Raw genomic sequence first — 575,274 nt, forward strand, 5'->3', positions numbered from 1 at the left:
CAGGCAGCTGAAAATAGCCTTTTGGTTTCTTTGGGGACCCACAGAGTATTGGGAAATAAGTTCTTGGTTGATCTTCCAGGTATCCACCCATCTATCTGGCTAATTTCTGTTGTTACTGATTGCTACTATAATTTGCACGAGTTGAATTTATATAAATTTACTGATTTCTTTTAACGTGCTGGAATGTGATCTCTGTGGGTAATATTCCATGCGCACTTGAGTAGGATGCGTGTTCTCTGTCAAGCTGGTTAATAGTGTTGTGCATTTTAGGTTTTCTTTGTCCTCCTGTTCCATCCACTTGTTTGGTGACACGGTTGAAGTTGTGTTGTTAGGTTTATAGATGCTTGAGATTATAAAAGGGGTATTATCTCCAGGGGTATTCTTTGCTCTGAAATCTCCTTTGTCTAATATTAACTTAGCTACTCTGGCTATCTCCCAGTGGGTGTCAACATCCATGTATCTCCCATCCTTTAACACTTGCATCATCATCTTTACAGTGAGTTTCTTACAGGCAGCGTATAGTTGAATCTTATATTTTTATCCTAACTGGGCACACTGACCCATTTACATAGCTAGTGCCAGCCTGTTGGTGGGAGAGCAAGGTCCTCAGGTTTGCTTCCAGGGCCCAGGGGTCCCAGAACTGGTATCAGATTGCTAGTGGCTGGTCCGCAGGCTGCGGGGCTGTGGTTTTCTCTTGGCCAGTGGATGAGGCGCGTCCTGAAGCTCGAGTGGGTCTGCTGCCTGTGTGCTGGTGTGTGGGGCCAAGCCCTGGGGGTCTGAAGGCACCTTGTCTTAGGTGAGTGGGTGCCCGGTTAGATGTCTGGTCAGAGATGTGCCTGCAGGTTGCTGGGCCAGCGGGAGAATTCCAAACTGGTGTTCACCAGCACACCCAGGATAGAACAAGCTCCCGGAAATGGATGCACCAGGGTCTGTCCCCAGGATGCCTCCTGCCTCTTTCTTTGGGAACTCTGCAAGAGCAGTAGGTAGGTCTGTCTGCCCCAGGCTCCTTTGCAATTAACTGCTTCTGCCCTGGGTCCCAGAGTGTGTGCAACGGTGTGAGCGTCCTCTCGGGTGCAGTCTCTACTTCCCACGGCTCTCTGTGACTCCTGGAAGTAAACTGGACTTGTCTTCCTGGTGCAAGACCCCAGGGCTGGGGCACAGCGTGGGGTTAGGACCCCGCATTGTAATCACTCTCCTGTCTGTGGGTCACACGCCTGGGGGATGGGACTGGACTAGGCGGCGACTCCGTCCTACCTGTGTTGTTGTGTGGACAGAGAGGGTCTTTTCTGATGATAGGTTCTGGTCTTTTTCATCAATGGTTTTCCTGCAAATAGTTGTGATTTTGGTGTGCCCATGAGAGGAGGCAAGCTTAGGGTCTTTGTGCTTCGCCATCCTGACCACTCACTCTCCTCTTAGCTGCTCCAAGATGTCATAGGGGCTGGGCTTGGTTTTCAAGACTTTGGTGAGGCCACACAGGCACAATCCGGGCTCAGGAGGACCCGTTTATATCTAATCAAATTATATTTAATGTGATTATTGATTCTGACCTTTGAAGTAATTGTTCAGTGTGTGTGTATACACGTATTATCCTGTAACACGTTTCAAATTTGGTGCTTCAACATAAAAATTCCCCGAGATTATCTCCTGAGATGCACTTTTAGTGAAAAAACTTTTATATTTGGATATGTATGGTATATACAGATGATTCCTAAATTCATACCTCTGAGATATATCTTCTGAAATCCTGATCTATTTTAACAACTCTACCTGGGTGTTTCACAGGCAACTTGGAGGCTGAAGGTATGTGAATCTGAATACTTACAACTCACATGGTTCAAGCTAAGAAACAAACACCCCTGAGGTTACTTAGGGCTGGGACCTACCTCACTTACTGGTCCATCAGCCAAACCTCAGTGAGCTTCTTACCACGTATCACACACACAGAGCAAAGGCTCCAATATGAGACGAAAAAAGGAGCAGACAAAGAATCCCAGGGTGAATACTCAAAAGGATCCTTTAATGTAAATGTGGACAGTACCATATTCATTAAAATAATTTATAATATTAACTGCCTCTTAAATATAATCTTATAAATGAATGCCTTCTGAAGTTAAAAGTAATGTGGATTCAGTATATTTAAAATTATTCAGAACACGGTAGTAGAAATTTAAAAATTAACCATCACCTATGAAATCTAAGAAGGGAAATCACGACAAGTTCCTGATCAAATAAATCTGAGCAGACACATCAATCTCCTGGGCTTTATCCTTCTACACAAACCTGACTCTCGAGTTAACACTGCATTCTGGTTTCCTACCATAAGGAGGAAATTCCTTAACAGTAGTCCAGAAATGACTTCAGCCTCTTGGGGAAGCATACTTCTTCAGCTTCGTGGTGAGAATAAGCACGACAGTCACTGTTCCGTCCACCTTAAGATTCCAAATGCCACTGCTGTGAGGGGGAGCCATCACAGATCGCCATGGCAACAGAGCCTTTGCGACTCAGCGGATCGACTGCTCGAAGGCACTGGCCCACTGATACCTGGTACAGCCTGTTATTCCTCTGAAAATAAAGCGGAGAAAAACCACCACCAATTACTTGTGTTAAAAAAACTTACTGCCAGCATATGGTAAAGAGGAAGCAAAAATCTCGACGGGATGTGGAACAGAAGATGACTTGTGGGCTGCTGCACACTCAGAACCACCATCTGCAAGCTAGACCATGACCCCTCACGCCTCCCGTCACCATCAGGCAAGTTCCTCACCCCAAAGGTCCACTGCTGGGATCCTCCAGACCCGTGGCACTTCATGAGCCGTGGGGGGTCAGAGGAGCGAGTTTCTGACATATCCAGACAAAGGAGATTATTTAAGACTAACTCATGTTCTTCATTATAAATCCAAACCTAAGGAAGAAAAAAAAAATGTTAAAACCTCAAATTTTCCTTTAGGTTCTGAAATTCAGATTGCACGACCCTTCGCACATTTCCTGTGGGAGTGGACTGACTGAAGATCCCAGCGTTCTACACTGCTTCAACTCTCGGTCTGCGTAAGGACTGCGGGAGCCCAGCGCGGCTGCTGGGTTGCCCTGTGTACACGAAGACTCAGGGCTTTTATTACGAGGTCCACATTCCTCATCACATCAGCCTAGAATGTTATACTCGAATCCCGGGGCCCGGTTTCACTGATGATCTTTATGGTCTCAGTTTTTTAAGGCAAAACAAAGGCCTGGATGTGGCTGAAGTGGATAAGTGCAATGAGTACTTTTTCTCCAACATGCAGCATCGGTAAATCTAAAAGGAAAACATTTTCTCCTACCCTCTGAGTATCGCTGCTTTTTCACATGGGTCCAAGACGTGTGTGCTGAGTCTGTTACCGTGGGGAGAGGGCCCCCCATCACTGCTGCTACGATAGAACATCGCCTATGTTGTCTGACAAAGGAGCCACCGGCCCACGTGTGGCTGATGAGAACTGGAAATGGACGGTTAAAATGTTCAGTTTAAATTTCAACAGCCACACGTGGCTAGGGTGTTTAGTACAATTCTGTGCAGTCCCAGCATAGTATGGACAGGAGAATCACTCCACCTCCTCAAACGTCCTAACGTTTCTCTGGAATGAATTTCAGTCATCTCATCCTCACTACAATTCACTTCCCCGTCCACAATACGGACAGCTCTCGCACCCAGATGTGGCACAAAGTCTTTTTCAACCGTGTTTTCCAGTATGTTGACATCTTAGTGTGCATGGACTCTAGAAATACGCTGTTATGAAACTGCATGCTTTGAAATCTATCCAAAAGAGGTCCAAGTGTTCTTTTCATTCCTGAACGACCCCGTCCGCCACTCAGAGTCACCGAAAGGACACACACAGTGTGAGAATAAATTATGTGAATGACAGGAATTGACATTTTGTTGTGGTTCTCTCTGAACTACTAAAAATGAGGAAAACTCAGTTCCACAGAAAACTTGAAAGGTGTACTTCCTTTGCCATTTCTAATAAATCCATATGGCTTTCAATTTATATACTTCAAATTCATTCTGTGTAACTGAGAAGAATGCTCTAAACAAAACAAAATACTACAGGAGACAACAAATTAATGATCTCTAAAATCATTCCCAATCTAAACAATTGAAGTTCAGCAAGCAGTGTTTGAGAAAGTTCGACAGCCCCATGTAAATCAAAGAAGTTACACCATACGCAAAAATACTCAAAATGGCTAAAAGACTTAAAATGTAAGACATGACACCATACAACTCCTAGAAGAGAACATAGGCAAAACACTCTGACATTTTAATTGTACCGGTGTTTTCTTAGGTCAGCCTTCCAAAGTAAAAGAAAGAAAAGCAAACATAAACAAATGGGACCTACCCAAACCTACAAAGTCTACACAGCAAAGGAAACCATAAGCGAAATGAAACGACAGCCTACGTATGGGCTGGGAGAAGACACTCACAGATAATGCAGCCAATGACTTAATTTCCAAAATACAAAAATAGTTAATACGACTTAACAGCAGCAACAAACCACCCAATCAAAAAATGGGCAGAAGACTAAAGAAGACATACAGATGGCCAACAGGCACAGGAGAAGGTACTCAACACTGCTCATTATTAGAAAAAACCACAAATCAAAACTACAGTGAGCTACCACCACACAATGGTCAGAAAGGCCATCATTAAAAGCGTACAAACACCGTGCTGGAGAGGGTGTGGAGAAAAGGGAATGCTCCTGTATTGCTGATGGGAAAGTAAACTGGTGCAGCAACAGAATGGAGGGTCCTCAAAAAACTAACCATAGAGTCGCCACATGCCCCAGCAGTCCCACTCCTGGGCACATATTTGGACAAAACTAATTCAAACAGAGCCGTGCACCCCTATGCTCAGAGCAGCACTGTTCACAGGTAGCCAAGACATGGAGCAACCCAAATGTCCATCAAGAGATGGACGGATAAGGATGACGTGGATATAATAGGATACTACTACTCAGCCTTAAGAATGAAATAAGGCCATTTGCAGCAACGTGGACGGACCTAGAGGTTATCCTACTAAGTGAAGGCAGGCAGAGAAAACTACCGGACAGTGTCACTATATGTAGAATCTATCTACGGCACTCATGAACGTGTCTGTGAAGCAGAAACAGACCCACAGAGGACACACGTGTTGCCAGGCGGGGAGGGGAATGGACTGAGACTTTGGGATTAACAGATGCAAGCTATTAAGATACAACATGGTCCTACCGTACAGCTCGGGGAACTCTATTCAACATCCTGTGATAACCATAATGGAGAAGAGTGTGAAGACATATGTATAATATGTATGTATTCCACTTTCCTGGGTGGAAATTAACATCATAAATCAACTATGCCTCATTAAAATAAAAACAAACCCAAAACGACAGAAGGAAAGTCAGAGTAAAACCTTGATGTCTGTTCCCCCCGCCCCACCCTCAAGAGTGACCGCAGGCACTCCCCTGAAGGACCCCGCCAAGGGCATCACGCACCTGGTTTGGGTCGCTGTAGTCACACGCCTTCAGCACTACGAGGCCCCCCTTCTCACTCGGGCGGCCCTGGGCCACCAGACACTTGTTGGTCTGAAGGTGATAGAGCTGGAAAAGAAGAGACTGCTCCTAACAACGTGGTACGTATGGATGAACAGAGAGGAAACATGAAAATACTATTTCAAAGGTACGGATTTGCAAGGTCCTAAAAAGAGAAGCATTTTTTATTACTGAATTCTGGCTTCAGTACATAGGATCATCACAACAGAGACTTCAAGGTTGTAGGCAATTTTAACAACAGACGCAGGTGGTGTCAAGTAGAAATTCCACCTAAAGATACAAGATTGCTCATCTGTTCCAGGGGAGGAAGGAAATCAAATTTACCATCTCTGCACTAAAGACAACACTGGGTGAACAGAAACAAGAAGTGGAAACAGCCAGTACCTGGTTCAGTCAACACACACACCTGAGTGCAGATAAATACAGACTGTAAGCGCCACAGGAACTGCAAAGATTTACATCAGAGAGCGTCTCGTCCAGGCAAAGTGGTCAGTGCTTGCTTGCTTAGTTGCTCAGCCGTGTTCAACTCTTTGCGACCCCATGGACTGTAGCCCACCAGGCTCCTCTGTCCATGGGATTCTCCAGACAAGAATACCGGAGTGGGTTGCCATGCCCTTCTCCAGGGGATCTTCCTGACCCAGGGATTGAACCAGGGTCCTCCCGCATTGCAGGCGGATTCTTTACCGGCTGAGCTAGCAGGGAAGCCCTAAGTGATCAGTTTGAAGGTTAAATGTGATTACATACGCAAGGCAGTAACAACAGGGATTTCAATTATATGGTATGCACCCATTTTTACTTAAAGGGAAAGTACATGGTAATAAACATCTCAATGACTTTTATAAGGTAGAGAACAAAAGAGGAGAAAGCTCCAGGCTTCATTCCAGCCACTGAAGAGCTGCTGCCACTGAAAGAGCCAGGACACGGGGCGTGCGGTCTGCCGTCGCGCCACACCGGAACCCGAGCCACCAGTTCTCCCTTCCCGTCCGCAGCGGCCCCATTTCCCCTTTCAGGTTCCTTTCTGGGCTCTGCCAGATGCATTTTACACTCACGTACAATGTCTTTGTGTCTTCACATTTATAACCTCTTGGAAGCTAGCCCATAGCTTAGAGAATGTGCTGTGTTTTCTCTAAAACTGGCAGGTAAGGGATCTTAATATAAACAACAAAGATACTAAATATACCTGAATAGAGGAAATTCTCTTAAAAAATACGTAATGAAAAGCAAGCTAAGGCCTATCCTTAAATATTCTATGAAGTATACAATGTTGTTTATTTTTTTAGACAACATTTACTGAAACACTGGGATAGAATCACTTTCTTACCCTTCCGCGCTGCAGGACTTTGGGGCGTTTTGGCCCCCTGTTGATAAAAATGGGTTGCTGGGGTTTGACATTGGGCCCAGATATCTGCATCTCCGGGTAAATGTTATCCAAATACCATTTAAATGATTTACAATCCAGCTTCTTCCTCAATTCAACACGCTCACTGATGTTTCCATAATTTCTGGTTCTCAGATCAGGTCTTAAGGAAAAATACTGCTCCTGAATTTAAAAAAAAAAAAAAAAAAAGTAAGTGAACGGGTTTTTTGGTCACCTCAGTAAAGTCATTAGAGAGGAAGCGGAGAGGAAGCAGGGGCTGAGGAGGAACCCGAGCAGCAGCAGAGGAGGAGCCTGGCTCTGCAGGAGTCACAAGAGCTCAGAGAGGGGAGCCGGGCGTCCTCCGACACTGGCTCATTACCTCTCACAGACGAGACACTTGGCAAAGTTAAAAAGGAGTCAGAATAAAAAAACTGAGTGAAAGCCTGGGTAGAGAAAGGAGACCAGGAGAAAAGCAGCCGGCGCCCCGTCCCCAGGTGAGCGGCTCGTCTGCAGCCTCTCGAGGCCGGGCCTCACCTTGTACTCATCCAGCCACACGTGCGCCAGCCGCAGGGAGTTGTGCGTCATGGTGTCCTGGCCCTCGGGGGACCCATACGGCCGCCTTTTCCGGAAAATGTGTCCAACTCTAGAGCAAGGGATGATGAACAGCTTACCCCCACACATCCAGATCTGGTCGGAAGCAGAACACGTGTTAATAGTGCCCACAGCACTGCGGGGTCAGCACACGGCTTTCATGAGATTAACCTCTGTTACAGGTGTCTGAGACCCTGCAAGGGGTCTTAGCAGAATAAAGTCAAAGCCGTATTTTAAAATTATCTGTCTTTATTAATAAAAAGAAACAAAACCCTAAAACACTGTGACATTCTTTTACTCTCCTGCGTCTAAAACTGTCTTCCCAGACATGATGTTTTGACAGAACAAGGAAGCTGAACTTCAGGACTTAGGGATGAAGAATGCTAATCAGTCCTCTAAGCTCAGTTTCACACGTACTTTCTCATAAAATACACATATTTTTAGAAAAATATTATTTTATAAAAAATACAGAGTGAGAGTCAGAAGATCTTAGTTCTGGTCTAAATTTTGCCCTTGACTGAGTCACTTTAGTTATTTTAATTTTTATGAGATTCAGTTACCTTATCTACAAAGACTAATAATATCTGTTACAGCTCTCAAATTGTAAAGATTATGTAAGAAAAACTGGGATCAATACATTTGCAAAGATACAAAACGACATACACAAGGTATTACAGTATCTGAACGGGGATCCCATGACATACCAGGAGATGGGAACGAGAGCGAGAAATCCGCACTCTGTCCCTTGCCCTCTTTCCACCTTTTCCAAAGCTTGTGTCCTAACCACTAGCACAGCTCCCTGAGCCACAGATCCCACCCACGACCGTCATCTTTCCAGCCTCAGCAATGAGTGAAGAGATTGTGAAAGGTGAATTTCTTCTGTAGGTTGGAGAAATCTGTGTATACAAAGAATTCAGTAGTCTATGCAGGGGGCAAATATAATTTATCATATCATCTGGGCTACTCCTGAAAGTAAAGGGGAGCTATTAATAAAACTTCTCCAGGAGACAGGTGTAAACAAGGGTGACCTCGAGCAGTCAGGAAAATGTGATGACCAGAACCGTATACATATCCTCGGTCATCAAATAAGATAAATGGACAAAGGAAAAACAAAACTCTAGAGTCAATGCTCACAAAGACCTCTAAATTTATACCACCTATCACTTTAAAATTCTTGTAAAATAAATATAAGGCTTCTCAGAGGCTTTTGCTATTTTGAATGGTATTATCTATATCATAAATTATGGTGAAATAGAGAATTTACAGAAAATATGGGATCACAGATGAAAATTACATTTCACTGCACAGTTAATTAACATACAAAAAAAAATTTACCCGAAATGATATTTCTAAATTTTCTCCTCCCCAGATATCCATGCCACTGTCATACTGTCCAAGTTCATTGAAATAGTTTCTGTTCATGGCAAACAATCCTCCAGCCATTGTAGGTGACCTAGAAAGGGAAGACAGTTACTGTACCAATTCTATAGTCAATTATCTACTTGTTTTTTCAAAAAATGCGGTACAGTTTTAGAACATTACTAATAAAAAGTCATGTCACCAACTCAATGAACTTGAGTTTGAGCAAGCTCCCGGAGAAGGTGAAGACAGGGAAGCCTGGTGGGGTGCAGTCAATGGGGTCACAAAGAGTCAGCCATAACTGAGTGACTGAACAACAGCAACAATAAAAACTAGATGAACTATTCTGAAATGTTTAATTTATGAGGGAATGAGCTGCACTGCCTCGTCAAGTTTTCTAGATCGTGATAGCTGGCAAGTAAAGGCTACTTTTCTAAGCATCACAAATCCTTTCTTTTTTTTCTTATGACTATGGTTGACAGGAATCCACCTGAACTGTTTAACTTCTGTTGACAGGCCCAGAGCCCCTGGGATAAAAACTGGGCTCCAGGGCCCGACAAGGAGAGACCCGACAAACGCCACACTTTGACCTGGACGCAAATGTGGTAGGCCAGTGGTGCGCAAGCCGACGCTTCACTAAGTGTGGAGACATTTTCAGCTGTCACAGCTCAGGGGGAGGGGTGCTGCTAAATACCCTGAGATGCACTAGAGAGCCCCCCATCCCTGCCCCCCCACCTCCAGAAAGAACCATCTGGCTCTGAAGGTCAATCCTGCCACAGCAGAGAAACCCTGTTGGTGAGAACCTGATGCAGACTGGCTCCCACAGAGACTCCAGCCTGGATTTCAGTCTCACTTCCTGGAACTGTGCACCAGGAGTCATGGGGTCTAGTCCTGAGCTGCTTCTCAGAGAGACGCAATATTCTCTGTAGGAGAAGACGCTGCCCGTGTATGAATGTGTTTCTATCATTTTTCATATACAATGTATGCCATTAGAAATAAACAAGCAAACTAACAAATAACCAGGCAATCAAGAAGATAAATCACACGAAAGTAAAAAAGAGAAACGATCTAAAACAGAAACACAGGGGCAGGGGTTTCAGACAACAGAGTTCTATCAGGCAGAGACTAACAACTGCTCAGTATGTTCAAGCATAAAAGACAAGACTGAGAATTTGGCAGATAATTAGATGCTATCAATAAACCAAATTTATGCATATCTGAAAAACACTCTGACAATGACAGGAAAAAAATGTAAGCAGCCGATGAAAAGATATTGCCTTCAAAAGAAACAAAAATAAGACAGTTGTTGACATCTCACCAGAAACAGTAAAAGCCAGAAAGTTCTTGAACAATACCTTCAAAGCCCTAAGAATGCATCTGCCAATCTAGAACTGAATATCAAGTAGAATTATTTTGCAAAATAATGATGAAACAAAGACATCTTCAGAAAAGGAGGAGTAATCGCACCTGAAGTTTCAGCAAAAACAGACACAAAATGTGTCCTTGGGTCAGAATGGAAACAGACCCTAGGGGGGAGCTTGCAGACGCAGAAAGGATAAGAGGGGACTATACAGCTAAACCTGAATGAGTAACGCCTGCACAAAAAGTGGCCTGTGGGGTTAAACACACACACCCATATTCAACACAATCTGAGGTGGGTAACTGGGGTAGGAGGAACATTGTGAGATCCTTGCTCTGTCTGGAGAAAGTACCAGTTTATATTACACTTTGATAAGTCATGGATGAAGGTTATATTCTCTAATTACCCACTAAGAACAGAACATGAGAATGTATATAATGTCTAATAATGGGTGGCCGTTGGGAACAGAATAATAAATCGGAATTCAGACCAAAAGGGCAAAGAGAAAAGAATACAGAACAATTCTAAACTGTCATGCATCTATTAACATGGCCTCAAAATATATGAAGAAAATATATAAAGAACTACCAGGAGAAACAAACACACAACTGTAGTGGGAAATTAATCCACCATTTTAAACAACTGATAAAACATAAATTTTTTAAAAAGAGAGTATTTTTACAACACAATAAACTTGACCCAACAGATGCTGAATCCCATCTTGACAACTGCAGAAAATACAGATTCTGACCACAGTGTAAGCTAGGATTAAATAACAACTACAAAATTTCTATATGCCTGTAAAATAATAAATGTACTGCCAAATAAAGTACAGGTCAGAAAAAACACAACAAGGAAGACATTTTTAAATAAATGACAATCTAAAATGATATGTATGTCACAATTTGTGGGATGCAGCTAAGGCTATGATTAGAAGAAAACTTACCATCTTTAAATATATATATATATATATAAAAGAAAAGAAAAAAGGCTAAAAATTTTAAAAATTTAAACATACAACTCAAGAAGTTAGCAACCTCGTGTATTCAGAGTGAAAGAGCTTATCCTTATCATTCAGAGAAGGGTGTCACATGATGCTGTCAAAAGTCAGAACAAAAAACAATGTTTTTTTTTTTTAAGTATCAAAAAGAACCAATACAGAAACAAAATAACCACACTGCAACAGGAAGAGAGAAGGAGTACCTGGAGTGATGTAAAATGAACTGCCTCTTCCTTTTCCCAGCAGAGCAGGTCTGAAGTTGGTGTGATGTTGGAAAGAGGATTACACATACTACCGTTTACAGTTCAGGAAGTAAACAGAAGACCAGGAAATAAAACCAGGGGAAAGGACTGAGAGTGGGGCAGGGGTAGACGTGGTCACTTCTCATCCTGAATTGTTCTATACTGTGATATGTTACTGTGAATACATGTTTTCGATTAAAAATGATATCAAAAATGAAACAAACACACCCATGAAGATGATGAAGAAACTGACCATTGCACTAAAACAAAGACTGAGAATACGGAGGACAGTCTGAGGATCCTCCTCGCCCTGGCGAAGGCGCCTAAAGTGGAGTTGGCACTTGCCTGCCTCCAGCCCCAGAACGGGAGGGCGCAGACGGGCAGCGTCCCCATGGGCAGCCCTGCTCTCCCGAGAGGCGCTCGTTACCGGACTCGAGAGGCGCTCGTTACCGGACTCCCACCTGCAGGGCCGGGAGCAGAGGTGGGCAGAGCACCACAATGAACGCCCTGGCAAGAAGAAGGGCTGCCAGCCTGTAAAGACACAAGACCTGGGGGTGTCTCCATGGACTTCCCAGAAAACTGCCACAAAGTCTAAGAGCAGAAGACACCCCACCCTGCCAGGAACTCAGGTCAGCAACCTGAGCTGGCCGGGGTTCCATCAGCCTCCCCTCCAAGTCGGCTTCGGATGAAAGGAAGCTGGCAAATACCCAAAGGCCAGCTGAGGTGCCAGCAGCATTCCAGTGGGAGGTGTGGGGAAAGTGTTCTCGACTACAAGTGAAGACAGGCATGCCTATGACTGGGCAGCTTCACTCCTGCAAACCAGAAGCCATGAAGAAGGATGCTGACAACAGCTTTGACAAAATTCAATACCCATTTATGATAAAAATTCTCCAGAAAGTAGGCACAGAAGGAACCTACCACAACATGATAAAGGCATAGCAAACATTCTTCTCAATGGCGAAAAACTGAAAGTATTTAAGATCAGGTACAGGACAAGGCGCCACTGCCGCCACTACTATTCAACAGCGTTCTGGAAGTCCTAGCCACGGCAATCAGAGAAGAAAAGGAAATAAAAGGAATCCAGATTGGAAAAGAATAAAATTCTCAGTTTGCAGACGACATGATACTACACATAGAAAACTCTAAAGGTTCCACCAGAAAATTATTAAAGCTAATCAATGAATATAGTAAAGTCACAGGATACAAAATTAATACACAGAAATCCCTGCATTCTTACACACTAACAATGAAAAATCAGAGAAGTTAAAGAAACAATCCCATTCACCACTGCAACAAAAAGAATAAAACAGCTAGGAATAAACCTACTTAAAGAGACAAGTATATATAGTTTTCTGTATACAGTTTAATACAAGTTTAAACTATATACAAGTACATCGTTTTCTGTATACAGAAAACTATAAGACACTGATGAAAGAAACCAAAGACAACAAAGAGCTGAAGAAATATACCATGTTCTTGGATTAGAAGAATCAATGTTGTGAAAATGACTATACTACCCAAAGCAATCTACAGATTCAATGCAATTTCTATCAAACTACCAATGGCATTTGTCACAGAACTATTAATAATAGAACAAAAAATTTCACAATTTGTATGGAAACACAAAAGACCCCAAACAGCCAAAGCAATCTTGAGGGAAACACAGATCTGGAGGAATCAACCTTCCTGACTTCAGACTACACTACAAAGCTACAGTCACCAAGACAGTATGGTATCCGCACAAAAACAAATATAGCTTAATGGAACAAGACAGAAAGCTCAGAAATAAACCCACGCACCTATGGGCACCTTCTCTTTGACAGAGGAGGCAAGAACAATGAAGAAAAGATAGCCTCTTCAATAAGTGGTGCTGGGAAAACTGGACAGCTACATGTAAAAGAATGAAACCAGAACACTTCTAACACCATACACAAAAATAAACTAAAAATGAATTAAAGGCTTAAATGTAAAGTGAAAGTGAAGTTGCTCAGTCATGTCTGACTCTTTGGGACCCCATGGACTACAGCCTACCAGGCTCCTCCATCCTTGGGATTTTCCAGGCAAGAATACTGGAGGGGGTTGTCACTGAAGCCAGAAACTATAAAGCTCTTAGAGGAAAACATGTGCAGTACAGCTTTGACATAAATGGTAACAAGATCCTCTTTGACCCACCTCCTAGAGTAATGGAAACAAAAACCAACAAATGGGGTCTAGTTAAACTCAAAAGCTTTTTCATGAAGTCTAAGAGCAGGGAAAACTGGACTAAAGTACCCTGTTTAGGCATACATCGGTGGTGAAACTACAGGAGAGCAAGGAAACGATGAGGGTCCAGGTAGTGACGCCTCTGAGGACCAGGCCAGGGGCTGTGGCCAGGAGAGGTACAGAGGCCGTGTGGGCGCTATTTCTTGACCCGGGCAGAGTTTCACAGGTGTTCAGATTACAATCATTTACTAAATTGTAGGCATATATATATACACACACACAGATGTGTACTTTTTTACATATGCTATTTTTCACAATAAAAAACTTCTTTAAAGAACAAACCCAAGAACTTAAAAAAGTATAAATACAGATAAACATGAGATTGACATGAGAAATTTAGAACAAAACAAAAATAAAGAGAAATAACATATAGGAGCAGATTTATAATATTCAAGAATATGGATGAAAACTGAAAATAATTCACATACTATGACTTTGTGTGGTGCGTCCCTTGTAGCTCAGTTGGTAAAGCCTCTGCCTGCAACTCAGGAGACCTGCCTTCGATTCTTGGGTCGGGAAGATCCCCTGGAGAGGGAAATGGCACCCACTCCAGTATCCTTGCCTGGAGAATCCCATGGACAGAGGAGCCTGGCGGGTACAGTCCATGGGGTCACAGAGTCAGACACGACTGAGGGACTAAACCACTACCGTGGCTTTGTGCACTACTGGTGGGAATCCATCCTAAAATCCTAACTGTAGTTATGTACTAAATGTTCTTCACAGCACCACTCACACTAGCAAAGAACTGGAGATGTGTTATGACCAACGCAGTAACCACGGGCTCTGATAAAAACAACACAACACGGGGGCCTCCAGGCTGTCCGACACAATTATCCCAGGATACTGTTGACTTCTGCCTTTCTCACTGAGATATAAATCCTGAGAGCATGGACAATTTCTATCCATAAATCTTTCCTTAGGTCTTGGCAGAGTACATTAAATTCAGCAAGCACTAAAAAGTCCTTCATGGACAAACAAGCCAACACTTGTGCTTTCTGCAAAGCTTTGAGCGTGTTTTCTCTTCGGGGAACTTTCCCGACAGAGAGGAGAAAGCTTACTTTATGGGTGCAGTCGCTCCCTCCGGTCCCCCGAGCTCGGAGAGCGGGACAAGGTCCCACTTGAAGTGCAGCCCCCAGTTGAAGCCGCCCCGCACCACCGGGGATGAGCTGTAGGCCAGCGTGTCGGCGCTGATGATGTCGATCACTGGGCACACGACCGTCTGCCGGTCCTCGCGGATGGCGGCCAGCAATGGCTGCAGCCACAGCACGTTCACCTCGCAGTGGCTGTCCAGGAACACCAGGACTTCTCCTGCGGGGAAGCCACAGAGGCCCGAGGTCAGCGCCGCTCACGAGGCAAGAGGCCCCCGGCTCCAGAGAGAACACCTGTGCAGGTGAGCAAGCTGACCGCCACCCCTCCAGCCCCAGCTAGCAAATTGGTCCTGGGAGCCCGTCAGCCGGGAAATCCTGCTTCAAGGGTGCTGCCACGACTGAAGAACATACACAGACCATAAAAGCAAGTCTTGAAAACAGTTACAGTTACAAACAATCCATATTCTCCTCAGTAAAAAACCAAAAAAAAAAAAAAAAGACTCTGAGGCTCACCGGAGCCATCCAGTTCTCTGACAGCCAGGTGTGGAGCAGTGCAACAGGAGTGGTCAGCTGTGTCTGTTTTTATTACAATTATTGTAATGGATATATTTGTGAATTTACTATGTGACACGTCCCTGTCTCAGCAAACCGAGGCTAGAGAACACAGCTCACTTTCACTGGTGACTCATAAACGTGCCCCATTACCAATTATTTCGACAACACAGGATTCTCAGGAGTGAGGGCCATGTGGCCGGCTCATCACGTTGCCACATGGCTCCCCGCTCCCGTGAATCCACCACTCGACAGCCATGTGACCATCTCGCCCTCCATTTCCCACATTTCCTTTCCAATTCCCTCAGTCTCATGGGCCAGAGGACACACTTTCCTTCTCGTCAGTAAAATAAAAATTGTGAAGATTTTCTCATGCATTTTTAACTCTGCTTGATAAACGTGAGCAGGAGTGAGGGTTTCTTTGATAACTTAATGGTTACTCCTGAACACCTGAGCAACTTAGAATCTTGTCATCAGACAGCATTATTATTATTCCAAAGCTTTATCTATGAAATAAATGTACTGATATAGATTTTACACAGACTTCATAAAGCAACCAATGCATCCTATTTCAATTAACAACAGCAGAACCTCCAGCAAGAAAGTCCTCCAGAGTGACAGGGACTTGGCCGTGTCCTTCAGCGCCTGTGAACGACCTTCACAAGGTCACCAGATGTCATTTAATACAGAAAAGCAAATTGTTCAATCTCTTATCAAGGTTCCTTTGAGGGGAAAATTACTAATAGCTTTTCTTAATTCAAAAAATATTACTTTTTCTATAAAAGTCAGTTTAACTAAATGAAGGAAGATAATACATGGTCACGCTGAACCTGAGACCGATTTCCCCAAAACTTTTTTTTTTGACAGATCCCAAACTATACTTGAACAAGGACCAACACGACATAAAGAAAAAAACCAGATGCCGACTGCTGCCTGAAAAAGCTTGCAGTAACAACGCACTGGGAAAGCACAGTGTTCTGTGACACGATCTCGCCGTCCCCCACAAACACCCCAGTTTCCTATCTCGTGCCTTCTGTAAGTCAAAACAGCCAAGTCAGAGAGTCTTTATTTGACTAGAACTCTACAGAAGACAAATCACAAGCCCTGAATTCAACCTGCATGTGACTGTGGACTGGACGGAGGGGAGCTCCGTCTCATTCGTTGTTAACTGCTTCTGTTCACTGCAGGTGAAGACAGAGGAGGGAAGAAGGAAGACAGTACAAATGAAGTCACAAACGAACCCCGCAAACGAGACAGGGGGTGTACAGGAGGGGTGGCGGCGGACAGCAGCGCGAAGCCCACCGTGAGCCCCGGTAACCAGTCATCGGAGGAGGGCAGTGTGTGGGAAGGCAGATTTTCTCACTATGAGGGTATGCCCCACCAAAGTTTCAGAATTCCAAAGTCATCTTCATGATTTTTTTTTTGGGGGGGGCCATATTTCCAGGTACTACATGAAATATTAGACACTTAATATTTTTAAAGAGATTCATTTAATTAAATAAATGTATTTTAAAAAGGAAAAGCTTTTATTCAGATCGTAAATGAAAATCACTGGCACCAACCTTCCATAGAGATAAACAGAAATCTGAACCGATATGATACAGCTGAAGAGAAACAGAAGCAGACCAGTGAGGACTCTAGAGCTCGCCTTCCTGGGGCCTGGGCTTTGGGACAACGGGGCTCCATTAGGGAAAGGCCTTACCCAAACTGCACAAGCCTCATCTCTCCTGCTGCCAGTGCCCACTGAGACTCTACTCGCCACAGACAAATGAGGAATCAGGAGGGCAGGAGAAGAGAGCTCTCATCACTCAAGAGCCAACGGGAAGTTCTACCTGTTGCGTGGGCTGCTCCAATCATTCTTCCTCGAATCAAGCCCTCGCGCTTTGGATTTCTTATCACTTTGATTTTTCCAGGGAGGTATTTTTGGATGTATTCATCTAGTTCTCCTTTCAAATCATCTGAAATTGAAGATCGTTCAAACCACATGAGACGCGTGCACAGGTATTTTAGACACTCTAGAGCTGTACCTGGTGCTTGCAACAACAAGCATTCAAGTAAGTATTACAGAATCTGCCGCTTTATTTTAGAAGGAGAGCATAGCTTATCCTGAAAGGAAGAAAAAGGAAGAAAATGAGGGATCAGAGTTGGAATACTAGCCTAAAGGAGTAGTTACTTAACTTACAGACTTTTTGTATTTCCATAGCAACTAACTCAACAATTTGCATAAAGAATGTTTAAAATGAGTATTTTGAGTGTATGAATGTTCAGCTGACTACATACAAATCAGACTTAAAGAAGAAACTGATATGTAAATGCCTTTTTTCAAAGTAATTTAAGTCCTACTCCATTTCAGAATAGTTGAGAAATAACTTCTTTGCCCTACCAAGAATTATATAATAGCAGCAGTAAATACATTGTTATACTAATTTATAATTTAGCATCTTCCATGGGCACTATTTTTTTTATAAATTCTAGCTCATTTACCTTTAAATTTCATAACTTCAGACATCATACAAGATCTAATAAGTAATTCTTTCCATAGTTAGCATATAAACCATTGTAACTGATCATGAGTTTTCTCTTTTAGAAAAAAATATCCACAGAATGAAAAACAAATCACAGGCTGACATGAAAAAATAAATTCAACACCATAAATTTTAGAATTATATTACTTAGCCAATCTTCTACTTGGTCCAGATGCAAATTCTTAGGTTTTTTAATCATTTATTTTTTAATTAATTTTTCCGTTTCTCCTATGAGGTTTCAACGTTTACCAAGGTTTGAGAATTTTACTCTTGTTGATCTGAACATACATTTACTCATTTTGTATACTTAAGTATACTGGCATACCAGTTCTGTTGTTGATACATAAGGAATGCTTAATAAAGACTCAAGTTGTGAAAAGACATGTAACTGGCATATAATTTATCAGTGTATCTCTGCAGCTTACTGTTAATGAAAAGAGCAGAAAGCTTGAATGGTAGTGGTTTCATCACTCAGTTATGTCCAGTTCTCTTGCATTCCCATAGACTGTAGCTCACCAGGCTCCTCTGTCTGTGGGATTTTCCAGGCAACAATACTGAAGTGGGCTGCCATTCCCTTCTCCAGAGGATCTTCCTGACCCAGGGATAGAACCTGAGTCTCCTGCACCAGCAGGTGGATTCCCTGGGTCTAATTTCAACTCTACCAGGTAACATCTTGAGCAAATTACTATTTCCTCCTCTGTAAAATGGGAATATCACCTCTCACAAGGTTGAGGACTGCCCTCCATCCTGCTGTGTACATGAAATCACTCTTAGGAAGAGTCTATGCTGAATTAAAGAAAGGTAAGAAGCATATTAAAAAGCACAGACATTACTTTGCCAACAAAGGTCCGTCTAGTCAAGGCTGTGGTTTTTCCTGTGGTCATGTATGGATGTAAAAGTTGGACTCTGAAGAAAGCTGAGCGCTGAAGAATTGATGCTTTTGAACTGTGGTGCTGGAGAAGACTCTTGAGAGTCCCTTAGACTACAAGGAGATCCAACCAGTCCATTCTAAAGGAGATCAGTCCTGGGTGTTCTTTGGAAGGAATGATGCTGAAACTCCAATACTTTGGCCACCTCATGCAAAGGGTTGACTCATTGGAAAAGACTCTGATGCTGGGAGGGATTGGGGGCAGAAACAGAAGGGGATGACAGAGGATGAGATGGCTGGATGGCATCACTGACTCAATGGACGTGAGTCTGAGTGAACTCCGGGAGTTGGTGATGGACAGGGAGGCCTGGTGTGCTGCAATTCATGGGGTCGCAAAGAGTCGGACACGACTGAGCGACTGAACTGAAGTGAAAGACGTATGTACTAAAGCCTAAAGTACCAGTGTTCAGAGACCATCTAAGAGCCATCACAACGCCATCCACTTTATCTGGAGGCAGCTGATGTGACAGACTGACAAGATAAACCTAAGCCAAAGCGTTTTGCCAAGTTAAAGCTAATCCTAAAAGGTCACATACTGTGTGATTCTGTTTATGTAACAACCCAATGACAATACCATAGAGATGGAAACAAAATCACAGAGATGAGGGCTGCCAGGAATTAAGGATGTGTGGGCAGAAAGGTGCGTGTGAATACAGAGTGGTAGCAGGTAGGAGATCTTTGGGGTGATGGAGTAGTCCTATCTGTACCGTGATTACAGTGGTGGTTACAGAAATATACTCACGGGATAAAATGGCAAATAACTGTACACACACGTGGTATCAATGTTAAATTCTGGCTTTCAATACTGTGTTATTATGTAACCAATGGCGGAAACGGGGTGAAAGGGCACACAGGACTTCTTTGTAACTCACTGCAAATCTGTGATTATTTCAAAATAAAATTATTATTTTAAAAAGGTAAGCCAAGGGGAAAATTTCAAGAGCCTAATTTGGGTAGCATAGTTTGAAAACAGATTACACAGATAATGCAGTTTCTCCAAAACTACGCTACAATCAGGCGTGTAATTGTGGTTGGCTCTGCTGCAGCTGCATGCACGAGGGTCCTCCTATCTTTCAGGGACTGAATGGCCAGTGGTCATTACTATAGTGAACCAAAGCAGAGATCCCACACTGCCAGTTACAGTATTCCTCACCAAAGTCACTGTCATCGTCCACGAGGATAATTTCATGAAGAAGCCGGGCTGGCGTGCGGTCCAGGACGCTGTGCACCGTCCGGAGCAAGGCAGACAAAGCTTCATTGTAGAAACAAATAACAACGCTAGCAACTGGCAGATCCGCTGGGTAAGACTTGTCTTTACATCTGTAAAGACGAATATGAGAAAATGCTGACATTTCAAAAAGCTTGAATGTTTTAGGTTATCATTCACTAAACATTAACTGCTCCCTTGTTGAGCCTCTTCTTTACATCATTAACAATTTTTATTAAAAAGTGGTAAGGAATTAATGTGCTTTCTTATTCAAGCATTTTATAATTGTTAATAATTTCTCCCTCCGTTTCCTGCTACTCTGCTTATTTTTAAGTCAATTCAAGTTTTTAAAACTTGAATTTTTTCTTCTTTGGTACAGAGGTTACACAAAGATGTGTTTTTACTGAAATCACTGCAAGTTTTTAATGCAGCAATCAACAGCTGATGTTCAGTTTCTTCTCAATGAAGTTTCAAAAGTAAATATGAATATCTGTATTTGAAAATTTTAATTTTTGCTCAATCATATAAAAAGATTTGAGTAAACTATGACATATATCAGGATAATGGACGAGCTTCCATGTAAGCAACTCTTTGATTTTAAAAAAGGTTAGGTGGCTTTAAGTGACCACAAGGAAAAAAAAAAACCGCTGACTTAAAAAATAAAATCAGGAATTCCATGTTCTTCTGCACAGCATACAATGCCTTACAACGTCTGGGCCCTGCCTACTTTCAGCCTCTTGCCATTCTTTCACTACAGGCAAACAGAACTGTTTCGGTCCCTTTGACAAACGGTATATCTCCTGCCTCAGCCTGTTCCCATACAGGGGACAACCTTGCTGTACCGCACTGTTCAGTCCCTCTCTCTGACGCTTCCCTGGTCACTCTGGGGTGGGGGCCCTGTCTCACCCGTTCCTATCAGAGCCTTCATTCTTGTGCTACTGTAATTACTCACTTCCTTATCAACCTCCCCTGACAGGCACTAAGCCCTGGGAACCGAGGGGCTATGTCTTATTTTATTTCCAGAGCCTAACAGAGTGTCCAGCAAACAGTCGGTGCTGAAACAGATCTGTAGAGTGAATGACTGATTGACTGTATGAAAGAAAAGCCTTTGAAAAAACAAAAAGAATGAAAACAGAAAAGTGAGATCACGAGTAGAATTCTTCACTGATGTGAATTCCTTTTTGTTATGAATCCAATAAACAAACATTTAAAATAAACATATACTCAGAAGGTTACTTAATTATATGCAATTAGTATTTCATATTTTTCATATTTTACATTTCAAAAGAAACCCAGCAAGCTCTAGAACCCTATTAGTACAATCTCAGACCATGTGGCTTCAAGCATAATAAGAGTGGAAATAAATCTGTCTTAAATTTTCTAGTGTCATGAATGACGAAGCCTAATTGCAGATTATTAACAGGACAGGGGAGCCTGGTGGGCTGCCATCTATGGGGTCACACAGAGTTGGACATGACTGAAGGGACTTAGCAGCAGCAGCAGCAGCAACACCACCCCCATGACTTATCATACCGCACTAAAAGCACTGTGTTATTAAAATGGCGAGCAGAAACTAAGAAGGAGCGTACGCTGCATTCCTCGTATCTGGCACGTCTCTGTGGTAGCCCAAGCGGTTACTGATAAGCATATTGAAGGCATGTTTCTGATAGCCCAAGTCTCTCAACTCCTGATCACGTTCATTAAAAATCATACCTGCAAAAGAATGAAGTCACAGTCAGTGAATTAAATCTGGAAATGAATGCTACAATTCCTGTTATGATCTCAAGAAAATCTTGGGGATCTCCCTAGTGGTACAGTGGATGAGAACCCGCCTGCCAATGCAGGCGACACGGGTTCAACCCCTGGTCCAGGAAGATCCCACATGCCACGGAGCAACTAAGCCTGTGCACCAAAGCACTGAGCGTGCACTCTAGAGCTCGTGAGCCCCAACTACTGAGCACACGAGCTGCAAGTACAGAAGCCCAGGTGCCCAGGCCGGTGCTCCGCAACAAGAGAAGCCATCGCAATGAGACGCCCACTCACTGCTCGCCACAACTCAAGAAAGCCCAAGCAAAGCAACAGTGCAGCCAAAAAAAGTAAATGAAGAACAAAACTTAAAGAAAATCTTGGCTTTAACTTCTTATAAATAGGTTAATAGCCATGTTTCTCAAACCTAGTTTGTCTCCATTTTCAAAAAACTGTGTCAAGGTTTAAGTCAAACTTTCCTCAAAAAAGCAAGTGTACTTTAACCATAAATTATGGCTCATTAGCCATAATTTAAGAATAGTTTCAAGAAAAAAAAAAACAACTTACCTATGACCAAGAAAAAAAGAGACTTAATGATGATTTATACCATAAAAACAACAGATTACAGAACCCCATATGGATCTCAACAGGCCCCAATTAACTGGGCAAGAGGTTTTTTTGGTTCTGTTTTCTAGAAAAAAATTTTTACCCCAAGTTTTTATATGGACTCTTCCCCTAGAAAATTGACTATTGATAACCCTTTCTGTAAAATGTCTCCAGTTCCAGACTTTAATCAACTTCACAGTCAAGAAGGTCCACCACAGAGCTAATCAAAATCACTATAATTTAACACCTTTGCTCTCACACTGTCGGAAATCTTACCTTTACCTAGAATAGTAAGCTTCCTTTTGCTTTCTCTTTCCCACATCAAACATTTAGCCTCTGCTCACAGAATGACTCCCCTATAATAGCATTTCCTGAAGTCGAGTCATGGAAAACTAATCCCACTGGACATTCAATTCAGTTCAGTCACTCAATCGTGTCCGGCTCTTTGTGACCCCATGAATCGCAGCACGCCAGGCCTCCCTGTCCATCACCAACTCCCAGAGTTCACCCACAGTCACATCCATCGAGTCAGTGATGCCATCCAGCCATCTCATCCTCTGTTGTCCCCTTCTCCTCCTGCCCCCAATCCCTCCCAGCATCAGAGTCTTTTCCAATGAGTCAACTCTTCGAATGAGGTGGCCAAAGTATTGGAGTTTCAGCTTCAGCATCATTCCTTCCAAAGAACACCCAGGACTGATCTCCTTTAGAATGGACTGGATGGATCTTCTTGCAGTCCACGGGAATCTCAAGAGCCTTCTCCAACACCAAAGTCCAAAGGCATCAATTCTTGGTGGTCAGCTTTCTTCACAGTCCCAATCTCACATCCATACATGACTACTGGAAAAACCATAGCCTTGACTAGACAGACCTTCGTTGGCAAAGTAATGTCTCTGCTTTTCAATATGCCATCTAGGTTGGTCATAACTTTTCTTCCACGAAGTAAGCATCTTTTAATTTCATGGCTGCAATCACCATCTGCAGTGATTTTGAAGCCCCCCAAAATAAAGTCTGACACTGTTTCCCCATCTATTTCCCATGAAGTGATGGGACCAGATGCCATGATCTTCGTTTTCTGAATGTTGAGCTTTAAGCCAACTTTTTCACTCTCCTCTTTCACTTTCATCAAGAGGCTTTTTAGTGCCTCTTCACTTTCTGCCGTAAGGGTGGTGTCATCTGCCTGTCTAAGGTTATTGATATTTCTCCCGGCAATCTTGATTCCAGCTTGTGTTTCTTCCAGCCCAGCGTTTCTCATGATGTACTCTGCACAGAAGTTAAATAAGCAAGGTGACAATATACAGCCTTGACATACTCCTTTTCCTATTTGGAACCAGTCTGTTATTCCATGTCCAGTTCTAACCATTGCTTCCTGACCTGCATATAGGTTTCTCAAGAGGCAGGTCAGGTGGTCTGGTATTCCATCTCTTTCAGAATTTTCCACAGTTTATTGGGATCCACACAGTCAAACGCTTTGGCATAGTCAATAAAGCAGAAATAGATGTTTTTCTGGAACTCTCTCACTTTTTTGATGATCCAGTGGATGTTGGCAATTTGATCTCTGGTTCCTCTGCCTTTTCTAAAACCAGCTTGAACATCTGGAAGTTCACAGTTCACATATTGCTGAAGCCTGGCTTGGAGAATTTTGAGCATTACTTTACTAGTAGAGGTTAAAATGAAGAAAAAGATTTCATGGCCAAACACTCAGGAAAACATGGATTTTAAAAGTCAAGAACGGGCGTTCCCTGGCGGTCCAGGGGTTAGGACTGAGCACTTTCACTGCCACTTTTTTTTTTTTTTAATGGGCAAATAGTAACAGAAAAAAATTAAAGTTGAGTAAACTTTTGTTCTTAAGAATGCTGATTGTTTTACAGATACACAGGTGTGAAGGGATGAAATACAGAATGCAGTGTTTTCCCAATTTATTATTTGATTTATCCCGAAGATTTTTTCTAAGGGTTTTATGGTCTTTGATCCATTCTGAGTTAATATAATACAATATGAGATAAGGGTTCAACTTCATTCCTTTGCATGGGGATATCTAATTGGCCCAGCGCCGTTTGCTGAAAAGACCATCCTTTCAACATTAGCTGCTCTTAGCATCCCTTTCTGAAAACCAACTGACCACACGTTACTTGTTCTTAGGCGTTACCATAGATGCTACTTGACCACAGATGTCGGAGGGTATATTTTTGGATTCTCAGTCTATCCTGCGATGTACGTATCTTTCCTTATGCCAGTATCACACTGTTAGGAAGTTTTGGAAGAGAAGTATGTGTTCTCCAACTTTGTTCTTTTTCAAGACTTCAGAGCACCCTGCAATTCCTTATCAACTTTTGACTCGGCTACTCCATCTTTTCAACAAAGGCCATTGGGATTTTGATAAGGCTTACATTCAGTGTGAGTTGCTTTGGGTGGCACTGACATTTTAACAGTACTCAGCATTCCATCCATGAACCTAGGACGTCTTTCTATTTATTTAGGTCTATTTTTATTTCTTTCTGTTGTGCTCTGAAGCACAATTGATGTACAAATCTTATACCTCCTTGGTATATTTACTCTTAAGTACTTCTTTCTGATTCCACTGTAAATGAGATTGTTCTCTTAATTTTACTTTTGGACTATTCATCACTAATGTCCAGAAATACAACTGGCTTGTGTGTGTGGATCTTATACCCTGCGACTTTGCTGAATTCATTTATTAGCTCTAATTGTTTTGTGATCTTTAGGATCTTTTATAAAGAATTTAGTTTCTGATGGGTAATTTGAGTTTGTCACTTCAAATATCTACAATTCTCTCACTACTACATTCAAAGGCAAAGTCCATTAAAAATGGCAAACCCAATGTTACAACTTTATAAAAATTTTATAAAAATTACTATAAACAAAAAGTTAGAAAAATTTCCATTAATGCTTTTAAAAAGGTCCCAATGGCTGTTTGAAAATGAATAGAAGGTATATTTTATGAAAAATAAAGTAAAAGCTTCCTTTTCCTCATATAATTTTCAATACTTTTGACCTCCTGTATAAGGAAATGATTAAATTCTAGAAACTGATGAAATCTGTTTTTACATTTCCTTTATATTCTGTGGATCTTTCAATCTCTCAGAATCTCTCACTATATGCTTTTACTCTTAAATTACTTATTATTTGATTCTTCAATGAAGATCAATGTTCTTAAGTTTTAAAGACAACCAAAATGGCTCATATATCCCTTAAAATAAAATTTGCTGAAACCAGAACTCTAGAACTGCAGTGTTCAGTCTTGCTTCCAAACTGAACAGACTGTAATTTTTGAAGAATAAAAAAACTCCTATATTTAATAAATATATTCCAGCGACTCAATAATTTTACTTGTAAGTAAAAATCTTTTTAGATATAAGTAGTCCCAAGGCAATGGCACCCCACTCCAGTACTCTGGCCTGGAAAATCCCATGGACGGAGGAGCCTGGTGGGCTGGAGTCCGTGGGGTCGCTAAGAGTCGGACACAACTGAGCGACTTCACTTTCACTTTTGACTTTCATGCATTGGAGAAGGAAATGGCAACCCACTCCAGTGTTCTTGCCTGGAGAATCCCAGGGGCGGGGGAGCCTGGTGGGCTGCCATCTGTGGGGTCGCACAGAGTCAGCCAAGACTGAACTAACTTAGCAGGAGCAGTCTCAGTTTATTTCTAAACCCAATGGTTTATGTCCTGTCTTAACTCTGCCTTTCAAAATATGTTAAAATAGTCACTTTTCAACCATTGCTTTCCCTTATTAAATAATGCTAGCAATTAAAATCTTCCCCCATAGGTTCCATTTTCTTTCCAACCACTTAATTTTTCTTCCTTTCTGCCCTCTCCCACCTCCCTCCAATTTTGGACCTCATAGTTTCTCCGAAGTCTTCATAAAATATTGAAGTCAGAACTGAACAAAACAGAATATAACTCCTTACTTTGTCTGCAAAAATCACAGGACCCCAGCTAGTTCATGAACAAAACACATCAGTACAGAAAAAAGTCACATGTCTAGTCCTCTGAACAATACGTGATTTAAAGAATATTTGCACTTCCAACGATGAAATATTTCGACACGTTGCTAGCAAATATCAGGTACACTTACCCAATTCAGAAGAGAATTTCACGTTGCCTCTTTCTGGATCTTCAACATGATTATCTATCATATCATCAATTTTGTTTGCTTTGAACTGTGATTCTAGACTTGGACCTCGAGTGAAACGGGGATAAAATTTTTTGGGGAATGGTCCGTGGGGCCCAGACCCCTTGATGGGCACATTCTTAAGTGGCTGAGTCACTTCACTGAAGTTGAAATAAATAAAAAGCAAAAGCGTCCAGGCTGCAGATGTAAAAAGGCATCCATAACAGAAATACCGAACTGTGACACTTCCCATTATAGACCTAGCATTGCTGAAGGGCCATTTTCAGTTTCCTAAAAGAGAAGGATAAATACGTTAGGTACTTTAAGACACTGAAAAAATTAAATACCAATTTAATACTCACTGTTTCCCAAACTACCAAGTAACACTTGTGAACAATTTACTTAGGACCCCATGTGCGTCATTAACAGAAAGTCAAATGTAAGAAGATACAGGGATAGCACTGAATAAAAAAATAAAGGAATTCCACAACTGAAACCACAGGCCCACTGCGTTAGTACTGAGAAACCAGCAGCAGCCGCAGAGCTGACGTGCTCATCCGCCCAGGTTAATGGATACCTGCTTCTTCACCTTTGATCTGGACCACGTTCACTCTGCTCATATTTTTGAGGTTCTAACTTTTCATAAGTAAAACCTAAGTACTACACAAGTCATGACAGCACATCTAAGGTCCCTTCTAATTGTAAAATTATTAGACTACATCTTTTAACCCAAGAATATTAAAATCTGTTATTATAAATAAGCAACTTTTAAAAAGTTTTACCCTCCAATCAAAGATTAAACCTGCCCTAATGCCCACTCTAGATTCAATAGTTTCATTTCAAATTTATAACTGAAAGAGTTCAAATAATCCCATTTTCCCTCTCCTTATGATGTCTTATAAACAATAGGGCACTGAACAGCAATGTTTTCCTAAGCTTCTTGTAATATCAGGTCTTCATGGAGGCTTCACACAGCCCCCTCAGGAATTGTCTGTAGAGAGCCCACTGCACATATAAAATCGTTTCACTGAACGTGAGAGCAGAGAAACACTATTTAAGTCATGTACAAACAAGAAATCTACAAAGCAATACTACTTATACATTACTAACTTCTATAGTATAAAATAATTTTTTCAAAAATTATCATGCCCCCCCAAACCAGGACAAAGCAAATCAGCATCAGTAAGCTCCAATTCAAAAATTAAGCTGTTTTGTACAATGTTATGCCATAAGCCCGAAAGACAGCAAATGGTTCAATTTCTTAACTATCTGCCAACCAAAAACTATTAGTTCTTTCACCACATGTCAATTCAAAAGCTTAAAAAACAAAACACCAGTACCCAAACAATCAAAAACATCCCACAACAGTAACACCAATGGGAAATGACCACCGCACAAAAGGAAAGTCAGACACCAATCAAAGTGCTGTCAGGTCAGCTGCAGCACTGTTGAGTTAAGACAGGCACAGAAAAAGATCCACTTTATTTGGAAGTGGAAGAAAACTTTCTCTAAGCAAAATGAATGGAGCCATTAAGACAAAGGATTAAAGTTACAAATTTGTAACTTTGCAACAAAATGTTGCAGACAATACTGAGTAGAAACATTTAGGTGAAACATTCAGTTCAGTTAGTCAGTCAGTCACTCAGCCCTGTCTGACTCTTGACTCTGACCCCATAGACTGCAGCACACCAGACCTCCCCGTCCATCACCAACACCCAGAGCTTGCTCAAACTCATGTGCATCGAGTCAGTGATGCCACCCGACCATCTCATCCTGTCATCCCCTTCTCCTCCTGCCCTCTATCTTTCCCAGCATCAGGGTCTTTTCCAATGAGTCAGTTTTTCACATCAGGTAGCTAAAGTATTGGAGTTTCAGCTTCAGTATCAGTCCTTCCAGTGAATATTCAGGACTGATTTCCTTCAGGATGGACTGGTTGGATCTCCTTGCAGTCCAAGGGACTCGCGAGAGTTTTCTCCAACACCACAGTTCAAAAGCATCTATTCTTCGGGCTCAGCTTTCTTTGTAGTTCAACTCTCACATCCATATATGACTACTGGAAAAACCATAGCTTGACTAGACAGCCCTTTGTTGGCAAAGTAATGTCTCTGCTTTTTAATATTCTAGGTTCGTCACAGTGAGAGAGTCAATTCCTAGGCAGGTTGATAAGAAGTCCAGGATCCCCAAGGAGGAGAAGAGGGTCTGGTGCTCTGGAAGTAGAGAGAGGTGTCTAGAATTCTCGAGGAGGAGGAAAAGACAAATGTGTTTTCTCTCTCTCTCTCTCTCCATTCCTTAGTCACAGTCACAGAAAACTAAAAAGAAACTTTTTTTCTTTAAGCCTAGAACTGATGATTACACAACAAACAACTGTATTAGGGATTATATAAAAACAATGTATCCTGCTTGAAGACAGTTTCTCCTTCCTGAAGACCTTCTGGCTAATCCTGTTATCTTAAAATGTAAATTGTGGGTCTAGTAAGATCTTTACAATCTTGAGACATTCTTATTGTAATAACTAATTAAAACAGTATATAACTCCCTTGCTAAGACTAGGGAGGTGGGCACTCTCCATCCCCTTCTGAGGTCTCTGTCAGAACCTTTCTCTGTCCCTTTTCGTACTTTAATAAAACTGCTACACAAAAGCGCTTGAGTGATCAAGCCTGGTCCTGAAACTAAATCTTCTTTGGAGATCAAGAATCTGACACCGTTCACCATAAGCTAGAAATAGCTTTTCTTCCAAGGAGCAAGCATCTTTTAATTTCATGGCTGCAGTCACCATCTGCAGTGATTTTGGAGCCCCCAAAAATAAAGTCTGTCACTGTTTCCCCATCTATTTGCCATGAAGTGATGGGATCGGATGCCATGATCTTCGTTTGCTGAAGTTCAGTTTTAAGCCAACTTTTTCACTCTCCTCTCACTTTCATAGAGGATCTCTAGTTCTTTGTTTTCTGCTCCACACATCTGAGCTTATCGGTATTTCTCCCAGCAATCTTGATTCCAGCTTGTGCATCATCCAGCTCAACATTTCACATGATGTACTTGCATATATGTTAAATAAGCAGGGTGACAATATACAATCTTGACGTACTCCTTTTCCAATCTGGAACCAGTCCATTGTTCCATGTTCGATTCTAACTGTTGCTTCTTGACCTGCACACAGATTTCTCAGGAGGCCGGTAAGATGGTCTGGTGGTATTCTCATCTCTTGAAGAATTTTCCACAGTTTGTTGTGATCCACACAGTCAAATGCTTTGGCATAGTTAATAAAGCAAAAGTAGCTATTTTTCTGGAACTCTCTTGCTTTTTCTATGATCCAACAGATGTTGGCAATTTGATCTCTGGTTCCTCTGCCTTTTCTAAATCCAGCTTGAACATCTGAAAGTTCTCAGTTCACATACTCTTAAAGCCTCGCTTAGAGAATTTTGAGCATTACTTTGCTAGCCTGTGAGATGAGTGCAACTGTGTGGTAGTTTGAGCATTCTTTGCCATTGCCTTTCTTTGGGACTGGAATGAAAATGGACTTTTTTAAAAAATATAAATTTATTTTAATTAGAGGCTAATTACTCTACAATATTGTATTGGTTTTGCCATATATCAACATGAATCCGCCATGGGTGTACATGTGTTCCCCATCCTGAGCACCCCCCCAACCTCCCTCCCCATCCCATCCCTCTGGGTCATCCCAGTGCACCAGCCCCGAGCATCCTGTATCATGCATCAAACCTGGACTGGTGATTCGTTTCACATATGATATTATACATGTGAAAACTGACTTTTTCCAGTCCTGTGAACACAGTTGAGTTTTCCAAATTTGCTGACATACTGAGTGCAGCACTTTCACAGCATCATCTTTTAGGATCTGAAATAGCCCAGCTGGAATTTCATCACCTCCACTAGCTTTGTTCCTAGTGATGTTTCCTAAGTCCCACTTGACTTTGCATTCCAGGATGTCTGGCTCTGGGTGAGTGATCAGATCATCATAGTTATCTGGGTTATGAAGATCTTTTTTGTACAGTTCTTCTGTGTATTCCTGCCACCTCTTAATATCTTCTGCTTGTGTTAGGTCCATACCATTTCTGTCCTTTATTGTGCCCATCTTTGTACGAAATATTCCCTTGGTATCTCTAATTTTCTTGAACAGATCTCCAGTCTTTCCCATTCTATTGTTTTCCTCTATTTCTTTGCACTGATCACTAAGGAAGGCTTTCTTATCTCTCCTTGCTGTTCTCTGGAACTCTGCATTCAGATGGGTATATCTTTCCTTTTCTCCTTTGCCTTCAGCTTCTCTTCTTTTCTCAGCTATTTGTAAGGCCTCCTCAGACAACCATTTTGACTTTTTGCATTTCTTTTTCTTGGGGATGGTCTTACCACTACCTCCTGGACAATGTCACGAACCTCCGTCCACAGTTCTTCAGTGAAACATTAGATTTTAACTAAAACAGGCATTATAACTTCCTAAAATATTTGCTTGGAGGTAGGGAAAAAACAAGCAAATAATAACAAAAACAAAAGCACTAATTCTTCAAAAGGCCATGAAATTCTTTAGTTTAAGACTTAACCTCATGGGGCTTCCCTGGTGGTCCAACGGCTAAGAATCAGCGTGTCACTGCAGGGGACGTTGGTTCGATCCCTGGTCCAGAAACTAAGATCCCACATGCCGTGGAGCAACTAAGCCCATGTACGACAACTACCCACATGCCTTAGAGCCTATACTCTGCAACAAGAGAAGTCACTGCAGCCACAAAGAGCCTGTGTGCCCCAACAAAGACCCAGCGCAGCCAAAACATAAATAGAAATAAAAAGACTACCTGTACAGGCTGCTCTGATTCCATAAAGAACTGTGAGTAAGAAGCCAATCTCTTCTTCAACTGTGTAAGGAGATTTATATTTAGATTCTTTTCCTCAAACCACTCCAGGCCTTCCCACTTCAACAGTGGCCTCCCTGACAGGGAACACAGAAGGGAGCCACGCACAAGGGACCAGGAGAGGAAGCCAGCCAACATTTCCAATCACAGAGAAGCCAGAGTGGGCTAATCAAGAGCTCTGCCATTAAGCAGCTCAGGACAACAGGGGAAGGTTAGGGTTCAACAAATGTTAACTTTTTCTTCATTAGGTCTAATTTTAAAATATAATATGAAAGGTATCTGTGACCATCTGTTCCTTACAATGACCTGAAAGTCCCTATGTAATAGTCCGACTGTTATCTCCCACTATTTTCCTCCTCATTCGTTTTCATCCTAGACACAGTCTCCTTATGGGTCACTAAAAGTGTAAGGGATTATGCATGGGTTCTTCCCTCTGCCTAGAATACTTTTCATCCCAGCCCAGGTGGTGCGAGTGGTAAAGAACCCACTTGCCAATGCAGGAGATGTAAGAGACACGTGTTCAATCCCTGGGTTGGGAAGATCTCCTGGAGGAGGGCTGGGCAACCCACTCCAGTATTCTTGCCTAGAGAATCCCATGGACAGAGGAGCCTGGAGGGCTATAGTCCACAGGGTCACAGTCAGACACGATGAGCGACTTAGCACACAGCTTCACCTCTACTGAATCTTTGCTCAACTATTACCTTAACAAAGTTCTGTCTAGAGAAGCAGGTTCAAAACTGCAACTCAACCACCAAACACTAGCACTTCCCATCCTCCCTACTCCATACAACTTACCACCTTCTTACATATATTGATTTCTTATTCATTATGTTAATTATTGTCTGTCTGCTCCCTGTTAGAACGTATGCTTCATCAGAGCAAGAGTTTTTTGTCTGTTCTGTTTCTTGCAGTATCCCCCAAGCTTATAACAAAAGCTAGCACACAGCAAACACTTAATAAATATTTGTTGAAATTAATTAAAAATTTTCTGGAGAAGATTCTTGAGAGTCCCCATTGGACATCAAGGAGATCAAACCAGTCAATCCTAAAGGAAATCAATTCTTAATATTCATTGGAAGGACTGATGCTGAAACTCCAATACTTTGGCCACCTGATGTGAAGAGCTAACTCATTGGAAAAGACCCTGATGCTGGGAAAGACTGAAGGCAAGAGGAGAAGGAGGCGACAAAGGATGAGATGATTAGATGGCATCAACGACTCAATGGACATGAGTCTGAACAAACTCTGAGAGATACTGAAGGACAGGGAAGCCTGGCGTGCTGCACTCCATGGGGTTGCAAAGAGTCGGACACAACTTAGTGACTGAACAACAAATGAAAAAATTACTGTAATGTGGTTATCGTGTGCTTGCAAAATGCTGGGATTTCCAAACAAATATACTATTCTGTTTGAGCCAAGCAGTACCTTAATGCTATGCATGGAGATCTTATTTCAACCTTATTTCAACAACAGTATGGGCTTCCCAGGTGGCTCAGAGGTGAAGAATCCTCCTGCCAATGCAGGTTCAATCCTTGGATGGAGAAGATCCCCTGGAGTGGAAATGGCAACCCGCTCCAGTGTTCTTGCCTGGAAAATCCCATGGACAGAGGAGCCTGGTGGGCTACAGTCCAGGGGGTCGCAGTCAGACACGACTGAGCAACTGAGCATGACAACTAGGCAGGACAGTAGCCATATTTATTATTGGAAATGGTTTCAAACCGCCCCCCCAGACTCTCATTGTCCAATTTCACAAATTAAATAAAGCTCTCTGCTATAAAAAGAGGGGCTACTTTCCACTTTGTCCACTGCACGATTTTCGGCTTCCTCTTGGCTGCCAGCACCTAAGGGCAAAATGAAAAAAGTTTTTTCTTCACCCATAAGGTTTGACCCACTCCATCAAGATTTTTCACACAATACCCCCAGCTCACCCTCTCCACAAGAGCACATCAAGATTCCTTGGTCTAAACTACAAAATGTATTAACTCTCAACAATTTTATGGGTAAATAGAATATTTTTCAAGCTATATTATGGTAACTTTTTACAGAAATTTTTTATGTAGTGAATCGTTATTAAATCGTTACTAAATTGAGGAACCTATAAAAATGAGAGGAACTGACAAAACCTGGTCATTTTTTAAAAATATAATTAATTCAAAATCTTCAGAAGCAAAAAATTTCAGGAGTCTTTTAAACAGGTCAAGAAGTTAACACCCAAATATAAAGAAAGTGGAAACCAATCAGATGCCTGTTATAAATAAAATAACAAGTCCTTAACTGCTTAAGAAATTAAAACATTCAAACAAAAATCAAAAGGCTGAAAACTGAATCTATGCTAACAAATAATGAATTCAGCATCTACATGATAAAAAGGTTTTTGCTTCATACTATCTGCCATTCCTTCTATATAGCCATGGCCTCAATATCCGAGGCTTGAAAGCTGTTAAAAGGAGGGTCAAAACAAACATTTAAGGTTAGTTAATGCAAAACAACTAGTGACCAAATACTTTCAATCATAAACTTGAATAGTTAATAAAGCAAAAACTTCAGCAGTTAGATACCAAGGTAATATATTCTTCAAAATGTAAATGAATAAAAGGCTATGCTGAGCTTAGTCGCCCAATCGTGTCCAACTCTTGCAAACCCGTGGACTGTATCCCGCCAGGCTCCTCTGTCCGTGAGGATTCTCCAGGCAAGAATACTGGAGTGGGCTGCCATGCCCATGCCATGCCATGCCAGGGAAGATCCCCTCCAGGGGATCTTCCCCACACAGGGATCAAACCCAGGTCTCCCGCAACGCAGACAGATTCTTTACCATTTGAGCCACCAGGGAAGCCCAGATAAAGGGCCGACCACCTGTTTACGTGAATTTTCAGTAGACAAGACGGTGTGGTTTCACGTTTCCTCTAGCCACAGTCTGGGAGCTGCCAGGGAACAGGTGGCTGGCTAGTAAGCTGAGAGTCGGTTTTGCCAGGGTGGTACAGAGGAAGAAGAACAGGGAAAGGTATATGCAGTGTGCTGATCAGAATGACAGGTCACAGATTTAAGCCAGACAAGGAGAGCTGAGAGGCTCAGGAAGAATGAAGCAGGATGAAAAAATGTGGACAGGCCAATGGGCCCTGGTGTAGCTGAATGGCCGTTGGAGTTATGTTACCAGAGAGAGTGATCTGGAAAGATGCATGTTGTGGTGGAAAATGAGAGGCTAACGCTCAGATTCTGGAGAGGTACAGTGAATCAGAGAAGAATCCTTTCCAGACACACAAACTGGAGATACCCCAGTGAACAATTTGCCTACAGTATAAGCAACCCCCTGAAGACACAAGCATTTCCACCTTTTCAAACTCATTATGGTTAGCACAGCATCTGTGGTGAACAGTTAAGGTGTATTCATGTTCCAAAAGAAGTTAGAGGACATTGTTTAGGTTGTGCGCAATGAGAAGAGTGTAATAACGTAAGCAGAGCTAAACAGTTTACATAGACAGTCTCATTAGATGTTGTCACCATTTTATTTTTTTACTGAACTGTAACCGGGGTATTTTTATACCTTACAAAGTGATCACCACGCTAAGTTCAGTGATCATCTGTCACCACAAAGTTATTACGTCATCACTGACTAATATTTCTTCTGCTGTGCATAACTGGAAGTTTATACCTCTTAATCTCCTTATCTGTTCCATGCACCCCCACCCTCCTCCCCTCTGGCAATTACCAGCTTGTGTTCTGTATCCAGGAGTCTTTTCTCTTTTGCTATCATTGTTTTCTTTCTTAGATCCATATGAGTGACTTATTTCACTAACAGTGAAATATAATACCTTCTAGATCCATCCCTGTTGTCACAAATGGCACAATTTAAGATGATACTAAAATCATTCCACTAATTTTCCAGTCATAGCCTATTAAATGTACTGAACAATCTAACATTTTTCTTCTGAAAATCATTAAATAATTCTAGAGAAAAGGCTAACACTGGAATCATGTAAGAGTTTTATATGCCAGACACCACTCAAGGTGCTAGGGATTGATACTTTAAGTTTTGCTATTATGCTAAAAAAAAAAATCAGAAAATAATAGGTTGGTGCAAAAGTACTTGTGATTTTGCACTGCTGAACTCTGCTGCTTGATATTGGAATACAGCCTTAAATAAATATGGTTATGTTATTATCGCTTTGTTTTTTTGCTAATGACATTACTTGCTGTTTATTTTATATATTTATTTTAGAGTAGGAAAATGATGTTAGACAAAAAACAAATTCAAGTGATTTTCTAACTTGAATTCAAAATGGGTTGTAAAGCAGCCGAGAGAACATGCAACATCAACAATGCATTTGGCCCAGGAACTGCTAATGAACGTACAGTGCAGTGGTGGTGGTTCAAGCAGTTTTGCAAAGGAGACGAGAGCCTGGAAGGTGAGGAGCACGGTGGCCGGCCATCTGAAGTTGACAGCGACCAACTGAGGATCATCAAAGCTGACCCTCTTAAAACTACACGAGAAGCTGCCAAAGAATTCAATGTTGACCATTCTACAGTCATTTGGCACCCCACTCCAGTACTCTTGCCTGGAGGATCCCATGGACAGAGGAGCCTGGTAGGCTGCAGTCCACGAGGTCTCTAAGAGTCGGACACGACTAAGTGATTTCATTTTCACTTTCGCTTTCATGCATTGGAGAAGGAAATGGCAACCCACTCCAGTGTTCTTGCCTGGAGAATCCCAGGGACGGGGGAGCCTGGTGGGCTGCCGTCTCTGGGGTTGCACAGAGTCGGACACGACTGAAGCGACTTAGCAGCAGCAGCAAAGGTGACAAAGATCAATACACATGAGCTGACAGCAAATTAAAAACTGTCATTTTGAAGTGTCGTCTTTTCTTATGCTATACAACAACAAACCATTTCTCGAATGGATTGTGACATGAGATAAAAAGTGGAACTTCTATGACAATCGGCAATGACCAACTCAGTGGTTGGATCAAGAAGCTCCAAAGCACTTCCCAAAGCCAAACTTGCACCAAAAAAAGGTCATGGTCACTGTCTGGTGGTCTGCTGCCCGTCTGGTCCACTACAGCTTTTTGAATCCCAGTGAAACCATTACATCTGAGAAGCATGCTCAGCAAATTGATGAGAGGCACTGAAAGCTGCAAGGCCCGCAGCCGGCACCGGTCAACAGAAAGGGCCCAATTATTCTCCATGATGACGCGCGACTGTGTGTCGCACAACCAATGCCTCAAAATTTGAACAAATTGGGCTACGAAGTTTTGCCTCATTGTCATATTCACCTGATCTCTCACCAATGGACTACAACTTCCTCAAGCCCCAGGACAACTTTTTTCAAGGAAAACCCTTCCACAACCAGCAGGAGGCAGAGAATGCTTTCCAAGGGTTTGCTGAATCTCAAAGCATGGATTTTTACACTACAAGAATAAACCTACTTCTCGTTGGCAAAAATGTGATTGTGATGGTTCATATTTTGATTAATAAAGACATGTTTGAGCCTAGTTATAATTATTTAAAATTCATGGTCCGAAACCGCAATTATGTTTGGCCCAAAACATGCGCTGAGAAGCTGGAGCTGGGGTACTGAATTAAGAATGCTGAATGGGGAGGCCCAAGCCAACCACGTGGAGGCCGCATGGAGCTCCTCTCAGCATCCCGGCTCTCACTATGGAGAAGTGAAACCCACCGGGTTGTGTGACTGAAGGCACTTTTTCAGTATACCCTCACAAAGGATGGAGGCTCAGGTGTCAACTACAATTGGGCACTTGCCATCTCATGTGACAAGGATTAAATCATGTGCTGCTGCAGCTGCTGGTTTTCAGCACCCTCTGAAAGGAGCTCAGGGTGGAAAGTAGGAAAGGAGGCATGCTGTGCTAGGGGAAAAACTAGCAGGACAGGCCTTCAGATAGTTAAGACATTTTCAGGAGCTGCTTTTATGAGCCAGATCCTTGTATCTCCTCATATCTAGAAAAGCACTCAAATTCCTCATGGTGACACGGTCTCGTGACTAGCAGAAAGCTTCACCTGACTAGCAGAAACCCTCTGGAAAAATATGTGCTCGATTGCATGCATGCCCCCATCACTAAAATCACACATCTCCTGTCCTTCCCCGCTGCCTCTCTGGCGCAGTGTCTCAGAGCTGTCTGAGGTGCTGTCTCCCAGGCTGCAGTCCTCATTTTGCCCCAGATAAAACTTAACTCGCAACTCTTGCATTGTGCTTTTAAGTTGACATATGAGACATATTATTACTTATGGATCCCAGAATCAGTGGGGCGGGGGGTGGGGCAGGGACACAGGACAACAGCCCAGGGGAAGGGCGTTTCTCTGTCTGAGGACATCAGCAGGAAAGAGGGCAGGGTAGCAGGCGCCTCTGACTGACTGGGGTGGTCGTGAGTTTCTGCAGGCTTAACGCTAAGCGGCTATTTTAAACGATGCCCTGGGAAAAGCAAAGTGGCGAAGTGCGAGCATCCTGACCAGGAGTTATTATCATGTAAAAGGCCCAGACAGCAACTCAGAAAAACAAAGTTGTTTTCCCCAAAAGTTGTCTTTCTCATCAAAATGTAGATGAACAAGAAGTTAAAAATTAAAAAAACCCTGAAGTCTATCAATGTTTTGCTGCAAATTCTACCAGTTATTTTTAATCTTCCTACCCTAGTCACAAAACATTATAGTGCTATTTGTAATTAATGAAAAATAAATGTAATAGATTCAAGTTAGTAGCACTATGGATAATATTCTACTTTTCTTCATTTAAAAAGAAATATAAAAGAGTATGTATTTCTTTAATAATAAAGGTAAAATTTTTCTTAGGAAAAAACTTCCTAATTTAAAAACAAGAACCAATTTGGAGAGGATTAAATATTTAAAGGCTTCACATGAAATATACGGGCTTTTAACTTCAGAAGCAAAGAGATTTTAGCATCCTTAAGGGAAAAAATATTTTAAATCCATTAATTTGTCAAAAATTTGACAATAAAATTTGGACACTGAACAAATATTCTAGAAGGATTTGAAAAATTACGTTTTCTCTATTAAATCATTATCTAGTCTGAAATTAGCATGCCTCTTTCAACAGCCACCTTTTTTTACTACAAGACTAATGAGACAATTCTATTTAATCAAACAGGACAGCCCTCACTTTCCTTCAGTACCAAATAATTATCATCATATTCATCTCTAAATGTTAAGTATTTACCTTTCAGTAGTTTCCAGCTGTTTTCTCATCAGTATATATTCCAAAGGGTCAAACAGTAAACATTTTGTCGCTTTTTCCATGAAAGAGAGTCATATTTTGCCTCAGCTAGAGTCAGTACTGATTTATAACAGTGCCTTTCCTACATACCCTGTAAAATTACCAAGTGATGACAACACAAAAATACACACTATTCTTTCCCATTCCTTATCTACTCTGAAGGCTAGAAAGAAATGTATTTCATAATTACAATTATTGAACTAGGAAAGGTTCAGAGCAAATTCCAGACATCACAAGCTCTCTGGGAATAATCCTTTGATCTTTTGATATTTATGAATGTCCTCTCTATAAGAAAATCAAGGAGCATAAACACACCTAAGTGTCTATATATGATATCTCAAATGCAGAGGAAAACCACATGGTAATGTTGATTGGATGGAGACAAAAGCAAATTTAAACACTAAAGAAAACCAAAAGGATAGAAAATATGACAAATTACTTAAACTTACCAAGTTTAGGACACCTGCTTTGTCAGTGAATAAGGGCTGATAGAAGCTAACAAGGCTAACTATTGTTCTTTAATACTCTCTCCCATCAAATGCTCCAGTAAGGAGCAGCTCTCCCTAGGTAAGACCTACGGTAGACAGGAAGAAGAAAGTGACCACAGGCTCAAAAGGGCCTGCACAACCAACATTTACTTCATGGAATCATTACTCTCAAGGTCTTTCTAACTCTGTATTCTAGTATACATACTAAAGCTTCTTTATTACAACGGTCATACTTTACCTCATTTCTGACCCCATGGATCTGATCAAGATTGCCAGGCATCCTCAAGAAATGCCCTGACTGCAGCTGACATTTGATCTTTTCTTCAGTCCCAGCAGAAACAGCCCATATCTTGTCAACACAGGGATTTAAACTCAAATGTAGTCAGAAGCCAAGCAGATTATGAAGAGGAAAGAGAGAAAATAAGCGTGGTTCTACGTGTCAGGGCACGTCCCCCAGCTAAAGCAATTCAAATTTAAAACTCCAAAAGGTGCTGACCAGCCTCCAGATTGCAACATTTTTTTTTTTTTGGCTGCATGAAATGGCTTGTGGGATCACTTCCCAGACCAGAGCCTGAACCCAGGCCATGACAGTGAAAGCACCAAGTCCTAACCACAAGACCATGCAGGGTACGCCCCAGACTGCAACTTCTCATGGGGATGCATCAAATGAACAGTGCATAAACACAACCCCCAAAACCACAAAAACTATTACTGCTTGTTCCCTTTCTGCCCATAAGAAGGAAGATTAAGTCAAAAGTATATCAGATAAAGATGAAATGAATGAATAAGAAAAAAAATAGTTGTCAGAAATAAGTGTTCTGAGATACCCAAACACACAGAATACCTACAAGCACACATCCATCCATGGTCAGCACAACCTCTGCAGCCGCTGTGCCCCAGGGCCCAAAGACGCAAGTGCAGCTGCCAATCCCTAAACCATGGCTACCGACGGTTTTACTCTGCAAGCGTGTCGAGTCTCTAGTGGTGTACAGCGCTGACAGAGCGGTTTATGTACATTAGTCAAGTGTGCAAAGACGAACAAAAAACAGAACAGAAAATATTCCAGGGTGTAAGACAGACAGGAAGAGAACAATGAGTCTTATCTTTCCCCCTCTTCCTTTTAGAGAAATTAAGTAACTTGCTTTAAGGATACACAGCTAGTAAGGGGAGAAACTAGATTTGAATCCCAGTGACCTTATGTCCTTCATTACTTTGTAACCATCTGGTAAATAAGAAACAGTGAATCTCAATTTGCCATTCCTTAAAAAAAAAAAAAATAGAAGTCATCCAGTGATTTTCTTTTTTTAACATAAATTTACATTTCCCACAAGAGTCAAGGTATCAGTAACTCTCCTCCCAAACAAGATGTTCGTTCACCTCTCTGGATTTCTATCATCTCCTAAAATTGGAACCCAGTAATTCTTTACTATTTTTAAATTCTCAGGCTTTTCAGGAGCATCAACTATCTTGAGTGAAGCTACCCAGACTGCCATTACCAGAAGCACAAGGCCAGGGTTATGTTCTAAACTGTCGCCTTTTGTATTTGAAAGGGAACAGGCTAGGCACTGCTAAAAAGAGACATGAGAAAACCATACTGTGACGGAATATTGGGTTTTTTTCAGACACTCATTTCTGAATGCATTCTACCACCTCAGGAGGCTTAAAAAGCAAACAAATCTACTTGGCAAACAGCCAGTTTCACTCCTAGCTGCTCCTGTTGACTCAGGCCGCAGGAAATCATACAGCAGACAGAGTCACCTGCACATCCTCTGGAGCCTCACCATCCTGCGCAGGGCTGACAGCCAAGCGCCAGCACCGCATCTCCAGCCTCTGCAGTCCACCTGCCCACTTGCGGGGCAGGCCCACACTCTGGGGAAATGGGCCCTCCCAAGCGGCGGCCCTCACAGTGGGCTGCTAGAAGCAGCCAGCCCCCTCACAGCCAGAGAAACTGCTACCCGCATTCTCCACTGGCCCCGGTTCCCAGCATGACTAGGCTCTCACTGCCCACAGCGGCAACTGGCTGGAAAACATGCCCCTTACTGTCTGGCTCTCCTACCCTCACTTCCTCATTCCCCCGCTGGTGTGTCCCGGATTACTCACTATGTGGATCTGAACTTTTACCTCAGGATTTGCTTCAGGGGGCTTCCCAGGTGGTGGTAGTGGTTTAGCCTCTTAAGTCGTGTCCAACTCTTGTGATCCCGTGGACTGTAGCCCGTCAGGCTCCTCTGTCCATGGGATTCTCCAGGCAAGAATACTGGAGTGGGTGGCCACTCCCTTCTCCAGGGGATCTTCCCAGCCCAAGGATCAAACAAGTCTCTTGCACTGAGAAGATGGAGCACCGCAACCAAGAGTAGCCCCTACTCACCACTACTAGAGAAAGCCAGAGCAAAAGCAGTGAAGACCCAGCACAGCAAACAACTAAATAAAATTATTTAAGAAGTTCTTCTTAACAGCTGCAAGATATTTTTCCGACTAGCAAAAAAAAAAAAAAAAAAAAATTCAAAGTGATAAGCTTTTCCGAGGAAATCAAAAGCTCAAAGGCAATGTAGCTTGAAATAACTGTTAATTAGCAGGAAACTATGAAGAATCGAATGCAGCCAACATAAGCAACTCTCAGGTACAACACTGCAGTCCTGAACCTATGCATCTGGTTCACTCAAGATGGTAACAAGTCATAAAATCTAAGTTAAAAAGCATGCTTTCAGCTCCTATATGAAAAGGGCTTAGAAGCCACCTCTTCTATCTGTACAAAAATAAACCAAACATCAATGACTTTTGAACCCATCAGAGAACAAAGGTTACAGGACAAACTACCGCTGAAAACCTGGAGACACACAGCTGAGATCTGCTTACCTGGAGCAGAAGCTGCACCATAAACTGGCCTGAAAGGGAGAGACTAGGAGAATCAGTCTGGAGCAGGGAGGGGCCACACCTCTGAGGGCTTTACCCCTAGGGATCCCACCACAGTGTGTGTGCAGACCCCAGACTGATCCCCACGTGACTAAGGCAGGGGAGGAGAAGAATAATCACTTCAGAGAGTCTTCTTCCTAACACAGGCATATCCTCCAGGGGGAAAAGACACCAGAGCTTTCTCTAGATTAAGAAAGACATTCCTCCAGCCCCTCCTAGCCCTCCAGTCAAACCTGAGGGGGAAAAGCGTTAGTCATTCAGTTCAGTTGCTCAGTTGTGTCCTACTCTGCAACCCCATGAATCGCAGCACTCCAGGCCTCCCTGTCCATCACCAACTCCCGGAGTTCACTCAGACTCACGTCCATTGAGTCAGTGATGCCATCCAGCCATCTCATCCTCTGTCGTCCCCTTCTCCTCCTGCCCCCAATCCCTCCCAGCGTCAGAGTCTTTTCCAATGAATCAACTCTTCGCATGAGGTGGCCAAAGTATTGGAGTTTCAGCCTCAGCATCAGTCCTTCCAATGAAAACCCAGGACTGGTCTCCTTTAGGATGGACTGGCTGGATCTCCTTGCAGTCCAAGGGACTCTCAAGAGTCTTCTCCAACACCACAGTTCAAAAGCATCAATTCTTCGGTGCTCAGCTTTCTTCACAGTCCAACTCTCACATCCATACATGGCTACTGGAAAAACCACAGCTTTGACTAGATGGACCTTTGTTTTGCAAAGTAATATCTCTGTATGCTCTCTAGGTTGGTCGTAACTTCCTCCCAAGGAGTAAGTGTCTTTTAATTTCATGGCTGCAATCACCATCTGCAGTGATTTTGGAGCCCAGAAAAATAAAGTCTGACACTGTTTCCACTGTTTCCCCATCTATTTCCCACGAAGTGATGGGACCAGATGCCATGATCTTCGTTTTCTGAATGTTGAGCTTTAAGCCAACTTTTTCACTCTCCTCTTTCACTTTCATCAAGAGGCTCTTTAGTTCCTCTTCACTTTCTGCCATAAGGGTGGTGTCATCTGCATATCTGAGGTTATTGATATTTCTCCCAGCAATCTTGATTCCAGCTTGTGCTTCTTCCAGCCCAGCGTTTCTCATGATGTACTCTGCATAGAAGTTAAATAAGCAGGGTGACAATATACAGCCTTGACGTACTCCTTTTCCTATTTGGAACCAGTCTGTTGTTCCATGTCCAGTTCTAACTGTTGCTTCCTGACCTGCATATAGGTTTCTCAAGAGGCAGGTCAGGTGGTCTGGTATTCCCATCTCTTGAATTTTCCACAGTTTATTGTGATCCACACAGTCAAAGGCTTAGGCATAGTCAATAAAGCAGAAATAGATGTTTTTCTGGAACTCTCTTGCTTTTTCCATGATCCAGCGGATGTTGGCAATTTGATCTCTGGTTCCTCTGCCTTTTCTAAAACCAGCTTGAACATCTGGAAGTTCACTGTTCATGTATTGCTGAAGCCTGGCTTGGAGAATTTTGAGCATTACTTTACTAGCGTGTGAGATGAGTGCAATTGTGTGGTAGTTTGAGCATTCTTTGGCATTGCCTTTCTTTGGGATTGGAATGAAAACTGCCCTTTTCCAGTCCTGTGGCCACTGCTGAGTTTTCCAAATTTGCTGGCATATTGAGTGCAGCAATTTCACAGCATCATCTTTCAGCATTTGAAATAGCTTAACTGGAATTCCATCACCTCCACTAGCTTTGTTCGTAGTGATGTTTTCTAAGGCTCACTTGACTTAACATTTCAGGATGTCTGGCTCTAGGTGAGTGATCACACCATCGTGATTATCTGGGTGGTAAAGATCTTTTTGTACCATTCTTCTGTGTATTCTTGCCACCTCTTCTTAATATCTTCTGCTTCTGTTAGGTCCATACCATTTCTGTCCTTTATTGAGCCCATCTTTGCATGAAACGTTCCCTTGATATCTCTAATTTTCTTGAAGAGATCTCTAGTCTTTCCCATTCTGTTGTTTTCCTCTATTTCTTTGCATTGATTGCTGAGGAAGGCTTTATCTCTCCCTTCTATTCAGTCCTGTCCAATTCTTTGTGACCCCATGGACTGTAGCCCACCAGGCTCCTTTGTCCATGGGATTCTCCAGGCCAGAACACCAGAGTGGACTGCATTTCCTTTAAAAGGGGATCTTCCTGACCTAGGGATCAATCCTAGGTCTCCTGCATTGCAGGCAGATTCTTAAGCATCTGAGCCACCACGGGAAAAAGTAATCAACAAAGGTGAAGGCTTCTATAAAACAGACTGGAAACCGCAGCTAGGAAAGGGAGTGGGTTGCAGGGAGGAATAAAGCTACAGCAATGGAGAACACTTGTGAAGGTCACAGACACAGGCTGAGATTTAACTGGAAGATTACAGAATTCTTACCCTTCCTCACACTTCAGCATACCACCAGCAGGGCTCCAAATAGAATACCGGTGTGTTACAACTGATGCAGGTTTCCCAGGCGGCACTCTGCCAATGCAGGTAGACGTAAGAGACACGGGTTTGGTCCCTGGGTCAGGCAGATCCCCTGGAGGGGGGCAAGGCAACCCACTCCAGTATTCTTGCCTGGAGAATCCAACAGACAGAGGAGCCTAGTGGGATACAGTCCATGGCGTTGCAAAAGTAGGACATGATTAAAGTGACTCGGCACTCAGAGCTGGGGACTCTCTCTGGGGAACAGTACTTACCCCAACAGGGCACTAGAAGCATCCAAAGCCTCTGGAACCTGAGACTACTGCAGACATTACACACTGCCAACCTCTGTTAGTTCCTATTACCTGACACGAGATAATAGCCTTTCAACAACAACAACAAAATGCAAAGCTCAATAAAAGAGAAAATAGTCACCAAGACAAAGCAATCATTAGAACCAGAATTAGATGGCAGATTTGGGGACTGGCAAACAAGGAATTTAAAATATCTGTCATTAACATGTTAAGGGCTCTAATGGAAAAAGACAACATGCAAGAACAGGAGGATGATGGGAACAGTAAGAAAGAATCAAAAGGACATGCTAAAAACCAACAGCACTGCCAAAGCTATGAGGAACGCCTTCCGTGGGTGCTTCAGAGACTCCACATAGCCAGAGAAAGAAGCAGTGAGCTGGAATACAGGTCAACAGACACTCTGCAAACTTAAACGCAAAGAGAAAAAAAGAATGAAATAAACAGAATATCCAAAAACTGTGGGGCAATTTCAAAGTATAACACATACACGTTACTGGAATATCAGAAGGAAAAAAGGAAGCAGAAAAAATATTTGAAATAATAATGGCCAAGAACTTTCCAAAATTAACAACAGACCCTAGGAAGCTGAGAGTACAACCAAACACATTAAGTACCCTAAAAAAAAAAAACACCTCACTTAGGTATATCACATTCAGACAATCAAAAGACAAATACAAAATCTTGAAAGAAACTACAGGGAGGGAAGAACATTTTATCTACAGAGAAAAGAGAATTACAGTGGACTTCTCATCATGCAAGCAAGAGCAGAGTAAAATATTTAAAGTATGAAACCCCATTACCACCTCAGAATTCTATATTCATTGATATTATTATTCAAAATGAAGGAGAAATAAAGGCTTTTTCATTAAAAAAAAAAAAATAAAACAAACTGACAAACTCATCACAAGCAGCCCTGTCCTGCAAAAAAAATGGAAAAAAAAACCTTCAAGCAGAAAAAAAATGATACACGTCAGAAACCTGGATCTACATAAAGAAAATAAGAACATCAGAGAAGGGATAAATACACTGAAAATAAAATCCTTTACTTTTCTTATCCTTATCTGACCTAAAAGACAACCAGAACAAGAGCAGAACAAAATAACAGAACAAGGGCATTCCCACTGGCTCAGCAGTAAAGAGTCTGCCTGCAATGCAGGAGACACGGGTTCAATTCCTGGGTCAGGAAGATCCCCTGGAGGAGGAAATGGCAACCCACTCCAATATTCTTGCCTGGGAAATCCCAAGGACAGAGGAGCATGGTGGGCTACAGTCCATGGGGGTTGCAAAAACAGTCGGACACGACTTAACGACTAAACCACCACATAGCAACTGGGTGATCACAGCACTCTGGTAAGTGAGTGACAACAAGGTCACGGGGTGGGTGGGAGAAACCTATACACACACCAAGCAATATTATCATTGTTGTTTAGTTGCTAACTCGTGTCTGACTCTTTTATGATCCCGTGGAGTGTAGTCCACCAGGCTCCTCTGTCCATTGGATTTTCCAGGCACGAACACTGGAGCATGTTGCCATTTCCTCCTCCAGGGGATCTTCTCAACCCAGGAATCAAAACCTTCCTGTGTTGGCAGGAAGATTCTTCACCACTGAGACACCAGAATTACGTTACTTTAAGGCAGATTCAGGGATTAGTTTAAAATGTATATTGTAATCTCTAGGGAAATCACCAAAAAAAATTTTTTAAGAACTATAATGATATGCTATGTGGTAGGCAGAATCAGATCAGATCAGATCAGTCACTCAGTCGTGTCCGGCTCTTTTCGACCCCATGAATTACAGCACGCCAGGCCTCCCTGTCCATCACCAACTCCCAGAGTTCACTCAGACTCACATCCATCGAGTCAGTGATGCCACCCAGCCATCTTCTCCTCTGTCGTCCCCTTCTCCTCCTGCCCCCAATCCCTCCCAGCATCAGAGTCTTTTCCAATGAGTCAACCCTTCACATGAGGTGGCCAAAGTACTGGAGTTTCAGCTTTAGCATCATTCCTTCCAAAGAAATCCCAGGGCTGATCTCCTTCAGAATGGACTGGTTGGATCTCCTTGCAGTCCAAGGGACTCTCAAGAGTCTTCTCCAACACCACAGTTCAAAAGCATCAATTCTTTGGCGCTCAGCCTTCTTCAGTCCAACTCTCACATCCATACGTGACCACAGGAAAAACCATAGCCTTGACTAGATGAACCTTTGTTGGCAAAGTAATGTCTCTGCTTTTGAATATGCTATCTAGGTTGGTCATAACTTTCCTTCCAAGGAGTAAGCGTCTTTTAATTTCATGGCTGCAGTCACCATCTGCAGTGATTTTGGAGCCCAGAAAAATAAAGTCTGATACTGTTTCCACTGTTTCCCCATCTATTTCCCATGAAGTGATGGGACCAAATGCCATGATCTTCATTTTCTGAATGTTGAGCTTTAAGCCAACTTTTCACTCTCCACTTTCATCAAGAGGCTTTTGAGTTCCTCTTCACTTTCTGCCATAAGGGTGGTGTCATCTGCATATCTGAGGTTATTGATATTTCTCCCGGCAATCTTGATTCCAGCTTGTGTTTCTTCCAGTCCAGCGTTTCTCATGATGTACTCTGCATATAAGTTAAATAAGCAGGGTGACAATATACAGCCTTGACGAACTCCTTTTCCTATTTGGAACCAGTCTGTTGTTCCATGTCCAGTTCTAACTGTTGCTTCCTGACCTGCATACAAATTTCTCAAAAGGCAGATCAGGTGGTCTGGTATTCCCATCTCTTTCAGAATAATGGTAGGCAGAATAATTGTCCCCAAATATGGTTTTTCCAGTAATCGTGTATGGATGTGAGTTGGACCATAAAGAGGCTGAGAGACGAAGAACTGATGCTTTAGAACTGTGGTGTTGGAGAAGACTGTGGACAGGAGATCAAACCAGTCAATCCTAAAGGAAATCAACCCTGAATATTCATTGAAACAACTGTTGCTGAAGCTGAAGCTCCAATATTTTGGCCACCTGATGTGAAGAGCCGACTCACTGGAAAAGACCCTGATGCTGGGAAAGATTGAGGGCAGGAGAAGGGGGCAACAAAGGATGAGATGGTTGGATGGCATCACTGACTCGATGGACATGAGTTTGAGCAAGCTCCAGGAGATAGGAAAGCCTGGCGCGCTGCAGTCCACGGGGCCACAAAAAGTCAGGACTTAGTAACTAACAAGAACAACAAAAAGTAAAGGATGGAAAGCCATGCTAACAGTAACCAAAAGAAAGCTAAAGTAACCACATTAACTTCAGACAGAGCAGATTTCATTGGATAATTAGGGATTAAGGGGGTCATTATATGATAATAAAGAGGTCAATTCTCCAGGAAGACATAACAATCTTGAACCTGTGTATATCTAACAAGGAATCAAAACACTTGAAGCAAAACCTGAGGAAAAAAGTTAAAGACTTCAACAACACTGGCATTAACAACAGATCGAGTAGACAGAAAAATCAGTGAGGAAACAGATGCCCTGAGCAGCACTATAAATCAACTTGATCTAATTGACATTAATAGACAACAGCTGAATACACAGTCTTTTCCAGCCCACAATTCACCAATGTAGATCATATTCTGGGCCATAAAACACACTTGAACTGATTTAAAAGAATAGAAATCATACAAAGTATATCCTTGGATGAAGTGGAATTAAACTAGAAATCAGAAACAGAAAGGCAAAAATCCCCTCCCCCACACCCCCAGATATCTGGAAATTATAGTCTCAAGAGAAATTTTAAACATATTTTGCACTTAATTAAAATGAAAATACAACTTATCAAAATTTGTGGGATACAGCAAAAGAAGTGCTTAGAGGAACAGTTATAGCATCCAAATGGATTAGAGTTCAAGATACCAGTATGTACACGTCTTTAGCTTAACATATATTAGCTTTAGATAGACTGTTACACATATATGCCCATATGTTTAGGTCTGTCGTTCAGTCGTGTCCAACTCTTTGCGACCCCATAGACCGCAGCACGCCAGGCCTCCCTGTCCATCACAAACTCCCACAGTTTACGCAAACTCATGTCCATTGAGTCAGTGAAGCCATCCAACCATCTCATCCTCTGTCATCCCCTTCTCCTCCTGCTTTCAATCTTTCCCAGCATCAGGGTCTTTTCAAATGAGTCAGTTCTTTGCATCAGGTGGCCAAAGTTTTAGTTTCAGCTTCAACATCAGTCCTTCCAATGAATATTCCGGACTGATTTCCTTTAGGATGGACTTGGGTATGGCATAAGCCCTCTTGAAGGACGTCGCCATTAACCCCACGAACCTTGTGCACCAGGACCCAGGAGAAAGGAGCAGTGACCCCACAAGAGACTGACCCAGACTTGTCCATGAGTGTCCAGGAGCCTCCAGTGGAGGCGTGGGTCGGTAGTGGCCTGCTGCAGGGTTGGGGGCAGTGAGTGCAGCAGTGCATGTATGGGATCTTTTGAAGGAGGTCGCCATTATCTTCATTACCTCCACCATAGTTTCAGTTCAGTTGCTCAGTTGTGTCCGGCTCTTTGAGACCCCATGAATCGCAGCCCACCAGGCCTCCCTGTCCATCACCAACTCCCAGAGTTTACCCAAACTCATGTTCCCTGGTAGCTCAGACAGTAAAGCATCTGCCTACAATGTGGGAGACCTGGGTTCAATCCCTGGGTCGGGAAGGTCTCCTGAAGAAGGAAATGGCAACCCACTCCAGGATTCTTGCCTGGAAAATCCCATGGACAGAGGAGCCTGGTAGGCTACAGTCTGTGGGGTTGCAAAGAGTCAGACACAATTGAGCAACTTCACTTTTTTTCACAAGTCCACCATAGTTTGGCCCCAGGTAAATAGCAGGGAGGGAACACAGCTCCAACCATCAACAGAAAATTGGATTAAAGATTTACTGAGCATGGCCCCACCCATCAGAACAAGACCCAGTCCCCCTCAGTCAGTCTCTCCCACAGGAAGCTTCCATCAGCCTCTTATCCTTCTCCATCAGAGGGCAGACAAACTAAAAACCACAGTCCCAGAAAACTAACCAATCTGATCACACTGACCACAGCCTTGTCTAACTCAATGAAACCGTGAGCCATGCCGTGTAGGGCCACCCAAGATGGACGGGTCATGGTGGAGAGTTCTGACAAAATGTGGCCCACTGGAGAAGGGAATGGCAAACCACTTCAGTATTCTTGCCTTGAGAACCCTATGAACAGTCCATATATGTACGCATACATTTTCTTGCTTATCAGCTGAGAAGGTCTAGAAGAATAACACTCCCGTGACAACAAGCATACCTAGTGCCCAATTCTTGGTTTCTAACAGAATTCTCCAATAAAAAGAACCAAGGCTCCTTGAAGAAATGACTGACTCTTGAACTGGGAAAGGAAATATGTAAGATGAGCCTGAAGTACCTTGTAGTGCCATAAAGAAAATGACACACAAAAAACCCCAGGAAAAAAGAAATCCCAGAATGATGGGGATGTGTTAAAGGAAGAGATGGAACGAAATGAAAGAGCTTACAAAGGCCGTACCTAAAACAATTTAAGCAACAAAAGTGGTACTGCATTATAACCCAAAGTAAAGATAACTATCCATGAGTCTACAACGACGAAGATAACATTAAAAACTAATCATTAATAACTTACGTACAATCACTTTTCTTAATGTCTGAAATTTTGCAAGGTAAAACTTTTATATGTCTTTATACATATATACGTAAGTGTGTATTGACATATATACATATATATCTTACCCAACAACCAAATGCTCCTTTGACTCTGTATGTAGGTTGGTTTCCAGGGGTTATAATGTGCTTACGTGATTAAGTCCTCAACTAATTCTTGTCCATGGAATCGCAGGACACAGATTCTAGTAGTCTGTCCTTACGGGTTGTGTAATTGTATATATTAACTGTTTTCTCCTCACTTCTGCTTCCTCTTCATTATTTAACACAAGATTCATCGGAGATCAACTTTACAAACTAGCCTGGAGAACACAGAATGTCCACATGGAAATGCCTGTTGCAAGCTATGTACAGACACAGAGTATCAGAAGGGTGAACTGCCCCACTGAAGTTGGGCTCCTGGCTCCAAGTCCACTCTCTACACTCCAGTGGGTCTCAGCCAGAGTCCGAGATATTTGGCAATGTCTGGGGAAACTCAGCACCACCGGAGTCTTTTGGTGATGTCTGGAAATGTTTTTGGTTGCCATGACCAGGGATCCTGCTAACACCTGGTAGGGAGAGGCCAGGGATGCTGCTAAATCCCCTACAATGCACAGAACAGCCCCCAACAATGAAGAATTATCTGGCTCAAAATGTCAACAGTGCCAAGTTTGAGAAACTCTGTTCTGTAACACTGGGGCTGGGACTCGACATGTAACATTTTTCGAACCCTTGAACAACAAGGCAGGTAGACATGCCAGCCTTCCAGGCCATTGGAAAACCCACCTATATGGTAGGCCCTCCGTATCTTCAGCACCTCTGTACTGCAGGGTCCAACCAGTTGCAGCTTTTGCTGTACTGCAGTATTTACTGTTGAAAAAAATCTGCAAATTAACGGACCTGTGCATGCAGTTCACATCTGCACTGTTCAAGGGTCAGCTATACTGATAAATGAAACAACTTGGATGAACAGGGAAACACATATGAAAAAGTCTTCAGTCTTAATAATTACTGCTGCTGCTGCTAAGTCGCGTCCGACTCTGTGCAACCCCATAGACGGCAGCCCACCAGGCTCCCCCGTCCCTGGGATTCTCCAGGCAAGAACACTGGAGTGGGTTGCCATTTCCTTCTCCAGTGCATGAAAGTGAAAAGTGAAAGTGAAGTCGCTCAGTCGTGTCCAACTCCTAGCAACCCCATGGACTGCAGCCCACCAGGCTCCTCTGTTCATGGGATTTTCCAGGCAAGAGTGCTAGAGTGGGGTGCCAGTGCCTTCTCCGTAATAATTACAGACAGGCAAATAAAAATAAGATACTATTCTCCAGCTCTTGAAAAGTTAAAGTGTTAGTTGCTTAGTGGTGCCCGATTCTTTGTGACCCCATGGGCCCGCCAGCTTCCTCTATCCATGTAATTCTCCAGGCAAGAATACTGGAGTGTGTTGCCATTCCATCTTCTCCAGATTTTTCCCACCCAGAGATCCAACTTTCGGTCTCCTACACTGCAGGCAGAATTTTCACCGTCTGAGCCACCAGGAAAGCCCTTAAAAACCTTTATATCCTTTGGCCAATAATCCCACTTTCTCTAAGAATAAAAATCCTAAAGAAATAATAAATCGGGTGAAAAACTAGGTATTTCCTAAAGCAAACTCCAAAAAATGCTACAACACAGATATAAACCACAGTATAAAGAAACAAGTACAAAGGACAAATTAAATTTGTATATTAAAAAAAAAAAAAAAACTTACAGGAAATGCCTTATAGAACTTAAGATTTAAGTTTGACTTTAAAGATTAAGATTTCAATGGCCCAAAAGCTAAAATATCTCAAGCAGAAAACTGAAGTCTAAAGAAACTGCAACATGTGTTTGTTTTCCGTTTTTCAAACAGAATAGTAAGTAGGATGGTTGGTTACAAGGAATACACACATCTGGTTAAGGTTAGTGGAATTGATTAATTCTATGAGGACAGGCTGGGGCTATGACCCTGAGGGTGAGAATTAACTCATTCTACAAGCAAAAGGAAGCTAACTAGGGTTTTTAAGCAAATGCACCTTAGGAAGAAAGTCCTAGGAACAATGTATAAAATGATTTGAGACAGAGGGAAATAAAATCAAGAACCAGGGAGCCAGTTAGGAAAAAAAAAGAGGCATTCATGGTTTGCAATGGAGCTGTGAAAGTGAGTGGCAAGGAGAATCAGAGGCAGAACTGCCCGCACTTGTCAGCTTGACCACATATGGGACCCTGAGGGAGAAAGGAGGAATAAAAACAACACTCAGTTAAGTCTTAGTGACAGTGAGGAGCACTTCCAAACGCAGGGTGTGCGGGTTCAATCCCTGGTCGGGAACTAAGGTTCCACATGCCTCATGGCCAAAAACCCAAAACAGAGAACAATACTGTAACAAATTCAGTAAGACTTTTAAAATGGAGGGGAAGGGTTCTTTAAAAATAAAACAAAAACAAGTCAAAACACACACAGATTTACCATATGACCTAGCAATTCCACGCCAAGGTATGTATATCCCAAAGAATCAAAAACGGAGACTCATACAGACACATGTAAACACATGTTCACAGCAGCGTTATTCACCTTGGGCAAAAAATGGCAGTAAACCTAGTGTCCATCAGTGGATAAACAAATGGTTATATAACCGCTCTGACGTATGTAGGTATGCATCCAGCCATACAAAGGAACGAAGTCTGAGATACATTACAGCGCGGATGAACCTTGAAAATTCACGTGAAATAAGCTGAACAGGGCAAATATTGTATGATTTCAATTTTGTGAGGCATCTAGAACAAATAAATTCAGAGACAGAAGGGACTGCGGGGAGGGGAAGAGGGGAGTTACTGGCCTTTGTGTTTAAAAAACTTTTGGAAATAGTGGTTATGGTGACACAATATTGTGAATGTACTTAGTACCCGAGTTGTATACTTTAAAAACGGTTAGAACAATGAACTTCAAGTTATGTGTACTTTACCACAATAACAAAAGACTAAAAAAGAAAAGTGAAGATAGAATTCAATTTGCAAAGTAACAGCACAGGAACTGTCCAGAGAAGGCAGGAAAAGCGTGGACTATTTCATGACGTTTAACTTGAAAACCTCAGCTGATATATACTGAGGGTAGAGAGGTTTTCTGGTTTCGATTTTTTCTCAAGGCAGAGTAGAACTTAACATATGGTATTTATCTAGGTAACAGCAAAGAACTGAAAGGAGTTAAAGGGGCGGGGGGAGGGGGGGAGGTCTGGCTTGTTATTTCGGGGGACGAAGCTACCACCACAATATTTTATTGGTATTTTATTGGTGCACGGCAGCGTGAGAAGCATTTCAAAGTTATAATTTCATCTTAAATTTGGAAAACCAACCAACCGATTCCATTCCTAACACAGAGTAAAAAGGCACGCAGGACGAAATATCTTCGATGAGAAAAATACACGAAGCTCTTCCATCACGAGCGTATTCAAATTCCTTAAAAGGTGAAATCAACCCGAAATGGAGGAGGGTGGGGGCTCGATATTTCTGTATTTAAAACACACGTATGTTAACAGCCTGGGCAACTGTGCAAAGAACCCAATTTCTTCAACAAGTGCACTTCAAAAAAAGGGAAAAGGCAAACTTCAGATGCTCACCCACCGAATGCCCTGCGAGGACCCGGTCAAAGCCTGAGTGGCACAACCCAACCATGAAGAAAGCAAAACTGTGTTTTTCTTCAAAAATCTTTCAAGGAACGGCTGCACACTGCCCGAATACTGTGGAAACCGAGGGCTAGGTCCCAGGGGTGCACTGCTCGAGGCGCTCCGGTGTCTAGACGTTTGCAATTCCCCGCAGTCGTTTCTGGGGCACCGCGTTTTCCCAGGCGCGCCGGCTGGGCCGGGGGTGGCTCCTCGCGCCGCCCGCCGCCCCCACAGGGCCCGGAGTCTCCTCAGGCCACCCCGGCTGCACGCCGGGTCTGCGGCCCCAGACCCCGCGGAGGCAGGCGGCGGCTGAGGCGGAGGAAGCCGCCGGCGCTCGCCCCCTCGGGGCAGCCGGGGCCGCGGCCGCTCGCCTGAGGCGCTGAGGAGACGGACGGAGGCCGCGCGGGCTCACACGCCGCCGGGCAGCCGCTACTCACCCCGACGCCGTAAGCGCAGCACCCCGGCCTCTCGGGACTCGGGCTGGGACATCCTCCCTCCCGCCGCGGCCCGGCTCCGAGCCGCATTCGCCGCCGCAGCGGGCGGAGCCGCCTGGCAGGAAACGTAGCCCCGGGCACACAGGGGCTTCCCTCCCCGCCGCCCCCACCACGGGCTCAACCCGTGCCCGCCCCGCAGCCTCGGCCGGAGCGCGCGCCCGCGAGCGCCACGTGACCAGCGGGCCGCGGCCCCCGCGCTGACGTCACCGCCCGCTGCGGGCGCGCCGCGGCCCCGCCCCTGCTGGTGAGCTGGGCGGGGTCAATCCTGCGGGCTGCGGGTCCTTTGCTCTTGTATACATGGGCTTATTAAGGACAGATGTCTTAAACATAATAAAAGACGTGCGGTCCCAGTTATGATGGGTTAAAAATGTCAAGGCTGGGCAGAAGCTTGGGTTAAAATATTAGGAGCTGGTGACGAGAGTGGAAAAGTAGAGCACACCAGCAAGGCACATGGGGAGGCGGGCGGGGAGCTTTCTAGAAATGCTGAATCCAGCCACAGAGCGGTGAGCCAAGGGTATTGCAGTCCTCAAGCCCTCACATTGCTGTGAGGCCTGCCGCAGCCCCCAGCCACCTCGCCACCCCCAAACTGTGCACTCCCCCTGTGGGAAGGAATAGGATTCTGGCTCTGGTTTTGGCCAGGCTGTATATTGGAGGAATGATCTCAATAAGCCCAGACTCTTGCCTCTTCCTGTGCATAGAAAAGCACTAAATTCCTTTCCTTGCAATATCTGATTTTCTTTTAAGCTCCCACTGTCCGACCTTTGTTGCAGAAATTCTTATCTATCCTGGCTCCTCCCTTACCTCTTCAGAGCAGTCCCTCAGAGCTATCTGAGAGACTGCATTCCAGGCTTAAATCCTTGGTTTTGTCCACTGAATAAACCGTAATACTCAACGTGTAGGTTATGCATTTTTTTTGTTATTCAACAGGCCCCACGCCAGACCATCTTAGTAATTAAAATATGCATTTTACCTAGATCTCCAGATGATTTATGTATAAAAAGTTTGAGATCAGTGTCCCAGGGTACAGTCATTGCAGGAGACCTGCCAGTGCTCCACCCCAACTCTTGATGGTATTTAAATATTTGTCCTTCTGATGGGTCTGGAGCAGATCTGTTTCTAGCTTTTACTTCAGATGGGTTCATCCTGTCCCATCAAATTAACGTGCAACCATACCATTCCAGAAGTTGAAGTTTTCATTAACTTCAACTGGTGGTGGTTTTGTCATTAAGTCATGTCCGACTCTTGTGAGCCCATGGACTGTAGCCCACGGCAGGCTCCTTTGTCAGTGGGATTCTCCACGCAAGAATACTGCAGTGGTTTGCCATTTCCTTCTCCAGGGGATCTTCCCAACCCAGGAATCAAACCCAAGTCTCGTGCATTGCAGGCAGATTCTTTACCAACTGAGCTACAGGGAAGCTCCAATTTTTTACCATTAGAATGACATGAAAATACTTTTTACAGTACGGCATTTAAACCCAGGGTCTTTGAGGCTAGGTGAATTAAGCTAGTATATGGGCTGTGTTCATTTGTCCATAGATATAGTTGCCAGAGGAAATACAGGAGGCCTAAAATTTAAATTTCAGTTAAAAGAAAACAATTCATTGGTATATCCCAAGGAATACATGGGACATACTTATACTATTATTATTGTTTATCCAAAATTCAAATTCACCTGGGCATCCTGTACTTTTTTTTCTTTTTTTGCTGTACAGCATGTATCTTAGGTCCCTGACCAGGAAATGAACCCTTGTACCCCTCACAGTGGGAGCTCAGAGTTTTACCCACTGGACCATTGGGGAAGTCCCTGTCTTGTACTTTTATTTGCTAAATCTGGCAATGCTAACCCTGGAGAAGTTCTAACATTAGTTTTCTGGTTTATGAAATGGCAATAACAACAGGAACTATTTAATATGTTAAGTTGTGTGGATGAGATGAGATAATCTATGCAGAGTGCTTACCAAGGGGCATGAAACATAGTGAGCGCTCAGTAAGTGGTGGCTCTTTTTTTATTTCGTGTCTGTGTGTCTTAGATAAATTCCTGGAAGTATGCTTTTCTTACAGAATTCTCTGGCTAATTTAAGGCTTAGGGAACAGCTACCCACTCCAGTATTCTGGCCTGGAGAATTCCATGGACAGAGGAGCCTGGCAGGCTACAGTCCACGGGGTCACAGAAAGTCAGACACGACTGAGCGACTCTCACTGAGCTTTTGGTCATACCCAAAACAGTTCCGTGACAAGCACTGTGCAGGTGAGCAGATTCTTCTCAACTAGCTCCAGAATACGAATCAAATTTTAAAATTTCTATACAAAAACCCAAATTGCCACCTACGGGCAAGTATGGATTTCCTTTCAATCACACCAAACACTAGGATGTCAATTCTGATTCGTTTTCTCTTCCAGAGTCAGCTGAAATAATATTGAAGAGGAAACTGTTTAGGCAACCTTCTGCATCATTTCTAAGACTCATTCATGTTATCTAGTACCTGAACTAAATTGCATTAAAAAACTGAGACAATGTTAGGCCCATGGCTCTAAGAAAAAGAACAATTCCCCCCCCTTCCCTTGGTTCAATGTTGGTATTTAGAACAGCTTTATTTATGCTTACGAAACAAGAATATTCTCTGAATGTATACTACAATTCTCTTTTTGCCTTTGGCTACATAACTTTTATTTTGTATATTACCCTAACTTTAATAGATTCATCAATTTATTACAATTGATTTTTTATTACTTTCTAGAAGCAGCTAAGGTATAAATATGTGCCAAGAATATAATAATAATGTGGCTATTACTTTGTTCTGCCAGATTGACTTGTAAAAGCTCAATCAAGTTACCCTAACCACCTGTAACAAACGTGTGCTGTGTGGGCTCAGCACCCCATGGATTGTGGCCCCCAAGGCTCCTCTGCCCATAGAATTTTCCAGGCAAGAATTCTGGAGTGGGTTGCCATCACCTACCCAGGGGATCTTCCTGACCCAGGGATTGAGCCTGCACCTCCTGCATCGGCAGGTGGATTCCTTACCACTAGCACCACCCGGGAAGCCCTGTACATATGGGCACAAGTCCCCATCTCTTTCTAGCATAGATTTTATAGAGTATTTTGCCAAACACCATGGATTTAAAGACATTATAAACTGGTTCTTTTTTTTTTTTTTTTACAGTGAATATATTATTTTAAAGAACATAAGCTCAACGAAAAGACAGATGTTTACCTGCTCCATTGTCCGCTGTGTCCCAGCACCTAGACGCACACCTGGCCTGAGCTGACATTCAGTTGTTGATAGAATGAGCTTAAATAAATGAGTTGTTTCCTGCTATATAAAACTATATTTTCTCCAGCAGAAGCTATGTTTAGTGATTCTAAGTCTCCTCCTTTCTACTCCTTTCAGTGTGTTCCTTCCCTCATTTTCTCATTCTCTTTGTTTTTGAATTAAATATATTTTCACTTTTCTAGCTGCATTCACCATGATGAATGCCACCGCCATCCCCCTGGCCTGACAGAAGTACTTTAAGACACCGGGGAGTGTGTCCACCCGGGATAGATATGGAAGCTCGTTACTTCTTCCCCAATCCCAGCTAAACAATTCTCAAGTCACGTCAAACACAGATTATCAACAAGGCGTGCAGGCCAAGAAGTGTCAGGAGAGCTGTAGGCCAGAGCCGTAGGAGGGAACAGGCAGGAAAAAGGCAAAATCAGAAGCAAGGAAGAGGAAATGTCTCTGATTAACTGAAAGGCTGACAGGAACAAATGGGGAGGCTAGGCTGGAGAGCTGGGTCATCCAGGCAAGTGGCTGGACATTAAAAACTCAGGAAACCAGTCAAGCAAGGCATCAGGGTCAGAAGCTGCACCAGCAGGGAGAAAGGAGCTCAATACAGTTGAGCCAAAGTTAGTATGGACCAACCAAGGCTCTCTGAGAATGTCTTTCTGGGGAGGTCACTGGCCCCGGTCACCTATCTGCGGTAGGAATTGAGTTGACCAAGAGTGGAGCAATCCTTATGGCCTACCAGGGTGCAGTAGGCTTGGCAAATGCGCTGTGTTCAGTCTTGTCCAGCTCTTTGTGGCCCCATGGACTGTAGGCCCCCAGGCTCTTCTGTCCATGGAATTTTCCAGGCAAGAATAATGGAGTGGGTTGCCATTTCCTACGATCTGCCCTACCCAGGGACAGAACCTGCGTCTCTTGAGTCTCCTGCATTGGCAGGTGGGTTCTTTACCAGTAGTATCACCTGGGGCTTGGCAAATAATTAGAAATAATACACTGTATCTCAATCAATTTTGATAGCCTAAACTCTGACAACATGCATTTCCAATGTTCAAGGTCTTGCTGCCCCATAAATTTAGGGGCAGAAGAGAAACAAAGTACCCAGAGCCATCATTAAAGGAAGGAAAAAAGGCAATTCTGGTGTCAACCATTCTGGTTGTATTTATTATTGTATTTCACATAATTTCATAATGGTCCAAACTTGTCCCTTCTCTATGTTGAAGGACTAGGGGACTTTTTAACCCTTTATTAATGGAAACAACTGGTGTTCCTTTCATGAGATTGCCTTAGATGCCTCCAATTCTGGGAAGATAGTATCCAAATACCACTGAAATGACTTGCAACCCAATCGTTTCCTTAACTCAACACGCTCACTAATGTTTCCATAGGCAGCAGACTTCAGAGCGGGTCTTCGTAGAAAAAACTGTCCCTAAATAGAAAGAGTCATTTCATGAAACCAAACAAATCTTTGTTCATCAAGTCATGATATTTAACAGAGCAGTGTCTAATTTCATCATCTAACAGAGCAGTATATATTTTCATCATTTGAACTAAAACAAAACAATCAACAATAAACCTTTTCCTCTGTGTGGGGAGGGCAGACACACACACGAGACCTGGGACTCCCTCAGCCCAGCTGGTCACAGGGTGTGCTGTGACCACTGTGATGAAAGCAGCGTAGAGGGACGAGGAAGTCTAGGTCCTGCTTCTCAAGAGCCCAGAATCATAGCTACCTGTGGTGGTGTTCCCCCTTTCTCCTGATCTTCCCAAACCCCTCGCTCCCCAGTCCGCATCAACACTTCCATGGTTCCAGAAACAGAGGGTGGTGCAGTGGCTAAGGGAACCCTGACTCTGGAGGAGGGCATCCTGGCTTCAGTCTCTCCCTCTGCCACAGTGTAGGTGACAATGTAGACACCAAAGGACAGTTTGGACATTCATCAAGATTTAAGCAGGCACTAATTCATGGCCCATGAGTCCGTGTTTTCAGATTTATTCAAGATATATCTCTACAAATGTGCTAAAAGACATGGGAAAAGGATGTTCATTTCAGCAGAGTTGCTGCTGCTGCTAAGTTGCTTCAGTCGTGTCCAACTCTGTGCGACCCCATAGATGGCAGCCCACCAGGCTCCCCCGTCCCTGGGATTCTCCAGGCAAGAACACTGGAGTGGGTTGCCATTTCCTTCTCCAATGCATGAAAGTGAAAAGTGAAAGTGAAGTCGCTCAGTCGTGTCCAACTCCCAGCAACCCCATGGACTGCAGCCTACCAGGCTCCTCCACCCATGGGATTTTCCAGGCCAGAGTACTGGAGTGGGGTGCCATTGCCTTCTCCTCAGCAGAGTTAAGGAATAACAAAAAGCTGAGATGACCAGAATGTTATCTATGGGGGCTATTTATTAATGGGATCAATTTTAGGAAATCTATTCAAAGGAGATGTTTAAAAGAATGACATGTTTATATGTTCTGATTTTAAGACTTTGAAAGTATGTTTTTAAATTATATAAATAAATGGGAAATTCTAAAACAAAATACTGATGCTCAAATCTAGTTATGTAAAAGAAAAGGATATACACTCCTGTGTACATGCACATAACAGAAACTAGAGAGTAAGTTAGTGACGACTTCCGAGGGGTAGAACTATGGGCTTCAGAAGCTTTTCACTTCATACTTTTCAATACTGTAAGACTTTTAAAAATGCAGATGCTTCACCTTTTTAAAAATAATTTTTAAATATCAGGAAATACAATAAGCATACAAAAGAAGCACATAAAATATACATGTGCACCTTAATGAATTATCAAAAAAATCAACCTGAATAAACTTGGCTAGGTCAAGAAATAGAACAAAACCGGTACCTCAGAAGCCACTTGCCTTTTCCTTCATGCTCATAATGCTTCCTCATAAGTGTGAAGTGCTATCCTGATTATGTGTTCATTTCTTTGCCTTTCTTTCAAATGATATGGTCTGATATTATGTTTTTAACTTTATAGAAATGGAAAAATACAGTATGTATGCTATTGTGTTTGGCTTCTTTGGTTCACCATCTTGAAGATTTACCTATACTGCTGTGTATGTATCTGAAGTTGGTTAATTTTCATTGCTGCCTAGAAGTATATCGATTAAACATCATATTTACCCGATTCCATTCCCGTCCCAATAAGCATTTGGGTTGTATTCAGTTCTGGCTGACACAATCAATGCTGTTTATAAACATTCCTGTTCATCTGTTCTGGCGCACAGAAGCACCCATTCTGTAGTGTCTACATAGGATGGACTTGCTAGATCATGGGATATTCATTGTCTTTTATTATTTTACTCAATAGTGCCAAACTGTTGCCCAAAACGAGTTTGTAACGATTAACACTCCCACCCACGGTGTCTGAGACTGCCTATGCTTGCCCACACATGATCCTGTCAGGCTTCAAAAGTGTTTCGCCCCTCTGGGTGGCTATGTAAAAAATATCTCATTGAGGTTTTAATCCATATTTCCCTGCTTACTAAAGAATGTGAAGTATTATTACTTTTATAATTTAAAATAATAAAGAAATATTAGTTCAAGGCCAGGACATATACTACCACAGACAGTCTCCCATATTTCTACCCATGCATCTGCAATGAGGTCTTGTGGCTACTGTCCACATCAGCTTGAACTTTCAAACTGAAACGAAGCTGCATCTATATGCTCTCTATATGCACATTCTAAAGGTCCTGGCAAGAGGCTGAAAGCATGGGGAGAAGCACGCATGAAGGGGCCTGGCTTTAACGTAAAAACCTTTGACCAGGAAGGAAAAGAGGTAGCAAAGACCCTCGTGTGTGGTGCTTCAGCCGCATCGCTTGGGACTTGGTAGCAAGTCGAGGAAGAGAATCTAAAAACGTATGCATGGGAATGGGGACAGAGAGGCGTCTGCTGCAGAGGGGCAATCTTGGAAGTGGAAAATAAACCTGGGGAAGAAAAAAAGACTTCGTGTGTTGGTCGATTTACTTCTGAGAAACCTGAGTTTCCCTAGAGATTAAAACAATGAGTAAGGTGCAAGTGTAGTGGGTTAGAAGGAACTAATCAAGAATAGGGTCTGAAAATGAGCGTGTGAGGAACTGAAAGGGCACATCTGTGCTGAGTTGCTTCAGTTGTGTCTGACTCTTTGCAATCCTATGGACCGTCGCCCCCCAGGCTCCTCTGTCCGTGGGATTCTCCAGGCAAGCATACTGGAGTGGGTGGCCATGCCCTCCTCCAGGGGATCTTCCCGACCTGAGATGGAACCCATGTCTCTTCTGTCTACCTGCATTGGCAGGCGGGTTCTTTACCACTAGCACCTCCTGGACCCGAATTTAAGGAAAAGCACAAAATTTGGTATCTGGAAGGCAGTAGAAGGCTTCTTCAGAGCTAGTCCCTCTCTGTTCTCTGACTCATCTTCCCAAACCAGGGATGTATCTTTCACCTTGTATTCATCTAGCCAAGTGTGTACCAGTCTGAGATTGTTATATTCCACGACTTTCATAATTTCAAAGCGGTTTGTCACGTGTTGCCTATTGATGTGTCCAACTCGAGAGCAGGGGATTACATAGAGCTGGCCTCCACACATCCAGATCTATAGACATAAGGAAAACAGAAAACACATTAATGATTAGTGTGTTTGCTAACAGGCAACTGCTGAATTAAAATAGAAACAACAACAGCCATCATTGTCTTATTTCATTTAATCCTCACAGCAACCTTATACTGTGATCATCCCCATTTTACAAATGAAGAAACTAATACATACATTAGTCAAGAAGTTTGCCCAGTAATATAGTTGCAGAGCACAAATTTCAAACTCAAATCTGGCCCCAGAGTCGTGGCTCTGAATACTAAGTGGCCCTGCCTTGCTCTGATGCTGTTCATACGCAGACTGACAAGATACTTTGTCTTAGAATATTCTCAAACAACACGTGGAAAGTAACATTTTCTGAGACTATTAAGTACTGCTGGCTGTTAGGTTCAGTCGCTCAGTCGTGTCCAACTCTTTGCAACCCAATGGACTGCAGCCTACCAGGCTCCTCTGTCCATGGGATTCTCCAGGCAAGAATAGTGGATTGGGTTGGCTGTTAGTAGGTAACAAAAGAAACATTGATCATGGGTGACTTCGGTTATTCCTCTTTTTTTGTACTTAAAGCACTTTATAATGCTTATTTTTAATAACATTTTTTTACTACACAAAAAAATATGACCATAGGAAAAACAAGTGTAAAAAAGCAAATAGGTAAAAAGTCACTTTTTAAAGACTTTATCAGTCAATACTAATTTAAATTGTTGTTTAGTTGCTAAGTTGTGTCCAACTCATTTGACACTCCATAAACTGTAGCCCACCAGGCTCGTCTGTTCATGGGACTTACGAGGCAAGAATACTGGAGTGGGTTGCCATTTCCTTCTCTAGGGGATCTTCCCGACCCAGGGATTGAACTCACGTCTTCTGTATTGGTAAGGGGAATTCTTTACCACTGAGCCACCAGGGAAACCACCTCATAATCCAAGTGTGTATGTGTATATACATAGATACACAACAGTAAGACAACTTGCTTTTTTAATGTAATGTTTTGCAAAGTTATTTTTAAAGTCTTGTATTACTTGGAATAATACAAGAATATTAGAATGTTGGTAGTTTTAAATTTTTTGATTATTATAGATAATACCACAAAGAATGTGCTTGTAATATAAACCTCACATAGAGTATACTTGCACAACTCTTCTGTTTAATTCAGTGACTCTTACATGGTTCCGAGATCACCAGCATCAGCATCAGTAGGGGACTCACAACTGTAAATCCCTGGGCCTACCCAGACCTACTGACCCATAAATGCTGGGTCTGGGGGCCCAGTATTTCTGTACTTTAGTCAGTCGTTAAGGTGATTCTGATGCATTCTAACGTGTGAGAACCACTGTTCTAATTAATCAAGGTCATCCATCCAAGTTTTAGAGATGTTTTCTTAGGAAATCCACCTAATCATTTAAAATAAGACTCACTGAAAACAATACTCTTAAGTGTTTTGGTGAAAATATCAGATAGTCAGAAAGGATCATGTTAAAGAAAAGGAAAAAGCAGAACTTCTGACATGAGACCTAATGACTGGTACAACAAACTCCTAGGGTTCTTTAGAAATATCCAGAAATATCCAACCAGTCCATCCTAAAGGAGATCAGTCCTGGGTGTTCATTGGAAGGACTGATGTTGAAGCTTCTGAAACTCCAATACTTTGGCCACCTCATGCGAAGAATTGACTCATTGGAAAAGACCCTGATGCTGGGAAAGATTGAAGGCAGGAGGAGAAGGGGACAACAGAGGATGAAATGGTTGGATGGCATCACCAACTCAACGGACAGGGGTTTGGGTGAACTCTGAGAGTTGGTGATGGACAGGGAGGCCTGGTATGCTGCGGTTCATGGGGTCACAAAGAGTTGGACGTGACTGAGCGACTGAACTGAACTGATCCCCATAAAATGTCTACAAAAATGCACATTGACTGCCTTCTCCAGAATGCACGCCCCAGTGTCTTCACCTGGCTCACTCAGTTGGTAGAGCATGAGACTCTTAAGTGAATCACAAAGTGATTTCCCTGATGGGCCAATGGTTGAGAATCCAGCTTGCAGTTGGGGGATGACACGTGTTCAATCCCTGGTCAGGGAATTAAGATCCCACATGCCGTGGGGTAATTAAGCCCACACACCCACACCAAAACTACTGAGTCTGCTCATCACAGAGAGGATCCTACATGCCACAACTGAGACTCAATGCAACCAAATAAATAAAATTTTTAAAAAATAATAGAATAAAATGAATGGCACAGTAGAAAATCCCTTAGACCAGAAGTCCAAAGATTTAGGTTCTTTTATCATCTTTGCTACATGCTGTTGATCAGACATATCCTCTTTGAATCTCTTTTTCACCTGCAGTTGAGAGCTAAATAGTTGATCATTTAAGCTACTGCTTGGGGGTGGTGTTATGCAGCAAAAGCTAACTGATACCAGTCGCCTGCAATGTTTTCATCTCTTTTTCAAGAGATCTTAAGGAAATTTGGAAAATCAGTAATATCCATTTAATAATTAGGATGGATACAGAAGTATTTATTATTGTTGGTACAGTCTTACATGTGTGAAATGTTTCTTACCAAAAAAGAAATCTGGCTATGAGCATAGAATAGAAAACAAAAGCCAAGTAACCAAAGCGATCAAGGGGGAGTGAAAGTCAAACATATATTAAAAGACTTTCTCAAAAAATCAAATTAAGGATGCAATTGCAATTTAGCCCCATTTTCATAGGACCCATACAGTTGCTCTTTTCCTCTTGATTCATTGTCAAAGGGACACGATCCATCTGGAAATGCCTGTAGTTCTGCTCACTGTCCACGTAGGAGATGGTCAGCTTTCTTTCTCGGATACACTGCTAGAAGTAGTCTGTCCAGCTCCCAGTATTACCATTATTATTGAAGGAGGAAGAGGATGGTGAGGAGGGAGAATATCCCATCAAGAGTTACAATAGTGGGACTGCTCTGGTGGTCCAGTGGCTAAGACTCCACGCTCCCAAAGCAGGGTGTCTGAGTTCAATCCCTGGTCCAGGAACTAGCCCCCACATGCCACAACTCAGAGTTCACAAGCCACAGCTAAAGATCCCACGTGCTGCAATTAAGACCCAGTGCAGCCAAACAGATAGATTAACAATAAAAAAGTCCATAAAAATAGAGTTAGTATAGTTTAACACTTCAGAGTCCAAACTCTGAGGCCACTCTGTGTGGTTCAAATCCCCCATGAGCCGTGTGACTTGGGGCAAGTTACTGAAGTTACTCAATCCATTTGTGTCTCAGTTTCCTCATCTGTAAAACGAGGAAAACAACAGAACCGGCCTTACTACTGAGCCTGCGCACTTCAGAGCCCGCCTGCCACAACCAGAGAGCCCGCGTGACAAAACTAGAGAGTCTAGGCACCCAGAAAGATCGGGCACTGGAAAGAGAGATTCCATGGAAAGCAACAGAGGCCCTGCATGCAGCAACTAAGATCCAACACAGCCAAATAAGTAAATTAAAAAAAAAATACCTGCCTCATGGGCTTGTTATGAACATCAGATAATCTGACACTTGTAAAGTGCTTAGGGTTTGTGTTTTGTAAAATGAGAGTGTCTCTGCTGTAGTGAAGTGTGGTAGATTGTAAGCATGGCCACACACGCTTTTCATTCCTACCTGCCCATCTAACTGCTATGTAACTCTCTACTCCAATCATCAAGAAATGAGGTTTATTTCTCCATCTCTTGAAACTGGCCTTGGCCTTGTGACTTGCTTTGGCCAACAGGACATTAACAAAGGTGATGCTTGAAAAGTGTGTGCAGCACTTTGGGATCTGCTGCTCTTGGGAACCTTGTGACCACTTCACAGTGAATGAACCTCTCGAGCCTGCCTAACCACGAGGGACAAACAGTCTGGTCATCTCCACTGCCCCAACACTGGACACTGGCCAATGTCCAGACATGTAAATGAGGCCATCCCATGCTAGCCAGCACCAGCTGACCCTCTAGATGAACACAGATGTGTAAGCAGCACCAGTAAAATTAACCCTCTTGGCTGTGACCGAAAGAACCACTTTAGCAACACAACAAATTTTGAGGAGTAACAATTGTTTATTGTTTCAAACCACTGTATTTTTGGGACAGTTTGGTACACAGCAAAAACTAACTGATACACTAAGGAAGTAAATGGGACCTCTTATCCCCTTAGCTGTGCTCATTCCAGAAACTTGGTGTGATTGATGAAAATACTGTTCTGCAAACCTTGTCTCACTCTCCACCCTTCACCAAGGGGCAGAGTATATTGCTCTGACACACTGACTTTGGGCTTGTCCATTTGACATGCTTTGGCCCGTGGAACGTGAGCAGACACAGTGCCCCTGGAGACTTTAGACAGGCTGTGTGGTTTCCCTTGACTTTTGCCTTCCTACTGTCAACATAAGAACATGCCCAGAGTTGCCAGTAGAATGACCAGCAAAGCTGAGCAGACTCAGAGACCAGCCCCACCAGTGTAAATGCCCAGGCAGAGCCATGCTGGCCGACCCACAGACATCTCAAAGAAGAAAGTAGATGCTTCTTGTTCTGAATTGCCTGGTTTTGAGCTGGTCTGTAACAAGCATCATCATAGCATTAGCTGGCTGGTAACTGGGCTGTCCTTGACATCCCTTTCTCTCAGCACCCACCTAGCTGGTCAGCATACCTATGGGACATTCTTATGATGGTAATGTGTAGGCAACTGGTCACAGAAGCTTATGACTCAGGAGAAGGAACTGGGAAGGGGCAAGAATTGGTATCACTTGCATTCGTTAGTCATGCCAATGTGATCTGGATAAGGTTATGGAGCAGCAGGTGGAGCAAGCAGAGAGGGACTTGGGGAAACCCCTACAGGGTGGAAATTCTGAGCAGATGGGCCAAGAAAAGTAACTGATCTGAGTGGGGCCTGGGTGCTGAGCAGCTTGCCTAATCCTCATGGTATAGATCCTGGAGAACCTGCTTCAGCCCTTCTCTAGCACAAACCCAACGCTTGTGGCTTGCTCTCAAACTACAACCTCCCCGGGCTGCAGCAACTGTGGCCGAATCTGAGCTGGTGTCCAGGTCTAAGAGCCCCGTCTGGAGGTGAGGTGGGTGGTTCTCCAGGTGTACAGCAGGACCCTGGGCCCTGAAGCAGTGTCCTGACCCTTTGGGGTTCAGCGGGCTAGAGCGCTGGGGCAGGGCACAGGCTGTCTGCTCTCTCAGGGAACCAGAGGTACCGATCTGGAGCCTGATTCTGAGACTTATTCCGAGGTTAGAATTGAAGCTGTAGCTCTGAGGGCACAAGCGAATCATCACTTCCCACAAGCAATGGTAGCACTGAGCTTGGGGCAACTAAAGCAAGGTCAGGGCATCGGAGGCATCCAGTATATGGCCAGCCTTATTGAGAAGCCTGGGCTTCTCTGGCTCAGATGGCAAAACGTCTGCCTGCAATGCGGGAGACCTGGGTTTAATCCCTGAGTTGGGAAGATCCCCTGGAGAAGGAAATGGCAATCCACTCCAGTACTCTTGCCTGGAAAATCCCATGGACAGAGGCACCTGGTAGGCTACAGTCCATGGGGTCGCAAAGAGTCGGACATGACTGAGTGACTTCACATTCATTCATTAGCGAGAAGTGACTTAGAAACTGGGTAAACAGGAGCTGGGGGGCTGAGGGGGCGGGCCTCAAGACCTGAAGTTGAATAGATCATACAAGTCAGGAAGGGACAGGTTTGGAGCACACTGCTTGTGAGTTCTGTGAATTTGCCAAGTTATACTACCTCTCTGTGCCTCGGTTTATCCATTAAACAGGAGACAGTGTGGGTACCCACCTCCCAGATTTATTGTCAGGATGAAGTGAGCTAGTATCTGTAATATTTCAGAGTGGTGCATGTCACACATGATAACAACTGGAAAACGATATACATTTGTATCTTCACATCTCACCTTACATGCCACTTCTGCAGGGAAGTCACTGAAGACACACCCCTCCCCCAAGACAAGGCCAGGTTCCCCTTCTATATGAACTCACAGTACTCTGTATTTCTCCTTCACCGCAGTGATCAGAAATACAACTAAATAACTAATCATCTCACTCTATCCCAAAGAAAACGGAAGCTTTATGCTGTTCGAAACCACTTCCGCATTAAGGGCTGCTGTACTTTAGCACCCAGCACAGTGCTTGGCACATAACCGTTTCTCAGTAAATATTGTTGAATGAGTGAGTGAGTGAATGAATGAAAGGGGATTGTGTCTTCTGAATACCCAGCACAGCCTGGGTATGTGGCACGGCCTGATGCAAGAGCTACTCCTTAGATAATGGGTGTGTTGAACCTTGAACTTCACTTGAACTCTCAGGAGAGTCCGAAACTGAGATGACTCTCTTTCGTTTAGTCCGAAGCTAAAGTGGGACGTGGGTTTTAGCACCACAGAGGTGTCAGTTACAGCCACGGGAAGCTGATGCAGGTTCATTAAGAAAAGGATCAACCAGAGGATGGCACAGACACTGGCCAAGGAGAAGAGACATGCTGCTACAGATCCTGGTGTCCCTGGCTTGCCTTTTGACCCCTTTGGATCCCTTTTGTTTCTGGGTCATGAGGGGGAAGCCTGAGATGCGGAGAAGGCTGGCGTGGTGGGCTGCAGGTGGCTGGCTCAGTGCATTTGGCTGGCTCAGTGGAGAGGTTCTTTCCTAGCAGACAGGGAAACATTGCACTAGTTTAACAATAGGTGCGGCCTCACAGGTGCAAAAAATGGCTCCATATGAGCCCTGAGCCCTGAAGAGCACGTGGGGTGAGGAGCAAGTGTTGTCAAGAAAAGTCTTGGGAACAGCCATGTTTGAGAGATACACAGAAGAATAAATTCCTGGGAAGGAGATCGAGCACAGTGGAGCAACGCAAGGGGATTTTGCGTTGAACACAGCTCAATGCCTTTTTCTTGGATTTTGCTCTAAAAATCCAAGAACACTTCTGAAAAAGACTGGTCACTAGAGGTAATCTGTCTGCCATTGCAGGGGCTTCCCAGGTGGCGCTGGTGGTAAAGAGCCTGCCCGCCAATGCAGGAGACATAAGAGACGCAGGTTCGATCTCTGGGTTGGGAGGATCCCCTGAAGGAGGCCATGGCAACCCACTCCAGTATTCTTGCCTGGAGAATCTCATGGACAGAAGAGCCTGGCAGGCTACAGTCCATGGGGTCGCAAAGAGTTGGACACGACTGAAATTGACTTAGCACACACGCCAATGCAGGAGACACAAGAAATGCAGGTTCAGTCGCTGGGTCAGGAAGATCTCCTGGAGGAGGAAAATGGTAACCCACTCCAGTATCAGTTCAGTTCAGTTCAGTCGCTCAGTCGTCTCCGACTCTTCGCGACCCCATAAATCACAGCACGCCAGGCCTCCCTGTCCATCACCAACTCCCGGAGTTCACTCAGACTCACGTCCATCGAGTCAGTGATGCCATCCAGCAATCTCATCCTCTGTCGTCCCCTTCTCCTCCTGCCCCCAATCCCTCCCAGCATCAGAGTCTTTTCCAGTGAGTCAACTCTTCGCACGAGGTGGCCAAAGTACTGGAGTTTCAGCTTTAGCATCATTCCCTCCAAAGAAATCCCAGGGCCGATCTCCCTCAGAATGGACTGGTTGGATCTCCTTGCAGTCTAAGGGACTCTCAAGAGTCTTTTCCAACACCACAGTTCAAAAGCATCAATTCTTCGGCACTCAGCTTTCTTCACAGTCCAACTTTCACATCCATACATGACCACTGGAAAAACCATAGCCTTGACTAGATGCACCTTTGTTGGCAAAGTAATGTCTCTGCTTTTGAATATGCTATCTAGGTTGGTCATAACTTTCCTTCCAAGGAGTAAGCGTCTTTTAATTTCATGGCTGCACTCCAGTATACTTGCCTGAAAAATTCCATGGACAAAAAGAGGCTGGTGGGCGACAGTCCATGGAGTCGCAAAGGGTCAGACACGGCTGAGCACACACATACTGCATCAAATACTACAGTAGCCCCAAGCACACGGAAGACCAAAAGCCGTCCACTGTGGACACGGATATGGAACTGGTGACAGCCCTGGAAATGACGTCAGAGGGAAGATGCTGAGGGCCTCCGGACAGTGATTCACTGCAATGAGTGAGAAATGAAGTGCATGCAGATGTATCTAATCCTTCCTTAGGAAAAATCAGGTTACTTGGGCAGAGGGGGCCACCAGTGTCAAGAGAGTGCCTAGCTATTTATTGATTTACATATTTGTTTATGAAAAGTGAGACCCAAGCATACTTGAAACAGATGAAAGCACCATTAGGAATGAAGTTGCTGACAATATTGAAGCAAAAATCTTGAGTGAACTTGGGTAATAAGTTAGCTGTTATTTGCTGTCTGGAGGGAAGGTAAAGCCAAGGCAAGGAATATACTCAGTTTTCAAAGATGCATCATTCACAAAATCGATTCAATTCCAAGACACAAGGATGTGCTTATTAAGTTACTAGGTCCTGAAAAGGGGGGATTTTTCATATGCTTCATTCTCAGAGCCCAAGGTAATAAAATGAGTAATAATCAACCAAGGAATAAAAAGTACCAAAGGCATTGAGGGTCACAAAAATAATGCCTGGATGAGAGTGGAACAAATGAGTAGGAAAAAAAGCAATGAAAATAAATTTACAAGATACTGCTAAATAGGGGCTTAGAGGAAGAATACATTGCTCTAAATATCCCTATAGTCAAAATAAGGTATCTGAAGCATTAGAAAAGATGTCCGGGCTTTAATTTTAAAAAATATAGAAAGTAGCCAGCCAGAAAAGAAGAGGGAGATAAAAATCTAAAGCAGAAAAAAAAATTGGAAAAACACAAAAAGCAGATCTGATAAACATCTAAGTACATGCTGAGAGAAACACAATTCAAAGTATTATCTCTGCAAGTGATCTCAGAGAATATAAAGGGTGGCTGACAAAATTAAAGTAAGAACAACATGGCCATCACTTATGTATCAGCTCCTATAACTATCTTAAGGGCTTTCCCCCAATGGCTCGGCAGGTAAAGAATTCGCCTGCAATGCAAAAGATGCAGGAGACTTGGTTTGATCCTGTGTTGGGAAGATCCCCTGGAGAAGGAAATGGGAACCCGCTCCAGTATTCTTGCCTGGAGAATCCCATGGACAGAGGAGCCTGGAGGGCTACAGTCCATGGGGGTCACAAGAATTGGACATGACTGAGCGACTAACACACACACACTTCTAAGGAAGCTAAAGCTCAGAGAGGATAGGAATTTTCTCATAAAGGAAGCAGTTTTCTCTACATCTGACTGTCTCTGTTAGAAAAGACACAAAGCAGAGAAAAGTGAGGGAAAAAATGTGAAGGGCAATGATGATGAGCTGACAGCCCACATTTTTAGGCACAGTTCAAAGTGATCATTATAAAAATCTATTAGAATTCAGTCAAATGCAAAAAATGAATGATAAACGTTTGAATTGTCATACCTTAGTGTCTTCTTCAGACTCTCCAGGCATATCTACTTTGTACCTTATTCTCCACCCCAATTATTTCATTAAATCTTTTTTTTTTTTTTGGTCATGCCATGCACCTTGCAGGATCTTAGTTCCCTGAGCAGGGATTGAACCCAGTCCTTTGGAAGGGAAAGCACAGAGTCCTAACCACTGGACCACCAGGGAATCCCCACATTAAATTGTTATACAGTTCTGAGAATGTAATTTTTATTTATTCCTATTTAACAGGTGTGGGCTTCCCTGGTGGCTCAGTGGTAAAGAATCTGTCTGCCGATGCAGGAGACACGGGTTCAATTCCTGGGTTGGGAAGATCCCTGGAGAAGAAAATGGTAACCCATTCTAGTATTCTTGCCTGGGAAATTCCATGGACAGAGGAGCCTTGTGGGCTACAGTCCATGGGATTGCAAAGAGTTGGATGTGACTTAGCAACTAAATAACAGTTTAACAGATGAGAAAATCTAGAACTGGAAAAGTGAATGACCTGCTTCTAAGACACTTCTAAGTGTCTTACAGCAAGTGAGGGTTAGGGCTGGGACTCACCCTGATGTCTAGTGTTCTTATATCATAGAATTTTTTTTTAAGTTAAATCTATTATTTCTATTGGTATAATTTGTACACCACCAGAAATTCACCCTTCTGAAATATATAACTCAGTGATCTTCAGTATTTTCACAAGGTTGCACAATCCTCGCCACCATCGAGTTCCGGGACATTTCACCACCCCAAATAGAAACCTGGTCCCCGTCAGCAGTCACTCTCCTCCCCCCACCCCTGGCAACCGCTAACTCACATTCTGTTCCTGTGGATGTGCTTAGTCTGGACATTTCATATGAATGGACTCATAAATACATGGTCATTTGCATCTGGGGCTTCCCTGAGAACTCAGCTGGTAAAGAATACACCTACAATGTAGGAGACCTGGGTTCAATCCCTGGATTGGGAAGATCCCCTGGAAGAGGGAAAGATTACCCACTCCATGGACCTGGAGAATTCCATGGACCGTATAGCCCCTGGGGTCACAAAGAGTCGGACACGACTGAGCGACTTTCACTCACTCACCGCATGTGCATCTGGCTTCTTCCACTTAGCAAAATGTCTTCAAGTTTCATCCATGCTATAGCAGGTATGCCAAGATTTAAGAGTCAGGAGACAACTTAGACATCTTCTACCAAGTCCTCTTATTTTACAGATAGAGAAACAGAGGCCTGACTCAGCCCACATATTTAGTGACACCCAAGTCCTCTCCCTCCTAATCCTGTGTTTTTTTCTACCATGCTACAACTACCAAGAGATTCCATAAAGAGATGAAAAATATCATATTAATTTAACATGTCTGATGTTAGTAAAAACATAGGTAAGAAAACCCGATATTTTATGAAAGGCTTTCCATTTCTGTAAGTGAAATTCTCTCAGTTGTGTCTGACTCTTTTAGACCCCATGGACTATACAATCCAAGGGATTCTCCAGGCCAGAATACTGGAGTGGGTAGCCATTCCCTTCTCCAGGGGATCTTCCCAGCTCAGGGATCGAACCCGGGTCTCCTGCATTGCAGGCGGATTCTTTACCAGCTGAGCCACTAGGGAAGCCCATTTCTGTAAGGAATCCCATAAATCAATGACTTGATGTGACACCTGAATAGCACCTGATGCTCATGTAGGGAAACGGCATAGCTGCCACAGCATGTTATGTGACTTAAAGTTAGATTTTACTTTCTATGTATAAAGGTAAATATTGAAACATAAGGTTGGAATTACCCTTAGTGAAAGTTCCAAGTTTTCTCCTCCCCACAGATTCATGCCCTTGTCGTACTGTCCAATTTCATTAAAATAATGCCTATTTATAGCAAAAATTCCTCCAGCCATTGCAGGTGACCTACAAAGGACACACAGATATTAGATTAATTCCCTATGTGCAGGCGTTATGGATTCTGGCCAAAGTTATATTGAATATAGTGATAACAGTTAAAAACTAGGAAACACCCATGTTAGCTTCAAAATTATCTTCTGATACTTTGAAGTATGTACTCATTTCATTCTAATGACAGCCCGTGATGTTATTCCCCAGACTTACAGAGACAGAAATAAGGTTCAGAGAGGTTACGTAACTCATAGAAGATCACACAACTCTAGCTAAATTAAAATAGAGGCAAAGATGAAGGACTTGCCAGGCTATATGGTGTTCGAAAATTGACTTATATAGTTTGTGAAACAAAGAGAATAACATTAAAGGAGAAGTGAGCCTGCAATCAAAGTTATTAGAAAATGTGGGAAGTGATCTGGAGAAAGTCTCTTGAGAAACAGCCTCATAAATGTAGCTAGAAGCCCTAACAATGAGGTCATTCTCACATTTAGAAATTATTTTCCAAGACTAATATCCAAGGAAAATGACCTTCTTCTCAACCTATAAAATTATAGACAGAAGCCCTTGGATAAATATTTTATATATGAATTTGGCAGACATTGACTTTTTCTGGGCTATCCACAGTGCTAGCATTCTGATCATTGATCAACATGCAACTCATTCCTGAGAATCATGTCTACATTTTAAAGTTGGACAGCTGAAATCCAAGGGATGCAAACCATGTGGTATTCTGCACTGGGATGAGATGCTCAGTTCAGTTCAGTTCAGTCGCTGTCATGTCTGACTCTGTGTGACTTCATGAACCGCAGCACGCCATGCCTCCCTGTCCATCACCAACCCCCACAGTCCACCCAAACCCATGTCCATCGAGTCGATGATGCCATCCAACCATCTCATCCTCTGTCGTCCCCTTCTCCTCCTGCCCTCAATCTTTCCCAGCATCAGGGTCTTTTTCAATGAGTCAGCTCTCTGCATCAGGTGGCCAATGTATTGGAGTTTCAGCTTCAACATCAGTCCCTCCATTGAACGCCCAGGACTGATCCCCTTTAGGATGGACTGGTTGGATCTCCTTGCAGTCCAAGGGACTCTCAAGAGTCTTCTCCAACACCACAGTTCAAAAGCATCAATTCTTCGGCGCTCAGCCTTCTTTATAGTCTAACTCTCACATCCATACATGACTACTGGAAAAATCATAGCCTTGACTAGATGGACCTCTGTTGGCAAAGTAAAGTCTCTGGTTTTTAATATGCTGTCTGCTGCTGCTGCTAAGTCGCTTCAGTCATGTCCGACTCTGTGCGACCCCATAGATGGCAGCCCACCAGGCTCCCCCGTCCCTGGGATTCTCCAGGCAAGAACACTGGAGTGGGTTGCCATTTCCTTCTCCAATGCATGAAAGTGAAAAGTGAAAGTGAACTCGCTCAGTCATGTCCAACTCCCAGCGACCCCATGGACTGCAGCCTACCAGGCTCCTCCACCCATGGGATTTTCCAGGCAAGAGTACTGGAGTGGGGTGCCATTGCCTTCTCCAATATGCTGTCTAGGTTGGTCATAACTTTTCTCCCAAGGAGCAAGCGTCTTTTAATTTCATGGCTGCAATCAACAACCACAGTGATTTTGGAGCCCAGAAAAATAAAATCAGCCATTGTTTCCACTGTTTCCCCATCTATTTGCCATGAAGTGATGGGAACAGACGACATGATCTTAGTTTTCTGAACGTTGAGCTTTAAGCCAATTTTTTCACTCTCCTCTTTCACTTTCATCAAGAGGCTTTTTAGTTCCTCTTCACTTTCTGCCATAAGGATGGTGTCATCTGCATATCTGAGGTTACTGATATTTCTCCCAGCAATCTTGATTCCAGCTTGTGCTTCTTCCAGCCCAGTGTTTCTCATGATGTACTCTGCATAAAAGTTAAATAAGCAGGGTGACAATATACAGCCTTGACGTACTCCTTTTCCTATTTGGAACCAGTCTGTTGTTCCATGTCCAGTTTTAACTGTTGCTTCCTGACCTGCATATACGTTTCTCAAGAGGCAGGTCAGGTGATCTGGTATTCCCATCTCTTTCAGAATTTTCCACTGTTTATTGTGATCCACACAGTCAAAGGCTTTAGCATAGTCAATACAGCAGAAATAGATGTTTTTCTGGAACTCTCTTGCTTTTTCCATGATCCAGCGGATGTTGGCAATTTGATCTCTGGTTCCTCTGCCTTTTCTAAAACCAGCTTAAACATCTGCAAGTTCACGGTTCACATATTGCTGAAGTCTGGCTTGGAGAATTTTGAGCATTACTTTACTAGCGTGTGAGATGAGTGCAATTGTGTGGTAGTCTGAGCATTCTTTGGCATTGCCTTTCTTTGGGATTGGAATGAAAACTGACCTTTTCCAGTCCTGTGGCCACTGCTGAGTTTTCCAAATTTGCTGGCATATTGAGTGCAGCACTTTCACAGCATCACCTTTTAGGATTTGAAATAGCTCAACTGGAATTCCATCACCTCCTTTCAATTAAAGAAACAAAACCTACCACATTCTATTATTACAGACTTTTAGAAACAAGATACACAATGAAATATTTCTCTTCATTAAGCTTGAGAAATCAAAGTAATAATCTCTGCAGGCTTCCCCCTGCTCCCAGTACCTCTGTGCTATTTTTCCATTACCAGCAGAATTCTCACCGGATAGGTGTAGTGGGTCCTTCTGGTCCCTCTATCTCATAAGAGAGAACATAATCCCATTTAAATTCCAGACGCCAGTTGAAAGCTCCCCTCACTATAGGAGAAGGCTGGTATTCCAGGGTCATGTAATCAATGACGTCTATCAGAGGACACACCACCATTTTGGGGTCCTTGGCAATGGCATTCAGCAAGGGCTCCAGCCAGACTTTATTCACCTCACAGTGGCTATCCAGAAACACTAGAACGTCCCCTGGGGAGGCAAAAACAGGCGCGTGTTAGCCCATGTGTAGAAAACACCCAACAACACAGATCAAGCTTCAGTGGAACAAGTATTTATCCAACACTTACTATGAAAGTAACAGTGAAGTTGCTCAGTTGTGTCCGACTCTTTGCGACCCCATGAACTGTAGCCCACCAGGTTCCTCCGTCCATGGGATTTCCCAGGCAAGAATACTGGAGTGGGTTGCCATTTCCCTCTCCAGGGGATCTTCCCAACCCAGGGATTGAACCCGGGTCTCCCGTACTGTAGGCAGACACTTTACCGTCTGAGCCACCAGGGAGGTTTGGCTACTAAGGTGCTTTCCGTTTCCCTGGGAGGAGGCAAGAAACATATATTTGATACTGTATCAAATATGCAGGACAGTGTGTGCCATAGGTATTCAGAAGGAGCTGGTGACTGTGGGTTAGAACTGCAATCCCTAACCTTTTTTGGAACCAGGGATCAGTTTTGTGGATTTGGGGAAGACAATGTTCCCATAGACCAAGGGTGGGGTGAGGACGGTTTCAGGACGATTCTCATAAGGAACATACAACCTGGATGCCTCGAATGCACAGTTAACAGTTCGTGCTTCTGTTAGAATCCAATGCGGCCACTGATCTGACAGGAGAAGCCCAGCGATGGGGTGCAGTTGCAATGCAGAGGAAGCTTCGCTCACTTGCCCACCTCCTGCCATGCAGCCCTGCTCCTAACAGGCTATGGACCGCTACCTGTCCCTGGCCCAGGGGTTCGGAACCCCTGATCTGTTTGCTCTCTCACCCAAACACATTGCCTGTGCAAACCCTGCCATCAGAAGAGAGACTAACACAGATGCAAATGTCCTTGGTTCCGCAGCCCTTCTTCCGCCCTTTTGATTCCCTGGTGAGAAGCCAACATCAGTTCATTTCTCTTCCCCCAGGATGTTTCAAGTTTTGCCGTACGGATGTCTGAGGATGCGCTGAGCCCCCCAACACAGGAAATAATTCATATCAAGTTCCTCTCACCAGGCTTTAGCAAGCAGCTTTATCCAAAAATCCTAATTCTGACAACGTGACTGAAGGTAGCTGAGTTCTCTTCAGTTCAGTTCAGTTCAGTTCAGTTGCTCAGTTGTGTCCCACTCTTTGTGACCCCATGAATCGCAGCACGCCAGGCCTCCCTGTCCATCACCAACTCCCGGAGTTCACTCAGACTCACGTCCATCGAGTCAGTGATGCCATCCAGCAATCTCATCCTCTGTCGTCCCCTTCTCCTCCTGCCCCCAATCCCTCCCAGCATCAGAGTCTTTTCCAATGAGTCAGCTCTTCGCATGAGGTGGCCAGAGTACTGGAGTTTCAGCTTTAGCATCATTCCTTCCAAAGAACACCCAGGGCTGATCTCCTTTAGAATGGACCGGTTGGATCTCCTTGCAGTCCAAGGGACTCTCAAGAGTCTTCTCCAACACCACAGTTCAAAAGCATCAATTCTTCGGCACTCAGCTTTCTTTTAGTCCAACTCTTACATCCATACATGACTACTGGAAAAACCATAGCCTTGACTAGACAGACCTTTGTTGGCAAAGTAATGTCTCTGCTTTTGAATATGCTGTCTAGGTTGGTCATAACTTTCCTTCCAAGGAGTAAGTGTCTTTTAATTTCATGGCTGCAATCACCATCTGCAGTGATTTTGGAGCCCCCCAAAATAAAGTCTGATACTGTTTCCACTGTTTCCCCATCTATTTGCCATGAAGTGATGGGACCAGAAGCCATGATCTTTGCTTTCTGAACGTTGAGCTTTAAGCCAACTTTTTCACTCTCCTCTTTCACTTTCATCAAGAGGCTTTTGAGTTCCTCTTCACTTTCTGCCATAAGGATGGTGTCATCTGCATATCTGAGATTATTGATATTTCTCCTGGCAATCTTGATTCCAGCTTGTGCTTCTTCCAGCCCAGCGTTTCTCATGATGTACTCTGCATAGAAGTTAAATAAGCAGGGTGACAATATGCAGCCTTGACATACTCCTTTTTCCTATTTGGAATCAGTCTGTTGTTCCATGTCCAGTTTTAACTTTCGCTTCCTGACCTGCATATACGTTTCTCAAGAGGCAGGTCAGGTGGTCTGGTATTCTCATCTCTTTCAGAATTTTCCGCAGTTTATTGTGATCCACACAGTCAAAGGCTTAGGCATAGTCAATAAAGCAGAAATAGATGTTTTTCTGGAACTCTCTTGCTTTTTCCATGATCCAGCGGATGTTGGCAATTTGATCTCTGGTTCCTCTGCCTTTTCTAAAACCAGCTTAAACATCTGCAAGTTCACGGTTCACATATTGATGAAGCCTGGCTTGGAGAATTTTGAGCATTCCTTTACTAGCGTGTGAGATGAGTGCAATTGTGCGGTAGTTTGAGCATTCTTTGGCATTGCCTTTCTTTGGGATTGGAATGAAAACTGACCTTTTCCAGTCCTGTGGCCACTGCTGAGTTTTCTAAATTTTCTGGCATATTGAGTGAGCACTTTCACAGCATCATCTTTCAGGATTTGAAATAGCTCAACTGGAATTCCATCACCTCCACTAGCTTTGTTGGTAGTGATGCTTTCTAAGGCCCACTTAACTTCACATTCCTTACTGCTTGTCAGATATGTATTTCGAAATTTCTTTATGGTACTGTGTCAGACCTGGAAGAGGGCATGGCAATCCACTCCAGTATTCTTGTCTGGAGAATCCACATGGACAGAGGAGCCTGGTGGGTACAGTCCATGGGGTCACAAAGAGTCGGGCATGACTGAGCCACTGAGCACGCTGTATCAGACAACTCACTTTGGAATATAATATCTGTTGTCTTCATGCCTCGATCAAAACTGAGCTATAAGGAGCCCCATTTTTAAACATACATAGATTTTTTTCAGTCAACACTTTGTATTTTTCATTAAAATAGCTTCTATGACATTACATCACACAAAAATTTTAAAAATCATGTCAGCTAATTTGACAGGTGAAAAATATCATCTGGTTCTCCAAAGAAGATATACAAATAGCCAACAAGCACATGAAAAGATGCTCGACATCATTCATCTTTAAGGAAACACAAGTTAAAACAGTGAGGTACCACTTCATACCACTTCACATCTATCAGAGTTGAAGCAAAAAAGAAAAAATACTAACTGTTGAGAGGATATGGGAAAATCGGAACTCTCATACATTGCTGTGTGGTGTGTGGTAAGTCACTTCAGTCGTGTCCAACTCTCTGCGACCCTACGGACCATAGCCCACCAGGCTCCTCTGTCCATGGGATTCTCCAGGCAAGAATACTGGAGTGGGTCACCAGGTCCCCCTCCAGGGGATCTTCCTGACCCAGGGATCAAACCTGCACCTCGTACGTCTCCGGTATCAGCAGGTGGGCTCTCTACCACTAATGCCACCTGGGAAGCCAAAATGGCCCACCTGCTGTGGGAAATAGTTGGGCAGCTCCTCAAAAAGTTAGACAGAGTTACCACATGGCCCAGAAATTCCACTCATTGGCACATTTTAAGAAGAATTCAGGGGACTTCCCTGGCAGTCCAATGGTTAAGACTCCACGCTTCCAATGCAAGGGGCACAGGTTTGACTCTTGGTTGAGGAACTGAGATCCCGCATGCTTTGAGAACAACAAAAATTAAAAAATTTAAAAGAATTCAAACGTACCCGTGTATATGCGTATCTATAGCAGTACTCCTTATATTATCCCAAAGATGGAAATAGCCCAAATGTCCACCAACAGATGAGTGGAGAAACAAACTGCATATACACACACAATGGAATATCATCCAGCCATAAAACACAAAGTGCTGGTACATGTACCTGAATCTCAAAAGCATTATGCTGGTGAAGAGCCAGACGTAACAGGTCTGATTTCATCTCTATGAAATATCCAGAATAAGTAAATCCAGAGACAGATGAAGACTGGTGGTTGCCAGGGGCTGGGAGAAGTGGAAATAAGAAAATTTCCCAGTTTATGGGTGTGCGCTTTTCTCTTGGGGTGATGAAAATATTTTCGAACTAGAGGGGGTGGTGCTTGTACAACACAGTGACTCTGCTAAATGCCATATGCCCAGATTAAGCTAACTTCTCCTTAGGATCTAAAATCACTGAAGGGCCGGAACTTCCCCAGCGGCTCAGTGGCAAAGAATCCAATGTAGGAGACACAGGTTCGATCTCTGGTCTGGGAAGACCCCACGTGCCGCGGGGCAACTAAGCCCGGGAGCCGTAACTATTGAGCCTGTGCTCTAGAGCCCTCAAGTTGAAAAGACTGAAGCCGAAAACTCCCGCACTCACGTGCTGCAACTTCTGAAGCCTCCACTCCCGGAGCCTGTGCTCGCAACAAGAGAAGCCACAGCAGTGAGAAGCCCGCACACTGCAACTGGAGTGTAGCCCCCGCTGACCACAACTAGAGAAAAGCCCATGTGCAGAAACAAAGACCCAACACAGCCAAAAATAAACACATTAAAAAAAACAAACACTGAAGGACACTAGTTCAACGGACCTGATAAAGGGTCTTTCCCATCCTTCTTCCTTAAAATATATATCTGGGGAATGTTCAAAACTGAATTGCCTGCTGAGGTTAAAAGTCAGGAGAAATATTCTTCATCTTGCCTGAGTGGAAGCTTCCTTTCTGCTCTCCTGTAGCAACCTTTGTCATTGTTGTCCAGTCGCTCAGGTGTGCCGACGCTTTGGGACCCCATGGACTGCAGCACACCAGGCTTGCCTGTCCTTCCCCAACTCCCTGAGTTTGCTCAGTTTGTCCAGTCGCTCAGGTGTGCCGACTCTTTGGGACCCCGTGGACTGCAGCACACCAGGCTTGCCTGTCCTTCCCCAACTCCCCGAGTTTGCTCAGTTCACGTCCATTGAGTTGATGATGCCATCCAACCATCTCATCCTCTGTTGCCCCCTACTCCTCATGCCCTCAATCTTTCCCAGCATAACCTATTTACACAACTTCTCTAGGGATTGTGTTTTGCAAACAAATGCTGTATCAATCTCTCTCAATATTTTCAGTCTCTTTCTCCCCTTGCTTCATTTTATTTTCTGCTTTTCTTTAGTGTCAACATTTTTACATTTAAACATTAGTTTGTTGTTCATTTGCTAAGTCATGACTGACTCTTTGTGACCCTGTGGACTGCAGCATGCCAGGCTTCCCTGTCCTTCACTATTTAATCATAGCTCATTATATCTATTTTAAACATTCTCGATTTGGTCTCTAAAGCAATTATTTTTAAGGTATTAAATATTTTAATTTTTATTAATAAAATTATTGTACAATAATATTTTATTTCAATTTATTGTATTATGTTATTGCTATCTCTCTTAATTTTTTTGTTTTGGGATTGATGTTTGATAATGTGGTGTGCAAAATCTAGTTATGGGGGAGTTTACAGAGAATCTCTTTGTGCTTAAGTGTATGATCAACTTTTATAAAATACCCAAGCTTTTCTACTTCATGCACATCATAAATCTGTTAAACATTTGGATTTTGTGAAAAAAATTCAAGTGACTCTGCTATTTGAATTTCTCATTTTTGTTTGTTTGCTATTTCCATGACCATTCACTGCCATGGAAATCAGAATTTGAGGGTTTGCGTCCTGAATTGTGTGACCTGGAGCAGATCTCTAGTCTTTTGGGGACATTAGTTTCTTTAACTAGAAGATAAGGATTGTGAGTTCTAAAATCTGAGAGACTTCTCACCATGAATGGTCTGTATTTTCATTAGTTTTCCCTGTATTTCTCCTACTTTTATTTTACATATTTTATCATTTTGAAGCATATAATTAAATATCTATTTTTTAAATTTAATTTTATTTCTTAACTTTACAATATTGTATTGGTTTTGCCATATATCGAAATGAATCCACCACAGGTATACATGTGTTCCCCATCCTGAACCCTCCTCCCTCCTCCCTCCCCATACCATCCCTCTGGGTCGTCCCATTGCACCAGCCCTAATTTCTTATTTATTTGTACTACTCACTGTCTGGGCTTCCCAGGTGGCGCTAAGTGATAAAGAACCCGCCTGCCAATGCAGGAGATGTAAGAGATGAAGGTTCGATCCGTGGGTTGGGAAGATCCCCTGGCGGAGGGCATGGCAACCCACCCCAGTATTCTTGCCTGGAGAATTTCACAGAGAGGGGAGCCTGGCGGGCTACAGTCCATGGGGTCACAAAGAGTGGGACGTGACTAAAGCGACTTAGCATGCACTCACGTAATCACCTGCTAATAAGCATTTGTTTAATACTTAATGCTTAAAAAAGAGTGCTCATAATGACTTCATTCAATCATTGCAACAACCACATTAGTTATATATTTTTGTTCTCATACCATGGATTAGGAAGCTGGGGTTCTGAGAAGTGACTTGCCCAAGATCCTGTAACCGGTAATTGGCACATACCAAATTGGAAATGAAGGCTCTGTTTCAAAACTCAGTGCTTTTTGTTCTGTCAACCATCACCTCCCTTGGATTTTTGTGGTGGAAAGTCAGACGCTGCCCTCGGTGCCACATAAGTAAACATATTAACAGGTTCTGGGAATTAGGACGACTTCCTTGGGGAAGGGCATTACTCTGTCTCCCACGTGAGACAACGAATCGTCTCTTGTTCTGTGTGACAGCCATGTAGCACCACAAGTTCTCAATGGCGTGTTCAATTTTGCTAACCTGCTGCCTTTAGGGTGGCAGTTGAAATCTACACCTCATCTCTGCCCGCTTGGCCACTTGATGACCATCCAGGCCAATTCAGTGGAAGATACTCTATTCTCACCCCCTGATTGCCTTGCATTTATTCCCCCAAACTTCCTGTTCTGGTGTGGACTACCCTTTTACTCTTTCCACAGTTCCCTTATTTAAAGTAAATTCTTGGACTTCCTTAGTGGTCCAGAAAGAACCTGCCTCTCAGTGCAGGGGATGTGGGTTCATCCCTGGTCCTGGAAGATTCCACATATCACTGGGCAACTTTAGGGAAAGAGGAAATTAGCCAAGATGGAGGTGGTCAGGCTCTCTCGCCCCATGCCTCTGGCTCTCCCCACATTTTGTAAATGCGTGGTTTCGTAACAGTTGACATCACTTGTAGCACTGTGCATGTGCCTCATGATGTACCTGCTTGGCCACGGGCCATTTCTGCTCTGTAAGCTCCACCTGAAAGGCCTCTGAGGCTGCATTAAGGCTGTGTTTGCTGGGGCAACCATGAGAGAACACAGCGTGTCTGCTGCTGCAGCTGCTGTGCCAATCGGGAGAGAATAAACGTGTCTGCAGTTGCTACGGCTCCTTGAGTTTCCTTCCAGCTTCCTTTCTCGCACCTTGCCTACCCTGGCTTCAGCGGACAGTGTGCACCGTGAGATTCAGCAAGACAACAACTAAGCCCCTGGGCTGCAACTATGAGCCCGCAGGTCCCGACACCCTAGAGCCTGTGCCCCACGAGAAGAGAAGCCACTGAAATGAGAAGCCCACACCTCACAACTAGAGAACAGCCCCTGCTCGCCGTGACTAGAGAAAAACCCACGCACAGCAATGAGAACCCAGCACAGCCAAAAAGAAATAAAACGCTTTTAAAAACTAAAATCCTTAAAAAAAATTAAATTTCCCTACACTAAAATCTCCTGCAGACCTCCTTGCCTGATGTAACCCTGACTTTCCCGAGAAGATGCTGTTTCTCAGAGAAAGTCCCTCCTTTTCCTCCCTGACCACAAGAATCCTCGGGTTCAGGACAACACCAACGTTTCCTAGCTGCTATGGCTGCTTCCAAACCATAACATTTCTGCTCCCACGCAAAAACGTCCCCTTTCCTTTCAATTCAGGCCATCTAATTAGAGCTTCTCTTTCTCAATTTTTCTCCACTTTGCAAAACTCTAGCATTCGAATTCTTCCTGATAGAGTTAAATCCACCCAGCACTGGTCATTTTCCCTCCTGCCAAGGACACAGCTCAGGCTCATCACAGCTGTCTCAGTTTGAGGGCAACTTCGGTCATCACATAGGCAGCATCACCCACAAGGGCGAGTGGACAGGCAGCCATAAATATTACCAAGAAAACTCCATCAGAGGCAGGAAGATAGAGAAGAACAGGACCGCGCTGTTTTGTACGGGGTGATTTCGAATGGCCTCTCTGATAATGTGACACTGAACCAGAGACCTGAACAAAGTGAAGTAACAGGTCACGCAGGGGACTGGAGGAGGAACATTCTAGGTGGGAAAATCACATGCAAAGAAAGGCTCTGAGATAGTACAGCTGGCATGTTTGAGGAGCAGCAAGAAGGTCAGTAACACGAAGGGAGAGCGAGGGGGAGGTGAGTGATGAGGGCAGAGCTTCCCTGGTGGTCCAGGGGTTGAGAGTCTGCCTGCCAATGCAGGGGACACAGGTTCAAACCCTGGTCTGGGAGTATTGCACCTGCCATGGAGCAAGTAAGTCTGTGGGCCGCAGCTAGAGAAGCCCATGGGCCTAGAGCCCGTGCTCTGCAACACGAGAAGCCACTGCGACGAGAAGCCTGCCAACAGCCACTAACGAGTACCCCCGCTCACCACGACTAGCGAAAGCCCAGCGACAACGAAGACCCGTGCAGCCAAAAATAAATGAATGAACGTGAAAAACTGCAACGTAAAAAGCAAACTTTTTTTAAAATGTAGAATATCATCGGGATCATAGAGTAAGAACTTCTCAAACAAGACACAAAAATCATAAAGAAAAATATTGATGAATCTGACTATTTCATTATTAAGTTAAAGCTAGCGACCATGACTTTTTAAATGAATTTCACTTCTCTCTTCTTTTCTACTTTTCCTGTTAGGTGGTGCCATGTGGCACGTAGGATCTTAGTTCCCCCACCAGGGATGGAACCCATGCTCTCAGCGAGCTCAGTCTTAACCAGGGGGCCACGAGGGAAGTCCCAAAGCTATTGGCCCTTAAAATAAACCTCCAAAATGTACAACAGCTCCTATGCAGTCAAAGTTTCTTTCTACTCATTTAGCTCTACCCTCGTCAGCCAGAACAGAACCCTCCGGTGTGGAGGGGAATAAACCAACTTCCTGCGAGCCTTGGTCAGGAAATGTGGCTGAAACGTAGTCACGGGCCATTCTTACCGAAAGGAAGGCAAGAAAGTCCAGCGTGGCTCTGTGCCCAGCAAGAGGAAGTGGATTTTTTGGTAAACTTCTGTTCAACTTCCCTGGTAGCTCAGATTATAAAAAGTCTTCCTACAATGCGGGAGACCCTGGTTCGATCCCTGGGTCGGGAAGAGTCCCTGGAGAAGGAAATGGCAACCCACTCCAGTATTCTTGCCCAGAAAATTCTATGGATGGATGGAGGAGCCTGGCGGGCTTGGCGGGCTACAGTCCATGAGGTCGCAAAGAGTCGGACACAACTGAGTGACTAACACTTCTGTTCAACGCAAGACATCATCAACAAAGATGGGAAGACCAACCACAGACTGGGGAATGATATTCTCAGTGTATATAACACAGGATTCATATCATAAAGGCACCTTCGAATCAATAACAAAAGGACAAACAACCCAATCAAAAAACTGACAAAGGATATGAACAGACCAAATTCACAGAAAAATCTATAAACAATCTACAAAAATATGAAAAAATACCCCATGTTGCTATTAGTCAAGGAAATGCCAAGAAAATAAAGGATACAGCTCTTTGACCAAAATTTTGTCAAAGACTAGAATGACTGGTCTTCCCTGGTGGCTCAAATGGTAAAGAATCCGCCTGCAGTGAGGGAGACCTGGGTTCGATCCGTGGGTCGGGAAGCTTCTCTGGAGGAGGGCAACCCACACCAGTATTCTTGCCTGGAGAATCCCCATGGACAGAGGAGCCTGGTGAGTTACGGTCCGTGGGATCACAGAGAGTCGAACACAACTGAAGGACTAAGTGCAGCAGAGAACGACTGGTAATAAATAACCAGTGTCAGCAAGGCTCCAGGGAGAGGGCCCTCTTATACCCTGTGATGGAACTATTAATTGGTGTCATCTGTTTTAGGACAATTTGGTAGCATCCACCAAAATTTAAAATAAGAATTCCCTTTTGCCCAGCAATTCCACTTTTAAGAAATTATCCCACAGGTACAAATATTCATTTCCACAAGGGTGTAAGTACAAAAACTGCCAGTGCAACTTTTTTTTCCAGTAATTGTAAAAAGTAAAAATCAGGAAATGACAAACGGCTGAACAAGTTATGGCAATCCATTATGAAATCCATATGGAATACCATACAACGCTGCAAACAAAAACGGAGGTAACTGTCGGGCATTGTCACGGGAAAAGTTACAAAACATTAAACTGAAATGAAAAGAGTAAGTCTCAGAATAGAGAAAGTACAATTCCATTTATTTAAAAATCCTTAAATCTATGTGTACATGTGTGTATATACACACAGACATATGTACACACATATGCATATTAATGCATAAAATCAAGGTTCTGAAAAGACACATGCCATTCAGTTTTAGTGGTTTGTATTGAACTTTGGACAAGTAGTATGTACTATCTGGTAGATGGCTTCCCTGGTGGCTCAGACAGTAAAGAATCTGCCTGCAATGCAGGAGACCTGGGTTGATCCCTGGGTCAGGAAGATCCCCTGGAGAAGGAAATGGCAACCACTCCAGTTTTCTTGCCTGGAGAATCCCATGGACAGAGGAGCCTGGCAGGCTACATACAGTCCATTGAGTTGGACAGGACTGAGCAATGTAGTTAGGTAAGAGAATGTCTCAATTGATCAGGCCGAAGTAGAGGAAAAAAAAAAAAGACTTAGATTTTGCTTTTAGATGGCCTTCTACTCAATAAGGAAATAGCCTTGCTAAGGAACGGAGATATTTCCTCAGATTGCCACATGGCCGGATCCTTAAACATCACCCCTCGCCTTTGGTCCTAGGTTAATTTTCTGGGAACAACCCTCTGATTACCCGGGCTTCCAGGAAGCTCGATCATCGGGATTCCCCTCGGGACTCATTCCCTTGCTGGTGTCTCGTGTCTCACAGCTCAGGCGGAGGACGGGGCTGCTGTCCCAAGGGATGCCGGAGGCCAGATGGGATCCCCCTGCACCCAGCAGCTGAGACCTCCCTTCACAAGAAGCTGCCCCAGGAGTTCCCCCAGCTTTGGGATCTTCTGCTGTGTTCACGGAGAAGGCAATGGCACCCCACTCCAGTAATTTTGCCTAGGAAAATCCCATGGACGGAGGAGCCTGGTGGGCTGCAGTCCATGGGGTCGCGAAGAGTCCAACACGACTGAGCGACTTCACTTTCACTTTTCACTTTCATGCATTGGAGAAGGAAATGGCAACCCACTCCAGTGTTCTTGCCTGGAGAATCCCAGGGACGGGGGAGCCTGGTGGTCTGCCATCTATGGGGTCGCACAGAGTCGGACACAACTGATGAGACTTGGCAGCAGCAGCAGCAGCAGCTGCGTTCACACCAAGGCCACGCCCTCCCGGGGGCTCCCAGCCAATCACTGCGCACACTGTGTGGGCCCCCGAGAACCGGGTGAATCCGAACGGCCACAGGGGCCCCACTTAGGGCTCCTCCAGTGCATGGTCTTGGCTCCGGGGCTCCTGACCGGCCCACTCTAGCCCTTTCTGGGAGCCACGCAGCAGACCGAAGGGATTTTGGACTTCCCTCTTTCCTTGCCTCCTTCCGCTGGGGTCAGACCAGAAGCTTCCAGCCCACACTTCGTCCTCTCCCCTTTATCCTTCGCAGACATTTCTCTGTAAGCACTCCTCCCGTGTCATCCGGGCCTCTGCCTCCCAGAGGACCTGGACTGACCCCTTCTTAGCTTCCGAGGTCCCCATGGGGTCTCCGCAGCTACATCACAGCCCCGCTCTCCTTGTAAAGTCTTGCTTTCCTCACCCTTTTACCTGGCTCCCAAGACCACCTGGGGGGCCCCCTGCATGTACAACTCCATCCCAGAGTCTGTACCTGGGGGACGCATCCTGTAATAGGAGGCTGAGCTTATGTCCCCCCCCCCCACCCCCGCCCCCACCACACAAAGGATAACTTCTATTTGTCTTCTATTTGAAATAACAAATTAACATCTTGAAGCAGAATACTTTCAGAGTCAGACTAAGATTTAAGACTCATAAGGCTGAAATACATTCCCAGTCTTCTGTTTATGCTGTGGAGACACGTGAGGATGGTTTCTACATGGGCAGGAAGACCTCTAGGACACAGACATGGGGTCCTGTCTGGAGCAAAACCTTCATACCTGAAGCATGGGATGCTCCAGTCATCCTTGCTCGAATCAGCCCCTCTCTCTTTTTGTTTCTTATTAATTTAATCTTTCCTCGAAAAATTTCCAAGTGATAGTCGAGTTTCTCTTTCAAATCATCTGGAAAAAAGAGTCAACATTTGACAACTGCAAAGTGTATTAACCAGTTTCTCATAATTAAACCAGTTTCTCATAATTTTGATTGATTCTTAAAAACTGCTATTCTGCAGATGTTCCAAACTTAAAAAAGAAATTTTGATTGCATGAACGTGCACAAAATGTGCACAAAACGTGAACAAAAAGAGATTCAGCATTGAAATCAGCTGTAAATATTCTTCTATGTTTCTAGTGAAATACTTACTTTTTTTTTTTTTTAACTTTTTGGCCACGCTTTGTGGCATGTGGACTCTTAATTCCCCGACCAAGGATTAAACCCAGGCCGTCTGCATTGGAAGCACAGAGTCCCAACCACTGCACCACCAGAGAAATCCATGAAATGCCTCTATTTTAATATATCATTATTAAAATTTTAATAGAAAAAGCATAAATTATGGTGCTTTGGAGCATTCTGACTTTATTCATAACAGTTGTGCACCTAACTTGGTACTAACCCCCAGGCCGGTCATCAACCACTCAAGTCTCAGTTTTCTCATCTGTGAGAAGGCAGATCTAACATAGGCCTTGCAGGACTGCAGTGAGAAGAAGAAATACATCACCAAGCACAGAGCCTGACACATAAGTCACTCAATACTCAGAGGTTAATATGATGATGATAAAGGAGGTCCTTTCCTTCTTGGAAGGAAAGCTATGACCCACCTAGACAGTGTATTAGAAAGCAGAGACATCACTTTGCCCACAGTGGTCCAATTATCAAAGCTATGTTTTTTTTTCAGTAGTCATGTATAGATGTGAGAGTTGGTCCATAAAGAAGGCTGAGTGCCAAAAAATTGATGCTTTTGAACTGTGATGTTGGAAGAGTCTTGAGAGTCCCTTGGACTGCAGGGAGATCCAACCAGTCCATCCTAAAGGAAATCAACCTTGAATATTCACTGCAAGGACTGATGCTGAAGCTGCAGCTCCAATACATTGGCCACCTGATGTGAAGAGCCTACTCATTGGAAAAGACCCTGATGCTGGGAAAGATTGAGGGCAAGAGGAGAAGGAGGTGGCAGAGGATGAGATGGTTGGATGGCATCACCAATTGAATGGACGTGAATTTGAGCAAACTCTGGGAGATGGTGGAAGACAGGGGAGCCTGGTGTGCTGCATCCATGGGGTCAAAAAGAGTCGGACATGACTTAGGGACTGAACAACTACAACAAAGGAGGTCAGTCTCTGGTGAGACGGATACAGATGCCTCAGAGGTCAGAGAATCTGGGGGCTGGGGGTCAATAGAGGCAGGTTCACTATAGTCTTGGCAGAAGAATGAAAGAAATCTCTTTCCTTTTCTGTGAAAAGAGTGCCAGGGCCCTGCTCAGAGGCAGATTGCAGGCTGCACAGCTACACTTGCAGGGTAGGTGCAGCATCTCAGATCAGATGTCTGCAAACACCCTCCAACATCCAGGACTCAGAGGAACTCTGTGCGGCAGACGTGGGAGGAAACAGGCCGTTCTGGCAGCGGTCATCGCTGACGTGAAGTGGAGGCTTTGAGTCGTCCGGGAGATGGCCATGCCGCTTGTGTGTGGTCAGGAGGGACCAGGACTGTGAGAAAGGTGGATGGTAGCGGGTCAGCCCTGGACATGCCTCTCATGTAACTCAATGGAGGTGGTTGTCTGGGTTCCTGACCCCTGCCATCCCAAGCTAAGGGACTCCATCACCAGTACGTACTGGTATGAGCCAGAAAAGACCAGCTGTAGTTCAAGAAAATTCTCCTAGAGCCCACAAGAAATCACCGTGGATTAAAAGTGGGGGTGCATCAACCCTGAGCACCATCAGGACACAGGACACCCCATTTCCTGCATTTCCTGTGTTTGAGGTTCTGTGTGGGTCCAGGACTAAGCTCCTTGGTGGGGCAGGTGAAATGACCACCCATCAGGTGGCTGTGGATCCAGGAGAAGAAGTAGAGTATCTGGTCCAACCATCTCTCAGACATCAGTGGTGAGTCCTCTGACGCATAAAGAATATCTGGGCAGATCTCCAGGTGTGTCTCTGAACTGTTGGCATAGTTCTGAAAGGCTGGGGCCCCTGGGGAGTTCCTCAGTCCTCCTGGGACTGCACCTCCATGGCAGGATGTCCATCCTTTGGGTGAGATGTTAGACTTCACAATCCAGCAGAGATCCCCCTGCTGCCTGCTCCTAGCTTTACTGGGGCTTTTTGCCCCACATGTGGCCAGATGTGTTGTTCAGTCAGATGAGGAACCTAGCCATCCTCCCACATCCCCTCCCATGCACAGAAATACACAGTACTGGACTCCTCGGATTTGAGTGGCTCCTACACAGTTCAGTTCAGCTGTTCAGTCGTGTCTGACTCTGCAACCCCATGGACTACAGCACGCCAGGCCTCCCTGTCCATCACCAACTCCCGGAGCTTACTCAAACTCATGTCCATCGAGTCAGTGATGCCATCCAACCATCTCATCCTCCGTCCTCCCCTTCTCCTTCTGCCTTCCATCTTTCCCAGCATCAGGGTCTTTTCAAGTGAGACAGTTCTTCAAATCAGGTGGCCAGAGTACTGGAGTTTCAGCTTCAGCATCATTCCCTCCAAAGAAATCCCAGGGCTGATCTCCTTCAGAATGGACTGGTTGGATCTCCTTGCAGTCCAAGGGACTCTCAAGAGTCTTCTCCAACACCACAGTTCAAAAGCATCAGTTCTTCGGCACTCAGCCTTCTTCACAGTCCAACTCTCACATCCATACATGGCTATTGGAAAACCATAACCTTGACTAGATGGACCTTTGTTGGCAAAGTAATGTCTCTGCTTTTTAATATGCTGTCTAGGTTGGTCATAGCTTTTCTTCCAAGGAGCAAGCATCTTTTAATGTCATGGCTGCAGTCACCATCTGCAGTGATTTTGGAGCCCAAATAAAAATAAAGTCTCTCACTGTTTCCATTGTTTCCCCATCTATTTGCCAGGAAGTGATGGGACTGGATGCCATCTTAGTTTTCTGAATGTTGAGTTTTAAGCCAACTTCTTCACTCTCCTCTTTCAGCAGGGTGACAATATACAATCTTGACATACTCCTTTCCCGATTTGGAACCAGTCTGTTGTTCCATGTCCAGTTCTAACTGTTGCTTCTTGACCTGCATACAGTGCCTGGCCAGTGAGTGAAATTCCTAGGTGGAGCTGGCACTAGCTTGAGTTCCATTCCACTTTTTTTTGGCTGCACTGGTCTTTCTTGCTGTGCACAGGCTTTCTCTCTTGTGGGGAGCAGGGGTCTACTCTTTACTTGCAGTGCATGGGCTTCTCGCTGCGGTGGCTTCTCTTGTTGCAGAGCACGGCCTCTAGGCGTCCAGGTCAGTAGTTGCGGTGCACAGGCCTGGTTGCCCTGCAGCATGTGGGATCTCCCCAGATCAGGGATTCAACCTGTGTCCCCTGCACTGGCAGGTGAATTCTTAACTGCCGAATCACAAAGGAAGTCCCCATTTCACTTTTGAGTTGATGTGTCTCTGTTGCTTCTTGAAGGGTGAACCTCCTCTTCTTTTCTTCCCTTGTCTATTCTTCTTCCTTCTGATTCTCCTCCTCTTTTTTCTGTCCCAGCCCATAGTGGGTCAGATTCACACTAGATTCGGTAAACCTTTAGGTAGTATCCAATATGCATGCATTGCTTCCGTGAGAGATGGACCCCAGAGACCTTATCCTTCATCTGGGTCCTCCCGGCTTGCCTCAGGTTTGGAATTAAGTTGTAAAATAGACAACTGAGTTCAAATGCTAAATGGAGCTCAGAAGATTTTGTTCTAGTGTTCCAGTTCTTTAAAATCAGTGAACATGAAGGAATGAACCCTTAAGTGTAGTCGGTGTGATTAGAATTCTTTCCTGTAAAGCACCTGGATTGTGTCATTACCCTACATTAAGTCTTGGAATCATTCCCCATTTTCTCCAAATAAAATTAAAACAATGCCTTCATGAGGGGCTACTTTTTATATTTCTGGTTTCATGCCCACCCCCTCCCTCCTAAAACTATACTCATACATAATTTACATAGGTCCTTTCCCAGTGATGCAGTGGTAAAGAATCTGCCTGCCAAGGCAGGAGACCCAAGAGACACAGGTTTGATTCCTGGGTGGGGAAGATCTCCTGGAGGAGGAAATGGCAACCCACTCCAGTATTCTTGCCTGGAAAATTCCATGGACAGAGGAGCCTGGCGGGCAACAGTCCATGGGGCAGCAAAGAGAAGGACTTGATTGAGCGCACACAAGCACACACACACACACACACACAACCTACATAAAATAAAAAACTATTCCAAACTCACCATATTTTCTGTTGCCCCTGGGCCATTTTCTCTGCCTAAAATACTTTTTCCTTCCCCTTCATCTATGTAATCCCAACTCATCTCAGTTCAGATGTCACTTTTGAAAAAAATGTTCCTTTCTTGAAGTAGAGTTGATTTACAATGTTGTGTTAATTTCTACGGTACAGAAATTTCTACTGTTAATTTCTACTGTGGTGATTCAGTTATGCATATTCTTTTTCATATTTTTTTCCATTATGGTTTATCGCCAGATGGTGAATATAGTTCCTTGTGCTATACAGTAAAAGCTTGTTGTTGATCCATCCTAGACATCACTTCTTCAACATCATCCATGACCTCTAAAGACCGGCTTGCCCCTGTGTTTATCTGAAGTGCTAGACACCCCATTAGCCCAACCAGAAGGTCAGGGACCAGACTCTCACATCACCATCAGTGCTCCAAAGTGCCTGCCTCGACACCCACCAAAAATGTTTTTTGTATAAAATAACTCAAGTGCCACAGAGATAGCACTGACTTCAAAGACGATTAGAAAGATGGTTAGCATTCTCTCTTACCAAAATCACTCATGTCGTCTACCAAAATAATTTCTTCAAGGATATACTGTTGAGTGAGGGTCATGATGCTGGACAGTGTTCGAAACAAGGCATTAAATTCTTCATTGTGGAAGCAAATGATGATGCTGGCAGTAGGTAGTTTGGCTGGGTACATTTTTTTCTGACACCTGCAGAAAGAGGAAGAAAATGATTTATCTAAAAGCATTAGATGTTTTGAGGACTCATTCACATTTTCCTCTTTATTCCTTTAATTGATGATTATGATGATAAGGTGACAGTACTTTTAAAACCCAAAAATTAAGATACAAAAATTTTTTTAAACATCTTATGTTTTTCTAATATTGTCTAAATTATTCTCCCCTTCTTAATGCCCATCATAATTGCTTTTTCCTGAGACTCTGTTTTGATAAAATTAGTTCTACTTTGAATATAGTATAAACATAAATTATACCTGTATTGTCATTTCTATTATAAAAATGAATTAATAAGCTTATACACATTAAAAGGTTCAAATTAACTTTATTGTCCTATCTTCAAAGAAAATCCATGTGCTATTACTACACTTGTATAGTCTGTTGCAACAAAGAAATGTAATAATGGATATGGTGTAATTAGATTTCTTCCAAGGATCTGGCAAAAAATGTTTTATGATTTTTTTGTGCACTTGAGGGAAATATGGACACTGAATTTTAGTAATATTAATTTTTAGCTATTAAGCATTGTTTGGATTGCTACCTTATTGGGTTGTATTTTGAAATATTTTGGTTGTAAATGACAAATGGAACTAGCTTAAGCTTAAGAAAGAGGTACACTGTAAAGGGAACCCAAATGTCCCACAGGACCTAGTGACAGGCAGGATCCTGGAGCATTCAAGAGCAATTCTGACTAGAGGTTTGAAAGTCACTCAGACATGCTCCGTTTCTGCTCTTGTCTTCTCTTTTAATATTCATTTATTGGGCTCACTGGGTCTTGGCTGTGGCGCGCTCGATCTTCAGTCTTCCTTGCAGCGTGTGGGTTGTGCAGCTGCAGCGTTCAAGCGTGCACACTCTTAGTTGTGACGCGGGGTCTAGTTGCCCAGAGCTGGAGGTCGGGCCCCCTGCACTGGTTTCCCAGAAACAGGTAGGATCAGAAGGCTGACCTTCCAGTAAGATCACTGCCTTGCGCTTGTGTGTGCTCAGTCGCGTCTGACTGTTTGCAACCCCATGGACTGTAGCCCTCCAGGCTCTTCTGTCCAGGGGGGTTTTCAGGAAGAATACTGGAGTGGGATGTCTTCCTACTCCAGGGGATCTTCCTGGCCCAGGGATCAAACCCACATCTCTTGTGTCTCCTGCATTGGCAGGCAGATTCTTTATCACCAGTGCCACCTGGGAAGCCCAAGATCACTGCCTCATCAAAGAGTGAGTAGATGAGAGACAGGAGTCGGGGGGCGAGGGTATAACCCCAAGAATGAGAGAGATGGTGAACTCAGGCTATGGATCACATCTCTAATATTCTATCTAGTCCAAGTTTATCATTTTGAGAAAACTACAAATTGAGCCCCTTCAGAGGAACGAGACAATGATACTGAAGGAGCCTGAACTCACATCATGTGAGTGTAAACCGCTAAGAGAAACCTAATGTGTATGGGTTTCTCCAAAAGCAATTGCTGAATGTTGCTGAGGTCTTTCTATATAGAAAACCTTTCGGGCCTAAATACGTTTCTTTTCAGGGTGAAGGTAATTTGGACAAACGCTTGGTTGTCATGTTTAGCTGATCTTGTGCTTCGCTAACACGATTCCCAATGGTCTAGTTAAAGCAGGACTATTATGGGTTGACTTGTGTCCCCCTACTCCGTATTCACGTATTGGCCTCCTAACCACCAGTACCCCCAGAATACGGCCCAATCTGGAAATGGGGTTGCTGTAATGAGTGAGAGGTCATTCGGGTGCCCTCATCCAGTAAGGCTGGTGTCCTTACAACAAGGGGACCTGAGGATACAGGGTGATGTGAAGAGACACAGGAAGAAAAGGGCCGACTCTAAGCCGAGGAGAGGGGCCTGCACCATCCTCCCCGCAGCCCAGAAGAGAACCAACCCTGCCGACCAAGGTTTCTGACTTCCCAGCCTCCAGAGACCCGTGAGACAACAAATCGCTGTCACTGGAGCGTGCCAGTCTGTGGTAGGTTATTACAGCAGCCCCACCAACCCAGCTGAAGAATGCTGCACGTTAATGTGCAGAAACATTCCTGAGCTTCTTTCCAGATGCATGTTCTGATGAAGTACGTCTGGGCTCGGGCCTGGCATTCAGGGGGGCTGACACGCTTCTAGGGGCTCCCAGTGCTACTGATCCTCAGACCACAGTCTGGGTCGGAAGGGTCTAGCAGACAAATACACAAAATGACAAACCTGTAAGCATGTTAGAAAAAACATCTTGATAGGTGACTGATAAACTATTCTGTAAACAGTTATTAACTTGTCTAAACTGTTAAATTGGAGGAGGCACTGGCACCCCACTCCAGTACTCTTGCCTGGAAAATCCCATGGACGGAGGAGCCTGGTAGGCTGCAGTCCATGGGGTCGCTAAGAGTCAGACACGACTGAGCAACTTCACTCTCACTTCTCACTTTCATGCATTGAAGAAGGAAATGGCAACCCACTCCGTGTTCTTGCCTGGAGAATCCCAGGGACGGGGGAGCCTGGTGGGATGCCGTCTATGGGATCGCACAGAGTTGGACACGACTAAAGCAACTTAGCAGCAGCAGCAGCAGCAAACTGTTAAATTATGGCCATGGTGGGGAGGTGGGGGGGAACTTGACTAAATCCAATCTTATATAAAACCCACTTTTCTAAATAAGTCTTGGATCAAAGAGAAATAAAATGCAAATTATTTAGGAAGAAGTGCTATGACAAACCTAGACAGCGTATTAAAAAAGCAGACATATCACTTTGCCGACAAAGGTCCATCTAGTCAAAGCTATGGTTTTTCCAGTAGTCATGTACAGATGGGAGAGCTGGACCGTAAAGAAGGCTGAGGGCCGAAGAATTGATGCTTTTTAAACTGGTGCTGGAGAGGATTCTTGAGAGTCCCTTGGACTGCAAGGAGATCAAATCAGTCAATCCTAAAGGAAACCAACCCTGAATATTATTAGAAGGATCGATGCTGAAGCTGAGGGTCCAATACTTGGGCCACCTGATGGGAAGAGCTGACTCATTGGAAAAGATGCTGAGAAAGACTGAAGGCAAAAGGAGAAGGGGGCAGCAAAGGGTGAGATGATTAGATAGCGTCACGGACTCAATGGACGTGAATTTGAGCAACTCTGGAGCATAGTGAGGGAAGCCTGGTGTGCTGCAGCCCACGGGGTTGCAAAAAGTTGAACACAACTTAGTGACTGAACAACAATAACAATTTAGAGATTGGTAAACCTGAAAACACAGCATGTTAAAACCTCATGTATAGGGCTTCCCTGGTGACTCAGTGGTGAAGAATCTGCCAGCCGTTGCAGGAGACATGGTTTTGATCCTTGGTCTGGGACAATGCCCATGCTGGGGAGCAACAAAGCCCATGAGCCTCAGCTACAGGGCCTGTGCTCAGAGCCTGCAAGCCGCAACCATGGGAGGCTGAGCACCTAGAGCCCGTGCTCTGCAACAAGAGAAGCCACCACAGTGAGAAGCTCATCCTCCATGACTAGAGAGAAGCCCCTGTCCGCCACAGCCAGGGAAAGCACACGCAGCAACAAAGACCCAGCACAGCCAAATATAAATTTTTAAATAAAGAACTGCTTAAAAAAAACCCTAATGTATATAGCTAAATCCTAATCAGAATAAAATGAATACTTACAAACGTATTATCATCTAAGGAAGAGATGAAATAAACTATTTTAATCTTATAGAAGGGCAAAAAGACCACAAAAATACATCAAAAGAAAGAAGAAACAACCCCATAAAGGCAACTAGAAACTAATGAGTTAGAAGACAAAAAAAGTAAAATTGATAAATCAAAGCAAAAGTTAGTTTTCTGAAAGATGACTAATATATATCCATTTCTACCAAGCTTTTGAAATCGAGAAGAAAAATGTACAAAAATAAGAATGAGAATGAAGGCAAGGTACCAGGAAAGGTGAAAGAGAATTATGAAAACAGGATGTGTGACTTTAAGCCAACAGATTTGAAAGTAGATGAAGTAGATTTTTATTAAAATAGATAGTTCTGAATAGACCCTAGAAATAGAAAGCCTGAGCAGAACAATCAATAACCTTAGAAAAAAACTAAACCGTTTCCATGTCTGACAGCAGAAAATGGAGCAGTGATTCATAATTACCAGACAAGTTCTGTTTCAAAATAAGAAATACACAGTGATATTATTTCAATGATGTTAGAGCATAGAGATATAGACAAAACATACAAATCCATTTTATGGAACTAGTGTAAATTTGATATAAAAATGTGATGACAGTAACTCAAAGAAGAAAAACAAAGCAGAGTTTCTTAAACTTGAGTCTTGCAGAGGCTCAGAAGAAAAAAACTGTCAACCCTCCAGGGCTGATTTCAGTTACCTTAATGTTTCCCAAATATGCATATGCAAACGAAAGTCAATCTTGTGTTTATAAGCTCTTGGAGGTGGTGGTGGTGGTGCGTGCTCAGTCATGTCCGACTCTTTGTTTCCCGTGGACTATAGCCCTCCAGGCTCCTTCGTCCATAGAATTCTCCAGGCAAGTATACTGGAGTAGGTTGCCATTTCCTTCTCCAGGGGATCTTTCTAACCCAGAGATTGAACTTGCATCTCTTGTGTCTCCTTCATTGCAGGTGAATTCTTTACCACTGGCACCACCTGGGGAGCCTCTTATAAGCTCTTACATAACCATAAATAAAACTGTAAAATTTAGTAAAATCACAGCTAAAATTCAGTTAAATTACAATTAAACTAATTTTACTTTCGGGTTGTGTTTTGCTGAAATGAAATCACCACATACAATTACAGGAAAGTTTCTTTAGACAAGTCAGTGCTTGGGTACCAAGTCACTTCATTCATGTCCAACTCTTTGCTGCCACATGGACTGTAGCCCACCAGGCTGCTCTGTTCACAGGATTCTCCAGGCAAGAATCCTGGAGTAGGTTGCCATGCCTTCCTCCAGGGAATCTTCTCGACCCAGGGGTTGAACCCTCATCTCTTCCACCTCCTGCACGGGCAGGTGGGCTCTTTACCACTAGCGCCACCGGGGAAGCCCTGACTAGCCAGTGCTACTATGCATTATATGACTGCTCACATCTCCAAGGACACAAAATTTTAAATTTTTCGCAGAGAAATTGTAGACTTCAACTGATACAAACTAATCTAATTTATACAGGTCAAAACAATTAGACAAAATATTAGCAGATCAAATAAAACAGCGTTTTAGAAAAATAGTATATCCAACCAGTCCATCCTAAAGGAGATCAGTCCTGGGTGTTCATTGAAAGGACTGATGCTGAAGCTGAAACTCCAGTACTTTGGCCACTTCATGCAAAGAGTTGACTCATTGGAAAAGACTCTGATGCTGGGAGGGATTGGGGGCAGGAGGAGAAGGGGATGACAGAGGATGAGATGGCTGGATGGCATCACTGACTCGATGGAAATGAGTTTGGGTGAACTCCAGGAGTTGGTGATGGACAGGGAGGCCTGGCGTGCTGTGATTCATGGGGTCGCAAAGAGTCGGACACGACTGAGTGACTGAACTGAACTGAAGGATAGTTTATTTCAGGAATGTAAGGATGGCTCAACATAAGTTATCAATAATTTGATGGAGGAAAGCCATAGTGATCATGCTAAGAAATTATTTGATAGAATTTAGCAATCATTTCAGAGAAGGCAATGGCACCCCACTCCAGTACTCTTGCCTGGAAAATCCCATGGAAGGAGGAGCCTGGTAGGCTGTAGTCCATGGGGTTGTTAAGAGTCGGACCGACTGAGCAACTTCACTTTCACTTTTCACTTTCATGCATTGGAGAAGGAAATGGCAACCCACTCCAGTGTTCTTGCCTGGAAAATTCCAGGGATGGGGGAGCCTGGTGGGCTGTCGTCTATGGGGTCGCAAGACTGAAGCGACTTAGCAGCAGCAGCAGCAGTCATTTCTGGTTAGAATAAAATCCTAAGTCAAAATAAACCCACTCTCAATTGACATAGCTTTGGCCAGTCATTGAACATGCCAGAAGTGGACTTTGCTACCAACAGAGCAATTCTGTTGCTCCTCCAGAATCCTCTGGCATTATTCTGACGCACCCATGAGAAGAACTGTTATTAAAGAAAGGAAAGGAAAAATGAACGTTAATAAATAAAGGAGAAAATTTCAAGTCAAGGAACAGAAAGAAATGTCTTTAGTGTAATCAAAGGTATTTAGTAGAAGTCAATCACAAACATTAAAAAATTAAATCCTAAAAAAATAATTCCCAACTCATTCTACAAGGCCAACAACACTCTGATGATAAAACCAGACAAGGATATTCAATAGTGCTCTTACAAACACTGATATAAAATTCCAAACAAAATTTTGGAATTTCAGCAAAATCAAATGCCATAATATATAAAAAGGATAAGGCATCATGACCAAGTAGGGGATATCCCATAAATGTAACCTCTGTTTAATGTTAGAAAATCAACATAACTTACCATCTTTACAAGCTAAAGATACACACATCTCAATGCACAGAAAAGGATGTAACAAAATCCAATATCCATCTGATAAAAAACTCTCAACAAACTAGGAATAGAAGAGAATTTCTGCTACCTGAAAAAGAACCTCTATGAGAAGCCTAAAGATAACATCATACTTACTGGTGAAAAACGGAGTGTTAAGATCAAGAACACAGCAAGGTTGTCCAATATCACCCCTTCTATTCAACACTGTACTAGAGATTTTAGCCAGTGTGATAAGTTAAGACAAAGAAAAGCATCCAAATTGAAAAGTAAGAAGTAAAAGTGCAGATGTCATGAACATCTTCGGAGAAAATCCAATGAATAAATTTTTGTGATCCTGTGCTAAGCAGAAACAAATTATAAAAATATTGAACTCCATTAAAACTAAAAACTTTTGTTTTTCAAAAAGCACTAACTATTGAGAGAATGAAAAAACAAACCATGGGCTAAGAGAAAATATTTGTAATTATATATATGATAAAGGTCTTACACCTAAATATATGAAAATTTCCCCAAACTCAATAATAAGAAAAGAAATAATCCAATTTCAAAACAGGAAAAATATTTGAAGTTTAAATTTAAAATGGGCAAAATATAAAGAAGATACACAGATAGCAAGTAAATACATAAATAGATGCACAATATCATTAGATATCAGGAAAATGCAAATTGAACACTGCAGATGGTGACTGCAGCCATGAAATTAAAAGACGCTTACTCCTTGGAAGGAAAGTTATGACCAACCTAGATAGCATATTCAAAAGCAGAGACATTACTTTGCCAACAAAGGTCTGTCTAGTCAAGGCTATGGTTTTTCCAGTGGCCATGTATGGATGTGAGAGTTGGACTAAAAGAAAGTTGAGCACTGAAGAATTGATGCTTTTGAACTGTGGTGTTGGAGAAGACTCTTGAGAGTTCCTTGGACTGCAAGGAGATCCAACCAGTCCATTCTGAAGGAGATCAGCCCTGGGATTTCTTTCGAAGGAATGATGCTAAAGCTGAAACTGCAGTACTTTGGCCACCTCATGCGAAGAGTTGACTCACTGGAAAAGACTCTGATGCTGGAGGGATTGGGGGCAGGAGGAGAAGGGGATGACAGAGGATGAGATGGCTGGATGGCATCAGTGACTCGATGGACGTGAGTCTGAGTGAACTCTGGGAGTTGGTGATGGACAGGGAGGCCTGGCATGCTGTGATTCATGGGGTGGCAAAGAGTCAGATATGACTGAGCGACTGAACTGACTGAATGACTGAGATCCCACTACACAGTCATTCGAACGGCCAAAATTAAAAAGACTGTTCACACCAAGAGTTGGCAAAAAGGTGGAGGAATTGGAAACTCTGTAGATTGCTACAGTAATCAAAACAGTATGGTGCTGGCATAAAAAACCAACACACAGATCAGTGGAACAGAGTGGAAAGTCCGGAAATAAACCCACACATATGGTCGATTAATTTACATTACAATGAGCTCCAATGAGCCAAGAATATAAAATGTGGGAAAAAGTCTCTTCAATAATTGGAAAAACTGAACAGCCACATGCAAAGAAGGAAATTGGATCTCTATCTTATACCATATCCTCAAGTTAATTAGAAATTAATTAAATGAATATAAGACCTAAAACTGTTAATCTCCTAGAAGAAAAGATAGGCAGTAAGCTCTTTGACATCAGTCTTGAATTTTTCTGGATGTGACAGCAAAAGCAAAGGTAACAAAAGCAAAAATAAACAAGTAGGACTATATCAAACCAAAAAGCTTCTGCACAGCAAAGGAAACCTTCAAGAAAACAAAAAGGCAACCTACTGAACAGGAGGAAATACTTGCAAATCATATATCTGATAAGGTGTTAATATCTAACATATGTAAAGAAGTCACACAACTTAATAGTGAAAAAACAAACCAATCGGATTTAAAAATGGGCAGAGGATCGGAAGAGACATTTTTTTTTTTTCCCCAAAGAAGACATATAGATGGGCAACAGGCGCATGAAAAGATGCTGAACATCACAAGCAATCAGGAAAACGTAAATCAAAACCACAGTGACATACCACTTCATACCTGCATGAAAGGCGCTTATCAAACAGCCAAGAAGTAGCAAGTGTTGGCGGGACGTGGAGAAAAGGGAATCCTTGTATGCCATTGGTGGGAATGTAAATTGGTGCAACTACTATAGAAAACCAGTATTGGAAGTTCCTCAAAAGACTAAAAATAGAACTGCCATATGAGCCAGAAATTTCTCTTTTGGGTATTTATCTGAAGAAAACTAAAGCACTAACTCAAAAAGATATAGGCACCCCCCTTGTTCATTACAGGATTATTTACAAGAGCCAAGACATGGAATCAACCTAAGTGTTTATGAGTGGTGAATGGATAAAGAAAATATGATCTATATCTATCTATAAAATTCATCCATTAAAAAGGAGGAAATCTTGCCATTTGCAACAACATGAATGGACCATGTTGTTGAGGGCATTTTGCTAAGTGAAACAAGTAGGAGAAAGGCAAATCCCACATATGCGTAGAATCTAAAACAAAGGAACAAAAAACAGTACCTCTCCCCCAAAAAACAAGTTCATAGGTACAAAGAACAGACTGGTGGTTGCCAGAGGTAGGTGAAGGAGATAAGAAAAGCACAAAATTCCGTTGTAAAATAAATGTCATGGGGATGTAACGTACAACATGGCAACTGTAGCTGAAAACACTGTATCCCGTATTTGAAAGTTACTAGAAAAGAGGATCTTAAAAGTTCTCATCACAAGGAAAAAAAAATTGTATCTATGTATGGTGCTCCTGTGCTGGGCTCAGTCCCTTCAGTCCAGTCTGACTCTTTTCAACTCTGTGGACTGTAGCCCACCAGGCTCCTCTGTCCATGGAATTTTCCAGGCAAGAGTACTGGAGTGGGTTGTCGTGCCTTTCTCCAGGGGATCTTCCTGACCCAGGGATCAAACCAGTGTCTCCTGCATTGCAGGTGGATTCTTTACCACTGAGCCACTGGGGAAGCCCCTGTGTATGGTGATCAGTGTTACTTAGACTTACTGTGATGATCATTTTGCAATATGTACAAATATCAAATCATTATGTTGTATATCTGAAACGAATATGTAATATGTAAAAAAAAAATCAGAGGGAACATACATGACATTCCTGGTATCTGGCACGTTTCTGTAGTGGCCCAAGTTTTTACTGATAATGGAATTAAATCCATATGTTGAATATCCATGAATAACTTCTGGGATTGAATAGTTAAAATTCTCACCTGAAAGAAAAGGTGTTAAGTCACATAAGTATAGGTTTACCACCGTCACGTTGATAAAGGACAATAACAAAGATATCCTGAATTCACTCCTTTTATAACATGTCAGAGTAGTTTTTGTGGAACCTAAACTATGCCCAGATGACAAGGTTAAAATCAAAGGATTCACACACAGCAGAGCAGAGCCCTTAGCAAACCTGAACAATGAGTTACACTCAGTCATTCAGTCTCTCCAGAGAAGTATGTGCTCAGCCTCCTTGGTCACATCATGATTCAAAACTGTCCTGCGAAGCTATATTGACTGAGGGCTTTAGGGAAGGCGAGAGCTTAAGTCCCTCTTCCCAAACTCTGAGAGGATACAACAAGATGACGGAGGACAGCCAACACATCAGTGTGCGGCAGTGTTAGTCCCTCGGTCGAGTCTGACTCTTTGTGACCCCACGGACTGCAGCCCACCAGGCTGCTCTGTCCATGGAATTCTCCAGGCAAGAATACTGGAGTGGGATGCCACTGCCTTCTCCAGGGGATCTTCCTAACACAGGGATTGAACCTGGGTCTCCCCCATTGCACGTAGACTTTACCAACTGAGTCACCAGGAAAGCATTAGTCGTAACAATAAATAAAGTTGGCATAAAGTGAAAGAAAGTGAAGTCACTCAGTCATATCTGACTTTTTGCGACCCCATGGACTGTAGCCCACCAGGCTTCTCCATCCATGGAATTTTCTAGGCAAGAGTACTGGAGTGTGTCACCGTTTCCTTCTCCAAGGGAATTTCCCATTAAAAGATAAAAACTCAAAAAAAAAAAAAAAAAAAAAGATAAAAACTCTTAGATGGTAATAAAAACCAAAATGTAACCATAAAAGATAAGTAAGATGAACTAAAATGGTTAAAAGTGGAAGAATGGTCAAAGAATACAGGAGTCAAAATATTTTTTAAAGTATAGAATTCACTGGAAGGACAACCCAGAAAGTCATTTTATACTTACAATAAGTTACAATAAAGATTTAATAGTCATGAGCTTGTAGACATCAAATAATGCTGCAACAAAATACTTAAAGAAAAAAATTTAAATATATCAATATATACTGCCACAAATAAACAGAAACGGAATTTTTTAAGAACAACTGCGAATCAGAGAAAAAGTCAGAAACTTGAATAATGCAATTAGTTACGTTTTCTTAGTAGATTTATATTGTGCTCTGTTTATGGGAGAATGAACTGTCTTTTCCATTGCCTGAGGAATGTTTTCCAAAACTGATGTAAATTCTATATTGCTTATAAAGCGGGTTCCCATCAAAAAGCAGTAACCCCATTTCTTTTAGGTCCTCTTTCTTACACCTAAAAAAATCCTCGGCATGACACAGCAGATAATTGTGGGGGTTCTCTGAAACATGGAGGTAAGGGGGCAGATTGGCTAGGGGCCTCAGGACCGGGGGAAGGACACAGTGGGCTCCTGATTTCTTTGTTGCCTCCCGTAAGTCCCAGACTTCAGTTCAGTTCAGTTCAGTCGCTCAGTCATGTCTGACTCTTTGCGACCCATGGACTGCAGCACGCCAGACCTCCCTGTCCATCACCATCTCCCGGAGTTTACTCAAATTCATGTCCATTGGGCCGGTGATGCCATCCAACCATCTCATCCTCTGTCGTCCCCTTCTCAGACAGGGTGCTGTCAAAACCTGCAAGTGGAACCACTAATAGGCATAGACAAAAGAAGCTCCCAGATAAGCCTGTTGCACCTAGCCACAGGGCCAGGAAAGCGGACAAACAAAACCACAGAAAACTTTTGGCAACAGCCACTCTAGTCGAACCAGCACCAACGGGAGAACTACAGCGCCCCCTGTGGCTCCCAGCAATACATATGCGTGCACAGTTGCTCAATAGAATCCAACTCTATTCGACCCCATGGACTGCAGCCCGCCAGACTCTTCTGTCCGTGGAATTTCCAGGCAAGAATACTGGAGTGGCTTGCCATTTCCTTCTCCAGGGAATAATACATAATGACCCTAAATAGAAGCATGCCAAAAACCAGCCACAAAATACATGAAACAAAGCCCAATAGAGTTGAAAGTAGAAACAGACAAACCCACAATTATTATAATTGGGGTCTTCAACATCCACTCTTAACAACTGTCAGAACTACCAGCCAGAAACGCAGCAAGGGTACAGAAGAACTGAACAATACAATCAACCAACCGGATCTAATTGAGATTATATATATATGAAGCACTTCACCTAACAATATCAGAATACAATTTTTTTTCAAGTATCCATGGAGCATTCACCAAGATAGACCATATCCTGGATCATAAAACAAACCTTAAAGAAACCTAAAAGAATTGAAATCAGGCTCTCCTCCTCACTAGGGAGTAGTAAATTTTGCTTCTGGAATATGTGCTGTGTTCAGAGATGTCTGACTCTTTGTGACCCCATGGACTGTGGCCCACCAGGCTCCTCTGTCATTGTAATTTTTGAGGCAAGAAGCCTGGAGTGCGTTGCCATTTCCTACTCCAGGGGATCTTCCTGACCCAGGGATTGAACCTGCGTCTTTTGTGTCTCCTGTTTTGGCGGACGAATTCTTTCCCACTGTGCCACTTGGCTTATTGAATAAAAGGCACCTTTTATTTTATAACGCTTCTTGAATAAAACCCTTCGAAAGAGAACAAAAATGTACAGCGTGGCAACTACAGTTAACATACTGTATTATATACTGTATCGTACACTTGAAAGTTGCTAAGAGTTATCATCACACAAAAAATATTTAACTATGTGTGATGATGAATGTTAATGAAATTTATTATGATAACTAAGTTATGACCAACCTAGATAGCATATTAAAAAGCAGAGACATTACTTTGCCAAAAAAAGTCCATCTAGTCAAGGCTATGGTTTTTCCAGTGGTCATGTATGGGTGTGAGAGTTGGACTTTGAAGAAAGCTGAGTGCCGGAGAATTGATGCTTTTGAACTGTGGTGTTGGAGAAGACTCTTGAGAGTCCCTTGGACTGCAAGGAGATCCAACCAGTCCATCCTAAGGGAGATCAGTCCTGGGTGTTCATTGGAAGGATTAATGTTGAAGCTGAAACTCCAATACTTTGGCCACCTGATATGAAGAGCTGACTCATTGGAAAAGACCCTGATGCTGGGAAAGATTGAGGGCAGGAGGAGAAGGGGATGACAGAGGATGCGATGGTTGGATGGCATCATTGACTCGATGCACATGGGTTCGGGTGGACTCCGGGAGCTGGTGATGGACAAGGAGGCCTGGCGTGCTGCAGTTCATGGGGTCGCAAAGAGTCAGACACGACTGAGCGACTGAACTGAACTGAACTGATTTGCAATACATGCGTGCGTATGTGCCTGCTCAGTCCCTTCAGTCCTGTCTAATCTTTGCGACCCTATGGACTGTATGTAGCCCACCAGGCTTCTCTGTCCATGAGAGTCTCCAGGTAAGAATATCGGAGTAGGTTTCATGCCCTCCTCCAGGGGATCTTCCCAACTCAGGGATAGAACCCACCTCTCTTGCATTGCAGGCGGATTTGTTACGGCTAACCCCCTGGGGAAGCTGGTGTAATGTATACATATATAAAATCATTGTTGTACACTTAAAACAAGGTCAATGTTATATACCAATTACATCTCAATTTTAAAAAGAATGAAAAGAGAAGGCACAGACTTGTGCAAAATATTTGCAACTCACGTATTAAAGGATTTGAAACTAGAATATATCTTTTAAGTCTTAGAAATCCCAATCTTTAAAGTCTTAGAAATCAGAAGACTAACATCCCAATTTAAAAATGGACAGGGGCTTCCCTGGTGGTTCAGTGGTAAAGAATCCGCCTGCCAATGCAGGAGACACAGGTTTGATCCCTGATCAGGGAAGATATCACATGCCTGCGAGCAACTAAGCCTAAGTGCCGAAACTACTGAAGTCCTAGCTCCTAGAGCCCGTGCTCTGAGATAAGAGAAGCCCACACACCGCTAGAGAGTGTCCCCCACTCGCCTCAACTAGAGAAAAGCCCACGCAGCAACAAAGACCAGCACAGCCATAAATAAATAAAACGATGGATAGAAGACTTGGAGAAGCACCCTATAAAAGAAGATGTGTGGTCATTAACCACATGAAAAGGTGCTCAAAAATCCTTAGTCATAGGAAAATGCACATTAAGGCTACACTGATACCTACCATTTCTCACCCATCATAATGGCTAAACTCTAAATATCTGACCATGTCTGGTGTTGACCAGTCTGGAGAAGATGGATTCTCCTCCACTGCTGAAGGGGACAGATATTGGCATCCTTACTTTGGAACACAGTTTGTCATTTTCTTTAAAGTTGAGCATTTTGTTGTGGTTCGGTTTCTAAGTCATGTACGACTCTTTGCAACCCCACAGACTGCAGCAGCCAGGCTTCCCTGTCCTTCATTATCTCCCGGAGCTTGCTCAAACTCATGTCCATTGAGTCAATGATGCCATCCAACCATCTCATCCTCTGCCATCCCCTTCTCCTCCTGCCTTCAATCTTTCCCAGCATCAAGGTCTTTTCCAGTGAGTCAGTTCTTTACATCAGGTGGCCAAAGCATTGGAGCTCTACCTTCAGCATCAGTCCTTCCAATGACTATTCAGGACTGATTTCTTTTAGGATTGACTGTTGGATCTCCTTGCCGTCCAAGGGACTCTTAAGAGTCTTCTCCAGCACCACAATTTGAAAGCATCAATTCTTTGGCACCCAGCCTTCTTTATAATCCAACTCTGACATCTGTACATGACTACTGGAAAAAGCATAGCTTTGACTATATGAACCTTTGTTGGCAAAGTGATGTCTCTGCTTTTTAATACACTGTCCAGGTTTGTCATAGTTTTTCTTCCAAGGAACAAGTGTCTTTTAATTTCGTGGCTGTAGTCAACCGTCCACACTGATTTTGGAGTTCAAGAAAACAAAATCTGTCACTGCTTCTACTTTTCCCCTTCTCTTTGCCATGAAGTGATGGGACCAGATGCCATGATCTTAGGTTTTTGACTGTTGAGTTTTAAGCCAGCTTTTTCACTCTCCTCTTTCACCCTCATCAAGAGGCCCTTTAGTCCCTCTTTGCTTTCTGCCATTGGAGTGGTATCATCTGCATATCTGAGGTTGTTGATATTTCTCCTGGCAATCTTGATTCCAGCTATGAGTCATCCAGACCAGCATTTCTCATGATGTACTTTGCATATAAGTTACATAAGTAGGGTGACAATATACAGCCTTGACGTACTCCTTTCACAATTTTGAACCAGTCCATTGTTCCGTGTCCAGTCCTAACTGTTGTTTCTTGACTTGCATACATGTTTCTCAGGAGACAGGTAAGGTAGTCTGATATTCCATCCCTTTAAGAATTTTCCACTGATTCTTGTGATCCATACAGTCAAAGTCTTTAGTGTAGTCAATGAAGCATAAGTTTCTCTGGAATTCCCTTGATTTCTCTATGATCCAATGAATGGCAGGGGTTCAGATCACGCAAGACCTGGAGTTGACTGTGGCTTAGATCATGAGCTCCTTATTGCAAAGTTCAGGCTTAAGTTGAAGAAAGTAGGGAAAACCACTAGGCCATTCAGGTATGATCTAAATCAAATCCCTTGTAATTATAGTGGAAGTGACCGAGTCCAGTGATTAGATATGGTAGAGTGCCTGAAGAACTATGGACTGAGGTTTGTAACACTGTACAGGAGGTATTGACCAAAACCATCCCAAAGAAATGCAAGAAGGCGAAGCAGTTGTCTGAGGAGGCTTTACAAATTTAGCTGAGAAAAGAAGAGAAGTGAAAGGCAAGGGAGACAGGGAAAGATATACCCAACCGAATACAGAGTTCCAGAGAATAGCAAGGAGAGATAAGAAAGTCTTCTTAAGTGAACAATGCAAAGAAATAGAGAACAATAGAATGGGAAAGACTAGAGATCTCTTCTAGAAAATTTGAGATAGCAAGGTAACATTTCATGCAAAGGTGGACACAATAAAGAACAGAAATGGTAAGGACCTAACTGAAGCAGAAGAGATTAAGAAGAGGTGGCAAGAATACACAGAAAAACTATACAAAAAAGGTCTTGAAGATCTGGACAACCACTGTCCTGCGGTCACTCACCAAGAGCCAGACATCCTGAGTGTGAAGTCAAGGGGGCCTCAGGAAGCATCACTACGAACAAAGCTAGTGGAGGTGATAGAATTCCAGTTGAGCTATTTCAAATCCTAAAAGATGATACTGTGAAAGTGCTGCACTCAATTTGTCAGCAAATTTGGAAAACTCAGCAGTGTTCACAGGACTGGAAAAGATCAGTTTTCATTCCAATCCCAAAGAAGGGCAATGCCAAAGAATGTTAAAACTACTGTACAATTGCCCTTACTTCACATGCTAGCAAGGTAATGCTCAAAGTCCTTCAAGCTAGGCTTCAACAGTATGGGAACTGAGAACTTCCAGATGTATAAGCCGGATTTAGAAAAAGTTAAGCATACAGCTTCCATATGAACCATCCATCCTGTACCGAGGTATTTACCTAAGAGAAACAGAATATTTTTATACAAAGACTTATATGTGAATATTCATAGTGGCATTGGAATTCACTCTAGAACAGCTACAAATACACTTCAAACACATGCTATACTTTGCTTAAAGAAAATGAGGAAGATATCCAGGGAGGAGGAAGAATGGGGGTGAAGTTTTTACTGTACCTATTAAAATTTATTTCTTAGAAACACAGAAAGCTATCTGAAGCAAATATAGCAAATTACTTTAAAATTCTCACGTTTATGAGGCAAATACATACAAGCCTGTTTGTGTTATTTTCTCTCGGTGGGTATATATATATATATGAACATATATGAAATACTTCATAATTTAAAATTGCATTGCTCTAAAAAGGACAGTCTCTTCCTCTTCCCAATATTCAATTTATGGTATATTTTCCCCTTACCATGGCTAACAGAGGAAATCAAAATACTTACCTGAACTTAACAACAACTTGGGTTCTGCGGGTTCATCTTCACTAGCCCTTTCCACTCTCACGTTGTAAGCTCTCGGTAAGTGCACTGAGTCAGGTTTGCTTTGCAGTTTTTCTCCAAGGGACCAAATTAATGGATTTCCTTTCTCCTGGATCTTCTCTTGCTTCTTCACATGATTGTAGTGAAGATAAATATTAAAGACGGCTATCCAGATGCCGAATGTCAAGGAGGCACAGAATAAACACTGAATTATAACATTTCTCATTGTAAACCTAGCATTTTTGAAGGTCCGTTTTAATATTTCCTAAACCGGAAGGATTTACGAGAAGCTGTATTAGATATTTTGATGGTTTGGAGATCATCTACTTGGCTTAAATTCAATTTACAGTGTTTTTAAAACAGGATCGTTTTGACACCAGTGCTTATCCCATACTTTGATAAGATAAAGTGTACCCTTAGGAAAAAAACCTCTTAAAACTCCATATTCATAAGATTTCTGCTGGGCTGTAGTTGTGCCATTCAGGATCTTCATGTCGAGTGTGGGCTCTTAGTAACAGCATGTGGGGTCTAGTTCCCTGACCAGGGATCAAACCCAGGCCCCCTGCATTGGGAGTGCAGATCCCCAGGGAAGTCCCCTCATAAGATTTTTTTAAAGTCTAATGTATAACATGCTTATAAAACATACAATATCATTTAAAGTCATCGACCCAAACTCCTGAGATAAAACTAAAGGAAAAAATGTGAAAGAAGGGTGTTTCATCCCTCGCATGCTCAGCCCATGTAGGAGTGATAGCATAGGTCTTTGTTTTAAGAAAGCGGATCTGACACTAGTCAGACTGTTGCTTGCTGTTGCTTAGTCGCGTAGTCTGTGTGACCCCACGGACTGCCACCCACCAGGCCCTCTGTCCATGGGGATTCTCCAGGCAAGGACACTGGAGTGGGTTGCCATGCCCTTCTCCAGGTGATATTCTTGACCCAGGGATTGAACCTGGGTCTCCCACATTGCAGGCAGTTTCTTTACCATCTGAGCCACCAGGGAAGCCCAAGAATATTGGAGTGGATAGCCTATCCCTTCTCCAGGAGATCTTCCCAACCCAGGAATCAAACCAGGGTCTCCTGCATTGTAAGTAGATTCTTTACCAGCTGAGCTACCAGGGAAGCCCCAATCAGACCATTAGAAATGTATTGATAAAAACAAGCAACATCCCAAGGTGGAAAGAAGGTGGGCAAGGAGCAGTGTGGACCCCACTGATGGGACTGTGGAATGCTGCAGCCACTTTAAATCTCGGTCTCAAGTCCACTCCTGGCCACAGGATCAGTAACAAGGGCCAAGCCACATCATAGCTTGGCTGGGAAAGTGCAAGACCCACCCCCAGGGAGGAACATCTGTTCCTGAGATCTTCAGGGCCCAGGCATCACCACCAGTGGAGTCAGGGCCTGTGTCTGGGTGGAGTCCTGAGGATGCTGGGTAAAGGGAGCAGGTGTGTAAAGCTGGATTTGGTAGTTTACTAACACAGGAGCATTCTCCCAGGACAGAGGACCTAACACCCTCACCAAGATCTTGGTCACACTGTAAAGGTTTGCTGATTGAATGAATAATCCCTTTAAAAATGAAATACTTGATTAAGGAAAGAAGTATCAGGATTTCCTTGGTGGTACAGTGGATAAGAATCTGCCTGAGGATGCAGGGGACATGGGTTCAATCCTTGGTCCTGGAATATCCCACATGCCAAGGAGTAACTCAACCTACTAGACACAGCTACTGAGCCCACATGTTGCAAGTACTGAAGCCCATGTGCCTAAAGCCTGTGCTTTGCACCAAGAGAAGCCACCGCAACGAGAAGCTTGGGCAATGCGACTAGAGAAAGCCTACATGCAACCAACAAAGTCCCAGAGCAACCAAATAAGTTAAGTAATTATAAAAAGAAGAAATATCCAATGTGTAAGAGAAGAAGATAACTTCTAATGAGGGAAAATGGGCGGATTAAAGGAACTGGAAAGAGAATGAAGCTGTTTGAACATCATCCTATTAAATGTCATTTTAAGAGACTTCTGTTTTGAGGTTCTCCAAAACCCGAAAGCAATTAGAAACTAGTTAAAGGAGAAAATAGTGAAGGGAGGCCCCCAAATTTAATATACAAAATATACACATGAATTCATGTGATAAAAGTATTACTGAACAATAAATTGATATTCTCTGGAATTCTACCATACTAAGAAAAAATGGGAAAGAACAGATATGTGTATGCGTAACTGAATCACATTGCTGTACACCTGAAGCTAACTGGTGGGCTGCCGTCCATGGGGTCGCACAGAGTCGGACGCGACGGAAGGAGCTTAGCAGCAGCAGCAGCACAGTGTTGTGAATCAGCTGTTTGTTGCTGTTTTGTTGCTCAGTCGTGTCCGACTCTGTGTGACCCCACGGACTGTAGCCCACCAAACTCCTCTGTTCATGGGAGTCTCCAGGCAAGAATACAGGAGTGGGTAGCCATGCCCTTCTCCAGGGGCTCTTCCCAGCCCAGGGACTGAACCCATGTCTCCTGCATTGGCATTTACTGCTGAGCCACCAGGGCTTCCCTATACTCCAATACAAAATGAAAAAATACACATATAAAAAGAACACTTGGGGAAAGTTTTCTTTAGATGTGACCACATAAAAATCGCTCTCCCTCCAGACTTCTTATTTTACTAACATAGATTATCCTACATTAGATTTTCTTAAAGCAGAGGAACACAGACCTCGTCTCCCATCCTCCCCACCTCAGCACCTTCCCCCACACTCCCACAAAACACAGAAAACGTCTCCTACCAAGAGATAGGTCTGTGATTGGCTTTTCAACTCTGCTGTCTCAGAAGGAAATCATGTTCGATTATTTTCTTCACTAAAACTTATGTGCTGGAAAAATACAGAATTAATTTGTTAAAACATATTTCAAAGATAATTTGTATGTATAGCAAGTAAAATTTTAAATACATTAAAAAAAAACCTGAGTTAATGAAAAGAATGCAGTAAAACAGAAAAGAATGCTGCTAAAAATCACTAACACATGCACACATGCACACACACACACCAAGAAACCAAAGCCCTAAACTACATCTGTGTTTATGGTCACTGAGTTTTAAAATGTAAGTCTCTAAGCCAGGAAAACATGACCATGCTTTACGTAATGTCACAACTAATTTTTTTCTGCAAATAATCAGTATTTGTAATCCTTTGCTTTCCTCAGTTCAGTTCAGTCACTCAGTCGTGTCCGACTCTTTGCGACCCCATGAGTCGCAGCATGCCAGGCCTCTCTATCCATCACCAACTCCCGGAGTTCACTCAGACTCACGTCCATCGAGTCAGTGCTGCCATCCAGCCATTTCATCCTCTGTCGTCCCTTTCTCCTCCTGCCCCCAATCCCTCCCAGCATCAGAGTCTTCTCCAATGAGTCAACTCTTCACATGAGGTGGCCAAAGTACTGGAGTTTCAGCTTTAGCATCATTCCTTCCAAAGACGTTATCTCTTTAGCATAGCTTTTATATATATATATTAAAAAAAGCTTTTATATATATATATAAAAACAAAGAACACCCAGGGCTGATCTCTTTTAGAACGGACCGGTTGGATCTCCTTGCAGTCCAAGGGACTCTCAAGTCTTAATAGCGATCTTTGCACAAGATCCTTTCCCTGATGAGGGAAAGATGGAAGGCAGGAGAAGGGGATGACAGAGGACAAGATGGCTGGATGGCATCACTGACTCAGTGGAAATGGGTTTGAGCAAGCTCTGGGAAGTGGTGAAGGACAGGGAAGCCTGGTGATCTGCAGTCCATTGGGTCGCAAAGACTTGGGCTGCATAAGTCCATGAGGTCACAAAGAGTTGGACACAACTGTGACTGAACCCCAATAAAAGGCCTTTTCCAGTGAGTCAGCTCCTCTCATCAAGTGGCCAAAGTATTGGAGCTTCAGCTTCAGCATCAGTCCTTCCAATAAGTATTCAGGGTTGATTTCCTTTAGGATTGATTGGTTCTGATACTAGGAAGAGTTTTTTTTGTTTTTTAATCTATTTTGCTTTTTGAATAAGTAGTACATTCATTTTGTATAAATCTTAAGAAGTACAAAAGGTGTATCTTTGTGATATACAATGCGAACTGGCCCTGATTTTCAAGAACTAAGGTTATTACGATGCCCAGTAAGCCTCTCGGGTGGCATAACCCAGCCTGAAAAATCTGACCTTCTTAATCTTGATCCCCAGAGCCAGCGTCCTATTCAAGATTCAGAGGTTTGATGCACTGCGCTCACTTTTTCTATGTGGAAGGACACCCATTCCGCATCTTCCCACTTTTCAGCATATGGACCCCAGCCACCTACCGCTGAGACAAACACTGGCTGCTATGGAGTCGATGTATTCTCCAAGCTGGGTCATAGGAAGATTTGGGCAGGACTCTATGCTCAATAAATGATCTCAAAGATGGAATTTCCTCCTGAATGGCTGACTCAGTGGCGCCTGGATTCTGAGCAAATTACTTGATTGTGCCGGGTACCCTGCCTGCATGGCGGGGCTCAAAACACAGGCTGCCCCAGGCTGCCTCACAAAGCCCTGTGACATCATACAGGAGCTCACCAGCCCCAGGGGCCCCTGCCTGGGAGCTCCAATCAGTGGGCAGGATCTAGGAATTCCAAAACTGGAAGGGTCTTTCCGGATAGTCTCAGAACCCTCGCTCTTCTGCTGAGGAAATAGGAAAGTCCTTGCTTCAGCCAAGACGAAATACTAGCCTTCTCTAGGGCAAGCCTCATTTTTGGCTTTTCTGAAATAAACTTAAAAAAAATGAAGACGCCTTCAGAACATCTCAAGAGACTTAAAGATGAGCCAAAGAGTTACTTGGCTGCCTTTTTATTTCTTACTCTATTGCTCAACTTTAGACATTAGTACATGAGTTCAGCCAAACACTTGTGAAATTTCTTGTCTCTTAACAAGTCTGGGTAGACCTGACCCTCCCCCGAATTCAGGAGGCTGACTCAGTGTTTTTCCTGGGACCAGACACCTGCTGGTACATGAGAGGAAATAGGTGAGTTGAGATTTTGATACCAATAATGACCTTCAAGCATAACTTGGAATCTCCTTTAGACAGGCTCAAACAAAAGGTCCTTTTATCATAATATTAATATTAAAAAGTAAGCTTTTATTTATAATCGCCCCCAACTGGAAAGGACTCAAATGTCATCAGTACGAGAATGAATAAACTGTGCCTCTCCATATAATGGAATGCACAGCAGCAGTGAAATGACTGAGCCACAGAGCCACAGAAGAGGGAGAATCCCACGTACATAACACGAAGTGATAGGACACAGTGGATGCTAAGTTGCTTAGGTCGTGTCCTACTCTTTGTGACCCTATGGACCGTAGCCCACCAGGCTCCTCTGTCCATGAAATTCTCCAGGCAAGAACACTGGAGTGGGTTGCCATGCCCTCCTCCAGGGGATCTTCCCAACCCAGGACTGAACCCTTGTCTCTTCCATCTCTGGGCTTCCCAGGTGACACGAGAGGTAAAGAACCCACCTGCCAATGCAGGAGACATAAGAGATGAGCGTTTGATCCCTGGGTGGGGAAAATCCCCTGGAGAAGGAGAGGGCAACCCACTCTGGTATTCTTGTGTGGGAAATCACATGGACAGAGGAGGCTGGCGGGCTACAATCCATGGAGTCGCAAAGAGTTGAACATGACTTAGCCACTAAACAACAATAAGTTTTTGCTTAGCCAATGGCCACCCAGCAAGAGGCTACATTCTGACCCTCTCTGGGTCCCCCTGGGACTTTTCCTGGGTGCTGCTTAATCCTGGGAGTGGGTGTGAGTTCCTGGGGTGGACAGTATTCTTTCCTTGACCAGAACATCTATGCCTTTATCTGATTGACATATTCAGCTTACACTTAAGACTTAATTTGAGAAAAAAATTTCTTCATCTAAGAAACCATCTTCAGAGTCAGTGAACAATTATATGATTCTGTTCAGTTTGAAAAATGCTGATATAACGTCTCTGAGCCTGGCTGTCTGATCTCTAAAGGGGATGGGTAATGCTGAAGGCCTACAAAGTGAAGTATTTGGAGGAGGAGGAGGCACATTGTAATTTGAAGAAAATCCACAACAGGGGAACCAGTGAACCATCATGGAGAGTCATGGAAAAACACTGAAGGGACAGTCTTTCCAGGGAAACTTGGTAATGTTCTGACATGAAGTTTGGTTGAGCTATTATCTTGGGGATGATTGCTGTCGGCTTACTGCAAACTAATAGTAACTGCTGGTGGTTCCTTCCTACGAGGTTTGTGAGCTCCAGGAGAGGAGGGACTGTTTCTTGTTTGTCTTTGATTTTTTTTTTTTTCTGGCCACACTGTGGCGCATGTGGGATCTTAGTTTCCAGACCAGGGATTGGACCCACACCCTCACATTGGAAGCTCAGAGTCTTAAACACTGGACCACCAGGGAAGTCACCTCATTTTTGTGTCTTGGACTCTAGCACACAGCTAGGAATTCTGCTGGGAATCCAGAAAACATCAGTGTGATTTGAAGTGGAAGTGAAGGGGCTTCCAGGTGGTGCAGTGGTAGAGAATCTGCGTGCTGATGCAGGAGACGCAGATTTCATCCCAGGGCCAGGAAGATCCCCTGGAGAAGGAAATGGCAACCCACTCTAGTATTCTGGCCTGAGAAATCCCAGGGACAGAGGAGCCTGGCGGGCTACAGTCCATGGGGTCACAAAGACTCACATGACTTAGCGACTGAGCTTGCACACACAGTTTGAAGAGGAAGCCACCCACTTCTACACCTGCAGGGAAAGGATGCTGAAGAATCCAAGGTTTACAGCATTTTAAATCGACTATCGTTTTGTCGAGTCCGACTCTTGCGACCCCCTCCCCCAATCAACTATACTTCAGTTAGAAATAAATTAAAAATTGCTGTACAGCAGAAATTAAAGCAACAGTGTAAATCAACTAGACGTCAGTAAAAATAATTAAAAAAAAAAAGAATCCAAGGTGTGGGGTGGCCCCCTTCTTTCCTGGGTTGGGAGGTGCATCCATCTGAGGAATAGTCAGGGTAAATAACACTGTATGCTTTCCTCACACCCCTCCTTTGAAGCTGGTTTAACTAGGTCTTAAGGACAATCCCCATGGAGGGAACTTTGAGGAGAATATCAGGAGGGTAAGCAGTAGGTAAAAATACTATAATGGAGGGACTTCCCTGCTGGTCCGGTGGCTAAGAGCCTGAGCTCCCAATGCAGGGGTCCCAGCTTCAATCTCTGCTTGGGGAACTAAGTCCCACATGCCGCATCCAAGACTTGGTGAGTTATTAATGCAGCCACATAAATAAATATGTTGTTTTAAAAGTAGTACAGGGACTAGAGGGAGAGGAGAGGCCAAGAGTGTTTTCCCTCCTGACCTTAGTTGCTGACATCATTGTCCACATATCATCTGATCGGATTGTGGGTTGAATTGTGTCCCTGCCTCCCATTCGTATGTTGGAGTCCTAACCCCTTGTATTTCAGAATGTGACTGTTTGGAGACTGGGCCTTGAAAGAGGTGAATAAGGTAAAATGAGGTCTTGTGGGTGGGCCCTAAGAATAAGAGATTAGGACACGGGCACACAGAGAGGTGTCTTCTATCCTTTGACTCCTGCTAAGAAAACAATGCCCTCACCACTGAGCTCTTCATGTGCTATTTTTAAAAAGGGGTTTCTTTTCCACACCACACATTCTGCTTCCTGTCGACTTCCTGTAACACTTGCTAACTTTCACTTCTGGTTTGCTTTGATTGCTCTATTTTGGACATCATTTTCTTCTTAAGTAAACAGTAACGACTCTAATAAAATAGCCCACATATTGTTGTAAAACATATTGTTGTTTAGTAAAAACAAAAGCAAGGAAACACCCTAGCGCTTTTCTCCTTTAATTCAAGTAGATGTCCAATATAAAGCATGTCAGGCTGTGATGGTTTTTGGATTACTTAACTCCCACTCTGACTTAAAAATAAAAGGAGGAAGTTTTATTAGAAATGCACAGAGCCACGTGCCCCAAAGGACTGGGTCAGACCTACACAGCACAGGCAGCTCTGTAGGAGCTCAGAAGCAATTCAGAGCTCCTTTGGGGGCTGGGCAGAGAACAGCTAGAAAACACACTTCCTTTTCCTCTTTTCTTCCACCTGACTTTTGTTTCTGTTTTTCTGTTAGTTCCATGTCTTCCCTGTTGTAAATAGTGCTGCTATGAATATAGGGGTACATGTATACACATATATATTAGTATATTTATATATATAACTGAACCACTTTACTGCACACCTGAAACATTATAAGTCAACTCTACTTCAGTTTTTAAAAAATCCCAGATGGGAATCAACATGCAGAAGAGGGCTACTTGGTACCCTGAATATCTGTATTAAAATCTATGGACTCTGTCAAATTCTAAGACTTTCTGCTTCAAAGGCCACCTTCAAGATAGTGAAAAGACAGCCCACAGAATGGAAGAAATTATTTGCAAAGCGTATATGATCCTTCACACCCATAAGGATGGCCAGTACAAGAAAGACAGATGAGCTAGTTAATTATTAGAAAAATGCAAATCAGAACTGCAAGGAGGTGTCACCTCACACCAGTCAGAATGGACATCATTAAAAAGTCTACAGATACCAAATGCTGGAGAAGGTGTGGGGAGAAAGGAGCCCTCCTGCACTGTTGGTGGGAATGTAAGTTGGTGCTGCCCCTGTGGAAAACAGCATGGAGGTTCCTTAAAAAACTAAAAATAGAGTTACCACATGATCCAGAAGCGCCACTTCTGGGCATATCCAGAAACGATGAAACTCTAGTTCAGAAAGACACATGCATCCCTGCGTTCACAACAGCACTGCTCACAACAGCCAAGACATGGAAGCAGCCTAAGTGTCCATCGACAGATGCGTGGATAAAGAAGATGTGATGCCTATAATTAACACAATGGAGTACTATTCAGGCTTATAAGGGAATGAAATAACGCCATTTGCAGCAACACGGATGGAGTTGGAGATTACCACACCGTGTGAAGTAAGCCAGACGTAAAAGACAAGTACCATACGCTATCACTTAGGTGTGGAACCTAAATGCAACACAAGTGAACTTACCTATGAAACAGAAACACATTCACAGACATAGAGAGTAGATTCGTGGTTGTGTTGTTGTCGTTGTGCAGTCAATAGGTCGCGTCCAGCTGTCTGCAACCCCCTGGACTGCAGCACGCCAGGCTCCTCTGTCCTCCTCTGCCTCCCAGAGTTTGCTCAAACTCATGTTCATTGAGTTAGTGATGGCATCCCACCATCTGCCCTCTGTTGCCCCCTTCTGCCTTCAGTCCCTCCCAGCATCAGGGTCTTTTCCAATGAGTCAGTTCTTCACACAGGTGACCAAAGTGTTGGAGTTTCAGCTTCAGCAAAAATATGTATGGAAGAATCACATACAGATTCAGACTAATGGTTATCTTATTCTCTGTGTGTGTGCAACAAGGGAAATACACAGCCCTCGGCTGTATCTATTTTCTTTTTTAAAATATCTAAAGTAAATATGGGGTAAAATGGTAAGAACTGATAAAGTCGGTGTGTGGGTGCATGAGTATTTTTATATTATATTTATTTTATATTATATAAAATATATTCTATATAATAAGTTTTTTATTTTACATTATATTTATTATTTATTATATTTATTTTAATTATATTTATCTTTATTTTATAAGTTTGCAATATTGTGAAATAAAATTAGTGAAATGTCCTATTCAGCTCTTAGGATTCACAGAAATCGATGATCATCTGTAAGATTCTTCATAGTATCTATTAAAAGTAGTTGGTGTGTTCTGTTTCATAGATGGCCCACAAGAGGGAGACCTAGAACAATTCAGTGACCTGATGCATGTGTGTATGTGTGTATGTGTGTATGTGTGTTAGGCACTCAATTGTGTCCAACTCTTTGAGACCCCATGGACTGTAGTGCACCAGGCTCCTCTGTTCATGGAATTCTCCAGGCAAGAATACTGGAGTGGATAGCCATGCCCTTCTCTAGGAGATCTTTCCAACTCAGAGATCAAACCCAGGTCTCCTGAATAGCAGATTTCTTTACTCTATATTTATTTATTGTCTTTATCTGGTAAAGACATCACTTCGCCTACAAAGGTCCTTATAGTCAAAGCTATGGTTTTTCCAGGAGTCATGCATGGATGTGAGAGCTGGACCATAAAGAAGGCTGAGCCCTGAAGAACTGATACTTTTGAATTGTGGTGCTGGAGAAGACTCTTCAGAATTTCTTGGATTGCAAGGAGCTCAAACCAGTCCATCCTAAAGGAAACCAACCCTGAATAATCATTGGAAGGACTGATACTAAAGGCAAACCTCCAATACTTTGGCCACCTGATGCAGAGTGGACTCACTGAAAAAGACTCTGATGCTGGGAAAGATTGAGGGCAGGAGGAGAAGGGGATGACCAAAGACAAGATGGTTGGATGGCATCACTGACTCAATGGATATGAGTTTGCGCTAACTCTGGGAGACAGTGAAGGACAGGGAAGCCTGGCGTGCTGCAGTCCATGGGGTCATGAAGAGTTCAACATGACTCAGCCATTGAACAACAACAAAGACCAGATGTATCAGTGAATATAATGACAACCGGCACTCAAGGACACGTGGCCAGAACAGAAGAGGGACTGCTGAGGCTCCTGTCTGCTCTCTAAGTCAGGACAGACATGTTCAGAAATCTGCAGAGCACCCACTCATGGTAAAGGAGACACATCATAGGATGCAGGGCTAAACCAAACGGTGTTTTAAAACTGCAATTTAATGAGATGTCTGCAGAGTGAACAGCACACATGGCAGCAAGGGGACAGTGGGTTCACAGAGTGCCAGGGACACGGGGACCCACAGGGGCCTCTGGAGCCTGTGACCGGATGCTTGGGGTCTGTTCCCTGGCACAGAAGAGAAACCAGAAACTGCTGCCGCTTATCCGGTGAACACGGAAAAAGCTGATCTAGCTACTTCTACTGCTGCAGCTAGAAACTACAGCCAGTGATGAGCAGGGCTGTTTGTTGATGTAATTTAAATTCACCATTAGGAGGACCCTTCACAGACTTAGACTGTGTGTGATGATTTGCAGGCTTTTCCATTTATATTTCTGCTATTTATTTTACTCTTTGGAAAAAAATTTTTTTTTAATTTTTTGTCCACGCTGTGCAAGCATGTGGGATCCTAGTTTCCCCACCAGGGATCACACACGTGTCCCTTGCAGTGGAAGCGTGGAGTCTCAGCCACAGGACCGCCAGGGAAGTCCCTTATTTCATTCATCTTTAATCAGGTGCCCAGAGGTTTCAGTAAAAATTGTGGAGGATACATAAATTAAGAATAGTCTCTTCATTGGTGTGTTTGTAAACCATTCCTTCTAGCCATTACAATTTAGTATCTCTTCACCTCTAGCGCTTCCCTGGTGGCTCAGAGGGTAAAGCATCTGCCTGCAATGCAGGAGACCTGGGTTCGATCCCGGGGTCAGGAAGATCCTCTGGAGAAGGAAATGGCAACCCACTCCAGTATTTTTGCCTGGAGAATCCCACGGACGGAGGAGCCTGGTATGCTACAGACCACAGGGTCACAAAGAGTCAGACATGACTGAGCGACTTCACTTTCACTTTCACCTCTGGGAGGGCAGGGACCCCCTAGTTATGTCGACAGCAGTCTTATCTCCAGCAGCAAACCTCATGCCTGCTACATCAGTGGCACTCAAAAGATGTTTGCTAAGTTAATGCTAGAGCCAAGTGTCCATCAACAGATGGATGGAGAAGTAAACTGCAGTCTATACAGAAAAGGAATCTTTTTTCAGACTCTAAAAGGAAGGTATCTCTGTTACCTGCTAGAACACGGATGAACCTTGAAGGCATGAAATAAGTCAGTCACGAAAAGAAAAATACTCTGTAATTCCGCTTCCGTGCGCTAGTAGAGTCATCAAATTCATATAGACAGGAAGAAGAATGGAGGGTGCCCAGGTGATGGTTGGGGGAGGGGAGGAGGAATGGGGAGTTAAGAGTCTACTGGGGGCAGAGTTTCAGTTTAGGGAGAGGAAAAAGTTCTGGAGATGATGGTGGTGATGGCTGCATACCATGATTGTGAATCTGCTTAACACTATGGAACCGTACGACTTCTCTGATGGTGCAGTGGATAAGAATCCACCTGCCAAGGCAGGGGATGTGGGTTTGACCCCTGGTCCGGGAAGATCTCACATATCACAGAGCAACTAAGCCTGTGCCCCACAGCTACTGAGCTTGCACTCTAGAGCCTGAAAGCCACAACGACCAAACCCTCATGCTGCAAACACTAAAGCCCACGTGCCTAGAGCCTGTGCTCTGAAACAAGAGGAGCCACAGCAATGAAAAAGGAACACACACTGCCAGAAAGAGTAGCCCCTGCTCACCCCAACTAGAGAAAGCCCAGCAACAACAAAGACCCGTGCCGCCAAAAATAAATGAATTTTAAAAACCCATAAAACACTATTGAACCATACACTTAAACATGGTTAAAATGGTAAATTTCATCTTATGTATATTTTGAAAGTGAAAGTGTTAGTCACTCAGTCGTCTCAGACTCCTTGCAACCCCATGGATTGTAGCTGACCAGGCTCCTCTGTCCAAGGGATTCTCGAGGCAAGAATTACTGGAGTGGGTTCCCACTGCATTCCCCAGGGGATCTTCCTAACCCAGGGATCAAACCCAAGGTCTCCTGCATTGCAGGCAGATTCTTTCCTGCCTGAGCCACCAGGGAAGCCCCCACGTATATCTTCAGTTCAGTTCAGTCGCTCAGTCGTGTCCGACTCTTTGCAGCCCCATGGACTGCAGCACGCCAGGCCTCCTGTCCATCACCAACTCCTGGAGTTTACTCAAACTCATGTTCATTGAGTCAGTGATGCCATCCAACCATCTCATCTTCTGTCGTCCCTTCTCCTGCCTTCAATCTTTCCCAACATCAGGATCTTTTCAAATGAGTCAGTTCTTCGCATCTGGTGGCCAAAGTATTGGAGTTTTAGCTTCAACGTCAGTCCAATGTATATTTTACCATGAGGAGTGAGGAAAGAAAATTAGTGCAACAGAAAGAACACTGGAGAGAGTGAAACTCCCTCTGTTTAGGTGGTGAGCCTCTGGGATGGTTCTAAACTCGATCAGTGGGTCAGCCTGGCTCCCACGGTGAGATCTGGGGCACGTGGCCTCCTTGCAGGGGCATGGTACTCCCAGGGGGAGGAAGAGATGACCTGGATCTCACCCAGGTCCCAAGCTCAGGAACCTGGGGGGAGGCATGAGAAACTGCCTCGTGAGCAGCACGGTCACAGGTGAGCAGGGTCATAGATGCCACCAAGCAGCCTGAGGGGGAGAGTGGGAAGAACAGAAAGGCCTTTGTGCTGGAAGCCACTGTGCAATAGCTTCCTTCCCGTCAGCCTCCTCCGCCAGGGCACAGAATCATGGTCGCACCCGAGGAAGGATGGGGAAAAAGGAGGAGAGAAGGAAAAGAGAAAGAGAACGCTGGAGGAACAGTGAGCACCTAGCACATCTTCGTCCTCACAGACAGAGGCTGGATTCTGCAACTCACACATCCGTGACTCAGATGTCTCCCTCCTGAGTGAGATCCTGGATCCGAGGACTCAGAACAGAGCACTTCTTCCAAGGAAGATTATCCCAGGGAGAAATCACAGCCCTCCAGAATTCTCAGAAAATAGCTGCCACCGCCCAGTTTCCTAGGAAAGGGCTTGTTATTACACAATCACGTAATAAGTATGATCAGAGAGCTGGATTTTGTCCCACAGGTCAGGCTATCGCCCTGGGAGGTGATAGAAAATATGTCTCTCCTTCGGTCTCTTGGAGAAGGAAATGGCAACCCACTCCAGTATTCTTGCCTAGAGAATCCTGTGGACAGAGGAGCCTGGTGGGCTGCTGTCCATAGGGTTGCAAAGAGTCGGACACGACTGAAGTGACTTAGCATGCATGCATGCATTGGAGAAGGAAATGGCAACCCACTCCGGTATTCTTGCCTGGAGAATCCCGGGGACAGAGGAGCCTGGTGGGCTCCCGTCTATGGCGTTGCACAGAGTCGGACACGACTGAAGCAACTTAGCAGCAGTAGCAGCTTGGTCTCTGCCCCGGGTTCCTGGCACAGACCTTCTGAATCCCGTGAGATTCCCTGGGTGATTCAGTGATTAGGAGTTTGGAATACTCAGCCCCTGCTCCCCCAACCCATTCCCCTGGGAGGGAGACCGGCTGGAAGTGGAGTTAATGATCTATCAGGCCTCTGTGATGATGAAGCCTCCATAAACATCTGCAAAGTGTGGGGTCTGGAGAGCTTCCGGGTTGGGGAATACATGGCATTTCGGTGGGGTTGGCAGCTCTGCAGCCCCATCTATAAACCCGTCCTGTGCACCTCTTCCACCGGGCTGTACCCTTCCAACACAAATTGCTAATCTAGTAAGCAGAATGTTTTTCTGACTTCTGTGAGCCACTCTAGCAAAATAATTGAACTTGAGGTGGGGCGGGTGGGGGGCGGGGGTTATAGAACTCTCCGACGTGTGGCTGATGGGCCAGAAATAAAGCGACGGTCTAGGTGGTTGTCTGAAGTAGCGACGATCCTGTGGGACTGAGCCTTTAACCTGTGGGTTCTGACTTGATCTCCAGGTGGGTAGTGTAAGAATTGAGCTCAGTGGTTTCCGGTTCAAGATGGCGGAATAGAAGGACATGTGCTCATTTCCACCTGCAGGAGCATCAGAGTTGCCGCTTGCTGTTGAACAACCATCGACAGGAGGATGCTGGAACCACCAAAAAAAGACAGTGGAAGTCGCTCAGTCGTGTTTGACCCTTTGCAACCCCATGGACTGTACAGTCCCTGGAATTCTCCAGGCCAGAATACTGGAGTGGGTAGCCTTCCCCTCTCCAGGGGATCTTCCCAACCCAGGGATCAAACCCAGGTCTCCCACATCCAAAGACAAAGATACGCCATGTCCAAAGACAAAGAAGAAGCCGCAGTGAGATGGTAGGAGGGGCACCAATCAGGATAAAATCAAATCTCATACCTGCCAGGAGGGTGACCCACAGACTAGAGAACAAGAATCCCAAAGACGTTCTTGCATTCTTGTGAAAGTTCTGAGCCCCACGTCAGGCTTCCCAGCCTGGGGACCCAACAAAGGGACTGGGAATCCCCAGGGAATCTGGCTTTAAGGGCCAGTGGGATTTGATTATAGGCCTTCCAGAGGACTGGAGAGACAGAGACTCCAGTCTTAGAGGGCACAAACAAAATTTCGCATGCACCAAGACCCAGAGGAGAGGAGCAGGGACCCCACAGGACACTGAACCAAAACTACTCGCTAGTGTGGAAGGCCTCCTGTGGAGGCGGGTTGGCAGGGGCTCACCACAGGGATGGGCTCAGCCTTGGCATAAACCCTCTCTGAGTTTGCCACTGACCCTACCGTAGAGTCCATAGACTTCAGGGCTGGGCTGCCTCAGGCCAAACAACTACTACGGAGGCAGTGCAACCCCATCTATCAGCAGATAATTAGATTAAAGCTTTACTGAGCAACGTCCGGCCCAGAGCAAGACCCAGTTTTTCCCACCACCAGTCCCTCCCATCAGGAAGCTTACACAAGCCTCTTAGCCTCCTCCCTCAGAGGGCAAACAGAAGAAGAAAGAAAAACACAGTCTCAGAGAGGCTAAAACAAAAACTATATTACAGAAAGTTAATCACGGTGAAAAAGCAGGAAGTTGTGTCTCAGATGAAGGGATAAGATAAAACCCCAGAAAAACAACTAAATGAGGTGAAGACAGGCAACCTTCCAGAAAAAGACTTCAGACTAATAACAGTGAAGATGATTCAGGATCTCGGGAAAAGAATGGAGGCAGAGATTGAGAAGACACAAGAAATGTTTACCAAAGACCTAGAAGAACTAAAGGACAAACAAACAGAGATGAATAATACACTAGAAGGAATCAGTGGCACAAGAACTGAGACAAAAATAGATAAATGACCTGGAGGACAGAATGGTGGAAATCAATGCCACCGAAGGGAATACAGAGAAAAGAATGAAAAGAAATGAAGACAGCCTAAGAGACCTCTGGGACAACATTAAACACCCAGCATTCACATTTTCGGGGTACTAGAAGAAGGGAGAGAGAAAGGACCCTGAGAAAATATTTGAAGAGATAATAGCTGAAAATTTCCCAAACATGGGAAAGGAAATAGTCAACCAAGTCCAGGGAGCACAGAGAGTCCCAGGCAGGATAAACCCAAGGAGGAACACACCCAGACAGTAATCAAACTGACAAAAACTAAAGGCAGATAAAATATCAAAAGCAACAAGGGGAAAATGACAAATAATATACCAGGGAACTCCCATCAGGCTATCAGCTGATTTCTCAACAGAAACTCTACAAGCCAGAAGGGAATGGCGTGATATATTTAAAGTGATGAAAGTGAAGAATCTACAACCAAGAATACTCTACCCAGCAAGACTCTCCAGATTTGATGGAGAAATCAGAAGCTTTTCAGACAAGTCAAAGGTAAGAGGATTTAGCACCACCAACAAATGCTTCACGACAAATGCTAAAGGAACTTCTCTAGGCAGGAAACAAGAGAAGGAAAAGACCTACAGAAAATAAACCCAAAACAATTAAGAAAATGGTAATAGGATCATACATATTGATAATTACCTTAAATGTAAATGAATTAAATGCACCAACCGGAAGACAGACAGCTGGTGGATGAAAACATGTCATGTATATGCACTTCCACTTACCCCCCAGATTGTATGCAATTATTTTATATTGTTAGGTTAATCATGTTCCCATTATGGCTTGCAGTTATAATTATCTTTTATTTTTTGTCTGGCTATTGATTGTGAAAACTGATAAATACCTTTTACTATGGTGATTATGTAACTATTACTCAATACCATTGTATTACGATTGGTCAACAGAAAAACAATAGAATTCTATATCACCAAAACTAGGATCTAACAGAAAAACCTGTAATCACTTTTTAAAATCCAGATGCATATCAGAACTATCTTGAAAATTTTTGAAAAATACAAATGCCCAGGTATTGCTTTTTTCTCCAGAGCTCCAGATGTGTTTCTAATGAGCAGTCGTGTTTAAAAACAACTGGACTACATGGTGATCTTTTACTTTTATCTAGTTTGTTTCACTTTTTCTATTTCATATTCAGTGCTCCCATTTCATTTAGTTTATGTTCTCCGATTTCTCCATCTTTTTTTTTTTAATGTTCTTTCTCAAGCCTTTATCAAGTGTAGTAGAAAAGCTTTTGCACATGCACACACATATATTTAATATATATATTTTAGAAAACTTATGAATTTTTGCCTAACTAAAAAAATTATGACATTTTTATTCTACTTGTTTGACTTAGTATGAATAGAATGCCAGATTTCTAATTAAAAAATAGATAATGCAGCAAGCCACAAAGGTTTACTGTATATAGCACAGGGAACCATAATCAATATCTTGTAATACCCTATGCTAGAAAATAATTTCAAAAATAATATATGTATTATTCAAAAATAATATATGTATATATGTGTATTTGTATCAGAATCACCTTGTTGTGTACCTGAAACACTGCAAGTCAATACTTCAACAAAATATATACTTTAAAAAAATAAATTAATTAATTAAAAAACAAAAAGTTGAGCTCAGCCGTAGGCCACTTTGCTGGTGTGACAGAGAACTGCTCAGCGGGACAAGCCTCCCAGCATCTGGGGTCACAAGCACTGTGAGTGTATTCTGAGTGTGGTGGGGCTGTGAGAGCAAAGGAGAGACACAGGAGGCAGGCTGAGGTTTTCTAAAACATGCCCAGAAAGAGGAGGGGGCAGTGTCTGGCCGCCTCTGGAGGATGGGCTTCCTACGGGTGGTCCAGGGTCTTCACCCAAGACAGGAGCAGAAACCAGGAGCAGACTTAGAAAAGAGCAGGCTTCTCCCCTCCCTTAAAGGAACCAGCCTTGAATGGCCAAGTTCTAAAAGAATGGAGAAAACCTGGCCATTCAGGGCTTGTTCTCTCTCTCTGCAGGCAGTTCACAGAAAAGAAAGCACAGACTTTCAACGAAGACAGGCAGTGCGTGTGAATACTGGTTTCACCATTTATTACACAGTCTTGAAAGTGAAAGTCGATCAGTCGTGTCTGACTCTTTGTGACCCCCTGGACTATACAGTCCATGGAATTCTCCAGGCCAGAATACTGGAGTAGGTAGCCTTTCCCTTCTCCAGGGGATCTTCCCAACCCAGGGATTGAACCCAGGTCCTCTGCATTGCAGGCAGATTCTTTACCAACTGAGCTATCAGGGAAGCCAAACATGGTCTTGGGAAAGGTAATTAACCTCGCTAAGACTCAGTTTTCTCCCTTCGTAAAATTAGGATAATATTACTTGGATCATGTGCTGGTTACTCTAAGAATGAAATGAGTACCAGTAGAGTGTTTCATTCACTGACTCAAAATAAGAACCCACAGTCTACTAGGGCCATGATCTGCCTCATAGATGTCAGCTTCTTTTTCCCTTCCTCTAAATTAGGAAGAGAGGAATTTGTTTCATTACCACCATCCTGTAGAAGACATGATAAAAATTTTTTTGCATTTACATTGGTACTCAGATTATTAAGCTTATTTGGAGAAAGATATTTGTATGTATGTGTATATAAACATGTATATATTTATATATCATATTCCATATAATATTTTAATCTGGTTTCTAAAAAGGATTTGCATCTGTTTAAGGAAAAAACAGGGCTTCACAGGGGGCGCTAGTGGTAAAGAACCTGCCTGCCAATGCAGGAGACATAAGAGACACGCATTTGATCCCTGGGTTAGAAGGATCCCCTGGAGAAGGGAATGGCAACCCAATCCAGTATTCTTGCCTGGAGAATCCTATGGACAGAGGAGTCTGGCAGGATACAGTCCATGGGGTTGCAAACAGTCAGAAGCAATTTAGCATACAAGAAAAAAACAAGAGTTGAAAATTGTGCAGTCATTTAAATATTGTTTTCTGCTAGTGGGAGTGCCTATTAGTAAAATGTTTTTGAAATGCATTTTATTATATCAGGAATCTTAAAATCTTTTAATATTTTGACCATTTCTAGAAATATATCTTACATAAGTATCAGAACTTAAATGAAGATTATGTTTTAAAGGCATTTATCACAGCCATTACTCATAAGAGCAAAATCTGGAAAATGTCCACATGTTTAACAATAAAAGGAGAAGGTAAATAATTTAAAATGACATAACATTAAGTGAAAAATCAGGACACAAACTGTGTGCATAGGATGACTGCAACTATGTAATAATATATAGTTACTGCAGTCTGCTCATCCTGTCTCTTTGCGACCCCATGGACTGTACCTGCCAGGCTCCTTTGTCTATGGGATTTCCCAGGCAAGAATACCGGAGTGGGTTGCCATATCCTTCTCCAGGGGATCTTCTTGACCCGGCGATCAAACCCGCATCTCCTGTGTCTCCTGCATTGGCAGATGGGTTCTTTACTACTGAGCCACTGGGGAAGCCTGAATTATAGTTACACATGTGTAGAAAGCCTCTTATCCTCGTCCATCAGAGGGCAGACAGAAGGAAAACCACGGTCACAGAAAACTAACCCAAATGATACAGACTGTGTTACCGAAAGTGGGGTCTGGCTGCTTGCCGCTCAACGGCCAATAAAGAGGCAAGGTTGGTGGAAAGAGAAGCTTGCTTTATTTTAAAAGTTTTAAAAAATTTATTATTTATGCTTATTATTTTTGGCTGCCCTGGGTCTTCGTTGCTATGCATGGACTTGCTCTAACTGCGCTTAGTGCAGGCTTCTCACTGCGGCGGCTTCTCCCGGGGCAGAATGGGCTCTAGGATTCGTGGGCTTCAGTAACTGTGCTGCACGGGTTTAGCAGCCCTGTGGCATGTAGCATCTTCGTGGACCAGGGATCGAACTTGTGTCCTCTGCGTTGGCAGGTGAATTCTTAACCACGGGGCAACCAGGGAAGTTCCAGTTTGCTTTATTTGGGATGCTGGGAACTGGGTCGGGGCAGGGGAAGGGTGCACGCCTGTCCAAAGGCCAACTCCCCCCAGTGACAATCAGGGGGCAAGAGCTTTTATAGGTAGAGGGAGGGGGCTACGGGCAGGAACAGCACAGGCCGCTCTGACAGTCATCTTGAAATTGATCTTTCAAGATGGTGATCTGATCCATGTCATCTTGATCATCTTAAGTACAGTCACACCTTCAGTTCCAGGGGCCGTTTGTTCCCATCTCCTTGAGGCTAATTCTCATGACTCCGTGGTGGCTTCTGTCACAGCTGCTGCTGCTAAGTCACTTCAGTCGTGTCCGACTCTGTGTGACCCCATAGACGGCAGCCCACCAGGCTCCCCCATCCCTGGGATTCTCCAGGCAAGAACATTGGAGTGGGTTGCCATTTTCTTCTCCAATGCATGAAACTGAAAAGTGAAAGTGAAGTCACTCAGTCGTGTCCGACTCTTAGTGACCCCATGGACTGCAGCCCAACAGGTTCCTCCATCCATGGGATTTTCCAGGCAAGAGTACTGGAGTGGGGTGCCATTGCCTTCTCCAATGCATGAAAATGAAAAATGAAAGTGAAGTCACTCAGTCGTGTCCAACTCTTAGCGACCCCATGGACTGCAGCCCACCAGGCTCCTCCATCCATGGGATTTTCCAGGCAAGAGTACTGGAGTGGGGTGCCATTGCCTTCTCCAATGCATGAAAGTGAAAAGTGAAGTCGATCAGTCGTGTCAGACTCTTACCAGGCTCCTCTGTCACAGCTACAGTTTCGTAATTAACTTCTTCCACCTGGTGGGGGTTTCAGTATCTATAAGACAGCTCACAGGACATGGCTCAGAATATTATCTACAGCCCTTGAGGAGGAAATAAAGATCCTTGACTTTGCTTAGTCTCTAAACTATTATTGTTTTGTTCTGTGTGTTTTCCTTTGTTTCTGTATTTCCTCACTTCTCGGATTAGACTTATTCTTTGGCTAAAGTTTTTCCATAGACAAGAGGCAGGCAGGGGGCATGGGCCACGGGGAAGGACCATAGGATTCTGCTCTGTTTCTTTTTTGTCCCCGCCAGATTCACATGTTGAAACTGAGTCTGAAATATTAAACACTATTTGGACACTGCTGTTATTGCTATTTAGCCACTAAGTGGTGTCCAACTCTCTGCAACCCCGTGGACCAAAGCATGCCAGGCTCCTCCATCCTCCACTGTCTCCCCGTGTTTGCTCAGATTCATATCCATTGACTCGGTGATGCTATCTAACCATCCCATCCTCTGCTGCCCCCTTTTCCTTTTGCCTTCAATCTTTCCCAGCATCAGGGTTTATTTTCCCAAGGAGTCAGCTTTACGCATCACATGGCCAAAGTACTGGCACTTCAGCATCAGTCCTTCCAGTGAAGGTCTTTCGGGATGTAGATTCCAATGTCGCTTGGTACTAACTTTGAGAGTCCCTTGGACTGCAAGGAGATCAAACCAGTCCATCCTAAAGGAAATCAACCCTGAATATTCATTGGAAGGACTGATGCTGAAGCTGAAACTCCAATACTTTGGCCACCTGATGCGAAGAGCTGACTCATTTGAAGAGACCCTGATGCTGGGAAAGATTGAAGGCAGGAGGAGAAGGGGATGACAGAGGATGAGATGGTTGGATGGCATCACCGACTTGAAGGACATGAGTTTGAGCAAGCTCCGGGAGTTGGTGATGGACAGGGAAGCCTGGCGTGCTGCAGTCCATGTGGTCGCAAAGAGTCAGACACAACTGAGCGACTGAGTTGAACTTCATCCCCACTGTGATGACATTTGGATGGGGGGGCGTTGGGAGGTGACTAGGTCACAAGGGCAGCGCCTCAGGCATGGGCTCGGAGTCCTTGTAAAGAGACCCCAGAGAACTCCCCCTCCCTCTCTGCCACGTGGAGACACGGCGAGAAGATGGCCATCTGTGAGCCAGGAAGTGGGCTCTCACCACACAGCAGGTCTTCCGGCCCCTCAATCAGGAGCACGAGGCCTCCAGGGCTGGGTGGAGTAGGGGTCTGTTGTTGACAAGCCCCCTCCCCTCATCTCTGCATCTGGTTAGAGGAGCCGAGGGGACTAAGACAAGGGGGCTCTCTTTTCCTCTCACTTCTCGAATGACCCTGGCCAGGCCGGGTCTGGCACCTCCATCGTCTCGTTTGCCCAGACCTGCAGGGTTCACAGGTGGCGCTAGTGGTAAAGGATGTCTGCCAGTGCAGGAAACATAAGAGACACAGGTTCGATCCCTGGGTCAGGAAGATGCCCTGGAGAAGGGCATAGCAACGTACTCCAGAATCCTTGCCTGGAGAAACCCATGGACAGGGGAGCCTGGCAGGCTACAGCCTGGGGGTGCGAAGAGTCAAACACGACTGAAGTGACTTAGCAGGCACACCTGCACGCAGGGTGTGGAAGGATTAACATCGCTGATGGAGGCAGGCGTGCTTTGTGAGGCCAAGGGACAGGCTGAACAGGGCAGAGCCTCCCCCTCAGCCTTCCTGCACAGATAAATCGACGTGCCCCTTCCCAGGGCCCTGCGGAGAAGGACTGCACATCCGACAAGAGAGGTCGCCTTCCCAGTAGCTCAGAGCCTACAGGAAGCTCCCAGCTCCAGGGCACTGGACTTATATAACCACCTCCACCGCCCCGCTCCAGTTGACAACATTTTCAGGCTGTGTGCTTTGTATAAACTATCCAACTCTCAGGGGATTAAAACAACAGCCGGTGTGATTCTGAAGGTTGACTAGACTGGGCTGGGCGTCCTCTTCCACTCGATGTCCATCAAGGCTGTGGCCACCTCAGGGCTGGCCTGCACTGGAGCCTCCAGAGGCTGGTGGGTCACCTGGAGGGTAGGCAGAGCTGGGGTTTGGGGTGGTTCTTCTCCAGGTCTTTGCACATGGCCTCTTCCTGTGGGTTTGCTCATGGCCAACAGATTCTTCCAGGATGGCCCAGAGCATCCCCGAGCTCAAAGGAGGAGGAGGAGGCTCCAGGTCTCCGATGGCCAAGCACTGAGACCGCAGCATCTCTACTTGGAGGTCACAGGAGCCACCCAGGTGTGCAGTGGGCGACGCCACACGGGCACAGAACACAGGAGGGGTGGAGACCCGGGCCCAGGGAGAGGACTGTCGCTTGAGCTCACAGGTGGTGAGAGCTGGTATCTTGGCCAAGATTTGAGATCCAGACTCAGGTCCCCCGCTAACTTCAAACCCACGTTCTCAATGCTGGCTAGGCTGGTCATAACCCAGGACCTAACAGAGGAGGGGCAGGGGCTAAGCCCGGGTCCAGAGAGCTATCGACCCCCACTCCCCCTGCACAAGGGCTCATGGCTGGTGCTGGGTCAGGCTCCACAGCAGATTTTAGTCGTGCACTCAGAGCGGGAGGCCCCCCTGCGTGGGACAGATGGTGAGATTTACATGTAACAGATGAAAACACCAGAGTTGCTGAAGTCTTCCTTGGCTTCCCTTTGTTCAGGGACCGTGGTCTTCAAACCAGCCCAAGGGAGGCCGCGTGAGGCATCCGACATTGAGTCGGAAGACGCGGGATTTGCCAAGCTCTTCCCCGACCAGCTGCTCTAATGGGAGCAAACCACATCCGCCCTCTGAGACTCTGGCCTGGTCCCTGAGAGGAGAGGAGAAAAAAAAAAAAAAGCGCACAGGGTGTTCTGAAGGTTCCACAAGATGATGTGAGCATTAACGGGGACAGACAGCCTGGATCTATCAACAGCACAGAGCTAGGCTTGACCCACCTGAGGAAATCTTATCCCATGACTCGCTGTCATATTGCAAACTTAACCATCAAGTAAGGCAAGGGAAAAATTTGCTCCCAGCTTAAAATTAAGAGCTGGCAGGGCCTCAGAGTTTTTAAGTTGGGTTCAAATCCTCATGTAGCTCAGTGGATAAAGCATCTGCCTGCAATGCAGGAGACCTGGGTTCAATTCCTGGGTTGGGAAGATCCCCTGGAGAAGGGAATGGCAACCCACTCCAGTATTCTTGCCTGGAGAATCCCATGGACAGAGGAGTCTTTCGGGCTACGGTTCGTGGGATCACAAGAATCAGACACGACTTAGCACTATCTTTCTTTCTTTTCAAAGCCTCACTGGTTATATTAGGACATTGAGTAGATGAGTAGAAACCCTGTTCTCTTTCCATTTCCTTCTGTTAACATCTGACTTCTTCAAAGCTAATCTCATTCTCATCTCAAACTGCATTTCAGACTTTCAGAGGGGTGGTCTGTTTCCGTTGGCCCGTCCTCCCGAATCATCGGTTGCCCCCTACTGCCCCAGGCTTGGCTGCACCCCGTCTTCACACAAACCCTGCAACCTCACACATTCTTTCAACGTCCCCTGACCGCCATCTCTGCACCCCACTTCCAAGTCTCAGAAAAAGATGTCTCTACTTTCTGGTTTTATTTTTTCACTGTCCTCACTCTGATTTCAACCCAATCTAATCATGCTTTTGCCCGACAGTTTCACTGAAGAGAGTCTTAAGTCAAGTTGCCCATTATTTCCATGTGTCCAAAGCCAAGCGGTCAGGTGTGTCTCAGCAGCACACGGTCAGCGGGGCTGGTCACCCCTTCGTTCGGTGGAGCAGAGCCCCGCTCCTGGGATTACCCTGCCATGCCCTCCCCCACCCCACTCCCAGGAAGCCCCTTCTCTCCATCCCCAGCATCGAGACTCAAAGCTCTGTGCCCATCAGGTCTCCTGTCTGTCTCCCCCTGTCCCTGGGTAACCGTCCGGGGTTGAACAGCAGAACCTGTAAACGTGGCCTCATTCGGAAACAGGGTCTTTGGAGAAGCCTCAAGGTCAGATGAGGTCACACTGGGGGCGGGTGGCCGGAATCCAGCGATGGGGAGGGAGACGTGTGCACAGACACACACGGAGGATGCCAGCGATGACAGGCCAGAAGCTAGCAGCAAGGCAGCTGCCGGCCAAAGAACGCCCACGACACCAATGACCGACCAGAAGCTAGAAGGCGCCGGGGGACCCTCCTCTACAGCTTACAGCGGAGCAGTGTTTCTGTTGTTCTGAGCCGTGCGGTTTGAGCGGCACTTTGTTGCAGAAGCCACATGCAACCCAAGCAGTAACCCGAGCCAGTCCCACAGCTCCACCCACCATCTCTGCTCTGATGATTCTGAAATATCTAACTCCAGTCCTGACCTGGGATCTGAGTCCTACACAGGATGATCTGACCATCTGCTAGGAGTCACTTCTTAGATGTCAAAAGCACACTGAACTTAACATGGCTAAAAGAGAACTACTGAACGCCCCTCAGCCTGCTCCCTAAGTGTCTCCTCTACCCCACAAATGAAATCCACGCAGTTTCCCGGTCTAAACTCACTAAGTTTTCTCGTTTAACTCCACCATCTTTAATGATAAAACATAAATACAGGTCACCACTGTCACTCAAGTGAATCACTGCACCACCCCTGGGCCCTCCCCCTTCCCTGGACCTTACCCTCCCCTGGGCCCTCATCCCTCCTCTGGAGCATCATTCATCCCCTGGACCAGTTCCTGCATCCCAGCTTCTGCTCTTAGCCTGCACACACAGGGCATCCCATATACAGCTGTGCAGGTGATTGTTGGACAGAGAAAATCAGATTTGGCTGCTCTCAACACCTCAGATTTAAGGCTGATATCACTCTAATCACAGAAAGCAAAGAGGAACTAAAGAGTTTCTTGATCAAAGTGAAAGAGGAGAGTGAAAAGCTGGCTTAAAACTCAACATTCAAAAAACTAAGATCATGACATGCAGTCCAATCACTTCATGGAAAACAGAAGTGGAAAAAGCAGAAGTAGTGACAGATTTTATTTTTCTTGGGCTCCAAAATCAATGTGGATGGTGACTGCGGCCATGAAATTAAAACATGCTTGCTCCTTGGAAGAAAAGCTATGACAAACCTAGATAGATTATTAAAAACCAAAGACATCACTGTCAATAAATATCTGTATAGTCAAAGCTATGGTTTTTCCAGTGGTCATGTATGATGTGAGAGTTGGACCATAAAGAAGGCTGAGCATTGAAGAATGGGTACTTTTGAACTGTGGTGTTGGAGAAGACTCCTGAGAGTCCCTTGGACAACAAGGAGATCAAACCAGACCATCCTAAAGGAAATCAGTCCTGAATATTCATTGGAAGGACTGATGCTGAAGCTGAAGCTCCAATACTTTGTCCACCTGATGTGAAGAGCCAACTCATTGGAAAAGACCCTGATGCTGGGAAAGATTGAAGGTGGGAGGAGAAGGGGATGACAGAGGATGAGATGGTTGGATGGCATCACAGACTCAATGGACATGGATTTGAGCAAATTCTGGGAGATAGTGAAGGACAGGAAAGCCTGGTGTGCTACAGTTCATGGGGTTGCAAAGAGTCGGACACAACTTAGTGACTGAACAACAACCACCCCCTAGACAGGCCTGGGTTCTGCTGGACAGAAGGTCCCCCACATCCGTTTGTTCACTGCTGGGTAAAGTCCGTTTTGAACAGATACTATGGAATCAGACATGCCTTTGAATATACCGCTCCATTTGAAGAACAAGAAGAAAAACTCTGCTAGTACAGTGTTTTCCCGGACTTTGACCTCCAGAAGAAGTGCTTCCTCTAAGAGTCTCCAGAACTAACAACATAAAACCCAGGATGTACAAAGTCAAGGGTGTGAACGCCCTGTCTGGTGGGCAGCACGTGCAGCCCACCCCTTGTCTACAGCATCAACGATGGGGTAGAAAACAAGGGGAACTCTCTCCCACGAATGAACCCTTTCTCCTGGGTCACTGCCCAGTATTTACAGGGCTCTCAATGTGTACACAGTACTTGGTTCTATTTTATTGACGGCAGCAAGGTCCTCAGCAAACACACACACTTAAGATACAAATGTTGAATCAGGAAACCTTGGATTTATTCCCAGGTTTGCTTCTGACTTTTGTGATGTTTATAAAGGTCGTTTGATTTCTCAGTGCACCTAGAGTAAAGCTTGCCCTTGCTTTTCTACATGGAGAGGTTGCAAAACCAAATGGGGCTGTTTGTGAGTTGTCCCAGGCACTTACAATCAGAGGATGTAGTCTCAGTCTCCTGTAAAGCATCACCAAAGATGTCAGTATCGATGAAACCACTTTATAGAAGAGGAAACCATGGCAACCATAATGTGAATTCAGCCTGGAGAGGCCGTGGGGCCTTTCTTTTGTAGTGGTGGAGAAGGCCGGGGCGGTAAATAGGACCCCAGGAGTCCCGTACCCTGCAGTGCAGCTTCAGCTGTCCACACCCACATTTTTGATACAGTCTTGACACATTCCTCTTTCATGACCATGTCCTGCTTGTTTCTGTTTCTGCACGAGTTTCCCTTTGTCCCTTCCTTTTCACTCCACATGGCTACTCTCTTCTCTTTGCTGCATTCCAGGCCTTCTTTTTGTAAAAAAAAAAAAAAAAAAAATTATTTATTTGGTAAGCCAGGTCTTAGTTGCATCACGTGGGATCTTACATTGAGGCTGTAGTTGCGGCATACTAGAGGCACGTGGGATCGCAGTTCCTCCACCAGAGATCAAACTGGCGGTCCCTCAGATTGCAAGGTGGATTCTTAACCACTGGGCCACCAGGGAAGTCCCTCCTGGACTTCTAATGTCTCTGAAACAGGATACATGGAAGCAAGAGGTTCCCTGCCTGTGACCATTGCTTCCGTACATCCCGCCTGATACCACAAAATTAATATTCCCCTAATACTGCCTGTTGAGCTCCTCCTCTGCTCTGAAACCTTCTATGGCTCCCCAGTGCTTCAAGGATAAACTCCACACTCCTGAGGGATGACCGTAACCTGGACATGAACCTGCCTTTTCCACTTGATCCTATTTCTCCATATTCCTACATGTACACACCTGCTCTGCTGTGTTTACCTCTCTCCTCTCTTCTCAGGAGGCCTCCTCAGCTCCACCCAGATGGTATCCATCCAGCCTGTACTTCAAGATCCAGCAACTAACAACCCTTCCAGCCTCTCAAGCACCCAACCCCCTGCGACTCCTCTGAGAGTCAAGTAGGCACCACCTCCTGCTGTGAGCGTGCGTGTTTTCTCCCCAGGAAGATTACGGCTCTTTAAAAGGAGCCGTGGTGCCTCGTATGTCATCAAACCTCACACATGCCTCTTTTGGCATTCTGTGTGCTCAGTTACTCAGTTGTGTCTGACTCTTTGCAACCCCATGGACTGTAGCCCACCAGGCTCCTCTGTCCATGGGGTTTCCCAGGCAAGAATACTGGAGTGGGTTGCCGCTTCCTTCTCCAAGGCATTTTAACAGCTGGGAAATCAGGATGCATCTTACGATCGATATGTGTCACGGACATTTCTTTCTCGACGGTAAGTAAAACAATGGTCTGCCATCCAAGCCACGGTGTCTTGGGTTCCATGCTTCTCTGCATCACCTGTGGCTCCTACACGGGTCCCAGATGGTGATTTTTATGAGTCTCACTGGTTGTCTGATGAGTGGATGTATCAGTAGGTTCAGGTGAGCTGCATAGGCGCAGGTTCTGGACACGTGAGAGCCACACACTGGCTGCTACAAAGCACCTGTGCTTCAAACCAGAGATGCAAATGAGAGCGGAAGGGAGCAGGGATTTGGGGTTGTGGCTGCTATCTCAGCCTCGCACGTTCATTACAGCCCTCGGACCAGGTGTCTGCCGCGGAGGAAGTCACAGGACAGGGACACCCGGGGACTGTGCGAACCAGGCAGGATGACAGATCTGATATGGCTGAGATGCTTCCTGAGAAGCCATGGGCTGGGGCTGGGCCAATACCATGCAGATTCACGTCGGTCCAGGAGGCAGGAGGAGTATGCTGGCAAGACCCGGCACATGAATCCTGAGTGCCGACCAAGCTCCACACCTCAGGGTTGGTTAGCAAAGCTCCAGCCTGGCCAGGCTAATACATGAAAGGCCATTGGGTGAATTCCTGCTGTCATGAAAGGGGACTTAGTGATCAAGGGTTTAGGAGAGACACAGGCTTCAGAAGGAAGGATCCTCTGATGGGGTATGTGTGTTGACCATAGTCTCCACAGAGGGAGGGTGCTCTGCATCCCGCCAGGTGTCCCTGAGCCACCTGATGGAGAGAAGCTGTCCTATTGAAAGAGGGCTTTTATTTACTTTTAACCTGGACTTCTCCAGTGGTGTTAGTGGTAAAGAACTCGCCTACCAATGCTGGAGATGCAAGAGATGCAGGTTCGATCCCTGGGTTGGGAAGGTCCCCTGGGGAAGGGCATGCCAACTCACTTCAGTATTCATGCCTGGGAAATTCTGTGGACAGAAGGGTCTGGTGGGCTACAGTCCATAGGGTCTCAAAGAGTTGGACACAACTGAGGCGACTTTGGACACACAACCTAGACAGCGTACTAAAAAGCAGAGAAATCGCTTTGCTGCCAAAGGTCTTATAGTCAAAGCTATGGTTTTCCCAGTAGTCATCTACAGATGTGAGTTGGACCATAAAGGAAGCTGAGCATCGAAGAATTGATACTTTCGAACTGTGGTGTTGGAGAAGACTCTTGAGAATCCCTTGGACAGGAAGGAAATCAAACCAGACAATCCTAAAGAAATCAACCCTGAATATTCATTGGAAGGACTGATGCTGAAGCTGAGACTCTAGTACTTTGGCCACCTGATGTGAAGAACTGACTCAATAGAAAAGACCCTGATGCTGGGAAAGATTGAAGGCAGGAGGAGAAGGGGACGACAGAGGATGAGATGGCTGGATGGTATCACCGACTCAACGGACTTGAGTTTGACCAAACGGAGGGAATGAAGGACTGGTAAGCCTGGCGTGCTACAATTCACAGGGTTACAGAGTCAGCACTACTTAGTTTCCTGACCAGGGATCGAACCTGCGTCCCCTGCATTGCAAGGCACATTCTTAACCACTGGACCACCAGGGAAGTCTCTTAATGAGGTCTTTAGTAGGTGCTGCCAATGGTAAAAATTCCTTGTGCCATTTCCTTGAACAGTAACAGCTATTATTCATGAAAGTGAAAGTGAAGTCGCTCAGTCGTATCCCACTCTCTGCAGCCTTATGGACTGTAGCCCACCAGGCTCCTCTGTCCATGGGATTTTCCAGGCAAGAATACTGGAGTGGGTTGCCATTTCCTTCTCCAGGGAATCTTCCTACCTCAGGGATTGAACTTGGGTCTCCCACATTTCAGGCAGACTCTTTACCATCTGAGCCACTAGGGAATGTCTCTATTATTCATAGTACTTTATAATTTACAGATTATTTTCACATGCAGTGTTTTCTTTCAAATCTTAAAACAATGCTTTATGTGGCTCAGCTGGTAAAGAATCCGCCTGCAACTAGGGAGGCCTAGGTTTAATCCCTGGGTTGGGAAGATCCCCTAGCGAAGGGAACGGCTACCCACTCCAATATTCTGGCCTAGAGAATTCCATATACCGTACAGTCCACGGAGTTGCAAAGAGTCGGACACGACTGAGCGACTTTCACTTTCACTTTGCAGTATTAGCTTTGGCGTGGGGATCCCTAAATTCCATCCTTCAGCCATCCCCAACCTTCACCCCGAAACTGCCCCAGCAGACTTGGAGCTCAGGATGTCCCTGGCTTCCTGCCTTCCAAGGCCCACAGACCACCAAGGAGACAGACAGCAGGTCCTTACCACACCTAAATAAATAATAAAGCCAGCAGGCTGTCTTGAAAGGCAGGTGTCCCCTGGAACCAGAATGATGATGAGGGAAGCACTGTGATGGCCTGCTTCTGTGGAAGAGAAGGAGGTACCCTGACTGTTCCCAGCTGCAAGTCAGGCGTGCAGTGTTCCATGTGCTAGGACCAGCCAAAGAACAGCTGTGTCTACACCCCGGGTTCCGCCCTACACAGGGACTCATCCTTTGTCCTGCTAAGGAGTGACCCTGCTAATCCCTTCTAGTTAATTCAGTGGGGGAGTTCTAACTGGCTCCTCCTTCCTGCATGCATGCTAAGTTGCTTTAGTCATGTCCAACTCTTTGCCACCCTATGGACTGTAACCTACCAGGCTCCTCTGTCCATGGGATTCTACAGGCAAGAATACTGGAGTGGGTTGCCACGCCCTTCTCCAGGGGATCTTCCCAACCCAAGGATCAAACCCACATCTCTTATATCTCCTGCCTTGGCAGGCGGGTGATGGCTCAATTGGTAAAGAATCTGCCTACAATGCAGCAGACCCGGATTCAATCCCTGGGTCAGGAAGATCCCCCAGAAAAGGGAATGGCAACCCATTCCACTGTTCTTGCCTGGAGAATTCTATAGAGAGAGGAGCCTGGTGAGTTAATTACCGTCCATGGGGTCTCAAAGAGTCAGACACGACTGAGTGACTAACACTAGCTCAGAAAATGCATTTAGAAAGGTACAGAAAACTTTTGAATTGTGTTGGGGAAGACTCTTGAGAGCCCTCTGGACTGCAAGGAGATCAAACCAGTTAATCCTAAAGGAAATCAGTCCTAATATTCATTGGAAGGACTGATGCTGAAGCTGAAGCTCCAATACTTGGGCCAGCTGACACTAAGAGCCAACTCACTGGAAAAGCCCCTGATGCTGGGAAAGATTGAAGGCAGGAGAAGGGGATGACAGAGGATAAGATGGTCGGATGGCATCACTGACTCAGTGGACATGGGTTTGAGCAAGCCCTGGGAGATGGTGAAGGACAGGGAAACCTGGCGTGCTGCAGTCCACGGGGTCACAAAGAGTCAGACACGACTGAGCAACTGAATAACAATAGAAAAGCACAGGTTAATTCCTCCAAATACCTCCCCTCCCTCTAAATTCATGAATAAAAACCCAAAAACTATTAGAGTCTCTAGCAATCGATTAGAAAGGCACCTGATCTGGACTTGGAAGAAGAGATGGAGGAGTAGAAGAGGGATCACAGATCAGGGAGGGGATGGGGAGGGCTTTTGGGGCCAGAGGCGGGGCTGAGCTTTAGTAAGCAGAGGTGAGGAGGCTGGACGGGCAGGGTGGAGCCTCAAGTGCTGGGTGCTTCAGGTAGCGGGAAACCAAGCTAGGTTTTAAAGCTGGGAATTCCTACAGTAAAAGCAGCTTTGTAAACAAAATGTAGTGGGGAAAAATAAGGGCTCTGAAATCAGTTCAGTCACTCAGTCGTGTCCGACTCTTTGCGACCCCATGAATCGCAGCACGCCAGGCTTCCCTGTCCATCACCAACTCCCAGAGTTCACTCAGACTCACATCCATCGAGTCAGTGATGCCATCCAGCCATCTCATCCTCTGTCGTCCCCTTCTCCTCCTGCCCCCAATCCCTCCCAGCATCAGAGTCTTTTTCCAATGAGTCAACTCTTCGCATGAGGTAGCCAAAGTACTGGAGTTTCAGCTTTAGCATCATTCCTTCCAAAGAGATCCCAGGAACCAGGTTCAAATGCTGACTTTCCCACTCGCCAGCTGCGTGACTTAGGGGAAATTGGTTAACCACTCTGGGAATTAGGTTTTCTCGGGTTATAAAATGGAGACCTCGGGGGAGTCCCTGGCAGAGACTTGTCTTTGAATATATAATATTTTGTGTGCAGGTGTGCTAAATCGCTTCAGTTGTGTTCGACTTTCTGTGACCCTAGGGACTACAGCCCGCCAGGGTCCTCTGTCCATGAGATTCTCTAGACAAGAATACTGGAGTGGGTTGCCGTGCCCTCCTCCAGGGGATCTTTCCAACCTAAGGCTGGAACTCACATCTCTAAATCTCCTGCACTGCTAAGGGGTTTCTCTACCACTCGCTTCACCTGGAAGCCTTGAATAACCTGGATCTTCCCCAATTCCCCAGTAACAACAGGCAGAGCAACCCAATAGAAAAAAAAAAAGCTCCCTGCATGGGACTTCCCTGGTGCTCCAGCGGTTAAGACCTCACCTTCCAATGCAGAGGGTGCTGGGGTTCAATCCCTGGTTGGGGAGCGAAGATCCCACATGCTTTCTGGCCAAAAACAACAAAATATAGGACAGAAGCAATATTGTAACAAATTCAATAAAGACTTCAAATATGGTCCACATGAAAAAAAAGTCTTTAAAAACAGCAACAAAAACCCTTTGCCTGACATTCACCAGCTAACAAGATGCCAGAGTGTCTCCATACACTCCACAACACAAGCAGGTGTGACAAGCCATGAGCACCAAGGCCTGCACGGTACTCGCATCCTCGTGGGAGGACGCAGAGCAGCGAGGGGACGCAGAGCAGCGAGAGCACGAAGCAGGGCGACGGGCAGAAGCCGGCGGACCGATCGGCACGTGTGGTTTGGCCCATTGGATCGGTCCCACTCTGTGAACTCCTGAAACCACTCCCCCACCCCCAACCCCCCAGGCTCCCTTCCTGGACGGGAAGAAGGAGAAACAGCTTGGAGTAAAATCAAGACGTAGGCGCACAGGGCCGATAGAAGCGAAGAAGAGAGAACGTTCAGATAACTGAGAGTCAAGCCAATACATGTCCTTAGCAGGCTGCTCATTGAAAACAACAGAAGGATCTCTATTCGGTTTAAAAAAAAAAAAACAAAAACCAGCTATTAGCACTAAGCCTTCTCATAAAAGTTCGGGGAAATGAACTTCGTATAAAAATCCACAGCAGAGAAATACCAAGGTTGAGTCTCATACAAAGATACTGCCTAGAAAAGGAGAGGGGTAGAATAACAGCCATAGAACAACAGCCTGTACAAGGAAAGACGTGCTCACAAAACGGGGCGACGCTGCGAGGCACTCTGTTCGTTTTCTGTTGGTGCAGAACCAACCTCCACACACTGAGCAGCTTAGAACAAACCGGTTTTCTTGCAGTTTCTGAGGGTCAGGGTCCCAAGCACGGGTCAGCTGGTCCCGGGTGAGGGTCTCAGGAGGCTGGAATCGAGGTGTGGGCTGGTGCTGCGGTCTTCTCTGAGGCTTAGGGTCCTTCTCTAATCCCACTGGTTGCTGGGAGGATTCAATTCCTTGTGGTTGTAAAACTAAGACCTCTGGCGGCTAGAGGCCGCCCGCTGGTCACAGCTCCAGGCCCTCTCCACCACGTGGCCGTGTGCCTTCTCAAGGCCAAGAGAGAGAGTCTTTGCCGCTTTGAATCTCTCTCCTGGATTCTCATTTAAATGGTCTCCTGATTAGCCAGGCCCACTCAGGACTCTCTCTTTTGTTTACCTGAGAGCCATCCGATTAGGGATCTTAATTATATCTGATAAACACTCCCACATTTGCCAGGGAATGTAGCCTAATCATGGGGACTGTATCCCTTCCCTATCCCAGGTCCTACCACACTTAGGGGGAAGGGGATCATGGCAAATAGATGGGGAACATGTGGAAGCAGTGACAGACTTTATTTTCTTGGGCTCCAAAATTACTGTGGACAGCCACGAAATTAAAACGTGCTCGCTCCTTGGAAAGAAAGCTATGACCAATGTAGACAGGGTATTAAAAAGAAGAGACATTTTGCTGACAAAGGTTCATCTAGTCAAAACTATGGTTTTTCCAGTAGTCATGTATGGATGTGAGAGTTGGACCATAAAGAAGGCTGAGCACCAAAGAACAGATGTTTTTGAATGGTGGTGTTGGAGAAGAGCCTGTGCTTTGCAATAAGAGGTTACTACAATGAGAGGCCCGGGACCGCAGCTAGACAGCAGCTCCTGCTCGCCGCATCTAGGGAAAGCCCTCACAGCAACGAAGACTCAGAACAGCCAAAAATAAATCAATGAACAAATTTTAATAGAATAAAGAAAAAGGTAAAAAGGTTAGAAACTGTGCCAAATATTGAAGGCAGAAAAAAAGAATATCCAACACATGGCTAACAGGAGTCCCTGAAGAAGCAAAACAAAGCAAGGGGTCAGATCAAATACTAAAAACCGTAATTCAAGAAAACGTTTCTAAAATAAACAGTTAAACCTACGTACTGCAAGAGAATGGGGCTTTCCTGGCGGCTCAGGTAAAGAATCTGCCTGCAATGCAGGAGACCTGGGTTCGATCCCTGGGTTGGGGAGATCCCCTGGAGGAGGGCATGGCAACCCACTCCAGTGTTCTTGCCTGGGGAATCCCGTGGACAGAGAGGCCTGGTGGGCTGCAGTCCATGGGGTCGTACAGAGTCAGATGCGACTGAGCGACTGAGCAGCAGGAACAGCATGAGAGAGAACATCATGCGCCTGAAAATAATGACCCCCACAAATCAACACCACAGCACATCCTGGTGAAATCACAGACTTTCAGGAAAAAGAAAAGATAAACCTGGAGTATCTAGAAGAAAGAGAAAGTGACTTATAAATAATACTGAATTATTGCAAGACTTTTCAGTAGTGATCCTTTATAAAATGATAGTAATATATTTCAAGTATTCAACAAAAATGGCAGCCATGGATATTATACTGAGCAAAAAATACTCTTATGGATAATGAGGACACATTCTTATCAGCATCCAAACTAACAAAGAGTCTCTGCACCACCTGGCAGAGGTGACCACCAAATAAGACACCACACAGTGCCTCCTACCACCTAGAGCAAGCTTACTGTCCATGCGCATTCAGCTCAATTCAGTTCAATTGCTCAGTCGTGTCCGACTCTCTGCGACTGCATAGACTGCAGCACACCAGGCTTCTCTATCACCAATTCCCGGAGTCTACCCAAACTCATGTCCATCGAGTCGATGATGCCATCCAAACATCTCATCCTCTGTCGTCCCCTTCTCCTCCTGCCTTCAATCTTTCCCAGCACCAGGGTCTTTTCCAATGAGTCAGCTCTTCGAATCAGGTGGCCAAAGTATTGGAGTTTCAGCTTCAGCATCAGTCCTTCCAATGAATATTCAGGACTGATCTCCTTTAGGATTGACTGGTTGGATCTCCATGTTGTCCAAGGGACTCTCAAGAGTCTTCTCCAACATCACAGTTCACAGTTCAAAAGCATCGATTCTTCAGCGCTCAGCTTTCTTTATGGGCCAACTCTCACATCCATACATGACCAATGGAAAAACCATAGCCTTGACTAGACGGAAAGGTCAGTGTGCATTATAAAACGTTATTTACAAAGATGGTCTGGTGGCTATGTGCAGCATGGGTTTCTCTCTGCCCTGCTTCCCACATTCCATTTTCCAGGTGTGGGAGCTACGTCAAGCGTGGGCCAAGTCTTGACTTCCCAGCAGGTGAGCGCAGCTGTGGGGGAGCCCTGTATCTGCTCGCTATTCCTCAAGAACAACTGAAAGGTTAGACAGTTCCTGATCCTGCTGAGAACAAACATTTTCCCCAGTGACCTAGTGTCAACTTTGGAACATCACAAATAAGCCTGTTCCCTTCTCCATCACGTAGGTGCCCAGGTAACTGGCAGTTCCTAGATTTTTCTCTATTCACCACCTTGCTTTTGCCAAAGGAAGTGCAGCAACAACCAGACTTTTCAAAATGTGGAACAGGTGGCGAGCGGTGTTGCTAGGCAACAGAAGCCCTGCCTGGTACAACCCTCCTCCTCCCCTTCCCCCTTTCGTCCTGCTACAGACCAGTGCTAATATAACAATGTTCTTAGGTGTTTTCCATCACTGCACTGATTCATTCCCCACCCCAGCCCTGTGAGGTAGGCACTATTACTATCATGAGACCTCAGGAAATCGAGTTAAATGGTCAAGCTAAGATTCGAGCCCAGGCTTGAGAAGTTTCACTCCAAAGCCTGTGTGTTACACTACTATCCGCAGCTGCCCCCAGTCCTGGTACCACTGAGATTCAGGGCTGGGCTTCAGAGAGGTGAAACAGACCAGGCCTCAAGGCCCACTTGAGTCAGAACCCTAAATAACCAGGAAAAAGGAATGCTTTTGCCATCCCAGCTCCAGAAGTCCTCCACAAGGGACTAGGGAACCAAGCCAAGGTCACCACTGGCCTTGTCATTTCCTTTCTCTCTGGGTGTAAATTTGCTGCTGTTGTTTAGTTGCTCAGCTGAATCCAACTCTTTGCGACCCCATGGACTGTAGCCCTCCAGACTCCTCTGCCCATGGGACTTCCCAGGCAAGAATACTGGAGTGGGTTGCCATTTCCTCCTCCAGGGAGGGGGTCTTCCCAACCCAGGGATGGAACCCACTTTTGTAACTGATCCAGTTCCCAAGCTGGGATCTGCAGTGTCTGTTGACAGAGAGAAGGATCTGGAGCCACAGTTTTTAAAGCACTGGACGCGGGCACCCGTGATCTCAGACGAGCAAAGCGCTCGACAATTATCTAAACGCTGGCAGCTCATTCCTCAAAGCTTTCATTGCAGGTTTCCGTGGAGCAGGCCTGAAATACTAGAGACAATTCATGGGAAAGGATGTATTTAAGTTATTTCTGAAAATGGTTTTTTTTTTTTTTAACATAGTATCACCTGTGGTAGCATTTTAGCATCTGGCCTGGGAATACCCCTGAGACAGTCTTTAAAATATTACAGCAAAGCAGAGGACGGTCTGCAGAAGGGGCGGAGACCCTCCGCACAAAGCGTTCTGCATCCTTTAACACAGACCCTCCACACGGCAGATTCAGGCCTATGAAAACGCAGACCCTTCTAGGAGGCAGGAACGCTGCTGTCCCAGAGCTGATAATGACTGTCCAGCGGTTCTTCCGCAGATTAACTTTGATGGAAGAGAAGCATAAGCTGCCGCCAGGGTGTCTGTTTCACCTTCTGAGATCCAGAGCTTTCCTGTCCTCTCCTTCCTCCGCAATCCCATGACCCACGTTGGAAGGAACCGGAGAAGCACTCAGCCAGCGGAAGTCGCTGAATGACAGCGGCGGGTGTAACCTGCCTGACCGCACTGTTCTGTAAATTACATGAATAATCGCCCACTATAGAAAATGTCACAGTCGTCCTCTCTTACCTGATTGTTTGGGGTCTCATGGACCTGCCTGCTTCCTACGGTCCCATTAATGCGCTGTTTTTTTACTAAAACACTGTGTAACTGGGTACCATCCTGTCTGCTAAAGGAAAGTCTCCTCCCCTCATCACACGTTCTGTCCTCCCAAACCACTAATGGCTCTTCTCCTATGCGCACTCTTCTGGAAGAATTTTAAAAGGACGCATCCCAGTGTTTGAAAATCCTGCGAGGGGTGATGAGGTTAGATTCTGCCCACAGCACTCCAGGAGGTGATGGGGGCTTTGCTATCACATGGCGTCTCCCTTTCTACCAAGGGGACCGCCATTCCGTGCGCCTTTGCTTCTTTCTCTATTTTCGGCCATGCGGGGTGTTTGCTGCTGCTCGGGCTTTTCTCGAGTTGTGGCGAGGGATGGGGTGGGGTCGGGGGTTACTCTCTGGTTGTGGTGGTCAGGTTTCTCATCGCGGTGGCTTCTCTTGCTTCAGAGGACGGAGTCTAGGGCACATGGGCTCAGCAGTTTCGGCTCCCGGGCTCCAGAGCGCAGACTCAGCAGTTTCAGCTCCCGGGCTCCAGAGCGCAGACGCCGTAGTTGTGGCTCCCGGGCTCCAGAGCGCAGACGCCGTAGTTGTGGCTCCCGGGCTTAGTTGCTCTGCAGCACGTGGGATCTTCCCGGATCGGGGATGGAACTGGTGTCTCCTGCACTGGCTGGCGGATTCCTGACCACTGAGCCATCAGGGAAGTCCTGTATATTGATTTTTTGCGAACCACGTTTTCCTTCCCTTTAGTTTTCTAAATGGCTTCTTATTACATGAGAAAAGCGTTAAGTCTTGAGTACTTTCCAGCCACTCAGGTCATGGAATCACCTTATTGGTTCTAAGCATTTTCAGTCGATTTTAATTTGTTAATCTAGGTAGGTGATCATATTATCAAACAAATTCGTGTCTCCTTTTCAACATTTATAAATTCTTAGTCTATTTACAATTGATTGAGAATACTTCTCTTGTTTCAATGATTTTGTTAGGGATTTGTCATCATGTTAAGGAAAAACATAATAAAAGGAAAGTGACGCTTGAGGACTCTTTTCCTATCAGTTCAGTTCAGTCGCTTAGTCGTGTTCGACTCTTTGCAACCCCATGAACTACAGCACGCCAGGCCTCCCTGTCCTTCACCAACTCCTGGAGTTTACTTAAACTCATATCCATTGAGTCAGTGATGCCATCCAACCATCTCAATCTCTGTTGTCCCCTTCTCCTCCTGCCTTCAATCTTCCCAGCATCAGGGTCTTTTCCAATGAGTCAGTTATTCACATCAGGTGGCCAAAGTATTGGAGTTTCAGCTTCAGCATCAGTCCTTCTAATGAATATTCTCCAACTCTCGCATCCACACATGACTACTGGAAACACCAAAGCTTTGACTAGACGGACCTTTGTCGGCAAAGTAATGTCTCTGCTTTTTAATATGCTTTTACTACGGAGAAGAATTCTGAACAGTTGTGCAGATGAAGACTCTGTAGCCAGACTTTGGTGTTCAGGTCTCATTGAGCAAGTGGAGCACAGAATGCTGTGTGCTGAGAAGACAAAGCGTGAGTGAGTAAGAACTGACGTTTAAACTTCTAGGAAATTTCAGTCATTATGAAATTTTAGATTATCCCAGGTAACCCAGGACCATTCCAAGGTGGGATTAATGGCGTGCTCCTCAACCACCACTTGCCCAGCAGTCACCCTTGCCCTTCCTCTTCAAGCCCAGCCATGGGGAATGCATTTCCCAGGTTCCCTTGAGCGCTAGTGCCACGCTGGCCTGGCTAACGAAAGCACTGGAGAGGAGCAGAGGCTCCTCCAGAGGCTGGAGGCTAGGGGTGGCCAGAGTCTTTCTCCTCCTCATTCTTGGTCTCCTGGGGTGTCCCTGGAAGAAGCTGGATGGGCTTCTTCTGTCCACTGTCATTGATCCGTCCACCTCTGATGGCTGAGCGACAGTCAGATTGCCCTGGTTTGGGGGGCTTTTGGTAGAACCACCTCAAACCGCTCCCCACTCCTGCCATGGAAGCCCAACCCGAAGGGCGGCAGCAGGCAGGGCGGGCTTCCTGGGCCTTCCGGCCTTCCGGCTGCACAGAGACCATGCTGGGTTTGATGATCTGTATTAAATTCTCTCTGGCTGAAACTGTGCAGCAGGTACTGACCAGGCTGGTCACCCGAGTCCATGTGGTTGCTGAGGGTGCCCCCTCCAGCCCGGGTCCCTGACCTCTGCAGTCGGCTTCCTGAGCACACCTCTCCATTGTCAGTGTGTGAGTGGGCAGCGTCAAGTCCCGATGCCAGGACCGCTCCTTTCCAGATCTACCTGCTTCTCTGCACTAAGAGGACTGGGAAGAGCTCCTGTGAACCCACCCTGCCTCCTCAAGCTCCACACCCGCAGGGCACACGGCCACTGGGCTTTAGACGGGCCTTTCCACGGAGCACCTGGGACAGGGAGAGGCCTGGGCTTTGGAGCGGGCCATGGGCTCTCCTTGCCACAGAACTCTTGTTGATGAATGTGCTGATCACTTAAGTTTTCTTGCCAGCAGCCTGACCACTATGCTGGAAGCAAAGCCAAGTCCAGTTTTAATCTGGTCATCAGTCAATTCTTTTCCATGACCCCTGACATTGCCTCCGTCTTACAGGCCGTTTCCCTTCCACTCTTTTCAGCTGGAGGAAGAATAACCACTACAGCGGTTAAGAGCTTGGTTTTAACTCCAGCTCTGCTGCTGGCTGACTGTGACCTTGGGAAACTGCGTAGTCTCTCTGTACCTCAGTTGTCAGGTACGGATGTGAGAGCTGGACCATGGAGAAGGCAGAGCACCCAAGAACTCATGCTTTTGAACTGTGGTGTTGGAGAAAACTCTTGAGAGTCCCTTGGACTGCAAGGAGAGCAAACCAGTCAATCTTGAGGGAGATGAACCCTGAATATTCACCAGAAGGACTGATGCTGAAGCTGAAGCTCCAATACTTTGGCCACCTGATGCGAAGAGCTGACTCACGGGAAAAGACACTGATGCTGGGAGAGATTGAAAGCAGGAGGAGAAGGGGACGACAGAGGGTGAGATGACTGGATGGCATCACGGAGAGTTTGAGCAAGCTCCGGGAGTTGGTGAAGGACAGGGAGGCCTGGCGTGCTGCAGTTCATGGGGTCACAAAGAGTCAGAAACGACTTGCGACTGAACAACAACAAAGTGGGATTAGCAGCAGCAGTCACTCTTCCCCAGCTTCACATCTCTCTCTGACCCCTCGCCAGCCACCAGGCAAAATCCAGCGCCTTGATGTAGAGCATATGGAGCCCCCCCACCCCGCCCCACTGTCTGCTTCTGTGCCTTACACTTGCACACATCTGACCTTGCTCGGTTCTCAGCACAGATTTGCAAGGCAGTATTACAGCCTCTATTTACAGATAAGGAAAGCAGCTTAAGATGGTTAAGGAACCTGTCCCCCCTACCCCGCCCCTACATGGGAGAAAGAGCTGCGTCAGCTGTTCAGCAGGACCCAGAGTCCTCCCCCCTTGGCCCGCACCCTGAGGTCTCCACATGCTCCAGTCCAAACCAAACTTGCTACTGTTTCCTGAACAGGTTGTATCCGTCCTGCTTCTTTGCCTACATACCGTTCTCTCCGGTGCATTTTGAGAATTATAAGTAAGTGAATTAGGCAAAGCCAAGTGGTGTGGACTTGCAGGAGTAGGGAGAGTAGACCGGAGTAAGTGGACGCCAGGGATGGAGAGAGGAATCCAAGTTGCAGTTCCATTTCTGAGCAGGTGTGGGATTACACACCCCATGCCCTCCTGCTCCTGAAGGGGGCGCTGTGGCTTTCTGCTTGGGAGGCAGACACCAACACTTGTGAGTCGGTATCTCAGGCTGAGGTTGAAAAGGGCTTGTCTGATTGACTTAAGCCAAGCTTAGCCTGGAACGGAGGAGCAGTTTTCATGGCGATGCATAGTTACCACGGCACTGCTGGAGACGGGGGCTTCCCGGGGGGCGCAGTGGTAAAGAGGTAAAGAATCCATCTGCCAATGCACGAGACACAGAAGACAGTTTTGATCTCTGGGTCGGGAAGGTCCCCTGGAGGAGGAAATGGCAACCTGCTCCAGTCTGCTTGCCTGGAGAATCCCACGGACACAGGAGCCTGGCGGGCTGCAGTCCATGGAGTCGCAAAGAGTTGGACACGACTGAGCACGCCCACACTGGAAATGGGAGTAAGCACCCCGACACTGACCGGCCACCTGACCATAGATCTGCACAACCGTTTTTTTTCCCCTACACGACAGTCCCTCCAGGACAGTCCATCCATGAGAAACCCCTTTAGGCTGACCAGAGTCAGAATCCTCAGTGTGTATCTCTCTTCATCTTCTTGGCTGGGGCCAAGGGAAGAAATGGGGAGAGTCGGCCTCCAAAGGTGGCCTATGACAAGGGCCTGAGAACTTACTGCAGCGCCCGGACATCCCAGGGGCCCCCACCCCTGACCCTTGGGCTCGATTTCAAATCCCACTCATGGACGTTTCCGCTTCGCATCCCAACTTCCTGACGTTCCTTCGGGCTTGACTTCTCCCGGTTCTGTCCTCACCCTACCTGAGAGTCGAGCTCTGCAGAAATAGTTGCTAAGGTTTTGCTAGTCTTACAGTGTATCCCAACTATATTATTATTTCTATTAAATTTTACCCTTCTTTCAAGGCTCAGCTCCAGTCTTCATAAAGCATTCCTACAACCAAAATTTAGAAATAATCCTTGTGGAACCTAATCCTGGTATTCCTCTTCCCTTCCTGACCCCCGATAGCTTTCGGTCTGTATCACATTTATTCATTCAACAAACACTTATTGACCATCTAAGTGCCAGTGTCCTTTTCATTATAGGGGACTGGAATACAAAAGTAGGAAGTCAAGAAACACCTGGAGTAACAGGCAAATTTGGCCTTGGAGGACAGAATGAAGCAGGGCAGATGCTAATAGAGTTTTGCCAAGAGAACGCACTGGTCATAGAAAACACCCTCTTCCAACAACACAGGAGAAACCTCTACACGTGGACATCACCAGATGGTCAACACCGAAATCAGATTGATTATATTCTTTGCAGCCAAAGATGGAGAAGCTCTATACAGTTAGCAAAAACAAGACCGGGAGCTGACTATTGCTCAGATCATGAACTCCTTATTGCCAAATTCAGACTGAAATTGAAGAAAGTAGGGAAAACCACTAGACCATTCAGATATGACCTAAATCAAATCCCTTATAATTATACAGTGGAAGTGAGAAATAGATTTAAGGGTCTAGATCTGATAGACGGAGTGCCTGATGAACTATGGACCGAGGTTCTTGACATTGTACAGGAGGCAGGGATCAAGACCATCCCCAAGAAAAAGAAATGCAAAACAGCAAAATGGCTGTCTGTGGAGGCCTTACAAATAGGTGTGAAAAGAAGAGAAGCAAAAAATAGGAGAAAAGGAAAGATATAAGCATCTGAATGCAGAGTTTCAAAGAATAGCAAGGAGAGATAAGAAAGCCTTCCTCAGTGATCAGTGTAAAGAACTAGAGGAAAACAATAGAATGGGAAAGACTAGAGATTTCTTCAAGAAAATTAGAGATACCAAGGGAATATTTCATGCAAAGATGGGCACAATAAAGGATGGAAATGGTATGGACCTAACAGAAGCAGAAGATATTAAGAGGTGGAAAGAATACACAGAAGAACTCTACAAAAAAGATTTTCATGACCCAGATAATCACGATGGTGTGATCACTCACCTAGAGCCAGACATCCTGGAATTTGAAGTCAAGTGGGCCTTAGGAAGCATCACTATGAACAAAGCTAGTGGAGGGGATGGAATTCCAGTTGAGCTATTTCAAATCCTGAAAGATGATGCTGTGAAAGTGCTCACTCAATATGCCAGCAGATTTGGAAAACTCAGCAGTGGCCACAGGACTGGAAAAGGGCAGTTTTCATTCCAATCCCAAAGAAAGGCAATGCCAAAGAATGCTCAAACTACCACACAATTGCACTCATCTCACACCTTAGTAAAGTAATGCTCAAAATTCTCCAAGCCAGGCTTCAGCTATATGTGAACCGTGAACTTCCTGATGTTCAAGCTGGTTTTAGAAAAGGCAGAGGAACCAGAGATCAAATTGCCAACATCTGCTGGATCATGGAAAAAGCAAGAGAGTTCCAGAAAAACATCTATTTCTGCTTTATTGACTATGCCAAAGCCTTTGACTGTGTGGATCACAATAAACTGTGGAAAATTCTGAAAGAGATGGAAATACCAGACCACCTGACCTGCCTCTTGAAAAACCTGTATGCAGGTCAGGAAGCAAAAGTTAGAACTGGATATGGAACAACAGACTGGTTCCAAATAGGAAAAGGAGTACATCAAGGCTGTGTATTGTCACCCTGCTTATTTAACTTCTATGCAGAGTACATCATGAGAAATGCTGGGCTGGATGAAACACAAGCTGGAATCAAGATTGCTGGGAGACATATCAATAACCTCAGACATGCAGATGATACCATCCTTATGGCAGAAAGTGAAGAAGAACTAAAGAGCCTCTTGATGAAAGTGAAAGAGGAGAGTGAAATAGTTGGCTTAAAGCTCAACATTCAGAAAACAAAGATCATGGCATCCAATCCCATCACTTCATGGTAAATAGATGGGGAAACAATGGCTGACTTTTTTGGGGGGGCTCCAAAATCACTGCAGATGGTGACTGCAGCCATTAAATTAAAAGACACTTATTCTTTGGAAGGAAAGTTATGACCAAACTAGACAGCATATTAAAAAACAGAGATATTACTTTGCTAACAAAGGTCCATCTAGTCAAGGCTATGGTTTTTGCAGTAGTGAGAGTTAGACTATAAAGAAAGCTGAGCACCAAAGAATTGATGCTTTTGAACTGTGGTGTTGGAGAAGACTCTTGAGAGTCCCTTGGAGTGCAAAGAGATCCAACCAGTCCATCTTAAAGGAAATCAGTCCTGAGTGTTCATTGGAAGGACTGATGTTGAAGCTGAAACTCCAATACTTTGGCCACCTGATGCGAAGAGCTGACTCATTTGAAAAGACCCTGATGCTGGGAGAGATTGAGGGCAGGAGGAGAAGGGGACAACAGAGGATAAGATGGTTGGATGGCATCACCAACTCAATGGACGTGAGTTTGAGTAAACTCTGGGAGTTGGTGATGGACAGGGAGGCCTGGTGTGCTGCAGTCCATAGGGTTGCAAAGAGTCGGAGACGACTGAGGAACTGAACTGAACTGAAGTGCCAGGCACTGTACTAGGTCCTGGACACGGAACAAGACAGGTGGACATCTGTTTGTATACAATAAACACAATATATATAAGTTATGCAGTGAATTAGGAGGCAACATGTGCCAAGGAGAAAAATAAGCGAAGAAGGTAGATGGGGAGTGTCCAGAAAGGCAATTTATATGTAAAAGCAGTGGTCTGGGAGGCACTCACTGAGTCCCTTGGGGTGGAGAGCTGGAGGAATGGGGAAAGTAGATCACTGGGACCCTGCAGGCAGAGAGCAGCCAGTGCAAAGGCCTGCTGGAGCACAGCTGGGCACGTGGCTGGCTGCACGAGGGCAATGCGTGGACAAGGGGTGGGGGACAAGGCCAGAGAGGAATGGAGGCAGGTCACTGGGGGTCCGTGGGCTTTCACTGAGTGAGATTGGAGCCTTTGGGGGTTTTTGGCAGAGGATCACTCTATTGTTTTGAGACTCGATGACGGGGACCGGGGGTGGAAGCAGAAAGCCGTTACCAGGTGACAGATGATCCACGCTGGAGCAGACTGGCACTGAGGGGGTGGTGTGATGTGGTGGTTCTGGCTGTGCTCTGATGTTAGGGCCACCTGGATTTGATGATGGAATTGGACATGTGTATAGGAAAACCAGGCAAAGACATCTCCGTTTCTGGCTTGAGTAACAGGAAGGCTGGCAGGGCTGTGGTGAGAACGGAGGATGGTGAGAAAGAACAGCTTTGGGAGGGAGAGGAAGGGCAGAGCTTCAGCTCAGGGGAGTGGTCAGTTTGAAACCTACATCTGTGGACACGCAGAGGAGATTCAAGTAGGTATTTGGATCTGCGCATGTGGAGTTTGGAAAGAGGTGTAGATCAGAGGAGTCCACTTGTGACTCACTGGTGAACAGACGAGTTCTAAAGCCACAGGACAGGATGAGTACATGAGGGAGTGAGAGGAGGTCCCAGGACGGAGCCCTGTGCCACCAGGACAAGTACATCAGGAGGAACCGGCAGCGGAGACTGAGGATAAACGGCTGGTTATGTAGAAGGCAAGCCACGGTGTGATGTCAGAGGGGGAAGGAAGAGACAGTCAGTCAGTGCTGCCGGAGCTGAGTACGATTGGGCTGGGGTCCTACGTGGCCCAGCAACGCAGCAGCCCAGCGCTTCAGGGCGGTGTTTTCAGCTCCAAGGACAATTGCAGGAGGGTCTGAAGGAGATCAGACCAGTCCATCCTAAAGGAAATCAGTCCTGAATGTTCATTGGAAGGACTGATGCTGAAGCTGAAGCTCCAATACTTTGGCCACCTGATGTGAAGAACTGACTCATGGAAAAGACCCTGATGCTGGGAAAGATTGAGGGCAGGAGTAGAAGGGGACGACAGAGGATGAGGTGATCGGATGGCATCACTGACTCGAAGGACGTGAGTTTGAGCAAGCTCCGAGAGTTGGTGATGGACAGGGAGGCCTGGCGTGCTGCAGTCCATGCGTTGCAAGAGTTGAACGTGACTGAACTGAACTGAAGAGGAATGTCAGTGGTCAAAGGAGGGACTATAGGGCTAGACAGCTCTTTGGAAGAGCTTGGTTGGAAAGGTGGACGTGTTGGGAAAGAGTAGCTGTTTGTGCGCTGGTCATAATGGTGGGATTGGCAGGGAAAGCTGGCGGGTTGGGTTGCAGGCTTCTGAGAGCTCAGGTTTCCCGATGCCTGGAGGACCCCAGGTCACTGAAGTCAGAACCTTGGGGCTCCTTGTGTTTTTTTTTTTAAAGTTTGGTGATTCCAACCTGTAGCCAAGGTTAAGAACCACTGCACAAGAGAAAGAAACACTGATGGAGCGGGATAGAAAGGGGATCATTATTTGAGTAGAGCAGGGGGCATCTGGTGAAAAGCAGGGAGTGTCTTTCATGGGGCCAGAGGAGAGTGGGCATGGTGTGCCTCTGTGGGTGTCACTGCTGGTGGGGGGCCATGGCGGGAGTTCCCTTCTGATGGGCCCTTTGCTGGAGAAACAGGTGAGAGGTTATTGGAGGAGGCAGGGAGGGGGGCATGCCGGAGGCTTGAGGAGGGTTAGAGAGCTTGAAACGTCACCCAGTGGGGTGGGAGAGAGAAGGCTCTCTGGAAGGGTCCTGTGGCCTCAGGTAGCGCCTGTAAGGGTCTCTTAAGCTTGTGGCTGGTAACTGAAAGTGGGACCACTCAGCCTGGAGACCCTCTTCCTGCAGGGCCACAGTTCTGGGCACCTGCTCTGGGGCCAGCGGTCCTGGTTTGAAGTCATGGCCCTGTCTCTTGGTGCTGTGTGTCCGTAACATCTTAATCTCCCGTCTCCATTTCTTAATAGTGACACTGTTTCCACCGAGGACCCAGGCACCCCGGGCTGAACCCCCTGCTTGCTCCCACGCTGTCTGCTCATGGGCCTTTGCTGCTACCCATGGGCTTGTCCATTCCAGCAGGAACGTGGGTCCTTCCTTCCAGGGCCTTCTCTGATGCATGGGACATAACATATTAGGAGAGAGCTTCACCCTTTATAAAGGGCTGTGACACATACACCCTCCTTCAGGTCTCAGAATAATGCGCCAGGTGGGGCGGACACCCACTGCCCAGGTGAGGAAGCTGAGCAGGCCAGGCCCACCCTGCTGGTGGGGAGGGGGCTCAAATCCAGGACCCGACTTGCCATGAGGAGGGTCGAGGCAGTGAGTCAGCTGACAGAGGAGGCAAGGGTGGGGGCCCTGGGGGTGGCCAGCATCTTCCTCATTGGAAAGGTGTGATGAGAGCAGAGGGCCACTGGGTCCCCCAGTTCTGACACCCCAGGATCCTGTGACAAGGATTATTCTCACACACTCAGCTCACATTTCACAGGTCGGGATGAGTCCTTGGGGCGGCACCACAGAGCCACCGGGCGTCACGAGGCAGAGCTGGTCTCCAGGAGGCCCTGCATCCCCAGCTCTCTCCTCAACCCACTGGATTTCACGGTGTGTCACGAGAACCAATAGTTCTGTGGCCTTGACTGGAGATAAGCCAAGTCTCTTCTTCAGTAAAATGGAAGCTTATGGGCATAAATGCAGCCGCTGCCACGCTCCATGCAAACTGCTTTGATTAGCATTTGAAATAGGTCCCCTGTCCCCTTTTTTGTGAATTAAATTGCATGTGGCAAGGTCTGGAATCTAATTTTTTTTCCCCCCATTGAGAGTTACGAAAGGACTTGGGGAGTTTGAGACTTATTGCTGTTCAATCGCTAAGTAATGTCCAACTCTTTGCAACCCCATGGACTGCAGCACTCCAGGCCTCCCTGTCCCTTACTATCTCCTGGAGTTTACCCAAGTTCATGTCCATTGAATCAGTGATGCCATCCAACCATCTCATCCTCTGTCACCCTCTTCTCCTTCTGCCTTCAGTCTTTTCCAGCATCACGGTCTTTTTCAGTGAGTCGGCTCTTTGCATCAGCTGGCCAAATTATTGGAGCTTCAGCTTCAGCATCAATCCTTCCAAAGAATATTCAGGACTGATTTCCTTTAAGACTGATTGGTGTGATCTCCTTGCAGTCCAAGGGACTCTCAGGAGACTTCTCCAGCACCACAGTTTGAAAGCATCAGTTCTTCAGTGCTCAGAGTTCTTTATGGTCCAACTCTCACATCCACACAAGATTACTGGGAAAACCATAGCTTTGACTACACCGGCCTTTGTCGGCAAAATGACATCTTTGCTTTTTAAAACACTGTTTAGGTTTGTCATACCTTTTCTTCCAAGAAGAAAGCATTTTCTAGTTTGAGACTGGGGTGAGTTTAAATTCTGCTCGAACCCCCAACTGACTGTCTTCTTGTAGCTTTTGCTGGAGTCTGGGTGGTCAGATCATAGACGGTCAAGGCCTTCAGAGAGACACTTAGAACTCTCGACAGAACGTGGCAGAGCTGCTGTCCATCAAGAGCGGGGAGACGGACACAGTTGGGGTGCAGACAGTTCGGTCTGTAAGAGGCCTGCACCCAGGAGGTGTGGCCGCCCCTCCAGGCAGGCCCTGAAGACCTCCTGTTGAGGCCGGCTGTGTGCTGGGCTCGGAGGTTGGAGGTTGACTCCAAAAACAATTCAGTCAGTCTTGAAAAAATAAAACAAGTAAACCTTTCAGCAAACAAGAGGAAGCAGTAGTTGCCTAAAATCTTTGCACGGAGCAAGGTGAGATACACAGGTAAGTCCAACAAGGCTGTTCGTCCTAAATGCTGAGGGGTGTGATATGACACGTAAGAGAGGGTGTGAGCTGAGTGGCTGGGCTGCCACATGTCTCTCTGGGGGCACGATCCAACCCACACAGGTGCTTATGGTCACAGAGCCCATGAGAAGAGCCCACGGTGGCCCAAGACCAGCTGCAGCGTGGGGCTTCCAGCCACCCCACCCACCTCTGCTTAGTCCCCTCCAGACGAGAGGCCCAGGAACCGTGGGGGAGCTGCCCCCCAAGCAGGCGCAGAAAGGTGGGCTGGTGTGGTACAAAGTGGGACGCAGTGGCCATGGAGGTGACACCCAACTCTCCTTCCAAAGGACCTGCTGTAGACGCACTCTTGATGGACATTCCAGATACCACCCCCTTTGGGGTCCGCACTGCATTTGCCCTGAGGTCCCACTTTCCCTGGCTGTCCCCACGCAGTCACAGAAGATGCGGAAGCTGGGAGGGCCTAGAGCTGCCCCTTCCTGCCTCTCAGGTTTTCCTCTGATGGCTGACTTCTGCTTGGAGAACTCCTCATTGGTCTGTAAGAGTTTCCCAGAACTGTGTGGGCTGAGGCTTTTCCTACCCAAGCCTGCCTTCCCCAGCTCTGAGCACAGGTGTCAGACACATACTTGGTCTGAGGCTCTCCCCACCTCAGTGCCTCTATCCATCACTGTATTTCCCCCAAACATCTCCTGCGCATCTAATCCTGTGTTGGCATCTGCATCCCCAAGAATCCCCACCAACACAGACACAGTGGGAAAACAGCAGCCTCTGAAATTGTACAATAAGGGAGGGAGATACACTGAGTAATCCCTGGGATGCTGGTAGTTCCACCTGAAACAGACCCCAGTTTTCATTAAAGAGGGTCACGGAGAACAAAAGCCATGGGCTGATGAGATATGGACAGACTGTGACAGAAATTGCACTTTGACCTGCAGCAGAAATTTCCACTGGATTTATTTATTTATTTGGCTGTGCCACATGACATGCAGGATCTTAGTTCCCTGACCAGGAATTGAACCCTTGCCCCCTGCAGTGGAAGCACAGACTCTTAACCACTGAATGGCCAGGGAAGTTCCCCCACCCCACTGGACTCTTTATGCACCACTTCCACACTAAGGATTTTGCTTGGTACTTTCACAAATATGCTATCATAAATTTATTGACATGGAGACTTTTTGTTCTTTGCACCTCACCAATTGGCATGAAATTATTTTTTAAAAATAGTTTCAAAATATTTTGAGCTGTGGGAAAACCATTAGAACAAATACAGATCTTCCCAATGGACTATTATAAAAACCATTATTTTTGTCTGTTCCCTCACTCTCAAGGAAAGCAGAATAGTGGTAGAATACCAGGAGGGGTGCTTTGTCATGTCACGTGGCTCTGCTGCTGCTAAGTCGCTTCAGTCGTGTCCGACTCTGTGCGACCCCATAGACGGCAGCCCACCAGGCTCCCCCGTCCCTGGGATTCTCCAGGCAAGAACACTGGAGTGGGTTGCCATTTCCTTCTCCAATGCATGAAAGTGAAAAGTGAAAGTGAAAGTGAAGTTGCTCAGTCGTGTCTGACTCTTTGCGACCCCATGGACTGCAGCCTACCAGGCTCCTCCATCCATGGGATTCTCCAGGCAAGAGTACTGGAGTGGGGTGCCGTTACCTTCTAGGACCTGCCATTTTGTGAATCTGAATTTAAAAATAGAGATACTAGAACCCCCCAAAAATGAGGATGTGGTAAGAGTAAACCAGAGGAAAGTGGATTCTTCTGCATCAGATCTGAGTAATTTTCTGAACTAGCAATCTGACCCGGAATATGAGCCCAACAACCTTGTTTTCTCATTACTCAGTCTGTTCCCTAGCCTGGAGGTATCTGGTTACAGTGCCATGGTAGTTTAACCAAAAATAAAGAGAACTGAATTATGCCCGTCAAAGCAAATGCCCAACATATACCTGATGATGCTGAGCTTTAGTTTCTAAATCACTAATTTTTTTCCCTGCTCAGGTAACTTGAAAAATTACTAATGGACATCGATAATCCTAGTCATTAGTATACTTTAATCGGGCTGTCTCCAATTACAAAGGGGGAAAATTTCTCTTCTTATAAAAGATTTTTGGACTCCAATTCCATAAACACCCATCAGAGACACTCATCTGAATCTCCAGACTAACAAGAACACCCAGGGCTTCTGCCTGAGCTGAGCCTCTGACAATGGCCCTGGCAGCCCACGGGCACTGTTGGGGCATTACAACCACCAAGAACTCCATTCCCACAGATACTCAGAACAGGCTTGAGGATACACATGCCAGGGCTTGCAGGCCCTCCAGGGAGATTTCTGGTCATGAGGGCCACCAGGACTCCCCTGACCACAGTGAGGACCATGTCAGGGGTGGCCAAGGGGCAGAGAAGTCAGGCTGTAACTGTTAGATAATGGGTACTAGTAAGAGTTATAAACATTGCTCATATAGCCTTCCTTTTCTTCTCTTCGTCCTTCTTGCCTCTGTTTTCCCCCTCCTTGCCTTGTTCTAGAAAGAATAATCTAGATATTATTATAAAAAAATAATAATAATCTCGTAGATATAAATAATAATCTTGTAAAAAATACAAGATTAACTAAAAGTAAGAAATTTCTTAGTGAGGACTCTCATCTTGCAAGAGACAAAAATCCAGGTCCATCTTAAGAAAAGACACAGGGAGAGGGAGGAGGAGCTGGATTTTGGGACAATGGGGAACAAGGCATTAGTGTTCTCCCCCTCCTGTGGGGATGAGAGAGTGCTATGTCCAACTTCTCAGGCTACTGCCCTTCAGTGGGGTCAGCCCCAGTTAGAATCCCAGGGAAGGGCTCTGATTGGCTGCCTAGGACCACGCCCCCAAGAGAAGGGCTTATGATTGGCTGAGCTGGTAGGCAGAGACCAGAACCCAGAGTTAGAAGGGCAGCCTCTACCAGTGCGGGACGCAAGTCTCCCCAAAGGAGGATAAAGCAATTAATGGACCGCATATGTGCGGGTGGGTTACAGTTTCCATGCTCTGAGCTCTGGCCAGCCGTGAAGACGACTGTCAGTCCCCATGTCCACAAGGAACAAATAAACCAAGGGTTCAGGATAAAGACAACTGTTTCTGGTTTTAAAACCAAACAGGACTTGTATACTGGGGGTCTAAACAGAGGTCTTTTTTATGATTCAAATGATCAGATCCCCAAGTTGGCCAGGTACATGCAGCCCCTGGCCCTCATAGATGTGAGTCCTTGCAGACACAGCTCTGGTTGGAACAGTTCCGAGTAGAAACAGTTCTTCTACCAGGCTCCCCCACCCTCCTTCTTGGAACCTAAACCCCAGATAACTCTCTGTCCCCCTCTTCTTCTGGGCTGCCAGTCCAAAGTCCATGACACCTTCCAAAATCCAGTGCGATCTCTTTTTCATCTTAATAAAAATTCTGCTTTCCACCTGGTCCTTAGACAATATCCCATTTCCAGGCCTCTAACTCACTCCCCTGTCATTCAATCTAAAAGTCATCAGTAATGCTAAGCCCACGTTTGCACCTCCTATGACATAACCTCTCTTCAGCCAGTGTTTGCTGCAGACGTTTTGTACGGAAAATGCAAAGGGGATGAGAGTGGGCACCCCCTACCGCACCTTCTCCCCCTCTGGGAGCAGGAGCTTATGGGCTTTCCACCCACACAGCCAGAATCTGCTCCCTGGGAGACAGTGTGCTCTCCTGCCTGGTAATCCCGAGGGATGGGGCTATTCTCCAAGGACACCCCCCAAAGCCACACACCTTCTGGTGACAGGCAGGCATGGCACCTGCCCTTCTCTTGGCAGGAGAGACCACGTGCGCAGGTGTTTTGTCTCTGGAAGGAGACCAGGTCACTCCTGAGCCATTCTGAAGCAAGTGCAGGAGGACCGTTCTGTGAGAAACAGGAAGGTGGCTCCATGTCCGAGGTGTCAGGCCCCGGGACCCACGGCAACTCTGGAGCAGTGTTTCTGGGAAACGGGCTCTCCTCCAGGGTGGACATCACCTCTGAGTATGGGCCAGATAGACCTCAGATGGCAACAGGACGTGTACCCAGGAAATGATGAACTTTTTGCAATTTTCCAGAGGAATTCAGGGATACAAACAGCATTGACGGTGCCACTGCCATGCGCCTGCTTTGGGGACTGATGCAGGGAAAAGAAGGGAGCTATCTTTAGTTTTTTCTGAGGCTTTACATTTTTATTTAGGAAAAGATTGAGTCTGCAGCTATGATGGTTCAATCTAAGGCATCACTCTTTCAACAGTGGAGTCAATTTAGGCAAAATATTTTTTCTCAACTATGAAAAGCACATTGAAAAGCATTTTGATGATAAGGAAATAAAAATATAAAAATATGAAATACAAATATGTACTTTAAACTGGTCAATCTGCTCTACCATAAGAGAAATAGGATGTTCTTTCCCTTTCCCTCTTGCATCTTCCATGCTAAGTACACTCGCCCAGGCACTTCAAGATAGTCACAAAGTTGACGGAAGACATTCCTTGGTCGGGGGAGGGGGGTGGGGTACTTCCCAGGCGGTGCAAGTGGTAAAGAAGCCACCTGCCAATGCAGAGGACCCAAGAGACACAGTTCAATCCCTGGATTGGGAAGATCCCCGGAGGAGGAAATGGCAGCCGACTCTAGTATTCCCATGGATAGAGGAGCCAGGCAGGCTACAGTCCACGAAAGAGTTGGACACGACTGAGCATCTGAGCACGCACTCCGCCAGGGAGTGTTAGAGACAGGTCTGACTTCTCTCATCGCCCTTCTGTAAAGAGGATTGAAAACGCCAGGAGCCATACAGAACTAATCAATAGAACAAACTACACAAAAAGGGCACAATCCTGAATGAAAAAAGGGCAAGATAAACAAAGCCGAAACACAAACAGACTGGGAAGAAATGTTTGCAACCCACAGTACTGACAAGGGGCTAATTTTTCCCATATATATAAAAAGCTCCTATGAATAGATAAGACAGGCGAAGGGGCAAAGAGTAGAGACAGATAATCACAGAAAGGGAACCGTAAAGGAAATACAACTGCACAGAAAGGTGTTCACCCTCATTCATAACAAGAAAGACACAGAAAAAGTACAGAGACTCTACTGTTCCCTAACAGATTGGAAAATATCAGGGCGAGAAACTACACTGTTTTGGAGAAGGCCTGGGGAGACGGTCCGAGTGCACGCTGCAGGTGGAAATGAAGAGCAGTGAGCCTCTGAGAAGGACCAATTTCCTATCTGTGGACAGACAGGAACCAGGTGTGCACACATGCTTGGCCCCAGCAACCCCCATCTGAGCACGAACCGTCACACCAACTGCCAAACGTGTGAAAAGACGGGTGTGCAAGCATTCCAGCCCCGGAAGCAGCCTACGTGTTCATCAGGAGGGGATGGTTTAAACGCACATAACGTGATAAACCATAATCGCGACAAATACATTTTGTACCGATGCCATGCGGCTGTTCCCAAGGATGGCGCAGGGCTCTGTAAGCAGACAGGCACGGTGCTCCGGACGTGTTCCTGAGTTAGAAGCAGCACAGATCTCTCCCTCCCACTTGTGGGGGGAACGTCTGCAAGAGCCGCCCTGCCACTCCCAAACTTTCCTCTCTCGACATCCCCCACCACCCCCCACATCCAGCTCTCCCTCCGTCCAGCAGTGGCGTCGGTTCCTAGTCCCAAGGAAATTAGAGGCGCTCAGGAAGACGTCCCCCCGCCCCTCCGGTCTCATGGTGGGTTGTCTTCTTGTCAGCACACAGCACCCCTCCTGCCTGCCCCAGCCTTTCACTCCCGACGTTTCTCCTCCTCTTTTCTGCATCCTCGGTTCCCGCCCCCTCCCCACTCCCGACAGTGACAGAGTCGTGACACTGGCAGATGAGCACGTGTGACAGCCCCCTCTTAAGACAGGCCCTCTCCTGACCCCATTCCTCTCTCCCCACCGCCTGTCTCTCTGCTCCCCAGGGAGGGAAGCTCCAGGAAGCCTTCCACTTTGTGCCGTGTCCACTAACTGGTCCCTCTCGAGCCCACTCCACAGGGCTGTGGCCCCGGCCAGCCCGAGCTCTTGTCCAGGCTGCCAGTGGCCTCCGTGTCACCAAATGCCACAGTCATTTTTTTAATTTTCTTAACTTAAAAAAAATTAAGTATGGTTGACTTACAATGTTGTTAGTTTCAGGGGTACAGAAAGTGATTCAGTGATACACAGACATATATCTGGGTTCCCCCATGGAGCGAGTGGTAAAGAATCTGCCTGCCAATGCAGGAGACGTTAAGAGATGCTGGTTTGATCCCTGAGTCAGGAAGATCCCCTGGAGGAGGAAATGGCAACCCTCTCCAAGATTCTTGCCTGGAAAATTCCATAGACAGAGGAGCCTGTCAGGCTACAGTCCACAGGGTCGCAAAGAGTCGGACACCCCTGAAGTGACTTAGCACACACACAGACATGCATCTGTTCTTTTTCAGATTCTTTTCCCACTTAGGTGGTTACAGACTGTTGAGCAGAGCTCCCTGAGCTACACAGGAGGCCCTTGTTGGTGACCTATTTCACGCACAGCGGTGTGTACCCACGGTCATCTTGCATCCCCTTGTCACTCACTGAGCACTGACTGCTCCTCCCCTCCCCAGACGCTCTGTCTGGTGGTCTCTGGATCCACCTCTCCTGGCTGTCTTCCTAATTCTTGACTGCTCCCTCGTGGGCCCTTTGCTGGTTCCTCCGTATCTCCCCAAACCTCTCCCCGGGGAGGGCCACCTGTGCAATCCTCACCCCTTCTCTCTGCTGTCTACACTCTTGCCCAAGTGTCTTTCTGCTTCATGGCTTGAAATGCCAGCCTTTGGTTGATGACTTTTCAATGCCCCTCTCCAGCCAGATGTCGCCCTGGTGTTTTCCCTCTGTTTTTTTTCCCAGGGTTTCCTACATCTCAGATACATTGTAGCTAAAAGCAGACTCTCCACTTCCCAGCCCCTCCTCCCGGGAGATAGGATCTTTCCACTTGCTCAGGCCAAAAACTTCAGAGCCACAGGGCACGCTTTCTCTGCTAGACCTCACATCCAACCTGTCCGCAAATCCTGGGGATTCTGCCTGCAAAAATCTACCCGGAAGCGACGACTCACCACCCTGCCGCTCCCATCCTGGCCTGAGCCATGAATATCTCTGGTCTGAAGGTCAGTGACAGTTCCTCACTGTGCCGCCCAGGTCCCTTCTGCCGCTTGGTACAACACATTCACGTGACGGCTGGGCCGGTCCGTCAAAACTCAGGCTCAGTCTGGTCCTTCTAGTTGGCATCGTCTTGTCTTGGATACAAGTCTCCGAGCACCAGCCCCCCCTGTCCTCTTGCCCACGCTGGCCCCACTGCCCTCCGGAGCCTTCCCAGCATCTTCCACCCCAGCTGCCCACTTCATTCACCCCCACGGCTGCCAGATTTCTGCTCAGGGGTTCAAGGTCAGAGCCGTAGTTGAGGCTGCCAGGTGGCAGCTGGACCTGGTGGAGTGGGAATCACGGAGGACAGACACACTATGCAAGATGCCACCCGAGGCAAAACAGGGGGGAAGACGAAATCCCTGGGGTCCCTCCTTCTACCCTCCAGACTCCTCCACTGCCTCCTACTGGCCGAGTCTGGCCAGATACTGGTTGGCCGAAGATCCAGGGCGTGCCCTTCCTGGAAACACAGAGGCGGGAGAGGGAACCTCTAAAAGCAGAGGCAGTGACCCCTGCCCCCCTCCCCAAAACACACCCCCTGGAAAAGAGCAAGTCTCCAGACAGGCTGCAGCTTCAGAATGAAGGAGCAGTTAAAAGATACAGTGCTCTAGATGCATCGGTTCTTAAACTTGGAAACATAAACCAGAGATTTTGGAACCACGGTTCTGTGCCATGGAGACGTAGGCGCTCCTTGAAGCTCGGCTGGAAAGAGCTGCTCTATCAGCCTCCAACCACAAGAGTCACGGACGACGTGTTGGCCTCAGGGTACAAGCCCCAGTGCCTGGGCAGTGAGACCGCCCGCCCCAACCCTGCACTACGTGCCAGGACCCTGGGTGCCCAGAGAAGCTGGTGCACCCACCTCCACCCGATGCTGGGAAGCCCTGGGCCATGGGTAAATGAGCTACAACCGCAGGAAAAATGTTCTCTCAGGCTGGTCAAAGAACAATGAGCACTATAATTATGCTTTATTTTTTGACCTAGAGGGTAAAGGGCCATAGTGAGTGGGTAGAGGAAAAACAAGCCAGTCCTTTGGCACCAAGATGCTGCTGGGAGTGTGTGTTGCAATGATCTAACAGGAGCTGACGCAAGCCTTTGCTCAGCATGGAGTTTTACTCGGAAAATCGCTCCCTCCCATCCTCTCCCAAGACCTCATGCAACTCTCGGGAGTTATATTTAGGAACATTCTTACAAAATGCTGCTCTGACCCACAGGCACAAGGAGGGCTGTGAAAACCCCTGTGTCCTTGGGAGTCTCCCTGCCGGTCCATCCAGAGCCCTTGGACCAAGCCTCCTGTGGGCTCTGTCTGGGCACCAAAGGGGCACTTACTGATTATGGAATAAAGTGCTAAGGGGCAGGGACAGGGGTACAGGCTGGCAAGGTGGAGCATGGGTTTGCCTCTGGGTGTGGCTGGGCCCTCATAGGAGGAAAACGTCGAAGAACCGGATGATAACCGTGGATCTGCAGTGGGGTTCAGAGGTCAGCAGGTCTGAACACACCTGGAAATCCAGGCTCCAATCTGGTGCACTGTTCCCCAAATGTGACCAAGCCTAAAAAACTGCAAATACATTTGTTCTGGAATCTTGTTGAAAAGCTGTAACTGGCCCTCTCTTTCTTTTTTTAAGTGTACCTTCCAGCATCTTTTCTTTGGCAGTACCACGCGGCATGCGGGATCTTAGTTCGCCATTCAGGGATCGAACCTGTGCCCCCGGCAGTGGGAGCTTGGATTCTTAACCATGGGACCACAAGGGAAGTCCCTGTAACTGGCATTCTGGAGGCCAGGTCTGGGCACCAGCTGCAAGTCACATGAAGCGATGGTACCAGTGGTGCTGGGTGGGCACCAGCTGCAAGTCACATGAAGCGATGGTGCCAGTGGTGCTGGGAAGCGTCCCCCTGTACAAGTTCACGTTCAGATTTGAATCTGCAATATATGAGCTTTGGAGTCAGTCTAATTCCTCAAGTAATTTCATCTGCTTGGGAAATTATTACAATTGATTTGCATTATTTAATCATGTCCGAAGTAGACGGGTGAGTTAGAGGTCAGGAGGTCAGTCGTGAGCCGAAGTCAGATATTAGTGGTAAACTGATGCTTTTGACCTGTGGTGCTGGAGGAGAAGCCTCTAGAGAGTCCCTTGGACAGCAAGCAGGTCCAACCAGTCCATCCTAAAGGAAATCAATCCTGAATATTCATTGGAAGGACTGATGCTGAAGATGAAGCTCCAATACTTTGGCCACCTGATGTGAAGAGTCAACTCATCAGAAAAGATCCTGATGCTGGGAAAGATTGAGGGCAAGAGAAAAAGGAGGCAACAGAGGATGAGATGGTTAGACAGCATCACCGACTCAATGGACATGAACCTGAGCAAATTCCGGGAGACAGTGAAGGATGGGGAGGCTGGCATGCTGCAGTCCATGGGGTCGTAAAGAGTCGGACAGGACTTAGTGACTGAACGACCACAACAAACATTTCTCAGGATTAATCTGTATGCTTATGACATGTTCAAAGCTCAGTACTAAGTTGAGAACCAACGCACACAGATCTTTAGTCAACTTCTTTGGCCCAGGGAACCCAAACCCACTACCCTGATGGGAAGTAATGCCAGGTCACTGGGACAAAAGTCACACAGGAAGCTGTAAAGCTACCCTGATGGGAAGTAATGCCAGATCACTGGGACAAAAGTCACACAGGAAACTGTAAAGCAGCATTGGCAGGACCCAAGATTTCATTCCCAACGAACGCTGTTCATGTGTCGATTACCTACAGTCAAGGTAGGGGGCATAATCGCGGGGGTTACCTATCCGTTTATTCAGCAAACAAACCCTTCCCCCTGCACAGTACTGTATGGGCACACAGACCTTGCTTGTTTATCTGGCTGTGTGCAGGCACAGAGCTGGTCAAGACAGCAGGCAACTCTCCAGAGAAAAGACAGGAACAAGTCTGCCCTTGGGGGACATTGCCACACCATCTAGCTTCACCTTAACCCACTGTACATCTCGGATTCCAGGATTGGCACAGCCTGATGGTCAGAACATTGCTTTACAATATTGCGTTATGGGTGAAGAGCAATCCGGAGCACAGATAACAGAGTGGCTTGATCGGGTCCCCCCCGGAAAATCAAAAGGGACCTGGGAAAGGGCTGTCAGGAGAGGTGCCGTCCCAAGACTGCCCCGTCCGCGGGTCCTGAGCGCCTGCCTCCTCTTCTCCCCGCAGGTGGAGAGTCACAGCTCCATCTGTACCAGGGAGTGCAATCTGCCACAAGGACATCCGATCAGCGGCCGGTTTAAAAGGGAAATAAAAACTGGAATGTGACTCTCGAGTCTGGTTTTCATGATTACATAACACCCGCCCCTCTCGGAATCCCATCAGTGACCAGAGAACTTACAGAGTCCTGATTCCAAACCTTAGGGTTTCACTTTCCCTAGAGTTGCTTTTGCCCAGAATTGAGTCACTGGTGTCCTGGGCTACATAGACTATTTTAACACACAGCTATTCTCCCCACAGCTCTATGTCACAGGCATAGCAGCCGATGCGTGATGCCTAGGTAAGATGCTCAATCACTTGTCCAAGGTCACCCCGAAGGAGGTTCCTCAGTAGTACTCAGCCTTGTGCAAAGCTTTTAAAAAGGAGGGGCCACATTTTAAAATATCTTTTCAGAGGACACAGCAAATTAAGACCAATGGACAGAAGTTAAATGGACAGCTAAGCTAAGCTGACAGCTAGTCTCAGTTTCCCTCAGCTGTAAAATTCTGAGAAGAGTTTTCTTGGGGGATTTTAATAGAAATCATGTAAGATAATTAATATGAACTACCTAATACAATGTCTGCTATGTAATAGGTAATCAGAAAGTCCATTCCTTTCTTCCTCCTGACAGTGGAATGTAGCACCACTGAAAACAGAAATCCATTAAACACAGAAGTCCATCCGTCTACACACCCTCGATCACCAATATCCCCTTCACTATTACATTCCAAGTTTACAGGGCAGTCTTTTTTTTTTTTTTAATGTATTTGGCTGCACCAAATACATAAATATTTGGTGTATTTGGGTCTTAGTTGCAGCATGCAAACTCTTCGCTGGGGCACATGGGATCTAGTTCCCTGACCAAGGATTGAAGCCAGGCCCGCCCTCCCCAACATTGGGAGCGTGGAGTCTTAGCCACTGAACCCCCAGGGAAGTCCCTACAGGGCAAATTTGAAATCCATGAGTACACCACTGACGCTAAGACTTTCTAAGCTGTCAATGCTCTACCAAGATGACTCATCGTTTCCAGAGTCATTTTCATTTACATGGGATATTAATAGACCACATGGAAAAAAAAAAAAAAAGCAAGGGGCGAGAGGGTGGGTAGGGAATAGTTAATCTAGAAAACTAGGCTAAGTGAAATTAAACATCCCGTAAACTCTTTATCCAGCGTTTGTTTTGTGCTGACTTGTACTCTGCGTATTTCACTTCTCAACTAGATTGTCGGTGTCCTCGGGCAGCATTTAAGTGATGTCTGAATGAAATGCCGCCCTGGCTGGGGAAGAGGTGGCACCATCACGGTGGCCAGTGTGATGACCTGGAGCCCTGGGGGTACCTCAAATGTTCAGGGGATGTTAGTCTGGGGAGTCAGTGGTGGTACAGCAATTATACCAATATGTGTGTTAAAACAGCATTAATAATATCCTCTCCCATACATAAAATACCCTAGCAACGGCACCTAATATTGACCAGAGAACCCAGTGAAGTCGCTCAGTCGTATCCAACTCTTTGCAACCCCATGGACTATAGCCTACCAGGCTCCTCCATCCATGGAATTTTCCAGGCAAGAATACTGGAGTGGGTTGCCATTTCCTTCTCCAGGGGATCTTCCCGACCCAGGGATCGAAACCATGTCTCCCGCATTGCAGGCAAACACCTTACCATCTGAGCCACGAGGGAAACCACTAGTGTTAACAGGTGCCACGTATCTGAAACCCTGACTGTGAGTAGCCCAGACAAGTGACGCCCCAGATGGACACACGTTCAAAACTTCAGCTGCCCCTGAGAAGCTCGTAAACCATATGTGGGGAAGGACCAGCGGTCTTCTGTTTGCTTGTCTGTTTTAAATTTTCAGTTCATCATGCAATTCTTCTAAAAAGTTCAGTTAAAAAAGGGACTTCTGCAGATATAGAGAACAGAACTTGTGGGCACAGCAGGAGAAGGAGAGGGGGGAATGCATTGCAAGAGTAGCACTGAGACATATGCATGACCGCACGTGAGATAGACGGCCGCGGGAATTTACTGTGTGAAGCAGGGAGCTCAGACCTGGGGCTTGGTGACAACCTAGAGGGGTGGGACGGGGTGGGAGGGGGGAGGGAGGTTCAAGAGGGAGGGGACATATGTGTACCTATGGCTGATTCATGTTGATGTATAGCAGAAACCAACACAATATTATAAAGCAATTATTCTCCAATGAAAAACAATATATTTAAAGAAGGGATTCCTAGAGCAATAAAATTAACCAAGACATACACAATACAATTGGGACAAAATACACGCCCCCGTTAAATCTTCCATGGGCAATCTCACTCCTTAAGGATGAAACAAGTGCCCTGCTCACAGCCACACCACTCCTCAGTGGCCGGGCTGGGGAGGACTAACTCTTTCTCTTGGGACATGGAAGCTGGTCCCCTGACAGCCCATGGCCCTGGCTAACCTCTGCTTCTCACCCTTGCATCAGTCAAAAGGACAGGACCACACAAAGATGAGGCAAATGAGGCTCTTGCCCTGGGTGTGAAATTTGAGGAGGTGCCCCCAAATCAGTCTTGAAGATAAACAATAATTCAATGTAGTAATTTTTTTAATAGGCAAGGCTATGCTGTGATAACCAATAATTACCAAAATCTCAGTGACCCTATGAACTGTAGCCCACAAGGCCTCTTCTGTCCATGGAATTCTCCAGGTAAGAATACTGGAGTGGATAACCATTCCCTTCTCTAGGGGATATTCCCAACCCAGGGGTCAAACCTGGGTCTCCTGCATTAAAGGCAGATTCTTTACTGTGTGAAACACCAGGAAAGCCTACAACATATCAGTGGTTTAATCCAATTGACTTAAGTTCAATGTAAGTTGGGTTGCCCTCCTCTATCTTACACGGAACATGGCCTCCAAGACCATGGCAGGAGGGAAAAGGGAAATGGGGGAGGCATGCTAACTGTTCACTGCTTGACTCAGAAGTAAGACTACTAATTCCACTTGTATTTCTTTGGCCAGAATTAATTACAGACTCCTACCCTAGCTGCTAGTGCATTAGAAAATGTAGATAATCACATCTATTATGTAGATAATCATAGATATTTGGTGACCACTAAGAGTCTCTCCTTGATTTGGGGGGGAAATTATATCTATGAACTTCATGTTATACCTCCCCCCAAGTCAGAATTTTACATAAAGACAGGATCGTTAACAGTGCTCAGCTGAGCAATACTGGACCCTATGGCAAAAGGTAACATCAGTAATTCTGCCTTTACATAAAATGTTTCTCTTTGGCTCAGCATACATTTGATTGCATTAATTCTGCAAAGGGAGTCATAGGTCAGGGTGTTCAGAAACAGCTGATGTCAGGGTCCTTACAGAGAGGCTGTAGGTTGGGCATGCCACATGCAGCTACTGGCTAAAACAACTGTGCAGCCAGGTGAAGGAGAGAAGGGGCTCCAGGAGGCACCCAAACACAAAGCAACCACTGTGCTCCCTCCATTCTGTGTATGATTGATAGAATTTATAATTGATTATACATTTTCACTGATTGGAAGATGTACGATCAATTTATTAATTGCTTTTCAGAAGGAAAAAACAAAACAAAACAGGTAAGGGACTTTCCGGGTCGTCCAGTGGTTAAGACTCCACCTTGCAATGCGGGTACTTGGGTTTGATCCCTGGTTGGGGAAGTAAGATCCAACATGCTGTGGGAGAACTACTGAGGCCGTGAGCCTCAAGGGGAGAAGCCCACAGGCCGCAACAAAAAAAGATCCTGCCTGCCGAAACTTAGACCTGATTTAGCCCCAAATAAATGAACATATGTTTTAAAAATGACTGGTAAGCTTCTCTGACACCATCAATAAGAAACACCCAGGGACATTCCTGGTGGCAGAGTGGATAAGAACTCATCCCCTGCCAATGCAGGGGACACGGGTTCCATCCCTGGTCTGGGAAGATCGCACATACCCTGAAGCAACTAAGCGGGAGAGCCACAGCTACTGAGCCTACATGCCCAAAGGGGATGCTCTGCAACAAGAGAAGCCACCACAATGAGAAGCCCCTCATACCACAAAGAAGAGTAGCCCCCCTACCCGCAATCTGCCGGAACTACAGAAGTGGGAGTTGGACTATAAAGAAAGCTGAGAGCGGAAGAATTGATGGTTTTGAACTGTGGTGTTGGAGAAGACTCTTGAGAGTCCCTTGGACTGCGAGGAGATCCAACCAGTCCATCCTAAAGGAGATCAGTCCTGAATATTCATTGGAAGGACTGATGCTGAAGATGAAGCTCCAATACTTTGGCCACCTGATATGAAGAACTGACTCATTGGAAAAGACCCTGATGCTGGGAAAGACTGAAGGCAGGAGGAGAAGGGGACAACAGAGGATGAGATGGTTGGATGGCATCACCAACTTAATGGACATGAGTTTGAGTAAGCTCCAGGAGTTGATGATGGACAGGGAAGCCTAGAGTGCTGCAGTCCGTGGGGTCGCAAAGAGTCAGATACGACTGAGCAACTGAACTGAACAGAAAGCCCAGGCAAAGCAACCAAGACCCAGTGCGGCCAAAAATAAAGCAAATAAAACATTAAAAAAAAAAACAAAACCCAGATTGAGAAAAAAAAAAATTAACATGTGGAACAACAACAACAAAAAGGTGGGGGCACTCTTAAAATGTAGGCAATACAGTAAAATGTTTTAAGATTCCCAGGCAGAAAAGTCTACACTCCAACCAAACTCAGAGAGCAAATGAATTTTATTAATGAGTGATGGGGCAAGCCCACGGACTAGCCCAACAGGCTCCTCTGTCCATGGGATTCTTCAGGCAAGAACCCTGGAGTGGGTTGCCATGCCCTCCTCCAGGGGGTCTTCCCGACCCAAGGATTGAACCTGCAGCTCCTGCATTGCAGGTGGGTGTTTTTACCGCTGACCCACCCCGGAAGCCCAGAAATGCTGGGGCATATTTACTCAAATCAACAGACAAAAGTACCTATTCTAATAATCCAGACACAGCCCATTAACCATGACAGGCCTCAGGCAAAATGCTCCGTGTGAGAAATAACAGGGCAGCGTCCTCATTCTGAATGGATCCCAGGAGGGCACTTCCAAGGCTCCCTGACTTCCCTCCTGCCCCTCCTTCTCTCCTTCCAAAACCAGTTCTCAGCAAATGGAGTCATTCGCTTGCCTTGGCTAATTATTACTGTGACAGGGATTAAAATATTAAACTGAAGAGACGGAATTTAAATGACAACTGGAGAGTCACTCTCCGTGGGTCCGGGAGGGCTTTATACCACATCAGGTACGCTGAAGGCCCACCATTGTCTCTTTCTAAACAGTGTTTCCAGCGTTCAGTGGAATAAGGCAGTCATCTCCCTGAGTCTCCGGAAATCCTCCCCGACTCCCAGCCAAGCAGTCCGTCAGAACAAGGTCAAAGCGAGAAACTCCACACCTGATAGCTAAGTGGCTTTTGAACCCAGGTGCGGTTCCCTCCAGTGCATTGCAACCTTCTGTCCAGAAAACTCCCCAGGTGACGCTAGTGGTAAAGAACCCGCTTCCCAGTACCGGAGACACTAAAGACGCGAGTTTGATCCCTGGGTGGGGAAGATCCCCTGGAGAAGGGAAAGGCAACCCACCCACTCCTGTATTCTTGATTGGAATGTCCCATGGACAGAGGAGCCTGGGTGGCTACAGTCCATGAGGTCACAAGGAGTTAGACACGACTGAAACCACTTAGCAGCGGCAGCAGTCCAGAAAGCACGGCTCTGGGACGGGAAGGTCTTCAGCGCCCTCGGTCCACTCTGGACTGGAGAGCCGGGAGGGGAAGGAACCCTCAAGAACGTTTGAACCAGGCACCAGCCGGACTATGGGGGATTTCACACACGCGGAGGAACTCGGACTGGAGAGGGAAGCAGGAAAGACAGGCTGGACGAGGGTGTCTTGCGGCTGGGTGGGCGGCACCGCCTGGGGGGCGTCCCTGAAGCGGGCTCACATTCCTTCCCGGGGGAGACCTCTGCGACCCTCCGCACCTGGACAGGAGGGAAGGCCATCTCCTCACGGCCCCCAGGGCGTCCCCAAAGCGACCTGTGTCCTCACATCACTGATGGCCGGGGAGCAGGAGAGCTGACGTCAGCGTTCAAGGCGCTCGAGTGACTTTGGGGGGCCACCCTGTTCTCAGAGCCGCGAGCAGCAGGGCAGGCGACTCTCTAACGAGGACTCGCCCCACTTCCAGCCGGGGTGGGGGAAGCGTCCGGGTTGCACACCCGGCCGGCGCGGGGTACGCGCGGGGCTGAGACCGAGGCAGCACGTGGGGGCCTCGCCCTGGGTTTCCAGCCCTCGGCCCCCACCATTTCCTCCGCCTTCTTAGCAACCCCGTGTGCCCCGCGGCGCCGGCCTGCGCACTCCGCGCCCGACCCTTACCGCGGGTTCCTGGGTGAATCTGAAACAGCCGGGCGGGGTGGGGGGGTGGTGGCGGTGAAAACTCTCACTCCGCCCGCGACCCCGGGGCTCACCTGCCCGGTGCGATCTCAGCGCGCACGCCGGCGGGCAGGGCCCCGGGGCCGCGGTTTTCCAGACACACGTGCGGGTCAAAGCGCATCCCACCAAAACCCCCGTGCTTCCGCCGCCGCCGGGTCTGCAGGGCACGGGGCGCGTGTGCGTGTGCGTGTTTCAGGGTGCGTGTGGCGGGGGGTCAGACATTTATGACCGACATGGGGGGGGCGGTTTCCTGTCTCGGAGCGGGTCCCGCGCCGCCACGGCCGCAGGGGACCGCAGCCCCCTGGGCGACAGCGCGCGGCGGCGAGGGGAGAGCGCGGCACGCCGTGTACTTCCTGTTCGAGGCGCGCCGCCGTCCACCTCCCCGCGCCACCCGCCTGCGTCTGGGCCAGGCCCGGCCCTTCGCGTAGCCCCCGGCCCCGGCGCCCTGGAGCGGCGGCAGCAGGGGGACGGAGCGGGTGACTGGGCCTCCGCTCCCCGCGAGGCTCCCGCGCGCTCTCCGGCCCGGCGCCAGCAGCCGCGCTCGCCGCCGCGCCTCGGTCCAATTGCGCAGAGTCTCCGCGTTTGCACCTCCTCTTCCCCTCCTCCTCCCTCCCTCGCCCAGAAAGGAGGACGGACCTCGCTCCCGGCTGCGGGCTGGTTTATTCTGCGGCCGAGGCTCACGTTAATACACACAGCGTCTAGTTCTCGCCAGATCTTTCGCTCAGGCGCAGGCAATAGGAGGGCTGCTTCTCAAAGTGTTGAACTGCACCTGCCTGTCCGATTACCTTTGGGAATCAGGGAGTGGCGGGGAGCCGGGAGGGTGGGAAATGTTGCCTCGCCTTGCCAAAGGAAGAAAACTTTGTCACTCGGAGGGAGCACGCCGCCACGCGTAGCCCCGAACCGGGACGGCCTCGGGCTTCGGTTCTGCCTCGGACGATCCCGTAGGAGGAAGCGGACACGTGAACCCGGCGCTCCCGCCGACCGCCACCCCCGGCGGGCCCGAGGTCCCTGCCCCACCTCCCTCCCGCGGAAGTCCCCACGCGGTGTCTTTAGGCGGGAGGGGACAGTAAACAGCGCCCGCGGCCGACGGCAGGGGCCGGGCACGGGGAAGGAGAGGACCGAATTCCAGGAACGGGTCACCCGGAATTAACTTCGGCTTAAAGTTATGGGAAGCGCGGCCATGGACACCAAGAAGAAGAAAGATGTTTGCAGCCCCGGCGGGAGCGGCGGCAAGAAAAACAGCAGCCAGAAGCGGCGTTCGCTGCGGGTGCACATTCCGGTGAGTCCGGCCCCGCGGGGCCTCCCGCTCGCCGCCCCCCGTGGCGCTCCGAACCGGCGCGGAAGCGGTTAACGCGGGCCGCCCAGCCGCCGTGCGCGCCCCTCCTGCCGCTCCGGGGACGGCTGATGGCGCTGGGCCGAGCTGCGCCGCCCGGCCCGGGCTCCGTCTCCCGCCCCGCCCGAGTGCCGCCGGGGCCCGGCGACCCACCGTCTGTGGCGTGGCGGGCTGGGCGTAGCCCGGGATCCCGCCCGGTGCGGGTGCGGGGGGCGGTGCGTAGGCTTGTTTTTGTTGAAGGAGGACCGTGTGGACTGCGCTCCGGGGAGGTGGAGCCGCGCGCCGCGGCTGGGGACGGACGGGAGGGGCGGTGGGTGGGGACAGCAGGGAATGGGGGCGGCAGCTGTGTGTAGCTGCGCCCTCAAACTGACCCCCCAACCCCGCTCCCCAGCACCCTGCTCCTCAGCTTTCCTCGGGTGTCTGTGGGCCCGGGGCGGGAGGCTCCTCTGCAGCCGGCCCCTGGGTCTGACCCTGGGAGCACATTTCAGGCATTTGGGGGCTCCGGATCCCCTAAGGCGTGCAGGGCCCTCGCGAACTTCAGTCCTGGCCACGCCGGCCTCTGGGCCGGACTTTGGCGACATCGATCGGTCTGCAGCTTGACTTTGTCCAGCTGGAGGGCGTGGCGGGCAGGGGTCGTGCGCCCACCCTGCAGTTTGCTTGCCCGTGGCCCCCCGCAGCCTTACTTAGCCACTCCGTGGGTGGGTGGGGGGGGGTTGGTCTGATGCTGAGCCCTACAGCCCTTACCTGCACCCGAAGGAAGCCCCCAGCTGGGTCACACCCCCAGCCTCACTAACCGAGTACACGTGTGTCCAAACACACACGCAAGAGAACTCCGTGGAGAATGTAATTTTGATGATGGGTGACCGGTCTTGGGCACAGATGCCGGTGGTCCCATCCGCCCAGAGCTGCCTCCGACCTCACCGTGTTACAGACACCTCCTGGAAGCTAATCCTTTCTGACAGCCGCCAGCGAGGGGCGGGGGGAGGGGGTGCTGCCTGGCCAAGCATTTTCTGCTGTGAACTCTCTCAGGCATTTAACTAAGATGTTTGTTGACTGCGCTTCCTTCCCAGTCCTCTGTGCAAACACTGGCCAGGAAGGTCAGGTACTGGGGGAGCCCCAGACATCTGATGGGTACTTCAGGGAGCAGCCCCAAGTTGGGACAGGTGGCCAGCCCTCCCTGGCAAGGGAGAGCTCAGGGAGCAGGTGACTGGGCCCGAGCTTGCAGTGTGACCACCAGGGTGGTGACCCAAGCTTGCGGGAATAAGCATACCTTTGACTAAATAAACATCCTATTTGAAAATGAGATAGTCTTGTTTACATTCCTAACGTGAGATATTTTGAGCCATATTTGTAAATGGAAAGTTAGACACCAGTAGGCGAAGCCTCCCTCTGGTAGCTTCACTTGACTGAGCCATTTAACTACTCAGCTTCTCCTGTTTGTCAAACAGATAATAACTCTGCTTTGCCCCCCTTTCAAGTCTGTTGATATAAAAATAAATCATGGGAAAGCTCGTACCAGTGCACACTGTTATATGAATGTATGGCTATTACACTTATATCAGAGCATCTACTTTAAAAGAGAGAGAAAAGAAAATGACACTGCCTAGTGCCCAGGCCGTGCATATCCTATTCAGGGTGATAGGTGAGGCTGGTCTCAAATGGGAACACGTGTGTGGGGCATGCTCCGGAGAGGTGGAGGGCAAAACCCAGAACCTGGAAGAGGACTGAGGTGTGACGGCGGAAAAGCCACGATATAGTTGGAACCCTCTCACCAGCCCTCCTGCTGCTGGTGATGACTTTGGCTGCTTTAGCCATCATTCTTGGCCCGACGCAGCCCTTACAGAAAGTACCGTTCACTCAGTTATTCCACGACACGTGTGCTGCGCTGCTTGATGGTAAGATCCAGGGGGAAAGGAGAGGGCCTCTGTCTCTGCTCTCACAGGGCCTGCATCTGCTGTGTGTTTGGGGCCAGGGGGAACCAAGAGGGTGTTGTCCCTAACCAAGTAGTTATTACCTGTGGGTCCCTGTGCTGGGCTGGGTGAGAGTTACACGCTAGCTGGGAAAATGTGGCATTCAGACAGATGTTTGCAGATGACCCAAGGGTACAGGTTGACCAGTGCAGGCCGTACCTGCTTTCAGAGGGGAGAGAAGGGAGAGATGGCAGGGCATGGACATGTTCAGAGAGACACTGCACCCAGAGGTGGTAGGCAGGACAGAGACGTGTCAGGGGCATGGCGGGGGATCACTGTTGCCAGGGAACCAGCTTGAGCCCCTCTCTGGAGTTGGAGAGTGTGAGGCTGTTTCCAGACCCAGCGAAGGGCCCCTTTTCATGGACGAAAGGGTTTGAGAAATCAGGGTAATCGGAAATACGTCAAGGTTAGGTCAAGAAGAGCCTTGAATCGGCCTTACAAGATTTAGCAAGTAGAAATACTAAGTGCCCAGTTAAATTAGAATTTTAAACAATGAACAACTTCTTAGTATATGAATGTGCCAGGCACCATTTGGGATAAACTTATACTAAAAGAAAGACCGTCCGTTGTTACCCGAAATCCCACTTTAACTGGCCTCCTGTCTCTTCTCTGGGAGTCCTTCCTGGGACTTAGGCCCAGGAATGAGGATGCCCCGCCCCGGAGCCCTTGGGAAGCTGCGGTAGATGCGATGGGTGTCCTTCCTGTTGTGCCCAGAGCCCACCCAGGGTTCCCTGCAGCCTTGCTGGACAGCTCCGCTCCACACCACAGCTGCTCACCGTGTCTCTCTGCTCCTCAAGGAGGCCTCTGGAATAGTGGCAGCTTGCTCAGCCTGAGTAGGCTGGCATGGGAATGCCGGGGTTGGCATTATGCCCTAAAGGGGCAGCCCTCACCAAGGAGGAATGCAGGTGAGGGGAGAGGTTCTACCATGGGTTCTGTGGAGGCCGGTGAGGGTCCCAGCAGGACCCAGCCCCGGTTGCCCAGAGTGGTGGGCCAATCATTCACTCACGCACTCTTTCTGTCTGGCCTGACTTCCTTGCCTCACCTCCCCCCGCTCCCTGGGATAAACTACTGAATCCAAGTCATTGTCTCACTGTTATGAGGGGGAATTTCAAGTCAGAGTCTTCCCTGGTGGCTCAGACGGTAAAGCGTCTGCCTGCAATGCAGGAGACCCAGGTTCTATCCCTGGGTTGGGAAGATCCCCTGGAGAAGGAAATGGTAACCCACTCCAGTACTCTTGCCTGAAAAATTCTACGGACAGAGAAGCCTGGCGGACTATACAGTCCGTGGGGTCACAAAGAGCCGGACGTGACTTCACTTTCACTTTACTTTCACTTCACTTACTTTAAAGTAAGAAGCAATTAAAAGTGATGGCAACAACACTTTTAGGAGTAGAGTTGTGGAGACTGGGCTGGTGTCAAGGGAAGCAATCAAATGCTTGGGTAAAAAACCCAGAGATCAGCATTTAAGAGCTTGAACTATAGTGATGATGAAAGAAAACGGACAGAGGCAAGATGGAAGATGGTCAGCCGTGGTTTCTGATGGATGGCAAGGGATTGAGCTGGCCTTAGGATTGCAGGACGTCTGGTGTCAGGAGGCGGTTCTTGGGGGAAGATTGTGAGTCTGTCACAGCCCAGGTGGCCTTGAGCAGTGGATCAAAGGGCATCACTTCTGCCTCCTCCCCCAACAGCTGGTGGGCATCGGTGCTCATTTCCCAGGACACTCGGGATTCTTAAGAGCAGCTCCTGGAAGATACCCTGGCTCTGGCAGTCCAGTGGAGGGCTCATTTGGTGGCAACCAGTGACGCTCACTGTGATGAAGCCTTCTGGGACCTCTCGTGTCCAAAGCAGCTCATCTTTTTTTCTGAAATGGACACGACTGGACTCAGTCTCCAGCCCCACATCTGATGCATAAACAGAACTATGGCCCAGGATGTTGGGGGAGATAATTGCAAACCTCCATCCTAGGCTCTTTAATCTAGATCTTTCTTTTTAATTTAGTTTACTTTTTAATTTTTTACTTTGTAATTTTTTTTTTTTGGCTGCACTGGGTCTTCGTGGCTGCACTCAGGCTTTCTCTGGTTATGGTCAGTGGGGGCTTCTCTTGTTGGGGAGCACAGACTCTCGGGCGTGCGAGCACAGTTGTTGCAGCTCGTGGGCTCAGTAGTCGTGGCTCCCGGGCTTAGTTGCTCTGAGGCACATGGGTTCTTCCCGGCCCAGGTATTGAACCCGTGTCCCCTGCATCAGCAGGTGGATTCTTAACTACTGGACCACCAAGGAAGTCTTTTAATCTAGATCCTTAACCACCTTTTACCCTGCCCTCCTGCCAGCAGCACAGCACCTGCTGTGCCCTGAGATACCGGAAAAGAGGAATCAACTTTAGGGGATATACTAAGGGCTTAGGTGACAGTGGGTAGTGGAGACCCGCAGTTACTAACTAAAGTTATTCATTAACTGAATTCTACTGAAGGGAGAATGGCCCTTGGGCCTGATGGAGGGTGTTGCCTTGCTTGGTTTCAGGCTCGGGGTGGGTCACCTTTGGGGGACACCCTCTTAGATCTTGTCCGGGGAAAGAGAGGAGGGAGAGGAGAGGAACGCCTGCTTGCAGGCTCCTCTGGGGCTGCCCTAGGCCTTTAAAAGTAGCAGGACAAGCGTACCGTTCAGAGTCGTGGTGTGCTGGCACCTCGCCTGGGTTCTCGTTCCTCCGCCTTCATCCCTAATGGAAGGCAGGAACAGTCATCCAGGTGGTGGGAATGCTTTTAGAAAAGAGCTCATTAGAAGCCTAGCTGTGCCTGGCGACCTGCCAGAACCCTCTGCCTGAGCAGCCATCGCTGGGAGTTAGCATGTGCTTTCCGCCTTTCTGTCCGAGAAAAAGAATGTGCCCTGTTAGCGCATAGCCTTACTGTAAGTGGTGACCGCTGGCTGTCTCTTTGACCATCTTGTGGGACTCTGGGACTGTTCACAAGCCAATGATGGGGCAGGCGGTCGGGGGGCAGGGAGGACTTTGGAGAGAAGGACCCACGTGGGGGCCCGTAGGGACACGGAGGCAGCTGGGGGAGGTCAGCCTTGGTCCAAGGCAGTGGCCCAATACTTACTGCTGCCAGAGTGCCCAGCCCCTGCTTCTCCTGGGAGAGGGGCAGCAGAAATCCTTGTCAGTCCCCGGAGACAGCCTAGAAATAGAGCCAGGAGCAGCTGCCCGGCCTCAGAGGTCATGGAGACCCAGCGTGGCTTGGGCCGGTCGCTGGGGACGTCTTTGCTTGTGATGTCTCCAGAGGGAAGCCTCGCGCTGCCTGAAGCCCAGTGCCCTTCACCCTGTAGATGGGCCTGGGACCAGTAGCCTCCATCCAGCCCGATCCGCTCTGCTGGGCAGGGCTTGAAGGAGGGGGCCCCGCCCGGGACTGGGAGCTACCTTCTGCCCTCTGTAGGACTGCTCACTGCCCACCCCGCCACTGAAACTTGCTGGACTAAAGCCTCAGTGAAGGGAAAGCGGGTGCCATGTGGCAAGGTACGGGTGTGTGTCATCTTTGGCCTTGACCTTGGTCGGCGTGTACCACCTTGAGCAAGATGGGTTAGGGTTTAGGACAGTGTTTGTCAAAGTGCAGCTCACGGACCAGCCTAAGTCGATCCAGCCAGCGTTTGCTTAAAATGTACAATCCTAGGTCTCAGTCCAGAACTGCTGAATCAGCATTTCTAGGGCGTGGGACCTGTGGTTCTTTGTTTCTGAGAAGTTTTCTGGGTGACTCTCAGGCCTCCAGGGATTTAACAAAGAATTGCTTTCCAGCTTCCTCAGTGTGTGGGCTCTGACTCTTGTGTGTGCTCAGTCGTGTCTGACTTTTTTGCGATCCCTTGAACTGTAGCCAGACTCCTCTGTCCGTGGGATTTCCTCGGCAAGAGTCATGGGGTAGCTTGCCATTTTCTTCCCCGGGCGAGTCTTCCTGACCCAGGGGTTGAACCCACATCTCCTGCATCTCCTGCACTCGGCAGGCAGATTCTTTACCACTTGAGCTACCGGGGAAGCCCCCGCCCCCGTGTTACTCTCTCTATCAGTCTGTCCACCGCCCCATCGAAGCATCCATGTGTCTCTCCATCCTCTCTAGCGTCTGCACTCTTCCACCTGCCGTTGAGAAGAGACTCTTGGCTGCTGACGGTAGAAGAAAGGCAGAGTAGTTCTGGCTCCCAGATAAAGATGAGTGTCCAGACAGGCCCCCAGCCTGTGTGACTGGTGGTGGTCCAGCCTCTTCGACCTCACTGCATTGTTTCCTAACTCCGCCCTTCAGGGGCTTGATGCGTTTTGGGCACCCTGAACACAGGCTCTTACAGGGCCCAGAGCGTGATATCGGGACTGGAGGAGGCAGAGGAGCCAATAATGGAGTCCCCGGAACTGTTCTGTGGCTCCGGGGTTTATGAACGAGGCCTGATGTCTCTCTGCAGCTCGCAGGGTATGAGCTGGACTGACTGCGGGGTGGGCTTCATGTAGCACGTTGGCTGAATGCACAGTTAAGCACAGTCCAGCTCTGGGCCTGTGCGGGGGAACAGGGAGGCAGAGAATGGATACAGGGGTACCCTTCCTTGAAGATTCCACCCTACAGACTATGCACGGACCTCCGTGGACCAGCTCACCTAGTGACCTAAGCTGAGCACGAAACACGTGGATTTGCAGAATCACACATCCAGTGACTCACAGGCTGGATTCCCTGTCTCATCTTCTTGTCCCCACTTTACAGCTTGTCCCCAGCTGAGAACAGGGCATCCCCCGTCCCATAGTTGGTGACCCTATTGTCAAGTCTAGCCTCTGCTGCCCTTGGCCCACTCTTTCCTAGCACCTGTCTGTGGAGGGTTCAAGATCCTTGTGTAAACTGGGCTCTGATGTCTCATGGCCTCATGATAAATGCGATCATTGATATCCTGGGTCATTATTGAGCCAGAAGGACATCGCTAGTCCCAAGGTTCCAGCAGCAGCAGCAGCAGCCCCACACGTGTGTTCAGTGCTGTCTTTTCACACATCATAAACTTTATCTGGTTCTCAGCGCTTCACCGGTATCTTTCCCTGCCTGTTTCCTCCTCCAGTAAAAATCTAGCAAAACTGTCTTCTATTACTGATCTGCCCCCAGGGGTTTCCTTTTTGACCCAAGTCTGACTCCAGAAAAACTGGAAACACGTCTTCACTTGCCAAGGGCTTTTCACCTGCTTAGACTTCATTTTCTTTAACTTCAGCACATCAGCTTGTGTCTTCTGAAACCATCCAGACACGTAAATGTGCTCTTCAATGATGCTGTTTCTTTTTTTTTGGTTTTTTGATGTTCATTTATTTGGCCGCCTCGAATCTTTGCTGCGGCATGTGGGATCTCGGTTACAGCAGGCAGGATCTTTTGATGTGGGGCACAGACTCCAGTTGTGGCACGGGGCCTCGGTCACTGTCATCTCTTGGGCTTAGTCGCCCTGAGGCATGTGGGGTCTTCGTTCCCTGACCAGGGATCAGTCGCGCGTCCCCTGAGTTGAAAGGCAGATTCTTAAACCACTCGGCCACTAGAGAGGCCCCAGGTGATGCTGTTTCTTGACTGTTTTTCTTCTACTTTTCCCGTCTTGATATACTCAGCTCACTATTTCACTATTATGGGGTTACTCAGGTCACCCAGCAGGCCACAGACCCTGGAAGAGCTGGGTTAGAATCTGGCCTTCCTTCCCCAATCTCGCCCATCCACTACCCCCACTCTGACCCAGAACAGTGGGTATCATCACACGTGAACGCCTGTGACTCCCACCTCTTTCCAGACGGTGGCCCAGCCTATCTGGACATCCCCGGACAGCAAACCAAATGTCAGCCTGTGGTCAAAGGCTTTAAGATAAGAGACAGACAGTGGCCAATGCAGTGCTGAGCACCCGAGGTGAAGAAGTCCTTCATTTGCTTGGTCAGTCAACTGTGACCTTGCTGTTAGATGGTGGGGGAGCCACGAGAGAGAGAGCCCGGCATCGGAATGGTTAACCCCAGTCTCGCTCATCTCTTTCTTCCTCTGCCTGCTTTGAAAATGATTTGATCCGCATCCTTCCCTTCCTGTTGACAGGAAGCCCTTCTCTGCCAGCTCACGGCTTGTCACACACCCATCAGATATCATCCGGGCTTTGGGGCCTCGTGCCAGAGCCTCTGTGTGTTGATATACTCTGACCTGGCAGCGAAGTCGCTGATGAATGGACGACAAAGACCACTTTGCTCTGGGTCACCCCAGGGGTCCAGCCTTTTTTCCAGGCGGCTGAGGCCAGGTCCTAGCTGTGGGAGCCGTGCAGCCCTGCCCACCTTCTGTGGGGACCCGGCGGGGGCTCAGTGCAGAGCTGGGCAGGTGGCCCTGGGGTCCTCACTGGTGCTGGGGGTGGGGAACAGAAGGAAGGATATGACGGGGCCGGAATTTTAGGATGGGGGGCCAGCTTCTCATTTTGAAGGAAATGGGGAGCTGGGTTGCTGGGAGTGTGTTTACAGCTGGGCACCTGTAGAGCTGGACCTGAGAAACCCGTGAGCCCATTTCTGTCTGTTTCCCAGGTCCCGTGCTAGGTGTGGAGGATACAGAGCTGATGGGATCATGGCTGACTTGTGTCTCCTGGAAGATGCTGTAATCCTAACCTCTGGTAGCGGTGACTGTGACCTGATTTGGAAGTAGGGTCTCTACAAATGGAATGGCCAAGTTAAGCTGAGATCAGTACGACTGGTGTCCTTATAAAAAAGAGGGAAATGTGGATGCAGAGGGGCTTGCCCAGGTGGAGCTAGTGGTCAAAGCAGGAGACATAAGAGACGCAGGTTCGACCCCTGGGTTGGGAAGATCCCCTGGAGGAGGAAATGGCAACCCACTCCAGTATTCTTGCCTGGGATAATCCAATGGACAAGAGGAGCCTGGTGGGCTATGGTCCACGGGGTCGCAGGGATTCGGACATGACTGAAGCGACTTAGCACGTGGATGCAGAGACACAGAAGGAAGATCATGGGAAGACAAGGCAGAGGTTACAGAGATGCTGTCATAAGCCAAGACTCCCTGGGGCTACCAGGGACAGAAGAAGCAAGGGAGAGCCCTCCCCTGGGGTTCCGCAGGAGTGTGGCCCTGCCCACACCTTGATTTCAGGCTCTGGCCTCCAGAATGGAGAGAGAATTTCTGTAGTTTTAAATGCACATTGTTTGGGGATTTCCCTGGCAGTCCAGTGGTTGAGTTTGCCTTCCAGTACGAGGGTGCGGGTTCCATCCCTGGTCGGAGAGGTAAGCTCCCACAAGCCTCATGGCGGAAAAAACCAAAACGTAAAACAAAGAGTATTGTAATAGATTCAGTAAAGACTTAAAAAGTGGTCCACATCCAAAAAAAAAAAACACCTTTTTAAAAAAAGTTAAGTAGGCTTTAAAAAAGACACCCGCCGTTTGCTTGTGGTGCATTATGGGGCCCCAGGACCTCACCCAGCAGGGTCCCTGCCTTCACAGCACTGTTGGGGTCAGTGGTCATTGTGCGGTCATCCCCGGACATTCTTGTCCACAGGAGATTGTGTAATGAGCACCCTGAAGCGCTTTCTTCCTCCTAGCAATTCGGATGGTCCTCGATGGGTAGTTCCATTCGTGATCAATATTACTGACAATCAGATATCCTCTGGGACGATACATTGTCATCAGATTTAGCAATACTGATGGAGCACTTGCTCAGGATGCCAAGGGTGTGCTTGTATATAAGCTGACTCTGTTTATCTCTGAAATAACCCTGTGAAATACTGTAATCATCATTATCAGTGTTGTTATCCTTATCACAGAGAAAGCCGATGAGGCTGTCCACAGCGCCCACCTGTTCTAGTACGACCTGCCAAGAAAGCTGTGTTGTGTTTAACTGGAGTTTTTGACGTCCCTGCTTTGCCCTGCCCCCGCCCCACGTTGATGCCCATGGGTGTTCCAGGTAGCCTGGGGTAGGAGGCAAGACTGCCAGGCAGGACAGACCCCAGCCCCAGGATGGGCACAGGGAAAACGAGAGATCTGGTCTGCCTTCCACGGGTTTGCCCTTGGGGCTGACCAGGTGCTTATATGCTCGCTTTTACAGAAGGACTTTGAAGCCTGTGATTTACCCGTCTCATCTGGAAAATAAATAACCTGTCATGTATAAGTTCATAGATCTTATTTTGTAGTTCTTTTTCATTTTGTTGTTTTAATAAGAACTGAATATTAGGATAAACGGCAAAGCAGGTATCAAGACATTCTGTGCTGGGTGTTCTGTCAGATGGCTGCAGGGCTTCTTGCCGAGTTACCAAACATTTACCAAAAGCCCTCTGTGTGCCAGGCACTGGGCAGGGCTGAGAGTAAAGCTGTAACCAGGACGGGCTCAGCCCCCACCTCACAGGCTCAGTGCCTACATGCAGTGCTCCAGGCACAAGTCCCCACACACGCTCACTTTTGCTACCAAATACCCCAAATCACAGTGGCTTAAAACAACAAACATTTATCCTTCTCAAACATACATAAATATATACATAATAATTAATAATGCATGCAATTATCCTAATCTTATTACTGTATATTTATATACTATATGTTGTACAGATATAATTACATAATGTGAAAAGTGAAAGAATACTGGAGTGGGTAGCCTTTCCCTTCTCCAGGGGATCTCTGCAACCCAGGGATCAAACCCAGGTCTCCCACATTGCAGGTGGATTCTTTACCAGCTGAGGCACCAGGGAAGCCCAAATACATAATTTAATTATAATTATCAATGGACGTGAGTCTGAGTGAACTCTGGGAGATGGTGATGGACAGGGAGGCCTGGCGTGCTGCGATTCATGGGGTCCCAAAGAGTCGGACACGACTGAGTGACTGAACTGAACTGAACTGATTGCACATATCATACATTATAACAGTAACAATTAAATATTACTTTATAACATACTTATTACTATATTAAGATCTTTAAGTATTAGTTGCTCAATCTTGTCCGACTCTTTGTGACCCCCATGGACTGTAACCCGCCAGGCTCCTCTGTCCATGGAATTCTCCAGGCAAGAATCCTGGAGTAGGTTGCCATTTTCTCCTCCAGGGGATCTTCCCGACCCAGGGATTGAACTCAGCTCTCCTGCATGGCAGGCAGATTTTTTTACTGCCTGAGCCACCAGGGAAGCCCAAGATCTTAAACAGGTTGATGTGTAATAGTATTATTGTTTAATAACATATTATTAATTGTACAATTGCCAGATAGTATTAATGATATTCTGTGTCATACATACTACAAAGAGGATTGCAATCTAGGGTCTGCACGTGGCTTGGACACCAGGATCGTATGGAAACTGCTTCATCCCGAGGACAAGTGAGCACTCAGGGACTGTGAGTGAGGGTGAGGAGCTCAGGTCCTCCGGAGGCTGGTATTTGATAGTCGCCTGCCCCTCCCCAACCTGCTTTCATCACTAAGGAGAGGTGAGCCTCGGGGGAGCTGCTTTGCCCTTGGGGAGAGGCCAGTGCCAGGAGAGCGGAGAGGTAGCTTTTCACCACTCTTCTTTGCTCATTAGGTGTATTTTGAGATTTCTGAAATGACCTTGGAGCACAGGTAATAGAATATTCTCAGCTCCAAGACAGAGGGAAATGCCCAGGCGGCAGTGTCCACCTGGGTTAGAGGAGGAGCCGGGCGGGGAGACTACCCTACCAGGCATGGAAGTGGTCCGGAGCCTGCATAGTGACCCCGGAGCAGAGAGGGTGGCAGATCGCTGCTGCGGACCACAGAGGAGGCAGGCCCCAGGGTCCCATGATGGGCTGCGGTGGCAAAGCAGGCAGCAAAACTCGGGTTTTCTCCTGGAGGAATGTCAGGAAGAGAGGAAGCCAGGCAGGTGGGCACTCATGGCACAGGTGAGGGTGGGGGGCGCTTCTAGGAAGCCCGGTCCCAACTGCTTGGCCTGCCTGGAGCTCTGCAGGGGTGTCTGCACCTGGGGGTGGACAGAAAGCGTTTTCAAAGCAGCTCTGTTTTGCGCTGGCTCGAGTCGGGACTGTGGGCAGGGGTGAGCGATCGTAGAGTCCTTTCAGCACAGACCCAGGCTCCAGGCTTGCACTGCCGTCTGCTCTCCTTCTCTGGACATGATGACCTCAGTTTTCAGGGACGGCTCAGAGCATGGAGGGTGGGTGTGTGGGCACTGCATCTATGACCGTAATAAAATATGAAGAACGAGGGAAGAAAGAAAGATAGCACTAACTCGTGTCCGACTCTTGTGATCCCATGAACTGTAGCCTGCCAGGCTCCTCCATCCATGGGATTCTCCAGGCCAGAATACTGGAGTGGGTTGCCGTTTCCTTCTCCAGGGGATCTTCCCAACCCAGGAATTGAACCCAGGTCTCCCGCGTGGCAGGCAGGTGCTTTATCGACTGAGCTATGTGGGAAGCCCCAGAAGAATACGAGTTAAAGTCAAGTGGAGGCTTCCCTGGTGGTCCAGTGGTAAAGAATCCACCTGCCAATGCAGGGGACCACGGGTTCGATCCCTGGTCCGGAAGGATTCCACGTGCCGCAGAGCAACGAAGCCCGTGCACCACAACCACCGAGCCTGTGCTCTAGAGTCCGTGAGCCCCAGCTGCCGACGTCCACGCTCTGGAACTTGTGCTCTGCAGTGAGAAGCCCGTGCGTTGCAGTGAAGAGCAGCCCCCCACTTTCTGCAACTAGAGAAAGCCGGGGCGCCGCAGTGAAAATCCAGCACAGCCAGAAATAAAATAATAAAGCTTTATAAAAGTGAACATAACATTTTAGGTTATGTTCCTTGTTGAATGGTGAGCTACCTCTCAATGATGTCTGTGACCTTCACCTAAAAATTGTTCTCAGCCAGTGTATCTGTGCTGCTTCTCGCTTTGGTCCTTCCATGGCAGGGGAAGGAAAGAAAGCCGATGGGGCAGAGGGAGAAGCTGGACGCTGGAGCAGTCACAGCGGACTTCAGCTGAGCCCCCTGGGATGGGGATGGCCCTTCAGGGTTGTCCAGGATCGGGGCCATGCGGGGCCAGACCCTTGTCTCCTTAGCTGGACCGTGTGCTCCTTTGAGAGCGGCGTGCACCTGCGTCTTTGTCTCCCAGCCCCAAGGAACCACTTCGCACAGGGACACCTCTTCCTTCGTGTTGGTGAAGAGAAACTGCAGACGCCAAACAGCGAAGCCAGAAGGCTGCTGGGAGTGGGTGGTGGGTGCAGATATGAACCGGCAAGCTCCATCTGGGGGTCAGGACATGCCCTGGGGGCTCCCGGAGTCTCTCCCACCTCCCCCCGCCGCTCCGCCCCCAGTGGAGTCGCTGGCCCCAGAGGGTGTGTGCTCCCCTGGGTTGGAATATGACAGCCTCGGAGAAGGTGCTGAGCAGCTGGCCTGCTGGGGTGAACGTGTGTCTGTCCTTATCTCCTTGGGCACGCCGCTGAGGCTCGCCCGGGGATTTTGTGTTTTGATTCCAGAGTGTGTGGAGGGCCTTCGGGGCCCTTTGGGCTTCAGGTGGGGTCGGGGGGCTGGGCTCCCCCAGCTCATCCCCGGGTGGGGTGGGATCCGGGGTCTGCGGTCATGGCCTTGGGTGCCGTGGGCCACTCTCGGGTGAAGTCTGTCGGTGCTTCTGACTGTCACCTCCGCTGTTGCAGGCGTGGGCTGGAACCCACTGCGGGAGCGGGATAGAGCCAGGGGGCGGGGGGCGGGGGTGAGAGGGCTGGAGGTGGGACGGAGGTGGGGGGGCACGGGCAGGGGGTGGAAAAGGGGGAGGAGAGTGGGTTTCTGCAAGTTGTGGTTATGCTCTGTCGCAAAGAAGGAAGGTGAGATGCTTTTTCAGCCTGTTTTTGTTGTGGTTGTTTTTTAAAATTTTTACTGGAGTATGTTGTCTTAGTCCCTCAGTTCACTCGCTCAGTCGTGTCCGACTCTTTGCGACCCTGTGGACTGCAGCAACCAGACCTCCCTGTCCATCACCAACTCCTGGAGTTCACCCAGACTCATATCCATTGAGTTGGTGATGCCATCCAACCACCTCACCCTCTGTCGTCCCCTTCTCCTCCCACCTTCAATCTTTGTCCCTGCTGGATAGCAAAGTGAATCAGCCATACGTATACATATATCCCCTCTGTTTTTGGATTTCCTTCCCATTTAGGTCATCACAGAGCACTGACTGAGTTTCCTGAGCTACACAGTAGGTTCTCATTAGTTACCTATTTTTTATGTCAATTCAGTTCAGTTCAGTCACTCAGTCGTGTCCGACTCTTTGCGACCCCGTGGAGTGCAGCACGCCAGGCCTCCCTGTCCATCACCAACTCCCGGAGTTTACTCATGTCCGTTGAGTCAGTGATGCCATCCAACCATCTCATCCTCTGTTGTCCCCTTCTCCTCCTGCCTTCAATCTTTCCCAGCATCGGGGTCTTTTCCAAGGAGTCAGCTCTTCACATCAGGTGGCCAAAGTACTGGAGTTTCAGCTTCAGCATCAGTCCTTCCAGTGAATTTTTTACGTAGTACTGTGTGTATGTCAATCCCAGTCTCCCAATTCATCCCACCCCCCTTTCCCCTCTTGGTGTCCTTGTGTTTGTTCTCGACGTCTGTGTCTCTATTTCTGCTTTGCAAATAGCCTCCTCGGTCATACAGAGTGAATGAAGTCAGAAAGAGAGAAAAGCAAATATTGTATAGCAATGCATGTACGTGGAACCTAGAAAAACGGTTCAGACGAGCCTGTAGGCCCATGTTTCTGCCTCCTGGTTCCACGGGCCTCTCCTAGAGCCGCTGGACATGCCGGCCTCTGCTCCTCCCTCCCTCTTGAGGCTGGGGTCTTCTCCCAGGCTGTGCATTGGTAGCTCTTCTTTAAGGGGGGGCGAAAGCGTTTGATGGGGGAGATGGAGCCTCCTCAGGGGCTGGCAGGACCCTCCAGGGGCTAGCATCCCGTGATTTTGTGATGCCTGTGGACACTGCAGGTGCCTGACCTCCGACTGTCCCTCCCAGCCCTCAATGCCAGCAGCAGGGCTGGGGCCCACTGTGGGAGGAGTCTGGGCCACGTGACAGACGGGCGTTCCAGCCCCAACCCCGACGTGGACGAGTCCTATAAGCCCAGAGTCCCTTCTACTACACGAGACGGCCGCTGTCTAATTAGGCACGTCACTCACACGTGCTGAACCCTGGACCGAGGCGGGGTGTGCATGTGTTCCTGGCACATCAGCCCACCATCCTCACCTGGAGCCAAGGGGCTCAGACCCCAAGGAGCCCAGAGGGTTGCTTCACCAGGTGGCATCTTTGTCCTGCGATCCTGAGACAGAGTCTGCCAGCGGAAGGCTGGCACCTCTCACAGATCCGCGCAGCAAAAGGTCGACAGTGTGGTCCCTGAACAAGAGGGGTCGTGGGTTTGGGGACGTGGGTCCACTCAGCTGGTTAGTGGCTGAGCCAGCGCAGCAGAGAAGTGCCAAGTGTCACAGACCCTCAGCTTCTGCCTGAGCGAGGCCAGCTCTGGGCTGGCCACCCTTCTGGGCACGAAGCTGGGGTGCCCCCAGGGTCACCCGCTTCCCGTCCCAGGGCCTCGCCCCGTGAGCCCTGCCAGCAGCTCGGGCGAAGATCCAGAGGAGGGCTTGGCTCCACCTTCAAGGTCAAGGTTGCAGTTCATTTCCCCTTGTTTTCTTTTCCTTGTCTCCGAGGGGAGCCAGTGGCTTCACACCCACTCCACACGCAGCCCTTCCTGGCGAGTGGCTGGAGGCCTGGATAGCGGTGGTCTTGGTCTTGCTGGGGGGCCCCCCCTCACCCATGCCCCAGTTCAGCTCAGGGCCAGCTCTGTCCCTGGGTCCCGAGTGAGCGCCCGCTGGTGCCGGGGGGAGTCTGTGCAGTGGTGCAGCAACCCTGCCCCCCCGCAGCGTCCTCCTCACCCTGCTGTAAGCCTCGGGGGTTGGCTTTTCCCGAATCCGTTCCGTGAGAGATGCTGGCCAGTGTCTGGCCCCTCCTCAGAGCACGCCGGTTCCCCGAGCTTTCTGAGGCCTGTTGTTCAATCCCTCAGTTGTGTGCCACTCTTTGCAACCCCATGGACTGCAGCACGCCAGGCTTCCCTGTCCATCACAATCTCCCGGAGCTTGCTCAAACTCACATCCATCGAGTCGGTGATGCCATCCAACCATCTCATCCTCTGTTGTCCCCTTCTCCTCCCACCTTCAATCTTTCCCAGCATCAGGGTCTTTTCTAACAAGTTGGCTCTTTGCATCAGGTGGCCAAAGTATTGGAGCTTCAGCTTCAGCATCAGTCCTTCCAATGAGTATCCAGGGTTGATTTCCTCAGCTTCTGAAAACTCCCCTGGACTGGAGGGGCCCAGCGGGGAGGAGGGCGCTGGATCTGCTGTTTGTGCCCTAGTCTTGCAGGAAGAGGGGTCCTTGAGGGAGACGGAGGCTGGGCTCCTCTTGCACTCCCCCAGGCTCCTCAGGGGGAATTTCTGTTCCATTAGACGTTCCTCAAAGCCCCCAGAGCGTCCCCTACTGCAGACACTCCCTAAACAGCATTCTGGCTTCTATCAACGCACCTTTGGTTTTGCAGGTCAAAGCAAACCCATCTCACCTTTAGAAAACTCTGAAGTTGCAGGACTCCCAGCAGTGTCCGAAAGGAATTACAGCATCGCCTTGCCTCCAGTCTGGGTTGATGTGGTCCAGGAGCACTGAGGAGGCAGGACTTCGATGCCTCTATCTCCCCTTCCCCCCACGCTCACAGGAAAGGAAAGGGAAGAAGAGGAGGGAAGGGCTCATTTAGAATCTCAGAGTTGGGAGAGACGTGGCTTTTTCAGTGTCCCCCGAGGACCACCTGGTCCAGTCCTGAGAAAGTATCATTAAAATACCTAGACTTTGAAATGGCAGGAGGCGCCCAGGCACGCATCCACACAACTGTCACACCATCCGCATCTTTCCTGAAGCTACAAGCATGCGTCAGCTCCAACCGCCTGCTCACCACCTGTCCTGTGTTGGGCTCCTGGGTGAGCGGACTCAGGTGGAGGTGCGCACTGGGAGTGTTGACCACACACAGGGGAGCTTTGGGGTCGACTCCTGGGGAGGGAAGGAGGCAGGGTCAGACAGGGGAGGGCGGAGCCGTCCCTCAGGGTCAGACGGGAGGGCGGAGCCGTCCCTCAGTCCGCACCCACAGCTGGTGCTGGCCGGTCATGCAACCGATGAGGGCGGTGGGCCTTGGGCGAGGCAAACCTTGAAAGTAGCCCTGCCAGCAGCCGGGAACGAGCCCCCCACCCTTGAAGAGGGGCCCCGGAGGAGCACCCAGCACACCAGACACTCCTTGAAACGGCCACGGGGCCACCTGCTACCCTTCGTCTCCTCCATCCCTTCTGGCCCAGGGACGAGAAGCAAAGGTCAGGGTGGTGCTGAAGGTGGAAGAAGGCGCCGTGCCCGCCTCCACGGCCCCATGGAGGTGGCACTGGTCCATGTGACGCTCAAGGTCAGCCTGGACGGGGAAGGAACAGTGGCTCATACAGATAGGCGATGGTCACTGAGTTGGCCTGCCGGGGCGCACGTAGGAGGTGGCTTAGCTGAGCCCCACCTGTGAGGCGATGCTGCTGATGTCCCCATTCTCCAGGTGGGGAAATCTTTGCAGCAGGGACCAGCCTCCCAAGCCCAAGCCATCTGGCACCCGAGTCCCCAGGCTGAACGGCTATGCCCCACAGCCAGCTGACGCCGGGAGCCAAAGCAGGCCCTGAGGACTTGGATGGCAGGGATGGGGGTGTTTACCTCCAGCCTTCTGACAGGCAGATTGTGGACACACAAGTCTGTGGTCTTGAACCTGCAGCAGGTGATGGGGCCACCTTGGCCACAGCTGCCCTGTGATGGGTGGACCCCAGCGTGGAGCTCTGCGGACCTCGGTGGTCTGCAGGGAGCCAGCCATGAGAGAAGAAGGATCCTGAATGTCACCGGCCAAGGGAGATGACTTTTTCCTCCTCTGAGTCCTCCCATGGACGTGGCTGTGACGCCCCTCTGCCCAGGCCAAGCCCTGACTTTCTCACCCTCACAGCCTCTACTTCTGACCTCCCCTCATCCTCAGCATGTGCTCTTTCACAGCCATCATCAGTCTTTGGCTCATTGAGACTTGCTGGGGCTTTGGGGTTTTTTTTTTTTTGCCCCCTGGGGCTTCCCAGGTGGCGCTAGTTATAAAGAGCCTGCCTGCCAGCGCAAGAGACACAAGAGACATAGGTTCGATCCCTGGGTCGGGAAGATCCCCTGGAGGAGGGCATGGCAACCCATTCCAGTATTCTTGCCTGGAGAGTCCCATAGACAGAGGAACCTGGCGGGCTACAGCCCACAGGTTGCAAAGACTCAGACACGACTGAAGCATGTATACACCCATGCAGTGTTTTTTTCCTAATGTTGTTTTCCAAAAATTCTACTGGTTATTGTCTTTGGATCCCCTAAGAGACCACCTTTCACGAAAGCTGAAGAAAGTGGACTGATGCTCAAGACCCTTGGCTGCAAAATTGAGTTTCTCTTGTTTTTTCCCTTTTCCTTGTTTTGTCTCCTCCTCTGCATCTCTTTTTTGCCCCTTGTTTTCTTTGGTCTCCCTGCCTCCTGTCTTTCCTCATCCTTTTGTTTCTTTAGATCTGGATTTCACCAGGCTTGAAAAACCTGCTGCCTGACCTAATTCCCGTCCCTGCGGTCGCTGCCCCAGCCGAGAGGCACCAGCCGCGTCCCTGCGGGGACGCTGTCCCTCGTGTTTCTTGTCCTCAGACCGTTAGGTCACCTTGGGATGGAATCGTGACGTGTACGCTTCCCAGACAGTGTGTGAGGTGCTCAGCGCCATGACAGTCTCAGCCCCATGCTTTGTCATTTAACTCTTCATCTGCTCTGCCTGGTTCCAGTGATTGCACCCATTTCCACAGCTGGGAAGGCTGAGGCTCAGATAGGCTGAGCAACTTGCACCAAAGGATGTTTTGGTGCAAGTGAGGGCAAGGCCAGCGTTTGAAGCAGGCGGGGTTGAATCCCAAATCTATGCTCTTTCTCCTGCAGACTTTTCTTGATCGTGCTCCGAGTCCTTATGGGGTGGAGCAAAGACAGACATGCCCTCCCAGAAGCAGCCTAAAGCTCCGGGAGGCCTGCCGGTCCCCGGCAGATGGACGCACCTGTCCCCCACGCGTGCTCCGAGGACCTGGCCTTGCAACGATGGTGACAAGGAGCTGGGGTTCTGCAACCTCAGTGTCCCACCAGGAACTTCCTGGCGTCCCTGAACCTAAGTCGCTTTATTTGTCAAATAGCACCTGAGGCTGGTGAGAGAGAATTAAATGACCTCAGAGGGCCTGGCGCGTTGCAAACTGGAATGAATCAGTTATTCCGACGTCATCCTCTCCCTCCTCTGGCTGCTGAGACCAGGCCGGGGGGCCAGGCTTGCAGGCCGAGGGGACTGAGCTTTGGGTACAGCTCGCGCCAGGCCCGCCCCACTTGTGGCAGCTGGTTTTCCTTCTTGTGTTATTCCTTTCCTCTGACTGCGTTGCAGCATCCTTTTGGTAGTGAAGGCGGGGTGTGAGTCAGTATCCCTGGAACCTGATACATTCTATTTAAGCAAGCGGACAAGTCTTCTCGGCCCGTCTGCTGGGCGGGGGCGTGGGCTGGGCCTGTTGCTGGTCCCCTTCCTTCTGCCTCCAGCCTCCCTCCCTTGTCCTGCTCCTGCCCTGATGGTGCAGCCCACGCACGCCTGACCGTCCTGCTGTTTCCTCAGCGAGTGCGTCCCCACCGTGGGCAGTGGGTGTGGATGGTGGTGTGTGTGGGTGGTGGGTGTGGACAGTGGTGTGTGTCGATGGTGGTGTGTGTGGGTGGTGGGGTGTGGACAGTGGGGTCTGGACAGATTCTGCTGTGGTTTGGGGGCCGGAAGCCTTGTGGTTTTGCAGAAGAGCCTGGATTGGGAGCAGGACAGTCTTGGTTTGAGTCGCATTCATCCCATATCATGTTTTTGTTTTGACAGAGCAACATGTGGGATTTTAGCTCCCTGACCAGGGATTGAACCTGTGGGGTGTGGACAGTGGGGTGAGGGCAGTGGGTGTGTGGATGGTGGGGTGTGGACGGTGTGTGTAGATGGTGAGATGTGGACGGTGGGGTGTGGATGCTGGGGTGTGGACGCTGGGATGTAGAAGGTGGTGTGTGTAGATGGTGAGGTGTGCACAGTGGGGTGTGGACACTGGGGTGTGGACGGTGAGTGTGTAGATGGTGAGATGTGGACGCTGAGGTGTGGATGCTGGGGTGTGGACGCTGGGATGTAGAAGGTGGTGTGTGTAGATGGTGGGCATGTGGATACCGGGGTGTGGACAGTGAGTGTGTAGATGGTGAGATGTGGACGCTGGGGTGTGGATGCTGGGGTGTGGACGCTGGGATGTAGAAGGTGGTGTGTGTAGATGGTGAGGTGTGCACGGTGGGGTGTGAACCCTGGGGTGTGGACACTGGGGTGTGGATGGTGAGTGTGTAGATGGTGAGATGTGGACGCTGGGGTGTGGACGCTGGGATGTAGAAGGTGGTGTGTGCAGATGGTGGGCATGTGGATACCGGGGTGTGGACAGTGAGTGTGTAGATGGTGGGGTGTGGACGGCGGGTGCCGGGACCCCATGAGGGTGGCGGCCTCCGTCTGGGGGGAGCAGAGTCCTGCGGCCATCACCATCTGACAGAGAGGCCGTGTCCTGCTGGGACCCTGTCCTTTCTTGCTGAGAGCCCTGCGCATTCCCAGGCTCCATTGTCTCCTGGGCTCTTGGTTGCCCCTTGAGGCAGCAGTTTGGGAACCACAGGTGGCAGGACTGGGGGACAGACAGCTCTTTGGCACCAAGAGCAGGACAAAGGGCTCTGGGCACTGGGAGCCGAGAGAGCTCGGCTGTGCAACCTGAGCCAGGGTCCCCTAACCCCCGCGGGTCTCACTCCACCCGGACATCACACATCCAGTCCACGCAGCCCGGGGGCTCACGCGTTGCGGGGTCCACACAGCCCGGGGGCTCACGCGTTGGGGGGGGTCTGGCTTCATCCTCCACTGATCGAGGCTGGATCCCCCCGCCTGACCCTTGCAGGACTGGCACATGGCCCTGCCTCCGCAGGCCCCCAGGAGAGGGTCTGGGGTGGGTGAGGGGCCCAGGCATGGGGGGCAGGCTGCGCTTCGGGCTTCCTGGGTGCTGCTGGTGGAGGTCGGGGACCACCCCCGTCCCAGCCTCACCACCCGGGAGCATGTGTGCTGGGCCTGGGCCTGGCTTCTGCTGTGCTCTGGGGGCTGGCAGCATCGTGGTGTTGTGGGAGAGCCTGGATTGGGAGTGGGACTGTCTCGGTGTGAGTCACACTCGTCCCTTCTCGTGTTTTCCTTTTGACGGAGCCACTTGTGGAGTTTTTAGCTCCCTGAACCGGGATTGAACCTGTGTCCCCTGCAGTGGATGCTCAAAATCTTAACCCCGGGACCCCCGGAGCCTTCCCATCCCCTCTCATTTCTGTGTCCTCTTTCCTCCGTGATAAAAGCAGACGATAACATTAGGTTAAGCTGTAGAAAATAGCCATTCACCCTTCTTTTTTTAACCAAGAAAATGATCATTTTGCAGAAGTCACCCTAACATCTGACTTGTCCACTGTATAAAATTGTTGAAATTTCCATGTGAAAAATGTATCAAAGAACCGTTTTCAAACAGCTGGTTTCAGAACTGAATTCTTTTCTTCGCAAACCCCATCATTTTTATTTTTTTCTCCCTGTTGCTGAAGCAGAGGGTTTCTCTTCCTCTTTCTGCAGCCTGGCCACAGCCTCTTTTTCTCCTTCGCCAAGATGCAGGGTCCCGGGCCCAGTGCATGGCAGGCTGGGGCCCTTGTCGGCCTTGGGATGGTCATCACCTGTTTTTGAGAAGTTGGAGAGAAAAGGTTGTCATGTCCGCATCTTCCGGTGCAAACTCTGCAGGCATGACAGGCCGACTCCGGAGACGCTTGGTGCTTGGGGAGCCCTTGGAGGCAGCCGCTCCCCCGCCTCTGAAAGATGGAATTCAGTCTAGTTCAGAGTTGGAACAAGTGGTCCAGAGCCCCTGCCTTCCGGGGTGGCCCGGCCTCTCTCCTCACATTGCATGCCTCCTGGCCGTGACGGATGCTACGTGGGGTCCTGAGCTGGGGACCGGGGACCAGTCTGGGGTCCTAGCTTCCTGGGCATGGTGGGGCAGGATCTGAGCCGTTTCTCCAATGGCTGATGGCCGAGTGCCTCTCCCACGCCTGTCCCCATTCTCCTACAAGGCAGGAGTGCTTCTAAGGCATCATGGGGGAGGCCTCCGGTCTCCAGATTGGTGTGTGCACTCCTGGGACACAGTCTTGATCCTCAACCTGGCTCCTCGGGACCCCATGCCTCTGTGACCTGCTCCTCAGGGCCCCATGCCATCCCATAGCCTATGATGGAGCGCTCCCCCGCACCCTGGGAGCCGCAGTGGAGGAGGGGGTCCAACCACTGCTACACCCCCAGGGGTTCCAGTCCCTGACCCGTGTCTTTCAGGAGACTCTGCTTAGTCTGACGCGGCCCCTCACAGTCTGCAGGCTTCGTGTGGGTGCCTGGAGTCTGGGCCATCCGTCCACTCCCCTCCTGGGACAGTCCCTTAGAGGGAGGGGAGGTCTAGGAGACCGGTGAGGCCCTTTTCCGTCTGGCCCCACCTGGGGGCGAGTGGGAGGCTCCTCTGAGCTGCCTCGTGGCTGTGCCTGTGGCCTCTCGTCCCGCTGGGGAGAGGGGAGACTGACCCCTGACCTGGGTGGATGCAGAGGGGGGCACGGCCCCAGGTCCCCCCATGTCCACACCCCTGGGGGAGCTGAGGGGTTCAAGGGTAGAGGCCGCAGGATTGGAGTTGCACCTGGTTCGCGGAAGAGAACCAGGCCGAGCGAGACGTTTGGATGTGAGCAGGGTGGGGGGCAACCAGTAAGTGGAGGACTTCTCATCCTTTTTTTCCAGAAGCATCCGCACCTGCTACTGTTTGCCTCGAAGCTCTCTCAGCGTCCACAGCCTGGCACTCCAAGCTGTTTCCTCTAGGGCTCCGCAGGACGCCAAGGGTTAATGGTTAATGGCTTGAGAGAGTGATGATGAAACCAAAAGCCTGTAATTTTTGCTGAACAGGGAAATACGGAAATTTCCATTTGTAGCCGACTCTGGAGAGAAACATAACATCAACTTCAGAAAAAAAAAAAAACAACAACACAACTTGCCCACAGCTGAGCTGTGCGATGGCCCGTCCTGGAGCCGGGCGGGGCGGGACGGGGCGGGAAGCGGCTGTCATTGGCGGAGGCCGCTGCTGGCCAGGGGGGTGGCGAGCGTCTTCCAGAAAAGGGGAAGCCTCTGGGCCAAAGCAGAAGCGACTTGTTTGCCGAGGCTCCGAGCTCACCGACCTCAAACAGTGGTGGGGGAAACGCGTTCTTAGCAAAATGCATGCCCGAGCGCTTTGACTGCAGGAAAAGTCACTCGGGCTCCGGAAAGCTGTGGGCTGGCCTTTCACAGGAAGAGGCACCGTTTATTGTCATCACCAAACCAAACTCTGGCGTTTGCTGGGTTTCTGTTTCTTTGCTTTGCCTGTGTGTGTTTTCAGTATTTTCCGATGAGGCCATTAGAAACCTGTCAGATGACAGTTGTCTCGGGGGGTCGGGGGTGGGGAGATCTCAGACGCAGACGTGCAGGGAAGATAAGGTGTTTGACGGAATGCCTGGCTCTTGTCCCTGGAGGGACCTGAACTGATCTGGTCCTTTCTGGCTTCTTGGGAAGCAGGTGGAGGTCACACCCTTTGGGAGGCTGAGCACCTGGCCTGAGGTTGACCAGCGGTGGCTCCCCGGGGATTTTGTAAGGGTGTCAGTGGCCTCGAGGGGCAGGGTCAGGCCTCACCACACATCCTCCCCGTTCTCAGCACCAAAGAAGACAGTGACTCACCACGCATCCTCCCCGTTCTCAGCACCAAAGAACACAGTGACTCAAATTAATGGTCTCTCTGTGCTTCGCCGGAGAAGGCAGTGGCACCCCACTCCAGTACTCTTGCCTGGAAAATCCCATGCATGGAGGAGCCTGGTAGGCTGCAGTCCATGGGGTCGCTAAGAGTCGAACATGACTGAGCAACTTCACTTTCTCTTTTCACTTTCATGCATTGGAAAAGGAAATGGCAACCCACTCCAGTGTTTTTGCCTGGAGAATCCCAGGGACGGGGGAGCCTGGTGGGCTGCCGTCTGTGGGGTCGCACAGAGTCGGACACGACTGAAGCAACTTAGCAGCAGCAGCAGCTATGCTTCACTGAGCTTCCCTGGTGGCTCCGAGGTAAAGATTCCACCTGCCAATGCAGGAGATATGAGCTCGATCCCGGAGTCAGGACAATCCCCTGGAGGAGGGCATGGCAAGCCAGCCCAGTATTCTGGCCTGGAGAATCCCATGGACCAGAGGAGCCTGGTGGGCTACAGTCGATGGGGGTTAGAGAAGAGTTGAACATGACTGAGCCACTAAACAACCGTGGTGCTTCGCTGGCAGATAACCAGGCGAGGTAGATAGATGGGGCGGGGTGAAGGGGGCTCTTCAGGGTAGGACACAGGATGCTGGGATGGGGGGAAGGAGCACAAGACATCTTAAGGGTCTTGGAATCTGACTACCCAAGTCCAGGCTCAGGAGGCCTCTGCTGGTGCCATACCCGGCAAGACGGTCACTTCCAAGCCTCAGCTTGCTGCCTCCAGGTGGATGGGTATCCACTTTAGGCGATCTGAGCTCAGGACAAGTGACCTTTGGCCCTGGGTTCCTTCCTCCGTTTCCATGATGAAATAATACCGAATTTGCTAATCATGTCTTCACGATTTAAATAAATGGGTGGATCTGGTCCCTTATTCCAGGACAGGCTTTCTGATGGTGACACGGGTTCTCAGCCTCACTGGCACAGCCCCCACCCTCCCCCTCCCCAGGACCTGCCCTGCGCCCTCCAGAGCCTGTGCTCCCAGTGCCGGGTGCCCTGCGGCCCAGCAATGCCCCTCTCTGAAATGGCCACCCTATCCTCTGGGAAACAGTGGGGTGCTGGGGGGTGGGCCTGGAGCAGGTCCCCCAGACCACAACACACTCACAATAGTAGGAATTAGGGGCTGAAGCCCGTGTCCCCCAAGCATGTGCACGTCCTCACTGCCTGTGAACGGGGCCTCATTTGGAAATAGTCGTTGCAGGTGGCATCAGCTGTGATGAGCTGAGCAGAGGGAGCCCTGTTCCAGGATGACTGGCATCCTTACGAGAAGAGGGGAGAGACGCCCATGGAGGGGAGGCCCCGTGAGGATAGAGGCAGAGGCTGGACTGCTGCAGCCACAAGCCAAGGATGCTGGCAAGACGGGAAGCTGGAAGAGGGAAGGAAGGACTGTCCCCCTCCCAGGTTTTCGGGGGGCTCTTTGTTGTTGAGTCATGTCTGACTGTCTGAGACCCCGTGGACTGCAGCCCACCAGGCTCCTCTGTCCCTGGGATTCTCCAGGCAAGAACACTGGAGTGGGTTGCCATTTCCTTCTCCAATGCATGAAAGTGAAAAGTGAAAGTGTTAGTTGCTCAGTCGTGTCCGACTCTTTGTGACCCCGTGGACTGTAGCCCACCAGGCTCCTCTGTCCATGGGATTCTCCAGGCAAGAACGCTGGAGTGTGTCTGCCATTTCCTCCTCCGGCGGATCTTCCTGACCCAGGGAGGGAACCCACGTGTCCTGCGTTGCAGGCGGATTCTTTATCACCGAGCCACCTGTGGGACCTGGGGGTGGCGTATCCCTGCCACACCTTGACTGTGGACTTGCAGCCTCCAGAATGGGAGAGGACACGTTTGTGTCCCTTGGAGCCAACCTGTTTGTGGTGCTTCTCTTGTGCGGCCTCGGGAGGTGACACACCAAGGCTTGCTGTTCTCCGCTTGTCTGGACAGACAGAGGCCAGGAGAAACCGAGGCTCGGGGCCCAGGCCATGGCCTCCCCCACCAGACTTCGAAAATCCTGAGATCACTTGGATTCTTGTGGACGGGATGGGGCGAGTTCACGGAAAACGGTACGTTGCCAAGTGCCCGCACGGCGAGCGCTGGGCAGCCAGGAAGTGTCCCCAGGAAAGCCCATCCCTGCACAGCTCTGCTCCAGGCCTGGGAATGGAGACTAGGAGGTGCGGGGGTGTGCCCTGGCCTGCCCACCCCCTCAACTCAGGTATATCACCCGTCTCCATCACGGATCCCACAGAGCTTCCTAAACAGTAATTAATTGTCACCCAGAACTCCCCCGAAGAAGCCACTGGGAAGAGGGCCCATGGGAGCAGGGAACACGGGCACTGGGCTTGCCTGGACCAGCCGTGTGCAGCCCAAGACCCCTGCCCCGCCTCACCTGCCTGCAGGTGAAGATCAAATGGGATGAGGGGTGCAGGCTGAATTCAGACTGACCCTTAAAGTCATTTCTAGATCTCGTTTTTAGATGAAAAAAAAAAAGAAAAAGGAAGGTGTTTGTCCAAGCTTTTGTCCGGGCAGCCAGCGCGAGGCAGATGTGTCCTCGGCCTCGGCTCCGCAGTGGGGGTGGGAGTCCAGGGCCGAGGCTGCAGCGGGTGGTCAGCACTGGATCGAGGAGAGCAGCCCTGACTGGCCCAGGGTGTGAGTGCTCCCCCTGCAGCCCATCTTCGTCTCTCTGAGATGCTCACCTGCACCTCCTCGTTGCGTGCCCTGGGACCCAGAGGAAGGAAGCGTTGCGTGGGATAGGGTGGGGCTTAAGAACCTTTGAAACAGCATCCGGGTGCCCAGGGACATCCCCGATGGTAAAGCATCTGCCTCGAGTGCGGAGACCCAGATTCTATCCCTGGGTCGGGAAGATCCCCTGGAGAAGGGAATGGCAACCCACTCCAATATTCCTGCCATGGACGGAGGAGCCAGGCGGGCTACAGTCCCTGGGGTCGCAAAGAGTCAGATACGACCTTGCGGCTTGGCTTTCTCTCTCTTTCCCAGTGCCCAGGATGCGGAGAGCCCGGCCAGCCCTCCCAGAGCACTTGGCACTTGGCTGCTGGCGTTGACTGACCTCGTCACTTTGGGAGGAGACGGGGTCTGTGTCGTCTGGGCCCAGGGGTGGGGAAGGGAGGGGGCCGGTGGAGGCAGAGCCTGAGCAGAGCCCCCTCCACGGGGCCAAAGGGGCCGAATAGGACCGGCTCCTCCCCTGCAGAGGCGGGGGGAGCACCCAGAGGCACCGTCCCCGTGAGGATGTGGCTCAGAAACAGGAACAGAGCTGACACGCGGAGGGAAGGTCGCCGAGGACAGACTCACCTAATTCGGGTCTCACCCGGCCGGCCCCTCGCCCCGGCCAGTTAACTCCAGCTGCCCTTGGCCAGAGGGGGAGCCCCAGGGGCTCGGGAGTCCCGTGGATGCCTCGCCAGGAGGAGTGTTCCCGCCAGCCCCAGCTCAGTTGACTGCCCGGTACAGCTGGCGTTCCCTGTAGGATGCTGCTGTGTGCCCAGCGTGACACCAGACACCCCGGGGCCCCAGCTCAGGGCCACAGCCTTCCTGCAAGGTCCCTGCGGTTTCCTTTTCCATAACCATTTCAACCCACTTTTTTCCTCGAAGGCATCCCCGCTGTGGGCACGGGCTGTGTACCCAGCCGTCCCCTCCCCAACCTTTTACCCCCGTGGCCGCCCACTTTTACTGGTATGCGCCTTGGTGATTTTGCTGAGAACAGTTTTGTTTTTCTATTGGAGTATGGTTGATTACTCTTGCCTGGAAAATCCCATGAACAGAGGAGCCTGGTGGGCTGCAGTCCATGGGGTCACTAGGAGTCGGACACAACTGAACGACTTCACTTTCACTTTTCACTTTCATGCATTGGAGAAGGAAATGGCAACCCACTTCAGTGTTCTTGCCTGGAGAATCCCAGGGATGGCGGAGCCTGGTGGGCTGCTGTCTATGGGGTCACACAGAGTCGGACACAACTGAAGTGACTTAGCAGCTTAGCAGCAGCATGGTTGATTTATAATGTCATGAAAGTTCAGGCGTACAGCAAAGGATTCAGTTATACATATATGCATGCTTTTTTAGATTCTCTTCCCATAGAGGTCATTACAGAGCAAGGAGTCAAGTTCCCTGTGCTACACAGTTCGGTTCAGTTCAGTTGCTCAGTTGTGTCTGACTCTTGGCGACCCCATGGACTGCAGCACGCCAGGCCTTCTTGTCCATCACCAACTCCCGGGGCTTACTCAAACTCATGTGTGTCGAGTCAGTGATGCCATCCAGTCATCTCGTCCTCTGTGGTCCTGGTCATCCCCCATCCTGTGCTGCACAGCAGGTCCTCGCTCGTTGTCTGTTGTATATGTAGTACTGTGTATATGTCAGTCCTTATCTCCCAGTTTATTCTTCACACCCCCCTCTTTAACCTGGTAACCATAAATTTTTTTCCCACATCTGTGACTATGTTCCTGTTATGTAAGTCTCTAGGTCCATCCATGGTGTTGCAATGGTATTATTTCATTCTTTTTTACGGCTGAGTAGTATGCTATCATGTATATGTACCACATCTTTTTCCATTTTTTTGTTGATGGACACTTAGGTTGTTTCTGTGTCTTGGTTATTGTGAATAGTGCTGCTATGATCACTGGGGTGCCTGTATCTTTTAAAATTATGGTTTTCTCTGGATATATACCGAGGAGTGGGATTGCTGGATCATACTGAATGCAGTTACACAGACAAAGACAAATGCCGTCTGATACCACTTAGATGTGGAATCTAAAAAAAAATGGTACAAGTGAACTTATTTACAAAACAGAAATAGAATCACAAATGCCAAGAACATTTAAAAAGCAGCTAGGGACTCACATTTGTGTCATTAAAACACAAAGACCCTTGAAAACCAATTGGCTCCAGTTTCCAGCTGTGGGCCTCCGTGGGCCCTCCTCATTCAATGACCAGGCTTCACAGACCAGTCCTGGAAACATTTTAGGAGCAGAGTTGGGAAAAGTGTAAATGTATAAAGTGCATCAGAACATGCTGTTTATTGATACCTGTGGTGATTCTAAGAGTAGGATTTATTTTACAAAGTTAACTAGAAGAATGCTCACTTAGTTACGCGTACACCCCACATGTACATATACAGGCATGTGCACACACATGTTCACACACACGCATATACACACATGTACATATACAGATGTGTACACACACCCGTGCTTCCGTACACGGGTTGAACTGCCACCTCCCTCCAGCATCCTGAGTTACTTACCCTTCAGGGAATGAGAGGCAGCTTTGCAGAAAAGGCGTGTCCAAAACTGCAGCACTTTGCACCTGCACAGTTTTTACCCCTGCCAACACGGGAGACACAAGAGATGCGAGTTCAATCCCTGGATTGGGAAGAGCTCCTGGAGAAGGAAGCGGCAACCCACTCCAGTGTTCATGTCTGGAGAATTCCATGGGGAGAGGAGCCTGGCGGGCTACAGTCTGTGGGGCCACAAAAAGTTGGGCACGACCGAGCACACGCATATACCCAGCAGTAGTCTGTGACCTACATCTGTTTGTAATAGACCCCAAGGCTGGCAGAAATGGAAAACCATCATGGCAAAAACCAATCTGTAAGCGCGGGAGACCCGTGCCCATCAGGGCGGCACCTGACGTCATCTCGTGGGCATCCCTGCCCTGTGCCTGAGCTGGGGGCCTGTCTCCAGAGACCCCGCTGGCCCTCTGACAAGAGGACAGCTCTCCTCTTTGCTCTGGTGGCCACACGCCTGGCTCTTGGGAGGACCTAGCACCAGAGTGAGGGGACAGGGTCCTGATCTGAGATGTCGGGTGCTGCTGGTGGTTTCGAGGAGACAAGCTCAGGGGCCCTGCCACTGGGGCTTTGGAAGGACTCTGACCTCTTAGATGAGTCCTTTTGCCCATCACTGTGTTTTGGTGGGTACCTCCCCTCTGTATCGCCCCCCCGCCACCTTGGTGACTGGTGGATTGGCCCCCTCCTAGAGCTTGGGCCCCACAAAAAGGACAATGAGAAGCTCACGCACTGCCGTGAAAAGGAGCTGCTGCTTGCAGCAACTGAAGAAAGCCCATGCCCAGTAATGAAGACCCAGTGCAGCCAAAAAGAAATCACTGCCTTGCCCAGCTTGTGGGCTTTTAGTTCCCGGACCAGGGATTGAACCCACACCCTCGGCAGTGCAAGCGCAGGGTCTTAACCCCTGGACCACCAGGGACTTCGCCAACAGATAGTTACCGTGGATTTACCTGCTGCCAGGGACACTGTTTTCAGTGCTCTGGCTGTCAGTGAACAAATCTGTCAGAAACCCCTAATTCAGGAGCTCCCATTCTAGTGCAGAAATAGAAATCATCGGCAACAAAAATTCGTGTATTTCAAGCTGTAGACCATGGCCTACAATAGAAATAATAGCAGCAACAACAATAATAACTTATTTAGTGCTTACTTTGCGCCAGGCACTGTGATATTTTCTCTTCTGTCCTATTTCATCTTTAAAAAAGTGGTGGGTTGTGGTCCACTTTAGGTATGATGTAACTTTGTGATCCACTGATAGAGACACCACTGGGCTGGCCTCTGAAAGTCCCTGAACTCTGGCAGCCTCACCTAATTGGAGGGCTTCTCGCTGTCATCCGACCTGCCTCTCTGGCCACAGCCCACGTCTCCTTCAAGTCACAGCTCCTCTCTGATTTCCAGCTATCGATGTCACAGAACAACATGCAAGGGAGCTGGAGAGGTGTTAAGAGATGAGATGTTAACTTTGTGCCATCTCCCCATCTTCCAGAGAAGTAAACTGAGGCCCAGGGGTCACTGGGAGGCTCTTGAGTTGCTGCCTGAACTCCCAGACCTGCTCTTTTCCCCACCGCTCCCATCCCACCCCTGGGCATGTCCATCCTACAGAGTGTAATTCTTCGAGGAGACCTGGGGAAATGGATGGGTTCATTTCTGGGCTCAGTCTTCCCTGACCTCCCTCCTCCTGCACCCCGCCCATCCCCAGCTTTACAGACCCCCAGGTAAGAGTCAGAGGTCCAGGTTCAGGCCTCAGAATCTGAGTTGCTGAGAAGTTTCCTAGTGATCGTGTCCACAGCCAGACGTGGGGTCGAGGCCTCAGGCTGGAGTGCCCCGGTGGTCACTGCCGCCCCTCCGCTGGATCTGCATGGCTACTGTGAGCCTCCCAGGGTCCCTGTCCCCTCCTCGGGACGCCCGGCCCAGCTCTGAGAGCACCCTCGCCTTTGATCCTGGCCTGACAGACAGAGATGTGGCCGGGTGAATTTCCATCTGCTCCTAACCCCGTAGGCTTCCGTCCAGGTGCTTGAATTGGGTCCAGGTCTTCCTGACCTTGACTCCGCTGTCTCCCAGTGAGTTTGTTAGTTTGTTTGGTAATAAGCAGTTTCAAGTTCCAGCGTCAGCTTTCTTGGGAGGCCCCACCCCAGTGTGGCTGGAGACAGGCTGCGTGACCCCAGGTCTGGAAGAAGGAGAACTCTATTCCCTCTCTGTGGATGCACACCAGCGAGATAGCAAACTCTGCCCCAGAAATATTAGTTTTTTGATGACATAATTTAATAAACGTTTGGGGACATGACAACAGGGCCACACAGTTGAAAAACATAGCAACAGCTCAGTCCCCGGATCGCTCAGCCTCTGATGACTTCCAGGCCATGGTCCCTAGGAATAGCAGGCACCCCGATTCTTCTCAGGAACCCCAGAACTCGAGTGAGGGCGCTGCACAGCCTCTGCTGCCACATGGCATCAAGCAGGCATCTGTCTGGAGGACAGCATCCCCCCATGCTCCGGGACATGCAAGTGAGCCAGCGTTCCAGCCAGGGGCGTGGGTCCAGGCGTCCCTCTCTTGGCAGGGGCAGCGTCTCACTTACACCCCTGTTCCCTGGCTGAAGGAATACATAGAGTAGGTGATGCATTTGGTAAACTGCAAAGCAGGGTTAAAACACAAGGCATGAGTAAGGTATGAGGAAACCTTTTGGAACTGCAAGTGCTGTTATTCTTACACATAACGGGCCTGGTGTAGACTTTGCTGAATGAGAAGTGAGAACTATCAGGTTCGTGGACAATCCTCATTCTCTGGGGAAACTGAGGCCCCAAGAGCTAGGGCAGGGGTCATGCCCCGGGCTGCAGATGGGGTGCCTTGGCTGCAAACCAGGGTGAGAACTGCCCCCCTGCCCATGGCTTTCCCAGACCTCCTGCCTCCAGAGGTGTCCTTTGGGTTCTTCTTTATATTCTCTTTCTCGCCTCTGGTCTGGCTCATGCCTGAAAAAAGTCATGACATGTTTGATTCTTTTTAAAAAACCACTGTTTTTCTAGGTAGATTTTGGTCCTGGGAGCGCTGGGTGGGGCTCAAGCACAACCTGTCCCGCTCCTGGGGGTTTAGGGAATGACCTGATTAGTGCGTCTGGCGGCTGTAAGACTACAGACTTGGCGCTCTTAGAACCACTCTCTTTTCTTAGTCACCTTGCCTCCAATTAAGTCAAGTGGGACGTGTCCAGGGACCGTGCCTGCCCAAGACCAGGGAGACAGACAGCCTGCGACTGCTCGGGCCCAGTGCGTGGTGGGGACAGAGGGGGCTGAGCCTGGCAGAGTGGCTGTGCCCAAGTCCAGGGACCCTGGGTGCTGTTTGGCCAAGGAAACCGTGCTGGTCGGGGGTACGGGGTGCCTCGGCCCTGCTGGCCCAGCCCTGGGACTTGGAGGCAGAGCTGGACTCCAGCCTGTCCTATGGGTCTGCCGTCAGCGTGTCACGATCATTGCTTCTAGAACTAGGGGAACGCCTCGGTGGAGAGAGGCAGACAGGTGAAGTTCAGGTTCTAGTGTCTCCTACCCCTCATAACCCGCCACCACTGATTAGCCCAGGCTTTCAGAGTCCATCCCGAATTACCGTCCCATTCGTGCCCTCACCAATGTCTCTCCTGTCTCCACTTTGCCAGGAGATGCACCACCAGTGCATATGAAGTGCTGTTGCGGGGAGGTGGAGGGGAGACCAAGATCTCCGTTCCTGGGGAAGTCTCCCATTGATCAGCTTTACAGCTTTAGCAACCCCTTCCCCAACCCCGCCCCCACACGTCTAGCCCAGAAAAAAAAAAAAAAAAGCCTCTCTGCCCTGTCCCTCAAGGCGGGGGGCTTCTGAAGGCAGGAGGATCGAGGGACGTTAGCTACAAATAGCTTCATACATTCAGTTCAGTTCAGTCGCTCAGTCGTATCCGACTCTTTGCAACCCCATGGACTGCAGCATGCTAGGCCTCCCTGTCTATTACCAACTCCCGGAGTTCACTCAAACTCATACCCATGGAGTTGGTAATGCCATTCAACCATCTCATCTTCTGTTGTCCCCTTCTCTGGCCTTCAATCTTTCCCAGCATCAGGGTCTTTTCAAATGAGTCAGTTCTCATCAGGTGGCCAAAGTATTGGAGTTTCAGCTTCAGCATCAGTCCTTCCAATGAATATTCAGGACTGATTTCCTTTAGGATGGACTGGTTGGATCTCCTTGCAGTCCAAGGGACTCTCAAGAGTCTTCTCCAACACCACAGTTCAAAAGCATCAATTCTTTGGCGCTTAGCTTTCTTCACAGTCCAACTCTCACATCCATACATGATCACTGGAAAAGCCATAGCTTTGACTAGATGGACCTTTGTTGGCCAAGTAATGTCTCTGCTTTTTAATATGCTGTCTAGGTTGGTCATAACTTGTCTTCCAAGGAGCAAGCGTCTTTTAATTTAGTGGCTTCATACATTAGCAGCATCTTAAAGGGAAACGATCAAGGTGTTAGCATTTCCTAGTTCACGGCCGACAGGGTGGAAAAAAGAATAGCATTTAGCTCTTCCCAAAACCCTTCTCAACTCCCCTCTCTCTTCCCTTCTCCCAAATTTGCAGTTGCCCCCCCTTTCCAAAATGGCTCTCGTTGTTAAGAAAAAAAATCATTTGATGCTTTCTGTGTGTGTGAATTCCGCGTGGACTGTTTCCCTGTGGCTGTTATCCATGTCTCCGCGTCAGCCGTGAGCACTGCAGATGCTCTGGGAAGCCGGGCTGTGGGTACCAGCATGTTGGGAGCCCCTTCTGGGTACCATCAGCCCCTCGCTCCCTGAAGCTGCCTTGTTTTCCTCACCTTTTTCTTCCATAATTACATCTTCCTGCCCACTTTGTTCCTTCCCACCATCATCCTTTCCCTAATTGGCTCCCACAAGGAACTGAAGGCCATTTAGAAACATTTGTGATACTGTTTGAAAAAATCCAACTCTCTCCTCAATTAAAAAAGCAATTCACATCTCAGCCCCAGTTGGAAGGGGCTCGGACCCTCCTGGAACTGTGGGAGGGGAGTGGAGACGGCTGACCTGAGGCCTCCTACCAGCCCTTATGGCGTGTCGTCCATCTGTCTTTTTATTGTTGTCGTTCGGTCGCTAAGTCGTGTCCTGCTGTTTGCCACCCCATGGGCCGCAGCACGCCGGGCCTCCCTGTCCATCACCAACTCCCGGAGCCTACTCAAACTCGTGTCCATTGAGTCGGTGATGCCGTCCCACCATCTCCCCCTCTGTCATCGCCTTCTCCTCCTGCCCTCAATCTTTTGCAGCAGTGTTGCAGTGAGTATTGGTATGCATGTGTCTTTTGGAATTTTGGGTTTCTCCAAGTATATACGCCCAGGAGTGGGATTACTGCACCATATGGTAGCTCCGTGTTCAGTTTTTTGAGGAACCTCATACTGTTTTCCGTAGTGGCTGTGCTGATTTACACTGCCACCAACAGTGTAGGGAAGCTTCCCTTTTCTCCACACTCTCTTCAGCATTTATTATTTGCAGAATTTTTGATGATGGTCATTCTGACCAGTGTGCAGTAACACCTCATTGTAGTTTTGATTTGCATTTCTCTAATAATTAGTGCTGTTGAGCATCTTTTCATGTGTTTATTGGCCATCTGTATGTCTTCTTTGGAGACATGTCTGTTTAGGTCTTCCACATATGTTTTGATTGGGTTGTTTGTTTGGGTTGTTTTTTTTTATATTGAACTGCATGAGCTGTTTGTATATTTTGGAGATTAATCTCTTGTCAATTGGTTCATTTGCAAATATTTTCTCTCATTCTGAGGGTTGTCTTTCCATTTTGTTTATTGTTTCATTTTACTGCAAATCTACAGGAATCAAGACAATATGGTACTAGCACAAAAACAGAAATATAGATCAATGGGACAGGATAGAAAGGAGATAAAGCCACAGACCTATGCCCGCATGATCTATGACAAAGGAGGCAAGAATATACAATAGCGAAAAAGTCTCTTCAATAAGTGGTGCTGGGAAAACTGGACAGCTATGTGTAAGAGAATGAAATTAGAACACTCCCCAACACCTACACAAATATAAACTCAAAATGGATTGAAAACCTAACTGTCAGGCCAGATACTATAAAACTCTTAGGGGAAAACACAGGCAGAACATTCTTTGACATAAATTACGACAAGATCTTTTTTGACCCACCGCCTAGAGTAATGAAAATAAAAACAAAAATAAACATAATTAAACATAAAGCTTTTGTGCAGCAAAGGAGATCATATTTATTTTTAAAAGGACTGTTTCACTCCTGGACCAAAAGTCCTATGTAATTATGAGGTATTGTGGCTGCTGCTGTTGCCGACTGAAGAATCTGGAATTAAATCTATTTTAGCTTCTCCTGTTAGAGTCAGGACGGCCTGATCTCAGGATGTACGTGAAGTGCTGTTTTTAACATTTTACAGACAAGACTTGAGCACTCCAACTAGGGCTGCAGATTTAGAACTAAGTTATTATGATATTAAGTGTCTCTCAGGGAAACAAAGAAGCATAAGAAACTTTCTGAGAGCTGCTGTTTGGGGTTAAATTGAACCATCTGGGGTGTTGGAGCCCTAGCCCCCAGCACCTCAGAACTTAGCCTTGTTTGGAAATGTGGTCTTTGCAGATGTGATCAGTCAAGGTGAGGTCACGGTGGAGCAGGGTGGGCCCCTAATCTTATATGAGTGTGTCCTTATAAAAGGGGAGATTTGGATGCCCTCGTGGGTGCTGTGTGAGGATGGAAGCAGAGATGGGGCTGATGCGTCCATAAGCCAAGGACCAGGGAATATTGGAGCGGCCTCCAGAGGCTAGGAGGAGGCCAGGACCAGCTCCTCCCTGAGTCTCAGAAGGAAGTAACCCTGCCAACACCTCAGTCCTGGGTTCCTGCCTTTAGAGCTGGGACAGCTGTGTTTCTGCTGTTAAAAGCCACCATCACAGTCAGTTCTAGAATATTTTGATCTCCCTGCTTAGAAACCCATTATGTATATATATATATGCTATGCTGTGCTATGCTAAGTCGCTTCAGTCGTGTCCAACTCTGTGAGACCCCATAGACAGCAGCTCATCAGGCTCCCCTGTCCCTGGGATTCTCCAGGCAAGAACACTGGAGTGGGTTGCCATTTCCTTCTCCAGTGCATGAAAGTGAAAAGTGAAAGTGAAGTCACTCAGTCGTGTCCGACTCCTAGGGACCCCATGGACTGCAGCCTACAAGGCTCCTCCGTCCGTGGATTTTCCAGGCAAGAGTACTGGAGTGGGGTGCCATTGCCTTCTCTGATATATTATATATATATATATTTGCTCAGTTACTCAGTCGTGTCTGACTCTTTGCCTGGTAGACTGTAGCCCACCAGGCTCCTCTGTCCATGGGATTTCCCAGGCAAGAATATTGGAGTGGGTTGCCATTTCCTCCTGCAGGGGATTTTCCTGACCCAGGGATCAAACCCGCATATCTTGTGTCTCCTGGATTGGCGGGCGGATTCTTTACCACTAGCGCCATGGACAGGCCTCAGGGCCTTTGCACGTGCAGTCTCTCTGCTGGAAAACTCATTCCTGAAGGAATCCACACGATGAAGTAAGGAACAGATCCAGTCTCTGACTGTAAGGGAAGGAAAATCCTCTGCTTGCTGCTTCCACAATCACAGCTTGTCTCCCCGAACACCTTCATTTTGGTTTCCTGTTTCTCCTTTGCTCTCTGCCTGACAAGGGCTGTGGCTGGTCTGTTCATTCAGTGCTTCCTTGAGTGGCTCCAGGGTCCTCAGCTGGATGGGTGGTGTGTGGACCGCTCTTCTCTTGAGCTTGACTGAGCTGTGTGCTGGGGGTGGTTACGGGCGAGCACACACAGAGGACACGGCTTCCACGGTGAGGAGGCACCTGAGCACATAACCCGAGCCCGGGTGCAGGCGTGCTCCAGCGTGCTCGAGTGCGCAGAAACGTGCTTCTGTTTTGGTGTCCCAGGTCCCCTCCGAGGGGCGCAGCGATCTGCGTGGCCCGCAGCAGCGGATGGGAGTGCCTGTCTCTCAGGCCTGCTGACGCTGTGCGGGTGTGCGTCTTCACTTTTGCCAGCCTGGAAGGTGAGAGATGGTCTCAGCGTTGCTGCTGGTGTTGTAGTTTGGTTGGCTTTAGTACACCTTCTCTCTCCCTCTAAAAAAAAGCTTTACTGAGATACAGCAAAAATTCACCCATTTAAAGTGCAAAATTCACAGAGTTGTACAACAGTCAATTCTAGAATATTCTCATCTCCCTCAAGAGAAACCCCTTACCCTTTATCTCTTCTCTGTGTCCCCCTCCCTGCCCCCCACCCCAAGCCCTGAGCAACTGTCTCTGTAGATTTCTCTCTTCTGGACTTTCACGTAAATGGAAGCATAGGACACGTGGTCTCTTGTGACTGGATTCTTTCCCTTACAGTAATGTTTCTGAGGTTCATCCATGTTCTAGTACAGTCGTCCCTCGGTTTCTCTGGGGGGACTAGTTGCAGGACCCCCTTCCAATCCCAGAACTTTTGGATGCTCAAGCCCCTTGTATAAAATGGCTCAGTGGTTGCATCCAACCCATGCTCATCTTCCTGGATACTGGAGATGATACTTATGGTACCTAATACGATGCAAATGCAATGTAAATGAAGATGCAAATTCAGGTTTTGCTTTTTTGGAAATTGAATTTTTTTTCAAATAATTTTGAGCCGCCACTGGTTTGATTTGTGAATGTGTAACTGGTGCGTGGGAGGGCCAACTGTATTTGTCTGTATTGCTTTCCTTTTATGGCTGATCAGTATTCCAGCGTGTGGATGATTGTACATCATTCTGTTTATCCCTCCATCAGTCGAAGGACATTTGAGTTGTTTTCAGCTTTTGGCTATTAGGGATATTGCCGCCGTAAACATTCATATTTAAGTTTCTGTGTTGCTGTTGTTCAGTTGCTCGGTCCTGTCTGACTCTTTGCGACCTGCAGCACTCCAGGCTTCCCTGTCCTTCACCATCTCCTGGAGTTTGCTCAGATTCATCTCCATTGAGTCAGTGATGCCATCCAACCATCTCATCCTCTGTCGTCCCCTTCTCCTCTTGCCCTCAATCTTTCCCAGCATCAGAGTCTTTTCCAGTGAGTCAGCTCTTTGTATAAGGTGGCCAGAGTATTGGAGCTTCAGCTTCAGCATCTGTCCTTCCAGTGAATATTCTCTGTGGCTTACATTTTCATTTCTCTTGGATTTATACCCAGGGATGGAATGGCTGTTCATTTAGTCACTGTGGGCTTACCATCTTATATCCCCACCAGCAGTGTGTGAGAGTTCCAACTTCTCCACATCCTCACAAACACTTGTTAGTGTCTGTCTGTCCATCCTAGTCGGTGAGAAGAGATATCTTATTGTAGCTTTGACTTGCATTCCTCTAATGACTAGTGTTAAGCATCTTGTCATAGGCTATTTAGACATTTGTAAATCTTCCTTGGAGAAATGTCTATTCATATCCTTTGCCTTTTTAAAGTTGGGATGTCTGTTTATTATTGAATTTAAGAGTTCTTCATATATTCAGGATACAAGTCTCTTATCAGATTTATGATTTGCAAATATTTTCTTCCATTCAATAGGGTTGTCTCTTCACTTTTTTAGTGTTTTTTTGTTTTTTTTTTTGAAGCAGGCAAGTTTTTAATTTTGATGAAGTCCTATTCTGTTTTTTCTTTTGTTACCTATACTTTTGGTATCTTATCTAAGAATCCTCAGAACACATCAGAACACCCCAGGTGACTTATATATTGGTAATTTCATATTAATATTTTATTGAAGTTAAAAACCTTGAAGGGAGGGAGAAAGAGATGAGATAAGGCCATTGTCAGATGTAAGTTTCCTAGTTCAGTCCAGCTCAGTTCAGTCGCTCAGTTGTGTCCGACTCTTTGCGACCCCATGAATCACAGCATGACAGGCCTCCCTGTCCATCACCAACTCCCGGAGTTCACTCAAACTCATGTCCATCGAGTCGGTGATGCCATCCAGCCATCTCATCCTCTGTCGTCCCCTTCTCCTCTTGCCCCCAATCCCTCCCAGCATCAGAGTCTTTTCCAATGAGTCAACTCTTTGCATGAGGTGGCAAAGTACTGGAGTTTCAGCTTTTGCATCAGTCCTTCCAATGAACACCCAGGACTGATCTCCTTTAGGATGGACTGGTTGGATCTCCTTGCAGTCCAAGGGACTCTCAAGAGTCTTCTCCAACACCACAGTTCAAAAGCATCAATTCTTCAGCACTCAGCTTTCTTCACAGTCCAACTCTCACATCCATACATGCCCAGAAAAGCCATAGCCTCTGCAGAAGTTCCTGTTTCCCTCATATTTGCTTTCCCATATTTTCTAGCATTGTTTCCTCAGGGAGATGGGCTTTTGGGGGCATTCTTTTTTTTTCCCATACATTAAACTAGATGAGATGGTTGGATGGCATCACCGATTTGATGGACATGAGTTTGAGCAAACTCCGGGAGATAGTGAAGGACAGGGAAGCCCGGTGTGCTGCAGTCCATGGAATGACAGAGAGTCAGATATAACCAAGCGACTGAACACAAACTCATTCTTTCAGCAAGCCTTTGCTTAGCATTTCCCATGTATCAGGATCTGGATTAGATGCATTGAGTATCAGCGCTGCTTTCCGAGACTCCCACCCACACTTGTCTGGGACTTGATGTTCACCCCAGTGCCCGATCGAGACCCCTGAGATACAAGTCTTCCTCACAAAAGCGTGGAGACCCGTGGACACGGAGTTGCACTCATTCCCGGCTCAGGCCTCCTCCTGGGCAGCAGGTGCTGGTGGCTCCTTGTTGAATGCATTGATGACGCCCAGAGCCCTGGGATCCACTGAGATCCCGCCTCTGTTCCAACGTGAGCTTGAATCCTTGGCTCATGTTGACCCGCGTCGTTACACCTGCATTTTCTGGGCAGGATGCCCGGAGAGGGAAGCGGGGTGAGGCAGGTCCATCACATCTGTTGCAGATCTGGAACCCAGTACAGCCCGAGGCACGTCTCAGGAACCCCCGCACTGACCTTGTTTGCCCCGAGGTCCCCAGGAACCCCCTGGACACAGGGCCAAGCAGGGGCTGGCGTGACAGCTGCTCTGGAAGAGGTGACAGCCATCCAGGTTCTACTAAGGCCCTCTCAAGACATTTCTCTTGGAATGTGTGCTCAGAAAAGCTGAGCTATTATCTAGGAACTGGTTTCTTTTCTATGTAAAACGAACAATCTGTAACCCACTGTGGTTTATTTCTCTTGGTCTACAGCAGTGATTCTCAGCCTTGGCTGCTCATTAGACTCACCCATTGCTGTTTAATTGCTAAGTCGTCTTGACTTTTTTCGACCCCACGGACTGTAGCCCTCCAGGCTCCTCTGCTCTGTCCATGGGATTCTCCAGGCAAGAATACTAGAGTGGGTTGCCGTTTCCTTCTCCAGGGGATCTCCAGCATTGCAGGTGGATTCTTTACTGTCTGAGCTACCAGGGAAGTCCCGGGACATTTAAAACTCCCAGGACCCAGCTGCAGTAATTTAAATCCATTAAATTAGAAACTCTGAGAGTGGACATTGGGGTTTTGTTGTTTTTTAATCCCCCAGGTGGCATGCATCTGAGGTTGAGAGCTAGTGGCTACAGGACGTTTGGAACCAAAGGTCCATTTGACTTCAGTTCTCTCCTGCACACCTTCTTTCTCGATTTCTCTGGCTGTAGTTTTCCATCTTGGGTTGTTTCTCATCCTGATGTCTCTTGGCCAGTGGACAAGGAAGGTGGCCTTTGACTGAAATATGGCCTTTCCTGGCTGTGGACTCTGCCAAGATGCACATTTGTGATGTTAGGAAAACACTCTGCTGAATGAATGGATGAGTGAATACAGTAATTAAAAAGTAGGAGACTAAATGGAGTTGCAGTGAGGTTTTATCTCCAAAGTGTCGTTTTATGAAAAGCAGGTTTGATTAGAGGAAGAGGTACATGGAGAAAATGTAAGAAGATTCACGTGATGAAAACCCTCAAGGGGCTTTTAGACGTCCAGTGTATATTCGGGGATGTGACGACTCCTGGTATTTATGTTTAATTTCGTCTTAAAAGTTTTATTTTCACTTATATCAGTTACTTTTCCTTTTTTTAAAAAAAAAACTTTTTTTTTTTGAAGTGCTTGTTCTTTTTTTTAATGTCTTTTTGTAGTGGACCTTTTTTATTTTATCTTTTTGTCTTTACTGGCTTTGTTACAATGTTGTTTCTGTTTTTTGTTTTGGTTTTCTGGCCTGAGGTATGTGTGATCTTAGCTCCCTGATCAGGGATTTAACCTACACCTCCTGTGTGTAAGGTGAAGTCTTAACCCCTGGATTGCTAGGGAAGTCCCTATGTTTTCTTGATAAACACAAATCACTGGCTTTCTTCTTCTTCAGGGATTGTTGTTCAGTCACGTTGGACTCTTTGAGACCCCATGAACTGCAGCATGCCAGGCTTCCCTGTCCTTCATTATCTCATAGAGTTTGCTCAAACTCCTTTCCACTGTCAGTGATACCATCAAACCATCTCATCCTCAGTTGTCCCCTTCTCCTCCTGCCCTGAATCTTTCCCAGCATCAGGGTCTTTTCCAATGAGTCAGTTCTTCACATCAGGTGGCCAAAGTATTGGAGTTTCAGCTTCAGCATCAGTCCTTCCAATGAATATTCAGGACTGATCTCCTTTAGGATGGACTGGTTGGATCTCCTTGCAGTCCAAGGGACCCTCAAGAGTCTTCTCCAACACCACAGTTCAGAAGCGTCAATTCTTCAGTGCTCTGCCTTCTTTATAGTCCAGCTCTCACATTGATACATGACTGCTGGAAAAACCATAGCCTTGACTAGACGGAACTTTGTTGGCAAAGTAATGTCTCTGCTTTTTAATACACTGTCTAGGTTGGTCATAGCTTTTCTTCCAAGGAACAGGTGTCTTTTAATTTCATGGCTGCAGTCACTATCCGCAGTGATTTTGGAGCCTAAGAAAATAAAGTCTGTCACTGTTTCCATTGTTTCCCCATCTATTTGCCATGAAGTGATGGGACCGGATGCTATGATCTTAGTTTTTGGAAAGTTGTTTTAAGCCAGCTTTTTCACTTTCCTCTTTCACCTTCATCAAGAGGCTCTTTACTTCCTCTTTGTTTTCTGCCATAGGGTGGTGTCATTTGTGTATTGAAGGTGATTGATATTTCTCCCGGCAATCCTGATTCCAGCTTGTGCTTCATCCAGCCCGGCATTTCACATGATGTACTCTGCATATAAGTTAAATAAGCAGGGTGACAATATGCAGCCATGATGTACTCCTTTCCCAATTGGGAACCAGTTCATTGTTCCATGTCTGGTTGCTTCCTGATCTGCATCCAGGTTTCTCAGGAGGCAGGTCAGGTGGTCTGGTATTCCCATCTCTTGGAGAATTTTCCACAGTTTGTTGTGATCCACACAGTCAAAGGCTTCAGCCTAGTCAATGAAGCAGAAGTAGATGTTTTTCTGGAATTCTCTTGCTTTTCCGATGGGGCAAATTTTTACATTAGAAAGGAAACAGAAAGAGAGGAAGGGAAAGTGGGAGGGGATTTCCTTAGCTACCAAAGAGCCGGAAATGGAAAGAGGAAATGGGTGAAATGAGTGGATCTGGAATCGGGGAGAGACAGAGAGGAGGGCGTGGATGGTGTGGAGCCGAAGCCTCTCAGGGCGGGGGAGGAAGGCGGAGGGCAGCAGGAGAGGTCACCTGCCTTTCAGGGCGACCAGCCGTCATGATTTGCCCGGGACCGAGGGGTTTCTAGAGACACAGGACTATCTGTTTTAAAACCAGGACAGTTTTGGGCAAACCAAGACTGGTTTGCCGAAACCAAGAGCACCTACTGGTTGCCTGGTTACTCATTTTTGTTTGGTGGCATTGGGGACAGGAAGGGGCAGTGCAGGAAGTGTGATCTGGCTTCTGCTGACACGGATTTGAAGCTCCAGGGTCTGCAGTCCTGGGCATACCTTCACCTAATGCATTGGTTCTCGGGGAGGGACGCACCAGGCAAAACCATAGTGGGGGGCGCGGGGTGTGGAGGAACGGGGCTCTGGAGGAAATCCACAGAGAGCGCGGGGTGGGGGGGGACCGTTCCGAGGCAGCAGGCCGAGGCCTTTATTTGTTTGTTTGTTGTTATTTATATTTTCGGTTTCTGGCTGTGCTGCGTGGCCTGCAGAATCTTAGTTCCCCAACCGGGGATCAAACCCATGCACCCAGCAGTGGAAGCGCAGTCTGAACCACTGGACCACCAGGAAGTCCTAGCTCTTGGGCCTTTTAGACAAAAATTCTGTCTCGAATGTGTTTCCCCCTAGACCAGGCCTTGCCTGAAGGGGGGGCCTCGCTTTTTTGTTTTTGTGTCCTCCTCACCTGTGTGCCTGGAGAAGGCGATGGCACCCCACTCCAGTGTTCTTGTCTGGAAAATCCCATGGATGGAGGAGCCTGGTGGGCTGCAGTCCATGGGGTTGCGAAGAGTCAGACGCAACTGAAGCGACTTAGCAGCAGCAGCAGCACCTGCGTGCCTGGTACACAAGTTTCCAGTGCGTCCTTGTTGAGCTCAGTCCAGCCGAGTGGAGGTCTGACATTGACATTAAGGGTTATGCTGCTGCTGCTGCTGCTGCTAAGTCACTTCAGTGGTGTCTGACTCTGTGGGACCCCAGAGATGGCAGCCCACCAGGCTCCCCCGTCCCTGGGATTCTCCAGGCAAGAACACTGGAGTGGGTTGCCATTCCCTTCTCCAGTGCATGAAAGTGAAAAGTGAAAGTGAAGTCGCTCAGTCGTGTCCGACTCTTCGAGAACCCATGGACTGCAGTCTACCAGGCTCCTCCGTCCGTGGGATTTTCCAGGCAAGAGTACTGGAGCGGGTTCATCGCCTTCTCCGTTAAGGGTTACAAAAGGATTGGTGTAACCTTACTTAGGATATGAGTGAGGGGCTTCCCTGGTGGCTCAGTGGTAAAGAATCTGCCTACCAACGCAGGAGACACAGGTTCAATCCTTGGTCCAGGAAGATCCCACATCCTATTGAGCAACTAAGCCCTGTGTGCCACAGCTACTGAGTCTGTGCTCTGGAGCCTGGGACCCGCAACTGCTGAAGCCCACACGCCCTAGAGTCCACGCTCTGCAACAAGAGAAGCCACCGCAATGGAAACCCTGGTACAACCAGAGAGTAGTCCTTGGAAAAATCCTGAGCAGCCACGAAGGCCCAACACAGCCAAAACTGAGTAATTGTTACAAAGATGTCATTGAGGATACAACAAAGTATTAGCACATAGATAATAGCATGAAACGAATTTGTTGAAGAAAACCAAAGCAGCGTTGCTGTGTTTGGGTTCAGGGCTCACTCTCAGAGGACCCCTCAGTTCAAGCGCATTCAGATAGCACAGCAGGGCCAGCAAGCCACACAAACCACTTGAAAGCACAGTCATTTCTACTGAGGTTTTATAGGGATCGAGAGTAGACGCAGAAAAATAGTGTGTGTTGGCCGAATATCCTGGAGTGACACATGACTCCAGCCCCAGCTGTGAGCAACGGCAGACGTGCGTTTCTCTCCCATCTCTGCATCCAGCATGGGCAGCCGTGGCTTCCAGTTTGTTCTGGGAACCCAGGCGGAAGACGTGGTTCCTCTCTGAGTCCTTGTCGTCAGAGGATGAGGGGCTATCAGAACTCGGGACAGCTCCTGAAGCTTTCCTGGGGAGGGACACGGCCGCATTTCTGGGAAAGGCAAGCCGCATGGCTGGCCTGCTGTCCCTGGTGGGGGCCCCGCAGGGAGGCGGCTGTGATGTTCGCATGGTCCGGTCACAATTTCGAAAACACTGGCCATGCGTTATGAGTTAGCGCTCTCTCCCCTGGGATTCCGGTCTTCTGATGTCACACGCTTGTCTACGATCTATTTCACACACCTGATGTAACGCAACCAGTGTAACCCAAGCACGTGTGTTCCTTCTTAGAATTTGGATGTCGGGATTCAGGTACAATGACACACGGCGGGAAGCCAGCTAGGACACAGTGCAGCCTGTGTCGGGCGTTTTAGGCCTAGCCTGTTAACAAAGCCTCCAGCTCAGAGTTTTCTCAGTCTTAGAATTCTGTGAAGATTCAGGACTGAGGGCCGTTTACTGCACTGCCTGGGAATAACCAGGATCTAGGCGACCGTTGCTTTGATGTTCCTGTTCAGTTGCTCAGTGGCGTCCGACTCTTTGTGACCCCACGGACTGCCGCATGCCGGACTCCTCTGTCCTCCACTATCTCCAGGAGTTTGCGCACGTTCACGTCCGTTGAGTCGGTGATGCCGTCCAACCATCCCATCCTCCGCCTCGCAGTTTGCATTCAGTCAAGTGATTGCCGCTTAGTTTGCATTAAATCAACACTGGATTCCTTCTTACAAGGAAGACTCAGATTTCTGATTTCGTATTTCCTTTCTTGGAGACTTTGTGGCTAGGAGGGCCCCTGGGCAGTCGTCTTCTCCGTGTGCTTGTCTGCCCGTCTGATTCAGCGGTTCTAGAGGGGCCCTGGGCAGCCATGTTTTGAGAAGGCGCCCCTAGGGACCCCGCTGTGCCCTCTGGGGTAGCAGCCGTTAGACCAGTGACTTAGCTGGGGGTGGGCTCCACCTCCCTTCTCGCTCCCACCCACGTGGGCGGGGGTCTCCGGGCTCAACCTGGGGGTGGGGAGGGGGCCGGACCACAGCATCAGGCTGAGGAAGGCTTGAGAACCAGACCGAGGGTGTCATTTCTTCCCAGCCCCCTCCCCAGCCTTTCGTGTTGCTGAGGCATGAAGTTTCTGGGGAGACAAGGCCTGTGATGGTCTGGAGGCTGAGGCTCCGTCGCCTTGGGCTCTGCTTTCCTGTCTACGTGGAGGGGTCTGTGTTCACCATGCACCTGGCACATGGTGGGGGAGGTGATTGCAGACGGAGGCCAGACTGGGCTTCGTGGTTCATGTCACAGAGCCTGCAAGGGCGGCCCCTGCTCCTGGCTGCCCCCCCATCCCCGCAGCACCCACGTGTTGTTTGGGTGTCCACATCCTGGTCACTAAGCCTGATGATGATGTTGGGCCCCCGAAATGTAACCTCCCTCCTCATGAGCAGGGCCATCGGGCGGTAGGGAGACTGCCTTGGGTTCAGGTCTCATGGCAGCTTGCGGTTGGGTCCCCAGCCCCACATCACAGGGAGTGGACGGTGAGCTGCATGGTCAGGACCTCGAGGGTGGTGGTTGGGCTCCTTCCTAGAGAAGGTGGAAGATTAGAAGTCTCTGGAAACGAGAGCAGCTTTAGAAGCTAAGTGTGAGGCAGGAGACAGAAGAATCTGATCAAAGCTGCCATTGTTTGTGCTGTTTAATTCACAGAACCCAGGATTAGGCTACTTCACGTAGAGCCTTCTTCATCAACTACGAGAAAGCGCAGCACTTTGGGGAATTCCGTGAAAGGGTCCCCCTCCAGGACTGACCTGCCCCAGTATCCCCAAGTCCACCTCTGTATAAAATGATGCATGGCCACCCACTTCAGTATTCTTGCCTGTAGAATCCCCATGGGCAGAGGAGCCTGGAGGGCTTCGGTCCACGGGGGTCACAAAGAGTCGGACACAACTGAGCGACTAAGGACTTAGTAAGTGATGATTCGTCTTCAAGGCATGAGAAGTGGATTGATAGTAAAGCCAGCGGTGCCAGGCCCGCACACGTGTGGTCACTGAGTCATCACTTGGCTCTGAGGCTGCAATTGTGTCTTTATAAAGGAAGGGACTCTGGGCCAGGTTAAGTAGGAGGTTAAGTAACTCACTTAAGGTCACAGAACCAGGGAGTGGGGAACAGATCCGAACTCCGATCCTGAGGCCAGTGGGTCCCCACACCTCCCCTCCCCTCTCCACCCCCTCGCCCGTCCATCCCCCTGACCCCGCAGTATAGTGCCACCTGTTTAAATAGCTGAGTTATGGTCTGTTTGAGGAGATAAGGAATTCAGTCAGAAGAGACCACAGGGTGAATGGTTCCGTTTATAAGAAGTGTTCCGGGATTTCCCCGGTGGTCCAGTGGTTAAGACTCTCCGCTCCTGATGCAGAGTGTTCAATCCCTGGTCAGGAAACTGGGTCCTGCATGCTGCAACTGAAAAAAAAAAGAAAAGATACTAAGCACGGCAACAAAGATCCCACATGCCCCAACTAAGACTTGGCACAGCCAGATAAAAAGGAGGGGTGGCACTTAGGTGCCCAGTAATTGACTATTTAAAAAAAAGAAGTGTTCACAAGTGGCAAGTCCACAGATACCCAATGTAGATCTGTGGTTGTCGTGGGCTGGGGGAGGAGAGGAGTATGGGGAGTGACCCCTAGTAGACAAGAGGCTTCTTTTGGGGGTGATGAAAATGCTTTAACATTCATCGTGGTGGTGGTTACACAGGTGTGTCAAGCACTTAAGACCATTTATCGTGCACGTAATTGGGTGAATTGTATGGTGTGTGACTTCTATCTTAATACAGCTGTGAAAAAAAGAAAGAGCAAGTGGGTGAGTGTCCTGGGGCTGCCGTAACAGAGCGTCACAAGCTGGGGCGCTCAGAACTGCAGACATGTATTGCCTCCCAGATCTGGGGTGGGCAGTCTGAAATCAGGGCGTGGGCGGGCCATGCTAGGGACGTCTGTTTCAGTCCTCAGTCCCAGGTTCGTGGCTGGTCGCCTTCCCTTTCTACATGTCTGTGTGCTTTCGTGCTCAGTCACTCAGTCGTGTCCAACTCTTCTGCAACCCCGTGGACTGTAGCCCGCCTGGCTCCTCTGTCCATGGGGATTCTCCAGGCAGGAATACTGGAGTGGGTAGCCATGCCCTCCTCCAGGGGATCTTCCTGATCCAAGGATCGAACCTGCATCTCCTGCAGCTCCTGCGTTGCAGGTGGATTATTTTTTGCTGAGCCACCAAGGAAGCCATTACATGTCTGCATCTGTGTTCAAATCTCCCTTTTATAAGGACACCATCATACTGAACTCAGGTCCACCCTCGTGCCCTTACTTTGATTGCTTCTGTAAAGGCCCTACTTCCTAATAAGGTCCTGGAGGCCAGGGCTCCCACACATCTTTGAGGGGTATGAGACTCACTTCCATATGATACAGTCTGAGAGACTTCTTTTCAGTTCAGTTCAGTTCATTCGATCAGTCATATCCGACTCTTTGTGACCCCATAGACTGCAGCACGCCAGGCCTCCTTGTCCATCACCAGCTCCCGGAGTTTACTCAAACTCAAGTCCATTGAGTCGGGGATGCCATCCAACCATCTCAGCCTCTGTTGTCCCCTTCTACTCCTGCCTTCAGTCTTTCCCAGCATTGGGGTCTTTTCAAATGAGTCATCTCTTCGAATGAGGTGGCCAAAGTACTGGAGTTTCAGCTTCAACATCAGTCCTTACAATGAACCCCCAGGGCTGATCTCCTTTAGAATGGACTGGTTGGATCTCCTTGCAGTCCAAGGGACTCTCAGGAGTTTTCTCCAACACCACAGTTCAAAAGCATCAATTCTTCGGCACTCAGCTTTCTTTATAGTCCAACTCTTATATCCATACGTGACTACTGGAAAAAGCATAGCCTTGACTAGACGGACCTTTGTTGCTTTTTAATATGCTGTCTAGGTTGGTCATAACTTTCCTTCTAAGGAGTAAGCATCTTTTAATTTCATGGCTGCAGTCACCATCTGCAGTGATTTTGGAGCCCCAAAAATAAAGTCAGACACTGTTTCCACTGTTTCTCCATCTATTTGCCCTGAAGTGATGGGACCAGATGCCATGATCTTTGTTTTCTGAATGTTGAACTTTAAATCAACTTTTTCACTCTCCTCATTCACTTTGATCAAGAGGCTCTTTAGTTCTTGTTTACTTTCTGCCGTAAGGGTGGTGTCATCTGACTTCTTTTAAAAGTGTTAAATGTGTTCTAAGTTTCAGCTCAAGTTTTAGTGTTTATTCCATTTTTAGCAAAATTAATTGACAGGGAATCTTTGTAGCCAACAAATCTGGGTACACGAGCCTTCCTGTTCCTACATCTTTCTAGGGACGCCTGCAGGCAGGGGCCCGGGGGTGGGGAGATGTAGGAGAGCAGCATCTGGGTTAAAAGGATGAGGAAGGACATAGGGAGATGAGCCCAGCTTGTCTAAGAGAAGGCGTGCTCAAGAACCACGGTGACAGAGGGTGGCCTAGACGAAAAAAAATGTTTTGTGCCCAAGGTGATTTGGGTCCATTTCAATTAAATCGGGAAGACGGGGGCCTGTTTAGCACCATCCTGGCCTTCCACCACCACCCGAGCAGCCCAGACCATCTGTTCGCCAGTGCCTTTGAGACAGTTTGAGGTCACAGGCTTCCAGAACTGGAGCACCTGCCTGAGTCTAGCCAAGCTCAGCCTGTCAGCCTCTTGACTGTGGATAAGCCAAGTCTGCCTTCTGGCTTCAATGGAAGATCTAGTTTCTGGAGCCTTCCAGAGCCTTGGCAGCGTGTCGGGGACCAAGACGTGTTAGTTGCTCAGTTGTATCCTACTTTTTGCAACCCTATGGACTGTAGCCCGCCAGGGTTCTCTGTCCATGGGGATTCTCCAGGCAAGAATACTGCAGTGGGTTGCCATTTCCTCCTCCAGTCCAGGGACCAAAGAGGGAGCCTGACCAAATGCCAGGACCCTCCAGGGCCTCTGTTCACTTGCTGCTTCTTATCTCTCAGCCTCAACCTTGCTCCTTGCATGAAGTTCTTCTGTTACGACTTTCTTCCAAAGCAGCCACCTCCTTCTGGACACTACTGTGGTGGCCACTGTCTACACTGCACGAGGTACTGCAGCGACCCTCAGTCTGCTTATTCCTCGTCTCCACAACCTTCCTCCCAGCCAGGACTGAAGTCCACGAGGTTGGGGAATCTCATCTTCTACTTGTCTTGGGTCCCAGAAACCCAGCCTGAGGCTGACATGTGTTTGAGGGTCCCCTGGATACTTGTTGTGAGGAGGGGGGGCCTCTGAGAGATGAAGCTAGAGCTGTGGTGGACGGTGGAGACCCCCTGCAGACGGAGGGTCCTTCGCAAGCCCATCCTGTGTGTTTAACTGCAGAGTCAGAGAGGAACACTGGGGCTTCCTTAGCGCCACACTGCTCCCATGAAGGTGAGCACTCTGACCTCCCGGACGGCGGGCCTCCCGTGTCTCAGATCTGAGGAGCTTCCTCCTTGGTCAGCAGTGACCTGGATGAGACATTCAGGTGCAGACTTGCTGTGTTCAGAATCGCGTGGACTCCCCTGGAGGCTCGGGCTTGGGGTGCAGGCGGGAGGAGCCTGCAGGAGCCTGGCAGGGAGAGTCTCTGTGGCCGGCAGGGGTGGAGGCGGGCTCTGAGAAGACCCCGCGAGCCCAAGAGGCCCATGTTGGCTGTGATGGGCAGACGCCTAAGCCTGTGTTGCTGTTTACCCCCCAGTCCATCTGTGCTCTTTTCGCGTGCCTCATCCTTTCTGGCTGCCAGCAGGAATGGCAAATCCTTCCCCGTCTACCCACCTCTGCACCTTGCACACCTGGGCTTGTCTGGACTGAAGTTAGGGGAGAGGCCACTGTGGGGCCGTGTGAACAGACCCAGCGTTCCAGCAGGTGGGGCTGACCTCCTCCTCGGCAGGTGCAGGGGGTCAAAGTCCAGAGCACCCTCGTCCTAGGCCTGGGCCTCTGGGCACGCAGCCACGTGGCCTCGGGCAAGTCACTGCCCAGTGGGAGCATGCGATTTGGAGCTTGCATGCTGTGTGTGTTAGTCTCTCAGTCGTGTCTGACTCTGCAACCCCGTGAACTGTGTCCCACCAGGCTCCTCTGTCCATGGAATTCTCCAGGCAAGCATACTGGAGTGGGTTGCCATGCCCTTCTCCAGGGGATCTTCCTGATCCAGGAATTGAACCTGGGTGTCCTGTTTTGCAGGCAGATTCTTTACCATCTGAGCCACCAGGGAAGCCCAGAGCTCGCACACGTTATTAGTTATTTGACGGTGGTGACTCCGTGATCCGGCAAGTGACATGCTCTAGACACAAGCGCTGTAACACATGTGTGTGTGTGGTCAGTGCATTTCCTTGGAGGAGGAGCTCAAACACCCTGCTCGACATTCACAGCTCAGGGGAGCTTGTGACCTGGAAGCATGTCCCTCTGTGGAGCTCCAGGGGTGAGTCTCTAAAGACCTTCTAGAGTCCAAGACGAGGCTGTGAAAGATGGAGAAACTGTTACCCTTTGGGGTTGGGGTTGCTTTCTTTCTGGTTCCTCTCCATTAAGATCAGGGCACGAGATCCCACTGATTCCAAATGTCTTTGCAGTTCAGGAGTTCTGGAACTGCTGGTTCTACCTGGATGGAGGTATCGAGGGAGTGGCTGAGTGGCAGAAGGCTCTGAGCCAATTTGGCTGCTTAGGAAACACCTGGGGACTTTGATAAATAGTGGAGGTGGATGGGGCCATGTGCTCCCCCAACACCTCCATCCAGCAGCCTCAGTGCTGGGTGATACGTTACAATGAGAGGAAATCTTGGATCCAAGTTTGCTAAACCCTTACGGATGGTTAGGAACAACCCACTGTAGCTCAGAGGCAGTCCTGCTGCCCTTCAGTAGATTCGCTCTGAGCAGAACTCAGAGGTGTCCTTGGGGCGGGACTGGCCGACCTAACGGCAGAGTTCAAGCATCCAAGGCACAGGATGTGGGCATCGTGGCCTCGAGGGCTGCGGTGGGTATGGGGGCGGGGCGGGGCGGGGGGGCTGGCTGGATTCTCTGACAGCTTTTCTCCAGGCTGCTGTGGTCTGTGCTGACCTCCTGAGCCAGTGCTCGCCTTGACACCACTCATTTCACCAGTGAGAAGGAGCCTTAACCCTCCTTGAGCTGATTAATGCATCCTCTGCCATAGATGTCAGCAAAGATGTTCCAGATCCCAAGTGGCCCTCTTCTGCATGTTGATTCCTAATTGGGATATTTTGTTTTATTTTATTTTGAAGTAGAGTTTATTTACAGTGTTTCAGGTGTGCAACAAAGTTGTCGTTGTTCAGTCGCTGAGTCATGTACAACTCTTTGTGACCCCATGGGCTATACTCACCAGGTCCCTCTGTCAGTGGGATTTCCCAGGCAAGAATACTGCAGTGGGTTGCCATTTCTTTCTCCAACAAAGTGATTCAGATATAGACAGATATAGATAGATATATGTATTCTTTTTAAAATTCTTTCCATTATAGGTTATTACGAGATAACAGGATATTACAGTTCCCTGTGCTATACAGTAGGTCCTTCTTGTTCATCTGTTTTATATATAGTAGTTTTTATCTGTTCATCCCAAATTCTCAATTTATCCCTCCTCCTATTCCCCCTTTGGTAACCATTAAGTTTGTGTTCTGTGTCTGTGGGTCTGTTTCTGTTTTGTAAAGAAGTTTATTTGTACTATTTTTTTTTAAGATTCCACCTATAAATGATATATACTTGTCTTTCTCTGTCTGACTTGCTTCATTTAGTAGGATAATCTCGAGGTGCATCCCTTGTAGCTGCAAGTGGCATTATTTCATTCTTTTTATGGCTGAGTAATTCCATTGCATATATATACCGAATCTTCTTTATCCATTCATCTGGCGATGGACATTTGTCTCCATGTCTTGGCTATCGTAAATAGTGCTGCAATGAACATTGGGGTGCATGTATATTTTCGAATCAGAGCTTCATCTTTTCTAGATACACGCCCGGAAGTGGTATCGCTGGATCATATGGTAGCTCTAGTTTTTTGAGAAACTTCCTTACTGTTCTGCATAGTGGCTGTATCAATTGACATTCCCACTAACAGCGTGGGGGGCTTCCCTGGTGGCTGTCGGGAAGATCCCCTGGAGGGGGGCATGGCAACCCACTCCAGTATTCCTGCCTGGAGAATTCCATGGACAGAGGAGCTGGTGGGCTACAGCCCATAGGGTTGCACAGAGTCGGACACGACTGGGTGACTTGGCACAAATGCAAGAGAGTGGAAGAGGCCCTTTCCCCCACCTTCCCCGGCACGTACCATCTGTAGACATTTTGATGATGGTCAGGCTGATTGGTGTGAGGTGGTGCCTCATTGTAGTTTTGACTTGCTTTTCTCAAATGATTAGTGATGTTGAGCATCTTTTCACGTACCTCTTGGCCATCTGTATGTCTTCTTTAGAGAGCTATCTCTTAGGTCTTCGGCTCCTTTTCTGATTGGCCAGCTGGGAAGCCACCAGACTGCCCTAACGTATTGCATAGTTTGTAGATGCGGGAGCACCAGCCGCAAACTGTGTGTAGAAACGGGATTCCAAAGTCAGATGTCACAGCACTCACATCCCTGCTTGATCTAGAACATTTCAGATGTCATTGCCGGTAGATGGCCAAACCAATCCCGAGCTAATTCCATGCCATGCCAGTGGATGGCCAAGCCAACACCAAGCTATCACCATGCCATGCCAGTGGATGCCCTAATGCATTCCAACACCACGCTATGCCAGTGGATGGCCCAGCCAACACCATGCCTTGCCCCTCCTCTGGCCCCCCAGCTCCCGAGTGAAATACAAGTGTGGTTAGTACAGCCAGGAGCCGGGCCCTTGGCTGAGGCTGGACCTTTTTTTCTTTCTAAGCGTTTTGACTGATGGACTGATTTTGGTTGTGCCAGGTCTGTGTTGCTGCACAGGCTTTCTCTGGTTGCAGTCGGGGGGCTGCCCTTCGTGCGGTGCACGGGCCTCTCCTTGCAGTGGCGCCTCCTGTTGCGGAGCACAGGCTCTTAGGCTCAGGCCTTCAGTAGTTGTGGTGCAGGGCCTCGGTTGCCCCGCGGCATGTGGGGTCTTCCTGGAGCAGGGATCGAACCGGTGTCCTCTGCACTGGCTGAGGGCGTGACACGCAGGCCCAGAGCCAGGCAGATCTGGACTCGGGGCTGTGGGTCCCTTTGCTGTTAGGGCAGGGGCTGCCCTCCTGCAGTGGCGCCCGGTCACGGGACTGAGTTTGCATGCAGTGTCTTGAGTTTCAGACTCACGGCCCAAGATGGAGTGGGGCGTGGCAAAGGGCTTGTGTTAGATTACGGGACGCTCAGACTCTAACCCTGGTCTGTCTCGTCAGGGCTGGGTGGGGGCACGCTGACTCGTGTGTGACGTGTGTTTCTAGTCTTCTGTGTCCCTTACACAGTGAGGCGATGCTGTGCCTGGTTTGTGATTCTCCAGCCGCATGCCTTACGTCGCTTGCTTCTCAGTGGTTTCCTAGCAGCACCACGTGGCCCTGTCAGCGCAGCCTGGACGAGACCCCTTTCCCCTTCTTCTGCACCCCTTTCCCCTTCTTCTGCACTCACGTGCCATCTGGGGCTCCTCTTTGCTGCACACTTGCTTTGCGCAGAAACCTTTTTTTTTTCAGTTCAGATTTTTTTGGGGACCAACTCCTCAAAGGGAAATTACCGACTTTGAGAGTGCAAGCCCATTCCACTTATTTTTAATTACACATGTCATAGACCTGTGCCACAGAAACGCCAGAGGATTCAAACGACCAAAAGTAAACAGATCAAAACAGGCTGGGATGTGAACCTGTCGGGACTGAGGGGGAATTACACCAGTCCCTGAGTCCCGGTGTGGCCACTGGTCCGTCTGTAACCTTGGCGTCTCAGCCTCCCTGAACTGCAGTGTCCTTATTCGTACAATAGGTAGTGTTTTACCCAGTTACCTCTTGTTCCGGTTGAGATAGCTAGCCCTTGAGAAATCAGTCCCAGGAGACAGGCCAGGTCAGAACCTACAGATGCCGGTGAAGCCTGTGGGGGCATCGTGAGGCCCCCTGAGGCCCCTGGGTGACAGTTCAGCCCAGCCCACGAGGTCGGAAGGTTGGATGGCTGGTGGGCCTGGCCCAGCACTCTGGAGACCTTGGGTTTGTCTTGTAGGTGATACAGAACTTGTGTTTTGGGGGGGGTTGCTTTCTTTTGGTTTTGGTTTGTCTTTTTGGATCTGGTGAGGGTGCTGAGAGTAAAGTTTGGAAAGAAGTGTTTAGGGAGATTGATTTGGGGGCAGTGAATCGTGGGGTGGGGGGTGGGAGACAGGCAAGAATATTCCGGAGACCAGCAGTGGGGCTGACTACAGTCTTCCTGGGTCTTCTGGCCTTGCTAACACAATCCCCTGGGGCTCCTCCTTCCAGAATGCTGACCTCCACCCTCGCAGGAGAGTAGGTGGAAAACCTCAGAGCCTGAAGAAGTGTGAAGGGTCAGTGGAGATTTTGGAAGCGAGAGTAAACGCAGGTGAAGACGTTGGCCACGTCTGTTTCGGCAACTTGGCGGCAAGAGCAGAGTGGCCAGGGTTCTCCATCTCTAAAGAATATTTCAGGTTCCTGAGACTTGGGCTGGCTGGTGATCAGAACTGCAGAGAGTCACCCGCACCCTGTAAGTTACTCACAGGCGCTTGCCTCCAAACGTTGCAAACCTTTGGACATTTTTGGATGGGGTAGCCCATTTCCCTGCCATCGCCAGCTATTCCAAGCAAAGCTAATTAGGCGTTTTTGCCTCAAGCTTGTTTGTATGCTTTGGAATAAAGCACATAGAAAATAAAACAAGCCCAGCTCACCCAGCGAGGCTAGTTCCAGAACCAGCTGGAGAAAATATTGTGATTGGCTGGGTCTCCAGGGGACCCCTCGTCCCCGTGCCCGGGGAGGGGTAGCCGCAGGGCTGGCTCCGAAGTGACCGAGATCACACCAGCTTTTTGCTAAACTGTGAGTTTACGCTGCCCTCTGGTTCCAGAAAAAAAAAAGTCCCTCCCACCCCAAGCTGATGCTTATTTTTGTCCAAATGCTTGCTCACCAGTTACCCCACCAGCAGCCCTGGGAGACTGTTTTCTCAGAGGAACGGGGCCTGGGCTACGGTTGCGGAGTGTCCATGCTCAGGTCTGAGATGACCTGGATGTCCTTCAGGTGACATCAGTGTGACTGCCACCAGGCAGAAGGCTAGTATACTTGTGATCCCTGGAAACAGGAGCTCCCACGGCACACAGGGGAAGCAAGGGGTGGGTGAGGAGGCAGGAGGAGCCTGGGGAGAATGTGGGCAGGAACCTCCCCAGTGGTTTCTGTGGGAAGGAGCAGGCGGGGCAGGTGAGCAGGCAAAGGGTTGGTGAGTTTGAATCATTTCAGCTCTGGCAGTCGGGACGGGGGGACCTCTGGGTATAGGGGCTGCCCGCTCATTGTCTGGTATCTGGTGAAGGTGAGAGCTGCGGAAGAGGTGAGGGGTGTGGGCTTGGCGTCTCGCTGATTTTGACATGAAAAAGGGGAGCGGTTTGCTGACTCTAGGGATTGGTGGAGCCCTGGGAGGGCCGTTCCCTCCAGGGTCAGCGAGGCCCCGGACGTCAGAGCATCAGAATGACAGGGAAGCAAGTAGACTGGGTTGATACCTGGCAGGGGCCACGTGGCCCGCAGGATGTGGCTTTGCAGCTGGTCTGGTCAGGGCTGGGGCTTTGGGGTTTCCAATGGGAATTCCTCTCACAGGGCCTTTGGAAGGGCCTCCGCTCTAGGTAGGGGAAGGAACATTTGGTTCAGCCTGGAGGTGTTTCATCGACTAAGAGGCTCCCCAGGAACAGAGGGAGAATTCAGCATCCGTCTACGTGCCAGAGAGAAATAAAACTGGCATTGTCCGTATCCCGAGGGCAGGCCCCCGCAGGGGCCCAGGTTCCTGGAGCTATGGTGGTTCCCCCGGACCCCCCTTGAAGGGAGAGGAGAACCCTGCAGGGGCTGCGCTGGGAGCGGACTTGGAGCTCAGGGCCACCGACTGCAGCATCCATCGGCAGTCTGTCCCACCTCCCTCCGTCAGGCTGCCTGTCTTTTTAAAAAATCTGGCTGAGTCTTCCCTCCCGCTCCCTGCACCAGGGTAGTGAGGAGTCGCCTCTCTGCCTGCCCCACCCCCACCCCGCTCCCCACCCTCCATGCGGTGGTCATGACAGTTCGCTGCAGTCCCGTCAATGGGGGGACCTGCCCCACGCCGCCTGTGTCTTGAGCCGCACCGCGGGCTCCAGCCATCACGCCCGCCGCCCGCGCGGCTCCGGGGACTGGGGACACACCCAGCCCGCTCGGTCCCCATCTGTCGCAGATGTGCGTCCAGCGGCACCCTAGAAATCGCCGCCGCTGAGGGGACTGGGGAGCCCCCTTCTCTGTCTGTCTCTCTCGGGGAACCTTGGGAGCCAGCGAGGCGGCAGGATTTTTTTTTTCCTCCGAGCTGGGGGCGCTGTGTCTCCCCCATCGCTTGTCAGCCGGCGCGTCTCCCTGCCGCCGCCGATGAGCGCCCGGGAAGGGGAGATCTCCTGGACGCTCCGGGCTGAGTAAGCAGACCTCCGGAGGAGCCGGCTGTCTGAGTGCGTGCTTGGTCATTGCGGTGCCTGGGTGTGCGGCTTTTGCTCTCTCGTGATGCTTTGTCTACTCTGTATGCAAGACGGATGCTGGATTCTCGCTTTGTTCCTGGGGAGCCTTTTATTCAATTAAACACCTCCAGGCCGAACCAAATGGTCCCTCCCCTACCTGGAGCTGTGTGTTCCCTCCTTACATAACTTTTTCTTGGAGGTTTAGAGAATAACTCGTGAAGGTGGCGTGTGTGTGTGTGTGTCTGTGTGTCTGTGTGTCTGTGTGTGTGTGTCTGTGTGTGTATGTTGCGGGGGGAGGGGGGAGGCAAATTCATCTCTGTTCCTCCTCTGAGTTCGGTCCCTCCTCCCCCACCCACCTGAGTGCGGGCGGAGCGGGGGAGGGGGGGGGGGTCTGCCCCCTCCCCTCACTCCCCTCCCACCCACCTTAAATCTCCCTGGCTGAAATCTCAGCAGGGTCTGACTTCCCTCCCTGCCCTGAGTCATCATTTATTGAATCTGCCCCAAAGGAAAACAGGGTCCGGGATGCTCCGGGACTCATGGTCCCTGGGAGGGCTCTTGACCACAAAACTCGTGTTGGTCGGTCTCCTGCCAGTGGAAGGTGAGCTGTGAAAACTGTACTTGTTGCTTTTAACTTCTGGGAAAGACACTGAAGAAATGGAAAATAGGAGGTGAGGGGGGTGACCAGGAGGGGGAGGAAGAGAGGCTGGACAACGTGCTCACCCTGGTCTGAGCTAGGACTGGTCTGTTCTCTGCGCGAAGAAGGAGGGAGGCTGAGAACCCGAAGCCTGGACTGTTGAGCGAGTCTGGGAGCCACAAGTGGAGCTCTGGGCTGGAAAGGGCTGGGTCAGGAGACACGGCCGGGTGGCTGGGACCTCTGCTCGTACTGAGGTGCACTGCTTCGAGCTCGCCACTGCTGTTTTTGTTTGGGGGTTCCCCCTGCCCCCACCACAAGCCCCTTCCATAAGGCAGGGGCTACACGAGTTACGTGTGATGTCAGTGATGGCTGGTGACTAGAGAGATGGGTGGAGTGGGGTGGGGGGTGAAATAGAAAGAAGCTTGAGCCCTTGCTTCTGCGTTTACAGTCGAGTGGGGAGAAAAGTAGGCATAGGAGATGACTGGCGACTCGGGGGCTCTGGAGAGTCAAGCCCCAGGTCTCGGTCAATTCTGGGTGATGAGAGACAGGGCTGAGGGGTGGTCTGCACGATTGGGAGAGTGACTCGGAAGGTGTCCCCTGGGCCCAGGGGGTGGGTACAGGGGCTGCAGACAGAAGGGTTCGGCCTGGAGGCTTCTGTCCGAGGGCAGGGGAGACCGTGGAACATAAGCGGAGAGGATGCTTAGGTGCTGGTAAGGTGTGACCAGGTGAGAGACTTGCAGAAGCGGAGTGGAGGGATGGCGGGTCAGTGCAGGATGCCTTCTGGGAATGGGAGAGACGTGGGCTCCGTCCAGCCCCTTCACCAGCCTGGGAGGCATCGTAACCCGGACCCTCAGGCCCCCACCCCCCAACCTCTCCAACTGCTTCCTGAGTTTATGTGCAAACTGCCAAGGGCTCCATCAGTCTGAGGGTTGGGGGAGTGCTCTGTTTTTGTTTTCTGTTTTTTACCCAATATCAGGCCTATGAGACAAGTTATCCAGCTCCTTTTTATAGAAGAGGAAAGGAAAGGTTAAAAGATTAAATTCGTGCAGGGAATATCATTGAAAATCTAGGATGTTTAAGGTTCTTAATCTTCTCATCTGAAGTCACAAGGGTGGAACTGGGAAGAGAAACCAGGTATCCTGAGGTTCGACTCTGTCTTTATTGAGGAGTTGGCGGGAGGAGAGGGAGGGGGTCTGGGAGACTGAGGCTGGGTGAGGGGGACCTCATCACAGGCTGTGGGCTCTTCTTCAAGGCTGGTCCCCAGTCTGATATTAAAAGAAACTTTAGGGAGACAACCTTTTGAGTCCTGCACGCCAGGCACTGGCTGTTCTGAGATGAGTAAGGCATGTGGTCGTGACATCATCAGTTCATGGTGCTGGGCAGCCAGGGAGCCCTGGAATGGGGGTGCGAATTTGGGGTTCTCACTTCAGCTCAGCTGTTCTAGTTTTCTGGAGCAAACACACTTTTTAAAATTGAGATATAATGGACACACAACATTATATTAGTTTCAGGCGCAGAGCACAGTGATTCAGTTATTTGTCTGTGATGTGAAGTGATCATCTCGGTAAGTCTGGTTAACATCCATCACCATTCATAGTTGCAAGAAGTTGTTTTTCTTATGGTGAGAAATGTCGAGATGTAGTCTTAGCGACTTTCAGATACGAAGTGCAGTATTACTCGTGTGCAGGCTCCGTTGTTAACTACTGGAATCCTTCCTGGATTTTTCCAGGCCCTCGTTGCTCCCCTTCTAGCGACAGGCCTTCTTCTTCCTTTAATAGTCTTCCAGGCTCTCCTCACACCAGACACTCATCCCCTCCTGGGAAGCCCCTTAACATCCCCTCATACTGCACCCATGGGCTAGTATACATTAATGCCTATACTTTTTGTTTTGTGTTAAGCTGTGTTCATATAGTTCTCCTATAGGTTGGCTTAATTGATAACTCCCTTTAGTCAGCTAGAGATTTTATTAGAAGTATTGTCTCCATCGGTCAGTTCAGTTCAGTTGCTCAGTCGTGTCCGACTCTTTGTGACCCCATGGACCGCAGCACACCAGGCCTCTGTGTCCATCACCAACTCCCTGAGCTCACTCAAACTCATGCCCAGTGAGCTGGTGACTCCATCCATCCATCTCATCCTCTGTCATCCCCTTCTTCTCCAGCCCTCAATCTTTCCCAGCATCAGGCTCTTTTCAAATGAGTTAGTTCTTCACGTCAGGCGGCCAAGGTATTGGAGTTTCAGCATCAGTCCTTCCAATGAATATTCAGGACTGATTTCTGTTAGGATGGACTGGTTGTCTTCATATTACCTCTTAAACTGCTAAGAGCTGTTTACATTTTGGGAAATGTTTATTGACTATGTATTTGGTGAAAGAGATGGGAATACCAGACCACCTGACCTGCCTCTGGAGAAACCTATATGCAAGTCAGGAAGCAAAATTTAGAACTGGACATGGAATAACAGACTGGTTCCAAATAGGAAAAGGAGTACGTCAAGGCTATATATCATCACCCTGCTTACTTAACTTCTATGCAGAGTATATCATGAGACATGCTGGGCTGGAAGAAGCACAAGCTGGAATCAAGATTTCTGGGAGAAATATCAATAACCTCAGATATGCAGATGACACCACCCTTATGGCAGAAAGTGAAGAGGAACTAAAAAGCCTCTTGATGAAAGTGAAAGAGGAGAGTGAAAAAGTTGGCTTAAAGCTCAACATTCAGAAAATGAAGATCATGGCATCTGGTCCCATCACTTCATGGAAATAGATGGGGAAACAGTGGAAACAGTGTCAGACTTTATTTTTTTGGGCTCCAAAATCACTGCAGATGTCACTGATTGTAGCCAGGAAATTAAAAGATACTTACTCCTTGGAAGGAAAGTTATGACCAACCTAGATAGCATATTCAAAAGCAGAGACATTACTTTGCCAACAAAGGTCTGTCTAGTCAAGGCTATGGTTTTTCCAGTGGTCATGTATGGATGTGAGAGTTGGACTGTGAAGAAAGCTGAGCACCGAAGAATTGATGCTTTTGAACTGTGGTGCTGAAGAAGACTCTTGAGAGTCCCTTGGACTGCAAGGAGATCCAAGCAGTCCATCCTAAAGGAGATCAGTCCTGGGTGTTCATTGGAAGGACTGATGCTGAGGCTGAAAACTCCAATACTTTGGCCACCTCATGCGAAGAGTTGACTCATTGGAAAAGACCCTGATGCTGGGAAAGATTGGGGGCAGGAGGAGAAGGGGATGACAGAGGATGAGATGGCTGGATGGCATCACCAACTCGATGCACATGAGTTTGGGTGAACTCCAGGAGTTGGTGATGGACAGGGAGGCCTGGCATACTGCTATTCATGGGGTCTCAAAGAGTCAGATACGACTCAGTGACTGTGCCGGGCACTGTGTTTGACATTTTCATGGATATTCATGATATTAAATCTCATGACAATTTTGGCCTCATTTTACCCATGAGGAAACTGGAGCTCTGTGAACTTGAATCATTTACTGAGGTTGTGTGGCTAGTACGTGGCAAACCAGGGTCAAACTCAGGCCCTCTGACTCCAGAGTTGCCGCTTCCTCCTTCCGGTGCTGTGTGGGCCCTGTCTCCCATTATGGGGCCCTATCTCGGCTCCCATCATGGGCATGACTTAGCAAGAAACTGAGGCAGGACCTACAGGCCAAGGACTTGCTGGAGGAGCCAGCTGCCCCTCCTCCTTCAGCCCTGTGTCTGCCTGGACCGGACTTCTTTCCCATGAGCAACTTAAGGCCCTGCAGCCCTCCAGGACAGGATACTGGAATGGGTTGCCATTTCCTTTTCAAGGGGATCTTCCCCGCCTCTCTTCCCCTTCCACATCTCTTACGTCTCCCGCATTGGCAGGCGGGTGCTTCACCACTCGCCCCATCTGGGAAACCCAGGCAGGTAATAAATGCTCAATAAGCAGCAGGCCCCTCCCTCTAGGTGGCCGTCAGTTGTGGGTGTCCCTCCTGAGCCTGGCAGAACCTCTCCATGAAAGACCTAGAAATGACCTGGTTTTCTGAGTTCTCTGGGTCTTTTCAGCCGGGTTTTTCATCAGGAAATTGAGGCTGGAGGGCTCTGGGTTCTGTTGTGTTCACGCAGTTCCCCCGCGACTCCCGTCCAGCCCCTTCTCCGTCTGTCCTTGGTGACAGGGACGCCCAGGCCCTCCCCCTCCCCGCCTGTCCCATGTGGACAGTTGACGCCCTTGGGTGGGTCATCTGGGTGTCCGTGAGGCTCCCCTGAGGGTCACAGTGGCCTGGTTTTCCTTGACTCTTAATTCCTTCCTTGGGTTCCTTTGGCATCTTTGATCCTAAGATACAGCCCAGTGGGAGGTGGGGAGAAGGCAGGAGAAAAGCAAACCCAGACCTGGCTTTCTGTTCTGATTTTACTCCACGGGCAAGGTGTGTGCTGGCATTTCACTCTCTCGTGTCTGCTTCTCAGGGCGTCTGCCATCTGCCTGTGATCGTGGCTCCAGCTCCTTAGAGCCTTGCTGGGCAGGTCCCAGAAATAAGAGAACAGAGACCCCGGCAGGAGTCTGCAGGCAGCACCTGGAGGGTTAGGGGTCCAGGCCACCCAGGGCCAGGGAATCTTCCTTCTCTTCTGGGCCCAGGGCTCCCAGAACAGGGTCTCACCGGCTTGAGAACCAGACACGGAATCAGGGCAACTCAGCAGACTCGTACCCCACACAGCCTACATCCTTCTGGACAGGCAGCTGCGTTGACTCAGTCATGTTCAGAGTCACATTTTCATGACTGGAAGGAAACTTGGGCCTGGCGCTTATGGGCATTTGGGGTGTTCTGAGACGCCCACTGTGGAAGGAGAAACAGGGTGGGCCGTGCTTGGGGAAGGGTCAAAAAGAAGCAGACGGAACGTTCTCCTGACTGAGGGTGTGGACGTGCATGTGTGCGTGCTAAGTCACTTTAGTCACTGACTCTTTGCGACCCCGTGGACTGTAGCCTGCCAGGCTCCTGTGTCCATGGGATTCTCCAGGCAAGAATACTGGAGTGGGTTGCATGTCCTTCTCCAGGAGATCTTCCCAACCCAGGGATCAAACATGCATCTCCTGCAACTCCTGCCTTGCAGGCTGGTTCTTTACCTCTGAGCCACCGGGGAAGCCTGGGGATGGTGCACGACCCTCCAAATAACTGGGACCAACAAATGGACTCTTCCACGATCCATACTGGGTGTGAGGCCCCCTCAGAAGGAGAAAAGGAGGGCAAACACGAGGGACGATGCAGCAAGGCCAAAGGCTCCCTTCTGCACAGAAGCGGGTCTGGCTGTGGGATGGGTCGGTGTGGCTTGGGCTGGTTGAAGAGGAGGCTCCTTTGCTTTACAGAAACCGTGGGCCTCTGCCAGGTAAATCCTGCCCACCTGTTCTTCTCAAAGATGGGAGACGTGGGAAGACATTTCTAGAAATACTTTCACCAGTAAGGATCAGAAGGGTGATTCCTCCTTATCCAAAAATCAACTATAATTCTTTAACCGCCGTTGCTAGTACCAAACCCTTTCCTGGCTCACTGCCGTTGCTAGTACCAAACCCTTTCCTGGCTCAGTGGAAAAGAATCCACCTGCCAGTGCAGGAGCTGCAGGTTCGATCCCTGGGTAGGGAGGGTCCCTTGGAGAAGGAAATGGCAACCCACTCCAGGATTCTTGCCTGGAGAATCCCATGAACAGAGGAGCCTGGTGGGCTGCAGTCCACGGGGTCACAAAGAATCCGACACGACTTAGTGGCTAAACTACAACACCAACAACATCAAACCCTTTCCTACCCAGCTTTGGCAGGAAACATGTGGTTCTCCAAGGTGAGTTTCTGGCTAATGGAAACTCCTTCCCAAATAGAGCACTTGACCAGCCAGGTGAGCCCTCCTGTGTCAGAGTCAGGGCTGAGCTGGGGAAGGGGGGTTCTGGAGGTGCCCTTGGAGGGGTGTCTGTATTTTACCAGCAAGCAGGACAGATGTGCTTTGATGGCTGGGAAGACGAACATGGGAGGGAAACTTCCAGAACCTGATGCTGGGGAGAAACCCTCCAATGGAGTTTGGGGGCAGGTAGCGGGGCAGGGTGAGGGATAGGAAGCGGACAGGGCAGCCACGGATCCTGGGCAGGGCTGGGCTGACGGCCGAGAGTGCCAGGGGCTTCCTGATACTGCACAGACTTGAGGCTGGGTACAGGCAGGAAGGGGCCGGACAGGGCTGGGGGTGCAGGCGTTTTGAGTGAGCTTTCTGCTTGGGTTCCCCGAGCCCCTTGGCCCCTGGTGGGGCTTGGCCCTTCCTGCAGGCCCTGGCCAGGCATCTCCCCAGCACGCTGCTTGGCGCTCGCTGCAGACATCTGTCACCACCCACTCGCTCTGAGTCATCCACACTTATCTGCTTAAAGCGCAGAGCCTTGAAATGTACTTTCCACGGGGGCCTTCCAACACAGATCCAGGGAAGAAGGAGGGTCCTGGGGAAGAGGGGAGGGACGTGGGTTAGGGCTCCCGAGAGCCCCTCGCTGCTTTCCTTCCGTGGGGTGGTGTCCGGTTGTCCCTCCCGGCCCCACCCAGCCCCTTGTGGTCTCTCTAGCGGCCGCCTGGCAGCCCTTCCTGAAGGACTGGCTCCCCTTCCAGGCTGGCTGCCTGCACAGGGGGTGCTGGGCCCACCTGGGGGGCTGTCAACCCCACTCCCACCCCCGGGAGAGGCTCTGAGGGAGGCTTCAGGGGGCCGGGAAAGGAAGGGGACGACAGCTGCTGCTTGGTCTGTTTTTCCTCCTCACCTCGGCCCATCTTCACTTCCAGACCCCCAGATTTCAGCCAGAGCCCAGAGTGTTTCTCCGAGCATGCCACCCTCCTGCATGGGGTCTCTTGGGGGCTGGCCCCGCCTGCTGAATGGAGGTTCCCCACAGAGTCGTCTGTGCCCTGAAGACCAGCTTTGCAGGAGAGGAATCTGGGTGCATGAATTGGAATCAACCTTTCTCCCTCCTGCTCATTTATCTAAAAAAAAAAAAAGAAGAAGATTCTAGCTATTGCCCAAAGTCCAGCCTGGCAGCAAGTCTAGCTGATCCCTGCCCCTTCCCCCAACTCCCACCCCCATCCGCCTTCTCTAATTTCACTCAGGGAGAAAGATAAGGAAATCACTGTGAAGGTGCCAGAGCACAAACAAACAGAGCAAAAGGCCACAGTATTTTTTCACTGATTCTAGATGCCTGCAGACTCTGGTTAATCCAGGGTCCTGTCCGAGCTACTGGCCATGCCTCCGCTGGATCCTAACTGTCAAAAAACTGGCGGCTAGTGACACCAACCTGACATGGCCCAGGCGCTGACCCCAGAGGTCCTTCTGGGTCTCAGTGACCGACACTCTGACAAAATCTGGAATCCAGTGAGTGGAGATGTAGGTGGAGATAAGCTGGCGGTGGGCTTCGCTCTTCCCCACCTTTAAATAGCCGCGTGTTCTTGGTGCCTGGTGATCCCTACACTTCCTACTTGGCAGGCGGGGAAGGTGTCCTTTACAGAGGAGGAGGGAGTGGGAGTCATGGCCTCAGTCCCAGAGAGCTGCTGAGCACCCCTTCCCCACTCCTAGGGCTCCCCGCTCCAGGGCTCCCCCACTAGCCTCACTCAAGCACTTTTCCTGTCTGTCTGTGTCCATCCCATTCAGATTTCTCTCTTTTATCTCTGAGGCCTTCAGGGTTTTCTGCTGAGATTTGTTGTTGCTGTTCAGTCACTGCGTTGTGTCTGACTCCATGAACTGCAGCACGCCAGGCTCCTTTATCCTCCACTATCTCCCGGAGTTTGCTCAAATTCATGTCCATTGAGTTGATGATGTCATCCAACCATCTCATCCTCTGTTGTCCCCGTCCTCTCTTCCTCTCAATCTTTCCCAGCATCAGGGTCTTTTCCAGTGAATCGGCTCTTCCCATCAGGTGGCCAAAGTGTTGGCGCTTCATTATCAGTCCTTCCAATGAATATCCAGGGTTGATTTCCTTTAGGATTGACAGGTTTGATCTCCTTGGAGTTCAAGGGATTCTCAAGAGTCTTCTCCAACACCACAATTCGAATGCATCAATTCTTTATGCTCAGCCTTCTTTATGGTCCAGCTCTCACATCCATAGGTGACTCCTGACAAACCTAGAGATTAGCTAATCATCCAATAACCTACCAACTCAGAGAAGGGGGTAGTTTAGTGAGTTATCTCTTCCGGTTATTTGAATGCAGCCTGGACCCAGATAAGGGTCAGTTTTCTCTAATTTCACTGTTTGAGATCCACAGTTAGGATCCAGCTGAGGCATGGCCAGCAGCTCAGACAGGACCCTGGATTAAGGCTCAGACGGTAAAGCGTCTGCCTACAATGCGGGAAACCTGGGTTCAATCCCTGGGTTGGGAAGATCTCCTGGAGAAGGGAATGGCAACCCACTCCAGTATTCTTGCCGCCACCCCCCCACCCAAAAAAAAAAAAGTGGCTCAAAGAAATATTTTTTCCCTGGAGAAGGAAATGGCAACCCACTCCAGTACTCTTGCCTGGAGAATCCCATGGAGGAAGGAGCCTGGTAGGCTATAGTCCATGGGGTTGCAAAGAGTCGGACATGACTCAGCGACTTCACTTTCACTTTCCGGGCATTTAGAATTAGTGAAAAATACTCTGGTGCACTGGGACGACACAGAGGGATGGTATGGGGAGGGAGGAGGGAGGAGGGTTCAGGATGGGGAACACATGTATACCTGTGGCAGATTCATTTTGATATATGGCAAAACCAATACAATATTGTAAAGTTAAATAAGATAAAATTAAAAAAACAAAACAAAAACAAACAAAAAAAAATACTCTGGCTTTTTGTTTTCTGGCACTTTCACAATGATCTCCTTATCTTTCTCCCTGAGTGAAATTAGAGAAAACTGATCTTTGAAGCACCAGTTTAGGTTTGGGGCATCTCATGGTTTAGGTTTGGGGATTTACCCTTGAGAGAAATGGGCTCCTGGTGTCCAAGGGCTCTTTCCCCCTAGCTTTGTGTGCAGCTGCTGTGTGTTTGAGCTGAGTTCTGGAAGGTGGAACGCTGGCCTTTCAGGTCCCAGGTAAGGAAAGAAGGGACAGCCGCACCCTCTCTGATTTGTGTAACAAGGTGCTTTGGCACCAGGAGGGCCACTGGAACTGGAGACTTTCTGCTAGAAAATAATGTAACTGGTCTGTAACACAGAGCACAGTGCTTCCTGGAAACTGTACTCCCACTGCTTGGAAAAGCATATTCCGTATTTCAGGCTTGGCAATGTGGACATCTTCCCTGGGTTCTGTTGATTGCTTGTCTTGCTTTTTCTCCCCTGTGGTATAGGGATGGCTGGTGGTTGACCGGGTCACTTTTTGGCCAGCTTTCATGACCTGTGGCTTACATACAGTGAAATTCGCCAACTTTTAAGTATACAACCAGGTTGGGGGGGGGGGTCAGTATGCAGTCACGTGACTGCCGGCGAAATTGTGGTACAGGACACTTCCATCGCCCCTCAAAGGTCCTTCGGGCCCCTCTGCAACCTGCCCCCTCCCACCCCCACCTTGAGGCTGAGGGTCGTTCTGTGTCTTCCCCACGAATGCTTTACCTCTGTTTCCAGCGCCACCTCCGACACAGAGGGGCTACTGAATGGATCTAAATGGATAAACACATCAGTGGCTCTAACATATGTTTAATACCCTCCGTTGAGACTCCTTCTGATTCCTCCGCTTCACCCTCAGTTCTGAAAGACGGTCTAACAGGCTTTTGTTAATAAATAATTTCTGCATTTAGTCATTCCTGATCTCAGCCTTCTGATCAGCATTAGATAATCAGCGTTCCCAGAGCTGATGAAATTCCAGCTAAAGGCAGAGAGACACGCTGTTCTCATGGCTTGTGCCGTCAGGGGCAAGTGTGCAATTCCCTTCCCACTCTTCAGAAGACTGGACGCACTGCAGGAGCATCCGTGGCCGCTTTTTATCAGCTCCCATCCTAGACTGGAAGTCACCGACCTACCTCACCCCCGACCTTCCTTGGTTTGGGGATTTTTTGGTCATAAAGAGGAAGCTAGCACTTGAGCAATTTAGAGGCATACCCAGGGAGCATCCCCAAAGACTGCTTCAGTTTACAGGGACTTTCAGTTTCCCTAATTCGTCACCAAGGGGCCAGAGCCCCTTCGTCATGCCTTGCTGAACGCTCCTTTCTCCTGTAAGTTTGGGATGGATCTTGCCGTTGTAAGGGTGCCATTGAATCTGTCCTTTTCCCATAACCAGAGCTGTGAGAAAGACAATTCCATGGTCTACCCAGTGGGTTCAATGTTAAAACCATTTTGCCCCTAAATATAATAGCATTTACCCATAAAATCAGTCATTCATTTTAGAGTAATAGCTAACAGTTTCCAAGCGATTGTCATGCATCATTATAATCTCTTTATTGTTGTTTTGTTGTTTAGTAGCTCAGTCATGTCGATTCTTTTGTGACCCCATGGACTGCACCCCACCAGGCTCCTCTGTACATCAGATTTTCCAGGCAAGGATACCGGAGTGGGTTGCCGTCTCTCCTCCTGGGGATCTTCCCGACCCAGGAATCAACACCATGTCTCCTGCACTGGCAGGTGGATTCTTCACCACTGCACCACCTGGGGAGCCCCGTAATCCTTTTCTATGTTAATCCAAAGGTATTGTGTTTACCTATTTATGAGTTTGAGTAGGCTCCGGGAGTTGGTGATGGACAGGGAAGCCTGGCGTGCTGCAGTCCGTGGGGTTGCAAAGAGTGAGACACGACCGAGCGAGCGAACTGAAGTGATTTATATGCTAACTCATAATCTCACAGGAACCCCTATGACTCCCATTTTAGAGATTAGAAAACTGAGAAATTAGCTGTTGCATGATTACATAGTTTTCTGGTCATTTATTGCTGTTTCATACACCGCCCTGATTCTTAAGGCTGTGGTCTGTGATCGCCCGGGTCCCGGGGCCGCCTCATCAGCCCAACAGTTCTCCTTTGGGGTTCCTCAAACATTTTCAATACAGTGGCCCCTGGGGCAGAGTTCTCAAGGTTTCTTCACCGCCCCATCTGGTGCCTGGCCGGTTTCACATCCTTTTCTCCACGCTGCCTTTCCGTGTGGCTAGTTCGAACTTCCCCAGAGCACAGTGGTCTCGGCGCAGTGGGACTTATAACACGGCAGCTGGCTTCCCTCAGGGAAGAGTCCAGGGGATCCAGGGATAAGTTTCTTATCCCCTAACTCAGAAGCCTAACCGACCCAAGTTGTTCTTCTGTGCTTCCATGTTGCACCAAAAATTGTGTGTACTTGGTCACTCAGTCGTGTCCGACTCTTGGACCCCATAGACTGTAAGCTGCCAGGCTCCTGTCCATGGGATTCTCCAGGCGAGAATACTGGAGTGGGTAGCCTATCCCTTCTCCAGCGGATCTTCCCAACCCAAGAATCGAAGCGGGGTCTCCTGCTTTGCAGGCAGATCCTTTACCAACTGAGCCACCAGGGAAGCCCCAAATAGATGCGAATAGTACAGGTGCAAATGTAGGTTTCTCAGATGCAACTTTCCACTGATCCAGCGAAAGTTCAGCGACCTGACAGCCTTGGCTGTTGGTGATGAGGCTGTGGGGCAAACAGATGCTGTCCTACACTCCAGTTAGGAGAGCGGAATGGTCCGCACCTAAGGAGGCCCGTGATGGTTTCTGTCAGGAATCAGTGACGCAATACCCTTTGAGCAGCAGTCACGTGAACCTAGAACCATGAAAAACGTACAGTTTCCGTTGCAGCAGCCTGTGACGTCGGCAGGCCCTGGTGAAACTAGCACGTCACGTGCAGACAGACACACCGCAGATGCCAGAAAACCCTGCCTACTGACGTTGAAAGATCCCTAGACAGATACAGTGATGGACAAGTGTGGAGCAGAATATATAATATGCCAGGGAGCCCCTTGCATTAGAAAGGGGGACTGGGTATTTCACTTGCATGAAGAAACCCCAACTGGGTGTGCAGCTGAAAGAGGTCCCTTTGAAGGCATGCTGTGGATGGAGACAAGGGTGGGAGAGCCCAGCTTTCCAAGCCTGTATCACTTTGTTCTGACTCTTCAATCACTGTAAGGAGTTTTTTTAATCTACACACAAAGAATCAGTTGGATGACATTGCTGTTGCCCTCAGGGTGCTCACAACCTTGACAGAGAGAAGGTGTAGCAACAGATGGACAGTGCTTGAGTGGGTCGGTTTTCTTGTTCTTTTTTTTATACTTTTTATCTTGGAGTATAGTTGATAGTATGTACCTTGGAGTATAGTTGCATAATTTCAGGTGTACAACCAAGTGATTCAGTTGTCCAGATACATGTGTCTTTTCTTTTTCAAATTTCTTTTCTCAGTTAGGCTGTTACGTAATATTGAGCCGAGCTCCCTGTGTAGTCCTTGTTGATTATCCATTTTAAATATAGCAATGTGTGCATGTCAGTTGAGTGGACTGATTTTATAATCTTTTTTTTAAAAAATTAATTTTGTTTGTTTACTTATAGCCGTGCTGGGTTTTCGCTGCTGTGGTGGGCACTCTGGTTGTGGCGAGCGGAGACTTTTGTTTCTTCGCTTTCGGCTGTGCTGGGTCTTTGCTGCTGCGGTGGGCACCCTCTGGTTGTGGCGAGCGGGCACTGCCGTCTAGCTGTGGTCTTCTCACTGCGGTGGCTTCTCTTGCTGCAGAGCACGGGCTCTGTGGCATGTGGCCTCAGTAGTTGCAAGTCCCAGGCTCTAGAGCGTAGACTAGGTGGTTGGGGCCCACGGGCTTAACTGCTCTGCGGCACGTGGGATCTTCCGGACCAGGGATCGAACCTGTGTCTCTTGCACTGACAGGCAGATTCTTTACCCCGAGCCACCAGGGAAGCCTGAGTGGGTGCATTTTAAATGCAGTGGGCTGAGGGGTCATTTCCAGTGGAAGGGACCGCCAAGGCCTTGTGAACCTATCAGACCCGCATTCGTTCTAAAGGAGGAAGAGGCGATGACTGGGTGAGAGAAGGCCGGATCAGCCCCAGCTGGACAGCCTGGTGCTGGCCAGCGCCTCTCAAACCCCGGGGTGGAGGAGGCAAGCCAACCCGCTGGCCCTGATGGTGGCTCCCTGAACTCCAGCGTGAGAACCGCTGGCTTACACTTGTATTCCCATCGAAGTATTTTTAATTGCAAATTGTCACCCACCTCCTGTCGTTCCTGCAGGAGCAGCAGGGAGCCTGCAGTCTAGCTGAGGGTCTGCCCGGGGCTCTGCCAAAAGGCCCGTGGTCATTGGTCCCCACTGGGACAGGCTGGAGCGGTCACTTCATCCCACGTCCACGGCTCTGAGTCCTTCCTGAATGCTGGGGGCCAGGTGCCTGGCACACGGCCAGACTCAGGGCCCTGAGCCTGAGGGGATCTCGGGCAGAGAAGATAAATGAGGTGAGGGAAACCTGGAGAAGGAACTGCTAGCTGAGGTCAGGAAGCAGGAGGGCAGGAGGAAGGCGTGCAGACCCACGTCCCCTCTCTCAGGCCAAGCTGGCTGTGGGGTGCTGGCTTCCTGACTGCTACTTTTTAAAGGTGATTTGTGTATAATAACCTTGAAGGGGTCGTGGGCCCGGTTGGAGGTGAGGGAGGGAGAGAGGGGTCCCAGGCCACGTGCAGGCCACAGAGTAACCAGGAGGAAGCGGATGGAAGTCTGGGCGGTGGCCTCGGTGGCCTGGACACCAGGTGAGGAAAATGACACCTGCTTCCCCAGGCCGGAGGGGCCACAGAAGGTTTCAGCCAGCAAGGTACCTGCTCGAGGCTGCTCCTTTCCTGAGGCCAGGCACACAGCAGGAGAGGACCAGCCCACGCGACCTTCTAACTGTGTCTTTTGAACCACGACTGCGTGGAAACCAAGAGGGGACCACACGGAGCCTCTGAAAGCCCCCCTGGCAGCTCTGGGTACCCCTCCCCCAACCTGTGGGACTCCCCCCTCCTTGTGGACCTGCCCAGGGATGGACCAATAGTTTACAGTAGATCGTTGGGAGCATCAGCTCCCCGAAGTCGTCCTGGAAGGTCCGAGTCTACTTACTTTGGGTCCAAAGACCTGGGACGTGAAGACCCGTGTTTTACAAGCAGAGGGAGGCGTCCACAAGAACTTGTAGGTACAAAAGGCAGGGATATGTCCAGAGGCTTCCAGAACCAAGTGACCAAGAGTAAAAATGGAAGGGCTGGTGATGCCCAGAGACACGCAATCCCAAGGTGTCCTCTGGCTTGAGGAACCTGACCCAGAATCTCCCGTGCCTCTCTCAGTGAGAAGTAAAGATCCCAAACCGTCTAGCAGGGGCCAGGGGACAGCCGGATCCCGGCCCCCCAGGTGGCCTGGCGACACATTGCAACACACGAGGACACACCCGGAGAAGGTCTTCCTAAGAGATAGTGGCTTTTAACCCAGTTCCTAGGATGTGGGAAGCAGGCTGTTATTTCCCCCTGCCTTGAAAAAGCAAATCTGCAGACAACCCCTGTGTTCTGTACCTGACTTCCCGCTGTGGAGGCAGCTGATCTAGAAGTTTCTGCTCCTCTGGTGACTTTGGCCTCACACCCAGGATTTTTCTTCCCTCTCCTCCTTACATAACAAGCCCCCACTCTTGAACAGCATGGATTTGTTGGCAGCAGAAACAAGAAACCCCAGCAAATCCCTTGTGTGGCTCCGTGAGCACCGTGGTCTGTATCCTTGAGTCCCCGACCGGGAGCCAGTAGTTACTTAGTGCCCACGGGGTCTCCAGCCCGGGCCTGGGGTTTGTGTCCCCCAGTTCCCACTGCAGACATCCCAAGGCTGCCACCAGCTTCCATCTGGAGCCTGATGGCCAGAGCCCTCGCTCCAGGGTCCACATGGCCGGCTTGGCCTGAGAGAGGGGACGTGGGTCTGCACACCTTCCTCCCGCCCTCCTGCTTCCTGACCTCAGCTAGCAGTTCCTTCTCCAGGTTTCCCTCGCCTCATTTATCTTCTCTGCCCGAGATCCCCTCGGGCTCAGGGCCCCGAGTCTGGCCGTGTGCCAGGCACCTGGCCCCCAGCCTTCAGGAAGGACTCAGAGCCATGGACATGGGATGAAGTGACCGCTCCAGCCTGTCCTAATGGGGGCCGATGACCACGGGCCTCTTGGCAGAGCCCCAGGCAGACCCTCAGCTAGACTGCAGGCTCCCTGCTGCTCCTGCAGGAACGACAGGAGGTGGGTGTTCAAGGCCCAGGGCAGTGTGTGATGGGTTGGCAGGCAGAACTGAGGACATTTCTGCCTGTTTGCTGCTATTAACTTTTTTTTTTATTAATAGACTTTTGGGGGGCAGTTTTAAAGTTACAGAACAATTGAGCGAAAAGTTCAGAGAGCTCTGTGTACCCCTTCCCCTCCCTGCCAGCATCCCCTGTTATTAATATTAGTGGTGCATTTGTTACAATTGATGAGCCTTTGTCAATACACTATTATTAACTGCACTGGAGAAGGGGATGGTCACCCACTCCAATAATCTTGCCTGGAAAAACCCACAGACAGAGGAGCCTGGACGGCTATAGTCCATGGGGTTGCAAAGAGTCGGATACGACTGAGCGCATTAACTGAAAGTCATAGTTCACACTGGGCTCGCTCTTGGTTTTGTACATTTTATGAGTTTTGATGAATCTATAGTGACATGGGTTTCCCTGGGGGTTCAGCTGGTAAAGAATCCGCCTGTAGTGTGGGAGACCTGGATTCGATCTCTGGGTTGGGAAGATCCCCTGGAGAAGGGAACAGCTACCCACTCCAGTATTCTGGCCTGTAGAATCCCATGGACTGTATAGTCCATGGGGTCGCAAAGAGTCGGACATGACTGAGCGACTTGCACTTTCAGGGTTCAGGTGCAAACACGTCCTGTCTCGGAGAAGGAAACTGAAGCCAGCAGTGGGAAGTGCCTTTCCAATCATCACAGCTGGTTGGAACCGAAATCTGTACCCGGGCCTTCCTCAGAGAGGGCATGGGCTCGGTTCAGCTGCTTTTTTAAAAAAAAACAACAACAGGAGCTCAATTAGTAAAAAGGGCCAACAAATACATTTTACAAAAGAGCTAGCTGCTTGGCCATTTTGACTGTCGTCATTAACCTGCCGTGTGTCGGGACTTCCCTGGTTGTCCAGCAGCTCAGCCTCCGAGCTCCCCGAGTAGGGGGCCCAGGTTCGATCCCTGGTCAGGGAACTAGATCCCACATGCTGCCACTAGGAGTCTGTATGCTGCAACTGCAGACCCCACATGCTGCAGTGAAGATCAGAAACCCCGAGTACTGAAGCTAAGAGCTGGTGCAGCCAAATAAATAAATAAGCAACCCCCCCACCAAAACCTGCCTGTTGGCCCAAGGTAGGGTCCTCGAGCGCTCCGTGGCCACCAGGCTCCGAGTGCCCCCAGCACCCACAGTTCCACCTGAGAATGCTGGTTTCCCACATGGGGCAGCAGGGTATATGCCTGGCACGTGCTCGACGGGGCCCTGGTGGGCCCTGCCCCGGAAGGACGGGGAAATGGGCAGATACCCTCTATGGGGCCCACTGGTGTCCATGTACCTGCTGAGCTAGGCTCTGATGCCAGCACCTGGAGCCCTTCTCTGCAGAGCGCCCACCAGCCTTCCGTCGGCAGGAAGACGCCGAAGTTTTGGTGGTTCCTGAAAGTTCCAGGAACAGCTGTTCACCCTGACGGCCGTGGCCACAAGTGAGGAGGGAATCCCAGAAAGTTGTAAATTCACACGAAGCCAACAGTGACAAGGAACAACTTGGGACAAGAGCGTGGTTGCTGGATGCCCAGTTGCCCAGAGAGCTTAAGTTAGAGGAGGAAAGCCGAAAGTGAGAGTGTTAGTGGTTCAGTCCTGTCTGACTCTCTGTGACCCCGCCAGACCTCTCTGTCCATGGGATTCCCAGGGCAAGAACACTGGAGTGGGTGGCCCCTTCTCCAGGGGATCTTCCTGACCCAGGGATCAAACCCAGGTCTCCTGCATTTCAGGCGGATTCCTTACCACCTGAGCCACCTGGGAAGTCAAATCGGAGAATCGACTTGTGTAATAATTATAACCGACACTTACGTGTGTGCAGAACAGCCGAGCCGTGCCAGGGGGCTCTGTCTGCACGGGGACTCTGCAGGACAGCTGATACTGTTTTATGTGATAGGAACACAAACTGGAAGGTGAAAGATGAGCTGGAGAGCATGGTGTGGTAGGGAACTCGGCTCAAAGTTGCGCGACCAGGAGCTGGTTCTGGCTGGGTCGTGACTCTACCCCGTGGCTTTGAGTAACCCACTCAGCGCTTCCTGGACACCTGTTTCCCCACCTGTATTAGAAGGGGCCTGATGGGGAAGATTTGTGACCTTGTCCAACAGCAGTGTCCTATGACTGCATTATTTCCTTGGTTTAGTTTTTTTTTAAGATAGTTTTAGACCCTCAGGAGACCTGGGGGTCTGCAGCAGGCCTGGGTCAGGAGGGTACAGATGCTGACAGATACCACTCTGGAAGGGCTTGGTGGGTGGTTGCCCCCGGGGCTGTAACTGCTTTCTGGGTCTGGGGTAGCCCGAGGGTGCTGAGGTTGGCAGGACCCACGGTGGGTCAGAGCAGCAGTGCCCACTGCTCAAGGCGCCTGGGTAGGGATGGATGGAGCTGGATGAAAGGGGAGGTAGGGAGGCACCTGCCGCCCATGCCCGTCACCAGATGTGGTTCTCTGTCTCTGTGCTTTGTGCATATGTCTGGGCACAGAGTGCAAAGAGAGGCCAGAGGGCTTCAGCCAGGACAGAGGGGACCGGATGGTGCCGTCTTTGTGCACTCTCATGACTTCTAGAAGCACAGGGCTCGGCCACTCTCTGAACTCTGCCCACGCTGCTTCAGAGCCCATGCAGCACATGGCTGTTCAGACATTTTTGGTCCATAGTTCGGTAAGGCGTGTGTTTTATCCACTGTTCATGTGTGCCTATGTATGAATAATTGAAGCAAAAATTTTAACAACAAGATGCACTCTTTATTTTCTTCTAGTTTATATTTTGGTGGCCATATAATCCACTAAATTGATGTCATGATCCACTGATGGGTTGGGACTATTCGTTAGAAAACTGGCTAAATGCTTCTGGAGCGGTCAGTTTGGCTCAGGCTGAAGGTGAGAGTGAACAAATAAAACCACCCTGCTTGTTATTTGTTGGGATTACATTGTTAAGGATGCTTGCTTACGGTTTTTCTCTCTCTCTTTTTTTTTTTTTTTTTTTTGAGTCTCTGGTGTTTGCTGCTTCCCGCGAACTCCTTGTACTTTTCAGTGTATAGCATGGGGTCGTGTGGCAGGTGGGGAGACACAGGTAGTGGAAGAACCCGTGGGCACCCGCAGAGATGATCAGGAAGAATCTTTTGATAAATGGTTTTATAAATATAGACGTTGGATGTTCTCAAGATGCGGAGCGTAAAAACTGTGTGGACTTTGGCCACACTGGGTAGGTGGCTGAGAGCAGAAATTAGGTCTCTAAACCCTGGCTCTTGCGTAAGAGCCCCCTGCATGGGGGAGGATGTGTCTCAGAGCCACCAGCAGCGCTTTGACCTTATAAACACGTTCCGTGAGTTCACAGTGTTATTCTCATCCGAATTTTCCATCTTGGGCTTCCCTGGTGGCTCAGCTGGTAAAGAATCCACCTGCAATGCGGGAGACCTGGGTTCGATCCTGGGTTGGGAAGATCCCCTGGAGAAGGGAAAGGCTACCCACTCCAGTATTCTGGCCTGGAGAATTCCATGGACTGTTTAGTCCAGGGGTTGCAAAGAGTTGGACATGACTGAGTGACTTAAAAAAAAAAAAGGTTGGTCTTGAAGCACAGACCAAAGCTGGGTGATTTTTCTCCCCTGCGGTGCCCACGCTGACCATGGGGTGCAGGCAGGTGGGTGGGAAGGCGGCCGTCGGGGACACAGACCCAGAAGCATCTCCCCTTTCCCTCGTGGTTGCTATTTTCCTTCCTGGAGAAGACTTAAGTTGTGGGGGGCCCGATGACCCAAGTCACCCAACTGGCCTTGCAAGGGGTGGCACCCACAGAGGGTTCAACATTCAAGGCTACCACAGTCTCGGTTGGTGGTTTGGCATTTTAAAGGTAAAGAAACCCTGCCCAGAAACCCAGCACCAATCTTTGCAGATCCTATCTTAAGGTTTGTCCTAGTAAAATCATGGAAATTAGAGTTGAAAACAGCCCTTGAAATTACAGGCCATCTGTCCTCTGACAGGAGGATTCCCAGCTGACTCAGTGGTAAAGAACCTGCCTGCTAGTGCAGGAGACACAGGAGATACGGCTTCCGTCACTGGGTTGGGAAGATCCCCTGGAGCAGGGAATGGCAACCCACTCCAGTATTCTTGCCTAGAGAATCCCATGGACAGAGGAGCCTGGCGGGATCTAGTCCATGGGGTCGCACAGAGTCAGACACGACTGAGTGACTTAGCACATGCACAGTGACTCTGATGCTGGGAACGATCGAGGGAAAAAGGAGGAGGGGACAGCAGAGGATGAGATGGTTGGATGGCATCACCAACTCTGGACATGAGTTTAAGCGAACTCTGGGAGCTAGTGAAGGACAGAGGAGCCTGGGTGCTGCAGTCCATTCGGCTGCAAAGAGTTGGACACGACTTAGTGACTGAACAACAGTAGTGTATCTCTCTCTTAATCCTAAATTCTTGATTTATCCCTCCTCCGCTTTCTCCTTTGGGAACCTTAAGTCTGTTTTCTATGCCTGTGAATCTGCTTTGTAAATAAATTCGTTTGTATCATTGTTTTGATTCCACATGTAAGTGGATATCATACGATATTTGTCTTTGAGTTACTCCCCTTAGTATGATAACCTCTAAGTCCATCTATGTAGCTGCAAACGGCATTATTTCATTGTATGTCTATGTGCCACATCTTCTTTATCCTCTCTGTCGACGGACATTGAGATTGCTTCTGTGTCTGGACAGCTGTGAACAGTGCTGCAGTGAACGCTGGGGCGCATGTATCTTTTTTGTCTTTTCTAGACATGTATCCAAGAGTGGAATTGTTGGATTATATGGTAACTCTGTTTTTCATTTTTTAAGTACCCTCCAGTGTTTTCCAGGGCTTCCCTGATAGCTCGGTGGTAAAGAATCTACCTGCAATGAGGGAGACCCCAGTTCGATTCCTGGGTTGGGAAGATCTGCTGGAGAAGGGATAGGCTACGCACTCCAATCTTCTTGGGCTTCTCTTGTGGCTCAGCTGGTAAAGAATCCACCTGCAATGTGGAAGACCTGGGTTCAATCCCTGGGTTGGGAAGACCCCCTGGAGAAGGGAAAGGCTACCCACTCCAGTGTTGTGGCCTGGAGAATTCCATGGACTGTCTAGTCCATGGGGTCGCAGAGTTGGACGTGACTGAATGACCTTCACCAGTGTTTTCCATAGTGGCTGCACCAACGGTGTCAGAGAGTTCCCTTCTCTCCACACCCTCTCCAGCAGTTACTTGTAGCCTTTCTGCTGACGACCATTCTGAACAGCATGAGGTGGTACATCATCGTATTTTCAGGAAGGACCCTCTGTGGTATCATCCGATTTGGTCTTCACAGCACTACCCGGTGATACAGAAGGCCCTGCAGCCTCGTTTTACAGATTGAAAAATGAAGGCCCTTGGAGGCTAAAATGATTGCTACACACCAGAAGTCACGGGCAAACTGAGGGGAGAGTGGGGGACTCTTGAGCGCTCTGGTCTAGGGCTTCTGAAGCTCCTTGGTGTGGAGAAAAGAGTTTGCTGTCTGCTGCTTTGGAGCTGGGGACAGCGGGGGGCGGGGATGGGGGCAACGCCCTTGAAGTCGCGGGTCAGGCGGCAGATTTCTGCCTTTCTCATGTCTCCGGGCTTCTTTCTTGGGAGAAAGGCCGCTGCTGCTGCTGTTAAGTCGCTTCCATCATGTCCGACTCTCTGCAACCCCATGGACTGTATCCCGCCAGGCTCCTCTGTCCATGGGAGTCTCCAGGCAAGAATACTGGAGTGGGTTGCCATTTCTTCCTCCTCCAGGGGATCTTCCCCACCCAGAGATCAAACCCGTGTCTCCCGCGGCTCCTGCATTGCAGGCAGATTCTTTACCAACAAGCCACCAGGAAGCCCTGCCTGCTGTGGGGCCAAAATACGCTCCCTCCCTCGGCAGGCGTCACGTGGACACAAAGACCCAGGGCAGGGGGGAAGGCCCCAGGCAGCTGCATGAGTCTGTGGGGACCACAGGTGAGGCGAGGAAGGAGAGTGTCTGCAGGAGGGAAAAATCGTGGCTTTCTTTTCTCTTTCACATCAGGAAGTCTCTCAGACTGCAGTTACAAGCCTTGATATCCTCTGTGGAAAATAAAGAGTTCTGGAACTTCTCCCAGAGTCAGGTTTAGGCTTTCCCCTTCATTTGACCTCTGATCTGCCCTTGTTAGGGTTGGGGTTAGGGTTAGATGCTGAAGCTGAAACTTCAATACTTTGGCCACCTGATGCAAAGAACCAACTCATTGGAAAAGACCCTGATGCTGGAAAGATTGAAGGCGGGAGGAGAAGGGGGCGACAGAGGATGAGATGGTTGGATGGCGTCACCGATCTGACGGACATGAGTTTGAGCAAGCTCTGGGAGTTGGTGATGGACAGGGAAGCCTGGAGTGCTGCAGTCCATGGGTCACAAAGAGTTGGACACGACTGAGCGACTGAACTCAGCTACCCTTGTTGCCAGGTTCCAGCGTTTCAGGGTTTGTTCGTTGTTTTCCGATAGTTATGTGACTGTTCCCAGAGGCTGCGTGACCCTGGCTCTGGTCACCACCCCTACATTAGCACCAAGAGATGCCCATTTGGTGGACTGAGGGATGGAGCAAAGTCAGTCCTTATGGAGACGCCTCCCTGGAGCCTTCCACCTGAGGGGCTCACCAAGGCCTTCATCACAGCCCCGACAGCTCGAGTGCAGATGAGGCTAGTGGTGTGAGCACTGCCTCTGTGTGGGTGACAGGGGGTTGGGGGGACAGGCTGGATAGGGGGCGGTGTACGCATGGTTCTGGGGATGCCACTCAAGCTTTCCAGAGTTATGCCGAACTTCCGCTGGGATTCCCCTGCCGTTGGTACTAATGACCCTGATGCTAAAGGTTGACCGACCTGAGAAATCACTTGAGAAACTAGAGAGTTAGTACTCAGGAAGCAGATAGAGTTAGAGAACACATAAAGTTAGAAAGCCAGAGCCTGGTGGGGAGGGGGGTTTGGAGGAGAATAAAAGTGATGGAGGCGTCCAACTCTTTGCGACCCCATGGACTGCAGCCCGCCAGGCTCCTCTGTCCATGGGATTCTCCAGGCCAGAATACTGGAGTGGGTAGCCATTCCCTTCTCCAGGGGATCTTCCCGACCTGGGATTGAATCCGGGTCTCCTGCATTGCAGGCAGACTCTTGACTGTTGAGCCACCCGGCAGTAGGTCCATGTGTATATATGGCTGAGTTCCTTTGCTGTCCACCTGAAATGATCACAACATTGTTAATTGGCTGTACGCCAATATAAAATAAAAAGTTCTAAAAAAAGATTGAAAGCCAGAAATGCATCTGGATCGTAACCCATTCAGCTATGAAGCATTGCTGGGGAAGCAAGGGGCACCCCCTCAATACCCCCCCACACACACCAAGTCTGGGCACCCTGCCCTGAGCTGGGAGGGCAGGGGACAATGTCTGGTAGTTTGAGAAAAGAAGAAAATTATTTTGACGACAAGTCCTGGAAGATGAGAAGCATTTTATTCTCAATGTAGCAGTAGTCCCTTAAAACACTCCTAATCCCGCCAGCTGTTTAGCTCAACAGATAAGAACAGAGCTTCTCAGCGCTAAAGGCATCTTCTGAAATTGTCTCGTTAAACCCTTCATTTGGGAGCTGGAAGACCGGGTTCAGGCGTGCCCAAGATCCCCGGTTCCCCAGATAGTAAACCACAGGACAGGGCTGGAGCCCCCAAGCTCCACCTCTGTGACCAGGTCGTGCTGTTACGTGCCCGAGGGATGTCGGCTTGTCCAGCCCAAACAGCGCCCGGGACCCACTGTCCGCCCGGGTAGCGTCAGATGCAGTGACGCGCTGTGGGTTCAGGTCTGCTCGGCAGGGAAGGAACATGGGACCGTCCTCCATGTGTGCCTTCGCCCGGGAGGAGTCAAACCACTGGAAACTGCGCAGGAATGTTCGGTGATGACCCTGATGTTTCAAACCCCTGGTTGGCCCTCAGGTGCAGGCCGCGGCCCCTGACCTCGGCGGCCTTTCTGTTTGTCCTGTGTGTGCACTTTTACCGGGGCTCTTTCCGGGGGAGCCCAGCTGCAACAACAAAGGAGTTTTGTAAGACAAAGCGTCAGAAATGCTGAAAGGGCAGAACTGCATCTGATCGATAACACACCTGCTGCCAAGGCTCTGAGACATCAGATGGTTGTAAACAGTATGGAGAAGGGTTGGGATAAGTGGCTGGGGGAGTGGGCGAGCTGTAAATGAGACCCCAAACTATACAGAACGGGGTGATTGCATCTGGTGGTGGGACGCTTGATACTTTTCAGTCCTTTGCAACATCAGCATAAATTACTTTTTAAAAATCTGCTGTTGAAGTACACTGGATTTACAATGTTGTGTTAGGTGCATCACTTTAGATTAAGATGTAGTAGACCTTGAAGAGGCAGTATCACACACTGCCTTGGGAGTGAACCATTGAACTGTACCAAGTCTCCTCCATCCTTGCTCCTCCCCTGAGACCTCACTGTGCCAGGGACGTGCACTTTGCCCGGAAGAGCCCTGTGTCTTTGTCACTGAAGAGCCCTGGGTACCTTCTGATACCCAGTAGTTTTTGTCACTGGAGCTGAGTCATCCCAAGAAGATGGGAGGGTGTAGTCGGTAGAGCTCTGAGCTGGGAGCGGGTGGACCTGGTTTATAGAGCCTGTCTGCCATGGTGCCCTTGTCTGCCTTGGGCAAATGGCTTTGCCTTTCTGACCCCTTAATATCTTCATCTGTAGACTGGCGTGAAACCACTTGCCTTTCCTACTTGTCTGGGCTGCTCTGAAGACCATATGAGGCAAAGACTCAAAGTTTTTAAGGACATGAAAACAAATGAAAGCATTAATCGCTCAGTCGTGTCTGACTCTTTTCGACACCATGGACTGTAGCCTGCCAGGCTCCTCTGTCCGTGGTATTTTCCAGGCAGCAATACTGGAGTGGGTTGCCATTTCCTCCTCCAGGAGATCTTCCCGACCCAGGGATCGAACCCAGGGACATACCAATGGCAAATCAATGACAACCCTGCTGCTGAGATCTTTGACTTTTGCCTGAAATTCTGAAGAGTGGCAGAGATGGGAGATTAATAAATAACCTACATTTCAGGTCAGCTCGCATCGTGGGAATTTTCTCAAACCTGCGGCTTTCCTCTTTTGTCCTGTGGCTTCCACGACAGGTGACTTTATCAGCCTGAATCCTGAAAACGCACTTTCCCCAAGGACCCTGCTGGTCCTCTCCAGAGCACGTGGTCAGGGTCTAAAATACGTGTGCAGCCGGGGACCGTCCCCAAGGACAGAGCCGTCGCTTGGTAGCTCAGTGAACTGGCCACCCAGTGCCCAGGGAGGGTCTGAGCACCTGCCGATGGGGAGAAGAAATTCAGAGATGGCCAGGGGCGGCTACAGCAGTGAGACCAGAGCTCCAGTAGGCGTTTAAATGTTTAGAAGCCCTGGGCAAGCTCCCGGCACCTGGCCTTCTGGAACTTCACCCGAGCTAAGCGACCAGGTCCCACTCACGCACCGGCCAGCCGGTTCGTGGTCACAGCTGCAGATTTTCCCACACCAGTCTCCGAGGCGCGCCCTGTTTCCTGGTAAGCTGGGGGAGGTGAGATTAGAATCATGGAATGTGGGGTGAGGGAGCCTTCCAGCAAAGCCCGCCACGGGTGCCAAGAGGCTTAGCTCTGGGGATGCTCGACCGAGTGAAACACCCTGTGTGCTGCTGCAGTTGCTCTGTGAGCCTCTCCTGGGCTCGCTCTGGGGCAGGATGGGTGGTGAGGGGCCCGGCCCGGGGTGGGTTGAGACCCCGTCCTGGCCTCAGCTCTCTCAAGACCATCTTGTCCCAAGTCACTCCACCACCGGGGCCTCGGTCACTGGCACATGACGGTTCCCTGAGGAATAGATGGGCATGTGCCCGCCGGGCGTCTGGGGATGGCCGGGCTGAACGAATGTCCTGGGGTGATGGTTATTGGAAACCGCAGAGGAATGTACTCATTAAAGGGGGAGGTGAGCGCCCACACCGGGTTCCTCTTCCTCCCCCGTGAGCTGTGACCACGAGGCCCACTGCCGGCCGGCCCCTTGGCAGAGGCCGGGCAAGCCCCCATGCGTGCTGCCCAGGCAGGGGGTCCTCCATCCGGGAGGTGATTCAAAGACGCCTGCCCACCCACAGCACAGGGCAAATGCAGGGCACGGAATCGCAAGATGAAAACTTAGCCCTGGCCCTGGACCGGTCCACAGTCCAGTGAGACTGATAAATAACCGTAATACAGCGCCTGTCGTAAGCCGTGTCATAAGGTTCGGGGAGCACAGATGAGAGAAGAATGGATTCTCCCTGAGGGTGGGTCCTGGCCAGGCCAGAGACGGCGGCTGCATTGGGCTTTTCAGGCTAGTAGGAGTTCACCCTGTGAACCAGGATCGGGGCTGGGGACTGAGGGTGGGTGGCCAGGAGGAAAAGGCTTGGAGCTTCAGAGGCGGTTGTCAGCTCCACGCTAGAGGCTGGCTCGGCCCTGCAGGGGCCCAGGTGACACGGGGTCTGTTGTTCCAGGAAGGGGGTTGGCCGTTGAAGGGTGACCTTCAGCTGCCACCTTGGAGGAGTTGAGATGGCACTCCAAACTGTCCATACACACACAGCCTGTTTAAAACACCATAAAGAGCCTGTCTGGGTACCTGATGAAAAGAGACAGGGTATAGAGCGCATCAGAAATCAGGCTGTGGAGGTTGGCAAGTCCCTCCAGGCCTGGATTAGAGGCTGTGGGACCTGGCAAAGGCTCCTGATGGTGAATCATCCGTGGGAAGCCGGTGGCTCCTGCCTGGGCGGAATCACCGTGAAGCCTGCCCTGCACCGCAGACCAGTCGACTCACCTGTGCGGTGGGACCCAGGCTCCCCAGGTGACTCAAACGTGCAGCCTGCTTGAGACACTGAAGTGAACCACCCCAGAGCGGGCTGAGTCTGGAATCTGCCTACGTTATTAGAGACTGCCAGCACGTCACAGGGGACTCGCTGTGGGAGCCATTGGCTTGGCCATAGTGGAGTGGAGGCCCTGCGGCTTTAGGGGAGGGGCCCGCATTACGAGGCCACAGTTTTATGAATCAGTGTTCGAGGTTTGCAGATGGCTTGAAACTAGCTAAGTTGAAAGATTTGTTGAAGAACAAATAGGAAACCCAAAGGAGGGCTGGGCAAAAGGAGGTGCAGACCTGGAGCCCTCAGCAGAGCCTGGGGAGGGTAGGAGGGGTTAAAAAAGCAAGGTGCTGTGCTTAGTTGCTCAGTCATGTCCAACTCTTTGTGACCCCATGGACTGTAGCCCACCAGGCTCCTCTGTCCATAGGATTCTCCAGGTAAGACTACTGGAGTGGGTTGCCATGCCCTCCTCCAGGGGATCTTCCCAATCCAGGGATAAAACCCAGGCCTCCTGCATTGCAGGCAGATTCTTTACTGTCTGAGTCACCAGGGAAGCCCAAGAATACTAGAGTAGGTAGCCTATACCTTCTCCATGGGATCCTCCCAACCCAGGAATCAAACTGGGGTCTCCTGCATTGCAGGCAGATCCTTTACCAGCTGAGCTATCAGGGAAACCCCAAAAGCAAGGGTAGGTCACAGAAAACTACAAAACGTTGCTGAAAGAAATCAGAGAAGATGAATAAATGGAGAGACATCCCATGTACGTTAATTGGTAGACTTAATATTGTTAAGATGTCAGTATTACCCAAAGTCATCTACAGATTCAATGTCATCCCTATCAGAATCCCTGTTTCAGATACAGAAAAGCCATCCTTAAATTTGTATGAACTCTCAAGGGACCCCCAAGAAGCCAGACTATCTTGAGAAAAAGAAAGGAGCAAAATTAGAGGTCTCCCATTTCCTGATCTCAGAACTTATTACAAAGCTACAATCATCAGAACAGTGTGGTACTGGCATAAAGACAGACTGACGGAATAGAATAGAGTCCAGAAGGAAACCCATATGATTTTCAACAAGAGTGCCAAGACCATTGGCTCCCCGGGTGACACAGTGGTAAAGAATCCATCTGCCAATGCAGGAGACACGAGAGATTTGCAGGTTGGATTCCTGGGTCAGGAAGATCCCCTGGAGGAGGAAGTGGCCACCCACTCCAGTATCCTTTGCCTGGAAAACTCCATCAGCAGAGGAGCCTGGATGGCTACAGTCCATGGGGTCAAAAAGAGTCAGACACGACTGAGTACGCATGCAACCACATGCGCGCTAAGACCATTCACTGGAGAAAAAATAATTTTTTCAGTACATGGTGCTGGGAAAATTGGATATCAACATGTGAGATAAAGTTGGGCTCTCACCTTACACTATATCCCAGGGCTGATCTCCTTCAGAATGGACTGGTTGGATCTCCTTTCAGTACAAGGGACTCTGAAGAGTCTTCTCCAACACCACAGTTCAAAAGCATCAATTCTTCGGTGCTCAGCCTTCTTCACAGTCCAACTCTCACATCCATACATGACCACAGGAAAAACCATAGCCGTGACCAGATGAACCTTTGTTGGCAAAGTAATGTCTCTGCTTTTGAATACGCTATCTAGGTTGGTCATAACTTTCCTTCCAAGGACTAAGCGTCTTTTAATTTCATGGCTGTAGTCACCATCTGTAGTGATTTTGGAGCCCAGAAAAATAAAGTCTGACACTGTTTCCACTGTTTCCCCATCTATTTCCCATGAAGTGATGGGACCGGATGCCATGATCTTTGTTTTCTGAATGTTGAGCTTTAAGCCAACTTTTTCACTCTCCACTTTCACTTTCATCAAGAGGCTTTTGAGTTCCTCTTCACTTTCTGCCATAAGGGTGGTGTCATCTGCATATCTGAGGTTATTGATATTTCTCCCGGCAATCTTGATTCCAGCTTGTGTTTCTTCCAGCCCAGCGTTTCTCATGATGTACTCTGCATATAAGTTAAATAAGCAGGGTGACAATATACAGCCTTGACGAACTCCTTTTCCTATTTGGAACCAGTCTGTTGTTCCATGTCCAGTTCTAACTGTTGCTTCCTGACCTGCATACAGATTTCTCAAGAGGCAGATCAGGTGACCATACCTGATGGTCACCATACCAAGAGATGGTATTCCCATCTCTTTCAGAATTTTCCACAGTTTATTGTGATCCACACAGTCAAAGGCTTTGGCATAGTCAATAAAGCAGAAATAGATGTTTTTCTGGAATTCTCTTGCTTTTTCCATGATCCAGCGGATGTTGACAATTTGATCTCTGGTTCCTCTGCCTTTTCTAAAACCAGCTTGAACATCAGGAAGTTCACGGTTCACATATTGCTGAAGCCTGGCTTGGAGAATTTTGAGCATGACTTTACTAGCGTGTGAGATGAGTGCAATTGTGCGGTAGTTTGAGCATTCTTTGGCATTGCCTTTCTTTGGGATTGGAATGGGAAATGCAAATCAAATCCTCATTGAGATACCATCTCACACCCATTAGGACGGCTAAAACAGCGACAACTAAAACAAAGCAGAAAACAGCAAGTGTCCAGTGGGGATGTGGAGAAATTGGCACCCTCGTGCCCTCTTGGTGGGGTATAAAGTGGTGCGGCTGCTATGGAAAAAGCACGGGGGTTCCTCAAGAGTATTACAAATAGAACTACTGTACAGTCCAGCAATTCCACATCTGAATCTATACCCAAAAGAATCGAAAGCAGGGTTGCAGAGATACTTGTACACCTGTTGTGTTTTTGCTAGGGCTGCCGTAACAAAGTGTCACAGACTGCGTGGCTTAAATAGCAGAAATTTATTTTCTCACAATTCTCGAGGCTTAGAAGTCCAAGGTTAAGGTGTTGGCAGGGTGAGTGACTTCTGAGACCTCTCTCACTGGGGCTCATAGATGGCCATTCTGTCTGTGTGTTCATATGGTCTTCTTCTGGGTCTCTCCTAATGGTCTCTTCTTCTATGGACACAATCATATTGGATTGAGGTCTTATGGAGAGCCCACCCGTGTAGCTTCATATTATCATAATTCAAAGACTCTACAAGTTCAGTCACATTCTAGGGTATTCAGTTCAGTTCAGTTGCTCAGTCGTGTCCGTCTTTGCAACCCCATGAATTGCAGCATGCCATGCCCTTTGTGTGGATCACAATAAACTGTGGAAAATTCTGAAAGAGATGGGAATACTAGACCACCTGACCTGCCTCTTGAGAAACCTATATGCAGGTCAGGAAGCAACAATTAGAACTGGACGTGGAACAACAGACTGGTTCCAAATAGGAAAAGAAGTACGTCAAGGCTGTATATTGTCACCCTGCTTATTTAACTTATATGCAGAGTACATCATGAGAAACACTGGGCTGGAAGAAGCACAAGCTGGAATCAAGATTGCCGGGACCACTGGAAAAACCATAGCCTTGACTAGACAGACTTTTGTTGACAAAGTGACATCTCTGCTTTTTAATATGCTGTCTAGTTTGGTCATAACTTTCTTTCCAAGGCGCAAGTGTCTGTTAATTTTATGGCTGGAGTCACAATGGAACATTACTCAGCCTTTAAAAGGAAGGGAATTTTGTCACATGCTACAACATGAATGAAACTGAGAACATGATGTGAAGGGAAATAAGCCAGTAACAAGAAAGACAAATACTGCACGATTCCACTTCTAGGAGGTCCCTAGAGCTGTCACATTTATAGAGACAGAAAGTAGAATGTGGGGGGAAGGGTTGAGGGAGAGGCACAGCTGTCAAATGCCTGTGGAGTTTCACTTTGCAGAAAGGAAAGGGCCCTGGAGGCTGTTTGCACAGCGATGTGAATCTGCTCAAGTCCACTGAGCCGAAATGACTAAGATGGTAAATCTTGTGTTTGGTGTTATTGTTTAGTCGCTAAGTCATGTCCAACTCTGCGACCCCATGGACTGTAGCCCGCCAGGCTCCTCCATCCATGGTATTTTCCAGGCAAGAATACTGGAGTGGTTTGCCATTTCCTTCTCCAGGGGATCTTCCCAGCCCAGGGATCCAACCCACATCTCCCGCACTGGCAGGTGGATTCTTTACTACTGAGCCACGAGGGAAGCCCTCATCTTGTGCTACGTGTATTTTACCACAGTTAACAAGGATAAAAAAAAAAAAAAAAATAGAAGGTTCGGGATGCAGGCAGTTTCTCCTGTTGGAGGGCTGCCCAGGTGGGGTTTCTGCCTCGAGTGGAGGTGTCCACCGGGCAGGAGACAGGAGGAAGGAGGAGATGGTGAGGGTCTCATCATTTCAGACACGATGAGTCTGTGCAATCTACCACCCCCCACCCCCCACCCCCCCCCCCGCCCCCCCGCCTCGCCGCAAGGCCATCTCTCTGGGCCACGGCGGCATCAGGTTTTTCTGAGCACTTTGCCCTAGTGGCCAGCCCCCAACATACAGCCATGTCCTCTTCCCAGGAGGACACACATCCTCGGGCCATGTTCGTGCCAGATGGCGTCCGGCCCATTGGCCACTCACCAAAGCTCCCAGTGGGCTCTCCCTTCCCTCCCCAGCCTTCCTCCTTCACTCTCTCCCTCCTGCCCTGCAGTCCAGGTGCCTTCTTCCTGCTCCTTCCCTGGGGGGCCGAGAGGAAAGGTGGAGAGCAGGCGGGATCCCTGAGAGGGGCCCAGGGCAGGCGTCTCCACTGCCTCCTTCCACCTTCTTGGCCGTCCGCTCCCTCCCTGGTGGCTGGCATTCGAGGACTCAGCAAGGGGCCAGGGATACACTCGGAGACCCACGTGCGGCCCCTGGCACGGCCAGGTGGGCCCCCGAGGGTCCAGGTCACTGACCACGTGCCCTCTTTCCGTCCTAGGACCTGAGTTCCTTTGCCATGCCGCTCCTGGATGGAGACCTGGAGAGTTCAGAAAAGCCTCCGTCTCGTAAGGTAAGGCTCCCTTCCTCCCAGCTTCTCCCAGCTCACCGGAGGTGCCACGGAGGTCGGACTCGCTCAGCTCAGGCCCGAGACAGACTTCTCCTCCCTGTGCCCCTGGCTGCAGCTGAGCCCACCCTCGCCCTCCAGGTTTCACCCCTTTTGCTTCCCTTCCCTCGGGGCTCCTCCCTGGTCCCTGGATGCCCCAGAGCGGGCAGAGGTGATGCTGAAGGGTTCACGTTGAGCTCAGCGCCCCGAGTGCCCGAGATGCTCACGGGCAAAGAGATTGAAAATCAGGGAAAAGCGGGTCGTGGAGCCTGGGTGTCTCTCCCTGCTGCGGATAGGAGTCCCTCCTCCCGCCCCCGCCCCCGCCCCTCAAGTCCTTCTCTCCCTTCCGTCCTCTTTCCTGTCTTTTCGTTTCCTCTCGTTCACCCACCTTCTCCCCTCTCCCACGTGTCCATTTTTCCTGCTCAAGTTCGGTGCAGGGCTGGCAGCCTGAGGCGTGCATGTCCTGGGATGGGTGGAGCGGCCATGGCAGGAACGGGGAGGTCGAGGCAGCCTGCAGTGGGGGTGAGTGCAGGGCGGAGGGCTGGCGGGAGGCCCAGCGGTGGTGCCTTTGCAGGGAGCGCTGCAGGTGGTGTCTTGAGGGCAGAGAGTGGTAGACAGACTTTCCCCCAGTCCTCGGGCTGCCTCACAGCCGGGCTGGGTCCAGTCTGGGTTGCCTGGTGCTCAGCCCGGTGTGTGCAGTGGTGCGTCCGGACCCCCTGCTCTGGGACTGGTGGGGCAGGCCATGAAGGGAAGTGTCCCAGCAGGACAGGTCCTGCATCTCCCAGCTCATCTCTGCATCTTTGTGCCCTGTGAGTGAATCCCGTCTCCTCAGGGAATGGAACACCTTCCATGACTGCCAAGCTGAACGTGGACGGGACCCTGGGTGGCCTCCTCCTCCACGATCTAGGGGCCACGGCTGAGCTCCCCTTTCTGGGAGCTCTGGGCTCAAGAGCCAAGCGCCCAGGCTCCCAAGCATCAGTTGAGACGGGAGTCTGTCCGCTCTCCCAACCAGTCCCTAGTCCTGGTTCCTCTGCCCCCAGAGGGGGCAGCTCTTTGTCACAAAAGACATCTCAGGATACAAGGGCTTCTGATCACCTTGACTCCACACAGCTCTGTTTGCAGCTCCTGGGCCTGCATCGAGAGGAAGGTCAGTGCTTTTGATGTCCCCAGATCATTCAAGAGCACTGCGGTCACTCTGGGTCAGCCAGGGTGGCCGGGGCCTGGGGGAGTCTGTGGAATGCCCAGCAATCTGCCACCCCCCACCCCCCGAACAAGTGACCACGGGTTTTTCCTGTCTGTGCCCCTTGATCCTGAGATGAGAATCCAGGCCCCTCTGTTCATCTTTCCTGGCAGCTTCCCTGAGGTGTGACCTGGGACAGGACCTTCTCTGTGAACCTATCTTCCCGTTGGCAAACCCGGGCTCGTGACAGCACTCACCTCCCTTGTGAGGATGAAATGAGCTCGTCCGTAGAGCAGACACAGATGGGTACCCAGCCCAGGGCAGGTGCTCAAGGGAGGTCTGGGAATGCGGCTGTGACTCAGGACATCCCCCGTCTGGAGCGCTGTGGAGGGGTGCACCCACCTCCTGTTTATCTGAGCCGTGGGGAGCGTTGCACTCAGCCGGGCCCTAGACTCCACTCAGGCACTCCTATCCATCACTGGCCACGCGTACCACCCTTCTGGCTCCTCTGCTGAGAACACCCGCCCCCTTTCTGTCTGGAGTACATGGGGGCTCCGGCTGGGACACCCCACCATCAGCTCACTGGACGCGGCCCTTGCCTGCCAGGCCTGACCTCCCCACCTCCCTGGCCTGAGTCAGACTCCAGGGGAGGGTGTTTCTGGCCTACAGATCCTCCCTTGGAGGTATTGTTTCATTCAGCCCCCCTTTTCTGGCGCCCTTTGCCTGTGACCTCCTTTATCCTCGCCCGTTTCCCACAAGCTCCCAAGAGGCCCCTGCCAGTCAGCTGTCAGTCACCGCCAGGCCAGCCCCGGCCCCCCCCACCCTCTCTTCTCCCCTCCCCTGCGTCCTTGGGACACAGCTGAGACCTGAGAGTTGGGGGGCTGGGCCCTGCCCTGTGGCACCCCCTGCAGCCGTGGACAGAGGTGGGCCTGGCAGCCCTACCCACGGTGCCCTGAGTTCCCATCCGTAGCTCTGAGGAGCCAGAAGGCACTGGGAAGGCTCTGGGCCCTTTGTTCATCCAAACCCAGGGAAACATGCCGTTGCGTTAGCAAAGTACCGTCTTAACTGCATCCTGCTTGAAGGAACGGGCCTTGTCCCTGGGCTCCTACCCCCACCCGCCCTGCAGGAAGCAGACCCAGAGGCCAGCTCTGCGCCCGTCTTCTCGCGGTCATGGCTCGAGACCAGTCTTTACGCTCCCCGTGGACAAGGCTGAGCTGGGGCCACCATTTTTGGCCGTGTTTGGGGGACAGTCTGCTCTCTGGGGCCCCCTCCTCAAGCTGACAGCAGAGGCCTGGTTCCGTCAGCCTGGAATTCTGAGCATAGGATGGAATCCCAGTCTAGAGAATCCTGGGGCTCTGCTTGCCCTTCAGATAGGGTTCAAGCCGGTACCCGGGGCCCTGTGAGACTGACTATTCAGCGGCAGCTGGCTCAGCTTTCCCCCATGAGCTGTCTGTGGTGGCCCAAGTGAGTGGCTGTTTATCTGTCCTCCCAGCTCCACCTCCTCTTTCCCTGGCCCTGGGACGTCTCTGCCCCTTGGCCTGTTCACAGCCCGTGAGCTTTCAGCACCTTCTCTGGTTCGGGGCCCCATGACCCACAGTGTCCCCTTTTGCAGTCTCCTCCCCCTCTGGCTCACTCTCAGGCCAGCCTTGTCTTCCCTGCCATTCTCCATGGCCTCACGGGGACCCTAACCTTCCCCACGTCTGTTCTCTGCGTGGAACGAACATCAGCCTTGCTCAGCCGTTCCTCCTCCCCAGGCCGAGCTCACTGTGCAGCGTGGAGGGGACATCCTCGGGGTTAACATGACTCCCTGCCTCTGTCCTCACACTTGACTTTGACTCCTCTTCTGTTTCACATTGCCAGGCTGCTCCTGGGAGGTATGTGGTGCAAGGGTCAAGGCCGTGGACCTGATGTCCCACCCACCACTGACCAGCTCTGTGGCCTTCACTGTGTCCCCAGTTGGTGCCTTCTCAGAGCTCTGGGGTCAGGGGTCCCCGGGGAGTGATGGTGACTGGCCTCCAGCATGTCAGCCCTAAATTACTGTGCGAGCGCCGTGCTGCAGAGCCTCCGTGGTGTCCCCTCTAAGGAGGCTTAGGCTCTCACATAACACATGGAGTGACTGAGTGAAAGTCACTCAGTCGTGTCCGACTCTTTGTGCCCCCATGGACTGTACAGTCCATGGAATTCTCCAGGCCAGAATCCTGGAGTGGGTAGCTGTTCCCTTCTCCAGGGTATCTTCCCAACCCAGGAATCAAACCCAGGTCTCCTGCATTGCAGGCGGATTCTTTACCAGCTGAGCCACCAGGGAAGCCCAAGAATACTGGAGTAGGCAGCCTATCCCTTCTCCAGCAGATCTTTCCGACCCAGGAATCGAACCCAGGTCCTCTGCACCGCAGGCAGATTCTTTACCAGCTGAGCTATCAGGGAAACCACACCCCACGTGGAGCCTCTCCCTAAACCAGCCCTGCCTCCCTGACTCTCCACACCTAACTGAGGATCTATTGGGGCCAAATTCATGACAATGAGAGCTGAGTGAAGAGGCCGAGGCACGTACCGTGGGCCAGGACCTGAGGCGGGTGCTTGCCGTGCCGGGTACCCGGTCGTCCCGTGGCCCTGCAGGCTGGCCTGCTGCCCCCAGTGGACACACGAGGACGCGGACACTAGATCACTGGCCACTGCTGGAAACCAAGCTGGTGTTCAGCTCCTGTGTCTGTGTCCAGAACCCTTGCTCATACCGTCCTGCTGTGGGGTCACCCACGGTTGTGACCACCCCCAGCTGGTGTCCACAGACACACGCTGCCCACCACTTGGAAAGCTGCTCCGTGTGAATTATCCGTGGGATTCAGAAGAGCTTCGGAATGCCTGAGCCCGTAGGTCAGTGGGTAGTGGCTGAACCCAACACTTGAGAGACATTTGTGCTTCCTGCATCACATGGTTGGAAAAAGAAACCCTTGAACTCAAGCAGTGCTAGAGTTCCATAGTTCTGGTTAAGCTCGGCCTCTGCCTCCAAAGCCCACTGGGCATAAGGATTCTGCACTGCCCCCCATGGCCACACTGGTCCTTTATCGCATGGCAGAGGGTCTCAGGAAGAAGGGGGCGTGTGGTTGAGAGTCCCCACAAGGGCATCCCTTCCTTTAAGGGACCATAAGCCCAGCTGAAGCTCCAGTACTCTGGCCACCTGATGGGAAGAGCCAACTCATTGGAAAAGACCCTGATGCTGGAAAGATTGAGAGCAGGGGGAGAAGGGGATGACAGAGGATGAGATGGATGGCATCACCGACGTGATGGACGTCAGTTTGAGCAAGCTCCAAAAGATGGTGAAGGGAAGGCTGGCATGCTGCAGTTCATGGGGTCGCAGAGAAGCAGACACGGCCTAGCGACTGAACATCAAGCGCAGACAGCATATTAAAAAGCAGAGCCATTACTTTGCCAACACAGGTCCGTCTAGTCAAGGCTATGGTTTTTCCAGTAGTCATGTGTGGATGTTAGAGTTGGACCATAAAGAAAGCTGAGCGCTGAAGAATTGATGCTTTTGAACTGTGGTGTTGGAGAAGACTCTTGAGGGTCCCTTGGACTGCAAGGAGATCCAACCAGTCCATCCTAAAGGAGATCAGTCCTGAATATTCATTGGAAGGACTGATGCTGAAGCTGAAGCACCGATACTTTGGCCACCTGATGCAAAGAACTGACTCATTGGAAAAGACCCTGATGCTGGAAAAGATTGAAGGCAGGAGAAGGGGATGACAGAGGATGAGATGGCTGGATGGTGTCACTGACTCAATGGGCATGACTTTGAGTAAGCTCCGGGAGTTGGAGATGGACAGGGAGGCCTGGTGTGCTGCAGTTCATAGGGTTGCAGAGAAGCCAACTCAACCGAGCTACTGAACATCAAGCCCAGCTCAGGGCGCCCTCTAGTGGTGGAAGGCTCACAGGGTCCCAGGCCGGACAGGCACCCCAGGTGGACAGAGACACAGCTCACTCTCTTACCTCCCTTCTCAGTGCACCCGGGGTCACCTGCCGTGCAGAGACCCGGGTCTCAGCCTGCTGGCCGACTCCCGCCAGGCTTTGTCCTTGCCCCAGCACCCAGTGGACAAGTGGTTTTCCTTTCCTGCTGCTGGGTGGCCCAAGGCCCTCTGGCTCCTGTGTTGCAGGCCTCCCCAGGGGACGGCAGCTGGTCATGTGCAAAGGTGATTCCTGTGGGTCGGGTCTGGTCGGTGCCCCTTCAGACAGCCCTGAGGGGCAGGGCAGGCCCCTCATCCCACCCAAGAGGAGACCCAGGCTTAGGGAGTCTCAGTAACGCCCCCGGTGGTCCAGCCAGGGGCGAGCAGGTCGGGCCCAGGCGCTCAGATGCAAATGAAGTGAAGTGAAGTCACTCAGTTGTGTCCGATTCTTTGCAACCCCATGGACTATACAGTCCATGGAATTCTCCAGGCCAGAATACTGGAGTGGGTAGCCTTTCCCTTCTCCAGGGGATCTTCCCAACCCAGGGACTGAACCCAGGGCTCCCACATTGCTGGTGGATTCTTTACCGGCTGAGCCACTAGGGAAGCCCAAGAATACTGGAGTGGTTAGCCTATACCTTCTCCAGGGGATCTTCCTGACCCAGGAATCAAACTGGGGTCTCCTGCATTGCAGGTGGATTATTTGCCAACTGAGCTATGAAGGAAGCCATTGAGATGCGAATACCGGTTCCTAAACCCACAGCAGGGCACATTAGAAATCCCTCTGGTCTATGAGATGCGTGCATTGGCTTGAAGACGGAGTCAAGCACTTTTTCAAACCATAACTGGTGGCGATTTCAAGTCATGACCCAAGTAAGCCTCAGAGGTTTTCAGCCTCATTAACTTTTTTCCCTAACCTCTGCGGTCACTCCAGTGTGATGAAACCTTCGTCCCTTCCCACACCAGGACCCCAGAATGGAGCCCCGGGCTCCCTGACTCTCAGGTCATGGGGTCTGTGCTCCCTCCCTCCTTTGAGGATGGGCCAGAGAACATTATTGCAGGGCAGTCAGACCTCAAGGACAGATGCATCTTCTTGAGAAGTGAAGGCCAGGAGACGGGGCTGCAGACAGGCCAGAGGGGAAGAGGCCGTGTTCCGAGGCTTTGCAGTTGCTTTGGCTGTCCTCCCTGCCTCCCGGAAGCCCCCTTGCAGAGAGCTGGATGGAGGCCGGGGGCAGGGGATGGTGGGGGGAGTCGGGGTGGTGCAACCCAGCCTGTGGACGGGTTGTCCTTGCGTCCCGTCCTGCACCCTCCGCGCTTCCCCACCCCAACCCCCGCTCAGGGCCGCCCCTTGTCTGTGCCAGAGCCTGGTGGGGCTGTTTCTCAGTCTGGGTGCCATGGACCCCCCAGCTGGGTGGCAGGGGACAGTGGAGGGGGGCAGGTCTGCACAGGCCGCCGTCTGGGCTCCGAGGGACCTCACCTGTCGGTCTGTCTTTCTGTCTGCAGGTGGACAGCCCCTTCGGCTCGGGCAGCCCTTCCAAAGGCTTCTTCACCAGAGGCCCCCAGCCCCGGCCCTCCAGCCCCGTGTCTGCCCCCGTGCGCCCCAAGACCAGCCCCGGCTCCCCCAAAACCGTGTTCCCGTTCTCCTACCAGGAGTCCCCGCCGCGCTCCCCACGCCGCATGAGCTTCAGCGGGATCTTCCGCTCCTCGTCCAAAGACTCCTCCCCCGGCTCCAACCCGTCCACCTCGCCAGGGGGCATCCGCTTCTTCTCTCGCTCCAGAAAAAGTAAGGCACTGATGCTTTGGTTCCAGGTGGGTGCAGGGCTGCAGCGGGAGCCGCTCTCGGCCTTGGGGGACGCCGCCCTGGCCGGTGGCTGTAGCGATGGTGCTGAGTGCCCTCGTCTGGGTCCGTCCCCCAAGAACCAATTGAGCTCCGGAAAAATGGGTTTCCACCGGGGTCCCTTTCTTCCTGCTCTAACCCCCACCCGTCGGGCGTGGTTTGCGGGGGTTAATGCAAACATCGCCATCCGCCGTCCGATAGGGCTGTAAGGACAGCCATGTGGAATGCTGAAAGTCAGGAGTGGTGTGAAGCTAAGATTGGGCCCGTACCCTGCTGTGGTCTGGCCCAGGGTGGACCACAAGCCAGAGGGATTTGAGTCTTTGGGACTCAAATTTGGGACCACATTTGAGGGATTTGAGGCTTACTTGTTTCTGGCACATCCTGACTTTGTTTTGGGTCCTGGGTAGCTGGGGTTCATCTGTTAAGAGAAACAGGGGCAGGAAACGTGTGTTTAAGAGAGAGTTCTTTAGGCTCATGAGAACTTGTGATCTAAGGATAAACTGTTCTCCACTGAGCACTGTTGATCGTAACTAGAAATATTGTGGCAAACCATAAAGTTGTTATTGTTTAGTTGCCAAGTCGCATAAGACTCCTTGTTATCCCCCTGGACTGTAGCCCGCCAGGCTCCTCTGTCCCTGGGATTCTCCAGGCAAGAATATTGGAGTGGGTTGCCATGCCCTCCTCTGGGGGATCATCCTGACCCAGAGACTGAACCCGTGTCTCCTGCATTGGCAGGTGGACTCCTTACCACGGAGCCACCAGGGAAGCCCCAAACCATAAAGCAGATGGTTTATTTTCGCCTCTCCTGTTTCTCAATGCATCTCCCTACTCCTTACGACTCTCTCTGATGACAGAGGAAGTTCCTGTTCAGGAAGACGGTGATTTGGGAATCATGCTTGCCCTTGGGCATCAGGTCTGGAGTGGTTCTCCTTTGTCTCTGGTTGTATTTGCAAAAGGACCTGAGGTCGGAGCTGTACTCTGTCCGCAAGGCCAGCACCAATGCAGTGTTGTCTCTGTGACTTACGAGGAAGGGTCGGGGACTCTTCTTTTGGTGGTTTGGGGTGTTGCTCCTAGCACCCCTCAAGTCGTCCCCGTGATGACTGAACTCACGTGTAAGTGTACAGATGTCCTGTGGCAAGGTGGTCCTCGTGCAGACGACGCGGGCCACATGTGGTTGGGAACTTACCTGTGAAGCCAAAGGGGCAGGTATGTCCCAGCCCTGATGCCCCAGCGCCCCAGACAACAAACCCCATTTCCTCGACAGGGATCCTGACACCCTTAACTACCCCATCACGCACCAGCTCTCAGAGGAGCGCGGTCAGACCAGACCTTCACCAGATGTCCTGTTTCTCTCATTGGGCCTGGGTTGGTTACAACAGAAGGAGGTTGTGTTAATTTCGTGGGGGCAGCCTTGATGAAGTAGCCCAAACCGGGTAGCTTAAACAACAGGAGTTTATTCTCTCATGGCTCCAGAGGCCAGACGCCAGAACCAAGCTCTCAGCAGGGCCGTGGTCCCGCTGAAGTGGGGGAAGAGTCTGCTGCAGGCCTTTCTCGCAGCTCCTGGTGTTGCCGGCAGCCCTTGGTGTTCCCTGGCCCGTGGAGGCAACGCTCGGCATCTGCCTCCATCGCCGTGGGCATGTGGCCCGCTCCCGCCGGGTGTCTGTCCATGTCCACGGGCCTCTTCCCTTCTTCTGAGGACCACAGTTGCTTTGTATGAAGGGCCACCCGACCCCAGGACGACCTCCTCCGAATCCCTTACATCTGCTGTGACCTTGTTTCCACTTAAGTTCCCTTTTTGAGGTTCCTGGAAAAGACATGAATTTGGTGGGTGTAGGGGGTGGGGATACCCGGCAGCTCAGACAGTAAAGAATCCGCCTGCAATGCAGGAGACGTGGGTTCGGTCCCTGGTTTGGGAACATTCCCCTGGAAGAAGAAATGGCAGCCCACTCCAGTATTCTTGGCTGGAGAATCCCATGGACAGAGGAGCCTGGCGGGCTACAGTCCATGGGGTCGCAAAGAGTCGGACACGACTGAGCGACTAAGCACAGCACACACAACCATCCCACCCACTACACCGTGACATCAGAAAAGCCGAGACCTGCAGTTCATGTCACTGGCTTGGGAGTGGAGGACTGGCTTGTGGGCATAGGGTGGTCATCCTGTTAAGACCAGGGTCACTTCTGAAGGCAGAAGGCAGCAGCCAAGATGCAGAGTCTGGGAGGTCTGGGGGAGCCTGCAGGTGGGATATGAGTCCTGGAGGCATGCCCGACCTTTAGCTCCTGGTGCCAGGAGTCCATGCTGCCCATTTCTGGTCAGTGATTTTAGAGGCCATTCAGTGTGCTTGGCTAGAAAACGTGCGTGCCTGGGTGCTAAGTTGCTTCAGTCGTGTCTGATTCTTTGCAACCCCATAGACTGTCACCTGCCAGGCTCCTCCATCCATGGGATTCTCCCAGCAAGAATACTGGAGTGGGTTGGCATTTCCTTCTCCAGGGGATCTTCCCAACCCAGGGATCGAACCCAGGAGTGGCAGGGGCTGCTGGTAAAAAGACGCTCATTGACTAGGTCGGGTGGGGGCTCAGCTTCCTTGGAGAAGCTCTCTGGGCGGGGCAGGTGTTCGGACCAGGGACAGTAGCCCGTGCTGTTGCCCTTGAAGCATGGAGCCCATGTCCTTGACCTTCCCCAGCCGGAAGCCAGCCCTGCGTGAAGGCCTGGTCCGTATGCAGGCAGCGCATGCCCTGCTTCACGGGGTCCTCCCCTCGGGTCCCTGGTCCCCCGGTTTTCCCATCACGCATGGTGTGAGGCTTGCGTGGAGGGTGTACAATCTGTCTACTCTTCCTCCTGCTTGAATCTACACCCACGTCAAGGTGCCTGGACTATACATCGCTCCCACTGCCCTGGAACTGATTTCGTAACCCTGAACTTGAACCCTCGGCCTGTGTGAAGGGTCTTGTTAGCGGCAGCCCATGGAACATGCTGTGAAAAGATGTCGCGGGGACGCTTTGTCACATGAGACCCCTGAGAGAGATTTCCCGTCTTGGTACCAAGAATAGCTGTACTTCTGAGCAACTGGATGGCTTTTGTGTGTCATAGACTGTGATGGTGTAACAACCCCATTTCCTACCTGCATTGTCTGCTGGGAATCTTGGAACCGACTCTGTACCCAGGGTGTTAAGAGAAGCGTTTCTAGCCTGGTTTCTGAATCCATTTTTGGCCCCCCATCCTTTCACTTCCCGCCCCACACCTCACTTTTTTTTTTAAATAAAAACAAAGAAGACAGATTAATGGAAGGAGTTGGGTGTATTTACAGAATTCAAAGAGGAGCTGAATGCTCGCGACTCAGGAAGGGAAGGAGCCAGGCTGGTTCTGGCAGGCTCGGCGGCCAGAATTCACGGAGATGCAGAGAATCCCTAGTCTTCGCGTCTCTCCACCGACCACTCCAAATGCCTCATCCTAGGATATTCTGATCAGCCCAGCTGGGATCTCTGAACCAGTGGGGTCCTGTTGAAGGGGGAGCTGGGAGGCAGGGTCAAGCAGCTAAAGCAGAGTGACCAGGAGCCCGCCCTGGAGGTGGGCGGAAAGTTCCAGGAGGAGAGGCCCAGTTGGCAGCCGGGACGCGCCCACACCACTCTGCATGCACTGCCTGGCCTGTGGGCACACGCAACCTCCCACGTCCATGAAGATGCCCTCATCGAGCTCAGTCCAGTCACCCCACACACGGCGGGCAGCGTCCCCCTGCTTCCCGGTCGTGTCTGAGTGTCACTGCTAAGGATGTGGGTGTGAAGGACCAAGCCCTCCGCCTTGGCCTGATGAGACGGCCGTTTCTCCTCCAGTGCTGTCTGCACCCTGTCCTTCCCATCCTGTGACTTCCGGGGGAAAGTTAAGATTCTCCACATTTAAGAACTGCAGCAGATTTCCTTTGTTCTCTTTCTCTATCGTCTGTTGACCAAAACCTAAAAGCCTGTGTGATGACACAGGATCTAAAGTTGCAGCAGATTCCCCAGGTGACCCTCAAGTGTGGAACATTGTTGTCTGTTATTCGGAGAAAGGGGGAAGATAGAAACCCTGCAGAGCCATTTTCAAAGGGAAAGAAAGGAAAAGGATTCAGACCCATTAAGAGCGAGAGAAGATGGCAGGGGCTTCTCTGGGGGTCCAGTGGCTGGGACTCTGTGGGCCCCATGCAGGGGGCCCGGATTCGATCCCCTGGGCAGGGAGCTAGATCCCACGTGCGGCAACTAAGACCCAGTGTAGTCACACAGGTAACTAAAATATATCTTTTTAAAAAGAGAGAGAGAGGAAATGCAGACAGAGGCTACAGTTCCGAGTGCTCCGTCTGCTGCTGGGACCAGCGAGGACCTCGGTTGGCCGGCGCTCTCTCCCCGGGAGGAGAGCCAGCCCTTTGCTCTGCAAGGACCCTACCCCTTGGAAGGGCTTCTTGAATGCCATGGCTGTAGCCTTCCCCTGGGCTCCTGGCCCAGTGGCATGTTGATCCCAGACTTGTCCTGGGGACTCTGGGGTTTTCATCACGCTCGTCCCAGCCCCACGGTTAACTAGCAGCAAGCCTAATTCCCTTGGAGGATCAGGGTCAGCCACCCCAAGCAAAGCAATAACCCACTTTCGGCCTCTTCCTCTAATAACAGACGACAGCCTGGGACAGAATCCAGCCTGAAACCCTTCTTCATTTTTGTGCGTTAATCACTGAGATACAGGCTCGCCCTTGTTCCCCTCCCCTGTGGCTGTTTGCACTTGGAACAGCAGATTCAAGCTCTTGTCTCTGAACCGCGTGCCCCACAGGGTAGAATATGGTTACATCTCGTCTTCAAGTGAAAGTCGCTCAGTCGTGTCCGACTCTTTTGAACCCATGGGCTATACAGTCCATGGAATTCTCCAGGCCAGAATACTGGAGTGGGTAGCCTTTCCCTTCTCCAGGGAATCTTCCCAGCCCAGGGATCAAACCCAGGTCTCCCACATTGCAGGCTTTAACAGCTGAGCCACCAGGGAAGCCCCACATCTCGTCTAGTTCCCAAGAAGTCTTACATGGCCATGAGGCAGTAGAGGCTTCCAGAAAATAGCAAAACTTATCTCCAAAAGGAAAACAAAGATTTCTCACAACTGGGCTGCGGATGGCCTTGCTCTTGAAGGTGAGGAAAGGGAAATGCGTGTCCATCTGTTTGTGAACCGCAAATAATAAGATGAAAGTTTTTGTTTTTTTTTTTTAAAAGAAAAACAGTCTGGCATGGTGGGCAAGCCAGGACCTCAAGAAGGACTGAATCTCATGTTACTCAACTTTGCTCCCTAATCATTGATAGTAATTATCCTTGTCTACTGGGCTTGTTCTCAGTGCATCATACGTGAGCGCTAGGCTTTGTTCCGACATGTGCATATTTGTTTATTTTACTTATTTGCTTGTTAATACTTCACTGATACATTAGGTGCATCATAAAACACACACCAAAAGCTTAATTGGAGGCTTCGGTGTCCCAGGTGTCAACATTCAGGGTTCACTTCCTGGATGTGCAGACAGGAAAGGCAAGGTTGTCTAGATTGGGCACCGTAGCGGGTTTTCTCGGTTTGCTTTCTCTATCTTCTGTTGGCCAAAACCCAACAGCATTTCCACAGCAGACAGTTCCTCCTAGTTCAACCCGCGGCAAGCACACAGAATCCAGGACAGGGCCTGCAGTGGAGCAGAACACGTCGACAGCCTCAGGCTCCTGGGGGACCAAATGACAAGGCTCCAGGGTGGAACTGGTCATAAACGGGGCACGAAAGGAGGGAACGGCAGAGAAAGGACAGGAGGAAGTTCCAGCCAGGCTGCGGGAAGGAGACAGGAAGCGACTTTCCTGGGCTGCAGTAGAGACGCTGAACTCTGAGAGCAGAGCCGAGGTGAGAAGGGCAGGTGACCCACATGGGGTGACATGGGACAGCCTATGCTGGGGAAGGCTGAAGGCCAAAGGAGGAGCAGGCAGCAGAGGAAGAGACGGTTAGACAGCATCACTAACCAAATGGACATCAGTCTGAGCACGCTCCAGGAGATAGCCAAGGGCAGGGAAGCCTGGTGTACTGCAGTTCATGGGTTGCAGAGAGTTGGACACAACTTTGCAACTAAACAGCAACAACAGGTCAGCATTAAAAAAAAATAATAACTTTAGGTTGACCACAGGACAACTGACAACCCTTACAGGCCTCCATAAAGGGAGTGTGGACAAAACTGATGCTTGGAGAATATTATTAGACCGCTTGTGCAGAGAGTGAGAAGGGCTCGTAAGGAAATGAGGCCACCGTCCCAATCCAAGGTGGCCTGGGACCCAAGCGAGGGACTCAGAGCAGTGGAAGGGATGGTAGGAACAGAGAGGGATGGAAAAAGGACTAATGGTGGGAATCCCCTGGCAGCCCAGTGGTTAAGACTCTGCCTTCCAACGCAGGGCTCGTGGGTTCAGTCCCTCGTCCGAGAGCTAAGATCCCACGTTCCTCATGGCCAAAAAACATAAAATAGGAGCAGCATTGTGACAAATTTAATGAAGACTTAAAAAAAGGAAAATAATTAATCGGGTGTAGAAAGGATGAGGAAGAAAGAGGAAATGAAAGGGTGAAAGAACCCAAACCTTGTGCGTTCTTGCCACTCAGGGCTTGTTTGGTGATGGTAGTTGTCGGTACCGACAATGCGAGATCAGCAGCTCCTTGTCCAGGGCTCCCCAGAGCCTCCTCTTCAGGGCCTATCTCAGCGTGGGGCTGCCGCGCCAAGGAGCCGGAGTGTAGACAGATGCCTGCGTGGGTCAGCACCTCCTGGAGCCTGGCGACGTTCATAACGGCCACGGCCAGCGACAGGAAGTACAATGCGTAGAAGATGATAAGGAAGAAGGCAAGTGACTGCAGGGCCACGGCGTGAGCCCCGGAGCTGGGGTCACGCAGCAAGAACATGAGCGAGAGGGTGGACGCCAGGAACAGGAGGAGTGGAACTGACCATGGGAGAACCACGTGGGGCAGAATGAAGAAAAGAGATGGTCCGTCGCCTGTCAGCCACAGTGTGGTTTCCATGGGAACCCTGGGTGGCAACCATCTGCCTAAGGACCGGAGGCCTCGTGGCAGATAAGATGACCGACGAACCAGACAGGATCGGGGCGCCCAGCAGAAGCCGGGGCACCTTGTTTCAGGAACCCTCTGTTTCACCAGAAGAAGACAGGGTACAAGAAGAGGGTGATCTTGGCACAGTGCAAGACCAAAAGACAGGCAGTCAGCCAGGAGGTGAGGCTGTTGATGAAGCTCCAGGAGATTTTGAAAGAACTTTTGAAAGTAACACTGAAGGAGTTTGAGAGGTTGTTATGGAGGGCCACCCTGTGGAAAAGACCCTGATGCTGGGAAAGATTGAAGGCAGGAGGAGAAGGGGACAACAGAGGATGAGATGGCTGGATGGCATCAGTGACTCGATGGACGTGAGTCTGGGTAAACTCTGGGAGTTGGTGATGGACAAGGAGGCCTGGCGTGCTGCAGTCCTTGGCGTCACAAAGAGTCAGACACGACTGAGCGACTGAACTGAACTGAACTGAACCCCGCACAGAAAGAACCGGGAGGCGGCCAGGCAGGCCATGATTGTGTCGCCTGCGGGCAGCGCCCAGCATCGCACGCGTTCCCTGCTCAGCCCCGTAACTATGAAGCCATCCTGCAGCGTGGGAGCCGGCGACTCCAGGACAAAGCTGACCTTGAAGATGGGCGTAGGGGAGGGCAGCATCTTCTCTAGGCGCTGGGACTCACCCATGGGAGACAGCCTCCCTGGTCAGGCCACGCTGTTGAGACTACAGACCCCGAGGCACTCCCCTGGGATTCAGGCAGACATGCAGCAAACGCCCCCCACCCCCACCGGTCCTCCAGGAGCTGAGAAGGGGACCTCTGTGACTTCCCTGAGCGTACAAACCCCCCAGCTCAATGACACGCTGTGTCTGTTTGCATAACCTCTATTTACCTGCTTTTCATCAGAGCCAGATGTAGAGAAATGTGAAGAAGAGAGACCGTGGAGTGATTGAAAATACCCCTGTGTTGCCCTTTATTTCTCACCACGCTCTTTCTTTCCTAGTGTTAGTCACTCAGTTGTGTCTGACACTTTGCGACCCCATGGACTGTAGCCCACCAGGCTCCTCTGTCCATGGAATTCTCCAAGCAAGAGGACTGTAGTGGGTTGCCATTTCCCTTCTCCAGGGGATCTTCCAGACCCACGGATTGAACCCAGGTGTCCTGGATTGCAGACAGATTCTTTACCATCTGAGCCACCAGAGAAATCCATTTTTTTCCTAACTTTTTTTCTTAAAAGTTCACCAGAGAGGGTGACCGGGCGGGGAGGCAGCCGTGTGTGCGGCAGGGGTGGGCTGGGCGTGGCTGATGGGAAGGAGGACCCGGCCTGACCCCCACCCTGGGGCCCTCGGGTGCCAGCAAGACGGGAAGGGAGGGGGGAACTACTCTGTGTGCAAAGTCTGGACCATCTATGCTTCCTTTCACGGTGAGAAACAGTAATCCCTCCCACTTCTGAAAGTCTTTGAGAATGGCCTTCAGAGCCACGTTTGTTTTTTAATATTCTTGGTGATGGGCCGTCTTTGCCTTTGGAAGATGGATTTCCTTTTTGTAAAGAGATCTTTTGGGGCCAGTAATGTTTGGGGTCAGGAGTTGAGATGAAGCTGCACTGGTAGAAATCCACAAGCGTGCCGTTGGGTAGGGACAGGACACAGGCTCACCGCGCGGCGTGAGGCTGGGGCCCCACCCTCGGCTCAGCTCGCGGCTTTGGCTGCAGCAGCTGCTCCTTCCTTCTCCACCCTGGCTGCTCAACAGCGTCCTTCTGACAAGACTTCACCATCCACACGGTGAGGTCCAGGACAGTTAATGGTTTTCCTGCTTTGACTTCTAGTGGAGAGTGGAGGGTAAGACACTTGGTTGTTGCTGTTCAGTCGCTCAGTCGGGTCCGATTCTTTGCAACTCCGTGGACTGTAGCACGCCGGGCTTCCCTGTCCTTCACCATCTCCCGGAGCTTGCTCAAACTCACGTCCATTGAGTCAGTGATACCATCCAACCGTCTCATCCTCTGTCGTCCCTTTCTCCTCCTGCCTTCAATCTTTCTCAGCAATGGCGTCTTTTCCAATGAGTCGGCTCTTCGCATCAGTGGCCTAGCATTGGAGCTTCAGTTTCAGCATCAGTCTTTTCAATGAGTATTCAGGGTTGATTTCCTTTAGAACTGATTGGTTTGATCTCCTTGCTGTCCAAGTGACTCTCAAGAGTCTTCTTCAACACCACAGTTTGAAAGCATCCATTCTTTGGTGCTCAGTCTTCTTAATGGTCCCTCTCTAATATGACTACTGAAAAAACCATAGCTTTGACTGTACTATGCATGCAAAGTCAGCTGATGAGAACCCACTGTATTACACAGGGTGCTGTGCTCAGTGCTCTGCTGTGACGCAGAGTGGATACACACATATACACGTAGACGTGTGTACAGATGTATACTTGCGGCTGGTTCACTCTGCTGTGTCACAGCAGAAACTAACGCAACACTGTAAAGCAACTAAACTCCAATTAAAAAAAAAACTGATTTCAGACACTGTTAGATGGATTACAAAGACACAGAGTTTCATTTAACCCTTGTAGTAACTGCTGTAGGTTTGTGTCGTCTCAACAAAGATACATTGAGGTCCTAACCCCCAGTATTTCTGATTGTAATCTTACCTGGGAATCAAGTCATTTACCTGGGAATCAGGTCACTTACCTGGAAATCAAGTCACTTACTTGGGAGTCAAGTCACTTACCTGGGAATCAAGTCACTTACTTGAGAATCAAGTTACTTACTTGGGAATCAAGTCACTGCAGGTGTACTTAGCTGAAGTAGAGTCGTACTAGAGTCAGGAAGACAGAGACACACGGGGAGGATGCTGTGTGACAACAGAGGTGGAGACTGGAGTGATGTGTCTCCAAGCCAAGGGCTGCCAGCAGCCACAGAAGCCGGAAGAGCAAGGAAGGCGCAGAGCCCTACGGACACCTCGATTTCTGTCTTCTGGCCTCTGGACTGTGAGGGAACCCTCTTCTGATGACCCGGTTTGGGGCGCTCTGGTGCAGGCAGCCGCAGGAAGCCGACGCAGGGACTGGCCGTGGTCAAGTGATGAGGTTCAGCAGACCAGAGGCCGAGCCCTGTGAATCAAGGCCGGCCCCTGATCTCTGCGTCATGAGACCACCATCCGTGAGGGCGGGGCTGTGGGGCTCAGACGACCCCCACCTTCTCCGGCGGGGAGAGGAGGCTGGACCTGAGGCCATTGCAGCTGCTGCGTCAAGTTCCTGGTGACTTGTGCACAGACCCCTTGGAGATTTTCGAAAGAGCAGTTTGGGTGGTGGGAAAGGGAAGGAAGCTGTGCTAGGAGCTGAGGGTTGAAGACACTGACCTCGTTTCACAGCATTTGGGCCTGAAGGGTAGGCCAGCTCAGGGCACGGTCTCTGTGTTCATCCATAGCCCCCGGAGGGCTCTGGCTCCTCACTGAGGCCGCGTTGGGACCACGTGATGGGGTTTCCATCAGGGGCTGACAGTTCTGGGCAGATGGGAGGTGTTCCATCTGCAGCTGCAGGGCTGGAGGCACAGAAGGTGGAGGTGATGGGGCTGCAGGAGGCAAAAAGCCAGATCTGTGCCCCGGTGTGGGGGAGGGGGCGCACACGGTCAGGCCCACCACCTTGCTTGTGTGAGACTATGACGTGAGCGGGAGAGAAACCCTTCTGAGGTCACACTGCCAAGAACCCCGGGCTCTGATCCTACTGTGGCATCAAGTGAGGCCATCCTGACCCAGGCAGGGGGACGGAAGCAGATGGGTGCTAAGGGCTGGCTTGTTGGCTTCATGACAGGAGAGACCTGGACGCACTTCTAGGCGGAGCAGAGATGCACGGGCCTGTGAGACGGGCCTCCAGGCTGGAGTTGTAGACAATCTGATAATCCAGCGAGGACATGCTGGCTTCCACGTCCCTGGCCTCAGGGTGAACCAACGGGATGTAAGTGGAACCCTGAAAGGGATCAAAGCAAAGGCGCCTCCTCCCTACCCACAAAGAGGGATGTCTGCCGGCTGATTCCCCTCCCCTCTCCCTCGTGGTAAGAGGCCATGGCTTCCAGGGCACCTCGGCTAGGGACCATGGCGGACAGAGAGGACGGCAGGCCACCGGGGGGCAAGGTCACGGAGCTCGGTATTTTAGATAATAGATGTCCTGATAGTTTAATCTCTTTTACGTTGTTTGTTTGTTTCGGTTATGATGTCATTAATGCGCCCTAATGACAGAGGTGGCAGAGGTGACGTTTGTCCGGATGGCAATTAAGGCAAAACTGGAATATTCCAGAATATTCCAGACCCAGGGCTGGCGGGGGATGGGGGCAAATTTGCGCTCAGACAAACCTGAATCCTTCACCACCACCCCCCTCCCCCCCGCCCCGTGCTAAGAGGGGAAACCAGACACATGAGGAGGTGGGGGCTGGGTGGTTTGGGGCAATTTGTGGTGAGGGATGAATACTGCTAAGTGACCACGACTGAGCCAGAGGAGGGGCCAAGTGCAGGTTAGCAAAAAGCCTCATTATCCATGCCAGCACCCTCCCTACCCCACCCACCAGCCTTTTTCCTCCAAAACTCTCCCTTGACCCACTAAATAAGCTAGCAAGCTCATCAGGCCGCCTTTGGGCGACGTCTTAGATCTGAGTTCTGCCTCTGTAAATTCACTTTTTCTAGATTTTCTCTGTACCCTTCCTTCCATGTGGTTTTTTTTTTTAATCGTTTTTTAATGGATACAAATGAACTTCTTTTTGGTTTATTTGTTTATTTATGGCTTCCTGGGTCTTTGCTGCTGCACTGAGGTTTCTCCCTAGCTTTCTGCACTCCCCAGGGGTGGTGTGTGGACGTCTCATTGTGACGCTTCTCCTGTTGCAGAGCACCGGCTCTGCGTGTCGGGGCTTCAGCTTGTGGGCTTGGCTGCCCCGAGGTAGGTGGGAACTTCCCTGACTAGTCCAGCCGGTGTCCCCTGCATTGGCAGGCAGGTTCTTAACCACTGGACCACCAGGGAAGTCCTGCCTTCTTTTTTTTTTTTTCAAGTTTGCCTTTGAAAAGCTTCGATGACTTGAGGCTCTGATGGGGTGGCTGTCCCCGCTCCTGCAGACTCCCCTGGGGGCAGCCGGTCCACCAGGAAGCACAGAGCAGAGGAAGAAAGTCCGCGTTAAATCTCTCCCACATTCGAGACAAGACGGGGTGAATGTGCGTCCGCCTTTCACCTTTCTCTCCTGAATGCTTCTTGAAATCTGATTTCCCACAGAAAAATGGGGCAGGGGGCAGGGGGCAGCTCTGGGTCCCGGGCGCGGCGGGGGGCGGGGCGCGGGGGGGGGGAGACGCGGGCGTGGGGGAGGGGCGGAGGCCTGGGAACAGCCCTGCAGGCCTGCAAAACTCCGGGGCTTTTCCGGCTTTGTGTCCGAGTGACCGCTAGAGGGGGATAGAGCCCCGTGTGTGAACCCAGGGGACGCGGCTGGACCCGCGGTTCCTGCCTGGGTTTCCCCGTGCTTAGTCACCATCGTGTCCGATTCTCTGCGACCCCCGTGGACTGTAGCCCGCCAGGTTCCTCTGTCCATGGGGATTCTCCAGGCAAGAATCCTGGAGTGGGTTTCCATGCCCTCCTCCAGGGGATCTTCCCCACCCAGGGATCAAACCCAGGTCTCCTGCACTGGCAGGTGGATTCTTTATCATCTGAGCCACTCCCAGACAGAAAAAAAAATGGGTGTTACAGAGCAGGAAGCGGATCTCACCACTGACCAGCCTGACCCGGCCTTTTACAGGGGAGCAGTCTCACACTGAATATTCGTTCGGTCCTTATTTGATGAGAGCTTGCTGAGATCCTGGGCACCGGGGACAGTGCACAGGTGAGGGAGACGCTGAGAGAACTGTTGCTCCAAGAGTGAAACATGGGGAGAGGGTCTGGCTCTTTAATGCAGGACCTTCAGGAAAACTGATACGGGGGCATCTGAGCAGAGGCGGGATGGAGCCAGGTGTGGCCGGGCAGGTGCATGAGGCAGGTGTGTGGGGCAGGTGGGGTGGGGACAAGGCGTGCCTGGCCGCGGAGACAGCAGTGGAAGTGCCCAGAAGCTGGGGCGGCCTCCGAGCCTGCAGGGAGCAGGAAGTGTGGCTGGAACCACGTGGGGAGGGACAGGGAGGGCCAGTCAGGATTGGGGGCTGCAGGCCAGCCCAGGACCCCATGGAGTGGTCCAGGGGGCGTCGTGGGGGAATGACTTGCTCCATGGAGGGGTTCATCTGGCTGCTGTGCAGAGAGAAATGGTGGACACAGAGGTGGGGGCCCAGCCGGGGCCGCTGATATAGACCTGGATGTCAATGACCACTTCCTTTGAGACCTCCTCCCACCCGGCCTTCTCCAAAAAGCCTCACCTAACTGTTCTCACCTAGAGCAGTCTGCCAGGCTCTCAGATAAAATTTAAGTTATATCTTAACTTTCCCCATCACCCTGGGGCTCAGACCAACTCTTGGGGAAGGTTCTGGCAAAGGTAGTCCAACCACGATGTGCCTTATGGACGTTCAAGGCTGCGTCCTCTGGGGGTCGCTGGCACGTTTAGCGTGTAAATGAGAAGGGGCTGTAGCATCACAACCAGGGGCAAGGGAGTCCCTGGCGGTCCAGTGGTTAGGGCTTCCCCTGCAGGGACACAGGTTCCCTCCCAGGTCAGGGAGTTAAGATCCCATGTGCTTCCTTGCAGCCAAAAGGAAGTAAAAGTTAATAGTGATTCCAAAAAGCAAAAACAAAACAGATGCGACAGATGCCTTTTTTTGGAAGCATTGGGCTTCCCAGAACCCACGATCGATCGAGCTATGTCAGCTGCTGGGGTGAGACTGGAGCGCTTTTGCTAGCTGCCCCCCTCCCCCTTACTAAGCAAGAAATGGCATCGTGTCCCAGCTGGGCAGCTGTCCGCCCCGAGTGACCACGGCTGGCGGAAGTCGGGCTCGCTGGGCACTGGGACATTTATCTTTGTCCCGTGCTGTGCTGTGCCAAGTCGCTTCAGTCGTGTCCGACTCTTTGTGACCCCGTGGACACACCAGACTCCTCTGTCCATGGAACTCTCCAGGCAAGAATCCTGAAGAGGGTTGCCATGCTCTCCTCCACGGGATCTTCCTGACCCAGGGATCCAAACCTGGGTCTCCTGCACTGGAAGGTGGGTTCTTTATCACTACGCCACCTGGGAAGCCCCGCTAGAAAAAAGATGTTGAAAGTCGCAGACTTGGACAGCCACCTACTCTGATGACCCCGAGGGCTTCTCTCAGTCCCGACTGCAGGGTCCATAGGACAGACAGGCCAAGTGGACCCCAGGACCCAGGGGCTGCTGCAGCCCAGCGGGGAAGCGGGAAGCCCGAGGCATTCAGTGAGGCTGCAGAGCATTGTCACAACCCTGGTCTGAAGCTGCTTTGTTGCGGCCCGCAGTCAGAAATACATTTTATATCGTACCCAGCACAGTCACATGGATGGCTAAAAACCATTTCTCATGAAACAATATTTACCCTGGCCTCTGTGCGCTGTTGTCCACTTGACTCTCGTTGGGTTGGTGGTACCAGCATGTCGTCTCTGACCCACACGGCGGGGTGTCCAAGGGGGCAGGCGTGGGGCTGCGCTTGCACTTTGGGAAATGCCACCCTAGATGGTCATAAACAGCAGGACGGGCGTGGATCGCCTGCCCGCAGAGCGAGGAGTCTGGCTGGGAACTCCGGGGCCCAGAGAACCAGAGGGGTTGGAAGGACACGCTGAGGGCTTTGCCAGAGATGCCAGATGCTGGAGGTTTGAACTTGTTTCTCAGGACCAGCTCACAGCCATGACCCAGGCCGTGTGTACTTCGAACACCCCGAATATATTTACTTTTCTGTTCCTAGTTAAAATATTAACATTCTATTGTGGGTGACCGTGATTCTGGGTTATTTACATCTTGCTTCTTCAAACCCCCGCTCCTGGTGTGTGGGTCTGATCAAAGGATGTAAGGAGAGCTGTTTGAAATGCGAATGAGCTTCCCAGGAGGTTTATTGAACTTGTGAAACTTGTGTCTTTTCTTGCTGCTCTCCGTGTTGGATCACAGACTGCTCTTCTTTTCTCTCCCAGCAACTGGAGTTTATTTTTCAAATAAAAGTCTGTTTTCCCATAAAATGCCAAGAGTTTTGTACTGTGTGTGGAGGAACGAACTTGGGCTTTTAAGCTTTTAGTTTGGAGCCTCCGAGTCTCTGATTCACATGCCAGGGCTCAGGGCCTGCGTGCCCCCTTCTAGAACAGGGTCAGACGTGGGGGATTTCGTTCCTGGTACTTGGGTCTGGACATCAAGGCCTCAGAACTTCCATGCCAACACCAGTCCTCTCTTGGAGAGGCTATTTCGGTGACCAGCAGGTTGGAACTGCTCTATCAACCTGGCTTTGACGACGCCATCAAGTTTTTACTTAAAGAAAGTTGGTTGGAGTAGGACGCTTAAAACTTGTTAACGCAAAACACAGTTCTTCCTGGAGGTTTCTTAATTAAATCCTTTTTAAAAAGGCGTATCATAAATATCCAAAATCACCTCAGATAGTGACTGCAGCCATGAAATTAAGACGCTTACTCCTTGGAAGAAAAGTTATGACCAACCTAGACAGCATATTAAAAAGCAAACACATTACTTTGCCGACAAAAGTCCATCTACTCAAAGCTATGGTTTTTCCAGTGGTCACGTATGGATGTGAGAGTTGAACTATAAAGAAAGCTGAGAGCCAAAGAATTGATGCTTTTGAACTGTGGTGTTGGATAAGACTCTTGAGAGTCTCTTGGACAGCAAGAAGATCTAACTAGTCCATCCTAAAGGAAATCAGTCCTGAATATTCATTGGAAGGACCGATGTTGAAGCTGAAAGTCCAATACTTTGGACACCTGATGCGAAGAACTGACTCATTGGGAAAGACCCTGATCCTAGGAAAGATTGAAGGCTGGAGGAGAAGGGGACGACAGAGAATGAGATGGCTGGATGGTATCACTGACTCAATGGACATGAATTTGGGTAAACTCCAGGAGTTGGTGATGGACAGGGAGGCCTGGCATGCTGCAGTCCACAGGGTCGCAAAGAGTCAGACACGACTGAGTGACTGAACTGAACTCAATTGGTAAACTCTTCCTATAAAAGGGAAGTGAAAGTTGCTCAGTCCTGTCTGACTCTTTGCGACCCCATGGACTGTAGCCCTCTGTCCAAGATCCTCTGTCTATGGAATTCTCCAGGCAAGAATTACTGGAGGGGGTAGCTTTTCCCTTCTCCGGGGGCTCTTCCCCACCCAGGGATCAAATCCAGGTCTCCCACATTGCAGGCGGATTCTTTACCATCTGAGCCACAAGGGAAGCCCCTTGCTATAAAGGCCAGATGGGAAATGTTTTAGGGCGTGTGGATCACCAGGTCTCTGCTGCCATGACTCAGCCACAGACAAAAAGTAAGCTGTGTCCCAGTGAATCCCTATTTGCAGAAGCAGGCGGTCAGCAGGGCTGGCCCCCATTTTAATGGATGGTAGCCATCTCGGTGTCCCCTTTTCGACCCCTCAGTGCCTCCTCTATCTGCTCAAGTGAAAATCTGGTCTTGCTACACCCTCCACACTCTGGCCCTGGGCTGGCTCTGACCGCAGCCTGTACTGCTCCCCTGCCATCCTGCCCGCTGGGTCCTCAGAGGTGCCTGGCTGTCAAGGACCAGCCCCTCAGCCCACTCTGGGCAGCTCTGAGGGTTGTCCTTGCTCCGAGCTTTCTGGGTGGGGGCATCTGGCTGGGTCTCTGTGGCCTCTGCACTTCACCCCGGCCCAGACCTCCTCCTCCTGCTGGGGATGTTGATCCTAAGAGTGTCCCTAAAGCACACCCTGCTGCCGTCCATCTCAGGTGTTGTCCCGCCCTCCGCTCTCGCCCTGATGTCCCACTTGACAGTGGCCATTGGAGGGAAGACAGGGCAGACTGGATGCAGAGATGAAGAGGTACACGGGGCTGGAGACAGGATCCGCGCTCGGGGTGAGGCTGCACGTGAACTGGGAGAGGAGGCAGGCCCCGCGGCCCTGGCCCCGCTGGTCGTTTGCGATCTGGAGTCACACGAGTCCTACCCTGCGCGCGGCTGAGCGAGACCCTCCCTGCCCGGTCGCGGGGTTCAGGACCCCATCCTCGGTCCACCACCCAGGCCGGAGCCCTCTGGATCCGGGCAGCTGCTGAGGTCCGGATCCCGTGGCTCTGCAGACTTCAGAAAAAAAACGTGACTCATCCTGCCTGCCCGCAAAGAAAGGAAAAGTATGTGTGGCATCCGAGTTTCCTGAAAAGTTCAGCCAGCGCATGGCAGAGTTATGTGGCTGGGCACCCTCGTGGTCCCCGGAGAGAGCGCCCTCTGCTGGCCACCACACAGAGAAATGTGGCCCAGCCCGCTTGGGTCAGGCTGCAGGGCGCAGCTATCAATGCTGTCATCTGGGAGAAGCTACGGGGAAAAAACCTCCTTTCCCTCGGCAAACTGTAGAGCTCTCTGGGTCTCTCAGCGCTGCTCCGGTGATGATTCTATACCATGTGACACAATAAAAGGAGATGCCATCAAACCCTGGATTATTTTTTTTTAGATAACATTTCTTTTAAATTTATTTATTTTGGCTGCATCAGGCAGCAGCAAGTTCTTAGTTCCCCAACCAGGGATGGATCCAGTCTTCCTTGCACTGGGAGCATGGAGTCTCAACCACTGGACCACCAGGGAGGTCCCTACATTCTTGCTCTGACTGCTTCTTTTTTTAAAAAAATAAGTCTGTGTATTTATTTTGGGCCATGGTGGGTCTTCCTTGCTGTGAGGGTTTTTTCATTAACTGAGGCAAGCAGGGGCTGCTCGCTGGTTGCGGTGTGCAGGTTTCTCACTGCGGTGGCTTCTCGTGTTGGGGAGCACAGATCGGGGATCAGGGATTGAACCCATGTTCCCTGGTGGCTCAGCTGGTAAAGAATCCACTTGCAGTGCGGGAGACCTGGGTACCCACCCACTCAAGTATTTTGGCCTAGAGAATTCTATGGACCATGCAGTCCCTGGGGTCGCAAAGAGTCGGACCCGACTGAGACTTTCACTTCACTTTCCTTCATTAGCAGGCGAATTCTTTACCACTGAGCCACCAGGGAAGCCCATCTCTGACTATTGCTTAATTTCTCTTTAAAAAATCACGTTTTATTTTGAAAATCTCAAGCTTATATAAAAGTTACAAGAACAGTAGAAAGCGTTCTCCCACCACTTTCATCTAGATGCCCCAGTGTTAACGTTTTGTGACCGCTTTTGCTTATATCCGCTCCCACCTCTCAATAAAATATGTATTTGTGTGTCTGTATGAAATCTGAACCATCAAGAGGAAGCTGCCATCACAGTGTCCCCAGCCCCTAAGTGTTTCATCTCTTAAAAACAGAGACATACTTCCAATTGCAGTTTAATTATCAGAACCAGGAAATTAACATTAATACAACTGTCTTCGCTAAGCTGCAGACTGTATTCTAGGTTCACAGCTTGTCTCGGTGACGTTTTCAGAAGAGGAAGCCCATGTCACACCCTGTGTTTGGGTGTCCCTTCTCCTCCTCGATTTGCTGCCCCCAATCTTTTTTCTTTGTGACATTTTTCAAGACCACACACAGACTGTCCTTCCCTCTGGTTTGTCTGACGTCTTCCCTCTGGTTTGTCTGACGTCTTTCCCTCTGGTTTGTCTGATGTCCTTCACTGTGGTTTATCTGATGTTTCCTCGGGACTCAATTCAGGTTGGCTGGTTGGGCATGAGGCCACATGTCCAGTGTCCTGTGCTGGCCTCACTGTGGGGAGTGTGGGACGTCATGATGATCTCTTCTGGGTGACACTAACCGATCCCTTGGTTAGAGGAGGTGTCTACCCCAGTTAAGAAAGTTATTCCTTTCCCCTTTGTAAGCAGTAAAGATTTCATGGGGACCTGCTTTAGAATTACGTAAATATCTTCTTTCTCATCCAGCTTTCACTTGCTGATTTTAGCATCAGTCATTATTCTGCCTGAATTATTACTGCGGTGGTGGGCGGGGTATTTTCTTACATGGTCGTTAATTCTACGTTGATTGGTTGGAATTCCTACGAAGGAAGAAGTTTTCCTTTTTGCCTTACGTTTGTAGGCACGTATGTGATCACGGGCTCATGTTTTAGTCCACGGGTTTCGGCTTGTCCTTGTCCTGTTCTGATGTTCAGATTGCCCCGCTGGCCGGCAGGGCCCCTTCGGGCTGGCCCCTGTGTCCTGGGCCTGTCCCCAGCAGCACACTCTTGTGGTTCAGCCACGAAGTTGTGTCTGTGCACGCACTTCTTGTTTTCTGATGCAACAAAACTATCCAGCCTCACCAGAACTTTCTCTGCCCCGGTCCTGGAATCAGCCACTTCTCCAGACAGCCCTTGTTATTTTCAGGTGGTCAGTAATATTTAGAAATAAGGGCTGAAGTATGTTCCTTGCAACTGAGCTATCACAGCTTTCTAGGCCTTCTCAGTAGACATGTCGGAAATACGCTTAATTTAGGAGAGTGGTTAGATAAGATAAAAAACGTGCATGCACACGGTAGAGTGTTACATAGCTGTAAAAATACATAAACATGGTATCTTTGAGCTGATATAGCAAGAAACATGAATAGAAGATTCTCAAGAGACATGAAGATGGCCCCTCAACAGCACTTAGACATCAGTAGGAAACCTTTCCCTAAACCCAGGTTGTATTGGGTTGGCCAGAAATTTCCTTAAGGGATGACATTGAGCATCTTTTCACGTACATGTCTTCTTTGGAAAAATGTCGATCATTTTTAACTGGGTTGTCTTTTTGTTACAGGAAAACCTGAATGAGGTTTTTGACCAACCCAATAGAATTTACCAGTATTTTCCTACTGTAGTTGAACTCTTTTGTTCTAGAACTTTTTCATCACGCCAGCAGAAACCTCGTACCAATAACCATTGCTCCACACTCAGCCTCCACTCAGCTCCTGGCCACACTGATCTGCTTTTTGTCTCTATGGATTTGCCTTATCTGGAACTTTGGTTTACATGGAATCATACAAAGTACGGCCTTCTGTGTCTGGCTCCTCTCACTGAGCATATTGTTTTGAAGATTTGTCCATGGTGTAGTGTGTGCCAGAACTTCACTCCTTTTCACGAATAAACTCATGAAACTGAATAACATTCCGTCGTGTGGACAGACCGCGCTCTGTCTGTCCGTTCTCCCACCGGTAGACACCTGGGTGGTTTGCTCCTTTTGGCTACTGTAACCAGTGCTGCTGTGAGCATTCATGCGCGTTTTGTTTAGACACCTGTTTTCAGCTCTTTTGCGTAGATACCTAGGAGTGGAATTTCTGGGCCATTTGATTATCCTGTTTAACGTGGTGAGGAATGATGTAACTTTTTTTGCACTGTGGCCACACCACTTTACATTCTCACCAGCAACGGATGAGGGTTCTCACTTCTCCACATCCCCTCCAACACTTGCTATTTTCCATCTGTTGTTGTTATTAGTACTATTGCCTTCCTAGTCGATCTGAAGTGGCATCTCGTTGTGGTTTTGATTTGCTGTTCTTTAATGACATTGAGTATCTTTTCACGTACATGTCGTCTTTGGGAAAATGTCTTATCGTTTTTAACTGGGTTGTCTTTTTTGTTGTTGAATTGTAGGAGTTCTTTATATATTCTGGATACTAGACACTTATCAGAAATATGATTTGGAGATATTTTCTTCTCTTCTGTGGGTTTTTTCACTCTCTTAATAGTGTCCTTTGATGTGCATAAAAATGTCTTAGTATTTATTTATTTGACTTCCTTGGGTCTTAGTTACGATATGTGGGATCTTTTATTTATTTATTTGACTGCACTGGGTCTTATTTCCGGCACATGGGGTCTTTAGACGCGGCTTGGGCACTCTTAGTTGTGACACATGGGATCTAGTTCCCTGAGCAGGGATGAAACCTAGGCCCCTGCATTGGGATTGTGGAGTCTTAGCCACTGGGCCACCAAGGAAGTCCTGAAAATTTTTTAATTTCGATGACAGCAAGATTTGATGACCAGAATTACTTAGCGTGCTGCTCCGTGGTACCTGGCCCATAGAGACCCTCAGACCTGTTGGCATGAAGAATGGGGAGCAGGGCCCCAGGAGGTGGCTGCCCCTGACTGCGGGTCACTGATTCCAGGAATGAGCCTCTCCAGGGAGGATGAGAGGCCAGGCCGGTGGACGAGGGCATTGTCGCAGGGTCCCTCACCTCATCAAGAAAGGCTGGCTGAGGGTCTGACGGTCCTTAAAGCCTTGAGTGAGGGGAGAGAAAAAACAGCAAGTTCTCTGGAGCATCCGTGTCTGAGTTTCGTCTTCCGACCCTCAGGAAGCTTTCCTGCTTGACCTCAGGGAGTCCGGTTTCCTCCGAGCATTTCTGTTTGGTGGAGAGGGCTGGAAGGCTTCCTTCTCTGCCCACGCCGTCCTCCTCACCCTCTGACCCTGGAGGACCCCCAGCCAGCTCCAGGTCACCTAAAGGCCAGGAGGCTGGGCTCTAGAACGCTGGTGAATGGCAAGTTCTCTTAGGTTGTCCCCAAGGACAGGTTGGGCTAAAACGAGAGCCGATGGCCCGGGAGAGGTGCTGGTTCCAACAGTGTCCCCTCATCTTTGTTTTTTTAAGCATTTGCTAGAACAATTGCCTTAAAAGGTGCTTTGCTGATTTTTTTTTTTTTCTGCTGAAGACACTAATCCGCGTTTGTTCGATTTTGTTGTTTTTCTTTTGTTTTCTCTTCTTGACTTTTTACTTTTCAGTGAAGTAGTTGAATCACATGGTTTACAAAACAATAAAAAAATCAAGGAATGCAAAATGATCCATATGGAAAGGTCCCAGCCCCACTCCTCTAAAACCTCATAAAGGACCTCTTTAAATTATGTCCATCTTCAACTCTTGTACCGTTTACTGGTGGCAAACCTTGCCTGCGGTCTTATCACAATGGGGAATGAATACTGTCTTCCCCACATCTACCTCAATTTCCCTCTGTTCTCCTTTTTTTTTTAATTACTCAATCTTTTCTTTTTATCACCCCCTCAGAAATCTTTTTAGGCATTTTAATCACCCCCTTACAATTTTAATAAAACAGATGTACCACATATTATTTATGTGTTGCATGAAACTATGCTTTATATATGAAAAGAGTCTGTCCCCCCACCACCCCTAAGCCAGTTTTCACCCTCTTAGAGACAATATTGCCCCCAAGGAGAATGATGCCGTCAGCGGGATTTGAGGTGAGAGATGTCAGTGATTATGGTAAGATCTGATTCACTGGGGGTGAGGCCCTTCTGAATCAACAAACGATCTAAATTATAGGATTTTTAAAAATATTTGGTCAACCTCGAGAAATGAACCAGCCACGGAAATGAACTTCCTAGACATCAGAAACGTAAGCCTTTGAGCACCCAAACCTGCATTTTTCAAGTGTTTGGTGCATGAGACACTTTGCAGTTTTCTTATTTGAAAAATACTAAATATCATCTCACTCTTTATTGACGACCTGGGGTCTTGACCAGATTCCCTGGGATGGATGCATCCCACTGCCCCTGAGGTGTGAAGACTGTGTGTGTGTAGACTTATGGACTGAAGGACTTTTTTTGGTAACTTCTGCCGCGTGACACGTGGGATCTCAGTTCCCTGACCGGGGATCGAACCTGCACCCTCTGCGTCGGAAGCGGAGTCTTAACTGCTGGGGTTCCAAGGGAAGACTGAACTTCCGGCCACCCTGCCCCCGGTCCTTCCTTCCACGTTCCCGCTGCATGCTTTGCGGTGGAGTTTTGCCTTGAACAGCACCCAGGCTCTCCCTGATCGAAACTTGCTGCTAAGAAACCGGGGTTCTTTATGCATGTTGTTTGAAACGAGTAAATGATCAGGAGGAAAGTCCCTTGGCTCCCCATTCGAGAAGTGCAGTGCCTTTGGCTCGTGAGTGGGGTTTCTGTGCGAGCACCTCTGACTCAGTTCAGCTGGAAGAGGAAGTGCAGACACGTGGTGCTCCCAGTCCAAGTCCAAGTGCCCCACACTGTGCCCTGTGCAGAGCCCGGGCAGCCAGCCCTGCGCCAGCTGCCGCCGAGCAGAGGTGGCCTCCAAGCCGGGCCCTCCAGGTGACACCCTGTGAGGCACGTGACAGCCCTCTGGGTTGGGTTAAGGTCCTGACAGTGCTGTTTGGTGTTTAAAATGCTCGGGGGCTGACAGGGTGTTTTTCCTACTTTAAAACCCTGTGACATGGGCTCAGGCTGTATTGTGATTTTTTTTTTCTTATGGGAGAAATGAGGGAGAAGAAACAGCGGCTCAGAACTGACGCCGGTAACTGCGTTGCTGTGGTGTCTGACTCAAGTCTCATGAACCTTTCTGTGTATCGTCTCGTTGGGGAATATATGTCACGATTCAGAAGGGACAGCTCAAGGCAAATCTCCACCCAGGCCTCATATTCTAAGCTAGTGGTTTCCAGCTGAAGGAAGTGCCGAAGCAGGAGGGGCTTTCCTACGTGCTCAAGTTGCTTCAGTTCTGTCCGACTCTTTGTGACCCCCTGGACTGTAGCCCGCCAGGCTCCTCTGTCCATGGGATTCTCCAGGCAAGGATACTGAAGTGGGTAGCCCTGCCCTTCTCCAGGGGATCTTCCTGACCCAGAGATCGCACCTGCCTCTCTTGTGTCTCCTGCATTGGCTGAAGACAGATTCTTTACCATGGCCACACTTTTCAAATTTCTCCTGAAAGCCCTGGATTCCAGAAAGTGGAGACAGTGCCTGGTTGCCTGGGAGACGAGGGGCCGGGTGGACCACAGTCTGGCTTTCTGCCGAGCCTGTGAGTTCACTGGTCTTCACCCTTGCACAAGGGTTTTACACATTCCGGTAGCCCTCTGACCTCCCTAAGACATAACTTAGAGGAAGAAGTAAACAGAAAAGCCAGACGCTCGACCTCTAAGACCCTATGGAATCTGGTGTTTGCAAGCCTTGCTCTGTGACCTTGAGTCTGGGGTTCACCCTGGGGCCAATTTGAAAGCTGGAGTCAGAGCAAATCGCATCAGCTCTTGTCTTTGGCGCCATCAGAGCCTTTGGCCTGGCGAGAGACCCCCGGGGGACTACAGGGCCCATGAGAAGGGATTCAGTGAGGCACACACTGGGTCCTTCCGTGGGGCATTAGATTTTAAGATCACCCGGGGATTCCCTACTGTTGGGGTGCTGTACTTTGGCGTGCTAAAAATCACGACTGCCATTGGTGTTTGCTTTTTTCTGTCCTTTTCGGTATTTGTTTAAATCAAGCTACCCCAGATGTCACTGGGCTTAGATGCCACTGGCGTGACTTGAACTATTCCAAGTTGAGGTGGTTTGACTTTGCCAGAAAAATCACCCTCTTGTCGCTCAGAGTTCCGGGAGGAGCCGAGAGGCGTATGTGACGGTGGGCGTGCTGGGCGACACGTGGGCGCCCGAGTTGGGGCGGGGATGGTCGCCCGGGAGCCTCGGCCTCACAAACAGCTCTGGGGACGAGGAAAGGAAGCCCCGGGGAGGTGACACACAGTCTCACTCAGAGTCAAGTGCCGCGGTGACCTTTAGAACTTTCCATGAAATCCGACACGGTATTTTGCAACCAGCCGGAGAGCGCCAGCAACTCTGTGCTCCCAGGCGAGCAGCCCGCCGCTCCGAGGCCCCCCCAGCCCCAAGAGCCTCTTATATAACTGGGGTTTGGTTTGGCCCGCGGCCTCTCAGGGGTCCTGTGCTTTTCAGGTACCACCACGTGACCCGCAAAGCTTCCGAGTGCAGTGGCAGTGGGTCTGTCTGCCTTTCCTTTTCCAACATCGAACCCAGAAGAGGCAGCCCGGCAGGGCGGGGTGGGTGAAGGGGTCCCGAATGCCATGAGATGAAAGACTGAAGTCGCTCACTCACGTCCGACCCCATGGACTATACAGCCCGTGGAATTCTCTAGGCCAGAATACTGGAGTGGTTAGCCTTTCCCTTCTCCAGGGTATCTTCCCAACCCAGGGATCGAACCCAGGTCTCGGGGGAGCAAATCGGCAGGGTGCCAGCCCAGCTGTGCCACTGGTCCCCAGGGGGAATCTTGGGCAAATCGTTTCGCTTCTCTGAACCTCCGCGTGTTTTGCTTCTTAAATCGAGTTGTGAGGGCCGGCCTCCCCGCCTCACGGCGTGGCCGAGGAACACTTTGGGAAGGCCGTGGTCTGCACGGGGTGCACCTGCCTGCCGGCAGCCCACCCCTGCAGGCCTGGACCGGGGCCCAAGGTGAGGGTGTGTCTGGACATGGGGGTGACAAGCAGGACAGGTCTGCACGGGGTCTCAGCCCCCCCACCCCAGCCTCTCATCCAGGCCTCCGGTGACCGTCTCGGTGAACGGAGTAAACAGGCTCCGCCCAGGGGTCGGCTGCTGGCCCGGGAGGCCCGTTCCCACAGCACAGGGGACAGACGCCGAACCAGGAGGCAGCTCTGCCCGGTAAAGGCATCCACCCTGGGCTTCCTGCCGGAGCCCCGGCAGAACTTGTCAACTGGCCGTGTTGACACTGTGGTCGATGCTCAGCATCCTTTGGCCTCTCCACCTGCCCATCCCCAGCATGTGCAGCTGAAGGCCCTGACTACAGAGACAGTGGCCGTGGAGACAGGCCCACTGTCCCCACCCCCATCAGAAAGCCAGGCCGGCCAGGCTCCCCGAGGAGCAGTCCACCCTCCCCTGGATTCCCAGCTGTCACGCAATAATAACAGTAAGGAGAAATGAGAAATGTTCAAGGCCTGAACCTCCCTCGGTGGTGGAGCCTGCTCTGAGTGCTGAGTGGTGTTCTACTCTCCCGGAGTTCACTCAAACTCATGTCCATCGAGTCGGTGATGCCATCCAACCATCTCATCCCTCGTCACCCCCTTCTCCTCCTGCCCCCAATCTTCCCCACCATCAGTGTTATTTCCAATGAGTCAGCTCTTCACATCAGGTGGCCGAAGTATTGGAGCTTCAGCTTCAGCATCAGTCCTTCCAATGAACACCCAGGACTGATCTCCTTTAGGATGGACTAGTTGGATCTCCTTGCTGTCCAAGGGACCCTTAAGAGTCTTGTCCAGCCCCACAGTTTGAAAACTGCCCTCATTACATGGTCCTATTCCAGGCTTCCAGGTATAGCACCAGCCAAGAAAGTGATTTGTATAATATGCTCCAGCAATACATTTTAAACACACTTTTTGGGACTTCCCTGGTGACCCAGTGGTTAAGATCCCACACTTCTGCTGCAGGAAGAGTGGGTTCGGTCCCCAGTCAGGAAACAAAGGTATCCAAGTGCCGCGCGGTGGGGCCAAATGAAATAAACACAGTCCCATCTTGGAAACCACTGGTTCCTTCTTTTTCAGCCCTTCCCTTTAAAAAATCCCCCAAGTGCGGAAAGCATTCCATGAGGATGTGTTCTTGCCGGCTGAATCACGATCGCGTGAAGGGGCTTCACCTCTTGTTCATTTGGGACCATCAGCTGCGGAAACCGTGACAAAGGGGTGTTTGGTCTTCCTGACAGTGGTCACCGCCCACAGCCCTGAGGTCACATGTCCTGAAGGAAGTGTCCTCGTCACTCAACCTGCAACCTGAGTGTCGCCTCATCTCCTGTATCTGCACTCATCTCAGTTGTGCAAAAGTATTGTCCCAAGTTAAGGAATTTCAGGCAAATACGAATCGAACAGGGAGACACAGTGGTAAGAGAGCCGATTGTAAAATGTCTGGGAATTCTGCAAGCCCATCCGTGCCCATCGGTGCCCTGAAATGGACCAAGGCGGGAGGTCTGCACCACAGCAAGTGGCAGACCCTACAGTTCAGTCCTCCCTGCCCCCACCCCACCCCAGCATTTCCCGCACGCCCTGCGTCTCCACCCCTGGAAGTCCAGTGTCGCCACAGCCTTCTCTGCTCTTGGGTGAAGCTGACCCCGGGAAGAGCATTTTGAGTGAGATCAAAGGTACATGTCAGTGAAGTCCAGGTCTCGCCGGGGCCTTGTATCCGTAGTCAAGGTCGTCGTGTCTGGCATCATTTGTTTTGTTATTGTTGTTCAGTCGCTCAGTTGTGTCTGACTCCGTGCGACCCCATGGACTGCAGCACGCCAGGCTTCCCAATCCTTTCTCATCTCCCAGGCTCGTCTTAGAGCTGCATTTAACCCGCTCCCCAGCTCCGTCCATCCAGAGCTCCCCAGGGTCCATCCTGTGGGACAGAGAACTGTTCTGGGCCTCAAACAACTTATTGCTCAATCAGGCCGGTTCTACTGTGTCTTTTCAGAATATTCTGTAGCCATCTCAGTAACAGAACCGTGACCACGAAGGACCCAGGGATTCTTTCCTCCACCCTGCCTGCGCTGCATGTCCTGACTCTCCTCTCCGAAGGCGTCAGACGTTCCTACTGGGCGAATCCAGAGGGGATGGAGCCCAGAGCTGGGCAGCAGCAGTGGGCTCTGGCCCTGCAGAGACTTGCTCAGCTTTATTTTCTTTATTGAGCATAGTTGCTTTGCAATGTTGTTAGTTTCTGCTGCACAGCGAAGCGAATCAGCTCTACGTACATGTGTGTCTTCTCTTTTTCGGATTTCCTTCCCATTTAGGTCACCACAGAGCACTGAGTAGAGTTCCCGGTGCCTACAATAGTTTCTCATTAGTCATCTATTATATGTTGTTGTTGTTCAGTCGCTCAGTCGTGTCCAACTCTGAGACCCCATGGACTGCAGCATGCCAGGCTCCTCTGTCCTTCACCAACTTCCGGAGTTTGCTCAAACTCATGTCCATTGAGTCAGTGATGCCATCCAACCATCTCATCCTCTGCCACCCCTTCTCCTCCTGTCTTCAGTCTTTCCCAGCATCAGGGTCTTTTCCAATGAGTCAGTTCTTTGCATCAGGTGGCCAAAGTACTGGAGCTTCAGCATCAGTCCTCCCAATGAATATTCAGGACTGATTTCCTTTAGGATGGACTGGTGGGATCTCCTTGCTGTCCAAGGGACTCTCAAGAGTCTTCTCCAACAACACGGTTCAAAAGCATCATTTCTTCAGTGCTCAGCTTTCTGTAGTATCGATAGTATATATATGGCAATCACAATCTCCCAATCCATTCCACGCCCCCTTGCCCCCTTGGTACCCATACATTTGTTCTCTATATCTGTGTCTCTATTTCTGCTTTGCAAATAAGTTCATCTCTACCATTTTTCTAGATTCCACATGTATGTGTTAATATACAATATGTGTTTTTCTGACTTCACTCTGTATGAGAGTCTCTGGGTCCATCCCTGTCTCTGCAGACGGCACAGTAAGAGTTATTCAACTTTAAGTAAAATGGTGTTAGTAACCCTTGCCCCATAGGTTTCTGGGAATGATGAAATAAATTCATATTCACCACTCCAACTGACATATGGTAGGCACTCCCCGAACAGTATTTATTATCTTACTAATTAAAATATAATTCTTAGAGGACAGGAATGTCTTTGAATTTTTCGTAGCACTAATCCCCTCCATCAATATCTGTCCTGCTTGTTTGGTAGAGGTTTAATGACTACTTGGTGCGTGAACGGCTGTATAAACTATGAACAGAACCACTGGATGTCCCCATTTCCCACACGAATTTAAACTCATTCTTCCCTTTCAGTCGCTAAACCCTGAAGTGTTTTCATCTTCTACATAGTCTCTCATATAGTAAAAGAATCTTGCATTGCTTTAGACAAAGCCTTTCATTTTTATTTTAATCAAATATGGCTCTTTCTTACCAGCATTCTTGTTTAGCAATCTTTTCTAAGGAAGCTCTGCCTTGTTTCATTTTTATACCAGAAGAACATTTCCATTTTTTTTAATGCCGAATTGATTTTTTAATTTTTCAAAATATTTATTTATTTGTTTGGCTTGACTGGGTCTTACTTAAAATACATGGGATCTTTAGTTGAGGCGTATGGAGTCCAGTTCCCTGACCAGGGGTAGAACCTGGGCCCCCTGCACATGGGATCTTTAGTTGAGGCGTATGGAGTCCAGTTCCCTGACCAGGGGTAGAACCTGGGCCCCCTGCACAGGGAGTGCAGAGTCTCAGCCACTGGACCAGCAGGGAAGTCCCTGAATTGATATTTTTAAAAACAAAGTCGCTCAGTCATGTCCGACTCTTTGAAACCCCATGGACTGTACAGTCCATGGAATTCTCCAGGCCAGAATACTGGAGTGGGTAGCCTTTCCCTTCTCCAGGGGATCTTCCCAACCCGGGGATCGAACCCAGGTCTCCCACTGTATGCAGGCGGATTCTTTACCAGCTAAGCTACCAGGGAAAAGTTAGATTTCCTCTTTTAAAAAGAGAAAATCTAAATATGAAACTCCGAAACCTACCTTCTTAGACTTTTTCAGAGCTTAAGTTTGGGCTACCGTATTTAACACAGATAACAATCCACGAATGCACTGGAGAACCCAAGTGGAGGTGGGTTTTGCGACTTGTTCTGTGACGTGTAGGTTCCTCCACAGGTGCAATGGGGGCCTGGCCTCTCCTCTCTTCTGCAGACCCGCCAGCCCTCAAGGCCAACTCAAGCTCTGCTTTCAAAGCAGGGTCAGGTGATTGCTCCTCTCCATCTATCCTTTTGTGCTGATGACACTGTTCATTCTGGCCACTGGCCATTGAGCACATTTCGCTGTATTATGCAATTAGTATTATAATTTTTCTTTGTCTCTCTGAGTCGTTTTCACATAGCTTGAGGGCAAGACCTATTTCCTCTGTCCCTTCAGTGCGTCCTGCTCAAAGATTTGATCACTGGATCTCCGTCCGTCTCAGCAGAAAGAAAAGGCAGGGCAGAGAGCCATTAGATGTTCAGACTTCTGGAAGGAGATGAATTCCAAGCATGAGCAGATCTCACCTTGGTTTGAGGAGGAAACTGGGACCAGAGACGAGGAGTGACTTTTTCAAGGTCACAAAGCTAATTAGTGGCAGGTCCCTTTAGTCTAGGGAAGGTGTCAGCAAAAGGAATTGAACATTTTCCCGTCTTTTTAAAAGTTTTATTTTTAGTTGCAAAACACATGTACACTAGAAGTTTTTTGTTTTTATTAGATCAGGGGTTTGGCTTAGGGGTCAAGGAAGTTGGAATTCTAACCAATAGTTACAGGACTTGGAGCAAATCCCTTTTGGAGCCTCGGTTTCCCCATCAGTCATGGGAAGGGGTTGGATCACATCTCTAAAGTCCCCTCGGGTTCTGCCATTCTGCAGTTCTTAGCAAGCCCCTGGTTCAAGCTGACATGAGCTCAAGACCCTCCTGGTGAGTCCCTGGGGACCCCGTGTCCCCTCCTCAAAGGCAGTCACTGCTTCTTTCATCTTAGGGAGCCGCGAGCTCAGATTCAGCGACTTCCAGCCCCGGGGACCTGCAGCTTCTTCAGTGAGAAGCAGCCGGAGCTTGCTGACCCCAAGGAGCCCTGGAACACATGAATCAAAATAGTTGTGTGATGTCATGTCAGGATGGGAATGCGCTCTGGCCAACCGGTGCCAGGAATTGTCTGGACCGGGTGGTTTCCTTTTACAGTCTTTTTAAAGGGACCTCTGCAGACCCGCACATGACCGGCCGGCGTTGCCCTCCTCCCATCGCCTAGCTCGTTTTCTTCCCTCCCTTTTTTTTTTTTTTCATTTTCAGGAGGAAAAAGCCCCGAGCGCCTGAGTGTGTGGCTGACCTTAACTATATAAACAGACCTGCCTGGGCTTCCGGGGCAGCTTCTTGCCTACTTAAGGGCAGCGGCTGCTCCGGCTTTGCCGCGGCCCTGGCGGCTGGGTGCAGAGGTGAGGACCACCTGGCCTGTCCAGCAGCTGCTGGCCCCTCAGGCGACCCCTCCAGCTTTGGCTGGGGGACCCCAGGCTGTGGCCGGCACGCGCAGGCGGCATCTCTGAGCTCTCTGGCCCCACGTCTGCCAGCCCATGCGGCGCCCCTCCTGGCCCCCGGCCACCCGGGGCTGACGCTGCCCCCGCGAGTCCTGGCATGCACGCCTGGCCCGGCTCCCGTGGCGCCCCCAGCTCCCCATGAAGCGGTTTGGCAGCCTCAGGGGCAACAGAAAGCGCAAGGACCCAAGCCGGAGCACCGGGAGGCGGCAGTCGGAGCCCCATGGCCTTTGTGGTAGGACCCTTCCCTTTGCCCAGCCCTCTGCTGGTTCCAGGGCCAGTGTGTGTGAGTGTGTGTGTGTGTGTGTGTGCGCGCGCGCGCACGCGTGCAGCCTCCCAGGTGACAGCTGTGTGCAGATACGGCTGTCAGGCAGAGGGGACAGGTGGGGACGTGTGTCCTCACGGACAGTCCTGCCGCCCACTGTCCCGGACGGCCCAGCAGTGCTTTCCCCCAGGCCATTTTCTCTGACTGGCCCTGATGAGGTTGAGTGATCAGTGGGACTGGCGTTCATTTCGGTGAAAGCGAAGCCTGGGGACGAGTAAGAGTGGACCGGGACTGATGTTGACGGCTGTGAAGTACGAGATGTGCGTGTGTAGAGAAAACCAGCGCCGGAGATCACAGAGGATGCCCTTCTCTCATCCCCTTGGCCCCACGGCTGACATCGGGTGGTCAAGGGTTAACGTGGGAGGGAAGGGTTAACGCCTGCCTTGATTTTTGTCCCCGGGGCTGGGGGTGGGGTCGGGGGAGAAGCTCGCTGTGTGATCTCCCTGGCTTCTGGGACCTTCTCGTAGCCTCTCCAGGTACAGGGGGTCGGGACCAGTGTGCTTGTGGGGTGAACCATCTACATTTCAGTATTTCCAGTGACCTGCGGGTTTGAGGGAGGCACCCTGTCTGGCTGGAGTCGGGCAGGTGGATTTCAAAGCAGCCAGGGCTTCCCAGGGGCCTGGCTAAGGCCTGCCCGCTCAAAAGTAGGTGGTGGACTTCCTGAGAATTGGGAGTTTGCCTGCCCTGAAGGCTGCTGCTTGCAGAACATGGGTATTCCTGAACACTCTCCCCTAAGACAGAATAGCAGCCCCCTCACACAGCCCAGTGGTAGCAAAGATGGGGAAGCTGACAGGTGCACTAAATTGTGTTCCTTGGGTAGAAGGCGACATGGAAAGTGGCCAAAAATAATCGTTTTGTGTAGTAAGGAAATTACTTTGGCAAAGCACCTTGGCAGTACGTGGAGACTGGAATATAGGCATGCGTGCGTGTTCAGTCTCTTCAGCTGTGTCCGACTCTGTGACCCCATGGACTGTAGCCCACCAGGCTCCTCTGTCCATGGGCTACTCCAGGCAAGAATGCTGCAGTGGGCTGCCATGCCCTCCTCCAGGGGATCTTCCCAAACCAGGGATCGAAGTCGGGTCTGTCTGCACCTCCTGCATTGCAGGCAGATTCTTTACCGACTGAGCCAACTGGGAAGCCTAGAATATAGGCATGCCTCATTTCATTGCATTTTTCTTTCTTTCTTTTTTTTTTTACAAAGTGAAGCTTTGTGGCTCCCCTGTGTTGTCAGATGATGACTAGCATTATATTTTAGCAGTGGGAATAAGTATTTATATTTATATATAAATATGTTTATATTTACTACATTATTGTATGATCATTACTCATACATGCACTTGGAAACTGCGAAATCCGTGTGGCTCCCTTCACCATTCCGATATTCACTTTATTGCAATGGGTTGGAAACTGAACCTGCAGTATCTCCAAGGCCGTGCCTGTAGTAAGAAAAGAAAAAGGTAAACAGAAAACGTGCCGACATTGCTTGCTACACCCAGTTTAGCCAGTTACTTCCGGAAGCTTCTAATGGACCTTGTGTGCCACTGATAACCCCCAGGAGGATGAGCAAAGGCGACCGCAGCTCTGAAATTCAGGGAGTTTTCAGTCTTGTGAAGGGATTAGCAGTGTCTGACTACACCGTGTGCAAAGGTGAATTGCTGGAGGAGAACAGTGCCTAGCCTGACATGGCAGGGGAGGAGGTGGGGGATGACAGACACCCTGGACTTAATTGTTGTTGTTCAGTCGCTCAGTCGTGTCCGACTCTTTTCGACCCCATGTAGCACGCCAGGCCTCCTTGTCCGTCACCAACTCCCGGAGCTTACTCAAACTCATGTCCATCTAGTCGGTGATGCCATCAAACCATCTCATCCTCTGTCACCCCCTTCTCCTCCTGCCTTCAATCTATCCCAGCATCAGTGTCTTTCCAATGAGTCGGCTCTTCAAATTAGGTGGCCAAAGTACTGGAGCTTCAGCTTCAGGCTTAATTAGACGTGGTTTTAAAAGAAGACTCTTCTTTTAAATAATCAAGTGATAAACATTCATTTACTATAGAGCTAAGTCTAAACCTGTTATTTCACTAAAAGTCTGGTTTTGCTAATGGCATGGGTGGGCCCATTAGCAAAAAAAAAAAAGCCTGTTATTTGCCAGACAGTGGTTTCTCCCTTGTGTTTTAAATCTGTCATCCTGTCTGTTCTGCTTCCGAAATCAAAACTAATATTTGCATGTTGACCAGGCTTTACAAGTGCTCACATGCAAATGCCAGCTCTGATTGCAGGGTCAGGAAAATCAGAGTATCTTCTAGAACTTTCTTCTGGGATTTGGGATATAGCCCATGTATCTAGTTTTCCTTTTGTCAGAGTCCCAGTGTGAGAGCCGTCGAGCAGGGGCAGGCAGCAGGTGCTGGCCCCTCAGTCATGTGTGATGTGGATACATCAGATGAAAAAGAAAAAAAAAAAGAGTGTGTGGACCAAGCATCCTCCCAGCTCCCTCCCAGTTGCCACCTACCCCCTCCCAAGACCAGACTGAACCACTCCTATCTGAAACCATCCCAACTGCCTATCCAGTGACCTCCGGGCTTCTTAGGGACAAGGACCACGTCCCCAAGGAAGCTTTCCATCCATCTTCCAACCCTGACGCCTTGAAGCAGCCCAGGTTCTCACTAGAGACGTGCTGGTTATGGGGCAGATTGACGTGGGGTCCCTCCGCAGCTACTCCTAGCTCTCCAGCAGCACTATTTCTGGACTTTGCTTTCTTTTCATTCCCTTCCAGCCGATCCCTTTCCTCCCTACAGTTATCCTTATGTGGGTGCCCAGTGGTGTCCAACTGCAGCCGACCCCATGGACTGTGTCTGTCCGTGGAATTCTCCAGGCAAGAATCCTGGAGTGGGTTGTCATTTCCTCCCCCAGGGGATTTTCCGGACCCAGGGATTGAACCCATATCTCCAACTCACATTTTCTGTGTCTCAGATTCTTTACCTGCTGAGCCACTGATGAAACCCTGGAGCTTAAGAATTTCAGAGAAGTCTTCTTTCTTCTTTTAAGAAAGCTTCCATGAGGGTTGTGAGGATGTCTGCCTTTCACCCACCCTCCGTCTTCCCACATCAAGTGAACATAGGTGGTCAGCACGATTCTGTGTGTTCTTTGGCCGCTTCTGTGGCGCCGTCAGTCTTTTCTAGGAACCACCACTCACCATAGCCTCTGTTCCATTTCAAGGTGGGGTCGCTCCTCACGCACATGCATCTTCTTTGTTACACACAATTGCACACACAGAGCCACCCCTGTAGCCTCTTTTTCTTCTTCTAATTTTAGCTGTGCGGGGTCTTTGTTGAGGCGCATGGGTTGCTGTGCATGCATGGGCTTAGTTGTCCCGCAACATATGGGATCTTAGTTCTCTGACCGGGGGATCAAACCCATATCCCCTGCATTAGAAGGCAGATTTCTTAACCACTGGACTGCCAGGGAAGTCCCCTCCTAGGCTCTTGAGCAGCCAGAACAACCACAAGAGGGAAATGAAGCCCCAGCAGATCAACAGTTACTTAATCCACGTATGTTTGCCCCTGGCCGGCATGTTTGTTTGGAAGCCTGTGGCTCCGGCTGGAGTTTTAAACACTTCAAGCCTGGTAACAAAATGCCCCAGAAGGTTCTGATTCACGAGAAACGTGCCCCTTTTGGCCCAGAGCTTAGGGCCCGCCCAGCCTCCCACCCCACTACCAAAGCTCAGTAGGCACCTCCCGCTGCAGGTGTCACACTCTGTAGGCAAACACAGCAATGGTTTGGACTTAAGCCTTCTCTTTCGGCCTCTTTGGTCAACAGAGATCCAGAGGATGTGGACAAATAGCATGTAGCAATAGTAATAAAAATGTGAAAGGCAGATTAGGAAAGGATTTTGCTTATCAGTTCAGAAAACTGACTGTAGCAACTTTTGTACCCTCTGTAGTGAGAGGGGAGTGAGTCAACAAAAGCTACCCGGAGCCTTAAGAGGCCCCTTCTGAGGGCCAGCACTAGAGCCAGGAAGCCCCTGGGTGTGTCAGGAGGCTGTGTCCCCACGCGGCTGGGGTCCAGGGGACACTGGAGACCAGAGCCCCCGACAAGTCTTGTTTTCCACTGAGCCACCTCCTCCTGTTAGCCCTCCTCGTGATGAAGGTCCAACCGCTTCTGGAACAAAACTCCAAAGTTCCTCCTGCCCGGGTTCACGCATCACCCCAATGCTGCCTGTCCCAGTCGCTCATCCCCTGTTAATGCCAGTGGAGCCCGCAGCGGGCTGTGCCTCTGCGGGGACCGTGGGTCATCGTCGCCTCAGCAGCGGGCATGGCTGTTGTTCTGACTCCGCCCCCGGTATCCCCCCACCCCGGGACCCTCTGCTCCCTGCCCAGTCCCTTGTTATCTCCGTGCTGCTCTGGGTGCCTGCCTGCCCACCCAGCTTCCGGTGTCCAGACTAGGGTGGACTTGAGAGAGCCCAGTATTCATTCGGTCACTCATTCGAATATATGTATTTAGTTATTCATGATGGAACATTTCCAGCCTCCAGAGAAGGAGGGAAAATGGAGGAACGGTGTCCATTTTCAGGCTCAGTGGTGAGAAGAGCTCTGCCAGTCCTGTGGGCAGAGGAGCCAGGCGGGCTGCAGTCCACGGGGTCGCAAAGAGTTGGGCACGACTAGCAGTGAACACTTCCACTTTCGCTTCACTTTCTGCCAGTGTCTGAGCTGCGCGGTGCCAACAGGGGGGTGCAGACACCAGTGCGCCCTCCCAGGGCAAGCCACTGAGGTGGTTCTTTAAACTGTGGTAAAATAGGGGATGAGATGGTTAGGTAGCATCACCGACTCAATGGACATGAGTTTGAGCCTAACTCCGGGAGATAGTGGAGGACAGAGGAACCTGTCGGGCTACAGTCCCCAGGGTCACAAAGGGTCGGACACAACTTAGCAACCCAACAGCCCAGCAAAACAGATGAAACGTAAGACTTACCACCTTACCCATTATTACCCGTACTCTTCACTGGACTTAAGCTCATTCACACTGTTGAGCAGACCATCGCCACCTGCATGTCCAGAACTTCCCAGCGTCTCCAACCAAACCTCTGTCCCTTTTAACAGCTGGCCACTCTGTCTGCCCCCCTAGGGCTGGCGCTCCCCCAACTTCCCCTCCCTGCCTCTGTCCAGTGACCGCTCCGGGTGCCTCACGAGCGGAATGACACGGTGTTCCTCCCTTGTGTCTGGCTTGTTCGACAGCCGAGCGAGTTTTCCTTTGCGATGCTGGGCCGTGGGGAGCGCTGTGGGGGAAAGGGCAGGACAGGGGGTCGGAGCGGGCAGAAGGAGGCGCCGTGTGGACCCTGAGGCAGGTCCTTCCAGACAGATGGTGGGCCCAGGCCCTGGGGGAGGGTAAGCCTTGGATCCAGGGGCACCGAGGGGCCAGATTGACTGGATGGCAGGAAGCAGGGCAAAGCCCTTAGGCGGGGGCCCAGCAGGAGCGGGACAGAGGCAGGTGAGGGGCGAGGGGGCGTGAGATGAAGCCCCTGGGGGGCTTGAGCCAGCACTGCTGGGCTCTGGGCCTGGGGCCTTGCCCAAGGCCACGGAACGGTAAGGGCAGAGCGGGGGTTATAAGCCTATGTCCCTAGCCCTCCGCAGGTGCAGTGCCCACCCGGAGCGGCTGGCCCTGGGTCCCAGCCTCTCTGCCGAACCTGCGTCCACACAGGAGACCCAGGGAGCCTGCAGCCTGTCTGCAAGGGGGGCGTCGGGGATTCAGACTCCATAACGTCTTGGGGAGGCGTTTGGGATTTGGGATCAGTCAGAGGAGGCTGGCTTACCGCCTCCTGCCCATCCTCCCCACCCCAAACCCAGCTGGGAGGGCTCATCTTCCTTTGCCCAGTTTTCCTCCGTGTGGCCGTCACCACGCTGCGTGGCGGCCCTGGCCCAGCATCCAAGGATGATCGGTTGAAGCAGGGGCCCAGGCGAGGGGCTCCCCGGGGAAATCCTAGTTAAGCACTTCCACCTTCATCTGCCCCAGCGGCCGCCCTGTTTCACCGGCCAGTGGGCCAGTCAGCACCTGATAGGCGGGCATGGAGCGGCGGGGCTGTGCGTGTTCTCACTGCACGCCTGCTTCCCAGCTGTGCCCCTCCCAGGGCTGGAGGTGAGGATGGAGGAGACAGCAGCAACCAGCCTTCACTCTCAGTGCCCCTTCCTTTCCCAGCCCCCAAGGGGGCAGACTAGGAACATTCTAGAAACAAGGCCCGAGTGATGATGGAGACAGTGAAGTGAGGGCTCGCTGGCTGCCTGGAGGAGGCGTGGTTCTGAGGAGTGCTGCTTCTGGGCAGAGAGCCTTGACACCAGACATGGCAAGTCTGTGATTCCAGGACTGAGGGTGTGTGTGAAGACAGTGGGACCTGATCGCAGAGCCTGGTGGAGTGAGTAGAGGAATAAGGGAGAAAGAAGTAAGGTGGGAGGGGGTGGACCTCACAAAGTGACCCCACTCGGTGATGGAGACGCCTTGGGTGGGGCTGGAAAGCCTGGCTGGGGTCAGACGACACCTGCTGCTCTGTCCCCCAGACCCTCCCGCTGGGACCTGGTCCAGGGTAAGTCTAAGGGCCCAGGGGGCTCCGCACCCAAGAGAGCAGCATCTGGGGCTTCCAGCATCCAGAGCAGATTGAGAACCTGGGACATTTAAAGAGACAGTGATTTCTGTCCTCAGCTCATTTGTTGTCGTTCTTCAGTTGCTGAGTCGTGCCTGATTCTTTGCAACCCCAAGGACTGCAGCACACCAGGCTTCCCTGTCCTTCAGTATCTCCTTGGAGTTTGCTCAAACTCATCCCTATTGAATCAGTGATACTGCCCAACAATCTCATCCTCTGTCATCCCCTTCTCTTCCTGCCTTCAATCTTTCTCAGCATCAGGGTCTTTTCCAATGAGTCAGCCCTTCACATCAGGTGGTCAAAGTATTGGAGTTTCAGCTTCAGCATCAGTCCTTCCAGTGAATATTCAGGACTGATTTCCTTTAGGATTGACTGGTTGGATCTCCTTGCAGTCCAAGGGACTCTCAACAGTCTTCTCCAGCACCACAGTTCAAAAGCATCAATTCTTCAGCGCTCAGCTTTCTTTATGGTTCAACTCTCGCATCCATACATGACCACTGGAAAAACCATAGCTTTGACTATATGGACCTTTGTTGGCAAAGTGATGTCTTTGCTTTTTAATATGCTGTCTAGGTTTGTCATAGCTTTCCTTTCAAGGAGCAAGCATCTTTTAATTTCAAGGCTGCAGTCACTGTCTGTAGTGATTTTGGAGCCCAAGAAAATAAAATCTGCCACTGCTTCCACTGTTTTCCTCAATTCTTAGTTTGTCTTTAATGATCGAGAGGAAAACACACGTGGTCCCGGCCCTCTCGAGAACCCGAGCACCAGGATGCCTCTGGGGCCGCTGCTGCCCTTGGCCCTGGACTGCTGGCCTCCACAGGTGTCTCCTGACCGTGGTGGTGGTCAGGACATAATCCCCAGGAGGGAGTGTGTCCCCTCCCAGGGAGGCCCCAGCTCAGACTTGTGTGTGGCCGTGGAGTCTGGGGTGATTGGTGTCCCCAGAGCTGTGCGGGGAGGTGTGGTGTGGTCCTCCAGCAAACGCAGGCTGGAAGCAGGGATGTGGCCCCCGCCTGGGGCTCCGGGGCCAAGGGCACTGCTGAGACAGACACGTGGAGGGCTCAGAGGGCATTTCGGTGGCTCAGATGACTACAAGGCTTTGCCGAGAGAGGTAGCACACACCAGCTAATCCTAGTGACTTCACAGATGCACAGCAGATGAACGATAAAACCGCCAGGGCTCAGCCCCGCCTGCGTTCAGCTGTCCTGCTGCTTTCATGTCCGTAATCCAAATCCCTGGGCTTCGCTGCTTGGCTCAGTGGTGAAGAATCCACCTGCCAGTGCAGGAGGTACTGGTTCGATCCCTGATCCGGGAAGATCCCATGTGCGGCAGAGCAGCTAAGCCCGTGGGCCGCAGCTACTGAGCCTGTGCTCTGGAGCCCGGGAGCCATCACTACTGAAGCCTGAGCGCCCTGGAGCCTCTGCTCGAAAACAAGAGAAGCCACTGCAATGAGAAGCCCAAGCATCAAAGAATAGGCCCCGCTCACCACCACTAAAGAAAAGCCCGAACAGCAGAGAAGACCCGGCACAGACAAAAAGAAAGAAAGAATTTGTTTAAGATTCCAAATGCCCCCAACCCAAGCCCCTGCCTCCTAGAGACGCTCGGCTTTGCGGGGAAACGAGGCTGAGAGAAGGAGGACAGGCCCCTGCCTGCCGAGTTCCGAGCCCCAGGCCTCAGGCCTCGGGTTGGTTGTCTTCCTTCCTCTGCACGCCTACCTGGGAAGTCATTCCAGGGCGCCTGTGCTTCTGCAAGGGCTTCTGAGAAATGCCCTGTTAGTCAGAGTCGAGTGCGTGTTTTCCCTTGCAGCTTTTCTGTTGACAGAAGATTTCGTCTGTGTGGATATGGGGAGTCCTTCTCACGTCTGCCAGTGCAGAGCAAAGAAACACACCTCGCGTAGACAATGGGGAGCTGTATTTTTATTTTTTGTTAATTAACTAGTTTATTTTTGGCTGCTCTGGGTCTTGGTTGCTGCCCACGGGCTTTCTCTAGCTGCGATGAGCAGGGGCCACTCTCTGGTCACGGTGCCGGGCTTCTCACTGCGGTGTCTCTCTTGTTGCAGAGCACAGGCTCCAGGGCGTTGGGCTCAGTAGCTGTGGCAAGTGGGCTCAGTTGCCCCTTGGCATGTGGAATCTTTCCGGATCAGGGATTGAACCCATATCCCCTGCATTGGCAGGCGGATTCTTAACCACTGGACCACCAGAGAAGCCCCAAGATGATGGGGAGTTGTATATTTAAGTGTCGGTTTCATTGTTATTCTGGTGCCGTGACGCTGACAGGTCAGGAGTGGTTGCCACAGAAAGGCTGTTGGTCACTCCCAGTTCCCAAGAGGAAGGGGCACAGCCTCCCCCGACCCATGCCCTGCAGGACCATGCAGGGAAACTCCAGGGTTTCCCTACATGGGGGAAGAAGGAGGGGTAGAGGAAGCCAGGGGAAAGGGTGGGCGGCAGCCTTCATTATGGTTTCCGCGGGAGAGTCAAGGCCAGGCAGAGCAAGCAGGGTTGGGGTGGGCTAGCTGAATCATTTCAGCAGGCGCTGGGGTCTGGGGGCTGTCTGTAGTCTGGGACCTGCCCCTGGGATGATCAGGCAGTGGTAGTGCCTTCTAGAGCATAAGGACCAGCAGCAGGAGGGTGCCTCCCAGTAGGACTGTGGATTGGCTTATTTGCATATGAAAGGCAGGCTCCCTGAAAGGGAGGGGCGGGCTAACCCCGGAGGGGCAGGCCTCCCCAGTCAGCCAGACCCCAGATGCCAGACCATAATGAACACAGAAAATAAGAAAATCTAGTCAATGCAGGATGCTGCTACCCCCATAGTTCTCACTTGTTCTCTTTGCCCATAACCTCGAAGTGTTTCGGACTCCACTGGGGAGCAACCTGCCTGCCCTGAGACCCCAGCCTCCAGCTCGGAGGGGAGGAGGGGCTGGTGTCCCCTCGTCCAGATCACATGGCTCCTAATCTGACACATCCAGCAGCTCAGGCCCCGGAGGAACAGGGTAAGGGCTGTCTGTGCCTGGTGGGTCTCCTCCGGGTCCTCCATCCCATCTTCAGGCCTCAGAAAATGCCCGTGAGTGACTGCAGACCAGCTTACGGGTGCTGCCTATTCCTCCCCACCCCCTCCACCACCACCACACTGGTCATCAGGGCTGGCCCATCAAATGACCACGTGCCCACCCTTAGTGTGGCCAATGGACGCATGGCAAGTGGGTTCTGAACACACACGCTGCCAGGAATGCTCTGTGGTCACTTCCGCGTGGAGTCTGGGAGTCCCTAATCGTGGTCGTGTTTCTGGATGAAAGTGACAGGGAGGTGTGGCCAGGCCGGCACAAGGGTGTGATGGGGACTCAGCATCACCTGTGAGCTCTGGCAGGCCCGGAAGTCGCCCCATGTGGGGGTCGCCCTGGGGCAGAGCTCCGCTCACAATTGGACGCCCCGCCCAGGGTCTGCCCCCTCCCAACCCTTCCTGTGTGTCCTCTCTGCCTGGTTCTGCCCCCACCTGGGCCTCAGACATGAGCATCAGACTCTTGGGGCTCCCACCTCCTGCTCTGTGTCTGTGGCTCTCTCTGATGTTAAGGGTGAATTCACCAAACACGTCTATTAAGCTCCTACCTTGGGGTGTGGGTGTAGCTGCTGGGGACCGTGGGGAACAGGATAGATGCTGAGCAAACATGCGTCCGCAGTAATTAAAGTGCATAGTGAAATATTAAAGAGTAAGCTGAGATGTCAGGAGGATGGATTTCGGTGTTCAGGAAGGCTGCTGTGGATAAGAATAGGCTCTAAAGCGTTAGATTGCACCAGTAGGGAGGGGAGGGGAGGGAAGAGGGGGACAGAAGGGATCCAGGTGGGAGAAGCCGCGTGCAAAGGTCCAGGGCGGGTCTGGCCTGGCACTTGGAGCACCCCAAAGGGGTTCCCAGTGCCCAGGGGGTCTTGGGGGGTCTCCGACACCTGGAAGGCCATCCTCAGCGGGTACCACTCAGCCCAGCATCACTCTCAGACGTTCGGGGAAAGTGGTGGCCGTCACCGCCGGCTGACCGCCCTGCTTCTGACATCCCTGCTGAGCTTAGTGTGGCGGTCGCTGAAGCAGGCCCACCTTTGCAGAATCTACCTGACTGGTGGTGACTGGTTTGTCGGCAGGCCAGGGAAGGGAGCAGATCCACTCCCAGAAAAGCAGGTTTTGTCTCGAACAAGGCGCAACAGACTCTGCAGCAGGGTCCCCCGTGCAGCCCTGGCAACGCCTAACACACCTCTACTTCTTGAGTCTGCCCTCATGGCAGACCTCTCTGGGTCACATGGCTGAGAGGGGCCTTCTGGATCCACGATTATCTTCAGAAGATAAAGGAAAGAGAACCCTACCGATTGTACTTTTCCTGCAGCTTCCCCTCTAGGTCCACAGCCCTGGAGATGTCCTCCTACAATCGTGCCTGGGCTCTCCAGTACCTGCCTTGAGAAAACTCAACCCAGAGCCTGATGAACCTGGCTGGGCTGTTCTCGTTAAACTCCTGGGCCGCAGAGACTGTCTCATTCTCTCTGCTTGTGATCTCTCGGATCATCACCCTCATTCCTGCTCCCTATCTTCCTCAGTCGCAGGACCTCAGTCTCATTTCATGCTCATGCATGTGGCTCAGTAGGGCAGGTGACAGTTATTCAGTGAGCTATATGGGCAAGTGTTGTTTTCATTTAGAAAGACTCTTAAAAAGGGGGAGAACTGGGACTTCCCTGGCTGTCCAATGGTTAAGATTCCTAGCTTCCACTGAAGGGGGCGAAGGTTTGATTCCCTGGTCAGAGAGCTAAGATTTCACATGCTGCAAGGTAGGGCAAAAAAAAAAAAAAGAGGGAGAAGAAGTAAATCCCCTTAGGTTCCTTTTACCTGCCCCCTGCTGTGAATGTAGATGTGAGGGTTGGAGCTCCGCAGCCATCTTGGGTCATAAGGTGACTGCTGAAGATGCAAGGAATGAGGTTAGTGGAAAATAAAGATAGGAGCCTGGGTTAACATTGTGAAGCCGCCATACTAGCTACGGACCACCTGTCTTTCAGACATCTGTTTTATGTGAAAGAAGAATAAACCTCTTTCTGGCTGAAGCCACTGTTATTTTGGGTTTTGCTGTTAAATAAGGACAAACTTAACGAAACTGACACAACTTAAGATGGAACTTGATCCATACCAGGCCTTCAGTAGCTACTTAAGACCAGGCAGGAGATCTGTGTGGGTGTGGCTCCTTCAGACCCAAGACACCGAGGCCCAGGCAGGTGAGGGCTGCCCAGACCGGGAAGAGGACGTGTGTCTAAGGTCATCCCGTGGACCTCTGTCCAGCTCCGTTTCCCCTAGAGCTGTGTGTTCACTGCGCTGCAAGAAGACTGTCTGTAAGGAAACTCTGATATTCTAAACTTAGACTAAAAAAATTAGGCCCGTGGGTGCTTTATACAAATGGGCCATTTCTTTAAATTGCTGTGTCCCTTTCTGTGGACATATTTCATCTTTTAAAATATGACTTCGTTTGAGATGATCCCACTGCAGAGAGAGAGAGATGAGCTATTACATCTATGAAGGTGTAAAGGCAAATTCACATCCAGCTTTTGGGCCACCGTGGTGAGCTTGAGAGTAGCGGTGAAGTCTGGACTCTGTACTAACATGGCTTATTAAAAGAAAATTATTACAGTTAACTATAGACTTAAATATATATATATATATATATTCATTTATGTATTTATTTTTGGCCGTGCTGAATCTTCATTGCTGGTGGGCTTTTCTCTAGTTGTGCTGAGCAGAGGCCACCTCTCGCTGCGGTTGTGGGGGCTTCTCACTGCAGTGGCTCCTCTTGTTGCCGAGCACAGGCTCGCAGGCTTCAGCAATTGCAGCACGCGGCTTCATTACCTGTGGTGCACGGGCTTAGTTGCTCCACACCATGTGGAATCATCCCAGACCAGGGATCGAACCCATGTCCCTTGCATTCGCAAGTAGATTTTTATCCGCTAGGGAAATCCAACCATAAACTTGTTAAAATCAGAATACAGGTGGCATTCCGCACTATACGTTCAGGGTGGACAGCATACACCATGAAATTACCACAGTAAGTTTAATGAACATCCATCATGGCAAACAGATACAAAATAAAAGGGAAAAAAGTTTCTGTGTGATAAAAACTTTTACGATTTCCTCTCTTAACGACTATCATATATAACATCTAGCAGTGTTAATTATCTTTTTAAAAATTTTTTATTTATTTTTTAAATGAAGGATAATTGCTGTACAGAATTTTGTTGTTTTCTGTCAAACCGCAACATGAGTCAGCCATAGGTATACATGTATCCCCTCCCTCTTGAACCTTCCTCCCATCTCCCTCCATATCCCAACTCTCTAAGTTGATACAGAGCCCCTGTTTGAATTTTCTGAAATGAATTATATTTTTCTCATAACTGAAAGTTTATACCTTTGTGACCATCTTCATCCAACTCCCCTCCCTGATTTTCCACCCCCACCTCTGGTAAGCACCACTCTGATCTCTTTTTCTATGAGCTTGTTTGTTGGTTTGGTTTTTTTTTTTTTTAAGTATTTATTTATTTGACAGCCTTGAGTCTTAGTTGAGGCGTGTGGGATCTAGTTCCCTGACCAGGGACTGAACCCAGGCCCCCTGTGCTGGGAGAGTGGAGCCTTGGCCTCTGGGCCACCAGGGAAGTCCTTGATTCTTTGGTTTTGTTGTTGACCAGTCGCTCAGTCACGTCTGACTCTTGGCGACCCCACGGACCTTGGTTGGCAAAGTAACGTCCCTGCTTTTTAATACGCTGTCTAGGTTTGTCATCACTTTTCTTGCAAGGAGCAAAGCGTCTTTTGATTTTGGTTTGGAAGTATAATTGCTTACAGCACTGTGTTAAGCCTGATGTAGAGATTCACCATTTCTGTACGTTTTTAAGTGAACCCCCCAGGCCACCCCGGCCTTGGCCTTCCTTGCACTGCTGTGTCTCTGGGGCTCATCAGTGGATAAGCCAGACACCCACAAGTTAACCCATCTGTTAAGTGTTATTTATTGTACGTATGTCAGGCTGCTCTGAGAACGACGTGAAGATGCCAGAGGAGGCTCAGCGGCTTGCACGTAGGCAGAGGTGAGGGACGCTTTCCTGGAGAGGGGCCCCCAGGACGGGCACTGGGGCTAAACACTCAGGTGCTTGGGTGTGAGTGGCAGTGGGTGTCTGCTCTGGACACTGGTTGGTGGACACCAGGGTGGGGGGTCTTGCCTAGTCAAGGAAACATCTGGAAAGAGAAGATGGGGCCAGACTTTAGAAAAACCTAGAATGCCAGGCTGGAGGGTGAGCTGGGAACAGGGGCCCCTGGGAGGAAGTGTGAGCAAGGGCATCGTGTCAGGGGGTGGGGGGCTCAGGGAAGGGGCTTGTGAGCTGAGACTCCATTGAAGGGAGCTTGTCCCTAGAGTGCACAGCCCTCTGGAGCCTCGGCTGCAGCTCCCCAGGGGCTGCAGGGGTGTCGAGCCCTGAAGCAGCACCCCCCCATGCCCCCATGAGCAGCCCTGTGGCCTCTTGCAGGTGGGTGTCTCCCAGTGCCGGCCGGGTGCATACCCCGGTCGCCCGCCTGGAGAACCAGACCTGAGCAGGGTCTAGGGGAGAGCGGAAGGCCATATGGGAAGTGGCTGCTCTGGCCTGGGGGGCTAGGATGTCCCTGTCTCGAGCTATCTGTGTTGGTGTCCCTTGCTTGGCTGCCTTGACATTCATGTTCAGTCACCCTGTTAGGGCAGGAGGTGGGGCCCAGGGAGAGATGGGCACTTGGCATCTCAGCCTCCTCCAGGCATCATGCCCCTCACGGGGCCTCCCGATGCTGACTGTGTGGGGGGACCACACCCTCCCTGCTCCCCTGCAGGGCCAGCATAGCATTCCCTTCTCCTCCACCCCCCAAGGCTGCCCCCCGCTGCTGGCCGTGACTCCCGGGGGAGACTGAGTCCAGAGTCCCCTCTGTCCTCCCTGCGTCTCATTCCTGGGTGACTCAGCCGCCCACGGAACAGCCGGAGCCGATCTAAAGGGACAATAGAAGTGGCCGAGCCTAGGGGTGGCCTCTGAGCAGCTGTGGAGAGTGGGGGAAGCACCGTGCCTTCAGTCTGGTGCCCGTGGACCGAGCACCCCGGGGTGTGCTGAGCCTGGGGGATTACCCTCCCCTCTGCAATCCTTCGAGGGTCTCCCTTCTGCAGGATCACCCCCAGCGGGGCCCCAGGGGTGGGCGTGCAGCACTTGGGAGTCCACCCGTCCTGATACCTACACTCAAATCCCTCCAGCACCGAGTGCCTTTCACACCGCCTTGTTGATTCTGGACTAACAGTGCAGCTAACTTGTAAAACCTTGTTCATGTAAATTTTGCTACGGGTCTGCCTGCTCAGTCGTGTCCAACTCTTTGCAACCCTGTGGACTGCAGCCTGCCAGGCTCCTCTGTCCGTGAGATTCTCCAGGCAAGAATACTGCAGTGGGTTGCCATGCTTTCCTCCAGGGAATCTTCCCCACACAGGGATTGAACCTGGTCTCTTGCATCTCCTGCGCTGGGAGGCGGATTCTTTACCAGCTACCGCAGACGCTTACAGAATCATGTCCATCGTAGGTGGTGAATTTGCACAGTCTGCACGTACTCGTGTAACCGACGTTCGGACTAAGAGACAGAACATCACCAGCCCCCTAGAAGCTTCTCCCAGGTCCCCGTGGGCACGCCCCACCCCCAGGATGAGCCTTGTCCGGCTTTGACCTTTATGTGATGGGTCTGCACAAGGTTTCTCTGTCTGGCTTCTTTCACCTGAACGCTAACGGTGCGGACCCGCCCACAGTGTGGCTGAAGTGCATTCACTTCCTTGCTGGGTCACTGCTCCGTCCTCTGCGTAGACCACGCCCCCTGCACCCCCACCTGCGGGCGGGCGGGCGGAAGCTTGTCTCCATCCTCTGCGTAGACCACGCCCCCTCCACCCCCACCTGCGGGCGGACGCTGGTCTCCAGTCTGCGGCTCTGATAGTTCCCGCTGCTGCTGTGCCCCTTCTTGTACGTCCTCCCGCCTTTCCGGTGGACACGCAGCAGGTCTGCGGTAGGAGAGCACGCGTACGTGCCGCCTGGTGCACCCAGCCTCCTCTGCCCATCGCCCAGCTCCACACCGAGACAGGTGTTCTTCTCACCTGGTAACTGAGCTGTAGCATCCCCAGGAGGCCCCCCGGGGCCCCCTGAAGGCTAGTTCCCGGCATCCCGCACCCTGATCCGCTCCCCCACCAGCGGAGACTCAGGTCCAGCTTGTTGACTGCAGGGCAGGCCGGGACCCGGTGGATCGGGAGGAGCTGTGGTCTCTGAGGCCCCTTTCTTCCTGGGGCTCAGCGTTGGGGGTTTATGACTGGGAACTGTAGCAGGACCTGGCTTGTAACCACCAGCTGTCGCTATGGCAACTCTTCACTTACACCACTAAAAATAGATCCTCTTCATCCCTGGGATAGAAAAAAAATCAAAGAAAATCGAAGTAGGGGAGGGCCTGTGTGTTCAGCTGCAGGCCCCCAGACAGATTTTGAGGTGCAGCGATGTAGCTCTTGGGGTCTCTTTAACTGCCCACCTAAGAGCAGAAAGGGCTGGGGGTTGGGGAGTGGCAGGTCCACCCTGCTGGGCTTCTCCAGCTGGTGGGGACGTTGGCGTCGCCCCTGCCCTGACCTTGTCTGTCTTCTCCTTTATAGGCTGAACCACAGAAGTTAATCCATAATTATAAAGCCATTTCTCTTGGGCTTTATTCGGTATCTTAATCTTTAATCTCAATTCTTCTATGGGATTGTAAATATTTTTCAGGGTCAAGGACTTAATTAGTAGGGTGGTATGAGAACTTGAAATCCTGTCCTATGAGAAACAGTTGAAAGAACTGGACATGTTGGCACGGGCAGAGGGACCTTGGGAGGAGCGGGTGGGAACAATCTTCAGATGTTTGTCCTAGTGTCGAGGGACTTCCTTGTTCCTCTCATGCCCCAGGAACGCAGAGCTCAGCTCCACAGACGAAGAAATATTTCCCCCCATGAAAAGACGTATCTTTCTTTCCATTGCATTTTTTTAAATCATGAAAGTGAAAGGACAGTTCCAGACGTTTCTGAGTGGGGGAAAGCCGCCGTAATGACGAGCCTGCACAGCACGCAAGTAGCTTTGTGGGTCTCTAAGGCCGAAGAATTGATGCTTTTGAACTGTGGTGTTGGAGGAGACTCTTGAGAGTCCCTTGGACTGCAAGGAGATCCAACCAGTCCATCCTAAAGGAGATCAGTCTTGGGTGTTCATTGGAAGGACTGATGCTAAAGCTGAAACTCCAGTACTTTGGCCACCTCATGTGAAGAGTTGACTCATTGGAAAAGACTCTGATGCTGGGAGGGATTGGGGGCAGGAGGAGAAGGGGACAACAGAGGATGAGATGGCTGGATGGCATCACCGACTTGATGGACGTGAGTCTGAGTGAACTCCGGGAGTTGGTGATGGACAGGGAGGCCTGGCATGCTGCGATGGGGTTGCAAAGAGTCAGACAGGACTGAGCGACTGAACTAACTGAAGGGCGACAGGGCTCTGGGGGTGGAGGGGGTGCTTCTCCGGGCGGGGAGTGCCCAGTGTGGACAGGGTGGGGCCCAAGTCAGCTGCACTCCGTCAGCCTGCTGGGGTGGCTGTCCTCGAAGGGGGCTGTGGACACTCAGGGTGTCGTCCGGGGCTCCCTGCCCTGCACACCGTCAGCGCTCAGCCGCATGCGTCGTTACCGCTGGGAGCGTTCCAGCCGAGGGTGAGATTTCACATGGGATGAGAGGTTTATGGAGACGCTGAGGTCCTAGCTACGCGATTCTGGCGGGAGTAGAGCACAGATGTGGGTGAGAATGAGAGATCAGCTGGAAACGTGGAGTGGTGGTGCAGGCGGTAGCCCCCGTGCACGGGCTGAGGCCAGGCAGGGGCACTCAGGAGCCTGGGCTTGGGCCACTGCTAGGGAGACCACCCCCCAGCTCTGCTCCAGTGGAGCCCTGACTGCCTGGGAGCCACAGACAATGGCAGGCGGTGGTACAGCCACTCCTTTCTCTTCAGTCTTTGATTGTAGTCAAGATAACATAAAATGCACCATCTTAACCATCTGGTTCGGTGGAATTAAGCACTTTCACACTGACATGCGACCATCACCACCATCCATCCAGAACCTTGTCACCTTGCAAAACGGAAACTTTGTCCCCAGTTAAACAACAGCTCCCCGTCTCCTGCCTCATCGCCGTTCTGTTTTCTGTCTTCGTGAATTTGACTGTTCTCGGAACCTCATGTGGGCTTCCCCAGAGGCGCTAATGGTAAAGAATTGGCTTGTGATGCAGGAGACTCAGGACATGGGGTCAGTCCCTGGGTGGGGAAGATCCCCTGGAGGAGGGCATGGCAACCCACTCCGGTATTCTTGCCTGGACAGAGGAGCCTGGCGGGCTGCAGTCCACGGGGTCGCAGAGTCAGACACGGCTGATCAAGCATGAGCTCAGTATCCTCATACGCTGTTTGTACTTTTGTGACTGGTGGAATAGCGTGTATCAGAATGTCCTTCATTTTTTTTACGACTGAGTAGTATTCCGTCGTACATAACTGCTGCGTTCACTGACCCATTCATCTGCTGTGGACGTGGTCTCCCCCCACCTTGATGGCTAGCCCGTCGAGACACTGATGGCCTGTTCCTCTCCCCCCGGACAAGCTCACGTCACGTGTTGGTGGGCCCTCCTGGGGCTGCAAACGGGCCCAGGTCGAGAGGGCCTGTGCCTCCCGTGGTGGGCGATGAGGAGATACTGCTGGGGGCAGCCCCGTGCCGTGTGACCCAGGGACAGTGAGCACCCCCAGAACCCCTCATCTGACGGCACCTAAGGCAGCAGGTTTGGTCCCTTAGGGCTCAAATGGTAAAGAATCTGCCTGCAATGCAGGAGACATTTAACCCAACCCGGGTTCCATCCCTTGGTCGGGAAGATCCCCTGGAGAAGGAAATGGCAACCCACTCCAGTATTCTTGCCTAGTGAATTCCATAAACAGAGGAGCCTGACGGGCTCCAGTCCACGAGGTCGCACAGAGTCAGACATGACTGAGTGGCTAAATTTCACTTTTCACTTTGGCCCCAGCATCACCCTCTGTCCCACTGACCCTCCCAGGGGCTCTGCCTTGTCAGCCTGTGCGGCTTGGCCTCAGCACCCACGCAGGAGTTGGCTTACTACACCGAGCGATGATGGTGGGTGAGCACCGGTTATTCGGGCGAGGAGCTGTGCAGCAGTGGGGAATGCTGGGCCGCGGAGCTGGTTTGAGGGCACAGGGCTCTTAGAAAAGATGGCAGAGAGGGCCCAAGAAGCCGGGAGGACTTCCAAGAGGAGGCAGTGGGCCTTGGAGACCTGCTTGGTGTTGTCACAGGAGAGTGGGAACCAGCTCAGCCTTCTGAGGGGTCTAGAGGGTTTGCTTGGGCCAGGGAGGGGTGGAGTCAACTCTTCCCCAGGACAGAGCTGACGCACCGTGGAAATCCTCAGTCCCGGGCTTAAGAGGAGGAGTGGGAAGACCTCCGAGGCCAGAAAGGCCAACCGTTTATTTGGTTGGATTGGTTGAAGAGTGGTCATTATAGAGGAAGGTCTCCAAAGGCTCGGGGAGATTGAAAAGTTTGCCTAGATTCTCATGTAAGACCTGCTCTCTCTCTCTCTCTCTCTCTCTCTCTCTCTCTCTCACACACACACACACACACACACACACACACACACACAGAGGAGGGTCCAGAGTCACGCCTTTCAGCAGGACCATGACACACGGTTTGTAAGGGAAGGCCCACCGTTTGACACGCTCTTGTGGCCGCTCTCCAGGAGATCAGAGTTTATAGGGGTAACCGCAGCTGCTGCACTGGGAATCCTAAATGCGGTGCTGATCACCGGACCCCGGGCAGCAGGGCCACGTGGCAACACTGAAGCCCCAAAGCAAGGCGGGCGTGGTGACCGTAGCGACAACGGGTCAACTGCAGTGAAAACAGTCCGACTCTAGCAGACCCGTGGCTGGTGATCCTGGCAGTCCTAGAAGTGAGACTGATGGGGGCCTCAATTCTTACTTGAAAATAAGTGACCAGTGAGCTCCAGGTCAAGTGAACAACAGTCTAACTTGAATCATAAAAAACAGAGCATCGTGGCCTCCTAAATTAATCCCAAGGCTAATCTGGTTAATCTGCCAGTTTTAACAGACCCAGAGCCAAAAAGGTAGACTATTGTCCTTTCCCCGGCCTTCCCCGAAGCTGCCTGTGGCTTCTTACAGGGCGAGTGCGTTGGCAAAAAGGTGAGAAGTAGACCATTCAGATGTAAGTGGACATCGACTCTGAGCTGACGCCAACCCCAGGAGACCCAGAGCGCTGCTGTGTCCCACCCGCCCCCAGCAGGAGCTTAGGGGAGGAGGAGGGTCTGGTGACTCCAGCAGAGAATTTCTGCTGCTCCCTCGTGGAGGGTGAAAGCCTTTCCCCTTGGCAGGCCTCAGTTTCCCTGTTTCTGGAGGCGGAGACCTGGGAGAGGTGGGAAGGGAGGGTGTGGGGCTGGGGCTGCTGAAAGCTCAGAAGCAGGAGCTGTTGGAAGGTTCAGAGGCGTTTGGGAAAGTGAGGAATGTTCTGTAATCAGAACCAGTGGCCCGCGTCTATCTAATCAGCGTGGGTGCGTGTTAGCAGCACATCCAGAATAAGAACGTGCCCGTGACGGGCCAGCCCAGGGGCCGTCCTGGTGTTGAGCTGCTGGCTGATGGGGGACCCGAGGTGCCCGCTCTCTGTCCCCGACCCTCGCTGGCATAGAACCCCGAGAGCATCTGTCTGTCCCCACCAGAACCTTGCTGGTTTCAAGAGGACGATGGAATGCCTCCGCCGCTACCCCCCTCCCCCACTTCCTATCTGTCATTCATTTATGAGCCGCCAAGAGGGGCCGCTGGGAGGGAGAGCCTGCAAGTGACTGAAAATAGATGCCCGTCCTGGGCAGGTGTGACGCCCAGGGCAGGAAAGAGACCCTGGTGTTTGGGGGAGGAAAAGACGGGTCCGTGCAGGCAGGAGAAGGAACAGTTTTCAAGCGGTCCTACCACCTTGACGGCCCCGCCAAGCACAGGTCTTTAGGCCCCACCAGCCACAGGTAGGGAGCAGCATTTAGCTTTGCTCAGAGAGGACTCATGCCAAGGACAGTCTCGGGGCACCTGGCCAAGATGCACAGCCTTTGTGCTGTGCCCGCAGGAAACTGAACGTGTTAGTCATTCAGTCGTGTTCGACTTTTTGCAATCCCACGGACTGTAGCCCTCCAGGCTCCTCTGTCCATGGGATTTCCCAGGCAAGAATTCTGGAGTGGGTTGCCATTTCGTACTCCAGGGGATCTTTTGGACCCAGGGATAGAACCCGGATCTTCTGCACTGTGGGTACGTTAATAGATCTCAGAGCAGAAGGAATCTAAAAGGCCTTCATCCCAGCCTCCGGCTTTCTAGTAGGTGCAAGATCAGTGCACCTGGTTTACAAATGAGGCACCTGGAGCTCAGATTATTTGCACAAACACCAAGCAACTACATATGCCGGAATCCCCGGAATAGTTTCAATCTCTAGAAAAATACTGTTTTGTTTAATAACGTATGCAACTGAATACGTGTGCAAGCTTTGTTGTTGTTGTTCAATCGCTGTCACGTCTGACTCTTTGTGACCCTCTGGACTGAAGTACGCCGAACTCCTTTGTCCTCCACTATCTCCCGAAGTTTGCTCAAACTCATGTCCACTGAGTCAATGATGCCATCCAACCATCTCATCCTCTGCTGCCCCCTTCTCCTCCCGCCTTCAATCTTTCCCAGCATCAGGGCCTTTTCCAATGAATCAGCTCCTTGCATCAGGTAGCCAAAGTACTGGAGCTTCAGCATCAGTCCTTCCAATGAATATTCAGGGTTGATTTCCTTTAGAATTGACTGGTTTGATCTCCTTGCTGTCCAAGGGACTGTCAAGAGTCTTCTCCAGCACCACAGTTCGAAAGCATCGATTCTTCGGTACTGAGCCTTATTCAGAAAGCACAAAGGCATATGGTAAAAAAAAAGTAAGCATTCTTCCACCCTGGACCCGGTCCCTCTGCCCAGAGCCAACAGTTGCTTCATGTCCTTCAGAGACAGTCTATGCATTGTTGAGTTTTTGTGTTTTTGTTTCATTTCCACACCTTGGTTTTAACCCCTAGGCAGCTCACACTGGCGGTCCTTCCTGGTGGCCTGTCAGGAGACGCCCTGTTCATTTCCATGATTGTGGGGTGCTCTGCTAGGTCCTAAACTGGTCCTCCATCAACGGAGCCATTCTCAATCCTTTGCACTAAAAAAGCCTCGCCACAGATATCGTCGTAGGTGCTTCTCGTGCACGTGTGTAAACATGGCTGTGATAGAAACTCCTAGGTGTGGGAGTTTCTTCACTGGTGATCCAGTGATTAAGACTCCGAGCTTCCACTGCAAGGGGCTGCAGGTCCGATTCCCTGGTCGGGGAGTCAAGATCTCACATGCTGCCAAAAAGAAAAGAAAGAAATGCCTAGGAGTTTGTTGGGTCAAGAGTGCATGGATTCTTACTGTGAGAGCTCTTGCTGAATCGCCCTGCCTGGAGGTCGTACCGCGTGTGCTCTGTATGCTCTCCTTCTCCCGACATCCTCCACACACGCAGAGATGAGTGCTCCTTGATCTTTGTCGTCGTGGTGGTTTCAGAACTGAGCTATGATAGAGAACCTTGGTGCCGGGACGGGGGCAGATGTGATGCAGGGCCAACCCCTCTCCGGGATCATGAATGTTTCTGGGTGTCACAGCGGAGTTGCCCCTCCCTATCCTGTGACAGCTCCTGGGGCTACTGACGTATTTCCACACGTGTTGCCCCCACAGATCCGCCCAGCACCCTGCCCCCTCCCCCCCACAAAGGAGGTGGTCCGGGGATTCCATGTCTTGACTTTGACCTGAAACACTGCGGTCCTGGAAATACCGTGAGCTGAAGGCAGCACCCCCGGTGTCGAGGGCAGGCACAGGAGGCTGCCCAGGGCCCATCAGCAGTCTGCCACATGCAGGAACCTTTGCTGCTCCACCTGCCATCGTGGGTGGCCTGGGATCTTCCCAAAGGCATGGAAGCCGAGGGCTGCTAGAAAACTCTACAACCCAGCCTCAGGCTCAACCCTCCCCTCCTACCTCCAGCGTTCTTTAACCCAGGCTGCAGGCCTCCACAAATGCCCTACCCTCCTCTGCATGCCTGGGGGTTCAGGGACACCTCCCCAGGCGATGCTGCCTGAGTCCAACCCAGCACCCCACTCTGGGACTTTTCCTGGCCCCTGCTCCCAGAAGCCATGCCCCCCCCAACCCTCTGCGTTCCTCCCGGCCACCTATGGTGCTCCTGAGCAAGGGCTTCCTCTAAAGTGTCCTCCTCACTGGTGTCCTCCTCTGAGCCCCCTACTCACCTGCTGGATCCTTGTCCCCCTCTCTTCAGCCCTGAGGCCCTTGGGTGATTGTTCATGGAGTAAATAAACAAGGGCTCCTTCTGCTCCAGGAAATACGTCCTGCTGTGGATCCCAGGGGGAGAAGCAATGGCACCCCACTCCAGTACTCTTGCCTGGAAAATCCCATGGATGGAGGAGCCTTGTAGGCCACAGTCCATGGGGTCGCTAGAGGTCGGACACGACTGAGCGACTTCACTTTCACTTTTCACTTTCATGCATTGGAGAAGGAAATGGCAACCCACTCCAGTGTTCTTGCCTGGAGAATCCCAGGGACGGGGGAGCCTGTGGGCTGCCGTCTATGGGGTCGCACAGAGTCGGACACGACTGACATGACTTAGCAGCAGCAGTGGATCCCAGGTCCCCGTCCTCCTGCTTGGGCTCAAGGAACTTGGGGGACTCTGGAGATTTGAAAGTTTCTAGTCTGTTCTGTGGAATGTTGGCCCTGCATCAACACCATCCCCTCAGTTTACAGCCTTCATCTCAAGGTCCCCCGAGACCTCGAGCCACTCAGCCCCACCCTGGCCTCCCCGCCACGTGTCCCCACTGGGGAATTGATGCCCACTTCAGTGGTTTTATGTACATGAATCTTCTTTAACTTATGATGGGGTGTGTTCCAATAAACACACCAAAAGTCAAAGTGCCTTTAATACTCCTAACCTACCACACCTCACAGCTTAGCCCAGCTCACCCTACATGTGCTCAGAGCACTCACAGTAGCCCACAGGTGGGCAGAATCCGCTAACACAGAACCTACTTTGTAATGCAGTGTTGAATATCTCGTGAAATGTATTGGGTGCTACCCTGAGAAGGAAAAGCAGAATGGCCCTCTGGGTCCAGAAGGGTCCTCCATGTATCATGGTTTCACCTGTTGACCGAGGGGGCTGACTGGGAGCCGCCCTGCCCAGCGTCACGAGAGAGGATCGGACCACACAGCACTGTCCAGGAAAAGCAAAATTCAGAACTTAAAGTACAGTTTCTACTGTGTGTGCATTGCTTTCACACCATCATGAAATCAAAAAATCATAAATCGAACCAGCGTTCGGTTGGAGATTGTCTGTATTCGTGGCTATGTATCCAGTACTGCAGTCCATTTTAGAACAGTTTTCATCACTGCACAAAGAAAGCTTGGGCGCCTTAGCCAGCACCCCGCCCTGCGGCGCTCAGCACTACAAACCTTACTTCCCATCTCCATGGATTCACCTCTTCTGGGCATTTCGTGTAAAATGGAGCCATTCTCCACATGGCCTCGGCAACTGCCTTCTTTCACGCACTTTTCGCACTTTTTCACTCTTTCCCCAAGGCCAGCCTCTAAGGCAGGCCTGGTCAAGGCTGGGCATAACCAGCCAATGTCCCCTGAACTTAGCTCCCCAGGAGAAGGAGGGGCGCCAGGGAAACCAGAGTTTTCCACAAGAGCAAAGTGAGAAGGTCCGGTCACATCACTTCATGGCAAATAGATGGGGAAACAGTGGAAACAGTGGCAGACTTTATTTTGGGGGGCTTCAGATGGTGACTGCAGCTATGAAATTAAAAGACACTTACTCCTTGGAAGGAAAGTTATGACCAACCTAGACAGCATATTAAAAAGCAGAGACATTACTTTGCCAACGAAGGTCCATCTAGTCAAGGCTATGGTTTTTCCATTAGTCAAGTATGGATGTCAAAGTTGGACTCTAAAGAAAGCTGAGCGCCAAAGAATTGATGCTTTTGAACTGTGGTGTTGGAGAAGACTCTTGAGAGTCCGTTGGACTGCACGGAGATCCAACCAGTCCATCCTAAAGGAAATCAGTCCTGAGTGTTCATTGGAGGGATTGATGCTGAAGCTGAAACTCCAATACTTTGGCCATTTGATGCGAAGAGCTGACTCATTTGAAAGGACCCTGATGCTAGGAAAGATTGAGGGCAGGAGGAGAAGGGGATGACAGAGGATGAGATGGTTGGATGGCATCACTGACTCAATGGACATGAGCTTGGGTAAACTCCGGGAGTTGGTGACGGACAGGGAGGCCTGGTGTGCTGCAGTCCATGGGGTTGCAAAGAGTTGGACACAACTGAGTGACTGAACTGAACTGAAAGTGGGAAGGAGACCTCTCTGCCCTGCTGTCTCAGTCGGGTCTGAGTCCACACTGGTTATACCAGAATCCAGGGATCCAAGAGATAACCAGCTAGTAAAAATAGGTATTCAAAGCCGCTGGTGCTCCAGCCGCTAGGCCTGTCCACAGGAGGCGTGCCAGCAGGGTTTTGTAACATGGGTGATATTAACAGGCAGCATATACAGCGCCAGCTCCCCATCAAGCGCTCCTGCCAGCGCTTGAGGAATTCTGCGAGGGCGACAGGTGGGCACGCGTAGTCAAAGGACGATGCGGGGAGAAAGAGGCAGCCTGAGAGCCGGGCCTTGAAGGGGCAGCAGGACCAGTCGGCAGAGGAGGGGAAGACTTCATGGCCCCGGCGCGTGTGGTGTTTCTGCATGGTTGCCATGGAGACCAGGGAGCCAGGGACCCCAGAAGTACAGCCGGGCCAGACCACATCTATGAGAGCAATTGAAGCAAACACAGTTGCTTGTCAGTGAGTGATGATGGGCCACCGGCCTGTGGCTGGGAATACTTCGCATTCGTCCACCCGTAGACAAACTCAGCTTGTTCTTGGATCTTAGAGGTGTCCGCCCCGCTGTGCCCAGGCCCGCCAGGGCAGATCGCTGCAGATGCCTGCTTCTGGCCACGTGCCCTGGAGTGTGCAGCACGGCGGTAGCACCGCTTCTGCAGGTGGTCTGCCTGGGCCCCTGGACAGGAGGGCGTGCCCTTGGGAGCCAGGTACAATGTCTCCAGCTGCATGGCCACACGACATCACTCTGCTGGCCCCTGGTGCCAGCCCTGGCTTCAGCTGGTGCTCAGTCCTAAATGGGAAGCCTATCCTGAACAAGATGAGAGGGTGGAGCGGGCAGGAAGGGGGCATTTCTGAGCCATGGAGTCGAGGGGGGAGGGGGGCAATCAGAGAGATGCCAGCTGTGCAGGGCAGGGGCTGATTGGGTGTGAGGTGGGGACAGGGCTGAGTCTGGGGCTCCATTCCTGTGCCCAGTGGGGTCGAGGCTGAGGCCTGGGGAGGCAGGAGCCCCAGGCAGGGGACTAGGAGTGGGCGGACACCAAGGAGCCAGGGCCAGGGGCAGCAAGGGCCCTGAATTGTGGGCACACGGGGACACAGCCCCCCTCGGCTGCCACCCATCCAGGACACTGGGCCCTTCCAGATGCTGTGTGGGCTGTTTGTTCTCCAGCTGGTATGTTTCCAATTGTGTCTCTTTAACGATTGGAGCCTGTGCTGAGAACAATAAAAACCCGATACCGCTTCTCTTACTCTGGAAAACAGGGACCGAGAAGATGTGGGGCAGGCTTTTCATTCGGAAGGCAACCTCAGCAAGCAGGGAGGGAGGGGAGCAGGGGGCAGAAAGAAGGAGGGGCTCACAAGAGCATCACTGTGGTCACCCGGTGGGCTTGGAAGATGACCCCGAGGGTATCACCCCCTGCGCTTCAGGGCTGGGCTCAGCTGTGGACTGAACTGCGCTGGTGGCTTCAGGGGGCCCTGTCTGCCTGGGGGACTGTCCACGACAGCTGCCCTGGAGTCACAGGTGGCCCGGCGGGGTACGCCTGCGTGCACACACCCCACCTCACCAGGAGAGGCAGCCTTGGGGGCCCTCTCCGTCTTCTTCAGCCAGTCTCTGCCCCCCTTCTGTCACTGCGGTCCCCTCTGGACCGGGTTCCTGGATCTTTTTTACCAGCGCACATCTTCTAGAGCCGGACCCAGCTTTGCTTTAAAAACGGACACTCTGAATACTTGACTTGAGCGTGTCAGGTCTGTTCTGAGTTATCTGTTTTAGGAAAATTGCTTTCCACAAATTGCAGAAAGAACCCGATTTGTATCACACACACACACACACAAAATTGCAGAAAGAACCCAGTTTGTGTCACACACACACAGTGTGGGCTCACTCTGAAGGCCCGCGGCATCCGTCAGATAGAACCTCCCGCTTTGGGGCTCGGGGCCTGTTAGCGGCAGAAAGCCTCGGTCTGCCCGGCTTGAGCAGCAGCAACGCTTGTCTCGGGACAGGAAGGCCTGGGTGCGGCCGTACTCTTTCTGTGTCCACTTGGTCGGTGGCTACCTTTCCTGGAGGTCACCGGTGCTGCCAGCAGCTGTGTCGCTGACCTGGGAGGAGGGAAAGGAGAAAAAGGGGACTCCCCCACCCCCTACCTGGGCATGAGGCCCGGCCTCAGCCACCCTCACCCTGGACCAGGAGGAGTTGCCAGGCCCTCCCCGACTCCCATTCGGTCAGCCAAGCCGGCCATTCTGGGTGGGTGCTCTGGAGCCCGGAGAGTCAGGGAAGGGTCAGGGGGGTGGGCAGTGGCCCCCACGTGGCCCTCAGGCAGAGCAAGTCCAGCCAGCCAGGGGCACTCTGAGCTGTGGCCCAGGCTGATGCTGTGACCTTCTCCCGGAAGTCATCTCAAGGATGCCAGCTGTGTCACAGGCGAGGTGGAGGGCCCCCAGGAGGCCCGTGAAGCCACCCCCTGCCCCTCCCAGGTGGAGACAATGCGGAGCCCCAGGCCCCCAGAGGGTCTGGTCTCCAGGACACGGGTAATGATGCAGACAGCAGGACCCGTCCCGCAGGCAGAAACCGGCTGGGAAGCGGGGGCCTTGACGTAGTCGAGGAGCAGATGGAATTCAGCATGCCAGGGAGGCCTCGGGTGACCTCTCGGGAAGAATAAAGCAAGGGAGCAGGAGCCGGGGCGGTTCACAGGACTGACCTGGGGGCAAGGGGCAGGGACACAGGATAGCAAAAGCCACAGACGGCTGCCTGGTTCTGAGGAGGCTCTGGGCAGGTGGACGGGAGCTGCTGCATCGAGTCCTGCGTCCCATCCCGTGGGATCAGACCTCCCTCCACACCTCTCATGGCCGCAGAGCAGCCGGCGGGAGCTGCAGGGACTCAGCCTCTGTGTGGAGTGGGGTCCATGGTCCCCAGCAGGAGGCTTGAGCCCTGCATCCTCCCGCCCACGGTGACAGCCTGTAGGGGAAGCTGAGCCCCAGCGGAGCCCTCTCCGGGCTGGGGAACTCTGCCGTCTGGCACTGACTCCTCCCCCGAAGACACCTGTGGGCAGGGGTGATGTTCCAGGCATATCCGTACCCCATTCCCCAAGTTCAAGGCCTTCTGCTTAATAGGCCTTGGGGACTAGTCATCAAGGGGAGGGACCCACGATGTCCCTGTGCCCGGAGACAGCAGGAGTCCCCCATGGACGAGAAACCCCTTGGTCACCCGGTGGGCTGGGAGCTCGGAAGGCGGAGGGGAACAGGGCAGCCCTTTCAGACTCTAGCAGCTGATGCAGAAAAGAGAGAGGACGCGAGTTCTTAAACAGAGGGGCGGAGGGAGGGGGTGCAGGCCCGTGCTCACCTCGGTGGGCGAGAACTGGAGAATCCCCTTGGGACATCAGCTTTGGACTCCGTGCAAGGGGGTCCCGTTGGGCCTGGCGTCAGTTGGCCTTCCTACCAGCCGGCTAGAAATGAGATCTCCCTTGTTGAAATGGACCCCAGGATGTATTAAAGGGTATTGAGGGACTCCTCTGGCCGTCCAGTGATTAAGACGCCACACTTCCAACACGGGGAGGGGGAGTGCATATTTGATCTCTGGCCAGGGAACTAAAATCCCACATGCCATGAGGCTAAAAATAAAATAAGGTGTTGAGTAGCTCACAGAATCCCCAGCATGCAAAGAACAAGGCTAGATCTTCCCAGGAAGTGCCCAGAGTCCAGAGCGGGAACACTGGACTCCCACACAGACCTGAACACAGGTGACCCTCTGCCAGGCCCTGGGCACACCACTGGTGAGGACTGAATTGTGTCCTTCCCCGCTCCCCCCTCCCAGTTCATGTGTTAAAGCCCTAACCTTTAATGGAGCGGTATTTGAAGACAGGGCTTCCCAGGGGGCTCAGTGGTAAAGAATCCGCCTGCTAATGTAGGAGATGGGGTTCAATCCCTGGGTCGGGAAGATTCCCTGGAGAAGAAAATGGCAACCCACTCCAGTACCCTTGCCTGGGAAATCGCATGGATGGAAGAGCCTGGTGGGCTACAGTCCGTGGGGTTACAAAGCGTCAGATACGACTTAGTGTCTCTTGAAGTCACTCAGTCGTGTCCAACTCTTTGTGATCCCATGGACTGTAGCCCACCAGGCTCCTCCGTCCATGGGATTTTCCAGTACTGAAGTGGGTTGCCATTTCCTTCTCCAGGGGATCTTCCTGACCCAGGGATTGAACCCGGGTCTCCCGCATGGTAGGGAGACGCTTTACCATCTGAGCCACCAGGAAAGTCTAAATGACAATGAAATTTGAAGATAAGGCCCTTAGGATATAACGAAGGTTAAATGAGGCCACAGCATAAGAACCTAATCCCATAGGGTTGGTGGCCTTATAACTAGAGGAAGAGAGAGAGATTTCTCTCACCAGAACTTGACTGTGTTGGTACCTGATCTTGGATTCTCCAGTCTCAAGAACTGTGGGAATTAAAGTTCTGGTGTTTCATCCACGCAGTCTGGGGTGTTGTGTGAGAGCAGCTCAAGCAGGCTAAGTCAGCTCCCGGCGTCTCTGGAAGCCAGGGGATCCGGCTCTGCAGCTAGCTCTGTGCTACTGAGCCTGGCCCAGAATGTCCGTCCATCATTCTGGGTCCGCCAGGGGCTGGAGAGGTGAGTCTTTGAGCCCCTTCCATCCATCCTGGAGACCAAGCACGGGGAAGATGTAGCAGATACTGAGTGGGCAAAAGAACTGACAAGCACCCTCCCAGCGTCAGGGCAATGAGTTTGAGCGAGGTCCCCAACAAGGCTGAGACCCAAGGTTGCCCAGAGACATGGTCTCAAGACGGGTGATTGGCTTCGTAGGCTATAAAACCTCAGTCTTCCAGCACACCAACAGATCTATTTCTTGGTTCATAGAAACTATCAAGAGGTAAGGTTTTCTCATCTGTGAGGCAGATAACAGGTACAAATGTGGACCAGCGTGTGTACATCAGCGCTCTGCCAGCTGGGCAACAGGGGGACCCAGTCCCTTAGCTGCAGAGGGATTGCAAGAATGATACAAAACAGGACTGGGGCCTCGCCACCCTCCCCACAGACTGTGCGTGGGAGAGCGTTTGTGCCCTTGGATGAACATTTTCCCTCCATTCTCTTCCCTTGGAGTTTCTCCAAAAACGTTTCTTCTTACTAAATTAGAGTAAGATATTATTTCTGTCTCCCTGCAGGTGATTCAGGTCACTTTGAGTGGAGTTATGGGTGCTCCCAAATTCTTAAGCCATATAATCACAGTCTCTTGGTTAGCGCCCATCGGTGGTTGATTACACCTTCTCTTTATGTTTTTCAAAACTTAACTTTATAAGGGCAACGTCGTTCCTTCTCCTGTTTCCCCAGATTCTTATGGGGCAAGTCACTGCTGCTCTAGCTTACTGCCAACACTTATTTCTAGAAAAGGTTATAGTTGCTAAAGGCGGAGCTACTGCCCTTCCCGCTGCCCGCCCCCAGGTCAGTATGTGCCCTCACCTGCCCCACAGAGGTTCACATCTTTGAATCAGTTGCTTGCCTCAGCTCTACATGTTTTCTGATAGTGTTTAGAAACTTTTCCTTAGGGAAATTAAGACCACTGGCTGATATAATCTTAGGGCTTCCCTGGTAGCTCAGCTGGTAAAGAATCCGCCTGCAATGCAGGAGACCCTGGTTCGCTTCTTGGGTTGGGAAGATCCCCTGGAGAAGGGATAGGCTACCCACTCCAGTATTCTTGGGCTTCCCTGGTGGCTCAGCTGGTAAAGAATCTGCCTGTAATGCCGGAGACCCAGGTTCGATCCCTGGGTCTGGAAGATCCCCTGGAGAAGGCAAAGGCTACCCACTCTAGGATTCTGGCCTGGAGAATATACAGTCCATGGGGTTGCAGAGAGTCAGACATGACTGAGCTTATTAATCCTAAACAAATAAAATAAGTAAATGTTAGTCGCTCAGTCGTGTATGACTCTTTGAGACCCCATGGATTGTATCCCACCAGGCACCTCTGTCCATGGAGCTCTCCAGGCAAGAATACTCAAGCGGGCTGCCATTTCCTTCTCCAGGGGATCTTCCTGACCCCGGGAAGGAACGCCCTTCTCCTGCATTGCCGGCAGATTCTTTACCATCTGAGCACCTGCCTTGCAAAATGAATTTCTGTGGAGCCATACTGCAGGCTTGGTTATGTCTAAGCTTCAGTGTCCACATCGACCCTAATGAGAGCCGTATCCCCCGCCTGCCTTTGTAACTGATATTTGCAGGCCTGGGCTGCATTCAGGTCGTGCTTGGGGGGCTCTGGTGTTTTGAGCTCTGAACTGGTGAGACCAGGATTGGTGAGTTCAGTCCCCATCTGACAAGGGGGGTCTTGCTCTGACCAGCCCCTGCTTCTCTAATGAACACTCTGAGTCACAAACGGGGCTGGAATGACCGGGCATTCTTAGCAGACCAAGGTCTCTATCCGTTGCCTTGGCAAACGTACTCAGTGTGTCCAACAGGAAACACCTTCCGCTTGTATTCCCCTTTGATCTCTGAGTTAAAGGACAAGAGAACCTTGGGTTTGGTGCCACATCTGACCACTGGGGGTTAATATCAACCTGCCTGGGTGCTTTTTGTCTCTGTGTTGGTCAGTGGCCCTAAACAGAATCATATACGGCTCTATGTTCATACCAACAGATGGCTGGGCTCATGGGTTCAGATGAAGCCTCTCTCCTGGAAGCCCTTACAAAATCTCCAGCTTGGTCTCCATTTTTCTTGGGGCTTCGAAACCAGACAGAAGTGAAGGATGTTAATAATAGCATTACGTGTTTAATGAGCATGTACTGCGTGTCAGGCACTTTTCTTACACTATTTTATTTATTCCTCACAACACCACTGTCTTATCTGTTCAGAGGGAGATGTGAGCTGAGAAATAAGAGACTTGTTCAAGTTACCCAGCTGGTGAATGGCAGAGCAAGGACCAAGGCCAGGGTTCTCTCCCCACACTTGGTAAACCCTTCTCTGTCGACAAGCATCCTCTAGGGGATGGATGGGGAAACTACAGATTCTTGGACTTGACCCCCTTCAATGGTGATATATACTTGGTCTGGAGCAGGGTCTGGGAGTTTGCAGTCTTTAAATTTTTTATTTATTTATTTTTAGCCACGCTGGGTCTTGGTTGCTGCGTGGGCTTTTCTCTAGTTGCAGCGAGCGAAGGCTGCTCTCTAGCTTCGGTGCATGGGCTTGCCATTGCGAGGGCGTCTGTTGTTGGGGAGCACGGGCTCTAGCACACACAGGCTTCAGTAGTTGCGGCTTCCAGGCTCTAGAGCACAGGCTCAGTACTTGTGACGCACGGGCTTAGTTGCTCCGAGGCATGTGGGGTCTTCCCGGATCAGGGATTGAACCCGTAGCTCCTGCCTTGGCAGGCAGATTCTTTACCACTGAGCCACCAGAGAAGCCCGGGGGTTTGCATTTTTTGACAAGACTTCTAAGTGATTCCAACGTGGGCTTGAGAGTGACCACACTCGTGTACCATCTTCGTGAGTTGATAGTTGCAGATGGCGGCTGATGGGAAAATGGAACATCAGGACTCATGTGTTTAAATTCTTCCGCACCAAAAGGTAAAAAAACAATACTTCAGTACACACATGCAGGAGACAGGCACTGCGGCCTTTAAAAAAAACTGCTGATTCACAGCCTGGCTTGCAAGCCAGGGGTGCGTCCTGGAGACCAGCATTAAAGGCTCCAGGCTGCCTCGGTGGAGGGATCAGCACAAAAGACAACAAAGTCCACAGTTCCCTCCACTCCCAGGAGAGGGTTAGGGCCTGTAGATTTGCCAGCCAGCCTGTCTGGTTTCTGAACGGTCGAGTTCAGAACTCTTTCTCCACTGACCACCCTCTCCACTCCACCACACTCCCCACCCCCCACCCCAACCCTCTTGAGACTTTTGCATTTGAGTCTTCCTCCTCCGTGTTCAACACTTCTCTTAGCCCGCCTTGATTTAATTATCCAGCCACAGAAAGAAGAAACTGGAAACCTCTTCAGCTCCACAGGAAGTTCCCCCCAAGCAGGGTGAAGAGTGTTTGCAGAGGGTGCACCAAGAGCCAAGCCACCTGCACCCCTTCTCCAAGGCGTGAACACAGGGAGGCCCCATGAATACAACTTGCTTTGGTTGCTTGGAATCTGCTGAAAATACCCTGTACCCAAATGAGTGATGGAACATGTAAATGCAGGCGGAACGAATTTGCAGGGCTAGAGCGTTTTTCTCCTCTGAATCATCAAACTGCACGGAAATCGCCGCAAAAGAGGAAAGATTGAGGAGGAAAACGTTGTCCCATCTGCCATTGGCACTCAGACCCCAGCTAAGCGTGTGGTTGACTCTAGTTTTAAAACTAAACAGTCACTGTAAAGCCCCTGTCTAAGGCTTCCCAGATGGCACTGGTGGTAAAGAACCCGCCTGCCAATTCAGGAGACACAAAAGATGCGGATTCGATCCCTGGGTGGAAAAGATCCCCTGGAGAAGGAAATGGCAACCCACTCCAGTATCCTTGCCTGGAGAATCCCCTTGGACAGAGGAGCCTGGTAGGCTACAGTCCATGGGGTCGTAAAGAGGCAGACATGACAGCGACTCAACACACACACTCAACACTCCCCTTTTGGGGACAGGAGCCTGATTTTCCCCAGGGCTCCTCCTACAGCCGGCAGCCCTAGGAACCATCTCCAGTCAGGCCAGCAGCTGTGGATGAAGCCAGGTCCCAGGTGGCTGGTCCCACCCTGGTCTTCCTAGCTGCCTGTCACCTGAGAGGCAGCCGAGCCCCTGGGTGAGGCTGAACGTCACCCTGGGTGCAGCACCAGGAAGTCTCAAGGCTGCTGCCAGCCCTGGGTCCCTCAGGGAAGGAGGGATCCTGGGGGCAGGGAGCTCCAGGCCCAGCCAGTGGCTCTCACTCCACCAGCACGTGCCCTGTGTCCCAAGTTCAGGGTCACCATCCGGGTGAGGCAAGGAAGAGTCCTCGGATGGGAAGATTTCTAGAATGCAGACGAGAATCCACAGAATCCACAGAATCCACAGTGGCTCTCATGAAAATTGTGTCTGATGTTTTCATCTCCTCTCAGGCACCTCAACAATTAGTCTTCTATTTCTGTTTCAACATTTCTTGTGATGGGTTGTTTGTTCATTTAACAAAGATTTATTAACTGTCTGCAGGTTATTTACCCTCCCTGTGCCTCAGTTTCATCATCTATAAAATGGGTATAAGTAGCTCATCAGTTTGGGGGATTCAGTGAATTGCCTTAAAGTATTTAAATATGTTGCTCCATTGACTGTCAATGCAAATATCTTCTGGAGTGCATATACTAACATGCTCAATAATTACTAACTGGGAAATTTTTTTAATATTTGTATTTATTTATTTATTTGACTGCTTCAGGTCTTACTTGTGGCATGCAGGAGCTAGCTCCTCGACCAGGGATTGAACCCCGGCCTCCTACACTGGGAGCAAGGAGTGTTAGCCACTGAACCGCCAGGGAAATCCCACTAACTGGGAAATGGGTGTGAAAATGCCATTATTATTTTTACTCTCTGGCTTGGGTTCATCCTTCTAGCCTCATGGCTGCTCTTTAGGGCTCCAAGGTAAGCACTTTTCCTCCCAAAAGCCCCTCTGAAATGGAAAGTTCCCCCCACCACACACACACATTCATGGTCACTTGTCCTGGTCCCCAGGGCCCAGAACTGAGTGTCTCTTGCCTACGGGGCTCGGCTCAGAGCAGAGAAGTGCTGTTTGCAGACCTCCTGTGGGGCCCTGGGTTTAAACGGTGCCCGAGACTCTGATGGCTGCCCTGGTGGCTCACGGGGAACTTGAGTTACTGGCATCACTGAGAAGGTCCTATAGATGTGGTTCTGAGCTGTCACTCTTCTGTACTTTTTCTGCACAGTTAAAGTAACTTCTGAAACACAGAAAAAGTAACTTCTGCACAGTTACTTTTTCATGCTCAGTTTCCTGGTAGAATTTCCCATGGTATTCAGACATTTCACCTCTCTTCTGCTCACCGCCAGCATTTCCTGGATAATTTTGATGGTGTTGTTTAGTCACTTAGTCACTGAGTCGTGGCTGAATCTTTTTGCGACCCCATGGACTGTATGTAGCCAGCCGGGCTCCTCTGTCCATGAAATTTCTTAGGCAAGAATGCTGGTGCGTGCATGTAAGTCGCTTCAGTTGTGTCGGACTCTTTGAGATCTTATGGATCATAACCTGCCAGGCTTCTCTGTCCATGGGATTCTCTAGGCATGAATACTGGAGTTGGTTGCCATGCTCTCCTCCAGGGGATCTTCCTGACCCAGGGATCGAACTTGTGTCTCTAACGTCTCCTGCATTGGCAGGCTGGTTCTTTACCGCTGAGCCACCAGGAAAGCCCAATCTTGGTGTAAGAAGAGGGAAATGCATCCAAAGGGAAGAGGGTCTTCTCACCAACTCTGTTCAGAGGCGGAAATGTGACCCCTGTGCTCCCATACCTGGCCTGGGTCCTCGCCCGGCTAACTCAGTACCTTAAAATCTGTCATTGCAAATGTACTCCCCTGCTGAAAAGAGATGATCACAGATTGAAAACATTTATGCCCCTCTGCTGCTGCTGCTGCTAAGTCACTTCAGTCGTGTCTGACTCTGTGCGACTCCATAGACGGCAGCCCACCAGGCTCCCCCGTCCCTGGGATTCTCCAGGCAAGAACACTGGAGTGGGTTGCCATTTCCTTCTCCAATGCATGAAAGTGAAAAGTGAAAGTGAAGTTGCTCAGTCATGTCCGACTCTTAGCGACCCCATGGACTGCGGCCTACCAGGCTCCTCGGTCCATGGGATTTTCCAGGCAAGAGTACTGGAGTGGGGTGCCATTGCCTTCTCCGTTATGCCCCTCAGAAGATAACTCTATTCTCCAGTTTCTATTTGCTCCACTCTCCTTAGTGGCAGACAGGGCTCAGATCGACACAGGAGGACCCAGAAGCTACGGAACGCCTCCCTGAGCGGTTTTGCCAAGGGTGAGCCTGGCTGCCAGCAGTAGAACTCTGAGTACATTAATTAGGCCTCACTGAGCCCCGCTAAAAAAAGCAAGAATAAGAACATTCGTCCTACTTTCCCTTCACAATATTGAATAGTAGTTGGCTCCATGGAGAGCGGAGAGAAAAACAAAACCACTCCAGTTGAGTTTCGAGCCAGGTAGTCCTGGGTCCAGGCCAGCTCTGCCCAGTGACCTTGAGTAAGCAATGCTGTCTCTCCCCACTGTGGTTTCTCAACTTTACAACCCAGGGAGCACCACGCCCACGACAGGCGATGGCCAGGGTCTCGTCCCAGGGCGTGTTCACGGTGCCGTGCCAAGGTCGGAGCTCTGCACATTGCTCCTCCACGCCCTTACCCCACCCTTTCAGGGCGTGATGAGAGTTTCCTGACTTAGTATGCCCCTCCTGGCTCTTGGGGCTTCTCTTGAGCTGGGGCCTGAGCTGCCTGGTACAGGATGTGGGGTCTTCTTATTACTAGATCTCCAGCAAGGGGGTTGAACCCGTGCCCACTGTACTGGGAGCACAGAGTCTTGATTGCTGGCCCCCCGGGGACGTCCTGGCCTTGTCCAGCCTGGCTCCTGGTCAGGGGCTCGGTCCTCTGTGTGCCCTGTGTGCGGGGCGGGGGCGGGGTGCACGGAAACCTCTTCCACAGCCTGACCTGTCCCTTGGGCTCCCATGGGGCCGACTGGCGGGATCGGGTGGGGCGATGGAGGGATGTGCTTGTTCCGGTCACTTCTTAGCATCCCCTTCACTGGGCAGAGAACGGCTGGCCTTGGCGTGTCTACTGCTGCCCGCAGAGGCAGCAGCCCCACCCCACTTCCGCCTCCATCTCCCCGTACCCCTCTGCCTTCCTCACCCCCACTCCGTTCCCCCTCACCACCACGCCCCCTCCTCTGTCCCCCTCCCCCTCCCCATCCCCCTTCCCCTCCTCTGTTCCCCCTACCCTTCCTGCACCTTGGGGATCCTTGGGAAGTTGGCATGTGGGCTGGGGGCGTGAGTGAGTCTCAGAAAGTCACTCAGTGGTTCCACGAAGCAGCGGGGCTTTTCCAGCCACTGGTCTGCAAGAGGGGCCCAGGACACGTGGTGGCCCCAGCACCCCTGCTATACGCCCCCCACCCCGGGCTGCCTGCTGACCACCACCCGGGGTTGGCCCATCAAGGTCGAGTGGACACCACCACCCAGGTTGGCCCATCAAGGTCGAGTGGACACCACCACCCAGGTTGGCCCATCAAGGTCGAGTGGACACGCCGTTACCGCTCGGACAAAGCCCCTCCAGTCTGGGGAGCGTCCGAGAGAGGGGGGCCTGGGTTTCAGGGACAGGACTCTGTTGTTACCCAGCCCATGCTGTGACTCCCACTGAGCGTTCTGGGTGACTGAATGGCCGTGGCCCCTCCCAGAGTGGTTCCCTGTGAGATGGGGTGACTGGGGCCAGGGGCTCCTGGCGGCTGCCGGTGGGGAGGGACCCCTCTGGGCATCCTGGGCAGAGGCTGGGCTGGCCTGACGGCCCCACCCTGCCTAGAGGTGGACACCTAGGGGGTTCACTCAGTGCCTGTCCCTTGCTCTCCCAGCTGAGAGGCCGAGGGAGCCAGTGGCCTCAGGGTCCAGTCTGAGCAGCGGAAGCAATCGCCAGAGCGTAGGTTGGAGGCCGCCCTCGGGGAGCGTGGGTTTGAGCTGCTGTTGCTGCCACAGCTAGCGCCCAGCCCAGACAGGTCCGCATCTTTCTTGTGAATGCATTCCTTGGAAGCAAGTGGGGAAGGCTCCAGCCAATGACATCATGGGCCCACAGTTTGCCTTTCAGGGTGCGTCTTAGCGAAGCACATGGTGGGCTGCTGCACATGCTCTGGCCCCCGTCATCCCCGTGGTGGCTTCCTGGGACTTATCTTCACCGTCCACCACTGACCCTTATGGGACTGATGCTCTGGCCCTTTCAGAACCAGTTTCATGGCCTGGGGAGACTAGCGAAGGGGACGTTTTGAGAATCTCACTGGTTAAAAGCAATGGGCTTCTCAGGTGTCTCAGTGGTAAAGAATCCACCTGCCAGGGCGGGAGATGCAGGAGATGTGGGTTCAGTCCCTGGGTGGGGGAGATCCCCTGGAGAAAGGAATGGCTACCCACTCCAGGATTCTTGCCTGGAGAGTCCCATGGACAGAGGAGCCTGGCGGGCTGCAGTCCAGGGGGTCACAAAGAGTCAGACGCGACTGAGCACGCACACACTGGTCAAAGGCAGGGCGAGGTGGGAGCCTGACTTCTGGTCTAGGGCTGTGAACAGCTTTTCCAGCTCCCTCACCTCCGACTCAGAAGGCTTGGTGTTTCCTTCCGTGCCTGAGGACCAGGAGCAGGAGAAGCCAGGGACTCGGAGCCTGGATGGGGGTGCCAGATGGCATAGGTTGGCTGCGGCTCTGAATACCCCCTGCTTGGACCCTCAGGGAAGCCATGTGATCCCCACCCCCGCCACGCCCTGTTTCCTCATTTCTCAGGGGCCACAAAGCCTCCCTCCAGGGGTGTGGTGAGAGTAAATCAGATTAAATCTGTTTGCAGATCGTCCCAAGCAATGCCTGGTACGAAGAGCCACTGAATACAAAGCTGGGGAGTTATGCTTTCTCGTCAGTGAGTTTTCAAAAGAACTGAAGCTTAGCCTTAGAGGACACCATTCTAACAGCATATTTCTAGAATATGCATCCCTAACCATCCAGGCAGGAAAATCCCCTTCTCACTGTAATAAACCTGTTTTTTTTTTGGCGGGGGGTGGGGCTTACTGGGTCTTTTCTGGGGTTCAGTAGTTGCGGCATGCAGGATTAATTGCCCCATGGCATGTAGGATCTTATTTCAGGGATTGAACCCACATCTCCTGCATTGGTAGGCCGTGTCAACTTAAAACATCATCAAAACCTAAAAACTGAGAGTTATGTTTTATTCAGTGGGAATTTTTAGGACTTCAAGGCCGGGAGATAGCATCTCAAATGACCCTGAGAGAACTGCTCTGAGGAGGCGAGGGGAGGAGTCAGGGTATACAGAAGTTTTGCAGCAAGGGGCTGGTAGTCTGAACTTCAAAAGAGTATTGTTAACTAAAGGAAGTCAGATATCCCGAGTTAAGCAGTTTAGCACTTTGCTATGTGTGGGAAAATGCAAGAGTCTCGGCTCACTGAAATCATCCCTTTCATATGTATATCAGCTATCCTGGGCAGGATCCTCTGTTTTTTTGCATCCTGAACTCCCTTGCAGGTCCCCATAGGGAGTGGCTGCAGCCTGTTGGCTGCTAGATCACTTCCCGAGTGCCCTTAGGGCTCACGAGCTCACATTGGTGGTGGTGGTGGTGGTGGTTTAGTCGCTAAGTCGGGTCCAACTCTTGCGACCCCATGGACAGAGGAGCCTGACCGGCTACAGTCCATGGGATTCTCCAGGCAAGAATCCTGGAGTGGGGTGCCATTTCCTTCTCCGAGCTCACATTGGAGGGCTGCAATTGCTGATGACTGTGGCATCCTTGTTTACTATCCTATCGTGGCAGGAAATAGTCCGTTTCTGTTAAGTGGATTCTCAACCACTGGACCACAGGCAAGCCCCTACAATGAACCTTCTTTTCATGCCTCAGCAGCACCACTGTGAGTGGCCGTGGCCGAGCCTGCTCCTGGCCTGGATCTCCTGCGGGCAGCTCCCCTCCAACCTCCCTGGGCCCCTCCGGTTTCTGCCCCTTGTACACCGCAGCCAGGACACCAGCTGGAACAGGCCAGGAGGCAGCTGGTATCAAGAGCAAACCCACTGCACGGGCCCGAGTATGCAACTGCACCGGGCACTCTGTGGCATCGTAGCCCGCCGTCATGGCTGTGGTTGAGGAAAGGTAGGGAGCCCAGGGTGTGGCTGCCAGGGAGGCTGCTAAGTCACACCCTGTCCCCGGTCCCCTACTGAGGGCCTGGGTCATTCTCAGTGGAGCTTGCTCTGTCGGTGGTGTCCCTGGGGGTCATCAGGAAGGCCAGACTTGGCTTGACCGGGCCTTGGTGGCTGGAAGTTGCCAGTGAGCAGGGGCTCCCATTGCCGGATCCAGACTCGTTCGGGCTGGTTTTCCCTGTGCTGGGGAGCTGCGGTATTCACCGGCGCTGGGTGAATGCTTTGGTATCTCACCTTTCTCCAGGGAAGATGCCGTCTGTTTCTGACCTGCTGACAAGGCGGTTCCTCGGACCTTGTTTCGTCTTTACTCTCATCAGTAGGGCTCAGGAGACCCAGACTGTAGGCGTGAAGTCCTGTCCTCAGTGACAGTGATCTTGGGAATTAGGGAGTGAAGACCTGGGCTTCTCAAGAGGCGCTAGTGGTAAAGAGTCCACTTGCTAATGCAGGAGACATAAGAGACGAAGGTTCGATCCTTGGGTTGGGGAGATCCCCTGGAGAAGGAAATGGCAGCCCACTCCAGCATTCTTGCTTGGAGAATCCCATGGACTGAGGAGCCTGGAGGGCTATAATCCATAGGGTCTCAAAGAGTCGGACATGACTGAAGCAACTTGGCATGCATGCATGTGTCCTGAACCTGGTGTGTGGAAGTATCTAGTGAAGAGGCAATAGGGGAGGCGGTGTGTGATGCCAGCCCAGTCCTGACACCCCTGTGGGCCTGGTGCTGACTTAGAGCATGCCCTAAGGGAGCAGGCAGACCCTCAGCTCTTGCTGTAATTCTAGACCAGCCCCAGAGCCTGGACACCCAGAGCCCAAAATTCACTCGGATCCTTAGAAGCTCCAGGAGAGCCTCAGAAAGCTGATCTTTTGGCCCATTGGACTGTTTTCTCTCTGGGTCGTTGTAAAAATCGACTGCACCGACTCTCACATCTCCTGTCTCTGTGAAGTGCCCGTTTCCCTTCCTGTTGCCCACAGCTGCTCCATTGGCCGGGCACAGCTGCATCCCGTGGCCCCTTACATAACATCAGGAGCTGGCCTGGCGGGCACACGTGCCTGCTAAGTCAGGCTCCCAGATGGGCCGAGCTTAGGGGTCACGGACAACTCCCCCACCCTACCCCCAACCCTCCTGGGCAGAGTGACCCTGCCTCACCGGCGAGAGCATAGCACAGCACGAGAAGGCCGCAGAGCAACCTCTGGTGTGTTCACAAGAGCTCACTGGGTCCCTCTGTGTATCAGCTCAGCAGCCCCTCACCACCTGTCTCCCCAAGGAGTGCCTGCCGCAGACAGCTTGGCCGTGGCAGGAACTGCACCCGCCCTGTGATGGATGGTGCTGGCGGGCGATGCCGCTGTGTTCAGTCTGCTGGATTAATCTTGTGGGGCTCAGTGCTGGACAGCCAACTTTACCGGCAGGATCAACTTTGGATTCTTGTTCCTCTCAGTGTGTGCGTGCATGTGTTTTATGACCAGGGTGAGCAACGAAACAAATGCAGTAATCCTTTGCTTTCTTGGTGTTACTTAAAAGGAAGTGGGCTCTTCTCTTATCAGCGGGAATGGAAAGGGAACCTGCCATGCTCCTCGGACTCTGATACCCGAGCTTGATAACAGAACATTTCATCATCTGTTTCAGACGCCCAGGCCTCTGAGAGTCAGGGCGGCCAAAAGTTCAGCCCGATTGCTTTTACATCTTATCAGAACCTTGAGAAAGTCTCATTCGCCTGCTCGTCATCAGGCGTTTGGCGTTTGGCTGTCAGTTCACTGTGTATCTGACAGGAGATAGTGGCTGATACTCAAAAAAAAAAAGCACTCTCATTTAGCTCAGGGTTTTCTGTTTCCCTGTGACTGAGGCTGCCAGGGGAGGCTTGTTGAGCACTAACTTTGGGGAACATGCTCCACCCGCTGGGTCTGAGGTTTGGGGTTGTCAGACTTGGGTTCAAAAGCTGGTCCCCACCATGTCCCAGCCCTACTTCTGTGCTTTCCTGCCCGCCAACATGTCTCTCTCTCTCTCTCTAGCTCTGTGTCTCTCTTTTCTCTTTCACTCTCTCTACTCCTCTCTCTGTGTCTCTCCTTCTCTCTCTCTCTGTGTCTCTCCTTCTCTCTCTGTCTCTCTCTGTGTCTCTCCTACTCTCTGTGTCTCTCTCTCTCTCTCTCCTTCTCTCTCTGTCTCTTTCTCTCTCTGTCTCTCTCTCTCTCTCTCTGTCTCTCCTTCTCTGTCTTCCTGTCTCTCTCTCTCTCCAAGTCTTGGCACCCTGCATACAGAGGGATAACTTCCTCCCTCGCAGGTGGTGCTGGGCTCCCCCAGGTGCAATGTGTAGCCTAGCACGTTGCAGAAGTTCCACAAACGCTCCAGTGCTAGTCTCCTCCTCATTGCTCTCTGGGGAGATTAATGTGTGTGACTAAAAACCTCAGATAAAGGCAAGCAGAACCCCCAGTGAACGTGGGTGTGTCTTTGGTGAACACGTGTATGCTGTTCAGATGATGTTACTCGTAATCATCCCAACATAGAGACTCCGCAGGTGCCCACAGCAGTCAGGATGATGAAGGTGCTACAGTGAGTTCAGGGATGGAGCATTCTGCAGCCACGCGCGGTGAGTGTGGTGCACGCATTGCACAAACAATGTGAGGAAGAGGAGCCTGGTGTCCAAGAACATAGACACAACAGGCAGGACTCCTGGATGATGTTCGAATCAATATGGGGATCACCTTTCGAGGTGGGTGGTGCCTCTGAGGGGCTCCTGGGAGTCAGTACCATTCTGCACCTTACCTGAGAGCTGCTTCACTTTGTGCCAATTCGTCCAGTCATTTGCTCAAAACTGGTGCATTTTTCTCTATTGTTGCTCAGTCACCAAATCATGTCTGACTCTTTGCAACCCCATGGACTGTAGCGTGCCAGGCTTCCCTGTCCTTCACTGTCTCCCAGAGTTTGCCCAAATTCATGTCCACTGAGTCAGTGATGCCCTCCAGCCATCTCATCCTCTGTCGTCCCCTTCTCCTCCTGCCCTCAATCTTTCCCAGCATCAGAGTCTTTTCCAATGAGTCGGCTCTTTGCATCAGGAGGCCAAGGTATTGGAGCTTCAGCATCAGTCCTTTTCTGTATTAGGCTCCAATAAAGCATTTCTCAAACCACGAGCAGCAAGATGCTGGGGGAGGAGGGACACTATCGAGTTCATTTCATTGATAAAACAGACGGAGGAGAGTGGGGGAGCTGTGGAGACTCGGGGCCCGACCCGGGAGCAGAATTGCTGCTGTCCAGGAAGGAGATGCGAGTGGGGTCGGGGCAATGCTGATTCAGGTAAGTTTCAAACTCACGGGAAGAGCAGGCGGGGGAGCTCTGTGAACAGACTTTCTTGCTGAGGGCAGCTGCAGAGCGTTATCCATGACGGTAGAGAAGAGCCATCTTTTCCCTTCCCCTTCTGTGCCTTTGGGGCCCGCCGGCAAGTGAGTCAGAGAACTCGAAATGGCGTTAAAGCAGGATGAGCGGCTCTCAGCCTCTGACACAGGCTGGAAGGGAGGGTGGAGTGGGCGGGGTCTTTCTGCCTGGTGTTCCATTCCTTCATTTCCCTTTCTCTTTCTCTTTGGGCAAAGTGGTGTGTGCTGCCCTGGAGGGAGAGGTGAGCGGTGCTCGGGACGTGTGAAAGCTCAGAGGCCACGTTGTACCTTTGACAGCTGGGCCTCAACCTTACTCTGTCCCAGTTCTCCAGCTGTAACCTCCAGCTTCTGGCCTTGGGGGGCTCGCCAGCAGCCCTAAACTTGGGTCCCTCCCAGGATACCTCTGGCCTCTGGTCCTCCCCTCCTTGGCATCTTCCTACTCCCCTGGTCACGCCCCTCAGGCCTTCGCATGATCGTTATTAATTCATTCTGCTGTCTTATCCAGGGCTTCTCTGGTGGCTCAGTTGGTAAAGAATCCATCTGCAATGCGGGAGACCTGGATTCGATCCCTGGGTCGGGAAGATCCCCTGAGAAGGGAAAGGCTACCCACTCCAGTCTTGTGGCCTGGAGAATTTCATGGACTGTATAGTCCATGGGATTGCAAAGAGTCAGACATGACTGAGCCACTTTCACTTCACTCACTGTCTTGTCTGTCTGGCTGTGCTGGGTCTCAGTTGCGGCATGCGCACTCTTAGTTGTGGCTTGTGGTCTCTAGTTCCCCAACCCAGGGATCAAACCTGGGCCCTCCCGCACTGGGAGCTCAGAGTCTCAGCCACTGAACCACCAGGGAAGTCCCCCATGCTGCCATCTTATTAGCCAATAATGCGGATATTTTAACTCGGGGTTCTTGGGACTGTGAATGCTCCATCCTAAGGACTACGTTCCTAGCAGGTGATTGATGAACTTGAGCGTTGCCTTTGTCTGGGCCCAGCGTGGATATGGTGTGCCCTTGGCAGGCTTACTTGCAGATGAGGAGAGACATCAAACCTACAGAAGAGATGTTATTAATAGATGGGGGTGACTCCCTCCTTTTTGAAGGACTTTTTGACTTTTCCTGAAAATCGAACCATTGATCTTTGCTTCTGTCTTAAAAAGACATGCAGAGGAACAGCACCGTCCAGTAGAACTGTGTGTGGAGGCGAAAGTGTCCCGCTATCTGTGCTGTCCGGCGTGATAGCCACCAGCCACACGTGGCCAGGGAGCACCAGCAATATGGACGGGGTTGCTGTAACAAGACTGCCAACCGGGCGGCTTAAAGCAACAGACATTTCTCTCTCAGTTCTGGAGGCTGGAAGTCTAAAATCAACGTGTCAGAAGGTGGGCTCCTCCTTGTAGGCTCCGCAGGGGAATCGGTCCCAGGTCCGCCCCCGGCTGCTGGCGTCGTTGCTGCTCCGTGGCTTGTGGCTGCCTCCCTCCTGTCTCTGTCTCCCTCCTCACGTGGCCTTCCCCCCGTGTGTCTGTGTCCAGATTTTCCTCTTGGCTTCCCCGTGGCTCAGACGGTAAAGAATCTGCCTGCGGTGCAAGAGACCGGGGTTCTATCCCTGGGTTAGAAAGATCCCCTGGAGGAGGGCATGGCAACCCACTCCGGTATTCTTGCCTGGAGAATCCCATGGACAGAGGAGCCTGGCGGGCTACATACAGTCCATAGGGTCGCAAAGAGTTGGACACGACTGAGCAACTAAGCACCCAGGCAAGCACTGTGCAGCCAGTGCCCAGTAAATACTTATCATCTCATCAGTTGATTATTTCAAAGCAAGAACACTCTGAAAGGCCCCTTTGCCTTCTCTTAAGTGAAAAGTAAACATCTCCAGCAAGATGGGGAAAGCTCTTTATACCAGTTTCCTTCATGATAAAGGCTGCAAAAGAAATGTTGCTGGCTAGGGAACATTTCTACTCTAGGGAATCAGAGATACCAGGCTCACAGCGGTAACCCTAGCACCTCCCTCTTGCAGGGGGTTGAGACTGTACCCTTGACCGTATCCACCCAGGCCAATCTCCCTCACATCTGTTGGGAGATCAGCCAGCAGCAGCCTTGCCCAAAGGAGGAAGGCAGCCTTTGTGGAGGAGGGGGGCACCCAGGCAGGAACTCTGCCCAGAGATCTTAACTGCTGCTGAGCCCTCGTGACAGCTGTTCATGTGGCTTCTCAGGCATGTCCTACTAACATGAGGGTGAACTTTTTACAGCTGACACCTCAGCCATCAAGGGGGGACAGTTCCACCCGAAGGGGAAAAGGGGATCAAGGTCAGAGGAAAGGGGGTGGCCTCGAACATCCCCAGGGCATTTTGGGGTGCTGCTCAGGGTTGCTGGGAAGGCTGCTGGCTTGCCAATTGTTTCCTTCTAACTGAAACTCTTGTTGCTGTTCAGTCACTCAGTCATGCCCAACTCTTTGTGACCCCATGGACTGCTACACACCAGGCTTCACCATCTCCCAGAGTTTGCTAAAAGTCATGTCCGTTGAGTCAGTGATTCCATCCAACCAAGTCATCCTCTGTCATCCCCTTCTCCTCCCGCCTCCAATCTTTCCCAGTATCAGGGTCTTTTCCAATGAGTCAGCTCTTCGTATCAGGTGGCCAAAGTATTAGAGTTTCAGCTTCAACATCAGTCCTTCCAATGAACACTCAGGACTGATTTCCTATAGGGTGGACTAGTTGGATCTCCTTGCAGTCCAAAGGACTCTCAAGAGTCTTCTCCAGCACCACAGTTCAAAAGCATCAGTTCTTTGGCGCTCAGCCTTCTCTATGGTCCAACTCTCGTATCCGTACATGACTACTGGAAAAACCATAGATTTGACTGTATGGACCTTTGTCAGCAAAGGTGATGTGTCTGCTTTTTAACTGAAACTCTACCAATGACCATTTATTTAAGCTTGGTCGTCATTGCACTGGAGTGACTTTTCACAGGGACATATGCTGCATCTCTGGGTGCCCGGGGACAGGGAGGAGGCCAAGATCCAGATGTCCATAGGCTCTCATCTCAGAGATGAGGGCTCGGGGACAGGAATCTGCTCAGGTTCACCTGGACCCTTTGCACCACCCCAACCCCTCTATTCTGGGGCCCTTGGGCCTTTGTGTGAAGAAGGTAGGGAGGCCAGACAGAGAGCAGGTCCCGTTTGGTGCCATTTCAGTAGCTCTGATGTTCCCATCCATCAGGACTGACAACTGCCTTGGCCTGGTCTACCCCCGGGTCCATTCCTTGCTTTGCTGTGCCCTTGGGGAGTGGTGCTCCCTGGTGGGAGGCATCCCATCCAGATGTTCAGGTGTGATCTGCCCATTTCCCTGATGGATAAACTGAGGCTCAGATTACACGGGAATAGCCCTGTGGGTTACAGAGCTAGAGTGCACGCTGAGGTTCCCGCATAAGGAGTTGAAAGAGGGCAGGGGCCGTGTTTCTCAGCAGGATGTTTGAAGCCCCCAGCACAGGGGACCAGCTGGACTCCAGTGAACACATGCGAACCCACAGAACCACCCACGTAACCCACGCCCCCCGGGGAAGGCATGTCCTCTCTGGGAGTCTCCCAGACGATCCACGCCGGGCCTCTGCCTGATCCTCCACCTGATCCTCCCCAGGAAGTTAGTGGGTGTTTTCTGGAATGGCGTTCTCAGAGTCGGGGGAGGAAAGGGAGGCGGGGGACCCCCAGAGGGGACGGGCTTAGCGAGTGCGGTCACATTGGAGGGAACAGGTTGAGCCATCACATGGGGGGAAGCAGGTGACCAGTGCTCGAATTTACACAACACGGAGTCACCGGACTGTGCCCGGCTGCGGGCTCCGTGCCCCGGGGGACACACCCCCTCCCGCCCTCCCCAGGTTATGTCACCGCAGCCGCCTCCCCGGGTGTCATGTAAATGTCACATTACCCTTGGAAGGGCTGCCCAGATAGCACATCGGAAACTTGGCTGCGGGAACCAAGGGCTGTCTGACGCCGCTCTGGCCTCCCTCCCACTGCCAGCCTGGTGACCCGTTCTGGGTCCTGTGACCACGGCCCTCCCCACCCCACACACATACCCAGAGCCCCGGAGGAAGGGACGGACCTGGCATGGGCTAATAAGACGGACTGATTCTGACCAAGATGGACAGTGGGGACGTCCCCACGGTATCTTTGGGAGCCGCGTGCACGTCACACGCCCCGAATCCCTGTTCCGGGCCCTTGTGTCCCACCTGCAGGGGCGCGTGGAAGCCGGGCTGTTGGTTCCAAGGGCGCTGCTGACTCCACGGAAAAGGGCTGTCAGAGACCCAGGAGGGAAAGCAGGGCAATAGCGACACTGGAGACGGGGGTGGAATTTTAGAGGAAAGCAGTGTGTGGTCTGGACGTGCCCTGGAACATTGTGTGTGTGCTGTGTGCTCAGTCGCATCCGACTCTTTGCGATCACACAAACCGTAGCCCGCCAGGTTCCCCTGTCCATGAGATTCTCCTGGAAGAATCCTGGAGTGGGTTGCCATTTCCTTCTCTGCCCTGGAATATTATTCAGCCTTGAAAAGGAATAAAATTCTGACACCTGCTATGACAAGGAGGGACCTTGAGAGCGTTACACGTGGGAAGAGAAGCCGGCAGAAAAGGACGAAGGCTGGACGATCCCACCTGCACGAGGGCCCAGAGGAGACAGATTCGCAGACCCAGAAAGTGGGCGGTGGCGGGGAGGCTGGGGGGAGGGAAGCAGGAGACAGTGTCTTGCGGGGACAGAGTCTCAGCTTCGGGAGATGAAAAGGTCAGGAGCCTGGGTGGCAATGAGGGTTGTACGACAGGGAGGGTGTTTTAACCCCGCTGAGCTGAACGATTCAAAAGGGTTCGGATGGTAGACTTTCTGTGTTGTGTATTTTACCGCAGTTAAATCGATGTTTTTAGAAAAATTCTGATTACCAGGTTAGCTTTTTCAGAAAGTTCTCCTACCGTACCTGTCAGCTGTCCGTGAGCGTTCACGCATTGGCACTTAGGTTTCTAAACAAAGCAAAACCGCAGTCTCTACAAGCGGAAGACAGAGTAAGGCAGCCCCGACGGGATGGGGACGCGTGGCCCCTCTGCGGGCCTGGAGGGTCTGTGTGGACCGAGCCGGCGAGGGGGCAGCTGGTGGGAGAGACCTGCGTCTGGGAGGAAAGGTATGCATTCTCAATCCCGCAGTAGTGGCTCTGGGCCTGCAGCCACCTGGCAAGGGCACCTCCCCTGGCACCTCTGCTCCGGACCCCTGTGTAGTCCTAGGAGAGCCCCGGCGCCTCCTGCCCTGACCCTGGACTTTCCTGGGAGCTCAGTCCTGCCCGGAGCCCCGTGAAGAGACATGGCTTGCGGGTCTGCGATGCAGCCTTGGATGAGGCTCGTGTCCGCCCCGGGGGCACGGAGTGTAAGGCCTGCCTCTCCTGGCAGCTCTGCGGGTATCTCCTCCCCTTTCTTGGCCTGGCCTTCCCAGTGGCCTGGAGGGCATGGACTGGCTTGCAGGGGTCTCCAGGGCCAAGGCCTGGCTCTTTCCCTGCTCAGCAGTAGTGGCTCTAGCCTGTCTCCTGAGATTACCTTCAGGGCAGAGGGACGGGATTCCAGCTGCTATTTTTAGTTGAGCAGGTCTTGGGCCCCCGGCCAAGGTGGTGCTTCTGTGGGAATGCTTAGGGGTACCCCTCAGAGCCCACCCATGTCCTACAGGGCCCGTGGGGAATGGCCCCATTAGCCCAGGCCACACAGCTGTTGTTGAGTCGCTCAGTCATGTCCGACTCTTTGCGACCCCATGGACTGTAGCCCACCAGGCTCCTCTGTCCATGGGGATTCTCCAGGCAAGAACACTGGAGTGAGTTGCCATTTCCTTCTCCAGGGGATTTTCCCGACCCAGGGATCGAACTGTGTCTCCTGCTTTGGTTGACAGGTTCTTTACCACTGAGTCACGCTCAATTCACGTTCGAGCACTTTTGTGAACCGTCAGGTTTGTTGGCTTGGAGTTTACATACAGTAAAATTCACCCTTTTTAGTGTACACTTCTGTGAGTTTTGTCAAACATATACAATTATATAATCACCACCAACCGTAAAGAGAGGTTCGCCCAATGGTTCAAGTGGTAAAGAATCTGCCTGCAGTGCAGGAGACACAGGAGATGCAGGTTTTATTCCTGGGTCAGGAATATCCTCTGGAGGAGGAAATGGCAATCCACTCCAGTATTCTTGCCTGGGAAATCCCATGGACAGAAGAGCCTGGCGGGCTACAGTCCATGGGGTCGCAAAGAGTCGGACATGACTGAAGCGACTAAGCATAGCCTATTAACAATGTTGTAATCGTTTTAAGTGGACAGCAAAGGGATTCAGCCATACATAATACATGTATCCATTCTCCCCCAAACTTCCCTCCCATCCAGGCTGCCACGTAACATTGAGCAGAGTTCCCTGTGCTATACAGTAGGTCCTTGTTGGTTACCCTTATTAAACACAGGAGTGTGTACATGTCCATCCCAGACTCCCTAACTATCCCTTACCCTCATCCATCCCCCAGCAACATAAGTTCATTATCAAAGTCTTAACAGTATCTTCGTAGAAGCTTTAAGTTTTACATTTTGATGAATCCAATGAATTCATTTGTTCTTATATGGACTGTGCTTCTTGAGCATTTTGTTGAACAAGGCAGGGGTGACACATGAGTCCTGCGAGTATTTATTGAGGAGGGACTATGTGCTGGGTGCCCTGAGCGCTGGGGCTGGACGACCAATAAGACTCACCACCGCTCCCACTTAGTGGAGGAGATGGAATCTGTAAAGCTGTAACTGCAGCATCCTGTAACTGTATAAGGGTCTTCCCTAGTAGCTCAGTTGGTAAAGAATCCCCCTGCAATGCAGGAGACCCCGGTTTGATCCCTGGGTCGGGAAGATCCGCTGGAGAAGAGATAGGCTACCCACTCCAGTATTCTTGGGCTTCCCTGGTGGCTCAGCTGGTAAAGAATCTGCCTGCAGTGCAGGAGACCTCTGCTCTCCATGGCCTCCTCCTTGTCGCGTGTGTCAGAACTGTGGTCCCGCCAGCCTGCAGCAGGTTGGCCTCGATGGACAGGGATGGTATCTCTCAGGGAAAAACAGCGTGGAGAAAGGGGAGCCTGGGGCATCAAAGAGATTGATGGGGCAGGTCCAGCGTGTGGAAGGAGGAACCCGAGAGCCCCCCGGGGTCCGGCTGAACTCGGTAGGGGGCCCCGCACACAGGACTGCCCTCTCCCTGTCTGTAAAACAAGCTCTGACAACGGTGGGTATCGTAGGTCAGATGCAGAAGGTGAGGAATGCTAGGCTCCCCGGAAAAGGCGGCCCCTATCCCAGCTGGCTCTGGTGGGGTTGTTCCCTCTCTTCTACAGAGGAAGTTGAGGAGTGATGCTGTGACCTTGTACTGCAGTCTGAACTCCCAGAGCTGTTCCTGAGCTGCTGTTGTCTGAGGCTCTGGGTTGTCTTTCTTTATCTATGTGTTTTTTTACGTATTTATTTGGCTGTACCAGGTCTTAGTGGCGGCACACGGGACCTTTTAGTTGCGTCACAAGGGATCTTGTTCCCCCACCAGGGATCGAACCCGGGCCCCTTGCATTGGGAGCTCAGAGTCTTAGCCACTGTACCCGCAGGGACACCCCGGGTTGTCTTTAGAAGGACGCAGTCAGGACGTGTGTTTCCATTTGAGATGCCTGGTTTCCTTCTAGCAGCAGCTTTCTTTCCTCGTCTCTTCCTCCTCCATGGAGAGCCCCCCGCCCCCTTAGTTAATCCCTGGGAGGGGAGCGGAGTGGGATGCTCTCCGCCTCTCGCTCCGGGGGGTGCATAAGGAGGGCAGGGAGCTCAGACCAGCTCCATAGACACAGCACAGGTGGCAGAGGCTCGGCCTGGGTGCCTGCCTGGCCCAAGGCCACCCTAGCCTGGCACACCCGCCAGCCAGCCTGAGTGGCACCTCACACTCTGAAGGCCTGGCAGGTGGTGTCACGTGATGTGTTGAGTCAACAGAGTTGCAGGAGAGCTCTGCATGGAGTCCTGTGGCCGCGGCCGCCGCCAGCACCCCGGGGAGGGGAGGGGATGCCCCCACTGGCCGGCAGCCACCTGGCCTGCCAGGCGCCCAGCAGAGGGAGGCCAGAGCCAGCATTACACACCCCCACTAACCCGCTCCGGGCCAGGCCCCCGCCTCCTCCGCCTGCTGTGCTGGGCGAGGTTTTCCAGAAAAGTGGTTTGTGAACTGCTCCCGGGCCCACCGGCCACCCAACAGCTTGGCAGGCCAGTACATTCCGGGTGCGTCGAGGGCTGCACGTCTGGACACGACCACAGGCAACTTGGGGAGGGGACGGGGGCTCGGCGCCCTTCCTAGGCCCCACGGCCCACTCCATACTGAGTCCAGCATGTGGAAGAAGGGATCAGATTCTGGCTAAACAGCCCAGGAACCACCAAAAACGGGGCAGCCAAGCACAGCACGAGGGGCCACGTTCCACGAACTCTGGGCTCCTATAGTCCACGCCAGTGTGGGGGAGCAGGTGCTGGCATCAAGGGTTCTCAGTGGTTCCTACATACAAATTGCAGAAAGTGCAGGAATAACGCAAGGTACAATTTCAGATTTTATAGAGTCTGCCCTGGGAGCTTCCGAGCGGCAGGTTTCCCCATTAGCTGGAATGATAAACAGGTGATGGATGATGGACAATCAGGAATTCCAAGGAGGGGCTGGAGTCAGGGCAGGGAAAACCTTGGGGGGTTGGTGTCCCAGGCGCAGAGAGGGGAGGCCCAGCTTGGGGTCCCTGGTCAGCACAGGATGGGGGGGTGCCTGCAGGCAGAGGCTCTGCTGGTGGAGACCTCTCTTGGAGCGGCTACTTCCGGGGTGGGGCGGGAGGTCTTGCCCCTCCCTGTACAGTAGGGTCGTCCTGGTTCACAGAGCCAATGCCAAGTGTGCCCTCGTACCAGATCCAGCAATTTCCATCCCAGCCAGGTCTTCCTGTACCAGGCATGCTGGCTTTGCCAGGACAATCTGCCTGCACGAGTCTGTTATACACAGGCAACTCTGCGAGGTCAAGGTTACAAAGCCTTGTCTGAACTAACATAGAAATTTGGTCCTGACCTAAGGCCACACCTGAGCAGGACAGGGCCCTAGGAGGGCTCCTGCCCGGAAATATTCTGGCCTCACCTGTGACCAGTGTCACAAAGCCTTGCCCCCACCCCCGGGCACCTTGGCACCAGCTGGCGAGTAGGAAACCCCATGGCCTTCTGCCGAATTAGTGTCCTTCCCTTGCGTGCTCTCGGGAGGTGACAGTCACCAGACCAACCCTCCTCCTCTTCCTCTCCCAAACCTGAATCAGGGCCATCCACTCCGCCCTCCACCCTGTGCAGCCTGTGGGGACGTGTTGGGTGGCAGGGGGTACCCCCATACCCCACCCTCCCACCTCTGAGTCCACACACCTGCCAGGCCCCCCATGGAACCACATTCTCCTTCTTCTCACCCACACAGACAGGCCCCTCCCTGGACACTCATGCTGGTGAGTGGCAGCCTGAACCTCTCACAGCTCGGGGAAGGTGCCCCCTGGGGGTCTGAAGACCCCTGTCAATGACATGCCTGGCCCAGCTTGTGTCCCAGCCCTGGCCCACAGGCCTCCCCATTACCTCCCAGGGCCTGCGTCTCCTCCACTGTAAAAGGAGGTCATGGCATGTGTGTCCACTCAGGTCACCACGGCCATGTCCCCCTGGCCCCGATTCCCCCTGTCGCGTTCGGCGGAATTCATCTGTGTGGTACCGGAGGATGCTGGCTGCTTTTGTGATCCCACAAAGATCGTCATCAGAGGGCACTGGGGTAGCTATTTAACCTTTCTCCTACGTTGTCAAATCCTTAGTAAACTGGTTTTCAGAAACCATCTTATATGGAAACTGGATTGCTATAGAATCGCTCCTTCTTTTTTTTTTACCAGTACGTATTTATTTTGGCCACGCTGGATCTTCGTTGCTCTGCAGGCTTTCTCTAGTTGCAGAGACCTAGGGCTACTCTCTGGTTGCAGAATGTGGGCTTCTCATCTCAGTGGCGTCTCTTGTTGCACAGCACCAGCTCTGGGGTAGTCGGGCTTCAGTGGTTGTGGCTCCTGGGCTCTAGAGCTCAGGCCCAGTAGTTGTAGCTCACGGACTTAGTGGCTCCCCGGCCTGTGGGATCTTCCCACACCAGGGATGGACCCTGTGTCTCCTGCACTGGCAGGCAGATTCTTTCCCACTGAGCCACCAGGGAAGCCCTAGAATGTCTCTCTCTTACAAAGCAGCTGAGGGTTTTTTTTTTTTTTTTTTTTTTCATTTTCCTTCTGGGAGAATTTGAGCTTCAGCATCAAAAGGCACATAGACTCTTATTGCTGTAGTGAAGTTGCTGGGGACGGGCCATGAAGCAGGACACAGGCCTCCAGAGGAGCTTGAAGAGGACACAGCTCCTCTAAAGGCAGACAGATGCCAGAGGTCAGATCACCCTGCTGGGGCCAAGCCAGAATCACCTCTGTGAGTGCCCACGCCCTCCCACCACTGTTTCTGGTTTGTTTTCTTTTGCCAGTTCACCCACGCCAAAAGTCAACACGCCAGAGCCAACCACGTAATAACCAGGTCCAGAATCCTGTCGGGTGTACGAGCCCCTGTGAAACTGCAGCTTCTCCTGCATTCCTTCTAGGAGAATAAGAACCTTAGAAAATGTCCTAAAAGAGGTGGTTTTCTGAAAGAATTTTTCACCTAGTGCTTTATCATCAAAAACAATAAACTGACTCCAGAACACTTGGAGAAGGCAATGGCACCCCACTCCAGTACTCTTGCCTGGAAAATCCCATGGATGGAGGAGCCTGGTGGGCTGCAGTCCATGGGGTCCCTACGAGTCAGACATGGCTGAGCAACTTCACTTTCACTTTTCACTTTGATGCACTGGAGGAGGAAATGGCAACCCACTCCAGTGTTCTTGCCTGGAGAATCCCAGGGACGGGGGAGCCTGGTGGGCTGCCGTCTCTGGGGTTGCACAGAGTCGGACATGACTGAAGTGACTTAGCAGCAGCAGCAGCAGCAGCAGCAGCAGCAGCAGAACGACTTGGGTCTCCAACAGACTTTGAATAATTTCTATTATAAAAGATTATAAAACAGGCTCTTTGCGTCTATAAGCAAAACTTGCAGCCCCAAACCTTATTCCAAATTAATATATGAATTGAGAGGAAGCTCAAGCAGAGCCAAAGCCATCAGGTATAAAGTTATCCAGGCCTATTTCTAGAGAGAGTGTGTTAGTCACTCAGTCGTATCCAACTCTTTGTGATCCCACATACTGTAGTCCGCCAGGCTCCTCTGTCCATGGGATTCTCCAGGGGATCTTCCATACCCAGGGATCGAAGCTGTGTCTTCTGTGTTGCAGGCAGAGTCTTTACCATCTGAGCCACCAGGGAAAAGAGTCTAGAAACTCTGGCTGCACGAGGAGTAATTTCCATCAGAGGTCAGTCAGGGAGCCTGGAATTCAGGAGGAAGAGAGTTTGCTGTCAAGGAAGGGGGCTGTGAGAGAGAGGGCTGAGCCTGCTGCCACATGGCCACCAAGAATGGGAACTAGAGTTACTTTAGAAGTCTCTTATCTGTAAAATGAGGAAGCTGGTTTGAATGATGGTTCAAAACTTGTCTGGCCACCTGAATCACCTGGAGAACTTCAGAAATGCAGGTTCCCAAGCTCCACCTTGGACCGTGGTAAAGAACACGCCTCCCAATGAAGGAGATGCGCGTCAATCCCTGGGTCAGGAAGATCCCCTGGAGAAGGGAATGGCAACCCACTTCAGTTTTCTTGCCTGGAGAATCCCATGAACAAAGAAGCCTGGCGGGTTACAGGCCACGGGGTTGCAGAGAGTCGGACATGACTGAGGGGCTGAACACACAGACTTCACCTCGGACCCCCGCAACAGAATCTTTAGGCTCTGGGATGGGGTAGTCTCCAAGCTGCTGGGTGATCCTGCTCGGTCAGGTTTGAGAACTGTGGGCTGAAACTGTGGCAACTGGCCCGGTGATTCAGACGCCCTGCCCCAGGGTGCTGGGTCAAACTCTGGGGATGGAGACTGAGAACTGCCCAGACAAGGGTTTTGAGAAAAGCCTTCCCATGGGAAAGGGAGACAGAAAGGTATCCAAAGTTCAGTGAGAAAGTTATGGGGACTCTTCACAGGTATTCTGCCTAGAGCCTGAGAACAGGACACTGCCAGACTGGGACAAACCAGGACCACACACATGCTGGGGCTGGGGGCAGGGGGTGCCTAATCCATCCTCCTGAGCAAAGAGAAGCACCTGCTTCTTCTTTTTTTAAATATGTATTTATTTGGCTGCTGCACCAGATCTTAGAGCCTTAGTTACAGCACACAGGATCTTCCATCTTCAGTCTCGGCACGAGGGATCTCTAGTTGTGCTGTGCGAACTCTAGTTGCAGCACGTGGGATCTAGTTCCCTGACCAGGAATGGAACCCGGGCCCCCTCCATTGGCCCCACAGAATCTTAGCCACTGGACCACCAAGGAAGTCCCAAGAGCACCTGCTTCTGCACCGAGGGAGACCCCAGCCCACTGAGGCCAGAGAGTCTGGTTTCCCCTCACGGAGCATTCAAGCCCCAGAAAGTCCAGCTGCCACCGGAAGGGCCATAGCTGATCCGTTGAAGTCAAGAAGGACCGAGGGATCTCCCATCAAGGCTCAGACCTCAGGTTGGCCTGTGCCCAGAAGGCACTGGGGTCTCATGTTTGGGTCCAGGTTTCCTAATGACCCAGCTTCATGCTTTGACACGGAGCTCACACACCTTTGTGTTGCCAGGCTCCCGTGGGTTACCCTGGGAGACCCTCCAGGGACGAGAGAGGTGAGATTGCCTTTCCTTCCAGAGTCCCCACCTTGGGGTATGCCCCCTCCCCTGTAGCTATCCTGCCCTATTGAGTCAGTTGGCGGCTCTGGGCTGTATTTCACCCCTCTGCGCCTCTACCTGGACTGTGACTGCTTGTCTGGGGTGATGCAGGCTTGCCTCCCGGCAGGACCTGGCTCAGGGTGGCCTCTCCCCTCCATCCCCGCCGCATCCTTTCCATGCCTGAGTGGTAGATGCTCGGACTGAGGCTGGTGAGGCCTAGAACAGGACCTGCGGACAAGCTCCAGGGAACTGGCTCTGCTTCTGTGGCTCTTCTGCTTCTGGTGTCTCATGGATGTCAGCCCTGGATGCAGGGAGCACCCTGATGGACATGTGTGCCCTGTACATGAGGACCACTCCCCACAGGGGAGACCGGACCCCGGCGTGTGCTCAGTTTGCTTGTCTTCTTTCTATTACCCTGAGCCTTCTGTCCCCTCTGATGTCCTTATCCATGGCCTAGCTCCTTAGCCACAGGGGTCCCTGCGTCTCCCTGGCCGGGGCTACTGGTTTGACACACACTGTCCGTGTCACCATCCCCCCATGACCCTCATCACCATCCACCACTCGTCCGAAGTCAGGATCAACTGGACTTCCCTGGTGGTCCAGTGGTAAAGAATCTGCCCGCCAGTGCCAGGCACATGGGTTCGATCCCTGGTCCAGGAAGATCCCCATGTTCTAGTTAAGCCCACGAGCCGCAACTCAAGAAGCCACTGCAACAGGAAGCCCATGTGTGCAGCAGAGCAGTCCTGGTTAGCACAACTGAGGAAATGCACACAGCAAGGAAAACCCAGCCCCGCCAACAACAAATAAATACAGGAAAATAGTACTGTGATAACTGAATAAACGTTTTTTTTAATGTCAGAAGAACTAACTTTGTTGTTGTTGTTCCTCATCTCTGTGATGAGTCGTTAGTTATTTTAAAGGCCACATGTTAGCAAACTGCCATGCAGAGTAAATTGAAAATTTGTGCTTCTCACTCCAGGCTCTTGGGACGATGGTCAGCAAGGACATTTAAGATCAGGAAGAAAATGAATTTTTTCATTTTGGTATTATATGTTTCTGAGTATTTCAGACCATATGCATGAAGAAGGTTGGTGCTGCCCTGGGGAAGGGGACACCACATGTCAGGAATGCCCCCCTCTCCCCCACCCTGCCCAGTCTGGCACACCACACAGCCATCTGGTCAACCTGACTATTTTATTTTATTTTTTTTTAACCAAGCAGGGGGTTGGCTAGTGGTGAAACTAGGCCTAGAACTCAAGGCTCCCGAAACCCAGGGCTCTCCTCTGCACCCTTCTGCTGCCCTTGTTCACTTCCTTCCAGCAGCCCGGCTGTTCTCCTCTCTCCCCTCCTCTCCAGGCACGGCTCAGGCCAGCGTGGCCCGGCCCCGTGAAGTCACCAGCTCATGGCTCCCTGGTGTCTGGTGTGGCTGCCAGGCATCGCCTCTGTTCACTCACTGGGCCTATTCACTGGCCCTGGCTGCGGCCCCAGGAGATGCGGGGCCATTGTTCAGTCTCGGAGGTGGTGGCAGTGCTAACAAAGTCCTCGAGGGCCAGGGGAGGGCGGGAGCGCCTTCCCAGAAGAGCAGAACGAGAGAGCCTGTCGGGGCTTCTCAGTTATGTCGCCACAGCCCTGTCCCGTCTGGGCCCCTTCGAAAGCCACCTCAACTGGGGGCAGATCCGGTTCCTTCTCGAGTCAAGCCCTTGCCGGTGTTTCCGTGGGCCTCCCGCCCCTCCAGTCTCCTCTCTGAGCTCCCCCTGCTCTGGGCTTACGGGCACTTGACTCTCAGCGCTCACCACGTGGTGCTGTTGCTGTGCATTTGGGTTGAGTCCTGTTCCATTTCCTCCAACCAGACTGGAAGGTGGGACTCGTCCACTGCACCTGGACCTGCCCAGAGCTGCTGGCTGTTCAGACACCGGCTTCTCCTGGGAGCCTGAGCTTGGCAGTTTATCTTACGATTAAGAAAATAAATAGGTCTGTTTGATGGTAATGGAGGATTTTGTCAGCATCGCCCCATATTCCTCTCTATGAGTGGTGACGCCAATATTCAAAAAAGGGGAAAAATGTTAGGAATATCATTCTTACCCGCTCCCCTCTTCCTTCCATTAGGCAGTTTTCCCCCACTAGTGAAAGTGAGTACAAGTGTTAGTTGCTCAGTTGTGTCCGACTCTTTGTGACCCCGTGGACTGTAGTCCGCCAGGCTCCTCTGTCTGTGGAATTCTCCAGGCAAGAATACTGGAGTGGGTTGCCATTTCCTCCTCCAGGGGATCTTCCCGACCCAGGGATGGCAACCAGGTCTCCTGCATTATAGGCGGATCCTCTACCGTCTGAGCCACCAGGGAAAGGGGCATAAATGTGATCAGAAGACCCCTCTCTTGAAATTCTCTCTGCTCTTTCTGGCTGGCATGGAAGAGAAACCCTCTTTGCAGACGCCCATCCCCACCCCACAAGGCTGTCCCGCTCCCCTCCGACAGCAACCCCACCTTCCCTCCAGGCACTCAAGCTTCCCAAGCTCCCCCTCCTCTTAGCCTGTGAAACCCCACTTTCTGGAAGGGTGATTCATGCACCCAAAGTGTGATTCTAAGTCTTTGTGTTCTTTCTCTGGGTGATTTCCCAGTGTCATTGTGGCTAAATGGGACCTCTGCCATCCACTCACACCAGTGAGTGATTTCTGTAGTCCCCAGTCTCTTCACCTGGGAAGTAGGGTCGTAAACCCGTCCCCTGTCTCTTGGGGATGGGGGGCAAAGGAAGCAAGAGTGTACCCAGCACTTTGTGACGGGTAAGATGGTATTGTAAGACTCTACCCTGAGAGCTGTGTCAGGCTGCAGTGCAGAGAAGGGGCATGTTTTGGGTTCTAGCAGAGTTCTTGTGCTGTGTCCTAAGCCAGACACGTTCCTAACCCACACATCACGTCACCTGTCCCATCCCCTGCGGGTCTGCCTCCCGGCTCTGAAGTCCAGGTATCATCCTGTATCCGCCATAGGACTCAGCTCCTCTGGGAAGGGAGGAGAGCCCGCAGGAAGGCCAGGTGGAAGGTGGACTAACCTCTTGACATTAGAAAGAGCTCCATGAGAGGAGCTTTCTTGAGGGCCACGGAGTTCCCTTCAGTTCCCCCGTTTCCACCTCCGGATGGCAAGTCCGCTATCTCCTCCTCAGCATGGGCGGTTCCACACAGCTGTGTTGAGGGTGCGTCCTCTGAACGTCCCTCTTGTCCTCCGTGGGAACCCGGTCACACTTGTCCCCGTGCTCATGGGACAAGACCCAGGGGACACAGAAGCCGCCATCTAGGCTTTAAGGAGTGCTTTCTAATACCTTACACTTGAGAAGGGAACACGCTGTCTCAAAGAACTAGCCAGGAGTTCCACCAGCTCTGAAAGTCCCCCTGCAGCAGAGGAGGGGGGCTTATCCTGAGGACTGGATAAGCCCAGTCCAGTCTAAGCGGGACAGCATCTCGTGCAGAGAAGGGGAAGTGGGGGGCGTTGGGGGAGCCTGGAGGGAGCAGCCCTGCCCTCCATCCTTTCCGTGGAGAAACCCCATCAGGTCTCCAGCACACACCCCAGAGTGCAGGGAACACCTCAGAGAGACACAGGAAGGTCCTTGCGTCCAGGGGCCCGGGCCAGCGTGGGGAGCAGGGACCATGACACTTCTCACTGGACCACCGTGGCCCTGGGAGTCGGTCCGTTCCCGGCCACTGTGCGGCCATCGCTGCAGCCAGTGAAGGACACGCCACCACCCCTGGGGCCCCAGGGCGTCCACACACAGGGCAGCACAGGGGCTTCCTTCTCCCGGTCGGTCCACCTGGACCCAGCCTCACTCCTGCCGGACTGTGGGTATCACCCACAGTCGGCCCCCTCCTGCCCTGTCTGCCCTGCAGAGCTGCTGGACTCAAATCTCTCCCTCCTCAGGGGCCTCACTCTCCACCCTCCCTTCCCCACTCCCCCAACCCCTCCTCCAAGTGGGCCTTGCTTCTAAAACCTTTGGTGTGAACCTTTTTTCAAAAGAGCCTGGGGTCTTGCTCCTAGGGCCTTTCACGTCATAAGCCTGGAGACCTTCAAGGGCACGGTGACAGCAGTCTACCTCCTCCTTTCCCTGGAGCTCCTCCCTGGTCACCCTGGGGGCTGAGATCTCTGCTTGGTGTGGTGGTTCCTGGGACAACGGGGTCCCTGGAAAAAGACCTGGTTACTCCCAGTGCTCCCATCTAGGAAGTATGGGAGGGAAGGTTCCAGCCCAGCTTGAGCCTTGGCTCCGCCCCCTTCTGTCTCCCTGCCTGTTTGCGGGGTCGGGGGACACTGACCACGCACCTGCCCCCTGTCCGAGCCAGCGCTGGGCGGATGATGAACTGGGGCAGGGAGGAGAAACGTACGCATGCTTCCCAGGTGGCCCGCCTGCCAGGGCAGGAGACACAATTCAGTCCCTGGGTTGGGCAGATCCCCTGGAGGAGGAAATGGCAATCTACTCTCCCATTCTTGTCTGGAGAATCCTATGGACAGAGGAGCCTGGCAGACTGCAGTCCATAGTGTCACAAAGAGTTGGACATGACTGAGCAACTGAGCACGCATGAGAAACTTACCTGTTTTCATCTGGTTTGGTTTGGCGTGAAGCAGCCTGTTGTTCACTGGTAGGCCTGGTACAGACGAGATGGGCTGAGGCTCATAGGACCACAGAGTCAGGAGGGGGGGATGGGATGAATCGGGAGGTGGTCTGGGGGGTGAGGATGGAAGCAGAAGAAGGAACACAGTTGCACAGGGCTGGCAAGCAGAGGAGTCTGGACGGGGTAGAGCAGGTAGGCACAAGCCAGGGTAGGCTTTTGGCTTGTAGGATGATCAGTCTTTGTCAAGGTCAAAGGGAGCAAGAGGGTGGCCCTTGGACCGTGTTTACTGACGTCTTTGGCTTGCATGCCTATTGTATTTTTAAATAATTTAGAAATTGTATTCAGTTACCTATAAATGTGAGAGACCAGACCCAAATCCAGAGTCCGCCTGTCTTGGAAACAAATCAATATCAGGCAGCATTACTGTATTGTTTCCTAGAGCTTCCATAACAAAGTAGCCCAAACTAGGCAGCATGAATCCACAGGGGTTTATTCTCTCATAATTCCACAGGCTGGAAGTCTGAACCAAGGTGTCAGCAGGACCACACCCGCTCTGAGACTCTGAATAGCCTCCCACCTTGCCACCTCTCACTTCCTGTTTCCTTTTTCCAGTATTACTGAGAAATAATTGATGTGCGTCACTGTATATGTTTAAGGCATACAGCATGGTACTTTGAATTGCTCGTATTGTGAAAGGATGATCACAGTGGGTGAGCTAACACCCCTCATCTCTACAGAAACAAGAAAAAGAAATGAAAAAGAAGGACTTTCTCTTTGTGATGAGAGAGCTCTTAGGAGTCGTCTTAACTTTCCTGTGTGTCATACAAGAATGTTAACTACATCGTTTTGTACATTGCATCCCCAGCAGTTAGTTATCTGATCATTGGAAATTTGGACCTTTTGACCAACCACTGCCAGTCTTCTGGCTTCTGATGGTTGCCAGCAGCGCTTGGCATTCCTTGGCTCATAGAGACATCACCCCAGTGTCTGCCTCCGTCATTACACGGCCTTCTCCTCTGTGCCTATCTGTGTCTTCTCCCCTTATAAGGACACTGCACATGCGGTTAAGAGTCCAGCCTGTTTCAGTATAATCTCAGCTCAATTCTGTCTGCAAAGATCTATTTCCAAATAAGGTCACATTCATAGGTACTGGGGGTTCGGACTTTAACTTATCTGTTTGGGGGACTCCATTCAGCCATAACCACGATCTTACAGCATAATCAGGCAGATGTGAGTGACAATCGCCTGCCTGAGACAGGCCTCCAGGATTGCACAAAGCCTGTGGACATGTGCAGCCTCTCACTCTGGGCGGATTCATGTCCGGGTCTCTTGCCAGTTCTTTGTCCTCCACATCCCACCCACTGCTTCCTGGTTCCAGTCCTATCCAAGTCTTCACTCCACAAGGCCCTTCCTTCCCAAAGCCACCCCAGCGATCATCTTCACAGTGATTCTAGCTCTTGCACACTCACAGTGGCAGTTTTCACATCACACATTTTGACAATAATAGCGTGTCTGGTCTGGTCCTTGGTGTAGTTATGTGACTTCTGACCTTCATCTCTGCTGAATATGAACTTCCTTATGTCTTATCCCAAGGACTACGGGATCCACTCCACACACTCTCGACACCATGCTTTAGTCTTGGACTAAATATGAAAATCACATCCGACAAGTGTGTATAAGTCTTATCACCTGACAACTTTTGAACTGTCCCTGTCACAGCAGGGGGGACTCTGCCCACAACTCAGGTTGGGTGGGGCAGGGATTTCTAGACACAACCAGTTCTAAGGGATTAGAAGTAGTTTATGCAAGCTAGTCCCCAACATTCAGAATTGAATCATTTAGATTCCTGCCATGTGAGACTCTCAGCACTTGCAGCTGGGAGCCCTTTTCTCCATGTCAGCAAATCGCTCACACCCTTTGTGGTTCCTCCTCTACCCCAGGCCTCTCTTCCTCTCCGTCGACACCCACCCAAGTGGCCAAGCAGCACACGTTCCCTCTCGAGTCCTACAAGCAAGAGCCTGAGCGACTGGAAAATCGCATCTATGCCTCCTCTTCGCCTCCGGACACAGGCCAGAGGTTCAGCCCGTCCTCCTTCCAGAGTGCAGCCAGGCCTCCCTCAGCATCGCCGACACATCCTTCTCCCTCCAAATCTGTAAGTCTGGGCCTCCTCCTGGGGGCCAGGCCGCCGGGCGTGGGAGGGAGGGCAGAATCTGGATATAGCTGAAGCCAAGGCTGGGCACTCCTGACATCTTGGGTGTATTTTATCATAAATCACAGACTAAGAAAAAAAAGTGGCGAGAGCACAATTGATGATGTTGTTCAGTTGCTAAGTCATGTTTGACTCTTTGTGACCCCATGGGCGGTAGCACACCAGGCTTCCCTGTCCTTCACCATCTGCCGGAGCTTGCTCAGACTTGTCCACTGAGTCATTGATGCCATCCATCCATCTCATCCTCTGTCATCCCCTTCTCCTTCTGCCTTCAGTCTTTCTCAGCATCAGGGTCTTTTCCAGTGAGTTGGCTCTTTGCATGAGGTAACCAAGGTGTTGGAGCTTCAGCTTCAGCATCAGTCCTTCCAATGAACGTTCAGGGTTGATTTCCTTTAGGATGGACTGGTTTGATTTCCTTGCAGTCCAAGGGACTCTCATAAGAGCACAGTAGGCAAGTGGACATCAAATGGACAGTAGCTTCTGGAACATGGCCAGGAAAACTTTTTTGCTGTCTTAGCTTCTTTTTAAAAATCAGTTATTAAAAGCTTTATTTGAATTTGTTGTGATTGGGATAGTAAAGTAAAAAGTCATAGGCAAAGCAAAAAAATACTGTTTTTTTTAATAGAAATTTTATTCTCGCTTTTTAAGATTTAGAGTCTGACATCATTTGACTTGGGAAGCGGTCTTGGAAAGATGAGCCTTTCCAAGCAGAGTGGGTTAGTGAAACGGGTGTCTTTGCATCCTTCAGAGGATCAGAACTAGTGGATATGAATGGAGGAGGATGGCTTAATGCCAGCCCTTACACACTCTGCATTTTAACACCGTGGGCCTGAGTGCGGGGACCAGCATCACCACCTCCGAGTTTGTGTTGGGACCCCAGACGTGCACTATCATTCCTGTGCCCAACACGGGTATAAAAACCACATCCCTGAAGTCTTTGCGTATGGATGTAACTAGTCTAGTCAGTATGGTATTAGTTTCCAGCAGCTGCTGTAACAAAGGGGCACAAACTGGGGGGCTTGAAACAACAGGAAGCCATCATCTCATGTTCTGGAGGCTGGAAGCCTGAGATCAAGGTTTTGGCAGGACCGTGTGCCCAAGGAGGTCTCAGGGGGTGGCGGGGCGGGGCAGAAGCTTCCTTGTCTGCCCAGCTTCCAGGAGCCCCAGCGTTTTCTTGGTTTGTGGCAGCTTTCTTCCAGTCTATGCTTGCATCTTCACTTGCTGTCTTTCCTCGGCTCTGTTTGTGTCCAGATTTTCCTCTTATAAGAATGTCATTCATATTGGATTAGGATCCAACTTGGTGGTTCAGACAGTGAAGAATCCTCCTGCATTGCAGGAGACTTGGGTTCGATTCCTGGGTTGGGAAGGTCCCCCAGAGACAGGAATGCCAACTCACTCCAGTATTCTTGCCTGGAGAACCCCATGTACAGAGGAGCCTGGTGGGCTACAGTCCATGGGGTCTTTGGGCTGTAGCCCAAAGAGTCAGATACAACTGAACAACTAATACTAACTCAGTATGACCGCTTTATACATAGATAGGTATATCCTTGGCCACACCAGCTCTTAGTTTCGGGATGTGGGGTCTAGTTCCCTGACCAGGGATTGAACCCAGGCCACCTGCGTTGGGAGTGTGGAGTCTTAGCCACTGAACCGCTGAACCACCAGGGAAGGCCCTGGATTTTTGTTTTTTAAGATTTATTTATTTTTGGGTGTGCTGGGTCTTTGTGGCTGCACGTGGGCTCTCTCTCGTTGCCGTGAGGAGAGGCTGCTCTTCGTTGCGCTCTGTAGGCTTCTCACTGCGGTGGCTTGTCTTATTGTGGAGTGCGATCTCTAGAGCATGGGTACGGGCTTTAGTTGCCCCGAGGCATGTGGGATCTTCCTGGACCAGGGATTGAACCCGTGTCCTCTGCATCAGCAGGCAGGTTCTTAACCGCTGGACCACCAAAGAAGCCCAACTTTTAAAAAAATAGCTATTTATTTGGCTGCCCCGAGTCTTAGTTGCAGCATATAGAATCTAGTTTCCTGACCAGAAATTGAACCCAGCCCCCCAACATTGGGAGCACAGAGTCCTAGCCACTGGACCACCGGGGAAATCCCAGGACGATTTATAATCTCTTTATAACTTAATTACCTCTGCAAAGACCTGATTTCCAAACAAGGTGGCATTCATGGGTGTTAGTGGTCAGGACCTCACAAAGCTTCTGGGGGGACACCATCTAACCAAGTTAACCAAGTGTTAACTTGCTGCCTTTGGGAAGAAAGAAGATGTGTTAGTCTGGCAGAGAACCTACCGTGAGTCTTCTCCTTGTTTGTCCGATGATTACTTTATTAGATGTAAGCTTAGCAGAGTATTGTTTTAAATGCTGAGGGATAAAATGTAAGGTATTGTCTCTGCCCTCTGGGGCTTACGGTCTTACCGGGAACAGAATAACACTCAGATAAAGCAGTTAAATCAAAGCGGAAGGTAGGTTGGGTGGGGATCAGGCGGGAAACAAATAGTCCACACTGCAGGGGGGTGGGAAGGGGTAAATACTGGTGTCTGATGAGGGTAAGGAAGGATCCTAGACTTGGGTGACTGCGGCGCTCAAGTCAGCAGGAGAGGTGGAGATAGGGCCTTCTGGCGGTAGGGCAGGGTGGCACTGTCTGGGGGTTCCTGGTGATCCGGTGGAGATTAGAGACAGGAAGAACAGGAGGCCCCTGAGCACTCAGGGCCCAGGAGAAAGGTCATCCATGTTCCTGGGTGTGAATGAGAAGAGATCTTGAGGTTTCTGCTGTCCCGGGCATTTAGCGTGGAGACTTGGTCATAGAGATACAAGAACAAATGTGTCCAAAAAAAGGGATCATGAGGTAACTGAAGGTTATCAAAAGCAGGGAGCTGCTACTTCCCTTGGGCTGGAGGGATGCGAGGGGACCCCATCAGGTGGGAGGTGGGACCAGTGTGTCTGCCTGGCAGGAAGGAGCTGGGGCCACAGAGGAGGAGCAGCCACTGGCCTGAGCTGCCGTTGGAGGCAGAGGGATAGGAAGCCTGGCATCTCCGTGGCTTCCTGCCCTCCACCGTGTGCCCAGCCTGCGGAGAGGCCAGCGGGCCCAGAGACCTGAGAGGGAGCCGGCAGGGGACCGGAGACGGGAGCCAAGAAGGGAGTGACCGGCAGAGAGGCCCGGTTGGAGGAAGTCTGTTCAAAGCGTCGGCTTCTTCTCCCGGACCCGGGATGACGGACAGGTCAGCCCAATGGGAGAAGAGACGCTGGTTTGAATCGGACGTGGTTATTTGGGCTTTAGATCATTTGAAGTGATGGTGCAGACGCAGACACGGGGTTTTTCCACGATTTCAGAAGTTCTGTGTGCACACCGAGCCCACAGCCTTTCCCACCTTAAATGGGAGAGCATTCAGAGGACGTTTTAAATCTGCTTTCAGTGTCCCTTCCCCGACCCCTGATTGTGAGTAGACAGTGATATTCTTTTTTTTTTTTTAACCTTTCTTTTTTATTTTTTAAATTATGAAAATATAACACATTTACAGAAAACTTGGTAAATACATAACAAAGTTACATGTATTTCACAATATATTACAATTGTTTGTTAAGTAGATAAATGAAGATGTTTAGTTGCAGTTTCAATATCAAACTCTCAGAAATCAATAGAATGAATGTACAAAGAAGTAGTGGGGCTTCCGAGGTGGCTCAGATGGCAAAGAATCTGTCTGCAGCGCAGGAGACCCGGGTTCAATGCCTGGGTTGAGTAGATCCCCTGGAGAAGGGAATGGCTACCCACCCCAGGATTCTTGCCTGGGAAATCCCATGGACAGAGGAGCCTAGAGAAAGTCGCTCAGTCATATCTGACTCTTTTAGATCCCATGGACTATACAGTCCATGGAATTCTCCAGGCCAGAATCCTGGAGTGGGTAGCCTATCCCTTCTCCAGCGGATCTTCCCGACCCAGGAATCGAACCAGGGTCTCCTGCATTGCAGGCAGATTCTTTACCGACTGAGCTACAAGGGAAGCCCCATATGTTTATTTTACCACATTAAAAAAAAAAAAAAGATCCAGTCAACAGTACAATGTTTATAAAGTTTGAGCTTCAGAAATTCAGGGTGATCACCCGAGATTCCCCACTTATATTTTGAAATGATATGTTTCAAATTGGAAGACAGTGTTCCACTGGCTATGAACATTAAACAGGAGCCTTAATCATGTTTAAGTTTTATCACCCAAGGCCTCCAGGGGCTCCTTCAAACATACTGGTCACAACCCCTGCAGCTGTGTTTGGCCCTGGTCTCTGCTTTCAGCAGCCTTTGGCAGGAGGGCTGGTGATGGATTCGGGTTCATCTGAGTGTTTCTTTATAATTGGATTATGTTGAATGTCCTCATGTGCTAAATTCCTTAAGAACGTGGCTGATTTCATGCATTTGGTTACCGGCGAAATCTTTATAGAGGAATGTGAGTTGCTTAAAGGCTTCTATCTTCTTGAAAGTATTTAGATATAATTTATCTCTGCCTTTTGGAATAAAAAGACACTTACTGTAAACATCGACCATGAAGATCACTTTTATAAACTTTGTTCCCATGAATTTTATTCTAAAATTAGAAAGGGGATGAGGGCAATGAATTCGTCTTTGTAGAAGTACTCATTTTATCGTTTATTTACTCAGCAAATATTTATTAAGCAACTGTTGGGTGACAGACACTGGGCTCGGGAAGGTTGATGGGTTGACAAGTGTGTGAGTGGCTCTCATGAGGCAGAGATGGTATTCTCTTCATCTATTAGCAGCACCTTATGCTTGGGAGGGGTTTGATAAATAGCTCAGCACTCACTGAACAAAGGTTTTCCCTGGTAGCTCAGCTGGTAAAGCATCTGCCTGCAATGCAAGAGACCTGGGTTCGATCCCTGGGTTGGGAAGATGCCCTGGAGAAGGGATAGGCTACCCGCTCCAGTATTCTTGGGCTTCCCTGGTGGCTCAGCTGGTACAGAATCCGCCTGCAATACAAGAGACCTGGGTTCGATCCCTGGGTTGGGAAGATCCCCTGGAGAAGGGGACGGGTATCCACTCCACTATTCTGGCCTGGAGAATTCCATGGACCGAAGAGCCTGGTGGGCTGCAGTCCGTGGGGTCACAAAGAGTTGGACATGATTCAGTGACTTTCACTTTCACTGAACAAAAGGAAGGAGCTTTTATCTATCTGAGGTGATGGTGTTTTTTAGTCTCTCCATCATGTCCAACTTTTTGTGACCCCGTGGACTGTAACCCACCAGGCTCCTCTGTCCATGGGATTTCCCAGGCAGGAATACTAGAGCGGGTTGCCGGTTCCTTCTCCAGGGGATCTTCTTGACCCAGGGATCAAACTCGTGCCTCCTTCATTGCAGGTAAATTCTTTACCACTGAGCCACCTGGGAAGCCCAACTTGGGGAGGGGGGTTCAGTTCAATTCACTTGCTCAGTCGTGTCCGACTCTTTGCGACCCCATGAATTGCAGCACGCCAGGCCTCCCTGTCCATCACCAACTCCCGGAGTTCACTCAGACTCATGTCCATCGAGTCAATGATGCCATCCAGCCCTCTCATCCTCTGTCGTCCCCTTCTCCTCCTGCCCCCAATCCCTCCCAGCATCAGGGTCTTTTCCAGTGAGTCAACTCTTCGCATGAGGTGGCCAAAGACTGCAGTTTCAGCTTTAGCATCATTCCTTCCAAAGAAATCCCAGGGCTGATCTCCTTCAGAATGGACTGGTTGGATCTCCTTGCAGTCCAAGGGACTCTCAAGAGTCTTCTCCAACACCACAGTTCAAAAACATCAATTCTTCGGCGCTCAGCCTTCTTCACAGTCCAACTCTCACATCTATACATGACCACAGGAAAAACCATAGCCTTGATTAGACGGACCTTTGTTGGCAAAGTCATGTCTCTGCTTTTGAATATGCTATCTAGGTTGGTCATAACTTTCCTTCCAAGGAGTAAGCGTCCTTTAATTTCATGGCTGCAGTCACCATCTGCAGTGATTTTGGAGCCCCAAAAAATAAAGTCTGACACTGTTTCCGCTGTTTCCCCATCTATTTCCCATGAAGTGATGGGACCGGATGCCATGATCTTTGTTTCCTGAATGTTGAGTTTTAAGCCAACTTTTTCACTCTCCACTTTCACTTTCATCAAGAAGCTTTTGAGTTCCTCTTCACTTTCTGCCATAAGGGTGGTGTCATCTGCATATCTGAGGTTATTGATATTTCTCCCAGCAATCTTGATTCTAGCTTTTGTTTCTTCCAGTCCAGCGTTTCTCATGATGTACTCTGCATATAAGTTAAATATAGACAGGTAAATAGTTATAAGAGAATTTGATAAAACTGTGCATGGGAGAAAATTCCTAGTCCTGTCTTGGGGAGTGGAAAAGCCAATCCCGGAGGACGGAAGTGGAAACTTTTTTCAGCAGCAGAGAGCAACAATCAACTCTGCATCTTAGGATGATCCCCGTGGTTGGATGTGGAAATGAGACCGGATGTGGGTACAGCAGTTCAGATGAGATGCCGTGTGAAATGATCTGGGCCTGGTGGCAGCTGACGGTGGAAAGAAGGGGAGGGGACTGGTGTTAAAATGTAAAGAGCTATTTAAGAGGTAGGGTTGAAATGGCTTTGGTATGCAGCGACTGATTAGTTGAGGGGACAAAAGAGAAGAGTCAAGGATGACTGCAAAGATCTTGCCTTGGGAAACTGGATGGATGGTGGGTGCATTTTCTGGGATAGGGAACAGAGGAGGAGTCAGGCTGTGTGCAGGTGTGTACGTGTGTATAAGTGCACACACATGTGTGTTAGCTGGTGGTGGTACAACAAGGTGCCCAGGGGATCATTAAATGGAGGTGTCCAAAGTGCCATTGGATATGTGAATCTGGAGCTAGAAATTAAGATTTTTGTTTATTTGTTTTTATTTATTTGTTGGCTGTACCACACAGCTTGCAAGATCTCAGTTCCCCCACTGAGGATTGAACCTGGGCCCTAGCAGTGAAAACCCTAAGCATTAGGCAACCAGGGAACTCCCCTGGAAATTAAGATTTTTTTAATCATCAGAATGTAAATGGTAACCCTCACCATGATAGTAGATGAAATAATCCAGAGAGATGTATCGTAGGTGAGAAGAGAGCCAGAAAAACATGGGTATTTGAAGGACAAAGGAAAAGATTCTGAATTATCTAGAAAACAGGCAGAAAACCAGGCAAATGCAGCATCACGGAAGCACAAGGACTGTGTTTTGTGGAGTATCACGCATTTGGAGGGCATGGTCAGTGACGTTCCTGGCCGTGGGATGTAAGGACTGAGGTCATCTGTAACCTTGGCAGGAGTACTTCCAATGGCAAGGTCAGGAGCAGAAGCCATGTGATGTGGGTGAACGATTAAGAGCTGAAGACGTGGAGGCCTTAGTGTAGAAAACTCTTTCCAGGATCCTGGCTTTGAAGGGGAGGAGATGGGGCTGCAGCTGAAAGAATGAAGGTGATGGTTTGTTCCCATAAAGGGGAATAGATTTAAACACCAACAGGGAAAGAGTTCGTAGGAAGCGAGCAGTTAAAGATAGAAGGAGGGACTTCCCTGGTGGCCCAGTGGTTAAGACTTCCAATGCCGGAGGTATGTGTTCGATTCCTGGTCAGAGAACTAAAATGTCACACACCAAAGCATGGCCAAAAAAAAAAGAAGGGGAAAAGCAAGCATGCCATCTGTGCTTGTAAAGGAAATAGGTGAATTTTCTTAGGAGGTGGGAGCACGTGGTGGGGGTATTTGTCTTGAACTGAAGGAAGAATCGGGAATCCCTGGTGGCTCAGTGGTAAAGAACCCAGCTGCTAGTGCAGGAAGCACAGGTTTGATCCCTGGGCCTGGAAGATCCCCTGGAGGAGGGCATGGCAACCCACTCCAGTATTCTTGCCTGGAAAATCCCATAGACAGAGGAGCCTGGTTGGCCACAGTCCATGAGGTCACAAAGAGTCGAACACGACTTAGCGACTAAATCATCCAGCAAAGGAAGAAACGTCTTTTAGAGGGTTGAAAATTTTATGTGCAGGTGTTAAAGTGATCGGTACTTATCCAATTTTCTTTCTACAGTCACTCCATGCACCCCCTGTTTGCTTCTATGGAATTTCACTCTTGACTTGTGTCTTGAATCAGAGTCCCTAGAAGCAGAGCCCGAGATGGGGCTTCAGGTGCAAGCGTGTTTATTCATTACAGAGAGCTCTCAGAAGAAAAATCTAAGGAGCCGGGAAAGGAAGGAGCAAAGCAAGGGTGTGGCTTCAGATGAGGTTGAGCCTCAGCTGTTCAACAGGGGAGCTCTGCAGTATAAACTGCCCCAGGAGGTGCTCTGCCTCGGGGCGAGGAAGCTGGGCTTTTATATCTTTTTTTTTTAATTTATTTTTATTTATTTGGCTGCTCCAGGTCTTAGTTGTGGAACACAGGATCTTAAGTTGCAGCATATGGGGCCTAGTTCCCTGACCAGGGATTGAACCCAGGCCCTTTGCACTGAGAGTGCGGATTCTTAGCCACTGGACCACGAGGGAAGTCCCTAGGCTCTTATTATCTTTATATGAAATGGTTGCCATCAGCTCTGGGATGCCCTGGGTGAGGAAAATGCACCTGCCAGCTGGGATGGCACTTACAGGGCAGTCCTGTAAGGAGGTTGCAGGTTTGGGCCATTAACAGCAGCCCCCTGCCGCAGCCTGGAGTCCCAGCCCGCCAGTGACAATGGACCCCAGGGCGCCTGCCGCAGCCTGGAGTCTCTGATGCCTCCTCTCCCGCCTGCTCGATTCCCATGGCCAGCAAGGTTGGGTCCTGCGTCAGTCTTCCCACCGCTGCATAACAAACCTCCCCCACACTTAAGACAATAGCCATTGATTTAGCTCACCATTCTGTGGGCCAGCAATTTGGGCCGGGCATTCTTCTGGCCCCGACTGTGCTTACTCACCCATCTGTGGTCATTTAGCAGGTCACTTGGGGACTGGCTGGACCAGAGTGGCCTCGGCCAGAACAGCTTGTGTCTGTTCCATGCGGTCTCCTCCTGCAGTCGGGTAGACTGGGCATGCTGTCATGACCGTGATGGGGCTCCCCACGACAGGGAGGTCTATCCAAGGCTTCTTGAGGCTGAACTCAGAATTGGGGCTCTGTAGCTCCTCCCACCCTGGGGTAGAACCTATGTGCTCTCCCCTTGGGTCTGGGCCTGTGGATTCTTTTGGCCCACAGAACACATCAGAAGTGAGCATCGCATGGCAGGGGCTTGGACACAGGGTGTGGGCCAGTTCTGAAATCTACCTTCTTTCTTATCCCTTGATTCCAGCAACCGGGTCTGCAGGTGAACACGTGACATGCTTGAGTCTAGAGGCTCATGAATCTATATTTAAGGAGTCTAATTTAGATGCTGTACCTCGCTGAGAGTAACTTCCTGTTAAGCAGACTGCTGCAGTTTGTGTTCCTGGAGAAATAGAGACTCTACGGTAGAGATTCCTGTGCAGGATGTTAATCGGGCCGTCCTCTTAGGATCGACACCTGTGGGAGGAAGGAGGGCGGAGGGATGGGCAGAGAGAGAAGCTACGGTGCGGTGCCGTCTCAACACAGTCCTCCCCAGACCTCGGGGAGCACCTCCCAGTGACCCCACGCTGGACCGAAGGAGCCAGCCTTTACACCCTCATCACTGTTCATTAGATGGCAGCTGTCCTGGAAGAGGCTCGACCAGGCAAGGCAGCCCTCTCTAGCCAAGGGCTGTCCTTGCGGAGAGTTGAGGGTCACCCACTGGCAGGTCCCCAGCACCCTGGGGACAATCCTTCACTGTTGGAGGGGGCCAGAGTGGTAGAGCTGCTGCTGCTGCTGCCAAATCACTTCAGTCGTGTCCGACTCCGTGCGACCCCATAGACGGCAGCCCACCAGGCTCCCCCGTCCCTGGGATCCTCCAGGCAAGAACACTGGAGTGGGTTGCCATTTCCTTCTCCAATGCATGAGAGTGAAAAGTCAAAGTGAAGTCGCTCAGTCGTGTCCGACCCTTAGCGACCCCATAGACTACAGCCCACCAGGCTCCTCCATCCATGGGATTCTCCAGGCAAGAGTACTGGAGTGGGGTGCCATTGCCTTCTCCAATGCATGAAAGTGAAAAGTGAAAGTGAAGTCGCTCAGTCGTGTCCGACCCTTAGCGACCCCATGGACTACAGCCCACCAGGCTCCTCCATCCATGGGATTCTCCAGGCAAGAGTACTGGAGTGGGGTGCCACTGCCTTCTCCGGTGGTAGAGTTGACCCTTGAGTAACACAGGTTTGAACTGCTCGGATCCACTGGGTGCAGATTGTTGCTGATAGTAAATCCTGCAGTACTGCCTGACGCGAGGTTGGTCGAATCCTTGGATGCATGACAACAGAAACGGAGGAACCGTGTATAGTGAGAGCTGACAGTAAGTTACACTGGGTTTCCCACCACGTGAAGGCTCAGCACCCCTAACCCTCAACTGTGCATCACAGCCTCTAGTATGTGGACTTATTCTCTATTTTTCCAACTTATTTGTATATTTCTTACATAATTTTATTTATTAGTGGTTGTGCTGGGTGTTCATTGCTGGGCACAGGCCGCCTTCCTGCAGCGAGCAGGGGCTGCTCTTCATTGTGGCGCAGGCTTCTCGCTGCAATGGTCTCCCCTGTTGCAGAGCACAGGCTCACTAACTGTGGCCCACAGGCTCAGCTGTTGCATGGCGTGTGGAATCTTCCTGGACCAGGGATCGAGCCCACGTCCCCTGCCCTGGCAGGTGAATTCCTATCCATTGCACCACTGGGAAGTCCCTATTTTTCCAGTTTATGATACCAAAATTCTGACAGATGAAAATAAGTGCTGTCATCTCTCTCCTTCGGAGAAGGCAATGGCACCCCACTCCAGTACTCTTGCCTGGAAAATCCCAGGGACGGGGGAGCCTGGTGGACTGCCCTCTATGGGGTCACACAGAGTCGGACATGACTGAGACGACTTAGCAGCAGCAGCAGCAACGTATCTCTCCTTATGATATAGTTAGTATGTAACTAAACTGAAGAAAAGGGTTCAGGATGACTGGTTGGGACTGAGTGAAAGAGGTTTCCTTAGGCCCAGAGGAAAAGGGACTAAAGCCTCCAGCTAATAACCATCACCAATATCCCAGCAATAGGAGTGAGCCACCATGGAAGTGGATAGTCCAGCCCTGGCCAGGCCTTCAGATGAGACCACAGCCCCAGCCCGTACCTGCACCAGGACCACCCACTGAGCTGATCTTGAACTCCTGACCCACAGAAACCATCAGACATCACGTATCAGTCTGCTAGGGCTGCCGTAGCAAAATATCACCGACTGGGTGACTTAAACTACAGAAATTTATTTCTCCGGTTCTGGAGGATGGAAGTCCAAGTTCAGGGAAGGTTTGGTTTCTCCTGATGGCTCACCCCTTGGATACAGATGACAGCTGTCTTGCTGGGTCCTCACCTGGCCACTCCTGCATACACGCACATCCCTGGTGTCTCTTCCTTCTTACAGAAACCCCAGTCCTATTGGATCAGGGGCCCACCCTTACAACATCATTTGACCTTAATTCTTTAAAAGTCCTATCTCCAAATAAAAGCCCGTTGAGGGTTAGGGGTTCAACATATGAATTTGGGGAGCAGGGGGAAACAATTCAGTCCATAACAGATGTTAAAATATTATTGTTGTTTTAAGTCACTGAGTTTTGGGGTGATTTGTTATATATCGAAAGATAACTAATACTTATTTGATCATGTTTGTGGGAAGGAAACAACTCAGTAGATTCAGAAAAGATAATAAACTCAGGAACTTTGGGTTCTTTTTAAAAACTGGTCATCTCCCCACAAATTACTCACCAAGGTCCCTTGTTTTTCTAGTATGGCTATTTGGAAAGAAACTGCTAACCAGTTTTCAAGATTGCTATTTGGAATAATTAGCCCCTTTTTAAAAATAGACAGCCCTTTAAACATCTGAAACTATTTCAGATCACTTGGCATCAAGGAGTCAAGATTTTCTATAAACTACTTTGTTTTATATTTCTGTCTGCCATGTAAAATAGCAAGTTATAACCTAATAAGGTCTTGACGTAGACTGTCTGCCCAGGAATGGTAAACTAACGGTTTCATCATCTGTTACTCACAACAGATTAGATAATTTAAAAATAGTTTGAAAAAATTCACATTGGGTCAAGGAGTAGGAGCTGCAGAGAGACATGATTCACGATGGGGCCGGTCATCATGAGAGCTGGAGCTTGGAGAAGTGCTGCCTGTGTGTTGAAGAGGCAGGCAGAGAGCATCTCTCCTCCCAGCTGTCAGGAAAAGGTATCATAACTGGCGTTGCTCCTGGGTTCCTGCACCGTTGGAATCATGACTGGATGAGCGGAAAGAAGGCAGAGCCAGGATAAGAGAGACGTAGTTGGCTGAGAGCTTGGTGCATTTCCTGAGCTGTGGCCTGAGTCTGCGGGATGCTCATTTACTCTGCTCCCCCAGGGTAGCTGCAAGGAGAAGGGGACGACAGAGGACAAGATGGTTGGATGGCATCACCGACTCAGTGGACATGAGTTTGAGCAAACTGCAGGAGATACTGAAGGACAAAGAAGCCTAACATGCTGCAGTCCATGGGGTCGTAAAGAGTCAGACACGACTGAGCAACTGAACAGCTAGGGTAGCTGAGCTCCAAGGAGAAGATGGTGGATCTTTTACCTCAACTTTTTTTTTTTAATATTTATTTATTTATTTATCTGCCTCGGGTCTTAGTTGCAGCACATGGAAATTTCACTGCGTCATGCAGGGTCTTTCCTTGTGGTGCACGGACTCTCTAGTTGTGGCGAGTGGGCTCAGGAGTCATGGTGCTCAGGCTTAGTGGCTCTATGGCCTGTGGGATCCCAGTCCCCGATCAGGGATTGAACCCACGTCTCCTGCATTGCAAGGCGAATTCTTAACCGCTGGACCACCAGGGAAGTCCCTCAGCATTTTTTTTTTTTACAGCTTGATAAATGCCGTGGCTGTGTCACCTCCTCAGGGGCCCAAGAAGGAACTCATGCCTTCACCAGTTATATCCTAAGACCTTACCATGTGCCTGGCACTGAGCGCTCAAAGATGGCTGAGATAATTCCTGCTCTTGAGAATCTCCCAAAAAGAAGTAAGTCCTGCAGAATCAGGACCCTGAGCGAAAGCACCGAGGGGCACCTTCCACGTCTTCACTCTTGGGTCACAACCTAACAGATGGTAGATTGGCTTCAAAAGACTCACGGGTCCCACGACCATGCACGCGGCAGTGTTATGGTCCCAGAGACACAAGTGTGGGGTAAAAAATGTACATTTCCAGTGGTGGATTATTAGACTGTGTTGGCTGATGGAGCCAACCCTTCTCGTGGTTAAATCTGCCATCAAGACAGTGGCGACCTTAGGTTGCACCTTGAGGGAGCAACCCTGCCTTCAACCTGTCAGAGGCAATGGTTAAAATGTTGGGATGGTCCCTGGAGTTTATCACGGGGACCTACAAAAAGTACCTGTACACAGGGGCAGAGTCCATCACGGTCATCTTTTTCCCTCACGTGGGCTGGTACGAGGAACGTCACCTGAATAACAGACTAGACATATCTCTGCTGAAGAAAGGATCTCCCGTCACCGATTTCTCGAAGCCGGGGGCAGAAGCCAGCTTGCAGAGGGTGCCTGAGTGGGTGTGAGATGACAGAGGATGGACAGAGAATGTGGACCTCTTTGTCAGGAAGTTTAGCGTGAAGGGGAGTCATGAATAAGGACTGTGAAGGGAGGGGGCATCTAGAAGGGCATTTCTTTTAAAAGACGGGTGTGTCTTGAGCATGGATGTATGCTGGTGAAAGGAGTTACAAGTTGCTGAATCTTTAGGGCTTCTCTCCCCATGTTTCTGTTCTAGAGGAACATAGGGCTTACCTCACAGGATAGTAATGAATATCAACCGAGATAATCTGGGTAAAGTGACCCAAAGGCTCCTGCGCTCGCCTTGACTTGAACTGAACTGAACCACGGCAACCGGGTTCCAAAACCCACATTCTTACTGTCTTATCACTAAAAAGTCTCACAGTTTGCAGCCTTGCCCTCCACATACTGATTCAGCATCTTAGCCCGCATCCCTAACTCAGGGATTGGCACCCTCTGGCCCATGGGCCAAACCTGTTTTTGTCATGAACGTTTTATTAGTATGTGACCACAGTTATTCATTTACGCATATTCTCGAGCTGTTGTCATCAACAGCAGAGGTGAGTAATTGCAGTGGAGACTGGGTGGCCTGCAAAATATTTACTTCCTGGCCTTTTTTCAGGAAAAATAAAAGCCAGCTTCTGACTAATCTGTGCCAGAGGTTCCCTTTGCTGCCACATAGTTTATTGCTAAGACATCCCATGCAGAGTGGCAGAATGAGGCTGGTCTCCAGAAAGGCAAGAGACAGGCCATAGAGCTTTGCCCCCACCAGATGTGTGGGGTGTGTCCCTCTGGGGAGAGCGGGTAGGTTAATCACCAGTTCCACCCACAAGAGGCCTGGAAATTAGAGTGGTCGAAAAGATGGCAAACCAGCAAACAGTCCTGTAGAGCTAGGACTGAAGGGCTCAAATTTCCCTGCCCCTCAGATCACTATAACAGGATGCGATCTGCTTTTGGACTGAACTGGGGATATTTGGAATAATGTGACCTCAAGATGGAAGGGCCCTTATTCTTCCCCTTAACCTCCTTGAGTTAAGAAATGATCAAATTTGACACAAGCAACACAGGTGAGCATTGTAGACTTTTCTTTTTTATGATTTTATTTTTTGGCGGCACGTGGGATCTTAGTTCTCTGACCAGGCATCAAACCCGCATCCCCTGCCTTGGAAGCAGAGTCTCAACCACTGGACTGCCAGGGAAGTCCCGAGCATCATAAACTTCTCATTGGCCACCCTGGCAGTGGTTTTCAGAGGAGTGTGTTGGTCAGACTTGCATTTTAATAGAAGGACGACTCCAGTGATGATCTGGAGGTTGGATTTCACGGGAGAGAGACAAAGCAAGCTGACTCATCAAGAAAGTCCTACCAGAGTTCAGTGAGAGATGGCAAAGCACTGAATTAAGACCACAGGAGTGAAGATTTGGAGGAAGGGATTAATTATAAAAGAATCTAAGAGATACATGGCATGTGGAAGGAGGGGTCTAGGGTGACTCTCCAGGTTTTGGCATGAAAGGATGGATGGCTATGTCATCAAATTAGGAAGGGGAGATAGATGTGGGGATGAAGGACAAGTTCCATCTGGGTCACTCTCTCTTTGATTATTTTGGAACATCAAACATAGGTGTCAGGGGCCTGGATATAGAGTCTGGGGTGGAGAAGGAGAGGTTAGAAAAATGATCGTCTTTGTTCACTTTATTCACCATTAATTAAGTCAAAGGACTCAAGATGTGAACACCTTTACCTGTGTAACTGCTGGTGCCAGGAAGAAAACACAGCTTCATCCCATAAGGGGCACTTCACCAACACAGTTGTACAAAAATGCATTTTAAGGGCTGAGCATTCAATGGTGGAAAAATTACTGTACCTAATCATGCATTCTCAACGGGCTTGTCTTGATTTGCATTTAGATGGGAATTCCTTTAGCTCAGAACCAAGACGATCCCTAACTCACAGTATTTAGAAAAGCATTAACTTTAGCTGGTAAAAGTACTATTGGTACAACAGTAACACAAACCATAATACCAGTATTAATAGTGTGCCTTTAATGATTCAGTAAAAATTGGCTGCTGGAATGGTGGAAAGGTTTAGCACAAGCCTTCCTTGGCATCTCTCTGAGAATGGAGTGCCTGCCCAGTTAATGAATGACACCCAAATTCTGCAGCAGGCCTGGAGTAAACCTGTTTCAAGGGGGTGTGTGTTGTAACATTTTTCCTACTTTTTTTTTTTGGTTGCTCCACTTGCATGGTGTGTGGGATCTTAGCTTCCCGACTAGGGATCGAACCCAAACCCCCTGCAGTGGAAGCACAGAGTTTTTAACCACCGGACTGTCAGGGAAGTCCCTCCACTGTTTTCCATGAGGCTTAGCATGGAACTCTAAACCAGTGTTGTTTTGAGTCTGGAGTAAGAATAATATCTGCTCATCTTGAGCATGATGAAATCAGAGGATATTTTATTCGGAAAAAGGGAAATTGAAGCAAGTAGTTCAATAAAAAGCCCTCCGAGGAACCACAGAGGGTAAGGTTCAAATATGATTTCTACATCTGGTCCAATGCTTTCCTCTCCACACGGTGTCTCAAAAGCAAGTTAAAAGTCCATTGTTTGTGATGTTTTCATTCGCAAATTGGTAAGACTATTCAGTGATCTTGGTTTGGCCTGATTAAGCCATTCCATGTACTGTCTTTGCTTTTAATTTTAAAAATTAGATGCATCTGGAGAATTATTCTCTCTTAAAACACCATTCCTCTAAGAAGTGTTCTGGAAATTGTTGTATAACAAGATAAATGTACTTGACACTACAAACTGTGAACTTAGAAATGGTTAAGGTAAATTTTATGTGTATTTTACCACAATTTAGGATAATTTTGAATAAAATCATTCCTCTAATGATATAAAGAGAAGCATAAAGAAGAGAACAAAAACTTCCCGTAGTCCCACCACTTCGAGGCAGTTAAATGGTGGCGTAGCAGTCTTTGCTTGGCATGTGTTATTTCTTTATTCCTAGATATAAAAATAGACTGTGTAGCAACTTAGCTTTTCACTTAATATTGCATTAATGTTAATTAATATTATGGTCAGGCCCCTGTCTTCGGTTGACATAGTTTGGTTGTTAGGATAATGACATTTTGAAAAGTCTCCTGCTTGTAAAACTTGGTGGTTACACAACATTTGTTGTTGTTGTCCAGTTGCTAAGTCACGTCTGACTCTTTGCAGCCCCATGGACTGCAGCACGCCAGGCTTCCCTGTCCTTCACTATCTCCCAGAGTTTGCTCAAATTCATGTCCATTGAGTCAGTGATGCCATCCGACCATCTCACCCTCTGTCGTCCCCTTCTTCTCCTGCCTTCAGTCTTTCCCAGCATCAGGGTCTTTTCCAGTGGGTTGGCTCTTTCCATCAGGCGGCCAAAGTATTGAAGCTTCAGCTTCAGCATCAGTCCTTCCAATCAATATTCAGGGTTGATTTCCTTTGGGATGGACTGGTTTGATTTCCTTCGTGTCCAAGGGACTCTCAAAGAGTCTTCTCCAGAACCACAGTTTGAAAGCATCGATTCTTCAGTGCTCAGCCTTCTTTATGGTGCAACTCTCATCCATCCATACATGACTACTGGCACACAACATTAGCACACTTTATACTATTTGAATTACAGTGAAGCACACTGCTGGGTCTGGTACAGTAAACAGCAAATGTTGCAGACAGCCTGGAGCATGTGTATAACACATCAAAGCCTCAGACAGAGACTACATTGATATTTGTATACAAAATAGTGCAATTTCAATAAGTGGCTAGTGATCAGATTTTTTTAAGACACTGAATGCGTGCGTGCTCAGTCACTCAGTCTTGTCTGACTCTTTGGTGAGCCCATGGACTATAGCCCACCAGGCTCCTCTGTCCCTGGGATTTCCCAGGCGAGAATACTGGAGTGGGTTGCCATTTCCTTCTCCAGGGAATCTTCCTGACCCAGGGATCAAACCCAGGTCTCTTGCATCTCCTGTGTTGGCAGGCAGATTCTTCACCACTGTGCCACCTGGGAAGCCCCAAAAACGAAGTATGTATATAGAATACTTGAGTGTCTGGAGGTCAGAAGAGTTTCGAGCTGTTTGCCTGCCTGAGACTCAGCAGCTAGTTTGAGGGTCAGGTGGTCAGGGGGATGAAAGGAACACGTTTCTGCCTTAAGATCTGCTCTCATTCCGTGTTCCTGAGCCTGGCCTTCCACGTTTGCTATGTCTGGCAATGAAGACTGGTTTTGGGGATCCCCAAATACCAGTTCATGTGTTTGTTACACACACTTGATGGCCCTAGAATTGGGTCATAATATCAATATGGTTTTTTCCAGGATGTAAGAATGAATTGCAGAGACAATTTCTCACTGGTTATGTTTAACGTGGTAGAACATAGCTGGTGGAAAATATCTACTGAATTCATTCAGGGTTTTTCCTAGGAGGCCCCTCCATGAGGCTGTGTGCAGCACACCGAGCTGAAATAATCAAGGAAATGATCGTCAAACTAGAGACCTGGTCTTAGTGGTTCAAGACCTTGTGCTGGGGGAAGGATGGGGGAGGGAGGGTTAGAGAGTTTGAGATGGACAGGTGCACACTGCTATATTTAAAATGGATAACCAGCAGGGACCTGCTGTGTAGCACAGGGAGCTCTGCTCAATGTTAAGCGGCGGCCTGAATGGAAAGGGAGTTTAGGGGGGATGGACACATGCGTTTCTGTAGCTGAGCCCCGTGCTGTGCCCCTGGAACTATCACAGCGTTGTCAGTCGGCTATACCCCAATCCCTAAGAAAAAGTACTTTACAAAGACCCTCTACTCTTACGCAGTCAGGACACGGTTCCACAGATGGGACTGTGTTTTCACTCTGCCTGTCCACTTGTTCATCTCACAAATGGGCGATTAAAGAAAACGTCTGTTTCCCACTTGGCCTAAAGCATCACGTGCGTTCAGTTGCGTGCCTTAGATCTGCAGACACAGGCAGTGACCGTGCAGGGACCCTGTGTTAAGGTATCTAAGTGATGTGCGAGGAAAGCCTTAATGTCAGCGCAAATCCTCTGCCCTGCCTTTTTATAAGGTGCTGAAAGCAAGCATAAGGGCTTTTAGAGGCCGTAGCCGCAGGACTTAGCGTGTAGTCAGCATTTAGCTTGTTGGCCTGACTTAAATGGAAGGGTGTACACACCACAGCCTCCCCTGAACAAAGCCAAGCCAGTTTAAATTTATTTTTCTGAGAAACAGAGGGAGGAGGCAGCAAGAGCAGTAGAGCAGGGACTATCCTGCCTGGACAAAACAAACACAAATCATGAAAGAAGGTCTATTCGGAACAAAATTAAAGGGAAAGAGCCTGCTTTAAATAAACCACCAAGACCAGCGTGAGAAAATCAACTTGTGCTGATATTTATAAATACGTTTGGTTGAGCTCGTAGAATCAGGTCAGATTTTATTTCCGTTCAGACAGCACTGGAGGGACTTCCCTGGTGGTCCAGTGTCTGAAGAATCCCCCTTCTGATGCAGCAGACACAGGTTCCATCTGCCACAACGCCTGAGCCTGCGCACCACAACGAGAGTCCTTGTATCACAACGAAAGGTCCTGAGTGATGCAACAGAGATCTCTTGTGCCATAACTAAGATCCAAGGCAGCCAAATAAATAAATATTAAAAAAAAAAAAAAAAGCAGCCCTGTAACAGGTTGGCTTGGACCCAGGTTGCTTGCTGGGTCACCAAGTCCCTTCACTACTTGAGCCAAAAGTCAAGCAGAGCCTTCATGCAGTTCATTGTGGGACCAGGAATTCTTTAACCATCCATCCTATCTTGTTCTCTTCCCCTCCAGTCTTATTGAATTAAATTCTGATTGACTTGGATCAGCAGCGCCCATTAGGAGATTCTGTGTCTTATTTCCAGCTTGGTCCTTTAATATAGAAGGGCAGCGGTCGAAATAATATAAACCAGCTCCTTATTTGTCTACATCAGAAAAGACAGTGATGGAATGATCATAGCAATGTTCTAGATGTTTAGTGATGCTAGCTGTAGGTTACTTAAGAAGCATCTTTCTCAGGGAATTCCCTGGCGGTCCAGTGGACTCCACACTCTCACTGCCCAGGTTTGAGCCTTGGTTGGGAAACTAAAATCCCACAAGCTGTGTGGTATGGCCAAAAATATTTTTAAATAAAAATAAATTAAAAAAAAAAAAAACATCACATGTTCCTCATTGACACTCTCCAAGACATTGGCATCCCTTTACTCAGATCCTTATAAATGGGTCTGGTCCTTCAAAGATTTCTGCTCAGCTAAATATATTGTTGGCCTAAGGATACTTGCATAAGAAATAAACTTTTTCTCATTGACATGTGTTAATAGCATATTTTGTGTTGTCCTCTGTTTTAATCTTTTTAGTTTTTTTGTTAAATATCGATATATTTGGCTATACCAGGCCTTGGTTGGGGCATGCGTGCTCTTTTATCTACAGCATGTGGGGTCTTCAGCTGCAGCATGTGGGATCTAGTTCCCTGACCAGGGGTTGAACCCAGAGCCCCCTGCATTGGGACCACAGAGTCTTAGCCACCAGACCACCAGAGAAGTCCCTGTCCTCTGTTTAAAACTACTAGTTACTTCCAGTTTTTCTTGATTCATCAGACAACACATCATTTATGTTTCTCTGTGGTCATGCTAAACAATGATGTACTTATCATTTTTTAAACTTAACCACAAAAATGAAGCACAATATATACTACCAAGATTATAGGTTTAGCCTGAGTTTTCAGTCATTATAGTTTATTCACTGAAAAAAAAAAAAAAAAGTCCCAGGGTTTAAAAAGCATGTAACCATTGGCAGGTTGCCGTTAACCAGATTTATAAAGTTGGGTTTGTCTGTTGGACCATGTCACAGAGAACTGGCGGGCTGTATTTTCATCAGATGTGGGTAATATGTTGAGATGGTCTGACGTGAAGTGTAGGTTGTATGGGGATGTGGTAGTCATTTCTCTAGTTCTTGTTAAATGCTGGTGTCAGTGCCTTATATGTAGTTAACATGCATATTCCTTGCAGCCCTCTGAGGTAGGTACAGTTATGAGCCCCATTTTACAGATGGGGACACTGAGGCACTGATGGCTACATGGTTGTGGGACCCACGCAGTGACACAGGAAAGCGTGTTAGTCGCTCAGTTGTGTCCAACTCTTTGTGACCCCATAAACAGAAGCCCACCCGGCTCCTCTGTCCATGGGATTCTCCAGGCAAGAATACTGGAGTGTGTTGCCATGCCCTTCTCTAGGGGATCTCCCTGACCCAGGGATCGAACCCAGGTCTCCTGCGCTGCAGGCCGATTCTCTGCCGTCTGAGCCCCCAGGGACACACGGCCCTTGCTCAGAAGGCCCACTCCCGGTGCAGTGCTCTGCTGAGTCACCTTGAAATGCTCGATTCTGGTTTTGCCCTGGGCCAGGCAAACAGTGCAGCCAGTGCTGGAGTTTAAACCATGTTCACGTGTGAGAGCCAGTCTTAGGCTCCTGTGTCCGCTCTGGAACTTACCCTCCTGGCTCAGGCTAGCCTGCCTCTCGGGGGACGTTGTGTCCAGCAGAGGTGTCTGGGTGTCTTCTCCACTCTGCACCCCAGCAGTTCTCCGTGGAGCACATGAGGGCACAGCCATGGGGAGTGAGGGCTTCCAGATGGCGAACACCTCCCGGGAGGAATCAGCAGGTTGTCTTATCCTCACGGGGCTGATTCCTTCCCGTGGCAAGTCAAGGGTGCCCCGAGATGGGGCCTCCGGCTTTGAGCCCTTGACGAGCATAAAACTACGGCTGTTCTTTTCCAAAGATAGCCCCAGGACACAGCACATAAGGAGAAAAATAAACCATCATGGCCTGTTCACCTATTTCCTGAGTAATGCCTACAATTTGGGTGGCTCTCCTGAGGTGAAATGTGGGAACAATTTCCTTTTCAAGAGTGGATCAACAGCAGCAACACAGCCTGAGCGTTTCTGAGCTCCCCCGCCCACCACCACCACCACCACTGATTTTTCTAGTTCTCTGTCTCCGCCACGGTCACAGCCATCAGACCAAGGGCAGGGAGAGTTTGGGAGAGAAACAGTGAGGTACAGTGGGCAGCCCCTTCACGCTGCAGATGCCAGGAGTGAGTTCCTCTCGGTTCACCTGTGGATCGTCTTTCTGCTTGAAAACCTAAGCTGCTGCGTGTGCCCTTGTGTTCTCGGTGGCGGTCATGGTGGAGCCGTCCTTTCCTCTGCCCTTTCCCAAGCCCGTGTCACCGTGTCTGCAAAGAGCCTTTCCCAGCACCCAGAAGGCACGAGGTTTGACGGATCAAGTTTAAGGAAGGAAGAACAGGGCAAAAAGGTTCTGAGCTGCTAGGGAAAATGAAGCTTTTTTTTTTTTTTAATCGTGTAAATTATTGTTTAAAGCAATAAATAAAAAAAACTTTGAACAGTATTTAGGACCACTGAAGGAGAGCAGTGCTAATCAAAACTTAATTTTCAACTGGCATGCCTTTTTTTATATATATAATTTTTATTGGAGTATAGTTGCCTTACAATGTTGTGTTAGTTTTCGCTGAACAGTGTAGTGAAGCAGTTATAGGTATACATATATCCCCTCTTTTTTAGGTTTCCTTCCCATTCAGGTCACCACAGAGCACTGAGCCGAGTTCCCTGTGCCATACAGTGGGTTCTCATTAGTCGTCTGTTTTATATACAGTATCAATATGTCAACTCCAATCTTCCAGTTCATTCCATCACCCCCCTTTCCCCTCATGGTGTCCATACTTTGTTCTCTATGTCTGTCTCTATTTCTGCTTTGCAGAAATCTGTACCACTTTTCTAGAGTTATAAACTGAACAGTATACTAAGACTAAGCCACTAAGCCACCCAGGCACCAAAGAGGTACTGGCAAAGGCCTTGATAAATAAGCTTGTAACTGCCTGAAGCTTTTGAATGAAATTTACAGCCATGCTGCTCGTCTTTTGTGATCCGCTCCACTTTCCTTTATTGGCTTTCTTTCACGTCCATAAAGCCTTCATGGTGGTATTTAAAGGCTTCTTCTGATGAATCCTCCTAGTTTTAATTGTCACCCTTCTTGAAAAACGTACCTTCAGCTGAAATGGGGCTTGGGGACTCTGGCGGAAAGACTCAGGGACCCCTGAAGGCAAGGGTGTGAATTTGTTTGAAAGTTGCCATACAGACTTCTCAGGTTGTCACCCTCACAAGAAGATAAGTCTGCTTTCTGAATGCCTGCCTGGGAGTACAGGCTCTGAAAACAGAAATTAAGTAAAAGGCTATACACAGACTGGGGAGCTCCCACCAAGCCCCGACCTAGCTCTTGAGAGCATCCCTATTAGATATGAATCCAAGGAAAACCAGACTCGGAGGAAAGTCTCAGCTGTGAAAGACAAAGACAAAAAGCAAACAGAATGAAAGGAACTTGGACAAAGCAATTAAAGGGAGGAAAAGGTACTACAGCCATGAAACAAGATCAGAATGCTATAAAAAAAAGGGGAGTGTTGTATTCCATGATCAAGAGTCCTAGGAAAATAAAAATATGCAAATAGATATGCATGGATATTTATATGGGCTTCCTTGGTGGCTCAGATGGAAAACAATCTGCCTACAGTGCAGGAGACCCAGGTTTGATACCTGCACTGGAGGATAAAGTTGAGCACATCTCCCAGAAAGCAGACAAAAGGCAGACATTAAAAATCATTTTATAAAAAAGAAAATGAGAGCATCTGTCCAGGAGGTTCAACCTCTAAACACTAGCTCAGAGAGGAAGAACCAGGGAGATAGGAGGAGAATCAGAGGAGAAAAAGGTCCTCGCCCATGAGGAAAGAGCCCTACTTTCCAGACTAATGCCCAATCAAAAAGAAACAAAACAGAAAGAAAGGGGAAAAGAGGGAAAAGAAAGAAGACCTCCACCAAGACACAGCATCATGCAATTTCAGAAACGACAGGGACAAAGACAGGATAAATCTTCCAGAGAGCGGGTGCAAACGAAGTTTCAGTTCAGTTCAGTTTGGTCGCTCAGTCGTGTCCAACTCTTTGCGACCCCATGGACTGCAGCACACCAAGCTTCCCTGTCCATCACCAACTCCTGGAGCTTACTCAAACTCATGTCCATCCAGTCCGTGATGCCATCCAGCCATCTCATCCTCTGTCATCCCCTTCTCCTCCCGCCTTCAATCTTCCCCAGCATCAGGGTCTTTCCCAATGAGTCAATTTTTCACATCAAATGACCGAAGTATTGGGAGTTTCAGCTTCAGCAACAGTCCTTCCAGTGAAAAGGCGAACAAAATTTAGTTAAAAAAAACTGGAATCGTGACTCAGAATGGTGTTAGACTTTAGAACAGCAGAAGCTAGCAGGCAGTGGGGTGGTACTTTCAAAATGGAGGTGAAATGATTGCAAATTTGGTAATTTGGCAGGGCATCCAGTTGGAAGCCATTATTAGACATATAGGTTCCCCCAGACTTACCTCCCCATGCAACTTTCCTCAGAAAGATACTGCAGCATCTGGTCCTTCATATGTGCATGCTTGTGCAGTTGTTCAGTCACGTCTAACTCTCTGCAACCCCATGGACTGTAGCCCGCCAGGCTCCTCTGTCCATGGGATTAACTAGGCAAGAATACTGGAGTGGGTAGCCATTTCCTATTCTAGGGGATTTATCACCCTTATTGGGTATAAATTGAGACCCAGACATCAGGAAAGATGCCCAGACTGATGGGGAAGAGAAGTTGCTATGGGACCACCATGCAGAGATTTTGACAGGGACCAAGAGTGTGGGAAGATGCCTCCAAGAAAAGAGTAAAACCCACAGATCACCTAAACGCGTCTGATCACATTAGTAGCCTGAGGTTACGGAGCCTGGTCATATCGGTGGGTGAGAGTAGCTAAATTATGCATGTTCTGTTAATTATCCAGAACTTTTTGTAACGACCATTTTGTGAAACTGAACGTGATTCAAACTATAGCAGTCAGCACTAAAATTGCTAAAAATGCTTTGCAGTATAAATATACATATACGTTGAAAAGCTGGAGAAGGAACTGGCAACCCACTCCAGTATTCTTGCCTGGAGAATCCCATGGACAGAGGAAGCTGGCTGGCTACAATCCATGGGGTCTCAAAGAGTTGGACACGACTGAGCGACTAACACACACACACATGTTGAAAAGCATTTAGGCAAAAACGTATCATTTTTTTTCTACACACAAATTTCATGGTAATTTCTAACATTAAAAAATGATAGGGACTTCCTTGGTGATCCAGCCATTAAAGAATCTGCCTAGCAATGCAGAGGACATGGGTTTGATTCCCTAGTCCGGGAACTAAGATCTCATATGTTTCAGAGCAGCCAAGCCAGTACACCATGACCATGAGCCCATGTGGTCTGGAGCCTGCGTGTCACAAGTAGAGAGTCTGTGCACCACAAAAGAGCCCACATGATGCTGCGAAGTTCCCACGTGCCCGCAGCTAAGTTTCCAACACAGCCAAATAATTAAACAAGTTAATATCTTTTGAAAAAAGAATTTAAAAAATGATGAATGACATGACTGGGATAAAGAGAACAGGACTTCTTGGTTTACAAAAGGGAATATAAATTTGGAGGGTTGTTTTTGCTTTTTAAATTCAAATATAGTTGATTTACTATATTAGTTTTGGGTATACAATGTAGTGATTCAGTATTTTTCAGTTTATACTCCATTAAATGTTATTACAAGATAATGGCTATGATTCCCTGTGCTTTACAATAAAGAATCCACCTGCAGTGTAGGAAACTCGGGTTCAGCTCTGAGTCAGGCCGATCAGGAGGAGAAAATGGAAACCCACTCCAGAAATGCCTACCCCCAAAATTCAAGGTCATTAACCCCAGAGGAGAGGATGAAAGGACGTTTTACCTTGTGCAAGATGGGGAGTTGTTTCTGAGCTTTTGGGTTTTGCTCCCTTGCAGTTCAGCAGTTTTCAACCTTGTTGATCTCAGGACCCCTTTATACTCATGATTATTGAGGACCCCAAGGGTTTATTTTTCATGGGCTTCATCTACTGATTCTTACCATATTAAAAATTAAAGCTGAGCAATTTTAGTCATTAATTTACCTTAAAAAGATCAATAGTAAACTCATTACATATTATTATAAATTTTTGTTAATTTTTAAAAATAATTTTATTTATTTATTTGTGGCTGTGCTGGGTCTTCATTGCTATGCAGGCTTTTCTGTCACTGCGCTGAGCAGGGGCTACTCTCCAGCTGCAGTACGTGGGCTTGTCATTGCGGTGGCTTCTCTTGTTGCAGACTGTGGGCCCTGGAGTGCGCAGGCTTCAGCAGTTCCTGCACGTGGGCTCATGAGTTGCGGCTCCCAGGCTCTGGAGCACAGGTTATTGATAGTTCTGGAGCACGGACTTAGCTGCTCTGCAGCACGTGGGATCATCCCAGATCAGGGGTCGAACCCATGTCTCCTGCATTAGCAAGTGGATTCTCTACCACTGAGCCAGCAGGGAAGCCCCTCATAAATACATTTTTAATAATTAAAAAAAAATAGTGAGAAGGTGACATTGCTTTACGTTATTGTGAGTCTTTGTAATATCTGGTGCAGAGACAGTGGGATCCCAAACCTGCCTCTGCATCCACCCTACTGCCATGCATTGTTTTGGTGGAAGTACATGGAAAAAATCCAGCCTCACACAGATATATAGTCGGAAAAGAGAGGAGCATTTTTCTTTTCTGTATTTATTTATTTGGCTGCTCCGGGTCTTAGTTGCGGCATGCGAACTCGTACTGGTGGCATGTGGGATCACTTCCTGACCAGGGAGCGAACCCTTTCCCCCTGCATTGGGAGCACAGAGTCTTAGCCCTGGACCTGCAGGGACATCTGAGAGGAGGAAATTGTGAGTAGTCTTTTTGACAAGTAGTCGTTTCTTAAAAGTTAGTTGCAATGTGAAATCGGAAACCATATTAATGAATTTTCATCGTCTATTTCATAGAAACTGTTCTATCACATTAAAATCCATCCTTCTGTCTTGCACTTTGAGTGAATCTTTAACCCATGAATGATTTTGTAACGTCATTCATTGGTCATTTGGAAAATATCAGGTCAATGATTTATGCAGATAGTCTAAATGTTGGCATGTTTCATTCCACAATACCCAAGAAAGCAAAATCACGTTTGTTAATGACACCACCTGTCTTCCCCAGAAGACTTCCCCCTAAGTGGTGGGAAGCTGTCCAGCTCATTGTGGCAAATACAGCTTCTCCAGAATGCCCATTTTTCACTTGAAAACTCAAATGTATCATCGGCGACAAGTCCCGTCGGTGGTTTTCCTTGAAGCGACAGACTCATCTCATTCAGTTTGGACAAAACATCCTCCATACACCCAAGCCTGAGAACTCACGGTTTTTCAGGTTTTCAGTGTTTTATTTTAAAAGGCAGCTCAGTCCCACAGAGCCTTTGCTCCAGAGCACTACCATAGGCAGCATGTGATGGTTCTGTGTGTACTTCTTGTTTCATCACTCAGAATACTAAGAGGACATGTACTCAAGGGTCGAGAGGTAATCAGAATGCACTTTGCTGCAACATCAAGGACGTTCTCAGGAGAAAAGGCTTTTGCCCCGGAGCGGAAGTTTGGTTAACTTTGCTACTGCCTTGCTGTGGGCTCGGGGGCTTGGGTCTCCCGATGACTGACGGGAGGGGGCACTCAGCAATAGCGGAAAATCACACGATGCCCTAGGGTTACCATGAGACTGTGTGTCCTTGGGGCTCTCTGAAAAGGTTGCTTCATCCTCAGGAGCCCTCTGACCACACTTTAAGACGGTTGTAGGCTCTGCTGTAATCCATGCGTCCCTAGGATGGCTAAATGACAGACTGCTGAGCCTCAGAGGGTTTATGAGCATCAGTTCAGTTCAGTTCAGTTGCTCAGTCGTGTCTGACTCTTTGAAACCCCATGAACCACAGCATGCCAGGCCTCCCTGTCCATCACCAACTCCCGGAGTCCACGAAAAACCATGTCCATCGAGTTGATGATGCCATCCAACCATCTCATCCTCTGTCGTCCCCTTCTCTTCCCGCCTCCAATCTTTCCCAGCATCAGGGTCTTTTCCAATGAGTCAGCTCTTCGCATCAGGCGGCCAAAGTATTAGAGTTTCAGCTTCAACATCAGTCCTTCCAATGAACACCCAGGACTGATCTCCTTCAGAATGGACTGGTTGGATCTCATTACTGTCCAAGGGACTCTCAAGAGTCTTCTGCAACACCACAGTTCAAAAGCATCAATTCTTCAGTGTTCAGCTTTCTTTATAGTCTAACTCTCACATCCATACATGACCACTGGAAAAACTATATCTTTGACTAGATGGACCTTTGTTGGCAAAGGAATGTCTCTGCTTTTTAATATGCTGTCTAGGTTGATCATAACTTTCCTTCCAAGGAGTAAGTGTCTTTTAATTTCATGGCTGCAGTCGCCATCTGCAGTGATTTTGGAGCCCAGAAAAATAAAGTCAGCCAGTGTTTCCCCATCTATCTGCCATGAAGTGATGGGACCAGATGCCATGATCTTCGTTTTCTGAATGTTGAGCTTTAAGCCAACTTTTTCACTCTGCTCTTTCACTTTCATCAAGAAGCTCTTTAGTTCTTCTTCAATTTCTGCCATAAGAGTGGTGTCATCTGCATATCTGAGGTTATTGATATTTCTCCCGGCAATCTTGATTCCAGCTTGTGCTTCCTCCAGCCCAGCATTTCTCATGATGTACTCTGCATATAAGTTAAATAAGCAGGGTGACAATATACAGCCTTGACATACTCCTTTCCTGATTTGGAATCAATCTGTTGTTCATGTCCAGCTCTAACTGCTGCTTCCTGACCTGCATACAGGTTTCTCAAGAGGCAGGTCAGGTGGTCTGGTATTCCCATCTCTTTCAGAATTTTCCACAGTTTATTGTGATCCACACAGTCAAAGGCTTTGGCGTAGTCAATAAAGCAGAATTAGATGTTTTTCTGGAACTCTCTTGCTTTTTCGATGATCCAGCAGATGTTGGCAATTTGATCTCTTGTTCCTTTGCCTTTTCTAAATCCAGCTTCAACATCTGGAAGTTCACGGTTCACATATTGCTGAAGCCTGGCTTGGAGACTTTTGAGCATTTCTTTACTAGCGTGTGAGATGAGTGCAATTGTGTGGTAGTTTGAGCATTCTTTGGCATTGCCTTTCTTTGGGATTGGAATGAAAACTGCCCTTTTCCAGTCCTGTGGCCACTGCTGAGTTTTCCAAATGTGCTGGCATATTGAGTTCAGCACTTTCACAGGGTCATCTTTCAGGATTTGAAATAGCATAACCTCATCCCCAGTTCTGGTCCTAATCTTAACATACAAACCATCCCCTAGAGAGAACATTCTCTCAACCACCCACTTCCCAGCAAGAAAATAGTGAACCATTACCACTCTTAAGTTCTTGATGTTCAGGGGGGAAATTAGAAGTACCAAGTAGTCATTATACTTTACTAGTGTCTGTCTGTCTGCATTTCCTTCCAGATATGCAGATCTAGCTACCTGAATATACCTTTGAAAAGCACCAACCAGCATCTCAAGGCAGTTTGGTGTGCACTAGGTTATCTGTGGGCTTCCCTGAGGGCTCAGATGGTAGAGAATCCTCCTGCAATGCAGGAGACCCAGGTTCAGTCCCAGGGTTGGGAAGATCCCCTGGAGGAGGGCATGTCAGCCCACTCCAGGACTCTTGCCTGGAGAATCTCATGGACAGAGGAGCCTGGTGGGCTACAGTCCATGGGATCACAAAGAATCGGACACAACTGAGTGACTAACACTTTGAATTTTACTTTCTTTTTAGGGTTTCTGTATTACTTTTACTGTATTACTTTCAACTTAAAAATGAATGAGTTGAAAGCATTTTTCCTCTAGTTCTTCCCAACACTGCCCACTTTTCTCTTGGGTGGAAGGAAATTTGACCATTGTTCAGTTCAATTCAGTTCAGTTGCTCAGTCAGGTCTGACTCCTTGCAACCCCATGGACTGCAGCATGCCAGGCCTCCCTGTCCATCACCAACTCCCAGAGTTCACTCAAACTCATGTCCATTGAGTCAGCGATGCCATCCAACTATCTCGTCTTCTGTCGTCCCCTTCTCCTCCCGCCTTCAATCTTTCCCAGCATCAGGGTCTTTTCCAAGGAGTCAGCTCTTCACATCAGGTGGCCCAAGTATTGGAGTTACAGCTTCAACATAAGTCCTTCCAATGAATATTCTGGACTGATTTCCTTTAGGATGACCTGGTTGGATCGCCTTGCTGTCCAAGGGACTCTCAAGAGTCTTCTCCAACACCACAGTTCAAAACCATCAATTCTTCAGCGCTCAGCTTTCTTTATAGTCCAACTCTCACATCCATACATGACCACTGGAAAAACCGTATCTTTGACTAGACGGACGTTTGTTGGCAAAGGAATGTCTCTGCTTTTTAATATGCTATCTAGGTTGGTCATAATTTTCCTTCCAAGGAGTAAGCGTCTTTTAATTTCATGGCTGCAGTCACCATCTGCATTGATTTTGGAGCCCAAAAAAATAGTCTGTCACTGTTTCCATTGTTTCCCCATCTACTTACCATGAAGTGATGGGACCGGATGCCATGATCTTAGTTTTCTGAATATTGAGCTTTAAGCCAACTTTTTCACTCTCCTCTTTCACTTTCATCAAGAGGCTCTTTAGTACTTCACTTTCTGCCATAAGGGTAGTGTCATCTGCATATCTGAGGTTATTGATATTTCTCCCAGCAATCTTGATTCCAGCTTGTGCTTCCTCCAGCCCGGTGTTTCTCATGATGTACTCTGCATATAAGTTAAATAAGCAGGGTGAGAATAAACAGCCTTGATGTACTCCTTTTCCTATTTGGAACCATCTGTTGTTCCATGTCCAGTTCTAACTGTTGCTTCTTGACCTGCATACAGATTTCTCTGGAGGCAGGTCAAGTGGTCTGGTATTCCCATCTCTAAGAATTTTCCACAGTTTGTTGTGATCCACACAGTCAAAGGGTTTGGCATAATCAATAAAGCAGAAGTAGATTTTTTCTGGACCTGTTTTGCTTTTTTGATGATCCAGTGGATGTTGGCAATTTGATCTCTGGTTCCTCTGCCTTTTCTAAATCCAGCTTGAATATCTGGAAGTTCATGGTTCATGTACTGTTGAAGTCTCGCTTGGAGAATCTTGAGCATTACTTTGCTAGTGTGTGAGATGAGTGCAACTGTGCGGTAGTTTGAGCATTCTTTGGCATTGCCTTTCTTTGGGATTGGAATGAAAACTGATCTTTTCCAGTCCTGTGGCCACTGCTGAGTTTTCCAAATGTGCTGGCATACTGAGTGCAGCAATTTCACAGCATCATCTTTCAGGGTTTGAAATAGCTCAATTGGAATTCCATCACCTCCACTAGCTTTGTTTGTAGTGATGCTTTCTAAGGCTCACTTGACTTCGCATTCCAGGATGTCTGGCTCTAGGTGAGTGATCACACCATTGTGATTATCTGGGTCGTGAAGATCTTTTTTGTACAGTTCTTCTGTGTATTCTTGCCACCTCTTCTTAATATCTTCTGCTTCTGTTAGGTCCCTCTACCATTTCTGTCCTTTATTGAGCCCGTCTTTGCATGAAATATTCCCTTGGTATCTCTAATTTTCTTGAAATGATCTCTAGTCATTCCCATTCTATTATTTTCCTCTATTTCTTTTCACTGATCACTGAGGAAGGCTTTCTTATCTCTCCTTGCTATTCTTTGGAACTCCGCATTCAAGTGGGTATATCTTTCCTTTTCTACGTTGCCTTTTGCTTCTCTTCTATTCTCAGCTATTTATAAGGCCTCCTCAGACAGCCATTTTGCCTTTTTGCATGTCTTTTTCTTGGGGATGGTCCTGATCACTGTCTCCTGTACAATGTCATGAACCTCCGTCCATAGTTCTTCAGGCACTCTATCAGAATAATCCCTTGAATATATTTGTCACTTCCACTATATAATCATAAGGAATTTGGTTTAGGTCATACTTGAATGGTCTAGTGGTTTTCCCTACTTTCTTCAATTTAAGTCTAAATTTGGCGATAAAGGAATTCATGATCCAAGCCATAGTCAGCTCCCGGTCTTGTTTTTGCTGACTGTATAGAGCTTCTTCGTCATTGTTGGTGACAAACTTAACATTTCCTGTAACTACACTCCCATCCATATCACTAAATCTTTCAAACAAGAGCTGTCAGGAGGTATAAGCATCCTTTTTCATTATCTAGTCTATGACCATGCATGCATACATGTAAAGTCACTTTAGTCGTGTCTGACTCTCTGTGATCCTGTGGACTGTAGCCCGCCAGGCCCCCTTGTCCATGGGATTCTCCAGACAAAAATACTGGAGTGGGTTGCCATGCCCTCCTCCAGGGGGTCTTCCCTACCCAGGGATCGAACCCTCATCTCCTACGTCTCCTGCATTGCCAGGCGGGTTCTTTATCAGTAGCGCCACCTGGAAACTACGATTGAAAATCTTGGCCCAGTACTCACATACATATAGATAATTAAGACAGATTTCTTGAAATGATAACTACCCTCACCAGCCTGCAATGCAAAGTGAGATTTCTATATTATTTCATTTTAAACTAATGTAGTCCTGACCCTTAAACTGTCTTCACGAGTCATGAATGGGTCACAGTTCACCATTTTAAAACCTCTAGTTTAGACTTGCATCCTTATCTCACATTCAATAATATTGAAAAAGAGAGGAAAAAGAAAAAAAAAGGCTTGCATTCTCAACACCTGCTTTGGCCTGTCCCAGGTGGAATAGATGTACTTGTGGGGCTGTTCCCAGGAGCTGCTTCTTTTTGATACTCCTGATTCCTCTTATCGGTTCAGTAAGAGGACCTCATATCCCCCACTGAAAGTCTCCTCCCTTTGAGCTGTGAACACCAGCCCTGGGTTTCCGGCTCTCCGTACCAACTCCTTGCCCGCCTGGACCAGTTTTCCCAAAGTGCAGGGGGAGCCGCTGTGTTACGCCAGATGAGTTCAGGGCAGTATGAGAGTGAACAGTTTTCACAGCCATATATTTGTGAATCGGGGGTGGGGGAGGGGGCCGCAGGAAATACCGAGAATATCCAAACTAGGGCTTCATGGAATTTTGGCTGGTTTTTTTTAAGTCAGTTTAAATAATTGTCCAGGGGCTTCCCTGGCGGTCCAGTGGTTAAGATGCTTCCGGTGCAGGGAGTTCAGGTTCGAACCCTGGTCCAGGTACTAAGAGGCTACATGCCACGCAGCCAAGCATAAATAATGTATAGTTTGTATGGGGACACGACAGAAATCACAAAAATGGCACCAGAGCTGTGCTTTGGGGCACACAGCTGATGAATTAAACCACCCACTCCTCCTTTCCTGCAGAGCCACATACCCACAGCTACCCTACTCACATCCTGAAAGGCGCTTCTTGGCCAGGCAATCAACATCTGAGGTTTAACAGCTTCATCCCAGCATTTTCCCTGCTTCTTACCTCAAATAGGCTCATCCTGCCAATTTCCCCCGATATTCTAGTCTCTTTTCTATTTATTCCCTATCCACTGAAATACCAAGCCCAAACTATTTTTATCTCTGTGCTACTCCTCAGACTTGCTGAATTTCTTCATTGTACAAACATCTGAAATGTTCCTGCTGGTTCCTCCTCCCCCATCCAACCCTCTCCACTCCACGCAGATATTAAAATCTTTTCATAGCACCAAGAACAGTTTAAGGAGATTGACATTCACTCCTTAGAGCCTACATTTAAAATCTGATTCCACCCCTTAGCTTCTCATGGTCTCTCCTGATCTTTCTTTAACTTCTCTGCAAGGACACCCCACCCTCTACAAAGACCTCCTATACAGTACGGGGAACTAAACACCATGTCTTGTAATAACTTACAATAGAAAAGAATCTAAAGAAGAACCTATATATATGTGTGTGTGTGTGTACAACTAAATCACTTTGCTGTATACCTGAAACCGACCCAACATTGTAAATCATCTGTGAAAGTGAAAGTGTTAGTTGCTCAATTGTGTCCGACTCTTTTGCGACCCCGTAGACTGTAGCCTGCCAGGCTCCTCTGTCCATGGGATTCTCCAGGCAAGAATACTGGTGTGGGTTGCCATGCCCTTCTCCAGGGGATCTTCCCAGCCCAGGGATCAAACCCGGGTCTCCTGCATTGCAGGCAGATTCTTTACCATCTGAGCAACAGGGAAGCCCCTGCTAAAAAGTTAAAACACTCTACTGCACTAAATACCGTTGGCCTGCTGTGGCCTGCAGGTGTCTTTCCCTTCAGGGTGCTTATGCTCTGCCGAGGCATTCTCTGAGATACTCTCCTTTCCCTGCTTCCATCAACATCCACCTCAATGCATCTCTTTAGGGACTTCCCTGGTGACCCAGTGGCTAAGGTACTGAGTTTGTGATGCAGGGTGCCTGCGTTCGACTCCTAGTTGGGGAACTAAGGTAGATCTCAGATCCCACATGCCGCATGGCGTGCCCCCTCGCAAATAGCATCGCTTTAGGAAGACTGCCTCTCAAGTATTTCCTTCCTTCTTAGTATTTGTGTCCACTAAGCAGTTGCTAAAGTCTTTTTTTAAAGTACTCTGTAAGGTTTTTACACTGTTACATATGCAGAAATGTACAGTGAACAATTAGACATGATCTTTACTGAATTAGAATATCATCTCCTGAGGGCAGGGAGGGCCTGTATCTCATATAATAACCAAATATCACCTAGAATGTTCTGGCTGCAAAGGAACAGAATATTCCAACTCAGACTGAGTTGGAGGACAAAGACATCTATTGCCTCGTATTACAGATCCAGAGGTAGGACAGGCCCCAGGCAAGGTGGGACACAGGCCAGCTCAGTGATGTCGCCAAGGACCGAAGCACTTTATCCCAGCACTGGCTTCCTCTGAAGACTGGTCCTCAGTAGCAGTCAGGGTTCCAGGCTGTCTGTGGCAGGAATAGGGGTGGATGGGGACATGAACACGTGCATGTGGGCGCTGGCCTCTCCAACCTTAAGTCCTTTCCTTTAGCCCGGGATTGAGTCACCATCATGATTCGCATAAGGAAATGGTATACACTGCGACAAAATTAGTGGGGTGTTCTGGAAAGGAAGGTGGTAGGAGATGAATGGACGCCAAGTAGGCAAGCAGCAGTATCCACTGCAGTTTAGTACAGTCCACCACACACTGCCAGCAATTGAGGCTAAGCTGGGGAACACACACACATTCATATGTATACACATATATCTGCATGCATGTGATTACCTATGTAATACTTAAATCTTACACGTATACATGTATAGGTTACATACATAACGTCATGCAGAATAACAGAAATGTCTTTTTTGAATAAAGAAACATAAGATGATACATTTAGATAAGAATCAGAGTGTATGAATAATACACTTTACAAATAATAACAATTTACAATGTTGTTCTGCTGTACGGCAAAGTCATTCACTTATATATATGTATACACTCCTTTTCATATTCTTTTCCACTATGGCTTATCACAGGATATTGAGTAGAGTTCCATGTGCTCTCATGGACCTTGTTGTTTCTCCATGCTATGTATAATAGTTGGCGTCTGTTAGTCCCAAACTCCCAATCCTTCCCTGCCTCCTCTCCCCTCCCCCTGGAAACCATGGTCTGTTCTCTACGCGTATGAGTCTATTTCTGTTTCATAGATAGGTTCATTTGTGTTGTATTTTAGATTTCATGTACAAGCGATTGTCGTATGATATTTATCTTTCTCTGGCTTATTTCACTTAGTATGATAATCTCTAGGTCCATCCATGTTTGCTGCAAATGGCAGAGTTTCATTCTTTTTTATGGCTGAGAAGTGCATGCATGCATGCATGCTCAGTCGCTTCAGTCGTGTCCGACTCTTTGTGATTCCATGAACCATAGCCTGTCAGGCTCCTCTGTCCATGACATTCTACAGGCAAGAATAGTGGAATGGGTTGCCATGCCCTCCTCCGGGGATCTTCCCAACCCCAGGGATCAAACCCGTGTCTCCAGCATCTCCTGCATTGCAGTCAGATTCTTTACCGCTGAGCCACTGAGGAAGCCCGTGACTGAGAAGTATTCCATGGTGTATATATGTGTATATGTGTGTGTGTGTGTGTGTGTGTGTGTGTGTGTGTATACTACATCTTCATCCTTTCTTATGTTGATGGACAATTTATATGGTTTCCATGTCTTGGCTACTGTGATATGGTTAGCTGATTTTAGATAAAGGTGCTAAGGCAGTTCAGTGGGGAAAATAAAGTCTTTTTAGTAAGCGTTGTGGAACAACTGGAGATCAGTATGGGAAAAAAGAATTTAACCTTACCACACATCATAATACAAAATTAAACTAAAACAGATCATTGACCTAATGTGAAAGTCAAAATGTAAAGTTTCAAAAAAAAGATGTAAAGTCTCTAGGAGGAAACACTACAGAAAATCGTCACAGTGTTGGAGGAGGCAAAGATTTCTTAAATAGGACATGAAAAGCATGAGTCATAAAAGGATGGATTGGATCTCATCAAAATTTTAAATTTTGCTCTTTGAAAAATATGGTAGGAATATGAAAACACAAGCCACAGAATGGAATGAAATGTCCACAAAACATGTATCTGACAAAGAACTTGAATCCTCACTTTATTTTTTAAAACTTGTTGCATCATCTGTTGGTGCATAACAAATTACCACCGATTAATCAGTTTAGAGCATGTGTTTATGCTCTCACACTTTCTGTGGGTCGGAAGTTCAGGCGCAGCTTAGTTGGGTCAACTGCCTCCAGGTCTTTTATGAAACTTCAGTCAAGACGTCAGCCAGGGCTGAAGTGTCATCTGAAGGCTTGCCGGGGAAGGAGCGAGTCTACTAGCACGAGAAGCCACAGTCTCATGTAGCCTAATCATGGAACATCGCCTTGCTATGTTCTGTGAGAAGCAAGCCGCTAGGTCCAGTTCACACTCAAGGGGAGGAAGGACCAGGGTCTTTCCAACGGTTCCAGAAACATTAAGCACTGTGACACATGTTATCTTTTTATCTGTTCTTAATAGTCTCCTGTTTTCACTCTGAGTAAATAAGCTTGTAAAATCATATAATTGAACCAGCTTTAAACTATCATTATGCCATTATTTTTTATTATCTGAGTGAAGTTATTGAGGCAAGTATTGCATGAACAGTCATAATATAATTCAACAGATGTACTATGCAAAAAAGAGTCTCTATGCCACATTCATACAACCCAACATGGACCCAAAAAATCCAGTTTAAAAAATGGACAAAAGATTTGTATAGTCACTTCACAAAAGAAGACCTATGAATGCCCAATCAACAAGATATAAGTAGTCCTCAAGGAAATGCAAATTAAAACCGCAATGTAAGAAACCATTACACACCCACTAGAATAACTGAAAATTAGAAATATTTTAAGGCTAACCATATGCCCAGTCATTCTACTCTTTGCTGTTAATTCAAGAGACATGAAAATGTGTCCACACAAAGACTAGCCATGTATCTTCAGAGCGTTTTTATTCACAATGGTCAAAATTTAGAAATTTCTCAAATGTCCATCAAACAAGTGAATGGTGATGCAAAATATGGCACATCCGTACATACAATGGAATACTACTCGGCAGTTAAAAAGAACAAACTACTGATGCACTGAACAGCGTGAATGAATCTCAGAATCATCACGCTAAGTGAAATAAGCCAGTGCAAAAGAGTGTATACTGTATGATTCCATGTATATAAAACTCTAGAAAATACCTACAGTAACAAAAAGTAGATCAGTAGTTGCCTGAAACTGTGGACAAAAACAGGGATGAACCACAAAGGAGCACGGGGAAACTTTGGTGGGGGTAAGAAAAATGTGTTGTGTCTTGACTGTAGCTGGCACAGTTGCAAGTGGATGCAGTTTACCATAGGTAAGTTATATCACAGTAAAAGAGATGTAGATTCTTTCTCCGGAGGTTGACACACTGAGGTCCCACACGTGTGTTTAGTCGGCTCTGTGTCCCCAGTTCCTGCTCCTCAGCTACATAGCACCAAAGACAGAGAAACAGAGCACAGAATCCCCCGGGGTCAAGCGGAGAGGGCGCGGCAGGGCATGAACAGGTCCGCCTAACTTTCCTTTCGGTCTCTCAACACACACCAAGACGGAACAGAAATGGAAGCAGTCGCAGTCACTTCTGAAGCTTTCCACCAGTTTCTGGCCAGAGCTTCCATAAAAAGGGGATACAACGAGCTGGAAAAATGATGAACAGTAGTCTGTTCTCAGAAGGCTTAATAGTCTAGGGGAGAGAGTAGAGAACAGTGAAGAAAGACTTTATATCATTTGAGGGATTGCTTTATAAGAGGAATATAAATTTCTATTTGTTTTGAAATAGAGATGTCAAAGTTTATGGCTTGATGCAGTAAGAACTGAAAGGTTAATTGAACTGGCTGAGCGATACTTATTTTTTTAATTTGCTAATTATGGGATATTATGGGATAATAAGAGTTGTCAAAGTAATAGAAGGTGTTTAGTTCCCCAGTAAGTCCTGTTAAACACAAACTTGATAAGATTTCAACTATCAAAAAAAAAATTTTTTTTTGGATTTCTTTGTGAAAGGAGAAAGAAATATATATTCTAGACCCTGAGTAATGAGTTCCACAGATCCAGAATTTGAAGTGTAAACAGATTAAACTTATATATGTTTAGGGTTCTTAATTCATATCTTTGATGTGAATTTCTCCTCACACCAGATATTTAACTGACTTACCTTTTGTGGTTCTTGGCATATAGCAGATGGTAAATACTTGCTGAATGACTATCTTCAAAATCTTAACATTGTCTATTTTTTGGAAGTTAGAAGAAAATTTAACAGAAGCCAGACAAAAGGGATTTTTTTTTTTTTTGGTTTAGTCCCTTTTCTTCATCTCTTATTTTTTTGTTGTTGTTAAATATTTCCTTTTATTTATTTATTTGGCTGCACCAGGTCTTGCTTGCACCATATGGGGTCTTCACAGCGACATAGGGGGTCTAGTTCCCTGACCATGATTCCAGCCCAGGTCCTCTGTACTGAGAGTGCGGAGTCTTAGCCCCTGGGCCACCAGGAGGTCCCTTTTTATCTCTTATTTAATGATACCTCCTTTGAAACAGTTTTGAGCTGACTTGTTGAACTGTAGAAATTGGTTACCATACTCTCTGAAACGATTCTGTGGAATAAATGCTCTTTAAAGGAAATCATAAATAAATGTTAGGAAGGAACTAACTTTATACTATCTGAAATTGTTATTTAGAAAACTGTCAAAAGGGAAAAAACCTTTCTCCCAAATATAATGATTAAAACCGATCAGAAGGATGAGTAGTTATGGTGTTAAATATCTTATATTTTAAGATATAAATAGTTTCAGTTTGTATTAGTTTTTATTTTATATATCAGTTTTTATTTTTTATTTACTCTATCAGTTTTTATGTTTATTTTATAAGTAAATATCTTATATTTTAAGATATAAATAATTTGAGTTTTTACTCAGTTTTTAATAGTTAAGTAGTTTCAGTTTTTATCAAATTTCTATAGCACTTAAAAAAATCAATTGTTCTTACTCAACAGAAACTAAAATTATAGAGAGATGGTAAGAGCTGGCAGCGGTATCCAAACCAGGGTGTGCAGTCCACAACCTCTAGTCCTCAGACAGAGTCTATTAAAATAAAAATGCTGCTCCTGTTTCTTAGCACAGTCACTTTCTTTTCCACAAAATACCAGCTCCGATGCTCAAGGGGAAGTGGGTGTAATTATTTCTAAACAGAAATGAGGTCCAGGAGAAGCAGGAGTGAGTGGAAGTAAATCACCTCTGAGCCCATTTATGCTACTAAAATCATCTGCTCACCCACTGTGTTTTCAATTGGTTTGCTAATAACGAACAATTCATTTCACCCAAGTATTTTTGCAATGCCTACTATGTGTCAGGCACAGGCAATATAATCAAACAGGATTGTTTTTCCCCTTCAAAGAGTTTATGGGCTTTAGGGGAGGACAGAAAAGTGAATCCCAGTCCCACGCTACGTGCCTTATAGAAGCCTGTGGGTTCAAAGAAGAAATTTACCAGGTGAGCTGTTAGAAAAGGTCAAGAATCAAGAAAGGCTTCCTGGTGAAACCTGAGCTGCTTTCTTAAGACTCGTTCTTTTTTTTTAATAGGCAAACCTTGAATTTATTTTAGATCACTTTTTTTCAAATAAAAATTCCTAATGGAAATTTTCTTAAATTAAGATCCTAGAGAAAAATAGAACCAAATGATAAAACCTCTGAGGAGTATGAGAGTTGATATATATATATGATATAAATACATATATATATATATATGTGTGTGTGTGTATTTTGGCCCTGCCCCACACCTTGCTCAGTCATGTCCAATGGCAACCCACTCCAGTGTTCTTGCCTGGAGAATCCCAGGGATGGCGGAGCCTGGTGGACTGCCGTCTATGGGGTGGCACAGAGTCGGACACGACTGAAGCAACTTAGCAGCAGCAGCAGCAGCAGCCGCAGCCACACCTTGCAGGTTCTTATTAGTTCCGTGACAAGGGATCAAACCCTGGGCCCAGGTAGGGAAAGCACAGAGTCTCCTAAGCACTAGACCACTGTTTTCATTTTTTAATACTTATTTATTTGACTGCACCGGGTCTTAGTTGCAGCATGTGGGATCTAGTTCCTTGACCAGGGATCGAACCCCAGCCCTCTGCATTGGGAGTGTGGAGTCTTAGCCACTGCACCACCAAGGAAGATCCAAAAAGTATATACTTTTAGCATCTTTTTTTTTTCCTTGACTAGTTCTTAATATGACTAAAAAGTTTTTCTCATCATCAAGACTCATAAAGGAGTGAGCAGGAGCTAGCCCAGTGGCAGAAGTAGGAAAGGGGGGCAGAATATTCAAGCCTCGGGGCTCCAGTGTAGGGGACGCAGAGGAGCTTGGCCAGAGAAGGTGAAGAAATAAAATGACCAGGTCCTGCTCAGGGCTGGGGAGTTGCACGACATCCCTAAAGGGTCCTGAGAGTCACTGGGTGGTTCTAAAGAGAGTTACTAAGAACAACTTTGTGTTTAAAAGGAGCCCTGGCTCCAGGGTAGGGAATGGACTAGAAAAGGATGAGATGGGAGAAACCAGAGCTGTTCCAAGAACCAGGCTCGCTAAGGAGTGTGATGGAGACAGAGACACCTGGGACCGCCTCCAAGGATGCAGAGACAGAGTGAGAGGCCCCAGGGACCGTTTGAGATGGATGAGTGTGAACTGCCTATAGAAGATTAAAATGCACATGACAGGAGGCGGTCTGGAGCTCAGGAGAACTGAGGGCTTGTGGCTGAGGCTTGAAGGCCAGCAGCACAGGAGTCGGGGTGAGGCCTGGCTTGGGAGTGCAGAGTGGGAAGTAGAAGGGGGTGCAGGCACATCTCCTGCCCGCACTGGTGGGAGCTGCCCATCCCCCCTTTGCTTCCACCCAGAGGACGTCTTTGCAGAAAAGCAGAGCTCACGGAAGACAGCAGGGGAGAAACATCGAAGCTGCTAAATTATTCAAGAGCTCCTTATCCAGTATTTAAGGCTGATTGATTTCTTGTAGTAGCTATTTAGGATTTTTTTTTTTTTTTTTAAGGCAAAGTGAACTCACATCCGACCTCATTGCGTACAGGAAAGCTTTTTTGGCTGTTGTTTAATGATTAAGTTTCCAGGCTGGCGTTTGCCCTTCCGACAATCATTCAAAACACTGGGCGCAGTTATGCAAGACGGTCCTTAATAACTTAGCATTTTGCAGCAACCAAAGAGTCACACTTGTAAGGGCTCCATGTTTCTCCGGCATTCTTTCAGAAAAGTTCACCTCCATTCCCTCCCATCACACTGAAGTCCAGTAAGCCCAGACTGGCTGCAGAAGTGGATGGTATAACGTAGAAATACCGAAAATCTACATGAGGTCTAGGGAGGGAAATCCGGCACCTCTCAAGGATGAGAGGCGCCAGGTATGGGGTCGCATCAGTGCAAGCCCCTTTTTTTTTGCATGCACGACATGGCCCAAGCCCTCCCTCTCTACTCTCCTCCACCCCTGGCTTTCCCGCCAGCCTGAAATAGCTAAAATTAAGTCTGGCGTGTAAGTCTGTTGAGACTTTAAGAAAACATCACCGTTGAAAGGGCAGCCGACGACCACCAACTTCAGATGGTCTGTCCTAACCCATCCATCACTCATTTCAGCCTGTCGATGTGTTGGTGCACATCTGAAAAGCGTCTCGGGCCTTCACGTCCCTGAAATTGACCTTGTGTGTCATAAAACAGAGTCATCTGCCTCCTTCTGGTATCCTCTGACTGCATGCCTTTCGAAGGAAGAAAGCGTGAGATGTCTTACAAAGTGAAAAAATAACCTGTGGAAATAAATTCAGCCTCACTCGCATATTCGATAGAGACGTTTTTATTTTCGTCTACTCTTGTACCCCCACTATCAAATGCAGTAAAAGTAGGAGATTCACATTAATTTGTCTCCATCTCTATGCTCCACACATGTCAACAGTCATAGGCACAGGACTTCTGGGTCTGAGGACCAGTTTTGCAGAGTTCACAGCATCCAGAAATGCATACTCCCACTGGCTGCACAGTTCAGCCTCCCAGTAAAGAATTCGTCAGGGTTACAGGGAAATTGCTGACGCTCCTACTGAATATCAGTGAAGGATTTTTTTTTTTTTTTAAGTATGCCAAACTGACTGCAGGAAATTGAAATGTAGACTTTTCTAAAATCAGGATGATTGACATCTGCACTAGGTACCACCAAACTTTTTAAAATTAAACTTATTTTGAGATCATTGTGGATTCACGTGCAGTTGTAACAGATAATCCTGCGTGCCGTTCGCCTAATGCCCCCCAGTGTAACATCTTGCGGAAACTACAGGATGGGAGAAATCGGAACCTTCGTACATTCCTGGTGAAAACGTACAAAGGTTCAGTCACCGTGGAAAACGGCTTGGTGGTTTCTCAAAATGATAAATATAGAGTTGCCATATGACCCAGAAATTCCATTCCTGGATCTACACCTAACAGAAATGAACACGTATGTCCACACAAACCACGGTACATGAGTGTCTATAGAAGCAATATTCATATTATCACCCAAATATCCAGCAACTAATGAATGGATAAATAAAATGTAGTCTATCCATTCGATGGAATACGATTCAGCAATAAAAAGAAATTAAGTGTTGATAAATTTTACAACATGGATGAACCTTGAATGCGTTATGCTGAATGGAAGAAGTCAGAGACAAAAGACTACGTATTATATGATTCTGTTTATGTGAAATGTCCAGAATAGGCTAATGTGTAGAGTCAGAAAAGAGATTAGCGGTTGCCTAGGACTGGGGGTGGAGGTTAAGGAGGTTAAGACAGTGATGGGTACAGGGTCTGCCTTTGGGATAATGAAAGTGCTGTCAACAGAGATGGTTGCACAACCTGTGCCGGTACTGAATCATATTTTCTGGTACGTGAATCATGGCTCAATAAGATTTTTGTAACATTTTCTCCCTTTTATACTTATTTATTCATTTAAGTTTTGTTTGCGCTGGGATTTTGTTGCTGTGTGCGCTTTCTCTAGTCGTGGCAAGCAGGGGCTGCCCTCCGCTTGTGCTGCTCGGGCTACTCATGGCAGTGGCTTCTCTTGTGGAGCACAGGCTGTAAGCGCTTGGGCTCAGTAGCTGCGACTTGCTGGCTCTAGGGTGCTCGGGCTTCCGTAGTTGCGCGCAGCATGTGGGCTTGGTAATTTGGGCTTGAGAACTTAGTTGCTCCCCGCCATGTGGAATCTTCCAGGACCAGGAATCAAACGCATGTCCCCTGTATTAGCAGGCAGATTCTTATCCACTGTACCACCAGGGAAGTCCTCAATAAAGATTTTCTTCTAAATGAACCCCGATTGTCATTTCCTCCTCACAACTAAATCAGCTTGGCTTGACTTGTGGGGGAAAATACAGTATGATATCACAAGCAGACCTCAGATATGCAGATAACACCACCGTTATGGCAGAAAGTGAAGAACTGAAGAGCCTCTTGAAAGTGAAAGAGGAGAGTGAAAAAGTTGGCTTAAAGCTCAACATTCAAAAAACAAAGATCATGGCATCCGGTCCCATCATTTCATGGCAAGTAGATGGAGAAACAGTGGAAACAGTGGCAGACTTTATTTTGGGGGGCTCCAAAATCACTGCAGATAGTGACTGCAGTCATGAAATTAGAAGACACTTGCTCCTTGGAAGAAAAGTTATGACCAACCTAGACAGCATATTAAAAAACAGAGACATTACTTTGCCAACAAAGGTCCGTCTAGTCAAGGCTATGGTTTTTCCAGTAGTCATGTATGGATGTGAGAGTTGGACTATAAAGAAAGCTGAGCACCAAAGAATTGATGCTTTTGAACTGTGGTATTGGAGAAGACTCTTGAGAGTCCCTTGGACTGCAAGGAGATCCAACCAGTCCATCATAAAGGAGATCAGTCCTGAATGTTCATTGGAAGGACTGATGTTGAAGCTGAAACTCTAATACTTTGGCCACCTGATGCGAAGAGCTGACTCATTTGAAAAGAACCCGATGCCGGGAAAGATTGGAGGCAGGAGGAGAATGGGACAACAGAGGATGAGAGGTTGGATGGCATCACCAACTAATGGACATGAGTTTGAGTAAACTCCGGGAGTTGGTGATGGGCAGGGAGGCCTGGCATGCTGCAGTTGATGGGGTTGCAGAGTCGGACATGACTGAACAACTGAACTGACTGATTGATCGCAAGCAGGGTATTATTGACTTTGATACAGTTAAGAATCAGAACAGTTCTATCGTCACTTTTATGGCCACAGGTACCTCTGTTCCCCCACCCCCATCCCTGACCCCTGACCCCTAGCATTTACTAATCTGTTCTCCATTTTCTGTCATTTTGTCATTTCAAGAACATTATACAGACGGAATCATACAGTATATAACCTTTGAAAGTGAAAGTGAAGTCGCTCAGTCGTGTCCAACTCTCTGGGATCCACCCCATGGACTGTAGCCTACCACGCTCCTCTGTCCTTGGGATTTTCCAGGCAAGAGTACTGGAGTGGGTTGCCATTGCCTTCTCCAGAGGATCTTCCCGACCCAGGAATCAAACCTGGGTCTCCCGCGTTGTAGGCAGATGCTTTTACCATCTGAGCCACGAGGGAAGCCTTTAAGGACTGGCTTTTTTTCACTGAGATACTTGCCTGGACATTCATGCAAGTGGTTGTATGTATCAATAGTTGATTGCTTTTTATTGCTGAACAGTACTCCAACCAGTCCATTCTAAAGAAGATCAGTCCTGGGTGTTCTTTGGAAGGAATGATGCTAAAGCTGAAACTCCAGTACTTTGGCCACCTCATGCGAAGAGTTGACTCATTGGAAAAGACTCTGATGCTGGGAGGGATTGGGGGCAGGAGGAGAAGGGGATGACAGAGGATGAGATGCCTGGATGGCATCACCGACTCGATGGACATGAGTCTGAGTGAACTCCGGGAGTTGGTGATGGACAGGGAGGCCTGGTGTGCTGCGATTCATGGGGTCGCAAAGAGTCGAACACGACTGAGCAACTGAACTGAACTGAACTGAGTACTCCACTGTATAAATGTAACATTGTACATTTATAGACTCACATCTGTTATGTCCAGTTTTGGCTGTGACAAATTATGCTGTTGTGAACATGCATACATAGGTTTTTGTGTAAACATGTTTTGTTTCCCCCAGGATAAATGCCGAAGAATGCCATTGATGTATCTATCATATGACAGTTAGGAGGTTATTTCCTTAAGGAACTGCCAAATTGTTTCCCAGAGTGGTATAATTTTGCATCCCCACAGCAACGCACAAGAGATTCTGTTTCTCTGAATCCTCACTGGCACTTGGTGTGACCACCATCCCTGGTGCCTCAGACGGTAAAGCGTCTGTCTACAGTGCGGGAGACCCAAGTTCAATCCCTGGGTTGGGAAGATCCCCTAGAGAAGGAAATAGCAGTCCACTCCAGGACTATTGCCTGGAAAATCCCATGGACAGAGGAGCCTGGTAGGCTACAGTCCATGGGGTCGCAGAGTTGGACACGACTGAGTGACTTCACTATATATACCCTACACTCACAGGTGTGAGGTGGTAGCTTATTGTGGTTTTGATTAGCATTTCCCTAATGGCTAATGTGCTGGCCTTACTTTCATGTGCTTACATCTTTTTCAGTGAAATGTCTCTTTGTATCTTTTGCCCACGTTCTGACTGGATTGTTTTCTTTTTCTGCTATTGAATTTTGAGAGTTCTTTACATAATCCAAATACTGGTCATTTGTTGGCTTTGTGGTCTGCAAATCTTTTTCTCCCACTCTGTAGCTTGTCTTTTTATCCTCTCAACAGGCTCTGTCACAGGGCAAACATTTTAAAGTTTAATGAGAGCCAATTCATTAATTTTTTATTTTACAGTTCATGCTTTTGATGTCGGATCTAACTCTATGTTTATCAATAGATCCCAAAGGCTTTCTCCTATTTTTTCCTAAAAGTTTCATAGTGTTACATATTTATAAGTCCTTGATCCAGTTTTAGCTCATTTTTGTATAAGGTGTGAGGCTCACATTAGGGCTTTGGGCTGTTGATGTCCAATTGCTCCAGCATCGTCTTTGCACCTTTATCATACATCGATTTGCAGTATTTATGTGGATCTATTTCTGGATTCTCTACTTGTTTCTATCGATCATTGTGTCTATCTCCCTCCCACAGCCACACAGTCTTGATTACTGTAGCTCTGTAGTAAGCTTTGGTTTTTTTACTAATAATTATCTTTATCTGTTTGGCTGCACCAGGTCTTTGCTGCACACGTGGGCTCTCTGATTTTTGTGTGGCATGTGAGATCTTTAGTTGTGGCATGCAAACTCGGTTGCAGCATGTGGGACTAGCTCCCTGACCAGGGATTGAACCTGGGACCCCCTGGATTGGAAGCTAAGAGTCTTAGCCACTGGGCCACTAGGGAAGACCCTGTAGTAAGCTTTAATATCCATAGAGTGACTCTTCCCACTTCATTCTTCTTCTTCAGGCCTGTTTTAGCTTTGCCTTTCTGTGTAAATTTTAGAAGCTTGTCTTGTCTATGAAAAACCTGCTTGGGATTTTGATGGACATTGCATTCAACCTAGAGATCAGTCTGGAGGGAGAAATGATGTCTTTACTATGCTGAGTTTTCCGATCCATGAACATGAAGTACCTCTCCACTTATTTTAGTGTTCTTTCATCCACACATTGTAATTTTCAGCGTACAGATCTTGTGACATGTTCTCCCAAGCGAATACCTAAGTATTTAATTTTCTTTGTGGTGATCGTAAATAATGTTGGTTTTTCTTTTAATATTTATTTATTTGGCTGTGCTGAGTCCTAGCTGTGGCACGAGGGATCTTCAATCTCCAGTGTGGCAACATGTGGGGTGTTTAATTGTGACATGTGAACTCTGAGTTGTGGCATGTGGGATCTAGTTCTGCCTACATTGGGGGTGCAGAGTCTTAGCTACTGGGCCACCAGGGAAGTCCCAGTAATATTATTTTTAATACCAGTTTCCCCATGTTCATTGTCAGCATACACAAATATGACTGACTTTTATGTATTGATCTTATATCCTGTGACCTTGCTGAACTTATTAGTTCCAGTTTTGGTGTTTTGGGGGTTTTGTGGGAGGTTTTTTAATGAGTAGATTCCTTGGGACTTTCTATGCAGACAATCATATCATCTGCAAGTAGGGATGGTTTTATTTTTTCCTTTCCAACTTGTATATCTTTTATTTTTTCTTGCCTTATTGCAGTGGCTGGAACTTCTGGTACTATGTTGAATAAGAACAATGTGAAAGCAGACATCCTTGTCTTGTTCTGAACTTAAGAGAGGAAGCATTCAGTCTTTTGCTGTTAAGCATGACACAGCGAAATTTTTTTACCATCTTTTACAAAATTATTTTTATTTTCCTCCCCCCACATTTTTTAAGGCAAACATTAAGACTAAGAGATTGGTAGGACATAGGGGGATCCAGTAGTTAAGACATCATGCTTCCAATGCAGGGGGTATAGGTTCAATTCCTGGTCAGGGAACTAAGATCCCACATGCTACAGGGTGTGGCAAAAAAACAAACAAACAAAAAAGACTTAAATTGGCCCAACTGAGATGACAGAGCAAAAAGAAGGCATAAAGATATGAGTACTTCCTCCTCCAGGCTAGGCTTCCAGTAATGACAGAACCAAGTTCCTTGGGGGTGGGGGTGGAGCCTTAATCAGCGCTGGCGAGCTAATCTCTTTATCATGGTGCTCGCACTCTGCAGTGAGCCAAGAGCCCTGTACCTGGGGCAGTCATTGCCCATAACACAGGAGAGGGGTGCCTGTCGCCTATCTGGCTACCCTGCTCTTCCAGGAAGCTCTGGGCTGCCAGGCCTCACAGCCTGCCAACCTGAGCTGGCGATCGGAGAGTCTCAGATACCCAGATCCAGGGTAACAGAGGTGGCCAGAGCCAGATTTAGAATTGTAAGTACTTTTTGGCACTGGCTCCCCAAAGAAGAGAACGAGCTATGAAGAGAGGAAGCAAGAGTTTCATGGCCGGGTAAAACTGACAGCAACACAGTGCATCTACAGTACGTGTATTTCAGGGAACAAAAATTTTAACAGGGGAAAAAGGGATGGGCTTTTTTGTTGTCTCCGACTCCTCGCGACCCCATGGACTGCATGCAGGACGCCGGGCTAAAATTTAAAAGAAAACCAAGCAAGCACGCCCTCATTCACACCGCCCTCCGCCCCGGTCTGCGATGTCATCTCCCCTGGGGTCTTGCAGCCTCCATCCCCCTCTCCCGGGCACGTCGCCCCGCCCACCGCACCCCTACCTGGCTCCGCACCCCTCGGGCCCCACCCCCGGCCGGCCGAGACCACACCCGCGCAGGTTAAACCTGCGGGGACGCGCTTCCGTGGGTGGCGGGGGTAAGGTGAGCGGGTGTTAGCAAGGAGGTGGGAGGACGAGCAGAGGATGAGAAGACCGGCCTCCGCGAAAGGCGGGTCGGCGGCCCCGGAGGCCGGACGGGGACGCCCCCGCCTCCCTGGCGCGGACCAGCCCCGGCTCCCCGGGGTCCTCTTCCCACGGTTCCCTCTCGCCAGTCGGCACCAACGCGCTGGGCCCAGAGAGGGCGAGCAGCGGGAGCGGGCCCTTCCACTCGGGATGCGGGCGCGGCAGGTCAGGCCGCGGCCGGCCTGGGACGGAAAGGGGGGACTGGGCCGCGCCGCCGGTTCCCTGCCGGGCCCGCGAGCTGGGCCGCGCCGAGCCACCACCGACCCAGCACCGTCCTGCCAGCCGCGTGGGAGGCCGCCTTCTCGCGGCGATCCGGCCCTGAGCGAGGCCGGAGCGCCCGGCTGGGCAGCGGAGCCCACCCCCGGCCCCGCGGCCCCGCCCCCACCCACACACTCCCGCCCACCCGGGCCCGCCCCCGCGCCCCAGCAGCCGTACCACGGCCCTGCGGCCCCCCGCGTCTCGGCCCCGCCCCCGCCCCTGAGGTCTAGGCCCCGCCCCCGCGCTCTGCCGTTGTGCTGCGGGCCCCGCGGCCCCGGTCCCGCCCTCCACCCCGCCCCTCCCCGCCCCCTGCACCCCAGCCCCGCCCCTGCGCCCCGCCGCTGTACCGCTTCCCGGCCCAGCCCTTAACCCCGCCCCTGCAGTCTCGGCCCCGCCCCGTGCGGCCCGCCCCCGCTGCCGTACCGCGGCCCTGCGGCCCCAGCGTCCGGGCCTCGCGTCCCGGCCCCGCCCCTGCGGCCCCGCCTCCGCGGTACCGCGGCCCTTCTGCCCGGCCCCTCCCCCGACCCCGCCCCTGCGGCTCCGGCCCCGCCCCCGCGGCCCCGCCGCCGTACCGCGGCCCTGCGGCCCCCCGCGGCCCCGCCGCGCCCCAGTCTCCCCGCACCCCCGCCCTCCGCCCCCGCGCGCCCCCGCCCGCGCGGCCGGGGACGAGCGCCGCCGAGCGCATGCTGATCCGTGTCGTCCTCCTCCTCCTCAGGCGGCGCTGGCTGCGGCCCCGGGACCCGCGGAAGCCGGCATGCTGGAGAAATTCGAGTTGGAAGAAGAAGGTGAGTGCCCCCCCACCGCCCACCACCGCCCGCCGCTGGATCGCGCCTCCTCCGGGGGCCGGGAGGGGCCGGGGCGCGAGGACAGCCGGGTCTCCTCCCCGGAGGCCGCGGTTCCCCGCCGCCCACCGCCGGTCCAGCCGCGGCGAGGGCCGGTGAGGGAAACGCGGGGCCGACGGAGCGCGTCTGCGGTGGCCGCGGTGCCTCTCGGAGGCGTAATCGAACTGGCTCCAAGGGGAGCCCGCAGCCCGGCCCTCGGCACGGATGGTCGGTCCTTTTGTCCTTACGAGCTGGACTCGGCTGAGAGCAAGGTGACATGCAGTCGTGATTGTTTGTAATGCCACGGTACGTGAGGAAGTCGCCCCCAAATTATGTGTATGGTCCGTACCTTTAAATAACACACACGGCTTCCCTATCTGTACTTGTGAAAATACCACCAGCAGGGTGTGTCTTCTTGTCTTAATAGGGAAAGTTCAATAGGAAAACCGGAGGCGGCTCAGCGAATGGGGTCTGAGTTCAGGTGACCCTGTCATTCCATCGTTTCTGTCGCTTCTTCTCTCACTCACTTTTTCATCTTCCTGGCCCCTTTTCCCCTTTCTTCTTCTTACTTGGATGTTATTTCGAAGCTGTGAAGATGTGAGGGGATGGATTTTTTTTTTCTTTGGCAAAAATGAATATTTAATATGGAATATGGTTAGCTCTTACCTGAATCTTATTTTGCAACTGAAAATTTGGAGGGGGTGCTCTTGTTCTTTGGTAAAATTAGTTTTTAGAATGGAATATGATGAGCTCAGAGTTGAGAAAGAACTTTGTATAGGCTGTTGGACAGTTTGAGGAATGTAAAAGACCTCCACCCTGCCTTGTGTTCTTCGATTATTCATTTAGTGACTTCTCTTTTTTTCCAAGAGTACTGCTGGAATAAAGCTCTGGGAACAAAGCATGTGCCATGTGGATGCTGTGCCTTGTGCCAACTTTAATACTTCTGTTCATTTACAGTCAGGCAATTACTTAAATAAGCATGCTCAGCCAATATGAGAACGGTTCAGTCGACAGTATTAGGCCAGGCCCAATTTTTTAGGCCTGCCTTTATTTTACCTTTTAGAGTTCCTACATTTCACGCCCTGTTAGCCAGAAGGTAATGTATTCATAGTAATTACCATCAAAAGTCTGCAGCCATATTTACTATTAACAAGCAGTTACATGATACATTTCAGAATTTTACTGAGACTTAATTTTCATTCTATCTTACTGAAAAATAGTCCAGTGTCTTAAGTCAAATCCACCTCACTACTCCTCGGTTTTATTGCATTGCAGGTCAAATTTTGGGCATTGTCCAAAGGGCCCCCACCCCTTTCCATTAAGATTTTGAATGTCGAAATCATAAGGTTTCTTCGTCCCTGATTTCAGTAACAATAGGAATCCATTACATTTCCGTCATTTTGTGATTTACATGGGGGCAAAAGGAGAGGAGAGTAGATGCTGTTAGAGAGGTGCTTATAGTTAGGGGCTTCCCAGGTAGTTCTCTGGTAAAGAACCTGCCTGCCAATACAGGACACCTGGGCTCAATCCCTGAGTCGGGATGATCCCCTGGAGGAGGAAACGGCAACCCACTCCAGTATTCTTGCTGAGACAATCCCACGGACAGAGGAGCCTGGCGGGCTACAGTCCATGGGGGGTCGCAGAGAGACTGATCAGCTGAGCACACACACGCCCCCACATAGTTATTGTTAAGAGCACAGGCCCAGCTTCAGATCCATGTCTTCACTTACTAAGCTGTGCGACCCTGGGCAAGTTACTTAACTTCCCTGTACCTTAGTTTTCCCGTTCATAAGGAGCTCATATCAGAGTGTTTTGAGGATTAAATGAGATAGTCCATATAATGCTATTTAGTACACTGTAAATCCACAGTAAGCACTGTGTAAATGTAGCTGTTAATTTTAAGCACCATTTACTATTGTACCGAACTCATGGACTTTGTAAGTTTTTATCAATGAATCTTCCATAGAGATTCTTCTCAACACAGGTTAGGTTTTTTTCCTTACTTGAGATTTGTTAATTATGTTACATTTTTCAAAGCAGATATACAAGCCTTTTCTCTTTTGCATTGTTTCTGCCAATGGAGTGAATGTAAACTGTTAAACCTAAGCATCTGAGGAAAGGAATTCCCCATTGTCACCCATCTGCTTTTATCTGTATTGCTGTCATTACTTTAAAGCATGCTGAACCCCACAAATAACCCTGTCAAACTTTTCTGGATTCTTAAGGAGGCAAAATGTTAAATAGCAGTTTCTTGGAAGCTGTGAGCCAAGCTGGAAGGGATAGTGTTGGCGTGGTAGTCTCAAATGCTGCTTTGTTTCTTTTGAACTTCAGATTGCTTATTCATCCAAAATACAGAAAAATTGAATATCAAGCAGAATCTTACGTTTATATGGGGAAACAGTGAGTCCTAACAGACATTACACCTTTAAGTATCCTGTGAGCTGACTTGTTAGCAGCCTACATAATACATGGCTATTGAGTAGATCCTCATTTCATCTTCCAGCTCCCTTCTTATTCACCTAACATCCTCCTTCCTTTATTGTGATCTGGAGGTTTTCCTTAGATGGAGATACATTTGGGATACACCGAGACACTTGATTACTAGTGTTTTTGTTACCAGGTGTTTTTCTCTTTCCTAATAGATTATAACAGATACTCTGTTAGAAACAAAATTGGCAGCGTTAGTGAAGCTGGAGTCATCTCTTAAAACATTCTTTGCTTCTGGGAAGAAAGAACAAATTGGACCTCAGTCTCCCCTGTGCTGTTGTTCAGGTCCTCCTTTGCCTGGGTTCTGACCCCAGCTGCCCACCCATTTCTTACCCTCATGCCCTGACAGAGGGACCTTTCCAGAGCATGAATTGACAGCCCCATTCCTTTATGGGAAAAATCTTTACCACTTTTCTGTGTCTATATATAGAATACACGCAGACTTTTCATCTGCAGCCTCACCGCCTCTTCCCAGCCATGCACACGAGAGACTGGAGAGCTTGCTTTCTGTGCATGAGAGAGCTTTTCAGAAGGCAGATTAGAGTTCTCTGCATCGGGGAGTTGGGGCTGGGCCTGGGAGTCTGCATTTCTGCCAAGTTCCCAAGTGCGGCTGTTGCTGCCTCACAGATGGAGTCATCAGGCTGTAGAACCAGCCTCAGCAATCTCCTTCTGTCAAAAACTAGATGGTCTCGGTCTCGGTCACAACTCCTCAGCCCGCCCGGACCGCCGCAGAGCAGCAACGCCATCCCACTGGCAGGGCTGGCGTTCCAGCCAAACTTTGTTTACAGAAAGAGGCCAGGTTGGGCCCACAAGCAGAGTTGGCCAGCCCCCTGTTCTGTGACTCCTCGCGGTCCCAGTGACTCAGGGTTTACATCCTTTGAAGGGTGAGACGTTCTCTCTCTATGTCCTCCAGCTGCCAGCGTTACCACTGTGTACATCCTGTCTCATACCACCACCATCACAGCTCAGCCCAGGTCTCACCCTCTCAGCGTCCCTCCCAAAGCCCTTCTGTGCGCGCGTGCTTAGTCACTCAGTTGTGTCCCAACTCTTTGCAACCCCGTGGACTATCACCCACCAGGCTCTTCTGTCCACGGGATTCTCCAGGCAGGAGTATTGGAGCGGGTAGCCATTCCCTTCTCCAGGGGATCTTCCCAGCCCAGGGATCGAAGCCGGGTCTCCTGCATTGCAAGCGGATTCTTTGCTGTCTGAGCCACCAGGGAAAACCAGAGCCCTTCTGTACTTCTCCACAATCCCGCCTCCCCTTCCCAGCTCATGACACAGTGGTGCACCGTGGGTGCTGAGCGGTATTCTGTGACTACACCCAGGGTTTATGGTTCCTTTATGGGAGCAATGGGAAGATGGGATGATTCAGGATCTGCAAAGTGATGAGAGCGGTGCTTAGCGCTCAGCAGTCACATTATTTGTTCGCTTTTCAAATGTTTTATTATATCAGTCATAGCTGTTTGTTTTTATCAAGGTTAACTGTCTAGAACTTATTTAACAACAAGACCAAGCACCGCCGTAAGCACCTGAACACAGCCCTCGAATGCTTTCTCCAGTAAATGATGTTGTTGTTCAGTGGCTCAGTCATGTCCAACTCTTTGCGACCCCAGGGACTGCAGCACACCAGGCTTCCCTGTCCTTCACCACCTCCCAGAGCTTGCCCAAACTCATGTCCGTTGAGTCGGTGATGCCATCCAACCATCCCATCCTCTGTCGTCCCCTTCTCCTCCTGCCTTCAATCTTTCCCATCTTCGGGGTCTTTTCCAGTGAATCAGTTCTTCGAATCAGGTGGCCAGAGTATTGGAGCTTCAGCCTCAGCAGCAGTCCTTCCAGTGAATATTCAGGGTTGAAATTTATCCACGATTAATAAACCTATGATTCTGGCACCACGTCAAGAATGTTACAGCCCCTGGAAACTATCTGTGTTATCTCCTCGCCTCTTCTCACCGTTCCAGCTGTCGCAGCCTCTCCAGTTATTTCAGGCTTTCAGTAGCTCACTGTGTGGGTTCGTCCCACCGTCTCTGTCCACTCGCCTCTCCCCTGTTCCCTCACTGTCTGCTGCTTCCTTCGCAGTCCTCTGTCTGAGCTATTCCTTCTTCACCTGCAAGGAATTTCTCAAAGGATAGTCCTTTCAAGACTTGCCTCCAAACTTATTTTCCTAGCAAGACTGATCAACGTAGTCTGCACGATGAAAACTAGGTAAGAAGTGGACGTGGAAAGTAAAAGCGAGAGGGAAAGTACTATTTTTCATCAGGAGTCTGGTAAGCTGAGGCCCCGTTCTGTAATGAGGCAGCTGTGTTTTTGGATGATCCTAGTCTCTCCAGGTGGTGTTTGTCTGTCCTGTTGTTATTGCTGCTGTGGGTTTTCTCTGTAGAACGAAGCCCAGCACTTGGCAAACTTGTGCTTTTCCTTCCAGCCTGAAAATATGACCTAGAACAACCAGCAGCTGCTCTACAGAAACCAGAAATGGACATTCACTCAAACTCGCTCATTCTCAACTGGAGGATGTTGCTGTGATGAGGATGTTGCTGTGATATGAGCAGAGATTGGTTCTTGTTGGGGGACAAAAAAATCTTAGATACTATAGTGGTTTCTGGCTCTCCAAAGGGCCCCTGAATGGATATACAGTGTATTTGCAGTATTCAAGTTTCATGGGGGTAGGACAATTAAGGGGTGGAGGGGTGCATGTGGATAATGAGAAAACACTGCTCTGACTTTCTTAGGGAAGAACGTCCTCCTGTGCATTTATATCCCCTCATCACTTAGCCTTGATAGCAGATCTCCCAGGAGGCTTGGCTGTGTCCATTTGGTTCGCTGACTGTGGTGTGAGGGGTGCTGACCTCTGGTGGTGACAGGTTGATGATCACAACTCGGTCGCTGGCCGATCGCCTAGTAGTATCGGAAGGCTCTGATGACCTGCCATCCAGACTCTCCCCTTCCCTACTGAGCCTACAACTTACCTTCCACAAGAGAGTGACTGTGTCTCGATTATAAAAATAGTTACAGCTGTATGAAATATTCATAGTGAAACATTTTCTTTCCTGGCTGGCCCCATATTTGAAAGTTTGCCATATTTAATAGATTTTAGGTGTACATTTTAAAGTCTCTGAAGTCAGGCTATAACTTCACATTTGATGGTATCTTAGATTTGATGAGGTAGAGGAGTGGAGGTTTTGTTATGTAAAATGTTAAGCCCCACCCCCCCACCCCCCTCCCATGCCAAATCCTTTAAACAAGAGGGGAGTTCACTGCAGGGTTTGGGGATCTGAAAGTGGGACCGGCCACCAGGCTTCACAAGTAACCGAGGAGTCACCGGGAGCCGAGGTGGGGCTGAGTCATCTCCGGGATGAAAGGATCGCCATGACCTTCCCTCTCAGGACTGGCTCTGTCTGCTCTGTGGTGGGCGCCCAGCAGCCCCAGCCAACAGCTGGCTAGAGTCCAGGCCGGTGAGTCAGACCGTGTGCTCGCTGGCCGGGTGGCTCCATCCTACAGCTCTGCAGTGAGGGCGGAAGAACCCTTGCGAAGTTGTCATACCAGGACCCCAGGGACTTTACATCTTACCTGTGAAATGAAAAGCGGAAGAAACTTTGTGTCCTTTTTCTGGTTTATAGTAACGTGTGTATACTAAGTATATTAAGACATTGTTGTAAATCTTTTATGTTGATCTCATCTCTCAATCCTCAGAGCAACTCTAAGAGGTAAATATTTTTATCATCCCTGTTTTATAGAGGGGGACATTAAGAGGGTGAGAGTTTAAGTAAGATACCTCAGGGGATGTATCTGGGAAGGTGGGGTCACCAGGTTTCAAACATGGTTGTTAGGCTCACTGCACGGGCTCCGAGCCAGCCTGCATTCCCAACAGGAAGTAGTCCCTTACCCGGAAACCCACTTTCTACGCCCTCACTCCCCGTCCAAGCTCCCCAAGGTGGTCCTTTGTGGCTCTGTTCTGCAAACTCCAGCGGACACTTAGTCCTCTTCTCATTTTGAGCTCTTAGTAGCCGTCCCCAGAGACAACCTCCGCCCCCTTCTCCCTCGGAACACTCCGGGTGCACTCCTCATCCCTGTCTCCTCGGGGGTTCTCCTCTTTTTCCTTTTTTGGTTCTGTTCTGTATTGTAGCAGGTGGAGTGAGGTCTGACTCACGCAGACATTAGATATGGAACTTGCTCCCGGCTCTGCCCAAAGCCCCCCTTGTCTTCCCCTCCTGTCCTCTGCCCTAGACAGTCCTACTCACTTCCAGGGCTGTAATTACCCCCTGCCTGTTGCCCAGTGTTCTAATCCCGTGTATTTAATTACAGGATGCTTTAATAACCGATAACGCTCCAGAAGTTATCTCCAGCCACATCTCTCCTGAGTATCCGGTTGCCTATTGGATGTCTCCACCTGAGGCACCACCACCTCTCTCACCCAGCCTCCCGCTCCCCTCGTCTGTTTTCTCCCCCAGCCTGATTCAGTAAATGGTCACCGTGTCCCCCTGGTTTTTTGCTTTGTATTTTAACAAGAATAATGTTGAGCCCGGCCTCTCTCACCCCGCCACATCCAAGCAGTCTGTCCTCTCCCCGTCACCTCCTGAATCCCTCCTGTATGTCACTCTGCCATCGTCACCTCTCTGCTGACTGTTAAACAGCTTGATCCACTCTGGCCCCCTTCAGTCAACTTCACATGCTGCATTTAGCAATACTTTCTGAAAACGTGTCTAATGGCGTCATTTCCACGCTTAAAAGCCTTCTCCGGCTTCCTCTGCCTTTAGGCAGGACTCCAGTCTTCTCCCCGTATTCTCTGCCCCTCCATTCTGCCTGCCTCACCTCACACCACCCTTCTCCAGGCCTCCTGCACATTCCTCAGCTTTGTTCTCTGCACCTTCTGGACTTCAGGTGGGCTGTCCCCTCTCCCTGGATGGTTCTTCCCTGTCCTCTGAGCCACCCGCTGGCTTTCTTCAGGTCTCAGCCTAAATGTCACTCCCTCAGGAAGGGCAACTTTCCGGAATCCCCAGACCAGCCTTCACACCTTATGTCATGACCCTACCTGGTTGGTGGGGCTGTTCAGGAGAAATGTGTTCATGTTTCCTTGCCGTTGAGGAAGCCCTGTGTTTAATGTGTTAAAATGTGTTAATGTTTTAAAAATGTTAATGTGTTAAAAATGTGTTCATATTTTCCAGCCCTGTGAGGACAGGGCTGAGAACTTGCTATTTGCCAGGTCTCAGAGATACCACGATAAACAAGACCTAGTTTCAGGAAATATTTGTCACATATGTGAACTCATAGTTTTTGGAGCTCTAACTTTTACTCTGGCACGTGGGCTCAGTGTACTTCAGTGGTTAATGTTACTTCTTATGAGGAAATAAAGGCATTCCTATTAAAGGCAGTGAGGAAGCCCCCTTGCCAAGTTGATGTGTGCTAATCTAAGAGCAGTGACAAGGCAGAGGTGAGGTGACCTGGGTGTACCTCCCAGGTGTGCCGAGACTCCCGCTTCTGAACGTGAGGTCAAGGTGGACTCTGTCCAGAACAGCTTCAGAGGCAGTCATGGAAATGTGATAACTTACTCCCATAAGCTGGTGTCCCAGGAGAAAGTCTCTTAGCTCTTTCTTTTGTGGCTGTGACTGCACTTATGCTGATGTTAGGGGAGAAGTCAAGCTTCACTCAGATGCTCAAAGGACAAAGTCCTTTGGTTCAGTTCAGTTCAGTTGTTCAGTCGTGTCTGAGTCTTTGCGACCCCATGAATTGCAGCACGCCAGGCCTCCCTGTCCATCACCAACTCCCAGAGTTCACTCAGACTCAAGTCCATCGAGCCGGTGATGCCATCCAGCCGTCTCATCCTCTGTCATCCCCTTCTCCTGCCCCCAATCCCTCCCAGCATCAGAGTCTTTTCCAATGAGTCATCTCTTCGCATGAGGTACTCAAAGTACTGAAGTTTCAGCTTTAGCATCTATTTGGGAAAGTTTTGGTCAAATTTTAGTCACATCTTAAATCTTTTCACTTGCTGCTTCTGTCGAAGTTACAGCTATTTCCTGTGTATCTGAATTTACATCACATCATTGAGGTTCTGAACTTTGTAGTACCTGATTGATGTTATTTTAGGTTATACTTTGGTCATTTGTTTCTAATAGTAAGTTGTTGTTCAGTTGCTCAGTTATGTCCAACTCTTTGCGACCTCATGGACTGTAGCACGCTAGGCTTCCCAGTCCTTCACTATCTCCCAGAGCTTGTTCAAACTCATGTCCATCGAGTCGGTGATGCCATCCAACCAACTCATCCTCTGTCATCCCCTTCTCCTCCTGCCCTCAATCTTTCCCAGCTTCAGGGTCTTTTCTAATGAGTCAGCTCTTTGCATCAGATGGACAAAGCATTGGAGCTTCAGCATCAGTCCTTCCAATGAATATTCAGGGTTGATTTCCTTTCAGATTGATTGGTTTGATCTCCTGGCCTTCCAAGGGACTCTCAAGAGTCTTCTCCAACACCACAGTTCGAATGCATCAAGTTGCTACCAATAGATTGTTTTTCGTAGACCACGTATTGTAGAATGTGTACTTGTTTCAGTAGGACCTCAGCAAAACAGACGTCACTTCATTTGGCTCTTCCTTTCACAATGACTCCTTGAGCTTTGATGCTTACGCATGTGGCCTGTCCCCTCCCCCTTTAAGTTGCATGTGTAATTAGTGCCGAGTAATCAAGAGCATGAGTCAGACCCAGGTTGGAGTCCCACTTCTTCAACTTAAGAGCTGTGAGACCTTAGGCAAGTTATTTCAAGCTTCTCTTTCTCCCTGTGTAAGCAGGAAGTAATCATAGCACCCAGCTAAACAGGATTATCCGTGCATTAAAAAACCTGAATGTAATGGTACCTGCCGTGTTGTATCGTCTCCACAAATATACTACAGTGATGCCCTTGGAAAGGACCAGAGAGGCAAATGAGCCAAAAGGTAGAATCAGGCCACCATCAGTGCTTCATCTGGTGACTGCGGCTGGCCCAGCGACGGCTTCGGGGTCAAAAGTCTCTGCGTGTGACTGTCTCATGAGTACCATCCAGTCAGCAGCGCCTGTGATCTATCCCATCCCTCAGAATCACTCTGTAGGAAAGATGGTGTCCTCCCCATTTTACAAACGAAGAGGTCCAGGCCGAGGGGATGAAGGAACTTGCGGAGCGTCCCGCAGAATGTGATGGCAGTTCTGACACAGATCTGCTCTAGACGTGCCCCGTTCGTTCTTCTACACAGGCTCCGGCCGGCACCCGGAGTTCCTGTAGCCCCCGCTGGAGAGGCGCATGCTCTCTGATGTACCTGAAGTACCAACGTACTGATATACCTGACGTACTGACATACCGGACGTATTGACGTGCCTGACGTACAAACGTACGTACTGATGTATCTGACGTACTGACGTACACATCGTACTGACGTGCCCAGGCCTGTGGGCTCAGCAGGGAGCCATTTGTCCTCCCTGCCTGACTCTGCAAATCACTTCTCGGCTTTGGGGTGAATCGGACACGACTGAGCGACTTCACTTTCACTTTTCACTTTCATGCATTGGAGAAGGAAATGGCAACCCACTCCAGTGTTCTTGCGTGGAGAATCCCAGGGATGGGGGAGCCTGGTGGCTGCCGTCTTTGGGGTCACACAGAGTCGGACACGACTGAAGTGACTTAGCAGCAGCAGCAGCATGACTGGGCAGCACTCCCGCGTGCTGTAGAAGGATGCTGCGCTGTGTTAGAGGCGGCCGGAGGACCCATTGTGTTGCTAAACCTCAGAGACGCACACGCGTTTACAGACGTGTTGAAGCGCTGATAATAGGAATATGTCAAGGCGCATCCGAACCACATTCTAATCCAGGTGTCAAACAGAAGCACGCTGGTGGGGACAGGGTGACAGGCCTGTCTGAGCCCTACCTGACGGGTTTACTGCGCTGGGTCCCACATTGTGGTTCAAGGTGGTTTGTGGAATGTTAATGTCTCTCTCCTCCCCGCCCCAGAAATGCGATAGAAATGTCAGCAATCCATGAAATCGAATACAAAAAATAGTCTTGCTCAACAAAAGCTAAAGCTTAATTCTTAGGAAAAGACCAATAAAATGGGTAAACGTGTGTCAAGTCTGTTCAAGAAAAAAAAAAAAAAGTGAAAATACCTGGTGTTAGAAATAAGGACTAATAATTAATGCAGAGATTTAGAAAATCACATTGAAAGAAATCTGAATATATCAAATTATATCAATACATTCAAGAATCTTTTCAGTCACTTTTGAGTAAGTTTCACCAGTTTGTATTTTCCTGATCAATTATCCCTTTCATCAATCACCATAAAAGAAGTTAAAAGGTAATCAACTGGATTATACTCTTCAAATGGGTGAACTGTATGGTTGTGAAAGTTTTTTTGTTTGTTTCCAGTAATTAAAGGGCCTTACCCTTCCTCTGCCCCTGCAGAAGAGGCGTGGGGTTCAGCCTGTTGATGGGTGAATTCTGTAAAAGCCTCAAGGAACCGCTAAGGCCGCGGTCACTTTAATTATTTTAGGGCTCAGAAAAGGACAGCAGGGACCGTGCTCCTTCTGTGGAGCTCGCTTGATCCGAACATCAGAACCAGACGGTAGCACACAAAGAAGAAAAACGATTCGCCTGGTATTTAAAGTACGGGCAGAACTCCCATAAAAACATCGGCAGAGTGAGCCATGCAGTCTGTGGTGACCAAACAAGGTCTTGTCCTACAAATGCAAGATTGCAGTTTATTAGGAAATCCACCAAGGAATTAACGTCAGCAGATAAAAGGAGAGAAACCTCCCGTCATCTCAGTAGATACTGTAATGGCAGCTGATAAAATTCAACCTATGTTGCATTAACAAAATCCTAAAGAAATAAGCTAGAGAAAGCAGGAAGCTCCTTTGGGTTGCAGGAGCTGGCTGGGGCAGCCCCCGGTAGTTTGTGGCATCACCACTGTCAAGGGGTTCCTCAGTCTCCTGGCCGGCTGCTGCTGGGGGCGGGACCCTTGCGCGCCAACCTCAGTCCTCATTGTTGCTTCAGCTCAGAAGTTGGGCTCTGTTTCCTGAGAAAGAAGAAACATTGGCTGTGGTAGATGTTTGAGCCATGTAGTTCCGAGAATTTTCAAGTGGATGGAAATCAGTTGTTTCAAGGTCATAGCCTTGTCTGTTTGTGACATTCCTTAGGCATTTATTGCAACCTTTAAGTTTTATTTTCTTTTATTATGTATTGTATATTTGTTTGTATTACTGTTTATTTTATTTGTTGCAACTAACTGGGGAAACTTTGTGCCTTTACTTACATACGCTTTTCTTACTGTTTTAATAACTCTTTGCCACCTTGTCTGGAAGAGCATCTGTATCTCCGTCTTCAGTGGACCCTTTTGCCTCCAGCACACACGAAGCCAAGCATATAAAGCATGGAAAGGGAAAAACAAAAACGAACGCACTTCATTTATTCTGTTACCTTTATAAGTCCTGTAAAATTACGTTTAAACTTTGACTTTGTTGATATCCATGTATCTAAGCACTTTAGGAAAATGTCCACAAGAGTTTAATCTTTTCCGTATACTTTTAACTTTAATATTTCCCTTTCTGCGTATTCTTGCTGAACTATTTTAAATTGTTTTTGCTTATTTCTTGTTCAGCTGTTTTAAATGACTTTCTAAAAAGAAAAGATAGGACTTCCCTGTAGCTCAAATGGTAAAGAATCTGCCTGTGATGCAGGAGACCAGGGTTTGATCCCTGGGTTGGGAAGTTCCTCTGGAGAAGAGAATGGCAATCCATTCCAGTATTCTTGCCTGGAGAATTCCGTTGACAGAGAAGCCTGGTGGGCTGAAGTCCATAGGGTCGCAAAAAGTTGGACACGACTGAGCAACTAACACACACAAAAAGAAAAGATGCTGTATGAATACAGTAAACTTATATTTCCAAATGGAGAATAAAGTATAAAGGACAAATGTTAAAATGACTAACCTATTGATAGTCTTTTTTCTTTGTGGAATTATAATGAAAGATCTTACATTAAGTTAAAACTAATAGGAATTGGAAATAAGGAGTCAGTTTTTTTAATCTGGGGGTTTTTTTTTAGTGCTTTGGGCGACGTGTAAATTTTTTTTTTAAGTGCTTCTCATCCTACACCCTTGAGGCTTCCCTGGTGGCTCAGATGGTAAAGGATCTGCAATGCAGGAGACCCAGGTTCAGTCCCTGGGTTGGAAGATCCCCTGGAGAAGGGAACAGCAACCCACTCCAGTATTCTTGCCTGGGAAATTCCATGGACAGAGGAGCCTGGCAGGCTACAGTCCGTGGGGTCACAAAGAGTCAGACAGGACTGAAGTGACTAATGCTTGCATCCTTATAGCCTCAGCTCTTGAAGATGGGGGTTGGACCCTAACTGTGACCCCTGCCTTTCCCTGATGTGTCTGTCAGTGCCACACCAGTTAGCAGTTGGGAGCTTGTCCTGACACACTTGAGGAGCTTGCTGCCTCTGAAGCTGCCATCCGCTGCAGATGTCTAACTTTGGTACAAGATGCACCGCGACTGAACAAGGGCATTACTCGCAAAGCCCCAGTGGGGGCATTGGCAGTGGAGGGCGTGCTTGTGGCTTGAGGGCTTTGAGGAAGGTGCACTGGGCCTGTGAACTGAATGAGGAAGGCGGAGGAGGCTCCCAAGGCCGCTGTGACAAAGTGCTGCACACCCGGCGGCTGAGAACAAGGGCCTTTCATTCTCCCGCAATCTGGAGGCCAGATATGTGAGACCAGAAGTCAGCAGGGCCAGCCCCTTCTGGGAGCTCCAGGAGGCTCCGTCGCAGGCCTCCCTCCTGCCTTCTAGTCTTTGCTCGCCCTCCTTGGCACCTGGCAGTGTCACTCTGATCTCTGCCTCCATCCAACATGGTCTTCTCCTCTGTGTCTGTGTCCTCTCTCCTGTAAGGACATGGGTAGTTGGATTTAGGGTGCAACCTAGTAATCCACAGTGGTGGTGGTATTGTTGTTGTTCAGTCACTCAGTCATGTCCGACTCTTTGCAACCCTGTGGGCTGCAGCACACCAGGCTTCCCTGTCTTGCACCATCTCCCAGAGTTTGCTTAAATTCATATCCATTGAGTCAGTGATGCCATCCAACCATCTCATCCTCTGTCGTCCCCTTCTCCTCCCACCTTCAATCTTTCCCAGGAACAGGGTCTTTTCCAGTGAGTCGGCTCTTTGCATCAGGTGGCCAAAGGAAGCTTCAGCTTCAGCATCAGTCCTTCCAGTGAACATTCAGGACTGATTTCCCTTAGGATGGACTGGTTGGATCCCCTTGCAGTCCAAGGGACTCTCAAAAGTCTTCTCCAACACCACAGTTCAAAAGCATCAATTCTTCGGCGCTCAGCCTTCTTCACAGTCCACCTCTCACATCCATACATGACCACTGGAAAAACCATGGCCTTGACTGGACGGACCTTTGTCGACAAAGTGATGATCTGCTTTTGAATACGTTGTCTAGGTTTGCCATAGCTTTTGGCCTCATCTCAAGATGCTTACCTTAAGTACACCTGCAGAGAGCCTTGCTTCCAGAAAGGTCTTGTTCTGTCATCCCAGATGAACACCATTCAGAAAGGCAGGTAGCATTGCAGTGGCCCCTACCTGAGGCAGTGCACTGGGCAGAGGCAGGCACAAGGACGAGGTCCCAGAGCTGAGAAACTGCCTTTGAAGGGAAGTGTGGATGGGATCCTAGGGTGTGAAATTCCTGGGGGACGTACGTGGCAGCTGAGTGGCGTGGCTGTGCTGTGAAGTGAGGACGCATCAAGGGTGTTGTGTAATCAGATCTGCTTTCAGGGAGGGACACGCTGGTTCGTGTGTAGAATTGTTCCCGTGTAACCTCAGTGTCGCAGTTTCCAGATTGTTCTGCTAACCTTCACAGGTAAACAGTTCAACATATACTTTTCTTAGACCGCAGTAGTCTTCAGTCACTCCCTTGGACAATGGCCTTGGGTTAGCGTGTGATGGAATGTGTAACATCCATCCATCCACAACGGGCAGCTTTCACAGACCACAACTTGGGTGCCAGTGAGATACCCTTTAGTTACACTTTTGCCTGGGAACGTTGTGACGCCATCTTAACCCCGGTTACCTGTTGAGTAATGAGAGCTTCAACTGGCCTTGTCAGGAATTTTAGTAACTAACGTATTCCAAACAGCCTCTTGTGGTTGAATGGTTTGGGGGGTTGGTTTGGTTTGGTTTTTTTTGTTTTTGTTTTTCCTTTTTGGTTTAACTCCAGTTGACTCTTTATTTCCTGTTTCAGTGCATTTCTTCCTTCAGGTACAATTGGAGACTTCATCATAATGGAAATAAAATAAACGGTGCCCTATTCAGACAGTTTTACCAAAGGTGGAGAAGCAGTGACGTTTCATAGTCTCCTAACTTTAAAGGCTAACATTTTATTCTCCTAACTTTAAAGGCTAACACTTTTGTGAGCAATATTATTACATAATTAGTAATCTAGCCTTTATAACCAGAGAAGGCAATGGCACCCCACTCCAGTACTCTTGCCTGGAAAATCCCATGGACGGAGGAGCCTGGTAGGCTGCAGTCCATGGGGTCGCTAAGAGTCGGACACGACTGAGCGACTTCACTATGACTTTTCACTTTCATGCATTGGAGAAGGAAATGGCAACCCACTCCAGTGTTCTTGCCTGGAGAATCCCAGGGATGCGGAGCCTGGTGGTCTGCCATCTATGGGGTCACACAGAGTCGGACACGACTGAAGTGACTTAGCATAGCATTAGCATAGCCTTTATAACAAACCAAAATTCAATTTTCTATCATCTGTTTTACATATTTAACATGTTGCTTTGTTTGATCAAGGTTTTTACATTACCAAAAAAATGTTACAGACCTGCCTCAAAACCCAGAAGTGCAGGCTAAGCATAATAAAAACATCAGACGAATTCCAGTCGGAGAACCTCATCCTAAGTACCTTCCCAGTGGCCCGCAGAATTACCGGGGCCGGCAGGTCAGGGTCTGGGGAGACTAAGGAGACAAGGCTGCCTGTGAGGTGCTGTCCCGGAGGGGTGACAATTCAGGCAGATGAATAATTGAGACAAACACACCCCACTGATGTGAGACGTTAGTGATTGAAGGCACACCGCCCACCACCAGGGAGTTGAGGGAGCCACTCTCACAGCGAGACCCTGAGGGCCCAGCTCCCCACATCCTGCTGGCATGGGGCTGCAGCTGGCATGGGTGAGCAGGGACACCCCAGGGAGGCTGACAGGGAGTCACAGCCCCGGTGGGCTCTGGGAATGTGGGCCGCGCCCCGAGCAGCCCCATCCGCAGGAGGGACCAAGCCACTCCAAGCACCAGTCCTAACAAGGTGTTGCATTGTGACTCAGAGAATGAGAGAGATACCATGTGTCCACACTGAGATTAAAGTGAGTTTTTAATCATGCGTGAGTCGTCACTGTGATTCGTCGGTCGTGACAAACGCCAGCGCATCCTTGGGGGAACGTTATCTCAGAAAATTGCTGAGTGACTGAACAAGTCACTCAGTCCTGTCTGACTCTTTGCAGCCCCGTGGACTACAACATGCCAGGCTCCCTTGTCCTTCACCATCTCCCGGAGCTTGCTCAAACTCATGTCCATTGAGTCGGTGATGCCATCCAACCATCTCATCCTCTGTCACCCCCTTCTCCTCCTGCCCTCAATCTTTCCCAGCATCAGGGTCTTTTCCAGTGAGTCGGCTCTTTGCATCAGGTGGCTAAAGTACTAGAACTTCAGCATCAGTCCTTCCAATGAATATTCAGGACTGATCTCCTTTAGGATGGACTGGTTGGATCTCCTTGCAGTCCAAGGGACTCTCAAGAGTCTTCTCCAACACCACAGTTCAAAAGCATCAATTCTTCTGCGCTCAGCTTTCTTTATCGTCCAAGTCTCACATCCATACATGACCACTGGAAAAACCGTAGCTTTGACTAGACGAACCTCAGATGATCCCTGTAGGGGAAACCCAATGTGGAGAATACAGGGAGCTGCTGTGTCTTCACAGCTTTACTATAAATCTAAAGCTATCCAAAATAAAATGTTTATTTAAATATTTTTTAAAATCAGACGAATTAAGATGGTACCCCAAAATATGTTTAGCACACAGAACTTACAGTGTTGGGAGCTGATGCCGTGGGTAGCTCCCATGCGTCCAAGTTCTCTTATCTGAACACCTCTACCTGAGGGTGTTCTTTGGCAGCTGGGCTTGTGGGTTCGAGGCAAGAGCATACCCAAGAGTGACCCCTAACCAAAGCAGGCAGGGTGGTCATGATGAGGAGGCATGCACAGCCTCTCCTGGGTCCCCAGCAGCTGAAACTACATGGAGCTGTGACCTGCCGACTAGAGCTCCCTCTTTTTTTTAAATTATTTTATTTTTTAAAAATACTTATTATTTATTGATTTGGCTGCACCAGGACTTCACTGTAGTGTGCAGGATCTTCTGTCTCTGTTGCTGCCTGAGAACTCTTAGTTGCAGCAGGTGGGATCTAGTCTCCTGATCGGGAATCGAACCTGGGCCCCCTGCGTGGGGAGCATGGAGTCTTAGCCACTGGACCACCAGGAAGGTCACTAGAGCTCTCTATCTCTTTTTTTAAATTAATTTACTTGTTTTAATTGGAGGCTAATTACTTTATAATATTGTAGTGGTTTCTGCCATACACTAACTTGAATCAGCCATGGGAATACATGTGCCCCCATCCCGAACCGCCCCTCCCACCCGATTCCCCATCCCATCCCTCAGGGTCATCCCAGCACACCAGCCCTGATCTCCCTGTGTCGTGCATCGAACCTGGACTGGAGATCTGATTCACATGTGACAGTGTACATGTTTCAGTGCTATTCTCTCAGATCATCCCACCCTCGCCTTCTCCCACAGAGTCCAGAAGTCTGTTCTTTACATCTGTGTCTCTTTTGCTGTCTCACATATAGGGTCATTGTTACCATCTTTCTAAATTCAGTATGTATGTGTTAGTATCCTGTATTGGTGTTTTTCTTTCTGACTCTTTCCTTTCATCTCACTTCCCCTGGTCTCACAGGTCAGCTGTGGGAGAACCCACACTAAGACCGTCCGCAATAAATAGGTATTGATGGACTTAATTAGCGTAGTAAGTGGGTAAGATTCTGACCATTCAAAGAAATTAGCATCCAGGAAGAGCAAGACTATCTGAGCCGTGTGGATCACACCCGGTTCGCCCAGTGAGGAGCCATGGAAGGTGCAGAGTGAGCACAGCCTGCCCTTCCTGACTCGGGGCCTTTAACATTTTCAAATTTCCAGTTGTTCCTTGCTAGTACGTAGAAATACAGTAGCATGTGTTTTTTTATTTTGTTTTGTTTTTTTACTTTGCCATCTGCGACCTGCTAAACATTTTTTTTTTTTTTAGATCTGTGAGCTTTTTGTAATCCTTTGGTATTTTCTATGTAGAAAATCATATAGTCCACCAAATACAGTTTTGCTTTTTCCTTTTCAGCCCAGAGGCTTCATTTCTTCCCTTGCCTTCTTGCATCAGCAAGGACAGCAGGGTTGAGTGCCATGGCTTCTCGCTCTTACAGGGAAAAACATTTCTTATTTTCCATTAAGTGCATTAGCAATAGGTTTTCATGCATACTCTTAATCTGATAGAGGAAGTTCTTTTTTACTTATCACTGATACTAGCCTTGTTTTTTCCTTTTCAGCAGAAGACTCAGAGAGTGGCGTTTACATGCGATTCATGAGGTCACACAAGTGTTACGACATCGTTCCAACCAGCTCCAAGCTTGTCGTCTTCGATACCACGTTACAAGTGAGTGGGCCCCGCTTCCCTGAGTTCGGGCTGTGTTATTCCGGTGGCTGTCCTGTCAGGCAATTTGAACCCAATCCTTTCTGCTCATCAGGGCCTGTGCTGAGGTTTACCATCTGAATTCTCAGTCATCACGGCAGTCTTCTAAGGAATGCACTGTTTAACAGATAAGGAAACTCATTATCTAGAGTTTACTCACATTCTAGAATTTGAGAACTTGGTCCACAGACCCAGGGAGTCATGGGGTGGAATCTGAACTCAGGTCTCCCTGATGTGTGTCCATCCCGGTCCCTCCTCAGCACATCCTGATGCCCTGTGTTAGTTATTTACCAGAATAAAGCTGAAGAAACTTCAGTTAGAAAGAAAAAAATTACTCAGGTGGATAATCTCTTAAGAGAAAACTGTCGATCTCTTTCAGCAGAAAATTTGAACCTGGTTATTATGGTATTAAAATTGTGCTTACTGCAACTCGTTTTATACCAATATGACTTACAGTCGTATGTGAAAAGTTCAAAATAACACATTCAATATACTCAAATTACATCCAGTGTAATAAGATACGTATGCATACTGTGTATACCTGTGTGCATGTAAATTTATGCATAAATCTTTACCAAGAGGATTATGTTCGCTTGGGTTCACCAAAAGTAACCGCCAAGGCAGGAATTCACGGGCCATTGGCACTTTATGAGGGCGTCATCCCCCTGGGGAGCCCCCGAGGGACTGGGGGAGAGGGGGGAGGGGCCGAGGGCGTCCAGGTGAAGACCACCGCTCCTTCCCTCGGTGGGACTCCAGTGGGCGAGTGCGTTCACCCCAGATCCTCAGCTCCTCGTCCAGTGGGGTCCTGGGAGCCCTGCCCAGCCCTCTGGCCTGTGAGCCCCCCGGGACACCCTGCTGCGGCTCTTCCCCCAGGATGCCTGGGCTCTAGGGGACCACTCTGCCTGCATTCGTCCTCAGTGCCCAGAATTCTTAGGAACATGAAAATCGCTTTGTCCTTAATTTTATTTTCCAATTGTTTCTGATTTTTGTGTAAATTGGCCTGATACCCTGTGACTTTGGCGAATTCACCTGGGCCCAGGCACCCTTCGAGGCCCCTTCTCCAGCTCTTGATTCCTTGACTCAAGGAGGACAGAGGCAGGATCTTAGGGAAGCAGACAGTAACTTCAGGAAACCTTCTGTACACCTAAAACTACAGACTGCAGTAGTGAAGTACCTGGAAATTCTGAATTCCTCAAGTAAGTAGATCACCCCTCTTACCCTCAGACATCTGCCAAAGGCCTGACTGGAGGTTTTCCAGCAACAGAAAAGCAAGTGACCCCGGGTTTCATTCTTACTCAGCTTTTCCCTCGTCGTGAAATGGACTCTTTTCTGAATGTAGCATTTAGCCAGAGCGAGTGATAACGTGAAAAATGTGATGCTTTATGGATCTTCGGAGGTCACTAATCCAGTGACTGTCACCCCCCTGATTAATAGAAGCTGCCTGAGCCTCATCGAATGGAAGTTAGGAATCCTGTGGGCTCCATGCTTCCAAGGAGCTAAAACAGGTTACCATGGAAATGGGGGTGACACTTTGGCACTGGTGACAGCAAAGTTAATTAAGTGTCTGAAAGGCTAAGCAGACCCTTGTCTAGACGCAGCCTGTAGGGTGACCGTGGACACGTCCCGAGGGCGAGGGAAGCAGGCTGGCAGGCTGCAGCGTGTCTGTCCCCGGGACCACACGACGGTCATCCTCCTCTCGAGGTGGCAGCTGGGACAGCGCGTGGTGTGCCTGTGGTAGGGCAGCACAGAGCCGTCGAGACGGGTAGAAGTTTGTCCAGAATGTGTTTCAGTTAAAAAAAAAGAAATGTATTCTGCTCAAGTCATTCTGAGCGTATCAAAGACACTGCTGGTCTGGGGAGCCAGGGTCAGCCGTCCACACGTGAACTGAAAACAGGGTTCACAAAAAACAGGCAACTAGAGAAGCCTGAGAAGGGCCCCTGGCGCCTGTGCCCTCAGCCTCTGTGAGGCCTCGGGCCTCCTGCAGGTTGGGCTGTGATGCCCCCGTGTGTCGTGTCCGCGGACACACAGTACCTGTCTCCTGGTGCCCTGGAAGCCAAGTGCGCGTCCCAGAGTCCTGCTCCTTGGGCTGACTGGTTCTCCCTCGAGGTCAGCGGTCGTCACGAGCCCCTGACAGCGGTGTGACTAAGGTGGGGGCGCTGCCCGACTCCCCCTACTCTCCGGAGGGCAGGAGCCTGCCTTAGATGGTTCCATGGCTGGAGGTGCAGATGAGCCAGCACTCGGGCTAGACAGGCCCGATGCCACCCTATCGGGGTGGGCTCTGAGCTTGCACAGTTCCTCGGCCTTCCACTGAGTTATTCTTCCCCTACCAGGCCCTGTAGGAAGCCAGGAGCCATTTCTCAAAAGGAAAATAATGACCTGCAGAAGAAGGTGTGGGTTTTTTTTCAAATCTTTTTCCCGCCCCCAAACCAGTGACTTGCCTATTGGTGCCTGGTGAGCCATTCATCCACCGGCCCCAGCTCTGCCTCTGGGGGTCACAGGCCCGGGTAGACGAGGGGCCCACCTTGCTGCAGAGCTGTGCCCTGCTCTGGGCCCACTGAAGACCGCTGTCGCTGGTCACTCAGTGCATGGGTCAGAGCAGCACTCAGACAGGGGCGTCTTCTTCCAAAGGCCCAAGAGGATGGCAGGGAGCAAGAAGCAGGCGGAGTCTCATGGGGTGGGGGGGCTCTCTGATGCTCCAGGCTGCTGCCCACCCCCCGACCCTGATCCCTCTGGTTTGCAGACATCACTCTGAGACATCTGTAAAGCGTTGCTCCTCCCTGCCCACCAGACCAGCCAGCCCGGTGTTGTCGATGTCACCGTGTGCGACACGAGGCCTGGGGGCCCAGTCAGCATCTCTGTGGACGGTGGAGTCAGAGAGCATGGGAGTGGGCTGTGCCCGTCGAGGCGGCCTGCACCTCGGGGGCCGAGTACATCGGTCCAGAGAGAACACGCATGCAGGTGGAGCTGCAGGGTCCAAGATGCTCGGTCTGGAGTCGCAGGAATCCAGCTTCATGAGCAGGTTCCCCCCGGAGTGTGACAGTCAGCACCTCCATCTCTGAGCTTCCCCAAGGACACCCTGCTGCCCCTGGCTTGCCAGCCTGTGGTTTCGGGGGGCATCCTGCCTGACCATAGCATCCCATGCCCTGTGTGTCCGAGAGCCAGAGTAGGGACCCCAGTGCTCCATTCGAGAACTCGGGGGTAGCCAGTGCGGCATGCAGACCCCTGAGCTCCGGGGCTTGACCTTGGCTGAGACTCCGCCTGTCCCCTGGCAGACCATTCGCCCCACTTGACTGCAGCCACAGTGGCGTTGGGGGTGCTCGGAAGTCGAGTCTGTTCAAGGCCAGTGCCTGGTGACCCTGAAAGTTCTGCGCTCAGCCGTCCTGGAGAAGCAGCAGTCCTGGGTGGGGCACTGTCCTCAGGGGACACTGACCAAGTTTGGGACTCGGATCTGGGAATGGTAGGAGGATGGGAATGCATGTTGATGACTAAGGCTGGGTTTTAGCCCGTGGGCCGAGAGTTTTTCTGGCTGTGTGAATCAGGGAACATTTCAGAGTCCGGGCATCCGCCTCGTTCCCAGGGGTGCTATAACTGGTAAGCCATTGCCAAGGGCCTGTGGATCAGACACTCTCACCCCAGCCGGGCGCCTGCTGCCTCGTCCTTGGCAGCTCAGTGCAGCCCTGTCCTCCCCCGAAGGACCCTCACCCCATGCCCATCAGCGAGGTCCACACGGGTACGTCCCCTGTGGAGCACCACCAGCACGCAGCTGCTCAGGGTGGAGGGTCCCCATGCGCAGACCCGAGGAGGGTCGGCTGGGGGCTAAGTGTGCAGGCGCACGTGCCGAAATCTCCATAAGCCCGTGGGTTCACTCTTCCTCCTCAGAGCACCAGAGTTCTGGCATCTCGGCGTTCCGCAATGGCCTACATTCAAGGCCGTCAACTCGGAAAGCTTTTGAGCCTTCCCAGCGGCTGCCCTAGATGTCACGTCCACACTGCCGGTAACTCCACCAAATCCATGTTATCTAGAAGCAGTTCCCACACTCAATTTCCAGGTTTCTGCAGATACGGAGTGGCGAAGCCCTGTCCCTGTCCCCACATGTGAGGCCCTCGCTGGGGCAGGCTGGAGCCTGACTCAGGTCTCAGGGCGGCAGGGGGTGGCTGCGGTTGTCTGGGGAATGAGTGACCCCACGTGTGCAGGGCATCCGCCCAGGGAAACTTGTCCCTGGGCCTCCAAGCCAAGACAGGCAGTTCTGACACCAGCCCTGTCGCTGTGCTGGGTTCTGGGGTTGAGCCAAGTCAGCGCCTAGGCTTTCATGTCTGAGACGCGAGGAGGCGGTGACCCCTGGGGTGGTGATACTCCGTCCCCTGTGTGAGCCCCAGCCTAGCAGGACTCTGCCCACACCAGAATCCACGTTCCTTTCGCTGCAGTGACTGCATCCCTGGCCCCGGTTCTCCTCTGGCAACTGCAGGCTGGGGCAGGGGTGCCACGGTCATGGGGAGCCCTGGTTCCTTCTCAGTGCTCCCTGCCCGGGGCCACGGGGTCTGGGCCCCACTGACCCAGAGCTCAGCACTGTGTTCAGGCTCCAAGACATGAGCCCAGTCCCAAACCCTTGGTCCCCAAAACCCTCCCGGGTACATTTCTGATCCGTTGGGGACCAGTCAGGACACAGAAACCACAGCAGTCATTGAATAGGAAGCTAACATATATTGGTATTAATTGGATGTAAGTTACCTGGGTAACTGGCAGGGTAAAAGCTGACCTCTAAACTGTCCTTCTTGATGATGGTGAAAGAGGAGAGTGAAAAGCCTGGCTTAAAACTCAACACTTAAAAAACAAAGATCATGGCATCGAGTTCCATCATTTCATGGCAAATAGATGAGGAAAAAGTGGAAACATTAACAGATTTTATTTTCAGGGGCTCTGAATCACTGCAGACAGTGACTGTAGCCACAAAATTAAAAGACACCTGCTCCTTAGAAGAAAAGCTATGACAAACCTAGACAGTGTATTAAAAAAGAGAGACATCACTTTGCCAACAAACGTCCGTCTAGTCAAAGCTATGGTTTTTCCAGTAGTCATGTACGGATGTGAGAGTTGGACCATAAACGCTGAGCACCAAAGAATTGATGCTTTCGAACTGTGGTGCGGGAGAAGACTCTTGAGAGTCCTTGGGGAGCAAAGAGATCAAACCAGTCCATCCTAAAGGAAATCAACCCTGAGTATTCATTGGAATAACTAATGCTGAAGCTCCAGTACTCTGGCCACCTGATGTGAAGAGGTGACTCATTGGAAAAGACCCTAATGCTGGGAAAGATTGAGGGCAGGAAGAGAAGGGGACAACAGAGGGTGAGATGGTTGGATGGCATCTCTGACTCAATGGACATGAGTTTGAACAAATTCCAGGAGATGGTGAAGAACAGGGAAGCCTGGCGTCCTGCAGTCCCTGGGGTCACAAAGAGTTGGACATGACTTCAGGATTGAACAACAGCAACACCAGGAAAGCCCCACTTGCCTACTTTAGAGACAAGAAAGATGAGGGTTCAACCTGTTGCCAAAATTCATGCTACAGGAGCTAATGAAGAGGAAGAGAGATGTTTCAGCTCATTTTGTGCTTTTTCATCGTCAAGGACAATAATCTTCAAAATGGAACAAGTGCAATAAATGGTGATTAGAAGAAGCTAAGTCCAGGGTAGGTGTGGAGACTGCAGGAGGGTGCCCATTTGCTTCCTGGCCCCAAATTGTGCAGTGGTGTTGGAGGAACTGTGGAGACCAGGTGAGCAGGCCTGAGGCCTGATGCCTGAGGCCAGAGGCAAGAGGAAAAACAGGATTCCTGGAAAAACAGTGGGGCACGTAGTGTCCATCCCAGGTAAGGTGTTTGAATGAAGCATTAATAAAAGTAGTAGTCTCTAGAAACCTGTCATGGCCTGAGCCCAGAAAGTCAGGGCGAGGAACCCGATTTCCTCTTTGGATCGTTCACAGCTGTGGTAATACCATGAAGGAAAGGCCAGTCTGGGGGCTGACAGAGCCTGGCGCAGCGTCCTGGTGGATAAGATACAGAAGCGTATTTAGGCAGCTCAGCGAATTAATGGCTCATTATGGACAGAGGATGAGAGGGCTGAATGTTATCACCGACTCAACGGACATGAGTTTGAGCAAGCTCTGGGAGTTGGTGATGGCGTGCTACAGTCCATGGGGTCGCAAAGAGTCGGACACGACTGAGCGACTCAACTGAACTGATGGACTGTAAAAAAACGTCAGTGAAATCTCAGTCTCCCTGGAGCAAGGCTCCTGGTGGTTTTGGATTCCTCTCAGGCACCAGGCCACCTGTCACTCCAGCCAACCCTGCCTCCTGCAGGCTCGGTGGGCAGCACCCTGCCTCGGGAACCAGCGGGGGACGAGCAGGTGGGTAAGCGCCCCTGCCTGTCCCCCTCCGGGAGGACAGTCCTCAGAAGACCCCAGGGGAATCGAGCCCCGTCAGGCCAGCTCGACCACCCGCCCCCCTCTTCTCTGCAGGCCTGTGTCACTCCTACTCCTGGGGTCATCTTCTCAGATAAGCCACGGGCGGGCCAGGCTCTGCTTTCTGGAGTAACCTAGCTAAGAAATTGCTGGATGCCTTAAGGTTCTTTCCCTCTAAGCCCATCAGCATTTGGAGCAGTGACTTGAATATTGATTTTATTGGCGGCATCATCTACTTAACAGATGACTTGAAGCTGAGAGAGAGAAAGAAAATTATAACCAATATCCAGAAAGATTGCTCAATAAGCTGAATGATCCCTGGGACTAATTAATAAGTCCCTGATGTCCAGAACAATGAGAATTAGAGCGTATCGGTATTCCAGAAGAGACTTAAGTGGTCAGAACCACGGCGTGAGGCTGACCCGACGGGGGAGCTCACACAACATCTGGCGGGCTGTTAACAGGAAGTACAGGCAGTGGGCTTCACCTGTCACATCGTTTAGAGGTGGTGCAAAAAGGCTTGCATACGAACAGCGGTCTGTGTTCCTCCTCGCCCCCTCGTCGTATTCCCAGAAACAGCAGTTCAGCTGTGAGGCCTGGCAGTCACTGCCACCTTAGCTCGAGTCATTCATTTTAAGGCGCTTTTCTTCCTAACTTGGCAGCTGGGTGCTTTGTTCTTCGCGTGGCTTCCTTCCTCCCCTCCCGCCAGCCCCCCGCCCCCATTAACCACTTCTCAGGGGGTGTTTTCATGCATCTGACCGTGTCATGTTGTACCGCGGTGACATTTCCTATTTGTTCAGTTCAGTGTTATTCCTGGAGCTCGGAATCCTTCCGTTTTTAATTGTCTTTGATCATCTAAGGCTTTTCCCACCATCTGACCTCTCAGTAGGATTTCCTGTGCAGTCAGGCTGGGCCCGCGGCTTGCAGCCTTTCGCAGACCCATCCCTGCTGCTTCCGCGTCTCCTCCTCAGTCGTCACCATCACCTGAGACCCTCACTGCTTCACGCCGTCAGTGCCTCCACCCTCTCCTGATAACCTGAACGCGGGCTTTTCTGCACTCTTGATTTATTCCCTCTGTTTTGGTGGAGCACTCTCCCCTGGAGCTTCCTGCCTCGGTCCACTAGGCCTGCGTGACAAAAGCCCTCAGGCCTGCGGGCTTCGTTTCTCCTGGCTTCAAGTCCTCTTGGCTGGTGAGGCCTGTCTTCCCGGCTTGCGGACAGTTGCCTGGGGAGCAAGACCAGTCTAAGTCTTTCTCATGAGGACAGTGGTCCCACCCTGGTGACCTCCTCTAACCCCGTTCAGCTCCATCACACTGGGGGTTGCTGTTGTTCAGCAACTCTCTCCGACTCTTTGAGACACCATGGACTGTAGCCCTCCAGGCTCCTCTGTCCATGGGATTCTCCAGGCAAGAACACTGGAGTGGGTTGACATTCCCTTCTCCAGGGGATCTTCCCAACCCAGGGATTGAACCTGTGTCTCTTGTATTGGCAGGTGGATTCTTTACCAGGACTTCCCTGGTGGCTCAGACGGTAAAGTGTCTGCCTACAGTGCGGGAGACCCAGGTTAGATCCCTGGGTCAGGAAGATCTCCTGGAGAAGGAAATGGCAACCCACTCCAGTACTCTAGCCTGGAAAATCCCGTGGACAGAGGAGCGTGGTAGGCTACAGTCCATGGGGTCGCAAAGAGTTGGACACAACTGAGTGACTTCACTTTCACTTTCTTTACCACTGAGCCACCAGGGAAGCCAGGTCATGTTGGGGTTCAGTTCAGTCGCTTAGTCATGTCCGATTCTTTGCGACCCCATGGACTGCAGCATGCTAGGCCTCCCTGTCCATCACCAGCTCCTGGAGTTTACTCAAACTCATGTCCATTGAGTCAGTGATGCCATCCAACCATCTCATCCTCTGTCGTCCCCTTCTCCTGGCCTCAACCTTTCCCAGCATCAGGGTCTTTTCAAATGAGTCATATTGGGGTTAGGAGGATTCAAACGTTGGTACACTTCCCAGGAAAAGATACATGAGAAAGCAGTTACTTGAAAAGTTCAACATTGGCTGCACTCAATCTGTAGACTGTGTACAGAATTCCATAATGTGTATTTCAAATGTTGAAGCCTTTGTTCCACTACTTCTAGCTGCCAGTGTTGCTGAAGAGAAAGCTGTTTTATTTTTTCTTCTTTAATCTCCGTCTTTGATGTGTGGTTTCTTTTCCCCCTCTGACGCTTTTGAGGTTTGCTCCATGTCTCTGGGCTCCTGAATTCCGTGCCTCGTGCCTGGTTGCAGGTTTTCCTCTTGTGAGCCGGCACCCAGTGGGCCTTGGGGCCTGACCCGTCACTCGTTCTGTGTTCATCGTGCTGTTTCTTCCGAGGTCATCTTCCTGCTCTTTCCTTTCTTCTGGAACTTCAGCCAGGAGATCGTGGGCCCCTGAACTGCTCTTTAGCATCTTTATTATGTCCCCTTTTTGTTCTGTTTTCTTCACCCGTCCAGAACTTGCACAGCTTCAGTGTTCAGGGCTGTGCCGAGTGGTGCACAGTTAAACAGAGAGCACCCACAGCTGGAGGAGCACGCTGTTCACGCAGGGCTACCGCCTGGTGGGTCTCACTCAGGAGTCGGGCCAGCTGTCTTTTCCATTGGAAGCGCCCAAGTGTTCATCTTTGTGCCTTGATGCAGTTTCTCCGGAAAAAAGTCCTTTGATGGTTGATGCAGTTATGATCTGATTTGAAACAATCTCCCTGCTTGTTTTCAGACCCGCCCCCGCCTCCCCCTGGCATCCGGAGCCTCCAGTCCTGGGCTTCTCTCCACACCTGACTCTTCCCCCCAGATGCCTGACTCTCTCCCCCACGCCTATTAAAATACAAAATTTTTAAATGGTATCCATTTAAGTAACTTGCTCAACAGGTGAAAAGAAATAAATTTTTCAAAGGTACTCAGGGACCCTGACGTTTTTCCCTGAAGACTGGAACTCGATTGTGCCCGTCTGCTTTTATCCTGTCTCTGTTTGGTAATTGGTGACACCCTGTGCCTTCTGTAGTTGTAAAGTTTTCTAAGTACAGTTTCAAAGGACTCCACACACGTGATGCCAAGGAAACAGGTTCAGAAGGTCTCCTGATGGTGCAGAAGCTGCGGCCAAGTAGAGGAGGGACAGGCAGGGCTGCTGACCAGCGACACCGACACGCACCCCGCTCAGGGGCTGAGAGCACGTCCTGTCCACTCCAGGGGCTTCTGTCCCGTCTCTGGAGGGGCGAGTTGTGGCCCCCACCCTCCATGACGTGTCAACATGTCAACAGTCTGTGTAGCTTAAGTTAAGACAACAAATCTTTCTGTACTTCTGGTCTGGTTTGTAGAGACTGGAAAATTAAAAGCTTTGTTCCTTTTTGACTCTTACTGCTGAACATCTTCAGAGCAAGTCTGGCTCATGCAGTCACTTCCGGGAACTCCCTGGTGGCCTAGTGGTCAGGACTCCAGGCTTTCACTGCCGAAGGTCCAGGTTCAGTCTCTGGTGGGGGAACTAAGATTCTGCAAGCCATGTGGCATGGCCAAAAAAAGAAAAAAGCCCATGCACTTGTGAGGAAAACGTTGTCTGTTAGCCCCTTGCGTGGCTGAGAATGTTGGGGCTCAGAGAGGGCGGAGGACCTGAGCCAAGGAAAATCCAAAGTCAGCCTGGTTGGTTCTGCAGCTTCGCACCGCTGAAGGCAGCAGGAGATGCCTCTGCTTCAGTCCCAGCATTTTCCTCAGCGTCTGACTTCCCAGGTAGCTCAGCTAGTAAAGAGTCCACCTGGAATGCAGGAGACCTGGGTTCAATCCCTGGGTCGGGAAGATCTGCTGGAGAAGGGATAGGCTACCCACTCCAGTATTCTTATGTTTCCCCTCTTCCCTGGTGGCTCAGCTGGTAAAGCCTGCAGTGTGGGAGACCTGAGTTCGATCCCTGGGTTGGGAAGATCCCCTGGAGAAGGGAAAGGCTACCCACTCCGGTATTCTGGCCTGGAGAATTCCATGGACTGCAGAGTCCTTGGGGTCGCAAAGAGTCGGACACAACAGTGACTTTCACTTCACTGTCTTAGCTTCCCATGCAAAAGTGAAGGCACTTTTCACCTCGAATCCCTAATGTCCCCTTTGCCCCTGGATGGTGGCTTCCCTGGGTTTGTCCCTCTCATGGCATCAGCAGTGCACCCTCAGGTCAGCACACGTCACAGCCCTGCCATCTGAGGTGCCAGCCTGAGCGTCCGCCCTGCGTGTGAGAGTCGGTGCTATGCGGGCATCTCCTTAGGTTTGTGTGCAGAGCCCTTGAGAGCACTTTGGTAACCTCCGAGCATTTAGGGGTCATTTAACAGTTTATGGGCTCCCCTTGTGGTTCAACTGGTAAAGAATCCGCCTGCAATGCAGGAGACCTGGGTTTGGTCCCTGGGTCAGAAAGATCCTCTGGAGAAGGGATAGGCTACCCACTCCAGTGTTCTTGCCTGGAGAATCCCATGGACAGAGAAGCCTGGCGGGCTACAGTCCATGGGGTAGCAAGAATCAGACATGACTGAGCGACTAATGCCTAATAGCTTGTAGGTAGCAGGTCAGGCAGAGAAGTTATTGTGGCAAAGCAAGATGTTTTTCTGTTTCTGGAGGGACAGTCATCGTCTTCAGAGTCAGACCCTGCTTCTGTTGGTGTCCCCATCTGTGCACTTGTTGCTTCTTTGAAAGTGAATGTCCTTTTTCCCTCCGGTCGATTCAGTTTTCTCTTTGCCTTTGATTTCTAGCATCTTACCTGTGATGTGCTGGGTGTGGTTTTCTTTGTCTGTTTCCTGCCCTCGTTTTATTTGACTCTTTTTGATCGATTACAGTTTTCTATTGAAGTTCACTGATTTGAAGATGATTGGAAAAACGCGTTTTGAAAAAATTCCAGGAAGATTATGGAGCTCAGTCCGTGTCTTTTCTCTCAGTAACTGTAGCTCCTTGAATCCTGCCTGTGTGGTGCCTGCAGCGCTTTCCCATCAGGGTTTGCATACAGTCTGTCCAACTTGTGTAGTTGTTTTCAGCTATCGCACCATGGCCAAACCAGAACTTTAACGGCTGTGGTCACTCAGGCTTACATGCATGATCCTCGTGAATGATTTTTACACTGGTTTTTCTGTGCTAAACCTCTTATTTTGGAGAAAACAATGAGCAGTTTGTGGTTTTGAAAGTGCCCCCACTCCCTGCCTACTCCAGCCAGTTAGAAAAACAAGCTAAGCAGATATTTAATGTGTTTCAGAATCTATTTGTCCGTGACTTTCCCCAGGATCCTTTGATGATATTTTCTAGGCTCACCATCAAGGTTTCCCAGATTCCCATGGTCCAGGTAGAAACAGACCATTCACCCTTGCTCACCACCCCGGATGCCGTTTAGTTCCACACACTGGGAATGTTTTGTGATCCTTGATACAAGCTGTGGTTCAAAAACCATCTTTCCAGTTTGTAGATGCCATTCAGTTCCCGCCTGACCCTCATGCCCTTGGATTGGCTCTTCTCATCTCTTCTCCCCAGTTCCTTGCCCGTTTGTCTAGCAGGTTGATGGAGCCCCCGCTGTACTGAGGACAGTGCCAGGCTTGGCCAGGACAAGGGTGGGAAACAGCCAACGAGAGTCCCCCTCAGCTCCAGCCATCCTTCGGCTCCTGTTTTGATGAGCCAGGCACCTCCATCAGTCACTCTTGTTCCGTAAATAAAGGCAGAAACCAGTGCCAACCCATTATTCTTCCTCTGACATGAAGCTTTCCGTTCCTGTAATCCTCCCATTTGTTTTTCTTGTTATGTTAACAAGGGGTTTGGGAATATAGTGGATGAAAAAAGAGCCTTTTTCTTTCTTGGTTATAAACATAACTATAACACAGAATTTAAAAATTTTTTAAGATATACACTTTCACTGCTTCAACTCCTTAGTATAGAAGTTACATTTTTTTTGCTTCTCTTTTATCTTTTCTGTTTAAATACATGTTTTATGTAATTATAATGCATAATTTTATAGTCTGCATTTTCACTGCCATAAACCTTTTTTTTTTCCCCCCACTTTAACACAGTCTTCACAGTTATACTGTTTGGTACTTTTTTTTCTCATTGGTATGCCAGTATTTAACAAGTTTGCAGGAGGCAGATCTTTTTTCAGTTTTCTGTAGTAGAAATAATGCCACACTGAACGTGGTCGGTTCAAAAATCCTACTCCTGAAATTTTTGTATAACTAATTCGACAGAGAAAAAACCGGTACACAAACAGTATTTTTGTGATTCTTGATACAAGCCGTGGGTCAGAAACTATTCTCACAATTCGTGATGCCACTGGGGGTTTTACAGCCACACCTGTATTAGGTGTTGTAACTTAAAAATATTGGCCTATTTAGCTGCTATAAATGATAGTTTTAGGTGTTGTAACTTAAAAATATTGGCCTATTTAGCTGCTATAAATGATAGTTTTAATTTGCTTGAACTTTCATTTCTTTGATAATCAGTAAAATTGAGCCATTTTCCAGATGCCCTTTGCTCTCTAGAGGTCATTGTCATCACTGAGCTTAGTAAGTCATCACCTCCACCGCCTTCTTTCCCTGCCGTGGTATCTGGGAGGGTGTTTGTCCTGGGGGCTCAGAGAGATTCTGCATGTGAACTACTCTGAACAAGACGCAACCCACAACGGGCATACGGTGGTAGGTCTCCGTGTCAAAAATATATAAAAATATGTGTATATTATGTCTTCATGCCTTCTCTTTCTCACCCTCAGGGGAATGAAGGGGGTGTGCTTGATGTTTTGTTATTAAACATATGAAAAACAGATTTTCATTTCAAGTACTTTGATACAACTTTAGTGTTTTCAAATGAATTAATAACCACCTATAAAAGGGATTAAACTCTGAAGTTTAATTCTTTTATGTGGTGTTAATTATATGAAGTCTGTATGTAGTCGAGAAACTTTAGATACAAGAAAAAAATTTTTGAGGTTAATTGCATTGTTTGTTTTAAAAAATAATCTCTAATCCCTGTATACCTTGCAATATAATACAGAAGCATATTGCTTATATTAATACATTCAGTTATTTTTAACTTATCAAATTACAAAACTCAATGTTGAAGATAACTGGTAAGATTAGGTTGAATATTTTAATAGGTTGGTGCAAACATAATTAGCATTTTCAGTCCGTGAATTTTAAATCATTATAACTAGGCTCAAACACATCTTTGTTAATCAAAATAGGAACCATTACAATCGACACATTTTTGCCAGTGAGAAGTTTATTCATGTAGCATAACAACCTGTGCTTTGGGATTTGACAAACTCCAGGAAAGCATTTTCTGCCTCCTGCTGATTGAAGAATCGTTTTCCCTGTAAAAAGTTGTCGAGACGCTTGAAGAAGTAGTAATCAGTGGGCGAGAGGTCAGGTGAACATGTGGTTTGAGGCAAAACTTCGAAGCCCAATTCCTTCAACTTTTGAGGTGTTGGTTGTGCGACATCAGTCGGGCGTCGTCGTGGAGAAGAATTGGGCCCTTTCTGTTGACCGGTGCCGGCCGCGGGCCTTCTAGCTTTCAGTGCCTCGCATCGATTTGCTGAGCGTGCTTCTCAGATGTAATGGTTTCTCCAGGATTCGGAAAGCTTAGTGGACCAGACGGGCAGCAGACCACCAGACAGTGACCATGACCTTTTTGGTGCAAGTTTGGCTTTGAGAAGTGCTTTGGAGCTGCTTCTCGGTTTAGTCACTGAGCTGGTCACTGCCGGTTGTCACATGCAGTCCACTTTTCGTCGCACATCACAATCCAATCGAGAAATGGTTCATGGTTGTTGCGTAGAACAGGAGAAGATGACACTTCAGAATGACGGTTTTTTTGATTTTTGGTTAGCACATGAGGCACCCACTTATGGAGCTTTTTCACCTTTGCAGTTTGTGTCAAATGCTGAATAACCACAGAATGGTCGCGTTGAGTTCTTTGGTGACTTCTCGAGTAGTTGAAAGAGGATCAGCTTTGATGATTGCTCTGATTGGTCCTTGTCACCTTCCGATGGGCTGCCACCGCGCTCCTCATCTTCCAGGCTCTCGTCTCCTTTGCAGAACTTCTTGAACCACCACTGCACTGTGTGTTCATTAGCAGTGCCTGGGCCAGATGTCATGTTTATGTCGTGAGTTGTCTCTGCTGCTTTACAACCTATTTTGAACTCGAATATTCAAGAAATTGCTCGAACTGGCTTTTTGTCTAACATCATTTCCATAGTCTAAAATAAACATAAAAATACACAGCAAATAATTAGTCATTAGCAAAAAAACATAAAGCGAGAAAGGCGCATTAAAATGGTGTATAACATAACCACATTTAAGAATGGATTCCAATATCAAACGGCAGCTGTCAACAATGCAAAACCACAGTTACTTTTGCACCAACCTAATAGTTGGAGGTACTTTTCCCCCTGTACATGTATGACTAAAACTGTGTGTTGTTTCTCTTGTCTTAGGTTAAAAAGGCCTTCTTTGCCTTAGTCGCCAATGGTGTTCGAGCAGCACCTCTGTGGGAGAGTAAAAAACAAAGTTTTGTAGGTAAGCAGTGCGGGCCTGGGGAGAAATCTGAATACCTGAGGTGTTGGAATCCAGCCTCATAAAAACATGACCAAGTTAAAAAACACCGTTACTTTTTACATCCTGTGAGGTGGGGCTGCTAGTAAATTCAAAACCAGGTGCTGGTTTCTTTTCATCCAGCACCTTTTTGGCTCCAAAGCTTCCTCTGGGCCTTTCCGGGTCCCGAGAGCCCCAGGAGCCCCGGCCTGAGGCCTGCCGTCTGCTGGTTGGCAACTCTGCTAGGTTCCCGCTGCAGGGCACCCCCATTTCCTCCTGGGTGAACATCTTTCTGACACGGCAGATGAAATGATGGAAACATGGTTGATACCTTTGCTAAATCATTGTTACACTATTAAAAATACCGCTGACTCGCAGTATCTAGACTCCATAATATGTCACCTCAGGAATCTCAGTGGACTGTGGGTGTGGCCCCGTCTCAGCAGGCACTGCATCATCTTGAAATGACTCCCTGTGTCCGCCTCCCCTCGGGCTGCAGCTTCATCAGGGAAGTGGTCCTTGTCTTCATGCTGTAGTCCTGGTGTCTGGCACACTGTGGGCCCTTCATAAATTGTGCCTGAGGAAGCCATTGTTTTTAGAAGGATTCTCAGAAAACCATCCACATACTACCAAAAGTGTCCTGTCTCTAGAGCTTATGGTATACTTGATCTTGAAGTATCCGAAATTATTTGCGTGCAGATGCAAGTCTTTCATGATGTTTTTGTAACATTCAGAAAGTTTTCTCTCAGTGAATTGCCAAATACTGTGATTAATTCCATTAAATACTATTAGGCTTTAACGTCAGTTAAATTTGTGTATCTTAGTTTGGGGTAGATAATTAACAGGTTAATAGTTTTAAATGATATATTAAGCTGTGCTGGTAATCGTCATAGTATAACTTAGAAGGTTTTCTAGTAAATAAACATTTCAGGTTGGCTTATCACCTGAAATTTTCCTTGAATGTTTTCATAGTTTTATATTTAATATGTAATTGTTTCTTCCAGGAATGCTAACAATTACAGATTTCATTAATATACTACATAGATACTATAAATCACCCATGGTAAGTGCCAGAAATCCTTACGTCACGTAAGTGGAACCATGTATGTCTATGCATGTGTATATAGAACTGTTCGTGTGTGTGTTTTAAGATTTTGTGTGTTTTTTTGGTACTGGGCTAGCAGTGCTGGTGGTTGATCTTTCCAAACACACACACACACACACACACACACGGCTTCCCAGATAGCTCAGTTGGTAAAGAATCCGCCTGCAATGCAGGAGACCCCAGTTCCAGTCCTGGCTTAGGAAGATCTGCTGGAGAAGGGAAAGGCTACCCACTTCAGTATTCTTGGGTTTCCTTTGTGGCTCAGCTGGTAAAGAATTCCGCCTGCAATGTGGGAGACCTGGGTTCCATCCCTGGGTTGGGAAGATCCCCTGGAGAAGGGAAAGGCTACCTACTCCAGTATTCTGGCCTGGAGAATTCCAGGGAGTGTACAGTCCTTGGGGTTGCAGAGTCGGACACAACTGAGCAACTTTTATATATATATATATATATATATATATATATATATATACACACACATATTTATGTGCAGGAAACTTCAGTGTAAATTAGTCTGATATTTGAAGCTTGAGGAAAGTAGTCTTAGGAAACATTTTAAAAAAATAGCCTTTTTGTTCAGCTTTCAGAAATCCTCGGGTTAGTGGGATTCTGTGTACTTACTTATTGCCTGTGTGCTAAGTCACTTCAGTCGCGTCTGACTCTTTGCAATCCTATGGAGTGTAGCCCACCAGGCTCCTCTGTCCATGGAATTCTCCAGACAAGAATACTGGAGTGGGTTGCCATGCCCTCTTCTGGGGGATCTTCCTGACCCTGGGATCAGGGAACCCTGGGCCGGTTCTTTACGTCTGAGCCACCAGCGAAGCCCCCACTTATTGCCTAGCTAGGCTATTGTTTGTTTAGTTGCTCAGTAGTGTCCAAATCTCTTGTCACCCCATGGACTGTAGCCCGCCAGGCTCCTCTGTTCACAGCATTTTCCAGGCAAGGATACTGGAGTAGGTTGCCATTTCCTTTTCCATCCCCAACCCAGGGACTGAACCCTGAGTCTCCTGCATTGGCAGGCGGATTCTTTCCCACTGAGTCACCAGGGAAGCCCCTACTGTAAATTTCACTAAATTTGTGTTCTTAATGGCATTATGGGCATGCTATAGCATTGAGATCTGCCTGGACGCATAAATGAAGGAGGCCACTCGTACGTCTTTGGACTGGATGGCTGTGCCCAGTGAAGCCTCGCAGTAGATGAGCTGACACAGGGTTCACCTTCCGGGCCTGTGGATGTTCATGCAGTTTCTTGCAGTTACCCCCGAAATGCTATAACAAGGACTATATAGACACTGTGGTTTTAACGAAGTAAAAATTAAAGTTGGAGAAGTTCATTTTTGACATCTTTCTACTGGCTAATGTTAGTGACAGAACTCCCTGGTCCAGTCCCGCTGTTTTATAACAGCATAGTTGGAAAGCCACATGTGGCCTTAATCTAACACTGTGATTTTCGTGATTCTTCAGCGTGTTTGGGTTTTGTTCTTCTTGCTTTTGCTGGCTGAGCCCTCCAGTGCGGCGCTGCCATCGTGAAGGCAGGCCTTTCTGCCTTTCTGCCCTCCTGGAGGGGAAGTGCTCAGCACCGCACTGTGGCTTTGGTGTCCGCTGCAGTGCTTTCACAGATGCCCTTTATCACGTGGAGGATGTTGCTCCGTTTTCAGGTTTGCCAAAAGTGTTTCTCAAGAACACATGTGGAATGGCGTCAGATGCGTTCTGCAGCTGTTTTGCGATTCTCATGTTTTCTCCATTCTCTTAGACACCATTTCTTCAAGTACTTTTCTGTCTACTCCTCCACTTTCTAGGATGCTAGTTACTCAACTGACGCTCTCTTGTTTTGTAGCATTTTCCCCAGTATTTCCTCTCTCGGCTTCATGTCAGATATATTTTATTTCTGTGTCTTCATTTCCACAGTTCCTTTCCTCCACAATATCTTACCTACTTTTTTCTTTTTTCCTTTCAGATAGTATGTTTTCTGTCCTAGGAATTCCATTTGGATCTTTTTTATATTTTCCATTTCTCTCCCTGTAATGTTTATATTTTCCTTTAAATCCTTGAACATATTATGTCAGTTGTTACATATCTGATATATATGTATCAGAATCTATTTCCATCATCTCTATTCTGGGTCTGATTCTGGTGACAGGTTTTTCTCCTATCATGGGTCGCATTTCTGCTTCTTACAAATTAATAATTCCTAATGAATGCTGAATATTATGTATCATATATTATAATATTGTGAATATTATAATTATAACATCATGTGGTTGAATATCTGTTTTGTCTTCCTTTAAAGAATATTGGACTTTGGGCAGGCATTTAAATTACTTGAAGATCCTTCATTAAAAGCAATTTTGTTGAGATATAATTTGTGTCTCTTATATTTCGCCCATTTGGAGTGTGCAGTCCAGTGGTTTTTTAGTATATCACAGGGCTGTGCAGTCATCACTACAGTCAATTGTAGAACATTCTCATTACCCTAAAAAGAAACCTCACACCTCTTAGCTGTGACATGCCACCAGTCCACCTTTAGCTCCAAACCTAAGCAGCTGCTCAGCTGCTTTGTAGATTACCTGTCCTGGACACCTCATATGTGGGGACGCACACACTATGTGGTCCTTTGTGACTGGCTTCTTTCACGTGACGTAGTGTTTTCAAGACTCCTCCATGTTGTAGCATATGTCAGTACTGCATTTCGTTTTGTTGCCAAATAATATTCCATTTTATGGCTCTATCACATTTTACTTATCCGTTCATCGGTTGATAGACTTTAAATGGCTTCCACTTTTCAGCTATTATGAATACCACTGCTATGAACAGTCACATGCAGGTTTTTATGTGGATATCTGTTTTCATTTCCCTTGGGTATAGATCTCAGTTCAGTTCAGTTCAGTCGCTCAGTCATGTCCGATTCTTTGCAGCCCTATGGACTCCAGCACGCCATGCTTCCCTGTCCATCACCAACCCCCAGAGCTTGCTCAAACTCATGTCCATCAAGTCGGTGATGTCACTTAACTGTCTTATTCTCTGTTATCCCTTCTCCTCCTGCCTTCACTTTCTCAGCATCAGGGTCTTTTTCAATGAGTCAGTTCTTCGCATCAGGTGGCCAAAGTATTGGAGTTTCAGCTTCAACATCAGTCCTTCCAATGAACACTCAGGACTGATCTCCTTTAGGATGGACTGGTTGGATCTCCTTGCAGTCCACGGGACTCTCAAGAGTCTTCTCCAACACCACAGTTCAAAAGCATCAATTCTTCGGCTCTCAGCTTTCTTCACAGTCCAACTCTCACATCCATACACAACCACTGGAAAAACCATAGCTTTGACTAGACAGACCTTTGTTGGCAAAGTAACATCTCTGCTTTTTAATATACTGTCTAGGTTGGTCATAACTTTTCTTCCAAGGAGCGAGTGTCTTGTAATTGCATGGCTACAGTCACCATCTTCAGTGATGTTGGAGCCCAAAAAAGGGTGTAGACCTAGGAGCAGAATTTCTGGGTCCCACTGTAACCTGTGTTCAGCTGTTTTCCACAGTGGCTGCAGCATCGCACCTTCCCACCAGCAGTGTGTAGTGTGCCAGTTTCTCCACACCCTCGCTGACACCCGTGACTGTCTCTCTCTTGAATGACAGCCATTCTAGTGTGTGTGAGTTGATACCCAGTTGTTATTTTGAGTTGCATCTCCCTGATGGCTAATCACGTTGAGTATCTTTTGGCATGCTTCTTTTAAGGATTGCTTTTAAGCTTTGTCAGAGTGTTAATCATTACTCTGGCTGGTTTAGCTCTACGTATACTTCAGGGATCTCCATGGATTTCCCTGGTTCTTTGGCAAGGACTTTCCACTCTGTGGTCGGAAGGCAAATGTCCTTCAGGGTACGTCTTCCCGGGCTCACATAGCATCATGCCATGCATGCCTGCTTGGCGTTCAGTCAGAAACTCAAGGACCTCTGTGCAGTCTTCTCTGTTTCTGGATCCCCACCCCTGCGTTGTCTAGTGCTGTGTCCTGCAAGTCCCACTCGGCTCGTTCTGTCTAGACTTTGGTTTCTGTCTCCTCAGCTCAGTGTGACATCATGCTCTGCTGGGGGTCAGCTGCCCGAGTCAAGGTCTCGATGCCTCTAAAGCAGGACATGGCGGTCACAGAGCTGTTTGCCTCCCTTCTCTCGGGGACGACCGACCTGCCCCGCCTGTTGTCTCATGTCTGGCAGCAGCTCCACGTATTTTTTTCCCATTTCTGGTCGTTTGTACCAGGAGACTAAGTGTGGCCTCATCTGTTGTGTCGGGGCCAGTAGAGCTCTGTGACTGTTTCAGGCATACCTTTTTGCACAGTTTTTGTTGTCGTGGTTGCAATTTTAACTTACCACAGTCCATTTAGAGTTTATATTGGTGTTATGTAGAAGGTATACTTCCATTAATCTGCCCCTCACATTTTTATTTTAAACAAAATGAATAAAAGGGAAAAAAATCATTTTTTTATATTTACCCACATAGGTACCACTTTCTATTCTTTTCTGTGGATCTGAGTCACCATCTGTTTTTACTGCATTTGAAGAACACCCACCAGCATGTGTGTGGTCCACATCGGTGACAAATTATCTCAGTTTTTTTGTCCAACAGTGTCATTATTTCATCTTTTTTTTTTTTTAATCTTGATTTTGGAAGGACAGCTTTGCTGTCTTATAGAGATTGAGTTAACTGATTTTGTTTGTTTTCTTTACCTCTTTGAGGATGTAGTTTTGTTGTCCTTTGCCCCCCAGTGCTTCTGATAAGAAGTCAGTGGAAACGGCTGTCCTTGTCTCCTCTTTGTAAGGCACCAGTTCTTCCTGACTCAAGGCTGTCTCTTTAACTTTGGATTTCGGCTGTTGACTGCAATGTGTCTTTGTATTCATCCTGTTCCGGGTATGTTGAGTTTCCATGATCTTCTAAATTGCTTTTCTACCTATTTGGGGGGCTGCTGTTTCTTCAAAAAAAAGTTTTTTTAATCTCATTCTTTCTCTCCTCTCCTTCTGGGACTTGGATTCCTTGCATGTTAGACCACTTGATCCTGTCCCATAGGTCTCAGTCTTTAGCGCCAGGGATCTTCAGATGATGTCTGTTGATCCATCTTAAACTACTAATTCTACCTGGGGTGACCTCCAGTCTTACTGCTACTGCTAAATCACTTCAGTCGTGTCTGACTCTGTGCAACCCCATAGACGGCAGCCCACCAGGCTCCCCATCCCTGGGATTCTCCAGGCAAGAACACTGGAGTGGGTTGCCATTTCCTTCTCCAATACATGAAAGTGAAAAGTGAAAGTGAAGTCGCTCAATCGTGTCCAACTCTCAGCGACCCCATGGACTGCAGCCTTCCAGGCTCCTCCATCCATGGAATTTTCCAGGCGAGAGTACTGGAGTGGGTTGCCATTGCCTTCTCCGATCTTACTATCAAACCTTATTTCTTCTGGATGCTTCTTTTCAGTGAGACGGGGCCTGTGACTGTGAACAATTTTGTAGCTTCTCTGGAACATTTTCCAGGCTGATTTTTCACCAACTGGAAATGGCAATTTTAAATTATCATTTTTATGTCTGTTATAGAAAGAACTGTTCCTGATGATGAGAGCCACGGCGGCTGTTTTCCTATTAACCACTGTATTTACCCAAGTGGAGGTACCAGATAGCCTTTTTTTTAAAGCCCAGTTTTGTTCTCAGGCAGGGGTCGCCGGCTTCTTCTCCGCCATCCCCAGAGCTGGCCGGGGTGTTGCTGACGCTGGGCAACTGGGGTCCCGCTTGCTTCTCCCCTCCTGCCAACCTGTCCACTCAGTTCCTCCTCTCTCTTCCTCTCCTGGACTCCCCTGCTCTCCTTCCCCCGTGGCTGCTCTTCTTTGGAGATCCGAATCCTCGTCCTCCACGGGCATTTTCCTTCAGGCCCTTGGTCCTTGCCGGTTGACACTGGGGTCTTCCAGAACCCTCCTCAGGCACCCGCTGCACCATGGTGAGCTCCCTGCTGTCCCCCTGGAGCAGATGGGTCCCCATTTCAGCGCCCCCCCAGGAATTACTCAAGCGGCACTTTTCAGGTTGTGTTCTGATTCCGCCGAGGGCACGGCCTCTCAGCTGGGAGTGACTTTCCTCCCCCGGGGACGTTACATCTCTGGGCTGGGAAAGGGTGGGCTGGTTCGACTGGTGTGGCGTGGGCAGAGGCCGAGGATGCTACCAAACACAGCGCACAGGACATCCCAAAGCGTCCGCCGTGCCAGGGGCGAGAAGCGCTGTCGTCGGGGTATCTGAGGTTCTTGTTAGGTCGTTTTTAAAGGTAGTGACTCTGTCTTACACATGTTTATACCTTATACACTATCCACACCTTCCCATCGTGCTGGGGCCAAGTGCCCCCGCTTCATAATAGACCCCCGTGTTAGCCGAGCATGTCCACGCTGATGACTGCAGCTAGAGCCCCGAGGGGTTGTGCAGGCAGACAGCAGGGAGGCCCCTCCTCTTCTGGGCTCAGGCTCCACCTCAGAACCGCCTGAGATAGACCAGGATGTTCTGCTTTCAACTGTGAAAGCCAGAGGCTCATCCTCCTCGTTTAGGAAGCTGATTCCTTCCTCATCCTCCTCTGTGTCCTGGATGCTATCAACCTAGCATCAACATCGGGAGGTCAGGGGGGCTTCTTATTCATCCATCTGTCTCTATCTCCCCTCCTTCATTCTTCTCTAAACCTTTTTATTCTTCTCCCAGTGGCCCCCTCTGTCCCCACAGTCACCATTTCGAGATCTGACCTCCCCAACGCTTGGTCTTGTTGCATCTGACTCAGTGCTTCCCTGGCCTCTTCCCCCTGACACGGAGCCCACCCCGGGTTGTCAGTCCCCTAGCCGTCCGTCTCCTTTCTGTGTTTCAGGAACGTGAAGAAGTCCTTTCTTCTCCGGGCCCTTCCATGGGTTTGTCTTTTGGGTTAATGTGAAGTCCACCCGCAGGCAGAGCCTGGCTGAAATCTGCCTCCTGAAGGTCTCCGGGTCTGACCTCTGACCTCTGCTCATCCTTGCATCCCCACGATAAGCCTTGTAGAGTCTGCTTCCCCCGCCCGTCAGTGGCGGCTCTGCACAGGACTGTCAGTGTTGCCAGGCAGGGCTGGGAGCTCAGAAAGAGGCCAGGCGTTCCTGCGGCAGGGCTCCAGGAGCCCCTCGGGGTAGCAAGCGCTGCAGCAGGCTGGGAGGCCCTGTGCCCCAGGCTCCCTCACATAGACCTCACAGAAGCTAGTGTGGATGGCCTTCCACCCCCTTGTTTAGGGAGGGACGCAGATTCAGAAACCTTAAGTACTTTGACCAAAAGCAGCAGCCAAGATGCGGTGATGTGCGTGCTTACTCCAGGTGACTGGCTGCTATCAAACCCTGTCTACCTTTGTGAAGATGCCTGCCTGGTCCAGGCATAACCTGATCCAGCAACTTAATTAGTGCAGTTTAACCAACTGCCCTTTTTAAACTAGAGAGGCTAAAAATCTTGTATTTCCTAAGAAGGAGTGTGTGTTTATATATGTTTTAAATTTGTAGTTAGCATAAGTTGTATACTAACTATATTGTAAAGTTTTTAATTTTAAAGTGTATCACAAATTTTCAAATTAATATTATCGTGTTGGTTTATGTTTTAACTTTATACATTTGTCTTCAAAGAAATGCAGAGCACGCTTTATGTCTCTCATTTATATTTCTACATTTCTGAACTACCTCGCTTGTTTCCATCTGTTGAATTATGGGACTCAACAGTAGTTATGAAATAGTAGTTTCTTTTTTTCCTTGTCTTGTATATGTTAACATTTGCAAATAAAATTTTTCCTTATTTCTAGGTACAGATTTATGAATTAGAGGAACATAAGATTGAAACATGGAGGGGTAAGCAATATTGAGTGTTAAAAAAATCTTTTTAATAACAGGAAAAAATGTTCTACTCATACGTAAAATGTTTTAATCTCACAGGTCCTCTTCTCTCCACTTTATAATCTACTATGTTGATTAAAACATTCTTTTCTATCTTAATTTTGATACTACTGTATGCCATATTGCTGTAAGTGTTACCCATTCTGTTCGGTACACATGTACAGAGAACCTGCAGCAAGTCTTTATATGAGGCTGGGATGTAGATGAATAAGGAGCAGTGCCCAATTCTCTGCCCTTCAGTGGGGCCACCATTCACCACTGAGTATTACCTCCCAAATCTTTGTCTTTGGATAGAAAACGCACAAAAGGAATGCCTGAAATTAACTGAAGCAAGGATCTGTTCCTACTTAAATTCGACCATTATTTCTTTGCAAATTATGTAGAAACATAGAACAAATGAACCTTAAACTAGATGATTTGATGATTTGAATTAAATCACAAGAAAATAAGATTGCTTTCTTTTGCAACGTTGGATCTCACCCTCTTTGGGTATAATCACAATACCCTTTTCTGAAATGGAGCCATTTTTAAAATTGTAATTTCAGGGCTGTGAAATTGTGTCTTTAATGAGACCTGTCTTGCTGGGTTTGGTACGGCGAGGGCAAAGGAGCAGTCAGCAGGAGCAGCATAGCTGGGGCCAGGGGTGGCATCATTAAGGAGGGGTCCTTTGTGGGTATTCAGGGAGGCGTATGGACAGAAACTGAGGGACCCGCTGAAGGTAGTTTTTTCATTTAAATCTGAAATTTAGCTTTGTACTTCCCATTATCTGCTTGGCTTGAAAAGCAACCTTTAGACTGGCTGCAAAATCTGAACACCCGTTAGAATTCTCTCAAGGGCTGGGCCTCTTTTAATCCTGTACGGAAATTTCATTGAGTGATATATTTATTTGATTTATGGTGGCTTTATCACGCCAAACCAAAGTAAGTCAACATGGAATCCACATATCAGCCTATTATGCAGTGAGTATATATTTTAATACCAAGACAGATACTTCTTAATAAAGTCTACTGTTTAAGTTATGTTAGACCAAGGTTTAAGTATATTTACGCTTTGTATATTACATGGCATTTGATAGTAATAAGGTCAAGATTTTCTTGAATGCCTTCTCTATAGAAACCTCAGTAAAGCAAATGAACTGTAAAGTTTATCTTTACAAAGATGATTTCTACATACTAGAAAGATCCCCAGAGTAGATCTGAGCTTTGGTCTGGAAAATAAAACCTAGTAACATTTGAAGAGCAAAGTTTGTTACAGCTTTTATCTTTTAACTTATAAAAATTAGTTTTAGAGGATATCATGCTAAGCTTCATTTCTTGAGGGTGATCATAACTTGGTGATATTCCAGTGGCCTCTGCTGGTATTGCTCTTTCACTGGATTTCTTGACATTTCTGGTTTTTACAATATCTATGGTAACATTGTTTTTAAATGCTTTTCCACAAAGGCACCATCTGAACAGTGTGGACCTTGTTTAAAATAACCAGAACTATCATTAACACAATAGTTTTCAGTAAGTTAATTCAGTTTGGGTTTTTAATCATTCTAATCATTATCTGTAAATGGAAGGCTATTTTAACTTAATAATTAAAAAAAGCAACTATGTTACTAATTACATATTTTCTTTCTATAAATACAGAGCTTTATTTACAAGAAACATTTAAGCCTTTAGTGAATATATCTCCAGATGCAAGGTAAACATGTCAAGTTTTTCTCCTTTGAAAACATTCATTCATTCAGATTCATCCATTTTGTGACCATGGGTGACAGGTTATTTTTGTCTAGATGGAGGCCAGCCTTCAGTATTAAATTCAGTAAACTTAACAGACAATGACAATCACCGCCACTGTGGGTCCACGGGGGTGATGGACTAGAAGGTGGTCGCACTAAGCAGCTCAAGAATCCAGATCACCTGCAACAGAAGCCAAGTGGGGAGCTGTTTAGTTCTTAGAGCTGCCGATCCCTGAGCTGTCCTCCGAGCCTCGCAGACCAGCCTTTGGAGGGTGTTGTGCCCAGGAATGTGCATTACAGCAGCTCCCCCAGGGGTTCTGATGAGCACTGAAGCTGAGCAGTCAGCCTCATCAGGCACTGGTCCAGAGGTGGTCAGAGGCAGGGCTGCCCTCGGTTGTCCTGCTGGACGTCCCATTGTTCCAGATCCAGGAGCTTCCCAAAATTAAAGACAAACATCAAACCACAGATCCAGGAAGTTGGCCACACGTGTGGAACCAACCAGGCTTCCTGGAAATGGCTCAGAGACGTCTCTACATTTGTATAAAAGCATTCTTAAAACTAGTGCTCTAGTGAGAAAAGGTTGGGCTTCCCTGGCGGCTCAGATGGTAAAGAACCTGCCTGCCGATGCAGGCGACCCAGGTTTGATCCCTGGGTTGGGAAGATCCCCTGGAGAAGGGCATGGCAACCCACTCCAGTAATCTTGCCAGGAGAATCCCCATGGACAGAGGAGCCTGGTGGGCTACGGTCCATGGGGTTGAAAAGAGTAGGACATGACTGAGCACACACACACACAGAGTGAGAAAAGGTGGAATATTGATTTTTATTTCTAAGACCTAAAAAAGCAGCTCCACCCAGCACCCCCTCCTTGTCTGCAGTCACAGGAGAGGCCGGAGCAGGAAGCGGCCTGTGAGTGAAGTCAGGGCAGCCTCGCCAAGCCCACGCGCCCTCTGTTGCCAGAGTTGTCCATTAGCCTCCCTGGGGGTTAGCTTCTGTCCTTTCTCAAAAGCATCAACCCTGCTGTTAAAAAAAACTGCTCTCCTAGAGGTTTGTCACTTACATTTGGGTTTGAGATTTTGTATTAACACCGATTGTGGAAGATCAAAAATTTGGCTGAAGTCTGCGGTCTAAAACTTTTCCAGAACACTTTAATGTCTATCAACCTCTTAATAATTGTTACTGAAAGGCATTGAAGATGCATTGAAAGCAGGGGTGGTCCACAGTTTTCTACTTCTTCTTTAAAGCCTCCTAACAACTATAATGGCTTTTCCCGCAGCCTCTTCGATGCTGTGCACTCGTTGATCAAAAATAAAATCCACAGATTGCCAGTTATTGACCCCATCAGTGGGAATGCACTTTATATACTTACCCACAAAAGAATCCTCAAGTTCCTCCAGCTTTTTGTAAGTAGTTTTTAGTGTTTCTAAAGACGTAGTTGCATCTGCTTTAACTAATTTACTTCAAGTAAATTGGCTCCCTGTTACCCTCATAGAAGAAATTTGTTAGCTTCGAGGTCTCCGTTTCTAAACTTCCGTTTCTCATCTCACTGCTATTTGAATTGCACATTCTCAAAGTTGATTCCAATTAAAAAGCAATCCCCTTTTAGCGCAAGTATCAAAATAGTAAAAATGCTTGGAATTCTCTATTTAAATAAGAATATTTTTATTGCCTGCAATGAGGGGACATAAAGCAATTTTCAGGTCAGTCTAATTAAGGAACTGCTATACAAGATAACGAGCCAGATTGCCTTATGAAGCTTTATTGGTATCATGGTTTGGAAATATATTCTAAAAGTCCTGTCCCCCGGGTTATCTTATTATTATAAGTGCAGCAGTGATAGGAAAGCCCAAAGCAAATAAAATTTTGACCAAGAGAATACCATGTTGGTCCAAATGAGAGCTATATTTTCTGTAGGTTTTTTCAACTGTGTTTGAAATAAGATGGCTTCATAATCAGCAAAAATATAGAACCTCTTTGCTTTGCAGTGTTAAAAAGAGGCTCAGAGGACCAGAGTGTTTACAGAAGGGCTTTAATCTTTTTTTCCCCTCTAATTACATGCACTGAAGTTGAGGTTATAAGTAATTGGTCAGCTGAAACCAGTAGGCGGCCTCATTCCTGATTCAGAAGAGATCATATTAAGAATCATTCTTTAAAAGAAGGTAAAATCTGCATGAGGTTAGCTTTGCTGTCTTCCCTCCAGCTTCAGATAAGGAAGTAGTGTAGCATCTGGTATGACATGCAAGAGCTCAGCTGCTGCTCCTGGGACCTGCTCCCTACAAACCCCTTGCCAGACAGCAGCACAGAGAGTTTATTTAAGACTGGGAGAAACACCTTGTCCCTCAGACCAGCCCTGTGTTCTAGTAAGTTTGTGTAAATGCAACCCTCTTGATGCTTAAATGGATAGAAAAAGTAGGAAGGAGAAGAGTTTATTTACAAAAAAAAAAAAGCACGAAGTTTGGTAGAGACAATCCAGGGAAGAACTACAGAGGCACGGATTTTGATGGTCAGACTCCCCGTCCGCCATGGGCTGGATGCAGTCCCCTTGGCTCTGAGCTCCGGCAGGACCCCCGGCCGGAGCTGGGCCAGGCCCTTCGCCCACATAACCCCTTAAAGTCATCATTTAAAAAGAATATGAATCATGAGCGCCAAACACCGTTAAGCACTGACGCTGTGTCAGGCACTTCACATGGTAAACCTGATCCCCGCCACCACCCTTCTCAGGTAGGTATTTTTACTCATCTGATTCTTAAGCGATACAGTTCAGCGAGGTGGTGTGGCTTTGCCACGGTAGCCCTCCCTGCCCCCGGCCCCCTCGGGAGGCGGCTCAGGTCCTAGCCCTCAGGGCGCCTGGCTCACAGACCCGGACCCCGGTGGCAGAGCTCCAGCCCACTTCCACGGCCACGCTGTCGAGGAAGAGCCACCCACAGTTGGAGACAGGCCTTGGGCCATTTTTCTCTTCTATACAAAGGAGAGGAGGTTGCCTCTGCCAGTCCTGCTTTCTATTTGGGCCAACGTGATCATTACAATCGTGCTGTTAGAATGTCCAGCTAGGAATTTCCAGATAAAAAAATGAAGTTTTACTGAGTTGAAAGCACTCTCTCAGAAGCAGTAGCATTGCCCCAGAGACGTTTGCCCGTTAGCCGAGTGGACAGCGTGGATCAGGGGTTAGTGATCCTGCGTCGAGATGGGCTAGGTGACCTAATAGGCCTTTCTTTTTTTTTTTTTTCTCTAAATTTCTAGGATTCTCATGATTTGAATATTGATGAACTCTTTGACTTGAACATTTTGTTTCTTCTAATTGTTCATCTTTTCCTGATAATTATAAGGTACACCAGGAGGACGGAATCAACTGTGCCCTTTATAAAAGGTGGATTTTTGAAACCATAGAACCTTGTTTTATTTTAGTCAAACGTGACCCTAGACTTCTCTCTTCTGACTTCTCCCTCCTCCTCTAAAACAGCCCGTGAAAAGAAAAGTTATCTTTTAAATGTTCTTCTAATTCTGTTCGGTTGGCTTGTTCTTGTTCCTCATAGACAAAAATTGGAGTCCTCCAAAGGAGAATTCGGGATGTTAGAAGTGGGATGGGGTGAGAACTGGCTTAGCCGCTCAGCTAGCCACCATCCAACACTTCGGGTTTGGAAGCGTGTGGCTTCTTAGTAACTGTTACTTAAAGATGACAGCAGAACCACGAATTTAACAGGAATACTTTTAAAAGATTCTTGGTGGCTGATGGGCCTTAATGTCAAAACAGGGCTGTGGTTCCCTTCTGTCCACTTTCCCAGTGAATGAAGAGAAGGAGAAAATGTTAGTGCTCTGCAGCGTTTTACTAAGTACTTAAATAGAAGCTTAGACATACAATCTGGTTTGAACAAAAGACACAGTCCTTATATGTAACATTTTCATATTAATTTACTAAATACTTAAATAGAAGCTTAGATATACAGGCTGGTTTGAACAAAAGACACAGTCCTTATATGTAATATTTCCATATTAATTCAGATTTCCGGATAGATTTGTAGAAAAGACTAACTTTAATTTGTTGCACATAGTTTTCATCAAGTGTGGACATGTGAACATTAACAAGGAGTGTCTCGGCTCTAGAGCATCTGTGTTATCTTCCTGTCTAGATGTCTGATATGCCAAAGCCTGCCTTCATGAAGCAGAACCTGGACGCACTTGGAATCGGGACCTACCATAACATCGCCTTCATACACCCGGACACTCCCATCATTAAAGCCTTGAACGTTTTCGTGGAAAGACGAGTGTCTGCCTTGCCTGTGGTGGACGAGTCAGGTCTGTGTGCCAAGCCATTCCTGTTATCTCCTTAGTGTAGAGTGTGTGTTAGCCGCTCAGTTGTGTCTGACTCTTTGTGACCCCATGGACTGTAGCCCACCAGGCCCCTCCATCCATGAGGTTCTCCAGGCAAGAATACTGGAGTGGGTTGCCATTCCCTGCTCCAGGGGATCTTCCTGACCCACATATCGAACCTGGGTCTCCTGCATTGCAGGCACTAGGGAAGCCCCACTTAGGGTAAAATTATTGTTAAATGACCTGGCGTATCAGATAAGTGGGGAGAAGGAAAACTTAGACCAGGGAGCACTCAGGGTAATAAGAATCATGTTTTCCATGAAGATATGATTTCATATCTGTTTTTAAACAGACAAGTTTATTTTGTTTAGCAGTATTTAATTCCCAGTGATTATCTAGTTAAGATTGATATTAAATGCTATTTCTTGTTTTATGACTTTTTCTAACATATATTTTTATTTTTAGGAAAAGTTGTAGATATTTATTCCAAATTTGATGTAATTGTAAGTATTTTTAATTTTGTTAAACCTGTCATCTAGAATGCCTGTGAAGCATATTCATTACTCTGTTTTTGTGATTTTTCCTAACTTAATAATTCCTGGCTTATTTGAGGATGAGGATCCTATCAGAGAATTCCACAGACTCCCCCATAATAACTGTACTTTTATTGGTATTTTATTCATGGATTTAGCAGTGAATAACATACTTTCAGCATCTTATAATTCTGTTTTTTCAGATCAGCCATGCCTTACCCGTTACTATAGCGTGTGTGTGTATTAAGTGGCCGTGTTTCTGTGTGAGAGACAGTGATTCATTCTGCGAACAGGCGTGGGCCTGGTACACACGTGGCTCCCTGGGCGCACGTAGCCCACTACTTGCTGATTGGCAACCGCTGTTCTAAAGAGGACAGGAAACCGATTACATACGTTGTATAGAGATCTTCCTTAATCCCTGGTTTAAATGTACCAGATTGATTTTGGTGCTACATCCTTCCACGTGTGCTTCTCTCCCCACCTCACTCATTTAAATGCATTTCCTTAGAGTTTTACATTAATTCTAAGAAAGGGAACTGAAACTCTGATAGCCCCAAACATGCACATCTTTTTTTTTTTTTGCCACAATATTGACTGCAGCATTTAAGTATTATTTTGTAGCTGTCTCAAACCCTTAAGTTTCATCCTATTCCGTTTAACATAATAGACACTGTAAAACAGGCTTACTGGAATCTGGTTGGGTGGGACCCCTATAAGTTTAATGAGAGCCTTGAGACCCATTCACATCTATAGGACTTCCTCCACAAGTACTTGGTCCTGACGGCTCCCCACCCCCAAGCCTTCCGAGCAGAAACCTTCTTCCCCAGCCCTGGGGGCTTCTCACCCTTGGCAAATGTTAGTCCACCTCTCAAAAGACTTTATACATCAGGGAACAACCCTGTAGAGTAAGAGAGAGAGGGATAAATTAGAGTTTGGGATTAACAGATACAAATTACTATATAAAATAGATGAAGAAGATTCTACTGTAGAGCACAGGGAACTATATTCAAGATCTGGTAATAACCTAAATGAAAAAATACATATATATGACTGATTCACTTTGCTGTATACCAGAGAGTAACAGTACCTTGTAAATCAACTATATTTCAATTAAAAAAAAAAACAAAACCCTATTGGGTAGGAATGGGGAATCTTCCATAGGTCACGCAGTCAGAATTTAACACAATTGCTTCATAATAAAGGTATACCTTACAAGCTTTACTGTTGATAAGATGATGAAATAACCGTACTCACGGCATGTGTTAAGCCAGTACCATGGTACTAAATTAAGATAAACATTAATGTTTTTAAAAAATCAGGTTGCTTTGAACTTACTTTGGTCATTAATGTGAATGGAAACAAAGGATATAATTCACTGCTACTTGATTGCAGAACCTTGCTGCTGAAAAAACGTACAACAACCTAGACATCACGGTGACCCAAGCCCTACAGCACCGGTCGCAGTATTTCGAGGGTGTAGTGAAGTGCAGTAAGCTGGAGATCCTGGAGACCATCGTGGACAGAATCGTGAGAGCGGAGGTGAGGCGGCTGCGCGCACACGTCCCTCCCACCTCCCTCCTTGCTTCCCTCCACCAGCACTAACTAGGAAGCAGGGCCCCAGGAATTCCGAGTCACAGGAGCAGCCCCTGAGGCAGCCTTCCAGTCCAGCCGTGTGGCAGTCTCCTGCTGTAGAGCGTATCATGTGTCTTGGCACTTAGTAGGTCATCTGTGATGTCTTGGCACATAGTAGGTCATCTGTGAATGGCCATTGAATTAAATTTATAAGGCCTGATGTCATAGGCGAATCAAATAAATGGGTAGGCTACTTTCATGGTTTTAAAACTTAAGAAAACAGAAGTCCCAAGAGCTTTAAGTTTCCTTAGGGTGCTAGTGAATTTAAAGCTATAGATGTAATTATATTGTTTTAACAAAGTAAGTCAATAAAACTGTGTTCTGATCTTTTACTAAGTTAGAGTAATTGTCTTCCCATCAGCGTGTCTTTTCCTGATTTAAACCGTAAATGGTCAGTCCATCTCCTGACCCTCAGCCTCATGTCCCCTTTTATTTTACTTCCTGTAAGGTTTTTTTAATATACTTTACATAACACTCTAAATAAAAGATGTGCAGGCTCACCCCCATAGTGTATCGAATGCATTAAACCCATCCTCAGATAATTTCTTTCCTTTCTTGTTACGGATAGGAGATTAGCCTCTTTATCAATCTTTAGGACTGAAGCATCGATGCGCCTGTGTTCCTCCTAATCCCTAACTGGGCAAAAGCCATTCATAAGTCTGCTCTGATTTTTATTTAAATGCAAGGATGCAGTCCAAAAAGAAAAGTGCCTGAGCATTTTTAGGCTCACGGCGGGTGACCTTAGCCTGCTTTCTGAATCTTACCTGTAAAGTGGTATGGAGGCTGGAGCCCCTGCTCAGGAGCCAGTGGTGCCCAGGTCCACCGGCCCTGCCTGTGTGGAGAACCCCACTGCCCTGTCCTCAGGGCTGACGCCCAGCTGCAACCACCAGGCTTTTACCCTGTTTCCCTAGCCTTAACATGAAGGCTTTCATTTTTCTACTTGAACTTAATACCCATTACTAGTTTTCCAAAGGGCTTTAAGTGGCTTAGGAATACATCTAAGCTTTCTGTTGTTCTTTTTATGTGTCTTTTGAAGATCATAAGAAATTCCTCTATAAGGACGATGGACCACATCCATCTGATGGACTCCTTTATAATGATTAAGGATCATGTTAAAGGAGGATGCTATTGATATGGAAAAACAATATATTGCCAAGAGGAAAAGCCAATATAAAGTGTAATCCTTTGTGTGAACATAATGCACACACGCATAGAAAAGAGTCTAGAAAGACTTGCACCCCAGTATTGACACAGCTGTTTCTGGGGACGTGAGGACGTGGGGAATGCCAGCACTCCTGCGTGTTCCCACACCCCTGTTTAGGCGTGTGTTACTGTCACATGAAAGAAGAAAGTGATTGGCTTGTCCTGGAAGTTCATCGGGTGAGCAACACAAATTTTACTGTAATATGAAATAGGTCATTGAGGAAAATAAAGACGTAATTTAAGTTTTCTCAAGTTTCCCATCTTGACTCTTTTCCTCATTAACTATTTTCCGCCAAAATATGTTGAAGCTGAAAACTGGGGACAAAGACCAGTTTTTAGCTTCAACATATTTTTGTTAGGAGAAGGGTATACATCAGCACTATGTGTATCAGCCATGATTTGGCTTGTTTATATGACAAATATCACACTAGCTTTTAGAAAAGGAACATCTGTACGTTTAGACTCATCAACAAATAAAATACTTTTGGTGCAACTAATTCTAAGTTAAATGGTTTCCTCTTGACCTTTAGTATTTAGTAGTTCAAAAGAGAGTCATTTATCATTATTAAATATTAACAACCAACTGTGTCTACTATAGAACATAAAGCATTCTCTGACCCTAGCTGTCAAGCATCAGTTTATGATCACAGTTAATAGATAACTGTGTTATATCACAGGGTGATTGAAGAATCTAAATTGTTCTAGAGGAGCTTTTAAAATAAATGTACTATTAGCATGATTAAGATGACAGAGTAATTTCCTTTTTAACCTAAAAGCAAGCTATGATGTCAGAAGAGTCTCTAACACAGTATCATTCAAGACAGACTTTGAAAAGGATTCCCCTCCTCCCTCCCATCTCTTCCCTGTGCGCCCCACCCCCGATTCTGCACCAGCCAGGGTTTCCATGGTCAGGATGGGGAAGAGAATCTCCAAGCTGACCACCAGCATGTGTTTGCTTCAGGCCTGAGTCCTAACGCTCATACATCAGAGAAGCTCTATGCTCTCTCTCTCTTTCCTGAGGACACCTTGTTACAGTAATACCTCAAACATTGTCCACTTATAAAAGCCTTTCAAGTAGAAAACAGGACATGAATGTAATTCATTTCACTGTGTTATAGTTGATTATCCTCTGTTATTCTTAATATATGAACTTCATAGAGAAAAGAGAAAAAATAAGCATAGTGACCTTTTAGTTTTGCTGTTTATTTGGACTTCTCTGCCATGTAAAACAGTTATCTGATAGTTATTAGAAACCAAAGTACAACGGTAAAAAATCTAAAACCGTTCAAGAGATTATAGCTACAAGAAATAGCTACTATTACACTTCCTGTTTTGAGTTGTATCTTTCATATATTAATATTTTGAAAATAGAAAACTAAGCCAGACATAGCCAGCCAGTGTTTCTTGTGTGCATGGGGCTAAGTTGCTTCAGTCATGTCCGACTCTTTGCAATGCTTTGGACTGTAGCCCTCCAGGCTCCTCTGTCCGTGGGAGTTCTTCAGGCAAGAATACTGGAGTGGGTTGCCATGCCCTCCTCCAGGAGATCTTCCTGACCCAGGGATCAAACCCAGGTCTCCTGCATTGCAGGCAGATTCTTTACCATCTGAGCCTCTGGTTGTTGTTACTCACTGTATAGTACATGAAAGATTTTCTTTCTAAGGTTCATTTTAAAACTTGACTTTACTTCAGCTTTCACGTGTGGGACCTCCCCTTCTCTCGTTTGCAGGTCCATCGGCTGGTGGTCGTCAATGAAGCCGATAGTATCGTGGGAATTATTTCCCTGTCCGATATTCTGCAGGCCCTGATACTCACCCCCGCAGGTATAAATGCTAGTGTCTGACCTTCACCGTAAGTACATGGCAGGGGGTGGGGTGAGCAGTAAGCCCTTCCCTAGCACCTGCCAGCCACAGCCTTCTCTACAGCACTTCATTTTCATTTTCGTTGTGGTTTTGAAGTTTCACTGTCCTACTTGAGAGAGAAAAGTTTATAGAAAGTATTCTGACTTAGGAGCATCCTATCAGTACCTAGAGTGCTTCAGTAATCAAGGTCTCATTGCCATGTTCATCATAACCTTTTCCTTTAAAAAGAGCTCCTCAGTTTCGCTTTGTTTTTAGGGCTGCTAACTGGAAATCAGGAAGGAAATTCTTTGGGATCTACCTATTAAAACCATCCTTGGGTTCAAGCCCTGGGTTGGGAAGATCCCCTGGAGAAAATGGCAACCCACTCTAGTATTCTTGCCTGGAGAATCCCATGGACAGAGGAGCCTGGCAGGCTACAGTCCATGGGGTCACAAATAATTGAACATGACTGACTAACACTTTCACTTTCACCCTTCCAAAAGAACTTACTAGTAGTGAGTATATAAAACAAATGAGCTGCACAAACTTTTGCATTAATAGCATATTAATAGTTATTTACGTTAACTGCCAAATGACATTTGGTGACTAAACTCATTTTCTCCCAGATTCACTCTAAGCAAACCCTCAGGTCACAGTCAGGGAGCCTGCAAGACTGGGGAGGGGACTTTAGAAGAGAGAAGTTGGTGTTTCTGCCATGCCACATGTTTACTAGATGGGTCCTAAAACCACCGCCTGCCGCCTCTACCCGCCTCGCCCATCTACTGTACTAAGCATTTACAGATAGCCCAGCCTCAGGCCTCACAGATCAAGGCCAAGACCTGAGAGTAAATGATGTGCCCTTTGAACTCTTAAGTTAAACATTAAAATTTGCATTTGCTTGGGTATTGATTTTCCTTTAGTTCAGAAATTAATCAGACTAGCTACGACTAGTTTTTACAGTTGGCCTGTGAGCTGAAGATACCCGCCCTAAAGGAACCCCCACCACCAGTGGGAAGCAGACCCCACTAAGCCAGGAGGGCGGGGGTGGGGGCGTGGCCCCGGGGAACAGGGGCTCACAGAGCTGGAGCAGCACCCGGCGGTGTTGGAGAAGTCCTGGGGCCCAGCCTACGTCTGCTGAGCCGAACCTCTCGAGATGGGGCTTGCTACAGTCATTTTAAAATCTCAGACATTAGAGAACTTCGTTTTAAAGACAAGTTTCAGTACAGCATTAGAGGTCAACCTTTGCACACACCACAAGCAATCAGCCACCACCATGCAACTGACCCCTCACCCATGTCAGCCCCCGTCCCCCTCCTTCTGGAAACCAGTCCTGTCTTCTCCATGTGTTTTTGTTGTTATTTCATTAGTTTTGGCTCAGGGTTTTGGGGTTTTTTTTAAGATTCCACATATGAATAAAATCATATGCTATTTATCTTTTCCTGTCTTATTCCATGCTGAAGTAAGTGAACGATCCATCCACGTTGTCAAAAATGGCAGGATTTCATTTTTTTTATGGCTCATGATAATCTCTATAGTCATGAAATGAGAAAAGGACTAAAAGAATGTGAGATTGTCCATAGCATTACTTACAGTAACCTAAAACTGGGAATAACCCAGACATCTTTGAGCACAAGGATGGACAGACTGCATTCTGTCCGTCGGTAGAATGGGTGGATGGTGAACGCACAGTTGTATCTGACAGTGGACGAACCACATAGACAAACCATAAAGCGAGGGAGCAGGACCAGTGTGGAGAGGGTGGTTCCACCGGTGTACAGCTGGCCCTTGAACAATATGGGTCCACTCCCACGTGGAATTTTTTCAACAGTAGACTGCAGTCCCACACGGCCCATGGCTGGTTGAACCCACAGAGGTGGAACTAAGGATGCAAGGTGGAATCATGGGTACAGAGGCCAAGCTGTATGCAGTGCCCCGGCTCCACATGTTCACGGGTCAGCTCTACAGCCCCTCCATGCACGTTAGGGAAAGGACTCTTCCCCTCAGGCTCATCCCCACGGCCACGTCACTTGGCACCTTGAGAAAACCGGCTGGCCCTGGGCCAAGGCACACAGCTTGCCGAGCAGAGTCAGGCCAAACGTCAGCTCCCTTCTGTCCCCGAGGCCAAGATTCTTTGTGCATCACAAATTCACAGTAAGCAATTCTTTATCCTCTCTGTGCCTTGGCAAAACAAACCAGAAGAATGAGAATGTTCATCTGGGCGGGTTTAAATTTCCATCCAGATTGGATTTTTTCAGAAATTCTAAGTCACTGATGCAAGTCAGCGTTAATGAGAATGCAAGGAGGAAACCTGGGCCACAGCTGGATTTGAAATGTATGTTAGCACAGAAATAGCATTATGACAGAGAAGGCAATGGCACCCCACTCCAGTACTCTTGCCTGGAAAATCCCATGGACAGAGGAGCCTGGTGGGCTGCTGTCTCTGGGGTTGCACAGAGTCGGACACGACTGAAGCAGCTTAGCAGCAGCAGCAGCATTATGAAAACAGGGATAGTCAAAGTAAGAGTTCTTTCTAGTACAGTTGGATGTAACACTGTTTATTTAAGGATGTGCCCTGTGCTCCCGATATCTGGATTATCCATGAGCCTTGGGGGCAGAGCTCTCTTGGAATGGAGGGAGCACCTCCTTCAGACCAGACAGTGTGGTGGGAGCGTCAGACCAGAGGTCCCACCTGGGCCACCAAGCCCGCTCACCACCCGCTCTCCCCCGGAGCTGTGAGTGTGGGCCAGCTCGCGGCTCCCCTGTGCAGCCTCCACCCCTTCTACAGAACAAGCAGCTGACACAGGCCTCCTGTCCCTGCAGAGATCCTTACCCTGATTGAAACCACACCACAAGGCCCCATGCCCAGGATGAGCAAGGTAGATGTTTATTGGATAATGAGTAAGAGATGCTTTTGAAATCATCCACTATTATGAATAAAAGGGCAGTTGAGTTCAGTCGCTCAGTCATGTCCAACTCTGCAACCCCATGGACTGCAGCACACCAGGCCTCCCTGTCCATCACCAACTCCCAGAGCTTGCTCAAACTCGTGTTCATCGAGTTGGTGATGCCATCCAACCATCTCATCCTCTGTCGTCCCCTTCTCCTTCTGCCTTCCATCTTTCCCAGCATCAAGGTCTTTTCCAATGAGACAGTTCTTTGCATCAGGTGGCCGAAGTATTCAATTTCAGCTTCAGCATCAGTCCTTCCAATGAACATTCAGGACTGATTTCCTTTAGGATGGACTAGTTGGATCTCCTTGCAGTCCAAGGGACTCTCAAGAGTCTTCTCCAACACCACAATTCAAAAGCATCAGTTCTTCAGCGCTCTGCTTTCTTTATGGTCCAACTCTCACATCCATACGTGACTAGTGGAAAACCCATAGCTTTGACTAGACAGACCTTTGTCGGCAAAATAAGGTCTCTCCTTCTACCAGTAGTTATTCTTTTCATTGGATAATGGACACAATTTCCCATTAAGGATACTGATTTGGTAATTAACATTTTCTCTTGTTCAAAAAAGTTTCAGCTATAGTTCATTGTCCAGCTTATCTCAGATGTTTCAAGCGAACTTAAGTATCTGCACACGCAACCAGTGAGTCAACAGCCCAATGGCAGTAGCTCCAGTCTTTTAACCCCTTATTTTTATAGATTGTTAATCTCTTTCAAAGTGAACTGTCTTCTAGCATCTAATGAAAAAACAGAGAAGCTGTTGTAATGGAAAAAAAAAAGCAACTCCCCCCCTCCTAACACATTTAGAAATATCCTGGCCAGATGAGAGTAGGTGTTAGGTCAGGTACTGTAAACATGTTACAAAGCTTTTCTTTTTCACATTTTTTGTAAGTATATACAACGGAAGTACTTTGCACCTTCACTAAAACTTAAATATACATTTCTTTTAAAACTTTTTAGCAGCAAAACCCTCTTCTTTTCAAATTAAACCTTGCACAGTTAGAGTTACAATATGCAGTATAGAATAAAGGCATGCCGCAGCGATGCCAGGGGTGGAGGGCGGTGGAACCCGGACCCACCTGCTCATCGCCCACGACTCGTGAGGCTCTGCAGGTGAAGGTAGGAGCCACGGGGTGGAGAACCGCCTCTGTGCTCACCTAGGACCGGCGCAGCAGCAACATATTTTTACGTTTGCTTTGAAACTTCCATTTCCCATCTCCTGGCAGGTGCCAAACAGAAGCAAACGGAAGCCGAGTGACCCCCGTGAGCAGAGGAGCCCTTGCAGGAGAACTTGAACAAAGATGCTGGGTCACGCTTTGCCTCATGAACACGGACTGCGAAGAACACAGCAAAAACGGCTGAGAACGTGTGGTATCAGGGTTTAGCAATGGGTTTTTTTTCCCCCAGTGATGTTGACACGAAGCATAAAAAGAGAAAGCTTGTATGTGTTTGAAGATTTCAAGCTTGCATTAAAAGACTGTTCTCAGACCATCGTCTGAAAGATTTCAAATGCTGTATGTCATTAAAGTGCACTGTGTCCTGCGTTTTTATTCTTTTTCATGTTAAAGAAGTCACTGGTATCTTAACAGGCAGCATGATGTAAGGCAAGTGTGGCCTATTGAGAACTAGAGCCTTACGTCGGAACAGCGGCCCGTCACCACCACTGCCCGCGGCGGCCGGAGCGTGTCCCGGCGAGGCGGCACTGCTGGAGTGTGAACGCGCTGAACCTTTACCAGATCAGTTTGTTTTCATTCAATTTGTTGACTAGCTGTAATCTGAATATAAATAATTTACTTTATAAAATTTTAATGATGGTCTTACGTTTAAGTGTTCCGTTCTGAACCACAGTGTAAAACAAGGCTGACTTACAGCAGCTTTATTTATTTTTTACTTTCATGCAGTTTTTTTACACATCTTTTTGGTGGGTAAACTTCACCATACCCATGAATAAACCATTGGTTGCTACTTTAAAAGGGCAGTTTTCTCATCATTTCAGTTCGGACCTGGAAAGGATAAGACTTCTCAGAGAGCCACTGTTGGGTTTTAAAAGCTGACGTTTCTAACAGCATGTGTGGGAACCTGCTCTGCAGGGCTGCAAACAAAGTGCCCGGAAGATGTCTATTTTTTTCCTTGTGTTTTGACATGAAAATCATGATGTCTGTATGACTGCTGATGCGATTGTTTTGTAAATTTTACTGTGGCATATGCAGTATTGTCATATGGTTGAGGAGAAACACAATGTTTCCTAGTGTAAGTGCTCTGAAAATGTTGACACTGTGTGTGCGTGTGCGTCTGTGTGTGTGTATACACACACACATGAGTATAGTTTGGTTTTTTGTTTTGGGGTTTTTTTTTTCAGATTGAAAACTTAAAATAAATCTTACTATCTGCCATGTTGTTAAAGAAGTTCTTTAAAATACTTTGTATTTCAGCACACATTAATTAGAATCCTACATGCAATTTTCCACTTAGATCTTTCTCCCCAAATAAAGGAGAATATGCATTCTCCTTTCCTTTTTTACATCAACAGGAAATAAGACCTTAGTGATTTGATTCATAAACTTTACCTCTCTCCATTATTAAATAAAACATTTCATTTAAAATTTCCATGCATATTTTATCATGCTAGGGGTCAATTTTTTCATCTCCTAATAGGCCAAATATGAAAGAGATTTTGCCTGTTTTCCCCATAGAAACAGTAGTGTTTGTGATTTAGGCTAATGGTAAATCTTGGAGAACAATGAAATATCAGAGAAAGTTAAAAAAATACCTGGTAATAAACCTGACCCAGGAGATGGGAGGCTTATATGCTAAGAACTATAAAACACTGATAAAGGAAATTGAAGATGATTCAAAAAAATGGAAATATATCCCATGCTCTTACACTGGAAGAATTGACATTGTTAAAATGGCCATGTTACCCAAAGCAGTCTATAGATTTAATGCAATCCCTATCAAGTTACTCATGACATTTTTTACTAGAACAAATTTTTTACTAGAACTAAAATAATAACTAAAATCTATATGGAAACATGAAAGACCCAGAAATGCCAAAGCAATACCAAGGAAAAACCAAAGCTAGAGGCATAACCCTCCTAGACTTCAGACGCTACTACAAAGCTACAGTAACCACAATAGTCTGGTATTGGCAAAAAAAAAAAAGACATATAAATCAGTGGAAGAGAATAGAAAGTCCAGTAATAAATCCACACACACCCAGTCTTCAACAGAGGAGGCAAGAATACACAATGGAGGAAAGACAATCTCTTTAACAAGTGGTGCTGGGAACGCTGGACAGTTGCATGTAAATCAATGAAGTTCAAACACACCACACGATACACAAAAATCAAATGGCTTAACTACAAGACATGACACCATAAAACTAGAACACGGGCAAAGCATTCTCTCACATAAATAGTATCCATTTTTTTTTTTAGGTCAGTCTCTCAAGATACAAGTAAAAGCAAAAATAAAGGGGACCTAATCAAACATACAAGCTTTTGCATAGCAAAGGAAACCATAAATGAAAAGCCTATGGACTGGGAGAAGATATTTGCCAACAATGTGATCAACAAAGGCCTAATTTCCAAAATATACAAACAGCTCATATAATTCAATAACAATCAAAAAATGGGCAGACAACCTAAGCAGACATTTCTCCAAAGAGGACGTACAGATGGCGTGAAAAGATGCTAACCGTCACTAGTTATTAGAGAAATGCAAATCAAAACTACGATGAGGTATTGCCTCACCCAAGTCAGAATGGCCATCATCCAAAAGTACAAATAGTGCCCGAGGGTGTAGAGAAAAAGGAACTCAGACTCAGTGGGAATGCAATTGGTGCAGGCACTATGGAGAACAGAATGGAGGATCGTTAACTAAAAATAGGATGGCCATATGATCTTGCAGCCCATCCTGGGCATATAGCCAGAGACTAATTAGAAAAGATGCACGAAACCCAGTGTTCATAGCAGCACCGTTTCAATAGCCAAGACACAGGAAGCGGCGTAAACATCCATCAACAGATGAATGGATAAAGAAGATGTGGTACAACAGAATATCACTCAGTCAAAAAAAAAAAAATGAAATTATGCCATTTGCAGCAGCATGGATGAACCTAGAGATTATCATAAATCAGACAGATGGACAAATAATATCACGATACCACTTATGTGTGAAATCTTAAAAAAAAGATATGAATGAACTTATTTACAAAACAAAAACAGACTCACAGACAGAAAATAAGTGCATTGGCCTAAAAAAAAAAAGTGCATGGTTACCAAAAGGTAAGGGGGGGGGTGGAATTAGGAGTTTGGGATTAACAGATACACTACTATATATAAAATAGATAAACAACAAGAACCTACTATATAGCACAGGGAACTATATTCAGTATCTTGTTACAACCTACAATGCAAAAAAACCTAAACAAAATATAGGGTGTGTGTGTGTGTGTGTGTGTGTATAACTGAATTACTTTGCTGTATACCTAAAACTAACATTATAAATTTATAAACTATACTTCAATTGGGGCTTCCCTAGTGGCTCAGATAGTAAAGCGTCTGCCCGAAATGCAGGAGACCCAGGTCGATCCCTGGGTCGGGAAGATCCCCTGGAAAAGACAATGGCACCCCACTCCAGTACTCTTGCCTGGAAAATCCCATGGACAGAGGAGCCTCGTGGGCTACAGTCCATGGGGTTGCAAAGAGTCGACACAACTGAGCGACTTCACTTTCACTTTCTTTTCATACTTCAATTAAAAAAGGAAAATACTTGGAGAAAGGGAAAAAGCCACAAAGCTGCAAGAAAACAGCTTTGAAACTCTAAGTACGCATCCTCCGTCCAGCCTTGCTTGTGCAGCACACGCACACGTGCGCAGACTGCACACAGTGTGAAGGAGGCGTGCTCTGTGTCCTCTGCTTCAGAAGACAGCGTTCTGAACCATGTCTCTTCCCACGAGGCACACTCACGTCCTGCAGGTCTCTGACCCACCCCCGAGCGTACTTTTTTGTTTGAGGGTTTCGAGTTGTATGGTCAGGGCCAAGCGCATCAGGGTGTGGCGCCTAAGGAAGCAGCCCCGTCTAGTGGTCAGGCTACAGGTAACCAAGTTCCATCATCCTTCGGTTTCCATCTAAGTGGTGTTTGTTCCCAGCAAATGATCAAGACTGGGTTACAGTAAACATGTTTCTGGGTGCCCTTCTAGAAACGAGGAAAAGTGGCACTTGGAGGTCAGGTGAGATAAGGACTCTGAAGGGAAACGTCTAAACAATTTGAGAGATGGAGCTCACCTTGGAAACCCTTGTACCAAGAGGCTGACAGCACCTCCAGAGACTGGTATGAACAAAAGTGGCTAATGTGAAAGCAAGAGCATGTTGGAAACGCCCTGCCTGTTCCAGAAACGGAGGGCATCTGTTCTACTTTGTCTTCTAATCTCTAAGAAAAACTTACAGACGTGTTGAGCTGATAACATTTCTCACGACTGTCTTAGACATCTTTGCATGAACAGACAGTCCACTTAGACCACTGGTTCTCAATCCAGAGAGATTTCCATCCTAGAAGACATCTGGCAAAGTGCAGATGTTTTGGCTGTCACCACTGGGAGTAGAGAGAAGGGCTGTGTGTCACAAAACACACCTCACTGTATACGACAGCCCCCATGACAAAGAATATCTAGCCCAAGATGTCTGTAGTACTGAAGCTAAAAACTCTGCCCTAAAAAAAATCAGTATTTTCTTGGTATTTTGATTATATTTGTTACTTCCTAACTGAATCCACCTGTCTTTGGAAGAAAAACCCAGCAGGTAGCCTTTCTGGGAGAGGAGACAACCAAAATAATACACAGGTGAATTCCATGGGTCCACATGACCCTCATCACAATTTCCTTCCGAAGCATTTTCACCAAAAAAAGGGAATGTTGCTTGCATAATATCAAGTGCTCTAAAGGGAAAAGTGTTACCCATAGGGAAATGCTTGGAAAGTCAATTGTGCTCAGTTATCTTATTTTCATAAAGAAATGTAGAACAGGCTCCAAAATTGTTTTTCATGTAAAAAATTTTACATGTGAAAATGTTAAAAAAAAAATTTTTTTTTTCACCTGTAAAGCTGACAGAATAAGTCCATGTGTGGAGCACACTTAAAGCGACTTCACCTGAAATTCCATCTCGGTGTGAGTCACGCCATCTCACTTCTTGGACTAAACGCACTGCACAGAACAATCGCGCGCTCTCAAAGCAAACTGAGGTTCCGACCTGCAGGGAGAAAATCAGACGCCCAGTCCTCTCTAGACATCTCTGTGCCGGAAGGGGGCCGACCTCCACACCTCACAGGTCAGGACCTAAAAACTCACTGAGACACCAGGCCTGACTCTTAATTCTGTGTCTCCCTCCCTGGAACACCTGCATCCCCGTTGCCAGGTTTCCTTGGTGACCAGAGCTCCAAGGATACCCGGTTCTGGCGCACTGAAGACAGAGGCCCGGGGTCAGGGTCATTCCTACCCGCCAAGGTCAGGGCTCAAGCATCTTGCGCCTCCCGCTTCTCCCTGGACCTCAGGACACAGGACAGCAGAGAACCTGGGCCAGGGCTCCCGGGGCACCAGAACTCGTTGGCCACAGGCCGGGACAGGGAGGTGGGGGCCTTTGCTCATTCCAGTGACCCACTCCTCCTGGGAGCACTTGAAAGAGAAATACATTCCACCATCCAGGGGCAAAGCCGCCCGCTCCCAGCTGGGGCCTGTTGCCTCCGCCTCCTCCTGGCTCCAGGGCCCGGGGTCCAACACCCGAGGAGGCCTCGGTCAACCGCATCCAGGCACGAGGCTCTGGCCACCCCCTCAGCTCGCTGCCTACCTCCAGGCTGTCCGATTCTTGGGCTCGGTGGCTGGGGGCGGGGGATACAGGGCCTCCCTGCGGGGAGCGGCGTCCCGCCTCCATCACCGCCTGGACTCCCCCAACCACACCCCGACCCCTGCGCGCAGACACGCTGCAAACCTCTCGCCTCCCGTCCCATCCCTCGAAGACATCACACAACGGCAGCGTTCCTGACAGCTTCCGGGCGCAGTCAGGTCCATAAACTGGAAAAGGTGACCCTTCCGACATTCATCCGTCACAGTAATCACGCTGCCATCTTCACCCAAACCTCTGATCACCTCATTTCACTGCTCAGAAACCATCAGTCCCCTAACCCCACCCCCCACAGCCTGCGGGATCCAGCCGGGCCTCCTCGGTGGGGATGGGGCCCCACCCACACCTGTCCACCTGGAAACAGTCAGCTCTCTCCAGGTGCTCACCAAACGCTGCCTCCTCCGTGAAGCCTCCCAGGACTGTCCACACCCACGAACAGCCACCTCCTGCCTCCCTTGACTCAGGATACGCTGAGCGCTCCGCGTCTAAGTTTCTGCAGTGTCCTGCCTCCTTTCCAGAAAGCAAGGAGCAGGCTTGGGCCCACCTGAGGTCCACAGGCTGCTATAAAAACCCCTCAGGGCTCCTAGCCCGGTTCCCCCTCTGCAGAATCACTGAGAGGGATAAATACATGTGTACACAGGGCTAGAAGGAAGGGCGCTCCCAAAAGCTCAAGGACTATGTAAAGTCAGATTCAGATGCTATCGTGGTCGCCTGGGTCCCTGGGAAGGCAACAATTCCCTATTTGTCTCTCCGATCGCTTATCCTGGTTAGTCACTGGCACCTGGGAGGTGCTTCCTGAATGTTCCTCCAACGTTTGATGAATGGTTGGTAAAGGCCAGTACTCCACTAGGATCATGGGCTGGCTCACAGGAGCTCTTCCCTCTAAACTGCGGTTTCCTTGGTAAAGTTAGAGAGATACATAGAAGATGGAGTGCCATCCACACACTCAGAGGCAGCCTTCTCCTCTGCCTTGACGGTGAAAGTCGCTCAGTCGTGTCCGACCTGGGTCTCCTGCATTGCAGGTGGATTCTTTACCAGCTGAGCCACCAAGGAAGCCCCTCCTCTCCCTTAAGCTGCAGCATTTGAGAGCTGACATGGGCTTCCCTGGTAGCTCAGATGGTAAAGCGTCTGCCTGCAATACAGGAGACCTGGGTTTGATCCCTGAGTCGGGAAGGATCCCCTGGAGAAGGCAATGGCAACCTACTCCAGGACTCTTGCCTGGAAAATTCCATGGATGGAGGAGCCTGGTAGGTTATAGTCCATAGGATCGCAAAGAGTCGGACATGACTGAGCAACTTCACATGGAGAAGGAAATGGCAACCCACTCCAGTATTCTTGCCTGGAGAATCCCATGTACAGAGGAGCCTGGCGGGCCACAGTCCCTGAGGTCGCAAGGAGTCGGGGTTCCAGAAGAAGCTGTGGAAGGAAGGATCCCGAGGATAAGGGCCTTCCTCCCTTTCCATCACAAAGGGCACTTCCTTATCAGAGGGGTGGGTGCGGGTGCTCCTGGACCCCCAGAGAGCACCCAAGGTCAGAGGAGAGAGCTGCCCTCCTGGGACGGGGTACCAGAGGGCACATCGGTCAGGGGCAGGGAACACAATGGACCCAAGTGAAGGAGAATGAGGAACGGACACCAACACACGCTCAGAGAGGAAAGTGGGACTGTCCTCAGGAGCTGGGAGTGGATGGAACAGACCAGAAGGAGGTGAGTTTAGGGCCAGCCCCTCTCCCCTCCAGAGAAGCTGCAGAGGATCCTGTGTGCTCGCTCCTGACCCTCTGACAAACCGGGAGAAGCCACTTGGTGGTATTTTGAGAATTCGAGGCACCATCTTTCTTTGCCCCTTTTCTTTTCGGCCAGCTTAGTTTCCAGAAACCCAAAGGCACTATTTAAGGAACAGCGCTAGATGAGTCCCAGTTGGAAGTGTGGAGTGGAAGGAGGGACAGGGCAGCAGAGCAGTTTGCAGGTGGGAAGCCAGCCTGGAAAGAGGGCCACGTCATCCCTGGTACTTTGCAGAACCACGGTGAAGAGGAGAGGATCGACGGAGCTGCAGTATTAATTCATTTACTTGGCAACAGCTGTGCTGGGCGCAGAGCACTTGCCTGGGCCACATGTGTGACCAGCATCCTTCTGGTGCACTCCATCCACTCCCAGCTCCCCAGGACAGTCTCGTTTTCCTGTCTGAGCGCGTGCTGGTGTGTTTCCTCATTCTCCCTCACTAGGGTCCATTGTGTTCCCTGCTCCTGACCCGCTGTGCCCTCCAGTACCCCGTCCCATGAGGGCAACAAATCCCTTGGGCCCTCCTGGGGGGCAGGGGGTGGTGAAGGAGAGCAGCACTGGGGGTGGGGGAGTGGTCTTAGGGTTCTGGTTCCAGCTGCTTTCTCTCCCTGGAACCCCCACCCCAGATTCCAGCTCAGCGGATTCCCTCATAGCTTCAGTCTTGCTGACATCTCACCCTCTTTGGCGAGGCCTGTTTTGATCACGTTCTGTTAATAATTATGACGAATACAAATAATAACGCAAAGCACATCAGCGGGAGGAGAGCCAGCAAGGAGCTAACGTGTTTCTCCTATGAGCATAGTCCCCACACACCATCGGGAGCTGGTCTGCATCAGCACAGAAAAGTTCACGGGCCCAAGTTCATACGGCTTCAGATTCGAGGATGTTGAGGTTGGATAACAATCCTGTCTAGTTCCAAAGCCCATGCCCTGAAACCCGGTTCTCAATGGCTGTTGTGGGGGGAACTACATCCCCCAGGAGGGTCTGCAGAAGTCCTCACCCTCAGGTCCTGCAAATAGGAGCTCCCTGGGAAGCAGTCTTTGGAGATGTCACCAAGCGGAACAGGGCGGGCCCTAATCCTAACCTATGGCTGGTGACGTCATGAGACAAGGAGAGTCACACAGAGACAGACACGCCGACAGGCCGGGACAGGTGACAGCAGACTGATGCCTGCGACAGACGGAGGTGCTTAGTTCTGTGTTTGAAATGTTCCATACTAGTTGTTCTTAAAACTTTACAAAATGTTTTACAAAATTAAAGTTATCTTTCCTTTTAAAGTAGTTTTATCTTAACCTAAGGCAATGGCACCCCACTCCAGTACTCTTGCCTGGAAAATCCCATGGACGGAGGAGCCTGGTAGGCTTCAGTCCATGGGGTCGCTGAGGGTCGGACACTACTGAGCGACTTCACTTTCACTTTTTACTTTCATGCATTGGAGAAGGAGATGGCAACCCACTCCAGTGTTCTTGCCTGGAGAATCCCAGGGACGGAGGAGCCTGGTGGGCTGCCGTCTATGGGGTCACACAGAGTGGGACACGACTGAAGCTACTTAGCAGTAGTAGCAGCAGCAGACATATTAAAATTAAAGTAAGTGATAGGAGATATATAGCTGAGAATTAAAAAAGCAGACAAAGCAGACACTCGCGATTTTTCAGTGACACAGATTCATTCAACTTCCGGGTACTTTGACATGCCTTCATTAGAAGCAGACCATGCATGCTACTTCCTGTTATTGGTACATTCAAAGTTGTCACTCAAAAGTAACCATGTTATTGATTCCAGACAACTTAACACAACGTGATGAGTAATTTAGGTTTGTTCATTATACGCATGCACTTGAAAGTTCTATTTATTATCCTATAAATTCGTTGATCCCAATGCTCTTTTTTGAAATAGTTTTTAAGAAGCAGAAACACTTTTTAAAAGAGAACAGAACGTACTTTCCTCTATTATTTGCAAATTGTCTTGGAGAAGAATGCTCCCACCTCTGTAAAACAGAAATGAAGGTGTAAGAACGTGGGAGCACGCCTTGCAGGGAAGTGAAATGACGGGAAATGGCCGCCCTGCCCCACCCCCAAGCTCATCAGCCGCCTCCAACCCTCCTGATGGTCCCTGATCATTTTCAGGTCGGGGGTCACTGACAGGGGAAGCAACCCTCCTCTTCCCCCAGCCCCGTGCTAGGGCCCTGTTAGCCCCCCAGGGGGGACTAGCCCACAGCCTCGCAGCCCCCGTGGTCTGACCCTCCTGACTCCCTGCCCTCCTGGTCCAGCCTAGATCCCACCCAGACACCACCAACCTGATGCCCCTCTCCTCCTGAAAGACCCCAGCCCTGGATGGCCACACGCACTGCCTTGGCTGGCCTCACCCATCACTTCTTCATTTGCTTAGATTTCCATCCCTTGTCATTAATTCAGCTCCCCAACTCTCAGCAAGAAGGACTTGTCTCTCTGCACGGAGTTCAGAAACATGCCATAACCCATCTGTTTCCTTGTCCTTAGGGACAGCTCTCCTTAGCTGGCCATCCTCCTGCTCAAACTGGACCAGTGACTTTTCTAGGCCCACTGTCCAGCCAGATGCTGGTCCGTTGTATTAGTTCTTCCCCAAACCAACATCTTCCTTTGATGGTAATATTTTTAATTTTTGCTTTGTATATTTTTAACTCCAGCTCTTTATTTTTCCTTCCTTCTGATTTCCTTGAGTTTACTGTGTTCTTCTTATTCTAAGTTCTTATCCTAAACTCATTAATATTCAGCCTTTTTTGCTGTTCTAATGTAAGCATTTAAGGTTAAAAATTTCCCTTTTATGGCCTCCCATAAGCCTTGATTTTAGCTTTTTTTGTAGCACTTTTATTATCATTCAGTTTGAATATTTCCTAATTTCCTTTTTTATTTCTTTCTGACCCATGACTTACATAGCAGTGTTTCCCAAATGTATGGGGTTCTCTCTGCTTTTGTTGCTGACTTCCAGCTTAACTGCACTGTGAGCAAAGCATATGACCAATGAGAGAAATTCTTGAACATCTGTTGACTTGTTTCATGACACAAGACATGTCTTCATAAACGGCTTGAATGTATTTCTTTTCATTTGTTGAGAGCGATGTCTGATAGATGGGCATTATACAAATTTGTTAATTCTGCTCCTCAAATCTTTCCTCTCAAAAAAAAAAAAACTTTCCTCTTCTGATTTTTAAAAACCATTTTACCTATCAACTACCGAAATGTATTAAAATATCCTATATGATTTCTTTCTCTCCTTGTAGTTTGTCAAGTTTTGGTTAATATATTTTGCATGAATAAAATGTTATTGCTTATATAAGTTTGGAATCATGATATGTTTCTAGGGATTTAAACCTTTTATAATTATTTAGAGACTCCATTCACAGTAATGGTTTTGCTTTAAAACCTAATTTTTTTTTTTTAATCAATACAGCTTCACAAGTTTTCATTTGGTCAATGTTTGATATATCCTTTGCAACATTTGCTTTCAATTTTGTATATGTTCTAGATGCTTCTCGTGCAATCATCACGTGGATAGATTTTTTTCAAAATCCTTTCTGTCAATATTTGTCTTCAGAACATTTTATATCCATTTGTTGTAATTACTGATATATTTATATTTGGCTTTATTTTATGTTTTCTATTAGCATGGCCTTATTTTATGTGTCTTTTTTCCCTATTTTTTTTTTTCCTCATTCCACTCCATCTCTTATCCCATTTTCTCCTTCTACTATTTGGAATTTTTGCATATTTCAGCACTATCTCAAATAGATAGGGACTTTTTAAGACATCTATTTATCATATGATTATCTCAACCGAACATAATTAACAAAATCCCTTACTATCACATAATACCCTCTGTTCTCAAACATTCCCAAAGCAACATACATTTAGTGTGTTCAAATCAAGATGTAAACAAGATCCATATGTTGGAGTTGGCTAATTTCTCTCTCCGCTTTTTTAATCTGTGTGTGCGTGTTCAGTCGCTTCAGTCGTGTCCAACTCTTTGAGACGCTATGGACTGTAGCCCGCCAGGCTCCTCTGTCCATGGGATTCTCCAGGTAAGAATACTGGAGTGAGTTGCCATGCCCTCCTCCAGGGGATCCTCTTGACCCAGGAATCGAACCTGTGTCTCCTGCATTGCAGGAGGATTCTTTACCCACTTGAGCCGCCTGGGAAGCCAGTTTCAATCTGTAAGAGTTTCTCTACCACCTCCCTTTTTCCAGGTCACTTGGTTGTTGAAGGAATCGGGAGGCTCATCCCACAGATCTCTGCACACTCTGGATTGCTGATGCTTCACTGGGCATCACTTAGTATGTTCCTCTAACCTGACTTGGGGCTTCTTCAGACTCAAGTTTAATTTTTTAGCAAACACATTTCATAGATGGGACTTGTACTTTCTATTACAAGACAATCAGACATGGTGTGTTTCCTGACATGATGCAATTCAGCATACAGTCAGAAAGCAAACACCACTCAGAAATAATAGTGTCAAAAAGCCTCAGAAATATTACACGGATGCTCCAGTCTGGCATAAATACAAAAAATTCACATTCCAGAATTTGTAGTCTTATTTTAGACCATCCATTTTTATCTTCCATTTATTTGAAAGTAATTAGTATCATATTAATGGGGCTTCCCTGGTGGCTCAGTGGTGAAGAATCCACCTTCCAATGCAGGAGACATGGGTTTGATCCCTGATGGGGGAAGACCCCACATGCTGTGGAGCAACTAAGCCTGTGAGCCACAACTACCAAGCCTGTGCTCTAGAGCCAGGAAGCCACACTACTGAGTCCATGTGCCTCAGCTGCTGAAGCCTGCGCACTCTAGTGCCCATGCTCCAAAATAAGAGAAGCCGCTGCAAACACGCACCACAATCAGAGTCGCCCCTGCTCACCGCTAGGGGAAAGCCCATACAGCAACGAAGACCCAGTGCAGCCAAAACATCAATAAATAAAATTATTTTTAAATAAAGAATCATATTTAAAAAGAAATGTTTCTTTTGTGAGATAGGATAAAAATGTTCCCATGTTTTCTGTGAAAGAGAAACGTATGACCACATAATGCTAAGACTTATCAGTCTGTCTTACCAAAGGTCCACCTAGTCAAAGCTATGGTTTTTCCAGTAGTCATGTATGGATGTGAGAGTTGGACCATAGAGAAAGCTGAGCACCAAAAAATGGATGCTTTTGAACTATGGTGTTGGAGAAGACTCTTGAGAGTCCCTTGGACTGCAGGGAGATCCAACCAGTCCATCCTAAAGGAGACCAGTCCTGAATATACATTGGAAGGACTGATGTTGAAGCTGAAACTCCAATACGTTGGCCACCTGATGCAAAGGACCGACTCATTGGAAAAGACCCTGATGCTGGGAAAGATTGAAGGCAGGAGGAGAAGGGGACGACAGAGGATGAGATGGTTGGATGGCATCACTGAGTCGATGGACGTGAGTTTGAGCAAGCTCTGGGAGTCGGTGATGGACAGGGAGGCCTGGCGTGCTGCAGCCCATGGGGTCGCAAAGAGTTGCAAAGAGTTGCCACTGAGCAAGTGAACTGAACTCATCAGTCCAGCAGCTAGCATAAACTTCTACTTTTTGCTGTTTGGAGGTAGGAAAATTTAAACATTTTAAAAGATGACATAAAAATGATTAAAATACACATATTTTATATTAATTTGGTAAAATGGGTTTTAAGTGCCATTTTGAACTATGCACACTATTAAAGAAATATCAAGTTTTGCCCTTGAATTTTATCCAATGTATGTTGAAAATTTGGGTGGCTTAAGAAATTTTTTTCAGCTATATTGAATAGAATAAGCTTACCTATCAAACCGCTTTGGCTATTTGCAGTTCTTTTCTTTCCAGTTAATGAGACAGCTGAGAGATGAGTATTGACAGCAGTTGAAAAGAATTCTGTTCTGATAAACTGTTTTTCAAAGCTGGTTTTTACATCTATTCTTTCCAATCAATGCTCTCTTTGCTTTGCTCTCATGAAATTCTCCCTCAAAATGGATCTATATTGACAACCACCTAGGGACAGAAGGAAATAAATGAAAGTTGTGATTCTCTCCACCCCTTTCTACTCTATTCCTGAATATCTCAACTAGGGCCGAAACGCCTCCCTTCAGACCCCAGGCTTCAACCTTAACTTAAATGTGTCTAAGAAGGAAGAAGATAGGAAACCCTAGGGGCTTGTGCTGTTTCCATTAATCACTCAAGGAGTTCTTCCCTTTACCTGGCGGCCTATGGATCTATCCAGGGACGGTGAGTAATCCTGACTGCCTCCACTATTTACCCAATTTACAAAAATTACTTAACGGGGAAGGGAAATCACGGTGAAAAAAAAAAAAAGACTGCAAAGCTAAAATTACAAAATGACAATTGTCGTAATTTGCTGAATGAAACTCTACTTACACAATCTGAAACTTGAAAAGTCACAGGTTAACCATAATTTCTAAGATAAACCCTCCACTTTTCCAGAATTTATGTACCCCCGCCCCCTGATATTTTTCAAGACCGCATTCCCTGATATTTTTCAGGGACTAAAAAGACATATTTTTCAAGAGCCGGCCCCTCCGCCTCTCCCTCTGTATTATGATTGAATACTGACAACAGGCAACTCTGTTCCAAGTTCACTCAAGGACACGAGAGCTGCTCCTGAGAACCAGTCAGTTAGGAAGCAAAGGACTTGCCTTGCGTCCTGGGCTCCTCAGAAAAACTCCAGGCAGGCTGATCACCTTGGTGACAGGTTCCACAGACAGGTGAGACGGAAGGAGACCTCCACCCTGCACAGCCAGCTCTGGGAGACAGCGCCGCTCCCCTCTGACTGAGCGGGACCCTGAGGGGCCTTCCCGGGACAGGCCGCCCCATCCCCTCTGCCGGAACGCCTCTCTGAAGGACTGGCCTAACACTTGATGCACATCGCCTAAGTTGTTCCACAGCTGTGAAAACCCCACCAAATGAAGACATTAACTACTTGAGGACCAGGAGCACCTGGCTCCCAGGTCTGTGGAGCCCAAGGACTGATCCTGTTAACCCTTGTGACACCACCCTGTGTGACCTCCCCATCAGCCAGTCAGAGGCTTGTGCACGAGCTGATCCCAGGCTCTAAGACCCTCCTTCCTCACCCAGCTTTTATTTATTTTAAAAAATTATTTAGTTGGCTGCATCAGGCCTTAGTTGCAGCGTGCAAGACCTTCTGTAGCTGCAGCCTGCAGAAATGCAGCCTGCGAACTGTTCCTTGTGGCATGTGAGATCTAGTTCCCTGACCAGGGATCGAACCTGAGCTCCCTACATCAGGAGTTTTAGTCCTAACCGCTGGACCACCAGGGAAGTCCCTCACTCGGCTTTTTAAAAAAATGCTTTGCTGAAAGCTTTTGGGGAGCTTTGGGCTTTTTAGAGCTCATGAGCCACCCGTCTCCTTGCCTGGCCCTACAGTAAACCTCTCTCTACTCCAGCCAGCAATGCTCTGGTGTGTTTGTTCTCACACCCCCACTCGGGTTCCGCTGCCCCCCAAGTTGCACCCTTTCTACCTGCGGCACCCCTCTCTGCTGCGTGGTCTTCAGCAGCTTATGGCTCCTGTTTCCCTGTGTCTTTTGGCTTCTACCCTGCTTCCAACTTGACGCATTTTACGTGCAAGCCCCGAGCAGCTGGGACCGCTGAGCCAATCGCTCAGTACAGCTCACTCTTCGAGCCGGGCTCTGAGCAGGCCACCCTTGGCTCACATGCTTGTCCTGACCCAGCCACTGCCAGACCAAAACCACCCAATCACAGACCATGCCACCCTGTGAAGAAGAAACCCTCCAGCAGGGCCCTGTGGGCGTGAAAAGCCTTCCAAGGTCTCCCCAGAAAGCAGCTGTGGAATTAAACCAGCGAGCATCCCGGCTGGCCTGCTCAGGAGAGTTGAAAATAAAACTATCCGTTCAGACTCGATGTTCTAATGTAATGACTTTGATCTAATATTAGCTTAAGTTACTAATGAGTTCCTACATTTCAGCAAATGCTGAGACAAAGCTATACTCCAAATCAGGATGGGCTATTTCAGCTCAGAATTTAGGTACTGTTAGGTGAAGCTTATTCCCCAAATTCTCCTCTTTGAATATTTTTATTGTTTAGTATATGGTATACTAAATGATATATTTTCTTGAACTCTTGACAGCTGGCTAATTTTATGCTTGCATTAATCTTAAAAATTGTAATTCTCATGGAAGGAAATTCACAGCCAAATTTTCTTACACACCATTCAAGCTTCTTTCTTGTCTTTTATCTGGGCACATCACCTTTTTACATTATTTTATTTATTTTTTAGTATCCAACTCATTTTGTAAGCTTCCTCTCTGACCCTGACCTTGGTCATGTTGACCATCCCACTAACAAAGGAAACTTCTGAACCAAGCCAGGCGCTGCCTAGTTCAGGGAAGACCTCTGTCTAGCACGCTCCAGCCAGATCTCTTTCTTCCTCCAGCCAAGTGCTGCCTCTAAGGCTTTTCATTGGTTTGTCTCCAGCTGGCTGTTCCCCTCTCCTCTTAACTACTGTAGCTGGTTTTCTTTTCTTCCCAGCCACCTTCTTCAAGGTCAAGCAAAAGAGCCCTCCCCACTTTAGAAGTTCTGGGATGGGAACCTTTTCAGTTCATGGAAGCATTTGATACTCCTTTCATGTTTGTGTTTTGGTTGACTCGCTTTAATTTCAAAAGACTTATGTCGCTAATCTCTCCTCCATCAAAATCAAAGGAAAGTTGGCTTTCCTTGGAGATGAAATCTTTAACAAAAACCACATTAAAGAACAAGTAACACGATATGAACTGATATTATGAAAGAATTCAGAGAAAAGTAGATATCATAGAATAATTTGAAAACAAGGCCATGAGGAAAGTTTATATTCAATGCCATCTCGTATACTGCATGAAAGAATACACACTGAAGACAGAACCAAGTATTTAGTCCAGTCCCAAAAGAGAAAAGAAGGAATGCAAAGTAAAGGGACAAGAAGACAGGTGAAGCCTCCCCAAGCTTTAGCTGGGGAGCCTGACCCAGCCCGTTGGTGGGCTCTGGAGGCACACGGAGGTTGCATGGCTTGCCAGATTTTATGAGGCAGAGCAGGAGTTCAAACCCTGGGGTATTTACTCAAAACAGAAGTCCTTGCCTTGTTGATAGGCCATTTCTGGAATAAAACTGGCATACCAATTTTTATTTTTCAAGATGATTTCAGATACAAACATCTCTTGCTAAGGTAGGAGAGTCTGAACCAACTGTATCTTGTCCTCAAGCAAATAAACACCACACTTAATGGTGAAATGTGTACTGCTTACTCCCCAAGGTCAAGGACGAGACAAGGGTATCTGCTCTCACCACTGCTATTCCGGATCATAGTGCAATAAGACAAGAAAATTATATAAAGCATCCAAAGTGAAAAGCACGCAGTAAAAACTGTATGATCATCAACACAGAAAAGCTAATGGACTTCTACAAAAAGATCTACTAAAACTAGTGAGTTTAGCAATGTTTTTGGATAAGAGATCAGTAGTCAAAAATCAATTGTATTTCTGTATACAAGCAACAGGCAATCAAAAATAGAAAAATTTAAATCCCATTTACGTGTGCCCAGTCACTTAGTCACGTCTGCCTCTTCGCGACCCCATGGACTGTAGCCTTCCAAGCTGCTCTGTCCATGGAATTTTCCAGGCAAGAATATTGGAGTGGGTTCCATGTGCTCCTCCAGGGGATCTTCCAGAACCAGGGATCAAACCCACATCTCTTGCATCTCCTACATTGGCAGGTGGGTTCTTTACCACTAGTGCCACCTGGGAAGCCCCCTATAAGGACATTATGAAGGTTTTAAAAGCTCAATGAGCTAATGCTCATAAAATGCTTAGGCTCCAGTCTAACATGTAGTATCTTAAGTACTACATGCGTGCATGCTCAGTCGTGTCTGACTCTTTGCAACCCCATGGACTACAGTAGCCCACCAGGATCCTCTGTCCATGGGATTCTCCAGACAAGAATACTGGAGTGGATTGCCATTTCCTACTCCAAATCCCATTTATAACAGCATCAAAGTATGAAATACTTAGAATAAATCTGATAAAAGATATATATAGCCCATACATTGAAGTACTAAATACTGCTGAGAAATGAATGAAGACTCAAACAAGGGGAGTGATACACTTTGCTGATGGGTCAGAAGACTCAATATTGCTAAAATGTAAGTCCTCCCAAAATTGCTTATGGATTCAAAATAATGCCAATCAAAATTCCAGCAGGCTTTTTTGTAGAAATTGACAAACTGATTCTGAAATGCACATGAAAAGACAAAGATCTTAGATTAGTCACAACAATGTTGAAAAATAAGAACAAGGTTAGAGGGATAAAACTACCATATATCAAGATTCATTTCATCCATAATGGCCACTATAAAATATAAATTAGTAGATGTGAAAAGAAACAAAAAATGACCTATAATCAAGAGAAAAGTCATTCAATAAAAGCAGACCTGTGGGACTTCACTGTGGCACAGTGGATAAGAACCCGCCTTGCCATGCAGGGGACATGGGTTCGATCCCTGGTCCGGGAAGATTCCACATGCCTCAGACCAACTAAGCCCATGTACCACAACTACTGAGCCTGCGCTCTAGAGCCCTGGAGCTGCAACTGCCCAGCCCAGGGCTGCAGCTACTAAACCAGTATACCTAAGGCCTGTCCTCCACAAGAGAAGCCACCACAATGAGAAGCCCACACACCACAATGGAGAGTAGTTGCTCACCGCAACTAGAGAAAGTCCATGCAAAGCAATGAAGACCCAGCACGGCCAAAAACACATAATTTTTTTTAAAAAGCAGACCCACGGCAAACAGATGGGGAAACAGTGGAAAGAGTGGCAGACTTTATTTTTTGGGCTCCAAAATCACTGCAGATGGTGACTGCAGCCATGAAATTAAAAAACGCTTACTCCTTGGAAGGAAAGTTATGACCAACCTAGACAGCATATTAAAAAGAAGAGACGTTACTTTGCCAACAAAGGTCCATGTAGTCAAAGCTATGGTTTTTCCAGTAGTCATGTATAGATGTGAGAGTTGGACTATAAAGAAAGCTGAGTGCCAAAGAATTGATGCTTTTGAACTGTGGTGTTGGAGAAGACTCTTGAGAGTCCCTTGGACTGCAGGGAGATCCAAACAGTCCATCCTAAAGGAGATCAGTCCTGAGTGTTCATTGGAAGGACTGATGTTGAAGCTGAAACTCCAATACTTTGGCCATCTGATGTGAAGAGCTGACTCATTTGAAAAGACCCTGATGCTGGGAAAGATTGAAGGCGGGAGGAGAAGGGGATGACAGAGGAGGAGATGGTTGGAAGGCATCACTGACTCAATGGACATGAGTTTGGGTGAACTCCGGGAGATGGTGATGGACAGGGAGGCCTGGCGTGCTGCAGTCCATGGGGTGGCAAAGAGTCGGACTCCACCGAGCAACTAAACTGAACTGAACTGATGAGTGATTCAGACATTACAATTAGCAAAGATTTTAAAATAGCTGTGAAAAGTATGTTAAAGAACCTACAGAAAACAGGTATATATTGGGGAGAGATAGGAGAACTTCAGGACAGAGGTGGAAATTATAAAAGGATCAATCCTAGAACTGAAGAATATGTTACCCCCAATTTTTTAAATTATTAAATTAGAAATCAGGAAAAAAAAATAGAGAAAAGAACAAACAGAGGCTTAGTGACTGGTAGAAAACTATCAAATTGCTTAATACTTGTGAAACTGGAGTCCCAGAATAAGGGAGGAGAGAGTATAGGGCAAAAAAATACTTGAAACGTTGGCTGGGAAGTTTTCCAAATTGGATCAGAAACATTAACTCACAAATTTAAGAAGCTGAGTAAATCTTAAACAGCATTAAAGCAGAGAAAATTACACACAAACATATCACAGTAAAACTCTAAACACCAAAAATAAAGACAAAATCTAAAAAGGAGACGGGTAGCGAGGAACATAGGACATAAAGGAATTAATACGATGACAGCTGATTTCTCAACAGAAAAAATCGGAGGCTAGGAGAAACTGGAACATCTTTAAACAGTAACACACACACACAGACACATACACACACACCACTGTCTACCTAAAATTGTATAATCAACCAAAAAAAAACACAAAACTTTCAAAAATGTAGAGGGATAAAATAACATGTGGGAGATCTTTGTGATGATGTGACAGCTCTGTATTTTGATTGTGGTTTCAGTTACACAAATCCACAAATGTAATAAAATTGAACAGAACCACACACATGTAAAATTAGTACACTCTGAGTTCTGTGGATCATACAATTTATATTTCCTGGTTTTGATATCATGCTACATTTATGTAGGATTTACCATCAGGAGAGCAGTACATAGGACATCTCTGTACTATTTTTTTTCAGTTCAGTTCAGTCGCTCAGTTGTGTCCGATTCTTTGCAAATCCATGGACTGCAGCACGCCAGGCTTCTCTGTCCATCATCAATTTCCGGAGCTACTCAAACTCATGTCCATCGCGTCGGTGATGCCATCCAACCATCTCCTCTTCTGTCGTCCCCTTCTCCTCCCGCCTTCAATCTTTCCCAGCATCAGGGTCTTTTCCAATGAGCCAGTTTTTCACATCAGGTGACCAAAGTATTGGAGTTAGCTTCAGCATCAGTCCTTCCAGTGAATATTCAGGACTGATCTCCTTTAGGATGGACTCGTTGGATCTCCTTGCAGTCCAAGGGACTCTCAAGAGTCTTCAACACCACCACAGTTTTGAACTCGGCATTCAGCTTTCTTTATGGTCCAACTCTCACATTCATACATGCTGCTGCTGCTGCTAAGTCGCTTCAGTCGTGGCCAACTCTGTGCGACCCCATAGACGGCAGCCCACCAGACTCCCCCATCCCTGGGATTCTCCTGGCAAGAATACTGGAGTGGGTTGCCATTCCCTTCTCCAATGAATGAAAGTGAAAAGTGAAAGTGAAGTTGCTCAGTCGTGCCTGACTCCTAGCGACCCCATGGACTGCAGCCTACCAGGCTCCTCTGTCCATGGGATTCTCCAGGCAAGAGTACTGGAGTGTGTTGCCATTGCTTTCTCCCATCCATACATGACTACTGGAAAAACCATAGCTTTGACTAGATGGACCTTTATCGGCAAAGTAATGTCTCTACTTTTTAATATGCTGTCTAGGTTGGTCATAGCTTTTCTTCCAAGGAGCAAGCATCTTTTTATTTCATGGCTGCAGTCACCATCTGCAGTGAATTTAGAGACCCCAAAAATAAACCATCTCACTGTTTCCATTGTTTCCCCATGTATTTGCCATGAAGTGATGGGACCGGATGCCATGATCTTCGTTTTCTGAATATTGAGTTTTAAGCCAACTTTTTCACTCTCCTCTTTCACTTTCATCAAGAAGCTCTTTAGTTCTTCTTCGATTTCTGCCATAAGGCTGGTGTTATCTGCATATCTGAGGTTACTGATATTTCTCCTGGCAATCTTGATTCCAGCTTGTGCTTCATCCGGCCCAGCATTTTGCATGATGTACTCTGCATGTAAGTTAAGTAAGCTGTTAATCAATAGTTATTTCAAAATAAAAAGTTAAAGAGAGACTTCCCTGGTGGGGCAGTGGGTAAGAACCTACCTTCCAGTCCAGGGGACATGGGTTTGGTCCCTGGTCTGTAGAGAGACCACGTGCTGTGGAGCATCTAAACCTGCGAGTGCCAACTTCTGAGCCTGGGGGCTGCAGTTACCGACACCTGCACGCCTAGAGCTCTTGCCTGGAGAATCCCAGGGGCGGGGGAGCCTGGGTGCTGCAGTTACCAACGCCTGCATGCCTAGAGCTCTTGCCTGGAGAATCCCAGGGACGGGGGAGCCTGGTGGGCTGCCATCATGGGGTCGCACAGAGTCGGACACTGAAGCGACTTAGCAGCAGCAGCAGCATGCCTAGAGCCAGTGCTCTGCAACGAGAGAACCATGGCAATGAGAAAAGTAGCCCCCACTTGCCGAAGAGAAAGCTCTTGAAAAGCAGTGAAGACCCCGGCAGCCAAAATATTACTTAATTAAAAATAGGAAAAAAATCCATTTTAAAAAAGTTAAAAGAAAGAAAGACAATTTTCAGATAAATAAATGTTGGATTTGTTGCCAGGAGACTACAAGAAATGTTAAAAGAAATTCTTCAGGCAGGAGGCCACTAGGGAAAAGCTTAACTTGACTCGCCAGTCCCTGAGGGCTGCACACAGTGACCCCTTTCCAGAATACAGCATGGAAAGAGAGAAGGAGGACCTCGCCTGTGTGGGAGCCAACAGTTGCCACCTCAGACAGCCGATCCAGGACAGCATCCAGTGGCAGGTCATGTGGGGACGATCGCCCTCGATGAGATGAAGATGGCAGTTCACCTCTACGGTCTTCCTCCCAAAACCCGCACACCCTGTTCACGTCTGAGACAAACATCAGACAAATCCCAACTGAGGAGCAAGCTACAAAATCATGCCTGAAAGCATGCCTCATACTTTCAAGGTCATCAAAAACAAGAAAAGTCTGAGAAATGGTCACGTCCAAGGGGAGCCTAAGGAGGCATGATGGGCTGTCCCGGAAAAACTGCATTAGGGGACAACTGGGAAATCTGAATAATGAAATTTAGTCAGTAAGAATTAACTAACCTGTATTGATCATTGTAACGAACAGTACCACACTTATGTGGACTATTGATAATGGGGGAGAGGGAGGAGACTGAGCCCAGGGTATGGGGGGATCCTCACATTATCTTCCCAATTACTCAGTACATCTAAAAGATAGTTTATTTTTTTTTAAAGACAAGATATAGTAACCAATTGCATCATATGAACTTTATTTAGATTCTGATTTAAACAAACTATAAAAGAAAATGATGATGCACTAAGAGATATTGGAATAGTCTGGCTGTTTGGTGGTACTAAAGTGAAGTGAAGTCGCTCAGTCGTGTCCGACTCTTTGCGACCCCATGGACTATAGCCTACCAGGTTCCACCATCAATGAGATTTTCTGAGCAAGAATACTGGAGTGGGTTGCCATTTCAGGATTCCTTAATGGGCTTCTTTGTTTTTCAGAGCGAAAACGGCATTTTTTTTTTTTAGAGTCATCTTTTAGGGACTTCCTCGGTGGTCCAGTGGTTTGAACTCTGCACTTTCACTGTGGGCCTGGATTCAGTCCCCGGTGGAGGAACTAAGATCTCACACACACACACACACACACACACACACACAGAGCCATCTTTCAGAGAAAATACTGAAATAAATGAATTTGAAATGGTATGACATGCAGGACTTACTTCAAAATAATCCACATGTGGGTGGAAAATAGTGGGCAGGAAATGGGGGTGTCGGTAAACACGGAATGAAGCAGGGGGTGGGTGGTCTGGGGTTCATCGCACTAATCTACTTTTATACATGCTTGAAATTTTCCAAAGAGGAAAAAAAAGTTACAGAAATATCTGTAAAATCTGCCTTAGTGTTTTGGATGCTGTTTTTTAACATCTCACTATTTGTTAAGGTATATTTACTACTTTATTAGCTAATATCAAGGTGTAATTATGCTGTCATCATTAATGATAGTGGATATGAACTCATATTTTTAATGCTTTTGTCAATTTTTGTGTGTATTTAGTCGATAAGTTGTGTCTAACCCTTTGCGACCTCATGGACTATAGCCCACCAGGCTACTCTGTCCATGGGATTTCCCAGGCAGGAATACTGAAGTGGGTTTCCATTTCCTTCTCTAAGGGAAGTTCCCAACCCAGGGATGGAACCCAGGTCTCCTGCATTGGCAAGCGGATTCTTTACCACTGAGTCACCAGGGAAGCCCCTTGTCAACTTTTACCTTTTTGGAAAAACGTTTGGTCATTTTTTGGTAAGATATGATTCGGTTACCATGCTTACCTTTAACATAGTTGGCAAAGAGCCCACACAAGGAAGAAGTGCAGCCTGTTATTTTTCTTAGTGTATACTTACGTTGCATTTTTATTCTCATCAATAATTCATGGGCTTTTTGAATGGAAAACTTTTATTTTTTTATGTATTTATTTTAGTTGGAGGATAATTACAATATTGTAGTGGTTTTTGCCATAAATTGACATGAATCAGCCATAGGTGTACATGTGTTCCCCATCTTGAACCCCCCTCCCACCTCCCTCCCCATCCCATCCCTCTGGGTCATCCCAGTGCACCAGTCCTGAGCACCCTGTCTCATGCATTGAACTTGGACTGGCGATCTGTTTCATATATGATAATATACATGTTTCAATGCTATTCTCTCAGATCATCCCACCCTCACTTTCTCCCACAGAGTCCAAAAAACTGTTCTATACATCTGTGTCTCTTTTGCTGTCTCGCATATAGGGTTATCATTACCATCTTTCTAAATTCCATATATGTGTTAGTATACTGTATTGGCAGAGAACGCAATGGCAACCCACTCCAGTACTCTTGCCTGGAAAATCCCATGGACGGAGGAGCCTAGTAGGCTGCAGTCCATGGGGTCCCTAGGAGTCAGACATGACTGAGCAACTTCACTTTCACTTTTCATTTTCATTCATTGGAGAAGGAAATGGCAACCCACTCCAGTATTCTTGCCAGGAGAATCCCAGGGATGGGAGAGCCTGGTGGGCTGCCGTCTATGGGGTCGAACAGAGTCAGACACGACTGAAGCGACTTAGCAGCAGCAGCATACTCTATTGGTGTTTTTCTTTCTGGCTTAGTTCACTCTGTATAATAGGCTTCAGTTTCATCTACCTCATTAGAACTGATTCAAATGTATTCTTTTTAATGGCTGAATAATATTCCATTGTGTATATGTACCACAGCTTTCTTATCCATTCATCTGCTGATGGACATCTAGGTTGCTTCCATGTCCTGGCTGCTATAAAACAGTGCTTCGATGAACATTGGGGTACACGTGTCTCTTTCAATTCTGGTTTCCTTGGTGTGTATGCCCAGCAGTGGGATTGCTGGGTCATATGGCAGTTCTATTTCCAGTTTTTTAAGGAATCTCCACATTTTCTCCATAGTGGCTGTACTAGTTTGCATTCCCACCAACAGCGTAAGAGAACTGGAAAACTTTTAAGACCCATGACCATTCTGTGAGATTCAGTTTAGCAGAACTGAGGTAATATGTTCTGTAATTCCTCAGAACTAGACATGTGAAAAGGAATGCATTACAAATTCTATACACTGAACAGTGAGGGCCACACTGATGGCCCCTCCCTGTTGTGGAAACCCCACTAGGACATCTATCACCCCAGTCACAACACGCTGTGTATGTATGTCATGGTCAATCCATATACTACATAGGTTTTTTTGTTTTTTGTTCAGTCACTAAGTCACGTCCCCATGGACTGCAGCACACCAGGCTCCCCTGTCCTTCACTATCTCCTGGAGTTTGCTCAGACTCATGTCAATTAAGTCAATGATGCTATCTAACCGTCTCATCTCTGTCCCCCCTTCTTCTCCTGCCCTCAATCTTGCCCAGCATCAGGATCTTTTCTAATGAGTCGGCTGTTTGTATCAGGTGGCCAAAGTATCGGAGCTTCAGCATCAGTCCTTCCAATGAATATTCAGGGTTGAGTTCTTTTAGGATTGACTGGTTGGATCTCCTTGCAGTCCAAGGGTCTCTCAAGAGTCTTCTCCAGCACAATTTGAAAGCATCAGTTCTTCCATGCTCAATTATTTTATTTATAAATAAAAACATTAAAAAAAAAAAAACCTACAAGAAGTTCTTTTTTCTTCCCTGCATAATAATGTTAGAAACGCTCCAGGTCCCAACACACTGGATAAAGCCCAACACTGAGAACACTTCACACAGGAGGAGGAACCAATGGCGAATGGTCCCTCAAACCATAATTATAACTTTCGGTGGCTTATAAGCACTGTGACTAAATTCCACATCTAAGGCACACGTGAAGAGCATACACAGTCATAATCAAAGCCTTGCTGGCCAAGCCATCGAGTTTTATTGCAAGGACCTGGCCTCCTGTTCTCCTGGAGCTTCCCCGGGTACTGCTGTGCCAGCTCTTAGGAGCATGGTGTTCCCCTTCAGTCATCGTGCCCGATGACCACACAGGGACCCTCAGGACCTGCTCTGCAGGGCAGCTAGCACCCCCCTAGGGAAACACTCCCAGGAGGCGCACACTGGCTTGGGGTGTTGGGAAGAAGGTCGGTTTCATCCACAGCCTGGCAGAAACTGGAGTCAAACTTTAAATGAAAATCTACTGACAACTTGAAGACTGGTGATGGGTTCTTTTTTCAGGGCTGCTGTTAACAAAGTACTGTAAACTGAGGCTTCTTTTCTCACAGTTCTGATGTCCGAAGTATAAACGCCCCCCAACTTCAGAGGGAAGCAGGGCTCCATCCCTCTGAAGTCTCCAGGGAGGGGCATCGCTCCAGCCCCCACCTCCATCATACATCAGTGGGTGGGCGTGTCTGTGTCTGTGTTTCTCGTCTTCTCTTGTGAGGAAACCAGTCATGTTGGATTAGGGCCCACCCTCCTCGGTGTCTGACTCTTTGCCACCCAATGGACTGTAGCCCACCAGGGTTCCTCTGTCCATGGGATTCTCTAGGTAAGAATAGTGGAGTGGGTTGCCATTGCCTGCTCCAGGGGATCTTCCCCACCCAGGGATCAAACCCGAGTCTCCTGTGGCTCCTGCACTGCAGGTGGATACTTTACCACTGAGCCATCACAGAAGCCCACTGCAGTTTGACCTCATCTTAACTAATTATATCATCAACAGCTCTATTTCCAAATAAGATTACATTTTGAGAGGGTTAGGGCTTTGACATATCTTTGTGGGGGACACATTCTGAGATAGGCTGGGACCTTGGACCCTCTCCTGCAGTGCTCACACCTGGACAGATGTCTCCTCATCTCCTCTCCCACTCCTTGGGCAACAGAACACAGAGAAACTGCTGCTGCTGTTAAGTCGCTTCAGTCGTGTCCGAGTCTGTGCGACCCCATAGACAGCAGCCCACTAGGCTCCCCCGTCCCTGGGATTCTCCAGGCAAGAACACTAGAGTGGGTTGCCATTTCCTTCTTCAATGCATTTAAGTGAAAGTGAAGTTGCTCAGTCATGTCCGATTCCTAGCGACCCCATGGACTGAAGCCCACCAGGCTCCTCCATCCATGGGATTTTCCAGGCAAGAGTACTGGAGTGGGGTGTCACAGACAAACTACAAGGGACTAAAGATAGTTGCATATTAAAAAGCAGAGACATTACTTTGCCAACAAAGGTCTGTCTAGTCAAAGCTATGGTTTTTCCAGGTGTCATGTATGGATGTGAGAGTTGAACTATCAAGAAAGCTGAGCACCAAAGAATTGGTGCTTTTGAACTGTGGTGTTGGAGAAGACTCTTGAGAGTCCCTTGGACTTCAAGGAGATCCAACCAGTCCATCCTAAAGGAAATCAGTCCTGAATATTCACTGGAAGGACTGATGCTGAATCTGAAGCTCCAATACTTTGGCCACCTGATTCAAAGAAACAACTCATTTGAAAAGACCCTGATGCTGGGAAAGATTGGAGGTGGGAGAAGGGGACGACAGAGAATGAGATGGTTGGATGGTGTCACCAACTCAATGGACCTGAGTTTGAGTAAATTCTGGGAGTTGGTGATGCACAGGGAAGCCTGGTGTGCTGCAGTCCGTGGGGTCTCAAAGAGTCAGACACGACTGAGCGGCTGAACTGAACTGAAAGATAGCTGCACACGTGCACTGTAGGGGAGAATTATCAATAGTAAGAGACAAGAAGGCCAAAACCCAATGGTTGCTTCTGAGTGTCAGGAGGAAAAAAGGATGATCCCTGCACCCATCATCACCAAGGGGATGGGCAGACCACCAAGCCACCCCTCCCCCCCAAGCAAGGGCACTTGTTGCTTTCTCTCTCTCCTTCCTGCTGCTGCATGAGCCCCAATAAGGCCCTGCCTGCATTTCCCATCTGGTCTCTTATCCTATATGGTCTGGCAGCAGTCAGGTATTTCTATGTGAATTCATACACCAGTCCCAAATATTTCAGGTCATCTGAGTCATTTCTTAAACCAAGGAAATTCTCCCCATTCTGGAATAAAGGAATCTTCAGAACTCCGGGGTCTGGCCTAAATGGGCTTTAACACAACTGGAATATTTCACGAATGAATTTGTCATTTACAACTGCACTTCTCGGTCTGGACTCCTAAAAGTCTGGACTCCTAAGTCTGGACTTCTCAGGCTAGGGAGGCCTTTTTGGGGCAACACACAGAAAGAAATACATACTACAATGGAATGCAGTCCACAATACATATATACATAAATACATATACACACACAACAAAAGTGTCATGAAACAATACTCACCCTTACTATGCAACGAATTATTTTCTATTCTGTTCTTCTATTTAAAAAAAAACCACTAAGCTGATTTCACAACCTACTGGGGAGTCTGGTACCATTAGTTCAAAATACTATAGTGGGTACTGGCTCAATCACATCGCGCACTGTGACTCCATGGACTGTAGCCTGCCAGGCTCTTCTGTCCATGGAATTTCCCAGGCAAAAATATTGGAATGGGTTGACATCTCCTACTCCAGGGACCGAACCCGGTGTCTCTTGCCTCGACAGGCAGATTCTTTACCACTATGCCACCTGGAAAAAATACTGAAGGAGAAGCATCCAATTCACAGGACAAAAATTATACATTTTCCTGGCGAGTCCATTTTAAGACCCGAATTGTTTAATTATTTCAACTAATTACAGGGTGGAATGCAAAAATCAATTAACAAAAAAGACAACTTGAAAGATTTTCTCATGTCCAACTGGTGGCCTGGGGTTTCAGCTGTAAGACGCCCCCCTTCAGGACCTGAATGTGCAACGCGCACTCTCCAGTGAGCAGGGAGCAGTGGGAGGATTGTGCCCCAACGTCAGTGTTCTAAACCCAGCACCGCGACAGTCCTAGGGACTGTCACCTCTAAATCTTCCTAACCCAAGAATCCTGCCCTTGCCGCTCGGTTTCCTGGGGGCTTCTCCTCGGTGCTCACTGGGCGAGGCCATGACCAGAGTGGTGGTCCCACTTAACCAGGCAGGTCAACACTGCCAGACAGCCCGAGGACGACAGAAGGACTTTAGTACGAGTAGCAGGTATCTGCTTCTTCAGCAACCTCCATGGACAAGAATACCTAGCATGATAGAAAGCTTTGATCGCATCCTGTTTTCCTGGGCCCGGTTTTCACCCTCTTGTCGCATGATCCAGGCCTCCCGAGCTGGCGTCCCTCCCTGCACTCCAAGACTGGTGCTACCCCCAGACACCCTTCACCAGCACCACTGAAAACGGGGTTGTCAGGGCACCTCTGGAGGGAAATAGAGCAGCGTCCCTTCAGCGGAGAAGTCAGCCCACGCCAGAGCGTCGGCTCACCGGTCTTAAATCCCCCTGGAAGGACGGTTCTGGAGAGTTCTCAGCCAACAACGGCGAGTGTTTTAAGTCTGCCTTACTCAATTAGCCATGCAGGCGTTGACAGTTAAACCTGCGTCGACCCGGCGCTGTTCCTTTCCCATGAGGTGCGTGGGATCCGCAAACGCCAGGGTTAAGACCGGAACTGAGGAGATGCATGATAAGTGAGGAGAACGCTTTTTTCATGAAACGCGTTCACATTTTCAATGAACGCATACTACCTACATCCTCCAACCTAGACTCACGAAAGCCAATGCAGCAATTTAAAAACAAAAACAAAAAAACACACACGAGGAAGACACCGGCCAACCAACAGCCCACCAAGGTACCCGCCACGCGCCTTGTGCCTTTTAAGGGCTCAGCGGGCGCGAGTTCCAGGACCGCTCAGAGGCCCACCAATCACCGCACCTCCCACGCGTCTCCCCGCCCCCTCCCCGTGATCTGACCAATCCCTGGGGAGGTAGCTTCTCTCCGCCCCCCCCCCCCCCCCCCCCCCGCCTCCAGCCCCTCCGAACTTCGAAGCCTCCAAAGTTCACCGGCGCCCAGACGCGCGCTCCCAGTAGGCGTTTATTTTTAGCTGCCGGGCCAATCAGCCCCCGCCTCCGGGCCCGCCTCTTCACCGCCCGCCCCCCCAATGGGAGAAGGAGTTTCCGTCGCGTCAGCGCGCGGGCGGATGGGAACTGTCCAATCAGCGCTCGGGGAGAGCTGGCGTCATTAAAAAGCGGCGGAAGACGGTGGGCGGGTCATGACGCAGCGAGTTTTAGTCGTGACTATTCCAGGGGCATCTCGGCGTCCCCTCTTTTTCCCTTTAAAGTAAAACACCTCCCGACGCACACCCCGTGCGTTTGGGGGAAGGGGCCGCGGCCGCGGGAGAGCGGTGCTGACGCGAGCCGCTTGCGGCGTCGAGCGGTCACGTGGGCGTGTTTGGGGGCGGGGCCGCGCGGCGGTTCCGGGCGGTTGGGCGCGCGAGCGAGGAGCTAAGGCAGCCGCGCCCGCCCGCCCCGCCCCGCCCCTGGATGCCGCTGTGCCCCGGCGCGGCCGCCGCCGATCGCAGCGCAGGAGCCGCCGCCGCCGCGGTTGATGTGGTTGACCCGGGGCTGAGGAGGCCGCTAAGATGCCGCAGTCCAAGTCCCGGAAGATCGCGATCCTGGGCTACCGGTCTGTGGGTGAGTGGCGGGCGCCGCGCGGCCTCCTAGCTCCCCGGGCCCCGAGCCTCGCCCGGGGCCCGGCCAAGTTTGGGGCCGGCGCGGCCATGTGGCGGCCGCGCGTTTCGTAACCGGCCGCCCGCCGTCGCCGCCACCTCCATCTTGGAGCGGAGGCCGGCGGCGCGGCCGGGCCCGCGGGGCAGCGCGGGGGACGCGTGTGGGAGGCCGCGGGCAAACGGGCGCTCGGGTCGGGTCGGGCCGGGCCGGGTTGGCCGCCGCGCCGCCCGCCGCAGGGCCCTCCACAGCCCCGGAGTCGCACCTGTCCCCCCTTCCCCGCGGGGAGCAGTCCGTGATTGTTGCTGGTGGCCTTTTCCACCGCAAAATTAAAACCCGTGGGGCTTCAACAAAGGACGTGGCTCTTTAGCCGTAATTTTTCTGCCTTGTTTAGTTTCAACATTTTAAAGCAAACCCGGGAGCTCAGAGGACGTTTGGCTGCTGAGGGCCAGTTTCCTAGGAAGAAACTCGAAAGAGCCCCCCGCCCCCCTCAGCCTCCCGCTTCGGAAGCCCCCCCGAGATGCTGCCAGCGACCGAAGTAGGAGGGCAGAGAAAGGGAAATTTCTGCCCTCTTGGTGTCCTGTTTTTTCCTTTGGGGAGGAAAAAAAGGTCAGATACCAGAATGTCGAAGTAATTCAAAAGTACCCCTCCCCACCCCCCGCCAAAGGTTGACATATATTTGAAACTGAGTGTGGCAGTCGTTTGTTCCACCCCGAACAGAGGTGGTCTGGGGTGGGAGGTGGTGGACGGGATGCCAGAAAACGAGGGAGAAAACAGAACCGTTGAACTTAACCGTGCTTCAGGGTGAGGTTTTTATTGTCTTTGACAACCGGAAGTCTGGAAAAATTACTTTTATCTTTCTGTGTTGTTTTTAAGAAGTAGCTGTCCAAGGAAAAGGGCGCACTTGACCACAGTGGGGTAGGGGAGGCGAGGGCAGGGGTTCGGAGTCTGTGGTGACTGCAGAAGGAGGTGACACAAACTGCCCTGGGAAAGCTGGTAACTGCCTGCTCATTGGCCGAACTCCCCGACTTCGCTTTCCCTTCTGCTTCTTCACCCCCATTTTCCACGGTCGGTGCCAGGGTCTGTGCTCTTTGACCAAGATCAGCTGCAGCGTGCTTACTCACCCTTTTATCACCTCTCTGTCAAAGTGCTGGGGGGGATATCAAATGAGAGGCTGAGAGACTCTTGTGTACAGATAAGGGGCGCCAGGAGCCCTGGGGGTAACTCCTGTGAGATGCGGTAATCGTGGGGGGCAAGGAGAGGTGACAGTCTTAACAACTGCAGCCGTCAAGTCACCCGCGTCAGATGGAGGCTTTTCAAGTCTCTAACAGCCTCGAATGTCCATATGGAACTACCGCATCCCACCTTTATCGACAGTCTGTATCTCAGAGCCTTTGCTTCTCTGTTCTCTTTTCCTCCTCTGCATTGTGAAGAGTGGGACTCGGACATATCCTGTCTCTTGAATGAGTTCTATCTCCTCAGAGTGCCCACTAGTTAAAGGTACCAGTGTCTGAAGTTACAGGTGACATGAATTACCTGGGCTGCCTGCTTTCAACTGAAGGGAATGTCCCGAACATCCTGGCTTATTTACCCCTTGAAATTCTTGAGATGGTGATTCCAGTCGCCAGTAATCTAGTCTAGCATTTTATCACTGTTTGTTAAAGAAGTTCTCTAGGTCCAGTTGAAACCAATTGTGTCTTACCTGCCTTCTGATGCCATCCTCTTGAAGACCCAGAGGTGACACATCACCCATTTGCCTTCACTTCACGTTTATTCTAAACCACTGTTCATGAAATACTGTCCTGGATTAGCCTCTAGGGGCCCCCAGAGCAGGTCCAGTGCCTGTTTTCTATGCCTTCCTATTGCTAAACCCAGCTCCATTGTGTTCGCATTTATTTTCATACGTGGTGATGATTAAAATGTGTTTTGCACAGGTTCAATGACTACCAGTCTTTGCATTTGATTTTACCATTGTTTACCTTTGTTAGGAACCAGGACTTTTTGTACTTTGTGGGCTCTTTTGTTTTGCCAGCATCAGAAACGGAGATAGTTCCCTGATTCCACATCCTAGCCACTTTTCAGAGAACTACGCAGACTTCCGAGTTCACTGACATGTCTGCTTGCCAGTGGTGCTAGAGTAGAGAAATCTGAGTGCCTGTGTTCCTAGGTTGTGTTACTGTGATGCTAAACTGTAGTGTCATATTGACTGGGGGTAAAAGAGTGGTGGGATAAGTCTAAGCCCAAAACCGCATCTTTCTTAGAATATTCTCTTGACTAAATATCGCATGCCAGTTTAACTCGTAAAATACTTGTCATTGTGAGTTTATTTTAAAAGTGTGGGCTTCCCTGGTGGCTCAGAGGTTAAAGTGTCTGCCTGCAATGCGGGAGACCCGGGTTCAATCCCTGGGTCGAGAAGATCCCCTGGAGAAGGAAATGGCAACCCACGCCAGGATTCTTCCCTGGGGAATCCCGTGGACAGAGAAGTGGGCTGGTGGGCTACAGTCCATGAGGCCACAAAGAGTCGGACATGACGGTTTGCCTTCAGATGAAGCTACTAAGTGCAATGACTGTTTTACGATTTGGAGTTCAAATTTTGTGTTTTTTTAAAACACTGAAAAAACTTACCAGTGAGAAAAACAGAATTCTCAGATAATGTATACAACTTTTTTTTTTTTCCTGAAGCACCTTTCCTGTTATTTACAGTGTTAAGCTTTTAAGGACACGTCACCTGCAGCGCAGGCTGGCTTGCAGGGAGTGCTTTGTATGAATTGTTTTGGTGGTAGCCAAATGTGCCAGCTCCCTGACGTCCATTGTTCTAATACAAATGAGTAGTCCCGTGATAGGAGGTAACTGAATGAGTAGTCCTGTGATAGGAGGTAACTAAACTTAATCTGGCTAAAGTTATAGTGTCAGGTTAACAACTACCTTCAAATAAAATCTGGCATGTTTTTCACTGGAATGTTACACAGAGAGGTTTGATGATCGAGTTTGCCATTAGACCACAACAATCAAAAGATTGTCATATATTACTCTCGGAGGTTAGCAAACAGGATGGGATCAAAGGAATATGAAAGATCTTAAGAGAGAACATGAAAAAATTCTATGGTGTGGTAAAAGGCGTTTCAGTAAAAGTATCTCAAATCATTACCCTCCTTGTCAAAATGTTTTAGGTAGTAAAGAACGTGCGTCCTTTGATTTGGCTACTTCACAGGGAAAGATATCAGTAAATTTGTTCCCAGTAGAATACCATCCAATTGTATGCTGATTTACTGTATATTTTTAAATTACCGTATCCTTTTCTAACACATGGCTTTGAGGACTTGTAAAGTTAGAGATTGTTTGCCATGTATAAAATGTATTAGTATGTGAAATTGTATGTTCATGTGCTTCATAACATTGCGAAGTTGTGTACCTGTGGGTGGGGATAGTCCTGTGGTGACCACCTTGTGCTGAAGCTTGAAATTAACTTTTCTTTCAGTGCCATTCATTGTTCTGTACAAGAAATACTCAGAGTTTGCATTTGTAATCTGACTTGCCAGCGCTTAATACAGTCTTCATAGACTTTCCGTCTTTGGCTGCGCAGGGTCTTCGGCGCTTTGCGTGTGTTTTCTCTAGGTGCCGTGAGCAGGCGCTTCCCTTGTTGTGGACCGCAGACTAGGTGCTTGGGCTTCAGTAGTTGGGACTTGCGGACTTGTTGCTCCATGGCATGTGAGTCTTCCCCGGCTAGGCATTGAGCCTGTGTCCCCTGCGTTGGCCAGGTTGATTCTTATCCTCTGTACTACCAAGGAAGTCCCTAGAATTTTTTAAGTATAGTTGATGTATCATATTTATATAAGTTACAGGTGTACAGTAGAGTGGTTCACATTTTTAAAGGCTGTTCTCTGTTTACAGTTGCTATAAAATCTTGCCTGTATGTTCCTCCTGTGGTACAATGTATTGAGCTTGTTTTGCTCATAATAGTTTGTACCTCTTAATCTCCTGCTGCCGTATTGCCTCTCCCTACTTCTAAACGTTAGTCCTGTATATCTGTGAACCTGCTTTTTTTGTTATATCAAATGTTAATGTGATGTCCCTGCGAGTTACAGCAATCTGTGCCTCCCTTCATCCCCCAAGAAGAAACGCTGTACTCAGCAGCAGTCCCCTCCCATCCTCTCCTCTCCTCTCCTCTCCTCCCCTCCCCTGGCATCACTAATCTTTCTGTTTCTACAGATTTACCTTTTCTGGACATTTCATATAAATGGAATCACCTATACCTGGCCTTGCATGCCTAGCATTTTTCATTTAACATAAATATTTCCCAGGTTCCTCCGTGTTGAAGCAGGTAGCAGTAATTCATTCCTTTTGGTTGCCAAATAATAATCCATTATTTGAATATACCACATTCTGTTTATACGTTTGTTAACGTATAGGCATGTGGTCTGTTTCTACATTTGGGCTAATATAGATAATGCTGTTAGGAGCATTCCCGTTACATATTTTTTGTATGTGAAATTTTTGTGTAGACATGTTTCTCTTCTTTTGGGTATACTTCTAGGAGTATAATTGTAATTGCTGGGTCATATGGTAATTGTACGTTTAACGTTTTGAAGAACCATCAAACTTTTTCAACCAGTTTACATTCCAGCTAACAATTGAAATCGGTTTCAGTCTCTCCACATCCTCACCAACACTTCTAATCATCTATCTTTTTATTTAATTTTGTTATTTCTATTATCTTAATTAAAAAAATTTTTTTTTATTGAAGTATAGTCGACTCACAGGGCTTCCCTGGTGGCTTGCAGTGCAGGAGACCTGGATTCAATCTCTGTGTTTGGAAGATCCCCTGGAGAAGGGAATGCCAACCCACTCCAGTATTCTTGCCTGGAGACTCGCATGGACAGAGGAGCCTGAAGGGCTATAGTCTGTGGGGTCACACAGGGTCAGACACAACTGATGGACTTCACTTCTTTCACTTTTCGTAGCGGACTGACAGTGTTGTGTTTCTGGTGTGCAGCAAACACTGAATTACACGCACCTGTGTATTCATCCTCTTTTCCACTGGGTTTTGTCACAGGCCGTTGAACACAGGTCCCTGTGCTACGTAGTGTGTGTGTGTGCTCACTTGTGTCTGACTCTGACCCTGTGGACCGTAGGCCACCCTGCTCCTCTGTCCATGGGACTCTCAAGGCAAGAATACTGGAGGGGTTGCCATTTCCTTCTCCAGGGTGCTATACAGTAGGAACTTGTGTATTTTATATTCAATATATAATTGTATCTGCTAATCCCAAACTCGTGATTTATCCCTTCCCCACATACCGTTACCCCTTTTTAATGGTAAGTTTGTCTGTGAGTCTGTTTCTGTTTCGTAAATGACTTCGTTTGTGTCATATTTAAGATTCCACATATGAGTGATATCCTAGAGTACTTGTGTTTCTTTGTGTGGCTTAACTTCACTTAGTGCGGTAACCTGTAGGTCCGTCCGTGTTGCTGCAAATGCTATCGTTCCTTTCTTTTGGTGGCTGAGTAACAGTCCCGGTCTGTATGTACCACACCTTCTGTGGTCCTCTCCCCGTGGGCGTTTAGAGCGCTTCCATGTTTTTGCTGTTGTAAATAGTGCTGCCATGAACGCTGGGGTGCGTGTATCTTTTTGAGTTAGAGTTTTTGTCTCTTGGGGGTATATGCCCAGGAGTGCGATTGCAGGATCATATGGCAGCCCTAGTTCTAGTTTTTTAAGGAACCTCCGGACTGTTTTCCATAGTGGTTGCACCAGCTTACATTCCTACCAACAGTGTAGGAAGCTTTCCTTTTCTCCACACCTTCTCCAGCATTTGTTATTTGTAGATTTGATGTCCATTCTGATGGGTGTGGGGGATACCTCATTGTAAATTTGATGTGCATTTCTCTAGTAATTAACTAAATGCAGAGTTCCAGAGAATTGCAAGGTGAGATAAGAAAGCCTTCTTAATGCAAAGAAATAGAGGAAAACAATAGATGGGAAAGATAAGATCTCTCCAAGAAAATTGGAGATAGCAAGGGAACATTTGATGCAAAAATAAAGAACAGAAACATCAAGGACCTAACAGAGACAGAAAAGATTAAGAAGAGGTGGCAAGAATACACAGAAGAACTGTACAAAAAAGGCCTTGATGACCTGGATAACTATGATGGTGTGGTCACTCTCCCAGAGCCAGACATCCTGGAACGTGAAGTCAAGTGGGCCTTAGGAAGCATCACTACGAACAAAGCTAGTGGAGGTGATGAAATTCCAGCTGAGTGATTTCAAGTCCTAAAAGATGGTGCTGTTAAAAGTGCCAGCAAATTTGGAAAACTCAGCAGTGGCCATAGGATTGGAAAAGGTCAAATTTCATTTCAATCCCAAAGAAGGGCAATCCAAAGAATATTCAAACTACCCTACAGTTGCACTCATTTCACATAGTAGCAAAGTAATGCTTACCTTCAAGCTAGGCTTCAGCATTACGGAACCGAGAACTTACAGATGTTGAAGCTGGATTTGGAAAAGGTAGAGGAACCATTGCCACCATCCATTGGATCATAGAGAAAAACAAGAGGATTCCAGAAAAACATCTGCTTCGTTGACTATGCCCCATGAACACGAATTGAGCAAACTCTGGGAGATAGTGGAGGACGGGAAAGCCTGGTGTGCTGCAGTCCATAGGGTTGCAAAGAGTCGGACACTTCTGGTGACTGAACACTAATTAGCTCATCCGTCCTTCTTGTACTAGCCATCCTTATGAGTTTATGAAGGGTCATATACAATGTGCAAATAATTTCTTCCATTCTGTGGGTTCTTTTCACTTTCTTGAAGGTGGCCTTCCTTTGAAGCAATAAGTTCTCAATTTTGACAAAGTCCATTTTATTTATATTTTTATTTTGTCACTTGTACTTTTGGTGTCATATTTTAGAAACCATTGCCTAGTTCAAAAATATAGATTTACTACTATGTTCTCTTTTAAACGTTTTAAATCTTTATCTCTTACATTTGGGTCTATTATCTATTCAGAGCTAAATTTTATGGTGGGAAATAGGAGTAAAACTTGATTCTTTTGTATGTAGATACCAAGTTGTGCCACCACCTTTGTTAAAAGACTGTTCTTTCTTCATTGGATTGTCTAGACGTCCTTGTCAAAAACCAAAAGTGATCCATCTCAAAATGGAAGTACTGTTTGCAATGCAGAAGAAAGCCCCTCCCCTTCATCTCTCTTCCCTCTGAAAAAAGTTACAAGGTGGTAATAGAAACTCATTTCACGTTAAATAATAAATTACAAAAAAGAAAAACCCCAGTGATCATAAATATATGATTTTTTTCTGGACTATTCCTTTGATCTGTGTGTTGGTCCTTGTGCCAGTATCACACTATTTTGATTACTGTTTTTTTATGGTAAGTTTCAAAATAGGGAAGTGTGAACCCTCTAACTTAATCCTTTTTCAAGATTAACTTCTGAGTCCCTCGTATTTCCATAGGAATTTTAGGACTGGCTTATCAATTTCTGCAAAAAAAAAGGCAAGTGGGATTTTGTTTTACAAATTTGCAAGTGTCTTCAACGCCTGGTTTAAAAAAACACTTGAATTCTCTTATCTGCTTCTGAGTTCCTTCCTGAGTTCCTTGCAATATATAATTTTATATAAAGTATATAAGGGAAATCCAACCTGCCAGATAGGTACTTGGGAAATGGAGGAGTATTTTAATACTGTCACATTAAATTACTAATACAATACTTTTTTGGGTGATTGTGGCTGTTCTCTGATACTCAGGCTTCCCAGGTGACACAGTGGTAATGAATTCGCCTGCCACTGCAGGAGATACGGGTTCAATCCCTGAGTCGAGTAGATCCCCTGGAGTAGGAAATGACAACCTGCCTGGAGAGTTCCACAGACTGAGGAGCCTGGAGGGCTATAGGCCATGGGGTCATGAAGAGTTGGACACAATTGAGTGTGCATGTGCGCGCGCATGCGCGCGTGCACACACACACACCCTGATACTCACGAAGACTCCGTAAGTGGAACTTTCTTAGAAGTTAGTTGTACTATCTGAAATCATGAAGGTTTTTTTTTGTTTTTTCACTCTGTACCTTTGAACTCCATTGACTTGTCTGCACTTCGCATGGATCTTCTACCCACACCTGATTTGGGAACGTGGTACATTGTTGTTATTCAGTCGCTGAGTCATGTCTGACTCTTTGTGACCCCATGGACTGCAGCACACCAGGCTTCTCTGTTCTTCACCATCTCCCAGAGCTTGCTCAAACTCATTTCCATTAAGTCAGTGATGCCATCCAACCATCTCATCCTCTGTCATCCCTTTCTCCTCCTGCCCTCAATCTTTCCCAGCATCAGGGTCTTTTCCAGTGAGTCAGCTCTTCAAATCAGGTGACCAAAGTATTGGAGCTTCAGCTTCGACATCAATCCTTGCAATGAATCTTCAGGATCGATTTCCTTTAGGATTGACTGGTGGGATCTCCTTGCAGTCCAAAGGGCTCTCAAGAGTCTTCTCCAGCACCACAGTTCAAAGGCATCAGTGCTTTGGCGTTCAGCCTTCTTTATGGTCTAACTCTCACACCCATATATGACCACTGGAAAAACCATAGCTTTGACTAGACAGACCTTTGTAGGCAAAGTAGTGTCTCTGCTTTTTAATGTGCTGTCTAGGTTGGTCATAGCTTTTCTTCCCAGGAACAAGCGTCTTTTAATTTCATGGCTGCAGTCAGCATCTGCAGTGATTTTGGAGCCCAGAAAAATAAAGTCTTTCTCTGTTTCCATTGTTTCCCCATCTATTTGCCATAAAGTGATGGGACCAGATGCCAGGATCTTCATTTCTTAAATGTTGAGTTTTAAGCCAGCTTTTTCACTCTCCTCTTCTACTTTCATCAAGAGACTCTTTAGTTCTTCTATTTTTGCCATAAGGGTGGTGTCATCTGCATATCTGAGGCTCCCGACAATCTTGATTCCAGCTTGTGCTTCATCCAGCCCAGTGTTTCTCATGATGTACTCTGTATATAAGTTAAATAAGCAGGGTGACAATATACAGCTTTGATGTACTCCTTTCCCGATTTGGAACCAGTCTGTTGTTCCACGTCTGATTCTAACTGTTGCTTCTTGACCTGCATACAGATTTCTCAGGAGGCAGGTAAGGTGATCTGGTATTCCCACCACCCATTCTTTTAAATGAATTCTCTTTAAGAATTTTCCACAGTTTGTTGTGATCCACAAGTCAAAGGCTTTGGCATAGTCAATAAAGCAGAAGTAGATGTTTTTCTGGAACTCTTCCTTTTCCATGATCCAGCGGATGTTGGCAGTTTGATCTCTGGTTCCTCTGCCTTTTCTAAATCCAGCTTGAACATCTTGTAGGTCTTAGTTCACATACTATTGAAGCCTGGCTTGGAGAATTTTGAGCATTACTTTGCTAGCCTGTGAGATGAGCTCAGTTGTACAGTAGTTTGAACATTCTTTGGCATTGCCTTTCTTTGGGATTGGATCGAAAACTGACCGTTTCCAGTCCTGTGGCCACTGCTGAGTTTTCCATATTTGCTGGCATGTTGAGAGCAGCACTTCAACAGCATCATCCTTTAGGATTTCAGCTCAGCTAAAAATTTCAGCTCAGCTGAAATTCCATCACCTCCACTAGTTTTGTTCGTAGTGATGCTTCCTAAGGTCCATTTGACTTCACACTCCAAGATGTCTGGCTCTAGGTGAGTGATCAGACCATCATGGTTATCTGGGTCATTAAAATCCAGTCAGTTGGAAATACTGGTTCACTCTTTTGCAGATCTTGCCACATTTCAACACATTTCAGTATACAACTATTTCTTTAAATGACATCTTGCAACATCACCACCCATCTTCTCAGAAAAATTAAATATTGGGAAGTAGTTAAGATCACCCTGAGTGATGCAGATTTTCCAGAATTCCTCTTGAAAGTTCAAGTTTGATTGCTGGCAAAATGCTGTCAGTTTTTCTTGAAATGAGAGTCTCCTTTCTTTCATTTCCAAGAAGGTGTCTGCCAGAGACCCACATCTGGAACAGCAATAGCTTGTTGGTTGTTCTTACAGGTAAAAAAGGCATTCCACGATAAAGCTGCCTGTTTCAGACCACTTCCCACACGAGTGCTTTTTCCCCAGGTGATGCCATGCTCGAGTGTGTAGCAGCCACACTCTATGCAAACATCCCATTCTGTGTGCAGAATATTCAAAAGACGTGGATTTAAAGGTCAAGATTTCATAAAGTTAGTTATTTTTACTGCTTCCTCAAGGACACTGTTAAGAAAAAGTGACCTTTTTTGTTTTCTCCTTTTTACTGTGCGTGCATAGTGTGAGGAGTATGTGACTGTCCTTTACAGTTTGTGACCAGTGTCTTGATTTGTGCTAAGGCGCACCAAGCTAGCAGTTTTACCACCATTGGTTTTGCACCATAAATGCACACAAAAGCATAGTGGAAAAGGCAGATTATACAGTGAGTCCTCTACATAGGAACAGGGTCCATTCTGAGAGCACATCCTTGCATGTGTGTGAAAGTCTCTCAGTCGTGTCCGACTCTTTGCAACCCCATGGACTGTGGCCCGCCAGGCTCTTCTGTCCATGGAATTCTCCAGGCCAGAATGCTGGAGGGGATAGCCGTACCCTTCTCTAGGGGATCTTCCCGACTCAGGAATCGAACCAGGGTCTCCTGCGTTGCAAGCGGATTCTTTACCAGCTGAGCTATCCAGTTTTTTTCTTAAGTCCAACAGAGTTGGCCTAGGTGCCCAACTAACACAATTGGCTATACAGTACTGTTCTGTAGTAGGTTTATAATACTCTTCACACAAATAATACATAAAAAACAAAGAATAAAACATTTTTACTCTTAGAGTACCTTGAAAAGTACAGTAGTAACAGAAGTACGGTACAAGAGCTGGCACTCGGGCATGTTCTCATCTTTGGAAGTTTGTGTGTAGAGGGCTTACTGTGAAATAGTTTGACTTATGAGCCCCCTGAGAGTGTCTCCGGGGCCCCCCAGCGTTGTGCAGACTGCACTTGGAGAACCATAGTGCACGGGATCTGGCTAGACTGCTGCTCGCTCCTGTTCAGCAGGGTGTGGTGACCACAGTCTTAGTGGAGCCTTCCAGAAGAGGCCCTGCAGCATCGGAGGAGACCAGGCTGGTGAACCGGGAAGGAGCTTGGCATGCTGAGAAGGAAGGAAGTGGGGGTGGCTGGGCTTCGCGAGGTGGAAAGGGGAAGCAGGGTTGGAAAGGTAGGCAGGAGCTGGCTTTAGGGAACTGGAGGGCAGCTTTCCTGTGTGGTACGCAGTGAATTACTGAAGCCTGGGGAGAGTTAGGTGTCTAAATGCCAGTTGACTTGGCCTCTGATGGTTGTGCATTTAGGGTGAATGCTTGGTTTTCAACCTGGTACCGGTGAAGCTCCCAAAAGAGTAATAAGAATTGCCATGGTGGCAGCACTGCCAAGACCTATATGCTAATTAGGTGGTTTTCAAGTCCAAATATCAGCAACTTTATCACACAATATGAAATGGCATCTGTGCCTGTGACCATGAAGTCAGAAAGGTGCAACATTTCCCTTAGCTTGGGCCTGGAAGAGAGCTAATAATAATAACTCTAATACTGTCCACGAGTGGATTGTACTTATTCACTTGAATAAATCAGAACTGACCTGGGACGTGATTGTGCAAGATAAAGCATTATGAAATCTTCAGTGCTCACAGTTGAGAGAACCTTTATTCTTAGTTCTAATTTATTTTGAAGTACCAAATTAAATCTTAGAGTACTCATAGTCTGTCTTAAACTGATAACTGTCAGAATGCAGACTGTTTAGTACCTTTGACATGAATTGCTGATTAATTTAGAAATATAATTTAATATCTGAAACACAAAGGTCCCAGGATGCTATTTTGGTGTTCTAATAGTTTTAAATATATATGGGGCTTCTGACAAAAGAGAGTTCCACGTGGGGCATCATAATTTGAAGTCTAAATTGGTGTTAGTTTAGAACAGAAATGCTGAAAATCTTGTACTGTGCTTTGTAGGCAAGTGAGAGCAGGGCAGTTTAAGGATACCAACATAATTACCTCCTCTGTGTCCTTGGTTGGTCGGTGTCCTAGCCATGACAGAATTGAGCTCCCCCTTACCTACCTGCTCCCCTCCCCCGTGTTTCCTTTTGTGTTTTCATGCTTGCAGAAAGACTCCTCCAGGACTTTTGAAACAGAAATAAATATTTTAACAAGCCATGTTACAATCCTGCTTTTTGCAAGATTCAAAGTTGAATGTTAGCTCCATGATGGCATAGTGAATAATTTGTGAAAGTGGAGATGAAAATACTGGCTTTTACAGTTCATACAGTTTTAGGACATGAAAGTGCTTTTCTTGGACTAGTATGTCTTGAGTATAAATGCATCTGGCCAGTATTTTGCCCGTTCTCAAATCTAAATCACTTTCAGAATTTATTTTAAAGAGAAGATTTTATAAATACAGGTTCTTTTTAGTCTTGTTCATGATTTAAGTGAGTGAATAAACAATGTAGCTGGCAAAATTCAACCATGGTGGCTGAATTCAAGATGGAGGAAGATTCAAAATGATCTTGCCAGACTGGATGTGTGTGCGAAGTCACTTCAGTCAGGTCTGACTCTGTGACCCCATGGACTTCAGCCTGCCAGGCTTCTCAATCCATGGGATTCTCCAGGCAAGAATACTGGAGTGGGTTGCCATTTCCTCCTCTGGGGGATCTTCCTGACCCAAGGATTGAAGCCAAATCTCTTAGGTCTCAAGCATGGCAGTCAGGTTCTTTACCCCTGGTGCCACCTGGCTCTCCATGGCAGGAACGGAAGTGGGAAAGCTCTGTGGGATTTCTAATCCATCTGTGCTGTGCTTAGTCGCTCAGCCATATCCAACTCTGTGCGACCCCCTGTAGCCCACCAGGCTCCTGTGTCCGTGGGGATTCTCCAGGCAAGAATACTGGAATGGGTTGCCATTTGCTTCTCCAGGAGATATTCCCAAGCCAGGGATCGAACCCACATCTCCCACGTTGCAGGCAGATTCTTCATCGTCTGAGCCACCAGGGAAGCAAGCCCTCTAATCCATCTGCTGACGAGAAATTAGAAGTGAGTATGATCCTGAGTACCCTCAGGAGCAGGAGCACCTCACTGCAGAGGAGAGCTGTGCAAGAGTTTAGAGTAGAGCATCCCTGGGGCGGCTGCTGGAGGAAAGGTGAAGTCGTGTGTTCACATCTCAGAAGAAATCTGTGCACATCCAGGCTGAGAGACCTGGATTCATTTTCTGAGCAGTTCAGGTGACCGGTTCTCAGGTGAACCTGTGAGACCTAACATTTAGTTGTCTCAGTTCTGGTGCCCACTTCCAGTGGTGGTTCTTACACTTGAACTTCAGGAGTTTTGCCTGAGACCATGTGCACATTTTCTGAGGAAAGAGTCCAGGGTTTTATCAACTCCCCAGAGGACTTCAGTCCCCCACAAGATCGAACTACTGAAATGACTGGTTGACGAGGACAGTGTGTGGGTTAAGTGTACCACATGTTATTCAAATGTTCATTAAATGTTTGAGTCAACTATGTCCCTTCCATGGACCAGGCACTGTGTTCTGAGTCCCCAAGGCTGGGGAAGTCCTGACCTCTGCTGCCGGGGAACTTCAGTCTAGTGAGGGAGCCACAGCAAACAGATACATCACTGCCGCTAGTAATCATTGGCGGGTGTTCTTAAAAACATTTACTGGTATGGGATGCCTTAACCTCCAGACCACCTGATCTTCCTCTTGAGAAATTTGTATGCAGGTCAGGAAGCAACAGTTAGAACTGGACATAGAACAACAGACTGGTTCCAAATAGGAAAAGGAATACGTCAAGGCTGTATATGGTCACCCTGTTTATTTAAATTATATGCAGAGTACATCATGAGAAATGCTGGACTGGAAGAAACACAAGCTGGAATCAAGATTGCTGGGAGAAATATCAATAACCTCAGATATGCAGATGACACCACCCTTATGGCAGAAAGTGAAGAGGAACTAAAAAGCCTCTTATTGAAAGTGAAAGTGGAGAGTGAAAAAGTTGGCTTAAAGCTCAACATTCAGAAAACGAAGATCGTGGCATCTGGTCCCATCACTTCATGGGAAATAGATGGGGAAACAGTGGAAACAGCGTCAGACTTTATTTTTCTGGGCTCCAAACTCACCGCAGATGGTGACTGCAGCCATGAAATTAAAAGACGCTTACTCCTTGGAAGGAAAGTTATGACCAACCTAGAGAGCATATTCAAAAGCAGGCATGACTTTGCCAACAAAGGTCCGTCTAGTCAAGGCCATGGTTTTTCCAGTGGTCATGTATGGATGTGAGAGTTGGACTGTGAAGAAGGCTGAGCGCCGAAGAATTGATGGTTTTGAACTGTGGTGTTGGAGAAGGCTCTTGAGAGTCCCTTGGCCTGCAAGGAGATCCAACCAGTCCATTCTGAAGGAGATCAGCCCTGGAATTTCTTTGGAAGGAATGATGCTAAAGCTGAAACTCCAGTACTTTGGCCACCTCACGCGAAGAGTTGACTCATTGGAAAAGACTCTGATGCTGGGAGGGATTGGGGGCAGGAGGAGAAGAGGACGACAGAGGATGAGCTGGCTGGATGGCATCACTGACTCGATGGACGTGAGTCTGGGTGAACTCCGGGAGTTGGTGATGGACAGGGAGGCCTGGCGTGCTGTGATTCATGGGGTCGCAAAGAGTTGGACACGACTGAGCAACTGAACTGAACTGAACTGAACTGAACCTCCAGGAGGTAGCTCAGGAATAATGAGGACCTAATTGCACGGGATCAATGTAGATGTTTAAAGAACTTTTGAAGAAATAATCTGTATCAATAACCATTTATGCTGATTGATAAATAGGCTCTATTTCATGTCTCGATTCATTTTCCTAACTTTTTTGTTATTACTAGTTTTAATCAGTCTTAAGCTCCATGTGGTTGTTACAAGATTGTGTTATAATTTAGAAATTTCTCTCGTTTGCTTTTCTCCAGCTCTTTCCCACCCTGACCCCCAACCTTCTCCCCAGTTTTGGCCCCGGATCTAGCAAAATTCATTCTTAATTGTTGCCAGACATTTAATTGACTGCAGTTTTTCGGTTCTGTTCTCTTGCTTTCCAACTTGGCTTTATCTGTAAATCATCCCATATAGATGAATATCCTGTTCTTGAAATCTTCAGGGAAGCAGTTCCTGGCGTTTCATAGCAGCACTTCTTTTTCTTCTCTTTAGTTGAGTAGCCCTGACAGGTAACAAGATGATTCATTTATGCAGCTCAAATCTTCATGTTACAGAATTAAATACAAACGTATTTGTCTCCGTTTCCTCAGAGGCACATGTCTGGTAGCATGTATGCTCTGTGTGCTCAGTCGTGTCCGACGCTCTGCGACCCCAGGGACTGTCACCTGCCAGGCTCCTCTGTCCATGGGATTCTCCAGGCAAGAATCCTGGAATGGCTTGCCATTTTCTTCTCCAAGGGATCTTCCCAACCCAGGGATCAAACCCACGTCTCTTCTGTCTTCTGCATTGACAGGCAAATTCTTTAGCATCAGCTTCTCTTGACAATAGTAAGCACCAAGGAAGCGTTTAAGTGAGTAATAATTTTACGAACCAGTTTTACGTATTCTCTTTGTTGTGATAACTGCACCTTAATTTTTTTCTCTCCTAACACCCATTTTTTTGAAAATTAGTAAGGAAGTGTGAGAAAGAATAAGGTGGTGTCAGTCCTGCTTAATTCATAGGAACAAGTGAGATAATTCACGTGAAAATGTTTTGTAAACTCCTTAACATGGTGTCTCACTTGTAGCTTCTGGTGAACAATTAAAATCTGGATTATCTGCATCACATGCCCTCACGTGACCCTGTGTGTGCTGGAGATGTGGGGATGAGTGTGCCTGTTAAACTCCAGGGAGCACTTGTACAGAACGCACCGGAACTCCTTAGACATCCTTTTTAAAATGAGAATGGTGAGGTCAGGGTTTGTATTTTTCAAAAGGCTTTCTTGGTGACCTTGATACGTATACATCTCACCCTGCCCCCTCAAAAAAGCAGCAATAACCAATGCTGCTATTGACAGAACTACACTTTTTTTTTTCCCACTAAAATGGGTGTGTACTTTAATAAGCATGTAATTGATATTGTGTATTGTGTGAGGAACACATTGTTAAACAAGCCTTCACACAGTTCATTGTTATTCTAGCCCTTTTAATAGCGATGATACACATACTCAGGTTGCCATCCCCATTTGCAACCCCGGCTGATTCTGCAGTCTTTCTCTGCTGTTTGCAGACCTGGTCCCCTTATCCCTGCCCTTCTGTCAGTGGCTCCCAGAGAAGCCCCTTCCTGGTACTTCACGGCTTGGCCCTGCAGCACTCGTGGCCAGCAGGGCACTGCAGAGATGACCATGGGCCGGTGCGAGGCTTCAAGCCGTAAGAAGTCGGCAGCTTCCAGTAGTTTTGGGGGAACACTCAGGAGAGGACACGTGGGGAGGGAGAAGGTCCAGCGCTCCCTCTGAGTCGCCCACAGCCACCACCCTCTGAGGAGCCAGCTAAGCCCAGGAGCAAATGAAATGGATGTTGGTTTCAGCCACCAAGTTTTGAGGTGTTTGTTGTGCAGTGAGTGATAACTGAAACAGTAATTTTCTGCAGTAGTGTGTGTGTGTGTGTTTATTTATTGATAATTTTTCATGTGAGTTTGAGAATTTCGCTTCAGTAACTATTACTGTATATAATTTTCTTAGCCAAGTTAGTATATTAGAGATAAGTATTAGAATGTTAGCTAGGATTAAATGATTATCTAGAATATGTGGTTAGATAATAAGTCCTCGATAACTGTCATTATTACATACCAGATATTCAACATGTATTTTCATTTAATCCTCACAGCCATCTCTAAAACAGGTACTGTTATTATCTCTGTTTTACAGAGAGGAAACACCAGGAGAACTGCCTGCTGTCACTGACCTAATGGTCACCATCCTATCCTGCTCGGTGAAAAAGAGTCAGTGTATTGTCTTCCTTTGTTACACATTTTTTAAAATCAGGTTTTGTCTTTCTCTGTCTGACTTCAGTTAGCATAATATCCTCCAAGACAAATACTCTATGATGTATCACTTACATGTGGAATCTTAAAAAATACAACAAAGTAGTAAGTATAACAAAAAAGAAGCCAACTCATAGATACAAAGAACAAACTAGTGGTTACCAGTGGGGAGGGAAGTGAGGGGCAAGATGGAGGTGGGCGATTAAGAGGCACAGACTAGTAGGTATAAGATGGAGAATATAGTCAGTATGGTATAGTAGCTGTAGATGGAGCATGACCTTCAAAATAGTGAATCACTGTATTATACATCTCTACCTTCTGTAATATTATACACATCAACTATACATCAGTAAAAAAAGAAGCCACATTTTGTTGAGGTTTAATTTATGTATAATAAAGTATCCATTTTAAGTGTAAAGTTAGGTGCTTTGGGCTTTGGTAGATTTGTTCACCTGTGTAAAACCACTGCTGCAGTCCGAATAAGAAACATTTTCATCATCTCCCGTAGTTCCCTCATACCTCACACCACTCCCAGGCAAGCAGTGATCTGCTTTCCATTACTATCAGTTAGTTTTTCTTGTTCTGAAATTCGCTTGAATAGAATCATACAGTGAATACTCTTTGTCTGACTTCTTTCAGTGAGTGCAGGGTTTCTGAGAGCCATTCATGTGGTTACAGGAGTAAGTTTCTTCTTACTGCCAAGTCACAGTCTGCTGTGTGGACAAACCTTGATCCATCTCTCCAGTCACCTGCTGTCTCCAGTCTCACTGCTAAGAGTAAAGCTTGGATGAGCGCTTGTTGTGTCTTTGTCAACATGCAGTCATTTCTCTTTGGTGATTATCTTGGAATGAGGTTAGGGCCACATACGTGTTGAGTTTATAGTCTTCTAAGCAGCTACCAGTTTCAGCTGCTGTTTTACACGCCCGCCAGCGACAGAGGAGACCTGTCCTCATTGCCGCTCGCTGTCGTCACCTCTTTTCGCTTTGGTCATCCCGATGTGGTTTTGTTGTCAGGCCATGGAAATTTGAATTTCCCGATGACTACTGACTTTGAACATCTTCTCATACACCTCGTGGTTGTATATCTTCTTTTGTGAAACATGTGTTCAAGTGTTTTGCCTTTGTTATTGGGTTCTTTTTATTGAGTTGTATATTCTGAACAAAGTTCTTTTTCATATATATATAATATTTTCTCCTAGTCTGTGGCTTCCTTTTCATTTTCTTGTATTTCAGAGAACAGAAATTTGTAATTTTGATAAAGCCCAATTGATCAGTTTGTTTGTTTATGGTTTAGTCATTTTTTTAATCACATAAGGAGTCTTGGCCTACCTGAAGATCATATTTTCTCATTTTCTTATGTTTACTTCTAGAAGTTTTAATAGTTTTAGCTCATAAGTGTAGGTCTATGGTTCATTTCTAGCTAATTTTTGTGCATAAGGGGAGGGTTAGAATTCTTTTTTAAACTTGAAGTACAGTTACATGCAGTAAAATTCATCCGTTTTGGTGTGTGACCGTGTTAGCAAACACAGCTCTGTAACCACGTGACATGGAGCAGTTTCCTCTCAGTCCCCAGAAGGCCTGTGTGCCCCTCATAGTCCGCCCTCGCCCCCCTTGTTTGCTGTCCTGTGGTTGTGTCTTTTCCAGAATGTGCTATAAATGGAATCCATTTGAGGTTTATCCAGGTTGTGTCTGTCAGTTGTTTAATCCTCTGTTGCCGAGTTGTGTTCCTTTGTGTGAATTTCATATAGTTGTTTATCCAGTCACCTGTTGAAGGACTTGTGGTTTATTTCCACGTTGGGGCAGTTACGAGCAAAGCTGTTAATGGCTAATGCTTGCAAGTTTTCGGGTGACCTTTTTTATTTATCTTGGATAAATGCCTTAAGAATGGGGCTGTTGGGTCATCTGATAAGTGTGTGTTTTAATTTTTAAAAACTTTCTGAAGTGACTGTACCATTGTTGTATCCCCTCCAAACAGGTCAGTTGCTCCACATCCTCTCCAGTACTGGCGTTGTCAGTATTTTTTATGGTAGGCATTTTTAATTAGACATTTTAATCACTGTGATTATATTTGCTTTTTCCTAATAAAAAATGATAAACATCTTTTCTTGAGCTTACTTCCCATTTGAACATTTTCTTTGTTAAAGTGTTCAAATCTGTTGTTCATCCGCATAATTGGGTTATTTGTTTTCTTCCTGTTAAATCTTGGGAGTTGATTGCATACCCTGATTCATGCCCTCTGTCAAATAGTATGTTTTGCACCTGTTTTCTCCAGGTCTGTGGCTTGTCTTTTCCCCTCCCTTAACAAGATGTATCGCTGACCATTTTTCATCTTGAGGAAGTCCACTATATCCTTTTTTTATTTATGGAGTGCACTTTTGAAATCTTGACTCAGAGTCACAAGGATTTTTCTCCTATGCTTGCTTCTGGAAGTTTGATAGTTTAGGTTTTACAGGTTGGTCTGTGATCCATTTTCTCATCCTAGACTTTGATATGAGATGGGGTGGGTTCTTTCTGTTTTGATATTGATACCCAGTGGCGGCAGCACACTTCTTTGGAAAAGGTTCTTCTCCCTTGAATTGCCTTGTACCTTTATCCAAAATCAGCTCGTCATTTATCCATCTGGGTTTATTTCCACGGCCTGTATTTTGTTCCATTCATCTGTGTGTTGTCTTTATGCCAGCCAGTACCACACTGAAGTTTTTGTTTACCTTACAGATTAATTTTCCCTTTTTTCCCCTTTGTCTTTGGTTTGTAATAAGTACTTACTTTGAAGCAGGTTAAAATCTGCATTTTTCATTTCTAGTCCATTTTTCAGAATTTCATCCTGATCTTCCTGGTCTTTCATCTTCTCACATCCCTCATAAGACTAGAAATTCTCCAGCTTTGTTTTGTTTTTTTAAATAGGATTAAGTGGAAAACCTTTCGTGGTTCCTTTTTTAAGAAGAAAACAACAACAACAACACTCTCCAGTCCTTTGGAGGGTGTGTGTGTACTTTTCACATGGGTGCTTTTCTCTCTATTAAGGATACAGGATCCTTGTAGGTGGCAATCAGGCGTATCGCACTGACACCTATTTTAGATTGTCATAGAATCTTACTATGGTGATCGTAATTTGGGAAAAGCTTTATTGAGTTTGGAATGCTGTACTAGAAGTTAGTAATCATTTATAGGTGATTACTGTCATCACCTATGCTTTGTCTTTGTGATTTCAAGTAGTCATCACGCGCGTGAGAGCTTAGGGCACAGCAGCGTCCTGGGGCTCACACCACACTCTGAATCCAAACCCTGGCCCTGACCCACAGCGCTGCTCCTCCTGTTTCCTGGGCTCCAGGATGCACCGGGCTTTTCAGTTACTAGTGCGCTCACCAGCCCCTGCCCCCGAGACTGCAGCTAAGAGATGATGTTTCTCAGAGTAAGAGGAGTCCTGGAAGTGGGAAGAGATGATTACTCAGTGGTGAATGCTTTTTGCCCTGTAGATATAACCACAGTTATTCCACTATTTCCTTGAAATGTATTTTATGTGAAATAGAGATGTATTTCAAAAGATGTTACCTAGGGTTTTTTTTAACAAGGGGTTTGTGAAAAAGAAGTTTTTTTCATAATCACTTGATCGTGTTTAACCTGTTTTTTTCCATAAGTTTTTTGTGTTTTAATTAATGTATTTATTTTGGCCGTGCTGGGTCTGCATTGCCGCAAGGGCTTTTCTCTAGTTGCAGCAAGGGCTTCCCACGCTGTGGCTTCTCTCGTTGCAGAGCGCAGGCTCTAGGCGAGCAGGTTCAGCAGTTGTGGCGCCTGGGCTTAGTTCCTCCACAGCCTGTGGGGTCTTCCTGGATCAGAGGTCAAACCTGTGTCTTCTGCATTGGCAGGAGGATTCTTTACCCCTGAGCCACCAGGGAAGCCCCTTTTTCATGTTTTTAAAAGTGGAAGTGATGCCTTGGATAATCTCTGGCAACTCTTGCATATTTTTGTTACAGTCTTTGGAGTCTTTATAAGATTAATCTTGTCTATTCCAATTGCTCTGATGGCTGTTTTTTCTTAGCAGTGAGGGTTTTGTTAGGAATTTGGGATTGCAGGTTGGTATTAGAGTTGGTCTCCTCTTACTTCCCCTGCCATCCATCTTTACCACTGCTTTCTTTGGGGTTCTTTCATGAGCCTTCATCTGGCCCCCGTCCAGGACCCTCTTGTTGAGGCTCTTGTTTGGTTCCTGGTTCAGTTCAGTTCAGTCACTCAGTCATGTCCATCTCTTTGCCACTCCATGGACTGCAGCACGCCAGGCTTTCCTGTCCTTCACCAACTCCCGGAGCTTGCTCAAACTCATGTCCATTGCGTCAGTGATGCCATCCAACCGCCTTATCCTCAGTCATCCCCTTCTCCTCCCACCTTCAATCTTTCCCAGCATCAGGGTCTTTTCCAATGAGTCGGTTCTTCGCATCAGGTGGCCAAAGTATTGGAGTTTCAGCTTCAGCATCAGTCCTTCCAATGAATATTCAGGACTAGTTTCCTTTAGGATTGACTGGTTTGATATCCTTGCAGTCCAAGGGACTCTCGAGAGTCTTCTCCAACACCACAGTTCAAAAGCATCAATTCTTCAACACTCTGCTTTCTTTATAGTCCAGCTGTCACATCCATACATGACTACTGGAAAAAGCATAGCTTTGACTAGACGGACCTTTATCGGCAAAGTAATGTCTCTGCTTTTCTTATGCTGTCTAGGTTGGTCATAGCTTTTCTTCCAAGGAGCAAGCATCTTTTAATTTCATGGCTGCAATCACTGTCTGCAGTAATTTTGGAGCCCAAGCAAATGAAGTCTGTCACTGGTTCCTGGTAGGGAACCTGTGACTGTGTCCTGTCCTGTCCCTTTTGCCACCCCCATCCCAAACATATAAAAAAGATGGACTCCACCGCCTCTTGCTTGGTGGGCAGCTTTCTTTTAAGTTTCTGGCTCTGGGATCTTCTGAGGATCATTCATCCTGGCATCCTGATGTAAAGACCTGAGTTCCTTGAGAAATTCTACTTCCAGGTTATGTCAGTTACGAGTGGGTGTAGAGTCAAGTGATAAGTAATGTTTCTTAAAACAGAGAAGACTCCTATCACTTTAAAATTCAAATTTAGCAAATAGAAGAGGAGTGATCTGAGTGATCTTCAAAAGAAGATACTTAAATTTTTACTTCTAACTGCAGTAATATTGTAATCAGTTAGGATGCTTTTGACTGCAAAGTAATTTACCTTGTGCTGGCTTAGTAAGAAAAGGGTGCCTGTTCATACTAGGTCACTTCAGTTGTATCTGACTCTTTGCGACCCCGTAGACTGTAGCCTGGTAGTCCGTTAGGCTCCTCTGTCCATGGGATTCTCCAGGGAAGAATACTGGGGTGGGTTGCTCTGCCCTCCTCCAGGGTTTCTTCCTGATCCAGGGATCGAACCTGTATCACTTACGTCCCTGCCGTAATGGGTGGGTTCTTCACCACTAGCGCCACCTGGAAAGTCCAAGGAAAGGGTGTTCATTCATATAAATGGAAGACTGGCGGTTGCTTGAGTAAGTGGGCCGTCAACTCGAGAATGGAGTTTCTACCATCTCTTTCTGCCATCCTTAACCTTGATCCAGTGGCTCTCAAACTTGTGGCCCATTAGAATCACTCAGAGAGCTTTTAAAAATCCCCACCCCAACTGCACCTTTACTGTGCACCTGCACAATTTAATCAGAATTGCTTGGGGGTGAAGCCCCGCCAATAGTTTCTGGAATTCCCTAGGTAATTCTGGAGTGCAGCTAAATTTGAGAACCAGAGTTCTAAACTTTAGAGCTTGGTTTGGAGATCAGTATCACCAGGGAGCTTGATAGAAATGGAAAATCCCACACCCCACCCCAGATCGACTAGATTAACAATCTACACTTTAACATGGTCCCTGGGAGAACTTGTTGTTCTTCAGCATTAGGGAAACCCTCCTGATTTTCAAACTTCAAACACGCTGGAATCCCTGGAGGAGTTAGAAAAATACTGACACATGGGCCCACCCCAGGAAATTCTGATTCATAGGAGCCCTGACGTGTTTCTTAGATCCTGGGTTTTGCTGTTGCATCCCGTAGGATTCAAGGCATTCATTTGTCCCGTTATTTCCTGTAAATTGGCAATTAAATCTAACAGTTGGGTTAGATTTAGGTGGTTTCTTTTTCTTTTTCCTTCCCCAACCTTCTTAAAATTGCTTCCAGGTTAAAGGTCTCTGTTTGCATCAGGAGACCAATAATATCTGGTTATTTCTCTTTTTGTGGTGTTAATAGCTGCTCCTTGTTGCTTAGATCCATTCATTCATTAATTTAAAAAATCATGGTAATTGTTGATTTTATTCTTTTGTTTACAAGGAACAGATGCATATTTTCTCTTAAGTTTACTGCATTTATTATGCTTATCTTTTTTTTTTTTTTTATGTGCTTCTCACTGTTAGAACTTACATGCCAGAGAAAGGTTTCTGTCTGTCTGGTGATAGATCCCAGTGCCCACAAACGCTCCTGGAACGTGTGTGCTCTATGCTCAGTCCTGTCTGACTCTTACAGCCCGCCTAGAGCTGCTTAATAGATAGTTGAGTAGATTGATGAATTAACCCATAGTCAGGGCTTTGAAAACTTGGGCTTCAGAATAGAACGAAATGTTATCAAGCTGGACAGCGTAGAAAATACAACTGTTTGGACGCAGAACTGGGAGGGAAAAAGGTGCTTGGACAGGTTGAGGGGCGCATCTGTCTCTAACTCATGAAGCTGGAAATCAAGGTTTCAGTCCCAGTTGCTGTAGTCGGTCACTCAGTTGTGTCCGACTCTTTGCGACCCCTGTGGACTGCAGCACGCCAGGCTCTTCTGTCCACTATCTCCCGGAGTTTACTCAAACTCATCTCCATTGAGTCGGTGATGTCATCCAACCATCTCATCCTCTGTCGCCCCCTTCTCCTTCCACCTTCAATCTTTCCCAGCATCAGAGTCTTTTCCCAGTGATTCGGCTCTTCACATCAGGTGGCCAAAGTGTTGGAGCTTCACCTTCAGCGTCAATCCTTCCAGTGAATATTCAGGGTTGATTTCCTTTAGGATTGACTGGTTTGCTCTCCTTTCAGTCCAACGGATCCTCAGGAGTCTTCTCCAGCACCACAGTATGGAAGCTGGGGTAGTGTCACCATTTAGCTCTGGGGAGTGGGCGGGGAGAACAGAGCACCTGCAGCTGGGTGGCCCTGCAGAGATAGACATCCAGAAGTCCCAGCATGGCTCAGGCCAGGGGGTTCTTGGAATTGTTCTGAGTTGCAGGCTTCACTGTTCCTTGATTTCTTTTGTAAAATGAAAGTGCTGCTTCTCTTCCTTCATTGCTTCCATAGCAATTAACCTTTGTTTTCCTGACTTTTAACTAAAAGCTCCTGACACCAGAGGCTATACACTTTTTGTCAGGTATTGTGGACATAGAGGTCACACGTGTGCCCACGGTTGCGTTTCCCTTAGGTTAGTGGGTAGACCTTTAAGTCACAGATCCGCTTGTGTCTCGCGCAGTCATCTCTGGTCCAGCAGGCAGCACCCGACAGCTGCAGCGCCCAGCCAAGGCTCCAACCCTGAGAACAGAAGGGGAGCGTAAGTTAGAATATACTGCCTGAGATTTTTAAACAGACTTAATAAGTATCTCAGAGGTGTGTGAAAAACCAGATGGATTGGAGCAAACCAGGGAGAAACGAAGAGTGAGTTCAGAAGTGTCTCAGGAGGACGGTGGGGAGGAGGCCAGGAGAGGGTGGGATCTGGAGCCAGGGGCTGGAACTGCACTGTGGAGAGGAGGGTGTGCTGAGCGCACACCTTAGCCTTGAGGGGATGGTGTGAAGAGGGCTGGGCAGAGGGTGAATGGAAGACCCGGGGTCACGGCTGTGACCTTTAAGGTTCAGCTCCAGCTGGTAATCAGGGCTGTATCCTAGTTCCCGCAGTATGTGTGTGCTTTAAATGCTTCTGATTTGAGCTGCTGGGAGGAACTGGAGGATTTGGGAAGACCCTTCAGGTTGCAGGAGGTAGTTGAATGGTCAGATTTGAACTTGTTGCCTGGGGGGTTGGGTATTAAACTTCAGGGTGCAGCAAATAAGTTGGGGGGGGGGTGTTGTTAATATTCCCATCTGGGGCGAGAGGACTTAACTTCCTGGTGGTCCCTGGTGAAGAATCCACCTTCCATTGCAGGGGATTCGGGTCTGATCTCTAGTCGGGGAGCTAAGGCTGCACATGGCGCGGGGCAGCTAAGCCCCCGAGGCCACAACCAGGATTCCACTTGCAGCAATCTGATGCAGCTAAAAATAAATATATTAAAAAATATAGACTCCTATCCAGGAGGTTTGGATGAGCATAAGAATTTGCATTTGTAATAAATTGTGAAGCTGCCAGAACCACACTTGACTGCTTTGCTAGGGAAGGGACACCCCCAGAAAGGATTCCTAAAGAGGGGACTGGGGGAGGTGGGTGCAACTGGAGACTGTTGCCAGCCTACACAGCTGCAGCTGAGCTCAACAGGCTCAGGAAAAGGCCAAAGACTAGATTGAGATCAGAGGATTTATCAGCGAGCCCAGAGAGAGGAAATCGGCAGGTTCTGATAAAAGAGCATTGCATCGTAGTGCATAGTGATTTATCTTGGGACTTAAACCATAGGGAAGGAGGTGAGCCGTGGTAGAGATTGGAGATTCAAGAGAATCAGAGAGTCATGTGCCTCTAACTTTTTTGGCTTCACCCTGTAGTAAGAAACACATTTTATCCCAGTCATAAGCGTTTATGCAACTGTTAGTTTCTTGGCAACTTTATTATTTGCAGTCCACTCTGGTGTGCCTGTTTCTTTAAAAACAGCGCTGGTCATAGCTCTGTTGAGTATATTGATTTCATGATCTAGTGGGGTTATGAGCCCTAGTTGGACAACATCGCTTCCAGAGATGGGCTGGATTAGGTGATGGGAGTCAGAAGGTGAGGGCGCTGGGAAGTGCAGATGTTGGAGGTGCAGTTATCTGGGTGTTTCGTGATTTGGAGACGGTTGTTGGTAGCAGGACCAGTGAGTTTGGACAGACCGTATGCAGGGTCATCAAAGTCCTGTATGGTAAGGTTAAGGACTCGGGGAAAATGAAAGCAGTTCTTGGCATGGGTTGTGTCCCAGATCCATGACTTTGGTCCTGATGGACCCTTCTTCCCAAGGACTTGACAGCCTAGCAGATTGAAACCTACTCCTCATTTTATCCCTGTGATCTCGTGACTGCTGTTCCAGAGGATGCTCTTTAGGGTCAGGGAAGGGATAGGAAGTGATACATAAGTGTTTTCCTTTTTGGAGAATAAACATGAAAAGTCATTCAAAATTAATCTGAAAGCTACTAAAACGTTTGTATAAATAGTACACATTTTGTAAGAGTCATGAAGTGCGAGACTCAGTTAACAACCTTGAAGGTTTATCTTCTGTTGTGAAAATACTGGGTGAAAAAACAGTATGCTGAGTCACCGTCGCAAAATACATACAAATAAGGCAAGGCTGTTTTTGATCTGGTAAAAAAGTTCAGAAGAAGCTTTTTAAAAATAATTTGTATGATTTTTTAAAACTGAGGTGGTTCTTAGTTTGGAGGAAACTATTTGGAAGATAGTTGTGGGGTACTGAAATACGTTATTTTCAAACCTTTTAAAGATAGCACTGTTATAAAATGATGATTTATGTCTCTGTATTGGTAAACCCTCATCTGGGCACGCGCTGCTTTTCCTTTTCTCTCAGACCACGCCTGTATTGTTTTCATACAACGTTTCTCCAAAGAGTTGATCTGGAGTTGAGATTCTCTTCAGATTTAAAACTTAATGCACCTTCTGAGAGCATGACCATTGTTGAACCATCTTCAGGAAATAACTAGTGTTTCAGAATCCAAATTGGATTAGGACAAAAGCCAAAGTAAATGTGTGAGCTTTTTATGGGGGGAAACTTTGAAAGGTGATCAAGTAAAGAACATAATTTGCTGTAGATTAGCAGAGTCTCTTGCAGCTGCTGCAAGCAGACTGCTTGTGAACTTGGCCAGGGAGCTGAATGGCCAGTTTGGAGGAGGAGGTTGGTGAGGGCACCTCTCAGACCCAGGAGTGATTAGCAGCAGGACTGAGAGCACTGTGAGCACTGGGATTTGCTTGCTGAGAATGGTTTCCGTTTAGTGCTGACTTGTAAAGATCTGAGCCCTGGTTAGCTTATAGTTCTACTTCTGAATGGAAACAGTAGACCACTGTGTCAGGTCTGCAAATAGAACCTTCCTGTTCCTTCTTAATTTAGGTATTTGATGATGTCCCCTTAGGGGAGAGTCCCAGGATGAAAGACCCCAGGAGACCCAGCTTTTCCTCAGTCCCGCTTCTGCTCATGAATAATCCCCTTTTCCAGCGACCATTCTGAGTGGAGTCTAGCTTGCTCCCCAGGGAGCTGGGGTTTCAACTCTCGTGTCCCAGTTACTCCCAAAAAGGAGAGCTTGCCGCCAGCCTGCCTGTGACCTGCGCTGAACTACGTTGTCTGCTTTTGTCAGAATAATTACTGTGTTTTCCAGTTAAATGTTCATTTAAAGCCTGTCAGGTAATGTATGCCCTTTACAAAGATATGAATAGGGAGCTTTCACTGGATGTGTGCCCGTAAGTACGTTTTTCAGTGTGGTCTACTGGTTATCTATACTTGTGATTTTGCACTTTATCTCACGCTGTCTTGTTTACTGTGTGTAAAAGACGTGAAGAAGTGTTAGTCGCTCAGTCGTGTCCAGCTCTTTGCGACCCCATGGACCGTAGGCCATCAGGCTCCTCTGTCCCTGGGATTCTCCAGGCAAGAATCCTGGAGTGGGTTGCCATTTCCTTCTCCAGGGACTCTTCCCAACCCAGGGACTGAAACCGGGTCTCCTACATCGCAGGCAAATTCTTTACTGTGTGAGCCACCAGGGAAGCCCTGACTGTGTGTAACTTCTTTCAGTTTGGTTGTCATTTCGGAGATTGACTCAATAATTTATGAGGCTGTTCCCCCCAACCCCCCACCCCTGCAAGTAAGGGTGTTGAGACTTATCTGGTATCGACACATTATGGTTTGTTACTATCTAATCCAGTGTTTCCCACTGATTTCCCTCTTTGGGGAAGCTTAACATGTATAGCATAGCATACCTTCTTTCTTTCACTTGTTTTAATCTAATTCTACTTTGAAAAAGTTTTAAAAATCATTTTTAATTCCTTTTTTAAAAATTGTTCAAAACTTTTCAGCCTTGCTAACTTATAAAAGAGGTGTTTGTTTGTTTGTTTTTCTTCTTGCTGCTTTCATTGCATAAATGAGTTTTGTTATATTTTGAGCTAAATGTTCCTTAAGGGGCTAGTATGTCACCTAACCTAGGCCAAGTGTTACCATCTCCTCATCAGAATTTTCTCAAAGTCAAAACACTTCCTCCATGGACATACTCTTTCCTCTTAAAATACACAGTCACAGATGAGCTATGGCCAGGTTGTGTGTGTCCCTTTAGGAAGAACAAAGCCAGAGAAAAACCAAACATAGAGAAACGCAGGGCAGTGGGCACACAGCGCGGTACCAGTGCAGCATGGTCTCTTTCGACCACAGCGCGCCTGAAGTGTGTGGCGTTGCCGGACGACCGCTGCAACTCCGTGTCACAGGCAGGCCGGCGCTCGGACGCCGACACAGACGAGACACCTGTTTCTCACTAGGTTGCTGCAAACATAATTGCCATTTCAGATCGTGAATTTTAAATCATCATAACTAGGCTCAAACACGTCTTTAGTAATCAAAATGGGAACCATTACAGTCAACACATTTTTGCCAATGAAAGCTAAGTTTGTTCATTCCTGTGGTGTGAAAACCTGTTCTCCAGGATTCGATGAACTCATGGAAAGCATTTTCTGCCTCCTGTTGGTTATGGAAGCGTTTTCCCTGCAAAAAGTTGTCAAGATGCTTGAAGAAGTGGTAGTCGGTTGGCGAGAGGTCAGGTGAATATGGCAGATGAGGCAAAACCCAATTTGTTCAACTTTTTGAGGTGTTTGGTTGTGCAGTCGGGCGTCATCGTGGAGAATAATTGGGCCCTTTCTGTTGACCGGTGCCGGCCACAGGCCTTGCAGCTTTCAGTGCCTCTCGTCGATCTGCTGAGCGTGCTTCTCAGATGTAATGGTTTCTCCGGGATTCAGAAAGCTTAGTGGACCAGACGGGCAGCAGACCACCAGACAGTGACCATGACCTTTGTTGGTGCAAGTTTGGCTTTGGGACATGCTTTGGAACTTCTGGTCCGACCACTGAGCTAGTCACTGCCAGTTGTATAAAATCCACTTTTCATCACACATCACAACCCAATAGAGAAATGGCTCGTTGTTGTTGCGTAGACTTAACACTTTAAAATGACAGTTTTTTTAATTTCAGTCTGCTTGTGTGGCACCCGTTTACTGAGCTTTTTCACCTTTCCAATTTGTTTCGAATGCCAAACGACCATAGAATGGTCAACATTGAGTTCTTCAGAAATTTCCCATGTAGTTGTAAGAGGATCAGTTTCAGTGATTGCTCCGCATTGGTCCTTGTCACCTTCCGATTGCTGGCGACTGTGCTCCTCATCTTCCAGGCTCTCGTCTCCTTTGCGAAACTCCTTGAACCACCACTGCACTGTACGTTCATTAGCAGTTCTTAGGCCAGATGCATTGTTGATGGCGCAAGTTGTCGCCGTTGCTTTATGACCCATTTCCAACTAGAATAAGAAACTGCTTGAACTTGCTTTTTGTCTAACATCATTTCCCTAGTCTAAAATAAATATGAAATAAACAGTACATAATAAGGCATTAGTAAAAAAGCATAAAGCAAGAAACACACATTAAAATGATGTATAACATAACCGTGTTTATTTATTCCAATATCAAATGGAAAATTCGAGCAGTGCAAAACCGCAATTACTTTTGGACCAACCCGATAATTTCTGTTGACCTGTTTCCTAGTCATGTATGTAAATTGACATCTTCTGTGGTCTGAGTGTGAGCGTGCCCTTCAAAGGTCTGAGCACGTGTGCTTACAGTATGTCAGGCACTGCGCTTGTCTTGGTAGACTGATGAGTGAAAGAAGATCCTTTCAGACAACTTTTAAGCAAGAAAAAGAAAGAAAACAAGACTGCTATGGGAGAGTGACTGGCAGGGGGTGGGTGCACCTCTGGTTGGGTGGTCTTAGAGAGGGATGTTTGAACTCCAGCCGGAATAACAATAAAAGTGTGTACATTCAGAGATGGGGGTGGGCAGCTGGGACAAAGGCATGAAGACGGCAGGAACTTGGTGAACATGGAAGGATCTGACTGGAGCTTGGGGATGGGGGTGGATATGAAGATGGAAGGATACGACCGACTTCCCCAGTGGCTCAGATAGAGAGCGTCTGCCTGAACCGCAGGAGACCCAGGTTCCATCCCTGGGTTGGAAAGATCCCCTGGAGAAGGAAATGCCAACCCACTCCAGGGCTCTTGCCTGGAAAATCCCATAGATGGAGGAGACTGGTAGGCTACAGTCCACAGGGTCGCAAAGAGTCAGATACGACTAAGCGACTTCACTCACTTGGGGGTGGGGATGGGCACAGCAGATGAGGTAGGGATCCCTGGTGGGCAGAGCCTGGGACCGTGGGCTGTGGTTCGGAGGTGGGGCTTATTCTGATGGCAGTGAGGGTTTTAAGCGGGGCAGTAACATTTAATTATCAGAAGCTCTTGTAGACTGCTTTGTAGAAAACAATTTCAGTTTTTAGGCATCCTAAAGATGCTCTGAATTGTGCTTACTGCACACGCATCCAGAGAGGCCTGCCAGCTTGGGGCTTTTCTCGTCATCTCCCACAGCCCCGACTTTGAAGCGCGTGTGTTTATTAATTGGAGTGTGTGGGGACTGCCTTTGGTGTGAAAGTTTGAGCCACACCTCTCTGTGGTCTGGAGGGAGGTGGGCACCACAAGTGTGAAACTAGTCTTATCAGACTTCTCTCCTTGGCCCTCCCTGCATGTCCTTGGAGGTGGAAGTTCCATGAGATTCAGCAGGCCCGTAAGATGGGTGTTTAATAATGCTCTAAGAATGTGAGAGAAGGAAGGGTTTGGGGTGAAATTAGGGAGGGACCACTTCCTGTTTCCTGCCGATAAAATCAGTCTGCCCTCCATATTCGCAGGTTCTACATCCAGGGGTTCAGCCAACCTCGGATGGAAAATATTGGGTTGGGGGATGAATTCCAGAAAGTTCCACAAAGCAGAACTTGAATTTGTTACACACTGACAACTGTTTACATGGTATTTACTTTGTATTATTGGGTATTATAAGTAATCTGGAGATGTATGTTAGTTTAAGGTGTCCAGCAAAGTGGTTCAGTTTTATGTGTGTGTATATATATTCTCTGTCATATTCTTGTCCATTACAGTCTGTTACAGGTTATTGAATATAATTCCCTGTGCTGTACAGTGGGACCTTATTGTTTATAGTTTATATCTGCTAGTCCCAAACTCCTAATAGATTCCCCACCCCCACCTTCCCCCTTTGGTAACCATAAATTTGTTTTCTGTGTCGGTGGGTCTATTTCTAGTTTGTAAGTTCATTGATACTATACCAGTTTTACATGAGGGACTTAAGAGTTTGGTGTCTGAGAGGAGTCCTGGAACCAGTCCCCTGCAGGTTCAGCTGGACAGCTACAATGTAGCCTTGCCCTCTTTCTTCACAGGGTCCCTGTTCTCAAGCCCCTCAGTAGAAATTGACCGACAGCAGAGGGGAGAGAACTGAAGGCTGGCTCTTGATTCATTAAAACAGAGTTTTATCACATTTTTTCAGATATTGTGTGTTTGTATTAGTCGCTCAGTCGTGTCCAATTCTGTGCGATACCATGAACTGTAACCCACCAGGCTGCTCTGTCCATGGGATTCTCTAGGCAAGAATACTGGAGTGGGTTGCCATTCCCTTCTCCAGGAGATCTTCCTGACCCAGGGATCGAACCTGGGTCTCCTGCATTGCAGGCAGATTCTTTGCCAGGGAAGCCCATTTTCAGATTATCTTCTTTAAAAACGATGCTTGATAACACTTATAACATCCATACATTAAAGAACTCAAACTAATCATGCTGTATTAACTTTATGTTCAAAATTAATAACCAGATTTCAGGGACACCAGAGGAAATTAGCTTAGACCTTATTTAAAGGTTTGTTTACTTTTAACAAACTGTGTGATATGCTTATGAGTTAGTACTGTTTGTTAATATCACAGACATGTTTAATTCATAGTAGCTTCATTGCTTAAATTCCTATTTTATATATGGAATATATTTCCTCTTAGACTTTTTTTGGTAAAACAGTAAAATTAAAGGGTTTTTTTTTTTTCTACCTTAATATGCCAATACATACTGAGCTGTTGCTCTCTTTTATAGGGAAATCCTCGTTGACGATTCAGTTTGTTGAAGGCCAATTTGTTGACTCCTACGATCCAACCATAGAAAATAGTAAGTATTGTTTTCAGGGATTTATAAGCTGAGAAGCCTGATTTTTGCTTATCAGCAGCCACTGTGTATTCCTGGAGGCTTTGATTGCAAAGGGTATTCAGTTAAACCTACAGATCTCCAACCGGGGGGCCCAGAAAAACTTCCACAGCTTTACCCATTTCACACGGAATGAATTTTACTTCACACTGAATGAATGATGTCCATATCCCATTATCTTGAAGTTGTTACTCATTTCCATAGGATCCAGTTCCACATTGGAACCTCCTATTAGAGATGCTGCTGTAAGAAAAGAGAGTATGCAGTCTTTTCTTTCCCCTTCTCAACGGTAGCCCTTACTAGCGATTCCAAGCTTGAAAGGATGAAAACGCTCCAGCTCCTTTGTACCTTACTTTTGTAGACCCTCTAGTCCCCACAGCCCCTTCCAGCTCTAAAGAGGAGGCTGTGGAGAGAGAGCTGTTTCAGGATTGGAGCAAGCCCTTGCAGCGTTTTCTGAAAAGTTGCATCCAGAGCTCGATGGCATTTTAGGACATGTGGAGAAAAAAGCCCCCAAGACCAGAACCAGCCTCAGCCTTTACTTTGTCCAGTATCAGTCTGTGGTTTCAGAATCTTCCTGAAGGATTCTAGGCCCACGGCCCAAGCCTAGATCATGGGAACAGGGAAGAGAACCCAGAACGCTTCCATCCTGGGAAGCGGGTGTTTTGGACACTGGTCTTATTTCAGGCTGTCTTAGAACCCTAGGCAGACACTAGAACCAAGTCTTGAGGTTCTTGACACCAGGACTTAGCTAGAATCTCGCCAGAAGCTTACAGATTTAAAGCTAAGGTTGTCAAAGTCTGATTGGCATGTTAGACTGAAGCCGACTTAACAGCCAGGTTCATGACTCTTTAACAGCTGGATTTGAAGACTTCTCCTGTCAAAAAAGAGGCTCATGATGGGTTTGACAGACAATGGCCTGCATGTCACAAAGGCCTCACTGCCTTTTTGTATGGCTCATGAGCAAAGAATGATTTTTACATTTTTTAATATTTGAAAAAGTAAAAAGAATAATGACGGTGACATTTGAGTGTTGTGTGAAATCCAGATTTCAGGATCCATAAAGTTTTATCAGAACATGGCCCTGGCCATCTTAGCTCTACGATCACAGAGCTGTTGAGTGGCTGCCTCAGAGACCATCTGGCCTGAAGAGCCTGAAATAGTTACTGTCTGGCCCCTTTCAGACAGAGTTTGCCAGCCTCTGGCTTAAAATACTCAACTGTCCTTTGTGTCCCAGCATGCTGGTGGCAGGGAAGGAAGCCTGTAGGTTGCTGAGTTAACTGGGCAAATCTGAGTTTGAGGTAACCCCTGCCAGTCTTGGGAAGGAGGTGTCCTGACTCCATCCTGTGTTGATGTGTTTAGCTGGCATCGACTAGTATGCCAGTGTGAGGAGCAGATTCATCTGAATGCTACGTGCACAAGCGTGGTTGCCTCAACGTCAGAATAAGGACAGAATAACCCATGACCTTGCCCTTAATATTTGCTATACATAGCAATTTCGAAGTTTGTGTCCTTAAAGAGATCAGGCTCATTTGGGAATTTTATCCATAGAAGACAGTTTTCATGGCAAGTTTTGCCCTAAAATGGTTCTTCTAATTCTTTAGCTTTGTGCCATTTAAAATTGAATAGAAGGAAAGCCATGTTGTATATAAATACATTTTCTTTGTATGTAAGTAATGGACCTGATGAAAGTGGGACTTTCTTACCTTGATGCTGTCTCAAAACCAGAATATAATCCTACCTTGAAGGCTGTCAGCATCATCTTTAATCACATTGTTAATATTTTCCTAACACTTAGTATTCAGTAATGAAGATTTTTTTTGGCAAGATCAGAAATGATTGTCAGAGTATGAGTCCCTTTAAAGTTCATGAGGTGGGACCTCCCTGGTGGTCCAGTGGCTAAGAGTTCTCCTGCCAGCAGAGGGGACACAGGTTCGACCCCTGGTCCTGGAAGATTTCACTTACCGCAGAGCAATTGCTGAGCCCTTGCTCCAGAGCCCATGCTCCGCAACAAAGGAAGCCCAAGCACTGCAGCCAGAGAGGAGCTCCTGCTCACCACATCTAGAGAAAGCCCATGCAGCAGTGAAGACCCAGCCCAGCCGGAAACAAATAATAAAAAAAATTTTTTTAAGTTTATGAGGCATATACAGATATCACTTTCCATATATGAGGCTTCTGACCAACTAATAACAGTGAGAAACCCTCCACCCTTCCCCCCACAATGTAGCGGGAAAAAATTGCTCAGAGAAAACAAGGAACGAGCAAGGAAATGGTTGTCATAAACTTGTTAGTAGCATCATAAATGAATGTGTGGTTTTATGGTTTTGAAAAACAGTACTCTAAATCTGGGAACCGCTACACCTGACTTTATAATCTAGTCCAAGTTGTTGCTAGCAGACATTCACTAGTAACACATCTCTGAAGTATCACTGCAGAAGCAAAAATTCTGGGACTCGGTCATCTTTTAACAGGGGTTTAAGAGAATAGCATCAATAAAACCATGGTAATATTTTCTAGTTTGAGGAAATTTCTAGACCAAATACTGCTCTGCCAATGTGCTTTTTTATATACTGTAGTGTTACTTCCACAACTCAATTCAAACTAGATTGATGTAACGGTGGTGGTGGTTCAGTTGCTCAGTTGTGTCCGACTCTTTGGGACCCCGTGGCCTGCAACACACCAGACATCCGTGTCTTTCACTATCTCCTGGAGTTTGCTCAAACTCATGTCCGTTGAGTAGGTGATGCTATCCGACCATCTTGTCCTCTGTTGTCGCCTTCTTCTGCCTTCAATCTTTCCCAGCATCAGGGTCTTTTCCGAGGAGTCAGTTCTTCCCTTCAGGTGGCCAGAGTATTGGAGTTTCAGCTTCAGCATCAGTCCTTCCAGGAAATATTCAGGATTGATTTCTTTTAGAATTGACTGGTTGGCTCTCCTTGCAGTCCAAGGGACTCTCAACAGCCTTCTCCAACACCACAGTTCAAAAGCATCAATTCTTTGGCGCTCAGCTTTCTTTATGATCCAACTCTCATATCCATACATGACTACTGGAAAAACCATAGCTTTGACTAGATGGACCTTTGTCGGCAAAGTAATGTCTCTGCTTTTAATAAGCTGTCTTGGTTGGTCATAGCTTTCCTTCCAAGGAGCAAGCATACATTAATTTCATGGCTGCTGTCACACCTCAGTTAAAACTAAATCAATACGATGAAATCTCACAGCGGTAGTTTATAAGTTAAAGGACAGCTAGCAGCGGCTCACAGTCTCCGCCATCTGAAAGTAGTGCTGTTAGGGGATTAGTACAGCTCCTCACCGGAGGTTGGGAAATTCTCCTTAGGCGTTGTGCCGCATCACCAAGCGTTGCATGGTGGGTAACTTGTCCAGCAGACTATGAATCAGTTCTCAGCACACATTAGTAACTCAGATCTTATTTTGTGAGTACCTCATTTTAGAAACCTTTATTAATATGCTGCTTATTTGCTTATTAGATTTAACTTTAGCTCGTAAGCAGCTGTTCGTCTTGCTGGCGGCAGTTTCAGGGTTTGAGGTTGGAAATTGGAGGAATTTCTCTAGTGATAGGAAAAGGGAGGGAAAGAGGAGAGCCCAAGGACAGGGTCGCAGGGGCCGGCCGCCTTTCCCTTCTACACCGGGAGGTCGTGTCGAGTGTCTTGTCTTTCCAGGCTATGGAACCCACAGTGCCTCTCGTTGCACTTCCCTTTTTTCTGTAGTAACAAGAAGAGGCAGTGTTCCTGCGGCAGATGGAAGGTCTTCAGTTTCATTTCACTGCTGTGTGTAGGAGGATTTACATCCTCTTCCTAGGCAATGAAATGCTAAAACGCTTATTAATATCTTGTTTCTTCTCTGTCTCTCCCCTCACTGGCCACTACGTCCCCTGTTGCTTGGTTGAATCTCATATGTCTTTCTGACCAGGCCTCGCAGTGCCCCCGGCGCTCAGACCTTTGCTCTCTGGTGACCCTGTCTCTCCCCTCAACTCAGCTGTTTTCTTTAGCTGCCCCTGTTGCCCCTTGGATATTTCCTGGGCTTCCACACTGAACATAACTAAACCCAGCCACACCGCCCCCCAACCCCCACCGCAGCTCCTCCAGGCCTTGCCTCTGCTGATACCTGGTGACTCGGGCCTCGAGTCGCTCAGGCCACAAGCTCAGGAGTCATCCTGATCTGCAGTCTCTCACACCTGCCTCCAGTCCGTGAGAAAACCCTCTGGCTCCCCCTGTGCACTACATCCAGAATCTGCCGTTTCTCAGCCCTCCAGTTCAGGCCCCCATCCTTCCCAGATCATGATAGTCTAGATGGCGTCTCCCTGTGTCCCTCATCCATTTTCGTCCATCTCATTACTCATGGCATAGCCAGAGTGATCTTTTCTTTAAATACAGATTGCGCCAGGTTACTGACTACGTCCTAGCGTGTTCATTACTTTGCCCCTCTCCCCACCCCCTACCCTCACTGTTCTCACAGTCTCAATGGCTTAGTCTTTCTCACTTTTCCTTGACTTTCTTACTTTTTAACTTGCAGTTTCAGCTCTGCCTGGATGCTTTTCATAGAGAAGCTAATTGACTGTGTGTGTCTGTCTCTCCATCTGCTTATCCTCCCTTTCCTGGGGTGTCAGCTCACTGAGGTCAGAGACTGCAGTATCTTGAACACCTGGAATAGTGCTGGCGGTGATCACCGGTCCCCAGGAAAGAGTTCCTGAGCAATGAATGTTCTGTCTCGGTGATCTTGAGCTTCTTGCTCACCAGCATCCCTGACAGAGCTTCCATGGAGTCTCAGATGTGCTTCTGGTCTCACGTGACTGAGTGTGATGGGGAGGGGGCAGGTCTTCACACAGCACACCACGACTGCCCCCGGCTCACAGGGATCAGGAGCACAGTCAGTCCGCTGTGCACCCCAAATTCAGGGTTACAGCGTAGGGGAGGAGTTCAGTTCAGTCGCTCAGTCGTGTCCGACTCTTTGCGAGCCCATGAGTTGCAGCACGCCAGGCCTCCCTGTCCATCACCAAGTCCCGGAGTTCACTCAGACTCACGTCCATCGAGTCGGTGATGCCATCCAGCCATCTCATCCTCTGTCGTCCCCTTCTCCTCCTGCCCCCAATCCCTCCCAGCATCAGAGTCTTTTCCAGTGAGTCAACTCTTCGCATGAGGTGGCCAAAGTACTGGAGTTTCAGCTCCAGCATCATTCCTTCCAAAGAACACCCAGGACTGATCTCCTTTAGGATGGGGGAAGAGTACAGTAGCATTTTTTTCTTAGAAGTGATGAAAGCAGTTTATCTTGGGTACTCCCTCTCTTGATATATTCTGATTCAGTTTTCATCCAGTGTGATGATTTCACTGAAGTGATGGTTTTCAGAAAGAGCACAGGAATGATAGTGTGGCAGCCGGCTTGGGTGGTCTGCTCTGCGATTCTCACTTCCCTGATTCTAGCCCCACCCTAGTCGCGTCAGAAAGACTTGGTGCTAGGATGAGTCTCTTCGACTATCGCTTGTCTTGGGGGCGAGCCTTTCTCTCCCGGGCGAATTCATCCTTGACGTAAGATCTCTCCTCCTCTTCACAGCTTTCTCTCAGGATTTTCATCAGTCACTTTTTGCTTTCTCTTTCATCTGTGGCAGAAGTGGGTCCTTTCTCAGTGGTGCAAGGGGTGGATTCTGTTGGCCACTCCAGTCAGGTAGGGGGCCAGCCAGGAGACTGAGGACTCAGGCTGAGTCAAGATGCTGGGCCTGGGGTGTGCAGAAGAAATCTGTTCCATTTATTTACCAGGGCTCAGATGGTTATTTACCAGGGGTTCATAGCCTATTACTATTAATAGTTCTTTCCTCTTTCATCTCTATTTGTTTGCTCTCTTTCTCCTTAGAATTATGAACTTTCCCTAAGTGATTTGAGTCTGATTCCCACCCACCCCCCTGATAGGGAAAAGCAGTTGTGACAAATTGCTTCCAGCCTTAAGCCAAGTCAGAGTGGTGACTTCACAAAGAACATCTATTCTGTGCCGTTCTATTTCTCGATAAAATTGTTTAATTTTTTATGCACTGGAAGTTCTTAGCACTTCAGTTAATATTAGCTCTTTGTGTTCTGACACCAGACTTGCTATAAATTAATGAAAAGTTGTGTGCTTTGGATCTATTCTAGACCTCAGACTTTATATGTTGCACTTTTTCACGAGAGGGCTGTCCACAGAGTATTCAAACTGCTTTGTATAAGATATGAAGTATTGTCTGCCCTCAGTTTCTCTGAAAATAGTTGGAGGTTTGCCTGACGTTGCTCCGTAAGCTGTCGCTGCTTAGTCAGTAATGGAAGAGGGGGAGAGTCTGTTGGCGTGGACAGTCTCTGTTTTCTGGGATCGTTTCATGAGATTATTAAGGGCTCTGCTTAATTGGCTGTCATTATTCAAGCTTTCGGTGATCGAAAGTTCGTTTTTTTCCAGCTAACAAATACTTTAATTCCTTTTTCACTGTAGCTTTCACAAAATTGATCACAGTAAATGGACAGGAGTATCATCTTCAACTTGTGGACACAGCTGGGCAGGTAAGTGTCAGAATCCGTACAGCATGTCTGGCATCCTGGCCCTGCTACTGATTCGTAAGCACAAGGACGATGCCAAGAGAGCCCCTGTGATTTTGTGTGTTTAGACATCAGTAGGCTGTCTGCTTTGTCTTTTCAAAGAGACTTAACGGAAGTTTTTTCAAATAATTAGCTTGTTTTTCTACTTCAGAATTTGTTTTGAATATATTCATGATGACATTGTAAAGGTTTATATTTATTACAGGATAGTTTTCTATTTTCTAAACATTGATTCCATATCAGAGGATCACATCAGTGCTTTTCCTCCCTTTGAAATACATCTCCTTCTACATTAAGAACAAAAGTAGATCTTTTCCAGGGGAAAAGGCATGGGAAAGGTATAGGGCAGAAACAAGCCGGTTGTCTGGATTTATTATATGATTACAAGATTAAAGAGTGTCAGTTTTCCTTGCTAGACAGTAATTGCCAAAGGTAAGTAACCCCTCCCCCCAAAAGATATTCACAGGTTAATGTGACAGTGAAGGTGGCTAGTGGTCGCTGGCACCAGTGGTGAAGAATCCACCTGCCAGTGCAGGAGACATAAGAGATGGGAGTTGGATCCCTGGGTCAGGAAAATCCCCTGGGGAGGGTATGGCAGCCCACTCCAGTATTCTTGCCTGGAGAATCCCACGGGCAGAGGATTCTGGCGGGCTACAGTCCATGGGGTCTCGAAGAGTTGGGCATAACTGAAGCAGCTTAGCATGCATGCAAAGGATAAAAGAAGAGAACTTCAAAGGAACAGAGAGAACCCTTTGACAGCTCATCTTCCCCATTACATATCACCCAGTCCTACTTTGATTAAAAACTGCTTTGTTCAGCTGAATTTATGACCTGCCTTGAGGCTGGGACCTGTAAAGACGCTGGAATGCCACCTTGTGTCTTAGAATCAACAGAGGATCAGACTGGCAGGCAGGTGAGAGTCAGGTAGACTGTCTGCCATGTTAAATGGAGGCTTTTTTTCTGGAACCTAGGAAAACGGATAGACCTAGAAGGATGCGGCCTGCCTTCTGGGTTTGGAATGATTCCCTCTGCTTCATATTTTGAAGTGAAAGAAGAAGGAAAGTGTAAACCGCACCCCCCCCCACCACCACCCCCCCCCCCAGTGAAGCAAGAGAATAGCTGTATTGAGTCATTTTGGCATCCTGGAGTTTCCTTTCTGGAAGCTTCAGATACAGCAAATGTGTGTGTCCCAGAGCTGTAACACCCAGCTCGTTCACTCAACGTCCGTGACCTCATGGGGTTTTCTTAGAGAGAGCCATTCTAGGCTTTCAGTCAATGCGGTCCCTGCCCATTGCAGAGTGGGAGCCTACTGGAACGAGAGAAACAACAGAAATCTTCACCAGCGACCGGCCTCATAGATGACTGATTACGTGGCTTAGAAACCAGTGTAGAAGAGCCCCTGGGGTAGGGCCTTATTCTGAGTGTGTTCTATGAGGTTTTGTTTTGCTCTGAAGTATAAACGTACACTTTGCCATTAACTGTTTTAATGATGGAGTGATACAAAGAATGACCCCGAGAGGGCCAGAGCTCTCAGGGACTGTGTCTGGTGTGAGTGTGATAGGAGTGTGGGCTAAGTCCTGAGCCCTGCTGTCTCGCTCCTTTGGATTTTGTTACCACCAGCTCAAAATATTTAGAGAATCTCTGCACAGATTATACCCAGATGAGGTGCTTTGAATAATTTGTTCTCATTGCAGCTAATATTTCCTAAAGACTGTATTCACACTTGGGAGACCGTTAAAGGCTGTGCTGTGTTTATGTACCATTCAGGATGGGACAGCCAGGGCAGTATTTCTTGTGTCACGGTCCCACCCTCTTTCTGTAGAAATTGGATGACATGGCACTTACATTTACTGCTCCAAGAGCTGTTTTTAAATTGGACTCCTATGGGCTGGGTCTGGGGTTAAGACTGTGGTAGCAAGGAAGAATGATTAAAGGGCAGTTTCCGTAAAAGCAGTCTGTAATACATTTGTTCACTCAGGCATTTGAGGAGTAAAATTACATGTAATCAATTACTGTATAGCAGTATTCAGAAAACGAAGATCATGGCATCTGGTCCCATCACTTCATGGGAAATAGATGGGGAAACAGTGGAAACAGTGTCAGACTTTATTTTGGGGGGCTCCAAAATCACTGCAGATGGTGATCGCAGCCATAAATAAAAGATGCTTACTCCTTGGAAGGAAAGTTATGACCAACCTAGATAGCATATTGAAAAGCAGAGACATGACTTTGCCAACAAAGGTCCTTCCTAGTCAAGGCTATGGTTTTTCCAGTGGTCATGTATGGATGTGAGAGTTGGACTGTGAAGAAAGCTGAGCGCCGAAGAATTGATGCTTTTGAACTGTGGTGTTGGAGAAGACTCTTGAGAGTCCCTTGGACTGCAAGAAGATCCAACCAGTCCATCCTAAAGGAGATCAGTCCTGGGTGTTCTTTGGAAGGACTGATGCTAAAGCTGAAACTCCAGTACTTTGGCCACCTCATGCGAAGAGTTGACTCGTTGGAAAAGACCCTGATGCTGGGAGGGATTGGGGGCAGGAGGAGAAGGGGATGACAGAGGATGAGATGGCTGGATAGCATCAGCGACTCTATGGACATGAGTTTCAGTAAACTCCGGGAGCTGGTGATAGACAGGGAGGCCTGGCGTGCTGCGATTTATGGGGTCGCAAAGAGTCGGACACGACTGAAGGACTGAACTGGACTGAATTAAATATTTGATAGCAAGTACTGTTCATTTAGTAGTTTATTTATTTTATGCAGCTGATTTAATTGCCCAGCTAGGGATCGTGATGAACATAGTAAATACAAGTTGGTTATTTTTAGTTTGCATGAAATATTTTGTTTTGGTCTAGTTTAAGTAAGCTCATGACAAGTGAGTCAGAGACAGTCAATTTTAATGTCAAATTCCCGCGCCCCGCCGCGGCCGCCCCCCCCCCCCCCCCCCCCGCTTTTTTGTTGTCTTTTAAGGTCATCTAGAAATACATGTACATGTTAATAGAAATGAAATAACGCAAAAAGGTAAATAGTCAAATCTTTCTACTGTAGCTGTCTTAGCTTTCCTCTGCCAGCAGTAACCCATTGTAAGTTTTTAGTAAATGCTTCCAAGCTCTTTTATACATGAACATGCAAATATATTTCAAGTTTTTTCTTTTATTTTCTACACAAAAAGTAATGTGTTTCTGTGTCTCCATCTTGGAGACTATTTTGAATATGTACAGACAGCCCGCCCTGCCTGCCCCGCCAGGACTGCATACTAGCCCATTGTTTGGATATATCCTTTGTTGTTTAGTCAGTAAGTCATGTCCGACTCTGCGACCCGTGGCCTGTAGCCCACCAGACTCCCTGCCCGTGGGATTTCCCAGGCAAAGAATGCTGGGGTGGGTTGTCATTTCCTTCCCCAGGGGATCTTCCTGACCCAGGGACTGAATCCACATCTGCACTGGCAGGCAGGGTTTTTGCCACCGAGCTGCCTCAGAAGCCCAGGATGCGTCACCACGTGACTGGTGGTCAGCCCTTAGGTTGTTTCCGGTCCGGCCGCCCGCAGTGCTGCAGTCAGTACCTTGTATTGCTTTAGAAAGCTGGTTATGTCTGGCACGTATAGAAGAAGACTTCCTGGGTCGGGGGCTCCTGGACCCACAGGGTCACCTGCTTGGCAGCAGGCAGCTGGACTGCCTGTTTCCCTGGAGCCTCACCATCACGATGTGTAACCAATTTTTTTTATATTTGCCAGTCTGCTGGGTGAAAAATAGTATCCCAGTGTCATTTTAATTGTCTTTCTTATTAAGGAATTTGATCTTATTTTCCTGTGTTTGAGGACATTTTTATTTCCGTTTTGTAAATTATCTTGTCTGTTCACATCCCTCACCCTTGTCTTTTGGCAGGATGGTCTTTGCTTGCTGATTATAAAAATCCCTTAATATGTGAAGAAAATTAGCATTTAGTATATGAGCTGCACTTTGAGGTTTTGTTTTCAGTCTTCCTTTTGTTTGAAAGACTTTGAGCCGTGAAGAACTTCTTCATTTTCATATAGTTGAGTTGATTAATCCCTTTTGAGCCAAGACCGTTGTTTGTTTGTTTTTAATTCTCCCGTCCACCGTGTGCACAGTCAGTTTTCATCTGCAAGCCTTTGACTCCTCTGGAGTACGCCCTTGCTCAGGTGTGAGGTAGAGATCCAGGGCAGTCGTTTACCCCCAGGTGGCTCTGCATTTGTTCGCCGTACGTTTAGCTGAGGGTTACCTTTCATCCGTACGGATTTGAAATGCCAGTGTTATATGCCTGCTTCCTGGATCTGTTTGGGGCTTTGCAGACTTCCCAGTCTGCTCCATTCATGAGTAATCCTGCCATGTTTCGATCTCTAGCTCTATGGTTTCCATCCACCTGCTATGCCGTTGCTATTCTTTCTCAGGAAGTACACTTTTCATCAGGAGTATGTTACATTCGTGTATAATTTAGGATTAATTAATAGGTATCCTTACGAGTCTGCATATTCTTGCTGAAGTCTGTGGCACACTCTTCAGCTGATTTAAGTCTTTTTATCTTTTAGGACTATCTTAAGATTTTCTTCAGCTGGACCATATATTACACTTCTATTTTCTTAGGTTTTATTCCTAGGAATTTTGTCTTCTTCGGTCACTGTTAAAGCTGAGGGTCTTTTTCCTCCATTTTACTTTCTTACTACTTTTTTCACACTGTGCCTCTTGAAAATGATGAAATTTTTAACTTTGAGTCTACTGTCGCTGAACTCTCTACTAAAAGCATTTGAAATTTTGTTTTAATCTGGGTAGAAAGATCTGTCATTCCATTAATAATTTGATTTTCAACATCACTAAAGTGAATTAAACTTAATCATAACTGTACTAATAATTAATGGTTTTACTTTGCATATGTAGTAAGCTCTGTGATGTTGAAATGCTATTATCTGATTAATATCAGAGCATTGGTAGTTCTCTTTTTTTAAAAACACATTAGCATGGGGTAGTGATTCAGGGTCATTGTCATAACCACACTGGACTTGCACAGTTAACAGAGACAGTTACTTGATGTGAGGACGGCTTGGTGTGATTTTCCTACAGTAGAGCTTGGGATGGGATGGCATAGTAGCAGCTGTATTTCAGCTGAAGCAGGAAATGTTTGTACCAGACAGTGGCGCTCTTGAATCCTGCATTCACGTTAGCCACTTTCGTGCGCTTTAAATAATTCTGTACACAAAGCGCCAGGGTTCTTCATAAAGCTTTACAAAACTGGTCCTAATGGGCAGTGGTGTAAGGTGTGCCTTTAATTCCTAAAGTTGCTCAATAAACAGCTCATTCGATCCTAAAAAGTCTGAGTTATGCTGACTTGAGTCTGGTGTTTCTTCAGTCAGCCTGAAGCAGCCCACTAATGACCATGGACTGGGCTCAGGCCATTGTGACTCACGTGAGGGAAATAGGTGAAAACACACATTGATGGATAAACTAGAGCACACGTGAATTTTCTGCAAGGCCTAAGGGACTCTGGGTTTTAATGTCCATAAGAAATGTGGTGGTGCTTTTCCTTGACACAGGATCACGTAGCCAGTCTTTTCATTCCTTCTGTCTCTCACAAACTGCAAGACGTTAGCCATCCCTAGAAAGTCTTAGACTAGCCTGAGCCATTTATCAGTATTGGCTTAAAGCATATTACTGCCCCCAAACCAGCCTTAAATCTTGGGTGTATAAAAGCTATATCTCTAAAATAATCTGCTTTCTGCTTGCTTTGATCTCTTTGACCGTGTGATGGTCCAGATTGCTTGTTACCCTGTATAAAGACTTCGTTGTTGTTTAATTGCTTAGAGTGTCTCACTCTCTCATGACTCCATGGACAGTAGCCTGGCAGGCTCCTCCCAGGCAAGAACACTAGAGTGGGCAGCCATTTCCTCCTCCAGGGGGTCTTCCTGACCCAGGGATCCAACCCTGGTCTCCTGCATTGCAGGCAAACTCTTTACCACTGAGCCACCAGGGAAGCCCCATGTGAAGACTTTATTCAAATGTAATTATTTTTTCTTCCACAGGATGAATATTCCATCTTTCCTCAGACATACTCCATAGATATTAATGGCTATATTCTTGTGTATTCTGTTACATCAATCAAAAGGTAAGGCCTGCTTCTTCTTGCTTGAGTTTATTTGCCGTGCTTAGGTGACGTTAATCTTTCTGAGGGATTATGCTGGAATTGGCAGTAGTAACAATCAGACTTTAATGGTTTTTAGTGGTTGTCTGGTGGAGCAAACAGGTTGTTAAGGGAAAAAATTATCCCATTAGATATTCTTTTGCACCAGTGGAATAAAAAACCATGTCTTACCTCAGACTGCCCAGAATAGTGAATGAACATGATCTGAGCTTTCCTACTAATTAAAATGGGAAATACTTAATTGATTTATTTTTCTGTGTTTGTACCTTATTAGTGTAGAGCATGGGCTGATTGCTAAGGAACGTTCTACAAATGTTTTATTCAGAGATTAAATCAGCCCAGTTGTAAACGTTCCAATTTAAGTATCTTGCCTATTCCACCTTGAATATTCTCAGTAAGGGCTGCTGAGTGTTGAATACATAAACGTGAAAAAGAGTGCTAGGAAAAAATAAAGGAATTCCTTGTGTTCAGTTTACTTTATATTAAAAGGGTGAGTCTACTGTTACCAATATAAATATCAATAACAACCATTTTAGAATGTCACCACTAAAATGGGTGTCTGATTTCATGCTTTTTGTTTTATAGCTTTGAAGTGATCAAAGTTATCCATGGTAAATTGTTGGATATGGTGGGGAAAGTACAGTAAGTAGCAATAGTTTATCTCTTTTTTTAGATATACTAGTATCATCTGAACAATCAATTCGGGCACTGACTAAAAAATTGGCTTTTTTTCCCCTTGTGTTAACAGGATACCTATTATGTTGGTTGGGAATAAGAAAGACCTACATATGGAAAGGTATGTAGCTTCTAAATACTGCTATATAAAGTGATGTAGTCACTGAGGTTCTGTTTTTAATTGTTCTTAAAGCCAGAATATTTTTAGCTGTAGCATTTCTGTTTTCAGAAGTGTGGCGATGACTGCATAACAGAGACAAAACTGCAGTAAAAAATCTCACCCATCGTGGAAAATGTTTCCTCTTAAAAAGAGGGCACACACTGTAGAAAATTATCTTCAGATGCTTTTACCGTTTTTGCACAAAGCAGACTAAAAAGACAGTGGTAGTGCTGGTTTAGTCCACACAGTTTTCTGAGCACCAGGCTGAGGACCCTGTTCCTGGGGAGCTCAGCATCTGGAGGAAGACCCAGCCCATGGGCAGCAGGGGGGCACTGTGGGCCCTTTCAGAATTGCCCGTCTAGGGGGGCTTACAGCCGAGCTGCTGAGAAAGGAGTCGACTATTTCGGAGGCCAGAGTCCTGGAGTCCTGTTCTCCGAACCATAGGGGATTTGCAGGAGCTGGGCAGCCCCGTCAGGCAGTGTCCGCCCTGCCCCAGCTCGGGGTGGCAGAGAGACTCTGCGTGCGCTCTGGATGAGACTGAGCCAACTGCCTCATCAGTTAGTTACACACACCTTACATGGTAAACAGCAAAGTACTTCTTCGATTAAAATTTTCTGTTTCCATTAGGGTGATCAGTTATGAAGAAGGGAAAGCATTAGCAGAGTCTTGGAACGCAGCGTTTTTGGAATCATCTGCTAAAGAAAATCAGGTACGTGGTTTTGAAAACTCACGCTGCCCTGTATCCCCTCAGTCGTGGGCGTGTGTGTTGCTGAGTCAGCGTTTCCGTGCCGTCTCCATCACTCCTGTTCAGTCTTCCTCCTCCCACCATCTCAAGTACCCAGCTCTGGGTTGCTTTAGGAAGATAAAAGGCTGTTGATATTTTAATTCAGTCAGTGTTCTGAGTATGATGGGACCTAGAATATTTGTATGATAAATAGATATTAATTAGCGTAAAGGCAATACTTGCTTTGCGAACACGTAGTCTTATTTTTGTTTCATGCTAAAGGCTGGTACAGAACTAAGTCCAGGCGTGGAAGAGAAACAAGAATAATTTGAAGTCACTTTGGCAGTTTTGTTGTTGTGCCTCCCCCCTTTTTGTCTTGGGTAAAACTGAATGAGATGTATGTGTTGTTTTTAAACATAGAAACCAGTGAGAACCATTCCGCAAGCATGCTTCACCAGCGTCAGCCCTGCAAGTAGCTGCTCCTTTTCAGGCCTGTGTGAGGAGGGATGTCAGTTCTCTGTCAGCAGGCTTCCCGTGTCCTCTTTTTCCTCTTCCTTCCTTGAGACCCAGAGCGGCCCAGCTTGCCTCCCACCTCCACATTCTCACCAGTGTTTCTATTCGCTGCAGATCAGATGATGTCACTCACCTAAAAACTGTCAGTGGGTTGCCCGTCTGTCGAACAAGCCTCAAAGTGCTCAGCGTGGTGATGAGTGCAGGGTGTGAATCACACTTTTCCAGTTTCTTCTTCCACCGCATCCTGCGCTTGGCAGGCCCACCAAACCCCTCCCTCTCCCCTCAACACCGTGGCGCTTGCAGATGCCTCCCCTGTGCTCTCACGGTTCTCTAACATGATTAGCTGCATACTTAAAGTCTTTTCAACACGTTATCTTGTCTGATCCTCAGGTAAAATGAATTGGCTTGCATTTTTGTGAGAAAACTACAGTTTGGGGGTTGGGAGAAGGACAGTGGGCTGTCCTTCCCCAGCTCCGCCCCCTCTCCCCACCAAGACCCCTGCCCTTGGAAACGCTACTCAATTCCCACCTCCTCCTTGGCCCTCAGGAGTCCTCCAGCCAAAATTAGTTTCTTCTCGCTTATCCCCTTTGTTTCATCCTGAGATTCAAGGACAGTATCACTGAGCTTTCTGTTCTCCATAATTTGTACAGACAGTAGTTCTGTTTCTAGTGGGTGCCTGGTCAACCCAGGGATCCCCTGACAGGCAGATCTGTTTGTCCCCGTGTCAGCAGGTGAGGGAACTTAAATCTATGCAGTTGCCTCCTGGGTTGTAGATAGCAAGACATTTATCTCCAGTCGTTTAGTTTCTGAGTGCAGACCCTGGTGGCTCAGACGGTAGAGAATCTGCCTGCAATCCAGGACACCCAGGTTCAATCCCTGGGTTGGAAAGATCCCCTGGAGAAGGGAATGGCAACCTACTCCAGTATTCTTGCCTAGAGAATTCAGTGGACAGAGGAGCCCAGCGGACTGTAGTCCGCAGAGTCAGACACAGCTGAGCAACTAACACACACACACACACAGACACACACACACACAGTGAGAATTCAGATAATAAGAGCTGAGAGATACTGTGTTGTCTCTAACTGAATTAAACTAAACATTGGGTGTCTTATGTACCCTTCAGATCATCTAGTTGATCTGTCTCATTTTATAAGTGAGGCATTTAAGGTCCAAACGGTGAATAACCTTTTATGATCACTCTGTACTTCAGATGGTGTAAAAACTTGGACTGAATTTTAAATTTAACCCAAATCTAGTCCTCTGTACCGTGCTTTCTGATAGATGAGAAGACAAGGCCTGTGCCTGACCCAAAGTGTAGCAGAGATGATAGTATTCCTGAGGGAGAGATGGAGACTGTTCTGTATTTAAATGTCTCTGTGAACCTGGTGTAAAATGGATCTGGTCTAAAATGGCTGGTATAAAAGACATTTCCAGTCCGTTGGAGAGAGTCAAGTATGTTTTGGAAATGATTGTCTTAGGAGTGGTGATGGTGTTGGGATTAGGAAGAAACTACATCCTTATTCTTAGCAAATGCGAACCAGAGTATTTAGGGGCCAAGTTTCATAATGCCTGCAACTTAGTTTCAGAGGGAATAGATGGGTAGATGGATAGAGGGAGAGCAAGCAAATACAGCACAGATGTTAACATTTGGTGAACTCGGGAGCGGAGCCCAATGGTTGTTATACAGTTGACCCCATTTTTCTGTGTGCTTGAAAGTTTACATTATAAAGATGTGAAGGTGGTCAGAAAGTATAAACTACAGGCTATAAAATGAGTCTTGGGGATATGATATACAGCGTGGTGACTATGCAGTATATTTGCAAACGGCTAAGAAAAGAGTGGATCCTAAAAGTTCTCATCACAAGAAGAAACGAATGGTGACTGTGCACCAGACTTGGTGCAGTGGTCCTTTCCCAGTGCGTACTCGCGTCGAGTCGATGCGTTGTACACCTGGAGCGTATGTTTGGTGACAGCTGTATCTCAGCTGAAACATGTTCCGGGGTGAGGAGTGCGGCTGAAACGCCCTACACTTTCTCTGGTCTGTTTACTGGCTTCCCTCTGCTTTGGTTCTCTTTGGAGAAAATCCCAGGATCCAGGAGCAGTTACTCTCTTCGACTTGACAGTCACGCAGGCGCCAGCAGCCGCTCCGCTCTCCTTGGGGCCCGTGGTCCCTGTGCTGTGTGTCGTGTGTGTGTGTTGCTCGGGACGTGTCTGGCGGTTCCTTTCTTACTCTTTCCAGCAGCCTCAAAGTGTAGACACTTCATGGACCTGCCTCCGTGTAATCAAGAGGAATTGCCTGGTAAACCTCAGGCTAGTTTATCTTTTGAGAGTGACCTAGGGTTGTGGTCACTGAGAGTGGCCTAGTTGGCTTAGGGTTTGTTGCTGAACTCCATTTTGGTCTGAGGATGCAGGCCTGTCCTGTCTGGTTTATGTTACACTTTAGTGTAGCTTGAGGTTCTTAATACAGTTCTGGATAGATTTACTCTTTGACCTTTCAGTTTCATTTAGAAGACAGTACTGCTTTTTTGGTATCTGGAGGAAAGATGGAATTGTGCTCAAGGCTTAAAGTTAAAATGAAAAAATTCCAACTGCTGTGATTCTTTAAAAGTTCTGATAGATTTAGCAGATGTATCTGATATCAGCCTAAACTCTAAAAGAAGATAAGGGTGCAGTATGGTGGCCTCAAACATCCCAGACAAGCTCGAGGGTCAGATGACCCCACTCGCCATTGCCTTGGTTGCTTGAGCATCTTTATCAGATCAGCAGACGCCTTATCAGACGTGAAGTAATCCGTTAAGGCAGAAAGATTCTTGCACCCCAGTTAGGTACATACAGTGATGGTACGTGTATCCTTGGAAAGCTGCAGTCCTCACAGTTGTATGGACACTTCTCAGCCCTCGGTCATGGCTCCTGGGACCTTGTCTCACCTTGTCATCGAATCTGCTCCCCATCAGGTGGGAGTAACCAAGTCCCTCTGACCTCCGTACATGAGAGGTGTAGGTGATTCTGGTCCACACAGGTACTCCGTACTGGGATGCTTACTACTCTTGGTCTGTGTGTAGGAAGAGAGAGACTCTAGTAAGAGACACCTTATCAGTAGTCACACGATTAGAGACCAGTCTGTGTAAATTGCTTGAATTTTTTATTGATAAATTTTCAAGTGTAGCTTGGTACTAACCAAAAATCCAGTATTTTAAAATAAACTGTCCTCAGTGTAATTGAGTCAGATTTGTTGATAACAAAATGCACAGTGGTTTTAAAAAAAATTTATCAAGTCAGTGCAAATACTGCACTTTGACTATTACTGAACTATGAGATGTGTTTGCAGTTTTGGCTTATTTTCTGTGGAGGCCTTCAGAAACTGTATTCCAGCAGTCTGATGAAAGAGAGTGCACTTTGGCAGAGACAGACCACACAGGTAATCAAGAGTGCTAAGATTTATCTAGAAAGCCAGATTTCAGGCACACTGTACTCTCTTTGTAAGAGTTTGGCATGCATCTTTCCACACATTTTTCTGTGCATTTTTCTTAGGATGGAATAAATACCAACGTGCCTGCTTCGTCATGGCAAAGGAGGGGAATGGATAATTCGGAAAGAGGGATGCTTGCTGAAGCCAGTGGCCTCGGGTAGACAAGCGCGTTGGGCCGCAGGCTGGCTGGGGCTCGCCTAGGGCTGCCTCCGTTATTCCATCCTAGGAAAGCGCGAGCCAGAGTGGGTGAGCCCAGACTCAAGGGCGTGGTCACTGGCGGACGAAGTGTGCAGAGTTCGCTTATGGGTGCTGCTTCTGTGTAGAACACAGTCGTCAGGCGAGGGTGAGAACAGGGCAGAGGTTCAGAGACCCCAGTGGACGGAGGAGGCGCGACCCCTTCATCCCGGCGGGTAACTAGACCTGGGAAGTGTGGGTGGGCGCTGGGACTCGGGGCCCTGGGGGCGTGTCCCCCGGCTTCGTCCCGTGTGGGTGCAGGCGGGCGGATGGCAGAGCGGGGAGAGGAAGGACAGAGACTGCCCGGGGCCTGCGCCAGCCCGGGAGAGAGGGCAGGGAAGTGTGGTTGGATCAGGGAAACGGGCTGAGGGGTGCTGGCCAGCAGGATACTGAGCAGAACTGCAAGTCAGGATGGGGGCTGGTGCCTGGTAATGACAGGATGTAGCTGCCACCCCACGAGGGTTTGAAAACGGGCGTTTCAGGATTGTCACGGTCACTGCGCCGAGGGACAGGGGCTCCTCCTCATGAAGGGCCAGGCCCTGGAGGCGCCGTCAGGAGAGAGAGGGGGACCTGGAGGCCGGAGGCTCGGGTGGAGGGTTGGGGGGACAGCCTCAGAGTCAGAGCCGAGGGGCTTAAGGAGGTGGGAGGGGAAAGGGTGTGAAGGGTGGGGTGCGGTATGAGGCAGGAGGAGCCCCTGCCCTGGTCCAGTCAGAACCCCAGGGGTGAGGGGGTGCAGAGACTGGGCCCCAAGGTCAGAGGGGAGCGGGCCGGAGCCCAGGGATGACGGCTCCTCCAGCTTCCTGTGGCGACAGATGAAAACGGGGGTCTCCAGGGGAGGTGGAAGCCCTGGTTCCTGCAGCGCTGGGGCACCTCCAGCCGGTGGCCTCCACGCCTGGCCTGCAAGCGCAGAACTGGGCAGTGGGCCTCCTCCTGTCCCGCTAGCAGAAACCACGTTCACCGTTGTGTTTCAGTCGCTGGGTCCTGTCTGACTGTCTGCAACGCCATGTTGGTCATGGCTCCACTAAAACTAACGCCACTTGGTTTTCTCTGTGTTTTCAGACTGCTGTTGATGTTTTTAGAAGGATAATTTTGGAGGCAGAAAAAATCGATGGGGCCGCTTCACAAGGAAAGTCTTCCTGCTCGGTGATGTGATTCTCCTGCAGAACCGGGGATGCTGGGGCCCAGTCCCGCCTAGGGAAGCCAACTGCCCGTCATCCTTTACGATAAACTGCTTCGTTTCTCTTCTGTTAACCTGAAAGATTTCATTTGGGTCAGAGATTCTGCCTCACCCCCTCCTTTCAGATTATGTTCAACTCTGACTCTGTCCAAATGAGTTCACTTCCATTTTCAAATTTTGAGCAATCATATTTTCAATTTATATATTGTATTTCTTAATAATATTATGACCAAGAATTTTATCGCATTAATTTTTCAGTGTAGTTTGTTGTTTAAAATAATGTAATCATTCAAATGATACATATTGTTACACTACTATTAACTAGGCTTCAATATATCAGTGTTTATTTCATTGTGTTAAATGTATACTTGTAAATAAAATAGCTGCAAACCTTAAACTTTGTGCTCCTCAGTGTGGCTAGTAAAGAGGAAAGCTGTCCTCCTGAGGGCATCTCTCACAGCCTCCCAGGAGGCTCTGGGTTGGATTGCAAGGAGCCACTGGGGGCTGTGGCCACAGACAGAGGCAAGCAGTCCACCTGGCAGCCATGGGCAGTAGGGTAGAGTGCCCGCATTTGAGGGGGTCTCTAATTGACTGAAGTCGAGTGGCCTTGGGGGAGATCTGTGAGGGGAGTTGTTCCCCAGTGATGACTGTGTCCCCCATACCCGCCAAAGGCACCCTCTTGGGTAGAGTGTTTCTCGCAGGTGGGACTGCGGACTTCCTGAGGGCCTTCTGGGCTCCCTCTGGCTTGTCTCTTAGGTACTTGAAGGAGATGTAGGGAAACACTGTCCCTCTTACTTAGCTTGATGTCCCCAGCAGACAGGATCTTACTTAGGAAATAGACTAACCTGTCCCCATCCCAAACCTCCAGGAGTTTGAAGGACAGGAAGGATTGCCTGGTCAGTCTTCTGTGTTCACGAACCTCCTGCAGACCCAGACCACGTACCTCCTGCTCTGAAAGGAGCAGCTTGGAAGGACAGCCAGAGACTGAAATTGCCTAGTGTCCGTCACTCAACTCTAGCTTAGTTGACTGATACGTTAAATGCTGCCCTCTCCCAGGTAAAATTTCACAGGGCCATTTCTAACATTTAAGGAAATGTTACTGACTCTGTTGATCAAATATGATTTCACTTTGTAACTGACTCTTTAATGATAAAATTATGCTTTTAGAATATGCCGTTATTTTGGATCTTTGAAGTGTTTTTGCCTCATCATTCCAGGATGAAATTTGAGCCTTAGAAGAACTTCACCAAATATTTTTTATTTAAATAAAGATAGGTTTTAGCAATGTAGTATCATTACTTACTAACAGGGTTTATTCTTAGGTGTAATATTACGTGTCAGTACTCTGCTGAATGTGGAGAAAAAAGAAAAGTGAATGTTAGTCGCTCAGTCGTGTCCAACTCTTTGCAACCCTGTGGACAGTAGCCTAACCCAGCAGGCTCCTCTGTCCTTGGGATTCTCCAGACAAGAATACTGGAGTGGGTGGCCATTTCCTTCTCCAGGGGGTCTTCCCGACCCAGGGGTGGAACCCATGTCTCCTGCATTGGCAAGGCGGGTTCTTTACCACTGCGCCTCCAGGGAAGCCCAGTGTATTCATCCTGGCAACTAAAGTGTGACTCACGGATCATCCTCTAGGCCTGGCTGTCCTGTTTGGAGGTGACATGGCCGTGGCCCTCCACATGGTGCAGCTCAACTGTGCATTCAGATGCGTTCTGAGCACCGTTCCAAGTGCTAGGAACGCAACAGAACTCTGCACCCTGGAGAGCTTGAGTCTGACCTTGGCCCTTGGAGACCAGGGTCGGGCAGTCCTGCTCCCCATTGCGGTGAGTGTGGTGGCAGGACTCAGAACGAGCACGTGGCCAGGAGGCGGCCGGCGGTACCCGTTCTGGTTTGCTTCACGTTCACCCCGTGAGGACTTCCCTGGTGGCTCTGAAGGCAGAGTCTGCAGTGCCGGAGACCCGGGTTCAGTCCGTGGGTGGGGAAGATACCCTGGAGAAGGGGACGGCTACCCACTCCAGGATTCTTGCCTGGAGAATTCCATGGGGTCACAAAGAGTCAGACACGACTGGGTGACTTTCACTTTCACCCTGTTAAGCAGGTGCCAGGCTCTGTACAGACAAGGAAACTGCCTTAGAGGCGTTAGCAGCAGGCAGTAACCACATTGACTCTGGGCCCGTACAGCTGCCAGGCTCGACTGAAATGTTGTTACTTAATATTGTATGTCATCACTCCTGAGACCTAGCCTTACACTTTAACAGTTTTCACAATGGGACATATATGCTGTCCTAGGTTCACTGCAGTGTTGGAAGCGCAAATAACAAAATGAGGTGTATGTCCAAAACTATCTGCCGTTCACAGTGAATGCAAACTATGAATTCATATGACGATTTCAAGTCAGTGTGATGGAACTTGACCAAAGTTAAATTGTCCATTCACTGCCCACCAGGTCATTAATGATGCTGCTCTTGCCAAAATTGCTCATCACCTCCTTGTAACCAAATCCAATGGGTTATTCCCTAGTTTCTCTCCTGCCCCTCTGGCAGCACTGCACACGGTTGGTGACTTCTCTTTGCAAGTCTCATTTCCACCCTCTGGTCTTCCAGCTCAGCATCGCCACCTGAGTCTCCTTGGCTGTCTCCTCCATTAACCTCTCTGTGGGCCCTTTTTCCTTCTTAATTTCATCATCACACACAGCTCTTGATGCTGTTTCCTTCAGTTCAGTCACTCAGTCGTGTCAGACTCTGTGACCCCATGGACTGCAGCACGCCAGGCCTCCCTGTCCATCACCAACTCCCGAAGTTTACTCAAACTCGGGTCCATTGAGTCGGTGATGCCATCCAACCATCTCATCCTGTCATCCCCTTCTCCTGCCTTCAATCTTTCCCAGGATCAGGGTCTTTTTAAATGAGTCAGTTCTTCGCATCAGCTGGCCAGAGTATTGGAGTTTCAGCTTTAACATCAGTCCTTCAAATGAATATTCAGGACTAATTTCCTCGAGGACGGACTGGTTGGATTTCCTTGCTGTCCAAGGGACTCTCAAGAGTCTTCTCCAACACCACAGTTCAAAAGCATCAGTTCTTCGGTGCTCAGCTTTCTTTATAGTCCAACTCTCATATCCATACTGGAAAAACCATACCTTTGACTAGACGGACCTTTGTTGGCAAAGTAATGTCTCTGCATTTAGTATGCTGTCTAGGTTGGTCATAACTTTGCTTGCAAGGACCAAGTGTCTTAATTTCATGGCTGCAGTCACCATCTGCAGTGATTTTGGAGCCCCCCCAAATTAAGTCTGTCACTGTTTCCTGAAGACCAGAATTTATTTCTCCCACCCGCACCTCTGTGGGCTCCAGGCTTGGCTTTTAGATGTCTCATAGGCATGATCTCAAATTGATCACGCCCCAGATTGAATTATTTGATTTTCCCTGTAAACATGGTCTTCCACTGGACCCTGTTTCAGGAAAAGACACCACTGATGCTGAAGCGAGGCTTTGGGAGCCGTCCTCAGCCAATCGTCAACAAACCCTAAAGGCACTGCCTTCGGAAATCTTACATTTTCCCCGCTTTTTCCATCTTCGCTGCATACTACCCTCCTCTAATGGCACACCCTCCAAAGCATTTGTACTGCAGCCCAAGTCCACTTGTTTACACGTTTATGTTACTCCCTTTCTTAAAATCTTTTAATAATAAATGTGCCTATTCAGGGCCTCGGGCATCTCATTTTCCAACTTTTCTTGTGAAAAAAATTAAGAGCTTCCTTGCTTTCATTTGTTGACTCAGTAAAGAATCTGCCTGCAATGCAGGAGATCTGGGTTCGATCCCTGGGTTGGGAAGATCCCCTGAAGAAGGGAAAGGCTACCCACTCCAGTATTCTGGCCTGGAGAATTCCATGGGCTGTATAGTCCATGAGGTCTCAGAGTTGGACACGACCGAGCAACTTTCACTTTCACAGCATCAAATAAATTATCACTGATTCTTTTTGACAAACACTCCTAGGGAAAAGGGAGTCAGGTCAAAGACAAGCCTAGCAGAGGGGGTTTTCCAGGGACTGCAGATGATGACATTCTGGGCTGAGAAATCACCAACCCCATCCTGACCCTGCAGCTGCTAAGGAGGTGCCTGGCAGTGTGGCAAGTGGCCGTGCCTCGAGCTCACTGTGCTGGGAATGGGCCGGTTTCCCTAAACAGCCCCAGACGGGTGCCAGCCTTTCATCTCCAGACCTATGAAAAAGCTGATCAGTTCAGTTCAGTCGCTCAGTCGTGTCCGACTCTTTGCGACCCCATGAATCGCAGCACGCCAGGCCTCCCTGTCCATCACCAACTCCTGGAGTTCACGCAAACTCATGTCCATTGAGTCGGTGATGCCATCCAGCCATCTCATCCTCTGTCGTCCCCTTCTCCTCTTGGCCCCCAATCCCTCCCACTATCAGAGTCTTTTCCAATGAGTCAACTCTTTGCATGCTGTGGCCAAAGTATTGGAGTTTCAGCTTTAGTATCAGTCCTTCCAAAGAATACCCAGGACTGATCTCCTTCAGAATGGACTGGTTGGATCTCCTTGCAGTCCAAGGGACTCTCAAGAGTCTTCTCCATCACCACAGTTCAAAAGCATCAATTCTTCGGCACTCAGCCTTCTTCACAGTCCAACTCTCACGTCCATACACGACCACTGGAAAACCCATAGCCTTGACTAGACGGACCTTTGTTGGCAAAGTAATGTCTGCTTTTCAATATGCTATCTAGGTTGGTCATAACTTTCCTTCCAAGGAGTAAGCGTCTTTTAATTTCATGGCTGCAGTCACCATCTGCAGTGATTTTGGAGCCCAAAAAAATAGTCTGCCACTGTTTCCACTGTTTCCCCATCTATTTCCCGTGAAGTGATGGGACCAGATGCCATGATCTGTTTTCTGAATGTTGAGCTTTAAGCCAACTTTTTCACTCTCCTCTTTCACTTTCATCAAGAGGCTTTTTAGTTCCTCTTCACTTTCTGCCATAAGGGTGGTGTCATCTGCATATCTGAGGTTATTGATATTTCTCCCAGCAGTCTTGATTCCAGCTTGTGCTTCTTCCAGCCCAGCATTTCTCATGATGTACTCTGCATATAAATTAAACAAGCAGGGTGACAATATACAGCCTTTTCCTATTTGGAACCAGTCTGTTGTTCCATGTCCAGTTCTAACTGTTGCTTCCTGACCTGCATATAGGTTTCTCAAGATGCAGGTCAGGTGATCTGGTATTCCCATCTCTTTCAGAATTTTCCACAGTTTGTTGTGATCCACACAGTCAAAGGCTTTGGCATAGTCAATAAAGCAGAAATAGATGTTTTTCTGGAACTCTCTTGCTTTTTCCATGATCCAATGGATGTTGGCAATTTGATCTCTGGTTCCTCTGCCTTTTCTAAAACCGGCTTGAACGTCTGGAAGTTCATGGTTCATGTATTGCTGAAGCCTGGCTTGGAGAATTTTGAGCATTACTTTACTAGCGTGTGAGATGAGTGCAATTGTGCGGTAGTTTGAGCATTCTTTGGCATTGCCTTTCTTTGGGATGGGGATGAAAACTCACCTTTTCCAGTCCTGTGGCCACTGCTGAGTTTTCCAAATTTGCTGGCATATTGAGTGCAGCACTTTCACAGCATCATCTTTCAGGATTTGAAATAGCTCAACTGGAATTCCATCCCCTCCACTAGCTTTGTTCCTAGTGATGCTTTCTAAGGCCCACCTGACTCCACATTCCAGGATGTCTGGCTCTAGGTCAGTGATCACACCATCGTGGTTATCTGAGTTGAAGATCTTTTTTGTACAGTTCTTCTGTGTATTCTTGCCACCTCTTCTTAATATCTTCTGCTTCTGTTAGGTCCATACCATTTCTGTCCTTTATCGAGCCCATCTTTGCATGAAATGTTCCCTTGGTATCTCCAATTTTCTTGAAGAGATTTCTAGTCTTTCTCATTCTGTTGTTTTCCTCTATTTCTTTGCATTGATTGCCGAGGAAGGCTTTCGTATCTCTCCTTGCTATTCTTTGGAACTTTGTATTCAGATGCTTATATCTTTGCTTTTCTCCTTTGCTTTTCGCTTCTCTTCTTTTCACAGCTATTTGTAAGGCCTCCCAGACAGCCATTTTGCTTTTTTGCATTTCTTTTCCAGGGGGATGGTCTTGATCCCTGTCTCCTGTACAATGTCACAAACCTCCGTCCATAGTTCATCAGGCACTCTATCAGATCTAGTCCCTTAAATCTATTTCTCACTTCCACTGTATAATCATAAGGGATTTGATTTAGGTCATACCTGAATGGTCTAGTGGTTTTCCCTACTTTCTTCAATTTCAGTCTGAATTTGGCTATAAGGAGTTCATGATCTGAGCCATGGTCCGCTCCCGGTCTTGTTTTTGCTGACTGTATAGAGCTTCTCCATCTTTGGCTGCAAAGAATATAATCAATTTGATTTCAGTGTTGACCATCTGCTGATGTCCATGTGTAGAATCTTCTCTTGTGTTGTTGGAAGAGGGTGTTTGCTATGACCAGTGCGTTCTCTTATCAAAACTCTTTGCCCTGCTTCAGTCCGTATTCCAAGGCCAAATTTGCCTTTACTCCAGGTGTTTCTTGACTTCCTACTTTTGCATTCCAGTCCCCTATAATGAAAAGGACATCTTTTTTGGGTGTTCTAAAAGGTCTTGTAGGTCTTCATAGAACTGTTCAACTTCAGCCTCTTCAGCATTACTGGTTGGGGCATAGACTTGGATGACTGTGATATTGAATGGTTTGCCTTGGAAACGAACAGAGATCATTCTGTCGTCTTTGAGATTGCATCCAAGTACTGCGTTTCGGACTCTTTGTTTCTGCTCCAAGGTAAGGAGCAGCAGCTGTGCTTTGCTGGAGCAGCCGTGAAGAGATACCCCACGCCCAAGGTAAGAGAAACCCAAGTAAGACGGTAGGTGTTGTGAGGGCATCAGAGGGCAGATACACTGAAACCATAATCACGGAAAACTAGTCAATCTAATCACATGGACCACAGCCTTGTCTAACTCACCGAAACTTAGCCATGCCCTGTGGGGCTGCCCAAGACGAGCGGGTCATGGTGGAGAGGTCTGACAGAATGTGGTCCACTGGAGAAGGGAATGGCAAACCACTTCAGTATTCTTGCCTTGAGAACCCCATGAACAGTGTGAAAAGGCAAAATGATAGGATACTGAAAGGGGAACTCCCCGGGTCGGTAGGTGCTCAATATACTACAGGAGATCAGTGGAGAAATAACTCCAGAAAGAATGAAGGGATGGAGCCAAAGCAAAAACAATACTCAGCTGTGGATGTGACTGGTGATAGAAGCAAGGTCCGATGCTGTAAAGAGCAATATTGCATAGGAACCTGGAATGTTAGGTCCGTGAATCAAGGCAAATTGGAAGTGGTCAAACAGGAGATGGCAAGAGTGAATGTCGACATTCTAGGAATCAGCGAACTGAAATGGACTGGAATGGGTGAATTTAACTCAGATGACCATATATCTACTACTGTGGGCAGGAATCTCTTAGAAGAAAAAGCTGATACTTTTGGACAATGTGTTGCCAGGGTTTCCACTGATTTCTCGAAGGTTCTTCCTGCATGCTCCCCAGTGGTGACCTTCTGGAGCCTGCAGGCAGCTGTGTGTTGAGTGGATGCGTAGCTGACCCCTCCCACGTGCTGCCTTCTAGACAGGTTCCCTGGAATTTGGCCTGTGTCTGCTGCAATATGGAGGAACCCCTCACCATTCACACAAGACACTGGAATAGCCTCTAATCAGTCTCAGGTCGGATCCATCCCTCATCACTCCTAAGAAGGAAGGAGCGATAGTCTTCCCCAGTGGAGCAGTGGCGAAAAATCCACCTGCCAATGCAGGAGACGCAGGAGGGTTTGAGCCCTGGCTTGGGAAGATGCCCTGGAGAAAGGGAATGGTAACCCACTCTGGTATCCTTGCCTGGGAAATCCCATGGACAGAGGAGCCTGGTGGGCTACAGTCCATGCGGTCACAAAAGAGTTAGACACAACTGAACATCTAAACAAGAAGGAAATAGCTATGTTCTCTTAACAGGATGTCAAAGGACCACAGTAAGCACTGCCTTTAGGTAATCATCTAATAGGAGAAAAGGTTTAATTATTCTTGGAGAAGTCTGCACTCCTGAGAAAACCCTTCCAGCTCCTGTGGGTTCCGGCCGCACGTGAGCGGCTTGCTGGCAGAAGGTTTATGGCTGCCTTTATTACTCCGTTTACCGAGACTTTTGTGTGGATGAACAGAGGCTGACATGAAGGCCATGTCAGCAGGAAACTGGGGCATCTTTAGAAACGTTCTTAGAAAATTCTAGAACTTTTGTCTTCACCCCACTCCTTCATCTCCCAGGAGGGGAGAGTTACACATCAGGCCAAAAACCTTGACGTGAGTCAAGTTTTTGTGTCCCGCCCTTATTACCCTTTTTACCTCTGGCAGCTTCCTAGCCTGACTTGGGGAAGTCTGCTTTGCAGTTAGGGCTGCAGAGACGCTGAGAGCTAACTTAACATCTGTTATCAGAGGAGGGGCCGGATTCCTGAGAGACCCCCACCCTCCATGCGTAACTCAGTTCATTGTTGTTTGCACTATACCACGTGTGAATGTTACCCCAACACACAAGGAACTCCCCAAATGAATGGAGGGTCAAACAAAGACTCAGCAGGTGTGGTCCCAACTCTGCAGCTAATGTGTCTGTGTCTCTGGGCAACTCCGTTATGGCCTCTGGTCTTGGTTCCTGTACTGAGAAGACCTCTCTGCCACAGATTGTTGTCATGGCCACAGGTTCGAAAACCTTGGTTGTTTCAAAAGCCCAGTATCAGTGCTGACCACTGTCCTTCGGCTAACGAGCTGATCAGACCCCCAGGCTTGAGCTCTCCCACCTCGGCAGGGCCTCCACTGCTGCTGGAGCTCCGAGGTTCCCAACCCGGTGACCCCCGCAACAGTCGGTGTCTCCGAACTCCTGCCGTATCGCCGCCCCTGGGCTGCACATCCCAAAAGGGCGAGATGGAAAGTCACAAATTCCTCCACAAGCAAGTTACCAGGAAGTTTCCTGCCAGTCCAGCCCGAGGTATCAAGAACACAAGACGATAATACACGTGAGTCTGCCAGAGTTCACAGGTCACGTGCACGGGAGGTCCATCTGGACCCACAGCACTCAGCCCGCACACACTCCGTGGACCCCTGCAGTTGCTCGGTGGATAAGCCCTGGTCCGAGAACGCGTTCCCTCGGAGTCTAAATGGGGACATCAGTCCTTCCCCTGAGGTCGTCTCACACCTCCAGTTCCCTCCAGCTCCCACATTCTGCTACAACCTGGGAAATGCACTTGGCTCATCTTTTTTTTTTTTTTCCTGCCTTTTTTTGGCTGCACAGCTCAGCTTCCTGGGATCTTAGTTCCCCAACCAGGGATTGAACCCAGGCCCTCAGCAGTGCCGTCCTAACCGCAGGACCACCAGGGAATTCCTGGGTCATCTCTCTTTTTTTTTTTTTTAATTTTTTGGTTTAATGGATACAGATATGAGTTTGGAACCATCAACATTAAGTTCCTTGTTTTATTGTTTAGTTGCTGAGTCCTGTTTGACTCCCGCAACACCATGGATTATAGTCCACCAGGCTTCTCTGCCCATGGAATTTTCCAGGCAAGAATGGTGGACCTAGCTCACCTTTTCCTTTAAGCATATCTTTTGTTTTTATGCCTTTTATTTTATTTATTCTTTTCTGACTGCTCCATGTGTCATATGGGATCTTAGTCCTCCCACCAGAGATCTAAACCTCACCTCCTGCATTGGAAGTGAAAGTGAAAGTCACTCAGTCGTGTCCAACTCTTTTCAACCCCATGGACTATACAGTCCACGGAATTCAGGCCGGAAGACTGGAGTGGGTTGCCTTTCCCTTCTTCAGGGGATCTTCCCAAACCAGGGATCAAACCTAGGTCTCCCTATAGCAGGCGGATTCTTTACCAGCTGAGCCACCAGGGAAGCCCCATTGGAAGTACAGAGTCTTAACCACTGGACCACTGAGGAATTTCCCGGCTCATCTTTTTAAGGCATGAATAGGATTCTGGAAACATCATGGCCTCAGGAGTCAAGACCTTTCACCCAGTTCTTGCTGCTGCCCAAGAACAGCCTGGGCAGAGCTTTGATTCATTACTTCCAAAAGCAAAGCAGCCCTGCCCGGCAGCCACTCCCACCGACTTCCTGGTGTTCTTATCATTTTCGTTTCTCCCTCTGCTCCCATCATTAACAGACCAACGAAGAATCCAAGTAATCCCACACGGTCATCTGGGTTTTTCCATGTGGTGTGGCTGTGAGAGTGACAGGCCCTGAACTTTACCCTAAAAGGCTTAAGCGGAGGGCCAGCCTGGTGTTGACAGCTGGCGCAGCTGGAAAGGTTGCATTCCTCAGCTCTGACGTGTGCATTGTTATTATCCCAGAGCAGAAATCATTCAGAGGCACAGCCTTTTCTGCGCCTGTAACTGGAGCACCGTTGCGTGAAGTTGTCAAATGGCCAGCGGAAGAGCTCTGGGTCGTCACTGTCGCCCCTGCGATGCCTGCGGGGCCAGCTCCTCTGCTGACCGCTGGTTCTCAAGCCCTGACTCGTTCCAGAGCCGCCTGGAGGGCTGGGGAGAACACACAGGGCTGGGGGCAGAGGGCTCACCCCCAGTGTGCTCAGCTGTGTCTGACTCTTTTGTGACCCCCTGGACTATAGCTCGCCAGGCTCCTCTGTCTGTGGGATTCTCCAGGCAAGAACACTGCAGTGGGTTGCCATTTCTCCTCCAGGGGATCTTCCCATCCCAGGGATCGAACCTGTGTCTCTTATGTCCCCTGCATTGGCAACAGGATTCTTTACCACCAGTGCCACCTGGGAAGCCTCAGAGTTTATTTATTTATTTGGCTGTGTCAGGATCTTCGTGCATAACGGGGAATCTTCCATCATGGAACATGGACTCCGGGTGTGGCGCCTGGGCTCCAGGGCCTACAGGCTTCAAAAGTTGAGATGCACGGGCTTAATCGCTCCACAGCATGTGGGAATCTTAGTTCCCTGACCAGGGATCAAACCCCTGTCCCTGCCTCGCAAGGCAGATTCTCAACCACTGAACCACCAGGGAAGCCCCGCACCGGCCCCCCCACCAGAATTTCTGATTCTCTGAAGACATCTGGATTTCTGGCAAGTTCTAGGGCTGCTGCTGCTGTTGGTGGGGATCCAGGGACCACATTTTGAGAACCACTGACCTAGGCAGTGATACCTCAGACTAAGGGGAGGACACAGGTGGGAGTTATATGACTGCAGGACTTCAGAGTGTGCAGGCTGACCAACCGGCCCAGCTTGCCTGTCCCTTGAGGGGTGTTGAGTTCTGGCCTCCAAAAAGCCATATTGTAGCCCTGATCCCCAGCCCCTGTTCACGTGACCTTATCTGGAAAGAAAGCCTCCTCAGATGTAATGAGAGTAGGGTTGGTTAACGACCAGCGTCTTTATGAAAAGAGGAAATCTGGACTCAGAGAGACAGATAGACCTGAGGAAGAACGCCGTGTAAAGACAGAGGCAGAGACTGGAGTGACACAGCCACGTGCCAAGCAGGTGTCACCACCCGGAAGCCAGGAGAACATGGAACAGATTCTCCTCGGAGCCTCCAGAAAGGAACCGAGCCTGCCAGCACCTAGACTTCAGACCCTGGAACTGGGAGAGAAGGCATCGCTGCTGTTTTCAGCCGCTCCATTTCTGGTACTTGTTGTGGCCGCCCTCGGGGGGCCTGCAAGGCTGCACTTTGAAAACCAGGACAGTCCCTGCCAAACCGGAAAGAGCTGGTTGTTGTAAGCACAAGGAACCTAAGTGGCCCGGACTCTCAGGTTTACAGCAGGGAACTGATGCTCAGAGAGGCTGCAACTGCTCTCCAGGCCCACTCGGGCTGGGCTCACACAGCACCACAGACCAGGGGGCCCATCACCGCAGAGGTTTCTCTCTCCCCCTTTGGAGGCTGGGACGTCCAAGATCAAGGCCCCGGCAGACTGGGTGTCAGGAGAGGCCTGCTTCCTGGCTCACAGACACGGTCCTCATGTGGAACAAGGGGAGAGGCTGGTCTCCAGGGTCTTTATAAGGCACACTCTCATGACTGCCCCCGTGGTTCAGTCGGTAAAGAATCTGCCTGCAGTGCAGGAGACCCAGGTTCGATCCCGGGCTCAGGAAGACCCCCTGCAGAAGGAAATGGCAACCCGCTCCAGTATTCTTGCCTGGGAAAATCCCATGGACAGAGGAGCCTGATGGGCTACAGTCTGTGGGATCGCAGAGTGGACACAACTTTAACTTTCACTCTCATGACTACATATCTCCTGAAAACCCCATATCCTCGTGTGTGAAGTCCCTCAGTCCTGTCCAGCTCTGCGACCCCACGGGCTCTGAAGCCCACCAGGCTCCTCTGTCCCTGGATTCTCCGGGCAAGAACACTGGAGGGGGTTGCAGCGCCCACCTCCATCTCAATCCTCATATCTAGAAAAGCACTATCTCCCTCATGGTGACATCAGCTCCTCGTGACTAGCAGAAAACCTTTCGTAAAGTAAGCGCTTGATCGCATTGAACTCCCCCTTCACCAAAATCACATGTATTGACGTCCCGCCACGACCTCTTTGGAGCAGTCTGTCAGAGCTCTGTGAGGTGCTGTCTCCTGAGCTATAGTCCTCATTTTTCCCCAAATAAAACTTAACTCACGACTCAACATTGTGCCTGTTTTTAGTCAACACCCACCTCCTAACACCACCACCCTGGGGGTTAGGATTTCAACCTGTGACTTTGGGGGACACAAATATTCAGTCTACGACGCCAGGCTGCCCAGTGTCCCCTCTCACCTGTGTGAGAACCAGGACTAGGACCACAGGGTCTCTAAGGGTCTACCATGCTCCCCCCCACAGACGCTTCACACACACACACGTGTGAACACACGTGTGCACTGTTGGGCTGCATCCCGAGGCCTACGAGGGCTTGGGTTGGCCCAGCTTCAAGGCCGAAGAACAAGCCTGGAGCCAGCGACAGAGACAGCTGTTTAATGGACGGGGAAGCTGACACGTTGGAGGTAAGGTCCTGAAGTGACAGCCCACGGACCGCGGACATGACACGGCGGCAGGCTTCACTTCCGGTGGGGAAGGGGAGTCATAGGGGAACCGTCACGTTGACTCATCAGTTACCAGGGAAACGAGCAGAGGGGCAGCCACCCACTACCCCTCTCATAAGAACAATCACCAGCAGGGGCCTGGGGCAAGGATGCAGGAGGGGCATCGGGTGAGCGGGATGTAGGTGAAGGCGGCCCTGGTAGGGTACGGGATGGACGGAGAACAAGAGAAGAGCCACCATCCAGAGTGGCCTGACCACAGAGGATACGTGGGAGAGTGTGACCCTCAGGGCCACCTCAAGGTGGGGGCGGGGGCGCTTCATGCAGGCTCAGACTCAGTCTGAGGTTGAGATCCAGACTTTCCATTCCTGATGCTGCTGAGTTGGGGGCCGCAGGGCGGGGTCGGGAGGGGCACACTGCCTGCTTTGTGTAAGCCCCTGGGGAGGATGCAGCCCCTGGAATAAACATGTGATCCTGGGCTGACTGCTGAGAAGGGTAGGGACCCTCCGTCTTGCCCTCCCTCTGCCGCTGGCTCAACAGTCCACCTTCCACCTTTTTTTTCCCCCCATCTGAAAAATGAAGAGGCATTTGAGCTTAATTGGTTGTTTCCAGTGATGCCTGTTTCTTGAGTTGCATTCAGGCTGTCCACCACAGAATGAGAAGTTCCCAACTTTCAGACAGGGGAAAAAAAACAAACTCTTTTTTTCAGTCTCGAGGGGGTATTTCCTAACAATTTTTCTTAGCCAGGTAGCACCCGCAGCCCACTGTCCGCGCCATGGGATTTAACCCCAAACGACACATCCGTTTTAAGTGCTGCCGGTGTGTCGGGTGAGTCCGGGTGCAGGACCAAGCTGAGAGCAGCCCCCCACCACGGGCCGGGTTTGCTCCGTCGCCCCCTAGAGTCCGAGCGAGGCGCTGCCCCCGAGCCCTTGTTGCTACATTCTGGACCAGCCACAGCCTCTAGCAGGGCACGGGGGTGGGTAGAGGTCGGGGAGTGGGGCGGAGGCCCTGGCCGCAGTCCTCGTCCGTGACCCGTCCGTGGTTCCTTCTCTCATCTTCCGCGCGACGCCTTCTCGGGCGATCTGAAAGCCGGGCGGCGGTGGGGGCGGGGGTGATGAGGAGAGAACAGAGGGTCCCCAGGAGAGGGAGGGGGCGCTCTGCCTGGGGCTGGGCGTGTTAACATCTCAAAGCTCGGCAAGGGCGCGGGAATGGGGGGACAGATGGCACCCGGCGTCTCGCGCCCAAGTCCAGGTGCACGCGCCCCGTCTGCCCTTCCGCTCGCCCGGATGCCGCGGGGGCGCATCGGGCCTGCATCTTTTCCTCCGGCTCTCCGCCCACCCCGATCCCCGCACCGGGTGGGTGACTGGCCACCCACAGCTCCCGTGTTACCTCTCGGGGGGCTCCCCACTCCTTCGAGGTGCCAAAAGTACCGGTCGTCTGGCCTCTCAGGGGACAGACATGCATCTCCATCCCTCCTGTCTGCGGGGGGTTCTGCGAGGCGCCACCCGCCACCTGGGCCGGGGCTCCCTGATTAGAGAAGCCCCGTGAAAGCTCTGTTTAGGGACGACTGATGTGCCCGATGGGCGCCCCGCCTTCCTTTTCTTGGATGCCGTGAGGAAGGCCAAGGAAACAGGAACCGCAGAGGAGACCATCTGCTGATTTTCTGCCTCCCACCCCAACCCTGGGCTGGGAAATGCTGTCGCCTGAAGGAAAGCGGACAGTACCCACTCTTCCCACAGTGGAAAAACACTCACAGTCTTGGGAGGGGGAAAGGGCCCCCCACCCAGCACTGCCTGGAGGCTGGCCTCCTTTCATCTTTCTGGGCTCATATGAGGGCACACCTGGGGGAAGAGGGCAGAAGGGAAAGAAGGTTCAGAGAGAAGGATTCAGATTCAACCCATGTGGGAAAGGATCCATGGCCACACGCAAATGTCAGATAGACTCGGATTTGAATATCAGCAGAGAAAAGAGGTTATTGTGACAGATAAAACATTTAAACATTGTAAATAGATGCTATGAACTCTGGTGCTCCTGCTGAGTCACTTAAGTCGTGTCTGACTCTTTGTGACCTCCATGGACTGTAGCCCTCCAGGCTCCTCTGTCCATGGGATTCTCCACGCAACATGCTGGAGAGGGTTGCCACGCCCTGCTCCAGGAGATCATCCCGACCCAGAGATCGAACTCCCATCTCCTGTGTCTCCTACATTGCAGGAGGATTCTTTACCACTGAGCCATGGGGGAAGCCCCTATGAACTCTGTATGCCCGTAAAACTGAAAATTTCAGTGGATGGTCCATAGAATGAAAGAGTATAAATTACCAAAAATGACCCAAGAAAAAAGTAGAATGCCCCAATGGAACTGTAACTGTTAAAGGAATTGAATCCATAGTCAAAAAAATCTAGCCACACTTTCCGACATACATCACAGCAGGATCCTCTATGACCCACCTCCCAGAATGATGGAAATAAAAGCAAAAATAAACAAATGGGACCTAATTAAACTTAAAAGCTTCTGCACAACAAAGGAAACTATTAGCAAGGTGAAAAGGCAGTCTTCAGAATGGGAGAAAATAATAGCAAATGAAGCAACGGACAAACAACTAATCTCAAAAATATACAAGCAACTCCTACAGCTCAACTCCAGAAAAATAAATGACCCAATCAAAAAATGGGCCAAAGAACTAAATAGACATTTCTCCAAAGAAGACATACAGATGGCTAACAAACACATGAAAAGATGCTCAACATCACTCATTATCAGAGAAATGCAAATCAAAACCACTATGAGGTACCATTTCACGCCAGTCAGAACGGCTGCGATCCAAAAGTCTACAAGCAATAAATGCTGGAGAGGGTGTAGAGAAAAGGGAACCCTCTTACACTGTTGGTGGGAATGCAAAGTAGTACAGCCACTATGGAGAACAGTGTGGAGATTCCTTAAAAAACTGGAAATAGAACTGCCTTATGATCCAGCAATCCCACTGCTGGGCATACACACTGAGGAAACCAGAAGGGAAAGAGACACATGTACCCCAATGTTCATCACAGCACTGTTTATAATAGCCAGGACATGGAAGCAACCTAGATGCCCATCAGCAGATGAATGGATAAGAAAGCTATGGTACATATACACAATGGAGTATTACTCAGCCATTAAAAAGAATACATTTGAATCAGTTCTAATGAGATGGATAAAACTGGAACCTATTATACAGAGTGAAGTAAGCCAGAAAGAAAAACACCAATACAGTATACTAACACATATATATGGAATTTAGAAAGATGGTAACAATAACCCTGTGTACGAGACAGCAAAAGAGACACTGATGTATAGATCAGTCTTATGGACTCTGTGGGAGAGGGAGAGGGTGGGGAGATTTGGGAGAATAGCATTGAAACATGTATAATATCATGTATGAAACGAGTCGCCAGTCCAGGTTCGATGCACGATACTGGATGCTTGGGGCTGGTGCACTGGGACGACCCAGAGGGAGGGTAAAAAAAAAAAAAAAATCTAGCCACATAAAAAGCACTAGGCCTAGATTGTTTTAAAGACCATTTTTAGCAAAACCTCCAAGGAGTAAACCCTCCAGAGAATGGAAATAGTTCCCCATCATCTTTATCTGCATATCTGAGGTTGTTGATATTTCTCCCAGCAATCTTGATTCCAGATTGTGATTCATCCAGCTGGGCATTTCACATGTTCTCTGCATAGAAGTTAAATAAGCAGGGTGACAATATACAGCCTTGACGTACTCCTTTCCCTATTTGGAACCAGTCCATTGTTCCATGTCCAGTTCTAACTGTTGCTTCTTGACCTGCATACAGATTTCTCAGGAGGCAGGTAAAGTGGTCTGGTATTCTTATTTCTTTAAGAATTTTCCACAGTTCGTTGTGATTCACTCAAAACCTTTAGTATAGTCAATGAAACAGAAGTAGATGTTTTTCTGGAATTCTCTTGCTTTCTCTGTGATCCAGGGAATGTTGGCAATTTGATCTCTGGCTCCTCTGCCTTTTCTAAACCCACTTATAAGTCTGGAAGTTCTCAGTTCACATACTGCTGAAGTCTAGCTTGAAGGATTTTTGAGC

The 575,274-nt window shown here is 48.4% G+C and overlaps 4 protein-coding genes and 4 long non-coding RNA genes across 58 annotated transcripts; 2 read left to right on the plus strand and 6 right to left on the minus strand.

Moving 5' to 3' along the window:
• Positions 1-1,996: 1,996 nt before the first annotated feature.
• Positions 1,997-54,696, minus strand: GALNT11 (polypeptide N-acetylgalactosaminyltransferase 11). Of its 15 annotated transcripts, none has more exons than XR_015161894.1 (13): positions 54,484-54,696; positions 32,793-33,208; positions 26,470-26,796; positions 21,613-21,736; positions 19,970-20,136; positions 17,196-17,321; positions 14,782-15,031; positions 8,836-8,953; positions 7,444-7,552; positions 6,874-7,092; positions 5,496-5,600; positions 2,765-2,902; positions 1,997-2,562 (listed from the first exon to the last, which is right to left on the minus strand). XR_015161894.1 is itself a non-coding variant. In XM_086394801.1 (13 exons), the coding sequence occupies exons 3-13, from the start codon at positions 26,756-26,758 to the stop codon at positions 2,431-2,433; spliced, it is 1,821 nt and encodes a 606-aa protein (XP_086250927.1). In that variant the 5' UTR covers positions 26,759-26,796; positions 33,158-33,208; positions 54,484-54,696; the 3' UTR covers positions 1,997-2,430. The 15 variants fall into 15 exon arrangements, 13 of the variants coding, with proteins under 13 accessions (XP_086250927.1, XP_086250926.1, XP_086250931.1 ...); XM_086394801.1 differs by having other exon boundaries at positions 7,444-7,596; positions 33,158-33,208; XM_086394800.1 differs by having other exon boundaries at positions 7,444-7,596.
• Positions 54,697-58,938: 4,242 nt separating this feature from the next.
• GALNTL5 (polypeptide N-acetylgalactosaminyltransferase like 5) lies at positions 58,939-110,934 on the minus strand. Its single transcript, XM_086394815.1, has 8 exons — positions 110,640-110,934; positions 103,554-103,674; positions 93,771-93,937; positions 88,803-88,925; positions 76,360-76,609; positions 73,583-73,700; positions 62,234-62,383; positions 58,939-59,229 (listed from the first exon to the last, which is right to left on the minus strand). The coding sequence occupies exons 1-8, from the start codon at positions 110,899-110,901 to the stop codon at positions 59,074-59,076; spliced, it is 1,347 nt and encodes a 448-aa protein (XP_086250941.1). The 5' UTR covers positions 110,902-110,934; the 3' UTR covers positions 58,939-59,073.
• A 26,480-nt stretch (positions 110,935-137,414) lies between these two features.
• Positions 137,415-143,576, minus strand: LOC147373420 (uncharacterized). 2 transcript variants are annotated; one of them, XR_015161898.1, is made up of 2 exons: positions 138,992-143,576; positions 137,415-138,086 (listed from the first exon to the last, which is right to left on the minus strand). It is a non-coding gene; the product is annotated as an uncharacterized LOC147373420 (long non-coding RNA). The 2 variants fall into 2 exon arrangements; XR_015161897.1 differs by lacking the exon at positions 138,992-143,576 and adding an exon at positions 138,554-138,859.
• Positions 143,577-168,008: 24,432 nt separating this feature from the next.
• On the minus strand, positions 168,009-178,365 carry LOC147373421 (uncharacterized). The gene is made up of 2 exons (XR_015161916.1): positions 178,248-178,365; positions 168,009-169,344 (listed from the first exon to the last, which is right to left on the minus strand). It is a non-coding gene; the product is annotated as an uncharacterized LOC147373421 (long non-coding RNA).
• On the plus strand, positions 177,209-476,984 carry PRKAG2 (protein kinase AMP-activated non-catalytic subunit gamma 2). Of its 31 annotated transcripts, none has more exons than XR_015161899.1 (18): positions 177,388-178,040; positions 267,054-267,125; positions 273,780-274,059; positions 368,090-368,301; positions 418,029-418,098; positions 436,270-436,376; positions 451,314-451,395; positions 452,415-452,473; positions 458,077-458,148; positions 460,316-460,361; positions 462,041-462,095; positions 463,406-463,532; positions 465,370-465,496; positions 466,257-466,422; positions 466,903-466,940; positions 468,363-468,509; positions 471,532-471,625; positions 475,818-476,984. XR_015161899.1 is itself a non-coding variant. In XM_086394816.1 (17 exons), exons 1-17 carry the CDS (start codon positions 177,927-177,929, stop codon positions 475,847-475,849), a joined length of 1,773 nt encoding a protein of 590 aa, XP_086250942.1. In that variant the 5' UTR covers positions 177,388-177,926; the 3' UTR covers positions 475,850-476,984. The 31 variants fall into 31 exon arrangements, 16 of the variants coding, with proteins under 16 accessions (XP_086250944.1, XP_086250945.1, XP_086250942.1 ...); XR_015161900.1 differs by having other exon boundaries at positions 465,456-465,496; XR_015161901.1 differs by lacking the exon at positions 458,077-458,148.
• Positions 462,019-480,984, minus strand: LOC147373423 (uncharacterized). 2 transcript variants are annotated; one of them, XR_015161915.1, is made up of 3 exons: positions 480,686-480,984; positions 467,815-467,868; positions 462,019-462,313 (listed from the first exon to the last, which is right to left on the minus strand). It is a non-coding gene; the product is annotated as an uncharacterized LOC147373423 (long non-coding RNA). The 2 variants fall into 2 exon arrangements; XR_015161914.1 differs by lacking the exon at positions 462,019-462,313 and adding an exon at positions 467,097-467,334 and having other exon boundaries at positions 480,686-480,839.
• A 22,959-nt stretch (positions 480,985-503,943) lies between these two features.
• Positions 503,944-505,041, minus strand: LOC147373424 (uncharacterized). The gene is made up of 2 exons (XR_015161917.1): positions 504,738-505,041; positions 503,944-504,424 (listed from the first exon to the last, which is right to left on the minus strand). It is a non-coding gene; the product is annotated as an uncharacterized LOC147373424 (long non-coding RNA).
• Positions 505,042-505,704: 663 nt separating this feature from the next.
• Positions 505,705-558,479, plus strand: RHEB (Ras homolog, mTORC1 binding). Of its 5 annotated transcripts, XM_086394835.1 has the most exons (10): positions 505,705-505,862; positions 506,290-506,504; positions 522,821-522,894; positions 538,313-538,384; positions 544,883-544,950; positions 551,012-551,094; positions 551,716-551,772; positions 551,879-551,926; positions 552,593-552,674; positions 557,965-558,479. In XM_086394835.1, exons 2-10 carry the CDS (start codon positions 506,416-506,418, stop codon positions 558,055-558,057), a joined length of 666 nt encoding a protein of 221 aa, XP_086250961.1. In that variant the 5' UTR covers positions 505,705-505,862; positions 506,290-506,415; the 3' UTR covers positions 558,058-558,479. The 5 variants fall into 5 exon arrangements, with proteins under 5 accessions (XP_086250961.1, XP_086250963.1, XP_086250962.1 ...); XM_086394837.1 differs by lacking the exon at positions 506,290-506,504; XM_086394838.1 differs by lacking the exons at positions 505,705-505,862; positions 506,290-506,504 and adding an exon at positions 521,226-521,485.
• The last annotated feature ends 16,795 nt before the right edge of the window (positions 558,480-575,274 follow it).

This window comes from Bos grunniens, chromosome 4 (genome assembly GCF_055505025.1).
Source record: "Bos grunniens cultivar Pamir isolate PY7600 chromosome 4, Bosgru_T2T1.0, whole genome shotgun sequence".
NCBI lineage: Eukaryota > Metazoa > Chordata > Mammalia > Artiodactyla > Bovidae > Bos > Bos grunniens.

Excerpts from the sequence above, each read along its gene's own strand:
- GALNT11 (XM_086394799.1), bottom strand. The coding sequence starts at position 26,758 with ATGGGAAGTGTCACAGTTCGGTATTTCTGTTATGGATGCCTTTTTACA. Across the intron at positions 7,597-8,835 it reads ATTTAGAAATATCATTTCGG|ATCTGGATGTGTGGGGGTAA; the intron begins GTAAATTTTTTT and ends GCTTCCGACCAG. Across the intron at positions 2,563-2,764 it reads CCCAGCAGTGGACCTTTGGG|AGGAATAACAGGCTGTACCA; the intron begins GTGAGGAACTTG and ends CTTTATTTTCAG.
- GALNTL5 (XM_086394815.1), bottom strand. The coding sequence starts at position 110,901 with ATGAGAAATGTTATAATTCAGTGTTTATTCTGTGCCTCCTTGACATTC. Across the intron at positions 103,675-110,639 it reads CAAGTTGTTGTTAAGTTCAG|GTGAGAATTTTAACTATTCA; the intron begins GTAAGTATTTTG and ends CTTTTCTTTCAG. Across the intron at positions 88,926-93,770 it reads AGACGACATGAGTGATTTTG|ATGATTTGAAAGAGAAACTC; the intron begins GTAAGAGAGAAT and ends TCTTTTTTCCAG.
- PRKAG2 (XM_086394816.1), top strand. The coding sequence starts at position 177,927 with ATGGGAAGCGCGGCCATGGACACCAAGAAGAAGAAAGATGTTTGCAGC. Across the intron at positions 418,099-436,269 it reads ATTCGAGTTGGAAGAAGAAG|CAGAAGACTCAGAGAGTGGC; the intron begins GTGAGTGCCCCC and ends TTTCCTTTTCAG. Across the intron at positions 451,396-452,414 it reads TAAAAAACAAAGTTTTGTAG|GAATGCTAACAATTACAGAT; the intron begins GTAAGCAGTGCG and ends TGTTTCTTCCAG.
- RHEB (XM_086394835.1), top strand. The coding sequence starts at position 506,416 with ATGCTGCCAGCGACCGAAGTAGGAGGGCAGAGAAAGGGAAATTTCTGC. Across the intron at positions 538,385-544,882 it reads CGATCCAACCATAGAAAATA|CTTTCACAAAATTGATCACA; the intron begins GTAAGTATTGTT and ends TTTTCACTGTAG. Across the intron at positions 552,675-557,964 it reads CATCTGCTAAAGAAAATCAG|ACTGCTGTTGATGTTTTTAG; the intron begins GTACGTGGTTTT and ends CTGTGTTTTCAG.